This window comes from Rhineura floridana, chromosome 4, assembly GCF_030035675.1.
Source record: "Rhineura floridana isolate rRhiFlo1 chromosome 4, rRhiFlo1.hap2, whole genome shotgun sequence".
Classification (NCBI taxonomy): Eukaryota; Metazoa; Chordata; class Lepidosauria; order Squamata; family Rhineuridae; genus Rhineura; species Rhineura floridana.
In genome coordinates this window covers 84,142,626-84,675,670 of record NC_084483.1, presented here as the reverse complement: position 1 = coordinate 84,675,670, position 533,045 = coordinate 84,142,626, and the positions used below count along the sequence as shown (strand labels likewise).

General features: G+C 41.3%; 2 protein-coding genes, 1 long non-coding RNA gene and 1 pseudogene across 9 annotated transcripts; 3 read left to right on the top strand and 1 right to left on the bottom strand.

Moving 5' to 3' along the window:
- The first annotated feature begins 8,686 nt into the window (after positions 1-8,686).
- Positions 8,687-14,268, top strand: LOC133384155 (serine palmitoyltransferase 2-like; annotated as a pseudogene).
- Positions 14,269-34,729: 20,461 nt separating this feature from the next.
- SCML4 (Scm polycomb group protein like 4) lies at positions 34,730-176,611 on the top strand. Of its 2 annotated transcripts, XM_061626277.1 has the most exons (9): positions 34,730-34,880; positions 93,090-93,301; positions 115,262-115,391; positions 120,001-120,201; positions 126,736-126,927; positions 138,535-138,801; positions 163,158-163,303; positions 173,067-173,246; positions 174,927-176,611. In XM_061626277.1, the coding sequence occupies exons 2-8, from the start codon at positions 93,101-93,103 to the stop codon at positions 173,190-173,192; spliced, it is 1,263 nt and encodes a 420-aa protein (XP_061482261.1). In that variant the 5' UTR covers positions 34,730-34,880; positions 93,090-93,100; the 3' UTR covers positions 173,193-173,246; positions 174,927-176,611. The 2 variants fall into 2 exon arrangements, with proteins under 2 accessions (XP_061482261.1, XP_061482262.1); XM_061626278.1 differs by lacking the exon at positions 120,001-120,201.
- An 83,990-nt stretch (positions 176,612-260,601) lies between these two features.
- Positions 260,602-523,171, bottom strand: SOBP (sine oculis binding protein homolog). 6 transcript variants are annotated; one of them, XM_061623522.1, is made up of 8 exons: positions 522,028-523,171; positions 488,457-488,595; positions 478,985-479,170; positions 450,051-450,202; positions 366,931-367,026; positions 318,087-318,149; positions 288,578-290,526; positions 260,606-262,468 (listed from the first exon to the last, which is right to left on the bottom strand). In XM_061623522.1, exons 1-7 carry the CDS (start codon positions 522,121-522,123, stop codon positions 288,580-288,582), a joined length of 2,679 nt encoding a protein of 892 aa, XP_061479506.1. In that variant the 5' UTR covers positions 522,124-523,171; the 3' UTR covers positions 260,606-262,468; positions 288,578-288,579. The 6 variants fall into 6 exon arrangements, with proteins under 6 accessions (XP_061479510.1, XP_061479511.1, XP_061479506.1 ...); XM_061623523.1 differs by lacking the exon at positions 260,606-262,468 and adding an exon at positions 285,749-286,942; XM_061623524.1 differs by lacking the exon at positions 318,087-318,149 and having other exon boundaries at positions 522,028-523,170.
- LOC133383226 (uncharacterized) lies at positions 386,308-449,421 on the top strand. Its single transcript, XR_009762217.1, has 3 exons — positions 386,308-386,377; positions 446,541-446,628; positions 448,264-449,421. It is a non-coding gene; the product is annotated as an uncharacterized LOC133383226 (long non-coding RNA).
- Positions 523,172-533,045: the final 9,874 nt, after the last annotated feature.

The following is a 533,045-nucleotide window of genomic DNA, read 5'->3' as shown; positions in this document are numbered from 1 at the left end:
CCAATCACTGAAATCTTGGGGGGAGTCTCGGTTAGTAGTCCCCTGTGGCTCAGATGCAAGGCTCATATCCACAAGGAGACGTGCACTGAGTAATATGGAACCCCCTCCCAGGTGAGATGAGATGGCCCCTCCTCTGTTGAACTTCAGGTGCCTGATAAAGTCCTTTCAGCTTCAGCAGGCATTTTAAGGAAGTTTTCTGCTTTTATTATTAATTTTAATTCATTTTTGAGCAATATATATAATATATATACTAATATATATTATATATACAATATATAAATACTATAATTTAAAAAAAACCCTGACTGCCCCATTCTGAAACAGTCTGAGAGGTTTTTAGAGGCATTCCTATATTGGCTATTAACATAGTATTTGGATGCTACTAAGGAAAGCCAGTGTAGTGTAGTGGTTAGAGTGTTGGACTATGACCTGGGAGACCAGGGTTCAAATCCGCACATAGCCATGAAGCTCACTGGGTGACCTTATTCATAGGGTTGCCATAAGTCGGAATCGACTTCAAGGCAGTACATTTACATTTAAGGAATTGGTAATAGTGGCCAGTCATCTTTCCCCAGAAGGTGATATAGCTGGTGCACCAACCAAAATCTGATGAAAGGTACCAAAAATGCTATCTTGAGAATCCAGCGGTGAGTTCATTAACATCTCCAGTGACTAACCTTGCCTTTTAAGGATGTTCAACCCTATTAAGAAATGTTTGAATTAGAGCTGAACCAAAATTTCTGAGACTACTTTGCAGAATGTTCTGTCAATAATGTCCACCGTATTTTATGGCAGATGCTCTTTCCCCTTCATAATGACCTGGAATGACACTGAGTCCTGGCCATTGTGTAGGATGCAAAAATGGTAGCCAGGGTTCCAGTACAGTTACTGTCACTTGCAGTGCCAACAAAAACCTTAGGAAAAAATTGGGGGGGGGAGGAAAGCCGCTGCTAGTGGTGAGCATCACCCCTGAAAAACAGAGAATTTCTCCTTACACCAGTGAAATTTGGTGAAAAAGTTCTCCCCCCGCCAAAAAAACCTTTGCCCAGAAATAGGGTGGAGTATTCCATATGGCCTATTGCACACAGCTCTAGTCTAAATATCATCTTTGTGATTTACCGACCCATCCCCAAACAGCAACTCCTCCATTTTGTCTGCTTTGGGCCTTAGTTCATTCCTTCTCAACTAGTTCATTATTGACTCTGGGGACCTGTTCAGTGTTTCCATTGCCTCACCTGGATCATATGAGTAGAAGAAATGGAATTAGGTTTCATCAGCATGCAGATTGCTCCTTGCTCAAAATCTCTAGACGATATCACTCAGAGGTTCAGTGTCAAGCAGCATAGGAGAAGAAAGAGAATCCTGTGGCGTCCCATAGCATAGATGCTGTGGCCTGGAACAGATGTCTTCTGGAAGTTGTCCTGGGAATCTTCCCCAGGGGAAAAGAGAGGGATGTGCTTGAAGAAAGATTTCTTTCAGGTCCAATGTATTTTGGAATAATCCTTGTTTTGAACAGCTGTGCTCATCAAGTGCATAAACCACTATATTATAGTAATTTATGGAGCTGGCAAGAAATAAATATTTCAAGCAGCCGGGATTTCTTCTTCCTCTTTTTCTGTAAGCAGTGCTTTACCAGTTTTGCAGTCATTTTTCCTGGGAATCGTCCCATCAGGTAACAACGGAACTAGTAAAGTTCAGTATCCCCAGTTCCCAAGCTGAACAGGCAATCCAGAAGAACCACTTTGTGCCTGGTGCAAGGTGCTTTTGTGGGGCGGCACATGGCCCCCTGGAGCGATGGGAGGTGGGATTCCTCCTCCATCCTGTGCTTGATGTCTTGGGATCACTGGTGATCTTGAGTCATCCTGCAAGAGCCTTAGTGGGGGTGGAGACAGGGCCAGGCCTTAAAAGGCCTCAGCCTAAGCATTACAGGTCTCTTTCATCACATGCCAGCCCCCCCCTGGGTTTTAATGCATCACTGAGCTGTGCATAACAGGGGGGCTGGTTGACAGGGCCAGACAGGAATTTTTCCTCTCATTCAAATTGGCTCTCAGTTGAGCAGAGGGTTTTTTTTTTTTGCCTATTCCTCAGTGGTTCACTGTGCAATTGTTAGGTGTTCATTACTTATGTCACAACTTAAGGCGGAATGGCATTGGGCCAGATCAAACATAAGGGGGACCCCCCCCATAAGGGGTGTAAGTGAGGTACTTACTGGCCACACTCCTTGTTTGGGGGGGACCAGGCTTCATCCAGCTCAGAACCATCCACACTAGTTGTTTAGCGGGACCACAGGCGGATGGGCAGGCCCCTTGCCTGAGTCTAATGCTAATCAACTCCCAAGGGTGTTCCCCAACTGCTTGTTGGACTGACTCAGCATTCTCTCAGCACAGGATGATGGAATGGAAGCAGATCCTTACCCTATTGCCATGTTAACCCTCCTTACGTGCTCTAATCAATAAAGCTGTGGCCTGTTGTCATCCATCAACCTGTTGTTGTCTGCTTTATTTCCATGATGAAGAGAGGAGCACATCATGCGCCTGCAACACAAAGATACAACAGCTGGTTTTACTAAAAGCTGCTGTGAATGGTCCAAGTGGATCAGTGGGCCTGAGTGGTCTTGGCGGGGAAAACTGACTGTATAGCCAACTCCGTCCAAGTTGTGTTACTTTTAAAAAAAATCCATACCTCCAGCATAACCTCCTTTTAATGTGAACTAATCTGCTGCCATACTAACCTGGTTTCTGCAATTCAGTTAAATGCTTAAGTGACTGGATTTAATTTAATTACTCCTCCTTGGTGGTTGAGCTGTTTGCAACAATGAGGTTTAATATGAAGTATAATTTTATGTAATTCGCATCAGTGGGCTCAAAGCTGGTATTAGGAATCTTCTCTTGTCAAATTGTATGGACTGGCTTTAGCTATAATTTATTCTTTCAAGTGTGTGTGGGAAATACTTTTTTTTCTTTTACAAAAGGTGTAGGGTACCAAGAACCAAATTTCAGAGCCTTCTTTCTTTCTTTCTTTCTTTCTTTCTTTCTTTCTTTCTTTCTTTCTTTCTTTCTTTCTTTCTATGGAATCACTCTTTGACTTTTTAAACTGTAAATTAATCAAAGAGTGATTCATAGAACATTTCATAATTTTGGAAACTTTTCTGTTTGCTATGACTTTGTTATCTGTAAAATCTGAAGACATTCTTAAGCATTTACATCAGTTTCCAAATTCTTCCCAGCACCGTTAAAGGAACATATTTGCAGGATGTCACCATATCCTTTTGGCCTCTCTAGTGAGAGCCTCAGACCATTCAAACTTCTTGGCTAGTTGCTGTGGAGTAGGGGGGAGGGGAGGGGAGGGGGAGAAAGGATTTTTTTTCATTAACATGTTAGCTGGTTATCTGCTGGCTTAACATTTCCAGAAGGAGTTATTGGTCTAATCCTATATTATTACCCTTGAATTTTACAAGTGATAGGGGGAAGATTTACATAAAAGGAGATAGCAATCAATGGACTTAGCAGGATGTGTAGCAACTGGTTTGAAGTCGTGCCCTGTCTGAATTCCATAGCAGAGGCTCTACCTTTGCTTCTCTAGGCTGAAGCAGATCTTCCTTCTTGGGCAAAAGTTACACTTCTTATAGTAAAAGCTGGGTTTTCGAGATACTTCAAAATAGTCAGTAGACCCACTCCCACTGTGCTATCAGTTAACAATTGCAGCGAATTCTGCATTTTTGTGGCTGCAGAATCTCATAGAGCCTGTGTTATATATCAGAGCAGGGGTGGGAAACTTGGGTCCCTCCTGATGTTGTTGGACTCCAGCTCCCATCAGCCATGGAAAGCATGGCCAGTAATTGGGGATGATGGATGCTGTAGTTCAACATCTTGAAGGCCACAGGTTCCCTAACTCTGATTTAAAGCTACTAGCTACTGGCTTTAAAATTATTGATCTGTGCAGAGGGCATACATCTGCCTTGGATAAAGGCAGTTCACTTTTCAATTCTACGATATATAATTTCAGATATGTACAGCAGAAGACACATTTGTTTATCTAAGCTTCCCTGAACACTAATACTAGTTCCTGATGCTGGTTATTGGAAAGTTAGTTCACTGATGTGAGCTGGATTTTTATTTATTATCTTCTTTTTAGGGTGAAGTGCTTTGGCATTTTCTCTCTAAATGAAGAGCTGTACAGAAATCTTTTAAATACACATTTTGTCTGTAAGCATCCCACCCAAACCAGCTTTTCCACCTCTCCTCTCCCTTCCCCCCCTTTTTGGATGAGAGTTATTGGTGTAGTAAGTTGATTACTATTGTGATGGTTAAAAAAGATTAACTTAAAAATAGGGACATAATTATACAGCCACAAGAGTGGCTGTATACTATAGCCAGCGTGGATTTTTCACATTCCGCAATTTTTAAATTGAAAATGCCCCCCATGCCATTCTGATAGTCCTGAACTCAGAAACTCTTGCTTAACAACCCTCTCAATTTTCATGGCAATACACAAAACAGTCAGAGAGAATCGAGAGTTCAAAGTGTAAAAAGAAAGAGAAAACACCCCAGAGCCTTTGGAACTTTTTTTCTGTCACAGTTCTCATAATCTGTTGAAATTCATTAAAAATCAGCCATGTTCACAGAGTACCTGTAATCCTAATACTTACCTTGCCCCATACTCTGACCTTCATCTTCTGCAGTTTAAAGGTTTAAAAAATGCCTGGCTTAGTTTTAATTAATTTAAGAAATTTTGGCTGGTACCCTATGATAACGTCAGGCATGCTCAGTAAGAACCAACTGTCAGAGTTTTAAAAGCCAGACTCACAGCTGCTGGGCTTGCCTAATCAGGGGTCCACACCCACACCAGACTTTGATTTCACGTGAGACAGTCATGGCTTCCCTCAGAGAATCCTGGGAAGTGTAGTTTCTGAAGGGTGCCGAGACTTCTGTTCCACTGAGAGAGCTCCAGTGGCCAGACTGGTTTAACAGTCAGCCACTCTGATTGAACGTCTGTGAAGGGGTGTCTCCTAGCAACTCTCAGCACCTTTCACTAACTACACTCCCCAGGATTCTTGGAGAGAAGGCATGACTGTCCAAAGTAAAATAAAGGCCTGGTGTGGATGTGGTCAGGGACAGCTTTGGTTTAAATTTGGGTGGGAGGCTACATGTGCCTGCTGTAGAATAAAAAGGTGGGGGAAACACTGAAAAGCAATGACACTGTTCACAATATTTTACTTTTGGAAAGGAAAGGGACTTCTTTTCTGCCCAGTGTCCACCCACCCAATCTCCTCCCCTCCTCTCCCCCTCCCCTCCCCTCCCTGCTGCTCCCCTTGGTCAGTGTTGGACTACAACCTGGGAGACCAGGGTTCAAATCCCCACACAGCCATGTGTGACCTTGGGCCAGTCACTACCTCTCAGCCTCAGAGGAAGGCAATGGTAAAACCACCTCTGAATACCGTTTACCATGAAAACCCTATTCAAAGGGTCGCCATAAGTCCCGTCGACTTGAAGGCAGTCCATTTCCATTTTCAAACATGATTGCACAGAAATAAATCCCATTGAACTCAAAAAGTATGCAAATGATCAAACCCACCCTCTCTTCTCCTCCCTCCTATCCCCTCCTTCTTGCCCCTTCCCTCTCCCTTCCTTTGCCCCTTCCTACCCATCCCCATCCCCTTCCAATCCCCTCCTTCCCCTTCCCCTTCCCCATGGTCAGTTTTATCTATCTTAAGCATGATTGCACGGGAGTAAATACCATTGACTCTGTAAGAATGCAAATGATCAAACCTGTCCTCCCCCTTTCTTTGCCCCCCTCCAATACTCTCCTTCCCCTTCCCCCTCCCCTATGGTCAGTTTTACCTATCCTAACCAGGATTGCATAGGAGTAAATCCCACTGAAATCAATAAGCTTGCAAATGATCAGACCTGCCTTTCCCCTCCTTCCCCTCTTCTCTCCCTTTCTCCTCCCCTCCCCTCTTCCTTCTTCCTCCTCCCCTGCCCACTCCCTCCCTCCCTCCCTCCCCCCTGGTCAGTTTTACCTATCCTAAGTATGATTGCATGGGAGTAAATCACACTGAATTCAATAAAGATGCAAATGATCAAACATGACCTTCTCCTCCATTTCCCTTCCTGCCTGCTCCCATCCCAGTCCTCCCCTCTGCATTTCCTCCCCTCCCTCCTCCTCCTCCCCTCCCCATCCCCTGTGGTCAGTTTCACCTATCCTAAGCATGATTGCAGGGGAGTAAATCCCACTGAACTCAATAAGCATGCAAATGATCAATCCATTTTCAGCAAACTTGGACAGGATCCCTAGTCAAGCTTTACCAACAGCACAATCCAAACTATATCTACTCAGAAGTAAGTCCTGTTGAGTTCTATGGGGGCTTTCTCCCTTAGTACGTGTGTTTACAATTGCAGCCTTCAGGGGCATCCATCTTTACTCCCGAATGCTCCCATCTAACATCTCCACAACACTAGGCTCCTTTCTTCCTACAATGGCCTTCTGGTGACTGGGCTGTCCTGAGGGCACTTAAATTCTTCTTGCCAGAATCAAGTAGGCTGAATTTAATGTTCCCTACCCAGGCTCTATCTTTCAGCTAAGATTTCTATTTTAATTTCCAATCAGAGAAACGTTTTTGTTTGAATTGTATGCTCCAAACAACTGTGGTTGATGCTTAATGTATTATGCTTAATGACATCACTTGGGCCCACCCCTGTGATATCACTTGGGCCCACCCCTGTGACATCAATACACCCCATCCCCATGACATCACTATGACCTGCCTCCATGACATCACTAGGGCCCATCCCTGAACTCTCAGGCTTTGGGATGCTCCTGACCTGGCAAACCTAGCTGGAATTGCTTTTTAATATTTTTTTAAAATGTTTTTAATCTTAGGAGATGTTTTGAAAGCTTTTTTTAAAGAAATGTTTTTGAAGATGCTTTCTTTTAATGTGTTTTAAAGTTTGTTTTTATGATGTTTTAAAGTTTTTAGTGCTTTTGCGTGCCGCCCTGGGCTCCTGCTGGGAGGAAGGGTGGGATATATATCAAATAATAAATAAATAAATAAATAAATAAATAAATTATTCTGAAAATTATGTCCCGTCTGATCCTTCAGTGTCAAGCAGGCATAAAGCGCTCATTTTCACAGAGCTGAGAAAAAGAGAGGGCAGGGAAACCAACCGCTATGGAAAGAGAGTTTGTCCAAAGCCCATCTATGTCAGTGGAGAGCTAGTCAAAATATTCCCCTGGAAGGTGGAGGATTGGTATCCCTGTGGAGAATGTCACTCTCGCAGCCATGCCAGTGTGGCACCATCCCACCAGCCCCACCCAGCAAGGCCAATAAGAGTTGTAGTCCAACAGCATCCAGAGGGCACCAATTTGGCTACTCTTGATCTATGAAAACTCACAATATGTGTTGTGTCTATCAGGCTTCCCCACCCCGCAACCACTTAAGTGAGGAGTGGGGCAACTCATAACATAATGGCCCTTATTCTCATGGTGAGTTCTAATAGACCAGTGGTTTTCAGACAATATTCCATGGGACCTGGAGCTTATTAGCTGTCCTTGGATGAGAAGATTTAGTAATGGTGGACAAGCTTCTCTGGAAAAACATCTTAGCCAACATGGCATATGTTCTTCTGCAGTGTACAGCTGCAGGGGACTGTTGCTTTCTACAGAATGTGCCTATTTCGCACAGGATGGTATGGTCCAGCTGACCTGGCTACCACCCTACTTGAACTGCACATGAACTCTAGTGCACCCCCTAGATTTCTCTGCAACCCAGAAGGTTATTTGGTACTCCAGTCAATGCAGAAAGAAGTCCTTGAAGGAAGAACGTTTGGAAAATATTATAATAAGACTATATACTTATGGAGTGGGAAATTTCTCACAGGAGTGCTAATCTGAATGGCATCATGTACTGCCTAGACCAGCCTTTCCCAACCAGTGTGCCTCCAGATGTTGTTGGACCACAACTCCCATCAGCTTCAGCCAGCATTGCCAATGGCTGAGGCTGATGGGAGTTGTGGTCCAACAACATCTGGAGGCACACCGGTTGGGAAAGGCTGGCCTAGATCATGAGTGGCTACATCTGGCCCTCCAGATGTTGATGGACTCCATTTCCAATCAGCCCCATCCAACATGACCAATGACCAGGGATGACAGGTGATCTACTCCAACAACATCTGGAGAGTCATAGGTTAGCCGCGCTTGGTCTCTAGACCAAAATCTAGTTAACTTTCATCAAGGGCCAAAATGAAAGAACTTTTCATTTGGCTTCATAGGCAAATTGCTGTCCTTTGTGACTTGCCATACAGATTCCACCACCTGTTCTAATCACCATTGGGTGCTGGTGCATTTAATGTCAGATTTTTTATTTACTCCTATTTCCTACTGTTAACCTGTGCTGTTGAAATATATGCTTTCATAATTAATTGCTATGATTTGTATCCATGTTGAATGCCTAATTTATCAGTGTTCAAGGCTCCTGTAATTACTCTGTGTAAATCAAGTTTGAAGAGATTAGGTTGTAATGACTGCAAATGTACATTTCTCGTGACATGGCAGGGGTTGGTCATGCAAGCGAGGTTATTCAGCAAGGAGCACCTCATCTGCGGGGGAAAACACCAGCGCGGGAAGCGCCCAGCAGCTGCCACAGCCGCCCCAAGAGGAGCCCGCCGAACCGCCCCAGCCTGCCAGCACCATGCCGGAAACAGGGAAGCAACTGTTCGACCAGCAGCAACAACTGGAACACCAGCACAACATCAGAAGGTGTGGAGGAGGGGGGAGAGCACCTCACTGCCGCTTTCCAGCACAGGGCCTTCTGCTCGGCAACAGCCACTGCCATCACATTCTTCTCCTTCTCCTGCTCTAAGCAGGACCCGGGTCCTTGCCACCGCTTCTTCAACAAAAGCCCGGTGTGGGTCCTCCTGCACGGGGCCTCCTGGCATGGGGGTCTCCCTGCTCAACAACAGCCTGGCGCCTCCTACCCAACAACAGCCTGGTGCGGGGCCTCCCGGCACGGGGCCTCCTTCTTCACAACAGCCGCTGCCTCCACGTCCTTCTGCCCCTCCTGCTCCAGGTAGGGCCCAGATCCCCGAGCCCAAGTGCTCGCAGCTGCCCTCTGACATAAACTGCCAGCAGCAGCAGCAGCAGAAGCCTGGGGAGCAGCAACTGAGCGAGCCCGAGGACATGGGGAGGAAGACAACATTGAACCAGCAAACAGCTTCACTGTAATAAATGCTTGTCGCCCTTCTGCCTCTCGAGAACTCCCCCCCCCCGCTAAGATCACCTCCTCTTTCTTGGTGGTGTTGATAATGATAATGTTGTTTCTATTTAATTTAATTTTTGTATATTGTATTGTTTATATTGTATATTATGGTATTTTTATACCTGTGTTTATTTTTCTTGTAAGCCGCCTTGAGGGCCTTTGGCCGAAAGGCGGGGTATAAATAAAATGTAATAAAAATAATAAAAATTCAGATGAATATATTAATGGCTTGGATTCTGTAAAAACACACCGATGTCACAATATTGTTGAGCAGAAAAAAATTGCAGGATGGGCATCTGAAAGTATGGATACTGTATACATTGCAGCAAGTAGGAATGCTCTCAATTTTAAAGAGCCTTACATAACTTCACATACAAAACTTGTGCAATTCTTTATTTGTCTGAATCAACTTGGGGCACTTGAATAAGCAACCTGTGGAAGGCCATAGGTTCCCCAAACCTGGGTTAGATCCTAACTTGAAATGAAAATGGAAATGGACTGCCTTCAAGTCGATCCTGACTTATGGCGACCCTATGAATAGGGTTTTCATGGTAAGCAGTATTCAGAGGGGGTTTCCCATTGCCTCCCTCTGAGGCTAGTCCTCCCCAGCTGGCTAGGGCCTCAGCTTGCCACAGCTGCACAAGCCAGCCCCTTCCTTGTCCGCAACTGCCAGCTGAGGGGCAACTGGGCTCCTTGGGACTATGCAGCTTGCCCACGGCTGTACAGGTGGCAGGGCATGTAACCCCTGAGCCACTCACTGTGGGGGTGATCTTTAGCTGGCCCTTGACACCCAGGAGACACGAGCGAGGATTTGAACTCACTGGACTCCCAGCCAGGCTCTCCTCCCCACTGTGCTATACCAGCTCTTAGATCCTAACTTAGCCTTCCATTAAATGAAAGTCTCTTTCTATCAACAGAAGCTTATGCTTTCTTGATGGAAGATGACAGAAGGCAATTTTTGCTGACCCCCCTCCTGCTGCAGCATCTCCACTGTTCTGATGGGTCCCTGCACCCCTCTGGAGCAGTTTTTTGGAGTTCACAAAAGGCTGCAGAGGAGATGTTGGCTATTGTGATAACAGGATGTTGGACCAAATGAGCCTTTGGCCTGTTCTAGCAGGGCTCTTCTTATGCTCTTAAACAGAATCAGCAAACGGCTACACACAAACACAATTCTGTCAATCTAAGCACACTTACTAGGAAATAATGGAACTTATTTCTGAATGCATGTGCATAGGGCTGTAGTGCAAATTTCTGTACTGCTGCTGTTGCATATTTATCTTTTTTTAAAATGCATTTAATGTAGGATTTTAAGTTATGTGTTAGGCTGGAGACAGACAATAATTTGTCTGAGAGACACCAGACAATTGAAAATGATATGATAGATCTATCATTTCCCAGGGTATGCATGCACTTGTTCCTTTTATTCTACCGCTGTCTGTAGACAAGCAGTTTTTGCAGGCTTTCAAAGCACTACAAAGGCCTGTTTTACCAGGATGATTGTGGAACAAAAGAAACAAATGTATACACCCTGGGCAATGATAGTTCTGTCATGCCACTTTCAACTCTCTCTTTCAAAAATAATAATTGTTTCCAGCCTTAGTACTACCCTTGAAATGTACCTTTCTTATTTGACAGCTGTAAGTTTATTTCTGAATCTTCTGCCTTAAACCATTACATTCTAAAAATGAAATGAAACCTGACCTCTGTGGTAATAGGTTACAGCCTACTGTGTAATAAAATAGTTGTGATAATAAAAAATAATTGGAAAGATATTAATGCCTTAAACTAGGCCTAATTTGTTTTTCCCAGGAGTGTAAAAGCAACCCCTGTAAATCCTGTGCCAACCCTAGCAGTGAGACCGAATTGGCTCTAAACACAAGAATAAAACATTCTGTGGAACAGGTATTTAATGGCTAATAAAATGCCAGGATGAGTGTCAGACCTTGTTTGGTGAATCGCTCCAAGAAGTTGCAGAAAACATGCACTCTCCTCTGGTTATCAGTGTATTGAGTGCAGAGCAGTATCTTACAATATATTGATCTTACTTCTAGACTTCCCTTTACACACATATAAAATAGGATTCTATGCATTAACTGTCTTATTAGAGCTACAAATGCAAAGTACATGCCAACATCAGTCTTGTATTTAGTGTATTTCATCTATTATATCTTACTGTCGATAAGTTCCCATAATTTGGCCAATGTTGATACCTACTAGTAAGAATTAGGAGACCCAAAAGGGAAATATTAGGGGGGAAAACATGTTTAACAGTAAATGTTATTGCCAACTGATTGCCTTCACTAAATGCCCCAGGCGTTATATTTGCCATCAGTTACTGACATAGGGCATTTTCCATATCATGGATGTCCAATGCCAAAAAACAAGCATGATGCAAATATTCAGTATTTCCTGTCAAGTCTTTTAACACTTTAGAATTAGTGGTAAAGGTTCACTAAGTTTCTTACCTTTCCAAAAACAAATACATGATATATAGTAATATTGAGGGCTGTTTATTCTTTAATCTATAAAGCAGGGCAGGGAAACCTGTGGCCCTCTAGATGTTGTTGGACTCCAACTCCCATCAGCCCCAGCCAGCACAGCCAATGATCAAGAATGATCATTGTAGTCTAGCAACATCTGAAGGGTGTCCCATCCCTGCCATAAAGCTTTTGATTGCTTGAGGCCTGTATATTCTGCAGCCTTTCCCAGCCTTTGGGTCCCTGGATGTTGCTGGACTACAATTCCCATCATTCCTGACCATTGGCCATGCTGCCTGGGGCTGATGGGAGTTGTAGTTCAGCAATATCTGGGGGCCCAAAGTCTGGGAAAGGCTGTTCTAGAGGAGTGGTGGTGTCTTTAAAGTGGAGTGTATGGCAAAAGATGGGGCAGGGCACCATCAGTTTTATATATGTTGCTGCAGGCAGGGTTACAAAGAGTGAAGGTTCAGGTTATCCAATACGTGGAGCATAATGCTAATCAGATTGCTGAAAGAAATGAGTTGGATTGAGAGTCTGTGATTGCTGCAGGCCATTATCTCAGGTTGATTATGATTTGGTGCAGGGACATGAATGAATTTAAAAGTGGAGAGACAGCAGCGGATGAGTTGGTGGGGAAGAAATGATACATAACCAGTATGTTTTGTTTTTTTAGTAAGTATCCCAAGGGTTTTCCAGATTGGAGTGCTTGTGTGGAAGCTGTAGAAGTTTAGAAGAATGGGGGAACATGGTAAAATGTTATAATTTGAGAAAGGCTTTGGGGAAATAGTATCACAGAATTTGAGATACATCAGGGGTGGATAACCTATAGCCCCTCAGATAGTGTGGCCTCTCAGATACTCTCACCACCCCAGATCATTGGCCATGTGTGCTGGGGCTGATAGGAGATGCATTCCCAACAACATCTGGAGGGCAACAGGCTCCCCACCCCGGGATACTCTCCTACTTTGAGTCCTATTGAGATTTCTTATGTCAGTTAAGCTCAGACATTCCCTAAGTAATTTTGAACAATGTGGACATCCTGGCAGAGGTACCACTTTCATCGCTGCCCCAGAGTTATAGAACATCTTCTGCACAAAAGCTCACAAAAGCAAGAGCCACTTTGGGAAGCAGCATAAGACCTTTCTAATTCGACTGTTATTGGCAAGGGCTAAGTTTAACTGGGAATGCAGTTTTAGTATACCTTTGTTTTTGCATTGGAGATTAATACAGTATTTTTTGTGTATTGCAACATACACTGTGTAATTCTTCATTTTTATGATGCCTGATTTTGAGTGGGTGAAAGCAGTACCTGAAATATGAAGTCACATACACTTTTCTGTACAGCAGGTGTGAGCGGTTTGTGCTGCCACTTTGCTCTGCAGTATTATTTTAATTATTTATTAAATTTATATCCTGCCCTTTCTCTTAGAAGGAGCCCAGGTCAGCAAACAAGAGACAAAACACTAAAAACATCTATAAAACCTCTTAAAAACAAAACCTCTTTAAAAAAATCTTTAAAACAGTTGGACATTCAAGTACGCAGGAAAAGTAATTAAAGGCATAATTAACATGGGATCCTACAACTACCTTGGATTTGCACAGAATACTGGAGTTTTCACGGATTCAGTGGCTAAAGTTCTTTCACAGTCTGGAAGTGCAGTATGCAGCACTAGGCAAGAGATGGGAAACTTGGACAAACATGAGGAGCTAGAAACATTACTGGCCAGATTCCTTGGTGTAGAGTCTGCTTTGGCATATGGGATGGGATTTGCAATCAACTCAATGAACATTCCTGCTTTAGTTGGCAAGGGCTGTCTAATACTAAGTGATGAGTTAAATCATGCATCTCTAGTATTCGGAGCAAGACTTTCAGGAGCAACAATTTGAGTCTTCAAACACAATAATATGCAGAGTTTAGAGAAGCTGCTCAAAGATGCCGTTGTATATGGGCAACCATGCACCCACCGACCATGGGAAAAAATTCTCATAATTGTTGAAGGAATATTCAGCATGGAGGGATCCAGAGTCTGACTACTTGAAGTAATTCCCCTTAAGAAGAAATACAAATCGTATCTGTATCTGGATGAAGCTCATAGTATAGGAGCATTGGGTACCAGTGGCCGGGGTGTCGTGAAATATTTCGGACTTGACCCTGAGGATGTGGATACTATGATGGGGACATTCACCAAGACTTTTGGAGCTGCTGGAGGATATATTGGAGGCAAGAAGGAGCTGATTGATTACCTTCGTGTCCATTCGCACAGTGCAGTATATGCCACATCGCTTTCCCCCCCAGTTCTTGAGAAAATCATTGTAACAATGAAGTGCATTATGGGTGAAGATGGCACAACACTTGAGATCTCTACAGGTTATTTTATAATCAGCTGCACTCCTAACCTGGAAAAACCAAAGCAGTCGAATGGGAGGAGGCAAAATGACTTGACTCAACAGAAACTTGGGAGAAGTGTAATCTCTTTGTCAAGAGCAGCTGAACCCAGTGCTTACCTGACCTCCCAGCAGCTGAGTCTCTGCTGCTGATCAGGAGAGAGGAGCAGAGTGGCAGGGAGGTCAGCATGGTGCAAACACACCAGCAGCTTTGAGAGAAGAAGTGGAATGTGTGTGAGCTTAACCCTCCCTGCACCTAGAGTAGCCACACACCAGCTGTATTTCCCCAGAGCTTGGAAGTAACTAGTTACAAGTAACGAATTACTTGTAATTCATTACTTTTTTGAGTTACGAGTGGGTAATTCCTTTACATTTTGATTGTAATAAACTAGGAGTAATTTTACTACTTTTGTGGAGTAATTGTAACGTTTCCAGAATTACTTTTGGGCATTACTTTGGGGGGGGAGCAGGGAAGTCTTCTGCTCCTCTGATTTGTAGATGAAAATCATGTCCTTCAAACTGGGCTTCTGTGCAGTGTCGCTCATTCCTCATGCTCTGTGGATGGGTAGGAGGCGACAAGGGAGGAGGCAGAGAGTGAGATGGGGTGGAGTGGAGAAAACAATTATTTTAAAAAACAGATAGTGGTGGTGAAGAATGGAGTGGAGGGGAAAAGGATCCGGAGGTCAAGGACATGGATAAAGGAAGAGAAGGAGGCGGCAGCAGAGTGGAGATAAAGAACTGTGGAGGTGAAAGATGACAATGTGTGTGTGTGTGTGTGTGTGTGAAGACTGTGTTTGCACTTGGCACACAAAGTGGCCTCCACCACCCTCTCTGGCTACTGTGCTGCATTTGCAGTATTTTAACTTTTTTGCATCTCAGGGGAAAATGTTTGCTTGAGTGAGTGTCCCTTAGTTGGTGGCAGGGCAGGGTCTGGGAGGTGGTTAAGTGAGAGAGATTATGCTGGCTGGCTGAGTGGGGGGGGTGCACTTGGTTTGATGTGCAAAGATCTGAGTAGTGGCCTCAGCCTCCCTCCCCACCACCCTTACCAGCGGAGAGACCGCCATTGCTATCTTATGAATAAAAATAATTATTCTACTACCTCTGTATGTGTTTGTTTATTTTTAATGTTGTTTTAGGCTACTTAGATGTGCAGCAGCCAAGGCCAGCACCTTGTAGGCATGTTTGTAAAGTAACTGAAATGTAATTGTAGCGATTACTTTGAAGGAAAAGTAAAGTAATCAGTTACTTTCAGAGCAATTGTAATTGTAACGGTAATTACTACTTTTTTTGGCCATGTAACTGTAACTGTAATTTATTACTTTTTAAAAGTAATCTTCCAAGCTCTGTATTTCCCTGTGATGTTCTGGTTGCAAAGGAACAGGATGTGGAGATGGAAGCAAGCCTATCTGGACACAGGGGGAAGACACTGCTACCAAGGAATCTGTTACAGACTTCTTTGAAGGATATGGACTGTTATGCAATCATGGGACTATTGTATATTTGTTTGTTTTCTCTCTCTCTCTTTCTCCATATATATATATATATATATAGATTTTGCAGACTAGATTGAGTTGATATTTCAGCCTGTTTTATGATATTTTGTGGTATTATTTATTGATACTGTTGTAGTTTTTATTATTTCTGAATTGTTTTTATCATATTATTTTGTTCTTGCTATGGAAACTGCTTTGAGGTCACCTGGTGATGAAAAGTGATATACAAATATATGAAATAAATAAATAAATAAATAAATAATAAAACAAAATCTTTTTTAAAAAAAGATGTTTAAAAACATCTTAAAAACAATTCCAGCACAAATGCAGACTGGGATAAGGTTTCTACTTAAAAGACTTGTTGACAGAGGAAGGTGTTCAGCAGGCACTGAAAATATAACAGAAATAATCCCTGTCTAATATTTATGCGGTGGAAATTCCGAAAGGTAGGTGCTATAACACTGAAGATCCGCCTCCTATGTTGTGTGGAATGGATCTCCTGATGAAATGGTATATAACCAATAAGTATTTAAAACATGGTTATGGGTCATGTAGAAGAACTGCCTTTTCAAGGCTAAAAGCATAGTATAGTTTTATGTGCATTGGTATATGATTACAGATCTGCAGCTAAAACAGCTTCTGGACTTTTGGGTTATGTCTTCATATATCACAGGTAGTGACAGAGGAGAAATTAGATTCAGTTTGCATTTAAAGCTGAATTAATCAAATTTGCACTTTCCAAAACAACATGAGAACTGAAACACAGCCATCCTTTGAAATTTGCACTTATCTGAATTTTGCGATGTAGTTTCCAAACTAAACAATGTTTACAAAAATGCATATATTTAGGGGAACGCATACACAAAAATTATTGTATGAGTGAAAATAACATACAAAAATGTATTATGATGAGAAATTGCTTGCAGAAATGTGCACGTCAGTCAGAAATGCAGAGAAAAATGTTTAGCAGAATTTTCATAACTTTTTTTAAAAAAATCACAAATTGCTGCAGAAATGTGTAGAACTGAATTTAACATTTGAAAAGTGAGAAACCGAGAGAACCAAAATTGACAGATTCTCCCATCACTAAATTCACAGGATAGTTCTGGTTTATCAACATTCCAAAGTTCAGAACCACTACCCCACTTCTCAAAGCTGAACGTGGTTCCATGCGCGGTTCACTTTCAGTCCAATTAATTGCAGTTGCAGCCTTAAGTAGAACCACAAGCCATTCAGATCAATGGGAGTCTGACACTGACTCGAAGACAGGTACTTCTTTTGAGATGTTTTACTTATGTAGGGCTCAACACTACACACTTCGCTTTGGCCATATAGTCTTTGTTAGACTGATTTTAGTTATACATTGAATGTTGACTTGCATGTTGACTCAGTTATACATTAAATGCTGACAGCTTCATTTTTCTACGTAAAGCTTATTATAATTTGACTTAATTAGTTTAAATTTTTGAATTATTTAAATTATAGGGTACTGTTTGATGTAAAATGACATTCCGTGGGAGCATATTCATTTTACTTAAATATCTAGTGTGAAGATTAGTTGATGGTAACGTAGGAATGTCATTTAGGTGGAACTTGACATATTTGTCTATTATAGAGCCACGAGAGTGGCTGTATACTATAGCCAGCGGGGATTTTTCACATTCCGCAATGTTAAATTGAAAATACACCCCCATGCCATTCTGATGCTTCCCATAAGCTCATTTCAAAACAAAACCTTACATAACTTATAGTCCTGAACTCAGAAACGCTTATTTAACAACCCTGTCAATTTTCATGGCGATACACAAAACAGTCAGAGAGAATAGACAGTTCAAAGTATAAAAAGAGAGAGAAAAACCTCAGAGCCGTTTTGGACTTTTTTCTCTGTTCTCATAATCTGTTGAAATTCATTAAAAATCAGCCATGTTCACAGAGTACCTGTAATTCTAATACTGACGTTGCCCCATACTCTGACCTTCATCTTCTGCAGTTTAAAACTTTAAAAAAAGCCTGGCTGATTTTTAATTAATTTAATAAATTTTGGCTGGGACCCAATGATAGCGCGGAGCATGCTCAGTAAGAACCAACTGTCAGAGTTCTAAAAGCCTCACAGCTGCTGGGCTTGCCTAATCAGAGGGCCACACCCACACCAGACTTTGATTTCATGTGAGACAGTCATGGCTTCCCTCAAAGAATCCTGGGAAGTGTAGTTTGTGAAGGGTGCTGAGAGGAGACTCCTATTCCCCTGAGAGAATGGTTAACAGTCAGCCACTCTGATTGAAGGTCTGTGAGGGGAACAGGGCATCTCCTAGCAACTCTCAGCACCCTTCACTAACTACACTTCCCAGGATTCTTTGAGAGAAGCCATGACTGTCCAAAGTGAAATAAAGGCCTGGTGTGGATGTGGCCAGGGAAAGCTTTGGTTTAAATTTGGGTGGGAGGCTACATGTGTCTGCTGTAGAATAAAAAGGTGGGGGAAAGCCTGAAAAAGAATGATTCTGTTTACAATGTTTTCCTTTTGGAAAGGAAAGGTGCTTCCCTTCTGCCCAGTGCCCACACACCCAATCTCCTCCCCTCCCACTCCCTGCCCCTTCCCTGGGTCAGTGTTGGACTACGACCTGGGAGACCAGGGTTCGAATCCCCACACAGCCATGAAGCTGACTGGGTAACCTTGGGCCAGTCACTGCCTCTTAGCCTCAGAGGAAGGCAATGATGAAATCACCTCTGAATACCGTTTACCATGAAAACCCTATTCAAAGGGTCGCAATAGGTGGGGATTGACTTGAAGGCAGTCCATTTTCATTTTCAAACATGATTGCATAGAAATAAATCCCACTGAACTCAAAAAATATGCAAATGATCAAACCCACCCTCCTCTTTCCTCCTATCCCCTCCTCTTGCCCCTTCCCTCCCCCTTCCTTTGCCCTTCACTCCCCATCCCCTTCCAATCCCCTCTTTCCCCTTCCCCTTCCCCCTCCTCCCCTTCCTCCTCCCCATGGTCAGTTTTACCTATCTTAAACATGATTGCACGGAAGTAAATACCATCAAACTCTATAAGCATGCAAGTGATCAAACCTGCCCTCCCCTCCACCTTCCTTTGCCCCCCTCCAATACACTCCTTCCCACTCCCACTCCTCCTCCCCCATGGTCCGTGTTTCCTATCCTAACCAAGATTGCATAGGAGTAAATCCCATTGAAAATAAGCATGCAAATGATCAGACCTGCTTTTCCCCTCTCCTCTCCCTTCCTCCTCCCCTGCCCACTCCAGCCCTCCCTCCCTCCGTCCCCCGGTCAGTTTTACCTATCCTAATCATGATTGCACAGGAGTAAATCGCACTGAATTTAATAAACATGCAAATGATCAGACCTGTCCTTTTCCTCCCCTCTCCATCCTGCCTCCTCCCCTCCCAGTCCTCCCCTCTGCATTTCCTCCCCTCCCTCCTCCTCCTCCTCCCCTCCCCATCCTCTGTGGTCAGTTGCACCTATCCTAAGCATGATTGCAGGGGAGTAAATCCCATTGAACTCAATAAGCATGCAAATGATCCATCCATTCTCAGCAAACTTGCACAGGATCCATTTCTAACCTCCCGGATTAGAAAGCAGAGAAATTCACTAGAAGAAAACCCAATCCACGAGGACAAAAAAAAGAAGTAAATAAATAGGAAATCTGGTGTCAAATTTGAATTTTGCTAAATTTGATCACATCCCTAGTTGGAATGTATGCACATTTGTCATCTTTTTTAGTGACCAGGTTGAATGGAAAAATGCATGATACCCTGTTCGCTGTTCTTCCTTGAGGAGACACTAGGATGTCATGTCTGCAGAGGTAAATTTTTGATTCTTTGATGTACTATTGATTCTTAGAACAGTTATGTTTAATCCATAGAAAGTGACTGTATGGTAAATTATTATTTAAGTGCATGGGATAGTAATTGTGATATTTTTACTAGTAGTTTTTTCATATATCATAGTCATCAGGCCATGTGCAGTTTTCCTGACCACAATATCCAAAGGATTGACCTACTGAGTACTGCAAATGGTCTCAAAATATCAGAAATAGGCGAATTTGCAACAATTGCCTTTGTTGGAAACAAAATGTTGGACTAAATTTCTCAATCACCCCCTGTGGACTGGAACTCTTGAGTGAGGAAGCACCTGTTTGAAGCAGGGAAATTTTTGGTAACTATTGCCCTTGAGTAGGTTGTTCTATTAAAATATGTTGAGCAGTGTACACTCATGAAAAAACTGGTATCAGTTTGAGGCTCTCTGTCTTTTGCTTTCTTGACTATTTTGGATGCTCTCCTCCTTTCCTACTCATCTTGCTTTCTCACAGCAGCCAGGTGCAAGATGCCTCTGGGAAACTCACAAGTGGGACATGAAGTGGTGACCTCCTTCTGTTGTCTATCAGCATTATCTGGTATTCAGAGATGTATTACCAGGAACCAGAACACCTCTTGTGCAAGCAGAAGGCAATCCCATTCATGGACGACTGGCCTCTCCCGTTTACATCAGTTCCTCTACTTGGCTACAGTAACTTATGCCCATGTCCCCTGCTGTTCTAGAGGATTTCCTGACCCTTCAGAAGTGGGTTTTCAGAGTTACAAGGGGATGAAGAACACAATAACAATTCTCTGGATTCTGCCCGCCGCCTCTCAGCATAGAAATTCTGTATAACAGGGGTGGGAAACCTCGGATTGGGCAGACCAATGCAGCCTTCTAGGCCTCTTTATCTGGCCTTTAGGGTTCTCCACAGGTCACACACCCTCTTTCCTCAGGTTACCCCTCTCACCAAGAGGGAGGGTTGAATTTGTCAGCTCTGGGTTTTTTGTTCCTTATTTTTCTAATCTTAAGTTTAGTTCTTCACATTTCCACATCAGTTTGCAATTGCTTTTAAAAGATGTCCTCATCAGGGTTTTTGTGCAAATTTCTTCTTATACACATTTTTGCATACCATTTTTTCCTAATATACACATTTTTGCAAAGCAACATTCCCCAATATAATGGATTTTTGTATGTTACTTTCAGTAATGTATGCATTTTTATGCCCATTTTACCCTAGTATATACAATATTGCACACACTGCTTGGCTGGAGAACAGCTCTACAAAATTCAGGGAAATGCAAATTTCAAAGGATGGCTGTGTTTCAGTATGTGTATTGTTTTTGGAAAGTGCTACTTAGATAGATTTGCCTTTAAATGCCAATCAAAGTTTTTTCCCAGCCCTACTCCCCAGGCAGTTTCACATCCTTTCTGAGTGTTTTTCCGTGGTTGGAATGTGTCCTTGAACTCTAAGAATCCTTCTTGCTTGTGTTTAGAACTTGCCTACTGTACAAAACCCACATTTACATTCATTGTTCCACCCTCTTTTGCCTCTGTGACCCTGGGAAGGTTGCTCAGAAGGGAATGTGGCCCCCAGGTTGGCCAAGCTTCTCCACCCCTGCTATAGCCATCATAACTAACAGCCTTCAATGCGCCTATCCTTTGTTTGTGCTCCACACTCAAGTCACCAGAAATCTTTTATGATGAACAATATTACTGAGCAGACCTGAACAGAATGTAATTCAACTAAACAGAACAGACATGTTTGTTCATTATGTGTCTCTGCACAGTCACTTGTAAATATTTTGCAGAGCATTATATGGCTAAACTCATGAATGTTTACAGCTTTCAGAGCTCAGAAACGGAACCAGAGAAAGGCAAAGACTTTTTTTAAAAAGCTACAGAAATCTATAGATGGCTAGACACTGACTTTCTTGCAAAAGAAAATATCAATGAGTGTGACGAGGTGTCTTTGCCAGATGTTAAGCTATTGAGAGTCATTGATTATTATTGACATGGATTAATGTATTTTTCTATTACTACTTAAATTGTGCATACTATAGCTTGCCATTATTACCATGAAAGATGTGAAGCTGAGGCTGATATAGTGTCCTTCAGTAACTTTGTGGCTTTGCACATGCACAATCTAACCTGACAGTCTGGTACATGTATTATGTAATCTACAGTACAAGGAGAGAAATCACACTCTTTCCTGATGCTTGCTTGTTCGCTGATGGGCAGCTGATATTCTAAGATCTAGAATGCACATTATACCATCCTTCCAGGTAAAGGCAAAATTTGTTCAAGAGAATAATCAGACGGTTAGGGAGGGGGTTGTAAGTGTGTGTGTGGGAGGTGGTAGATAGCTGGTGCAGTGCATCTAATACTGCTTGTACTTTTTCTTCTGTACTCCAGAAATGCTTGCTTAGCCTGTACATTTGTAAGCTGGGATCCCTGCTTAACCAGGGGACTTATTTGAGCCCACAGCAGGGTGGGGCAGCAGTGAAGAGAATGCCAGGAGTTAGATGGGCTGGATGTGACTGGCTGGCTCTCACCTCACTGTTGCAGCAGCCAGCCTCCTCCTGTTCCATCCAATAGGATGATGGCTTGGGGAACTATTGCTCAGACAGAGAGGATCCAAGGAAGAACCTCTTGTCTGCAGTCTGCTCAGAAGAGATTTAAAAGAGGTCCTTCCCCCAACCTAGGCAGTTGATTGCCAGCTTACCCACCCTTTGTATTAATATGACAGTGTCAAGACATTCTGCACATTGCTATGGGCCCAGGGTTGGCTGCTGGTTGACGGGGCTGGGCAGGAATTATACAACATGATTGGCTGCCTTTGATCTTGGGGTTTTGGCCTTCTTCCCAGCAATCTCTTAATAGTATAGACTAGTCACTACCCTCTGCAGGAAATTCTGCCTTTGTCATAACTTTGGCTATTTTCATTTCTTAGTGCAGCAGGCACAGGAAATTTAGTCATGGGATGAGAATCCACTTCCACTTTCAGGAGGGCTCCCTGAAGAGGCATCGGGGCTACAGAACATCAGTCAGCTCAGTCCAGGGTCTGATTAAGGGAGGGGGAGAAATTTGACATAGTTCGCAATTTAAAAGTGAAGCAATCTAATTTGCACTTTCAGAAACAATATGTGAACCAGTTCACAGCTGTTCTTTGAAATTCCCACTTCTTTGAATTTTGCACTACAGTTCTCTAGCCAAACATGTAAAAATGCATATACTAGTGTACATATAAATGGATATATTAGTGAAAATAACATGCAAAAATGTATTATATAACAGGAAATTGCTTTGCAAAAGTGTGTATATTTGGATAAATTTGCACTACAATGCTGATGAATGTTCATGAGGACTTTAAAAAAATCATAAACTGATGTGGAAATGTGGAGAACTGAACTTGAGAGTTGAAAAATGAGAAGCTGAGAGAAACTGAAACATATTCATCTCTTCCTAGTTCAGACCCCATGGGTACACTTCCAGGCAGACAGGATCAACTGCAGAAACAGCATTAGCTGTGGCTATTGCCACCCATGTTGCACCATTAACCTAACAGGAGTGCTAAGCCAAGCACTGCTGTCAACACTTGGGTTGACAGAAACAGGATCCTTACCCATAAGCCTTTGCTACTGTGAAGATGTATCCAATAAAGTTGTGGCCTGTTTTTGTAGGCAAATCATGTGTCTTGTTCTGTTCACCTTCAGCTGGCAACACTTGCCCTTGCAGGCACAAGCAGAGTGGTAAAAAGAGATCATAAAGAAACTCATCTGGTGCTAGTGGGACACTTCTAGTTCTGATGTATTCATGTGCTGTATCTCTTTGATTTTGTTGATTTCTCCGTATATCAAATTGCTTCCTTTCCAATGTACTGTATATACATCTATCAACTTTCCAGATCACTTCATGCATCTGATGAAGTACGCTCTATCCTATGAAGGTTCATGCTACAATAAATGCTTTCAACTTTAAGGTATCATGGGACTCTGACATTTATCCAGATTTGCTAAGGTGTTTTGCATTTCACATGCAAATCATATTTGAAAGGACAAATGTACTTTTGAAGATGGTGAAACTGCACAAAAGGCATATAACCATAAATATGTCAGTGGAACGTTAAAAATGAGAGGCTGGGTTTGAGATTCTTACAAAAGCTTGACCTATAAATGTCAGTGCAAAGGATAATGTTATGCCCTATAACCAACCACAATGTGTTGTGATAAAATGAGTAGACAGGGTCCAGTTGTTTAACTGACACAGAAGGCTTTCTCCCCAGCTAATAAATAAATGAATGGATGAATTAAAGGTCTGTCTTTTGGGGGAAATGATATATGTTTTGATAGAATTTCCCTATCTTCTGCTTGCCTGCTGCTTCCTAATATTCACTTACAACAAAAAAGGAAAGGAAGCTATGTTGCTCCATTAGTAAAATCCCAAAATGCTTAGAAAGGCAGGATCTTTATAGGACCAACCATAATGTCACAATATAGTGAGCAAGCTTTTGAGTTCTTCAGAACTCTTCGTTAGGCTGGAGTGGATACTAAGCAAAATGAGGGTGGGGAAAGAGAAAAAAAGCTGGCTTACTATTAAAGCCACCAACTCTGCATTTTACTCACAGTCTTCTGATGGTGAACAGGAGCAGATTTACATTGATTAGACTCTTCTAGATGCTATGCAGTTCTCAGATATTCTGTTGCTAAAACCAATGGATGAGCTAGATTCTAATTTTGTAACAAAATGCACTCTTTTTCAGAGCTTGGAAAAGTTACTTTTCTAAACTACAACTCCTATCAGCCCCAGCCAGCATGGCCACTGGATTGGGCTGATGGGAGGTATAGTTCAAAAAAGTAACTTTTCCAAGCTCTGCTCTTTTTATACAGATGTGGGCTTCTGTCTTTGTTCCATGCACACTGGGTTGCAATTTTAGGGTTGTCAGTGCTGTGCACAGAAGTTCCATTTATTTTGATGGCAATTAAACACACATATGTACTTGCAGAATGTCTATGTAATTTTGGCCTTCAGTGCAAAAATCCCCCCCAAAAGGAGAAAGTGATTCACAAACCAAAATACAAGCCCAGATGAAAGTACAGCTTCTAAAAGGTATAGTGAAAACTCAAACCTGTATCAGTTTATACCAGTACAATTTCCTCCAAAGACTCTTGTGAATTGTAGTTTGACAAGGTTGCTGAGATCTGCTCCCCTCACAGGTTCCCTGGTAAGTAGAAATGATGGTTAAACAGATTTATCAGTGATACAGATCTACCTTGAAACACTCTCCTTCCTTCAGTTTTGAAGGTGAATTTAATTGAAGCATTAGGAGCAAAACTAACCCTGGTTTTGACATCAGAGTCTCTTTGCCTTTGCATTGTCAGGGCCAAAGCTGGCATTGCATGCAAACATGAGCCCTGTTGTTACTAAGCCTTGACCTATTTTGTTCATGAAAGAACCATTTCAGGAAGGGGCAATATAGAGTGGAGCAGGAAGAAAAGGTGTGTGTGAATTTAATCCCTTTCCTGTCCACTGTTCTAAACTGCCCACCAACTGCTTCCTTGCCCCAATGGATTCCAAATATATATTTGTGTCTAGTACCTCTGGGGAAGAGGGCAGAATAGAAAATGGAGGTAGGATACTATTCACCATGCCGTTCTCCATTCTAAATCTCCACTTCCCAAAGCTGTTTATCCATAAGTGAAATGGCTTTTGGGAATTTAAAAATGTACATTTGCATCTTGTTGCAACCAGTTTAGAACATAAGTGTCGTTTACACATGCACAAACCAGAGTGTTTGCTGCCACCACCATAATTGCTCCCTTCGTAGACTGGAGTCCCTTTAAACGCTATGCTCAGCACTTCCCAAAGACCAAATATCAACTGATTGTCAGCACTCGGGAAGCTTTGACTTTTGTCTATGCTCTGCCTTTACTTGCACCAGGTGGGCATGTCTCAGCTGAAATGGCCTCACAGACCAAATGGGGAGGCCTGGTGGGCTGAATTAGGAACACTGGGTGGAGGTTCCCCACCCCTGCTGTAGAGGCTTCTGCCCATACTATTTCCTAACAGCAAATTGTTAGGGTTAAATTCAGACTAAACCTGAAGAGATTTAAAGGTATCATTCTTAAATCAGGCAAGACAGCTACTTAAATTATGGCAGTTCATCTATGTTTAAGGATTAGATCTTGAATTAAAATTTGATCGGGGAGTGTTTAAGGGGGGGAATGTAATTTCTTTTCCTAAGCTTAAAAAACAAACAGAACACCAGGCAGAAACTGATGCCATGCTGCAGTGCTGCTGTGTCAGCCAGCTCGTTACATGGTGACATAGTGTGAAGTGACTGACATAACTGGACATGACAAGGCACAACAATGACACATCTGCTGAGGAAATGCAAAAAGACAGGGATGGCTGGGCCTCATGGTCAAAAATGTTTACAGAATTCAAAGAAAAAGAAAACAACCTTTCTGCAAGATTCTGCTGAGGAATGTTTTTGTTTATTTGTCTCAGAGAAGAGGAGGGGAAACTTCTGGAATAAAGCCTCTGGGCAGGAGCTGATTGTACAGCACAATGCACATAGTAGTGTTAAATGAGTACTAAACTAATTAAGCAAAGTTAAAGCTTCGGTTTCACTTGAGCATTTAGCACTTTTTCTTTGTTATGTGGAATCTCTTCAAGATGAAGCCATGAGATGTGGAATGCACATTCTTGACACTGTTCTACATTTCAGGTTTTAACATGGACCCATTTGGGTGAACTGGCGCAGCAAAAATATTTGTACATATTTTACACTATAAAATTGTTAGCCATGACACTGTAGAATGTTCAAGAACATTCTGTCTTCTCAGGGAATTAAGCTCACAGGACCACTTTGAAGTTTCATGTCAGGAAATGGAGAGGTCAGCTGGGCAGGGCAAATTGTCGTTCAGACCGAGGGATAGCAAGAGCTCTGTAAGGAGGTTGAAACATGGAAGTCTACATACAAAGGGAATCCTCAAGATAAACTAAGGACTGGGAGCCATTATATCTGGTGGCCAAAGAAAGAGGACAGAATAGACAGTGATCTGAGGACAGAGTGATAACTATTGATCCCATAATATACAGACTTCTTATAATCTGAAATGACTTATGCTACATTTCTGGCAGCCACTTGTATGAGCATGGAGACTTCCAATGCAATTATGGAGTTCCAAACAGCTATGGGCATAACATGATTGTTGTTCCATACATTTTTGTTTTGGATTAGCTATAGCCAAACTTTCTTCGGCTCAGTTCTGAATGCACTCAGAAATTCTAAATGTCATCAGAGAACTTGTTTTTTTTAAAAAAAGCAATTGCTTTTGAGAGTTCTAAATTCTCTCTCTCTCTCTCTTTCTTTCTCTCTCTCTCTCTCTTTCTCTCTCTCTCTCTCTCTTACACACACACACACACACACACACCATTTATACTTCCTTTCCAGTGCATACAGCGTTCTTCCATTGCTGCTTCAGAATGGGACAGGAGTATATCTCAGCACCAGCCATGGTAAAGTAGCTTATAAATTTAAACCTTCCTCCTAAAACACATAAACCTATGAGCAATTTTTTATCTAGATAAGATGGAGGAATCACATCTGCAAGAAACAAATCCAGAAAATAGTCCAAATTGAAGAAGTTATTCCCTAAACAAAAGGCTGGTAGTTCATGTAGTAATCAAGTAATCAAGAAGGATTTCATCCAAAGGTCAGGCTACCATTAATCAACTTTTGTAGGTGCACCTGCAAAACAGTTGGTTTTATAGATCATGTAGCTGCATGAATGAGAGTTTCACATTAAAGACCTTTTGTGCTCATGTCTACAAGTGGGCTTTGGATACCTAGTCAGCTGAACATTGACTCGGTTCATTGTACAGTCTGAACTGGATACAGTTGCTTTGGAATACAGTCCAGCATTATCAATAGAGAAATCTGTAATTAAAAACTTTTGGTGACAACTCTATTTGGGATCTCTCGCCATGCAGCAGCTGTTTTCAGAGGCATCCCTGTGGCAAGTGTACAGCATCCTCCTGTCATGTTATCTCAGGGAATATTAGATGGTGATGTCAGGTAATCTTATGCTTTAAAGCCCTGATTGAAGTCCTGACAAAGTGCAATGCCGGGCTGTTCGAAAGCCATTTGGAAACAGCTTCATGCCTTGGTCTTGAAGAGGAAACCATTGCCATTTGATGGAAACCACTTCTTCTACAGAGCATTTGTGCTTCTCTGCCTAGTCAGTTTTCCTTCTTTAGCCATATATAGCCCTTCCTGTCTTTATGAGGTTTTATCACAAGCCACTCCCTCATTAGTTGTTCCCTTCCCTGACTCCTAGGGCTCATCCAGACGACTGCAAAATGTGTGACATGCTCGCTATGTGTGTTCATTATTTTTCAGTTGTCCAAATGATGTCTCGCGCTGTTACACATTTTCGCGGGTTAAATCCGCTCCTTGCAATACCGGCAAAAATGCTATTTGCTGTTTAAAATTGGGAATCATCCGCTGTGCCTTCAGGAGGTAGGATGCAATACCGCAGACTTTACAGCTGATGGGTGGTTCTTGGGCGTTTCCCCTTGCCCCTACTCCTCATTCCAGCCAATCATGTATCTGTACTTTTGCACATGTGCGAGAATAAGCCTGGGAAAATTGAACCAATCATCGCAATGGTGGGGTATTGGGGGGGGGTCTGCAACTACTGTGCAGATGCATTTTATTTTTTGCCAGCCTGCAAACTGGGAGGCTGCTCTGGGTGAGATCTGCAATGCACAGCAAGTGAGAAAGGGGCTGCTGGTCAGTTTCATGCCTGCGTCTGGAAAGCTCTGTCAATTTCATTCTACTCACTGGGGTTTTTGTTTCAAATCATTTCACCATGGGAAGGAAAGGGAGAAGGAGGGGTGTGTGACACGTTTCTTGCTTTTTTGGAGGAATAAGTGCAATTGCCAGTGTGTGTACCTCCTTAAATAACCATAAAGGCAGAAAAGCATACATTCCATAAAGGCAGAAAAGCATACATAAGCGTAATATCGCAAATACAAACAAGAAAGCAAGCAGGCTTCAAATGGGTAGACCTGGTGGCCTGGTCTACCCATTGAAATGCATAGACTTTCTAGACACCAGGTCTACCCATTGAAATGCCAGATCTACTCACTGAAACACATTGGCTGTTGTGACGCCAGGTCTACCCATTGAAAGTAATGGGCATTCCCTGCCCTGCATATGAGTGGTTTGATACAGCGTCCCCGCCACCCGGAACCATAGAGACTGGAGAACCATAGAGCAAGAAACGTGTTACCCCCCTCCTTCTCCCTTTCCTTCCGGAGGTGAAATGATTTGAAACAAAAACCCCAGCTAGTAGAATGAAATTGACAGAGCTTTCCAGAGGCAGGCGTGAAATCGACCAGCAGACCCTTTCTTGTTTGTATTTGTGATATTATGCTTAAATGAATGTATGCTTTTCTGCCTTTATGGATATTTAAGGAGATACACATGCTGGCAATTACACTTATTTCTCCAAAAAAGCAAGAAAAGTGTTACCCCCCCTCCTTCTCCCTTTCCTTCCCGAGGCGAAATGATTTGAAGCAAAAACCCCAGCTAGTAGAATGAAATTGACAGAGCTTTCCAAGGCAGGCTGAAACCAACCACCCCCTCCTTCTCCCTTTTCTTCTGCTGCGAGAACTCCTTTACAGCCATATTGTGCTTCGTTGCAAAGGGGGAGAGGAACATACGTAATTTTTTTGCTGACCAATTGGTTGATAGGGGGAGGTTTTAGAGGCGGAGCTTGGAAAAAGCGAAAAGAATGTAGGGGTCTTACCGCTGCGTGTGCGGGTGCAAAAAAGCATTTTTTTTAATTGGGAAAGAGCGAACTAAAAGGCAAAGTGAGGACTATCAGATGACAAACCGAATATGGAAACTGTGGATTATCCTGCTCCAGTTGGATAAGCCCATAGTCTTCTCTGTCCATCCTCAAAAGTTTTCTCCTCCATTTGAGCCAAGATCTCTTGAACCATGCATTTTTTAAAATTAGAGACAGGAGGTGTTGTCCATGTTTTGTCTCCTGGCCCAGTCAAGCCACAGACAAAATCTAGGTTGGGGCAGGTGAAGAAAGCTTGCTTTAATTTCAGAAGAAATAAGTGGATTAGTTTAAAGAAAGCTGAAAGGCAGAGTCAGGAGGGTCAAATCCTTTCAGGAATCTTGGAGGTTATTTAAAACTACTACAATAGACATTAATTTTTTTAAAAAAAGCTGTCCCACAAACTGGGGCACAAACCAGCTCAGAAATAAATATGCCAGCATAGTTAACAAGCAGCCATGTCAAAGCTGCTTCCAGACAGGCAGCTCCTAGCCTGCGCTAATAAATCACTGCTCTTACTCTGTAAGCTACCAGCAAAATTCCACTTCACTTTCCACTGTCAGTGAATATTGCACTTTTTCTGTATCTTTATCCCACAATGTTTCATCAACCCCAGTGGGTGTGACCGAGTGCTGTGAGTGGGCGAAGACAAGGTCCAATTGTCAGAGTGGCCATTTGGAATTCAGGGGGAAAGCTGCTGAAATGGCAGTGACCAGAAAGCTTTTTCTCTTTGTTGTTGAACTTTGCAGTATAGTATTATAGCACCAACATTCTTTCCTTTCAGTAGTATATTGCCAATATTTTAATGTTTTTAGCAACTGGATCAGAAGCTCAGACCTGAAGTGCTTAATTAGGAAAATAGAAATCCACTAAGTTGCCCCCCTGCATTTTCTTTTCATTAATTATCACAAAGGCATTCGTTCATTTAAGCTGTATTTTCCTAATATTTTAAATGATTATACCCCAAAATGAATTTTAGCACTAGCTAGTAAAAGATCATTTGTAAATCATTAATGGAATTGTGCCCATCACAAAAGGTCACAGTGAATGTGTGCTGCGCAATGAGAGGTTCTCCTGCCTGATATGTCACTGGCCACATCAGAATGCTTAAAAATGATGAAAGCGTTGCGCTAAGGCCATCTACACCCATGGACAGTGTACTGCTCTTCCCTCCTCAAAAAACCCTTGTTTTTCTGTGGTAAGAAAAATGTTGGGGAAAGCACTGGGAAAATAGGAGCATTACAAATGGACAATTACTTTGTGTGGATTCCCTGTCAATATGAGTGAACAAGCTATGACAATTCCACACTAAACATCTAGTGTGGGAGCAGCCAGGAAGAAGACTATGTATAATATGTATGAAAGGGTTTGGAGTTTTTTTTTTTTTTTTTAAGTGAAAGCTTTGCATAAATAAAGCCAATACAAAATTACATTCTGGCAAAATAAATAAAAATGCTCAGTAAGGCAAGGAGTGACGGAATCTGAAGGGCAAATTGCTAAAGAGCTAACAAATATCTTTAATTATTTCAGGAGCAGGAGCAACCAGAGGACTGGCTTGCATTACACCCTAAGCCAGTGATTCCCAAACTTTATGAGTATGGGACACCCTTTGTAAGCTCAAAAAAATCCCCCCTACGCTAATTGTAATTTTAGCCTCTGTTAATTGAAAAAATGGTGTGTGGCAAAATCACATCTCCAAATATCCCTTTCCATAAAAACCTCCCTGCAGACAGGGAGGTGTTCCTTTCTTTTTTAATGCAAAGGTTCATCAAATTGGTATCCCCTTCCCCCCCACACACTCTGAAGATGTACAGTCCTGTCTCCCAACATCAGTGGGTTATAATGTTGGGCTAAGATCTAGGTTCAAATCCCCACCCAGCCATGAAGCTCAATGGGTCACCTTAGGCCAGACAAAGTCTCTCGGCCTGACCTATTTCACAGGGTTGGTGTAAAGATAAAATGGAAAGAGGGGAGAGGGAACCATGTGACCACCTTGAGCAACTTGGAGGAAAGGTGGAATATAAATGGATAAATAAATGAATACATTTCAGCTGCAGTGTGTGGACCCCAGCCTCAGCCAACCTGCTGAGCTTTTTAATAATAATAAGCAGCAGGAGCAGCAGCAGCAGGAGGAGGAGCAGCAGCAGCAGCAGCAGCAGCAGCAATATGGTCTTGGTGGGGATGCTACATTATGAAGACAAAAGGGTGGATAGATCGAGGAGGGGGGTTAGTGCTTTTAGGCCTTGGGATGATAATCAGAACTGATGACTTGGTCAGCATGCACTTGAGGAATGAGAGCGGAGCAGAAGACAGAGCAGCAACACACACACACACACACACACACAAACACACCTGCCCCTCCTGCAAGCACCTGCAAGCTTGCATGCATTCGGGCATATGAGAAGGGGGAAGCCCTCAACTGCCACAGCATCTTGGAGACAGAGATTGGGGGGCTGGAATGTAGGTGGAAGAAAGGGGGGACACTGGCACACACACTTAGCCTCAGAGATGAGGGGTGAGCAAGTCCTGAGCGTCCTCACTGCTCCTTGGCTCCGTCTGGGCCAATGACGAGATTTACAAATAAGAATAATTTTTAAAAGGAGGTGGCAGTGAAGCAGGGGTCAAGAAAGGCATGCAAGCTGGCTGCCAGGAAGGAAGGGGGAAAGCAACCTTTCCTTGTCTCCTTGCTTCTTTTTGCTTCAGGAAAAGCCCTCTCCTCTCGTTCTGAGTAAGGGCTTTGTCAGCAGCAAGGAGACGGGAGTCAGCGATAGTAATCCCCTCTTCTTCTTGGTAGCTCCACTCTCAGCCTCCTTTGGTATTTGCCAGGTGTTTTATAGGCAGATGCCTGACCTCAGAATACCTGAAAGACACTTTGCTACTTCAGCAAAAGTCCTCCCCTCTTATTTGGAGCAAGGGGGAATATGTTGTCTCCAGCGGCAGTGGGGAGCAGACAGCATCCAGGGAATGAAGACTTTAAAATATTAAAAAAAATAATTCATTTCGTTACTGTTCGTGGCCACCCTGGATTACTTCACGACCCCCCTGGGAGTCACAGCCTTCAGGCTGGGAATCACTGCCCTAAGCCAACCCTTGGCTTAGGGAGACTGCACAAACGTGTAGGCTCCTGGACAGGAGCTCTCAGCTGCTTTGCTCCTTTTTACTCCCATGCTTCACAAAGTTTGACTTAGACTGCAATCCAATACATGCTTACCTGAGAGTAAGCCCCATTGAACCCAATACTGCTTACTTCTGAGTAGATATGTTTTGGCCTGCAGCCTTAGTGTGCACTCTCATCCAAATTGAAACTTTTGTTAAGCCCTCTCCTGCTCACTAATTGTGAGCTGTAGCCAATGAACAAAGTGGAGAAAGTTTATATAATTGTTTTTCTCTCTTGCTTATAGGTCTAGAACTCAGTGTTCCCCAATAAAAGTGATTTGTGATATGTTCACAAGCGGGCCTTGCAATGACATGTTACAATGCTTCTGTTCAGTGCTCCAGCCAGGCAGGCAGGCAGGCAGGCCTTCTTTTAGGATACTCCATTCCATTCATCCATCCCCTCAGTTTTCTGTCTGTCCCTCCAACAGATAGTCAGCATTCTGTGGCCACCCAGCATGCTCAGTCTTCATTGGACTATTTTGGCATATTTTCTTCCCCCATATTATTTCTACTTCTACGACCCTTGGTTTCCCCCCAAGCATGCTGATACCTCTCTCTTGTTTCTGATCAGCCCTGTTTTGGCTTCATAACTACATCATAATTCAGCACCTGAGTTCACTAACAGTATATATAAAAATGGCACATGTAACAAAATGTTGCAATGTGCAGTACTCCTCTTCAGGGGTCCAGCCAGTGAGTCATTTGTATTTCTAAGATATTCCTTCCACTCTCCCTCCATGTCTCCCTCCTGTTTTTGTTTGTTTTCCCTAGTTGTCAGTCAGCATTTCATGTCAGTCCTCATTGAGCTGTTTGGAGGGGGGGAGAGGACACCCCTCCCTTTAGGTTTTTCCCCTGAGTGATTTTTTTGTACTTCTGCAAATAGTGGGATTTCCTCCTGCCTGCTGATACACCCATCTTGTATGTGGACAGTACCTTTTTGGCTGTGTAAGGGTCCATGTTACAAAAGTAAATATATTGGTGATGATAAACAAAAGAGAGTACTTTACCCAGGGCATAATTAACTTCACCAATAGGTTTTCCAAAATCTGTTAACCTTGGTAGAAGAATGGAACTTCCATGTTCAGATGAAGTGTACCTCTCATTATCAGATGATGGAGACAAACAATAGGCAATCATGTGCTGCTTATAAGCTTTCCAGAGGTTATTTTGGTGGTAAACAAAACGTGGCACTATATGGAACTTGGTCTGACCCAGCAAGGCAGCTCACATGTTTGTTTAATGTTTTCATGTAAGGGGTATACATTACAGGGAGTGCCTTTTGAATATATAACAAATATAATGCAGCACAAGTATATATAACTTATACAGTGAGAGATGTAGTTTTCTTTTTTCTTTTCTTTTCTTTTGGAACCACAGTAAAACCTAATCTAATCACAGACATCAAAATGGTATGTGGAAAGATGATCACTATTTAATTTTATTTGGCACAGGCTTTCCTCAATCACTACCGGTCTTTCTGTGCCCTGGAAGGTGAATGAAGATCATTGATGGAGACTGTGACATAGATGGAATGGGGAGCTTCATTCAAGTACTATTTTAGTTGACTTTTATAGATAGCATAATTGTGCCCATCACTGTTGCATTGCATATACCTGATACGTCCTAGATCTGAGTACAAGCATTAGTACATAAAATGGCTAGCCTACATAAACAGTGCTATTAACTGATGAAAACATTTGTTGCGTCAAAAGCCATTGCTATCTCCTGTTGTTGTCACGAGTCAAACGACAGAACCTTCATGTCGCTGATGTCGTCTAAAGCGCAATACTGGGCCACATTGCTGCATGACTGGGACAAAGAGATGATGATACAGTCTGGTTACTATGGCAACCAAGGAGGGATAGTTTTGAGAGAGAGAGAGAGAGAGAGAGAGAGAGAGAGAGAGAGAGAGGTTCCAAACACCCACTGTAATCATTGTCAAAGAATTATTGTTTCTGTAAGGGACATGATTTTAAAGTGCAAAGGCTTTTATCCATTTATGCAGACTTTCTCTAACGCAACACATTCCCCCTCCTTAGTTTAGCTGCAGACAGAGAAAGAAAACACAGCACACACAGAGAGAAACACACGGGCCTCATTTTCTGCATGTAAAATGTGTGTGTGTGTGTGTGTGTTCTTTAAAAGGCAGTGGTTGGCTGCTTTTCCGGACATGATGTGGTTGAAGCTGTCATCGTAATGGAAATTCATTGCTGTAGCTATGGTAAATCGAGTTTTCTGCCTGTGCTGAATGCATTAGTCTAATGAGATGTTTGCAGCTGGAGAGCGGAGCTGCTGGAGATGTACGGTGTGCTAACGGACAGGGAAAAAATGGCTTGTGGAATGGTCTGCGTGCACGTGCTTCAAGTCCTCTACTCTTTGGGCCAAAATATCTGGTGTCTGTAAAGAAGCTGATCCATCATTAAAACATAACCAATAGGTAAGGGGAGGGGAGTTGTTGTTTTTCCTGTGCTTTGTTGCTGCTGTTGAGTTGTCCTGTTATTAAAAATCAGCTGTCATTATATTGGCATGCAATGCTGTCGACTTCTAACATTTTGAGAAAACAGTCTCTTTATGTGATTCATACATGTGAGCATACATAAACATCCCAGTGTACAATTTCAATGACCACTCAAGTCTCATTTAAGTTTAGCCATCTTAATACTAATTATCAGAACCTTCTTTGGAACAATTCTGTATGGAAAGATATCTTACTAAAGGCTTCTGCATGTTTTATTCTTTCACTGTCTGGCTGTGTGTGTGTGTAGTTCTGTGTTTTTTTATGTTAAATGTAAGTGACTTGAAGATTTTTCATGTTTGTCAAAGTGGACTTTCCCCATTTCTGACAAGTAGAGGGGTGTGTGTGTGTATCTTTTGAAAACTGCTTATTGCAGAATATAAACAGTGTATTTTTATCCTGGATTTTGCTGTTAATCTATTAATCCATTTAAGTATTCTGTCCAAGAATGGTCTAATTGTACCTGAAGATTCATGCTGATCTATCCTTAATGGAATTTGCAGAAAGCTTGGCATATGTTTTAAGCGTGATGATTTTAACTTGGAGAGTATGAAACATATGATTTACAGTTTTTAGTTTAGGATGTCTTTACCTCCTCTTTATTCTTTTACATATTTTAAAATGTGTATTGAAATGAATATTTAATCACTATTTAGCAGTACCTCAAGAAACAAAAACAGTCTTCATACAAACCAGGTGAAATGCATCTGTTGCTTAATAAAGCCCTTCCAATGTCCCTAACATAATTACCTTCCACCTTAGACCAAGGAGATGATCAATCAGTAATTGAACAATGAGCATCTCCGAAAGTTGCTTCTCTCACCCCCCCACACACACCCAGTTTGTAAATTCAAGTCCATGAATGGGCTTTCAGTGAATAGGTTCATCTCATTAAGGAGAATAATATGGAGTTTCCTGTTCATGTGTGACATGTTCCTGAAATTCAAATTTTATTTTTAAACAAAATGCCTGTCGATTTGTGATCACATAACCTCTTGCATGGTGCATGCTTTTAAAAAGGAAAGAAAATCTTAAATGTTCTGGGCTTCTAAGATTGGGTTCACAAGAAAAAAAAAAGACCAGACACAACAGGAGTGAATAAGTAGAAAATGCAGTGTGTTTGCTCTATGTGCATATATAAGGCTATATATAAGGCTATAACCTGAAAAGCAGAGATTTTAGCTGAACTAAAATGCTTGTGCCTTTCTCAGAGATACAGTCATTACTATCTTGAGTTTGGAATAAGTCTTTAGGCACAAATCCAGTGGTGATGGAAACTGGTAGCTCTGATCCCCAAACCAATAGAGCTACAGAATTTGGATTTAGGGTAATTTTATGTCTCTCAAATTCAATGTTTCTGTATTGGCTCATATTCTGGTACAATCTATTTGTGGATCAGGGTGAGAAGGCTTCAATAGCATAAGCCAACTTCAATCAGCAGAGGATCTTCTGACCATTAAAATACCTGCTGTTAGAGATCTTTTGGCAATATTAGCTTTAATATATTTCTCTCTTATTCACTCTCATGTGTATGTTTTAAAGAATTATGGTGGCTGTTTTCTCTGTGCAATGTTGGTAAGAGTGGTTTAATTTCTACTGGAGAAAAAGACTGAGACTATGTCCTGGGCGAGATCAAAAATTCAAGACTAATCTCTTGTCAGAATCAATCCTGGCACACAGGCTTGTACAAATGTGGCAGCTGGATAGATCTGATATCTTCACGTCTTCAGAGACCTGTTTGAAGCATTTGTAACCAGAATACTTTGTAATACACAGGTGAATGCCATGGGGAACAGAATTAATACTACAAGCTGATATGTGAGATTGAACAGCCTTCAGCAACAGTTTATACTGTGAATGAACAAATGGTGACTGCGCAAACAATAAGTGAGATTCCCCCCCCCCCAGACACTTTCCAAAGCAGCTTCACTGACACCTTTACCTGGGGATTGTCCCCAGTTATTTTTGACCCTTTCTACTGTCTCCACATAGAGAGAACAGTTATTTGCAAGTGAGGTGCCATAAAGTCCTTTCAGCTTTCATACAAATTCCCCTACTTTGCAACCCCAGCAATGATGCTATTTTGAGATGGGGTGTTATCGCACCCCACTCCTTTGCCTACAGTGTGTATTGTTTAGCTATATTTTGAGGTTTTGATTCTGTACTAGAAAGATACTATTTAATTTTATTAGCCTCTGGATAACAAAACTTCTGCACTCCTCCCCACCATATTATTTAATTTTATTTTGTGCAGCGCCCCTTTTATTATACTTTTTATTCATAAATTAATAGCAAGAAATATCTGACACTATTGATAGTACTTTATATTCAACTAGTACGTTATATTCAACACCCATTGAAACAAAAGAACCCAAGTTAGTCATGTCTATTAATTTCAATGGGTCTACTCTGAGTAAAACTAGCACAGAAGACCACCCAAAGTTTTTTCATGCAATGTGGATTTATTTATTCATTAAATGTATTGTGAACCCAAAAAGATTTACAATCAATAAAAAGATTAAAATTAATATAAAAAAATAAGTACAAAAGAAGGGTTAGGCTGGTACATGGAGCAAACATATATCAACAGCAATTGGCTATGATAGCTGAATGAAGCCTCCATGTTTGGATGCAGTATATCTCTGAGTATTACATTTAAGAGCCAGGGAACAGCTGTTGTCTTCATGTCTTAGCACCTGTTTGGCTACTGCAGGATAGAAGATGGTGGACTAGACAGACCTTTGGTTTGATCTAGGCTAGCAGGGCTTTTCTTATGCTTGCATGTCCCTTTCTTCTTTTGTCTTATGAAATTGGGCTTTTGTTTTGTTTTGTTGAATCTGGGTGCTTAAGACCATTGGAAGATCAAGGTTACAACAGGAATAGACCTATGATAAGATGCCGTGGTGTTTTAAACATTTCAGGCTGTTAATGTTTTTTAATAAACCAGAAGCAAACCCTGAAATTTGCAAACTTGATCCCACTTTTAAAATGCTTGTATCTTTCAGGCACTGTCAGTTAGGTTGATGGTAAGAACAACTGTCACATAGCGCCTAAAAGAGTGAGCTGTGAAGTCAAATCTTCTGTCTGCCATAAATTCAGAAGCCTTTGGCAAGCCACTCTCTCTCAGCCTCAGCCCTGCTCTCCTCCCAAATCTGTATTATGGGGATAATAATACTGATCTATCTCACAAAGTGATGGCAAGGATTGCTGAGAGGATGTGCTTTGCTCACTCTGAATGGCTATATATTTAAGTTGTTGTCATTACATTGCTAAAAACTGGTGCTGCTATTGAGCACAACACTCCTCATTTCTCCACAAGTTGCAGGAGCAGTGCACTGTTTGTGGAAACACAGAGCTGGCAGGGGCCTAAAAAGGCATCCAGTCCAACCTCCTGCCAATGCAGGAAACCCACTGCTACAGCATCCCTGATAGATGGCTATCCAGCCTCTGTGTAAAAACTTCTAAGGAAGGAAATTGCACCACCTTCCCCAAGGCAGTCTGGTCCATTGTCTAACAGCCTGTACTTTCAGGAAGTTCTTCCTAATATTTAGTTGACTCCACTTTGTGGAGGAGCTCATGGTGATAGACTTACATGTCTGGGTTGGCCTAGTTTTGCTGATGAAGGGAGACAGTAAAGGATGGTCAGAGTCTTCCCTTTCTCACACAGAGCTTTGTGAATAGGAAAATATGTATGATTATGGCTTCTGTGAAAGGTTATGCCTCCTCTCCCCATTAGCCATCATTCCCTCCTAAGGGCACTCATGTAGAAGTGCTATTCAATATTGTCTCCTTTGCCTTTAGCAGTATTGTATTTATTTCTTTAGTTCATTTATAGGCTACCTTTCCTTCAAAGAACTCAAGGTGATGTACAATGTTTTCTGTTTCCCCTTTATCCTCACAACAATTCTATGAGGTAGATTAAGATGAGTGATAGCTCACCCAAGCTCACTCAGTAAGCTTCATAGCTGGCTGAGGATTTGAATCTGGGTCTTCCCTGTCTTAGTATGACCTTTAATCAAAATACCACACTGGCTCTCTTGCCTATGAAAAAAAATAAAAATCACAGCAGGGAAAATGCCAAGTGTTCCTTTGCAACGTTCAAAAGGCAAGTCACGTCACATGCCCATTTTAATTTCTTAAAATTATTTGTCATTTAGTTTCTTACAGAAGTATTATTCTCAGACAATAAACATATACTTAGCAGGAATCTGAATGCAATAATCTTTATCTAAGGATCACACCAAGAATTCTCTCCAAGATTCTACTAGCAACAATATGTGATATCCAGCTAAGTCATTCTCAAAAGTCTATTCACTGAAATCAAAGGACTTAAGTTATTTAAGTCCATTGATTTCAATGGATTGACTCTATGACTAATTTCAGATATCACCCAGTATCTGATTTATACTGTTCCACATACATGTATTGGAAACCATAGTGTAGTGCAATTTAGTCCAATAATTCAAAGCGTTACTCTTCCTTCTTTAACATGCATATAATATATAGAACATCTTTGGCATCAGTTAGTTACAGCGTAACAGATAGAAACGAGCCCTCTATAGGTTAAGCAGTGGGTTGAGGAAGCACGCAACCGTTTCAGCAGGCCCCATGGAGTTTCTCAACCTCTGCTCTCAAGGAGTGAATACAGCTACTATCTAAAGGATTACATTACACTTCTTGTCAGCAACCAGAAGCCCCTGGGCCTAGAGGAATGCCTTGCCAACCCAAAGTGGCATCTATGGCATCAGGATTTGTAAACAGGCCCTTAGGAGGTGAGGCCCATGCCTGTGCCATCGCACTCCCTTCTCAAAGGGTCCCTCCAGCAAAAATCTAGTTGTTGACCAGGAGACGAAAGTATCTGCTGAACTGATGTTCTACTATGTGTGTTTAACAACAGTATAATTTACTGACAGGAAGGGATGTATAGCAGAGAGTATTTTAGTAGAGCAGAATGCGACTTATCCCTAGAGAATAGATACTGTATAGAGACAAATTCAGATTCAGAATCAGATACAGATATATATATATAATTTATACATAAATGTATACCTTGCCCTTCAAACTGAAGATTCCAGAATGCCTAAAAATGATCATAGTTAAACGATAATAATCAGGTGGAAATACAGTAGGGCCCCACTCATATGGCGGGTTACGTTCCAGACCCCCGCCTAAAAGCGAAACCTGCTGAAAAGTGGAACTCCTTCAATAAAATGGTGCCCTACGCCAGAAAAACGCAGTGAAAGAGAAACTAGTGCCATATGAGTGGGGCCTTACTCTAATTTTAGCCACTGTATTAGCGGAATGCTGAAAAGTGGGCCGCCGAAAAGCGGGGTCCTACTGTATAGGTATATTCCAGGTAACTATATTTTAAAAATATAGCTGAACGTCAAAAAGTAATGACAACAGAAGATTTATGTAACTTTAAAGTTGACAATGAGGACATCGAACTTGTCAAGGATTATCAATACCTTGGCACAGTCATTACCCAAAATGGAGACAATAGTGAAGAAATCAGAAGAAGGCTAGGACTGGGGAGGGCAGCTATGAGAGAAGTAGAAAAGGTCCGCAAATGCAAAGATGTATTACTGAACACCAAAATCAGGATCATTCAGACCATGGTATTCCCGATCTCTATGTATGGATGTGAAAGTTGGACAGTGAAAAAAGGGGATAAGAGAAAAATTAACTCATTTGAAATGTGGTGCTGAAGGAGAGCTTTGTGCATACCATGGACTGCAAAAAAGACAAATAATTGGGTGTTAGAACAAATTAAACCAGAACTGTCACTAGAAGCTAAAATGATGAAACTGAGGTTATCATACTTTGGACACATCATGAGAAGACGTGATTCACTGGAAAATACAATAATGCTGGGAAAAACAGAAGGGAGGAGAAAAAGAGGAAGGCCAAACAAGAGATGGATTGATTCCACAAAGGAAGCCACAGACCTGAACTTACAAGATCAGAACAGGGTGGTTCATGACAGATGCTCTTGGAGGTCACTGATTCATAGGGTCGCCATAAGTTGTAATCGACTTGAAGGCACATAACAACAACATATTTTTAAAAATCATGTTGTTCATTTAGCAACATCTCTTCATACTTCAAAAGATGAGAATAAAAAGAAAACATTTTCTATTTACTTTCCCTGCCCAAATGGCATAACTGATTGAAATAAGCTGCTGTTAATATGCAGGAATATTAATATATTGATATCAATGAAATGATTTCCCCATCCCCATTTAGAACACATTTTAAAAAAACTTTTCTGCATACATAGGAAATACTATGAAAATACAAATGTCTCAGTGTAAGATGAGATGGCATGGTGTGAAAGAATACAGATTGAACTTCACAGTGCTAAGAAAAACCCACGGGAATGTTTATGATAAATGTGCAAAAGTGGGTCAAAACATTACAGATATCAGTAAACGAAGGCTTAAAACTTGGGGTAATTTAGGGTGTGTGGACTTTTAGGTTTTTGCCCCAGTTTTGCTATTTGTGAAGCAACTGCCATTACAGGTAACTTGTCTGCCAACCTTTTTGTAGGCAAATGAATAAAATTGTCTGTGGAGCACAAGAATGAGTCAAAAGATTGCTAAAGGAACATCAGAGAATCATCCTTTGAAATATTAAATTTGAAAGAGAATTTAAGATTTAAAATGATAGCAAGGCACCACCCACTGAACTTGAAACAGAATTCTTAGTATATGCATACATCCCACTGTATACTGTACTAGGATTAGAGATCTTATAAAATATATATGATGTTGCCATTTTCCAGCACCATCTGTGGGAATTTCCCTGAGGAGAAATGTTATTTGAGAGAAAAATAGTCAAGTCTATACCAATGTGCAAGTGGACTGAATATTGGAAAATGCTAATGTTGTGAGGATTCTTCTAATCACAGGTATCGCCTAGGTAACCAGAGATTGTGAAGGAACTTTAAAAAGATTAGCTATTGCTACGTTCATTATTTTGTGAAAGATGATTGTCACATCTTTAGTACTCACAAAAACATACAGGATATCCAGCAAGCTTCTGTGACTATACTGTACTAGTAACAGAATACAGCTCATCTCATTATCTGCAGATCTGTAATTAATTTTACAACTTTTTACAGTCTCTATGCACAATTCCCACCACATATATCAGCAGGAGGCTGCCTATTGGTTCCTAGTGCACTTGTAGGGTATGGAATCAGAATCGTCTGCTGTCTGTTTGATGGGACTACTCCCATCTATCAAGGAAGAGAAAATGCGAGATAGGAGGCTGAAATGGCCTTGGCGAGGTGACAATTCTTATCATCTTCAGTATAATTGATAATTGATTATAATATAATAAAAAATTCCCATCATTGCAAAAATTGGGACAATTTTTTTGCCCAAAATTTTCAGGAGGGGCTGCCCTTTACTTGAATGGGTCTCACAGCCAGCAGTAAGCTGTGAGGAGAGTCTTGTGCAGCTTTCCACTAGCCACAGTTGCTAGAATGCCTTAGGAGTGATGCAATCTGATGTGACATCATTATCGAGGCATTCCAGGAAGTGCAGCGGGTGGGAGGCTGCAGAGAAAACCTCGCACCACCTGTGAATAGTGTGGGAAACTTCTTTTTTTAAGTTAAAAATGCAAGGGGGGTGGAAAGAGGGAAACTGGCTATCTCATAAGGTTAAGGCTACATTCAGGCAGCACTTTATTCTGTTGTCCAGACGTTTCCTTAAATTTGGCATGTTATGTGATCTTTCACACTACGTAAAAGCCACTTCTGTAAATCTAGTGGAATCAAGTGGATGTTTAGCACTAATTTCCATGTTAATTGCTTCCAGGAAAAAATCCCTTTCCAACCTTGTTAATCTTGAAAATTGCAGGAGTTTGACATTCTATTTTCCCTACAGTTTTCTTGGGATCACACCACTGCTGCTCATGTAATGAAATTTGCACAATACAGGCATAACTCGCTTAAAGTAGCTTCACTTAAAATAGCCTCGCTATAAAGTACATGCTCCATACTCCATCATACCCCGCTTAAAGTACGTGCGCTTCGCAATAACGGACACTTTATTGGCATGACGCCGCTGCCATCTAGTGGTGATTGCTTGCAGTACAAGTGAAGATAATTGCTTCACTTTAAGTACATTTTCACTTAAAGTACACTCTCCAGTCCCATTGCGTATGTTAAAGTGGGGTATGCCTGTATTCTGGCATACAGTAGTGTGCAAGCACATAAAGGATGGAGGGGATGACATGTCTGATGACATCCGCAGTCCCACACAGGGGTGTAGTTGTCCAGGGTCTCGGGAGGTCTTAGACCTTTTACTTTTTGGGGAGCAGAGTACCAGCAGGATGCCTATGTCTTCAGCATCCTATGAGACAATCAGCATGAAAGGGGAGTGTGTTAACCACTGAAAAGAGACTTCTAACATGCTTCCTTGTCCTTTCTTGCTGATTGGAGCCAATCAGGGGGAAAGGAGGTGAGCCAGCCATTGAGAAGACTCTTCTCAGCAGCTAACTCTCTCCCCTTTCATTCTTATTGGCTCCTAGAGATATCTGTTGTTATGGGAGAAGGCATTAACAAGGATCTTATTCTCAACCCAGCAGCAAAAAAGGGAATGTGTGGCTGTGACTAACATGAAGCGACCCTGCAGTTCTGAATTTACGACTATACTACTGGTCCCACACACCTACTGCAGTGTGAAAGGGACATTAGAAATTGGGACACAAGCACTAGCATTATAATCAGGAAAAATAACACAATAAACCCACCTCTGAATACAGCCTAAGAAAGGTAAGCGTCATCCCCCTGCTGAACATTTTGGAGACATTCCCTCCCCCCATTTTTTTTGGAGAGGGTTTCATAACTCTAGAAAAATAGTTCCCTATAGAGTCATATTTCCCCTCAGTCTTGCACATCTACGGATGTGCCCCCCTCCCAGTGTGTAAATGGTGGGGCTGTAATTGAGGGGCAGATCTAGCAGGTGCAGCCCCACTTTCCCTCTCACACAATTGTGTTAAATGTATATTATAGAAGTGTGTCCAGAGTCCAGACTGGCTGTTTTCTAAACTGCAATTGCCATTTAAGTGAGGCATAGATACAGTCTACTTGATGGGAGTTTTAGTCTCACAACATCTGGGGAACCAAGGCTGAATAACAGATCATATTAATGGTCTCTGCCTGGGGACTCTATTTACTGGTTTTCATACATTGTACCTCATAAATGAAGTCAAACCTTTGGATGATTAGCATGCTGTCCACTCTTCTGGAATATTTCACACATGAGTATTAAAGAACTACTAAGTCTCTTTTGATCAAATTAGGTTAATGTCTGACCGTTATTTATGTGGAACTACAAACAAAGCAAAGCAGGGATATTTGTAGTGCAAACTGGCCAATGTAAGATTTACCTTCACATTACAAATCCTTTAAGACTCGGGTGTAAAAACATCTTGCTAGCCAGCTTATTTTTTCCTATAATGGGGATTTTAACTTTTTTCTTTTTTAAAAATTAACAGTGGACTTGATCCTGTTCACAAGTTTACACAGACATCTGAATTTACACTTTTCTTCCTCAGAAGCAAAATTAAATCTGGCTGCCCTCAGGATCTCAGAGGCTGGCCATTTCTCCCTCCACTGTCTTCAGTATGCTTCTGGATACAAGTGGGGAGAGTGCTCTCGCACTCAGGCCCTGCTTGTGGGCTTTCCATAGGCATTTGTTTGGCCACTGTGAGAACAGGATGCTGGATTAGATGAGCCACTGGCCTGGTCCAGCAGGCTCTTCTTATGTTCTTATTTATGTCTCAAGGTGTTCCTGCTGCACATCTTTCCCCATCAAACTTTATCAAATATATTTGGGATCATTTTCTTATATGCAGTCCTGAGTCATTGAAAGAAGAAAATATGGGATATAAAATGGGGGGGGAGAGAGAAATGCAAGGCACAGGGAATGCAAGCCACTTTATTTGCAAATAATGCAAGGCACTTAATTTAGACACTGTCCTCTAAGTGTAATGCCAAAATATTCTGGGACTGGGATGAAAGACAGTAAAAAAAAAATTCTTCTCGTTGTCTTTACCTTCATCAAATGCCTTGGCAAATACAGTTCTGAGTCTGGAATTGGGAACACAGAAGTTAAAGGAAACAGCTCAGCCTGCTACCAGAGCTACCTTTTATTCATGCAGGTGGTATAGGCAACTACTGACTAGCACACTGCCAACTACATCAAAATTCTTTGAACACTGGTCCTTATGTCGCCAAAATGGCAACTTCCACATCCACATGAGGGAGGTATCAGCAGGCTGGAGGGAACCACAATATTTTCAGCAGTACAAAAATGTCAGAAGCAATAATCCAAGGGGTGGGGAACTCCCCAATGAGGAGTGTATTGGAGTTTGATATTTATTGCAGTGGAGTGCAGAAATAAATAGTCTGGTGAAGACTGTTGCTTAAAAGAATAAAGAAACATAATAATGCTACAGACATACACGTTGTCATTGTAGAGCCATGAGCCTTGTACTTATAGGCTCTATCTCTGATTGACTGGAAAGGACGAGGAAGGAAGTAAAGCCTGAGCAAGAACCAAGAAGGAACCAGCAACAAAAGAATAGGTTGCCTTTCTATTGACTCCGACTGGTTCAAGTTACTTGTTACGTATGTTGTTGCTTTATTTATTGATTTTATTACTATATTTATTTATTTATTATTATTCCCAACAGACTGTGCATGCTCAGTGTGCACATAATGTTGGCTGTCTATTGGAGTAGCGGGGAAGGGAAAGCAAGATGAAAAGAGAGGGAATGGGATGGGATGGCATATCCTGGAAGAAGGCAGGCTGATTTGGTTGGAGCCCTGAACAGAGGCGTTCCACACTACAATGTTATGTAGCAGGTCCCAAAAGTAAGTAACTTGACTGAAATTACTGAGCACTGTTCTGAAACCTCAAGAGGTGGATGGGAGGCTGTGTCCAGTTCAGTGAAGAGAGATTTACAGTACAAGTGGCTATATAATCTGAAAATGGCACTGTTCATAAGTGCTCACACACAGAGAGAAAAATATGTGCATAAGAGACTATCATGAAAAATCTATTTATCATTAATGTTGCTGCAGCTGTGCACTTTACCATTGCAACAGAGAAATATTTTGCATATATCTTATCTCCCAATTCCATTTGGTGGCCTCCATCTATTTTCCCTATCAGTGACGAATGAGAGATGTGCCTAGTAGCATACTCATGGCTCAGTAAATACTTGAATTTATTTGCATATTAAGTTAGCTGCATAGCTAAGTGTAGCATTACAAAATACTTCACAATGGGGCTAGTTCATCAGTAACGTGTCTACGATTTATGTCTTCAGGGCCCTTTAACCGTATAAATTCAGGAAACTGGGCCATCATGGACATAAATATTGGTTTTATTGAGTCTCTGATTCAAGAGGTTCTGAAGTTAAATGTGGCTCTTTTAGCCAGTCAATTAACTGGTGAAATTAAATTTTACATTGTCTTTTTCTCTGCTTTTAACTGAAAGTGTCTATTAATGCAAGGTAAAATTGTTTATTTAGATATTCATTCTGTAACGTAAGACAAGAGTGCTTGCAACAGTCTGAACTCTCCTACCTGGATATGCAAGTCTGCACCAGGCACAGGGAGGCAGGGGTGCATGAAGCAATCACACAGACTGGAGCTATGTATGGGGTAAACAAGGCCACAACTTTACTGGACTTTGGATTTGCCTGAAGGCAAGGACCCTTCCCTGCTCTAGGCAGCCCACATACTGGCCCAGGGTTCTACCCCACCTGCCTGCTGGGGAAACCAAGAGGAGCTCCAAGGGGAGGTTCCTACTATGGCTTGGACTGGTGTGATGGGTTCCATCCAGTCTGGGTGTGTGGCATGCCCCACTCAAGACCGCTTATAGGGATTCCCTCAAAGTTATGGATCCAGCTCGATGGCTACCTCCTGCCTAGTTGTGACAAGAACAACTCAACAAAGAATGAAATTCCAAACCAAGGAATGCAACCCTGCTGTGAGGAAGGCAAAAAACATGCAGCCTAGGGTAATCTGTACTCTGGGTAAAATTCCTTCTTGGCAGTGTTAGCCTGGGGCTGACAAATGCCCACAGTAAGGTAAGTCAGAAAGAATTCCATCAGTTGGTGGAGGGAAAGCAACTGAGGCACAGATTGGCTCACTGCCAGCAGGGGCCCAATGCTCGCTGACCCCCACCACTAGAAGCGACCCACTTCCCGTGGGTGCCTCCTGGTGCCACCATGAAAGTGGTGGCAAGGCAGCATTTGGCACTGTCGTTTTTTAACAGGTGGGAGCTATAATTCACACCTAAGGGTTACACACACATATTGCATGGATATCTTTCATGAAATGACCATTCACTTCTTTTCTGAATAACAAAATGGCTCCTCTAGCTTTCTTGTTCTTGCTGAATTTCCCCAAAACTTTTTCCATCAGTATAGCAACTCATGGGACACTTTAGTGATTTATGTCACTATCATTACACTATTAGGGTGATGATAGGGTGATGTAAACACAATATAAAATAGAGATCACTGCACATTCTTCACCTCTGTGGGATAAGTATGGTTCCTCGTGGCTTTACAACTGCAGTGGCAAGCATTCATTGCCATGCTTCAGGTGAGCTGTCCGTCTTTTAAAAGATTGTTAAACTGCTGCTTGAATGTTCATGATTTATCTGGTCATTCATTACCTTATTAATTAAGCAAACTTTTTAAAAACACACATAACAAAACCGTTTTTAGTTATGTCACAGGAGGGCAAGCTCAGCCCTAGAAAGGAAAAATATGTTTAGACTGTAGAGTGAAGGTGCTTCCAAATCAGTACCATTGCCCTAAAATGTTACATATGTATTTCTCCTTCTGTAAAGAAAGCCAAATTTACGATTTGTGGAGTGATTGCAGTAATTTGATGATGTTTGTCCAAAAATTGCCATTTCTATTTTGTGTTTACTTCATGAGTCCTGGCTTCATTATAGGATAAAAATGAATGTGGTGCCTCTTAAATTATGCTTAAATGCAGCGTCTGTTATTGTCCTTTCAAATAAGCAAAAAGAAAGTCATTGGAGTCCTGTTACTAGATTACTTTGTAATGCAATGAACAGTCCTCATGCTTGATAGGATTTGTCATGTATTTGAACAAGTGGCTTTGCTGTTTACCTTATTTGTTTTTTCCTTTGGCAGTTGATTTTAGTTGCATCTGCGTTAATCCCATGTCTTTTTCAAGTGACAGTATGTGTTAATTGTCATGCTACCCTTCTGAAGTAAAACCAAATGGCAACACTATCCACTGAAAGGCAGTGTTATATAACAGACAAGATTTAGGATTGGTAATGAAGCACCAGATAAAAATGCTATCGTTAAGTCTGCTCCTGTGTCACTCTGTGACCTTGAAAGTGCCCTTGAGAATGTTGCATGCCACCTTTGTGTACTATTATGCCAAGGAAGCTTAAACAGCCATTAAATAGCTCAGTATAGTTAGTATAGTGAGAATTTTGCCCTTCATTTCACCTCATTCACAAGTCCATTGAATTGGCCACAGGCTGAATTTGTGCTCTTTGCTAAGGCTACAGTCATATGCAAATTTGGAAGAAAATCCCTTTGACATCTGTAGGACTTACAGCTCAGTCCTATGCATGTTTACTTACAAATAAGTCAACCTGGATGGTGGCTATGTATCTTGGGGAGACATGATGTTTTGCTCTGGCTAATGAATTCAAGGTTTGAGTGTGATCCTATAGGATAATATGCAGAAAAACTGGGTGGCCCTATTTTTTGAGTTGGTTTTGGAGTGCACTGTCAGCATGATGAAACAAACACTTAAAAAAATTCTCTGTATAATCAAAGCTGTGAAGTTTGTCACAAGTTTACATCTAGTGTGACATGTTTCCCAGTGGGCTTGGTCTTTTAAATTGAATTTCGATGTGAGATGCTTCCTAGACATCAATGACAGGAAGATCAGAGTCCCTTGAAAGTATTCCCATGAGGATATTGCTATTAAAGTCAATTGTCTACATTTCAAATGCCTGCTGATTCCTGGGAATTTGCTCTTCTTTTTATTGTCCACCTACATTAGTAAAAATAGTATTTCAAAAGGCATCCTTTTCTTCAGCAGCTCAGCAAGTATTGGTGGATAATTGGTTTCCTTACATTGGCTTGTTCCAACATGGGTCGCTTGTAGATATGAAAGGTTTAAAAATAGATTACAGACAGATAAGTTAATGCCTTATTATGTTTAGTATAATGAGGGATATACTGTTCATCTTCGGGTCTGTTTTTATGAAATTTGGCTCTTGCTTTGCTTCACATGCAGTAGAATATGGTGGTAAACTGAACTATGCCATTTCAGGCTCCAGTTTGTGTGTGTGTGTGTGTGTGTGTGTGTGTGTGTTTGACACTTTGAATGCTTCCACATGCAACTCTCTCCCCAAATCTCCCTACAATAAAATCTAGTTCAAAAGGGAGAATGGTTCTTGTATATCTGTTTCCTTTCTGGGCCCGAAGTGCACTGCTACTGACAGTGTGGTGGGGCGGCACCATTCACCTGACCTCTGGTCAGTCACATGATTCCTGCTCACCAGGAGTTAAAAGGAGAGGGGCAAGGCAGTGGTGAGGTCAGTGTGGTGCAAACCCACCAGCAGGAGAGCAGATTAGCTCTTAAACTGGCACTTAAATGAGGAAATGATGACTCCAAGTAAGCATACACGATTGCAGCCTTAAACATTGCTGCTCTAGGTTTTCCAATCCCCTCAGCCTTTCTGCATATGACTTACCTTCTAGGTATGTTATCTACTTAGCATGTGCACCAAACAAGTCCTCTTCTGGGATTCAATTCATCCTTGCCGTAAGTAGGCTGAACTGAAATAACTTCAGTGAAGCTGGGCAAGACTTGCTAGTTAGCAGTTCCTTTTCGGGAGTTTTAGCTGAACTGGCTCACAGGAGGTTTAAGATGAAGTTGCCCTTGTCCAGCGAGCAAGCAGCTGGATACTGAATTAGTCTTAATAGTGTTTTTAATAGGTGTTTTAAATTGGCTTTTAAAAATTATTAACAGGTACACTAAGTAGTGTACATATTCAGAGTGCCTATATTAAATTTGTCTTCTGTGGGTGCTATATATGATTCCTAGTTAAACAAGGTTATTCAATCTGAAGACAAAAGTGTAAAATGGGGGGGGATTCGGAACTCTGTAGCCTTAGCCAGTGATTTTTACATGGTTAGCAGAGGCTGCCGCTGTTTATGACATGGAGCCAACAAGCTGTATGGAGCCAGCAAGGAGACTAAATTATTTGTCACTGCTAAAAAGCACGTCCCTTCAGCAGTGCTTCAATTAACATCAGTATGTCAGGCCTTTAATCCTTGTGCCATTTTAAAAAGAATCTACTTATTTGTGAGAGTATTCAGAAAAGATAATTCATATTTGCTATCCTCCCATATTTATTTTTTCAAGGAGAAGAGATTTTCTTACTCTTAACTAGGGATGAGTGAATACGTCTACTTTGGTTTTTCTCAGTTTCCAATTAAGTTTGATTCTCCACATTTCCATATCAGTTTGCAATTTTTTTAAAAAAAAGTCCTCATGAAAATTCATAAGCATTTTAGTGCAAATGTCTCGTAATATGCACATTTTTGCAAAGCAATTTCCCTTACTGTAATGCGGTTTTGTACATTATTTTCATGAATATAGGCATTTTTATGCACACTTTACCCATTTATCTACACATTACTTGACTGGAGAACTGCACTGCAAAATTCAGAGAAGTGCAGATTTCAAAGGATGGCTGTATTTCGGTTCATGTATTGTTTTGAAAAGTGTGAATTAGGTAAGTTCGCTTTTAAATGCCACTGAACTGAATTTATCTTCCAGGATTGGTGCCAGAGGGTGGCCAAGTTGGGCCCTGGCCAAGGGCCCCTGCAGCCCAGAAGAGGCCCCTCCTTAGGTTGGGAGGGTGGTGCTCTCATTCCATGATCTGCAGCAATGTTGCGTCCTGCAACCTGACCCTGCTGCGGATCGCAGAGAGGGAGCTCCCAGGCTCCCCTCCAATACAGACAGCACAGGCTTCAATTAACCCACATGCATGCCCCACCTACCTCTCCTATCAATGTGAATGTTGTGTGCACTGTGCAAGCACATCATTCATATAACACAAGAGTTAGATGCAGTGCACGGGTGGGCTTATTAGCCCCACACCACCTGTATCAGGGGGGCTTGGGCTATAGCACCACAGGCCCAGGACAGGCTGATGCCCAAGGGCCCAGTCATATCTGGCGCCAGCCCTGCCCATCCCTACTCTTAACTAGTAAAGCAACTATTTAAAAAAACCCTATATTTTTAACTCACTCCTGGTTTTCCTGCATCTTATCTTCCTGCCTGCATAAAACATATTTTCCATGCAACGCAGATTCTCATCTGACTATTAACTGTAGTAATATAAATCTGAAATCCATGCTATTGTCTTTATGCCTTGTTCGTCGTCTATGAGCTAGCACCCAAAAGGCACATAAATATGTTCAAGAATGGACAAGCTGAAATAGAAATGCGGTTCATTATTCTCCTTTATCTGGATAGTATGAGTAGTGCTAGGTGTGCAAGGCTGAAAGCAATTATCAAATAGTTTTTTAAAAGATACATGTAATTCTTTTTTAAAAAGCAAGTCAAGCAATTTTGCATAATTCCTCATTTGCATAATATGAAACGTTTGAGATTCCTGTTTTTAAAATTTGGAGTTCTGGAGAGCAAGAATGCATACTTTCTGCATCAAACTTGTGCTGTACTTTTGTCTGTTACAACAGCAGTGGATTTGTTGGCCTGCTGAGTAAAGTGCTGCTGCCTGTCTGGTACTGCTGCCAGGCACTGTGCCCTTAGGAAGGGAAGAACCCAGTTTGTCCTTACAATGAACCAGTAAGCAGGGTAATAAATGTCACATTACACAGATGTTTCATCAAGAGCTCAGTAGGTAACATTTACTGGATGTATCTTCATCACATCTGGTTGTTGTGAGCAACTCTGCAAAGATTTGCCATTTCAGCAATCATTATTTTCATTAGCCTTTCCCCATGCAGCAAGAATGTCAGCATATTTAAAAGTTGAAGGTTGGCTTTGGTTTTTGAAAGGCAAAACATTAGGTGAATGAATTCTGGTAAGTCTCATCAACAGCTGCTCTGTGCCAGTTATGAAATATAAAACATGCTGTACTGCAGTGAGGGTCACCGGGCGAGAGGTCATAAGAACATAAGAACATAAGAAGAGCCTGCTGGATCAGGCCAGTGGCCCATCTAGTCCAGCATCCTGTTCTCACAGTGGCCAACCAGGTGCCTGGGGGAAACCCGCAAGCAGGACCCGAGTGCAAGAACACTCTCCCCTCCTGAGCCTTCCGGCAACTGGTTTTCAGAAGCATGCTGCCTCTGACTAGGGTGGCACAGCACAGCCATCATGGCTCATAGTCACTGATAGCCCTGTCCTCCATGAATTTGTCTAATCTTCTTTTAAAGCCACCCAAGCTGGTGGCCATTACTGCATCTTGTGGGAGCAAATTCCATAGTTTGACTATGCGCTGAGTAAAGAAGTACTTCCTTTTGTCTGTCCTGAATCTTCCAACATTCAGCTTCTTTGAATGTCCACAAGTTCTAGTATTATGAGAGAGGGAGAAGAACTTTTCTCTATCCACTTTCTCAATGCCATGCATAATTTTATACACTTCTATCATGTCTCCTCTGACCCACCTTTTCTCTAAACTAAAAAGCCCCAAATACTGCAACCTTTCCTTGTAAGGGAGTCGCTCCATCCCCTTGATCATTCTGGTTGCCCTCTTCTGAACCTTTTCCAACTGTATAATATCCTTTTTGAGATGAGGCGACCAGAACTGTACACAGTATTCCAAATGCGGCCGCACCATAGATTTATACAACGGCATTATGATATCGGCTGTTTTATTTTCAGTACCTTTCCTAATTATCCCTAGCATGGAATTTGCCTTTTTCACAGCTGCCGCATACTGGGTCAACATTTTCATCGTGCTGTCCACTACAACCCCGAGGTCTCTCTCCTGGTCGGTCACCGCCAGTTCAGACCCCATGAGCGTATATGTGAAATTCAGATTTTTTGCTCCAATATGCATAATTTTACACTTGTTTATATTGAATTGCTTTGGCCATTTTTCTGCCCATTCACTCAGTTTGGAGAGGTCTTTTTGGAGCTCTTCGCAATCCCTTTTTGTTTTAACAATCCTGAACAATTTAGTGTCGTCAGCAAACTTGGCCACTTCTACTGCTCGCTGCTAATTCTAGGTCATTGATGAACAAGTTGAAAAGTACAGGTCCCAATACTGATCCTTGAGGGACTCCACTTTCTACAGCCCTCCATTGGGGTCAATTGCAAACAGTTGACCACAGAAATATCATGGGCTTGATAGATCTTTCTGCAAAGTCAGTAGTGTAGTAGCAAATTCAGAAGTGCAGGGCCCCTTCATGATAGTCACAGACACACACACACTTTTGACTACTGAGTTGTAGCCTTCTCCCACAACAGCGCATGTCCTAGGAACCAATCAGCATTAAAGGAGGAAGTGTTAGCTACTGAAAAGAGTCTTCTCAGTGGCTGACTCAGTCACCTCCTTTCACTCTCACTGGCTCCAATCAGCAGGAAAGGACAAAGAAGCATATTAGAAGACTCTTCTCAGTGACCAACAGATTCCCCTTTCATGCTGATTGTCTCGTAGGATGCTGGAAACATAGGGAACCTGCTGGAACCCTGCTCCCAAAAAAGTAAAGGGTCTAAGACCCCCTGAGACCCTGGACGATTACACCCCTGTGCAAAGGTACAAGTGACTATTGATATACTTTCATCCAGACAGAATAAAATAGTTTGAGTTCCTGACTCAGCTAATTGATGCAGTCATCTGAGTATAAATATCCTTTAAAAAAATTTTAATTTCATAACCAGCTTGAATGGAAAACCAAAACATCATACGGTCAAAAGCCATGCTTCCCTGATTAAGCTAACATTTTCTTTCTGAATTTACACTGAAACCTTGGCTATCCTCCATCTTTTCCTTTGAAACATCCAAGTGAATATGTTTAGGGAAGGGCTATAGCTCAGTGTATGTCACATGTTTTGTATGCAAAAGGTCCCAGGTGTAATCCTTGGCATCTTTAAGTTGAGCAGCCAGTTGCATGAGAAGGCCCACCTGCTGAAATTGTTGTTGTTGTTGTTGCTGTTATTATTATTGTTGTTGTTGTTGTTATTATGGCATTTTCTGGCACCAAAATCTTGTAGTAAACAGCAAGAACAAACAAATTTGGAGAGGAGCCAAACGTTACTGGTCTCTCTGTTTCACCTGGCCTCCCTATCTCCAGGTAGAGCTAGGAAAGACCTTTGCCTGTCTCTCAGGGCTTTACGGCTCGAGGGCAGGATATGGGCTGCTTCTGGGGCCAACCTATCCTCATCTAGCCAGGGGTTATACGGCCCTGGTGGGGATGATGTGGGAAGGCCCCCCTACTCACCTGCAAGGTGTGGCCGGGGTAAAGGGTAAGCAGATGGGCTTGCCCTTGCCCCAGCAGGGGCTGGTCGCCCGAGAGCTGTGTGGCAAGCTACTTGCTTATAGACAGTTCCCGCACCTAGGTTTCCCTCTGCAGGTCACTTTAAATTGGGTTTTTGTTTGCTGTAATTTAAATAAAGTGGCCCTTGTTCAACCCAAGCTGACGTCTCTGTGTTTTATTTCACCCCTCAACTGCAACTGGTGCCTATCAGTGTAGATAGCACTGAGTTAGGTGGACTAAAGGTCTTGAGATAGAACAGTTCCTGTGTTCTTCCTAAGATCATAATTGTTTTAATAAGATTCTTAGATAGCCATTTGTCATTCAGTGTTTAAGCATTTAATTGCAACTGAGTTCATTTTTAGCTTGAAAACTTTTATTTATTTATTATTTGATTTATATCCTGCCCTTCCTCCAGCAGGAGCCCAGACTTTTAAGCATGGACCCCTATTCTACATGGGATTATTGTAACAAACCTCTTAGAATGCTTGCAAAAGGAAAGGTTCACTGAAACACTGACTGGGTTCTGCCTGCTGAGACAGACACGACTGTGCCTTTCAAGAATAACATGGATAAATGTGGATTCTTAGTGACTTCTCCTAAATTCTCACTTCCTGTTGCATTCTTTCTCCTTTTTAACACTGGAGCATTGTAAGATCATGTTAGCGGGAAAAGCACTGAGCTGCAGTGCAAAGGAAGGATGGAAGGTGTGTGGGAGTTATTTTCCAAAAGTTTGCATTCAAATTTTGTATGCTCTAGATTTAGACAAACCTTTGTTTCAGATTTGTCCTCAGTTACCCTTCACCCATCCTTCATTCAGTATTACCATTTGTAGATTCCCCACCTGCCTAACCTCTATATGTTCCTAAATGACACTAAGATGTAAGAGCCATGTGGCAATATACATAGAGGTAACAAAGGCTCTGCTTCGGCTGCAGAAGTCAGTGATGGACTAAGCATTTACACAATGGGACATGTCTTAATTCACCATGATGACTGTCTTCTGACAGAAATGACCTATCCCAGTGAGGTTAATGGAGCCATTCACCTGAATAAAGGTATACTGAATATGAGTGAAGACTTCATAGGGTGGATTTTTTAAATGCAGGTCTCACTGAATTATATAACTTGCTGTACTGAACAGAGTGGTTCATGACAGATGCTCTTGGAGGTCACCGATTCATAGGGTCACCATAAGTCGTAATCAAATTGAAGGCACATAACAACAACAACAACAAGAATGCAAACATATCCAATGAATGTTAAGAGTCTTCAGGTAATGTTTCTCAAGTGAGGGTGAGGATGCAGGCTGAGAGCAAAGCTCTCATAAGTTGAGGGAGGATAACAGATCTGCAAATAGTCAAGGGTTGGGTTTCCTCAGGTGTGCATCACGAAATCACAGTATCTAATCACTGCAACAAAGGATTGGGGTCAGACATTCCTCACACTATTATGGACCTAGTTACCTGATGCAAAGCATGAGGGTGCATGTAGAACCCTGACGAGAAGTGGAGCAGGGGATATAGGGGCTTGATGGGTTGGAAATAAGTCATTCAGGTGTATAAGGCCAGGGCAGGTATATCCCATGAGGTTTCTAGGCTACATGTGAATGGAGAGGTACAGAAGATCCAGTGAGTTTGGAAAAGTTGGAAATGTGCTAACATGTTTGTGACAAAACTAGTGGATTTTGACTCAAGTCTTGTGTTTCTTTAAAGGCAGAAAGCCAGTGTTCTTTCGCCCACTAAAAATAGGCCATATAGAAAGCATTTATTTTGTTCAGCAAACCACAACACAAATAAAATCCAGGCTAGAATAGGATCTGAAACAGATGGCTAAGTACACAGGATGTCTGAAAAAGGGCACTGTTTGGGTGGAACTATTTGTATTTGTTTCCATGGTAAATATTAATTCCCAGCACAGTTATACACCGTTCCACAAGTCCAGAAACATTTTCACATTACATTATTCTGCAACTGCTAATGCAGTTGTGGCTTCTTATCTGCCTCACTTTTATGATCAGTGTTAGCTCTGGGTCAGTCATATCACATTGCTCTTGGCTTTAGTGATACTAATTAAATGGTATCTTCTCTTCCCATTTCCTTCTGTGATAGAGAGGTATATTTAGGTACAGTTTTAACAAGGGATGGGGACAAAATTCAATTCAGTTTGCCTTTAAAGCTTAATCTATCATATTTATTCTTTCTAAAACAACGTAAGAACTGAAACATAGCCATACTTCAAAATTCACACTGATCTGTATTTTGCTATGCAGTTTATTTATTTATTTTATTACATTTATATCCCACCTTTCCTCCAAGGAGCTCAAGGTGGCGCATATGGTTCTCCCTCTGCATTTTATCCTCACAACAACCCTGTGAGGTAATTAGGATGAGAGGCTGTGACTGGCCCAAGGTCATACAGCAAGCTTCATGGCTGAGTGGGGATTTGAACCTTGGTTCCCCATGTCCTAGTCCAGCACTCTGACCACTACACCACTTCAACCAATGTTTACAAAAATGCATATATTAGGGGAAAGTGTGCATAAAAATGAATATATCTGTGAGAATAACAAACAAATATGCATTATATTAGGAGAATTTGCTTGCAAAAATATTTACATTGGTGAAAACTGCATACAGGCCTGGTACCAGCCCGCGGCTAGGTCAGGCACAGGCCAAGGTGTCCTGTGGCTCAAAAGATCCCTGAAGCTCAGAAGGGCCCCTCCTAAATGTATAGGATGGGGCTGGGAAGGGTGGAGCTCCCACTCCATGACCTGCACCAGGATTGGGTCATGAGGTGTGATTTGCGGCTTGGGTAAGGGATAACCCCTTACCCCAGGTCGCAAATCATGCCCCATGACCTATCGCTGGCATGGATTGCAGAGCAAGAGCTCCACTCTCCCAGCCCCCCCCCGATGCAGCCTGTGTGGGCTTAAAGAGGCCCAGCTGCCCCACCTCCCACATTGCTGCCTCAGTGTCCTAGCGTGTTGCGGGTGCACACCTTTCATCACCCAAGATGGAAGGAGGTGTTGGGAAGCATTGCAACCCTGTGCCAAGGGCCTACTGAAGTCTGGTGCCCAAGGGCCCACTCGTACCTGGTGCCAGCCCTGACTGCATACAAAAATTCACACGAAAATGCTAAAGAACTGTCATGAGAATGTTTTTTTAAAACATCAGAAACTGCTGCAGAAATATGGAGAACTGAATTTAAGATTAGAAAAATGAGAAACTGAGAGCACTGAAACTAACAGACCCTAGTCTTCACAAAAGCGCCAATAGGAGCAGTGTTCAAAAGAACGAGGGCAGGTTACTTTGCTGTATAGGTAGGTATAAGGACAGAAAAGGGGATTTAGACATATAGAGAGAGGTATAAGAAGAGAAGAGAGGGTTTTTGTATTCCTCAGACTTGCAACTCTAGCTACTATGGCTATGGGTGATAGTTGGCAAATGTAGCACTCAGAGACAACATAATTAATTGGCTCCAAAATACGTTTTGATTGGAGACTGCCCTGCAGTCACAATACATTCTGCTGCCTTCCCTCCCAATCATTGCCAGCAAAATGAGAGAGAGAGAGAAAGCTGTTCCTGGGAACTGCTCACTAGATTTACTTTCTGGACCTGTGGCAAGAAGTCTAGTTTATTAAAGCTATATACTACAGTAGACTAACTTGCACCTGATAGTTTGGGTGGCTGTTTTGCATTTTTCTCCCATTAAACTTCCAGTAACTCACTCAGAAGTCCATAACAGAAAATAGAACATTTTATGCAGGCATTTAGAGGGAAACTGGTTGAAACAGCAAACATTAGGTAGGAGCTGGCTGTGTGATAGCCAACCATAAATGCCCCAAATGGAGATCGCTCCGTTATGCAACTCTGAATATAAATTAGCTTGATGCTGCTTAGAAGGTGTGAAACAGCTTTGATGATTTTGATGTATGGTTTTATTTTATTTGTTGTTGCAGTTGTTTGTTTTGCATTTTTCTTGTGAGCCACTCTGTAATCTTGCATGAAGAGCAGTATATACATAGGAAATAATAAATCTCTGAAAGTCAGTAAAACCAGCAAGACTATTTCTGATCTCTTTTCTGTTTTTGTTTCGTTTCTTGAAATCTCTATCTTGTCTTAAGGCCAGGGCATCTTTACCCTGCCCTTCAGAAATGGAGCACATGGGGAAGAGGAAGAACTGGCATAGCAAAGCCACTCCAGGCTACCTCATGCAGAACAGCCAATAAGAAGAGAGCACCGGATGCAGCCTTGTGAGGTGCAGCCAATAAGAAATCTTGTGGATGAGGCTTTTAGGTTAGCTTGCCCACCTCCCTGTCAGTTGCCAGCAGATGGATGGCAATCACTCTCCCTGCCAGATCATGACACTGTATGACTAGCTGGTTGCTTCAGGACTAAGTCGGACTGTTTTGCTCTGTGATCTGAATTAGCGGTTGGTAAGGGTATTTTTATACTTACACTGCAGTGTAAATCTAGAATAGTCTTCTAAAGAGGCAATTTAGAAATTGCAATAGGCAGACTCAGGGCAGAACTGGGGGGAAAAAGACAAGGAATCATGATGAACACACCTGAGACATCTCTAGAGTGAAGAGTGGGAGTGTCTCTTAAACCGCCCTGTCATGGCCTATCAGCTTAAGGTGGTCAAGTACAGCTGAAGGGTTGGGTGGATAAGCAGGGACATTTGCAGGAGAACAATTCAATAAACATTTTATTTTATTTTTTATTATTATATTTCTCTCCAAGAGCTTGGAAGTAACTAGTTACAAGTAACGAATTACTTGTAATTTATTACTTTTTTGAGTAACGAGTGGGTAACTTCATTACATTTTGCTGGTAATAGAACGAGTAGTAACTTCATTACTTTTGAGGAGTAATTGTAATGTTTCCAGCATTACTTTTGTGCATTACGTGGGGGGGGGAGCAGGGGAAGTCTTCTGCTCTTCTGATTTGTGAGTAAAAATCATGTGTTTCAAATTGGGCTTCTTTGGAGCGTTGTTCTTCCTTAATGTTCTGTTGGTGCTTAGGAGGCGATGAGAGAGGAGGTGGAGAGTGAGACAGGGTGGAGAAAACGATTATTTAAAAATTGACAGGAGTGGAAGATGAAAAGAGCTGGAGGCAATATATATATATACAAAAATATGTTGTTGGGGTATCATCATTGCTAGGGGTGGGGTGAGGGGATGTGAGATTCTGTTATGCCATTCTGTTAATCTTATGGATAAAAAAAAAAATTCTACTACCCTCTGTGTGTGCGTGCTTATTTTTAATGTTGTTTTAGGCTAGTTAGATGTGCAGCAGCCAAGGCTAGCACCTTATAGGCAATTTTCTTTTTTTAAAAAGTAACGAAAATGTAATTGTAGCAATTACTTTTGAGTAAAAGTAAAGTAAGTTACTTTCAGAGCAATTGTAACTGTAACGGTAATTACTACTTTTGGGGGGGCATGTAACTGTAACTGTAATTTATTGCTTTTTAAAAGTAATCTTCCAAGCTCTGTTCTCTCCCACCTTTCCTCCAAGGAGCTCAAGGTGGGGTACAAACATGGGTCTCTTCCTCCTCATTTTATCCTCACAACAACCTTGTGAGGTAGGTTAGGATGAGAGAAAGAGTGACTGGCCCAAGGTCACCCAGTGAGCTTCATGGCCAAGCAGGGATTTGAATCCTGGTCTTCCAGGTTCTAGTCCAACACTCTAACCACAACACTACACTGGCTCACAGTGTAATTTTATTTAAATGTGATTCCTGGGTGTGGGATCAAAGAAAAGCATTGCATCCATTTTAAAAGCAAAATGGTGCCCCCCATTTTATTTTTCTATCAAGCAGATCAGCATGTGATTAGGCTTCTTACTAATAGCCCAAGCTTGTATTGGTCAGACAAAGAAGAGGGAGCTAGGTGCCCTCTGGGTTACTATTTTATCAAAGGTTGATTTAAGCATCTCCGTTCCAGCAATGTTTCTTCAGAACATTGTGTTTCCAGATTAGATTAAGCACTTAATCTTGTTTTCAAGGTCAAGCTGGGTTTGATTAAGTTTTCTGGTTCAACTCTTATAAGATTTTTAAAAAAACACCCACTACTGCTCCTTTCCTCCCAGTTCAGAAAAGAATTGCCTATTTCTCCCCCTGTAACAAAATGGAGTTATTCTGATGGAGTGATTTGAACCAAGCAAAGACAAGAGCTGTGGACACTATCTGCTTTTTACAATCAGAGCTGTGGTGGCTTTAATTTTGTCACAGAAAATATTTAACATCTTTGATTGTTTTAAATTAATTTTTCAAAGTCAACTCTGCAGAAAACCATTTATGCAGTCTAACAGTGAAATCCTACTAGTTCCTACTCTGAACTAAGTTCCATTGTGTTCAATAGGGCTTATCTCCAGAAAAGTGTGCATAGAATTGCAGCCGAACTTTGGCCGGGATCCAAAGAACCATACAACTAGTTCCATGCAACTAAGGAGCTTTTGGGCGAGTTCTCAAACAGCAGTTCTCCCATCCCAATACCACACTGCGATGTTGGAGGGGGCCTGCTTGTCAACAAACAAATTCTCATTGGCCACATCCAAGCCTTTGGCATCTCTAACCTGGTTTTGAGAACCTGGCCTTTAAATTACTTTGATATTGAATCTACAGTAGCACAATACCTTTACTAGGGGCCCAAGCAAAATGTCATAAAATAGTAAGCTGTGACTTTTTGGATGCTTATAATAAATATATCGGTGTACTATAGATTTTGTAGATTTCTATGGACCAACATGGCTATTTATACTTTTTCTGATGTGGAAGTAAATTTGCCTAAAAACCCAGGGATGCTAATCTCACTGGCAGGGCTGGCCCAAGATATGTGCCAGCAAGACTCCTTGCAATGTTGCAGAGCATGCTAGTATACAATTCTCAGATTACACGTGGCTAGGCTCAATCGAAAAAGTGCACCCAGAGTCTTCTTTCTCATTGCAATGTAACCTCAAGATGCATATCTCAGAAAGCATATTATAGGGGTTGAGAATGCTGCATGTCTCTTCTGTGGTTCAAACTGAAGAGACACTTATGTGTTGCTAGATGCTGAAGTGGTGCCATTTGTGGGCCTTTATTCTTTATTAATAAAAGACACTTTTAGACATGAATTATGTGGATTATTAGTGTAGTAGCAGACTATGCCCCAGCCCCTGTCTATTTTTAGGACTGAAATGAACCTATCTGTGCACTATGTGCACACAGGCTCATTTCACACATAGGCAGAGCCTGCTGCTGTGAGACCACCCACCCATCTACACCTATTAATTATCTATTCCATCTGCATCTGAAAAGGGCCACAGCAAACACTCATGTTTCTGCCTTATACAATTTACGATGTCACAAAGATCTCTTTTTTTAATATATAAAGAGATATTTCCTCTCCCTCTTCACTCCTTCCATTATTTCAGCGAAGGATAAATTTGGTGAATTCCATATTAAGGGTCATTAGGAAAGGGTTGTTGTTATGTGCCTTCAAGTCGATTACAACTTATGGCAACCCTATGAATCAGTGACCTCCAATAGCCAACATGAACCACCCTGTTCAGATCTTGTAAGTTCAGGTCTGTGGCTTCCTTTATGGAATCAATCCATCTCTTGTTTGATCTTCTTCTTTTCCTACTCCTGTTTTTCCCATCATTATTGTCTTCTAGTGAATAATGTCTTCTCATGATGTGTCCAAAGTACGATAACCTCAGTTTCATCATTTTAGCTTCTAGTGATAGTTCAGGTTTAATTTGTTCTAACACCCAATTATTTGTCTTTTTTGCAGTCCGTGATATGTGCAAAGTTCTCCTCCAACACCACATTTCAAATTAGTGGATTTTTCTCTTATCCACTTTTTTCACTGACCAACTTTCACATCCATACATAGAGATCAGGAATACCATGGTCTGAATGATCCCGACTTTAGTGTTCAGCGATACATCTTTGCATTTGAGGACCTTTATAAACTTTAAATTATAAAGGTTTGGGCAGTAATATTCATTACGAATTACTGGCTCAAGTCAGTATTTTACATCTTTCGCTCCCAAAAAATGAAGCCCCACTTACCTGCGCAGCATGGATAAGCGGGGCATAGTTGTGAGGAGGGAGCGATGCTGCCGCAGTCATCTTCGTTAAGGGCAACATCGCGTGTCGCAGCGTTATGCGTGCATGACGTGCCCCTCCCCTGTTAAGCTCGAGGTACTGGGACCTTGCTTGCAGACTGCCCAGTTCCTGGGGAGGTTTGTTTAGTTACGGGGTTTTCTTTCAGTTTCTGGATCCCATATTGTAGTCTCAGGGCTTGCCTTAAGGGACTGCACTCTTAAATTTGTCTTGGGCATAGACGCAATGGCAATCAATAATGGCTTCCTACCAGTTAGTTAATACACTGCCTATGGGAAAGTATGACATCTAATCTGTTTTTTCATCTACTGTGGGGATACAAGGGGATTTATAGCTGCTGGGTTTTTGCCTTTTCAGTCAATTCTATGAGGTAGAGCATTACATATGGGCTGCTCTATTCTCGCACGGAGCATTTCAGCTCCTTCCTTGAAGGGGCTGTTGGGACGAGAGGGTAAAAAATTTGGGTGCATGTTAACACCTGATGTCACAGATTATGGAATGGCTATGTAACTGGTTCATCTTAATGGCTGTGTCAATGGACCATCCTGCCCGGTGTTAACCTTCCTGGGCATACTCATGTGGTCAGTCAGTAAGGGCTTCATGCCAGTTAGGCCAAGAAAGTGTTTCTTGTCTGCCCTCCAGGTATTAGAGGTCTTTTCTGGTGGTTTATGAGGTCGTAGCAGGGCTTCCACAGCCTTACTACAGGTTCAGGGTTGTGGCTGTATAATCATTTAATGCTTGTTGTGATCAAATATTGATCAAGAAATTAGAGCCAAACTGCAGGTTACATTTTATATTCTTGCCCAAATCATTTGGTCTAGTTTTCCCACACTCCTGGGGAAGAACTAACTAACTTGCTGTAGAATTACGTGACATAGCTCAGGGCTAGAGCATCTAAACTGCAGGCTGAAGGTCCATAGCATCTCTAGGTAGGGCTGGGAGGTAGAACTGGAAGTCCGTGGATGCATTGGGGGTTTTGTGCTGGCTGCAGGCTTCGACTTATAGGCAGTGAGGCTTGGGAACTGTCCCATCCATTTTAGTGGGATAACATGGTCATGGGACAGGTCTGTGACTTCCTTCTATTTCGGAACGGTAGGGTTATGGCCCTTGTCTGTTCCTTTGTTCTCTAGTGCCCAGATTTTAATGTTTTCTTTTGGGGCATGGTAAGGTAGAGTATTGACACTGTTTTATTGAGGTGCTGTCATGGACTCAGGTGGAGCGGTTCAGCTGTGCTGTGCAACCGCACATTGGGAGATTGGGGAGCGGAGTCAAAGATGGCCATAAGCCGGTCTGTCGCCCCAGCATGCTCAACAGCTATCAGAATGCAGGAGGGGGTTTCCCCAGGACTTCTGGGCCGGCAAGGGCTATGCACCAGAGTGGCCTATTCGGTGAGTCACCTGCTGGGATTGCCTAGTGAATGGCTGGAGACTGGGCCTCTCAGACCAAGCACTTCAAGGTAAAGGCTGATGATTTCCCCACTTATTCCAGGGACTTTAGAGTCCGCCGTATGTTAGCTGGGTGGGCTAGAGAACACCCTGCCACCCTCGATCCCCATTGCCATTTCTCACGGGACATTTTATTGAGTATGGTGGGCCAGTGAAAAACAGTGTGCTCCTCAAGCTATGAAGCCAGACTATTCCAGGCGGCAGCCCTTATGCTGGTTTTTGGAGCTTTTAGGATAGGTGAGGTGGTGGCTGGATCCAAGGGAGATTTGTCTCGATGGGCCCTCCAGCAATCAGATGTCTCCATGGAAGGGAGTTGTACCTGTATAACATTGATGGACTGGCAATGTTGCTGGACAGGGATGCAGCAGCTGCGCACCCTATCCTGGGCTTACAGTTAGGCCTCAGTCAATGGGCTGCAGTGTGGTGGCTTGGCTGGCAAGGAATACTTTGGGACGGGCTCCTACCCACTTTGTTCCAGCTTGGTTCAGTGCGGACATCTCCGCATGTGGTGGTCAATCCCCGAGTTGGGAATGACCTCAGTATTTGAGGCAAGGCCCTCAGGTGGCGGGCATGTGCGGACATGCAGTTCAGGAGGCAACGATGGCCTCGGTTACTTAAGGGCATGGCCCTCAGTTGCAACAAAAGGGCATGGCCCTCAGTTTGGCAGGCATGCATGGCATGCAGTTAATAAGGCAACGTCGGCCTTGGGTACGTCTGCTTTGGTCACACATACTCCCACAAAGGGTTTGGCGTGGTGTCTGGAGCCTGATAGAGATGGACCAAGCACGAAAGAAGGTCAACCGGCAAATTCGGTTGGCTATTCTGGGGCAGGGGGGGTTGGCTATTTCACACCCTGCATTCAGCATTGGATGGGTGAACTGTAGAGGGCCGATGGCGTTCACCTGTCTGACGCAGGTAACGTCTTTTTGGCAGACCTGCAGAGGTGTCTGCGAGAGGTGCTTCTTGGCAGTGGGTAAAAGGGAACTAAATAGAGATTTGTCCCCTTTTTGTGGTGGGAAGGTGTGGAAAGGGAAATAGGGAAGGACAGCTGGGTGGCCCCCTTAGGCACCTTTGGAGGTGATTGGCAGTTCCAGAGGCCTGTCTGTCAGAGCTTTGCGGCTTGAAAGCAGGATATGGGCTGCTTTTGGGGCCAACTTAACTCATCCACCCGAGGGTTGTGCGGCCCCGGGGGGTGGTTACCTGAGAAGGCCCCCCTACTCACCTACTGGGTGTGGCTGGCGGAAGGGGTAAGCAGATGGGGCTTGCCCTTGTCCCCAGCAGGGGCTGGTCGCCCGTGAGCTGTATGGTAAGATGCTTCCTTATAGATAGTTCCGCACCTAGGTTTCCCTCTGCAGGTCACTTTAAAAGGTGTTTTTGTATAGTTTAATAAAGTGGCCCTTGTTCAACCCAAGCTGATGTGTCCTTGTCTTATTTCGCCCTTTCACTCGCAACTGCAAATCCAGCCACATCCAGGGAATGTTCATGTGGAATGTTGTAAAAAACACAAAGTAAAATGTGGAGATGCAGATTCTGTAAGACGTTTCCAGAGATCAGGAATACCATGGTCTGAATGATCCTGACTTCAGTGTTCAGTGATACTTCTTTGCATTTGAGGACCTTTTCTAGTTCTCTCATAGCTGCCCTCCCCACTCCTAGTCTTCTGATTTCTTGACTATTGTCTCCATTTTGGGTAATGACTGTGCCAAAGTATTGATAATCCTTGACTAGTTCAATGTCCTCATTGTCAACTTTAAAGTTATGTAAATCTTCTGTTATCATCACTTGAGTCTTCTTGACATTCAGCTGTAGTCCTGCTTTTGTACTTTCCTCTTTAACTTTCAACAGCATTCGTTTCAGATCATTACTAGTTTCTGCTAGTAGTATGGTATCGCCTGCATATCTTAAATTATTGATGTTTCTCCCTTTCATTTTTACACCTCCTTCATTTTAGTCCAATCCCACTGTCTGTATGATATGTTCTGCATATAAATTAAACAAATATGGTGATAAAATACACCCCCTATCTCACACCCTTTCCTATCGGTTTCTCCACATTCTGTCCTTGCAGTAGCCTCTTCTCCAGAGTATAGGTTGTGCATCAGAACAATCAGATGCTGTGGCACCCCCATTTCTTTTAAAGCACTTCATTGTTTTTCATGATCTACACAATCAAAGGCTTTGCTGTAATCTATAAAGCACTGGGTGATTTTCTTTTGAAATTCCTTGGTCCATTCCATTATCCAACGTATGTTTGCAATATGATCTCTGGTACCTCTCCCTTTTCTAAATCCAGTTTGTACATCTGGCATTTCTTGCTCCATATATGGTAAGAGCCTTTGTTGTAGAATCTTTATTTGTTTGTTTGTTTTATTTATTACATTTATATACCACTCCATAGCTGAAGCTCTCTGGGTGGTTTACAGCAATTAAAAACATTAAAAACAAATATACAAATTTTAAAACACAAAAAACAATTTAAAACACAATTTAAACAAATTTAAAAACAATTTAAAAGCACATGTTAAGATGCCTGGGAGAAGAGGAAAGTCTTGACCTGGTGCTAAAAAGATTACAATGTTGGCGCCAGGCACACCTCGTCAGGAAGATCATTCCATAATTTGGGGGCCGCCACTGAGAAGGCCCTCTCCCTTGTTGACAGCCTCCCAGCTTCCCTTGGAGTAGGCACCTGGAGGAGGGCCTTAGATGTTGAGTGTACTATACGGGTGGGTTCATGTTGGGAGAGGCGTTCCATCAGGTATTGTGGTCCTAAGCCATGTAAAGCTTTACAGGTTAAAACCAGCATCTTGAGCATTACTTTACTTGCATGGCATATTAAGGCAACAGTTTAATAATTACTGCATTCCCTGGGATCCCCTTTCTTTGGAATTGGGATATATATTGAACGCTTCCAGTCTGTAAGCCATTGTATCATTTTTAAACTAGTCTGAACTCTTTTAGCTATATGTGTGTATGGTTTTAATATTGGAAATAGTTTAATCTTATTTTAATGTAGACTTTGTATGTTTTTAATTATATGTATTTTTTATCTGGAAGCTGCCATGAGTTCCAGTTTTGGAAAAATGGCGGGGTATAAATAAAGATGATAATAATAATAATAATAATAATAATAATAATAAATTGTTTTCTTTTCCATATTTGTTGACAAATGCTTGTCAAAATTTGGGCAGATTCTGTCTCAGTAACTTGTAGCAACTCTATTGGTATGCCATCTATTCCTGGTTATTTGTTTCTTCCACGTATTTTAAGAGCAGCTTCCACCTCACATTCTAAAATTTCTGGTTATTCTTCATATAGTTGCACCGTGAATGAATTTGTCATCCTTGCATCTCTTTTATATAATTCCTCAGTGTATTTCTTCCATCTTCCTGTTATTTTATCTCAGTCAGTCAGTGTGTTTCCCTGTTGATTATTCAACATCCCTATTGTTGGTTTGAATTTCCCTTTGATTTCCCTAATCTTTTAGAATAGGGCTCTTGTTCTACCTTTTTTATTATCCTCTTCTATTTCTGTACAATAATTATTGTAGTAGTTTTCTTTGTCCCTATGTACTTGTCGCTGTGTTATTGCATTTAGGGTTCTAACTGTGTTTTTGTCTCCTTTTTCTTTTGCTTTCCTTCCATCTTTAACAATTTTAACAGTTTCATCAGTTATCCATTGAGGTCTTTCTCTTTTTAATTAGAGGTATTGTATTTTTGCATTCTTTACTGATAATGTCTCTGACTTCACTCCATAATTCTTCTGGTTCTTTATCAGATAGTTTTAAACCTAGCTGATAGTATGGCTAAAAACAAACACAAATCACCCACCTCTCCTCCCCATTAAACTGAATTCAATGTCACAAGATTCATTGGATGTGTGTAACCAACACCAAACTCCTTGTATAAGCATCTCATCTTCTTCTGATCTCTTGACTATTGTCTCCATTTGGGTTCATGACTGGGCTAAGGTATTGATAATCCTTGACAAGTTCAATGTCCTCATTGTCCACTTTAAAGTTACATAAATCTTCTGTTGTCATTACTTTAGTCTTCTTGATGTTCAGTTGTAGTCCTGCTCTTGTGCTTTCCTCTTTAACTTTCATCAGCATTCGTTTCAAATCATTACTGGTTTCTGCTAGTAGTATGGTATTGTCTGCATATCTTAAATTATTGATATTTCTCCCTCCAATTTTTACACGTCATCTTGGTCCAATCCCACTTTCCGTATGATATGTTGTTCATATAGATTAAACAAATAGGATGATAAAATACACCCTGTCTCACGCCCTTTCTGATTGGGAACCAGTCGGTTTCTCCATATTCTGTCCTTACAGTAGCCTCTTGTCCAGAGTACAGGTTGCACATCAGGACAATCAGATGCATTTCTTTTAAAGCATTCGATAGTTTTTCATGATCTACACAGTCAAAAGCTTTGTCGTAATCTATAAAGCACAAGGTGATTTCCTTCTGAAATTCCTTGGTCTGTTCCATTATCCAACTTACGTTTAAGATATGAACTCTGGTACCTCTTCCCTTTCTAAATCCAACTAGCTTTTATTTTTATTTTATTTTATTTTGCTGCCCATGGTAGCCATTTTTGCTGGCATCCATGGCACTTTTATCAAGATACGAGAACCAGCACCTCATTTCCCCCAGAAAGCACTGGATAGATATATGCCTGTAGGAAGAGTGTTGATGGCAGTGCCAACAGATTTCTGGGGTATCATTCTCTGTCGTAATCTTCTCTAAATATACAGTCCGCCTTAAACTCTGCATTAACTGGTGGCCAATATGTTAGTGGCCCTTTAAGTAAAAACCAAGTGGAAGTCTAGGAAAAGAGGCTGAAGTCAGAGCAGTTCACTGGGAATTCTGTGACTGTTGTACTCTGTTTAGATTTCTGTTCAACTAGTGGTGTGATTCTGAATCAATAAAGTGTGATTTGTTTGCATCTCTCTCTACTGGAGTGTAACCTAAGCTGCTAAGAAGCTTATATTTCTGCCCAAAACAACCATCTCACAAGTGTTTTTGTCTTACCTACAACTTTGGTGGTGGTGTTTTTTAAAGGCAGGATGAACTGCAATATTTTCTCTATGACTTTCTAAGCATATTTCTGACAACCACAAGAAGCTCAGAATCACAGCCTATATCGTATCTTAGATATGGAATAGCCATTTATGCCTCCCTTCTCTGCAGTTTGATTCCATCTCATCCTGTATCTACTCTTACCAATTTATCTGTTAAGTTACTGCTGCCATTGCCAGTGGCACTGCAGCAATAACTACTCCCGTTGAGACTGGTACTGCCACTTTGCTGGCTGCGAAGCTACTGCAACAGACACAACTCAACTATTTCCAAGTTCATAGTGCCTCTCTGTTCTCCGTATAACCCTTTGCAGTGTAGCAGCCTATGGGATTCCTAGAACACAGCCCTATTTGACTATTAGTAGGTACTGTAGAGTTACACCTTATTCTGGAGAAATGGCCATATAAAGATAGAAGAGCTGTTCCCACAAACAGGAGAGGTACTGGCCAAGGCAACAGCTGATTACAGGTTGCTCACTTCAGGACCAACACCTGGGATAAACATCCCATCTACTGAACAGATGTAGCACAGGCTACAGCAGCCTTTCCCAAACAGTGTACCTCCAGATATTGTTGGACCACAACTCCCATCTTTCCTGACCATTGGCAATGCTGGCTGAGGCTGATGGGAGTTGTGGTCCAACAACATCTGGAGGCACACTGGTTGGGAAAGGCTGGGCTACAGAGTCTGTCTTGTTCTGAGAGTAAAATAATAATCATTTACTTATGCAATCTGAGTATCCAAGGTACTTATTTTTAATGAGATGACATTGAAATAAATTATTATTATTTATTTATTATTTATTAGACTTATATGCCGCCCGACTAGCAATAGCTCTCTGGGTGGTGAACATAAAAAATACAGTAAAATCACACAGTATAATACAACAAAAAACATGTAACAATAAAAACAGTCCAAAATCAATTACCACAAAATTTAACAATTAAATTAACTTAGATAAATTTAAATTAAAATGCCTCGGAAAAAAGGAAGGTTTTAACTTGGCGCCGAAAGGAGAACAGCGTTGGCACCAAGCGCACCTCCTCGGGGAGACTGTTCCACAGTTCGGGGGCCACCACTGAGAAGGCCCTAGATCTTGTCACCACCCTCCGGGCTTCTCTATGAGTCAGAACCCGGAGGAGGGCCTTCGTAGCAGATCGTAGTGTACGGGCGGGTTCGTAGCGGGAGAGGCGTTCCAACAGGTATCATGGTCCTGCGCCGTATAAGGCTTTATAGGTTAACACCAGCACTTTGAATCTGGCCCAGAAGCATATAGGTAGCCAGTGCAAGCAAGCCAGAACAGGTGTTATGTGCTCGAACCGCTTGGTCCTTGTTAACAATCTGGCCGCCGCATTTTGCACTAGCTGTAGCTTCCGAACTGTCTTCAGAGGCAGCCCTACGTAGAGCGCATTGCAGTAGTCCAAACGCGAGGTTACCAGAGCATGTACAACTGATGTGAGGTCCTCCTTGGTCAAATAGGGACGTAGCTGGGCTACCAACCGAAGTTGGTAGAACGCATTCCGGGCCACTGAGGCTACTTGAGCCTCAAGTGAGAGTAAAGAGTCTAAAAAGACTCCCAGACTACGCACCTGCTCCTTTAGGGGGAGTGTAACCCCATCCAGGACAGGGTATATATCCACCATCCGATCAGAGAAACCATGTACCAACAGCATCTCAGTCTTGTCAGGATTGAGCCTCAGTTTGTTAGCTCTCATCCAATCCATTGTCGCGGCCAGGCAACGGTTCAGCACATCGACAGCCTCACCTAAGGAAGATGAAAAGGAGAAGTAGAGCTGTGTGTCATCAGCATACTGATGGCAACGCACTCCAAAACTCCTGATGACCGCACCCAATGGCTTCATGTAGATATTAAAGAGCATGGGGGACAAAACTGACCCCTGCGGGACTCCACATTGGAGAGCCCACAGTGTCGAGCAATGTTCCCCAAGCACTACCTTCTGGAGACGGTCCGCCAAGTAGGAGCGGAACCACTGCCAAGCAGTACCTCCAACTCCCAACTCCGCGAGCTGCCCCAGAAGGATACCATGGTCGATGGTATCAAAAGCCGCTGAGAGATCAAGGAGGATCAACAGAGTTACACTCCCTCTGTCTCTCTCCCGACATAGGTCATCATACAGGGCGACCAAGGCTGTCTCAGTGCCAAAACCGGGCCTAAAACCCGATTGAAATGCCTTGAACATTGCACAACTGAGCTCTTCCTTTAAACCTTAAGCTTAATTGATCCTGTGCCATCTTACTGAAATCTGGGGGCTTATATTTGTATGACCATGAGCACAAATGCATTTATTACTAATAAAAAAGGATGATGTCTGTGTAATTTTCAAGTTTTCCTGTTTAGAGCACCATTCTGCCATTCATTTTGTTCAAGAAGAGCCTCTCTTACTGAAACTTTTCTTATTAACTGCACCGCATAAAGATCTAGCATGATCTAGATCTAGCATGTTTTTAAATTGGAGGCTAGTACTCATTGGAGTTTAATGTGGATTTGTAGTTCCTTGTGTCTCTATTTTATTTTATTTTATTTTATGCAGGATCCACACAATGTCCCCTCATCCAAGTGGCAGCCCACACTTTCCCCCCATTAAATTGGGATTTTCTCAATCCACAGATAATCTGATAAGGGAAGAAAATCCAGTACAAAATTGCATGTTACCCAACTGTGGGTGAACAGAAGAGCATTGTGAGGGCAGGGTTTTTTCACATATGTGATGACATTTCTCTGGGTGCCATCTATAATTAGCCACACACCCCTACTTCCACTGTGTTTCCATGAGCCCAAAAGAAAGGATGTAGCCTGCTTTTTCCCCACCAGTTCTTGCTGAAGGTACATTTGTAGTATTTATTCATTTTTTAAACCAGCTGCTTTGTGCAGAAGTACTGTTGCACAAAACAGCCGTATTAAAAATAAAAATAAAATTTGCCCTTGCTGGTACAGGAGCCTGGAAAGGAAAAGGGAAGGGAAGGAAGTGACAGCTCTTCATCCCAGATGATTCCAAACCCTTGCCTGGCTTGGAGCAACACACACATCATTTTTTACATTATTTTTTTACTGGTCTTCAGATTAGGGATTCCACAATCTGGTATATCGGAAAGCATGTATTTCAAAAATTTCAAAAATGTAAAAGGTATATATGGGTAAACAAATACCTGCACCCACGCCCACAAAGAACCTCAGGTTTCTGGATCTTATGGTGGGTGGGGAAGAACTAACTGAGGGGAGGGGACAACAACATGCAGCATGTATACATCCAATCAAGCCCCTCCCACTAGTGAGGATGGGAAACATTGAGATAGAATTTGAGGCATAAAACTGTAACATTGGCCCATGTTCTCATTAATGCCATAGTATGGACACAGCTCTAGTAGAAGCACCAATGATATGGACATTGATAGTGCAATCCTACACCTGCAAATCATGCAAGCTACATCTGTTGAAATTCCCTCCTCTTTACAACTATTAAAAAGTGCAGAGACCCACTTCTCTTTTTCCGTTGACCACCCAAGAGGGCATAGGATTGCCTATACAAACATACCTGGGAGTAAGATCGCTTCCACACAATTTGTTTAGCGAGCACTCATTCTTATTTGTTTGCAGGGAGGTTATAAAACATTGCATCAAGCAGTTGTTATCCCACACTTTCCAGTATATTTTCCCATCACATTCCTTATCGCAAAAAGTCTAATGGAGGGGGGGGGATTTATTGTCCAAGAGCATCAAATCAACTTTAATTACTCAACCTGAATTTGCTGGTATGTGATTGAGTCACTCCCAAAAATAATGACAGTGTGGAAATGACTTAAGTCCCGCGAACTCAGTTGTACTTACTTCTGAATAAGTTTGTTAGAGATTCTGACTAAAAGGACACACATGCACACAATAGCTAGATAAATGGCATATCCATCGATAACGAAATGTTCAATGGCACACACTACCAAGGAAGTGTGTATAGGATTGCAGCCTTAATTTGTAGCTTTGCTTTCCCCTTTGGTTCAATATTGTATAGAATATACTCTGTATTATTTATTTAGCAAATTTTATGTACCACCTGATTATTTAAAAAAACCCTCTAAGCAGTACTAGGGCACCTAATGCTGCAGTGTGAATATTCAAGGAAACAATGGCCAATGATGAAATTTGAAACTCAAAATCTATATGCTGAAATTTTGATTTGGTTAGAAATTCTAGATCCCTCTGAAATATTTTGCCCCCCAGCTGGCAGCTGCTGACAAGGAAGGGGCTGGCTTGTGCAGCTGAGGCAAGCTGAGCAGGCCCTAGCCAGCTGGGGAGGACTAGCCTCGGAGGGAGGCAATGGTAACCCCCCTCTGAATACTGCTTACCATGAAATCCCTATTCATAGGGTCACCATAAGTCAGGATTGACTTGAAGTCAGTCCATTTCCATTTTTTCTGACATATTTAGTAGAAAGATCTCAAATGCCAACATCAGCATTGGGTTTTGAAGCATTTTGAGTTATTTTCTTTGTTTTTCCAAATATATACTGGCTGCAGAGAATTGCTTCAGATTAAGTATTCCACAAAGTATGTACATATATTACCCAAATATTTTGGAACACTATTTTCACATTTTGAAATGGGTTCAGTACAGAGATACAAACTAAAAGCGAAACATTCAAATGCAGCCCTGGTAGAAGCACTGAATTGCACTCTACAAAACAGATTCTATGATAGATTATGCAATCTTAGAGTAGAGTCACACTTCTGCCAGTTCCAGTGTGTCTCCATCTCTCTTTTCTGAAAGTGGGGGCCCACGACGCTAGTCAAACCCTGCCCCTTTTTACTGTAAAACCTGGTGGGATCAGCCTGAGTGTTTGTGTTTTTAAATTCAGCTTCAAATAGATCTCGTAACTGATCAGCACATCAACCCATTGCCCCTCCACATGTAGCCAATAGGAACGTTTTGCTGTAGGTGACTAGTGTGCTCACAGCATAGTCATGCAAGAAAGTCTGTGTCCATGCTTCCCCAACTCTCTGACCTATGTGGGGCCGGGAAATGGTGGCTATTAAGAACAGACAAAAGCAACAGGCCTCGTACATGCACCATAGAAAAATAACCTTATGTGTATTTGTCAAGCAACATATTCCCACAAATGAGTTCTAAACTTGGGGTTACAGGGTGTACTCCAGAGCAGCCAAGGCAAGAAGATTCCGATCTCATAAGGAAGAGCAGAAGATCTAAGCTGTGGCAGGAAGGAAGGCAGTTAGCAGGCTGGTGCTGATGAGAGTGCCACATCTGGAAGCCATCAGATTGGCAAAGGTTTCTATAGTGGTTCAACACGGACTGACAGAAATATAGTGGCACATTCAGAAATGCAGGGTCCCTTCATGTGAGTCATAGGCACGTCCCCTTTTTTGCTGTGGGGTTGATAATAGAATCCTTGATAATGCCTTCTCCCACAACAATAGATATCCCTAGGAGCCAGTAAGCATGAATAAGGAGAGTGTTAGCTACTGAGAAGAGTCATCTCAGTGGCTGACTCACCTCCTTTCACTCTGATTGGCTCCAATCTGCAGGAAAGGACAAGGAAGCATGTTAGAAGACTCTTCTCAGTGGCTAGGCTACCACACTCTTCTTTTGTGCTGATTGACTCGTAGGATGCTGGAGACATAGAGACCCTGCTGGGACCCTGTTCCTAAAAAGTAGGGGGTCTAAGACCCTCCGAGACCCTGGACAACTACACCCCTGCTGATTGAGAGAGGATTATCTGAAGAAAAGCACGGGTGAAAAACACATTCTCAAAACTATTATACATTTAGCAGCAGGCAACTACAAGGAAATAGTTCTCACATTTATTAGTAAAGGGACCTCCTAACCATTTTATTTTGTCTTCATCATTTGTGGCAGAAGTGTTTTTCCCCCCTATGGGCCCTACTCTGCACCTATCCTGTACCATTAAAGTCAAAGGCAAGATTGTCACTAAACTGAACAGAGGATCAAATTTCAAAAACACAGCCTCCATCATGTTGACACTCCAAAATCGTTTATAGGATTCGCTGTCAGAATCATATTTATACGCAGTCATATTTATAGCCTAAATTTGTTTGTTATATATCTCTCCCTTTCTCCTCCCTTACACAGTTTATCATTCCTCCATGCAGCAAAGATTTTACAGCTCTTTTATCATCTTCAAGAAGAGTAGATGAAAAATTTTAATCAAATTCTCATACGTCATTCAGACATATCCTCCATGCTAGGAAAACAAGAGAGCCAAAAGCCTGTAGGATCTGTGGTTTGGTGTGTCATCTGCAAATTGCAATATACAGCAACTGTCTGGTGGATTTTATGCCAGCCATTTTATTTGCATGATGGAATTCCTTCTACTTATCTTTGAAATTCTTTGTATATCAATTTCATTCCCTCCATGCTTCTGATTGTGTATCCTCAATGTGTAAAGCCATCCACACACTATCACTTAAAGTTCTGCCTTTCTTTATAGTACCAGCAGAATAGGCTGAAAGCTACTAATTACCACTAAACAAGTATACTTTAGATTGTCAAATGTTAGGGCTGAACAACAGGAGACACCTGGCTATCTCATGATGATTATGCCTTTGCTTGTAAACTTCCTAGAGGCATTTAGCTGGCTTGTGGAGAATCTAGTGTAGTGTTAGACTAGATGGAGCTTTGGGGTGATTATGCTAGAAAATGCTTATGTTTTTAACATTAAATCTTCAGTCCACATCAAAGAACCTAAGAACCTAAGAAGAGCCCAGTGGGATCAAACCAAAGACCCATCTTCTCCAGCATCCTGTTCTCACAGTGGCCAGTCAGAAGCCTATGGAAAGCCCACATTGTTGTGACATGAACACAACAGCGTCCCCCTCACTCATATTCCCCAGCAACTGATATTCACGAGGCAGTGAATAGCCATCATGTTTAGTAGCCATTCATAACATGCCCTTATCCTCCACAAATTTGTCTAATTATACAGCCACAAGAGCGGCTGTATACTATAGCCAGCGTGGATTTTTCACATTCCGCAATGTTAAATTAAAAATACCCCCCCACGCCATTCGGATGCTTCCCATAAGCTCATTTCAAAACAAATCCTTACAGAACTTATAGTCCTGAACTCAGAAACGCTTGCTTAACAACCCTCTGCATTTTCATGACGATACACAAAACAATCATAGAGAACTGAGAGTTCAGAGTCTAAAAAGAGAGAGAAAATCCCAGAGCCCTTTTGGACTTTTTTCTGTCAGAGTTCTCATAATCTGTTGAAATTCATTAAAAATTAGCCATGTTCACAGAGTACCTGTAATCCTATTACTGACCGTACCCCATACTATGACCTTCATCTTCTGCAGTTTAAAAGTTAAAAAAAATGCCTGGCTGAGTTTTAATTAATTTAAGAAATTTTGGCTGGAACTCAATGATAATGTCGGGCATGCTCAGTAAGAACTGCCAGTGTTCTAAAGCCAGACTCACAGCTGCTGGGCTTGGCTAATCAGGAAGCCACACCTACACCAGACTTTGATTTCACTTGAGACAGTCATGGCTTCTCCCAAAGAATCCTGGGAAGTGTACATTCTGAAGGGTGCTGAGAGGAGACTCCTATTCCACTGACAGAGTTCCAGTGGCCAGACTGGTTTAACAGTCAGCCACTCTCATTGAAGGTCTGTGAGGGGAACAGGGCGTCTCATAGCAACTCTCAGCACCCTTCACTAACTACACTTCCCAGGATTCTTTGAGAAAAGCCATGACTGTCCAAAATGAAATAAAGGCCTGGTGTGGATGTGGCCAGGGACAGCTTTGGTTTAAATTTGGGTGGGAGGCTACATGTGCCTGCTGTAGAATAAAAAGATGGGGAAACCCTGAAAAGCAATGATACTGTTCACAATGCTTTAGTTTTGGAAAGGAAAGGGGCTTCCCCTCTGCCCAGTGCACACCTACCCAATCTCCTCCCCCGTCTTCCTACCCTCCCTGCCCCTCCCCAGGGTCAGCATTGGACTACAACCTGGGTGACCAGGGTTCGAATCCCCACACAGCAATGAAGCTCACTGGGTGACCTTGGGCCAGTCACTGCCTCTCAGCCTCAGAGGAAGGCAATGATAAAACCATGTCTGAATACTGTTTACCATGAAAACCCTATTCATAGGGTCGCCTTAAGTTGGGATTGACTTGAAGGCAGTCCATTTCCATTTTCAAACATGATTGCACAGAAATAAATCCCACTGAACTCAAAAAGTATGCAAATAATCAAACCCACCCTCCCTTCTCCTCCCTCTTGCCCCTTCCCTCTTCCTTTGCCCCTCCCTTACCATCTCCATCCCCTTCCAATCCCCTCCTCCCCTCCCCTTCCTCCTCCCCATGGTCAGTTTTACCTATCTTAAGCATGATTGCATGGGAGTAAATACCATTGAACTCTATAAGTATGCAAATGATCAAACCTGCCCTCTCCTCCCCCCTCCCCCTTCCTTTGCCTCCCTCCAATCCACTCCTTCCCTATCCCCCTCCCCCTCCTCCTCCCCCATGGTCAGTTTTACCTATCTTAACAATGATTGCACAGGAGTAAATCCCACTGAACTCAATAAGCATGCAAATGATCAAACCTGTCCTCCTCCTCCCCTCCCCATCCCCTGTGGTCAGTTTCACCTATCCTAAGCATGATTACAGGGAAGTAAATCCCACTGAACTCAATAAGCATGTAAATGATTAATACATTCTCAGCAAACTTGCACAGGATCCATTTCTTACCTCCCGGATTAAAAAGCAGAGAAATTCACTAATAGGCAAAAAAACCCTTGCGGTTTAAGAACGTACCTATAACCCACTGATATTTCTATCAATCTTTAAAAAGCAGGGAAATTGGGCAGCTATAGTGAATGCACCAGAAGAGCAGGAGACTTGACCTCTCTGAGATATTGTACTGCCCTACAAATTTGTCAAAATGCAAACACAATTTGGGTTGGTCTTTCATAGTCCAATCCACTTCCTTTGTAGCTTGGAAGAATTTGGCAACATGTGCCTCTGAGCATATGGTGAGTGGTGGCAACACCTGCAATCAGCCCCAAGAACAGAAACAAGACATGCGCTGTGCTGATCTTGTTTTAGCATGGAGGAAGCAACATTATTAAGGCAGTTGATATAGTTCAGATGGTCAGTTTAAATATGTTTGATTTAGTTTGCAATTTTAGTGAAGTCTCCTACAGGAAATCATTTTGTTTCTATTTCTGTGAATATGTGAAGTACAGCAACACTTTGCAAACTTTACACTAAAAAAACTCCAAAAACAATTGTGGAATAATGCCACTGACTATTCTGCAGAATAGTCTCCAGTGGACATCAGGAGTGTCTCAATTTGCACAAGATAAAACAGTGGGAGGTAAAATATAGCAAAATTCTAGGTCTGCTCTATGTTTTTAATTGACCATGCCCACCTTGCCTTAAATGAAGTGGTTTAAACACAGCAGGCTGAAAACATGCATCCTCTTTTTTCCAACAGCTAGAGTCATTGCTGAAGTAGCAACATATTGTAATCAGTTTGATTTTACATCAAACTGCAGTTTCAAATTCAAGTGTTAATGTGCCCAAAATAGAAATAGAGCATAACCTCCAATTTGAAACACAAAAGGCTGTCTTCACCATCATATGACACTGACCAATAAAAAGGCTTTGAAATTTATTTATTTATCTATTATTTAATTTGTATCCCGCCCTTCCTCCCAGCAGGAGCCCAGGGCGGCAACAAAAGCGCTAAAAACACATTAAAACATCATAAAAACAGATTTTAAAATACATTAAAACAAAACAGTGTTAAAAACATTTTTTAAAAGAAACAACTTTAAAAAAGGGTTAAAACATTTTAAAAAAACATATTAAGCTATTCTAACACAGACACAGATCTCTAGGATGAATAATGAGGGAAATAAAATTTTCTAGATTAGATTCTCTGTAGAAACATTAGTAACACAGGAAAGAAGCAAGGTAAGAAGAACACCAACAAACATACAAAAATATAATTCTCCATTTTTGGAGATGGCAGGTGTTGCCACCACTCACCATATGCTCAGAGGCACATGTTACCAAATTCTTGCAAGCTACACAGCAAGTGGATTGGACTGTGAAAGACCAACCCAAATTGTGTTTGCATTTTGACAAATTTGTAGGGCAGTCCAATATCTCAGAGAGGAGGTCAGGTCTCCTGCTCCCCTGGTGCATTCACTATAGCTGCCCAATTTCCCTGCTTTTTAAAGTTTGACAGAAATAGCTGTGGACTATAGGTATGTTCTTAAACTACAAAGTTTTTTTGCCTATTAGTGGATCCTCTTTGAGCCATCTACGTTGGTGGCCATCACTACTTCTTGTGAAAATGAATTTCATAGTTTAGTTATGTGCTGCTGTGTGAAGAAATACTTCCTTTTGTCAGTCCTGAATCTTCCAACATTCGGCTTTATTGGATGATCCCAAGTTCCAGTATTATGAGAGAGAAAAAAACCTCTCTGTCATCTCTCTCCACACCATGTATAATTTTATACACGTTTGTCATGTCTCTCCTTTTTTTCTTAGTTGAAAAGATCCACATGTTGTAACCTTTCCTCATAGGGTTAAAGAGGAAAGCACAAAAGCAGAACTACATCATACTTTGGACATTCAATGAGAAGACGTGATTCATTAGAAAAGACAATAATGCTGGGAAAAACAGAAGGGAATAGAAAAAGGGGAAGGCCAAACAAGAGATAGATTGATTCCATAAAGGAACCCACAGACCTGACCTTACAAGATCTGAACAGGGTGGTTTATAACAGATGCTATTGGAGGTTGCTGATTCATAGGGTCTCCATAAGTCATAATTGACTTGAAGGCATATGACAACAACATGCTGTACTGGTAACTACTGTCACAAAAAAGCCCTGCATCCAGGGCCAGCTCCAGGAATGCCGGGGCCCTTGGGCATCAGCTTGCCCTGGGCCCCGGCGTGTGCGCGTGTGTGTGCGCGGACACATGCACACGGCCTCCCCACCTACCTGTCTGCTGTCTTTTACCATTGCCCTTAACGAAGATGGCGGCCGCAGTTTCCCTAAGGGGATGACGCCTCTGCTGCCATCTTTGTTGATGGCACATGTGCGTGCTATGCGCGCGCATCTCTGCCATCAACTAAGATGGCAGCAGGAGCTTCAGTACCTTAGGGAAACCGCGGCTGCCATCCTCGTTAAGGGCAATGGTAAAAGACAGCAGACAGGTAGGTGGGGGGGCACGGATCATGGAAGGGGAGCGGAGGGGTGGCTGAGGGGCCCCCTGTAGCTCCAGGGGCCATCAGGCCAGTGCCCCACCTGGCCGCCTTTTAAAACCGGCCCTGCCTGCATCTGTCTGTCTCTCTATGAACCAGATGTGATAGGGGATGTGTGCCCTAGGGTCATGTGTCCTTCTTTACAGAGGGCAGTCCTCTATTTGAAGGGGGTTGGAAGACAGTCCAGTATTTGAAGAAGTCCTCTGTTTAAATGGCCATCTGGTTAAGTCTGATTTAAAGATAATGAACCCTAAGAAAGAAGAGCAGGGGTTGAAGTTGCCCATCAACAGTTAGCATTTGGATAGCAATCTGAAAGACACACATGTCACCTGGTCACAGTCTTCCCCATTATGGAGAAAGACATTGTATTTCTATTTAAATTATAGTAATTATTTCTAAACTTGCATGTACACATATAAATTTTATGCAAATATATGTCCTCTTTTTGTCCTCTAATGCAAATCTGTGTCTTCCTTTGTCCTTTTTTTTCACGATGCATTTCCTTATTTTTGGTGATGCATAAGTGGACACTTAACAGTCTGCTGAAAAAAGGAGGGGGCGAAAGGCCCCCAAACCACTAAGACTTCCTTTTGGAAAATATATTCAGAGTATTGCTACACACTACCTTATCTGAATATTTGAATCTGCATTTGGTACTTTCCCTCCAAAGTACTTATTGAATATTTATTAAATATTTACCACTGAATCCTTAAAACAAGTCTAGTAATGACTGAATAATTCTGTATCTAGCAATTTGTTCAGAGACTTTGCAATAATCTTGCATTCAATGCATGTTCACCATCACAGACCTAAAACGTCAATATAGGTTAGAAATTGAAAAAATGACATTTTTAATATATGTATTTGTGATATATTTAATATATGCATATATTAATTTAAATATGTTGGTTTAATGTACGCAGCATTAATAATGTATTCTTGCCAGTTCAGTCATTAGATGATGTGACAAATATCACAAGAGAGCCAGAATTACATAGTGGTCAGGATATTTAACTTTTATCTTAGTGAGACTTGGCTTCAAATCCCCTCTTAGCCTTGAAACTCAGTGGGTGACCATTTACAATCTCTCAGGCTAACCTTTATTTGTTAGTTTGTTTATTACATCTTTAAAAATCTCACAGTTGTTGGGGGGGAACAGGATAGGGAAGAGCAAATGTAATAATACATTGGAGCAACAGGTGGGAAATACAAAAATGGACTGGGATTTCACAAGAACTGGCTCAACTTGCTTATCCCCAAAGACTTCATTGATTATTTAAGAATTGAACAATTTTTTGTGTGGATAGGAGTGGAAGATTTCCATCTTCATTTTGTTAGACCTCTAGCGGGCAACAGCAACAATGATCAATGAAAGTATATGCTATACTCCTAGTGAACAAATCTGGCTCTGAACTCAGTACTTCAGCTAAATCAATCACATTCACAAAGGCAAAGGAAAGTTCCAACATGTTATAGCTATATCTTCAGTCTTGTCTTCTTCTTAAGCTTGGAGAAAGGGATTTCAAAGCTGTTCTACCAGCACATGCTGAAATCTCTCTAACTGATATCAGTGCAATTGTTAACTGTGTCTGAATCAAACCTGCCTTGTTTGTCTAGTCAGCTAACTGTACAGCCTATTCCTCACTATTGAGTATGGGGAAGAGTTTTCATTGCAATTTTTCTTTAATGTTACGGAACATTAGGACAGAGACCTCTTGCTGTTATGTGAACAGTACTAGTCATTGTGTTGCTTAGGCAGAAGAATAAGATTTGCCTTTCAAATCACTAAAAAACCCTACATTTCAATCAATCCAACAAGAAAAAACATTTTTGTCTGTGATTTGAAAAACTAGCTCTAGCAATCTTTTTTTTCATTTCACAATAATTCTGGTGTTCATTTTGTGCTTTTCCTTCCTTTTATAAACATGGAGATGTCCCCCCCCCTTTTAAGTATGAAACCTGAATTCAGTGTTTTCTTTTTCAATGCGCTTTCTGTGCACTCACACTACTTAGCAGACAGTAATAACCACATTACCCTTGTCAGCTACATTTTTCATATATTTACTTTTTTCGAAAAGAAAAAAATCTGTCTGCATCGTTCTTGTATGTAGAATCTTATATTGGCAACTCGTTGCCATAGGCTGCTAGTCTTCAACAAAAATGTCAGACCAAATGAAGAAAGGTAAGACTGCAGAAGTGGAAGTTGGCCACCTACTCCTCTGGGTCTCATTCCTTCAAAAACGCTTTCAGGTTCTTCTGGCTCATTAACCAAATCTGAGTTAGAGGCGTATTCAGCTACTGTGCTTCTTTCTGTCACTGGAGTGTCATACTTCAAAGAAAGATCTCCTGAAGGACAGCAAAGTGGCACTGTTGGTGAATTCAGCTTTAAAAAAATGTACTATGAGATGACACCAAGGACCCATTTGCTTCCGTTCTCCTTCCTTAAAGTGAGGAAAACAGCAAAGACAGTGAGAGTACTAATTCTGAAGTCCCGATGGATTTGGGGAGAATTTCTCCTCAGATATCTATGACTCCATTGAGGTGCAATTCAAAATTGTAAGAAAAACATAATTGTGAAATTCTGCGTTCTGCTTCAGTACAAATACAGGCAGGACAATTAATGACCCATGAAATGGTGACCATGAAAAGCTAGTAAGCTACACATGAACCAGGTGTGGGCAGACTTAGCAGAGGAGCAGTGTGGAGTCAATTTGTGAATTAATCCTCTTGTTCTTTGTCGTTGCCATCAAGTCAACAGTTCACAACATGAAGAAGCTCCTCTGTGATTTGCAATAACACATGGAGTTGAAATGTTGTCGCTATCCGCCTTGTTGCTGCTGTACCTTTTATTTATCTGTTGCTGCTTTTATTTGTTTATTTAATTCTTTCAATAAATAAATAAATAAATGCATGAATGAAAATAGCTTGGCCCAGTAGGAGAGACTTCTCTTTTCATGAATTTTTCATAACTGCCTTGTCTTCATGTGCTGCGCTTTCTCAATTCTACCCTTGCAGGGAGCCATGCATATGCAAGCATGTAGAGATGTGAAGCTGTGTGGCTTCAACATGTGTGCAAATTGCCAGTCATGCATGCAAGCATAATATGAACTAGACTATTTAGCACTGCCCCAGGATTTCAGATCTGCCTATTTCCCTTTGTGCAAGAACCATGCTACTCAGAGAAAGTAAAAACAATGATAAATAAGGGGTAGGGCACTGGGGATGCATTTTCCCCATCTACAAATTACTAGCATCATATTCTCTTTTTTCCATGTCTGGACTGTGAATTTTTTGTGGGTCTATTCAGATGAACAGCTGAAGTGGTGCGTGATGTGGTTAAAGCATATGTGATAAAGTAGTGGGCATGGAGACACCACCTCCTGGGAAATTTATGAAATCTGGCTTGTACCAGGAGGTGGCAAGTTTCAATCTCACTGTGCATTTGTCACATATCAAAACACTCCATCAATTAGGTCATGCTGAAACAAGGAGAAAATCACAGGTTTCACCATTTCTGCGGTCCACTTAGTTGACTGTTTGAATTCACTAAGGAAAATTTCAGAGTACAAGGAGATGAATACACATGATAGGATGCTATTAATGATAGAACAGAAACAAATATAGTTTACTCCATTCTGTTATCATTCAGTGGGAGATTTTGCAGGAACAGTTGGTGATTCCATTTACTTTTTTAAAAAAGTGATTTAATGAAAAATTGCAATAAATAAATAAATAAATAAAATCTGTAGGCATTGCAGTCACAGAGTATACATGCTTATACAGTAACTATGTACACTTACCTTATACACAAGTATAACATTTCAATACAATTGCAGTTTCCTTACTCACTATTACAATATAGGAAGCAAAATGGGCGTCATGTGTAGGTTTCTTTAAATTGTTCCTCCTAGTGCTGTCTCCATGCATTCAGTAATAAGCAATTAATGTGAATCAGGCAGCTATGCACACAGGGGGAATGTTTCCAATCCCACGGCAAATGCTGATATGGAGAAAATCTGCTTTGTCCAGCATACTGAGCCCTGTACATAATTGGAGACATCTGCCATGCGGGGAGCAGTTTCAAATGGCTTCTGTTTGGCAGCCATTTTGTGTGTACTGGCCTTTACTTTTGTTGATGACAGCAGACCTTCATGTACTTGCATGTAGAGCAGCTCCACAGAAAGCAGAAAGAAGTGGGGGCTTGGGGGGGGCTAGGATACCAATAAGCCACAGTAGAAAAAAACATGCATTAAAATGCATCATATGGTAGCCACCTTAGAAAGTTCAGTAGCCCATTTCATGGTTCTGAAAATGCAGTTGAAAGTTGAAAGATTAATATGGCTTGCAGTGGAAGGTTAATACAGCTCATTTATAACTCCACAATCTTGACCTTTTGCAAATAATATCAAAACTCCATGAAGCCATTAATGCTGCCTATTACTACAGGTTAATTTATATACTACTTCTCATGTTCATGAGGCTCAGAAACATGAAAGGAACTCTGCTTCTTTCAAGTATTATCTCCTGCATATCAAATTTCCTGTCCTCCACAGGAACCTTTAACTCTCCTAAGCTAACTATATGAGAAACCATTATTCCATGAAACTGAATCTGAAAATTAACTGCTTTCTCCTTACTAGCTTGGCCTTATTATATTTTATTGAGCAGGTAGATTCTATATGGATGTAGTGTAGTGTACTTTTTTTTTTTAACAAAGTGTGGAAGGCAGCCATTATGCTACCCTTGGCCATTGCTGATTTCAAAACAACTCCCACTAGAGATTAAGTACTTCTGGTTGTGAGTTCTGTTTACATTAGTCATTAATACTTTAAATGAATTTGGATAAATTGCCAATGTAGGAATGCTACTTCACAAAGATTAAATTTGCTCAAGTCTTTCGTTAATAAGTATTTTTAAAATAATTTAACCAAATGAATGCAAATGAGTAGTAGAAATTTTGCTCCCTGCCCTTCTGTTCCAAGAGAGGATACATTAATTATCATCAATCATTATTCTCTCTTCCTTTGCTGATGAATTTGGAGTCCTAGTGTAGGCTTTTTCAGTTGACAAACAAATAGCACAGCTCTTCTCATGAAGCAATATGTCTGGGGATTTGGGGGCAGTTGTGGGGACGGTGGATGAGTTAGTTCTGCAGTCCCAGGGCAATCAGTTGGAAAGAGTGTTGTTTCTGGCAGGAAGGGGCAAGTAAGTTATCTGGAGGTGCTCCTTCTCTAGCCAATGGTTCAGGCCAGTCTCCCTTTGCCGTGATGTTTTCCGGGGAATCAGGATTCCCTTACAAAGGGCACTGGCTTTCTAGCTCTGAAGATGATTCAATATTTTGTGTGAAGTATGATAGAGTTGCGGCCAGCTATGTTGGTGACCTCTAAAGGTCGTCTATGATCAGACTACCATCTCTTTTACTAGACTTCCTCTCAAGTTGAGTGCTAGCTTTGAATATTTCCACATTTGTTTTTTTTTCATTTTATTTTGGTACCAGGACTTTAAAAAAAAAATTGCTGAGACTTTTTAGGTATTGCTATATGCTTCGGATTTTTTAAAATCCTCCTGGCTCTGTTGCTTATTTGGTTTTCAGAACTGCCACTGTTTATAATGTCTTGCTGTTTTGTATTTTAATATTGATGACTATTGTTTTAATTTATTGTTTTAATAGCTGCCCAAAGAACCCTTTGGGACTGAAGTGTGGAATATTTATTTATGTAAGAGTTTTACTCTGCCATTTTAATGCCTATTAATAAATAAATTACCTAAGGGACGGATAAAGCCTATGGCCCTATTTATCATAATCATCACCACCATAATCAGTAATAATTATTATAATAATAACAATAACAACTAGAATTTATTTCCCAAAGAAAACCTAAAGTGGCTAATAGTATAAACCAATCAATATAAGCAAATAAATTATAAATACAAATTAATACAAATACATTTCCCCCTCTATATAATAAAGGTACTAGTTGGTGCAGCTGCCAACTGGTAGCATTGCTAACCCTGCAAACGACAGCATGACAGTTTGGAGGATGCGGGCCTGGGCAGGGGTTGAAGGAGGAGAGGAGTCATGGCAGGCAGCTGAGGAAGTGGAAGAAACAGCTGAGGGGGAGACCAAGAGGATGGAATGCAGCTGGGGGCAGGCATAAACCCTACCAAGCTCTCTATTTACCTCCAAGCTCTGTGATAAAGGTATTGCCCAACTGTGGATTTTAGTGTGTTTTTCTTTTCTTGTGGACCAACGTAGCTACCTTTGGCTTTTTATGTGCTTTTCTCATTGTGACTATGTCTGGATGCCAGGAGGAAAATTCCTGCACAATTATCGGAAATCGCTTTGAAAGATAAGAAATTATATCAGTAGAATGGGTGTGTAAAAAGCTAGCAATATCTGTCTCTGCAGCCTTATTGCATCATTTCTAGGCAATCTATTAATTTAGACACTTTGCATTTATCATCCTTCTCTACGCTGCATGTGCTTTTATATGATGGTAGACCTTTTACCATGTGTTTGAGAGTTTTGGACAGCTGGTGTTAATGGCATTATAACCAATCTTCAAATCTTACAGTGTATAATGGATCTATCTCAGCAGAGTAAGTGCCTGTAACTCTGTTTAAAAGATCTGTTATTGACTAGTTTCAAAATAAATGCATCTGCTTCAGCACAAAATTGGAGGCATCTCTGTTCTTGTTTCTAAGCATCATTTTGTGTAAATAAATTCAGAAATATGGAAGCCTTGTTGGTGTCATCTACAATCTTTTCATGTCAAATTTTCTAGTTTCTCCAGTACATTAACCTTAGTGTAATAGGGATTACTGTTATAAACAAGCCAGGAGTCACCTTGTCTGAGTCCAGAATCTTAAGCACATACGAAGAGTCTGCTGGATCAGGCCAGTGGCTCATCTAGTCCAGCGTCTTGTTCACCAGATGCCTGTGGGAAGCCAGCAAGCAGGACCTGAGTACAGGAGCACTCTACCCTCTTGTGGTTTCCAGCAAATGGTGTTCAGAAGCATACTGCCTCTGGCTATGGAGGCAGAGCACAGCCATCATGGCTGGTAGCTTTCAGTGTCACCATGTAGCCCAAGGACGTTTAGGTAATAAGGAGAGTTTCCTAGCCATGTGCAGAGTGCATTTCTCTCACCATTTGGATAACTTCAGCTAGCCTGTGCACATCAGGGATGAAGAGGAAGGGCTGCCAGGTCAAAAGCTATGCTTTCCAGGTAAAGCTATTAACTATTTATTTCTCATTATAAGATTTAAGGATTATTAAAAGAACTAGCAATAATTACCTGAAATAAATAATTACCTGAAAGGAATTCCCGGTGTCTGTCTTTTTTTAAAAAAAGTCTTAAATTTGGGTTGACTTTCGGGAAGGGTTGCTTTGCCTGTGCTGCCTCTGAGCGAGCTCTTGTCTCAGAAGAAGCTTTTTCAGCTCTAAAATCAGTCACAACGCTCTTTTTGACTGATAAAGATTTTCTCCCGGTCAGGGAGAAACTAGAGATCAACCCCAAAGCCTGTTTTTGTGGGGAGGACTGGATTTCATTTATTTATGAGAGAAAGTTCAAACTGCAATGCCGGACGGACTTTCATCAAGCTCTAGCTGATTACAGCGACACATTTATCTTTTCTTTAAAGAAAAACGAACTCTAACAGGCAGATAAGCATCCTTCTTTCTATCTTCTTTTTTCACTTGGCTTAAATTGGTGCAACAAAAAAGAGATTTGTCAATGAATCAGCTGTGAAGAACTTATAGGTGAGTTTTGGCTTTTCTCTTTCACTAACGAAATTAAGGAGGAAAGAAATCGAAAAAGCTTATCTTTGTTTTTATCGCAAAAAGCTGTCCTGGAGGTGCATTCTCAAGATATCAACGGAAGAGGGATTTCTATTTCGAGGAGGGGGGGAATTTTTTTTTTTTTGGTCTATTTCATTTTGACGAATCTGCTTGTTCACAACGCCACTAATTGTTTTGATGTTGGGAACTAAGTTTGTTTTGTATTCCTGAACACATAGAGATAAGGCAAGCTGTATTGTCTACACTGATACAAGCAAGCCTGAAATATTAACCCAATTGTGGCTGAAATAATTTTCATCTCTGTGGTTTTAAGAATGACAACCAGGAAAGTGAATGAGACCATGGAAGAAATTATGTTTCAGAAAATAATGGGTGAGATTGAGATAACGAAACAAACCCTGAGACAGGGTAGACAGGAGATGAAAATTGAACTTAACAAAATGACGCAGGAGCTTAAAGAAATAGTGGATTCTGTGAGAGAGGAGTTTGATGGGATAGGGAAGCTACAAGCCCTGGAGATTGGAACAAATGTGAAATTGGAAAAAGATTTGGATTTTATGGATGTTAGAAATAAAGTTGACTGTTTGGAATTCAACGTTGTCTCTGAAGAAATTAATGAAGATTTTGGTGGTAAAGTTATCAATCTCTTGGATAATTTTCTGGACTGGAATGATGTGATGGAGTTTGACATAGAAAAAATCTATGGAGTTGGCTACAGATATGTGATAGTGGAGAAACTCTTAAGAGATGAGCCAGTGCATTTTGTAAAAAAGAAGAACAGAGATATGACTTTGCAGCAATACTTCAGCAACATATTCAGAATTCTTGACTGGAATGATGTGATGGGGCTTGACATGGAAAACAATTATGGAATTAACTACAAATATGTGACAGAGCAGAGATGCACCCAGAGCAGAGATGTGACTTTACAACAATATTTCAACAACATATTCAGAATTGATGGCAAAGACATATTTGTGATGGGGGAAATTCCCATCAGACTCTTGTTATATGACTATGGCTACGACAGCAAGATCATCATGGGATACTGATAATGGATGAATGGATACTGAAACCACTGGATTTAACAGGACTATTGAAGATGGAAGATGGAATTAATATTGATAATGGAAGAATGGTTATGGAAATTATTGGACTTAACATATTTGATGAGATGGATTAATTGATATGTTTACTTGGACTATGGCTATGACAACAAGATTATTATGGGATATTGATAACGGAAGCATGGCTACTGAAATTACTGGACTTAACAGGATTATTGAAGATGGAAGATGGAGTTAATATAGATAATGGAAGAATGGCTATTGAAATTATTGGGCCTAACAGATTTGAATTAGATGGATTAAGCGACATGTTTATTTGGAGAAAAATTGAAAGATATATCTTTCAAGGAATTGAAACCTCTCTTTGACTTTTTGTGGAAAGAATAAAATAATGTTTATGAGATTTGATGATTAATTAAGATAACTACTGGAGGAAAGTGATTTTATAATATAACTTTAGAGATAGGATTGTTATATATTCTAGACCTATAACTGATCTGCGACAAATCGGAAGTCGATATTTTATTTTATTGTTTAATTGTTTTTGTTTTGTTTTGTTTTTTTGTCTTTGAAAATTTGAATAAAAATTAATGATAAAAAAGTCTTATATTTGTTATAAAACACCTTTTCATTATGTGCTTATTGCATCAACATTTTAATAGTTTTTTAAAAATGGGTAAAAATGCAAAAATTGAAAGACTGGTTTTAAAAAATACATGGCTAAAATGGTGCTGACTGGAAATGTAATATCAATACTCCTCCTCAGAGGCATGCAGGCGGGCGGACAAGACTGGGAGCAGCATCGGCGGGGCAAGGGAGGCGTTCCGGCGTTCCCAGGCCTGCTTCTCCAGCTGGGTGCCCCTCCAGCACACGCCCTCCCAGGGGCATCGATGGAGGTGGCTGGCCTCATGCGCACACGTGCTCTGCACAAGATTTAGGGGCTTGCCAAGGGACCCCCGGCACCTGGTCTGGTGTGCTCCAAAAGCAGGCGCCTGGATGTGCCTGGACGGGCCTTCCACCATCAGCCTGGAGCATGTGGTGAGTGTGTGTGTGCGCTAGACCAGCCACCCCTGTCCATGCCCCTGGGAGGGCGCACACCGGGGGTCCACACACCCCCGCACTCCCGTTAGTGATGCCGCTGAGCAACAGGTATGATTTCAACTTTGCACAGGAGGCTATATTCCAGCCATGCAAAAGTCAGCAGTTTCAACATCCTTCATCCAAGCAAGCAAGAGGCATTAGGACAGCCCAAGGACACATTCCAGCCAGGCAAAAGCACTTGGGAAGGGGAGAAACTGGGCCAGTGAAGAATGTTGCCTGGGCACAGTTTAGGGTTGCCAGGTCAGAAGCATCCCAAAACCTGAGATTTTAGGGGCGGGCCCAAGTGATGTCATGGGGTGGGCCCGAGTGATGTCACGGGGCGGGCCCGAGTGATGTCATTAAGCATGATACATTAAGTATCAATCACAGTTGCTTGCAGCGTACAATTAAAAAAAAATCTGACTGGAAATTAAGCTAGACATCGTAGCTAAAAGATGGAGCCTGGGTAGGGAACATTTAATCTAGCCTACTTGCTTTTGGCAAGAAGGGTTTAAGTGCCTTCAGGCCAGGCCAGTCACCAGAAGGTCACTATAGGAAGAAAGGAGCCTAGTGTTGTGGAGATATTAGATGGGAGCATGCGGGAGTAAAGATGGATGCCCCTGAAGGCTGCAATTCTAAACACACGTACTAAGGGACTAAGCCCCCATAGAACTCAACAGGACTTACTTCTGAATAGATATAGTTTGGATTGTGCTGTTGGTAAAGCTTGACTAGGGATCATCTGCAAAAACATCCATATCCAAGCAGGGTTGGCAACCCCCTGCCTGGAATGCCCTGCCCTTATCTTTTAATGTGGCTGCTCCAAACTTCTTTACAGATTTGACCCTTCACTTCAGAAAGAGGTCTGAGAAATGAGCAAGAGTAAGAAGATTCTCTACCCTTTCTGTCTGCATAGATGCCCTCATCCTTGCCCTGCACCCAGCAGAAGCTCTGGTCCAGGCGGGATGCAGTGGCATCTCATAGAGGAAACCCTCCCTTTCATGGGGTGTATGATTTGTCCTGGCCCACAGCAGATTTTGCGGTGGGCACCCCCAATTACTTATTTTTCCTGTATGTCTTTTTCTGCTTTGATTTTGTATAGATGCCCTCTTCTGTGCCCTGCACCCAGCAGAAGCTCTGGGCCAGGCAGGACACAGTGGCATCTCATAGAGAATACCCTCCCCTTTCCTGGGGTATATGATTTGTGCTGTCCCAGAGCAGATTTCGGGGTGGGCACCCCCAGTTACTTATTTTTTTTTCTATGTGTTTTTGTCCATTTTGATTTTGCATTGATGCACCCGTGCGTGCCTGGTGCCCAGCAGAAGCTCTGGGCCAGACGGGATGCACTGGCATCTTGTAAAGGACACCCTCCCCTTTCCTGGGGTATATGATTTGTCCTGTCCCAGAGCAGAGTTTGGGGTGGGCACCCCCAGTTACTTATTTTTTATGATTTTATGACATCATTATGTATTTATGATAATATCAGAAGCCTGATGATTTTGATTGCATAAATGTATTGTTATTCTTGACGGGGAGAGTCCCCCAATCACAGTGATATATCATACAGGGTACCCCAACATATATTTTGGGGTTCAGAGACATGTTAAGTTTGGTTTCAAGTTCCTGTAGTTGTCAACTCTTCTTTTTTAGTGTGTTGAACTTTCAAGCAAATAAGGAACTGGGAACTAGGAACCAACTTCAGCGTCGTATCAGTTAAATAGATTAAACAGTCACGGGGGGGAGGCTGTTTTGGTGTATATCTCAGGAACCAGACCACCTAGAAACTTAATTTTTTTTAAAAATTGAAGCTGAGAGTTTGGAGATTAAGGGGTGCTAGCCGGAGAGCCAGAGGGGCCCCCCAAAAGCCAGAGATTCCAGCCAAAAACCGGAGACCTGGTAACTCTAGCAGAGTTCCAAGGGCCAGAGAGGGATGCCTGCAGGGCTGCATTCAACATGGGGCCCTCCTACTCCTGCTCTAAGGCTTGCCGAGATGACTATTATACAGTACAACACATTGCCTCCTCCCTTTCTTTCCACCATTGGATTGAAAGCCTTCTGTGGGCAGATGAAGCCTTGCCATTCAGAAATGTCTACATTTGGATCAAACCCACTGTGATTTGAAGTGTGATCTGTCATCATGGATGGACCCATTAGCCATTTCCCTTGACAGTAATGATGATACAGCTCTCCCCTGCTTATACCTGCAAAAGCTGAAAATGGAGTAGGGACATGGTTTGAACGGGTTGTTTTCATATGAAAAGTGAATCTTTAGAACTTTTTTTAAAAATGGCTTCTTGGGTTTCCTAAATATTCAATCACCTTTTCTGGAGTAGTATGCTTTTCTAGAGAAAGAACATTTATAAAATCATGAAATTCCATACTCTGTTAAAAAAAAGAAACAGAAAAAGAAAAAAAAGGCCTCTGCAGGGTGGATAGAATGTCTGAATTTCAATATTCATTTATACTGCTTCTAGATTTTAGTGTTTTGTTTATACTATTACAACATGTGGACAGTACAATCTTAGGTATGGTTACCCAGAAATAAGTGCCACTGGGCTCAATGGAACTTATTCCGTAGTATGTGTGTTTAGGATTGAAGGCCCATACTGTCCCTTTGTAAAGATAGCTAGTGAATGACATGCCTAGCACATGGCCAGATTTAAAAATTAAATAAAATGGTGTTGTTGTCCTCACTTCCCCTTTTCAACAACATAACTTTTTTTAAATTACAGCTCCTTTACTTATGAATCATTTACCATCACTGCCTCCAAGGCTGGATACTGTTGACATGCAGTCTCCCAGAATACCAGGCAGAAAAAGAGGAAGGCCCCCGCTCCATTCAACTCCTATGAAAATGGCTGTTCATAACCTTTATTCGGCACCAGCTGGTTCTCTGCCAGTTGTGAAGATTCCAAAGAAGCGAGGGAGGAAACCTGGATATAAGGTATGTCATTGTTCCAGCTCATTTAGTGTTCATTTTTGGCTCTTCGTTTTGAACAGGGGGTGCTGGCCTGTGGGCCTCCATCTGTTGTTGGTCTCCATCTTCCATCAGCCCACAGCCAGCATGGTCAATGGTCAGGGATGCAGGGAGTTCCAATCCAACAACATCTGAAGGGCCTGGATATTTAGAACATATCCACATGGATACATGACTTGAACAAATTTATCTTTTGTCTGGCCTGCCAAAACTCTTGTTCCCAGCTTGCATAAGCCTGCTTCCTGTGGGCCAGTTGTTTCAGGGCAATATATGCTACAAATTCTGGCTGCACACATTGAAAGACAAATGAAAAAGGGGTGGAGGAAGACCCATGCTTATTCTGCTTGCTGCTGCTGTGTGGCTGGGGAACAGGAAGGGCACTAGTGCAGAATCTTTAGCAACCTGCTTAGGCTAGTGTCATCATTGCCTCATGCCAGTGCAGCCATCTAGAAGATTCTACGTACATACGGTATAGCAAACTAGTCCTCATGAATTGCCCTCCCCCAGCCCCTCTTCTTTGGTTGCTGTTCAGTCATGGTACCAAGAATTTCAGATGGTACATTCTTTTTGTTTTAGCTACAGCATCTCTGCAGGCCCTTGTATATTTTATTATTATTATTATTATTATTATTATTATTATTATTATTATTATTATTATTATTATTATTAATTACCTCCCCTTCACCAGTAGGCCCCAGAGTGGGTCACAATAATATAAAATACATTATTAAAAACAGGTTAAAACATGTTTAAACTGAACAGGAGGTCACATGTTCATCAATGGGAAATGAATATGGTTTAATATGTCCAAGAAAGCTCTGTCTCCTGATCCATGATTCTTGTTTATGAAAATAATTTCTTTTGAATCATGGCTAAAGTGATGGGGGGGAATTATTTGATACTAGTATCAAAACACACAAAGAACATATAAAAGCCACTTTTCTGTAACATAAAATACATTAACAATAGGCAAAATATTGTCCTTTGTAGAGCCAGTGTGGTGTAGTGGTTAAGGTGTTGGACTACGACCTGGGAGACCCGGGGTCGAATCCCCACACAGCCATGAAGCTCACTGGGTGACCTTGGGCCAGTCACAGCCTCTCAGCCTCATGAAAACCCCATTCATGAGGTCGCCATAAGTCGGAATCGACTTGAAGGCAATACACACACACACATGACACTAGGGTTACCAGGTCAGAAGCATCCCAAACCCTGAGGTTTCAGGGGCATGCCCTAGTGATGTCATGGAGGCATGCCCTAGTGATATCACAGGGGGCAGACCCTAGTGATGTCATTAAGCATGATACATTAAGCATCAACCACAGTTGCCTGGAGCATACCACTCAAACAATTTTTTTTTATTTCATTGAAAATTAAGATAGAAATTTTAGCTAATTGAGGGTGTTTCCAGGCCCAGCTGAAGTGATGGGATCATTCCTTATCTGCTTAGAGAGCCTGGGCAAGGTACATTTAATCTAGCCTACTTGCTTTTGGCAACAAGGGTTTAAGTGCCCTCAGGCCAGGCCAGTCACCAGAAGACTATTGTAGGAAGAAAGCCTAGTCTTATGGACATGTTAGATGGGAGCACTCAGGAGTAAAGATGGATGCCCCTGAAGGCTGCAATTCTAAACACACTTACTAAGGCACTAAGCCCCATGGAACTCAACAGGACTTACTTCTGAATAGAAATGGTGCTGCTGGTAAGACTTGACTTGGGATCCTCTGCAATGATATCGATATCAAAGTAGGTTTGGCAACCCCCTGCCTGAAATGCCCTGCCTGCCTTTTAATGTGGCTGCTCCAAACATCTTTACAGACTTGACCCTTCACTGCAGAGAGAGATTTGAGAAATGAGTAAAAGATTCTCTACTCTTTCCTGCCTACTCTGTGGGCTACTATAAACTCACTTTGACAGCAAACCCAGTTCCAGTGAATAATAATTGACAGAGAGAAAAGTCTACAGATATTTGGTCTACAGGCAGCAGCTTAGAAACAGCAGCAATTGCAGCCATACTTCCCAGTATGTGGATTCTCTTTAACCACTATTGGGCAAGAAACAAGCCATCATGCAAATAACAAGATGCATCATCAGTGGGTTTAAGGGGGTTGAACGGAGTGCATGGAACCACTGTTGTTGCTTCTATGGATGAAAGGGAGTGATGATTGTTTGGTATTTTAAAACGAAATAGATCCACACCATGCATTTAAAACATGCATTTGAAGTACAGGCGGGCGCTGCTTATACAGCAGGTTCTGTTCCGGACCCCCACCGTAAAGCAGAAATCGCTGTAAAGTGGAACCCCATTGAATATAATGGGGCGCGTCACGCGAAAATGATGTGAAAATGCCACAAAAGGGCAAAATCGGCTTTAAAAATGGGGAATCAAAGCCACCGCATTAGCGGAATGCCGGTAAGCGAAGTGCCGGTAAGCGGGGCCCTACTGTACATGAATCCCACCACAGAATCCTGGAAACTGTAGTTTGTTAAGGATGGTGGGAACTAAAACTGTGTGGAATACACAACACTTCCCAGGATTCTTTGGGGGAAGACATACACTTTAAATGCGAGTTGGATGTTCTTTAGATGTATTATGTGGATCTGCATTACTTCATAAACTTTGCCTGCATATAAATCATTTTAATTAAATTTTAAAATGGAAATAAGCTCTAATGTTTACTGGGTGACCATGGGCAATGCACCATCTCTCAGCCTAATCTGCCCCTCAGGGGAAAACAATAGAGAGGGACCATGACCACCCCAAGGAAGAAGGGCACACTTAAAATATAGAGGAAATAATAATTTGTAAACAATAATTTAGAACCATAGTGTGAAATCAGATACATATCAAGACATGCTATGAAGAACTATTTATATAAGCATAAATGTCAAAGATGTTTATTATTTACACAACCTGTAAAGATATTTATAGTGCAATCCTATGCATGTTTACTCAGAAGCAAGTCCCAATGTATTCAATGGGGCTTACTCAGAGAGGGAAGCATGCAGAGAACTGCAATTCCGTGATAAGGAACTTCACTCACCCAATCCAAAAATCAGAATCATGCCACATTAAGCTGTTTTGCAACTTTTTAATACTTGTTTTATGGCTATTGGATTTTAAATGGCTTCATTTCTTGTTGTGAGCTGCCTTGGTTTCCAACCCTACCTCAAAGGATTGTTGGAAATACTCCATATACACACACATTGGGGATATAAAAATACATACACCACATATAATAATTTATTGTCAAAACCAGCTGGCCATTGCAGAATTATTATTTTTTTAAGAAAAAGTATTAGTTTCCTTCCAAATAAAAACAGTGACACCTAAGTAAGTCCTACCTAACTGCTTTAAAATAAGGATCGGAGGGGGGGGGGAAATTACATCACAATCCTTTTCACTTAAAAGTCCCATTGATTTTCAGCACTTTCCTAACTAAGTCTACTCAAGCATAAGTCCTACTGAATTCAATGGGGTTAGCTCCCAGGTATGTTGAATTAGCACTGCAGCTTTACCCCCAGAAAAGCTTCATATTGGGAAGCTTTTCAAAACAGCTTATGAATAAGACAAATAAACTGCCCGCTTCAACAGTTCAGTAAAATTTAAACTTGTTTGACTCCTTAATTAGAAAAGTATAATAGTGCAGTATGTACACTTTTCAAAACTTCTGTTCAAAAATTATTTGAAAGATAGAATGTATAATATGCCATTTTGTGAGTAATTAAAAAAACCCTGCATGTACACTTTTATGCCTACTAAGATCCTACAATGTGATCTTCTGTTGTAGTGTAATCCTGTCCTTGTTTACTCAGAAACAAGTCCCAATCCTGTACAAAGTACTCTTTATGCTGCTGAAAGCTATATATTTACTGAATACCTGATGTGAGACAAACAGGAAAAGGAAACTTGTGGATTTAGCTAGTCAACAGATCTTGTAAATCACAACCCTGACTTCATTATTGGCTGAAAACCTGAAAGGGCAGAGATTAGAGCAGATATTAGAAGTTGCAGGGGGGGGAGCTGACATTTTGGTTTATATCTTTTGAACTCAGGCCACCTAGAAACTTAATTTTTGAAAAAATGAAAACTAAGACCCGGAGAGCACCCCTCAAATCCTGAGGCTCCGGGTGAAAACCGGAGACCTGGCAACCCTATCTGTAGGGGTTTAGCCATTCAGATTGGTCATCATAACCCAGTGACAAAGAGTTCTTTGTAAAAACAACTAGCGGGCTCCATTTTTCATTAATAAATTCTAATTTATTTGAAGATTTGAAGATTGCTATCCATTTTACAACATTAACTGTATCGCACCATTTCTTCACCCATTCTTATTTCACAAGCATCTCCTTACATTTCCAAAGACAAGCATAAGCCAGTCTAGCAACCACTAGAGCAGGAGCGGGCCAGATCTTTATTAGGTTTGGTTTCATGGATCAAATCTGTCATTTGGGCACTGCTAAACAGAAGGGGAAAACGTACTTTTAGCAGGGTTTTCAGTCAGGAAGTAGTTTGAACTGCTGAATTGACAAGCAGGGGATTAAATCCTGCTGTGTTGACTGCATGTGCCAGTTTCCCATAGATGATACCTGTCCTTCAGAGAGCTGTCAGCTGATTGACAGGTGGTTTTGAAAATGGCCTGACGGGCGAAATTGGAGCCCCAGCAGGCCAAGATTGGCCTGTGGGCTGGACATTCCCCTAAACTGCACTAGAACACCTAATGTTACTTCATGTTTCTTTCTGAAGGACTAAATTAAGTATAAAATCAGGAAGACAAACAAGAATCGTGAAAGATGATATTGCATCAACAAAATGATTTCATTGGTTGGTTTTAGATTACTGTTTTAATGCACTTGAATGGAAGGTGATCCTTATTTGTTTCAAAAATATTGTGAGCCACTTTGGCCACCAACAGGATGAAAAGATAGGCTAGAAGTTAGAAAACTAAAAAAAATGTGCACATTTGCTAAGTCGCTCAATTTGTGCAGGAATTTAGGCTGATGCAGAAACTTGATTTTAGTGTATACTACAGACCGCTCTGAAAACACCTGACAAGTTGGGTTACATCCAATGGTTGCCTTTCTATGCCAGAAGGAGACTTTCTGTCAATTGTAGGGGTCCTTTTATCAAAGTAAGTCTCCTTCCAAAAGAGAAAGGAAACTTATGGAACCAACCCATGTATCCTGTATTAGCTGCTGTTCCTCGTATTCTGCAGTACAAGAAACCTGGGCTATCACTGAATGCCTTCAAGTAATACTAGGTTTCCTGTGCTCATCTAACTGTAATAGGAGTTGGGATAAATCCTTGCAAGGTCATATTTCAACTCCTGCAGCAAAAAGAAAGTTTGAGGTATTTTACATAAATGTTTTAGTAAAACCTGACAAAGATGCATGTCCTTTTCTGCATGTGTGAGGCACTATATTTGCTGGCCAATATAGAAGAAGTGAAGCAAAAAAAGGGGGTGAGAGGCAGTAAATTGAAGATCATTCATTATTTATGGCATCTGGTTTAATGCAATCATTTCTGTCATCTAGTATGTAAGAATGGTGTGTTCAGAGGTGATGCCGTTTCTTGATGAATTAAGACCAAAAGTAAGACATCCTTTAGTAAGCAATGACTCCAGGTTCTGAGGTTGACATAATCAATCTGTAATGCTCAACATATCTGACTGTGCTTTTCATTAGCATTGGAAGATTTGTACACTGAAGCAACATTTCTGGAAGAAGCCCTTCTGTTGGATGCTAAAGCATACCGCTCTCAATCAAAATGCATTTGCTGCTAGAGTCAGAGAATACATTTTGTGATGGGTAGATCTTTTGATTTAATTAGCTCACAAATGGCATGGGTTCCTGCCACCGCAAAACTTTTATGTGCATTTGTAAAGGCTCCTGCACACACAAATGGCAGGCGACCAACTTCTTTATGGCAAATAGATGCAGGATTATTACACAACAGATGGATCAATTTGTGTCTGTATCTTACAAAAAATGAATTTACAATCTGGGTTACAATTTATTTTGATGGAATTTTGTGGTATATCCACTGATGCCAACAAAGGCATCTTTATTGTCCCCAATATAGAACTGACTTTTTCAGTTGTCATTAAACCTTCATGTTTGGGATAATCAGCCCTTTAGAGATAGATAAAGACAGACATGAGGTTTTAGTTTATCCAAGTTTTTTTTTACAGTGGCCTTCCAGATATGTCTAAGAACTACTCTAGTAGTTCTCTTGCCAACCTGGGCTTCTGCTGGGAGGAAGGGTGGGATATCAATCTATCAATCAATCAATCACCAATCAATCAATTAGATAGATAGATAGATAGATAATTGTGCACATCTAGACAACCTAGATTGCAGTTTAAAATGGTATTGCTTGATAGAAGAGAAATAAGCATGATGTCCCACAAGAGGCTGAAAGAACTGATCTTCATGGACTTCAGAGCCTATGGAGCCCACTGATGTCCATTACTAATCCACTCATGGAGTGGAGCCATGGCTCCAGCCCAGCATTTCAGTTATACTGCAATCTCTATTTACTGCATGTGGTTCAGCTGTTGGAAAGCATCTATGGAATGACATTTCTCATGCATTCCCTTCTCTAGTTGGCCAGGTAACTGATCTCCATGGAGACTGATTGATCGGAAAATTGATCTCCAAGGAAGCTCATGTAGATAAATCAGATACTGTTGGATCAATTTCCTTTGGAGGAGAAAACATAGGAGATAGTGGTGTCTTTATAACAATTTCACAAATGTATAGCTGGGCATATATTATGAGGATGCACCACATTTCCCCCCAAAACCACATCACTCCAACTCCTCCTACCAACCAAAATCATGGCTAGAAACACACTCACTATTCTGCCAGTTCCAGTGCATCTCTACTTCTCTCTTCTTAAAACAGGGGCACACGGCGCTGGTCGAACCCTGCCCCTTTTCACTGTATAACCTGGTGGGAGCAGCTTGAGCGTGTGTGGTTTTTTTAAAATTCAATTTCAAAGAGATTTCACAACTGATCAGCAGATCAACACATTCCCCCTTAGGTGTGGCTAATGGAAACACTTTGCTCTGGCAGCTAGTGTGTTCACAGCCAAAATGGAGAGAAGAATGTATCAAATTGCTCTGTTATCAGGCACCAAACAATTGACAGAGCAATCAAATGCACCAGGTTGAAGTAGCAGGACTGTCAGGATGCAGGATTGGGACCCTAGCACTTCAGAGGATGAGCAGGAGATCACTTTCTCAGAGCTGGGTGAAGAGGGGGAGGGAGAACTCTCAGAGATAGTGTTGCCCAGCGACCGCAGAGGCCTTGAAACTCCAGCAGATGGGCTCTTGGGGGATGGAGGGCTCTATTTGCAGCTGCGCCGTTGGACAGCCAGTGCTTATGTCGCTGGGGTCTCTTCAATCCAGCCCTGCCGTCAGTGCTGCCCTGCTTGTGGTCTTTGCCATCCATTCCCAGCTCTCCTCTTCGCTTTTCCCTCAGCCCTGCTTTCGCTCTGCCCCTCCCTCCCCACTTCCCGCCTTTAACTTCAAGATTACTTACCATGCCCATGAAAAAAATCAGAGAGCAGATGCCCTGTCCAGACAGCCACAATACAAAGGAGGTGAAATTGACAACCAACCCCAGTACGTGGTTCCGCCAGAGAAACTGGTGTTGGGATCATGTCAACCTTCTTGGGAAGAGGAGCTCAGAAAGGCACAAAAGGAGGATCCATGCACGCAACAGTACATTCAGGAGATGGAACAGAGCCAGGGACCAGAAGTAAACTTCCATTGGAAAGATGGGCTGTTGTGGCGTAACACCGCCAGATATGTGCCGAAGGGTGAGCTAAGACTCAGAATCCTGCGTCAATGTCATGACTCCGTCACAGCGGGACACTTTGGCATCTTTAAGACCATACAGAATGTAGCCAAGGACTTTTGGTGGCCTCAAATGCGCAGAGACATTGAGAACTACGTAAAATCCTGTGCTGTCTGTATGCGAGCAAAAACAGAGACGGGATTGTTGGAGCCCCTCCCTACTCCGAATGAACCCTGGAAAGATTTATCCATGGATTTTATAACTGATTTGCCGAGGTCCCAAGGAATGACGGCCATCCTAGTCATAGTGGATTCCCTCACAAAAATGGTGCATTTCCTCCCTTGCCCAGGGGCCTTAGAAGCTAAAGAAACAGCCAAGTTGTTCATAAAGGAAATTTACTGTTTACATGGGCTGCCAAACAGTTTAGTCTCAGATCGAGGAACCCAGTTCACAGCTAAGTTTTGGAGAGCAGTTTGGAAGCAGTTGCAGACGGAGTTAAAACTTTCTTCTGCTCATCATCCTCAGACGGACGGGCAGACGGAAAGGCTGAAAGGTATTCTGTTCCACAGAAAAGGGAAAGGTATTTACGTTGCTATGTTTCGTATCAACAAAATGACTGGGTTTCCTATTTGCATTTTGCAGAGTTTGCCTATAATAACTCCTTGCATACTAGCACTGGACAGACACCCTTCTTTGCTAATTATGGGTTCCATCCCAAGGCATTCCCTAGTAGTGCATCAAATGTGCTGGTGCCTGCAGCAGGAGAATTTCTGCAGGAATTACAGGCCGTGCAGCAGGTGCTTAAACAGCAATTAAACGAGGCCAAACTAGAGTACAAAAGAATTGCTGACCAACATCAAAGAGAGGGTGCCTCCCTCCAGCCAGGAGATGAGGTGTGGCTGTCCACCCGCTTCCTTCAGATGCCAGGCAAGTGTAGGAAGCTGCAAGACAGGAAACTTTCAAAGTGGAGGCACAAATCAATCCCGTGGCCTATAGACTGAAATTGCCTGCTACCTTCAAAATCCATCCCGTGTTTCATCGCTCTTTGTTAACGAAAGCAGCCCCTCCCAGCGAGTTACGGCCACTGGAAGTTCCGGGAGCACCCATTCTAGTAGGGACAGCCGGAGTTCGAAGTGGAACAGATTCTGGATTCCAGAAGGAGGCATAATCAATTACAGTACTTAATTCACTGGAAGGGTTATGGGCCAGCTGACAGATCTTGGGAAAATGAAAAGGATGTGCATGCCCCAGAATTAGTGGAAGAATTCCATAAACAGTTTCCCCATTGACCGAAACCGACAGGTGGGGGGAGGGCACAGCATGAGAGAGGGGATGGTGTCAGGATGCAGGATTGGGACCCTAGCACTTCAGAGGATGAGCAGGAGATCACTTTCTCAGAGCTGGGTGAAGAGGGGGAGGGAGAACTCTCAGAGATAGTGTTGCCCAGCGACCGCAGAGGCCTTGAAACTCCAGCAGACAAAGTTACAGACACTACTCAGGAATTTCCCACGCTTACCCCCCTCACTGAGCCAGAGCCGTTAGACCAAGAAGGAGGGGGGATTCCACTCCCTCCTCAGCCAGGGAAAAGTCAGCCTGATGGGCATGACGCTCACCCCCCCCTTTCTCCAATCCCAGAAACAGAATCTTCAGAAGAGGAGGGGGAGGCAGAACTTCCACCCTCACCATGAACCCGGAGAAGGGAAAAACAAGTCAGGGGGAGAGAGAGAAGGGGCGGGGAAGAAATTGTCCTAAGGCGGAGTGAGAGAATTCACGCCAGAAAGGCCCCTTAAAAAGTATAAGGGGTGGGTGGGAATTCCTTGTTCTGTCAACTCTCTTGCATGTCGCAGGACACGTGTATTGTGTTGCTTCATGAGGAGACGTAGTCTCTGTCTGGATATTACATTAATAAAAACTGAATTGCTTTCATCGACTGGTGTGATTCCTGAGTCCAGCCCTGGACACGACAAGGACAGATTGGAGTGGCAGATCGACCACCCCATCCAAAGCCCTGCTGGCTCACTCCAGGCTTTGGTGTATATGTGGAGTGAATTTTGTATCATTTTTTGTTGTGCCAACTTCAGGATGGCACAGTTCAGGGACCCAAATAGGCCCCCTCACCAGGAAATCAAGTGGCTTAGGATCCAGTGAATCCATGGCTGCTCTGCCCCCATCCTGTAACACCAGTTTTGGGGCCCTGTGTTAGCTATTGCTGGTGAGAACACAGCTGATAATAGCCTTGGATTTGCCATGTTTTCTGCAATGGTAGTGGGGAGCTCTGCAATGGTGGAAGCCTAGCAGGAGATTTAAAAGCTAGGTTGTACTCTAAAGACAGTCTGAACAAAAAGGTGCCCCCTAAGTGTGAGAAAACAGGTGAGGAGGGGAGAGGATGGAAGAAGATGGCTTGGGTTTCCACCAGCAAGGAACTCCATAGTCTTGGCACTGCCACTGAAAAGGACCTGTTTTTCCTACCCACACATTTGATGTCATGGGCGCCTGGGGCAGCAGAAAGCAGGAGTTTCTTGCTGTTTTTAAGGGCCAGGCAAGTTCTTATGGGAGTGGGCAGTTTCTGAGGCCCAAGCCATTGAGCATGCCAGCACTTTAAAATGGACTTCTAAACAAAGAGGCGGCCCATGCAGATGGAATAGAAATGGAGTAATCGGAGTCCCATCATACAAAGCAGAGAGAAAGAAGTAAGCAGTTCTGTGCCTCTGCAGTACAGAAAACAATGGCTGTTGCTACATCTTCCCACTGATGTTATTCCTGCTACTTACTACTAGCTAAAATTTATTTAGCAGTCACGGTGTATTAGGCACCCATACTTACTCATTTTGGCACCAGCCTTGTTACAAGAATTTGATCAAGATTCTCTCAGCCGACAACTATACATGTTTGCCTCTGTTTAGCTTAATAGATAACCGCTATAAATGTCTGTTTCTGTTTAGCTTCATGGCTTCCCTTTCTCTCTCTCTTTCTCCCCCCTTGTCTAAATCTTTTCTTAACTGAGTCTGAAGGACTGCATTGGCTTTGACAGCTTCTGCTATGTGTCATTTTCTTGCCCGCACCACATTGCTCTTTCACTTGATTGGAGCAAGTGCCTTGGGTACTGCACATAGTCTTTTGTGCTGTTGTCCTCTTCATAATATAAACATACCAAAAGTTAAATCCTATCAGCATTAGAAAAGCAAAAGGAGCCATTTCAAATGGTGTGATAAGTGTTCCAGCCAAACCTGAGGTCATTAACATGTGCTATGCTAACAAGGTTTGGTACAGGAAGGTCATCTTGACCACCATATTGGAGATCATAGTTCTTATAGGTCTCCCCTCCCTGATGTTGTTGGATTCCAACTCCCATCAGCCTCAGCCAGTATGGCCAGCGCTCAAGGTGATTATGGGAGTTGGAGTCCCACAACATCTTGAGGGGCACAGTTCCCCATCTCCAGCATAAAAGATTCCTCATGTTTATGAAGCCTTGTTTGTAACATCACACTCCCTGTACTGCTCCCACACAAACACCCATCATTTGGGCTGGTAGCTCTGTTTGATAGATTTACTCTTTCGGTTCCAGCAGAATAATTTTCCATTTAGAGTTGTGGCCAACTACCTTTAAGTTTGGAAGCTATTTGGGGCTACCCCAAAATAAGAGAGTGACTTCTACATACTAAGGAGATTCCCTGAATATACAACAGTATGCAGCTTTGTAAATTCACAAGAAAAGAGAAATAATAATACAAAAACATAATAATACCCAAATATGGGCTGACAGGGACCTGTGAACTTTGAATATGAGAGCATAGAGATAACAAAATTCTTCAGTCATCTCTCTGTCTGGAGAGGGAACTTCCTGGTTCATGTTGAACACCAAGAGAAACTCCTCTTTTTGTTCAACAGGAGCAGACACTGCTATCCAGTCACAGCTGTGTTAAAATCCTGGATTTATCTATTGTTTTCTATGGACAGCTCTCACACTGTGGCAGAGAAAAAGTAATTTGGCAGACTCTGTGAGTTTAGTCTGTGAGCAGTTGAGACATGGAATGTTAGAGTGTCAGCTGGGGAATGGAGGGCAGGTTGAAAGCAGTTGAGACACAGAGGCTTTAATCCTAAAATAAGTTAACTTTAGGAATTTTGTGGAAGGGGAGGTTCCCATTGTCTCCTTACTCCTGCAGCCACCTGTCCACCGCCCCCAAGAAGCCTCTCTGGAGGTAGGGGGCACTCCTGAACAAAGTGGGATGGTAGCAGGGAGCTACTGTTAGAGTTTCCTATCCCATCCTGGATGGAGCCCTAAACAAGATAATTCCTAGGGGGGGGGATCAATATTTTGTTGCAGGCTCTGCTTGTTTGTGCATGCACACGTGCACACACAGACATCCCTTGTGGTAGTGAATTCCATAGTTTAACTATGTGCTGTGTGAAGAAGCACTTCTTTTTGTCTGCCCTGGATCTTCCAATATTTGACTTCATTGGATGAATCTATTTTTGCCATTTCTCACACTTGTCATCTGGCTCAGAGGATCCTCAGAGCCCAAGACCCTTCGGCAATAGTTGAGGAGTCCTGATGAGTTGCTTATTCCTGAACATGGAAGTTCAGGACTCTTCTGATCACAGGGTTTGTTTGAATGCTTATAAAAGGATGCTGTTGTAATCCTTCACTTTCTATAAACTCCATCCTTTAATCCAAGGGAGTTAGCTCCATTCCTGCTATCAAGTAAAGTAAGTTCCAGGTTTTAATGTCTCCCTGCTTTTTTGTTGTTGTTATCCTGCAACAGGAGTTCTGATTACTGATTACTGAGTTCTGATTACTCTTTGAAGATGACTTTTTCTGTACAGATAAGTTTGTTGCTTGTGCCCCCTCTGAGCCAATATAGTCTTCTCCTGTCTGATATTCCTCTTTATGCACTACCGAAGAAGGGAGAACCTGCCCACCAGCTCACTGCCAACGGTGACTGTGAGCACCCATGCTTATTTCCAGTTGGTGCACAGATGGTGCAGCATAAATGCCAGTGGCTTCTGTCTCCTTATACCTGCATTCCAATATTTTGAGAGAGGAAACTCTATCCACTTTCTCTACATCATGTATAATTTTATACCCCTTTACCTAGCCTCCTCTAATTTGCCTTTCCCCCTCTAACCTAAGAAGCCCCAAATGTTGTAAACTTTCCTCAAAAAGGCACTGTCCTAGCCCCATCATCATTTTGGTTGCCCTTTTCTAAACCTTTTCCAACTCTACAATATCCTAACATAGAAGCAAAGTAGGAAAGAGAAAATTGGAGCACAGATATTACCTCTCCTGGAGGGAAATATGAAAAACTTTCATAATCAGATTATAGATGCTTACAGATTTTCTTAACTGCTAAACTACAGGGTTTGCTTGGAAGGTCTATACTGGGGAGCTAGTGGCAAGGAGAGCTCTCCAGTCCCTCAAACCTAGACATCTTGAGGCTTCTTCTGGATTTAGGCTTGGAAGGAGGAAGATTAGGCAGTGCGTACCCTTGGATCCCAAACTGGACCAAATGCAAAATAACAGCAAGGGAGAGAGGTAGTGAGGGAAAGGATAAGAGGTGAGCCGAGCTGACTGCAGTTGGATTAATCCATCCCTGGAGGGTTCTCATGAAGACTGAGCACTGAGGTTTGTGGGAAAATAATTCTTAAAGATTAGGGTACTACGGGAGTAGGGATGGGGGAGAATTTGATTCAGTTCATATTTAAAACCAAATCTGTCAAAACCATATTTTTCTGAAACAATATGAGAAATGAAACACAGTCATCCTTTAAAATTTGCACTTATCTGAATTTTGGAATGCAGTTCTCCAATGAATGTTTACAAAAATGCCTAGACTAGGGGAAAGTGTACATAAAAATGAATATATGAGTGAAAATAACATACAAAATGCATTATATTATCCACATAAAACAAATTCACTCACAGGCGTCTTCCAACCAACCTTATTTTGGAAGATAATCTTACTCAGTCACATGTAATCGCCAGTAGTATATGATGAGACATTGCTTGACAAAATGTGTTCATTAGTCAAAACTGCATGCAAAAATATGTTTGCATTAGGAGAAATTCATATTAAAATGCTGAAAATTTTTCATGAGGATGTTTTTTAAAAAATTAATAAATCACAAATTGCTGCATAACTGAATTTTAGATTAGAAAAATGAGAAATTGAGATAATTGAAATTGACAGATCCTTTCATCCCTGCTAGGAAGAGGAGTCTAACTAGAACAAAGGGAGAAAGATCTAGAAGGAGAGTAATCTAGATTAATTAGAGAAAATCCAAGTATACATAGCATTAGGATTCACTTTTCCCACCACTAGGAACGAGTGCAAAAGTCTGTGGAGTGCAAATAGAGTACCATGTGCAGTACCTGCTGGAGGACCCTAATATTATGCTATGCTAATGGTGCTTACATGATTGCCTGTGGTAATGCTTTTAGGCATGCTACTTCTTCTGTCACGACTCTGAGACGACCCACTTAGGAAATGTTTGGGATGACATCATTAAATTTGAGGTCAGACAGTAGAGAAAGGCATTTCCATGTTCCAGAGCTGGTACGAATACCTGGTGAGAGTACGTCACTGTGGATTAATGTACACAGAAACAGAAAATACCAATTGTAATTTTCTTGTCCTGTATGCCTAAGGTATTGCTTTGCAAACTTTCCTAGGCAGCATGGTGACTTCTGGAGTCAAGAGGCTAAAGTCATACTTAAAATTAAAAGTGGGGCTGAGTTACTCAGTTACAAGTTGCAATAGGATAAGTTCTTTTGGTTTTATCTAGTGATGTCAAGGACCAGAAAAAACCCAGAAAAATTAGGGGGGGGGAAACAACCCCACACATTCCCCCCCATTTTCCTGGTTTTTTTCCAGGCCTTCACATCTCCAGTTGTATCCAATGCAGCACTGAGTAAGCATACCATTGCAAGGATATCAGTGCAAGGATTTTCATTAGTGCAACAGGACTTTCACCTCTCTCTTCCCATCTCTCCTTCCCCCACGTGGCCCCTAAATCTGTTCTAGGAGTTCCCCCAGCCCTCTGGAGCAGATTTGGTAATGGCATGGGGCACACGGTGGGGGAAGAGAGGGGGAAAGTCCTGTTGTACTAGTGGAAATCCTTGTGTTGATGGGATGCTTACTCAAGTGCTATGTTGGATACAGCCTCAAGTATCCAGCATGTGATACATTTTCATGTGAATTTTTCCCAAAGGTAGCCTGTAGGTTGGTTTTTATGTCAGTTGACTGAGGGAGGAGGTATAACAAAGTAAAAATAGCTGTTTAATTATTTTTGCTTGATTTAAAAAAAAACGTATGAAAGGTAGGAAAGAGCATGCAAAAGCTGGTGCAAGAGCACATTACTTATATCCAGTGATCTCCATTTTCTCAGACAAAAGGGATCATTTCACTTATTGATTTATTGTCTTCGTCAAATCCAAATTAGGACTTGTAACATGCAATTTTCTCCTCCATTGCTTTTGATTGTCTTCTTGAAAAGTCTCTTTATACCAGACAGGTTTTTCCACAGCTCTGTATGCTCATCCCTTTATTACAGGAATATTTTTTTAATTACATTGGAAACAGAAATGCATAGGCTTCTCAAAATGCTCTGGAGCTGAAGAAATGATGAGATCTTAACCAGACAGAGCCTTTTATCTGCAGCCCTTACACTGGACCTGTGTTGTGTAAGGATGGAGGGGAAATTCAGTTCAGTTTGCATTGTAATACAAACTTACTCAATTTGCAATTCTCAAAAATATGAGACCCAAACAGCAGCTGTCCTTCAACATTAACATTTCTCCAAATTTTGCAATGCAGTTCTCCAGCCAAAACATTTTATAAAAATGCATATATTTTATTTTATGTATTTAAATGTTTATAAACTGCCCATTCACAGAAGATATAACAAGGGGACAGCATCAGTAAAAACAAACAATAAATATCAATAAAAATTGGTTGGTAAAAGATTCCACATTCCACAACCTATCTGAACAACACATTATTTTAAAAATGCCTGAAATAAAATAGGGGGGACTGCAGCTGAACTTCTATTGGCAAGGAGTTCCACAGAGCATGGCCTGCCCCCCTAAAGACTCGATCTCTTCTAATAGCCGACCGAACCTCAGGGGCACGGGGACCACCAAAAGTGCCGCATCAGAAGATTTCAATGAGGTGGAACATAAAGAGTTAGGGGAAAGTTTCAATAAATTTTCATTTCATTTTCATTCATTCATTCATTCATTCATTCAGGCAAACTTGCATGGAAAAATGTGTATCATAGAAATGTACACTAAAAAGCTGGCAAATTTTCATGAGGACTTTTTAAAACAAAATTTGCAAACTGATGCGAAAACGTGGAGATCAGAACCTCAGGCTGGAAAAATGAGAAACAGAGAAACTGAAAGAGACAGATCCATCCATCCCTAGTGTTGTGCTTCAGTGCAGGCCCCTAATATTACATTTCTTGCATCAGGACAAAATTAAGCCATGGTTTTTCTTGCAGGTGCATCCCTAGCTCCTTATGCAAAATAGAAACCCATCTTCCTTAACCAGCTAAAGTACTGGTCAAGGGATGAGATTGCAGGTAATAGTAATTTCAGCATGGAGACATAATGGTTCCCTCCACCCTATAAAATTGAAGTTAGTGTGAAGGGAGTATCATTGCTTTCACTTTCTTCCATAGTAATAGATTTTTCAGGTTTAGTGGATCAAAATTGTATGTGCACCATAGGAAGTGATCTCTCTCTCTCTCTAACTACTTTCAACTATCTAAAAATGGTTGTAAATAGTTGTCATTCACTCTATTTTCTATTTCTATTTTCTATTTAGTAGATGGTCTGTTTTTTCAGCCTAAATGTATGAAATTCACTAGACCAGACTTTCCTTCTTAATTTTTATTTATTTTTTTATTAATTATATCTTTACGTAGTATCAAAAACAAAATAAGGCATGTCAACATTTCCGATTAAACCTCTAACCTTCATTTACCCTTTACCTCCCCCCTCCCTCATACAGGATTGACTGATAAAAAAATCTGGTACAATCTCCAACATGATATTACATTCATTTTATGTATTTACTTCAACTTCCCTTCATGATTTTCTTTAAGTAAATAATAACAACATAATTACGCCATTACATGTTTACTTCTAATATCCAGCATAATTTTCTTTGGGTAAGTATTATGACGGTAGAGACCAGCCTTTCCCAACTTGGTGCCCTCCTGACATTTTGGACTACAACCCTTAGGTGGGAGTATATGCCCTATGTATAGGTGCTGCCAAATTCTCCCTTGATAAATTGCTAAACACATCTTATGTTTTCCTTGCCTATTGTTTACAAAGAACTGTATCTCATAGCTCTTACAGAAAAAGCAAGAGAGATTTAAACACATCCTTTTTTTAGTATTGATGTTGACACTTGCGAAGGTATATATAAGGAAATATATTTACAGGAACTTTCAGAAGGATATACAGCTTGTATATACTTACTTTAAGTGCACAAGCTTCAGCTAAGTGCCAGGAATGGCATTTGAAAATTGAGCATGTAGATTTCAGTCGATTTACTTTTAAAATGTACCTTTTCTTATTATCAGTTGTCATATTACTTTTTAATGGGTAATAAACAGGGGCATAAATTTTGTTGTCAAGCAGTGACAGGAAAGTGATGGGGAAAATGAGATGAAATACGGTGTTTAGTTTTCTGCTTAGGCACTTGACAGTAGCCCTGACTTTGTGTTTAGAAGTGCACTCAGTCCACCAGTTTGTTCAGCCACCCTTAAAGGATGGGACAGTCCTTCTTAGATTAGAAATGGCATTGCTCATGGTGGGAGGCACAATGTTATGGCAAAGGAGCGGTAAGAGCCCTACTACATTTACACTATGGGCACACTAGTTGCTTCAGATGGTTAGAATCATGGAATAGTAGAGTTGGAAGGGGTCTATAAGGCCACTGAGTCCAACCCCCTGCTCAATGCTGTGTTTTCTGGCTTTGTTTTGAAGTAATTGTGCCCTCGGCTGGACGTACCTCCCTTCCCCACTGCTGACTTCAGGTCTTTCAAAGTGTTGGGCCAGTCACTGTCTCTGCCTGATCCTACAGAAAAGCATTTCCATTGGCCACACCTGGAGGGGCAATGGGTTGATCTACCAATCAGCTGCAAAATCTGTCTGAAGCTGACTATTGCACTTGAGCTGAGCTGACCAGGTTTTAGAATAAAAAGGGGTGCAGTTTGACTAGCATCACGTGCCCCCATTTTCAGAAAAGAGAGGTTGAGATGCACTGGAACCAGCACAACAATGAATGTTTCTCTACCCTTAGTCTCTTTTCTTTCTGTGGAAACGGCTTCCTCCAGTCATCACTGTAGACAACCATCTTCCTTTTCTATTTGGGGGTTGGTGAGGCTGGTCTCTCCCCACTCCCACACCCCCATTTCCTGAGCCCACTTTTTTTCCCCCAATGGGATGTTCAGTGGGATGTATACGTTTGAGTGCTGACACTGGGGGCCAGTGGCCAGGGATGATGGGAAAGAGAGTGGCAGAGGGAAGGAATGACAAGAGGCAGCACTGCCAACAATCCAATATTTACAAAGGGTAAAGGAATAATTAAGAATAGGGCTGCCAGGTGCTTTCAGAATCCAAGAGTGCTGCTCATTCTGGCACTGAAGGAAAAGGGTGTTATACAACAGAACCAGGGGAAGGACAAGTGAGAGAAGCTGCAGCTGTCTTGAGGAATTTAAACATATTGGGGATCTCTGAGTTGCAACCCGGCAACTCTTGCTACAACAGATTACTGTAGAGAAGCAGCCGCCAAAGACTGATATATGTAAACTGACAGTGGTCTTGTTCAGAGGAAATGCTAAACCATGGTCTAGTGTTATGTGAATGAGCCTCGCACTCATGCTCTTCCCTCTCATCCTTCTTCATCCAAGGAGGAGATTAAAAAGCTTTGCTTCTGTTTTTTAACTAACTGCAGTTAGCTATGTCTGAACCCAGACAACTCTGGTTTCTCTTCACTGTACATAAGGAAAACAAGCCAATGTCAAACCTTGGTTTATGAATCCCAGCTTGTTTCCCTAAACTGTAGTTAAGAAACAGTTTTTGATTCAGATGTAACACTAAACCAGGTGTGGGGAACCTGTGGCATTCTGGATGTTCTTGGATTACAACTCCTATCAGCCCCAGCCAGCATGGCCAATGGTCAGGGATGATGGGAAGAGGTTCCCCATCCCTGCACAAAACCATGCTTAACTGAAAGCTTCCAATCTCACAGCCACGCCAGAGCAGGGGGAAGGAGGAGTGCATGAGCTCAAGGCTCAGTCACATAATGCTAAACCATAGTTTAACATTATGTCCAAACCCAGTATTAGCTCCAGATTTTTTGAGGGGGGGGCATGGCAAGATGCCTTCAGTGGGCCTCCCTATACCTCTGGCCCTGTCCAAGCCAGATCACTGTTTCTGCTTCCTTGTGGGGAAAGAAAGGGAAGGGAGTTACCTTTGTTCTTTTTTGTGCCTGTTTTTCTGCTACACATTCCCTGTCTGAGCTAGGGGGGGAACTGTAATGGCATGGTCTGGGATAATTTGAAATATGACATGGTCTGGGATAATTTTTATATCTGTAGATCACCCCTAGGTGCTTTTACCAGGGTAGCTTTCCTAGTCTTTTTTAAAAAAAAAATTTGGCTCTGATCTGTAGCAGAGCCAAAGATTTGTATTTGGGTTCTTCTTGTACACCCCCCCACAGTGTGTTGCTGAACCTTATGAAACCCCGCCACCTTCAGACCTCCTGGGTTCATTTTGTCATTTATTGTTCTCTATTTTCCATAGCATTTAGAGACTATCCTTCTTTTCACATCCAGTGTGGTGTATGAGAAAGCTACTGGGCAGCAAATATTTCTTTTAATGTTAATGGATATGAAATTTGCCATCAAACGTACATTTGAGTGTGCATTTGTTCCACAGCATCTTTTATTTTGTCATTTGCAATAAATGGAGGGAAAAACAATTACTAGCCAGATAATTTGAGCTGAATGTGAAATTATTTCTCTGAATTAGTGCAGAAAGTTAAATCAATGTTGTGATGGAGTTTTGAACCCTCAGCATAGCACTGAAGAAGAAAGGAGAACAGATATCTTATGTGAACTGGGAAATGACTGACATTTGATTATCTAAGCATTCACTTTTACTACCACAGTGACGGCATGATCTTATTATAGTTACTGGTACTCAGGCTAGTCTAGGTCTGTTATATCGCTGAACCACTCACTGTTGGATCCTGGGAACAATGAAAGGGATTGCTTCATAAAAACAGGGCTTCCCATGTCTTTCTTTCTGATATACTTTCCTTTGCCCTTCGTTACCTGATCTTGAAGGTCAGGGGGATCCTGGGAATGCTGTTGGTTGTGGCATGGGAGTGAAGCTGGAGGGGGAAATTAGCGAAAATCAGGGACACACCCCTTGCACAAGAGGAAGTGCCTTCTGCTTGAGCAAGCAGCCTTTGAATCCATAATATTGCAAGTTAGAATTACTGTGGCCCCAATCCAGCTAAAATTAGTTTTGACTAGCATGCAAGTCTATGCATGTCTCCTCAAATGTCCTTCTGTTAAGGACAATAGGGCTTGCACCTAGGTAACTGTGTATCCAACTTAACCTGTCCCATTGAAAGCAATGGGGCATTACTTTTTTTACTGCATTTCTATACTGTATAGTAATCATAGTTCTCTGGGCAGATTCATTTATTCATTTATTTAAAACATGTATATGCCTCTTAATCATTTGCATTTCTAAGCAGTGTACATAAAAACAAGCTGTACATAAAAACAGTAGAACAATAAAATCACCATAAAACTAAACCTTACCTTAAAATGCCTGGGGGAATGAGAAAGTTTTAATCATATGCCTGAGACTGTGCTATTGATTTCAATGGGATTTAATAACAACTAACTTCATCTGTGGTGGGAGTGTCTGCAAGTAGGGAGATTTTGGAATGAGGTACTCAAGGAGATCAACACCTTTAGTTAGGCGAATTACTGTTAAAACAGAAAAGTTAATGCTTTGATTTGCGGGGGGCATAGCATATAAGTTTCATGGTTGACTTGGGAAAAGGCCACACCTCAGTGGTAGAGTATCAGGTTCAGTCCTCGGCATCTTGAGGTAGGGTTGGGAGATTCCCCAGTTTAGAATCCTGAAGAGTCAGTGTAGACAGTACTGGGCTAGATAGACCCAATGATCTGTCTGACTCTGTATCAGGCAACTCCTTATGTTACTTGCTACCAGATATACGATTATACAACTATGGAAGAGCTATAAGACTGTTACTTAGGTATAGTATACTTTGGGAAGTTGCCATTGCGAAGAAGCTTACACATCAAATCCATGTTATCAAGGGACAGACAAAACAGGGTGCTTCTTTTCTTTTTTCTTTTTTGCAGAAAGGAGTATTTTTTTCTTTTTCTTATAAGACTGACAGTACAAGGGCACTGCCAGCCCAATGTGCAAGAATTTAGAAAAATAATGAATGAGTGTCTGGTGAATTATCCTCAGTCAATATTGCTTATGATGGCTGAAGTCCCTTTGACAAATCTAACAATGATTGTCTTCAATTAAACAAAACACACACACACCCAAACCTTTGTTGGGTGGGGGGTCTAAATCTCTGCTTATTGTGCACTGACCACGTTACCTAAGGATTCCCTTCTGTTTGGGGCTAAAATGGTGTAAATGTGAAGACATTTTTATCAAAGCAAATGGCTAAGATAGTTACACTTGTGCAGCTAATGGTCAAATTGTCAATCAGAACTTTACACAGTTTAAATAATATATTTCAGCATTGTAGGAAATATTTACATCTGCAGTAAATAAGTTTTTACTAAGCAATACTTTGATAGTACTTTCCTAAGGTGTAAATAACTATGCTGTGAATTGCGTAATATTTTGTTTCTTGCAACTTAGCTTGCATTATGCATTAACAGTTTATTTCCATTCCCTGAATTCCTTGAAAGCATTAATGTATCTAGAATGAATGTTATACTATAGTAATTTGCTAAAGTGTGGGAGTTTAAAGAGCTCAAAGATGTAGTGTAATAAAACATATCCTGTATGTGTTTTCATTACCCAAATTGGTTCTGTCTTCCAGCTGAAATCTCGTGTTCTAATGACTCCTTTAGCAATCTCTCCACCAAGAAGCACTCCAGAACCTGACATTAGTTCAATCCCACAGGATGCAGCTACAATCCCCAATTCAGTGGCCCCACAAGCCCTCACAGGTATGTGGAATCAAGTAGTCCATTAAAAAAAAGTATTTGTTTATGTCTTTGTTTTTTTAAAAGTATTGTTTAAATTATTTCTACCCTACTCTTCAACCAGATCCCAGGGAGAATTGGGCTCATAGATAGAAATGGGGGAGGAATTTGGTTCGCTTTAAATTTTAATGTGAATCTATGTAATTTCCAAAACAATACACAGACTGAAACACAGCTATTCTTCTCAATTTGTACTCCTGCAAATTTTGTACTGTAGTTCTCCAGCTGAAAAATATTTATTAAAATGTGTATATTAGGGAAAGTGCATTAAAATGCACATCTCTGTGAAGATAACATACAAAAATGCATATTAGGACAAAATTCACATGAAATGTATATATTAAAAGATGTCCACACTAAAATGCTGATGAATTTTTCTGAATTTTTTTTTTAAAAATGCAAACTGATATGGAAATGTGCGAAGAATGCAAAAATGAGAAACTGAGCGAAACCAACCATCTCTAATGGTGAAGAACTTTCAAAAATGCAAAACTTTTTAAATGGAACTTACTAAATGGGTAGTTTGGTATGATGCCCTGGAATCAGTTTAGTTCTTGGATACATGAGGAACTACTCCAGATTTTTGCAGAACAGTCACAAGACCCACACTGGCCTGCCACTCAGCTCTGGGTAAAGTAAGGATGGGAACCCCACCCTGTCAAAACGTGAACTGTAAAAACCCAACATCATGTACATGTTTTGAGCTGCACTCTTTTCAGGGATTCTTATTTAAGTAAAGCAAATAACTGAACTTGTCTTACTGGGAACGGGTAAAGACACGTAACAATTTGTTTTCTAGCACTCTGTCCAAATTCCTTCTTCATTCTCTTTGCTTTCTCAGTTTTGTTTTAGCTACCATAGCTGTACATGATATAAAATCAACTGTGCACACATAAACAAAGCTCACACTTGCTCTGAATCAAGGAGCCCTGTGTCATGGGCAGGAAGTAAAAATCTGTGCTGTTTTGTATTAATAAATCTGTCACCAGATCTCTGTAATATAATTCATGTCCTTCATTTGTGCTTGTAATGGTTTCTCCTGTTTGTTTGTATGGCCTTTTGATGGCTTGAAGTGCTATGTAATGCTAACTATTATTGTCATTATAGTCCTATTTACCCAGAATAGATTGCTTGAATCTTTCTATTGTTCAGCCTGAGTGGCTGTTAACACTTCGAGCACTAGATTTTCATTATGGCGTGAAACTAACTGTATATTATCCCCAACACTGCACAGCCATCATCCACGTCCTTCGCTCTGTTATAATTTCTTTTGTCACCTATCTGATTTCTGTCACAGGGTAATGCTATACGTTCTGAAAGATGACAACTCTAGCACGCTTGCAGCCAGCAATAATAATGTATCTTACTTTAGGCTGACTTACACCATTCTCTCATAAGCCCACATGCCAGAACTACTGGAACCTCTGCTTTCCCTTAAAACAATAAGGTTCTGGTATGTATATGTAAAATGCATGCAAAATGTTAACATGGATTCTCTTGTTACAGATGAATTGTCTAATAAACCATTTTATTAATCTGTGCAACAATATGAAAAAGCTGGACTGAACTAGTTCTGTCCTTTCAGCCTTGGCAGTGTCCTCTATTGAAAGTTTATTTATTATTTATTTATTGTATTTATATACCGCCCCATAGCCTTAAGTACATGGAGCACAGACAGAAGATAAGTTGAGAGATTTAGTCAAAATCTTTGGACTGACTTGTATAAGGAAGTGTAAGAAAGCATCAAGGATGGAGAAACAAAAGACCAAGAGGAGCCCTACTCAGCAGGAGCCCAGTCGTGACTTTTTCTTGAGAAGTTCATTTTAGTGGGCTCTTTAATTAATTGATTGATTAACTGACCAGCACGTTTCTAGTTGCTTTACAGAAGAATGTCCTTTCAAGGTGGCTTACAAACCTAATATAATAAATTACGAATAACAAAAGAAAACAATACAATTGCTATCTATCACAAATTAAAACTCTTAGAAATGTAGACGCCATGGGTGAGATCCAATGTAGTGTGAGCAGAGGTCCACTTGTGCAATGGGGCTTTTCCTTCTGCTCCCTGCACACCCCCAGAATCTGGTCGACAGAGCTGGGACATCCTCCAGAGCTCATCTTGGGTCACACGGGGGGCTGGAGCAGGGAGAAGAGGAACTGAATTGTGCCTGCATGCTTCTCTAATGCAAGCAAATGGACATCATTGGATGTTGCTCCTAGATTTATTTACATCCTCACTAAAAATTGACTTGTGATTCCTAGCCCTCTCCTCAGTATTTGGTTATATAAAAATTAGAACCTCACCGCTTGCATTCTGCAAACACAGATACATTTCTGGCTGCCAAACTGGAGAACTACAGACAGATAAATGTCTCCTTTAAAATGGAAACATATTACTATGCCTACCAGCAGAGATGGAAGGATCTGTCCATTTAGGTTCTCTCAGTTTCTCATTTTTCCAATCTTAAATTCACTTCTCCATATTTCTGCAGCAATTTGCAACTTTTAAAAAAAAACAAATCCTCATGAAAATTCTACAGCATTTTAATTTCTCCTAATAAACACAGCTCTGCGTGCAGTTTTGACTAATATATCCATTTTTATCCACACTTCTTCCTAACATGTACATTTTTGTAAACATTGTTGGGTTGGCAAACTGCATTGCAAAATTCAGGTAAATTTCAGACGATGTCTGTGTTTTGGCTTTTGTACTGTTTCGGGAAGTGCAAATTTAATAGATTCCACTTGAAATGCAAACAGAATTGGATTTCTCCTTCATCTCTACCTGCCAGTTTCAGAGAGCATTTCCAGGAGAATGGATTTGTGTTTTCTTATGAGAGGATTTCTCTTATACTTGGTATACCCACAGCTAGAACATAGAAATAAGGTTTCAAGAAACTTAAAATGTCTCTATGTGCAGTTATTTAGGTGAAAGGGCTGATACAAGACATATTGTGAGTAGGTGAGAACATAAGCCAGGCTGGTATACTTTTATTAGTGAACAGTCTTTCAGTGGTAAATTCCATTTTATATGTTGCAAATGAGAGTATTCTCTCATCATAATCTTAGGAGAAGACCACTATATTAATTTGTTTCAGATCAATAGCTTTCCTTACAGCAGACTTGTCTGTCTATTTAGAAGTAGGTCCCACTGAACTGAGTGGGAATTACTCTTAGGTCAGTGGATTTAGCATTGCAGCCTGAATTACATGTTCATTAAACAGTGGATATGATGATGATGATCAACCTTCAGTATTTTAATTACTGTAATTCCTTATGGTTTGCTATCTCTTCTCAAGACACAGCATAGGCTTAGTTTCTGTTTCGTTCACTCTCAGAAAGGTTTTTTTTATTTAGTGGATTTATGGATTTCAGAGAAATCTGTGCCCACTATTTTGTGTGTAACTGTAGAAATTCTCCTTTCTTGATAATGCAAACTTTCAAATTAGCACTGAAACAAATTCCATATTGACATTTGGAAATAATATTGTATATTCTGAAATGTCCACTTGTGAGACTAAATGTGGTTCGGTGTGTGATCTCTAAAACTTTAATTTCTCTTCCTTCTCTCCCACCGAAATCAGATCCAATGAGAGAGATTACTTCTGCTCAGTTTCTTTATCATTTCACAAATCTGTTTTAAACTCATAATTGTCAGATTTTGCAATTTGTTAGAACAGTCTACAAAAAACTTGGTTGCAGCTCAGTATACATTTCCTTTAAAAATCCCAGTCCAATGTGAATGAGCTATATAGTTGTCAGCATATCCCTATCCATTGCACCCTCTTTCTGTATAAAAGCTAATTTCCATCATCCTGTTACACTCCAGCAAGACCAAGAGAGAGCATCCAGGATTTGGACATACAATTACCAGTAGGCTTAATTCTCAATCATTCATTGTATTTATTAATAATAAAAAAATGAACACCATATGCGCCAGTGGGGTGCAATATGGTCTGTGCAGGGCTGGCACCAGCACCTGTCAACTTTGAGCAGCTGGGTGTGTGTACGCCATGCCCCAGCAGGACCCACCACTGAGCCAGCCTTGCCCCCTGCCAGAGCTTGGAAAAGTTACTTTTTTGAGCTACAAGTCCCATCAGCCCAATCCAATGGCCATGCTGGCTGGGGCTGATGGGAGTTGTAGTTTAAAAAAGTAACTTTTCCAAGCTCTGCCCCCTGCCACCAATGGATGGCTGGATCTGTGAGGCACATGCCATTTTAATTGCCCACAGTGTCTCAGAGCAACATTCTGTCGGTAGTACTGTGGGTATTTTAAAGTGGTGGGTGGCTAACAACCACCTATCAGAGATTGCAACATTCCCCCCTGCTGCCACTAGAAGGTAAGTGTACTGGGACTCCTACAAGAGGGGACTTTGAAGGGGTTCCTCTCAAACCTTAGCCGGCCTTGGGTCTGGACCACTACCTAGTCCTATCACCAGCAGCAGACAGCATAAAAAACCAGATGATGTTTGCCTTTCTTCAAGCAAATGCTTGAATGCCAGACCATTATATTTGTGATGCTTTTTGGGACCTCTTGTGAGAACTATGGTGAACATTTTCTCCTTTTGTTCAGTCTGCATTTATGTCAACAAGCAAGGAAATGTGGGGCCATACCTTGAACGAAAGAAAGTGCAGCAGCTTCCAGACCACTTTGGGCCTGAGCGGCCTTCCATGGTGCTACAGCAGGCAGTTCAGGCATGCATTGATTGCGCACACCAGCAAAAGACAGTCTTCTCACTAGTCAAGCAGGGCTATGGAGGCGAAATGGTGTCAGGTAATAAAGCTGCAAGAATGTATTTTGTGGTAAAGTTGACTTTGTTCTTAGAAGTGTTAACAAAGGCCACAGGCCTTGATCTAGGCTGCATTCAGACATGAGGTTTATTGCATTAGTTTTACTGATTATAATGGTAGTGCTTCTGTCCCGATTTCTAACATTCTTTTCATACTGTAGTATCTATTGAGCTATGGATCTGTGGCTTTTTGACCGATATATCAACATAAGAACATAAGAAGAGCCTTCTGGATCAGGCCAATGGCCCATTTAGTCCAGCTTCCTGTTCTGACAGTGGCCATGGGAAACCCACAAGCAGGACCTGGGTGCAAAGAGCACTGTCTCGTGGTTTCCAGCAAATGGTATTTGGAAGCATACTGCCTCCACCTATGGAGGCAGAGCATAACCATCATGGCTAGGAGCCATAGATAGCCCTGTCCTCCATGAATTTGTCTAATCCTCTTTTAAGGCCATCCAAGTTGGTGGCCATCACTGCCTGTTCTGGGAGCAAATTCCATAGTTTAACTGTGCGGTGTGTGAAGAAATACTTTCTTTTGTCTGTCTTGAATCTTCCAACATTCAGCTTTATTTGATGTCCATGAGTTCTAGTGTTATGAGAGAGGGAGAAAAGCTTTTCTCTATCCACTTTCTCCATGCCATGCATAATTTTATACACTTCTATCATGTAACTTCTTACTTGCTTACTTAGGTTCCTCTAAACTAAGAAGCCACCAATGCTGCAGCCTTTTCTCACAAGGGAGTCACTCCATCCCCTTGATAATTTTGCTTGCCCTTTTCTGAACCTTTTCCAACTCTAGAATAACATTTTTAAGGTGAAGAGACCAGAACTGTACACAGTATTCAAAATGCAGCCACACCAGGGGCGTCACTACTGGGGTGCGGAGGGTGCGGACCGCACCCGGGTGACACCCTGAGGGGGGTGACACCCAGAGCCGCCCTGCCCCATGCCGTTGGCCGGCAAAGGAGCTGAGAAGCGCTCCGGGTTGGTGCAGCCAACTCCTCCTCGGAGGCGGGCAGGCGAGACCAACAGCAGGTGCCCGCTCGCTGGCGGTGAAGGTGGGATGGGCCTTCCACCACCAGCCTGGAGCGTGTGGTGAGTGCGTGTGTGTGCAACACCAGCCACCCCCGTCCATGCACCTGGGAGGGCATGCACCGGAGGTCCGCACCCCCCCGCACTCCCACTAGTGATGCCGCTGAGCCACACCATAGATTTATATCATGGCATTATGATATCAGCAGTTTTATTTTCAATACCTTTCCTAATGATCCATAGAATGGAATTTGCCTTTTTCACAGTTGTTGCAAACTCGGCCATGTTGTGCTAAATTTCATTTACACCAATGGGCGTAGTGTGACACAACAATGAATGTCATTGGACATGTAACTACTCCCCCATCCTTTCCACACATGCACACGTCTGTTCCCCCATGATAGCAGCAGTGGCGTCACTAGGGTTGGTGTCACCCGGTGCGGCCCTCAGCACCTTGTCTCCTGAGAGTGTGAGCGCGTGGCCAAACAACAGGGCCCGGGAGTGCGCCGCCGCCTCACTGCCGCTGCCACCGCTGCCACCTTCTAACAGCCGAGGAAGGCAGCCGGCGCGGCACGCGAAGGCTCTCGTTGGAGCCTAGGCAGTGCATGGGGGGCGGCTCTGGGTGTCACCCCCATCTGGTGGTGTCACCTGGTGCAGCCTGCACCTGCCACACCGCCCCAGTGACTCCCCTGGATAGCAGTAGGAAATGCCAACATACCACCCCAAATTTCATCACTTTACTCCTGCAATTTTCTGGATTAATAAGGTTGCAAACAGATTTTCTCTGGAAGCAATTAATATGGAAATAAGTGCTAAACTTCCACTGTATTCTGCTAAATTTCCAGGACTGGGTTTTACATTGTGTGAAAGATCAAATCAAATGTGGATATTACCTAGTAAGGAAACATTAGGAAAAAGGAATAAACATCTGTCTGAATGCAGCCCTAGTCTTTTGTATAATTCCAGTTGATAAAAGCCTATGATTGAAGGGATTCACTTTATATCATGCATTGCAAACTATTTTGCACTCCCGCACGTAGCCTCTTTGAAACCCAGTGCAGGACATGCACTGGTTTTCCAGCATGAAACATATAATGGTTTTTAAGCATGCACACCAAGTTTCATATGTTGTAATCTTCCAAGTAGATATTGCATCATGTTTTACATGGGATGTAATACATGTTGGGGTAAAGCTGGAGTTCATCTATGAAATGCAGACTGCTATCCTGAGCATACACACCAACTTTCATTCCAATATCTCTGTATTTAAGGCAGCTGTTGTGCTGCATTGTGTTTTGCATTTGGATGCCTGGAGGGATTGAGCTAGATTTGAACTTGAAATGTAGAATTGTTCTCTAAATATGTGTATCAAATGTCATTCTAGTGTCTTACTGTTCAGTGGTGGTACTGCATTAAAAGCAAGGAGACAAGCAAATTGAGCTTAAAGCAGTGGTGTTACTTCATTCCACCAGTTAGGGTGCTTCCAAGTGGCAGTTTATTGTGGATTTGGTGCTGCTCATGCATGCAAGTTTTGCACAGTGGCCATATGATGTCCTCATCAAAATGTCATCCAATATTTTTCTCCTCATTTAATATGGATTTACCATGGTGTTTTTTTTAACTTATTGGATTTTTCATGGAAATGGTAAGTCCAGATTAAATGAGAAAATATGGGATATCCTTTTGATGAGAATGATGTCATGTGGATGCTGCACAAAACCTGCATCCATGAGTAGCACCAAGCCCACAATACACTGCTGTATAGAAAAGCCCTTAGACCACAGTCACTTTTTCAAATTGTGAGCCAGAACCTCCTCATGAAGTTACAAATATGCTCAGGCTTCTTTCTGGCTCCTTCCAAAGCCACGTGTGTCTTGCTTTGACAATGAGCCATAGTGATTGCTTGAATAACTAAGTAAAGTACCTAAATGATAATCAGTTACTGCTGTTGTGAATCATTCTGCTTGCAACACAATTGCCACAGGCCAGTAGCCAATGTTCCGTTCCTGGGCAAGATCCTGGAACGTGTGGTTGCTGACCAGCTCCAGGCACTATTGGATGAAACCGATTACCTAGATCCATTTCAATCGGGGTTCAGGCCTGGTTTTGGCACTGAGACTGCCTTGGTCGCCCTGTTTGATGACCTATGTCGGGAGAGAGACAGAGGGAGTGTAACTCTATTGATTCTCCTTGACCTCTCAGCGGCTTTTGATACCATCGACCATGGTATCCTTCTGGAGAGGCTTGCGGAGTTGGGAGTTGGAGGCACTGCTTGGCAGTGGTTCCGCTCCTACTTAGCGGGTCATCTCCAGAAGATAGTGCTTGGGAAACATTGCTCGACACCGTGGGTTCTCCAATGTGGGGTCCCGCAGGGTTCAGTTCTGTCTCCCATGCTTTTTAACATTTATATGAAGCCGCTGGGGGCGGTCATCAGGAGTTTTGGAGTGTGTTGTCATCAGTATGCTGATGACACGCAGCTCTACTTCTCCTTTACATCTTCTTCAGGTGAGGCAGTCGACGTGCTGAACCGTTGCCTGGCTGCGACAATGGACTGGATGAGAACTAACAAACAGACTCAATCCTGACAAGACTGAGATGCTGTTGGTGGATGGTTTCTCTGATCGGATGGTGGATATATACCCTGTCCTGGATGGGGTTACACTCCCCCTAAAGGAACAGGTGCGTAGTCTGGGAGTCATCTTAGACTCTTCCCTCACACTTGAGGCTCATGTAGCCTCGGTGGCCCGGAATGCGTTCTACCAACTTCGGTTGGTAGCCCAGCTACGTCCCTATCTGAGTAAGGAGGACCTCTCATCAGTGGTACATGCTATGGTAACCTCGCGTCTGGACTACTGCAATGCGCTTTATGTAAGGCTACCTTTGAAGACGATTCGGAAGCTACAGCTAGTGCAAAATGCGGCGGCCAGACTGCTAACAAGAACTAAGCGGTCTGAGCATATAACACCTGTGCTAGCCCGTTTGCACTGGCTTCCAATATGCTTCCGGGCCAGATTCAAAGTGTTGGTACTTACCTATAAAGCCTTATACGGCGCGGGACCACGATATCTGTCGGAACGCCTCTCCCGATATGAACCGGCCCGTACACTACGGTCTACTACGAAAGCCCTCCTCCAGGTTCTGACTCATAGGGAAGCCCGGAGAGTGGTGACAAGATCTAGGGCCTTCTCAGTGGTGGCCCCCGAACTATGGAATGGTGTCTCCGAGGAGGTGCGTCTGGCGCCGACACTATCATCTTTTCGGCGCCAGGTTAAAACCTTTCTCTTCTCTGAGGCATTTTAATTCCTGTTAATTCTAAATTATTATATTTTGATTTTAGACTGTACAGTTTTTTGTACAGTTTTGTATTGTGATATACTGTATTGTATTATTTCTATTGTATTTTTAATGTTCACCGCCCAGAGAGCTGTTGCTAGTCGGGCGGTATATAAGCTTAATAAAATAAAAATAAATAAATTTTGCATTTTATGTCCATCTGATTGCATTGTTAACATTTTTCTCTCTACAGTGGAGATAGGGAACCTGTGCCCCTCCAGATGATGCTGGACTCCTACTCCTGTCTGCCCTAGCCAGCACAGCCATTGTCAAGGATGATGGGAACTGGAGTACCATAATATCTGGTGGACCAAAGGCTCCCTATTTACACTATATCTGCCTCCCAACTGAGGGTAACGCTTGATATGTCTGATGAAATGGCTTGTGCAATAATAAATGCGCTTGTCTTCAATGTGCCACAAAACTCTTTCTTGTCTTGAAGTTCTGTGAAGATAAAGACCTAAGTGAAATCTTTAAATCTCTACATTAGACCGCATTCCTCTTAAAGGACCCAGAGACTAGGTAGTTATACAATAATAATATTATTATTTAGAACTTTTAATGTACTTCGATTCATATGTTAACAAGCTTTCTTGTTTTTAAACCATGTAACAGTTGCTTGGAAATAAGGCGTTAACATTTTAGGTGACTTTATTAAGAAAAAGTGAAGGACAAACACACTTTTAAGAGCTATGAAGTCACTGAAAGTGGATCTAGATAAAACCTGTTCTGCAGTGATCGTACCATTTCTGCTGCATCATTGGGACCCTCCTCCATACTGTGCAATCCTGAGCTTTATCCTGCTGTGCAACATTTAATTATATTCCATTTCCACTTTCATTTTCTCTGGAGGAGCTCTGATCCAAGTTTGCATCCTTGTTGAAAGAAACAAAAAGCTACACATGTTCGAGAAATTATTGCAGCTCATTCCTGAAAGCATGCCAGTCAGTTGTGTCCAATAAAGTTCATTATTTTCTTCTTGTATGTGTATGATTAAATCCCTATTAACATTAATGAGATGATAGCCTTACAGGCTCAGGCTGTAATTCATTTGACTTGGGTCCTCTGAATAAACTCAAACTGAAGCAGCAAAGCTGAAATATAAGTATACTTGTTGAGATCATTGGTTGGTTCTCTGCCAGGAGTAAAAGACAAAGCCACCAGTAGAAAACTTGGATGTTAGCATAATAATAAAACAGGTTAACTTTCCAGCAGTAAATGGACATGATGGGCTTCTATAGATCCACAGCAGTAGGTGGCATAGGCTATATTGATAGTACTTAAAAAATAGAAGTTGGTCCCCATTTAGACTTAGGCCCAACCTATTGAATGTATGCTATATATTAGTTGACACAACCACTTTGGGGCCATGCTTCCCAGTCCATTGTAACATTTTCCACTTTAGATAGGCAGTGACTCTATATAGTTTTCTATTTTTTTTAAAAAAAAAGTATGATATTATATAGTTAAATCTGTAATTTTTTTTTAAAAAAAACTTTGGTTGTAAATCACATAGGGACTTCTTTAGTGGGAAATGATGTATAAATTGAATAAGCCTGAATCCTAAATCAAACAAACCTAAACCTCAACCTAAATATGTATGCCACATTTCTGCAAAAGTTCCAGTTCTAGTTAATGATGCTACCAAAAATTCTTTAAAAAGACAATTAGCAGTGATATACTCCTTTGTCACAGGTGTGAACAAATTTTAAATGTCACCATTAGTTAGGGGTGGGGATGGAGGTAGAAACATCCCCAAAGCAGCTGTCTGAATTGGTCCTTGGAATCCAAGATTGTAGCAAACTGTGTCCAGCTTTTATCAGAGTCAGCAGACAGAGATGACCTAACAGCAAAGTTTGTATATGGATTTGAAGTTCATGGTGACTCTGGAAGAAACATTCAGACTCTTTTCTTTCTGTGAAATATTTAAAGCAACAAAAATCAGTGTTACTCTGTACTGCTTTCATCCTGCTTGTATTTATTTAGTGAATGGCCCAAAGAGCAAGATGTCATAGTATCAGTGTTTGCTCAAAAGATGTGAAGCTTCTAACAAAGATAATGTACTCTATTAAGAGAGAGACTCAGTATGTTTTATGTAAGGCACTATTGCTTATATTGAATGACCCTCTAATTCTTCCTCCTTTCTCCCCCAGTTTCTGCTTCTTTTGATGGGAAGCAGCATCTCTTGAGCCTGCCAGTAGTGAACAGCATTGGCTATGTTCTGCGGTTCCTCAAAAAGCTTTGCCGTAGCTTACTGTGTGACAATCTTTTCAGCAATCAGCCTTTTCCACAGTACAACACTTCTGCAAACCCAGAAGAATATGAAAATGGACGGATGGAATCAGGTCGGTTGGTTTGTAATGGCTTTTGAATATATATTTCAGGAAATCCTTGCAAACTTTTAAATCTTTTTTATAGAAACACACACACACATTAACATTCATAACCCACCTTCAAGGTGGAATTCAAAGCGATGTACCCATGGATCTTCCCCTCCACATTTTATCCTCAAAGCCTAACCTACCTCATAGGGTTGTTGAGAGATGTGACTGGCCTGAGGAGACCCAATGTGCTTCATGGCTTAATGGAGATTTGAGCCCTAGTCAGCACTCTGACCACTATACCACACTGGCTCTATACAGTATCCAACCACTTGAATCTTTTTAACCTTACAAAAACTGCATATCGCATCTCAAAAGATCCCTTTTATAAGAAGCAAATCTCATGCTATGTAGGAGATCTCTTGCCATGTGGTTTTTACTTTAAAATACCCACAGGTTTGATTAGAGCAGAAGCACTGGGGGGAGTTTTGCACCTTTTACACATGCTGCTTTCCAGATCTACATCAACCCCTGAAGCTGCTATTAGCCCCGGGGGGGGGGGGGATAGCTATTTGTATCTCGCCTGTATTTTTTCTACAGACAAGCTAATAGTAGCCACTGGGTATGGAAAAGGGTTTAGATTATAACTAGTAAAAGAAATAAACACCACCTCCCACACTGCCACTTGAAACTGGAACAGAGTGGCTTCAAAGTAAACAAAAGGTTGGGCTACCCCATCATGATTACTCCACATAATGTTGATTTGGACATAAGAAGTATGATTTTTAAGATTTTCTAAAACTTTAGATCCACTCCATTTCCATTCTCCAGCACTAGGTTGAGAACAACCTTTATAGGGTATATTCAGAAGAATATTATTTTTTCCTTATTTAGGAAAGTTTATTAAGACCAACCTGTCTTAACTTTGGGCAGCTGCCAATATAATGGTGTGTGTGTTTGGAGAGAGAGAGGGGTAAAAGCCTTCCCTGGGGGGAGAGATGGAGAAGGAATGTAATACTAAAAAAATTACAAGTAATGGGATATGGATAGTTTGGTTAAAACTAGGGACTGGATCCGTTTGTGCTTGTTTTATTGCATTCCGTTGAACTGACAGGCAGTTCCAGGTTAGTTATTTGTCTGCTATCCTTTGCTTTTACTGTTCTGTTTTTTCTCTCCCCAAAAATAATAATTTTGTTAATGTTTTCCTTTCCAAAAGGAAAGGAAAACAGCTTTCCCTATCCCAGTCCCTGTCCCAGTCCCACTTAGCCCAGCCCTGGGAGAAAGCAATAGAGGTCTTTAATGCAAACCAAACTTGCAGACTAGTCAGTTTCACCTTAGCAAAACAAAGGCACAGGCTTTTCCTTCCCAAACTTCCTTCAGTTTATCCTTCCCAAAGCAAACACACAGGCATGTCAGTTTTACCTTAGCAAAGCAAAGGCACAAGCTTTTCAGTTTATAGCTCCCAAAGCAAACACACAGGCTGGTCAGTTTCATCTTAGCAAAGTGGAGGCACAGGCTTATCAGTTTAATAGTAGCAAAGCAAAGAGCAAGCCTGGCAAAGCAAACAAACCTACTGCAAAACAAGGAGCAGCTGAGCAAAGCAAAGACATGAGCTGCAAAGCAAAGAAACAGGCTTGTCAGTTTCACATTAGTAAAACTAAATTCTGTACCTGTTTTTTTCTTTTAATCTAGTTTCTGGAAAAGCCAACTCAAGCAGTCAGGATTAGTCCACAAAGGCAGAGAACCTGCAGACTATTGGAAAGTCCAGTGCCAAATTTGACTTTAGCAAAATTCTCGCCCATCCCTTGTTAAAACCTCCTCCTATCCACCTATTATCTCCAAGAAATTCTCACCTCCTGATCCACATTAGTGCTATGAGGCAAACAGAAAGTAGGGAAACCCCTTATTCCCTTGTAATACCTAGTTTCATTCTGCCATTGTGGGATCCTAGGATTGACAGGCATTATATATGCATTGTAAATAAACATTATACATCTTAACTATACATACATGTCATTTTGATGCATCTTGAATCTTGGATGATAAGAACTGCATCCTCCTTTTGCAAAGATGAAAACATGCTTTTAGTTGTTGCTGTATGTGAATTGTTCTTTGTAGTTAACACTATCACCTTCAGTGATACCCAGCCACTACAAGCTGGGGTGGGAGGCGAGAAGTGCTTTGAGAACTATGTTTTGTAATGTCATTTTCTATTTTGTGTCTACCGTAAAAAAGTTATTAATTTTTAAAAACCCATCAAGGACCTTATAATGGTTGGTCCTGCTTGACTTCAAAGTGATCTTCTGAAGGAGGTGGGGGTGGCAACATGAGTTCAATATCCCAAAAGCAATAAATGTGCTGTGTTATGGTTACTCTTATTTAGTCCTGTGGCAGTCTTGATCTTGCCTTCCCTCACATAATAACTGCAGTGCATGGCTTTGGAGTATAGTCAAAATAAATGGCTTTTATGGTTATCAGTAGTCTTGGCTTTGGTTCAGCATTTAATTACCTGCACAAGCCATTTATTGCCTCATATATTCCTCTGCCATGAACATTATCCCTTAAACAATAAATAAAATATTAAGGTCAGATTTAAAGGGGGAATGGGAGATCTGTGCAATGCACTCAACCACAACAAAATTTAATAGAAAACTATTTGCCTGATCTAAAAAGGTTTGTGGAGAGTAGGTCATTATGTTGTCTGCAGTGTTTGAAATGAGATGGAATGTGATGATTGTATACATGGGTTTTTCATTCTTTTTGACAGCTGAGCTGCAGTCAAAAGTGGGGTTAGGGCACTGCCGCCTTTACACTCCCAATTCAGGCGTGGCTTGACAGTGATTCAGTGAAGGGGACATTAGATTAGCATAATGTGCCATTTGTAAACATCTACTTTGCACAAAGTAGAAACTGACATTTATATACTCTACTACATTCCATTCATGACAGCTGTCTAGCGTCCCTATGGAACAACACTGGGATGCTGCCTGGTAAATTTTCAACCAGGCTGGATATTTTTCTTGTCAATATCGGACCATGTGTTGGTTTGCTGGTTTGCTTGCAGCACAAATCATAATCCTTATGGCATAATACATATTAGTATTGTAGGGAGCTGATCCCCACAGTTCAGATACACTGGTGGGCTTTAATGTGTGCTTATCTATGGCAGTTCACACTGCTAATAGGGATGGCTTACAGGACCTGTCTATATCACCTGGCCAGTACATAATTCAGGGGAAACGCAAGGAAGATGGCTAGATCAGACCATGAAAGGGAAAGGAAGGGTCCTCCTTTTGTTTCTGTGCTGCCCTTAGTTTGTCAGAACCTGCAGAGCCTGGGACTGCCTTGGCTAAGACAGACACCTATTCTGATATTCAGCACAGCAGCGATTCCTTATATCCTGGTGGGTCAGATCCTTACCTAAGAGCAACTCAGCGATCTCTAGCAAGCCAGCTGCCAATGAAGGCAGCAGACTAAGCATGTAGGAGAGAAGCTTACTGATGTTGGAAATAGTAGGTTCTGAAGCAGTCAGTGGCAGAACATTGACTGGCCCAGAACTTCCTTCCCTCCTCCCCTTGCATCTCCCTGTACCCCCCGCAGCCTCTCCAGAAAGTAAGGGGGCCCTCCTGCATAAGGTGGTCTGTGTTGCCCAGAATGGCAGGCAAGGGGGAATTACTCAATATCAGTTGGTGGAAACTTGCAGACAGTGGAATATCCCACTTGAAAAACCATTGGATACAAGCCTTGTTGTTTGTTTGTTGGGGTTTGTTTTTATTCTTTGCCTACTGAGAGTGTGATGATTCCCTGACATACTGTACAGTCTGGATCATTAGTATTTAATTTAATTGTGAAATTGTCAAGATTTTCCTTCCCTTGTAGCATTTTCATGACTCATTTCATAAGCCTCCTAATGCTAAACAGTGTACTTACAAAATTGCTGTGAAAGGAGAGGAAACACTATACTGGGTGACCCTGCAAATGCCAAAGGAAAGGCCAGTAGCTGCCGCTATTTTGATTTTAAAAATTCCTCTGGAACTACACCATGTTCTTTGCCTTTTAATGTTTAGCAGGAACGGCAATATTACAAAATAGCAACAGCAACTGTGAGCCAGTGTTCAAATTATGGGAGGGGGGAGGTAAGAGGGCCCTTAATTAAATCCACAAGCCCCAGTCTGTGACTGCATAATTTAGGGGACTGACACTAAGGTAGCCTCCCCCCCCCAATAATTCCACCACTGCTATGGTCTCCAGTTCTTATGATGCTTCCAAATTTCCGGTCTCTAGTATACATGAAGAATGACAGCTCATCTCTTAAGTTAAGATCTGCAGAGGCCCTTATCCAAATACTGTCTTTAACAGAGTTACATAATGCAGTCACAAAGTAGAGGACCTTTTCTGAGGTCACTGGGTAGACGGAAAGACCCTTTCCTTTCCAAAAGGAAAACATTGTGAACAGTGTCATTTTTTTCAGGGTTTCCCCCACTTTTTATTCTAAAAATTTAAACCAAAGCTGTCACTGGACACATCCACACGAGACCTTTATTTTACTTTAGATAGTCCTGGCTTCCCCAAAGAATCTTGGGAAGTGTAGTTTGTGAAGTATGCTGAGAGTTGCTAGGAGAGGCCCTATTCCCCACGCAAAGCTACAATCCCCAGAAAAGGGGCTGACTGTTAAACCACTCTGGCCACTGGAGCTCTATCAGGGGAATCAAGGAACTAGGGCATGAGTGAGGGTAGTTGGAACTGAGCATCCATGATAGAGCCACAGATGGCGCATCATCCAAAGCTGAGCAAAGGTCCCCCTGGACCAGAGCTTGGAAAAGTTACTTTTTTGAACTACAACTCCCATCAGCACAAGCCAGCATGGCCACTGGATTGGGCTGATGGGAGTTGTAGTTCAAAAAAGTAACTTTTCCAAGCTCTGCCCTGGACCTTGCCATGAGCTGATCTTCTAGCAGGAAGGCTGGATCCAGGAGGCCTCCCAGATTGCGATCCTGCTCCTTCATGGGGAGTGTGACCTCATCCAGAGTGGGCCAACAACCCCAATCCTGGGTAGCATTTCCGCTCACCAACATCATCTCTGTCTTATCCGGATTTAATTTGAACTTGTTCACTCACATCCAGCACCCCCGATCCAGCACCTGCACTGCATCCTTGGGATCTGATGTGACTGATATGTAGAGCTGGGTGTCATCAGCATACTGCTGAAAGGCCAGCCCACATCCTAGGATGACTACTCCCAAAGGCTTTCTGTAGATGTTAAATAGCATGAGGGGCAAAATGGTGCTTTGCAGAAATCCAAAGACTGAAGGCCAAACAGTCGAACTACAGTCCCCCAGCACCACCTTCTGGACACAACCCTCAAAATAGGACAGGAACCAGTCAAAGAATATATCTCAGCCATACTCCTCTAAGGTGGTCCAGAAGGATACCATAGTTGACGGTATCGTAAGCTGCTGAGAGGTCCAGCAGAACCAACAGGGATGCACTCCCCCTGACAAGTTCCCAGCATAGGTTATTCACCAAGGCGACCAAAGCAGTTTCAGTGCCATGACCTGGGCAAAAGCCAGGCTGACCGCAACATTGACCCATGCAAATGTGGGTCTAAGGCCCAGTTCAGACATTAACAATTTGAATGTAATAAACAATGATTTGTTAGGCTGAGAACAAGCCTTGTGTTGATGTTCTTCTCCTCCCCTTATGTGTCCATCTTCAGTGCTTCTATCATAGGGTTGCCATATTCCAGTCCCACAAATCCAGGCTCCCAACCCTGCTGCAGATTGCGAGAGGGAGCTCCCAGCCATCCCCCCACTGTTCAGGCCCACAACACCCTCCTGCATGCTCCACTTACCTCTCCCTTGACATAAATGCTGGTTGTTCTGCAGGTGCAACCCTGCCATCAACTAAGATGGTGGCCAAGGTTTCCCTAAGGGGCTGATGCCCTGCTGCCATCTTGGTTGATGGCAGAGATGCCTGCATGTAGCACACATGTGTGCTATCAACCAAGATGGCAGGGGAGGCATCAGCCCCTTAGGGTTTGGTTGACGGCAGGATTGCACCCGCAGCACAACCAGCATTTATGGCAAGGGAGAGATAGGCATGTGGAACATGCATGCATGAGCCAGGGCCCAGGGCAGGCTAGTGCTGGCCCTGAGCACCGCCCACCTTGCCCTCCCAGCACGTCTCTCTTCTTTTCTCACCAGTCTCTGCAGCTCAGTGCCTGCCTGGAAATGGGCCTAATGGGCTAAGCAGGCGCCGGGTAGCAGGGCTATAATCCAAGTAAAACCGGGCTAACCGGGCAATATGGCAAGCCTATTTTATCATGGCTCCTTTACAGACAAAGAAACGGTCTCTCTTTTTACAAACTAGAATATGAATCTAGGATCAGATCCTGGAGAGTAAGCAGAGATTAAACCGGTTTTCTAGTGCAGATGTAATAGGAAACAGAGGTTTAATAAACCTCAGAATCACTATCTTACGGTATATAACAGAAGGGAAAGTATGTGAGGGGGGAAGCCCAAGTGTGAGTGGCAAAAACCCCAACCAAGAATAGGATAAGTACACACACGCGCCAGACCTCTTCTTATAGTTATTGTCTCACTTTTTAAAAAGTCAAGGACTTCATTTCATGCTTATGTATGTATAATTCTGAGAGGGAAGCAAACCCCATGAACATATATTATACCATGACAATTGTGCACTTATTTCGATTCTGCCTTTTTCTTTTCTACGAAAGTTGCCTCATCCCCTTAGCATGTGAGTGATTAATAGATTGAGATAAACAACAGAAAAATAAAACTTGTATAAGCTCAATCACTAAAAATTAGCCTAAACAAAACATGTGAGGTAGCAGCCAGGCAACAACACCTGAGGAGACTTCATTTGGACATTGTCTGGAGACTCCTCCTGTGGGGTGTTTTCCATCAGCTGTCTGATAGCAGAGAAGGATCCCAGCTGTTGTGTCTTAGGCAGAAGGAATGGGGGGGGTCAGGAAAAATAAAATGGGCCTCAGGGCGAGTGCGAAGGAGATCTGTAGAGACACCGGGAAGTGGTAGTCCTTGATTCCCTGGTGGAGGGCCTTCAGCTGTCTTCCCTAAGTCCTGTCAGGTGTAGCCAGAGCACAGTAAGGTTGTCAGGTCTTTGGTTTCCACCCAGAGACTCCAGATTTTTGGGGTACCCTCTGGGTGAGTTACCTGAATCTTTGGACTCTCAACTTTTGTTTTTTTAAAAAAATTAAGTTTCTAGGTGGTCTGGTTCAAGAGATACACATCAAAATGTCAGCCACCCCCCCTGCAATTTCTGTAAAATGAGTTCATAGCCAGCTGCTCTAACCCCACCCTTTCAGGTTTGTAGCCAATAAGTGAAATCAGGGTTGTGATTGACAAGGCAGTACCTAGATCTCATTGCAAGGTCAGAAAACTGTTTTTTCTTCCTGTTTATCTGAAAATCTCATGAATTGAGTAAATATATAGGTTTCAATCTTTTTCTCCCTTGTGTGTAGGAGTCAAACAAGTTTAAATTTTCCTGGGCTGTTGAAGAGGGCAGTGTTTTGAAAACCTTCCCAATATGAAATGCTATACTTGCTTTTCTGGGAGTAAAGCTGCTTTGCTAATCCCACAAACCTAGAGTTAACCCATTGAATTCAATAGGACTTAGTTTTGTGTAGATATAGTTAAGATTGTGCTGTAAATTAATAGGACTTTTGAGTGAACATAGCAAAGAATTGTGTTTGTGTTGTAAATTGTTCTCTCCTCCAATCCTGTTTTTTAAAGCAATTAAGGCAGGGCTTATATAGGGATCACTGCTTTTCTTGTATAGGAAACTAATACTGATTTTTTTAAAAAAAATGTTCTGCAATAACCAACTGGTTTTGACAATAAACTATTATATGAGGTGTATATATTTTTACATCTCCAGTGTGTGTGCATGTGGAATCTTGCCAACAACCCTGTGAGGTAGGGTTGGAAACCAAGGCAGCTCACAACAATGAAGCCATTTAAAATCTAATAACCATAAAAACAAGTATAAACAGTTGCAAAACAGCTTAAAGTGGCATGATTCTGAATTTTGGGTTGGGTGAGTGAAGTCCTTATCACTTGAGGTTGCAGTTCTGTGCGTGCTTCCCGGTTTGAGAAAGCCCCATTGAATACATTGTGACTTGCTTCTAAGTGAACATGCATAGGAATGCACTATAAATATATTTACAGGTTGTGTAAATAATAAATATCTTTGACAGTCTTGCTTATATAAATATTTCTTCATATTATCTCCCGATAAGTATCTGATTTCACACTATGGCTGTACATTATTTTCTCTACATTTTAAGTGTGTCCTTCTTTCTTGGGGTGGTCATGGTTCCCTTCTGTTGTTTTCATCCTGAGGGACCTTGGAGGCCAGGCCTGGCAACCAAAAGGTCTTCTGTATCTTTAAAAGTTGTGCAGAGGGAAGGGAGAATTCCACCTTGTGGTTTTTCCCATTACAGTGTTGAAAGAACACCTGCACTTGGCTGACTTTCTCTTCTCCTAAAAATCAGTCTCAGGCCCTGAGCCTGGCAACCCTATGAGGGACAGATTAGGCTGAGAGTACCCATGGTCACCCAGTAAACCTTGTAGCTTATTTCCATTTTTAAAAAAATTATTAAAATGCTTTATATGCAGGCAAAGTTTATTAACTAGATCCTTACAATATGTTTAAAGCACATCCAACTTGCATTTAAAGCACATGACTTCCCCTAAAGAATCCTGGGAAATGTAGTTTCTCCCTCACAGTTATAGTTACCACCACCCTTAAGAAACTACAGTTCCCATGATTGTCATGGGATTCATGTGCTTCAGATATGTGTTGAATAGCTTTAAGTGAATAGTGTGGATCTGCACTAGGTGTGCATTCATTAGTGAACTGAAATGAACAATTTTTAAATATACTTTTTTAAACAGGGGAAGGGTTGTAGCTCAGTGGTAGGGCATATGCTTTGCATGTAAAGGTCCAATATTCAATTTTTGGAAAAGTCTGGAATCCTGGAGAGCCAATGCTAGTCCATGTCATCAGTACTCAGCTAGATGGCACCAAATGGCCTGAGTCAGTATAAGGTAGATTCCTTTGTTCCTAAAAATGGATGAGACCCAAGGGCCACAGTGACTCTAAAATTTATTTATGTATTTTATTTACGTTTATATACTGCTTTATTGTAAAAAAATCTCAAAGCAGTTTACAGAAAGAATAAAAACATTAAAATTATTGACAAAAACAGTTAAAGACAGGTGTTTAAAAACATTCAAAATAATAAAACCAACATGGAAAGCACACCTTGAACTTGGCCTGGTAGCAAATCACCAACCAGTACAGATTTCAGGGCAGAGGTATTATGTGCTGATTGGGTCTCACTCATGTCAGCAATCGTGCCCCCGGTCAGGTTGTGCTGCATGGAGATTTGAGCCCCTGGGTCAGGTTGTGCTGCATGGGATTAGTGTGACCTTGGCTGACTGGCTGCTAGGATATTTTTAGTTTTGGTTATGAATCCTGACTGGTTGTGTGATTTTGAGGTTTCTGCCTTACTCATAAGAATCCTGTGGTTGGTATGGTATTGCATTTAGGAAATCATCACTGTGTTTTCTTTTTCTTTTTCTATTTGCATTTCATTTACCTTTAACCTCACTCCCTTTCATCCATAGAAGCAACAACAATGGTTCCATGTGCTCCGCTCAACCCCCTTAAACCCTTAGTCAGTAAGTGTGTTTAGAAATGCAGCCTTCGGGGGCATTCATCTTTACTCCTGAGGGCTTCCTTCTAACATCTCCACAAAACTAGGCTCCTTTCTTCCTACAATAGCCTTCTGGCGACTGGCTTAGCCTGAGGGCATGTAAACCCTTTTTGCCAGAAGCAAGTTGGCTAGATTAAATGTTCCCTACCCAGACTCCATCTTTTAGCTAAGATTTCTATCTTAATTTCCAATCACAGGAATGTTTTTGTTTGAATTGTATACGCCAAGCAGCTGTGGTTGATGCTTAATGTATCATGCTTAATGACATTCCTTGGGCCTGCCCCATGACATTCCTTGGGCCCTCCCCATGACATCACTAGGGCCCACCCCTGAAATCTCAGGTTTGGGATATTTCTGACCTGGCAACCTTAGATCAGCAGAGAGGCTAGCAGACCAGGCTTATCTAGCTCCTGTGCACCCTGGAAAGGCTTGGTTCAAGCTTTCCAAAGGCACTGATGCCAAAGACTCCTGTCTGTTCTGGGTAAGAACCTCCCCTGGAACACTGAAATAGCCCTGAGATTGAAAGGTCTGCTCAAGGATGTGGGGCTGGGAGGAACTGAGGCCTGAGGAGACTCCAGATAATGTGAAGTAACATTTCTATAATAAAGCTGGATCTACAGAATAAATCATGTGAGTTGGGACCTTTGTTTTACCAGGTGGGACCCATGGAAGGCATGGAGCAGGTGCCCTTTGATGGGGCAGGCAGCATGACCCAAAGGTTCACATCTATAGGGGAGAACTTTCAGAAATCTGAACACGTGTGATCCCTGCAAACCATGTGATGCCTGCACCCAGAGTGCTTTAAACCACACTCAGCTGCACTTACCCATAGGCAGGGGTTGTCATGGTCAAGCATGGGTACACACGTGCAGTATACAGTATAGCACAACGTATTAAGAATAGAAAGCTCCTCACACACTCACAACATGAAGTGGCTCTTCTCTGGCAGCCAAATTTCACTTTTGGGGGGAACACTATTAAGTATAGTTTCTGCTGTGGCATTATTTGTTTATTTTAAACATTTCTATACTGTCCTTCATCAGATCATATTCCAGGGCAGAGTGTAACAATATACACAACTGTGCAAGTAAAGTACCTTCTGTGTGCCCAGAATATTTTTTTCAATGCCAATCAAAATATTTTTCTTTCTTTCTCATAGGCTAAATGGTTTTAAAAAAAAAAAATTAGTGGCATGTCCTAGTATTATTCTCTCTTTTACCCCTTCATGTTTGCAAGTGCCAGTAAATAATGAACTCGATGGCCAGGTAATCTTGCCTGCTCTGAAATTCACTTTGTGCTGTTAGGTCTGGGGTATATTATTAAACATCTGGCCCTCCAACTGTTGCTGAACTACATCTCCCATCAGCCTTATGGCGATGGGTAAGGGGAGTTGTAGTTTGACAACTTCCAGAGGACTCCAGGTTAGCCTCCCCTGGATCAGGCAAACAAGACCTATGCTCCAGCCTCCAGCTTCCCCATCCCGATATTCTCTTGACCTATATGCTTTCTTAAAGTTTAAAAATACATTTTCTCTAACTGTGCAGAAAATCATTCTTAAGCAAACCAACCACTGCAGTCCACCAAAGCCCCAAGCTGACTTGCATGTATTATTCATTTCAGACCTAGAGAGCTACAACCCCAGAAATTAATTCAAATCCATTTCCTATTATAAATCGTCATTGATAAATTAAACCTCACATAATGCAGTAGTTCTCATTTTCTTCACACTTTAGTTTGCTAATTGGTTTAAGCTGCCTGTCTGATATTTAAGAGTGAATGAAATCAGAAAAAATAATTTTAAAACTAATTTCACTTTGGTAGAAAATCAATAATGTCATTTCATTAACCTCTGATCCTTTCCTTTCGAGCAGAAACGGTCATACCTGAAGACTACCTGGTTGATCCAGTAACCACAAAGCATTACAGTGTAGATCCCTCTGATTCTGCCTTTAATTGTATGGGATCTGTCTACTCTATGAGGCAGAGTTCTGGAGATGGACGTCATGGTGGAGGATCCTCTTCCTCTTGTAGTCATCGCTCTGGCCAGATGGCCTCTGGAGGACCACCAACTACTGGTTTGAGGCATCAGACATCAAGCCCAACTCGAAATGGAACCTACATGGAAGGAAACAGAAGTGGTAACGTATTACATTCAATTTTCATCTCACAATGCCAAGATTGTGTTGAGTTCCTGTTCCACCTATTGAGTTTAATACTTCATGGTTCTTGGGAAGGACTTGTAATAATTTTATGCACAGTGAATGCACATAGCTGGGAGTGGGATTCTGACAGCAAGTGCTAACCACAATCTCCATGGAATTAATAAACCATCTGTACAATCCTTATTTATGTAGAGCCTACGTGCATTCAAATGTATAGTCAGTTTAGTGAACATAAGCAGATTGGGGGTGGGGTTCCTGTCATGATATGTACATGTGGTGATAGTGCTTTTGAAACTACCATTTGAATTGTAAATTGTGGAGCTGTTATTGATTTTAATGTAGCTGGTGCAGAAGGTCACAGTGTACACTACCCAAGGTTCACACTTCTGTTTTTCCTTGACCACCAACTTTTGACACTTCTGTTCTTCCTTGACCACCAACTTTTGCCATAGTATTGTTTTCTAGGCCAGGCCACTCAGAACCAGGTGCATCTCAGCAGTCATATATAGTCTGCCCTAGGGCTACAAAAACAGGGGTTGTCTAGCATCTGGTGGGTCCACAATACTGATGGGTTGCATTGGGCTTGATGGGTCACAAGTGTGGGCCTGATGTTAATATCTAAGTTACAACTGAAAGCAGTTTCTTCTCATTCGTTAAAGTTTATTCTGAGCAGAAAAGAAACATTTGAAAAAATATGAATTCTAAAAAGCTCTGACTTTGGGATCAAAAGATCTTACTTAACCTATATTTAAATAATTACATTAACATTTCTTTTTGTAAGGCAGGGAAAGAAACTGAATCTTAATGAATGGACATAGTATTTTTTAAACCCTGACAAGTCTGTGCCAAACCTTGACAAAACGCAAGATCTATGCATTACTCCAATTATGTTTCCTTCCTTCCTTCCTTTTTCTTTCTTTCTTTCTTTCTTTGCATTTTTAAAAATGAAATTGCATAGCCTATTCCTAGTTTTTAAAAATATTCTAAATAAATTAAAAACTAGGTAAAGGCGATGCAATAATTTATTGGTTTCATTAAATGTGCTGGAAGTAACTCCCTTACTGCCCTTAGCTGCACTTATTCTGATCCAAGTGACTGGTCTTTGTTCACAAAAATGCTCCACGGTCTGGCCTATAGCAATCAATTTTTAAAAAACATCTTCCTTCATTTCTAATTAGTCAAGTGTCATGGATATATTTTTATATTTTAAAGATAAATGTGCCCAAGTAACTGACTGTCTTAGCCATTTTAAAGTAATTCATATCTTTCTTTTTCTGATTTATTTATGGGCCTAATAGAACTCCTAATATTTCTCATCTGTTTGATGCACTTGAAAAAAATCTTGCATGTACCACATCATCCTTTTGCAAGGCAGTAGCATGTTGTGGCTTTTAGCTGCCTCATATCAACCTGAGATTGGCTTATTTTCATAAGTTATGTGACATTTTTTATTAACCTTATATTTTATTGAGTCTTCATTAATTGCCTTTTTTGAATCAGTGTAGTTAGCATGATGCAACTGAACCAGAGAAATCTAAATTCAAGCTCAGCTTTGGAGCCTTGGATAGCCTTGGGCACTAATCTTCAAACTAAATTCTTTCTGGGTAAAATGGAATAAATACTAGCATTGTGATAACTTTTGTGACAAAAATTGTGACACTTGTTAAACATTTAAAGCACTCTATACATATTAACACTATATTTTTTGCATCCTTTTCACTAAGTAGCAGAGCCAGTCCTGCCACTCCACATGTGCACAGTGGTCCATCATCCTCAGCCTGTGAGGGACAATGTGGTCCTGTTGTACAGTCAATATCCCAAATGTTTTGGTCTCAGTCCCCTTTTTTTGTGGCAGTTGCATTGTCTTATGAAAGTAGTACTCCTCCAAACATAAGATCCTACTTAATAACATGTGAACGGAAGAAGAATGTGAGATCTAGAGAAATAATACTATGAGGTCAGCTCTGGGCCTTTTACTCTCAGTGGATGAAATTAGCTAGGCTGCCCCTGATGAGAAACTAGAGACTGTTGCTTTATAGCAGGATGGGGAATCACAGGACTGGCAGCCAAACACATCCGTTTGTAGCCTTCAGGACGCTATCCACCAGGGCCAGCGCAAGGTCGGGGTGGACCCTAGGGTGTTGTTGTCTGGGAGGGTGGTGGTGCACCTGCTCCACAATCAGTGTCGGGTTGCAGAGCATGATTTGCAGCTGCAAATCATGCTGTGTGACCCGAAACCATCATAGATCACAGAGCTCCACCCTCCCAGTCCCAGCCTGTAGATCTAGACAGGAATCCCTGAGTGGCTGGGGAATTTAGGATGGGCATGGGCCCTTGGCCCATGCCTCACCTGGCCACCCATTGGCCCCAGGCCTGTTACCCACACTCCTCATCAGCCCTACTTTGTACACACTTTCAGAGGTTTTGCATGTCTAGGATGCGTCCTTGAACTCTGATAATGCCTCTTGCTTGCCTGGATGGAGGATAGAGGGGTGTGTGTGTGTGTAGACACTAGCCTACCGTAAAAAAGTTGAAATGTCCGTTTGTTGCTTTCCCCTATTTTTGCCTCTGGCCGTGCCACACACTCCGCTGACACATGGCCCCCTGAAGGTTGTCCAGAAGGGAATGTGGCCTTCAGATTGAAAAAGCTTCTCCACTAGGGTTGCCAGGTCTGAAGCATCCCAAACCCTGAGAATTGGGGGGCAGGCCCGAATGATGTCATGGGGTGGGCCTGAGTGATGTCATTAGGCATGATACATTAAGCATCAACCACAGTTGGTTGGCGCATACAATTCAAACAAAAACATTTATTTGATTGGAAATTATACAGCCACAAGAGTGGCTGTATACTGTAGCCAGTGTGGATTTTTCACATTCCGCAATGTTAAATTGAAAATACCCCCCAAGCCATTCTGATGCTTCCCATGAGCTCATTTCAAAACAAAACCTTACAAAACTTATAGTCCTGAACTCAGAAATGCTTGCTTAACAACCCTCTAAATGTTCGTGGCGATATACAAAACAGACAGAACAGAGTTTGAAGTCTAAAAAGAGAGAGAGAGAAAACCCAGAACCCTTTTGGACTTTTTTCTGTCAGAGTTCTCATAATCTGTTGAAATTCATTAAAAATCAGCCATGTTCACAGAGTACCTGTAATCCTATTACTGACCTTTCCCCGTACTCTGACCTCCATCTTCTGCAGTTTAAAAGTTTTTTTTTAAAAAGCCTGGCTGATTTTTAATTAATTTAAGAAATTTTGGCTGGAACCCTATGATAACGTCAGGCATGCTCAGTAAGAACCGACTGTCAGTGTTCTAAAAGCCAGACTCACAGCTGCTGGGTTTGGCTAATCAGGGGGCCACACCCACACCAGACTTTGACTTCACTTGAGACAGTCATGGCTTCTCCCAAAGAATCCTGGGAAGTGTAGTTTGTGAAGGGTGCTGACAGAGCTCCAGCGGCCAGAGTGGTTTAACAGCCACTCTGATTGAAGCTCTGTGAGGGGAACAGGGCGTCTCCTAGCAACTCTCAGCACCGTTCCTAACTACACTTCCCAAGATTCTTTGAGAGAAGCCATGACTGTCCAAAATGAAATAAAGGCCTGGTGTGGATGTGGCCAGGGACAGCTTGGGTTTAAATCTGGGCGGGAGGCTGTAGAATAAAAAGGTGGGGAGAACACTGAAAAGCAATCATACTGTTCACAATGTTTTCCTTTTTGAAAGGAAAGGGGCATCCTCTCTGCCCAGTGCCCACCCACCCAATATCCTCCCCTCCTCCTCCCCTCCCTGCCTCTCCCCCGGGTCAGTGTTGGACTATGATGTGGGAGACCAGGGTTCGAATCCCCACACAGCCATGAAGCTCACTGGGTGATCTTGGGCCAGTCACTGCCTCTCAGCCTCAGAGAAAGGCAAAGGTAAAACCACCTCTGAATACCATTTACCATGAAAACCCTATTCAAAGGGTTGCCATATGTTGGGATTGACTTGAAGGCAGTCCATTTCCATTTTCAAACATGATTGCACAGAAATATATCCCATTGAACTCAAAAAGTATGCAAATGATCAAACCCACCCTCCCTTCTCCTCCCTCCTATTCCCTTCCTCTTGCCCCTTCCCTCCCCCTTCCTTTTCCCCTCCCTTTCAATCCCCTCTTCACCCCTCCTCCCCCTCCCCTTCCTCCTCCCCATGGTCAGTTTTACTTATCTTAAGCATGATTGCACGGTAAATACCACTGAACTCTATAAGCATACAAATGATCAAACCTGCCCTCCCCTCCCACTTCCTTTGCCCCTTCCAATCCGCTCCTTCTCCTTCCCCCTCCTCCTCCCCCATGGTCAGTTTTACCTATCCTAACAAGGATTGCATAGGAGTAAATACCATTGAACTCAATAAGCATGCAAATGATCAGATCTGCCTTTCTCTCCTTCTCCTCTCCCTTCCTTCTCCCCTCTTCCTCCTCCCCTGCCCACTCCAGCCCTCCCCCCTCTCCCGTCAGTTTTACCTATCCTAAACATGATTGCACAAGAGTAAATCCCACTGAACTCAATGAACATGCAAATGATCAAACCTGTCCTTCTCCTCCACTTCCCCTCCTGCCTGCTCTCCTCCCCATCTCCCCTCTTCCCTTCCTCCCCTCCCTCCTTCTCCCCCTCCTCCCCTCTCCATCCCCTGTGGTCAGTTTCACCTATCCTAAGCATGATTGCAGGGGTGTAAATCCCACAGAACTCAATAAGCATGCAAATGATCAATCCATTCTCAGCAAACTTGCACAGGATCCCATTTCTTACCTCCCAAATTAAGAAGCAGAGAAATTCACTAATAGGCAAAAACCTTGCAGTTTAAGAATGCACCTAGAGCCCACAGATATTTCTATCAAACTTTTAAAAGCAGAGAAATTGGGCAGCTATAGTGAATGCACCAGGGGACCAGGAGACCTGACCTCCTCTCTGAGATATTGGACTGCCCTACAAATTTGTCAAAATGCAAACACAATTTGGGTTAGTCTTTCACAGTCCAATCCACTTCCTGTGTAGCTTGGAAGAATTTGGAGAGCACTCCAAAAATCTGGAGTCTCTGGGCAAATACTGGAAACCTGGCAACCCTATTCTCCAGCCCTGCTTTATTGGTGTATGATTAAATATACATATAAAGATGACTTTCTGGATATCACCCTCTTCCTGACCCTAACAGCATTAAAAAATAATCCCTGTTTTGGATTTCTGAAATATTATTATTACAGAAAGTTTAACATTACAGTGTTACGTTTCACTTCAGATCCTAAACTCCGATAGCTTTTTGTCTATCTTTTTGTCTATCTTTTTGTATATTTTTTAATAATAGAAATGTTATTCTCTTAACATCAATATCTATATTTACTTTGATGGAATTGTGTGTGATGCAAGCAAAACACAATTCATTAAAGTAAAACTCAAATAAGTTGTGGTTTTAATGAATACAAGTGCCTTTATCACAGCTTGTATAATATTTTTCTTTAAAAAGCCAAACAAAAACTTCTCAAGCTCTATAGCTCTTCACTGGTTCCTTCATACTTCAGTTTTTAGTGATGTAAATGTTTCCTTGGATCAGGCTGCAGTGATTAAATGTTGAAAATCACTTTTTTTCCAGAGCAGGTCCTTGAGAATCAGCCCTTTTTTATTCCTAAAAAAAGTGCAAGGCCTTGTTTGAAATGATTTTAACTGGAGGTGCTTGCTTAAAGTGATGGCAACTAGGAAGCTGCAAAGGTGCTAATTTTAACCTTTAAAGCCCTAAATGGCTTGGGACCTTGGGTACCTTTCATATGTTCCTCCCCACATATTGCGAGTGAAGGGGCGAAATAAGACAAGGACACATCAGCTTGGGTTGAACAAGGGCCACTTTATTAAACTATACAAAAACACCTTTTAAAGTGACCTGCAGAGGGAAACCTAGGTGCGGAACTATCTATAAGCAAGCATCTTGCCATACAGCTCACGGGCGACAAGCCCCTGCTTGGGACAAGGGCAAGCCCCATCTGCTTACCCCTTCCGCCAGCCACACCCAGTAGGTGAGTAAGGGGCCTTCTCAGGTAACCACCCCCCGGGGCCGCACAACCCTCGGGTGGATGAGTTAAGTTGGCCCCAAAAGCAGCCCATATCCTGCCCTCAAGCCGCAAAGCTCTGACAGACAGGCCTCTGGAATCGCCAATCACCTCCAAAGGTGCCTAAGGGGGCCACCGAGCTGTCCTTACCTATTTCCCTTTCCGCACCTTCCCGCCACAAAAAGGGGACAAATCTCTATTTAGTCCGCTTTTACCCACTGCCGAGAAGCACCTCTCGCAGACACCTCTGCAGGTCTGCCAAAAAGACGTTACCTGCGTCAGACAGGTGAACGCCATCGGCCCTGTACAGTTCACCCATCCAATGCTGAATGCAGGGTGTGAAATAGCCAACCCCCCCTGCCCCAGAATACCAACCGAATTTGCCGGTTGACCTTCTTTCGCGCTTGGTCCATCCCTATCGGGCTCCAGACACCACGCCAAACCCTTCGCGGGAGTATGTCTGACCAAAGCAGACGTACCCAAGGCCGACATTGCCTTATTAACTGCATGCCATGCATGCCTGCCAAACTGAGGGCCATGCCCTTTCGTTGCAACTGAGGGCCATGCCCTTAAGTAACCGAGGCCATCGTTGCCTCCTGAACTGCATGTCCACACATGCCTGCCAAACTGAGGGCCATGCCCTTCCGTTGCCTCCTGAACTGCATGTCCGCACATGCCTGCCAAACTGAGGGCCATGCCCTTCCGTTGCCTCCTGAACGGCATGTCTGCACATGCCTGCCAAACTGAGGGCCATGCCCTTCCGTTGCCTCCTGAACTGCATGTCCGCACATGCCTGCCAAACTGAGGGTCATGCCCTTCCATTGCCTCACCAACTGCATGTCCGCACATGCCTGCCAAACTGAGGGCCATGCCCTTCCGTTGCTTCCTGAACTGCATGTCCGCACATGCCTGCCAAACTGAGGGTCATGCCCTTCCGTTGCCTCCTGAACTGCATGTCCGCACATGCCTGCCAAACTGAGGGCCATGCCCTTAGGTAACCGAGGCCATCATTGCGTCCCAAACTGCATGTCTGCACATGCCCGCCACCTGAGGGCCTTGCCTCAAATACTGAGTTGGGAATGACCACCACATGCGGAGATGTCTGCCCTGAACCAAGCTGGGACAAAGTGGGTAGGAGCCCGTCCCAAAGTATTCCTCGCCAGCCAAGCCACCACACTGCAGCCCATTGACTGAGGCCTAACTGTAAGCCCAGGATAGGGTGCGCAGCTGCTGCATCCCTGTCCAGCAACACTGCCAGTCCATCAATGTTATACAGGTACAACTCCCTTCCATGGAGACATCTGATTGCTGAAGGGCCCGTCGAGACAAATCTCCCTTGGATCCAGCCACCACCTCACCTATCCTAAAAGCTCCAAAAACCAGCATAAGGGCTGCCGCCTGGAATAGTCTGGCTTCATAGCTTAAGGAGCATACTGTTTTTCACTGGCCCACCATACTCAATAAAATGTCCCGTGAGAAAGGGCAACGGGGATCGAGGGTGGCAGGGTGTTCTCTAGCCCACCCAGCTAACATACGGTGGACTCTGAAGTCCCTGGAATAAGTGGGAAAATCATCAGCCTTTACCTCGAAGTGTTTGGACTGAGAGGCCCAGTCTCCAGCCATTCACTAGGCAATCCCAGCAGGTGACTCACTGAATAGGCCACTCTGGTGCATAGCCCTTGCCGGCCCAGAAGTCCTGGGAAAAACCCCTCCTGCATTCTGATAGCTGTTGAGCATGCTGGGGCGACAGACCGGCTTATGGCCATCTTTGACTCTGCTCCCCAATCTCCCAATGTGCAGTTGCACAGCACAGCTGAACCGCTCCACCTGAGTCTACCTTACCATGCCCCAAAAGAAAACATTAAAATCTGAGCACTAGAGAACAAAGGAACAGACAAGGGCCATAACCCTACCTAAAATGGACGGGAGAGTTCCCAAGCCTCACTGCCTATAAGTCCAAGCCTGCAGCCAGCACAAAACCCCCGATGCATCCACGGACTTCCAGTTCTACCTCCCAGCCCTACCTAGAGATGCTATGGACCTTCACCCTGCAGTTCAGAGGCTCTAGCCCTGAGCTATGCCACGTAATTCTACAGCAAGTTAGTTAGTTCTTCCCCAGGAGTGTGGGAAAACTAGACCAAATGATTTGGGCAAGAATATAAAATGTAACCTGCAGTTTGGCTCTAATTTCTTGATCAATATTTGATCACAACAAGCATTAAATGATTATACAGCCACAAACCTGAACCTGTAGTAAGGCTGTGGAAGCCCTGCTACGACCTCATAAACCACCGGAAAAGACCTCTAATACCTGGAGGGCAGACAAGAAACACTTTCTTGGCCTAACTGTCATGAAACCCTTACTGACTGACCACATGAGTATGATTGGTGGTGAATTAGGTGGTATGCCCAGGAAGGTTAACACCGGGCAGGATGGTCCATTGACACAGCCATTAAGATGAACCAGTTACATAGCCATTCCATAATCTGTGACATCAGGTGTTAACATGCATCCAAATTTTTTTTTAACCCTCTCATCCCGACAGCCCCTTCAAGGAAGGAACTGAAGCGCTCCATGCGAGAATAGAGCAGCCTATATGTAATGCTCTACCTCATAGAATTGACTGAAAAGGCAAAAACCCAGCAGGTATAAATCCCCTTGTATCCCCACAGTAGATGAAAAAACAGATTAGATGTCATACTTTCCCATAGGCAGTGCATTAACTAACTGGTAGGAAGCCATTACTGATTGCCATTGCGTCTATGCCCAAGACAAATTTAAGAGCGCAGGCCCTTAAGGCAAGCCCTGAGACTACAATATGGGATCCAGAAACTGAAAGAAAACCCCGTAACAAAACAAACCTCCCCAGGAACTGGGCAGTCTGCAAGCAAGGTCCCAGTACCTCGAGCTTAACAGGGGAGGAACGCTTTCCTTAGCAGCTACTGCTGGGTGCTTCTCCTCACTGCTGTGAGGGCCACTGGCCTCATATTTCCCTGTTTCACATAAAGAAAGGAAATAATTTATGAGTAAGCACACTTTCCCAGCCACCATTTTAGTGCAGCTAACCCAGTTCCCCAAAGCACAGATACTGGAGATATGGCGCTGCCACCCATATTTGGCCAACTGCAGCGGCCTCCCCCTTGTAGGCTTCCAAACACCTATCATAATAGATGTCCAAAATGAAAAATTAACATCCTATATCCCTTTCTAGTAAATGATATCATAAATCCAAGAGCAGCAGATGCTGAGGATGTGTTGCTGTCACCAATATGTGGCTGCACTATAGCAGGTTTTCCAATAGATGAGCCAATGCAACAGTTGCACGCTATATGTAATTCCAGGTAATGATATCAGAAGTCCTAACTAAAATGTAATTTCAGGTAATGATGTTTCGTTGTTGGTGCCACAATCCTCAGTAAAGGGGGGAAGAGTCTGCCTGGACCTTAAAAGGCAGCCCTATGTCAATAAGAGTCTAAGATCCTGTAATATGAGGGATCTCTATTAGGCAAATCGGGCTTTCCTCTTTATTCCTATTCCCCAATCAATATGATTACCATCTGCTAAACTTTCCATTCCTAACTAAATTCAGGTAAATGCCTCTTCTGTCTCAGAGTGAACAAATAGCCTGAAATTAACACTTGGAATGCAAAAGGACCGCTCACTTAAGATAGAGCGATTTAGACATTTTCTAGCAAACTGTTATCTCTGCCCTTATTATCATATAACTATGAAAGGCCCAAAGGCTAAAAAGTCTCACTAGGCCCCACCAATATACTAGTATGTAGTATAATAATCATATAATTAAGTACTTCAAACCTCATACATGCCCGGGCCTAGCAAAAAGTTGTACCTATGCCTGGGCCTAGCAAGAAGTCATAAGCCTCATGAAAGAGCTCTGCCATCACATCATTCATCCACCCTATAATAATATAATAAAGAACCAACCTGTGTATATCATCAGGGGCGGCTAAGCTGAACCTGTTGGGGGGAGAGTGCTCAGAGGGAACTTAAACTAGAAGGATTAGACACAATTTCTTTTGTTTGTCCCTTTTATTCTGATTTATTTTTAATTTCCCTTTATGTGCATGAGTCTGTCTTTAACCAGTGTATTAGCATGACTATATTTAATTTTGTTTGTATATCCAGTATAGTCTCATTTATTTTTAAACTTCCTGTGTCTTTCTTTTAACCATCAGCAGCACTAACGTGGCGCTGCTCAATAAAAAGCCTCAATCAACCCCTCCACAACTGCTAGGTGGGGGGGTATCGGACGTGCCGCTGCTAGGCCCCACTACGAGGCCCACTGGTCAGGCCCCTTTACGAGGCCTGCTCCAGTCGCAGCCACGCCGCAACGCTACCACCCACAGCTGTTGGGGCTCCCAAAACCCCCTCTGGGGGTAACCAATTAGGCCTAATAGGCCCAACCAGTGCCGACTGTCCTGCAGCTTTCTCTGCTATGTCCCTCATCGTCCTCTCGTCGCTCGTTGAAAGAGGAGGTAGGAGGGGCGGCCTGGCCTTAAATAGGCCCATGGCCCCTCCCCTCCCTGCCGCACATCACGCACACATAACGCTGCGACACACGACGTTGCCCTTAATGAAGATGGCTGCGGCAGCATTGCTCCCTCCTCGCAACTATGCCCCGCTTATCCATGCTGCGCAGGTAAGTGGGGCTTCATCTCTATTCATCATATGAGCTCCTGCTCTGGATTTCTCAGACCTCTGATTCCTGGTGGATAGCAAAGAAGGAATAGGGACTTCTTGGTGATAGCACTGATCCTCTGGAATGCCCTCCCAGCTGAGATTCACAAAACTTTGACACTTCACAGTTGTAGGCATTTGGCCAAAACCTTGTGGTTTAGGCAGACCTTCAGCTGAAAATCTTTTCACTCCTTTTTATGAATGTATTAAGGCTATTTCCTCACTTTGGTTTAGTATTCTTATTGTGTGTGGGAGGTGTTTTGTTTTTTATGATGATAGTATTTATTAACAGTTGTTTAATGCATTTTATGGGTTTGGTTTTATTGTTTGTGTATTTTGGCAGTGTAAGCTGCTTTGAGTTTATTTTGGGGGGGAGGAGGGAAAATGAGATAAACATTGCCTTTTAAACTACATTTTTAATTGATTTATGATTATGTATGTTCCTTCAGAATGCCGAGCTGTATTTTTAGATGCCTACCCTACCCAGTCTCAGCAACTTCTTTCTTCAGTCTCATACCAATGCAATAGTGGGGGGGCGGGGACAGCTTTACCCTCAACCTATGTGCATTCAAAACATCTGAAGGGAGCCAACATTAGTACACTCGCTTTGGATGTTCAAATAAGCATGCACATGTCGGGGCAGAGTCTCTCTGCCACAATACGTTTCTCTACATCTCTACATGGTACTCAAAGAGAACATTTGGAAAGGAATTAGGGCCCCTCCAGACGGGTGTGTTTTTGCAGGTGTATTCTGCAACATGTTATTAACACAATCATAATGCATCAGTGGTTGATTTGCAGGGAACCATCAACATATTCCACTCTAATTGTTGTTCTGTGATACTTTCCCAGTGGTACTGCGTTATTGCCATCTGCTTGAAGAGGCACTCCTTTGCTGTAGCGAAACAAATATGGGACAGAAAACAACAACCCTAGAACATTTGTAGTATGAGAATATTTTAGCAGGAAAGTATGGGACATAACAGTGTGGAAAAGTTTTACAGATACAATGGTATTACCTCAATAATATCATGACCACAAATTTTGATGAACACACAGTAAACAGGACATCTGGAGCGGCCCTTAAGAAGAGCAATAGTCCAGCAACTGAGGCCCTCTTACCTTAACATGGCCAGTTACAGCTGAAGTATTGCTGTAATAGCAGTGGGGGCAAATCTCTTCTGCTGCCCTGTTAGTGTCTTATTTGTTGAACTTACTGAGCTGGGAAGGAGAACACTCCCGCCCCCATTCTTGACAAGGATGGACAAAAGAGAATCGAGGAATAAGTCAATCAGGATAAGTCAATATTTACTGTTGATAGGGCTAATAATGCAATCATAATTTCACTTTTTCCTACATTTTTCTACAAGCATGATCCTAAACAACTCCCCCAATATTCTGTGGTACTCTTGTTATTATAGTGATCCAGTGGTGCCCTGCGCCTTGAGAGAGGTTTAGGAGCAAACCCAGAAAAGTGGCAGGTGCATGCCAAAATCAATTCTTCACTGTAAAGCTGTCATTAAACTGAGAAACAAAGTGAAGCACAAAACACTTTCAAAAAAGATTGGAGCACTTCACATTGATTTCAACATATTTCAATGACACGTTTGCCTAGAATATTAGACTCCAAATTGTTTTACAGGCCACACTGTTAGGTAGAAAAACAGTGCCAACCAGAAACCTGAAACAAATGACATTTCAGAAAATCAGTTTTCTTCCATAAAAGAAGGCAGCATAGCTTATCGAGTAGGACAGCTTATCTGATCTACGGTCTGTCAATGGAAGCTTACCAGAGAGCTGGTGCCTTCCCACCCAGAGCCCCCAAACCGAGACCCACATCATTTCCTCTCCCTATCTGTAGATGCTACTACTTTGTCACAGTGGCAGCTTCAGACATTCATTATTCTAGCTGTTGAACAGGCATTGTGATGCATGCACAATTCACTGAACTTCCTGTGGTTTGCCTTATCTCCTCTATGCCCACCCATCACGAAAAAAATCCCTGTGGTTTTCAATGTATATTGTCCCAGGTAGGGCATCCTGGATGAATGCTCACTATTTCCCCTCAGTTTTGTTTTCATTGTGTCCCTGATCCAAGTAGAACATGGCTGTTTATTTCTTAGTGGGGCATTTCTTAAGGATGCTCCCAACCAGAGCTTGGAAAAGTTACTTTTTTGAACTACAACTCCCATCAGCCCCAGCTAGCATGGTGCTGGCTGGGGCTGATGGGAGATGTAGTTCAAAAAAGTAACTTTTCCAAGCTCTGCTCCCAACCAATCGGGGGGGGGGGGAGGAGAGGAAGAGGGCCAGATACAAAAGAAGATGCGGCTCTAGTTACTTTTAATGGTTATGTAGATTGGAAGAGTGAATTTTAGCAGGTATGCCTTGCATGAGAAGGTGCACCTGCTGAAATGCCCTGCTTTACACAACTATTACATCTGCCTACATGAGGTGTAAACGGGATATAAAGAAGGAGAGGTGAAACATGAAGAGAGGAATTGGCATGTATGTGAGAGAGATGAGTCTGTCTATATGCCTGTGATTGAGAGAGAAAGAGGTTAGGGATGGGGGAGAAACTTGATTCAGTTCACATTTACAGGCAAACCTACCTAATTCACTTTACCAAACAATACAAAACACAGTCATCTCTCAAAATTTGTCCTTCTGCAAAGTTTGCAAAGCAGTTCTCCAGCCAAGTAATGTGTACAAAAATGCATATATTGGGGAAAGAGCATAAAAATGCAAACATTAAAATGTGTATGTTAGTGAAAATAACAAAAAATGCATTTTATCAGGGGAAATTCCTTTGCAAAAATGTGTATATTAGCAAAATTGTATATGTGTGTGTGTAAATTGGGATAAATTCACACTAAAATGTTACTGAATATTCATGAGGGCTTTTTTTAATGCACAAACTGATGTGGAAATAAGGACAACTAAATTTAATACTGAAAACTGAGAGAAACCAAAATGCTCATCCCTAGAAAGCGTGGTAAGATGCAAAACAGTACAGGGAGCTCTTACAACTTTAATGGTGATATAGAAGAGAGAGGTTTTGGCAGGTGTATCTTGCCATGCAAATGAAACCTACTGAATTTCCCTCTTCTACAGGAACCCTGTCTTTACCGAAGAGAGATATAGATAGGATATGAGTAATCATAGGAAGATCTACTTATAAGTAAATCTCACTGACTTTAATTGGACCTATGCCCATGTAAAAATGAATAGGATTGCAGCCTTGTATTTGGTTTCTTGGGCAAGTCACTTGTCTCTGAACTTCACCACTTTGCCTTCTGCGAAGTAAGTGCTGGGAACTGTTTTGTTGCAGCAGCAAATTTAGCCTTCACCATTTCTATAACCTGAGCTTTCATGATGGAGAAATTTCTCCTTTGGGATCTTTTGACTGGGGGTCCTTGAAGAAATTTGAAGACACAGGCTTGAAGCAAAAAGGTAGGCCTTTATTCTTTACAAGCATATGCAGGGTCAGTCCTTCTGAGACATCCTGGAGAGACTGTAGTGAGACACTGTGTGCAGGCTCTTTTATACAGTACTAAATATGCATGTGACATCCTTACACCAATCATAAAAGTTCCCTTCCACATAACACAACAGTTCCTCCTCTCTGCAATCTTTCCAAACCAATCAGAAAGCATTAGGTAATTCTACTTCTTATTCCAATATTCTGTCTGTCTTATTAATATCACCATTGTTCTGCTGTCCCTCAAGACTAATGCCAGTTGAAACCAGTTACTACCATATATTACATTCTACTGTTGTGAATGGGCTTCCATGCAGACCCAGTACTTCCATTGTTCCTGATCGGTCAGGCTGACCCAGGTACACCTGCTTGGGTTTGCCTCAACTCAGGGTGCCTGAAATTTCATGAGCACCACAGTTTTAATAGTTTGTTACAGGGGTTCTTATTTCTTATATTTTTTTAGAAATCCCATTCCTAACGTAAAAGTACATAGCTATGGAGGAAGGGTTATGATTAAGGTGCTGTACTTTGCCTGGAGACCATACATTTAAGACAAGGCACTGGGTAATCCTGAACCAGCCACTGTCTCTCAGCCTCAGAGGAATGGAAAAGGCAAACCACCTCAAAATACCCTTTTACCATTAACACCCACTTACAAAGTTGTATTCTATTTATCAAAAGTGAAACAGAACACACCGAGTTATTTTAAAATTCAGTATTAAAGCTCTAAGTTTCATGTCATTCCTGCTCTGCCAAGGTTATAAACTCTCCAATAGACGGGGCTATTGCTCTACAGAATACTAAAACAAGAATATAATTGCCAACTATGTTTTTCTTTAACAATATAATATATCAATCATAGGTTAGATGCTCATTGCTCTTAAACAATACACTCAATTATTGTCGGTCACACACAGGCCTATTCCTGGCATGAGCAGGAGTTCACTGTGAGGTTATTTTGACACTGCCTATTTTTCAGGCCTTTCCTCACAGGCCTGAATTTAAATGCTAAGATTTTAGGGTTACTGGATTTTGGGGTCTCCAAAAAGGCCTGTGGGTCTGTTGCTTCCTTGTGATTTTCCTTATGTTTCATAATCATATATCTTCTTATATCTATATTTATATGTGTGGATATATAGAATTCTCCATTATTCAGACATTGTGGAATCTGCATTCTATACCTGTTGAACATTGCTTAGGTGCCATTAGTGTCTTTGAAATGGGTAAAGATGAGGAGAAAATCAGAACTAGTTGGCATTGCCTACTGTTAGCTCTGCCTATAATTACCCCTGGCTCCATCTACCCCTGATTCTATGTATCATTACTGTCCTACCCTCCAAACCCTCACATTCCCAATGGGCATCAGCTGCCACTGCAGCCTATTGTCTGGTGAAGAGATCCCAAGGCCTTGGATAAGCAAAATCTTTCACAATCAACTATACCTACCAGATCTGTATTAGTTAATTTCTCTCACTCCTTTTGTTCTGAGTTTCCAGATTGTCCTCTGTGCAGCACAACCAGTATGGCTAGTGTGTGTGTGTTATCTTCAAGTCGATTACGACTTATGGTGACCCTATGAATCAGCAACCTTCAATAGCATCTGTTGTAAACCACCCTGTTCAGGTTTTGTAAGTTCAAGTCTGTGGCTTCCTTTATGGAATCAATCCATCTCTTGTTTGGTCTTCCTCTTTTTCTACTCCCTTCTGTTTTTTCCCAGCATTATTGTCTTTTCTAGTGAATCATGTCTTCTCATGATGTGTCAAAGGTATGATAACCTCAACTTCATCATTTTAGCTTCTAATGATAGTTCTGGTTTAATTTGTTCTAACACACAATTATTTGTCTTTTTCGCAGTCCATGGTATGAGCAAAGCTCTCCTCCAGCACCACATTTCAAATAAGTTGATTCTTCTCTTATCCACATTTTTCACTGTCCAGCTTTCACATCCATACATAGAGATCGGGAATACCATGGTCTGAATGATCCTGACTTTGGTGTTCAATGATACATCTTTGCATTTGAGGACCTTTTCTAGTTCTCTCATAGCTGCCCTCCCCACGCCTAGCCTTCTGATTTCTTGACTATTGTCTCCATTTTGGTTAATGACTGTGCCAAAGTGTTGATAATCCTTGACTAGTTCAATGTCCTCATTGTCAACTTTAAAGTTATGTAAATCTTCTGTTATCTTTACTTGAGTCTTCTTGACGTTCAGCTGTAGTCCTGCTTCTGTACTTTCCTCTAACTTTCAACAGCATTTGTTTCAGATCATTACTAGTTTCTGCTAGTAGTATGGTTTCTCCATATTCTGTCCTTACAGTAGCCTCTTGTCCAGAATATAGGTTGTGCATCAGAACAATCAGATGCTGTGGCACCCCCATTTCTTTTAAAGCACTTCATTGTTTTTCATGATCTACACCAGTGGTTCCCAACCTTTATGAGCATGTGACCCCCTTTATAAGCTGAAAAAAAAATGTGACCCCCTCCCCCCAGGGAGGCAGGCTGGCTGTCAAGAAGGAAGGGGGAAAGCAGCCTTTCTTTGCAGGCTTGCTTCTTTTTGCTTCACAAAAAGCCCTCTCCTCTCATTCTAAGTAAGGGCATTGCCAGTAGCGGCAGTGCAAGGAGACGGGAATCAGTGATAGTAATCCCCTCTTCTTCCTGGTAGCTCCACCCTCAGCCTCCTTTGGCATCTGCCATGTATTTTATAGGCAGATGCCTGCCCTTAGTGCACCTGAAAGACGCTACGGCACTTCAAGAAAAGGCCTCCCCTCTCGTTTGGAGCAAGGGGGAGGTGTGATCTGCAGCGGCAGTGGAAAGCAGACAGTGTCGAGGGAGTGAAGACTTTTTTTAAAAAACAATTAATAAATAATTCATTTCTTTACTGTTCACGGCCCCCTCTGGATTACTTTGCGGGGCCCCTGGCAGTCCCGGCCCCCAGGTTGGGAACCACTGATCTACACAATCAAAGGCTTTGCTGTAATCTATAAAGCACAGGGTGATTTTCTTTTGAAATTCCTTGGTCCATTCCAATATGATCTCTGCTACCTCTTCCTTTTCTGAAACCAGTTTGTACATCTGGCATTTCTCGCTCCATATATGGTAAGAGCCTTTGTTGTAGAATTTTGAGCATTACTTTACTTGCATGGGATATTAAGGCAATAGTTTAATAATTCCTTTCTTTGGAATTGGGATATGTATTGAACTCTTCCAGTCTGTAAGCCATTGTTTTCTTTTCCATATTTCTTGACAAATGTTTGTCAAAAGTTCGGCAGATTCTGTCTCAGTAACTTGTAGCAACTCAATTGGTATGCCATCTATTCCTGGTTATTTGTTTCTTCCATGTATTTTAAGAGAAGCTTCCACCTCACATTCTAAAATTTCTGGTTATTCTTCATATAGTTCCTCCGTGAATGAATTTGTCATCCTTGCATCTCTTTTATATAATTCCTTAGTGTATTGCTTCCATCTTCCTTTTATTTTATCTCGGTCAGTCAGTGTGTTCTCCTGTTGATTATTCAACATCCCTATTGTTGGTTTGAATTTCCCTTGATTTTTCTAATCTTTTGGAATAGGGCTCTTGTTCTACTTTTTTTTATTATCCTCTTCTATTTTTGTACAATAATTATTGTAGTAGTTTCCTTTATCCCTACGTACTAGTCGCTATATTATTGCATTTAGGGTTCTAACCGTGTTTCTGTCTCCTTTTGCTTTTGCTTTCCTTCTGTCTTTAACAATTTTAACAGTTTCATCAGTCATCTATTGTCTTTCCCTTTTTAATTAGAGGTATTGTATTTTTGCATTCTTCCCTGATAATGTCTCTGACTTCACTCCATAATTCTTCTGGTTCTCTATCAGCTAGGTTTAAACCTAGCTGATAGTATGGCTAAAAACATATGCAAATCACCCACCTCTCCTCTCCATTAAACTGAATTCAATGTCACAAGATTCATTGGATGTGTGTAACCAGCACCAAACTCCTTGTATAAGCATCTCTAGTAAAACTCCTTCCATTGTGTTCAGTTCCTTCTCTTCTTCCATGTTAAACTAAGAAACATGGTAGAAATCCAAAGAACTATAGATTCCCGCCACTTGAGGAGTCTTTTTCCCCCCCAACAATAATGAGAGAAAATTATGATTATGCTTGTGTGGAAAATTGCTATTTATCCTGGGTATGTCTTGTCTACTCAAGACAGTTTGGTGGGGCTTACTTCCAGGTAGGTACAGGGGAGTAGTCATCCAGGGTCTCAGGGGGGTCTTAGACCCCTCACTTTTTGGGGAGAAGGGTCCCAGCAGGGTCCCTATGCCTCCAGCATCCCATGAGCCAAGCAGCATGAAAGGGGTGTGTGTTAGCCACTGAGAAGAATATTCTAACATACTTCCTTGTCATTTCCTGCTGATTGGAGCCAATCAGAGTGAAAGGAGACGAGTGAGCACTGAGAAGACTCTTCAGTAGCTAATACACTCCACTTTCATGCTGATTGGCTCCTAGGGATGCCTGTTGTTGTGGAAGGCATAAACTAGGATCTCATTTTCAACCCAGCAGCAAAAATAGGGGTGGTAGTGGCTGTGACTAACATGAAGGGACCCTGCACTTCTGAATTTACCACTATACTACTGGGTAAATATGCATAGGGTCGCAGTTTTAATATAATAACTTTAGATACACTATGATCACAGACCTCCCAATTCATTGTGCTTGCATAATCCCCCAAAAGTTAAAAAAAACCCAACACTGAATAGTTCCTTATACGCAAATTTATCAATTGGAAAACACCCTCTTTGCCTGTAAAGTCTGTTAAGTTTTGTTATGGTATGAGCTGCGTAACTGGGATTCAGTCTAGTCAGCTTAGACCTGTTAAATAGTAGCTTGAAAGTGTTTTATCTAAATTCATTGTTTTGTTTTATTGAAATTTTTTTTGTCCAATGCCTGTGTTTTATCTGCTGTATCCGTCACTGTTTTATGATGTTGTCGTTTTAAAAGTTATTATTGCATATATAGTTTGTTTTAATTACTAGCACTGAGTGGTACGTAAGCACTAGAAGGTGAGATGTAAATCTTTGTAGAAATAAATATAAACAAAATAAAGTAGGTTTACTTTCCCTCTGAAATGCTTCCTGAGTTTCTAAGCATGGTTCATTTACATATTTTCTTGCCACCTGCCAAAGCCAGGAAATTGGATTTTACCTAAATTATTATCTTTAAGGATAATTATTGATACCGAACACTCCTCTCTCTTTGTAATCTAAGCATTCTTTATCATCTTGATTAATTCAGATGACACAATGCCCTAGGATACCTTTGACTTGAGGGAGATGAGATAGTTATTAATGCATTTAATCCCTGGTATAAATAAATTTCAGATGCATAAATGCAGGATTTATATACCGGTAGGGCTTCTCCTACCAAACATAATCACATACACTGAGCAAGAGTTAAGACGTCAAGCAATTCTGCAACAGCTTCATTGGCTACCAATCAGCTTCTGAACCAATTCAAGGTGCTGGTTTTCATTTATTAAGCTATTTATGTTATGTGTTGGTCCAATGTATCTGACAGAATTCATCTCCTCATGGGAGATCCACCTCTGTACATTAAGTTTGACTAGGAAGCCCCTGTTTAAAATGCCATTTTTGTATTATCTAGTAAGGAACATAGTAGGGGCTTATTTGTGTTGGTTCTGATACTTGGGAATCAGTATCAGAGTACAGTAATACCTCAGTTAACAAAGTAAATGCATTCCTGGACACTACTTCTTTAACAGAAACTTTGGTACCAAGGGTAGAAATAGTATGAAAAGAATAGGGATAGGTTCCTATACCACAAAAAGAAGAGCAGTTCAACATGTTTTAGCAAATTTTTATTCAAAATTAATAATATGCATGTCTGTAATGAAACAACAAGGTCAAGTAAACCTTGCATAAGTAAGCAAAAACTGTTTGAACCTTCAACAGACCACTTGAAAGCGTCTTCCAAAATGCATCCAGTGATGCCTGCCTTGCCTTTTTTCTTTTATCATGTAGCATCTCACTGTAGCAATGTAAACCTTTGTGATAGTTCTCCTCACTGTACAGCTTCACTCAAAGTCAGGATCTTTTACTGATAGCACCTCTAAGGCATGAAACTTGTCACTTAAATAATCAGACATTAAGTGGTGTTCTCTCTCTCTCTCTCTCTCTCTCTGCCATCTCCCCTTACACCTGAGCAGGCAGCTGCACCCCCACTACCCCATGCACTCTTTCTCTCTCTTTGCCATCCTCCCCTACACTCGAGCAGGGAACGGAGGAGGAGGAGGACAAGGGGTAATGCTGTTTTGAGTTGACAAAGGAGAAAATGAGAACGTAGTAGCCTGACCTCAAGTTGCAGCAGCTGTTGGGGGCAAGCAGGAACTAAGAATGAACTGTGCATTGCTCTTGTAAAGGCTGACTTCTTAGCCATTTCTCTCCCCCCCCATCTTTCTGTCTTTCCCTCTCATGAAGTTTGTGGGTGTGGGTGTGAAAATCTCAATCAAACTGCAATCATGGACAGCTGTTTTTCTTCCAGCACAACAGTTGAGTTGCTTTTATACTTACACATGCGCATATGTATGCCCTCATGCATGCGCACACACAGAGAGAAAGAATGGGGGAACAGAGATAGAAAGGGGGAGAGGGGTTGGAGCTTTGTTGCACTGGGCTGAGTGGGCAGGCAAAAGAATGATGCATTCATCAGAGGAGGAGGAAAAATTAACCAGCCTGATCTCTTTGCTAACCAGGGCTGCAACACACCCATCCCATTGCTCTCCCTCTCCCTCTCTCTTCTACCAGGCAAGGAGGGCTGAATGACTGTGGCTGCTGCAGGCACCTCTCATGCATAGCTTAAATAGCACTCTTACTGCAGAGGCACCTGTGCCATCTGGCAAGGAGCACAATTCCAGCAGTGCGTGAGAACGTTTGCCGCTGCCACTGCAATCCAGTAGGCAAAGAGCCACCTTCTGACCATGTGGCTCCTGACCTCTGGCTCAAAAAAGCCTTTGTTGAGAGAACCTTTGTTCTTGGAGGATTCATTAACTGAGATATTGCTGTACTGGTACAACAGCCCCACACACAAATCACAATGATTGCTCAATAAAGACCACATAGAGTATAACCTCTGCATAAGCTTTGCACAAGCAAATCAGGATAAATGTTCAATAAACAGGCTGTCTGGAAGAGCCCTGAATCCCTCCTGCAAAATACTGACAGTCTGGAGGCACCCTTATTTAATCAAAACATTCCAGAAATGAACCTTATACTACATTTCTTGGTCATTTTAACTTCAAATATCTAGCTAATGCATTACATAAATGCTGCAGCACTAAGCCTGTTTAGATGCTTCCCTGGTGCTCCTGAATCTTCCCTCCCCAAAATCTTTGAGTCTCTTGTCTGCTCTTTTCATAAACCAAGGGTGGGCAGAAGGTGGATCTGGATCTGGATCTGTTGGTTGATCTCTGGGTAGCTTATAGTCAGAGCTTGGAAAAGTTACTTTTTTGAACTACAACTCCCATCAGTCCAATCTAGTGGCCATGCTGGCTGGGGCTGCTGGGAGTTGTAGTTCAAAAAAGTAACTTTTCCAAGCTCTGCTTATAGTAGATTGGCAAGGATCTTTCATTCCCACTAGTTTAGCAATAACAGCAACAAAATTACTTGCACCCCTATTAGACTGCCGCAATGAAGAAACCTGGGAGTAACTAGGAATACATTTGAATGTGGAAGGACCATGAGCTTCACTCAGTCAGAACAAACCCCTGTGCTCCGCAGTGGCTCAGAGGCATCATGCTGTTTAATTCTAAGTATATAACTTCTGCACCTGACTCCAGTTGGTGGCTCCTGCGCTTCTGGTAAAACGCGAAGGAGATCTCCTGAGCCTGAAGTCTGCCCACCTCTAGCTTAAACTACTCTGCATTTTAATGGTCTGATGCCTATGGCATTCTTAATCTTGCTGTCTCATTCAAAATATGGCTTTAGGACATCTTCGCATGAGGGATTCTGGGAGTGCTTAGATTGGGTGTTTCACTGCATCTGATAAGCCACATGTAGCTTTGCTGAGTTCCTGAGCTCCTGATATAGCAGTCAGACCACAGAAAGTGCAGAGTGTAAAAAGCCGACACAGCAGAAATTTCTAAAATGCCATGCAGTGGTGGTACCTCCCTTACTCCCCTTCGGTTACTACTTCCTACATTATCAATTGCGTGCTAAGACACCAAACTGGGAAGCTCCTCCTGTGCAAACCACCTTTGCTGTTTTCAGCAGCTTCTTAATGGCAAGGAGTGACAGAACTACCGGGATCAAATAAGCAGCAACTTGTTTCACGTTGTGTGATCTTCTTTGAGCTCATCCATCTTCCCTTTCCTATGTGTGTTTGCTGCCTTTACACACATGTCAGAGATGCAGCTAAAAGCCAAAGGGGCTTAGTTCATGCTACCATAATGCAGTGCTTCCAAGGAGCAAATAAAGGGGGTTAAGTTCAGGAGGGGAACAGGGCACAGATATAGCAACTGAGATTTATAATTCTGCAGAGACTAAGAATAAAAACATAAATGCACTTTCATCCCAGTGTGCTTTATTGCCTTGATTTAATGTTGAGACAATGTGACCTTAAATCATCTCAGACCTGATGCCATTAAAAAGTCACACACACGACATTCATCTTTGTGCAGTTTTAGTAGCTCTCAAAAGAGACGTTCTTTGAGGACACTCTGCTCTGTAAAAGCTGGTGATTAGGAGGATGCCAAGCAGGAAAATATCCTTATCCTGTGGGAGGAGTTAGGGCAGCCCCACAGGCAATATTTGTTTTTGCTACCTAGAGCAAATGAAAATGTAGGGGAAAGTGTGCATAAAGGTACATCATTACATGTGGGAAATCAAGAAAGTGTCTCCTTTCCCATGGTGGCTTGAATGTGGAAGTTGCCACATGCTCCCACATGCAGATATACCTCATCAAGTAATCCCATGTCACTTAATAGCCAGTTGCTGTTGATTTTCCCCTACACTCCTGCAGTAAAGAATGTCATGTGTGAAGCCGCCCTTAGTCTACGGTGCTCAGAGAAACAATTTGCCAAAGCCCTGCTTCATCCTTGTTCTCATTTGCTGGCTACCGTTTTTTATATTTTTGTTCCTCATGTTCATGCTTTTAATTCCAGATGGGAAGATGGTGCTTCCTTGAGCCACTCTCTCAGCTGCCTGTGGTTATGATAGCAGGGGTTATTCCATTAAGGGTATGGCAGCTGGCATATTTTCCCGCCCCCCGGCAGGAGATTGAGTCCTTTATATGGTTATAACCCAGTGTTCACCATCATGCTTTCCGCTAGGCAGTCAAATCCAAAATGTCCAAAGTTGTCTCTGCTTTCTCACCTCCCATCCCCATAAGGCAGTCTTCTCCAACCTGGCACCCTCCAGATGTGTTCAACTATAATTCCCAACACCCCCAGCCAGCGCAGCCATGACTGATGGGAGTTGTAGTCTGAACCACCTGGAGGGTACCAGGTTGGGAAATACTGTCTTATTTAACACACGGCTTAACTCTTAGGCTGCTGTCTTATGTGTGTTGGAAGTAAGCCTCACTGGACTTAGTAGGAGGACTTAATTCCAAGTAAATCTGAGTAAGAATGGGCAATAATGCAGGAAAAAAATAATGGTTTGACCTAAGTTAAACATTAATGCTTCTTGCATGGAGATCATAGAGATGCCCTTCCCAATGATGGCTGTTCCCTGCCCCCCCACCTTACCATGAAGACTTCATTCAAAGAAGCCATGTGCTGCTACCCCAGAGCTCTTCCTGGCTCAACTTCTTACAGCAAAAATAATTATCTTCTCTGTAGGTGCACTTTCACCTTCACGCACTCCTTTCCTCACATTAAATGCTCCTTCATGTGAACAGTTCAAGAAGTAAAAGGAATTAAGGGCACAAAGTACATTTATGAAACTTGCTAGCTGTGTGGATGTGATCTAGGTTAATTGTATTACACGTGATGACTGGCACTCTGCTGTTGAAGACACAACTTAATCAGTGTTTATTTGTAATGTGATGGGTTTTTTGTTTTTGTTTGCTTCTTTTCAAACCAATAGCCTCAAGTCCTTCACCAGAAAGACAGGATGCAGCTCGGCCCATAAGCAAGAATCCTTTGACCTGGACCGTTGATGATGTGGTTTGGTTTGTAAAGGATGCCGACCCACATGCTTTGGGACCCCACGTGGAGCTCTTCAGAAAACATGTATGTAGGAATTTGTCTGTGATGGGATGAGATTTTTCAAACCAAATCTTCAGGTTAATAAATCAGGTCTGCATAACTTATGATGCATAAAGCCAAATGAAAACCCACCAGCACAGTATGGCAGTCCACCAGGTTCTTGATAAATGTTCCACTTTGCGGTCTATTGGGACTATGAGAACAGGGTTGTGAAGCACTTGGTAAGCTACCATACATGGTGCTGAGCTTTATTTGCCTTGCTGGGGTATAGCTAGTAATAAACCAATGGCCGAGTTCACACATCACAGTTAATAGTTTACCATGAACACGGAAATTGCTCCTGTTTTGTTCTTCCCCTAGCACAAGTAAGAGCAACAAACCACAATCCCTGGCTTAGTGTTGCATCCAAACCAAGGATCATGTTTTGTTTCACTCCAAATAATAATAATCCATACTTGGTAAACCAAGAACAAATATAGGGTTAATGTTGAGGTTTGTTTGGAATGAAACAAGCCATGATGCCTGGCTTGGATGTAATACATGGTTTGTTGCTCTCACTAGTGCTACAGAGAGAGCGAAGTGTTATATGAACACTGCCACTGATTTGTCATAGTGCTTGTCGACTTGAGGCTACAAATGGCAGTGTCTGTGCTATGATGTGTTGCTCCCAGTGATTCTTGTATGGGCACCTTTATAGACTTTTCCAGTATAGCAGAGCTGGCTGCTAGATGTTGTTGGACTCCAGCTCCCAGCAGCCTCAGCCAGAATGGCTAATGGTCAAGGATGATAGGAACTGTGGTCCAACAATAGGGATACAGGACAGATTTGATTCATTTTGCATTTAAAGCCAAATCTATCAAATGCACACTTTCTGAAACAATATGAGAACCAAAAACAGCCACACTTTGAAATTTACACTTATCCATATTTTGCAATGCAGTTTGTCAACCAACTAGTGTTTACACAAATGCATATATTAGGCAAAAGGAGCATAAAAATGAATATATTAGGGGAAATTGCTTGTAAAAATGTGCTCATTAGTAGGGATGGGTGAGAATGTCAGCTCAGCTCACATTTCAGGCTGAATCTATCAAATTCGCACTTTCTGAAACAATATGAGAATAAAGCCATCCTTCAAAATTCACACTTACTCAAATTTTGCAATGCAGTTCACCAACCCAACAATGTTTGCAAAAATGCATGTTAGGGAAAACTGTGCCTAAAAATGAATATATAGTGTAAATGAATATATAAGTGAAAATAACATGCACGATGTGAGAAATGGCTTGCAAAAAAGAGGAAGCTGTCAAAACTGCCTACAAAAATGTGTTTATTAGGAAATAGTCGCACTAAAATGCTGGAGAATTTTCATAAGTTTTTTTTTTAAACGGCAAATTGCTGCAAGAATGTGGAGAACCAAATTTAAGATTAGAAAAATGAGAAACTGGGGAAACTAAAATTGACAGATTTTACATCCCTACTCATTAGTCAAAACTACATATAAAAGTGTAATTTATTAGGAACAAATTACACTGAAATACTGAATAGTTTTCATGAAGGTTTTTTTTTTAAATGCAAATTGCTGCAGAACTGAATTTAAGGTTGAAGGATAAACTGAACTTGGCAGATCCTTCAATGTCTAATCGGGAGGGCCACAGGTTCCCCATCGCTGCAGTATAGGATGTGTCACTGTATTAGTACTGATCTCAAAATGGAAAATAAATTCCAGCAGCCAAAGTGGCAGGCAGTATGTCCAGGAGGCAGGCATGTTGCTAGGTACTTAAAGGAGCACAGGTCCATGGCACTAATTTGCTTAAAATTTGTATATGCTAATTTATATGTACAGTTGCCTCTGGGCAGTGGCTGGGGTCTCGTGAGCACTGCGCTTTGCAGAATATCCAACTGCTCTGCGAGCAGTCTTTTAAAAGTGGGGAGGGGGAAGGGCAGGAGAGCTAGGGGTTAGGTCCCCTAGGTCACTTACTAAGAATGTCCCTGCCAGGAGGATAGGAGTACAGACAGTTTTTTCAGTGGAGGAAAGTCAGCAGCACACTCAAGGACCATTTTGGGAGGCGGATATCATTTAAATTTTTCATGAATAATCTGGAAACTGGGGAGAGCAGTGAGGTAAGCGAGTCTGTTGATGAAACCAGTTATTCAGGTGAGTTCTATTGAGCTTGCATCTTACTGATGGGCTTCCCAACGGCATCTGTGAGAACAAGACGTTGGGCCTGGCAACCAAGAGGTCTTCTGCATCTTTAAAAGTTGTGGAGGGGGAAGGGAGAATTCCACCTTGTGGTTTTTCCCATTACAGTGTTGCAACAACACCTGCACTTGGCTGACTTTCTCTTCTCCTAAAGATACAGGATCAGTCTCAGGCCATGAACCTGGCAAACCTACTGACGACAAAAGCGAGGGAGGCCTATTGCTCTCCTGCTCCTCTTGTGGGCTTCCCAGAGGCATCTCATTGGCCATTGTGGGAAACAGGATGCTGGACAGCTAGATCTGTAATCTGTCTCAGGAGGGGTCATTATGTTCTTAAGACAATTTAGCATTCTATGTCATACTGCAGTCCTTGATAATGGTGATGTGGATTAAAATGTGTATGGGCTCTAGATTTTCCATATTGAAACATCCACTAACCTACTGCTTATGTTCAGTCAGCTTCATGGAGACACATACAAGAGGTCTGATTAAGGTCACCATACAATTCTGCTCAATTATGCCTTTGAATTACTCATTTCCCTGAAATTGTTTAACCTTCATATCTAAACTGGATTAGCATGAAGACCCCAGAGGTGAGAGACAAGTGATTACTCCATTAACCTTAGCCATGCCTCCTTGTGAGTTAAGTGATTCTAAGGAGCAGGTGCATAATTTAGTTGGAAACCTTAAATACCATTGACATTCCCAACTACCACCTGAAATCCTTGCTTTTGCAGTTGGCTAATTTGGTCATGATGTTACAGGATTACAGAATGAGAGGGAGACACAGGTAATGACTATTGTTAGTTTAACATCCTAGGGCTTCTCATATTAAATAAGAAACAGGCTGTGTTGAGAGAGACCAACAAAATAGGACTCCTTTCAGTAAGCATGTTATTTCAGTAGGAATGCTTATGAGTAAATAGTGACTCTTTCCTCCAGGGTGGCCGGATTCAAAAGAAGGCAACTCACACCTGCCAAAAGTCTTTCCTTGCCAGCTAAGATCCTGCTTTGCATTCCTGAGGAGGGTGCAGAAGAATTTTAAGAAGGAGAGGTTAGACCTAGAAAGGTGCATGAGTGAAATTCAGAGGAGAAGCAATAAGCGGTGCAGATTAAGGGCTCATCCAGATGAATGCAAAATGTGTGACACACCCGCTATGTGTGTTCATTATTTTTCGGTCATCCAAATGACGTCTCACGCTGTTACGCGTTTTCGCGGGTTAAATCCGCTCCTTGCAATACCGGCAAAAATGCTATTTGCTGTTTAAAATTGGGAATCATCCGCTGCGCCTTCAGGAGTTAGGATGCAATACCGCGGACTTTACAGCTGATGGGTAGTTTTTAGGTGTTTCCCCTTGCTCCTCCTCCTCATTCCAGCCAATCACGTATCTGCACTTTTGTGCATGTGCGAGAATAAGCCCGGGAAAATTGAAGCAATCATCGAAATGGTGGGGTGTTGGGGGGGGGTCTGCAACTACTGCGCAGATGCATTTTATTTTCTGCCAGCCTGCAAATTGGTTGGCCGCTCTGGGTGAGATCTGCAATGCACAGCAAGCGAGAAAGTGGGGATGGTCGGTTTCAGCCTGCCTCTGGAAAGCTTTGTCAATTTCATTGTACTTGCTGGGATTTTTGCTTCAAATCAGAAAAGCATACATTCGTTTAAGTGTAATATCGCAAATGCAAACAAGAAAAGGGCTTCTGGTCGGTTTCAAGCCTGCTCCGGAAAGCTTTGTCAATTTCATTCTCCTGGGAAGTAAAGGGAGAAGGGGTGTGTGACACATTTCTTGCTTTTTTGGAGAAATAAGTGCAATTGCCAGCGTGTGTATCTCCTTAAATATCAATAAAGGCAGAAAAGCATACATTCATTTAAGCATAATATCGCAAATACAAACAAGGGAGGCATGAAACCGACCAGCAGCCTTTCCTCCCAAGGTGAGAACTCCTTTACAGCCATATTGTGCTTCGTTGCAAAGGGGGAGAGGAGCATACGTAATTTTTTTGCTGACCAATTGGGTGATAGGGGGAGGTTTTAGAGGCGGAGCTTGGAAAAAATGAAAAGAATGTAGGGGTCTTACCGCTGCGGGTGCGGGTGCAAACAAGCGTTTTTTTTAAATTGGGAAAGAGCGAACTAAAAGGCAAAGTGAGGACTATCAGATGACAAACCGAATATGGAAACCGTGGATTATCCCGCTCCGTTTGGATAAGCCCTAAGAGCAAGGAGAACTAACAAACAGAAAAGCCAGCCCAAGAAGATAGTGAGCAAAGTGATGCAGTGGACTGCTCATTTAATTCTGATCTGTAACTGGAAAACAAATATGAAGGGAGAGTAAAGCTTTGAGTTGAGACCAATTAAACCTGCTCTTTCAGTATTATATCCTGCCCTTTCCAATGATGGATATTATCACTGAAAGTGTATATTGTTTCATAGATCTGAACCATCTTTGTATTGATTACTCTAGCTTTCTTCCAATTATCTTGCCACCCTTTACAATATTTCTTGAACAGTGGTTTTACTGCCAGGTAAAGGCAGTCTTTTTTGCTCCTTTGCAAACAGAAGCAACAAAAAGAAATTGGACTGGCAGAGCAATCCTTTCATATCTTTTTCATTACCAAGCACAGTGTTTTATAGTAAGGAGTCACAGTAAAGCTGACCCTCCTGATTTAGCATCTGTTTGCATTGGTCAGTGGGCCTTTTCAGCATTCAGCACTAAGCCTGAAATATTAAGCTTGGCAGTCAGCATTCACAGGTTTAGATCTTAATAAAGCAACATCAGATAGTTCCAGATGATATATATTTTTGCAGTCTTCCAGCAGACTCTGAGAAGCTATTCTAGGTCATAAGCCATGGCAGTTATAAACCACTACAGAAATGATTAATACAGATCAGATCTATAATTGAACCAAGCCTATGACAGTGAAGTCCTAGTCAGAGGCAGTGAAGTCAAAGTGGATCATTAAATATCATGCTCTTTCTGCTTTACAAGGCACTCCTTAACCCTAAAATGGTGGATTGGGAGAATCCTACACAGTCAAATTTTGACTACAGGTTACTCTAGCTTTTGTAGGTTAAGCAAATATATCTCCAAATACATGTATGCTCCCATCAAGAGAGAACTGTGCATAAATGTATTTTATGATATACATTCTTTTAAAATGTATGTGATCCTTTGTAAAACAGAAGCCCTCCTCTGTGTTCCACCACAAATACATTTAAGTTGGGACCAGAGAGAAGGCCTTTCAGTGTCGGTGCCCAGACTCTGGAACTCCTCCTCAAGGGTGGCTTGGTTTGCCCCTTCTGTATTGGTCTTCCACCGGGTGTTTAAAACCCTTCCTTTTTCAGGATGGAAGACTTTGGAGCCATGAGTAGTTGAATTGCTTCAGCATTCTCTAGCAGCCTTGTACTTACAATGCACCTGGTAGCTAAAGGTGGCCAGGAATTCCACACAGGTGACTGAGTCAGCTGCCAGAAAATGGATCCATTGGTCTCTCTCAGTAGAAGGAAACTTTTTCTTTTCTTTTCTTTTCTTTTCTTTTCTCTAGACTGCTATTATCCTGCATTTCTATGCTGAATACTGAAAGCGGCAACATGGGCTGTTTCTTGTGAATGCGCAGGATCGAGGGTTCTTACTTTCTCCCCTTCACCCGTTGGCTATTCAGAGTCCTTATATGTCAGACCTTGGGTGCACTTCAGCTTGCACGGTTTCCAGCAACCGTTATCTAAAATAGGCAGACTAATGGTTGGAGATCCCACCCAAGCTTTCTTGGGGCTTGGGAGATAACAGGTCAATAAATGAGAGTTCAACAATGGAGTGTCTTTATAGCATTTATTTCTTAAACTTTGTAACACTTCTTAAACACCTTAACACTTAACATTTTCCATTAATGCATATAGTTGGCATTAGCCAGTTTGTCAGAATTAAACAAGTTACATTGCAATATATCTTAAGGCCATCTTCTAATTCTAATCCAGAAAGTAAATGGAACATTCATCTCACCCACAACATGGGAGGCAAGCCTCGGAATGCTGGCAACAGCAGCAGTGCCTTTGACCAGGTAGCTTGCTATGGTATTCTCTGCTAATGTTATAGTTTTCTGTTAACTGGCAGGTGGCTGCATGAAGTCACAGCTCAGACCATGGTGCATCAGTCCATACATACTTGAGTGACCTTGCAGGTGTCCCAGGGAGGATATTCAGTTCCCTCAGTGATGTACTCTGCTTATTGGTTCCAGCTATCTTTATCTTTGTTTTGACTGTTCAGACTTGGCAAATTGCCTGGAACATTGACTGCTGTGTAACTTACATTTCCTGAGTCTCCATATAAGGCAGTTCCTGGGTTTCCATATAAGGCAGTTCCTCCCAGACAGTGGGCCTCAGACTGTTTTAACAGCATTGTAATGCTGATACAGAATAGTACTGATACATTGATACTTAATACTAATAGCATTTATCTTGCTAATGAGGGCTCTTAGGAGGTAAAATTCATGAAAAATAATGAACATAATAGCGTTAGCCCATGACATTGTGGAGGAGGGAGCTTCCCTTTCTCTGCAGTCAGCATGGAAATGTAAGCCACTAGCCTGATACCGAGCTAGTAAAATAAAATAAAACGTGCAGGCTAGTAACTCTTGTGGGCTTAATTTCAAGGCTATATTAGAAGCTGTTACATTAAAAATGTCAGTGGTTTTCTGTATTTTTTATTCTGCTGTTTTTGTTGTTTTACTGCTATTCTAGCATTCTTAATGTTTTGTTCTTATTTTATAATTGTTAAAAGTGTTCTGATTCATTGCTATTAGCCTCCTTGAGGAATGTTGCAGTAGAAACATTTTAAATAAATAAATGTGAGCAACGATCAGGAAACTATTAAAATACTTCTTTCTATATTCAGGTATAAATACCTGCATTCATAATAAACCCCTCATCAAGAAATGTAAGGATTTCTTATTTAATGTGGGTGCATTGGATATTTTGAATTATGATATGCACATGACCCACATATTATTATTGGTTGTTTTTTAATATAGCTTCATTGGTGTAAAAATAATATAAGTACAAAAACTAGTATGAGCAACATTCCTCAGAATACATGTATCTTTTGGTTCATTGCTAAAGAGAACTGGTCAAGTGATTGTTTTAGTGCAAGTTCATATGATGACTTATTTCCAGTTGTTTTCTCTCTGTGCGGTGACTGGGATGATGGGAGTTGTACTCCATGACATCTGGAGCATACGAGACTGGGGAGGACTCCTATAGTCAATCTGCATCAACAGTGAAGTACATACAATCATTGAAATGGCCCTAAGTCACACTAAGTCACACAAAACAAAGGCAGTCCAGTTGGTCCATAAAGGACAAAAGCCTTCCAAAGTCCATAGTTGGCCAATACCTTTATTAGAACCAACCAAAATGTCATCAAATAGCAACCAAGTTATGAATAGACAAATAGTGACAAATAGTGGTAATGAGAGAGGAAGTTCTAGGCTTAATGAACAATATAAAAACTGACAAATCACCGGGCCCGGATGGCATCCACCCGAGAGTTCTCAAAGAACTCAAAGGTGAAATTGCTGATCTGCTAACTAAAATATGTAACTTGTCCCTCAGGTCCTCCTCCGTGCCTGAGGACTGGAAAGTGGCAAATGTAACGCCAATATTCAAAAAGGGATCCAGAGGGGATCCCAGAAATTACAGGCCAGTTAGCTTAACTTCTGTCCCTGGAAAACTGGTAGAAAGTGTTATTAAAGCTAGATTAACTAAGCACATAGAAGAACAAGTTTTGCTGAAGCAGCATGGCTTCTGCAAGAGAAAGTCCTGTCTCAGTAACTTATTAGAATTATTTGAGAGTGTCAACAAGCATATAGATAGAGGTGATCCAGTGGACGTAGTGTACTTAGACTTTCAAAAAGCGTTTGACAAGGTACCCCACCAAAGACTTCTGAGGAAGCTTAGCAGTCATGGAATAAGAGGAGAGGTCCTCTTGTGGATAAGGAATTGGTTAAGAAGCAGAAAGCAGAGAGTAGGAATCAACGGACAGTTCTCCCAATGGAGGGCTGTAGAAAGTGGAGTCCCTCAAGGATCGGTATTGGGACCTGTACTTTTCAAGTTGTTCATTAATGACCTAGAATTTGGAGTGAGCAGTGAAGTGGCCAAGTTTGCTGACGACACTAAATTGTTCAGGGTTGTTAAAACAAAAAGGGATTGCGAAGAGCTCCAAAAAGATCTCTCCAAACTGAGTGAATGGGCGGAAAAATGGCAAATGCAATTCAATATAAACAAGTGTAAAATTATGCATATTGCAGCAAAAAATCTGCATTTCACATATACGCTCATGGGGTCTGAACTGGCGGTGACCGACCAGGAGAGAGACCTCAGGGTTGTAGTGGACAGCACGATGAAAATGTCAACCCAGTGTGTGGCAGCTGTGAAAAAGGCAAATTCCATGCTAGGGATAATTAGGAAAGGTATTGAAAATAAAACAGCGGATATCATAATGCCGTTGTATAAATCTATGGTGCGGCCGCATTTGGAATACTGTGTACAGTTCTGGTTGCCTCATCTCAAAAAGGATATTATAGAGTTGGAAAAGGTTCAGAAGAGGGCAACCAGAATGATCAAGGGGATGGAGCGACTCCCTTACGAGGAAAGGTTGCAGCATTTGGGGCTTTTTAGTTTAGAGAAAAGGCGGGTCAGAGGAGACATGATAGAAGTGTATAAAATTATGCATAGCATTGAGAAAGTGGATAGAGAAAAGTTCTTCTCCCTCTCTCATAATACTAGAACTCGTGGACATTCAAAGAAGCTGAATGTTGGAAGATTCAGGACAGACAAAAGGAAGTACTTCTTTACTCAGGGCATAGTTAAACTATGGAATTTGCTCCCACAAGATGCAGTAATGGCCACCAGCTTGGACGGCTTTAAAAGAAGGTTAGACCAATTCATGGAGGACAGGGCTATCAATGGCTACTAGCCATGATGGCTGTGCTCTGCCACCCTAGTCAGAGGCAGCATGCTTCTGAAAACCAGTTGCCGGAAGCCTCAGGAGGGGAGAGTGTTCTTGCACTCAGGTCCTGCTTGCGGGCTTCCCCCAGGCACCTGGTTGGCCACTGTGAGAACAGGATGCTGGACTAGATGGGCCACTGGCCTGATCCAGCAGACTCTTCTTATGTTTTTATGTTCTTATGAATATGAGTTCTGAAATATTACTAAGCAAAGACACTTGTACTGTATTCATGTCTCTTTCTACAGCTCTGTCAAGGTTGTGGGAATTAACCTTAGGCTTATGGTATTTAAAGAAGAGATAAAGTTAAGAGAAAACAAATTCTCTTTCCCTTCTAAATTCATAGTACTTCAGTTGGATAGAACGCTCATGAATTTGTGGTCCTCAATTCACCTGATTTCTCCAAATTTTCAAAGGAAAAGAAGCTTCCTTTCCTCTGCGTATATTACCAAGATTTCAAGAAACTCAACACTATCCAAGTTACTGCCTGCCAGTCCTTTTGAGCTCATTGCAGTAGAAATTTCCAATTCAACATAGGTCCAAATTGTTGTCTTTGTTTTTTATTCCTTCCCTATTTCTTTGTAAATTAGGAGATCGACGGCAATGCTTTGTTGCTACTGAAAAGCGACATGATCATGAAATATTTGGGCCTGAAGTTGGGACCGGCACTGAAACTCTGTTATCACATCGATAAACTGAAGCAAACCAAGTTCTGACATTTTCTAAAGACACCAAACAATCCCAATGTAACTCAAGAAGCTGGATGAAAGGTAACATGTTGCCTTACAGAAAGGTGTCCATTTTCAAGGTGTTTCCTCTTCTTTTTGTACTGAGAACTTTGTCTTTCTACAAGTGTACATCTTCAATTTTTTTTTATCCAATGAGGGGTGCTGTGGGGAAACTGTTTTGCTGGTTCGTGTTAATAATTTTCAAAAAAGTATATAATAATTATTTTGTATTATTTATATTGTTATAATTGTTAATATTATTGTTGTTGTCCTGTTTTTGCAACTACATGTTCAAAAATCAGACACAGAAATAACTTTTCTGGACTACTTCACATATGCATGTTCATCTCTTGATCAATACAGCATTAGCGATAAGTGATCTTTGTGAATAAGCTATCACAGACAGCACTTTCATATCATCCCAAATAAAGCACTCTTCAATGCAATCATTTAACACATTGCCCATCATGAATTGCTGAATAATCTAGTGACGTACATGCATGTGTGAACCGATCATTATTTAATTCTGTCATGTAATCACTGACAAAACCCCTGGCACAGGAGATCTAGCTTAATTTTCCCAATGGCCTGAGAATGGGCATGGTTAGGGAAGTATGGGTCACAGGGAGTATCTAAAAGAGGTCAGAGCTTGGAAAAGTTACTTTTTTGAACTACAACTCCCATCAGCCCCAGCCAGCATGGCCACTGGATTGGGCTGATGGGAATTGTAGTTCAAAAAAGTAACTTTTCCAAGCTCTGAAAGAGGTGTACATCTACATGGGAAACACACTGTGAATTTAGGTATATTGCATCTAGTCCCAGACAGCTACTTTGCAATCAGGCTGATTTTCATATTATTTAGTACTATAATGTGTTCTTGAATGTAGTTATAGGCGCAAAGATTTCTAGACATGCAGTCTTAGATGTTCAGGGGTACATTGGCAACAATCTGTTTTGTAAGATGATGGTTATGCAGCCATGCTCTGGGTGAAAGCAAGAATGAAACAAACTTTCTGTGGTCTGCTGCCAAAGACTGGGCAGTGATGTGATGACAAAAATTACCCAGCAGGTGAATCCAGTTCTTGACCAAACAAGCTGGATCCAGAAGAAAGGTCACTGCCAAACATCTAGAGTCTGTAGATAGCTGGGTTGCAAGCTCCATGTTGCTTGGACTTGTGTGACACAATGTTACGATGCATTACTGGAATCAGGAATTCACAGATTTTGGCTTGGCTTGGCTCAGTAGCTAGCCATTATTTGGGGTTGTCACCAATCTTTCCACTCACACAAAGCCCTTTGGTACATGGAGAAGACTCAGGAGAGGGCAAGAAGGTCTTTCATTTCACACTGATGGGAGCAGAATTACAAACTGTGCAGAGCTTTAGGATATATATAAACCCGTCTGCTCCAAAGCTCCATGTGACACAAGAGTCCTCCCCCATATTCTCCGCAATGTGTGGAGAGCTCAGGGGAGTGGAGAGGATCTGCTTTCTGCTGCCGGGCAGCTGTCCTTGGCAATGAATGCATGGAAATCTGAGTGTAACCCATTGTGAATTGCATTCCTCCTTTAGCCACATTTCTGATTAAGTATGTAGTCTGGATGACCTTCGTTGCTAATTGACTAACTGACCCCACGTATTTGATGCAGGCACAGCAACAATAGCATGATGAGATAGGAACCTAGAGGCCTGAAAAGTGTTTCCATCTAACCTTGTTTGCTAGGTCTGCTACTGCTGTCTGATGGGGAAATCCGTCCCATGTCTTACTTGCACAATCTGGAAAACTTGAATTCTTTCAGTGGAAATAAGAAATTGGGATTTCTGCATGTTCAAGTACCTCATCTTTTCCACTAGAGGGACTGGTGCTAATGAACTCCAGTCTTCAGCTATGATAGCGGCATTGTTGCTTTCTCAAGAGCAACTTCCCTTTGAGCTATATCTCACCTTCAGTCAAACATGAAATTGCAGCTCCAACTCTAATCAAGCTATCCTGAGTCACACAGATGGTGCAATTTCACACTTGAGATCCAGAAAACATTCCTGGGTTGATGCCATAACAACAAATAACAAGCCCTGCTTCCAGGACTTGAGGGCAAAGAGCAGATAAGTGAACAAGTATCTTGACTAGCCTTTCTTTCTTTCTTTCTTTCTTTCTTTCTTTCTTTCTTTCTTTCTTTCTTTCTTTCTTTCTTTCTTTCTTTCTTTCTTTCTTTCTCCAAGCCAGTTTGACAGATACTTTGTAATGCATGGGGTGGGGATGGGAAAGCAGAATGCTCTAGGAAGGAAATTTCAAAAATAAATGCTCTATTGTAGAGTCGCAATGGCATTAAATCTAGAAGAAACATAGGCTTTTGCTAGGTTTATCTTGCAACTGAAGCTGCACTTGCACAAAAATCCAGTTAACCTTTCAATAGATGTTATCAAATAAAACTGAAATGCATAACCTCCACCAATCCATATAACAAAAGCATGATTCCCTGCATCTTATAAAGCCATGGTTGAAGGACAAATCTTTAAGAGATATCTTGGGGGGAGATGTATATGATCTTGTTTTTTCCTTTTTTAAATTTTGTATCCAAGTAACTTTCATAAGAAACTGGTGTTTTTTGTCATATTCTGAAGAATGTATTCCTAAACTTTACACTGTACCTTTCCATTGTAAATTAATGTGTAAATGTCTTGGAGAACATGCAAACTGTTGGTGTACAGTAGTAGAATGAACTTCACATGCATATTCATTCAAGGTCTTATCCTGATTATGTATTTTAAACGTGAGAAGCTTTACACCTCTATGCTGCAATTCATAGATCCTCATGGATCTGCATAACTTCTGCTGCTGAACAGATGATCTGCAGGAGAAAGACAGAAAGTGTTTGGAAGGTGCTACAAGCAAAACGTCAGGGTGAGGGAGCATCCACAGATACTTCTGTGTGCGGATCCATGACCTGGGGCCCTATGAGGGTTGCATGTGCTCTGCACATCCTATATGTGGAAAGGAGAATTGCCATGCAGAAACTTCTTATCATGTTCTGATCATCTGCTCATGGGCCATATGCCATTGGATCCAGTACTAGGGCTAAAGTTATTATAGGAAGTGAAAACACATTTGCCAGGTTAAGTACTCAAATGTCTGGTCAATTTAACTGAAGTGCATGTGTGTATGAAGTTATCAGAATACCAAATGACTGAAAAATAACTAAAGCAGTAGTACTTAAGGTAATGGGCAATTTTGTTTCAACTGAAAAGAGGTTGTATCCACATGAACAGGATATTTGTACAGTTGTGCAGAGTTGTTGATTTTAAAGAGCTGAATTATTTATTGTAAAACCAACGTGTTCTGTATCTTGTCTTTTTAAGTCTGGGTGTATATATTGAGTTTAATACAGCTGTGATACTGAACTTTGAAAATCCTATGACAATCTTGTCTTCAACACATTCTTCAATGTAGACAATTTTGCTGTTTCTCCTAAAGAATAGCAGAAGTTGTGTGAACCCAAATCCCAATGAAGTCTTTGCCTTCAATGAAGCCCTTTCTCAGTAGAGTGGTTTGGATGACTCCCCCTACTACTTGAGTGGGGTCAAGAAGGAGCCATGTGGGCTACACAGCACTCAGCTACTCTTCAATGCCACTGATCGCAGCCTGCCTACCCCACCACCACCTGTACATTCAGCTGGCATGTGAAGAAACTCTACAAGTGTACCCTGGCCCAATTAGAATGTATGTGTGGCCCCAGGGCTGGTGCCAGAGGGTGGCCAGATTGGGCCTTGGCTGAGGGCCCCTCCTGGGAGGGTAGAGCTCCCATGACCTGCTACATCAGTGGCTCCTGACCCTGCTGTGAAGAGATGGAGCTCCCAGGCACCCCCCATACAGGTAGCATGGGCTTCAATAAGCCCACACACATGCCCCACCTACCTCTTCCATCATGTGCGCTCTGCATGCATGCCTACCATCAACTAAGATGGTGGCAGGGCCTTCCCTCAGGGGCTGACATCCCCACTGCAATCTTGTTGATGGTAGGCATGTGTGTAAAATGAGCACAGTATTCAGAGATGGGAGAGGTTGGTGGGCAGGTGCCAAGGGCCCAGTCATGCCTGGTGCTGGCCCTATATGCCCCCTTCACACTCCAGCCAGCCTGAGGGTGTGGCTACTATGCACATCATAAGAGGGGTTGGAACTAGCCCACCTGGCCACCTTCATGCATTCTTTCATGGTGTGTGTTGGTGGATGGGTGGGATCAACCACCCCCCTCTTCAGTAATAACCATACATAAATATTGTTACCAACTCTGATTTTAAACACCTTTTGAAATGTCTTCCTATTTGATTAATTGTAGCTGAAAGGCAACATCCCACTGGCTTTCTATGATGCAACATCATATTATGTGAATTCCTCCTATGTTAAAAAGCAGCGCTGTCTCCTCTGGACTTGGATTAGACTTTCTCTTGTTTAACAGATGACCTAGGAGCTAGACTGGAGCCTTCTTGTTTATCCATGATTATTATTATCCTCATTATAGATCTTTCTGCTTTTCCAGTGTCTTGCAGGCTTCCCAGATGCATCTGGTTGGTCACTGTGGGGACAGGATGCTGAAATTAATGGGCCTTTGGCCTGATCCAGCAGGGCTGCTCTTATGTTCTTAATGGCTAACAGCTCCACAGTCCCGCCCCCTGTTTTTCTTAAGCTACGTGCATGGATCAAGGGTAGAAAACGGTTCTGTAAACAAATATGGGGAATCTGCTTAGATGCAGTGGCAGCCTTTTAAAAAATTTAATGGACCCACACATAGTTAAAGATACTGGGTGTGTGGGTCTGGGAACTATCAGCGACAGGGAGGGAATGGAACATGAGGAAACGATGCTGATGCCAATACTAACCTGGGATTGTGGTAGTTGTCCTGAATATCTTCCTAGGCCACTGAATAAAACTGTATCTAAGGAGAAATGGCGAACATCTGTTTTTCCACATGTCAGTGCTTTTTATTTTCAATAGTTTTATTCCTTTGCATTCTGGAGTTGTAGCTATATTACTGTAGTCCATATCATTGTTTAAGAAGGTACCAATTTGGTGATAGCCTCGTTAGTACTGTCCTATTGAAATGGACAGCTCTTGATTAGTGTAAGGATTACACTATATGTTATATTTAAGGCATAGTACTATAAAGCTACATCTATTGTTATTCTTACATTAATTACAGACAAGGAGGGAGGGGGTTGTTATCGGGATTGCAGCAAGAGGGTATGGGAGGTTGGTGGGTGGAGTGTGCATAGAGTATACTACAAAACCATGCCTGCTGAGAACACATGCCAGGTGCGCTCTCTCCCTCCCTCCCTCCCTCCCTCGCTCTCTCCCTCCGTCCCTCCCTCCCTCCCTCTGGGGTCATATTTGAAACCCTGGACAATTGTCATCAGAAAACCTGTGAGGAAGTTGTGCTTTCTTGGGCTGAAAATGGATTTTTTTCCCCTGGAAGCTGAAAACAGAAATATGATCTCTAAATTTGTAGTAAAATTTTGGGACTGGATGTTACATCTTCTGAAAACTCTGAAAAAAACCTGGAGAAAAAGTAAGAAAGACAGAATAAACTGCTACCTAGAAGTACCCTGGGTTAAAAAGTTCTCATTGGTGCCAACTGAAACTTTTCTAGGAAGATGGGAAGCTGCCTTATCCCAAGTCAGTCCATTGGTCCATATAGCACAGTACTGCATGCACTTGCAGCAGCTCTCCAGAATTTCCGAAAACCCTATTTGGAGATGCCAGGGATTGAATATGGGACCTGCGGCGTGCAAAGCTGGTGCTCTACCACTTGGGCTACTGAGCCTTGTAGTCTTGCCAGATATGTGGCTTTCAGCAGTGGGATTGCATCTGAGGACGGGAGGGATAAACTTCTCTCCACATGCTGCAATCCCGATAACAATTCTCCTGTGGCTGTAATTAATTTAAAACAAATAAGATGTAGTTACACATTTAGGCATTAAATGTAATGTGTAGTTTGACCCTAAGACTTCCATTCATCTGCTTCCTTGGGTGCTATCTAAAGAAACATACACAAGCCCACAACCTTTTATTCTGGATGAATAATTCCTGGATATCTAGCGCTGCTGATTTGGTTTGATTCAGTAGTACAGACTAAAACAATGCTTCAGTCAAATGCACTGAAAGCGTGTGGGAAATGAATTCTAATTTTTATGTACAAAAAGAGTGGTTGAAATGAGTTAAGAGGTGACTGATCCATGTTTATTGTTTGAATATACAGCCTTTCACCTGCATGCAAACTATTTTCTTGCTTGCCTTCTTCTGGCTATCTGCTTTTATTCACCCAAACTAACCTGCATTCAGAGTAATGGAAAATAATAACAAGATTTCTGAGCTGTGAAAGAATGAGCAAGTTTTATCATCTGTATGCACAATTTCTTAACATACAACTTCATTGCTTTTGCAGAGACATTTAATGGTGCTATTTCTTTTAGTCTTCGGTGAAGTTCTATGGAGCTATAATAGCAAAGATGGTTTTTGTGCTGGGGAAGGAAAAGGTAAGAAAAGTATAGAAGCTTTAATGTGTTTTACTACTGCTAGTAGGATCTACCTTGTTGCATATTTTGAACTGATAGGCATTTAGGAGACCAAAATTCTAGTAGCAATATAGCAATTGTCACAATTTATCCCTTGCAAGCCTTGTAAAAGGCATTTGTTAAATTGCTGTTGTGTAAAAACTATGTCAGACCTTTTTTTCTGAACGGATGCTGAAAGAAAATGCCTGCCATTCATTTTTAAATTAGGTGCTATTTCAAACATGGCTTGTACAAATTACATTGCTTGTTAGGCCATCCCTTCCCTTTCCCTTCACATTGCAGCCAATCAAGTTGTGTTTTTGTTCCAAACGAGTATATGCCCTCCAGTGTAATTATACACGTCTGTTTTCTTTTATGAAAGAGCTCTGCTAGATCAAAAGCAGTTGCTTGCAGCAAATTTTAAAATGTTATGAACATTCCATTTCCTATACAATTTATGACTTTAGTGCAGAGGAAAGGGGGTGGTACTGCAGCTAAACAGATATTAGTTTCATGACTTCAGAACCTAGATTCTTATATTTGTTCTGTCCAATGCAGGGATGGGCAATTGATGAACGGAAGTCCAGATGTGAACCTCCAGTCTATGTTTCAAGTATCACCAGTGCTGCAGTGGTATAAAGTGGGGTGCTTGCACAGTCTGGCTCTCATCATCCCTGCTTTCATGGCTTTTGATTTATGTATAATGTCCTTGCCTATCAGTATTCTACTGTATGTGTAAGGGTTTTCTCTCCACCTCTGCCTCTTTTTTCTGTTTTTAAATTCCTGGGCACATTTGCAATAAAGTAAAATATACCATCCAAGCCTTTTGTAAGTATTTACAAGCTCTTAGCAAGAATTATTTCTCAATTGTTGCCTGCAACATTTCTGTCATGGAGATAAGTGATATAGGGTCTCAGATAGAGGCCGTTTTCAAGAAAGCATATATGCAAACAGTCTAGGCAGATGTGTGTGTGAAACTGAATCCTTTGGAGACAGAACTCTTATTGAAACAACAGGGGCTTTTTGTTTGGTTATAAGCCAGTTAAAACAACATAAGAGCAATTGCTTATTGCAGAGAGGAAGCAGACAGAAACAGCATAAAAATAGCAAAATATGGGATTACTTGGGCAAATCCTTGATAACTTTCAAATTCCAAAAAGTACTTTGTTTCAGATCCATTCACCCAGTCTGATACGATTCTGATCACATGGCTTCTAGACCACTCCTAGCTTGGAGCACTAGCAAGCATAAGGAAGGAAGGAAGCTGAATCTCCTGGGAAACTTGGAAACCCATCCTTTACTAGGTAAAACCACTCAAGATTGGTGGAAGGGGAACTACCCATCTCCTGCAGTGTCAACTACAATACCTTTACACATCCCAGAGACAGCAAGAGGCTGGACTTTTGAAAAGTCAATCAGGGAACACTATTCTAAGATGAGGATTCTGTATGCTGCGGAAGAACAGAGCTTCACGTTGTGTTTGAATCAGATCTGCCAGAGGCACTTTATTAAAATAAAGCAAGCAGCTGCTTGGAGAGAAAATCAGACAGGCATGGAGGCACCATGTAAGTCCAAGAGTTCTCTGCCTCAAGCAATTTTCAGCACATACTTATAGTGATTTTGAAGAGCACACAGACAGCTGCTTTCTGCCTCTTAGAAAACAGAACTTCCTTATCGTTACACAAACATCTTTATCTACTTGTGGTTAAGCATCAGCACTAAACAAACATGTTTAACTACTTGCGGTTAAGCACCAGCAGTTTCTCTGAACGTCCCATGACACATCCTTCCAGTACTTTTACAATGCCACCCTTCCCATCACCCCTTTTGCACCTACATTGTCTGAACCAAAGTTTGAGGTCTACACATTTTTATTCCACATCCCCCCTTTTGAGCTTCTATAGCTCAACCTTGCCTCACACTTCCATTTGCGTTAAGCCATTTATTTCACTCTTCTCATACTCTTTCATTTCTACAATTTCCACATGCATGTTATGTACTTCCTGTTCTTGTTCTGGGTTCAAAGGCTTTTGCATTTGTTTCATGGTACCACTTAAGCAGCATCGTGCAAGCATTATAACAATATAAATTCCAATTAATGTAGCAAGCAATATTAATAAGCCATGTGTTATGGTACAACCTAGTGATCCAAAAATAGAACTGAACCATTACCATAAATCCCAGCTGTCTATGTGATGGAGCCTAGCAGCTTCTTTTCTAATATGATTGGTTAAATCATGAATGGTCTCAGAATTATCTGGGATATATCTGCAGCATTCCTCTCCGATAAGAGTATACATCCCTCCTTTACTGACTAATGTAAAATCTAGAGCCATCCTATTTTGGAGAGCCATAGTTCTGATGGCCAATAATTCAGTAGTCAATTTAACGAGTGAATCTGCTGTGTCGTTACTCACTTGTTCCAATCTAGTGGATAAAAACTGGACCTCTTTAATGGACCGGGCAACACCGTAGGCAGGGAACAGAATAGCCCTCGTCTTTAATCTCCCTTTTATTTTGAAGTTGGCCCTTAGGTAGAGAGGGGAGATGTTTTATGGAGGGCAGAATGTATCCCACATTGCAGGACCTGGTCCAGTCTGCTGGGAACCAGTGGTATGCACTGCATTTAGCATTAAAATATTGGGGTACTGAGACACTGAGAGTTGCATTATACATTCTGATGATGGTGGTATTTTTGGAACAGGATAAGGTATGATTGCATGTGCTCCATCTCAGTGGCTTGGGCCCATTGTTGGCATAACATAACAGACCTTGGACAGTGGTGACTAGTCTAATCACAGGGACCCTCTTTGTCCAATCATTTGGGATAGGCTTGTCTCATCCCTCTAATTTATCTGTCCCAGTCCCATTCACCTAAGGAAGGTGAATTTGAATCTAAGCTGTAGTGTTAGCCCAAGACAGTTTGCTGCCTGAAGCAGACCTCAAAAGTGTGCACTCATGCAACACTTGTCTTGCTGCACTATTCAGACATCACTCAATGCCTTCATGGTACCACCTCAACCATTGCCCATTTACACATCACCAAAAAGGGGGGGATGTGCCACCATAAAAGGAGTGGAAAGATTTGCATAAAATTCTAATAATTTCTAGCTATAGATGCACATTTAGAAATAATTACTAGAATTTAAACAGAACTATAATACACCTTCCTATAGTGGGAAAGACTGTAGCCAGGAGTCTGTGTGCCTGCTTAGTCTGATGCTCAAATACTGTTTGCTGATGGGCATCTTCAAATCCCCTCCTGCCATTTCATATGCTTTTTTTTATTGTTACACTGGACTTGGACTGGGCAGCCTTTCAAACAGAGAATGCCATCAAACAGAGGACTGTCCTATGCAAAATAGGGCACATGGTCACCACCTGCCTGAAGGAGGTTGCTTCCCTGTGCTGCATGGCAGGTATGGCCCTGCCAAATATTCTGACAGCAGAATCCTATGCATGTTTCCTCAGAATTGGGTCCCATTGGGTTCAATCGTGCTTATTCCTTGGTAAGCAGGTACAGATTAGCCCCATAAGGATAGTATTTCCACCTTACAGTGCCCTGGGGTTGTCTGACCAATTCCCTCCAAAGCACTTATGGGCATTATTGTTGTAAGTCACTTTGAGTTGCTTTTGTAGGAAAGTGACATCATCACCACCATCATCAATGGTTTATAGTTTGGAAAGGTGAAGAAGAACTTTTTGATTTTCTAAGTGGCAGAGAAATACAGAAAAGACTGACTTTGTTTTTGTTTTTGTTTTTGTAGATTCCCAAAATGTAACTTCTGGAATTTAAAGTTAAAGTCTGGAATTGTGTAAAGGATGTAGCTGTGTCAAGCAGTCACTTTGTTATTATGGAAAGACAAAAGTCCATGGCAAATACAGTGATTCTTTGGGACATTGGATGCCATTACACATGGTAAACGTCATTCACAAGTAATATGTACTTGAATCCATATCGTTTCTGTAAGAGCATTAGCACAACACAGCCTAGGCAGCCTTTGATTCCCTGCAATGGGAACATGCTGCTGTGTAATACCAATTTGTTCATGGGCAATTGGAAAGTGATTCTTTTGGAAAAGAGAAATTTTTGCCTGACAAAAAGAAAAAGAAACTTTTATTCATTGCCATAAGTTAAATATTATGGAAACAAGTCTGCCTACAATTTGCTTTGTAAGATTTGTGCTAATGCTAATAAGCAACAGCTGCAAGGCTTCCTCTTACAAGTTATTTTGTGGCTGCAGTGGTATTATCACACATGTTCTGAGCAAATATGAGAGATTCTCTCTCTCCTTCCATTCCTGATGGCTGTGTGGATTCCACAAATTCATTCAACTCTAAATTAAATTTAGGAAATGTTTAATTTAGAAGATAGATGCCTTTTGGGGGCTCATTTCCTTGACAATATAGTTGATGAGGAAGGAACACCTTTTATATGCTATATATGTGGGCCCAGTCTGAGGCCAATATTTTTATATGTGTGCTCTCTCTGTGCAAAGATTTGGGACATTTACCAATATTCATAAGAAGCAAAGTTGACATTATTGCTATTATTAGTTTGCCACTGACTGCTGAAATGTTAATCTGCATTTGTTGTTGTTATGTGTCTTCAAGTCTATTACAACTTACGGCGACCCTATGAATCAGTGACCTCCAAGAGCATCTGTCATGAACCACCCTGTTCAGATCTTGTAAGTTCAGGTCTGTGGCTTCCTTTATGGAATTGATCCATCTCTTGTTTGGCCTTCCTCTTTTTCTACTCCCTTCTTTGCATGCAAGGAGAATGGATCATGAGTGACTATGGCTGTGTGCACCGTACATTTAAAGCACATACAAAATATATGATTTCCCCCAAAGAATCCTGAGAACTCTACCCCAGGAACAAGGGAGAAATTCAATTTAGTTACACTTAAAGTCAGATCTATCAAATTCACACTTTCCAAAACAATATGAGAACTGAAACCCAGCCATCCTTTGAATTTTATCTGAATTTTGCAGTGCAGTTCTCCAACCAACCAATGCTTACAAAAATGCATATATTAAGGGAAAGTGTGCATAAAATGAATATTTTTGTGAATTGCTTGCAAAATGTGTGCTTTAGTCAAAGCTGCATTCAAAAATGTGTTTAGTAGGATAAATGTGCATTAAAAGGGTAAAGAATTTTCATTAGTGTTTTTTTTTAAATCACAGATTTCTGCAGAGATGTAGAGAACATTTAAGATTGTAAAAATGAGAAACTTAGAGATCTAAAATTGACAGATATTTCCATCCCTACCTCTCACAGTGCTACAATTTCCAGCACCCATAACCAAATACAGTTCCCAACACTTTTGATGAAGGCATGTGCATTAAATGTATAGTGTGTACACAGTCTACAACTGGTTGTGACAACCAAAAGCACAATCTGCATTTCCCAGAAACAAAGCATACCTTTGACTCTTAGATGCTAAGAATTAACAAGATTTTTTAAACCATCACTATCATTCAGATGCAAAATAAAAGCAACATTAGCTTCAATGCACTACAGCAATACTTAAGTAGCAAAATTGATAAGGAGATGAAAAATGCTGTCAAATAAATCCCGTGTACCTGACACAATGGCCTATCTTCCCCATTTCACTGCAATAGGAGTGGAGGAGTAATTCAGTTTTCATTGACATTATATGTAAACCTGCCTAGTTTGCATTTCCTGAAGCAATACATGAATGAAAACATGGCTATCTTTTGAAATGGGTTCTTCTCTGAATTTTCATGATGCAGTTCTCCAGCCAAAACATAACCACAAAATTGTATATATTATGGGAAGAAACATGCATATATTAGTAAAAATCGGTTTGTCTTATGGTAAGGGTATCCAAAGATCCAGCAAACAGTGTGTATAGCTGGATGTAATAGGCTATATTCTATGCTTGATATGTCAAAGGGCATGTCCATGAATCTTACTCCATCTGGACCAGTTCCATCAATTCAGCTGGTCTTCAGCAAACTGTGGGAAATGTTTCTTAAAGTCTTCCTTGATGCTGATTAGCTTGCTGCTTTAGTAGAAGCCGTTGTAAATAAAGAGTACCCCCCTTTTTATATCACAATTGAGATGCACGTGTAAGGCCCTCTGAAATCAAAAGTGCTCACATGTATTTAGGTTTACAAAAACCAATAGGCTGTGGTGTTTGTTTTAGTTCCTCTGAGGTACCAGAGATGCCTTATAGGAGGAAAGCAGTGGGGGGGGGACAGGCAGAGGGTAGAGGAAAGATGTAGAGCAGGCATGGCACATGAGAGGCCTGTAGCCCTCTAGATATTGCTAGACTACAACTCCCATCATCCCTGGCCATTGGCCATGCTATCTGGGGCTGAGGGGAGTTGGAGTCCACCAATATTGGAGGGCCACAGATGGTCCATCCCTGGGGTAGAGGAAGCAGAACGAGAAGGGGACTCGTGTGTGTGTGTGTGTGTGTGCACACATGAGAGAGAGAGAGAGAGGGCGGCGTTGGGTAGGGACAGTTGGTCAAAGAAGAAATGTTTCTTCCCTTTGCCCCATCCCATAAAACTCTCTCTCTCTCTCTCTCTCTCCATATGTGTGTAATTTTGTACACCTTTATAACGAAGTGTGTGCAACCCTGGATCTCTCCCTACACCGTGAATCCTGAGCAGGGCCTACTTTTCTTTTTTCTTTGGCTTTCCATAGTTCCAAATACAACGACATCAGTTTTCGATCTTCCAATACCCCCATGCATTCCTTAAGTGGAAGAGATAACAAACACCATCTAAACTAGGCATCTGAAGGAACCAGAATTATGTTAGTTCCTTAGCACACACCCTATCCCCTTTGCCCCCCCAGCTCATTTACTTGTAAGTGAGCTTTCGCTGGTTAAGTATTTTAAGAACTGTGACCACAGTCTATGCATCAGTGGCTTATCTGTAAGAATCCTAGATGTGCTTTTTGACTATTGACTCCTAGCAGAACATGTAAGAGAAAGCCGCGTGCATATGCCTGGCTGGGATTTTTGGCAGCATTCCTATTTCCAAGGTTCCCTTTAGGATGCATGAGTGCACGCAATCAGATTTCCCTTGTGTAACACCGTCTGTTAGGAACAGCTATATTGCCTGCCAAGAAAAGATGCACTTCCGAAGTTTTTTTCCACATGCAGCTTTTCTCAGACACAGGTGTATGTTAATGACCCTTACACCCATTTCTTCTAGAAAAAAAGGAGGGAAGTGGTCTTCCCTAGAAGAAGGACCTAATCAAGAACCTGTGAACTGCAAAAGATTAATGCATTCTTTTTTCTCTCTCTGATCTTAAACCCCATCCAATGATTTGGGTCAAATACTGGGAGCATGTCTACAAGCAGGTGAACTCAGCTTGCTGGCTTCATTGTTGCTAATTTGGGACCTTTGCATATGATAGATTGATTGCATAATACGTTTTCCTTCACCCCCCTTTGATTTGTTTTGCACAATCTTCACATTCTTCCTCCAATGTTTGCTGCTGTTGTGGGTGTTATCTGCATTTTCCAAATCCTTTTTTTTAAGTGCAATATTGTGTTACTGGTAAAATTCAGTGCAGTACTTAAACAGTGTGATTGTTTGTTAAAGTGGTTGTACAAATCACAAGCGTCATGAATATCTGCTAAAAGTTTGTGCATGTTACAGCTGGTCTTTCCTATCACCATGCTCGCACTACATTATGAAGAATACGTTGTTTGTTGTTATTGCAATGTCTATCCCACCCTTCCTCTCAAAAGAGCTCAGGGATTTATATAAGTTAATTTTATTTCTCCACTATGCTATTCCAAGTCAGAAGCAGTTTTCTAGACACCATGTTCTCTCACACACATATCTCAGTAATTTACACCAGCAAGATTTTCCCTGCCATTCATTTCTCCCCACAGCAATTTGTATTTTATTTTTCAAATTTAAATACGTTTCAAATGCATGTTGTAGGTGTGACTTAAGTTATCAATTGAATATTTTCCAACATATGTCAATGTCTTTGGGGAACATTATTAATGGGGCTGAAATATTTGGCTCAAGTGCACTATAAATGGCTACTGAGGATTTTCCAGATGGCAGTATTTTTGTCATGTTTTATTGTAAGTATTTACCAGTTAGGCATTTTTAACGTAGTACTTACTGAATATTCGAAATGCTTCACATTCAGCAATTCTTACAACACGGGAAGATAGGTCAGTTTTACAGTTGAGGAAGGCTAAGAGAGAGTGGCTTTCCTAAGGTCACCTAGCAAATTCATGTCAGAGATGAGGTTTTAGCAACTGACTTTGTAGCTCACAGCTCACTCTAGTGCAGCCTTTCCCACCTTTGTGTTCCCAGATGTTGCTGGATGACAATCATTCCCATCATTCCTGACCATTGGCCATGCTGGCTGGGGCTGATGGGAGTTGAAGTCCAACAGCATCTGGAGACCTAAAGGTTGGGAAAGGCTGTTCTAGTGAGTTTGTGGCTCACTCTTTAGAAGGGCCATGGTTTGGTGGTGGAGCATATGGGTTGCATGCCAGAGGTCCCAGGTGCAATCCTTTGTATCTCCCATTAGGGCTAGGAAAGTTTGGAGAGCCAGTGCCTGTCAGTGCAAATACCTAGCTAGATGGACTAATGGTCTGACTTGATACAAATACAGCTTCCCATGTTCTCTTAGCCACGACACTAGCTCTTTTAGCCTATGCACATTGCATCCAAGGGTATGTAACTGATGTCCCACAGCTGCTTTGGAAGGGGGGATTTGTTTGATTGACATTAGTTGTAAGCAGTGCTTTTTTTGTGATGGAACTCACCGGCACAGAGTACTGGCACCTCTTTTTTTTTCTTTTGTACTGCCCGTGGCAACCATTTTGTGCTGGCACTCACAGCACTTTTATCAAGGTATGAGTACCAACATCTCAGTTTAAAAAAAAACAACCCCAAAAAACAAAAAAGCACTGATTGTAAGTCTAAGTGACTTACAAAAGATTCAGCTCCAAAGGCATAGAATACCATTTAGAGTAAAGAAGTGGTGTGGGAAGGTTAGTATGCTGCCCCTTATAAAAGCGGTTTTGCATTCTGAAAATAGCATCAGGACTAGGGATGGGTGATAATTTTGATTTAGTTCACATTTCAAGTTGAATCTATCAAATTTGCATTTTCCAAAACTATATGAGAACCAAAACACAGCGATCTTTCACAATTTGTACTTATTAGAATTTTGTGATGCAGTTGGCTAACCACACAATGTTTACAAAAATGTATATGTTAGGGGAAAGCGTGCATAAAAATAAGGATATGTGTGACAGTAACATGCAAAATGCATTATATAATGAGAAAATGGCTTGCAAAAATGTGTGCATTAGTCAAAACTGCTACAAAAATGTGTTTATTAGAAGAAATTCACACTAAACGCTGGAGAATTTTCATGTGGATTTTTTTTGGGGGGGGGAATCACAAATTGCTGCAGAAATGTGGAGAACTGAATTTAAGACAGGAAAAATGAGAATATGAGAGAACCAAAACTGACAAATCTTTCCATCCCTAATCAGGACTCAATTACACATGGTGCATGTAATGTGCAATTAATCCCTAAACCATCTTTTTATTTGTTCTTTATCTATTTAGGTACAACCAAGGTTTTGGGGATTTTTTTGCTGACCATGTTCAAGTGCTCTCACAACAAAATACACTATTTGGAAATGAAGCTGTGTACATCAGCCTAGCATTATACATTGACCAAGTGATCAAACTCTTTTTTTAAAATGTGCTCATTCCATTTTCAAATTTTCTCTGACTGCAGTCTTCAAATGACAGAATTTCACTGGCTCGACTCTGACAGAATTATCAGTCTATTCTATGAACAAACATAATAGACTGACAGTTATGAATTAAAGTCCAATGAAGTAAACAATTCTAGCAACCTTGCATTGGTAATAAAGTCTATTGGATAATAATAATTTATTACATGTTAGATTATTGGTTGTCTTTACTGTCAATTGTATATTAAACTGTACATACATGAGATTTCCCTTTTAATACAGATGTGTTGTAATGGTGAGAGTATGATCCCAAATGACTAAAATATTTGTGACTAAATGTAAAGTGCATGTAATCTTGGTTTTATTTTTCAACAAATGGTTGATTCTTATATCTCCTGGTTGTGTTCAGTTTTCTGCTGGAAAATTCCAGCCCAACTTTTATACGTTGATCTGACCAGGTTTCATAGCACGTGTAGGCTGATTTCATTATAAAACTGGACGTACTCTAACAGCATTGTGTATAAAGAAAAACAGCTCAGCTCAAGTCTTTCCTCACCATGATATGAAAGATGTCAGCCTTTCCCCCGACACATCACCCAGCAGTCTCTCTGGATGACATCACCCACTTGGCTCCTCTTGACCTTCTTGCATCACAGGGCACTTTCCCAGCCTCTCTGGCTCATGATGTGTTGACTTTTCAGTACTTTGAGGCTTATTTCATCTCTCCCATTCATATATCATAGGATTAATTACATCAGTCTTGGATTCAGAGTTGCTTCAGACATTACAAAATTGTGGGAAGATGAAGGCAGTGCAAATGACCCATTCTTCCATTTCTCCGTGCATCTTTTTAATGCCCGTTCAACTTTTGCATATCCCCCCGCTGTCAGATATTTAGGCTCCATTCATATTAATAGAATGGAAGCATATCTCATTTCATTTGGAGTTGGCTTAGTGGCCTGGAGCCATTCTTACAGTATAGTTATGTGCACCATCTTCTTGCAACTATCCTTGCTTTTATGGCCTTGTATTCCACGTTTTTGCTCTGTTCATGGTAGGAGAGTTCACAGAACAACCCCTTCTGTGAACAGAGGGAAACTCTTTGTGTGAGGATAAGGAACCCTTTTATTTACACTTGATGTTGGTTCTCATGGGTTTTATTTAAAGCAATGCATTTTCTTTCTTTGGAGTGTTAGTCACTGAGCTTTTTAGGAAGTAGTAAAAGATGAGACTGTGCCTTTTTGATGCATGTGTGTTCCTGTTTTGCAATAGGAGAACACATTAAAGATACTTTAGAGTGTCTATGGCATGCCATTAAAGTATGGTTCAACTTCTAGCTGATTGTGAAGCAGACCCATCTTACTCTTCAGTGGTAGCATTGCTCAGACACTTTAATTCTTCATTGTAATCTCAGATAATAAAAACATCCAAGACATTCATGTTTAATCATCATCAGTTATCATACAACTGAGAATTCTACTCTACTGAATATTTCTCTTTGTATTCCTGCTATAAATATGCAGATGGATAATAGCTGGAGGTGTGGGGGGAGTGTTTAACTGCTCTAAGTGGTGAGAAGAACATGGAGAAAAAATGTCTGGAAAACTAGAAACAGCATGACAATGATGTATGAGCAGCTGGACCACTACTTCAATAACCTTTGAGACAGCATCTAAGGGCCAGTTCCTTTGCAACATTTAGTGTCCACAGAAAAGCTTCTGGATGGATTCCTGTGCATGCAGACTTATGAAAACATTTTAGATAATAGGCTGTCCACATAAAACTTGCAAATAGAGAGTTCCAGGTGCTGAGTTCCTGGGACTCACCTGTGAACAAGCTGTAATGTCATGTTCCAAGAATGTCATGTTCCAAAAGAATGTCATGTTCCAAGAGCTGTTAGGAACTCCCTGATATAAAACGCTGCACTGGAGTGAGGGGTGCCATGAGCAACTGAGCAGAGATGGTGACATATAGGTAAACACCTTTGCTTGACCTCCGTGAGCAGAATCAGGACCAGCAGCATAACCCAGATTGAGCAGGACAGCTGCTCCCATTCTGCTGACACCCTCCTCCCATCTGGTAGCCCATCCTGCTCCCCAAGGGGGAAAGCTTACCTTGCCACCTAAGACAGAGTAGTAGGCAGTGGCTCAGTGGCAGGATGCAAGCAGTTCCTTGAAAGACAGGAGAGGCACACTGGTCTTCTCTCCTCTCCCCAGTGACTTTTTTTCAAAGACGTTGACAGTGTCATTACAAAGCTAACATCTCATTCTGTGTGTGATCACAGGGGATGAACTACAATGAGCCCCAGTAGAAGTGACACTGGCTAGGAATCATGGGACTTGTAGTTCAGCCCCCATGGTTGAAAAAAGATGCTGACAGCAGAGTGACATTGTCAGTCTGGAAAAAAACTCATGAGGCTAGATAGAGACCCAGTGGGCTCATCTTGTCTTCCACAAAGCTTCTGCTAGTCATTACCTGCTACTTCATCCTGTCGTCCTAGGAAAGGTTTTCCCCACTGACCAAGATACAGTGGTGGGTGAGGGGATTGGCAACCAGGATGGGTGAGCGTGTGTGGGAGCAAGGGATGAACAGACTAGGCCCCCTGAGCATTCACTTAAACATCAACACTCTTCCTCAAGGTGGAGTTCTAATGTTTGATTGGGTTGCTCAAGGGAACCCAATTTTGGGGGTGAACAGATTGCTGTTCACCCGTCGTTAAAGAATTCATGAAAACATGGCATACAACAGCTTCCTTCTTGAATGGAGGACAGTCCTGTATATTTCAAAAGAATTGTGGGTGACTTCATTCCTAATGATTAGCTGTTAGGATAATGTTTAGGAAACAAAAGGATATTAGCAATATTCTTAGTTCATCTCAAAGACTAGAACTAATTTCAGCTTGTATGGCCTGTGTGTGTTATACATATTATCTCCATCCACCATACAGCATACCACCCTGTATATATTCCTATAAATACGAAATGCAGGTCAATGCAAGTGAATAAAGACCTTGAGTTTAGCACGATCTGTATGAATAAATTGGTTGTATTCATTTTTAATCTTGTGAGGTGTTTTAAAATAGCACATGTACAGTATACCAATCAGCATTATGTCCAAATGTTTACTTCAGAGAAAGCATTAGTAGTAGTAGTAGTAGTAGTAATTTATCCCTTCAAGTGGATTCTTTGTCATTATTTACGTGCATGTTTTTAATGTGCAAGTGTATAGTAACTGTTCTCTGTGTTGGATGCTGCTGTTTGCATCTAAATTAAGCTGAGTATTACTGGCCTTAGCAATGATGAAGTTTGTCTCAGACTAATTTTGGTTTGGTTTTAGTACCTGAAGCAGTAGGCTTAAGATGCAGTATACTGTGAGCCTGTTTTTGATAGCTCAGAAAGAGCCCTCTCAAATTTATGCTCCTTGAGCAAAGCTGGAACTTTCTTTTACTATTGCCAAATTAATTCTTAAATAATGAATGGCATTCACTTGTTTTATGTATGTTTTAATAAACTGTTTAATAAACTGTATTTTGAAGTAAATTATTGCGGTAAAAAATTATTCGACATATGGATGGACACATGTGCCTCCCCTCTCTCACATATACATATATGCAAAGAAGTCACGCTTTTCTTGTCATTCTTCTATGGATGCTTACAAGGTGAAATCAAGATAAATAAATCAATTAGTATCTGCTGAAAATTAACATGGCAGTTTCCATAGTTCTGGCTAGCACAACAAAAAAAAGAAACAAAGAGAAAACTCCAATGATGCCGTATCTTAGAAAAAATGTTTCATCTAAATGTCATTGTTCATACTAGTACTATCACTGCAGGGACACGTCACCCTGCACAGTTTTAGGCACTGCCATCTTCACACTGATCCTTCCAGTTGTTACATCAGGAGAAGTTAATGAATAGCATTAATGTAGCACTTTTTGTGTGTTAAGCATTCTTTGCATTCCTTATCTCAGGACTCCTTACAACACACTCCTTACCTTGCAACACACAGTGGATCAGTAATTCCCCATATTGCAGATTGTACAACTGGGGTTGAGAGAATAATGGGTTTCCTAAAGTCTCCTAGAAAGTTAATGGAGAAATTGCTATTTCAACTGGGGACCTACCAGTTTCCACCTTTGGGTGGAAACGACATGTTCCAGTGGCACCCTATGGTCCTAGTCTTGCATTTTTTGAGGTAATATGAATGTAGAGTTGGAAGCAGCAGTTGTAGGGGGAAATCAGCAGGCGGGAAAGAAGGATGACAACTGTCCCATACCCATTGATTGTCCCAGGCCACTTTTCCCTCAGCTAAGTTTGCTCCCAATTTTGGAACCCAGCTGGGAGTAGATTATTAAAACAGACTGGGGTGCAGGAAAGAATTAGACAGAGGGGGAAAGGCTAGGCAGCCTCTTTCACCTGCCAATTCTTCTCTACAAGTGTCCCAACACAGACAAGACACATGCCAAATGGGGAAAATATTGGGCTGAGAATCCTGTGCTTTGTTCCTAATATAGTGTTGCTTCTAGCTGCTATTGTTACACCAGTTCTTCTAACACATGACGGTTTCTCAAAAGAAACCCTTTAATGCAGCCATTGAACCACAGAAGCAGAAGTGGAGGCAGATGGGAAGAAGGGGGTGGAGATCAAAGGCAGGCAGCATCAAGGGAGCAGGTGGCACAAACAGAATAGCAGAGTTCCTCTGAACGAGAGAAAGAGAGAGAGGTAAACAGGAAAGGGGTTACACTTTATTTATTTGATTTATATCCCTCCCTTCCTCCCAGAAGGCATACTTGCCCTCTGGCCTGGTATGGAGGAAGGAGAAGGGTCTGTAAGGAGAAGAAAAATCAACTAGAGAACTGCAACATGGCCACCAGGCATGGAACATCAGAAAAGACCAGGAACACAGAGAAGAGCTGTCTTATATCATGTCAGATTGCTTGCCATTGAGCCCACTAGTATTGCCTGTTCTACCTATCAACAGCTGTCTGGGTCTTCAGCAGAGAGGGATTTTCCCCATCGCCTGTTGCCTAATCCAATACCTAAGTGGAGATGCCAGGGATTGAATCTGGAATTTCCTGCATGCAAGTTATGTCCCCTGTCACTGAATTATGGCCACTAGTATCTCTAGTAAAGATGGCAAGGCCCAATTCAGGGGATGCAGCTAGATCCTTCAAACACCTGGGACACAGGTATAACTGACACAAATTTGCATAAAATGTGCATATGCTGTTTTAATGCATAGCTGCTAATTTAGGCCAACTTTCAGAGGAAAAGCCACCTTCTAAGTATGTTTTAAAGAAAAGAAAAATGAAGTTTTTAAAAGGGGGAAAGGATGAGAAGATACAGGGCTTGGGCCCCCTGGCCACCCCTAACACCCCTGGACCCATCCATTTGCAGGCTCAAACAAATTAAGGATGGGGACAATTATTGGCTGAATCTAGCATTGGATTATATCCAGCAGCTTGTAAAAGAAAGAAAAGCGCTCCATCCTTCCCTCCTTCTGCCTTTTGCAAGGCAGTGAGTCACTGTAGTGGACCTGACACTGGTCCCTGTCATCACTGTTTCTCATTGAAGGCAAGGGGGCCTCTCTTCTCTGGAAATATACAGTAATTGTCCTGTGCATCCCTGGAGAACCAAGAGAATAGAGGATCCCAGAATTCAGACTAGCTACTGTCTCCCCAAATATAAATGGTTGAGTGGAGAGGCAATGTTAAATGTCATTTTATCCACAGTTATAGTTTGCATTGCAATGGATAGCCACAATATTTGAAGGTGGGGGATGAAGCATTCATTGGAAAACAATCTCTCTCTGTTGGTGTGCGCGTGCGCGTGTGCACGCATGCAAGAGAGAGAAAAGGGGGGCGCAATACTAACATTTCTTTTTTTTTTTTACATTTGTTGATTGATTTTATATAAAATTGAACGGCATGCCCAGAGAGCTGTTGCTAGTCGGGCGGTATATAAGCTTAATAAAATAAATAAATAAATAAATAAATAAAATAAATGATCTATCTACTGCAAGTGTCTGGGACTCAGCCCCAGAGGGCATAGAAATGACAAAGGTAGGCACAGTTTCTCAAGTTGCATCAGTAAGGTCTTTACACTGTGCTAACTTATTAAGTGTGATCTAGAGCAGGAGTGGGGAACCTTTGGTTCTTCAGATGTCAAAGAAAAGCCAAGCAGTCTTTTTTGGGGGGAGGGGGGGAGTTGCTAATTTGAAAACGGCATTGCTGCTTCCAGCTCTCAATAATCTTCAGCCATGCAGGGAAGCGGCTTTACACCAAATCAAACCATTGGCCCATCTAGCTGAATATTACCAACACTGACTGGCAGCCTATCTCCAGTTTTTCTTGTCTTTTCACAGGAGTCTTTCCCAGCCTCACCTGGAGATGCTGAGGACTGACCCTTGGCTCTTTTGCATACAAAGCATTTGTTCTGCCATTGAGCTACAGCCCACCCACCTACTTTACTTTCTTTACTTCAACCAGCAGAAAACATAGAGTGACCCCACTAAAACGACTAGAGGCAGTTTTGACTTGGCTTAGACAAAAACAGAGATCCTCTTCCTCATTGTATTGTAGGCAAAGAAAGGAGCGTAAAAAGGCCATGACCGGCTCCATCCCTCCCTTGCCACCAACTAGAAGTAATGAGCATAATCTAGCCTTCCAGACACCATTCTACATGGGCTTTGTTAGAACAAATAGCGGTGGGTGAGGAGACTGGGTCTCACTTCCCTTTCCCACACACTCTTTTTTGTGTGAAAAGTAGACCCCGCCCTTTGCAATATAGGCACAAGGGGAACCATGAACTTAAGCTACGTGCATCTGCCAATGTTTTCTTTGTTGCTGTGGCCCACCTGAAACAGTTTTACACCTTTTTTTAGTTTCTGCCTAGATGTGATGCAAGTTGTGTGCTGGCTGTTGACAAGGCTCCCTGCTCAAGACAGGACTGGCTGGATGGCAGCACTCCAACACCAGCACCCAAAGCTTCCCCAGTTTGGTCAGTGCAATGCTGACAGAAGAAGGCCCTCCTTATTTTTTCCTCTTTTTATGACTCCATAGCAGCCTTTCAGTCAGCCCACATGACATTTTCTTGTTGGATACATGCAGTAGTATAGTGGAAGTGCAGGGTCCCTTCATGATAGTCATAGCCATGCCTCCTCCCCCTTTTTTGCTGTGGGGTTGAGAATGAGATCCATGTTAATGCCTTCTTCCTCAATAGACATCCCTAGGAGCCAATAAGCATGAAAAGGGAGAGTGTTAGCTACTGGGAAGACTCTTCTCAGTGGCTGATTCACCTCCTTTCACTCTGATTGGCTCCAAACAGGAGGAAAGGTCAAGGAAGCATGTTAGAAGACTCTTCTCAGTGGCTAAGACACTCCTCTTTCATGCTGATCGGCTCACAGGATACTGGAGACAGGGACTCTGCTCCCAAAAAAGTAAAGGGTCTAAGACCCCCCGAGACCCTGAACGACTACAACCCTGGATACATGTAAAATGGAAAGCAGTGGGTCTTTCTACTTCCTCCACTGATTTACAGTTTGAAAGAAGCTCAGAGGCACATCAAGTTCACTTCTGAAGAAGCTTTTGGGTACATCAAGTTGGGGAAGGCCCTACAAATTCAATCTCTCATGTGGAAGCTGAAAATCCTGCCCTTTGTTTTCCAAAGGGGTACTACAGGATCCACCAGCCATTCACAGTCTTTATTACCAGACCTTCTGTAGCTTCACTTCTTTTTCTTGTACTAGAAAATGATGGCTTCATTAACAACATAACAAGAGCCTGCTGCATAAGGCCAGTGGCCCATCTTGTCCAGCATACTGTTCTCACAGTAGCTGACCAGATGCTTATGGGAAGCCAGCAAGCAGGACCTGAGTGCAACAGCACTCTCCCCTCTTGAAGTTCCCAGCAACTGGTATTCAGAAGCATATTGCCTCCAACAGGGGAGGCAGAGCATATCCATCAGAGTTAATAACCATTATTCTCCAAATAATCCAAAAATGTAAACATTTCTAGAATCCACATCAGGTGATTAGTACAGGGCAAGACCTATAGTTCAGTGATAGCAGGGCATCTGTCTTGCATGAGAAGGTTCCAGGTCCAGTCTCCAGCATCTCCAGGTAGGTTTGAGAATTACCCCTTTCTCAAACTCTGGAGAGCCACTGCCGCTTAGTGTAGACAATAATGAGCTAGGTGGACTAGTGGTCTGTCACAGTATAATACAGCTTCATATGATTCTATGGGTGCCTCCAGGTTGTCACTATTTTGCACGAGGGATTCAAGCGCATACCGGAACTTCAGATTTGTGCAATTAAAGTGGATTAAAGGGCTCTCTTGCCCTAGCAGAACCAAACCATTAAAAAAACTGGACTTTTTGCAGTTTGGAAAGTGACAAGGAAATGCATTGAAAAGTGTGGGATGAAAGAACGATTAACAGGAAGAAGTGCAAATACCCCACAAGCAAATCAGGGTGAATGCACATTGTTATATTTCTTGTCCGCAAACAAGTCAGAACAAATGCCTCATAAAGACCAGCCATAGTCTAACCATAGACCACGGGTTTTGTGCAAAATATATGCTTTGTGCAAGCAAATCAAGATAAATGCTGTATAAAGAGACCATCTGGGGGAGCCCTGTATAGAAGGCGAATATGGAAACCAGTAACACAAAATGATTTAAGGCACATTTTGTGCAACCAGCCACTGAAAGCTGCCCTCAGTTGGACTGCCATCTAATGGTATCCAAGCCTCAGACCCACTGAAACTAATATTCAGACTTAGCACTTTTCACTTTCACATTCCAAAGTTCCATGCATACATGATCTCAGTACAACAGCAGTAGGAAGAAGGGGAGTTACTACCTCCAAATTACAGGTAAGGTGCTGAGACTGAGAGTGCAGAGGCTTCCCTAAGGCTGGGGATGGGGGAAAATGTGATTTAATTCATAATTCACTTTCTGAAACAATAAGCGAACTCAAAAACATCCACCTTTTCAAATTTGCACTTCTCCAAATGTTGCAATGCACTTCACCAGCCGAGTAACATGAACAAGAATGCATATACTAGGGTAAGTGTGCATATAAATACATATATTACTGAAAATAACATACAAAGATGCATTATATTGGGGAAATTGTTTTGCAAAAATATTAGGCAAAATTGCATTCATAATATTATATTAGGGTAAATTTGCATAAAAATGCTGATGAATTTTTATGAGGACTTTTTTAAAAATTGCAAACTGATGTGGAAATGTGAAGAAGTGAGTTTAAGATGGTTGTAAGTCACTTTGGGCTGCTTTGCAAGGAAAGTGACTAATTATTATTATTGTTGTTGTTGTTGTTGTTGTTGTTATTGCTGTCCTGGGCTCCTACTGGGAGCAAGGGTGGATATAAATAAGTAATTAAGAATATTTTTATTGTTGTTATTATCAATACTACTACTACTAATAATAATAATGATAATAATAATAATAATAATAATGGGAAATTTAGAAAAATGGAATTGACAAATTTGCCCATTCCTACCTGAGGCTACCTTGTGGATCCATGACTCTGGTAAAATTTGATTCATTACATTTATTAATAAAAAACCACACCAAAAGGGAATTTATTATTTTGGCTTCAAAATCTTTTGAGCCATAGTCAGCATTATTTAAGCCAATAAATGAATCTCTGGCTACATGAATTACATTTTTAGCTTGTATTAGCTATACCAAGGACTGGAAGGAATGCTCTGTTATGCCAGCTTTTCAGCTCCAAGCAGTCTGAGGCTAGAGTATACATAGAGTTCCACCATTCCCTGTGGAAGAAGAAAGTGGCAGGCAGGAATCATTGTACAAGGGCCAAGGGAAGTTTACACTCCCAGCGGGAAAGTTCTCCAAGACAACCATTATTTAAAAGGAGAACCATAAGTCACCCAAGAGGACTGATGACCTGTCCTGTGTGCTAAAACATCTCTCTTCCAAAAACTGATGTGCCTTTAACATAGATGGAAAAGGCCACAGCATTCCAGACAGTCTTTTTAAAGTCTCAGCAGAGCTAGATTTTCTTGGAATTTAGCAATCTAGAATTGATCATATGTTTTCAGTTAAAATGTTGGCTTTGTTGCCAGATGATGATGTCTTGTGCTTGCTTTTGCCCTTCTCATTGCTGGTTAACACATGTTCTGATTTCCCGGTTGTAAGAGCTGCTTACAATTTCCTACTGGGAGGGAGATTGGTTTTGGTTTTGGCTTTTTGCTGAGTTCTCACTGTGTAAACTTATGCAAATTTCTTTCCTCTCCCTCCATTCACACTTTTACTTTCATCTTTCTATACTTCCTTCCTTGACTACTTGTGTTAATGCATTTGCAAGGCTGTATTCTCTCCTTGTTTTTTCTTTAGTTTGAACCACTTTCACCTCAATCCAAATGTCAAGGTATGTACATGGTAGAGAGGCTTCCATGTGCAAGCCATTTCATTGAAAAAATGGACACCCAGTAACAATTCCTTTAAAAATGTCCCATCTAATACCCATAGAACCTACTTACCTACAAGGCCTGCTGTTTTGGTGCCTCACTTCCAGATAGAAATGGGGGAGAAATCCAATTCAGTTTGCACTTCAAGCCGAATCTATCAAATTCGCACTTTCCGAAACAATATTAAGAAATGAAACAGCCATCCTTCAAAATTTGCACTTATATGAATTTTGCAATGCAGTTCTCTTGTCAAACAAGGTTTACAAAAATTCATATATTAGGGGAAAGTGTGCATAAAAATGAATATGTTAGTGAAAGTAGCATACAAAAATGCATTAGGAGAAATTGCTTACAAAAATGTGTACATTAGGCAAAGCTGCATACAAAAATGAGTTGGAGAAATTCACACTAAAATACTGAAGAATTTTCATGAGGAGTTTTGTTTTAAAAATTGCAAATTTCTGCAGAAATGTGGAGAATTTAATTTCTGTCTGGAAAATGAGAAACTGAGAGAACCAAAATGGACAGATCTTGCCACCTCTGCTTCCAGAGGACCTGTTAATTGAGCAGCCATTCCAATCTGTTTGCAGGGAGATTAAGCAACTTTGGCTCTTTAATGAGCATCTTTCTAATTTGTTTGCAGGGAGGTTAGATGGTATTGTGTCAAAGTAAGTGTTATCCTACACTTTTCCAGTGCTTTATGCTGTCACTTTCCTTATTACAAAAAGTTCCATCTTTCGGAGTAGAGGGTTTGTTGCGCAGGACCGCCCGCACAACTATAATTGTGCAACCTGAATTTAGCTGGTAAGTGATTGAATCCCATCTGAAAAATCACAACTGTCTGGAAGTCACCTTAGTGGATGTTGAATTTGTGGATAATTTAAGGCACATCTAAGTCCAGCTGATAAAGTTGGCGAAACTAAATACCCATGTAATTCTGATTACCTCATAACCCCCAGTTGTGCCAGAGTAAGGAATCAAGTTAAGGCTTAAAAAAAAAAACACCTCAGGGAAGTCACAAAATGTGTCAACTTTCATCTGTCATAGCCAAAGTTAAGGGAAATGTTTAGAAAGATGCTGTTACCAAAGACCTGACTGGAGTTCTGTTCTAATTACAGTTGCCACAGCAATGAGACACTCTCTCTTCATGAAGTGATTGTTTGGTGTCTAGAAATAGTCATTGGAAAGCGTTGATCAAAAAGCATAAGGAAATGAAAGATAAGGCAGAGCGATGGTAAACAAAATATACGATCCTGACTTTGTCAGAAATACAAGGAACCTGGTAACATACTGATGGGGATTTAGCATTAAAGTATATATCCAGACTAATTGACCCTGCTGTCCATAGAAACATTTGGGGAAGTGAGGCAGATTCAGCAAGAAGTGGAAATTGCCCAGTGATGGCTTCAATATTTTCACAGCTTTACCTGTGAAAGGATGCTGTCATTGCCAATGGATCTCTATTTTATCACTATCACATCTTGAGCTTCATTTTAAAAACAATTGCAATATTAGTATTACACTAGTGTTATTCTCTCCGACACACACTGCAAAACGAACATAGAACTTAACTGTGTGGATTTTTTTTAATAAACCCCCATTTTGCAACATTTTTTTCTTTTCTCACACTGTTGAGGCTATTGTCATCTTGCCTGTCTGTTTTGAGGGAGGTGACTGTGTAGCCATCTTTGCATTTCTCTTTCTATATCCACATGACCAAATCTTCTTATCAAGTTGGCCTTTCCTCTGTGGGACTCCAAATTCATGCTTGTGAGGATAAGGACACATTTGGAACTCTACAGGGGAGGGAAGCAGCTGGAGAAGCAATATGGAGTGAAGATGTGGCAAGCAGGAAAAGGGTTAAGCCCTCCATCTCTTGAGTGCTGCTTTTCTGCTCAGAATCACCCCATTCCAAAGTGGCTTCCCTTCTGGGGGATGGGAGGAGAGAAGGGTGAATGGGGACATTCACTTATACCAGTGGTTCCCAACCTGGGGGCCATAATCCCCAAGCCTCCCGCCCCGAAGTTATCCAGAGGGGCTGTGAACAGTAAAGAAATTAATTTTTTTTTTAAAAAGTCTTCACTCTCTGGACGCTACCTGCTTCCCACTACAGATGACACTTCCCCCTTGCTTCAAGCAAGAGGGGAGGCCTTTTGCTGAAGTGGCAGAGCATCTTTCAGTCATGCTGGTGTGCAGGTGTCTGCCTATAAAACACATGGCAGATGCCAAAGGAGGCTAAGGGTGGACTTACCAGGAAGAAGAGGGGATTAATATAGCTGACTCCCATCTCCTTGCACTGTTGCTGCTGCTGACGCCCTTGCTCAGAACAAGAGGAGAGGGATTTTCATGAAGCAAAAAGAAGCAAGGCCGCAAGGAAAGGCTGCTTTCCTCTTTCCTTCCTGGCAGCCAGCCTGCCTGCCTTTCTTGGCTCCTGCTTTGCTGCCACCTCCTTTAAAAAATTCTTATTTGCGAGGCCACCCAGATCTCACCTTCGGCCCAGACGGAGCCAAGGAGCAGTGAGGACACTCAGGACTAAGTGTGTGTGCCAGCGTCCCCCCTTTCTTCCACCTTCACTTGGCTCCCCCAATTCCTCTCTCCAAGATGGTATAGCAGTTGAGGGCTTCCCCCCTCCCACGTGCCCCAATGCATGCACACCTACAGATGCTTGCAGGAGGGACAGATGTGTTTGAGTGTATGCATGCACTAACCTGTCTTCTGCTCCACTCTCATTCCCCAAGTGCACGCTAACCAAGTCATCAGTTCTGATGATCATCCCAAGGCCTAAGAGCACTAACCCCTCCTCAATCTATCCACCTTGTTGTCTGAAGTGCACAGTCTAGCATCCCCAACACATTGCTGCTTCTTGATTACTATTTAAAAAAAAAAAGCTCAGCACGTTGGCTGAGGCTGGGGTCTTGGCACTGCAGCAGAAATGTATTTATATATTTAATTATTACTACAGAGATAGGTCAGGTTGAGAGCCTGTGTTTGGTCCAAGGTCACCCAGTGGGCTTCATGGTTGGGTGGGAATTTGAACTTGGATCTTAGTCCCAGTGGTGTTGGGAGACATGACTGTACATCTTCAGACTGTGTGTGTGTTGGGGGTGGGATGGAGATACCAGTTTGATTGGACCTTTGCATTAAGACAAGAATCAACCCCACCCCACCCCCGTCTGCAGGGAGCTTTTAATGGAAAGGGATATTTGGAGATGTGATTTTGCCATGTACCATTTTTTCCAATTAACAGAAATTAAAATTACAATTAGCATGGGGGGGTTACATTTAATTTGAGCTTACAAAGGGGGCCCAATACTCATAAAGGTTGGGAACCACTGACTTATACGAATAGCTACATTTTCCCTACCAGGAACCCCTTGTGGAGAGAGCTATGAGACCTTGTGGAGAGCAATGGGATGGATGAAGGCAAAGAATGCCAAGCCCCCAAAATAGTATGTGGTGCCTCCACAACACCAGTCTCTATACTTTCTGCATGATAAGGGTGGAGAGGAGACAGTAGGCAACTTAACAGAATGGGACACAAGAACTAGGATTTATTTAATAAGGAGGGGAAATGAAGGAAGAAATCAAGAGGAACAACTCAGGCAAATATACAATTTGAGGTAAGGCTTGAAACTCGGGGTCATCAATGTGACACTCACAGGTGCACAAGTGCCCTCAAACACCTTTTCTGGCATCCACAGGCATTCCTTGGTCTACTGAAATTATTTATTATTTATTTTATTTATTACATTTATATCCTGCCCTTCCTCCCAGTAGGAGCCCAGGATGGCAAACAAAAACACTCTGAAACATCTTAAAAACAGACAAAAATATATTAAAACAAAACATCTTTAAAAGCATTTAAAAAAAAAAGCTTAAAATATTTTTTTAAAGTTTAAAAACATATTTTTTTAAAAAAGAAAGTTTAATGGGGAGTCAACATTTTATTTTTTTGTTTAATCATTTTTGTTTTGTTTTGTTTTTTGTCTTTGAATGTTTTATGATTTTGTTTTGTATGTTTTATGAAAATTTGAATAAAAATTATTGTAAAAAAAAAAAAGTTTAAAAACATCTTAAAATGCAGTTCCAACACAGATGCAGACTGGGATAAGGTCTCAACTTAAAAGGCTTGTTGAAAAAAGAAGGTCTTCAGTAGGCGCCCAAAAGATAACAGAGATGGTGCCTGTCTAACATTTAAGGGGAGGGAATTCCAAAGGGGAGGTGCTACTACATTAAAGGTCTGCTTCTTATGTTGTGCGGAACTGACCTCCTGATAAAATGGTATCTGCAGGAGGCACTCACTTGCACAGCATAGTGATCAACTAGATATGTAAGGGGTAAGATGGTCTTTCAGGTATACACCAAAACTAGAACCTTGAACTTGGCACGGTAGCAAATGGGCAGGCAATGCAATTCTTTCAGCAGCAGGGTGACATGTTGGTGAAACCCTGCCCCAGTGAGCAGTCGCATTGCCGCATTTTGCATCAGCTGCAGCTTCCGGACCAACTTCAAGGGCAGCCCCACATAGAGCACATTACAGTAATACACCCTGGAGGTTGCCAGTGCATGGACAACAGTGGTCAGGCTAGCCTGATCCAGAAATGGCTGCAGCTGTCTGATCAGCCAAAGCACTCCTAGCCATGGAGGTCACCTGGGCCTCTAGTGACAAAGATGGATCCAGGATCACCCCCAGACTATGAACCTGCTCTTTCAGAGAGAGTACGACTCCATCCAAAGCAGGCAATTAACCAATAATCCGAACTCGGGAACCACCAACCCACAGCTCTCCCATCTTGCTAGGATTCATCCTCAGTTTATTGGCCCTCATCCAGCCCACCATCGAGTCCAGGCAGTGGTCCAGGGCTTGCACGGCCTCTCCTGATTCAGATGTTACAGAGAAATAGAGCAGGGTATCATCAGCATACTGCTGACACCTCATGCCAAATCTCCTGATGACCACTCCCAAGGGCTTCATATAGATGTTAAACAGCATGGGGGACAAGATGGTACCCTGCAGCAGTCCATAGCACAATTGCCCAGTGCTATTCTCTGAAATTATTCCGGAGATAGGATCATTATAAAACAGTATCTCCAATACTCATCTCACCAAGTCAGTCCAGAAGAATACCATGATCAATGGTATGAAAAGCCACCAAGAGATCAAGTAAGAATAATAGGGTCACACTCAGGCCTGTTACATCCTGGTTGTGGAGCCTGCCCCTTGATGAAGATCACTGGATGTGCGCACATGTGTATCAGTATTTATTTATGATAGTTCTATTTCTTTCTTTTATAAACAAACGCTGTAGGTGATGAACAAAATAAGACTAAGAACAATTAATAATCTAATACATACAATAAAAACAGATAATAAAATACAATGTTGGCAAAAATCCAGCCAGGCATTATTTCGAAATTCATTCATTCCATCAGTCTCCACCAAGACTGGCTCCCAAAACTGATTAAAATTAAAATAAACATGACTGTATAAACAAAAACAGGGTTCATAATGCACCTAATCAGGGCCGGTTCTAAAGGGCGGCCAGGTTGGGCACTGGCCCAAGGGCCCTGAGCTACAGAAGTCCCTGACGGGGCCCTGAGGGGCCCTCCACTCCCCTTCCGCAATCTGTTCCACTCCCACCCCCCACTTACCTGTCAGCCGGCTTTTTAGCATTGCCCTTAATGAAGATGGCGGCCGCAGCTTCCCTAAGGTACTTCCCTAAGCACACATGTGTGCCATCAACAAAGATGGTGGCGGAGGCTTCATTCCCCTTAGGGAAACCGCGGCCGCCATCTTCATTAAGGGCAATGGCAACGACTAGACAGGTAGGGGGGCCGCATGCACGCACGCGCACACCCACCGGGGAGCCAGGGCAAGCTGATGCCCAAGGGCACCCGCATGCCTGGATCCGGCCCTGTGTATGTGTACATATATATATATATATACACACATGTACATATATACATACACACAGAGACACTATATATTTTCATTGCAGTGGGGGGTATAACTTTTCCCACCTTAAGACCCATAGGAATGGTTCCCCCCCTTAAGATCAATAGGAATGGAACAGCTACCCTGTCTAATGCTAGCACAGCTTGCCAGGTCTCTGGAATTCACGACATTATCTTATTTTATTTTTTAAAAAAGAGGTGCCACCACTTAAGCCTCCATCAAGTTCCAGCCTTTATTTTAGAAGGCTGTGTTTCCAAACTCCCTGATCTGGCATGTGAGAATCAGTGTACTAAAGAAACTTCTCACATTCTCAGACACTACTCCCTTTAGATGAGATGACTGATTGAACTGATAATATTGAAATCTTTATTTCCATCTGAGTTACAAGTTTTAGCAGTGTGTTCATTTTACGTTTCCTAATTGTTGGTACAGACAACCTCTTGGTGACAATATTGCTTTTAATTGATGCTTTGCAGGGTTTTTGATTTATGCTGGATTTTTATACTGCTGCATTGACTTGTTTTATGTTTGTTTCTGTTTTGTGTTTCATTATGTTCATATATTGTTTGTGTATTTTTTATTGTTTTTATTATGTTTGTAAGCTGCTCTGAGCTCTGTTTTTACCAGCGGAAGAGCAGGATATAAATCAGTAAATAAATATTACATAGTGTTGGAAACTAGAGTCTAGGTATTTAAGGCTGAAAATGGAAGGTTTTTTTAAAAAAAGATTCCTTACATCTTCCCCCAGTTTTTGGTGGTAATTACTAAGCACAAAAACAAAACAACGGGACAATGCAGCCATTAATATGCTTGATTTGCATAATTAGCAAGTACTTTGCATAATATGCTAATTAGCCTGCCCAGATTTGTGGAACTGGAATATAGCAACTCTCCTAAAGACCTCCTAAAATGTTGATGGGCCTTCAGAGTCAGTTGGATTGTATGCTTTTAATTTGCTCCAGGTTCCATGGTTTCTTATGTATTCTTGTTATAGCATAATTTTATTGGTTTTACAAACAGTTTGTTGTTTTTACATTTTTATTTTTATTTTTTGGTTACAGTAATATACTTTTCCCCCCTCCAATAAGTTCAGGATGGTGTTTATGCCTCTCTCCATTTTACCCTCATAGCAATCCTGTGAGATAGTTTAGGCTGGTCCAAACAAAGTTACCCATTGAAATTTGTGGCTGAGTTGGGATTTGAGACTCAGTCTTTCTTGGTCCTGGTCCAAAAATAACCACTGCACCATGCTGGCTCTCTATTATTTCTGATACATGGTGCTCAGGGGGGCTTCCTAATACATTAAATACAATAAACTCTCATTGAAAGCAATGGAATGGAACTTGTGATAACCAACTGAAAGATCACTTCTGTTGTATGATGAACCTCTGCTGTGCATGCTCACTCTTTAGAAGAGCTAGAAATGTTAGATTGTTTTATAATATGGATTTGCAGTGTTAAGCTCTTGGCAGTAAATTCACAATGCAAAAATTAATTTGCATCATACAGCTTTTATTAACACCAGTTGTACAGTGCCTTCAATGTCCTTATTGGTATGCAGAGCACCGAAATCAGCAGATCAACAAGCTGCAAGAATTAATAACTGTATTTCTGTTGAACTTGTTTTATTTCTTACACTGGGGAATTAATCTGTTAACTGGGGGTGCTCATTTGGAAATATAATTATGACTAAATAAATGTGCTTCTCTATAATGTGAATTTTTCCCCAGTGCTCAGTTGATCTATTATATATTCAAAACACTTATTCCCCACCCCCCACTCCAGGAACATTTGGAACAAATCCAACTGGCAGCCAGGCTCTGGCCAAAAATGTTTTCTTTAACTAGACTTCTTGGAAATGTAATGCATACAATATGGGCCCAGTGTACCTGTGGTGACACCTTCCCCCATATGAGCCTCCTTGGGTCTCAGGTCTTCAGGAGAAGCCTGACTTCTGTTTTTTCAGGCAACTAAATCTTGTAATGCTGGTAAGGTCATCTCAGTAGTGGCATCGCTGCTATGGAATACCCTTCCTCTGGAGGCCCACTGTTACTACATTACTTAACATTAGGTGCAGGGCCGGCTCCAGGCATGCAGGGGCCCTTGGGCATCAGCTTGCCCTGGCTCCCCGGTGGGTGTGCGCATGCGTGCGTGCAGCCCCCATACCTGTCTAGTCTTTGCCATTGCCCTTAATGAAGATGGCGGCCGCGGTTTCCCTAAGGGGAATGAAGCCTCCGCCACCATCTTTGTTGATGGCACACATGTGTGCTTAGGGAAGTACCTTAGGGAAGCTGCGGCCACCATCTTCATTAAGGGCAATGCTAAAAAGCCGGCTGACAGGTAAGTAGGGGGGGCACGGATTGCGGAAGGGGAGCAGAGGGCCCCCTCAGGAGCTCCTGTAGCTCCGGGGCCCTCGGGCCAGTGCCTGACCTGGCCGCCCTTTAGAACCGGCCCTGCACATACACACCCATCCATCCCTGAGGAGGAAATAAAGTAGGTTGATTTTTGGTGGGGAGATTCCTGTCACTCATTTTGAAGAAGGATATGTATCAAAAAACACTTTTTAGCCTTTTCTGAATTGCTGAAAAGAGGCTCTGCCAGGCAACAGTGTGAGTGAGGCTGCATTCCAATGCAACTTTACTTGGGAGTAAGCACCATTTAACAGGGCGGGTGCAGGGCTGAAAAATGCAAATGCTAATACTGCAGCCTTTGCTACAGAGAGGTTTGCTTTTATATCTTGTATTTGTTCAGGGAAAGGAGCATTTGGTGGATTCAAACTGCTTTATTCCATCCTCCATGATGGCAGGCAGCTCCTCCCATTGCATTCACCACTGAAGACATACCCTGAGACACAGAGGCAATTGAGATGAAGGCTGCTTCTCCTTGCTGACTCAGCCAGAAAGTCTATGGATAAGGGGCATAGACTGCGAGCATGTGCAGTTTTCTAAACTGCTAGATTCTGCATATTGAGCAGACTGACTAAAATTCTTGATTTTCCTAGGACAGCTGTGGTATCCCTCATTGGCCAAGAACAATGGAAGGTGGGAGTAGGCTGATTTCTCACAAAATGGGCAGAAAATTGCCTCTACATTTTGCCTTGTATCTCTGGATCCACAAGGGCTAGATACTTGCTTTTTTAAAAAAAGAAAGCAAGCTGGGAATTCTGGCCACCTAATGCCCCAGCTAAACCCAGCTAACTAGGTAATATGGTGACCATAGTTTTTGGTAATTTTCTAAAAGTTAGCTAGGAGGGACCAGATGGGTCTTCCGAGGGAGTGAGTTTCAGAGCTCTGCCTTACTTACTAGAGTCACCAAAGGTACCTCAGACAGTGGTGGGCCATGGTGCACAGCTTCACTCAAAGATCTTCACAGGTGGGCACTATCATGTGGGAACAGGTGGCTTGTTAAACACCTTAATACCAAATTGTTTGGGGCAGAGATGGGGAACCTATGGCCCACTGGATGTTGTTCAATAGCCATTATAGCCAATGGCCAGGAATGATCGGAGCTGCAGTTCAACAACACCTGGTTTAGGGATTTAAAGGTTATAGCAAACACTGTGAATGGGGCATAAAAGCCAAGCCATCCTAAAAAATGTAGCAACATGCTCCAGATAATGAGCTCTCATTGGTGTCGTTGCAACACCCAGCAGTTTCCTGAAATCCTTCAAAGCCAAGGCAGTCCCAAGCAGAGCAAACTGCAATAGTGTAACCTGCATATGACCAAAGCATGTGTGACAGTGGCCAAATCATCCCCACTAACATCATGAGTCAAGAATAACTTTTGCTAGATTGTGCCTAATATATGTGCAGTGTCGTTAAGCCATGAGTGCCTCCTAAGGGGCACAACCTAGGATAAAACATGCCATAGCTGCATTGAGATCAGTGGGAGGGAGGGGTTTGTTTTTTGTTTGCTCTGAGTGCCTCCCCCACACCGTCTCCCTGGATGGAAGAGACAATCAAAAATAGATCTTCCAGGTAAGTGAAGGTTGGTTCTTTTAGGGTGGGGGGGTACTTTTTCAATCTGAAGACCACATTCCCTTCTGAGCAACCTTTTCCTTTGCATATAGGCTAGCTTCTACACATGTCCACACACCCCTCCCTATCCTCCAACATGACAAACACAGACATCATCAAAGTTCAAGGGCACATTACTGCCAGGCAAAAAATGCTCAGGGCTGCAGGGCCAATGAGGGATGTGGAACTCAGAAGAGTTCTGAGGGGCAAATAGAGAGACCTGTGGGGCAACAGTCAACCCCTGGGCCTGAGGCGCCCCACTCCTGTCTTTAATGGTAATACTTGATCAGATTCCAAAGGGGGGAAATCCCTTTGAAACAGCTGCACTATTTCTGGTGCAGGCTTAAACAGGATTTCTGTTCTGAGTCTCAGACAAGCCTTGAAATGGTAAATGATTGGTAACTGGGAAACACAATATCATGAAACATTATGGCAGGCTTTAACCACATCAGCAGCTCTTAACAACAGTGTTCTTGAAACAACACATTTCTATTCAGTAACTTAGTTTAAGAAACAACAATGCAGGGAACCACCTGAGAATTCAGTCTAAATTCTCACTCTATGCGCAGACTTGAGGTAATGTTCTGTTCTTAAGCTCTAGGTGCTTCTTTGATGTAAGTTTATTTTGCATGCCCCATGATTCAGAGGTCTTTAAAAGTTACACATGTAGCCAACTGAAAACATGAGCCACTGGAGGGTGGCACAGAAGGTTTGCGTTCAAAACAGATGACTGGAGACTTGTGGTACCTTTCGTAAGTTCTGTTTGTTCACAAATATACAAGTTAAGCCAGGGGTTGCCAACCTTTTGGGGCCAGTGGGCACATTTAGAATTTTGAGTCACAAAATGGCAGCAAGGGAGGCATGGGGAAAAAATGGCTGCCATATCTACAAGAGCATAAAGCCAGACAGGATCACAAAATAGTTGTGCCCCTCATCAGCTCCCAATCCCCAATCAAAGGGGGAAGGAAAGGCAGCTATACCAGCCACCACCATGCTTGCTCACAGAGAGAGGATCTTTGCATCTCTCCTGTGTTCAAAATGGAAGGGAGCATGGGTGAAAAGCCCTGGCATCCAATGAAATGTGGATATGTTTAAAGGGGGCATGTTCAGTGCAAATAGGAACAGAGCAGGAAGAGCAAACAGTCTGTCATGTGTTGTGAATTGACAGGCACGCTGCAGCCAATGGGTACTATGGGGTCAACCCCTGAGTTAAGCATTGGGGAAACCAATATCTTCAGTGTATCTCCACAGCAGACAGCATCTACTTGGGTCTACATCTCAGGGCTTCTAAATGCAAATCTCCCCTGCTGACTACTTTGCAACCCCTACCTGCTTTTCTCACATGCACATAATGCAGAATGCTGGTCTGAGCCCCACCCTGGCTAGCTGGTGAGGTATTATCCTGCCTGTAGACCCTCTAACCTTACTAGGCCATTGAAGGGAGGGATGCGCTAGAATTCTGCTCAGTTCGGATTTGGCACCAAATTTTCCATTAATTCGCTTATGCTCAACTGCCAAGGATCGGATTTTTATGTAGCAAATTTCCGAAGCTATTTTTAAAGGCAGATTTAAAAAAAACAAAAAACAAAATCCTCCTCTAAAACATCAGTTGTAAGAATGATAATTTATCAATATTTCCTTCAAAATATCTGTAGTTCCTTTAAAAATATTGATATTAATATTTATATTTTTTCCAAGCAAAACAAAACATGGATTGATAAAAGCAACGGCTCATGGATACAGAATGAACTCAAATCAATGCCAGCCTCTTAGGTCTACGGAATACTTCTGAACCGCACCAGCCAACAGATCCCATTCCTAGTAGAAGTGCCACCTTCCTGACAGTTAGCAAGCCATGCACTTAAGCAAAAGATGGTTAGTCGTCAGCCAATTTAAATGCAATTTGCAACTCAGCAGAAATCTTCCAGAACGAAAATATAAACAAAGCACCCAAACTCATGCCACTTAGATTTCTGGATCATAGCCTTTCTCCATAACGTACCATATATCAGATCAGATCAGATCAGATCATGATAGCTATGCACCATCCCCTCCCCCCACCACGTGTCCTAGGATTTAATCAGATGGGGCTTTTTGAGATTTACAGACAAACATAACCACTGGGCTGTAGGAAAGCCATGGCTCCACTCAGAGCGTACTATCTCTTTTGCATAAAAATAAAGTAGTCCTTGTTTCTAGTGGTGTTTCTCCATGAATAGGGTAGTAGTAAATTCAGAAGTGCAGGGTCCCTTCATGATGGCCACATCATGCTGCCTCATAGTCATGCCCCCAGAATCCACCTTCTCTTCTGCAATGACAGAATTACAGAACCAGAATAAAACTCCTGTGTGCATAGGCTGCCCCCCCTCTTGTCTCCCTGGGGGCTAAATGATTTGATTTCAAGAATCCTTAAATGAAGCCAAGTGTGGGACAAGGATTTGGGAGACAGAGGTACTTTGCCATGAAGCTCACTTCTCACTTATTCTAGGAGCCAATCAGTATGAAAGGGGAGGTTTGTGTTAGCTACTGAGAAGAGTCTTCTCAGTGACCTCCTCACTGCCTTTCACTCTGATTGGCTCCAATGAGCATGACAGGGCAATGTTAGCCAATGAGAATTTTATTTATTTATTTATTTATTGTATTTGTATACCGCCCCATAACCGAAGTTCTCTGGGCGGTTTACAGTAACTAAAAACATTAAAAACAAATATACAAATTTAAAACACATCTTTTAAAAACAATTTAAAACACAAAACAATTTAAAAACACATGCTAAAATGCCTGGGAGAAGAGGAAAGTCTTGACCTGGTGCCGAAAGATAACGGTGGTGGCGCCAGGCGCACCTCGTCACCAAGATCATTCCATAATTTGGGGACCATCACTGAGAAGGCCCACTCCTTTGTTGACAGCCTCCCAGCTTCCCTCAGAGTAGGCACCCGGAGGAGGGCCTTAGATCTTGACCATAGTGTATGGGTGGCTTCGTGTCAGGAGAGGTGTTCCATCAGGTACTGTGGTCCCAAGCCATGTAAGGCTTTATAGGTTAAAACCAGCACCTTGAATCAAGCTCTGAAACATACAGGCAGCCAATGCAATCAGGCCAGAATCAGTTTTATATGTTCGAACCATCTGGTCCCTGTTACCAATCTGGCCGCTGCATTTTGCACAAGCTGCAGTTTCCAAACCGTCTTCAAAGGCAGCCCCACGTACAGTGCATTGCAGTAATCTAACTTGGAGGTTACCAGAGCATGGACAACTGAAGCCAGGTTATCCCTGTCCAGATAGGGGCGCAGCTGGGCCACCAACCGAAGGTGGTAGAAGGCACTCTGTGCCACCGAGGCTACCTAAGCCTCAAGTGACAGAGATGGTTCTAGGAGAGCCCCCAAGCTATGAACCTGCTCCTTCAGGGGGAGGGCAACCCCATCCAGGATAGGTTGGACATCCACAATCCGGTCAGAAGAACCACCCACTAGCAGTCTTGTCTGAATTGAGCCTCAGTTCATTAGCCCTCATCCAGTCCATTGTCGCAGCCAGGCACCAGTTCAACACATTGACAGCCTCACCTGAAGAAGATGAAAAGGAGAAATAGAGCTGCGTGTCATCAGCATACTGATGGCAACGCACTCCAAAGCTCCAGATGACCGCACCCAACGGTTTCATGTAGATGTTGAACAGCATGGGGGACAGAACTGACCCCTGTGGAACCCCATACTGGAGAATCCAGGATGCTGAGCAATGTTCCCCAAGCACCACCTTCTGGAGGCGACCTGCCAAGGAGGAGCGGAACCACTGCAATGCAGTACCTCCCACTCCCAACTCAGCCAGTCTTCCCAGAAGGATACCATGGTCGATGGTATCAAAAGCCGCTGAAAGATCAAGGAGAATCAACAGAGTCACACTCCCCCTGTCTCTCTCCCGACAAAGGTCATCATACAGGGCGACCAAGGCTGTTTCCGTGCCAAAACCAGGCCTGAAACCCAACTGAAATGGATCCAGATAATCGGTCTCATCCAAGAGTGTCTGGAGCTGGCCCGCAACCACTCGTTCAAGGACCTTGCCCAGGAATGGAACATTTGCTACTGGCCTATAGTTATTAAGATTTTCTGGGTCCAGGGAGGGTCTCTTCAGGCGTGGTCTCACTACTGCCTCTTTCAGGCAGCCAGGGACCACCCCCTGTCGCAGAGAAGCATTAATCACTTCCCTGGCCGAGCCAGTTGTTCCATCCCTGCTAGCTTTTATTAGCCAAGAAGGGCAAGGATCCAGCACAGAAGTGGTTGCACGAACCTGTCCAAGCACCTTGTCAATGTCCTCAAGCTGTACCAGCTGAAACTCATCCAAGAAATCGAGACAAGGCTGTGCTCTGGATACCTCACTTGATTCACCTGCTATAACACTGGAGTCTAAGTCCTGGCAGATGCTAAAGATTTTATCCTGGAAATGCCTAGCAAATTCATTACAGTGGGCCTCAGATGGTTCTACCATGTCCCTGGGGCCAGAGTTTAATAGCCCCCGGACAATTCTGAAGAGCTCTGCTGGGCGGCAGAGTGATGATTTGATAGTGGCAGCAAAATATTGTTTTTTGCTGCCCTCACTGCCCCTAAATACAGCCTACCATAGGCACTTACCAGTGTATAATAATTGCATCCACTAGGAGTTCATCTCCATCTGCACTCAAGCCATCTCCTATATTGTTTCATCTCTCTCAGCTCTGGAAGTCTCTTCTCAGTGGCTAACACACTCCCCTTTCATGCTGATTGGCTCATACAGAGGGACCCTGCTCCCCCAAAGGTAAGAGGTCTATGACCCCCTGTGACCCTGGACAACTACACCCCTGTTCCCCACCCCCTATCCCAGATAACTTCTCTGGTTGTAATAGAGAATCAGACTGTTATTAGTTGCATAATTAGTAAGGACAAAATGACATGGTATTACAACAAACACAGGAGCTTATTTCTGACCTGGGTGGGGAGATAGGTGGCTAAATAATAGTACCAGTGGGTGAGTTAAAGCACCAAACTAGCAGGCAACCAAGGGATTAAACATCCTCCCTCCTGAGCAGAAATTCTTCCCTGCAGTTGCCTCTCCCCTTCCATCACATTAGCATTATGAGGAACTGGGGGGCTGTGAATCTCATGTTTGAATTGTAGTCCATCCCTAAAAGCAAGAAGGAATGACTGGGGCTATTGTAAAAATTAGAATCATTTGATGAAATTTGAGTTTCCTAAGGGAAGTCTTAAGATGAATTAGACTTTTTAGAATAAGAATTTCTTGGAGGAAGCTTTTTTTAAACAAACAAACAAAACAAAAATCTTGCAGAATGTGGTATGCCATTTGGCATAAAAGTGATTAATGCTTTTTCTTAGCTCACCGTCCAAATGGATTTCTATTTTATTATTAGACCAGTGATCTATCTCGAGCTTCCTTTCTCTGCGGAGTAGTCCTTGATACATTTATGGCCCACAAGTGAGTTATGATGGTTTTACTGTCACCCAAGGGAATAATTGCTCCTCTCCCATTCACTGATGAGTTGAAAAATATAAGTGCAGAAGGACGCCAGAGGGCCCAGAGGAGGCAACTGGGGAGAATGTAAACATTTTCAGAGCCATCACAGTATTTCAAAGCTGCTCAGATGAATAGTCCCTTCTGCACCCACCCCCAACAGCTTCAGTGGGATTACTTTGGTACACGGAAACTGCGTTGCTCATTGAATCCTGTCTCCTGTTCTGATGGAGAATGATATCCAAAAATTTCCCTAGGAGACCATTCTACATTAATTATAGATTAACTTTATTAGCCTTTGAACTGCAGTGGTTATGTTATGCCCCACCATGTGAAGTATAAATATTACATCCAGAGAGCGGTTTTATTTACATTCATGTACACACACAATATTCTTAGATATCAGATAGATACTTCTTCTGTAGCATCCTGAAATCTATTGACCTTCCTTAAATTCTACAAAATGCCTTTCAGTCCTATCTCATGGAAATGAGCTGAACAGCTTAATTGGAGTTGATCTCTCAAAATAATCATTGGGTTTTTTAAATGATTCCCCCCCCCCATTTTATGTCATTTCTCTTACTATGGCAGAAAAACTGAGATGCTTTACCTTCTTTCTTTCTGTAATTCACTTTTTAAAATAACATTAAAAGTGTAATCCTAAATGTATTTTATTCAGAAGTGCCGTTGAGTTCAATGAGACTTTCTCCCAGGTATGGATAGGATTGTGTTGGAAAGCACATCATCTGTAGTCTTTAGTCCATGTTTTCCACATTGTAAATATGCTTTATTTATTACCTCCCACAGGTAATGAAGCATGCCCATTTCTGAAAAATTAAACATGCACCATGTATCTTGTGTTTTTTTTAAAAAAGAAGAAATGTACATGTGGAAAGATGCATCTCTGTGTCTATTATATATTCTTCGTATCATGATAATGAAAATTGGAGGTACCAGTCTTTCAGATGCTGCTAAACAGATATCTACTGTATGAACCACAACTGGAGTCACCACTAGCTGCAGCTTCAATGTCTCACCAGCCCAGCCATTTTTGCCCACCTGAGGACCAGAATGGCAAGGAACAGAAAAGAGAGGGGCAACAGCAGCACAAGCTTGGCAGCACAGTGGTGCTTGTGGAATCCACTCCAGGTTTTAGTCAGAACTTTCAAGGAGTCGTCCAAGGTGCTGAACCCTATTCCCAAAATAGGTTCAGAGCCTTGGACAGCTCCTTGAAAGTTCAGATTAAAACCCAGCGTGGATCCTACTGCCCTATTGACATGGAGCCACCAGCCAACCCCACTGAGCACAAGCAAGCAAGGAGAAGGGAGTAGGAGTCAGACAAGGAAGTGGAGGATCATGTAACTTCTCCAACCTAGTGCCTTTCCAGATATTTTGTACTACAACTTCCATCAGCCCCTAACTGTAGTCCAAAACATTTGGAAGACACCAGGTTGGCGAAGGGTTAGACCATAGTCCTCCTATGGAAGGGTTAGTACAAGGTCTTGGGAAGTGAAGCTACGAACAAAAAGGTGGGGGGGCAGTATGTGCACTAGGGATGTTCATATACCAGTCCCTGACACTTCCCCTTATCTATCTCATCACTGACGCAGCTACTTCCACATGTTCTGCTCTTTATAAGCTTTAAAAGGTAGGGCTGTGCAAATTTGGCCCATTCAGACATTTTGGAGCTTTGGCCAAGTCGGGGTGGGACAGCCACTGGTCGCTATGGGTTGTATTGGGGCTGTCAGGGGGCGGGGCATCAGGCAGGAAGAAGAGGCAGGCATCAGGCAAGAAGGCTCTTCCTGCCTGAGGGCCATCCCACAGGATCACTGTTTCCATTCCTCAGCTGATGAGCAGAGGCAGCGATCCTGTGAGGTGCAGGTGCTCATTTGCCAGAGACTTGCCTTCAGAAAAGACACTTGCCAAGAAGCACCGTGCAGGATGGATGCCTCTGCTGAACACCCCAATTCTGTAGGATGCAGGATGCTCACTCACAAGTGGTTTTCTTGCAGAGAAACCAATTGCAAAACAGCACCCTGCAGAATTGATCCCTGCTCTTGGTCGGGAGCAGAGGAAGAAGATGCAATGTCTCCTGTCCCCGCCCCCTTCCAGCTGTATGTTTAATTAATTTTTTTACCCTAATTAAACATTAGCCCCACCTGATCCACCCACCAGCCCTGGATTGAAGCCATAGGGTGGATTGGGAGGGCTGGCTCTAATACTGCTCACGGGTAGAATCCTCTTATCTCTACTGTATCTCTAATGTGTTTCTTCCTTCCAGCTGCCCATTTATGAAGTTAATTTTAGTTTAACTTTTTTATTTTTTTAGAAAGCACACAGGTCTGTTGAACAACAGGTAGACAAGCAGAAGTTCCACCCGGGGTCCTGTCACAGTAGTTTATATAAAAAATATCTACCTGTTATCCCACAAATGACATCAGAGACTAAGCAATACTCTGTGGGAGGGCCGGGTCCAGGTTTCTGGGGCCCCTTGTCCCCTTGCTTGCCTCCTCAAGCCACACTCCTCTACCCACTTGGCCACACTCCTTTAAATTAAAACAAATCTTGATCTGGCTAAAACCCTCCCACTTCCCCCATCCCCTTTACCTGAGCTGCTCCCTGCCACCTCCTCCCTTGTCTACTGCTGCAATAATCCGGGGAAGCTTCCCTACTGGTGGTGGGAAGGTGGGTTGCATTAGCACCCCAGGAGGCTGCATTGGTGTCCCCGATGGGTGCTCTCCCATGGCCTGGAGAAAAAATGAACTTCTCCTCTGTGCCTTTATTGTCTGTCATGTGCATAGTACAATTAAGACCAAATTCATCAGCTTCACTTGGCTCCATAGTTCTGAGGCCTACCATTTATTGCTGAGAAAGAGTGTTTCATGTCTAGAACAACAACTCCCCAGGAGTCAGTTGCACAGGCAGGATGGTTCTGTCCATCAGGAGTGCAGTCGTGCAGGGTCTCAGGACCTTAGACCTCTTATTGTTTTGAGAGCCAGGTCTCAGCTGGGTCCCTATGTCTCCAGCATCCTATGAGCCAATCAGCATGAAAGGGGAGTGTATCAGCCACTGAGAAGAGTCTTCTAACTTGCTTCCTTGTCTTTTCCTACTGATTGGAACCAATAAGAGTGAAACAAGTTCCTACTTCAAAAAGCCAGGCTGTGGAGAGTGGAATTCTGTAACTGCAGAAGAAGAAGTGAATCCTAATGACTGCATCCCATCTACATCATCAAGCAGTTTGGTAATAGCAGGAGATAAACATGTGGACACTGAATTCAGGAATTCAAATGATACCACTGACCGTGAGAAAGGACAGTCAAATGGTGATAGTGACAGAGAAATAGAAAGCAATATTTAAGCCTTGGCAGATTATTATTGTATATTCTTAGAAGGGGGCACGGCTGTGATGATTAGGAAAGGACCCTGCACTTCTGAATTTGCTATTACACTACTGCTGTCCATATTCTAACATGGTTTGCATATTACAACAGCAATACTGTATTTTATGCACATGCAAAGCACCTAAAACGTTTTTTAAAGGCAGTGAGAAGCAGTAATGGTGGCTATGATAGCAGGAGTTAGATTAGGTATAGCAGGTAGAGAGCCATCCTATATGTGAATCTCTGATCTTCAGCATTCTCCAGATATGAATCTAAATGATTGTCCTTGTGCACCAATTTAAATGAAGAGACTCTCACTGAAAAATCCACAGTCAATGTAGTCATTCTTGTTCTAATGAGTTTTTGTTATCCATCCTCAGAACGGTCTGTGTGACCCCTTTGTCTTTGCTTGTCCACATCAGCAGGGTTCCTGCAATAGCTATGTGGGCTAGCTGGCTGTGACGCTTCCCTCTTCTTCCCTCAGAGGTATAAACTCTGACAGTGGTGGCTGATGCCTGCCAGACCTGGTGGGGATGCTGAGCAGCCACAGGGATGTGGCCAGTGAGAGGTCACAGGGGTATGGCCAAGTTGTTCTGGTTTTCTCCCCATCCTCTCTTGCAAAAATACTGTGGACCATTACGCATTGCAGTTTTACAAAGAGCCCCTCACTAAACTGGAAAATGTCTGACTTTGATTCAGAAGGGGTCCCTGCTGCCACAGTTGCTTCTCTGCTGGCAGAAAAGTGGTGTGGCCTTCACCAGTTCTGATTCTCTCCCTATCCTCCTCCTCTGCAAATAAATAGTGGAGACTTAAACATTGCAGTTTTATTAATATCTAGCACCTAAGTGTTAGTTCAGAGGGGGTCCTGCTGTCACAATTTCTACTATGGATTTATGCCAGAATAATCGTACATTACTCAGAGGTAAGCCCCCACTGAATTCCATAGGAATTGCTCCTAGGTAAGTATGTACAGGATTGCAGCCTGAATTGGTTAGTCTCAAAGGTGTCACACAGGACTGTTAACAAGGGACTCCATATACATTTCCAGACGTATGGGGAAATATTTTCCACGTCCACATCTGATTTGTTTCCACATCTTTTTTTTCAAGAATGTGGAATAAAATGTAGGGAACTTAAATGGATTAGGACCTTGGAGTCTACAGTTAAAATCATCACTCAGCCATGAAACTCACTGTGTGGCCTTGAGCCAGACACTGTCTCTCTCAGCCTAACCTACCTCACTGGATTGTTGTGAAGATAACATGGAGAAAAGCAGACCTATGAATGCCACCTTAAGCTCTTTGCAGGAAAGGTGGAATGGATAACAACATAATACTGATCAATATGGAATAAAGAAAATAAAAAGCTTCTCTCCAACCTACCGATGTTGAATTGGAGGAAGGGACCTAGGTTTTAAATCATGAAAAAACCTTAACCTAAAAGTCAAAGAAAAAGAATCCGGAACAAAACAGGATATTCAGGCCAACAAACATTGGACTGTACATGTAGGTCCTTGGCAAATCTAACGTGTGGCTGTTTGCTAGGACAAGATTGCCTGGGTGGGATGTGCAGGCAGGGTGCAATCCATGATCTCGTACTACATAAAAGTTCGGTACACTGAGTTCTCTGAACCATCTTCTGCACCACCCTACTTTTTATAATAACATTTTTTAAAGTTTGCCAAAGTGTTTTATAGTTTTTTTATCCTCACAACAACCCTGTAAAGTAGATCATAGTGCAATTTCAGTAAAGCAAGAAAAAGAATTGTATTAGGACCTTAAAGAGCGACATATTTATTATGGTATAAGCTTTTGGGGGCTAAAGTCCACTTCATTAGTTGCTTCTGATGGAAAAATATATTTGCTAAGTTCTAAAGTGCTACATGACTATTGTTGAGTTTCTGCTATAAGCAATGGTTAGTTGGCTTCCCCTTTTATTGACAGGATACCAGAGTAACGTACCCAACAACACACAATGAGCCAGTGACAGAGAGGAGGATTTTAATGTTATGTCTCCGGAATCCAGATCATCTGGTGTGCTTGTTTTTTAAAGGTATAGAGACAAGGAGATTCTTCCCAGTTGGTTTACTGAGAAGGAAAATGTGCAGGCAATATTCTGCCCAATCAAAGTGGGATGTAACCTAAGGAGTTTAACTATAAGCACCACCAACTCCTCACAAAACACAGTTTCCTCTCATTGACTTGAGCAGAGGAAATAGGAACTATAAGCCTCAGATGTAGGCTTATAGCATGCACAGAAGGCACCTGCCTCACCAATGGCAATTAACTACCTCTGTTTTTATTTAAAAAGGTAATTCCACAACTGGTATCCTTTGCATAAACAGTATAACATAATGCTAAATTTGGTTACTAGTTCCCAGTTCCTTAGTTGCTCGAAAGCTTGAAATATTAAAAAAGAAAGATTCAAAGTTCCAGGAACTCCATAGTAAAGTTTACATGTCCCTGTATCCCAAAACACATGGTGGGATACCCATATCATATATCTCTATGATTGGGGGAGTGTGTCCTCTACGAGAGGCCAGTGCTTTCCACCTGACCCAGAGCTTCTGGTGGGTGCAAGACACAGATAAGGGCATCGATGCACAAACAAAACAGACAAAATGTGCAGAAAAACTAAGTAACAGGAAGTGCCCATCCCAAAATCTGGTCTGGCCAGGACAAATCATACACCCAGAAAAGGGGAGGGTATCCTCTATGAAATACCAGTGCTTCACACCTGACCCAGAGATTTTGGTGGACACAGGACACAGCTAAGAGCATCTGTAATGAATTTGCTACGCACTTCCAGGATAAAATCTTTAGCATCCGCCAGGATTTAGACTCCAGTGTTATAGCAGGTGAATCAAGCAGGGTATCCAGAGCACAGCCTCATCCCGATTTCTTGGATGAGTTTCAGTTGGTACACCTTAAGAACGTTGACCAGTGCTTGGACAGGTTCATGCAACCACTTCTGTGCTGGATCCTTGCCCTTCTTGGCTAATAAAAGCTAGCAGGGATTGAACAGCCGGCTGGGCCATAGAGGTAATTAATGCCTATCTGTGAGAGGGGGTGGTCCCTGGCTGCCTGAAAGAGGCAGTAGTGAGACCACGCCTGAAGAGACCCTCCCTGGACCCAGAAAATCTTAATAACTATAGGCCAGTATGTTCCATTCCTGGGCAAGGTCCTTGAATGAGTGGTTGCGGGCCAGCTCCAGACACTCTTGGATGAGGCTGTCAGTGTGTTGAACTGGTGCCTGGCTGCGACAATGGACTGGATGAGGGCTAATAAACTGAAGCTCAATCCAGACAAGACTGAGATGCTGCTAGTGGGTGGTTCTTCTGACCAAATGGTGGATGTCCAACCCATCCTGGATGGGATTGCACTCCCTCTGAAGGAGCAGGTTCGTTGCTTGGGGGTTCTCCTAGAACCATCTCTGTCACTTGAGGCTCAGGTAGCCTCGGTGGCACGGAGTGCCTTCTGCCACCTTCGGTTGGTGGCCCAGTTACGCCCCTATCTGGACAGGGATAACCTGGCTTCAGTTGTCCATGCTCTGGTAACCTCCAAGTTAGATTACTGCAATGCACTCTACGTGGGGCTGCCTTTGAAGATGGTTCGGAAACTGCAGCTTGTGCAAAATGCAGCGGCCAGATTGGTAACAGGAACCAGATGGTTCAAACATATAAAACCGATTGTGGCCCGCTTGCATCGTCTGCCTGTATGTTTCCAAGCTCAATTCAAGGTGCTGGTTTTAACCTATAAAACCTTACATGGCTTGGGACCACAATACCTGATGGACCGCCTCTCCCGACACGAACCCACCCATACACTACGCTCCACATCCAAGGCCCTCCTCCGGGTGCCTACTCCGAGAGAAGCTGGGAGGCTGTCAACAAGGGAGTGGGCCTTCTCAGTGGTGGCCCCCAAATTATAGAATGATCTCCCTGATGAGGTGTGCCTGGCGCCAACACTGTTATCTTTTTGGCGCCAGGTCAAGACTTTCCTCTTCTCCCAGGCATTTTAGCATGTGTTTTTAAATTGCTTTTTAAAAATGTGTTCTGAGTTTGTATATTTGTTTTTAATGTTTTTAATTGTTGTAAACCACCCAGAGAGCTTCGGCTATGGGGCGGTATACAAATGTAATAAACAAACAAACAAACAAATAAATAAATCTGTCCACAACCAAAATAGACAAAATGTGTAGAACAAAAATAAGTAACTTGGGGTGCACACCCCAAAATCTGCTGTAATCCCAAACAAATCACCCTCCCCAGCAAAGGGGAGGGTGTTTTCTATGAGATGCCAGTGCTTTCCATCTCACCCAGAACTTCTGCTGGGCACAAGACACAGATAAGGGCAGAAGCAAAATAGACAAAATATGCAGAAAAAAATAAGGAACTAGTGTTGCCCAACCCAAAATTTGCTGTAGGGCATCACAAATCATACAGCCATGCATATGGGAGAGGGCCCTCTACAGGATGGCACTGGATTCCATGCAGGTTAGCATGCTTGGTACAGACGAGGGCATTTATGCACAAGAAAAACAGCCAAAATGTATAGGAAAGAAAATAAGGAAAAGGGGTGCCCATCCCAAAATATGCTTTGGGACATCACAAATCATACTTCCACGCATCTGAGATAGTGTCTTCTATGAGATGCTATCCACGCATACTGGAAAACATCATGTATGAAATGATATCTTAATGCTTCTTGAAGAAATTATTGTCTGATGACCCTGCCAAGTGTCCTCCTGCCACCAGGATTTTTGTTTTTTGCTTGTTTGTTTTTAAATTTTTAACTGAGCTTTAACAAGTTAAGTAACAGGGAAGACCAATACAAAAATAAAAAATGAAAACATGCCACCAGAGGTCATTCACTTCCTCTTTCAGCAAGCCTTTTAAGTAGAGACCTTATCCCAGTGTGCATCTGTATTTGAATTGTTTTTAAGGTGTTTTTAAAGATATTTTTATTTTTTTGTTACAGATGTTTTTAAAAATGTTTTGTTTGAAAGAGGTTTTGTTTTTAAGCTGTTTTAAAAGATATTTTTAGTGTTTTATAGCTTGCTTTTTGCCACCCTGGGCTCGTTTTGGGTGCAAGGGCAGGAGATACATTTAATAAACAAACAAGTAATTAAATACACACATCCTTTGAGAAGAATGGTTTTGTTTCATGTATTATATCTCTAAATAAAGTTAGCAAGTCATTTTTGTAGTTAGTTTGACTGGTGAAGTAGTAAAAGAAATAACCATTGTAAGTTTTATAATCAAAGGTAAGGATCCAGGTGGGGAAAAACAACTTGGGGGGGGGCAGAGTTGTAGATCAGACTCTTCCAGTTGCTTGCCAAACTATCCATCAGGTTCCTGTGTGTATACTGAAATAGCAAATCGTGTCATGCCTGGACACCAACCTGGGCTGCAATTGAAACCTAACTTTAGTTACCATTCCCCTTCTCTTTGCCTACCAATTAACACCACACATATTTTTGAAGTTAGAGATTTCCTTGAAGATGTCATAGAAATTTTCTGGAGGGAAATGTAGATAACAGAACTTTTCTCAACATTCCCATCTCACAAGCATACTGCTGCCACCTTGTGGTCATGAGTTGAACTTTCCCTGTCCTTTTCCACATTTCAAGCAAGCAACGAAGCATGTCAAAACACTGCAGGATTAAGAAAGCAAAGGCCAGACCTAGCTTAATTCAAAACTACATATAGACTTCTTGGCTTATTGCTACTGTATTCAGTTTGTCTGTGTGGATTTTCCATCAGCACTGGAAATGTTCTCTCCTACTCACTTAACAGCAGGTTCACAGCAGTTCCACTAGGTGGTGGCACAGAGCCAAAGATAGTTAATTTTGTTCTCTGTATAGATGACGGAAAGAAAAAGCTTTTGCAAGATTGAAAAAAAGAGGACCGTGGCCATTTGAGTCAAATTACAATTCTGTTCCTCTCCACTTTTGCTCCCTGAACTGTAATTCCACACTGATTTTAAAGAGAAGGAAGAAAGAGAGAACCTGTGAGAATAATTCAAGGGAAACAATTCTGTTAGGCATCTATTATTATCATCATTGTCATTGTGCAATATATTTTATTATGGTGTAATGTTATCCAGAGAGTATTAGATAACTGAAGGTTTTCCTGTATGAGCGAGGTGAGGATGAGCAGCTCATTAGTCATTTTTTTTTAATCCAGAGCACCTCATCCTTATAGAAATCTGTGGCTTTCCATATGTTTTTGGACGCCACCTCCACCTCCTGTCATAGGAGCAAACGGACACAGGAACATAGGAAGCTGTTTTACTTCGAGTTAAAACATTGGTCCATCTAGCTCAGTATTGGCTACACTGATAGACAGTGGCTCTCCAGGGTTTCAGACAATGAGTCTTTCCCAGCCCTACCTGGAGGTGCCAGGGATTGAATCTGGGACCTTCAGCATGCAAAGCAGATGCTCTACCACAGGGCCCACCCTTGACCATTGGCCATGGTGGCTGGGGCTGATGGAAAATGGAGTCTGGAGGGCCAAGGTCTCTTCATCACTGCTGAAGAACATCCTGGATCTCTCATTATGTCATACACAAAAGTGGGTTGATGAGACATAGGAGCTCCAAATGTTTAATATTTTGCTGATTTCATTGAGAAATTCTAGTCAGGGGAATGGAAATTTCTAAATTCATGCAAGAGTGAAGAAATCAAACTGTGGCTTTTGCAGCACCACTGTTGTTGAGTTATACATTCTGGCTTTTTAATGGTCATTAACATTAAAATAGACAACATTATATTTAATCACATTTCTTTAAGTATGGTCCCAGGCTATGGTCTGAAGGCGCATGAGGCTAGCACCGGTCTGGTGAGTTCCTGGATGGGAGACCATATGGGAACCATATGTAAGCCGCCTTGGGTTTCTATCATGAAAAGAAAAGCAGGGTATAAATGTAATAAATATTCCTCATGAAGCAACAAAGACTACCGATATTTTTGTATTTACTAATTTGTTGCATTTATGTACCACACATATAACCTAGTTCTCTGGGCAGTTTGCAACCTCTTTAAAATACAAAACAGTACAAACAAAAGAACCAATAAAACTACACAGCTGCTGTGTTTTGAGAGGGAGTGCAACTCCAGCCAAAGCAGGTCAGACACCACCTAAGTGGGCAGACAAATCACCCACTACTTCAGTATTGCCTTTTTGTCTGGATTGTTGAGACTCAGTTTATTTTACCATCATGTCATCAAATCCACTTACAAAGCCCAGTTCATCAAAGTGACCTTGCATAATGTAGCCATATTAGAAAAGCAGGGTATACATTTTTATGAAGCCTTTCTTCTGAGGCCCTTCTCCAGGTCCTCTTTCTGAGTGAGACTTGGAGGGTGGTGACAAGGGAGAGGGCCTTTTCAGTTGTGTCTCTCTATCCGTGGAATGCGCTCCCCAGTGAGGTCCACCTGGTGCTTTTATTGACATCTTTTTGGTGCCTGGTAAAAACTTACTTTTTTTCCCCAGGCACTTGATTGACTGAGAAAAGGTTGTTTATTATTAGTTTGCTGCCAAAGCTACCTATGGCTGTATGGAGGTTGCTGTTGTTTTATTGTTTGGTTTTTATACTATGATATATTTATTTTTATTTTGAGCAATGTTGTAAGTTGCTTGGAGACTTTTGGGTAACAAGCAACTAACAAATATAAATAAGAAACAAACAGAAAAATAAATGAATATAGTATGGGATTTGATTATTCATTATTCTAATTACAACCCTCTGCACATGCCCACTGAAGTCAGAGGGTCTTACCTCTGAATTTACATCCATAAGGTTACAATTTTAGGGCATGATGTGTGAATTGGCTCTCTGTATATTTCAGAGGAATGGCCAGCTGCTGTCAATAACATTGTCATCCACTGTCTGTACTTCCTGCATTTCATTTCCCTTTGATGTCAGTATTTACAGTCCCCTCCCCTTCCACCACCACATGTGTAGATATTTTAACTCAGGGTAACACTTGGGCCTGGTAACCAAGAGGTCTTCTGTATCTTTAAAAGTTGTGCAGGGGGAAGGGAGAATTCCACCTTGTGTTTTTTTTCCCCATTACAGCATTGCAAGAACACCTGCACTTGGCTGACTTTCTCTTCTCCTAAAGATACAGGATCAGTCTCAGGCCCTGAACCTGGCAACCCTACCTCTTATACCAGCCTTTCCCAACCAGTGTGCCTCCAGATGTTGTTGGACCACAATTCCCATCTTTCCTGGCCATTGGCAATGCTGGCTGAGGCTGATGGGAGTTGTGGTCCAACAGCATCTGGAGGCACACTGGTTGGGAAAGGCTGTCTTATACTTTCATAAATGCATCATTTCTTTAACATGTGAGCCACTGACATTTCTGGTTGGAATGCATAATTAGCTGAACTCTCCTCCCTATTGAATTATTCACATTCATAGTTTTTATAATCTCCAACCTTTCCTCAGATTAGCCATTTCTTTATAATACAACCTTCAGTGGACTGTGGAGCTGGTTCTGGTACCTTCTGAAGACCCTCTAGGCCAGCCTTTCCCAACTAGTGGGCCATCAGATGTTGTTGGACCACAATTCCCATCTTTCCTGACCATTGGCAATGCTGGCTGAGGCTGATGGGAGTTGTGGTCCAACAACAAGTGGTGGCCCACTAGTTGGGAAAGGCTGCTCTAGGCCAACTTTGCACATTCCTGAGAGCAGCTGGTATTAATTCAGAAAGTTCCTCTCCATGCAGTTCTGTATGCAAGATGGCCCTTCCCTGAAGCAACCCTCCTCCCATGGAAGCATCTCCAGGAGTGTCTCCCTGACAGTGAGTATTGGTTCTAAATACAACTCTTTTGTGGGACAAGATCACAGCTGAAGTTCAGCTGTGCTGTATGAAGCTGGCCCTGCCATGCAGCAAGTTCTGGTAGTAGCGATGTATGAAGACAGCAAGACTTAGTAATGACCCCAGTGGAAGGGAGGTATCCTATCTGAGCTCATATCTGGGTGGCAAAATGTCTTGGGTCAGCTCTGATACTATATTTAATGCTTTCTCCTTGACTGTACCAAAATGGTCAATTTTACCAAGAAAGAAGACAAAATGTAAATGTCAAGATCTTGTCTTTTATAACTCCACTAGTGAAAATGGGCTCCTATTGGGAGAAAGGGTGGGATATCAATCAATCAATCAACCAATCAGTCAAATAAATAAATAAAATGCCTGTCGAAATTGATGGATGGAGAATAGCTTCATCCTTTTCTTTCTTCTCCACCCTTTCATATCACAGTTCTTTCCACCCCTTTTGCTACTCTTTTCCCATCTTTGGATGGCGTTTGAGGTGGGTACCACGTAAAATATAGCAATTCTATAAATGAAGGAAACTATCTAGCCTGTCATGGAAAGGCAGCTTTGAGCATAGGACAGGATCCTCATAGAGCATAATTGAGCCCTTACTAGAGATGTAAAATTTCCAGAAATTTTGAAGCCATGGAAAAAACTTTTATTCCCCAAAAAGTGTCCAGAAAAAAATGGAAATTTTCAGAAAAATTGAAAAAATGCAATATTAGCATTTTTTACAGATTGAAAGTCGTTGTTACTTCAGGAACACAAAATGTAATTATGTACAAGTTGGTTTGGCAGAAAAGTATCACGTTTGGTATATTAAAAGTACATTTTATTCAAACAATTATTACAAATTGAATTTATTTTAAATTTTTACTTTTTTTTTTTAAACAAATTGATCTACCAGCTCCTGAACTGTAAAGAACCTCTTTAATTTTGCCAGTTTATGAGGTGCAGGCAAAAACAATTAAAAAAACAGAGGAAACCATCAACATTAAGAACAAAGAAAATTATTTATGTCTCTGCTAGTCCTCCACAGTGTCAAGCAGATATAAAGCATCCATTCCCATAAAAAGAACTGAGAAAAGGGGGGGGACCAAGATACAATGAAACATTTTATTCATCATGCTAAAATAAAACATTCCGTAATACATTTTTTCATTTTTTTCAATTTTTCCAATTTTTGGGGAAAAAAACCAGAAATGGCTTCAGAATAAAACAGAAAAAAACCATTTCCCCCCAAATTTTCCAATTTTTTTTCCTGGGCCTTCATATATCTAGCCCTTACCCTCCACACCTCTCAGGCTGGTGTTCACTGTGCTATACACATTACAATGTGCCATTATCGTAGAAACAATTCTCTAGGAGTCCTGCTTTGCTCCAGCACACACATTGCTCATTTTGTTCAGGCTAACAAAGAGAACGGATCAGGCTGTAAAGTTGTTTTTTTAAAAAATTCAAATAGATCAGACTAAAAATTTCATACTGGCACTTGGTTTATTTATTTCAGTCATCTGGTTTCTCTACAGGCTGGTCACCCTCTAGTCTGCGCTTGTGTTACATTGTGCTCTGGGTTATGTAGTTTGCCATCTGTTGAAGGATTAATGTGTGGAAGGCTCTGCCTGGAGACAGGGATTCTAGAAAGGGCCACAGCTCAGTGGTAGAGCAACTGCTTTGCATACAGAAAGCCCCAGGTTCAATGGCCATTATCTCCAGGTAGGTCTGGTAATGTCCCCTGTCCGAAATCCTGGACAGCCACTGCCCGTCAGTGTACAACAGATAGCTGGCAGCTTCCTAGGTTCTTATGCCCTTCGCATCCCATCATCATTCCCCCTCCCCTTTGTTTAACTTCATAATGTTGTCATGTTTCAAAACATACTTTTTTGGATAGGCAGAATAATTTTCCTGTTCTCTCTAACACCTCCAGATTAGAACTGATTGACTAGTAAAGTGCAGCAGCAGGTCCCCACCCATTTTGAAACCTGCCAAGAAGCCAGCCATCACCGCAGCAGATGCTTGTGTTTATAGGCCAAATGAGAACCTGACAGACCAACCAAATGCCGGCACCACATATGTGGAACCAGGCCATTTGACACCAGGAACACAACATGCAGTTTTGTCCAGCAACACTGGGACTTCCAGTAGAGCAGAAGGTCTGAGAGACTAATTAACTAACCGAGCCAACCACACTGGCCTATGCTCCATCATTCTGATATTTACAAAGCTCTTTAATGGAACCCGGAATGAGCAGAATCAGATGAGGCCCCCTCTCTCGGCAACCACCTCTGCATCTGGCACACACCTGAGTTCATAATGTCCCCCTACAACGTGCCAGCAGGGCATGTGGAGGTTCTGCTGTTGCTTATCACCAGCTGGATCAAGGAGACTGTTAGACTGCTGACGTTACTGCAGACTGGACAGTTCTTGCCATTTAAATACTCTACTGAGAACATCACGTAGGACAAGACAGTGTCTAGAATCCTGATGAACTCTTGAAGATGCTGCTTATATCTGTTTAACAAGCCTTATTCCTAGCAAGCAATAAGCATCAGATCCAAGAAGAATAAACTGGAAACAAGGAAGTTGGAAGCTAAGCAGAAAAAAAATCCCTTGTTCACAGCAAAAATTAACATCCTTGGTTACAAATGGGACTGTATTTTCTCAGAGCCCTGAATCCCTTTTTAAAAATTGGTGTTACATTGGCCACTTTCCAGACCTCATGTAAGACTGATCTTAGGCACAAGTAACATTTTTGTTAAAATGAATTTTTAATTGCTGTTCACATTTGAGTTGTTTGAGAACTCTTGGGTGGATGCCATCTGGACCTAGCAATTTGTCAGTTTTTTTAAAAAAAGCACCTCATGGCCTGAAACATTGTCTCTTGTCACCACTATTTGCTTCAGTTCCTCAGACTCCCTGCAAAAGTCAGTTCAGGAACAAGGATCCGCCCTATGTCTTCCTCTGTGAAGGGAGATCCAAAGAATTCAGCTTTTCTGCAAGCTCCTTATCCTCTTTTAACACACCTTTGACTTCCTTGTCATCCAAGGGTCCAACCATCTCCTTAGCCAGTCTCCACTACTAATGTATTTAAAGATGTTACTGTTGTTGGCCTTTATGTTTTTAGCAATATGCTCTTCAATTTCTTTTTCCAGTTTTTTTTTTGGCATCCCTTATTGTCTGCTTGCTTTTCTTTTGCAAAAAGTCACTTTCCTTTTTGTTCTCCTCATTTGGACAAGACATCCATTTTTTCTAGGAAGCCTTCTTGCCTCTAATAGTTTCTTTGACCCCTTTTGGGATTTCTAGCTTGTTGGACTCAATGCTCTCTTCAATGTACAAAGGGTATTAAGAAACTGGAGTGCAAATAAAGAATAGCATTTTCTACAAGAGTTGTTTAGGGTTACCTCCTTGAGGTTATTTATTTTGGGATGGGGTGGGGGATAGTTTGCCAAACTGTTCAGCAGATGTGTAGTAAGAGCAGTAGGGATGGAACTGGAGACATGATCCTTTCTGTTGTTCTGATACTCTGGTGAATCTCTGCTAGGGATGGGTGAGAATTTTGATTCAATTCACATTTCAAGCAGAATTTATCAAATTCACACTTTCTGAAACAATATGAGAACTGAAACACAGCCATCTTTCAAAATTTACATTTATTAGAAGTTTGGGATGCAATTCACCAACGAAACAATATTTACAAAAATGCATATATTTGGGGAAAGTGTGCATAAAGATGAATATATGAGTGAAAACAACATGCAAAAGGGCATGATATGATGAGAAATGGCTTGCAAAAATATGTACCTTTGTCAAAAATGTGTTTATCTGGAGAAATTTGCACTAAAATGGTGGAGAATTTTCATGAAGATTTTTTTAAAAAAATTCACAGATCCCTGCAGAAATGTAGAGGACTTAATTTAACATTAGAAAAGTGAGAAACTGAGAGAACTGAAACTGACAGATCTTTCCATCCCTAATCTCTGCTTACCTGGAATAATGAAGAAGACACTTAAAATAAGAAGGTAAACTGACAGACTGCATAGCAGAAAGAGATTTAACACACAGGTTGTAGCTGTATCTATTTCAGTGCAAGCCATTCTCTGTATAGCCATGGAGCCTTGGAATCTATCTACGATCCACAACCCGTATAAGCCAGCTTGATTGCTTCAAAGCAGGCATGGGGAACCTGCGTCCCTCAAAATGTTGTTGGACTCCAATTTCCATTGGCCCCAGTGGTCAGGGATGACTGGAGCTGTAGGCTGGCAATATCTGGAGGGACCCAGGTTCCCCATCTCTGCTTTAAAACCATCAGTTGCAGTGAAAGTCAACCAGTTTATGAGGTTTATGTATGAGAAGGGATTAAAGGGTTTTTAATAATAATCAATATTTTATTTCCTGGGGAAGGAGAATCTTGAGAATCTCTTGCTGTACCCTTCCCATGGAAAAAGCATGTAGAATTAAGTAAAATCAAACATAAAGCCAAATGACAATTGATAAAGATCACATTCATCTGTAAAACAGACTTTACAAGTTGTAGAATGTAATCGGAATGATATGTACTATCAAACTAGATGCACATAACATGCATTGGCTGCAACCTAGATCCACTTACCTGGGTGGTGTGTTTTCTGAGTAGTCACATATAGGTTTGTGCTGAAAGAATTTGGCGTTAAGATTGTACATGTTGAATTAGCTAGCCTTTCTTCATATATCATTTAAAGATTCTCCATAAAAGCTAAATATGTGCAAATTGTAATACAAGGTCATCATGCTTTTTTTTAAAAGCCACACACACAACTAGTTTATATCCAAGACTTCTAAAATCACCAGCAGAAGTACAAAACAGTTCTCCATATGGTATCATGAAGCATCCAAAAAACCAGAAGGTTGTGGGTTAAACCCCCCCCCCAAAACTCAAAATCCTTGTGCAGAAAACCTTAAGGTGCATGTAAAAAAAGTTCTAGCGATGGACAATAAGAGAGAAACAACAATTCTCCTGGACATAGATAATTTCTGTGTAGGATTAGCAAATATTAGAGACATATTTGTGTTAACATTCATAGTTCATGTTTTTAACTACAAGAAAACCCTACAGTTACATTCTGTGGAGGTTTCAGGAGGTGGTTTGCCAAATGGAAAAACATTTGGAGGTTTGGAAAAATCTTGCACATAAATTACTAAAGGCACGAAGCGTCTGAAAGATGGATGAAATCAAAAGCCAAGAAAAAGGAGCATGTGTGCCAGAGAAAGAGGTGGGGGGGATGAGCAAAAGAGAGATGTAATGATTTATTTTAATGATTCTCCTGCAAAATGGAGAGCAAGCTTCCAGAGCATGTCATATTTCTCATAAAAGCAGCTTGCTCAAATGAAGAGAAATACCCTCAAAGTGATTGGACCCAGTCACTATTTTTCATCCTTTCGGCCTGGAGCTTGCCATTGATTATGTTAAGTGCTGCTCCCTCGTTAAAAGATACAGAAAGCTCATTGTCTCTCACTATGGCAAAGGCTTGCTTGCCACACTTGTTAATTCCCTGATTTATGATGCCATATAGAAGGAATTGAAAGCAGGTAATTTTTTTAAAAAACAGAAAAAAGGAAAGAAGATGCAGATTAGGAAGTTTGTGATAAAGAAAAGCCAGGCTCCTGGCTGACACATGATCTTTCTTTTGGCTTTAAGCAAAGCTGCTTCTGCAAGGCTGGCCCATCAAGTGGCTCTGGCTCATATTTCACTACTAAATCTGAGTCAACAATCTCTAATCTGGACACTGGGCTCAGGATCCGGGCTCAGGTTGCAGTTGGAGGCAGACAAGAGGGACGAGGGGATTGGAAGCGGGAAGGAAAGAAAAAGACAACCTTTGTTTTCTGTTGGATTGTCCACACAGGACGAAGGCAAGCCTGTCTGTCATTTTCCTGTCATCAACCTGATAAAGGTTTGCACCTCTCTTGTCCTGCAATTGGCTGGCCTAGCACTTATTTTAAGTATGCCAGGATATATATGCCCCAGAATCAGGGACACAAGTTTGTAGCGCAGCTCAGATTTGGACTTCTTTTCATCTTTCTGACACACGACACCGTGACACATAATCTGCCTGCAGTGAAGTTGCTATGCAGATATACAATTTCTGGAAAGTTACACCAGGAAAGTGAGCCCCTGCCGATGGATTAGCATTTCACAAAGAGAAGCAGGATAAAATGGGTGACAGGTTAAAAAGCTAAAAAAAATAGGGGGGGGGAGAAGAAGTGAATTAAACCTTTATGAAAATAATCTCTCCTCCACCAGCCCTCTTTCAAAAAATCAATAAGTAGGAAAGTATCTAGTTGCTTTCCTGGTTTTGGGGCTGGATCACTCTAACTATTGCATACAATGTGTGTACTGTGAGTTTAAAAACAGTAACAAAGTAGGGGGAAAGACAGTATTCTTAATGTAATTTGCTGCTTTTATATATAATGTATATATATAAAATATATATAATATACATTTTATATATATATACATTACATATATATATATATATAAAAGCAAGAAGAGATTTTCAAGAACTCTGACGTCTTGGGGCAGAGAGCCAAGAATATGCCAGCACTTTCCTGCCTCCTTAGCTCCTTAGGTCAAACATTTGAACAACAACACCGCTCTGTGTAGATCTTGGGGTTCTGCTCCCCCATCCCACTAACACAGGAAATGGGAGAGAGAGATAAAGAGAGAGAAATTGAATTTTCTTATAATCAAACAAATATTTTCAGCAACATTCACAAACCATAAAATGTAGCCAATTCAAATAACCTAACACTTGATGTAAAGTTCTGTCTTGATTCCTCCACTCTCCACCTAAAGCTTTTGAAGTACCCATGAACATTCAGTTAAAAGTAAAAAGTGTGATCAAGCTTAATGAGTCCCTGAGTGTAAGGCACTAGAATGCAAATTCTGGTTGGTTGCTACTGTCACATGGTCAGATTATGTCATGCTATGCCAGAGGCCCATTATAATTTACATCAAGAAGGGGCAAATATATAGCCTACAGTTATGCATTCAAAGATTCTGGACACTTTTAGAGTGACTGTTGCTGTTTTCGGGTGGGATTCAATCACATACCAGCAAATTCGGGTTGAACATTTAGAGATGATTGGGAGCTCTTGCACAACAAACCCAGTCCCCCCAAAACCAGACTTTTTGTGATAAGGAAAGGGAAGGGAAAATACCTGTCAATTGTTTGGTACATCATATTATCTCTCCATGAACAAATCAGAATGAATACTTGTTCAATAGCCAACATCATGTAATCTCTGTGCAAACACATCAGGATGATTGTGAAATATATAGGTCATCTGGGACTACCTGCTGATAAAGGGAAGCCTATTTTTGAATGTAAAAACTTACTGAGCTTGGAACACTGTCTCTCTGTCTCTCTTCTGGACATCAACCAATTGTAGTCTTTTGAAATAGCCCAGTGACCTGGTAATCCTTGACCATTCTTCATTGAATTACATTAGTAACTCAAAGTTAGCATTGGTCAAAATCAAAAGTACATCTAAAGGGAATGATTCACATTTTATAGAGCCTATTTGCCTGAAATCTGCATGCAGATTATTATACCCAAAGCTGTTAACACAGGGATAGCCAAGGTAGTGCCCTCCAGATGTTGTGGGATTCCAGTACCCATCCATCTCAGCCATCATAGCCAATGGTCAGGAATGATAGGAGTTGGTGTCCAGCATCATCTGGAGGTCACCACATTGGTTACCTCTGCAGTGACATGTTTTGAGGGGGGGGGTGCCACAAGGATATGCAATGAATTCAAGAGAGGAAGATGTGTCCAGTTTTAAGGTAGTTTCCCACCTCACATAAGCCCCTCTTGTAAGATTTTCAGATATGACAAACCATCTTTGGTTTCCATATTACCACCTATATACAGTATGAATTGTGTAAAGGGTGCAGTGGCCCAGCATTCCTCTTATGGTCTTATAAGTGAAACTGGGTTTTTCATAAAGAGAGGAAGGTTATTTAGTGAAGCTCTGTGTGAGCAGAATCTTTCCCCATCCATACAAATATTGAGGAATATTTTCTTGGAAAATGATGGCACAGTGGGGGAGGGGGTCAGAAACTCGTAATATATGAAAGAATCCTGGTTAAGGTTGCAGTGTGTAATCTACTCATTGGTTAGAATGGAAATGGAAATGGACTGCCTTCAAGTCGACTCCGACTTATGGCAACCCTATGAATAGGGTTTTCATGGAAAGCAGTATTCAGAGGTGGTTTACCATTGCCTTCCTCCAAGACTGAGAGGCAGTGACAGGCCCAGGGTCACCCAGTGAGCTTCATGGCTGTGTGGGGATTCGAACCCTGGTCTCCCATGTCGTAGTCCAACATACTAACCAGTTTAAAAACATGTAAAAAGATGCTCTGATAATCGGGTAGGATATTCTTACTGTTTTGTTATAAGTATTTATAAAAAATGGAGTGTGACAAGCACCACCTTCAAAGATGCATTTTTCTTGGTATGGGAGACCTTTTACTATTATTTATTTATTTATTACATTTATTAGTCACTCATCTGTCTGCTTGTCCAGCCATTCTGGGCGACGCACACCATAAAAACATATAGTTCACATTAGAGCCTTAAAATACCAACAATAACACTAAAATCTAACCCACCCCAAAGGCCTGCCTGAAGAGCCAGGTTTTCAGGGTCCAACGGAAGCTCATCATGGAGGGGGCATGGCGGATGTCATTTGGGAGGGAATTCCATAGAGTGGGAGCTATGATTGAAAAAGCCCTCTCCCTAGTTCTCACCAGTCTAGCTGATTTAACTGGTGGGAGGGAGAGGAGGTCTTTTGAGGCTGACCTTGATGATGCTGGAGGCGCTCTTTCAGATAGACTGGGCCGAAACCGTGCAGGGTTTTAAAGGTCAAAACCAACACCTTGAATTGGGCTCGGAAAGCAACTGGTGACCAGTGCAACTCCAATAATGCCAATGATGACACAGATATGTCACCTAAAAACCAAAAACAAAGTAAGCACATCACATTTTTTCTTGTTGACAACTATTTTTTTAATATATGGAAACATATATATAGATTTACAGTGCAATCCTATGCATGTATATTTAGAAGTAAGTCCCACTGGATTAAATGAGATTTATATCCAGTTAACTGTATATAGGATTAAGTGCAGTTTTTAAAAATGCATAACATCCCTAATCTTGTCAGATTTCAAGTCTCAGTTTTCCCTTGTCAGAATAATTTGTATAAAAAGACCTGCAGTTTATAAATTCAAGAACTGCTGGAATTCAATGGCTGATGTTTAGAAATGCAAAGAAAATTCACCATAATGACCACAGAGCAGGTTAAAACAATTACAACAAAAACAAAGGCTGTATTTAGTAAGGAGCTCAAAATGCCTCAAACACTGGGGAGCAGGCAGAAAATGAATGAATGAATGAATGAATGAATACACAGAATGTTCATTTCCAGAGACATGGAAGCATTTTTATTCTGTTCTTGGTGGGCATCACACACTCATTTATTTATTTATTTTGTAGCATAGGAGGTACCAGTTAAAAGGTGAAACTGTCCGTTCTCAAAAAGAATGCTGCTCAGCCAGCGGCGTCCACAGCACTGTGGAACGACCATTGGCAAATTTGCCAGAGTACCATCACTGGTGCTAGTGCTAAGCAATTGTGAGGAGAGATATTCAGCTTTCTCCCTTATGGTTGTGCAGTGGAGACTGGTCCATATGTGCAAGTGGAGCACTGCCTCACCAAGCTCAGTCTGCCCTTGGCCAGCCTCCACCTGCCTGGCTTCCTGCTTACAACCACTTCAGCACTACCTGTCAGCTTTGTTGTCCTCCTCCTCCTCCTCATTAGTCTCAGTGTTGCCCCTTATAGTGGGGAGAAGGATGGGGACAAAAACAGAATTAGCTGGCTCTGCCTGTCATTGGCTGTGGCCACACCTACTCAAAGCTTGGAAAAGGTACTTTTTAAAACTACAACTCCCATCAGCCCCAGCCAGCATGACCACTGGATTGGGCTGATGGGAGTTGTAGCTCAAAAAAGTAACTTTTCCAAGCTCTGCACCTACTGTTGGTCTTGCTGCCTTCTGCCCTACCAGTCCTAGTAGAGACTAGTCACCACTGTAGTTGTGCTTCAGTTATAGAACCATTACAGAAGTTGCAGAAGTTCCTGGGAGGGAAGAAACTCTGGAAAGGGCTCCTGGGACTTTGGAGAGAGGCATTTTTCTTCCCTAGTGAACCTTAGTTGGCTGATACTGAGGGATGCATGAGGCATTCTTGGTGCTTAAGAAACAGCTTGTAGAGAGACTATATAAGCAGAACAAGAAGACCAGAACTAGGGTCATCATCCGACAATTCCCAATAATAAGGGTTCAAACTACACACACACACACCAAAGCAGCCGTGAGAAGCTGCAGTCTGGAGTGGACATTTTCTCAGGGTAGGAGGCATTGCTTTCTATCCCCTGCTCTGTTTTTCTTATCAAATTCACTCCCTTCAAGCTGCTTGGATGAAAGGACACAAGTCCCAAAAGCAATTCAGAGGGAGAGTAATATTGATGAATGGCCCACAAGAAAAGGGATAAGGAATATCCCTTCTTAGTCAAACAATTGTAAGGTGGGGCGGAGGGGAGGGCATGGGATCATCCAAAGGCAAAAAGTTCTGGCATCATTGCACTCTGCCTTAGGTGGTAAGGAGCACTTGGGGCAGGACTATATTTTATTCAAGCTTGTACACCAATCTCCCATTAAGCATTAAGATGGTAGTTAATTGTGGCACAAGAAGTGGAGCATCCCAAATGTTTGTGGGAGCTAGCAAAGATGTCAGTAGCTCTGTTGACCATCATCAGGGCCCATGTGCAGATGCAGCCAGCAGAGCTGGTGCCAAGCATGCTGCGCCCTTGGGCACCAGTCTGCCCCGGGCCCATGGAGCTAGAGCATGACCCCTCATACATCCACTACTAGTGCTCCTGTAAATCAACCAAGATGGCGGTGGGGGCATCAGTCCCTTAGGGAAGCCTCTGCCGTTATTTTGGTGGTGGCAGGCATGTGTGTCCTGCACACACATGCCTACTATCACCCAAGATGGCGGCAGGGGCATCAGCCCCTTAGGGAAACCTCCGCCACCATCTTGGTTGATGGTAGGCATGCATGCACAGCACACGTCATTTACAGGAGGGATAGAGGAAGGTGGGGCATGCGTGGCTCGCAGTAACTGTATGGGAGGGAGGCGCCTGGAAGCTCCCTCTCAGTGATCCGTGGCAGGATCGGGAGCCAATGCTGCTGCAGATCACAGAACAGAAGCACTACCCTCCCACCCTAAGGAGAGGCCCCTCTGGGCTGCAGGAGCCCTCAGCCAAGGCCCGACCTGCCCCCCAGGCTCCAGCCCTGGCAGCCAGCCTCCCAGGAGCCCATCTGATCCTGAAGAGTAAGGGGCAGACAGACCAGAAGTATTTTTAAATACTTTTTTTTCCTTTGGAAACATGTATGCGGGGAAGAAAGAGGGGCAGAGAAAAAAGGACAACTATGTGAGGGAAACCAGACCTGCCTAAAAGAATCCACTGGTTTTCTACTTTTAACTGGTTTACTATTTTTTCAGAATATCTTGGAGTGTGCAACCAGAGGGGGCCTGGCATGCACCCAGTAGAATACTTAACAGAATGATCTATAACAGCCATCCCCAATCTGATGCCCTCCATATGTTTTAGACTACATCTCCTTTCAGTCCCAGCCACTATGACCAATGGTCAGATATGATACGAGCTGTAGTCCAAACCTCAGTCTGCCCTTGGCCAGGGCACCAGGTTTAGAAAGGTGGATTTTCTCCATTAGGATGAACAGTTTTTGCATGAGAGGAGCCAATGCCTCATGGCTGCACTGGGATACACTGTACAGAGAATACTGATGTGATGTGCCATGTCTTTGCACAGTAGAGCATCTCCCAAGCTAGGTCCCTTTTGGTTGGTATATTGGGAATACAGATATATTTCATTAACAGTTCAGATATGTGAATGAGTAAGATTCTTGTTTGGTGCATCTGTGTACATGCACAGAGAGAGGGGGGGAGATTCAGCTGATTTTGCAAGAGGGAAGGAAAACAAAGGCCTTCTGTAAGTTGGGCAAAGGTAGTAATGGGAAATCTACTCAGAAGGTAGGTATACTAGCCGCTCAGCAAGGCCTTCAATGAACCCATCCTTCCACAACAACCCAGTAGGGGACAAGGCAAATACCTCTGTTAGGGCTTTTGTGCGGAATTTGGATCCAAGTGAAAGGCAAACAAGAGGTAATAGCAGCTAACTAATTTAAATCATAGCTTGTGGTGATGTCAACTACAAATGGGAATGCTTTCTGTTTCAGAGCTAGGGAACCACAAACGAAGTGCCTGAATGTGGCCCCCAGGCCTCTCTCTCCAGCCCTTGTGACTCTCCCCAGGCCACACCCCTCACCAGCCCTGCTCTGTGTTCTCCTCAAATGCTTTGCCCTGGATGGCATGGAACCTTGAACAATGGCAACACCTGTTGCTTCCCTGGACGGAGAGAGAGAGGTGAGTGTGTGGGTGCAGAAACCTCTGACTTATACATGGCTGGAATATAGCCTAATGCATAAAGGTAAGAGTCATATTTGTTGCTCTGCCTACTTTTGCTTCTGGCTCTGCCCACTACTGAACTCTCTCCCCATCCACCACTGACATGCAGTTGCCTATGAGGGATTCTTGGCATTCTTGACCATTGTCCTGTTGCATTTAGGAATCTATTTCCCTGCTTATCTCTCTATGCATCTTGTCTTCCAGAATGGGAAAGAGACTGACTCGCTAATTGTGTCTCTTAGAGTGTATGCTGCTTAATAAATAGTGGCAAATAAGGGTTGGTAGTGTTATCCTTCATTAGAAGGTCGCAACTTGCAAAATGTCACTGATTTTGCTCAGTTTCCACCAGGGATTAATTTGGTTTCAGTATGAAGTAGGCTTCTTTTGCCCAATGCATAACACCTTTTGCTCTTAAATTACATTCACAATTTCATGTGCATTTGGAGAGCATTTCATAGGAAGAAGAGTGGTTGTGTCTTACTGTACATTGAAGCCGGTTTTAAAGGTTTAAAATCTCAAGTCACAATAAAGATTCTATTGATAAGAATACTAAAATAAAAGTATATTCTTGTAGAATTTTTCTGAATATGTACAAGGAAGAGGGGAGCCCCAGCTGATGAAGTGTTGTGGCCCTTATAGCAAATTGTCAAGGTAACAAGTGAGTTAGGCACCTGTGTGAGAAGAGAGTATGTTATTACCCATGTATTTATTTAGCTTATTAAAGCATCAGCTAAAACTGTAAGAAGGGCATAGCAAAGGCATTGTGTGCCAGGATCTAAATCTCAGTGTGATAAATCCTGTAAAAACATATATCTCAGGATCTGAATCCTGGGGATGATAAGCCTGTAGAACCTTTTCTTTTAGCTCTACCCTAACAGGACAGCCTTGAAAGGCCACAGTAAACTGCAATCAGAAACCTAAATTAAATCCCACTTTTGGAGAGGGGGTAAAAAACAACAACCCAATATAGCACAGACTAGCAGAAAAGTCAGCTTAAAATAAAAAAGTGTAGGCTGAGCTTTCAGCTCAAGTTCAATACAGAGTTCAATTTTAGGTTATTAAGGGGAGCGCATAAGCTAAGGGTAAGGACAGACTTCAGTTCAATCATGTTTCTGGTCAGTTTTAAGCCAGTTAAAAACAGTGCATGGGGTGGAGCCACATAGCCATCCTCCCATCACCAGCATTGCTACTGCTTACCTGGGTAGTGCTGGTACAGCAACAAGGTCGAGACTGTGCCATAGAACCAGCCAGACCACCACTGCCAATCTAGTGCTCCCATTGGTGCACCCACATGGGCCCAACCTGGTTTCTGCTCCACTCCACCACATGCATTGTTACTGGCTCAAAACTAGATAATACTGGTTAAAACTAGCTCAGCTTAAAAACAAACAAACCCTAGAGTGCTAGCTTTTGGTTCAGTCTTAACATTTAAGAACTAGTTCAGCTTTTAAAATTAGAGTATAAGGACTCATCCACATGGTGATTTAGTGTGTGTCTGGTGCTACTTGCATCCCTTTGTAATTCACATGGTTCACATGATGTTGCAGGCAACCAGAAGCTATCACGCAGTCTTCCCCTTTAAATCTGTATCAACCCAATCCAATTATAATGTGAAAAGGGAAAAACTGTCTCAGCATCACTGCACTCCTCCATATAGGTGCTTTGCTTCAATGTTTTTTTAGTGGGTGGGCTCTCTTATGCCCCATCGTCCACTCCCTCTCTCTCTGCCGCCTGCAAAAGCTGCCACAGCTGCTGCCTATTTTGCCTTTCACTCACTCCCCTCTCTAATCAGTTTCATATAGTTTCATGTCAATTGCACCCCAATGCTCTCCCAGCTGGGAGAAGCGTGCAATTGACAAGAAACAATGAAACTGACAAAAAAACCCTCCCCTTCTCCATTAGCAATATTGATACTCTGGAGGGAGTAAACATGTAAACTTGGGGGCGGGGCCACAAGGAAACAGCGATACTAAACCTTTCCAGAGGAATGCCTACTTGTGTGAAAGGAAAACAGCAGATAGGAAGCTACCATTGATCAAGAAGTGTGGACCTTGAAAAGCTATTGTGATAGAAAAAGCAGCTTCTTTAGTATGAAGTTAGGCTCTCATGTGGATAAGCCCTAAGTTACAATTTAAAACGAGGATTTGTGCTCAGCATAGGTTTGATTTAAAGTTATTAAGAACAGTGTATAAAGCAGAGCCTGGAAGTAATTAGTTACAAAAACCAATCACTTGTAATTTATTTATTATTATTATTGTAATGATTACATTCTTAAACCGCAAGGTTTTTTTGCCTATTAGTGAATTTCCCTGCTTTTTAATACGGGAGGTAAACAAGCTTGCTGAGAATGGATTGATCATTTGCATGCTTATTGAGTTCAGTGGGATTTACTCCCCTGCAATCATGCTTAGGATAGGTGAAACTGACCACAGGGGATGGGGAGGGGAGGAGGAGGAGGAGGGAGGGGAGGGAGGGCAGAGGGGAGGACTGGGATAGGAGCAGGCAGGAGTGGGAGGGGAGGAGGACAGGTTTGATCATTTGCATATTTATTGAGTTCAGTGCAATTTACTCCCATGCAATCCTGCTTAGGATAGGTAAAACTGACCGGGGGAGGGTGGGAGGGAGGGCTGGAGTGGGAAGGGGAGCAGGAAGAAGGAAGAGGGGGGAGGAGGAGGAAGTGAGAGGAGAGGGGAAGGAGAAGAAAAGCAGGTCTGATGTTCAATGGGATTTACTCCTATGCAATCATGATTAGAATAGGAAAAACTGACCATGGGGGAGGAGGAGGGAGAGGGGGAAGAGGAAGGAGCGTATTGGAGGGGGGCAAAGGAAGGGGGAGGTTTGATCATTTGCATGCTTATAGAGTTCAATGGTATTTACTCCCGTGCAATCACGTTTAAGATCGGTAAAACTGACCATGGGGAGAAGGAAGGGGAGGAGGAGGAGGAGGAAGGGAAAGGAGGGGATTGGAAGGGGATGGGGAGGGAGGGGCAAGAGGGAGGGGATAGGAGGGAGAAGGGAGGGTGGGTTTTATCTAGGGTTGCCAGGCTCAGTGCCTGAGAATGATTTTGTATCTTTAAGAGAAGAGAAAATTCAGCCAAGTACAGGTTTTCTTGCAACACTGTAATGGAAAAAACCACAAGGTAAAATTCTCCCTTCCCCCTGCACAGCTTTTAAAGATACAGAAGACCTCTTGGAGGTTGGGCCTAGCAACCCTAGTTTGATCATTTGCATACTTTTTGAGTTCAATGGGATTTATTTCTGTGTAATCATGTTTGAAAATGGAAATGGACTGCCTTCAAATCGACTGAATTTATGGTGACACTTTGAATAGGGTTTTCATGGTAAATTGTATTCAGAGGTGGTTTTACCATTGCCTTCCTCTGAGGCTGAGAGGCAGTGACTAGCCCAAGGTCACCCAGTGAGCTTCATGGCTGTGTGGGGATTCAAACCCTGGTCTCCCAGGTCCTAGTCCAACACTGACCCGGGGGAGGGGTGTGGAGGGTGTGGAGGATATTGGGTGGGTGGGCATTGGGCTGAGGGGAAAACCCTTTCCTTTCCAAAACCAAAACATTGTGAACAGTATCATTGCTTTTCAGCATTTCCCTCACCTTTTTATTCTACAGCAGGCACATGTAGCCTCCCACCCAAATTTAAACCAAGGCTTTCCCTGGCCACATCCACATAGGCCTTTATTTCACTTTGGACAGTCAGGGCTTCTCTCAAAGAATCCTGGGAAGTGTAGTTAGTGAAGGGTGCTGAGAGTTGCTAGGAGACGCCCTGTTCCCCTCACAGACCTTCAATCAGAGTGGCTGACTGTTAAACCAGTCTGGCCACTGGAGCTCTGTCGGTGGAATAGGAGTCTCCTCTCAGTGCCCTTCACATACCACACTTCCCAGGATTCTCTGAGGGAAGCCATGACAGTCTTAAGTGAAATCAAAGTCTGGTGTGGGTGTGGCCCCCTGATTAGCCAAGCCCAACAGCTGTGAGGCTTTTAGAACACTGATAGTTGGGTCTTACTGAGCATGTCCAACATTATCATTGAGCTCCAGCCAAAATTTCTTAAATTAATTAAAAATCAACCAGGCATTTTTTTAACTTTTAAACTGCAGAAGATGAAGGTCAGAGTATGGGGCAAGGTCAGTATTAGGATTACCGGTACTCTGTGAACATGGCTGATCTTTAATGAATTTCAACAGATTATGAGAACTCTGAGAGAAAAAAGTCCAAAGGCGCTCTGGAGTTTTTCTCTCTCCTTTTAGACTTTGAACGCTCTATTCTCTCTGACTGTTTTGTGTATCACCATGAAAATTGAGAGGGTTGTTAAGCAAGCGTTTCTGAGTTCAGTACTATACATTCTGTAAGGTTTTGTTTTGAAATGATCTTATGGGAAGCATCAGAATGGCATGGGAGTATTTTCAATTTAACATTGCGGAATGTGAAAAATCTATGCTGGCTATAGTATACAGCCACTCTTTTGGCTGTATAATTAAGACAATTAATGGAATTTGAAAAACTACTGACAAACAATGAAGATAATTGACTGTCAAAAGAAGATTTGGTTATTAAATATGATACTGATACAGTAGTAAAGGAATTGGGGATTTAGTGGGGGCAAGACCTAAGGAGGAATATCCAAATGGTAGTTTGGGAAAAATTACAGAAAAAGAAACACAAGTTCTCTTTGAACATGAATATAAGAGAAAACTGTTAGAAAAAATGACTGGATGGTGTATACCATTAGATATAATAAAGTTATACAAACAGATCTTGGAAATGCCAAAAAGATATTGGGGATTACTATCATATCTGGTGGGAATGTCATTATGGAAAGTAAAATTGGCAGGGGAATGAAACTAGTCTATCCTCCAATTATATCCTCTAATTTTTACTATTAAATTACTTAGATGAGTTAGTAAAAAGAAAGAGAGAACATACAGAATTTATTTAATGTATGTTGACAGCAGCAAGAAAATGTGTGCAGTAAATGGATACAAGTTATATTAACTGTGAATGGATTGATAAAATCTGGGAATTTGTGCTAATGGCAAAATTGGCGCCATATATAAGAACTAAGGAAGGGAGACAACGGCAGAATATCTTTGAAAAAAAATAGAGCCCATTTATTGAATACTGTAAAGAGAACTTTCAATATCCACAGTTTAAAAGATGTTTTATATTATACTGAATTATAAGAATTTCTCCTTTAACATTAATGTAATATTATATGATATTTATTCAGAGCTTGGAAAAGTTACTTTTTTGAACTACAACTCCCATCAGCCCAATCTAGTGGCCAGGCTGGCTGGGGCTGATGGGAGTTGTAGTTTAAAAAAGTAACTTTTCCAAGCTCTGATTTATATAATACAAGTATTATATTGATATATTGTGTTAAGATATTGAATCACAGTAAACAGATATATATGGGATATGTAGGCATTTATATAAAATGGTGTAAGGGTATGTAATTGTAAGTGTGCATTTTACATCTTCTATTGGGAGTCAGATCCTTACATTCCCAGAGGGACTACTATTGCTCACATCCTCACCTTGGAAAAATGGAAATGGACTGCCTTCAAGTCGATCCCAAATTATGGCGACCCTATGAATAGGGTTTTCATGGTAAGCGGTATTCAGAGGGGGTTTACCATTGCCTCCCTCTGAAGCTGAGAGCAGTGACTGGCCCAAGGTCACCCAGTCAGCTTCATGGGTGTGTGGGAATTTGAACCATGGTCTCCCAGATCATAGTCCAACACCTTTACCACTACACCACACTGGCTCTCATCCTCACCTTAATCCCCACTTAATCACTAACCATTGTCCACTTCCCTAATAAAACTGACCTAAATCATCCCTTCATATTTTTACTCACTGGAATTTGGTGCAGCCCAGAAGTTGAACCATACCCCTTGTGTTTTTCAAACAAGACCACCTGATCTAATTTGCTGAAGCAGTAGCTGGGAGAACCTAGTTAGGGGTATAAATTTAGAGCAACCCAGGGAACAAGCCCACTTTACAAGCAAGAGGGAAGGCCCAGCTGATGAACTGTCTCAGTCCCAGTGACAACATATCGAGGTCAGGGCAGGCTAGTCTCTCCCCCACTTTGATCAACAGCCCCCAAACTCCAAAGTAAATTAACTTAATAACCAACAATAACAAGAATGCAGGTAAAAAGGCAAGCATGGGTTGCCTATGGGGTCTATCCTGCATATTATACAGAATATGACATGCTCTGCTACTAGCCAGCTAGACAAAAATCATAGCTTGGTCACTTGGTGTGTCGTTGGTGCAATGACATCCTTGCCTTCAAGAAACAAGTTTATTCCCTTGAAACCAATCAAGTTAAAAGTTTCTGATCAAATTTCTAGCATTGCAGTAACTTAAAACTTCAATTTAGCTTTTAGAAAAACAGTTTAGGCATCCAAAGAGAGGGGCAGGACAAAGTTACCAAGGGAATGTGAACACAGCAAATATAAGAGTTAAAAGTGTGAATGAAGTAAACACAAATCTTGATAGATGGGGGAGGCAGTTGGCAAACATGGTTTGCAACTGAAGGAAGGAAAGGCAGGAAGGACAATATTGTGATGCACTGCAGAGCATCTCCCCCCCCCAGTGCTCAGCCAGCCTCTGTAGGTGGTGGGTGTTATTAGTACACCTGGTAGGTGTCCCTAGGCTTTTGGGCCTAGACTGTGCAGCAGCCTAGCCTAGTCCAAGGGCAGGACATGATAAGAAACAAAGAGGTGAGTGAGCTGGCTCTCCAAGGCCCAGGAAGCCTAATGAGACCTTACTAAATTAGCCTAGACAATGGGGAGCTCGAATATTGTGTGTGCTTATTAGGGTTGCTAGTTCAGAAGCATCCCAAAACCTGAGATTTTAGGAGCGGGCCTGAGTGATGTCATGGGGGCGGGCCCGAGTGATGTCATTAAGCATCATACATTAAGCATCAATCACAGTTGCTTGGAGCATACAATTAAAAAAAATATCTGATTGGAAATTAAGCTAGACATCTTAGCTAAAAGATGGAGCCTGGGTAGGGAACATTTAATCTAGCCTACCTGCTTTCGGCAAGAAGTGTTTAAGTGCCTTCAGGCCAGGCCAGTCACCAGAAGGCCACTGTAGGAAAAAAGGAGCTTCGTGTTGTGGAGATGTTAGATGGGAGCATTCGGGAGTAAAGATGGATGCCCCTGAAGGCTGCAATTCTAAACACATGTACTAAGGGACTAAGCCCCATAGAACTCAATAGGACTTGCGTCTCAATAGATATGAGGGTTGCCAGGCTCAGGGCCTGATCCTGATCCTATATCTTTAGAAGAAGAGAAAGTCAGCCAAGTGCAGGTGTTCTTGCAACACTGTAATGGGAAAAACCACCAGGTGGAATTCTCACTTTCCCCTGCACAACTTTTAAAGATACAGAAGACCTCTTGGTTGCCAGGCCTGGACAGGTTTGATCATTTGCAGGTTTATTGAGTTCAGTGGCATCATGCTTAAGATAGGTAAAACTGACCGGGGGGGAGGGGGGAGGGCTGGAGTGGGCAGGGGAGGAGGAAGAAGGAAGAGGAGAGGGGAGGAGGAAGAGAGAGGAGAGGGGAAGGAGGGAAGAGGCAAGTCTGATCATTTGCATGCTTATTGAATTCAATGTGATTTACTCCTATGCTATCATGGTTAGGATAGGTAAAACTGACCATGGGGGAGGGGGAGGGGGTGGGGGAAAGGAAAGGAGTTGATTGGAGGGCGGCAAAGGAAGGGGGGCAGGTTTCATCATTTGCATACTTATAGAGTTCAATGGTATTTAAGCATGCAATCATGCTTAAGATAGGTAAAACTGACCATGGGGAGGAGAAAGGGGAGGGGGAGGAAAGGGGAGGAGGGGATTGGAAGGGGAGGGGGAGGGGGAGGGAGGGGCAAAGGAAGGGTGGGTGAGATCATTTGCATACTTTTTGAGTTCAGTGGGATTTATTTCTGTGCAATCATGTTTGAAAATGGAAATGGACTGCCTTCAAGTCGATCCCAACTTATGGTGACACTATGAATAGAGTTTTAATAGTAAAAGGTATTCAGAGGTGATTTTAGCATTGCCTTCCTCTGCGGCTGAGAGGCAGTGACTGGCCCAAGGTCACCCAGTGAGCTTCATGGCTGTGTGGGTATTCAAATCCTGGTCTCTCAGGTCGTAGTCCAACACTGGCCCGGGGGAGGGGCGGGGAGGGGAGGAGATTGGGTGGGTGCACACTGGGCAGAGGGGAAGCCCCTTTCCTTTCCAAACAGAAAACACTGTGAACAGTATCATTGCTTTTCAGCGTTCCCCCCACCTTTTTATTCTACAGCAGGCACAGGTAGCCTCCCACCCAAATTTAAACCAAAGCTGTCCCTGGCCACATCCACACCAGGCCTTTATTTCATTTTGGACAGTCATGGCTTTTCTCAAAGAATCCTGGGAAGTGTAGTTAGTGAAGGGTGCTCAGAGTTGCTAGGAGATGCCCTGTTCCCCTCACAGACCTTCAATCAGAGTGGCTGACTGTTAAACCAGTCTGGCCACAGGAGCTGTGTCAGTGGAATAGGAGTCTCCTCTCAGCACCCTTCACAAACTACACTTCCCAGGATTCTTTGGGGGAAACCATGACTGTCTCAAGTGAAATCAGTCTGGTGTGGGGTTGGCCCCGATTAGCCAAGCCCAACAGCTGTGAGGCTTTTAGAACACTGATAGCTGGGTCTTACTGAGCATGTCCAACATTATCATTGAGCTCCAGTCAAAATTTCTTAAATTAATTAAAAATCAGCCAGGCATTTTTTTTAACTTTTAAACTGCAGAAGATGAAGATCATAGTATGGGGCAAGGTCAGTAACAGGATTACAGGTACTCTGTGAACATGGCTGATCTTTAATGAATTTCAACAGATTATGAGAACTCTGAGAGAAAAAAGTCCAAAAGGGCTCTGGGGTTTTTCTCTCTCCTTTTAGACTTTGAACGCTCTATTTTCTCTGACCGTTTTGTGTATCGCCATGAAAATTGAGAGGGTTGTTAAGCAAGCGTTTCTGAGTTCAGTACTATACATTCTGTAAGGTTTTGTTTTGAAATGATCTTATGGGAAGCATCAGAATGGCATGGGGGTATTTTCAATTTAACATTGTGGAATGTGAAAAATCCACACTGGCTATAGTATACAGCCACTCTCGTGGCTGTATAATTAAAGCTTCATATTGGGAAGGTTTTCAAAACACTGCCCTTTCCAAACAGGAACATGTAAACTTGTTTGACTCCTCCACAAAAGAGAGAAAAAGACTGAAAGGTATATACTTACAGAATTTATGAGATTTTTAGAAAAGCAGGAAAAAAACAAGTTTTCTGACAAAGAGGTCTAGCTACTGCCTTGTCAATCACAAGCCTGACTTCACTTATTGACTACAAACCTGAAAGGGTGGGATTAGATCAGCCAGCTATGAGCTCATATAACTGAAGTTGCAGGGAGTTTGACGTTTTCGTGTATATCTCGTGAACCAAACCACCTAGAAACTTATTTTAAAAAAAAGAAAGCTGAGAGTATGGAAATTAAGGTGACTCACCCAGAGACTCAGAGAGCACCCCAAAAATCTGGAGTCTCCAGGTAAAAACCAGAAACCTGGCAACCCTAGGCAAGAGCCTTAGTTGAAACAAAAAAGCACTGTTTTTTAGACTTCACCCAACTCTGCAAATGATCATTATAAGTAATTCACCTTATTTAACTTTTCTCATACAAGCTTATGTACTACAAAAATAGGGTGTGTGAGATTTGCTGGTATAGCCATCAGAAGCAGTGTCAGCTGGCTGACACAGGGCCTTTCTGTAGAATAGAGAGTGTGCTTGTACAGTTAATTCTAGCACATGTAGTTCAGAGAGTCATATAGGTCCTGTGTGACATGCTGTCAAGCATTTCCTTATGCAAAGTGATGTTTATAGGTATTAATTAATTTTTAATGTGAAACTTCTCTTAATTGCTTTCCTGGCATGACAAAGGAGACCAGGATAGTTAGTTTCAGGAAGCAACTGCCTCAGGAGAACTGAATTCTTAGTTCATGAGCTTACCAAAACATTGCACCTGTACAAGGAAACCTTTCCACACATGTATGCTGCAGGACTCACCTTTGGTGCATCTACAGGTGTGCATGAAAATTCATTCTCAAATTTAACATGTGTGTTGACACCATACAGGTGTCATAAGAGAAAAGTAAACTTAGTAATCTTGGCTTTTGAAAGTAGCATATTTGAAGGAATTTCAAGTGAACAGTTCCTCTGCAGGTTTACAGAAAAATCACGAGTTGGACTTCATTAACAGTTCAGACCATTATGGCAGGATGACTTGCACATTATACATTTCATTCCTAGTCACTGTTATTTAGTTTACACAACTATTTTGCATGTAGAAAATATTGTATTTGAAATTTATTTGTTTTTTTGTAAACTTCACTCCATAGTTCCTAATTTAATTGTGTAATTATTTTTGTCATTACTTATGAAAACTCCCCCCCGAAACCTCTTTTATAGTCACTGATGCCCCAAACCTTTTGCCCCTCCAATTTTGTTTCTGCCCATCCAATGAAAATTGCTTTGCTACACTCCTGTCAGGTACACAATAGCGGCATTCCATTCCCTGGTGAAATAGAGAAAACCAGGTTGCCCCCATACGATATGTATATTGAACAATCTCTCTAATTTGTTTTCACAAAATTTGTACAGAGTTTATATAAAGTCATTGTCAAGTGGTTGTTATCATGCACTTTCCACTGTAGTTTTCCATCACTTCTTACTGCAAAAAGTATTTTTTAAAAGATTTGTTGTGCAAGAGTGCAATATAAAAGGAAGGTACCATTGGTACTCACCTGAAAGGTGTTTCTGAGGGGGCACTAGGACACCACCAAGTGGGTTGTTATCCACCAATTGCCTGAAGAGGCAGAAAAACATAATTGCTCCAGGTTGCTTCTGGGTAGTCCCTCCCCTGGAGCCTCAGTTCACCTTCTGGCTAAGCTAAGTTATTTCAGACAAGCATTCATACAATCATCAATTTATGTATGTTAGCACAGTTATAAAGTACTATGGCATAGCACTCTCCAGAGTCCTAGGAATATATATCTTCCATAAAAAGTGTGTTTATGTGAGAAATATCAGCCAGCTAAGAGTGGGCTTTGGTGGTGTCCTAGTGCTCCCTCAGAAACATCTTTCAGGTGAATACCAATGCTACCTTCTTGAGGGGGCACTGGGACACCACCAAGTGGGATGTTCTAAAGCTGACCCCGGCTGATTATTGACCTGGTAGAACCCGTTGGAAAACCCGCCTTCTGAAGTGGCCTCCACAGATGCATACACGTCTATCTTATAATGTTTCATGAAGGAACACAAATTAGATCATGTTATTGCCCAGCAGACCTCTTGCAGTGGGGCATTAGTGGCCAATGCAGCACATGTTGCTGCTGATATAGTTGAGTGAGCCATTATTCTTACTGGAGGCGTTAGTTTTTGTGATGTGTATGCCATACAAGTTCTGATCCATCTGGATAGGGCAGCTGATGACTCCTTCTTGCCTATGGAAAATGGGTGGAAGGAAACGAACAAGGACTCTAATTTACAAATGGGTTCTGTTTTAGCAATGTATACTTTGCCCTATGGATATCTAGTGAATGACATGCATGCTCAGCAGGTTGTTTTTGATTGGGACAAAAAGTTGATAGCACTAACTCTTGTTGCTGGTGAAGGACTAAGTAAACTTTAGGTATAAAAACTGGGTCTATGTGCATAATTTCTCAATCCTTTTGGAGTATGCACAGATTATTGGAAACAGAAAGAGCTCAGAAAGTCATCTTGCTGAGGTAATGGCTACTAGGAAGATCACCTTGTAAGATGATTGTCAGAGTGGAATATCCTTTTAGAGGTTTGAAGGGAGGATTGTAATGCTGTCAGTACAGTGTGTAGGATCCAAGTTGGGAATTCATGTTGGATAGGAGGGCTGGACGGCACTGCTCCCCTTAGGAACTGTTTCTAGTAGGGATGAGAAACTGTGGACTCTGAGGAGGATGCAGATAATACTGATGTTAGAGCAGATGCCTGACATTGCAGTGTGTTTGGTTTTAATCCCATCTGGAGACTGTCCTGTAGGAAGGGCAGTGCTTCCACCAGGTCTGCTTTTGCAGAGTGTATTCTTTTCTTTGTGCACTACATAAATTTTTTTTACTAAGAGTATCAATTGATGTGAATGGTGGGAATTTTTCTTGATGCCAGTATTGTTGTAACTACCTCAAGAGGTAGGCTCGCTTTCAGAAGATGCTCAACTTCCACAGTCAGTCTTAACCATCCAGGGTCTGGATGATACAGAGCATTCTGAGTCAGGAAGTGCTCGCGTGCTGGCAGAGTACACAGTGATTTGATGACCATCTGTACAATCTCTGAGAACCATGGTCTTCTGGGCCAGAATGGGGCTATGAGGACAATTGATACTTTCCCCTGATGCACCTTCTTGAGTATTCATGCAAGCAAGGATGTTGGTGGAAAGGTATACAGAAGGCCCTTGGGCCATGGACAGTATAGTGTGTATCTTCCACTGACAGGGACAGAAACATTACGTAGAACCTATTTAGCTGATGGTTTGACTTGGATGCGAAGAGGTCCATGCACCTATTTCTAAACTGATGTTGCAGTTTCTTGAAGATGGTTGGGTTGAGCTGCCACTCCCCAGGCATTAGTGTTTTGCAACTCAGCCAATCTGCCTGAACATTGTCAGTCCCCCCAAAAATGCTCCGTGACCAGCAATCCCAAGTCCCTCTTTGCCCAGAACAGTAGGAGAGTGGCTTCCGCTTATATGAGGTGCAATCTCATGCCTCCTTAGTGATTGTCAATCAATCAATACCTTGGTCGTGGTATTCTCAGTTTGAATATTCACATGCCTTAGGTTCAGGGAAGGTACGAAATGTTGCAGTGATGACTAAATTGCCCTCATTTCCATCCAATTTATGCTTCTGTCGCTTCCGTTGCGTCCAGATGCCCTGTACTGTGTTTCTTCAATGTGTTCCCCAGCTTATGAGGCTGGCATCCATTGTTACCACTTTTCAAATCGGTTATCTCAATGACATGTCTCTTTGTAGACTGCCCATGTTCAGCCACCACTTGAGAACTGAACAGAGTTGAAAGATCAGTCATATGTGCCTGTGACAATTGGAAGAAATGAGTTATTGGAATGATAAGTGTCTATTGAAGTGGTCTGGTGTGGAATCTTGCCCGTGGTGTGACCTCTACCATAGAAATGAGCATTCCTAGTACTGTGGCTAGGATCATTACATCTTCCAATGACTTACTAAACTGGACTGCTGCTTTGATCTCGTCCATTCCAGCGAGAGGGAGAGAGTTTCTTTCTTGATATCTGTTTGGGCCTCTACGTGTTGCATGCACCAGGACACTGGAGGCTACTATTTTATATTTATTAGGAATCCATGGTCTTTCAAGGTGGCCAGGGTGATGTTCAGGTCTTGGTATGCCTCCTGGAGGGAGGGTACTAAGATTAGTATGTCATTGTGATAAGGACACAGATGTATTTTTTCTTCATGCAAGTGAGCTATTGGTGTCACTATTATCTTCATGAAAACCCGATGCTAACCCAAACAGAATTGCCTTGTATTGAAAGTGTTGATCTACAGAGGCAAAGCACAAGAACCAGCAGTGCTTGGTGTGTATGGGCATGTGCAGATATGCTTCTGTCAGGTTTAAAGAAGCCATGTATCTCTGAGGCTGAAGTGCCTCTCAAATTGAGTTCAATGTTTTCATTTTGAATTTGTGATTCATTAGGAACCTGTTTAGTATTTCAAGTCCAATACCAACCTTCAAGCACCTCCTTTCTTCAGCATGATGAACAGCAGTGAGTAAGATGCCTGAGAACCTGTGTTCTGATGGCACACATTCTATTGCTGCTATCTGAATAGCATATTCTATTGCTGCTGACATCAGGTCCTGTCTCTACTGACTTGGGGGGAGCAGTGATACAAAGAACTGGCCTGAAGGTGAGGATGGGAATTCTATTCTGTAACAATAGTGTATTGTATCCTTGATTCATTTGTCTGACATTGTGGATTCCCATCTGTGGAAGTACTTCATTAGCTGTCCCCCTACTTCAGGGCATGAGTCAGAAGTTCTTTTGGTGTTTTCCACCTCTAGCAATTGTGTTATTGGGAAACTTGTTTGGATTTTGTGGTTCACTGTTCTGGAACCTTGGGTGCCATCAAAATGGTCTGTAGGATCAGAAATCACAAAAGTCTTGGGTCCTGATTTAAAAACATGAGGGACAAAAGGAATGGAAGCTCCTTAAGGTGCACTTATCTTTCTTTTGGTTTCTATTCTGCATCGCCTTCTTCTTGTCCTTGGTTTGTACTAATATGTCTTTCAGTACTTCATCTTCTGTCAGCTTTTGTAAAGCGGCCTGCCACTCCATCTTGATGTTTCTTTATTAAGCTGGGTACTCACACTACTTTCTCTGTTGGCTTGGGGTCTGGTAACACTGCTACTCTAGGGGAAGTAATAGGTGTAGGCTCAGGGGTAGGTCCCTTTAATTTTAGTACTATTAATTTATTGATTTAATTCTAGCCTTCTTCAGTAATGGTCTAAAATGAAAATCTTGAAATAAGCATGTAGAAATGGTTTCCTCCACATTCAAATCCTCACTCCATTTCTCCTCTTCTGTCTCTGGAACACTACCTCCAATGTCCTCCAGTAGTGGGTGTGTTGATGTGGATGTTAATGGGCTTGTTCTCACATGATCCCTAAGGATATTATAAGTGGCCAAGGAAAAATGTTGATTTGCCATATTGTGGGCATTGTAAATAACTGCACATTGTTGGAAATAATCTGCTGATTAGTGTTCAAATTAGTCAAGGTCATGTTAGCTGATAATAAAGATTGCATTTGATTGGGTACACCCTGATAGTCAACACCCACATTAGTCATTGACATGTTATTAGATAATAACTGTTGACATCTCAGCCATTAAGGCTTCTTTTAGCTGACTGAAGAATAAAGGGTTAAATGACACATTTTTTATTGTTGTACCATGTTATGTCTCGAGGTGGCAGCAGAAGGACCAGACCCTCCCAAAGTCATGTAGCATTGTATTTATATATTGAACATAAGAACATAAGAACATAAGAAGAGCCTGCTGGATCAGGCCAGTGGCCCATCTAGTCCAGCATCCTGTTCTCACAGTGGCCAACCAGGTGCCTGGGGGAAGCCCGCAAGCAGGACCCGAGTGCAAGAACACTCTCCCCTCATGAGGCTTCCAGCAACTGGTTTTCAGAAGCATGCTGCCTCTGACTAGGGTGGCAGAGCACAGCCATCACAGCTAGTAGCCATTGATAGCCCTGTCCTCCATGAATTTGTCTAATCTTCTTTTAAAGCCATCCAAGCTGGTGGCCATTACTGCATCTTGTGGGAGCAAATTCCATAGTTTAACTATGCGCTGAGTAAAGAAGTACTTCCTTTTGTCTGTCCTGAATCTTCCAACATTCAGCTTCTTTGAATGTCCACGAGTTCTAGTATTATGAGAGAGGGAGAAGAACTTTTCTCTATCCACTTTCTCAATGCCATGCATAATTTTATACACTTCTATCATGTCTCCTCTGACCCGCCTTTTCTCTAAACTAAAAAGCCCCAAATGCTGCAACCTTTCCTCGTAAGGGAGTCGCTCCATCCCCTTGATCATTGTGGTTGCCCTCTTCTGAACCTTTTCCAACTCTAGAATATCCTTTTTGAGATGAGGCGACCAGAACTGTACACAGTATTCCAAATGCGGCCGCACCATAGATTTATACAACGGCATTATGATATCCGCTGTTTTATTTTCAATACCTTTCCTAATTATCGCTAGCATGGAATTTGCCTTTTTCACAGCTGCCGCACACTGGGTCGACATTATCATCATGCTGTCCACTACAACCCCGAGGTCTCTCTCCTGGTCGGTCACCGCCAGTTCAGACCCCATGAGCGTATATGTGAAATTAAGATTTTTTGCTGTTGTTTGATGTTGTTGTACACCAAGTTGACCACAAGGAGTTGCATGTTTTGCCTCTCCTCCTGTTAAGCCATTGATTGGCTCTTTTTGCAAGCTTTGACTAGAGGACAGCTGAGAGATTAACACTGGGCTCAAGCGGCTGTAGCAGACTATGACCAGAGAAGACTCGATACAATGTAAAGCAGACACCATTGAACTGATAGAAGCCGATTGAGCACCTGTATTTGTGGGAAAATTTAAATGGGTCTGCCAGTCTAGAACTGGTTTGGGCTCCTCCTCTGCTTCTGATAATTCTTTGTCACTAAGAAGCTGAAGGTGAACCTTTGCTGTTAATTTACTTTTTTCCTTGTTTTGCTGCTGGTGCAGAAATGCAGTAGTTCTGGTCTGTTTCTCTGCCAGCTGACACTGCTGCTACTGTGAAGCCATTTGGGCTGGTTAGCACCAAGGGAAGGCCCATCAATGACTCCACTACTGTGTGGGCTATTTTGTACTGCCTGCACCAGGAGGTTAGAATTTATATGGCAGATGCTACTTTTTGTGGAATCACCGCCTTCTTTAATACATGCTGAGGTTTCTTTCTCCCAGCCCTTCCAAGTCCTCACTTGGTCTTGGAGGAGAGTCTAGCTGCCATTTTTGTACTGTTCTTAGTCATTGTTAATGAATTCTAATCAGACTCACATGTAAAGTAAGCAATGTTTTTAAAAGTGAAAGGGTCACCATGTAAGGGTAAGTGGTTTAAGTGGGAACAGATTAATCAATTAGGTGATAATCAAGATAACAATTAATTGTCTGGTAAATCAGTTGATTAGTGGTTGGGAAAGATGATTGGGTAATAAGATAATAAGGATGAATTAAAATGTTAGGTACAATAAATCAATTAGTTATGAATTAATCAGGGGAAAACCTTCAGAGCTTTAAAAGAAGCTGTAAGAAATCCCGGAAGAAATAGCAGTACGTTTTGTAAGTTAAAATATTACAGAGATAATCAGACTCAGAGACAGACATACACCCTTCCACTATTCAGACTCACACACTGCCAATCAGACTGTGAGTGTGCCAGAAGAGTGCCAGTGAAAACTGTCCTTTTCAAGCGAAGCTCCAGGCGAGAGACTACCCAGAAGCAATCTGGAGCTATAACAACCCACTTGTTGTCCTAGTGCTCACTTGAGAAGTACTTTGCTACAACAAGATGTAGTGATGGCCATCAACTTGGTTTTAAAGGGGGATTAGACAAATTAATGGAGGATAAAGCTATCAATGGCCACTAGCCAGAGCCAGAATATAACTATTGCAGGGGAACACAAGTGAGGAGTGTACTGTTGCACTCATGTCCTGTTTGCAGGCTTCCCATAGCTTGGCCACTATGAGAAGAGAATGCTGGACGAAATGGGCCTTTGACCTGATTCAGTAGGGTTCTTTTTATGTTCTTAATTTGTGTGTTTTAAATTACCTTATGCATGGAATAATAAAATCTCATTTATGGAAAAGGTATAATGTGAGAAGGAAGGTAGATCTAAGTTTTGGAATTTAGAAAGCCCCCAGAAAGAATGTGCATATTTTCGGCTCAAAGTAGACAGCAATACTCTAAGTGAGGGATCAGCAACCGAAATACCCAGGGCCAAATCCAAACCCCTTAGGAACATCAGCTGGTCCCCCCTCCCTTCCCGTTGCCAGAGGAAGCGGAAGTTTTGTCAGGATTGCACCTGACTCAGATCCAAGGACCAACTCTTCTGAGGAGAACCCCAGTACAACTGAGGACCTGGAGGAACCCACAATAGTCTGAAAGCCACCTGAAGTGCCCCATCTCATGGATATTGCACCTTCCTCCTCCCCAATAACCCCTTGACCACATCCTAAGTCCTGCCTTGATCCCTGATTTTCCCCCTTTGCTCCTCTGACCTGAAGAGCATAGGCAGCAGCAATAGATATGGTAATAAGCCCAGTCCCAGAATTGCCAGAGTAGTGCCTGCCTGGCTGCTAGAAGCCTCCATTACTAGGGGTTTACTCAGGACGGACATGGCTCAGCAGATGACCAGGAAGAGAATCTGGCAGTGAGGATATAGTCTATCAGTCATCTCTGGACCCTTGCTGAATTAACAGCTCCCTGTTGAGCTCCTTAATGTCTAGCCCACTTGCTCAGCTCCATCTCCATCTCCCACACTAGGTGCTGGCTGCTGACAGGTTGTGACAACTGGCGTTGTTGGCAGTCCATTCTGGCAGATGACTTTACTTTAAAACAAGTTACTAACCAGTTATAATTCAATTCAGGTGATACTGGCAAATTACTTACTATGGACTCCAGCATTTCTGTACTTTTCCATGCAAGTTAGCATTCTTTGCTGTTTTATTTTACTCAACATGCATTATGAATGCAAGGTGTAACCAGGTGTTTGGTCCACACAGAAACCAAACGTTTTATTCTTTGTGGGATAGACTTGCAAATCCTGGTTACAGTTTCCTCTTTAAGAACGAGGAGGAAAGCACTCAGCCTGTACAGAAGAATCACAAAAGTGTTAAAACTGGCTAGTGTCAAATGCAAAATGTGGAGATCTTTGTTAGTGTTTTCTGGGCAGAGAGTTCTTCAAGAGGTGTGTGTGTGCATGCATCCATGTACATGTGCAATCCAAGCCAATGTTCATACTCTGCTTTGAAACTAGCCCGTTTCAGCTTTCACCAAAGTCTTTTCAAGTTTAGCACTAGGGTTAGGGTCACAGCATGGTATAGGCATAAGAGGCTTGCATCGCTTATTATCAGTGAGGTTTGGGGCATGATCAAATAGGTGCCAGTGACACTTACCCTTCAATCACCTTCAAGGCCACACTTGACATTTCTAGTTGAGAAAAAGAAGGCATTTCCCCAGCAAAATATGTTGAGTGTTGGAAAAATGTACTACCCTGAAAAAGAAGTGGTTGCTGGAGCAAGACATCTGGATCCAGTGCTACAAGAAAGCAGCTGCATAGGGTTGCCATATTCATTCCCCAAATCTGGGTGGCCTAATTTGCATATTATGTAAATTGTTTGCTAATTATACAAATCATAGTGTGAGTTGAAAAGGGGTTAAGTGCCACTCCTGCTAATTTCCCACTACAAATCACCTTTTTAAAAGTTGCTTTATATAGGCATGAAACAGATGGTTGGCTTTCTTAAATACTTCTGCATATAACATGTATTTGAATTTGCAAAAGATTAAATAAAAATTAAGAGAATTATATATTGTAAGACGTCTTCTGATAAAGTAAACATCAAACGTTAACAAAGGTTGTAGTATCCATCATAATCTCTCCATTTCTTATGCATGGAAATTCCTTACTATATTCTTCTCAGTATGCAATGATTCATTGATTGATTGATTGATTGATTGTCAGGGTGCTTTCAGACGGGCATGGGATCAGTACTGCTCATGTATGCAAGTTTTCTGAAGTGTCACCAGCATCAGAATGCCAGAATGTACATTTTCTCATTTAATCCAGATTTACCTTTTCTATTGAAAATCCAACGTTAAAAAAGCCTGTGGTTAATGAACATGTGCAATATCCAAATGAATGATATTAAGCCCCTATCTGCAAACACCCCTAGTCTTAACACTTTTAGTTGGCATTTTGATCTCTGATACTGATACCACTTTAAACAACAACAGTGCAAAAGTCCCATTGAATTCAGTGGGCTTGAACATTCCCAAGCTTCATTAGTATTTGTTCTGCTTGCCAGTACATTGTTATGATAAAACATTAGAAATTCCTACAGCAAAAAATGGTCCTTGTGGGACTTTATCAGCATCTATTAGTCAATACAGAAAAGAATGTGTGCATGTGTATGGACATAAATGTGTAACAGTAATGTAAGCAGCTCCTAAAAAGGCCATGTCTTAGTTCTGAACAAGTGAGGATAGAAAGGAAGAAAAAATATGCTGAGCAAAGATGCGCAGGAATGATGCCTAGAATGAAATGCATGCATTTTTGTGGCTGAACATTATGTGGGCAAAATACTGACAAGTGAGGTAGGAGGTCACTGGGAAGAAGAAAAGCCTGGAATTGTTACTTGAACAAGAATGGAGAAGTAATTTGTGTATTAGGCCTTAGTATGGCAAAGGGTGCAGAGGGGACTGGAGCATCACCAGCTACATAAAGAAAAGACAGAGACTGAATTCACAGTTAAATGCTTTCCCCATCTTCACTAAAGAAGCTCAAAGATTAGAAGGGATGAGATCACCAAGGAGGAACAAAGACTAAGCCTCTCTCCTAAACAGCTTTCAAGTAGGGATATTCTTTTTAGATTCAATGTTGAATTTTAACTGTATCCATTTAATCTGCCAACTTCTAGAGAGAAATGAAACCCTTTTTGTGCACAGATGTTAAAAAGAAAAGAAAACAGCAGCACAGTTAAGTGCATTTTTAAACTTGGAGATTTATTTTGTTTTAATAAATCTGACACCAGCCAGGGAGAAAGAAAAATGGTGTGAGCCCAGGACAACCAGAAGCATTTTAAAAGTGCTTCATTTTCCCCATAGAAATTTGTCTCTCTTCGGTTTTGAAATCACTCCATGGGCTCATGGGCTCTTCCCCCATCCCATTCCCTCCCCCCAGTCCCTCACCTTTTAATTTTTCATGTATTTTATTTTTTAAAAAAGCGAGCTTGCTCGTTGGGTGTAGTTTTCGAAGCCTTCACAGCCCTAATAAATAAGGAGCACCTGTAAAACAGTAGCTTGACTTAAGTGAATCTGTACAAAGGAAAATATAGAAATACAGTATGTACATAGTGCCCTCAGCACACGATTACTATAAGGCTCTGATCTGATTGGCTTTTAAGACCCTGCCCCCAACTCCTTGAAGCTTGTCCTATCCAAACTGCTTTCTGTTTGCTAATTACAATAGCCTTATAGTAAAAGTGTACTCTGGACATTATAGCGTGAACAATTGCTTTATTCAAGTTAGTAAACAGTTACACTGGATCACAAGGTGATTTGAACATATTTTTATGATTCCCCCCCACATCCCCCCCTTAGTATTTTGTCAGAATGGGATACTCCACAATTGTTTTACCAAATCAGTGCCAGCATACATGCTCTAGTGTTCTTTTGGACTCTTGGCTACAACTATACAAGTGCACACAAGTAAATTCTACCCTGTTATCCTCCACCCACCAACTGAGGATCGAATTGCACATTTCTTTTAACCATGACAGGAGAAAGCAAACAGTGAAACAGAATCATGGGGGCTTTCTTCTCACTTTACCCCTGTGTTTTCATTGGCTTGGCCATACCTTTCTAATTATCATGAAAGGGGTCTGCATCTGGAGAGATTGTCTCACTGGCTTCCTGGATCACTGAAAAACCATCAGAGTTGAAATTTCATCCAAGTCTTTCATAACACCCAGCATATATTTTCCCCAGATAGTTTTACACCTTGAGGGGATCCTTTTTTTCCCTTTTTGGTCTTTAGTTCAACACTCTTGCTCTGTTCCCAAATGGGGTGCTATTTAGGGGAATTGAAAGAGAAAGCGGAGAGGAATAAACATTTACTGAGTTCTCTTGGCATTCAGACTCTGAAAAACCACAGTATAAACTATTCATGCTGCTTCTTACTCTGTCAAATAAAAATAAAAAACCCATAAAAGTGTAACACTGAAAATATGGCAATAAAAAGGATAAAGGTGGCCTTTGCAAAAATAACAAGGGAAAAAAGTATATTAGCCAATAAAATATTCTAATAACTCTTCATTTAAAAGTGCATCATGGGTAAGAGATAGAGATGATTCTGAAGTGTCAATACTCCAGTATAGTCCCTTCACCCCCCTCCCATCAAAAACGCAAATAGGTCCGAAACCATACAATGCAAATCACAATTCTTAGTGTAGCAGCAAAACCACAGCAGTTTTTGGGGAAAAAAATCCATTTCATTGTCCAGCCTCAAATATCTGAACACTGAAGTCAGTGACAAAAAAGTACATACATTGGTCCATGTGGCTTTAGAAATTAGAGGAAAATCCTCCATCGGCAAGAACCCAAAGGGAAAGGGAAAAGGGGAGATGGTAGTCGGAATGCTGAACATACTTCGTGGGGTCCATGATGTGCTTACAGTCTTCTGAGCCAAAGGCACCCAAGGATTTGAGCCTTCCCTCTGAGAGAATTAATGATGGGAAGTGGCTTTGTTTGCTGGACTGTTAACCAGAAGGGGTGGTGAGTGGACCAGCTGGTGATGTTCAGTGAAGTAGCATGGTTTGATCTGCTCCCTTTCTCCATGCAAGTACCCTGTCAAAGTGAGCATTCCTGAAAAAACAACAAAAGACGTGTCAGTGTCTACCTTGCATCATCATGATTCATAAGTGGAAATGTTGCACTCTAGCAGGAACCTAGACATGCCAAATACCATCTGGGAGGGGCACATTTTCAGTTTTACTACTTATGATACTGTGAAGATGTGTCAGCATAACATTAAGCTGTTTTTTTTTGCTATAAGACGGCGGCAGGTAATGAATGGAGAACTTGCAGTGTAAGAAATGAAAGGACAAAACCCACATATTTCCTGCTCCATTTTCTTGAGGAAATGGATCTTATCTTGAGATCTGAAACAACCTTTGGAGCATAGTCTACTAATATCTACTTTATAAAATCCCATTGAAATAACTAGTGCTTGGGACCAGTGATTGGTAGATTATGACCTGAGAAACCAACATAGGCCTTCTTTAAGCCAGTAATGAAACGAAGGTACAGAACGTATATAATTTAGTTTTCCAGACATCTAGAGATACGAATGGCTATGATGCTGAAAGCTATAACATCCAACTCTTAGGTAGGAAACAGATAACAGTTTATAAGATAGTTGGTAGTGGTATGATAGAGGAAACAGGTACCATATTTCTTGTATCATTGTCTGTGGCCAAACAGGTCTGACATATTGATTGAGTACTAAAACATTCTGCAAAACCATATGACCAGATACAATAGTGAGATGAATGTGTTCACCATGAGTAGTGATGCCTATATCATACTACCTTCAGTATTCCAGGGGAAAAACAAACTATACCCTCTTTCTAGACCTACCAATGCTAATTCCACAATTATGCTATCTGCAGTTTGAACCAAACAATCCCCTGCTTCTTCTATTTCCAGAAGCAATTTGTTACTACTGCTGGCTCTCATTGGCTCAGAAATAAACTGAGCTATTCCCCCCCCAAAACCAGGAATTAGCACAGCATATTTCTAAGACAATCCAAATCTGCTCCCCCCAACCAAGGAGAGGGAAACACAGTCTATTGCTGTTCCACTGTGCAGTTTAATGAAGTGATATTGCAGCCAGATATTGTATAAATCAGAATAAGTACCAGGGAAACTAAAGAAACATTAATACCTACAAATATCTTGCATAGAGCAGTTACATCATACCGAAAAAGCTATGCTCCATCCTGTATGTTTTAGTGCTAAAGTGCCAGTGTGATACAGTGGTTAGAGTTTGGATTTAGACTGGAGACATCTGAGTTCAAATTCCCAGTCATGAACCTCATGGGGCCAGTCACTATCTCTCAGCTTAATCTATCTCATGCTGGTAGGGCCTTTCTCCATCAGGGGCCCCCAGCAGGCTTACCTGGCAGTGGCTAGATCACCCATTCTGTGCCAGAAAATAGTTTTTTAACGTGGGCCAAGAGTAAGTCTCATTGGCGGGCCCGGCCAGGACATTAGAGCCTTGGCCATTGCCCAAGGATGCCAGATAATTCTGGCCCTACTAGTTCTTCCAGCATTATCTAAATTTAAATTGACTTGTATCCTACTGATTGATCAGACTTCTGGCTTAGTTTCTAACTTTTGTTTGTTGGCACACTGGAGGTTATCTTCTTTTCTGTGCTATTTCAATCTATTCTTAGGATGTTGATGGGCCACCTTGTTCACTGATAGATCAACTGATTGGTGAGAAAATGCGAGAAACACAAGGCACATGTGCACAGGAAAATCTTATGCTTCAAGTATGGCATTTTAATGCCTCCCTAGAAGTGAGACAGAAGTTGCCACCAACAGACTGGAACTATATGTTATTGAGAAAGCTGGCATTGCACCTTGGGTCATATAGATGCAGCAGCCTCTGCTACTTTTGCTTTCATTCCCATTTGCTATTCAGACAGACAAGAGAACATTGAGGATTTAGCCAAATGCAGACTTGCCCTGCAAAACAAAGAGATACATGCCTTAGGTAGAGGTGGTTGTGTGACTTGACACGTGTCGTGTATGTGTGTAGATGTTTCTTTTTCCTTAAATACTCTATAAGCAAAAGTTCTGCCTTGCCTATGCACTAACAAGCAAATAATTGCTTTAGTGTTTCTTTCACTTACTCCCTAATCCAATGAATATTAGTAATGGCTAGTATTGTCAGTATTGCAATACAATATAAAGATTGCTTATGAGGCTTTTGTCTGCTAGGAAAGTGTTGACAAGGCTAGCAGATTACCATTCCTTACTGCACTGCAGTGCAATAGTTAACACAGCTGAGCAACGAATGTAAATGCTATTGGTGACAAAGAACCAGAATATGCCTAGCTCCTTTGAGACAGAAACAGACTCGGAGCAAAGTCAAGCCCATAATTTTCTAAGGGAGGCTCTGCTGAGGTCGTCAACCACAAGCGTGAAGCTGAAGCAGGCATGAGAGCATGTTCAGCCCTGTAAACACTTTGGGTTGGCCTGTATTTGCATGAGTTGTGTTTTTCTGAAAGTAGTTCAAGGCTTTCCATTAAAGCCTTCCCTTTTGAACAGCTGGTGATTTATCCCTCCTTCCCCATGACATGAAATAAATGACACATCATATCACTGGAGCTGGGAGAAACCTTCCAAGTGCAAAGTCAGGCCATCAACATATTATTTTGGGAGAAACAACAAGCTGGGAGCCATGGAAATAGTCAGTGTGTGGTTTAGCTCAGAGGGTTCTTATTCAATCCTTACTACCATTAACATTCATTGTCTTCAGTTCTGTACGCTGAGTTCTTTGGTTTCATGTTCCTTGGGTCAGGTTAGGCATATAGCCCTACTTCTTCTCTCCTGTGGCTCATGTGAATCCCACAAAATGCGAATCCCACAAGAAAGGTAAACATGATAGCTGACCTTTCTTACTGGAAGAACCATATGGATACAGAAATGCTTTCTGTTCATATGAGGATTTTCTCAAGCTGAAATGCTTTGAGTTCAGAGAATGATTCTCTCATATAAATGGGAGTAGTGGGGTAGCCATGTTCTGGTGCTCTGCTTAAGAAGCCTGACTCTTGTGCAAGGGCATAATTGATGCAATACAAATGTTTTCCCTTGCCATGGCACTCAAGTGGCATTGTCAAAAGCAACAACAGCCCTGCAAGATGGCATGCAAATGATTTCTTGAGCAACAGTAGATGCAATCAAATGCCCTGATTCGCTTTTAAATAATCATGAGTCTAATGGCAAGTGGGGCAATGCTGTTTTGTGCTGCAAGTGGCTAATAGATTTGATCAAACATCTATGGTGTCTTGTCTTATACTAGCCTTCATTTTTCCTGTATTAGAGTGAAGGTAACAGAAGGACCTGATCTCTCTGTCTCACTGATTAATTGTGTCTGGTTGTGATTCAAATAGCATCATGACTTACATTAGGAAGAACACCAGCAAGGCCTCAATGGATACACTTCCCAAAAAGAGATTCACCTGGTGGTTCTGACTAGATATTATGAATCAGGTTAGAAGCAGGGCCAGGGGAAACGTAGGCACTGATATCTAGAGTCTACTTATCTAGATTCTAGAGAAAGCATACTGTAGGGCATTTTTAAAGGAATTGTACTGAGTGTCCATTTTTTCACTGAAATGGCTTGAAGATGGAAGCTTCTCTACCATGTACAAACCCTGACATTTGGAGTGAGGTGAAAGTGGTTGAAAGTAAAAAAAAGGCACAAAAACAGCCTTGCAAATACATTTACCCAAGTTACTAGCCTAGCACAATTCTTACTAGCCAGCCCCACCTGTAAATACATGAATTAAAAGTATAACAAGAACAATAATAATAAACATCTAAAACTAATTTCAGAATTTAGAAAAAATGGTTAAAAACACAACTGTTCTGGTATTACAAATATATATTTGGGGATTATTTTTGTTTTGCAGTAACTTAAAAAAAGCATTAAAAAAAACCTACACAGCCCACAATGAAAACTAAAAAAACTAATTCTTCTAATGTCAGAAATTTAAGATCACAGAAGAATTGTTCTGGGATTAGACAGACTGCAAAAAATATATTTGTTATTTCATTTTTATATTTTGTTGTAAAAGAGCAATGGCAGTTTGTAAGAACCCTAAGAATTATTGTGTAATGTTTCCCTATATTCTACTGTTTCTATTCAATTTCATTAAAATTTCATACCACTAGTCAGTGTTTCAATTGTTTCCAATCTGAATGTGTGTTCTTGGTTTACTGATTAAATTTATGTGTCCATTTATGTGTCCACTGGGTATTCAAGAGCTAGGACTGGGTATCCATTAGAACATACAATCATTACTTAAAAAGGCCTTGGCATACTGAAAATATACAGAACCAAACTCAGCAATGTGTTTTTCTGGCCTATTATATGGAGATAGCTGGGAGAATCTGCAGATTCCCTGAGTTACCCATCATGAAGGTGGTATTCAAGATACCCAGATGGTGTTCACTGTAGCCTTAATATACATGCAAAATAGCATGTATTTTAAATGAAAAACGCTGAATAACTACATAGGAAACTGCAGTGACCTCTATACACCTCTTCTGTATAATCATTCATATGTAAAAATTTATGCTGAAAATGAGTCTTTTAGTGAAAAATACACACACACAAACTTTAAAATGGTACCACAAGCGCTTCTTACAAAGAATATTTCATTCATTCATTTTCATTCATTGGCGATCACTCGTGGCCGAGTAAGATTGTCTTCCAAGTTAAGGTCTTTAACAGTGGGTCCATAAGTGACTGTGGAGGCCAATTCTGGATCCACACAGCGTCCCACAGTGAGGACATAGGTTTCCAGATGGAAGATGTTCACGATGGGGATTTGTTTGACATGCCTTCTTGCTTAGCTCATTTGTCCCGTTCACCCTGTATTTGTGCTTCTTCGAAATCCACAGCACCTTTGATAATAGCTGACCTCCATTTGGGATGTTCATGGGCCAAGACGTCCCAGTTCTCAATGTTCATGTTACATTTTTTTTAGATTTGCTTTTGCCTGGACGTGACAATGGACTGGATGAGAACTAACAACTGAGACTCAATCCTGATAAGACTGAGATGCTGTTGGCGGATGGTTTTTCCAATCAGATGGTGGATACATATCCTGTCCTGGATGGGGTTACACTCCCCCTAAAGGAACAGGTTCGTAGTCTGGGAGTCGTTCTAGACTCTTCCCTGTCACTTGAGGCTCATGTAGCCTCTGTGGCACGGAATGCGTTCTACCAACTTCGATTGGTAGCCCAGCTACGTCCCTACCTGAGTAAGGAGGATCTTACATCAGTAGTACATGCTCTGGTAACCTCACGTTTGGATTACTGTAATGCGCTCTACGTAGGGCTACCTCTGAAGACGGTTCGGAAGCTACAGCTGGTGCAAAATGCGGCGGCCAGACTGCTAACAAGAACGAAGCGGTCTGACCATATAACACCTGTTTTGGCCCGCTTGCACTGGCTTCCAATACGCTTCCGGGCCAAATTCAAAGTGTTGGTATTAACCTATAAAGCCTTATACGGCGCGGGACCTCAATATCTGTCGGAACGCCTCTCCCGCTATGAACCGGCTCGTACACTACGGTCTGCTACGAAGGCCCTCCTCCGGGTCCCGACTCATAGGGAGGCCCGGAGGGCAGTGACAAGATCAAGGGCCTTCTCAGTGGTGGCCCCCGAACTATGGAATAGTCTCCCTGAGGAGGTTCGCCTGGCGCCGACACTATCATCCTTTCGGCGCCAGGTTAAAACCTTTCTCTACTCCGAGGCATTTTAATTTTTTGTTAATGATTGTAATGTTTGTAATTTGATTTTAGCCTTTGCTGTTTTTAGACTGTGAAATTTGATTTTAGACTGATGTTTTGTATTATATCGTATTTTATTGTATCTATGTTCACCGCCCAGAGAGCTATTGCTAGTCGGGCGGTATATAAGTTTTAAAAATAAATAATAATAAATAAAATAAATAAATAAGAAACCTCTTTTGATGTTCACTGATGTTCCGTTTTCCATCCTTAAGTTGGGAGTAAAGTAGCTGCTTTGGAAGACGGTGATCAGGCATTCAAACAACATGGCCGCTCCAGCGAAGTTGATGTTGAAGGATCATTGTTTCAAAACTGGTAGTCTGCTTCTTCCAAAACGCTAACATTAGTCCGTCTGTCCTCCCAAGTAATTTGCAGAATTTTCCAGAGGCAGTGTTGGTGGAATATTTCAAGAAGCTGGGAGTGGCGTTTATAAATGGTCCATGTTTCACAGGTGTACAATAAGGTCGGTAGTACAATGGCTTTGTAAACAAGCATTCTGGTCTCCCTGCGAATATCCCGATCCTCGAACACTCTACGCTTCATTCGGGAGAATGCGGCACTCACAGAGCTCAGACAATGTTGAATCTATGTCAGTTAGGGGAAGTGATCAATGTTCTCCAGCGTCACACCATTAAGCTGGACTGATGGTGCTACAGAGGGACTAGTTTGCACCTGTTGATGAAGCACTTTGGTTTTTTTAATATTAAGTGAGAGCCAGAGCTTTCCATATGTGTCTGCAAAGACATTTAGGATAGTTTGAAGATCTTTCTCTGAATGTGCAGAGACTACATTATCATCGGCATATTGAAGTTCTACGACAGAGGTTGATATTACCTTGCTTTTCGCTTTCAGCCTACCGAGATTAAAAAGCTTTCCATCTGTTCAATATATGATTTCCACACCAGTAGGAAGTTTCCCCTCAATAAGGTGTAGAATTATAGCAATGACAATAGCAAATATGGTAGGAGCAATGACACATCCCTGTTTTACGCCTGATCAGACTCTGAATGGATCACTCTGAAAGCCATTGTTATCCAAAATGGTCACTGTCATGTTGTCATGAAGAAGTCACAAAATATTCACAAACTTATCAGGGCATCCAGTTTTCAGAAGGATGGTCCAGAGAGTGGTTTGATTCACAGTATCAAAGGCCTTAGTCAGATCAATAAATGCCACATATAAAGGTAGATTCTGCTCCCAGCATTTTTCTTGAAGCTGTCGTGCAGTGAAGATCATGCCCACTGTCCCCCTGGAAGGGTGGAGACAATTTTGAGATTCACGGAGGACATCCTCTGAGATCCGCAGAAGGCGATTTGCGAGGATCCTTGCAAGGATTTTACCTGCGGTAGCAAGGAGACAAAAACCTTGATAGTTCCCACAATCTGTTCTATCACCCTTCTTTAAAAGGGTGATAATTATGGCGTCCCTAAAGTCTTCTGGGATGTCCTCCCTCATCCAGATTTTTTCGATCAGCTTATGAAGTTGTTGTGTAAGTTCAGGCCCACCTTCTTTAAAGACTTCAGCAGGAATCCCATCAGGTCCACTAACTTTGTTGTTCTTCATTTGATTGATGGCTTTACTGACTTCATCCAAATTAGGGGATACTGCAAGCTCGTCTCTAGTTTGTTGTTGTGGAATTTACAAGAAGACCTCATCAGCCACAATAGAGCTACGATTAAGGAGGTCGTGGTAATGCTCCTTCCAGCACAGTGCAATAGACTCTTTATCCTTAAGAAGTTTTGTACCATCCATTGAACGTAAGGGATTTGTACCGTAATTTGTTGGTCCATAGGTGGCCTTTGTGGCATTAAAAAAGTGCTGTGCATCGTGAGCATCTGCAAAGTGCTGGATTTCTTGAGCTTTCTTTATCCACCAGGCGTTCTTAAGTTTTCTAGTTCTTCTTTGGACCTCAGCCTTTGCACTGGCATAGTTTTTTTCTTAGCAGCACAGTTAATATCTTTCTGACATATCTGGAAGGCTTTCCTTTTCTTGTCGATGATATGTTCAATCTCAGTATCATTCTCATCAAACAAATCCTGATGTTTCTTAGTTTGGTATCCAATAGTTTGTTCACATGCTGCAATAATGGATGTCTTCAGTTTAATCCAGTGTTCCTTGACATTTTCAGGGAGTTCCGTTGGTAGATGTTTCTTGAGAGTTGTTTGAAAGCAGGCTCGCTTAATAGGATCTTGAAGGGCGTGGATGTTCCTTTTACGCCTTGGTTTTCTTCCTTGGAGTCTACGTTGACAAGCAATATTAATGGCCATAGTGGATCAAATTAATTGGTGATCTGTGCAGCAGTCATCAGCACTCGTCATGGCCCTAGTGAGGAGTACATCATGATGATCTCTGGCACGGACAATTACATAGTCCAAGAGATGCCACTGTTTTGACCGAGGGTGCTTCCATGATGTTTTAAATTTATTTTTCTGGAGAAAAGAGTGTGTTTGTAATAACAAGATTATGCTCTGCACATTTAGTCAGAAGTAGAATGCCATTCAGGTTGCTATTGCCAACTCCTTCTTTCCCAATGGTTTTTGGCCATAAATCAAAATCACGTCCAACTCTTGCATTGAAATCACCCAGAAGGATAATTTTATCCTCCTTAGGTATCTTTGATAAGATGGTGTCCAGCTGGTTATAAAAAAATTTCTTGATGTCTTCATCAGCATCTAAGTTGGTGCATAAGCACTTAGAATAGTTGCCTGCTGGTTTTTGGCAAGTTTTAATCGGAGAGTTGAGAGTCGTTCATTAATGCCAATAGGAACTTCTGACAAGAGCTTCACAAGATTATTTTTAATATCAAAGCCTACTCCATGTATTCGTCGCTCTTGTTCAGGCAGTCTTTCCCAGAAGAAGGTATAACCTCCTTTTTGTTCCTTCAGTTGTCCTTCTCCTGCGCTTCGAGTTTCTTGGACTGCTTCTATGTCAATATTAAAATGTCTCAACTCCCTCGCGATGATGGCAGTCCTGTGTTCAGGACGTTCACTATCTGTATTGTCCAGCAATGTCCATATATTCCATGTTCCAAAATTCAATTCAGTTTTGCAACCACTAAGTGGTGACCCCACTGGACGCGATAATCCAGTCAGGGAGAGAGGTGAGGCAGACTATGTTTAGGGCACCTTTTCTAGCCCCCTCCCCATATGGGGTGAGCAGAGTGGTTCCTGAATAGGACTGCTCAGTCGTGGATATATCTGCCAAACTACTCAACTGCCTCTGCCCTTGAGCCAGGACGACTGAGTCTATATCCACCGCCCATGTGTCGGTCCATGACTAGGGGCTTCCAGGTTTCACAGTCCTGCCCCCGTTGCCTTTCGTTGATCGCCATGGGACTTTTGGTTTGGTTTGGTTGGAAGACACCTGTGTGTGAATTTGTTTTATGTGAGGAGATCGGCGCACAACCATCAACACACGATCTTGACAGAAAAAGGCTTTGATCCAATGGCATGGATGCCATGACGATTGGAAGTCTTTTATCTGCTGCAGCCTTTATCCACCTTCACAGCCATTGTAACATACACATTGTTATCCTCTGCCTGTTCTGCCATTGAGGAAATTCTTGGATCATTCTTTGTCTGGTTCCTCTCCCTTGACCTTACCGCCATGGGTGGCCCTGCTGGGAGTACGACTCCCGACGGCATCGCTCAAAGGGTTCATTGGAACACACAAGCCCACTCATCACTACAAGGTGACGATCCAGCAATCTAAGCATGCAACAGGTTGTAATGACAGCAAGTTTTGTGCTTAACCACATAGGGTGTCCAGAAATAACTTAAAATTACTGTAAATATAGGGTGAATATACTAATAGGAGGTTGTTGAAATGCAGAACTTTGCAGAGGAATCCAAACCTGATCATTTGCTTCATTCTACATTATCCAAGGGCCTACATATGTGTGTTTCCAAAGGGAATGATTATGTTACACAATCGGAGTTTTCAAAACAAGGATTGGAAGTTGGAATTTAATGGGGGGGGTGAAAGATTTTTTTTTAATTACAAATTCAGTTTGATCTCTTTGTCTCTAGATAATTGGTTATTGTAGGTTGGCTTAAATTTAAGAAACATTTTAGAAATACTTGAAAAACTAAGCCAGCTGCACGATGGATCTTATTACAAATTGAGACAGATGTTAAAAAGGAATACCATTCTTTCAAATACCAAGAAGAGGTCTGGGAAAATAAATCCATGGATATAAAACAAAGAAAGGGACCTAAACCTGTTGTATACTGATACACTGGGAGTTTAACAGACTGGTCGTCACTGAGTTAAATAAACATAGATTCCTTAAAACTAGGTATCATATTTAGACACTTTTCCAGGCTTGTAAAGTTTTCATATTTACCATTTTTCATTCCTTTTCTGGTGCAATAAACACACTTCAAGCCACAAGCACCTTTCACAAAGTGGTAATAGTTCACACATGGTACCTGATGGATAACCCACAGCAGAATTGAACAATAAGGCTCAAATCTGGTACAAAAATGTGTGTACGGCTCTGCTGAGACTGTGGCCTAAGGACAAGTCTGAGACAAGAAGCTGTCAAATTAAGATACTTAAAGTACTGCTATTCTAATCTATTTCCAGGTTTGAATATTGAAGGATGCTGATGCTACTTCACTTTTATTTTTCCCCAACACACATGTGAAATTTAAAATGTATTCTCAGTTCCAGCAGTCATAATTGCATTAGTCAAAAATATCCAAGAACTTTGCTGGCTTTTTAAGCCAAAGTGGAGATAGTTTGGGAGAACGGAGCTTGGTCTATCATGATATCCATGACTGGTACTAGTCCACGAAATATTTACTGGGCATTTATTTAGTGTGAGCACAAGCCATGGACAGCTTCTAGGTTAGAAAGGAGAGAAAACAGGGCTTTCTCTAGAAAACAGATCACATCCCCTTATCAGATTGCATCTGAACTGCCATGGGATATATAAATGGCCAATGATTAAGAAACAGGTTTGTTTATTTATTTATTATTAAATATCCCATCCAAAAGGAGGCTAGGGTGGCAAACAACAGTGACAAAACACTAACAAGCATATTTTAAAACAACTTAAAAAAAAATCTTAGGTTGTGCAAACACATAGGAAGTAAAGTGGGCCAGAATGGAGTAGTGGCTAGATAACTGTGTCTGAAACATGTTGGAAACATACATCCAAATACTCTGACATGAAATTCAGTCAGATAGCATTAAGCCACCAGATATCTCTTAGGGCTCATCCACATGGGAGCATAACTTCGTGCTAAAGATGCTGTTTTTACCTCTGTTTTCTGTTTGCACTGTCCATAGTAAGGGCTGAATGCCAGCTGCAAACACAGTGTTTTCTAGTCACACTTGAGGGGAAGCATCAATCATGCAGTTTCCTAAAAACCACACCCTCGAATTTAACATTTTCACTCTCTCTGATTACCTGGCAACCGAGCATGCTCAGTTTGTTTCACCAGTCAGTTTCATTTAAAAAACAACCTGGAAGTGTGATTATTTGTATTTTCACTGGTACAATACAGGTTAAATACAAATCTTTGAGCAGTGTTATGATTTTGTGCACAAGTTAGGGGCAAAAGAAAAATAAGGCACCATTTGCCGCAACATAAAAAAAGCTTGCAGAACGGGAGAGAGCAGCAAAAGTTTCTCTTGAGCCCACAGAAATGAAAGGAGGAGGAGGGAGTGGGTGTGAAGAGGGGAACGATTGACACACCCACCTAAAAGCATCGGAGCAAACCGTCTGCAAGCCCTAGAGATACGGAGTGAAGGTGCTTTTTCATTTCCTTTTTGGATTATCAGAGGATTGGGTTAGTAGAGATTTACAGGGGGGAATCTGTGTGATAGCTTCTGTTTGCCAGTAATGTCATGTGAACAATGCAAATTAAAAGGGGATGTGAATAACTCCAGACACACAGTGACCCCTTGTGTAGATGAGCCCTTAGACTAACCTTAGACTAACCTCATAGGACTGGGGTGGAATTAGACATTATGAGGAAAATACAGTTCCCAACCCCATATTTTCTTAATAATTCTTATGAGGGGGCTGGGGCCTCCTGATTCTCCTTGGCAAATGCCCTCATCGATCCATTCTTATCTCCCCTATCCCCAACAGTAAAGCTCTAAAATCAGATTGAGGAGAAAATATGAAGCATTTCAGAGGAAAATTGGAAGGTAAAGGAAGGATTATACACACCTATCTCCCCACCTGCTGTTCATCCTGTTTTTACCTCCCCCTTATTTTGGCAAAGGTTGAGACTATGCATTTGCTAAGAAAAAGTCTGGCATTGCCCTATGCCAATACCTCCAATGAGGAGATAGAATAGTCTCAGGGCTTCCACTGCCAAAGACTGTACAGAGGCCCCGATACCCGGCCTAACTACCTTTAGATGTCTCCTGATGGTGGCTCCCTTATAGCTGCTACAGAATAGGAATTTACTGGTGCTCTAAGGAGCAAGCTATTATGCGCAAATGCATGTAATGAAAACTCAAGTGTTACTTTTAAAAAGCAACCTCAGGAGGCTGTAATTTTGAGTGGAGAAGCAGTGAAGGAAGAGAATACTTGTTTCCCTACTGACAAACTGTGCTCAAATTCTCCTTCTATCTGATTCAGGCCCACAGCCTGATCTCCCAACCCTAATTCCTCCATCCAATCAGCATTCTAGATACATATTTATCCATGTATGTGTGCATCTGATCCCCTACAAAAACAAAATCAGTTATTTTGATTGAAAAAAATGGCCTTGGTGAAGGATTAAACAACCTTTCATTCCCCTTGATTTGCTCAAAATGGCAGCTTTCAGAGGATGCCTTTCATTTGAAAAGAACTGTTGGGCTTTGTCACATGTACTTAACCATAACATACAGCTTGACTAAGAGGTCCAAACAACCTCAATTTATTGATTTCTTACATGTGTTTAGTCACCCATCAAACCAAGATCATGAGTCTGTACAGAAGAGAAAGATGAGCGCTGATCTCTGATTCTGGTTTGTGAGAGCTGTTAAGGGGTATATATCCTTTTGCCAGAGATGTCCTTAAACATTAGATTGTCAGAAGCATATGTTGCCTTGGACTCCTATGGGAGGAAGGGTGGGATAAATATTTAATAAAATAAATATCAGCAGAAGGATTTAAAGGAAAAGTCCAAAGCACACATTGAGAAGGCTGCTTTGTTTCATGTCTTTGAACTGAAGCATGAAAGCTGCTGACAAGGAAAGTTTTGGGCTTCAGATATCAAAGGTTTATATGGTTTGTCAACCACAGTCAGCAATCCTATACTAGGAGAAATTTGTTTTTTTGTTTTTTTGCTTCAGAACTTAAGATTCATAACTTAAGAAACTTGATTAACTGAATGCGGAGCTGCAAAAGATCATGCCCTTATTTATTTAATTCTGGTTTTAAAATGGCAAGTGGCAGGGGTTTACCTTGGAGGATCTTCGTTTACAATTTTACATGCTATATTCTATATTCTGCTGATGAAGCCATGCATATTGGCATTTATTAGACAAATATCAAGGTTGTTCTATGAAAAGAAACTAAAAAGCTTTGTGTGAAAAGAAATAATTCCCCAAAGATGACTTGGGTAAACATGCAATATATTGTGATACCTGAGGGCTGGTTCATGTAACTCACTGGGTGCATGAATGGTAGCCATGGGAAACTGCTTGGTGATCTTGCAAGTGCCAGCTCCCAGCCTGTGACCAGTCAATTATGTGCAACCTCCAATATATGCAGGATTAAACTTTTTGTGTACATTTTGATAGTGAACTCAAAAGCTGATTACTACATGTGCAAGATTCTAGTACAGTATTTAGACAAGTGTAGCATTTAATTTACTACTTTAGAGATGACTGGCAGGGGATGGGGGGGAGAGATACAACAGGGAAGATAAATGATGTGTGTATAATTTAATCTTATTCACTTTAGCAACTCCTTTCCTGGAAATGTAGAATTAAAATAATCCCATTTGGATGTAGTGATGGCACAAGCCAACTTCACAAGGTTAATTTTAGAAACCTTGTTTTCTTTTTTTGCTCAAATACAAAACAATTAAACCCAGAAAAATATTTATTTAACCAACATGTCCTTATCTCTCACTGTGAAGCTGGAACATACAAAATCTTTGTGGGTTGTCTGAATTATATCAGGCTGCATCAGCTTGACAGCGTATACTCCGATGGCCAAACTTCTCACTCCAAGGGGGAGTGTGTTGCTAATCAGTATTTCCAACAATCAAGGAGCAAGTAAATAGTGCATTTAGAAACCACTTCTAGAATCTGCCTCAAAGGGTGCTATTGTACTGACTGCCTTGGCTTCAACTGCTACCATGTAGCATGTAATCCTACAGTTAGGATTCATCACTGGAATGCTACCATGGGCATGCCTGCTCATTTTCTCAATTATTACAGTAGCATACGAAGTAGATAAAATAAATTTTATCATCATAAGAAAAGTCCATTGGGAATGTCTCCAGTGCAGTTCCTATTGATTTAGATTGGTTTTGCTTAAGAAAATAACCAACAAGCATTTCCAGGATACTTACACATGGCAATTTAAGGAGATTCCGTGTAGTATCTAAGCTTATAGCAGACCATGCCTACAAACTTTGATTTTAAAATCTATGCAACTACAGCCCACAAACAAGAGAAGTTTCTGCACAAAGAGTTCTATTAATATAAAAGGTGAGAAGGAAATGAGATTATTCTATATTCATGGTCCAGGCAACTGCAAAACCTGTAATGCTGACTGCACTAGTAAATGATTCACATGTTTCTGTAAACCTTGGACAACACTGAGCAATTTAACCTATGGGAAAACCTGTCAATAAATATAATAATAAAAAATCAAATTATGCAAAACATCCAAAATACTGGATTGTGGCTGGACATGCCTATCCAGCAACTCTGATGCATACACAAAGCTTCCCTGATTGGAAAAGCATTCCTTATGCATAGCCAGCTCAAGTATGGCAACGTCAAGCATTTGCAGGAGCTCTCATAACACTATCAGAGTGCTGCTAGTCTCACTGTACATGTGACATCCAAGAAGGCTGCAGACAGTATGAGAAAATTATTGATTTGCATTTCCTACCTCTTTGCAGGGTAAGGGCCCCCCTAAAAGTGCTTTGCTGGTGACCCCCAGAGTCTTGGATTGAATACTCCTTTGTATGTGTGAATTGACAAAGCAAATTGAAATGAACAGGGATAGACTGCTGACTTAGTGATGATGGAGGGTTGCTCTTTTTTCTTTTTAATTGGCACTGTTTGCACAACCATCATTATCCTGTAGTTGGGCTGCATTCGTTTTTAATCTCTGTCTGGAAAATGTTAATGCATTGTTTACTTAGTACACAAGAGGTCTTGTGGTTGTAGTGTGGAAGACCTCACTGTTTTTCTAGGAATATAAGAAATAATGTAGTAATTCATCTTTTTATTCCTAGAACTCCCCAGGTTGATACAAGCTCCAAATTCCACATGCTCTTCAATGGGGAATGACAATCTGTACCAGCTCATTTTCTTTAGCCGAGGGGCAGGTGTGGAGAAAAACAATCTTAGCAAATGCATGATTTTGTAAAAATAATATCTGGCCACCACCACCAAGTCCTGCCCAAAATTGTACACTGCCTATGTGGAATGAACAGGTGATAAAAATTTATGTCAAAAGATTGAGTCATGGCTTTCTAGGAAATGTTCAGAAATGACATACCTATCAACCCCAAATTGTATATATATATTTTTGTATGCCATGAACTAACTTTAAATGTCTAGCTGATGTCACAGAAGCCCCCTCAACAAACAGCACAACAAATTTGTGGCCTGGAAAATGAAAATATCTACAAACAATTCAAAAAGAACTTTTAGGGTGATAGATAGTAACACCAGATTGTAAAAATAATAGGATAATAGCTGTCCATTGTAATACCTTGTTATTTTTCACATCAAAGCATTTTGTGGACTTATATATCAGGAAAATGTATCTCATTAATCATTTTGTATTATGTATAGTTTTCTAATGGCATTTGTCCAGGATCAAAGTGTTCTCTGCAAATTTTTATAAATAGAGTTACCTGGAGAAGAAAAATTAAAACACATCTACAAAGAAAATTCTGAAAACATTCTAGGATTCTGCTTTGCCTAAGCATTCACATATCATAATCAACTGTTAAGTAATAGGAACATGACATGACAAGGCACAGATACAGTATGATGAGGAATGTAATGGAAGATTAATGCAGTTATTATCCTGACATGAAATAACAGGGAATCAAAACACTGACATATTTTACATGCTGTAGCATCTTTCTTATAGAAACTATACGTGTACATACATGAACCCAAAGAATAACTTTCAGTATATAAGTTAACATGAAGGGGATTTTTTTAAACAAAAAATCTACACACTGAATTTCCGATTAGTGGGCTACATCAGAATTCTTAAGATGGACAGTTCCTGATGTTTTCAATAGTAAGGCAAAATAAGCAGTTTCCCCCCTAGGTATATGGGAAATAATTAAGCATGGCAAATATGTTTGCATCAGTGATGTTTGGATTTGTATCCAGAAATTTAGAATAACCCTATCCAAAGTCAAAGTACAGATATTACAGACTTGCTCCCCATAATTCCTCTTGTATTATCTACCCAGCCCCAACACAATTGTAATTGTATGGTACATAGGTACACACATACCTATCGGCACAGTACATGTGTATGATAAACATTAAAATGATAATCATGGTGGCAGCAACATAGCAGGAAGGCATCATATAGGCATTCCACATTTAAATGTGAGCTGTTGGGCTCTAAATCAATCTTGAGAGCAAATTTGGTTTGGAACTTCTAAGATATTAAGTACCATGGAGCTTCTGCAGCCCAAATCTTGGGTGGACATGTTCATTTTTTAAAGTCATGGCTCATTATGAGTGCTGAATTAGAGGACAGAGAATATTCATATATATAAAGTATCTTTACAGTGAAAGTCTACTCATAAGTAATTCCCACTGAGCCCAACAGGGTTTAATCCCATGGAAATGTGTGTAGAGTTATCAAAGGACAGTAATTTTGTTCTATATAAAAACAAAAATGTTGCAGAATCCTAAGATACCTCCATATTAAACTTCTATGTTTTTAATGCAAAGGTTTGTATGGTACTTTTGTGTGCAATAATGGCACTGCCAGAGCCAACATATAGTGACACAATAACATAACATATTATTTACTGAAAGTGAAGGGGCATTCTGCAAATTGCAGTAAAATTTGGCATATCATCAAACCTCATCCAGCATATCAGATATTGTTTCTGAATAGACTTTTTACATATATATAAGATGGCAGGGTTAGGTTCTCTCAGCTCATGAATCTCAAGAAAATGCAACTACATCTGTTGATAAGATGAAAGGAAGAATAGAGCAGCAATATTTGAAATCAGCACCATTGAGAAGCAGGTACAAAGGATATTGTATTGGCCCAGAGCTAGTTGGGAGTCCAGGCTTTGAGCTTTCAGAAGAAGGAGGAGGAGACGTTTCTAGTTCATATAGTACAATAGCTATGAAGCAAAATGTGCAGGCACTCTTAAAAGCAATTGCTGCCTTTCAGTATTTTTAGCAAGTGAGCCAGTCACAGCCATGACTGATGACTACTATGGAGTAATTTAGAGTCATACAAGTTCAAAGAAAGATCCAGAGAGACAGTGAAGAAAGGTCTCCTTGGTTCATTTTGAAGCCCTTTTGGGGTCTTTCTTGGTGCATGTATTACTCTGTATTTTCTCTCTAGATTCCACAAATGGAGAAGGGCTGCCAGGTTAATTTCTTGCTTGCAGGATTCTCATAGCCGTGTGGTTGGCCACTGTGGCAACAGAATAATCCAGCAAGGCTCTTCTTATGTTCTTATGGCTTCACATTTATGCATATATAGCAGCCTCTATTGCTTATCCAAGAGCTCTGGATGAATATTAGATAAAATTTGGGGAGTAGCAGAGCCTAATGTTTATTTATTTTATTATTTTTTATTAGATTTATATCCCGCCCTTTCTCCTAGTAGGAGCCCAGAACAGCAAACAGAAGCACCAAAAACACTTTAAAACATCATAAAAACAGACTTTAAAATATATTAAAACAAAACAACCATTACAAACTTATTAAAACAAAACAAGTGTAAAAACATTTTTAAAAACTTTCAAAAACATTTAAAAAAAGGTTTAAAAATATATTAAAAAGCAATTCCAACACAGATGCAGACTGGGATAAGGTCTCTACTTAAACGGCTTGTTGAAAAAGAAAGGTTTTTAGTAGGCGCCGAAAAGATAACAGAGATGGTGCCTGTCTAATATTTAAAGGTGAGGGAATTCCAAAGAATAGGTGGGACTACACTAAAGGTCTGTTTCCTATGTTATCAGAACGGACCTCCTGATAAGATAGTATCTGCAGGAGGCCCTCACCTGCAGAGCGCTGTGATCGACTGGGTATATAAGGGATAAGATGGTCTTAGGTATCCTGGTCCCAAACTGTATAGGCCTTTGTACACCAAAACTAGAACCTTGAACTTAGCCTGGTAGCTAATAGGTCACTAGTGCAATTCTTTCAGCAGCTCAGTGACATGTTGGTGATACCCTGCCCCAGTGAGCAATCTTGCTGCTACATTTTGCACCAGCTGCAGCTTCTAGATCAACCTCTAGGGTAGCCCCACATAGAGTGCATTACAGTAATCTAGCCTGGAGGTTAACAGTGCATGGACACCAGTGGTCAGGCTATCCTGGTCTAGAACTGGCCACAGCTGTCTTTAACAGCCAAAGTTGGTAAAAGGCCCTCCCAGCCACTGAGGTCACTTGGGCCTTTAGCGACAAAGATGGATCACGGAGCACCCCTAGACTTCAGACCTGCTATTTCGGAGGGAGTATGACCCCATCCAAAGCAGGCAACTGACCAATTATCTGAACTCCAACCCACAGCATCTCCATTTTGCTAGGATTCAGATTCAGTTTATTGGCCCTCATCCTGCCCACCACTGAATCCAGGCACCGGTCCAGGGCTTGCACGGTCTCTCCCAATTCAGCTGTTACAGAGAAACAGAGGTGAGTATCACCAGCATAGTGCTGACACCTCACCCCAAATCTTCTCATGTCCGCTCCCAAGGGCTTCATAAAGATGTTAAACAGCATGGAGGACAATATGATACCCTGCAGCATACCACAGCACAACAGTAAAACAGTGCCTCCAATACCCATCTCACCAAGTCAGCCCAGAAGGATACCATCGTTAATGGTATCAGAAGTCGCTTGATCTCAAAAGAGATCAAGCAAGAATAACAGGGTGGCACTCCCCCTGTCCTCCTCCCAATAAAGGTCATCTATCAGGGCAACCAAGGCCAATGCAGTCCCATTACCAGACCTGAACCCAGATTGGAATGGGTCAAGATAATGTTTTCATCCAAGAGTACTTGCAATTGCTGCGCCACAACCCTCTCAATCACCTTCCCTGAGAAGGGAGTATTTGCGATTGGGCAGTAGTTGTCACAAACCAATGAATCCAGGGTGAGCTTTTTCAGGAGCTGTCTAATCACAGCCTCTTTCAGGGCGGCTGGAACCACTCCCTCCCACAATGATGCATTGACCACACCCTGGATCCACTCAGTTAAACACCTTCAGCAAGCTTTAATAAGCCAAGAAGGGCAAGGGTCGAGAGGACACATTGCTGGTAGCATCGCCGCAAGCACCTTGTTGAAGTCATCAGATCACATCAAATAAAACTGTCCCCAAGAGGTTGCAGCAAATGTTGCACTTGACACCTCACTGGGGACTACAGTAGATGTGGATGATGCATCAAGATTGCTACAGAGGCAAACAACTTTACCCTCAAAGTGACTTGCAAACAGTTCACAGTGGGGTTCCAAAGGGTCTAAAACTCCATTTCCTCGAGCTGATGTCAACAGGCTGCTGGCAATACAGAAAAGCTCCACTGGATGGCTACTTGAGGATGCAATGGTGGCAGTGAGGTGGGCCTTCATCGCCGCTCTCACCGCCACACAGTAGGCACGGTTATGATGTTTTACTCATGCCCGATCAGCCTCACAAAACATCTATTGCCACTTGCACTCTAGCCGTCATCCAGCTTGTTTCATTGCCCTTAGCTCACTGTGTACCAGGGTGCAATCCAGGCTTCACAATGCCTGAGATGGTGCTTGAGGGCAACCATGTCAAGAGCCCAATGCGCCTCACTGTGACAAGGCTTCAACAGGGGCACCTGCTCTATTTATTGGGAACTCACCAGGGCATTCAGGAATCCTGTGGATTCCATTAGTCTCCAGGGACGGACCATCTTAATCCGTCCATCACTCCTGCAGGGGAGAATCAGAGCCATAAGACTAAACTTCACCAGGAGGTGGTCAGACCATGACAATGGAGTGTTATCCACTCCACCTATCTCCGGACTACCCCTTCCTCCATCTGGAGCAAAAAAGAAGTTGAGGGTATGTCCTGCTCTATGCATTGGGCCGGTGACAACTTGAGACAGCCTCATGGTCATCATGGAGGCCATGAAGTCCCGAGCCGGAACACTAGAGGCAGTCTCAGCATGGACACTGAAATCACTCATGACCATCATTCTGGGCTCCTCCAACACCACAGCCGAGATGGCCTCCGCCAGCTCAGTCAGAGGAGCTGCTGGGCAGCAGGGTGGACAGTACACCAGCAGCAACCCTAGTTTACTGTATCCTTGGCCCAACACCAGGTGCAGGCCCTCACGGCCAGCTCCAAGAGAGAGTGGTTTCCTGGAGACAGAGATGGAAGTTTTGTAGATCACAGCAACTCCTCCCCCCACGTCCCTGCAGCCTGTGCTGATGTTGTATGGAGTATCCAAGTAATGCACACCAAATCGGCACCTTCATCCATGATGAAATAATGGATAAGTATGTTCTTATTGTGTACCAATCTGGATATAATGTTCCACTTAAGTCTATGGCTGATATTATTTAATGGTGATTGGAAGGGTATCTATATTTCTAGATAGAGGAAGATGTATATAGACAGATATCATAGTTAATCTCTACTTCCTGCAAAATTATGAAATAACTCCCAGGCACCTATACATGACTTAGTGCACTGTTCTTCAACCTTAGGTCCCCAGATGTTGTCAAACTACAACTGCCATAAACCCCAGCCAGCTTAGCCAATGTCCAAGGATGATTGGAGTTGTAGTCCAACAATATCTGGAGACTCAAGGTTGAAGAACAGTGACTTAGTGAATGAAGAAGTGCCACAGTTGCATGGGGTACTGCAGTTGTGTGGTAAGACAGACTTAAGGCTAAACTTCTAGATCATTTTCTGTACGGTTTAGACCCAATTTTGCCACAGAAACTGGCTTAGTCGCCTTGTTTGATGAGCTCTATTGGGAGAGAGATAAGGGGAGTGTATCCCTATTAATCTTCCTTGAACTTTCAGCGGCTTTCGATACCAACAACCATGGTATTCTTCTGGAATGATTATCCGAGTTGGGGGTGGGTGACAGTGCTCTGTGGTGCTTCCAGTCCTACTTGAATGGTCATTTTCAAAGGATGGTACTTGAGAAGTATTGTTCAGCCCTGTGGAGCCTTCAATGTGGGGTTCCGCAGGGTTCAATTTTATCCCCCATGCTTTTTAACACGTACATGAAACTGTAGAGTGGAGTCATCTGGAGTTTTGGAGTTTGTTTTCAGCAATATGTTGATGATGACACAGCTCTACGTCTCCTTTACATCTGCAGGTGTGGCAGTGGATGTGCTAGACTGATGCCTTACCTTGGTAATAGACTGGATGACAGCCAATAAACTAAAGCTTAATCCAGATAAGACTGAGGCACTGTTATTGGGTGGTTCCCTAGACTGAATGGGTGGGGTTACACTCCCTCTGATGGGGTTACACTCCGTCTGATGGAACAGGTATGTAGCTTGGGTGTACTTCTGGATCCATTGCTGTTGCTTAAGGCTCAAGTGGCCTAGTGGCTCGGAGTGTCTTTCATCAGCTTTGACTGGTGGCCCAGCTGCACCCCTATCTGGACAGGAACAGCCTAACATCAATTGTCTACGCTCTGGTAACCTCTATGTTGGATTACTGCAATGTGTTATATGTGGGGCTGCCCTTGAAGATGGTTCGGAAACTTCAGCTGGTGCAGAATTCAGCAGCCAGATTATTAATCGACATAGGATGGTTGGAACAAATAACACCTATTCTGGCACAACTGCACTGGCTACCAATTAGTTTCTGGGCTCAAGTCAGTGCTGGTTTTGACCTATAAAGCCTTATGCAGTTCAGGACCCCAGTACCTCAAAAACACCTCTCCCCACATGAACCAACCCGGACCCTGAGTTCATCTGAGACCCTTCTCCATGTGCCCCCCCCCAAGGGAGGTACAGAAGGTGGCAACACAAGTGTGGGCCTTTTCAGTATTGTCTCCGCACTTGTGGAATGCTGTCCGCAGGGAGGTATGCCTGGCATCTATTTTTAGGTGCCAGGCAAAAACCTTTTTACTTGGGCTTTTGGCCCTTAATTTTGAAGGGCTTTCGGTATCAATGGCCTCTTTTAATGTGGCAGGTCTTGCAAGACTGTCTTTATTTACTGATCTGTTATTAGGTTGTGTTGTGTTTGTTGCTTAATGGGCTTATTATAATTGGTTGAATCTTATTGTAAGTTACTTTGGGTTGCTTTGCAAGGAAACTGACATATCATCATCATCATAGAGGAGACATGAGAGATCCACAATTGAGGCTACAATCCTATGCACACTTATGTGGGAATAAGCATTGCTGGATACAATGGGTCTTACTTTTGAGAAAATTATCTAGGATTGCACTGTGAACTTCCCATCTCTTACTTTAAAACAAACAAACAAACAAACTGCAAAGATGCCTAAATTGGATTGGGACTGTAGTACTGGGTGGAAGGCAGGTTTAAACTTTACCTCAGTGCCATATTCCCGATCTAGCTGCTTCTTGCCCCATTAGAGAAATCAAACGTACCCAGATATCTTACGTAACTGGCCAAATAGCAACTGTGTGTGTATGTGCATGCATGCATGCACACACCCATATGTGAATTTAGATCAGGAAAGTAGCACAGAGGGAAGGGTTAACTTACATCTTCCAACACCATTGTCCCAATCTAATAGCCCCCATAGTGGCTGCTTTTAAGACAGGCTATCTGTCACAGATCTGTAGCACCCCATCTACTTTGACTCTCAACCAAAGGTAGAAGATTTAAGAACAGCAAATTCTTGGAGAACTGGCATCTTTTCTAAACTTCATGGATTATCATAAACTAGAATGGTTAAGACCAGACCAGTATGTGTGCTGGTGTGTGCTCTATAGACATATGCTTGTGATTTCAATTACACCGTATGGTGTTTTGCTTCCCTTGTGGAACTGGGAAGGTAGAACGATGCAGGGTATTATTTATGTATGTTATTTTCACCATTTACTGTCAGTTATAAATTTAATCAATTTTTTTAAAAATGGCAAGGACATGGGGCAGCAGTTCAGCCACATGAATAACTAAATACAACACAAGTGATACCTTGTAAGAACCCATGTCACTTTAGTAGCTACATCACACTCAGCAATCACAACAGAAACAAATGCATGATCTGTAGGAAGTATTCTGCTTTCTGAGCTATAAAATATTACACTTTAAGTGCTTGGAAACTATGCTATACAAAGCTGTGTTGCAGAAGTAATACAAGCATTTGCCTCAAATGTATAATGGTGCAAAAACCTGATTGAGTGGAAAGGTCATTAAAATGGGGGGGGGCCTGGTGGTGCTTTCTAAGGAAACATTCCCTAATCTCCCATCTCTCTAACTAAACCAAAATGAACAAAACAACAAATTCTTGACTGCAATTGTCCAGTCCCTGAACTATCCTTTGTAAAGAAATTCAGAGCAACTCAATATAGAAACACCCAAATACTGAAGTGAATCAATCTTGAAGCATCAGAAATCCAGACATCTGGTTTGCAAACACAGAGAAACAATTTCTTTTTCAAAGCCCCTTCTGCCCCCTGTGTACTCCAGTCACTCTACTACATCTCAGTCCCAAGGTCTCCTGGCCTTTCCACTTACCTGCTCCCCAGGGAGGCCTGTAGGAACCTCTCAAATTCCTTCATGAGAAGGACATCTGGAATTTATCATCTCTAGAAGGCTGCTTCTTCCAGCACACTCTGGTCTGCTGGAGTTACTTTGAACCCCCCACTTGCCTCTTGCACCTGCCCACACCATGGGCAAAGATGTGGAATAAACTGGAAACCATTCATCTCAGCCTGCCTTCTCTTGTTTTGGACTGGAATCTGGATCCTACCCTCTGCATATCGTTGCCAGCAGCCAAGAGCACTTTGAACTTCTTTTACCCCCATCCCCAAACCTGCTGTGGTGGTGTTAAAACCTGTGTGAGGGAGCCAGGATTTGCAAACTTTATAGGCCACAACCTAAAGTGATGGGCCAAAGCCTGGCCTGTTTCATCTTGCCCAATTGCACATGTGTGGAATTCTGTATTGTGCCTGGCCCAGAATTTAAGTTCTGAGGACTTTCTGTATTCAGTGTTTTCCCCTTCCAAACAAGAGAAAGGAAACCAAGTTTCTAGTTCTCATGAGTTGTGGTTATACATTCAAAAACATCCAGATGTCTGCAGAAGCCTCTGGTGTTCAGAGGCGGTTGCTTCTGTCCCCTGTAGCTACTTGCCTCTTGCTTCTGCACCCAATGTTCTTCCTGTTACTATATGGCTCCTTACCAAAATAATCCAAGTTCTGCAAAAATTCAAAAGCTTGCTTTAGAATAAGGCAGTTAGTTGAGCCAACAGTGCAAAAGAAGCATAACTGCAGAAATCTTATTGATTTACTTAAGGAATTTTAATTCTTTGGTGCAGAAGTGGGAGGTAGCACAAAGAACGGAAAGTTCTAACAGTCCTGAGCAGGTGTTTCCAAACTGCCTTTGTGTCTCTCTTGCTGAAGCACCAGGACACACCTTTTGGAGGTAGGGGTCTTATGCCAAATGCAACTGGGCGACCCTGCTTTATGGAACCAGCAGGCTCCTTGCTTTGTGCTTGCAATGCATTCTGACCATTACCCACCTTCACCTATTTTAAGAACAACTTTGCTTTGCTCACACAAAGACTCGGCACTTGTCTCCAGCACATAGATAAGCAGCATGTAAAGCAAAATGCATATGCCATCATGCCTGAAAACTGCACAAGCATCTCTTGCTGCAGTTACACATGAATGGGAGTATCTGCTGTTTCCATGTTGGAAAATATATATATAGTGTGTAGCAGTCCATATCATAAGATGAAACTGAGGCAAGCCAAGAGCCCCTAATTATCCAGGGACTCTCTTCTTTTTTGCTCACTTTGGTTTCTGATTTTAATTCCTTGCTGATGATACACAATTTATTTTATTTTATTTATTTATTAAATTTATATACCGCCCGACTAGCGATAGCAATGATTGGAACTCTTCCCATTATTCAGTTGTAAACCACCCAGAGAGCTTCGGCTATGGGGCGGTATATAAATACAATAAATAAATAAATAAATAAAGCAGAACATTAATTTGTTCAGAATCTAAATTATACTTCTAGCATATTAAGCATTCCTTTAAATATGTATTACAGCAATAATACAAATGTGTAGAGAGGGTTATTTGATCATTATACTGTTTCAAAGACCTGTTTTTGTTTTAATAGTTATTTTTGAATGCTGTTGTGCCCCAGACAAAAAGAATTAAAAATGCATGTGACAACAGTACAATAAGGGCTCAGTAAATGGAGCAAAGTGATAGAGATGTGATCCCATTGTACTGGGATGCATTGGTAAGAACCAAAATAGTAAGAAACATATGAACTTTTATCTCCACTCTAACAAAGCTCATAGAAGTGTTCTTTAATGTAATTTCATCTTATGGTACCTTAAACCCTGTACATTTGAAGAACGATGAGGGCCTAAGAAGCATGCTTTTGCATTTTAGTTAATAACAAGTGGTGAATTGTTTCAGTGTGAATTACTCTAAAGGTAAATTGTGATAGTTAACCTCAGAGGTCCTGAATTGCTGTTATTGACTAGCTATGTACACTAGGTCATGTACACTGGCATAGGAAAAAAATCCATTTGTTAAGATACAAGCAACACTATAGTCGTCACTGCTAGAGTTCTAAGAGAGTATTCCGTGAGCATAAAGGAATATGTACTACTGATGGATGTAAAACAGACATATACAAAGGTGTCACAAGACAAAGACAAAACATAAATAATGACTGTTTGGTGCATAAATAAACCAGAATCTTTTTCCCAGTTTCACAAATGGCAACCTCCATGTGTGCTTTACTCCTACCTGAAAACACTGATAATTCATTTTACTCACACAGAAGATTGTAGTGATTACACAAACCTTTACTTATTCTGATTTCGAATTCGGAGACACCTCCTTTTCAGTGGTGGCTCCAGATCTTCTGGCCCTGTGCTGAGAATTGGTGTTGAAATAATGCATGGTGCAATAGCAGTCTTTTCCACTGGTTTTGGCACAGGCTGGATGACACAGCCTGCCTTGGGTAGCATCCGCAAAGCATATGCATGGTCCTCATCTGCAGGATTGTTAAGGTTGGGATCTTGTTTGTCTCCCCCAAACAGGGGTTCTTCCCCAGTCTTCTTACCAGATTCTCCTTCTCGACGGCAGTTCGATGTACAATTGTTCTCTTTGACAGACTCCAGCTCACTCACTGGCAATTCTTCCAGAGGTTGAGACTTTTTCTGCTCTTGGGGCTGCTCTGGGTTCTTAGAAACCTCTGGGCCCTTTGTGCCATTCACAATGACATTGCAACCTGCGGCCGTACTATTTTCTGAAGTGCCAGACGGCAGCGTGATGGGCCCACAGTGAACTGGGTCACTACAAGGTAAAGTTTTTGCTTCAGTAGGGCTGCAATTGTTCCTGCAGTCATTGCAGTTCCTTTTATCTGAGCTACCAAAAGTCAGATTTACAACACTGTTGGCTTCATTTTCAACTTTGACTTGAGCATGCAAAGCCCTGTGGATAACATTGTGTAGTCTAGACCTGTGACCTACAGTTAAGTCTATCACACCATCCTGTGGTCCCTGTAGTACTGTAGGAAAACCCAACTTGTTCACCGGACTAGTAGGTCTCACAGTCAAATCAACAACTTCATTTTTACTATGCTCCTGATGCACTTGTGTTTGATTTAAGGACTGGCCTGAGCAGCTTGGAGTTGAGTCAGAGGACTTGGAAGGCCCTTGTTTCGAATCTCTGGGGGACACAGAATTATTGGTTGGCTTTGTCCCAGTTGCATCAGTGGATGAACTTGGAATGAAGTTTTCTCCATTGCTGGAGAAGCCATTTGGGGGCTTGGAATCATTGATGTGAGGAATAGGGATAGGAATGGGGATAGGAACTGGTAAAGGAACAATGACAGGATATGGCACTAAAAGGGTTGGGGGTGGCACCAATGGGGCAAGAGATGGCAAGCCAAAGTTCATCATCTGCGGCATGGGCATAGGACCATTTGGCATCATGCTTACTGGAGGGAAGGGAAGACTAGGCAAAGGGACACCCGGGGGTGGAGGGGGTAGTAAACCTGGGGGATTTCCAGGCATGGTTGGAGTTGTTGGAGGGTGAATATGAGGGGACAGCATTGGCCTATGCATAGGGCTGGAAGTGGGGCCCATATTTCTAGGACCACCTGGGGGTGGACCAATTCCAGGAATCATTGGATTGGACAGAGGGCTGTTAGGATTTGAGGCATGATGAGGTGGCCCTCGAATAAATGGTGGGCGGATTTGCTGCATTATTTGCTGTTCCATGAATATGGGCAGAGGTACCGGCCCACGATTTGTCATCACCATGGGAGGGCTTCGAGGTGGGACACCAATTGGAGGCACAATATTACCAGGTGGCTGAACAGAAACTGGTGGAATATTTGGATTCTCATTGATGGGAATAGATTTGGGAACAGGCGTTGGGATTTTAGTGACAGAGCAGTTGGCAGTGTCAGGCGGAGAGGCAGTGGTAGATGCTGATGGTCCAGGACCTTGAATTTGGCCAGCTGCAGACGCTGGGGATGGGGCCTTTCTCCGAGCATCTGCTAGCGGTATATTCCAAGAATCTGGAGTCAGCAGCTGCACTCCAGTGCCTTCTGCTTTATTTTCGACTGGAGGATGTAATGTGCTGCAAAGTCCAGCTGGAAGATTGGCCTGTGTTTCTTTGTAGAAAATGTCCATTTTGTACTGATTGAGACATTTTGCACTGCAGAACTGAAGCCTTCTTTCCCCGTCCCCAAAATCCAGATACTCTTTTGTGTGTCTTATGTGCTTACACCAGTCACATACCTACAACACAGTAACAAAATCAAAACAGGTAAGAAAAAAATGATTTCTTCTTTATATTGTCATTTGCATTAATTTTTTTTTACTTTCCATTACTGCTTTCTAAACATCTGAATTATCAAAGAAAAGTATATTGCATGAAACCTGCATGTTTTGATCCCAAAAATATAGTTCACCTAACATTACATATACATGCTCAATAAAGTCTTATGTATACATGCTATTAAAATATTTGATATAGTTCTCACCTAAGATACTTTAGAATATGAAGACATAGTACTGTAAATATATTTGTGTGCTATCCCATGAGATTCTGGAACAGCATCTTTATTTTAAAGGGTTTTTTTTAGTGCCTTTGTTTTCAACTGAAGAATAAGCTAATATATATAATAGAGACAGTGTACTCTGGAGGGTAAGAGACTGCATTATCAATTGGGAAATCCTCAGTTTAAATTTATCTCTACCATGAATTCACTAATACACCAACCCTATGCCTGTTTACTAAGAAGAAGGCCTCATGGCATTCAATGGGATTTACTTTACATAACTCTGAATAAGATTGAAGTCCAAGAGGCCTTAAGCAGGCTCAGTACTTCTCCCCATATCTGCAACATGGGTACAGTAATACTTCCCTATTTCATGGGTTGTTGTACAGACTGAAACAAAAAGAGCATATGGAACAGTCTAAGGCTGCAATTCTAAATACACTTTTTAGGAAGTAAGTCCCATTGAACACAGTAGGACTTCCTTCCAAGTAAACAAGCTGTTAAGCATTATATAAATGTTAGGAATAGTATATATAAATCCAGTATACCATTAACAGTGCAATCCTATGAATATCTACTCAAGAAGTAAACCCACAGAATTCAGTGGGGCTTAGTACCAGGTAAATGTGCATTGTAGACTAAGAGTGCTTAAGCACAGTGATTTCAATGGGCCTTAACTCTGTTATCGAGTATGGCTTTCACATTAGGGTACTGCTGAACCAGTCACATAGATACTGAGATGTTGAACATCTATATGCATAAATAAGATCGTTTGCAAAATGACCCCAATGACTTGAGACAACTGAGTGCAAATCATCTATAATAAGGCACTACACAGTTTCACATTTTAAATTGTTTGAAGGCAGCAGATAACAGAGCTTATGTTAAATGGTACCCAAAATGCAAAAGCATCATACATCATTAGCTTTGTCTTCCAAATATTAAGTAGGAAATAGTAATAAAATCTAGGTGAATTTCAAATATTCTGAAGCTGTGATATTTCAACAAGCTGGAAAGATTTTCCAAGCTGTTTGCCCACTCTTCTTCACTAGTCACTTTTGTATAACTTCTTGGCAGACAACAGTTTATTTAACAACTTTTCAAAAAGTAAGGAAAACTCTTATTATTAGAGCCTTACAAAAAAAATACAAGTCATTTTCTGTGCTATTAGTGTGCTGAAGACATTGCCATTTTTAAAAAAAGTAAATAAGGCTGCAGAACTAATTAAGCTGTGAAAGGTTTTCCCAGTTGTAAGCCACTAGAAACCAAAGTTCAAAAATAGTCATTCTAGGTTTCAGAATCCATTTCTTCAGAGAAATTATTGTGATTTCATTAACACATTAATTTTGCAACACTAACAGCTCTCACAGATGGTGGAGACATGATCTACAATTCAAATATGACTCTTGTTTGCACAATGACTTTCCCTTCATATGGTATTTTAAACAAGAATCAAAATGAGTAATCTTTCCATAGCTATAAACAGATAAACAGATGTCAGAATTTTCAGTGCCTTTTTTATACACAGCAACAAAACTTTTCAATTTTTTGTCATTTATTCAATTCTGTAGACTGTGTTTAGTGCTAAATATTATAAATGTACTCAGTTGATGGCCATGTGAAAGCATTGCCCTATGTACACCTTTAATATCCAAAACTGGGAAAGCATCTCTTGCGTGTGTTTTTTTAAGATAATGATTATGAAATTATAGCATTAAATAGCTAATTTAATTTCAATAACCATTGGCCATATAAACAAATTGGAAACAACATATGCTGGGCATTTGATTACGCATCTCATTTAACTCTCAGCTTTCCTTTATCAGAAATGGTGATGACACTTAAAAAAATATTTTTTAAGCATGGACATGATGCAAACAAAATTAAGCACTCTTAAGTCACATTGATTTCAATGGGCATTTATCTAACTCTCACTGTAATCCTAACCATATTTACTCAGAAGTAAGTTCTACTATGCTCAGTAGAGCTTACTCCCATGCAAGTGTGCATACCATTGTAGCCTCTATATTTTTGAAATTGGTGGGATTAAAACATACTTAAATTTGACTCCTAAGGTTTCACATTCATTCTATGATTTGGTCCTTACTGAGATGTATCCTCAAGGCATATCTGTGCAGATCTAACTGTATGTATCAGATCTACTTAACAGTCCTAACTAGCTGTCCTCATGAACCAGGGCTTCAGTGAGCACTGGCTCATGCTCCACATACCTGACAGAGATGACATATAGACTGCTATGGACCATGCAGCTGTGTTAGCATGGGATTTCTGATCCTTGATGTGCAGGGGTATGCTAAAACAGCATTGCTGTCTGTTCCAGGAGAACTTTCTTTGCTTTTAATTGTTCACTGCAGAATCCAACTTAGAACAGAAGTGATTTCCTTCCAGATGTGCCTTTGTATATCAAAACACACCTTTCCTTCCTTTAAATTTTCCCAGCATGAGAAGTTTGAGAGACATTAACCATGTTGAAATATGCACAAGCTATTTAAAATGGCAAACCTGAGCTGCTGCACCTGCAAATAAATGCTTAGGACAGGGGTGGCAAAAGTGGCGCTTTCTAGATGTGGGACTCCATTGTCCCCAGGCAGAATGATCATTGGTCAGGAATTATGGGAACTGGAATCCAACATTAACAAGGACTCAATATTGGCTACCCCTGGATTACAACATTGTGGGGCAACACAGTGTCATGTCCTGGCATTGTGAGCTGGCACAAGTTACCATGTTGGTAGTACAGCACTGACCTAGGTGTGCAGCTCTGGTTCAATAATGAGGAGGGTGTGTGCAAGAGGGATCTGAAGAAAATCAAACAGCCTTTTCAGCCACCACAGAACTGACTTGGACAGATATAAACACCATTCTGAAATACTACATATTATTTTCCATGTTATTATACAGCCACAAGAGTAGCTGTATACTAGAGCCAGCATGGATTTTTTGCTTTCCACAATGTTAAATTGAAATTACCCCATGCCATTCTGATGCTTCCCATAAGCTCATTTCAAAACAAAACCTTACAAAACTTATTGTCCTGAACTCAGAAACACTTGCTTAACAACCCTCTAAGTTTTCATGGCGATACACAGTCAGAGAGAATCGGAAGTTCAAAGTGTAAAACAAGAGGAAAAAATGCAGACCCCTGTTGGACTTTTTTCTATCAGTGGTCTCATAATTTGTTGGAATCAATTAAAAATCAGCCATGTTCACAGAATACCTGTAAAGCTATTACTGAGCTTGCCCCATACTCTGACCTTCATCTTCTGCAGTTAAAAAAGTTTTTAAAAATGCATGGCTGATTTTTAATTAATGTAAGAAATTTAACATTGAAGTCTATTATAACATCGGACATGCTCAGTAAGAACCAACTGTCAGTGTTCTAAAAGCCAGACTCACAGCTGTTTGACTTTGATAATAAGGGGGCCACACCTATGCCAGACCTTTATTTCACTATAGACAGTCATGGCTTCCCCTAAAGAATCCTGGGAAGTGTAGTTTGTGAAAGGTGGTGAGAGTTGTTAGGAGACTACTGTTCCCCTGACCAGTGGCCAGAGTGGTTTAACAGTGAGCCTCTCTTCTAGCTATTGTAGCTCTGTGAGGGGAATAGGGCCTCTCCTAGCAACTCTCGGCATCCTTCACAAATTAAACTTCCCAGGATTCTCTGGGGAAAGCCATGACTGTCTAAGGTGAAATAATAGTCTGGTGTGGATGTGGCCAGAGACAGCTTTGGTTAAATTTGGGTAGGAAACTACATGTGCCTGCTGTAGAATAAAAAAATGGGGGAAACCCTGAAAAAGAATGATACCATTCATAATGTTTTCCTTTTGGAAAGGGGCTTTTCCTCTGCCCAGTGCCTACCCACCCAATATCCTCACCTCCCCCTTTCTCCCCCTCCCTGCTCCTCCCCCAAGTCAGTTTCACCTATCCTAAGCATGATTGTACAGGAGTAAATCCCATTGAACCCCAAAAGCATGAAAATGATTAAACCTGCCCTTCCCTCCTCCTTTACCCTCCCTTTTGCCCCTCCCTTCCCCCTCCCTTCGCTCCTCCCTCCCCCTCCCCTTCCAATCCCCTTCCCCTCCTTTCCTCTCCTGTCACCTCTCCCTCCCCCTCCTCCATGGTCAGTTTTCCTATTCTAAGCATGATTGCATGGGAGTAAATCCCATTGAAATCAATAAGCATTCAAATGATCAGACCTGCCTTTTCCCTCCCCTTCCCTCTGTCCTCTCCTTCTCTCTCTCTCCTTTGCCTCCCCTCCTTCCCCTCTCCTCTCCTCTCCCTTCCTCTTCTCCCCTCTTCATTCTTCCTCCTCCCCTGCCCACAGTCCAATCCACTTCCTGTGTAGCTTGGAAGAATTTGGTAACGTGCCTCTGAGCATATGGTGACTGGTAGCAACATCTGCAATCAGCCCAAATAACAGAAACAAGACATGTGCTGGGCTGATCTTGTTTTAGCAGGGAGGAAGCAACAATATTAAAACAGTTGATGTAGTTCAGATACTGACTTTAAAAATGTTTGATTTACTTAGCAATTTCAGTGAAGTTTCCTATAGTAAATCATTTTCTTTTGCTTCTGTGAATATGTGTACAGCAACACTTTGCAAAATTTCTACTCAAAAAACCATTGTGGAATAATGGCACTGACTATTCTTCAGAATAGTCTCCAGTGGACATCAGGAGTGTCTCAGTCTGCACAAGATAAAAGAGTGGGAGGTGAAATATATTCTAGTAAATTTCTAGGTGTGCTCTATGTTTTTGATTGACCATGTCCACCTTTCCTTAAGTGAAGTGGTTTAAGCGTAGCAGGCTGAAAACATGCATCTTGGGCAGGCCAAATTTGTTTTTTCCAACAGCTGGATTCATTAAGTAGCAACATATTGTAATCAGTCTGATTTTACATCAACCTGCACTTTCAGATTCAACTGTTAATGCACCCAGAATAGAAATAGAACATAACCTCCTGTTTGAAACACAAAAGGCTATCTTCACCATCATATGACATTGACCAATAAAAAGGCTTTGAAATTAATAAAAATAAATTGGACACAGATTTCTATAATGAATAATGAAAGAAATATAATTTTCTAGGTTAGACTCTCTGTAGAAACAGTAGTAACACAGCAAAAATAAGAACACCAACAAACATACAAAAATGGAATTCTCCATCTTTGGAGATGTTGCCACCACTCACCATATGCTCAGAAGCACATTACCAAATTCTTCCAAGCTATACAGGTGAATTGGCCTGTAAAAGTCCAACCCAAATTGTGTTTGCATTTTTACAAATTTGTAGGGCAGTACAATATTTCAAAGAGGTCAGGTCTCCTGCTCCCCTTGTGCATTCACTATAGCTGCCCAATTTCCCTGCTTTTAAAAGTGTTCTTGCACTCGGGTCCTGCTTGCGGGCTTCCCCTGGGCACCTGGTTGGCCACTGTGAAAACAGGATGCTGGACTAGATGGGCCACTGGCCTGATCCAGCAGGCTCTTCTTATGTTCTTATTTGTTGACTATAGGTACATTCTTAAACTGCAAGGGGTTTTGGCCTATTAGTGCATCCTCTCTAAGAAGAGAATTATCCTTAAAACATTCATAGCTTGGGGGGGGACCTAGATATTAAGCTGATGGCTACAAACATGATGTCTTAATGAGTGTGAACACACTGTGAATACAGTATATAAAATTGCTTTACTAGCATATGGAGAATAAATATGGAAGAACTGATTTGTATACTATGGCATAGTGCTTTCACTTGAATAACTAGCAATGTAACCAGCTTTGCTCTATTAAACTCTAAGCCAAGTCATGTCTTGTCTGAGGTTTCATAAGAAGCAGACAAAATCTAAATATCAGCTGGATGAAGCTTCAGCACTGGGGGACTGGAGAAGACCTGCCCTTGGAGTGAGTATCTGAGCATCTGGGCGCTTACTTGCTTGGTCCCCTGGCTTGCTGTCTCTTGAGATACCTGAGGCAAGTGCTGTAAGGACTGGGACCTCCTGCCTGACCTTGAATCCAGGGAGAGGCTGCAGTTAATCTTGCAGCCTCTTGCATCATCTCCTGGCTGGGTCAGAGGGCATAAAAGGCTATTAGCCCTTGGGTGGCGGGTCTTCTGCCGGCAGGGGTGACACCAAAGGGGTGACACCAAAAGGAGTAATCCCTTGGGGAGTCCCAAGAGCAAGAGTGCTACCCCCTTCTATTTTTATTTTCTATTTTATTTTGAAATCAATGTAGAAGAGTAGGAGGGTGTAAAGTGCATGTGTGGTTCCTGCACAGGGTGAGAACCTCTGCAGTGAACTGTGTGATAGGAGAAAGTCACCAGATGCCTTCAGATTGAGAGTCTGCAAGTGACAAAAGGCTGGCCCTCTCTGGGTGTGAAACGGAGGGAGGTAGTAGATATGCCCTGTATGAAAATTATTGGGTGGATCTGGTTGCTCCTAATTCTCCCAGAGCCATACTGGGACAACTGGTTCTGGCAGATTTTGTTGGTGGGCTCTTGTTGTGTCTATATCGTGTTCAGGAGTCTTGGAAAGGAGGGACATGGGTGATGCCACCCCCATTGCAGTGATCATGGGTAGAGGGAGGTATAACCATCGGGAGCTAATGAGTTACCATGGAAGGCAAGGGCAAGGCTATCTACGCCTTGTTCCTCACTCCCACTCCTCACATGGACTGGTTCCTGGTTGGTCATCTGCTGTGACCACTGGCCTACGTGTGCTGTTGTTTAACGACAGATCGGTATACAATAAGAACACCTTCATCCATGATCAAATCATGGATGAGGGTGTCGATCATAGATGAGGGTATGTATTACCATGTAGGTGAGCTGGGGGGAGTTGTTCTGACCCAGCGGTGTCAACCAGGATACTCGGTGCAACACCAACACAGACTGCAAGGATGGGGGGAGGGCTTGCTGTGGTCCTTAGAATTACCAGGAAACCACTTCGTCTTGGAGCTGGCTGTAAGGGCCTGCACCATATGTCAGGCCAAGGAGACAGTAACTAGGGTTGCTGCTGGTGTACCGTCCACTCTTCTCTGACTGAGCTGGTGGAGGCCATCTTGGCTGTGGTATTGGAGGAGCCCAGAACGATAGCCCTGGGCGATTTCACTGTCCATGCTGAGGCTGCCTCTAGTGTTCCAGCTCGGGACTTCATGGCCTCTATGACAACCATGAGGCTGTCTCAAGGATGGTCTGGAGATGGGGGAGTGGATGTCACCTCATTGTGTGGTCAGACCACTTCCTGGGGAAGTTTAGAATTCTTCCATGCAGGGATGGTGAACAGATTAAGATGGTCTGCCCCCATAGACTAATAGAATCCACTGGATTCCTGAATGCTCTTGGGGAGTTTCCAGTAGATAGAGCAGGTGACCCTGATGAAGCCCTTGTCATGCTGTGGAACAATGAGACGTGTCAGACTCTAACACAGTTGCCCCTGAGTGCCCTCTCCAACATTGTGGAGCCTGGTTTGCACCTTGGTACACCAGTGAACTCAGGGCAATGAAACAGGCTGGAAAACGGGTAGAGGACATGTGGTGAAAGATGTGTTGTGAGGCTGATTGGGCATGAGTTCATAACCATGCCTACTGTGTAGTGGTGAGGGCAACAAAGAAGGCCCAGTTCTCTACCTCCATCGCATCCTCAAGTAGCCGTCCAGTGGAGCTTTTTTCATATTGTCAGGGATCTGTTGACATCAATTTCAGGAAATGGAGTTTTAGACCCTTCAGATACCCAATGTGAACTTTTTGCAAGCACTTCGAGGGTAAAGTTGCTTGCCTCCATAGCAATCTTGATGCCCTATCCACATCTACTGTAGTCCCCAGTGAGGTGTCCAGTGCAATATCTGCTGCAATATCTTGGGATAAGTCTCAGTTGATGTGGCCTGATGACGTGGACAAGGTGCTTGCAACAACGCGGCCAGCAATGTGTCCTCTTGACCCTTGCCTTTCTTGGCTTATTAAAGCTTGCCAAGAGGGTATGACCCAGTGAATCCAGGGTGTAGTCAACAGGTCTTTGCAGAAGGGAGTGGTCCCAGCTGCCCTGAAAGAAGCAGTGATCCGACCACTCCTGATAAAGCCCACCCTGGACCCATTAGTTTGTGACAACTACCGCCCAGTTGCAAATATCCCCTTTTTAGGGAAGGTGGTGGTACTCTTGGAGTACTCTTGGATGAAGTACTCTTGGATGAAACAGGTTATCTTGACCTACTCCAATCAGGCCTGGTTATGGGACTGAAACAGCCTTGGTTGCCCTGATGGATGACCTTTATCAGGAGGACAGGAGGAATGCAAACCTGTTGTTCTTGATCTCTCAGCAGCTTTTGATACCATTGACCATGGTATCCTTCTGTGCTGACCTGGTGAGATGGGTATCAGAGGCACCTCCTCCAGAGTTGTTTTCAGAGAATAGTATTAAGAACAAAAGAACATAAGAAGAGCCTGCTGGATCAGGCCAGTGGCCCATCTAGTCCAGCATCCTGTTCTCACAGTGGCCAACCAGGTGCCTGGGGGAAGCCCGCAAGCAGGACCCGAGTGCAAGAACACTCTTCCCTCCTGAGGCTTCCAGCAACTGGTTTTCAGAAGCATGCTGCCTCTGACTAGGGTGGCAGAGCACAGCCATCACAGCTAGTAGCCATTGGGCGATTGTCTTTCGGCCCCCTGGCAGCTGAGCTGTGGGGAGCCGCAGGGTGCCATCTGATCCCTAATGCGGTAACATCTGTATGAAGCCCTTGGGAGCACTCATCAGGAGATTTGGGGCAACGTGTCAGCAGTACGCTGATGATACCCAGCTCTATTTCTCTGTAACATCTGTATTGGGAGAGGCCATGCAAGCCCTGGACCAGTGCCTGGACTTGGTGGTGGGCTGGATGACGGCCAGTAAACTGACTCTGAATCCTAGCAAGTCAGAGGCGCTGTATGTTGGCGGTTCCCAAGTTCTGATAATTGGTCAACTGCCTGCTTTATATGGGGTCATGCTCCCTCTAAAAGAGGTTTGTAGTCTGGGGATGTTCCTGGATCCATTGGTTAGGAGTGCCTTTTACCAGCTTCGGCTGACAAGACCTTGCGGCTGTTTCTGGACTGGGATAGCCTGACCACTGTTTTCCATGCTCTGGTGACCTCCAGGTTGGATTACTATAATGCGCTCTACGTGGGGCTGCCCTTGAAGTTGGTCCGGAAGCTACATCTGGTGCAAAATGCTGCAGCATGACTGCTCACTGGGGCAGTGTATCCCCAACATGTTACCGTGCTGCTGGAAAAATTGCACTGGCTGCCCATTAGTTACCGGGCTACATTTAAGGTTCTGATTTTGGTGTTCAAAGCCCTATACAGCTTGGGACCAGGATACCTGAAAGATCGTCTTACCTCTTATATACCCAGTCGATCACTGTGCTCTGCAGGTGAGAGCCTGTTGCAGATACCATCTTATCAGGAGGTCTGTTCTGCATAACATAGGAAGCAGACCTTTAATGTTGTGGCACCTACCCTTTGGAATTCCCTGCCCTTAAATATTCAACAGGCACCATCTCTGTTATCTTTTTGACACCTATTGAAGACATTCCTCTTTCAACAAGCCTTTTAAGTAGAGACATCTATGTTAGAATTACTTTTTTAAATGTTTTAATGCTTTAAAAAAAATGTTTCAGTGATTTCCAAAGCTCATATTTATGGTGAAGGTTTGCCTGAGAAGAGAGTTCACTTGCACTTGGAGCATGTGGAGAGGAAGTCTCATGTTTTTAAAGATGTTTTGTTTTAATATGTTTTAAAGTCTTTCATTTTGAAAATGTTTTAGTTGTTTTTAGTGGGTTTTTTTGCCACCCTGGGCTCCTTCTGGGAGGAAGGCTGGGATATAAGTAAGTAAGTAAGTAAGTGTTCTGAGGAGAAAGCCTGATTTTTGTATGTAGCACAAAGAGCAGGACAATAAAGGGCTTTGTAGAGTTTTATCAGATTAACTTGAATGTTTAACTGTGCATGGATTTTCACACTGCTCTTTGAAATGAAGCATGTCAGTTCTTGACATTCAAGAGTATGTGGGAGCACCTATTTTGAACTTGGGTAGAAATACCCAAGTAAAGAATACACACACAATTTGCCAGGTATGCTGGAACCCAAACATGTATTAATCAAGGCTTTTCACTTCAAAAATATTTGCAAGCATTGTTTACATGGCTAGCACCCACTCTACCCCTCCATTGGGCTTATCTCTGTCTTAAGATGTGACTCCCTAATGAAGACCATTCCTGGAGCCACTGAAAATATTCCTAGTGGAGTATGCAAACCTGGCAGTCAGGAATCTACTCCAAAGGTTTTAAGGGATTTGGAAGGGGCAGTTTTAGTCCATGAAAACATTTCTAAAGCAAAACATTTGTTCCTCTGATCCACTAAGGACCACAGATTCCCTTACCCTGCCACAAGCCTCCTCAGAAACTGTAAGGCTGCTCCAGTTTGGAGCCTGATTGCAAAGCGGCAACCCACACCTATATTTACAAAACAACTTGTTAATTTTATGGGTAAAATACTTACTGTGCTGTGGCTTCAAACACAGAGACAGTGCAATCCTATGTATATTTAGTCAGTTTTAAGTCCCACTCTATCCAATAGAGTTTATTCCTAAATGAGTTTGCACTGGATTGCCTAAGCCTGAAATTCTATACACAGTTACTGGAAATAATAAACAGTAAACTAAATGTGACTTACTTCTGAGTAAGCATACATACCATATGATTGCACTGCAAATCCAGAAGATTATATCTTCTCTAATTATTTTATTTTATAAGTTATTGCTTGAAGGGTTTATTGAAATGATTTGGTGCTTTCTCTATTGATTTGCTTCTCCCAATGGGTTCTTGTTTCACATTAAGGTAAGTAAATATGTTCTCTTCTCCTGTAAAATGGTTGGAAAACCTTTTCACAAATTCTCTCAAAATTTCTCCCGCTTTTAATAATTCATTGAGGTAAAAGAAATGCTCATGTTGGTCTACTTCACTCACATTATCGATCACAGACTATTCAGTATATTTTATCATTAGATACAATTAATTAAGGATATTGAGGGTAACTGCAATAAATCAATTTCTGAGAACTTCCCTGATGAGCTAAATATCTAGTCTTTATACAACTGACTTTTATTCAGCACTCCAAAGTCACACATAACTAGTCCTCTCTCCCTCTCTTCCACGTTATGCCACGGATACAGCATGCTGTCCCTTCCATACAGTAAAAATTACTGGAGTAGAAATAATGTCACTTAAGAATTAATGAATCAGATCTGTCTTACAGGATTGATAATTTAAGACGAGGTCAATGAATTTATGATACAAACTGCTATATACCAGAGGTAATAAAATAGAGCAAAATCATTCATTTCACTTCTAATATCATGCTCAAAGTAAATACAGATTTCTCCCTCTGAAATATACAGCATTTGATACATTCTAAGAAAAGGTTTGCATACTGAGTAGATTCTGCTGGTTAGAGGTTTTTTAAAAAAAATGTATGTCATATCTTTTCCATTCGTGATATAAATGGCTGTGCATAATAATTTTTAAAATTTGAAATTAAGGCTGCAACCTGAAACACACTCAACTAGGATATAAACCTCATCAAACACAGTGGCCTGGAGAGAAGAGCTTGCAGGCACTTTGCCCCTCTCTGTTCCCCCCCCCCACTGCACTAAGGTAGCCAAAGGTTGGTTTAGTATGATGTCTAACCAGAGATTCATGGATAAGCTCTCATTAACCACGAGCTGTAGCCAAGGTTTTTTTCTTAACTGCAGCTCATGGTTATGAATAGTTAGCTTAACCATGAGCCCCAGTTTGGATGGCACACTAAACCAAACCTTTGCTTAGTTCAGTGCTTTATGGCAGCAAAAAGGACAGGAGAGGAAGACAGTGGTTGCAGGTTCCTCTCTAGGAGCCTGCATATTTGCATGGTCTTGCTAAGCCATTGCACATGACTGTAAATAAACACTGAACTGCATATCACATATGATCCCTTAATTTAGTCCCATCAGCCCTGCCTTCCAGTTTCCTAGTGGGCTTCATGGCTGAGTAGGGATTCAAATCCCTGACTCCCAAGTCTTACTCTGACACTCTAACCAGCACTGGCTCTGTGTACAGACTGTGTATGAAAATGGGGCTATAAAAGATGGCAGTAGCCAAGTGTCAGCCCAAACTTCCCATTTCAGCTGGCTTTATCCAACCTTTCTTTCCCTTAGCCACTCAGTCCACCCTCTAAATGTTCTGGAATCCTCATTTGTTTCTGTTTACCCAAATCTTAGATTGTTGCTGAGTTGTATTTCCTAAGAATAAATCATTGGCCTGCTATGCCTCAACTGATACATTTTTGCCCCGTTGCTTCAGTATTTGTCACTTTTTAGTATGAAGCGAGTACATCTTCACAAAATGCATAGTTAAACTATGGAATTCGCTACCAGAAGATATAGTGATTGCCCTCAACTTGGACGGTTTTAAAATGGGTTTAGACAAGTTCATGGAAGACAAGACTATCAGTGGCTACTGGCCAGAAACAGATGTTGGGGAGAGTGCTGTTGCATTCATGTCCTGCTTGCAGGTTTCCCACAGGCATATGGTTGGTCACTGTGAGAACAGAAAGCTGGACTAAATGTATCTTTGGTCTGATACAGCAGGGCTTTTCTTATAATTTATTAGATATAATTATGTTGCTAGCTATTTCTGACAGAATGATAGGAGGTTAGGGCAGTATTTTTATTATTGTTGGTATTGTTATTATTTATTATCTCTGCAGTTGCCAGTGTAATGTTATGGTGTGGTATGCCCGATCACATCTGTTTACTTATGTGTCAGATCTTAAGGCTGTTCAATTAACTTTTGGCAACTTTGCAGTGATGCCATAAATATCAGTATGGTTACAAGTTAGATTCATGTGGAAGCAATCATATGACCAGTTTAACGTGCACCCTTCAAACTACATTACCAGTTTTGCAAAATATACTTCATACATTTTATGAAGCATTTTACATGTATGTACTAAAGTATAATTTTTTTGTATTTATTTTATTTATTCATTATTTATTAATTTTATTATTTGATTTATATCCCGCCCTTCCTCCCAGCAGGAGCCCAGGGCGGTATTGCAAATGCATGTTTGTTTCCCTGAAAACAAACAAAAGAAACAGGTGTTATAAGCAAAGCCACATACATTTCCTGCATGTATCATACATCTGGGAATGACGCATTGCCATTCATAGCATGTGAAACGGCTGCATTAGAATAAAGGTCTGCATCCAGTTGTGTCCCTCCACTGATAGAAGGTTCTTTAATCAGCAGAGGCTTCCATTATCAGTAAGGGGGGAGGGGGAAACGGGTGTTTTTTGTGGATTCCCCCTTCCCTCCATAGCCTCTGTGCACCCCCTCCCCAATCTGCTCCAGAGGATTGGGAGACCCTTAGGAACAGCATGGGAGGCTGTGTTAGGGGATTCAGGAGAAATGAGTAATTTCTTAAAATCACCTCTTCTTCTCCCCCCTCCCCATGCCATTTCCACTCACAGAAACTTCTCCTGAATCAAAGAGCATTCCGTCAGTGGAGGTATGCAACTGAACAGAACCCAAAGTCATTAGAAGCAGCTATTGTCAGAATTTCATATTAAATTCACTAAATGATTCCAATTACTTTTCACTTGCATATTTAAAAAGAAAAAAGGGGATCAGGTCACAATATTAAATATGAGGATGGGCTTATTTATATTTTAGTGGCCTGAATGCCTCTGTGGACCACTCAACACTTTCAGTTCTGTTTTGAGTTTCTCTGTACTTCAGTTCATTTCTTATACATCATAATCTGAAACATGAGTGAGATAAATTAAAATCAGCAATAGGGTGAGAGGAGAGAACATATTTCACTCAGTGGTGGCACCTCTCAAGAAGATTAAATTTATGTTACTGGGGCATGTCCCATTTAAAATCAGAGATAAAAAGATTTCCTTTGATACATTTAATGTATTATACAGCCACAAGAGTGGCTGTATACTACAGCCAGCGTGGATTTTTCACATTCTGCAATGTTAAATTGAAAATACCCCCATGCCATTCTGATACTTCCCATAAGCTCATTTCAAAATAAAACCTTACAAAATTTATAGTCCTGAACTCAGAAACACTTGCTTAAAAACCCTCTCAATTTTCATGGCAATAAACAAAACAGAAAGAATTGAGAGTCCAAAGCCTAAAGAGAGAGAGAAAACCCAGATGGCTTTTGGACTTTTTTCTCTCAGAGTTCGCATAATCTGTTGAAATTCATTAAAAATCAGCCATGTTCATGGAGTACCTGTAATCCTGTTACTGACCTCCCATACTCTGACCTTCATCTTCTGCAGTTTAAAGGTTTAAAAAATGCCTGGCTGAGTTTTAATTAATTTAATAATTTTGCATTGAACTGAATGAAAATATCTGGCATGCTCAGTAAGAACCAACTGTCAGTGTTCTAAAAGCCAGACTCACAGCTGCTTGGCTAGACTAATCAGGGGGGCACACTCATACCAGACATTGCTTTCATATGAGACAGTCATGACTTCCCTCACAGAATCCTGGGAAGTGCAGTTTGTGAAGGGTGCTGAGAGGAGACTCCTATTCCCCTGAGAGCTCCTCTTCCCTCTTCCCTGCCCACTCCAGCCATCCCTCTCCCCCCCCCCAGCCCAATCAGTTTTACCTATCTTAAGCATGATTGCACGGGAATAAATCCCACTGAACTCAATAAAGATGCAAATGATCAACCCATTCTCAGCAAGCTTGAACAGGATTCCATTTCTTACCTCCCGGATTAAAAAGCAGAGAAATTCACTAATAGTAAAAAAAAAAAAAAACCCTTGCAGTTTAAGAATGTACGTGTAGCCCACAGATATTTCTATCAATCTTTAAAAAGCAGAGAAATTGGGCAGCTATAGTGAATGCACCAGGGGAGCAGGAGGCCTGACCTCCTTTCTGAGATATTGTAAATGTAAATGTACTGCCTTCAAGTCGATTCTGACTTATGGCGACCCTATGAATAGGGTTTTCATGAGGCTGAGAGGCAGTGACTGGCCCAAGGTCAGCTTCATGGCTATTTGGGGATTTGAACCCTGGTCTCCCAGGTCTCCCTGAGATATTGTACTGGCCTACAAATGTGCCCAGAGGCACACGTTACCAAATTCTTCCAAGCTACAGAGGAAGTGGATTGGACTGTGAAAGGCCAACCCAAATTGTGTTTGCATTTTGACAAATTTGTATGGCAGTACAATATCTCAGAGAGGAGGTCAGGGCTCCTGCTACCCTAGTGCATTCACTGTAGTTGCCCAATTTCCCTGCTTTCTAAAGTTTGATAGAAATATCTGTGGGCTATAGGTACGTTCTTAAACCACAAGGTTTTTTTGGCTATTAGTGAATTTGTATTTGCTGGCTGCCAATGAGCTACTTCTAAGATCAGTGACTTGGTACCTTTCAATTTTATTCCCTCAGAAAACAAGGCTTCAGTAGAAATTATTTGCTCTTGATATGGGAAAACCAACAAAGCCAGCACTGTGGAATTCAAACCCCTCTTGTGTTTCTTCAGCACAGAAAACACTCTGTGTATACTGGCAGTCAAGCATTCTTTTTTTATGTAAACAAAGTGAAATCCAAAAGTTACTATGGGTTCATTGTACATATTTTGCTAATGGAAGAATGGATGCTTGATACTGGGCACTGCTTAATTAATTCTGTAATCAGCTTTCAGGATGGAGTTTGTCTTATGGTAGGTATGGACTGCCTTCAAGTCGATCCCAACTTATTGCGACCCTATGAATAGGGTTTTCATGTTAAGCAGTATTCAGAGGGGGTTGAACATTGCCTTCTTCTGAGGCTGAGAGGCAGCGACTGGCCCAAGGTCACCCAGTGAGCTTCATGGCTATGTGGGGATTTGAACTCTGGCCTCCCAGGTCGTAGTCCAGCACCTTAACCACTACACCACACTGGTACATATCACCAATAAATGGCAAACAACGTTCTAAATAATAATATGTTACTATAATCACTTACGGTATTGGACTACAACCTGGGAGACCAGGGTTCGAATCCCTACACAGCTATGAAGCTCACTGGGTGACCTTGGGCCAGTCACTGCCTCTCAGCCTCAGAAGAAGGCAATGTTCAACCCCCTCTGAATACCGCTTACCATGAAAACCCTATTCATAGGGTTGCCATAAGTCGGAATTGAATTGAAGGCAGTCCATTTCCATTTCATGATCACTTGCTACAGTCCAGCACACTTAGGTAGGTGTTATCCCATTGTTATTGGTAGACCGTACACGTGCACAGCTGAGTACTGGATTATGTCCTCTGGGTCAAACATTTTGATCTTAATTACATTTCTTGAAAATAAATTTAATTGAAATCACTGGAACGTGCAGATTTGGGTGCTAATCCTCAATTCAGAGAAAGATAGTCATGTGTAAGTCCAATTGAAAGTAACTGAACTTAAATTGGCTAAACTGTTAGTAGCTACCAGCCTTTCTGGTTGCAAGACTCACAGGGCCAAATTTTTCCTTACAGTAGAACTTTTTTATCCAAATCTCAGTTTCAACAAAATTTCTAGTTCATGCTAATTCACCTTTCTGTGGCCTTACCCAGGCCAGTGCCAAGCATGACTGGGCCCTTGGGTGCTAGCCTGCCCCAGGTCCCCTGCTCCCAGCCTCTCCCTACAGACTGTGCCGGACTGCTCCACCTACCTCTTCTCTCTTTCTATGAATGCCCTGCACACTTGGAGTGCAGGACATAGCCATCAACCAAGACAGAGGTGGAGGGTTCTCTAAGGGGCTGATACCTCTGCCCACCTTTATTTATTTATTTATTACATTTATACCCCGCCTTTCTTTTCATGATAGAAACCCAAGGCAGCTTACATATGGTTCCCAGGTGGTCTCCCATCCAGCTACTAACCAGACCTGACCCTGCTTAGCTTCAGCAGGGTGCTGACCTCATGTACCATCTTTGTTGATGGCACACATATGCACTACATTGCACATTCCTGCCATCAATCAAGATGGTGGTAGGGGCATCAGCCCCTTAGAGAAGCCTCTGCTGCCATCTTGGTTGATGGCAGCTGCACACACAGGGCATTCACAAAAAGAGAGAAGTAGGTGGAGTGGGCAGGCGTTGCAGGCCCTCACGGTCTGTGGGGGGAGCTAGGAGGTCCGTCTCTGTGATCTGCAGCAGGGTTGGGAGTTGACCTTGCTGAGGATCATGGAAAGGGAGCGATACCCCCACATCCTAAGAAGGGGCCCTTGGTCAAGGCCCGACCTGACTGCTTTTTGGCACCGGCCCTGGCCTTACCACACCGTTTTTTGTTTTTTGTGAAAGACCATCATCACCTGTCCATTTTGCTTAATATGCGATTATTCAAAATTTTCTCTGGCTTTCATATAACCAGTGATGTCACATGTAAGAAATTTGTCTAACAAACATCTGTTTTATATGGGATTCTAGTTATCTGACCCCCTGGTTGGATCCTCATTTGGTGTTTCATCCAACATGTTACATACCTCTGAGGATTCTGACTTGAAACGCTTAACATTTTAGCTTCTTTTTTCAGATAAGAATGACTTTTCATGAAAAAATGAGTTTCTTTCAGATTCTATTGCTATTTGAAGAGCTCCACATACATCCAACACACACAAACACACACACACTCTTGGGGATGCACCACATGGAAATGTCAAAAAGGACATCTGTTCTGGTCAGGTTTGCCATGTGGAATGGAACCCAGCAGGGAGGAAGAAGACATGGCTAACAGGCTCCAAGAGACAACTGCAAATATCAGTGAAGGGGTCTAACAGTAATTATAAAGAACTTCTGCCAGCATTTCACTGCTTCATGGTCACTCTTTTGCAATGTTTTACTCTTTTTCAGAATGTTTGTTCACCATAAAAAGCAATATATTAATACCCCCACTACAGATATGCCAGGCTCAGTGAGCATATCTATACAACAGAGGGTACTTTGAGACTGTCACTATTCAAGTGGGATTCAATCACATACTGGCAAATTCAGGTTGTGCAATTAAAGTGGATTTGGTGCTCTTGCACAACAAACCCACTCCCCCATCTGACATTTACAATGGCTTTAAAAAAGGATTAGACAAATTCATGGAAGTTAAGACTAGCAGTGGCTACCAGCCATGATGGCTATGCTCTATGTAAACTGTTGGAGTCAGTGTGCCTCTGAATACCAGTTGCTGGGAATCACAAGTGGGAAGAGTGCTGTTGCACTCAGTTCCTGCTTGCTAGCTTCCCATAGGCATCTGGCTGGCCACTGTGAGAACAGATGCTGAACTAGATGGCCTCATCCAGCAGGGTTCTTCTTACATTTTGTTCTCATGTACACTTTATGCATATTCTCCGTCCGCAAAATGTAGATGCAGGACCTGTGGAAATCACAATGACCCAATGCAGATTAAGAAAGCATACTGGAGCTGATACCATGACTAATGGGGTACACTTGTAGAAGATGTCAGTGGGAATGGTGTGGGTCCGAGTAAGGAAACAGGTCATTCCTGTAACATTGGGTTTAGTAAGCATCCCTGTAAGAGACTGAAGCATGGAGCTTGTCAGGAGCAACTCATCCAGTTGGCTCTAGCCTCCGGGCAGCAGCATCACAGACACTTGCCAGGAGGGATGAGGCAGCAGCGAGGTCAGGGCTCTGCAGGTGCACCAGTGGGGAAACTGGATTAGCTCTGCCAGTGCGTCTACATATCCCCAACCTCGTCACCACCTTGCCCCTCCCAGTAAGTGCCAGTGACACTGCTGCCAGGAGGCTATTGTGCAGCTTCAACCCACCAGACAACCCACTCCTGGAGCTTGTTCAAGAATACCAGTCTCCATAATAGTGAAGGCCACTGCACTGACTGAGAATAAAATGGTCCCTACAAAAGTTATGTTATAGATATCAGGCGATCTATATAGTACCTCAGTGCTATCTGAAAATCTCCATTCCAAAGGGTGCTATTGGATCCAAGTTTGATGGGCAGAATAATCTTAGTAGCATATCTATAATTCATGATGCAAAGGAGACTTTGCCCAAGTTCACTATGAGTGGGAACTGAAGCGAGTGGAGACCTTATCATGATCTCCACTGAACTAAAGGACCATATTAGAGTCTAAGTCCATAAAAACTGGATATATCTGATTCTGATGAAGGTTGTGTTTATGATATGCTGGCTTTCTTCTTTCTTTTCTAGCCCTTGATCCCATTACTTGGTTTGTTAGAGGTTTCAGGGTCTGATGGATTCAAGGAACTATGGTCCAAATCACATTCATTCCAAATAACAGCATTTGGTGGCTGATTCAGTAATAGACTTGGCCTCTGTAATCAGATCTGAGACTTTGGAAGCAGATCCATTACTGAGGTCAAGAGCTGCTCTAACAGGTAGCACTGGGGGTTGATTCCAGTCTGTTGGCTTCTGAGGAGTCAACCTTTTGGTCTCTCAAACACATGATGGAGGAGGTGACAATTAAAGCCTGTTCTGAAAGAGAAGCACACAGAATCAATGAATGATTTCTGTGAGCTTGCTTGGCAATGCATGCAGTAAATATTGCCTAAACAAATGAAAAAATGATTGTGCTCATCTAATGTGGAAACTTTATCCACATAGCTGCAGCACTTTTTAAATATGATTTGCTTCACCACTGGTATTATGAGCTGCAAAAGAAGTCGAGATTCCCTTGCTTTAAAAAATACAGAAGATTTAAGTTGAAGAGAAATCAGAAGATAATTGAGTAAGAAGGCTCCCAACCTATTGCTTGGAATATACACAGAGGACCTAATCCTGTCTACCAAAAGGAAAAAGAAGGGGGATAGCACCTTGACTGAAATTCTAGAAAATTCCAAAGGCACTCTGTGCAGGCAAACCCCGTTCTGAGACTGCACAGAATTCAAAAAGAAGAATTTATACTTTTGCAGCTGATCTGCTCTTTAAGTTTGCTATGATTTGTTAAGGCTGTAATCCTATAGACACCTATCTGGGAGTAAGCCTCACTGAACTTACTAGGGGTTGCTTCTGAAAAGGTATGCATAGAATTGTGTTGGCATTATTTGGCCCAAGTTTAATTTTACAACCTCTTTGGGAACTAGGCCCTGCAAAATTGTAAATCTGTGCAAATTCAGCTGCAGTGGAAAAAGAGAAATGAAATACAAGAACAAAGAGTCAAAGCTGTAGTTGCTAAAGGGCAAGAGCACTGATGGTTGTTCTGTGGAGAGGACACCTGCCCCAAAGCCTTTAATTTATTACACATGGGCTCAGTTGGATGCCAGAACTATTCCTATTAAAATCAGCAGGACATTGCCACTGAGTTCAGTGAGGGCAAGGTCAGGACTTCATGTAATTTGCGTTATGACTTTATTTAAACCCTCATAAACCATGCATGAGGAACAAAAGACAACAGACAAATTGCATAGATATAAGCTTTTTTTAAGCAGCTGTACAATTTTTTGAAGCTGCTGATTTTGCTTTCATAATCTGGAAGCCAGATACACCAGCAAAAGACTATTGTTTCATCACAGAAACCCTGAACAAATTCTCAAAACAAAGGCAGTTTAGTAACCTTTTATAGCTACACAGCAAAAAGCATTTTTTAATTCTCCTAGCTCAGGCTTGCACCACTGAAGAAATAAAACACAAAAAAGCTAACAATGGGACAAATATTTCCAGGGCGTGGCACAGAGCTATCCTATTGTGTGTGGTACTCAGAATGTTTCTTGTGGGAAGCTGAATTAAAACATACAGAAATAAGGCAAATATATTACCCTCACAATTTGGAGAGCTCTTATGGCTGGATTTATGATGACAATGAGTTTTATTGTAGATGAAACAAAATTCTGAAAATTCAAATTTCATCATTTTTAAGCTTTGAATTTGAATGTTGATTATGAAATTTTACTCAAAGTGCAAATGTTTTTGATTTGTTGGCATCACTACTTAAACATATAATTCTTTGCTCTTAAATATTAAAAAAACAGCATAATCCTATGGACATCTACTTATAAGAAAGCCTCTTTAAGTTAAATGGAGGTTACCCAAAGCATTTGCCAGCTTGCCTCCGACTGCTGTGCACAGGACCGCAGCCTAAATATCACTGAGTATCAGCTATCAAATATTGCTGCATACTGAGTTCTAATGCATACTACATTCTAAATACTATTGCATTCTATTGAACAGTGCAAAATATTTTCAATAATTGACTGTTGAATGTTAAATATCATCAGCTTTCAGTTATCAAATAACGTTAATATAGCACAGTTTCATGGTTATATGATAGCAACTTCTGAATAGTAAGTGTGTAAGAAAGACTCTTATAGGCAATTGTTCCTGTTGATTGTGGTTGAAGTACACAACCTACTGACTCCCAAAATAATCCTATTTAATAAATAAGACAACTCTCTTCCACATGAACACCATAACTCATTTGTCAATTGGTTCTTCCCTTCCACGCACATTTCCCTATGGCTGAATAAACATATCGTATATTCTGGCGTATAAGATGACTTTTTAACCCAGGAAAATCTTCTCAAAAGTTGGGGGTCGTCTTATACGCCCAGTCGTCTTATACGCCGGAATATACAGTGTTCTCTGTTGCTGTCTCGTCCTCCTCCTCCCCCTTTGCTGCTTCGCTTTCTGCCACCTTGCCGAACTATGGAGACGTCCGGAGATGAGCTGAGCAGCACCCCCGAACCTACCATCGTGCAGCCTTCCGGGTCCACTTCTCCTCCGCCAGCCTACCCTTCCCGGGGCCCTCAGCAAGGGGAGCCGCTGCGCTTGGGGGAGGAGGTGCAGTTCAGTGAAGAGCTGGAAGATAGAGGTGAGTCTCTGCGTCCAGTGACGTTTCTCCCCTCCCCCGACTCCTGTCACGCGCTCATTGCCTCCCGCGCCGTGCACCTGCCGTGGCTTCCCAAAAGATTCAAAAGTTGTCTCTCTTCAAGACGACCAGCCCAAGGCGCATCCACTGCGCCCTGGCGACTCTTTAGGAAGTTCTCCTTCAGTCCTTCAGGGCCGCCTCCTTTCTACATGCCTAGTTCTTCTGTCTTCCCCTCCCCACTCTGAGCCCCTGCACGCTGCCTTCACCCTCCCCTTTTGAGAGCTGCCTGCATCAACTTTCGCCTCACAGACATCCCGTTAGTGGTCAATTCATCTCGCCGACCAATAAATCGCTACTCTTTAATTCCACTAAATTCTGCTATGTCACTCTTACAGCCAACTGTATGCCTACACCCCACAATTTATCACTTCTTAGACACTCGGAGCTGCCTCCTATCTATATCCCCCGTTACCTCCTATAGCGGCTGGGACTCATTTTGACTAGGCTGAATCCTCCAGCTTGAATTCCACTTTCATCAATTCCTGGTTCTCTGCCTCTGAGTACCTCCCGTACTTTGTCTCTGGCCCACTGAGCTGTTCTTTCCTCACAACTCTCTTCTCACAACTTGGTTGTCCATTGTTTTATCACCTTAGGCAGCCATCTGAATGACCATTCTCTATTCTCTGGCTATTTTTAAACTGGGATTCTAACTCCTTACCTGAGAATAAGCCCAATTCAACAGGGCTTGCTTCTGAGTAAATATGGTTAGGGTGGTGCTGTTAGTTGCTCTTTTTATAACACAGGCACACGCTTTTAACAAATGCTGTTCTCCCAACCAGGCAAATTCATTGTTGAGTTTTTTCTCTTTTTATTTTATTTAAAAAGAAATAGAGCAGTGGCTGTATTCAAAAAAGTGTGGGTTTCTTTGGTGTGTGTTTTTAGTGTTGAGCCACCCCAGTCTTCAAAATGCAATTTAAAATGCATTCACTAAAATGCAAACTGGCATCTCAATGGATTGCAAATAAAGGGCATTATTTTACTCATTTCACTCCCCTTCCTAGAACGAAGGAACATTCAATCCATTGTCTCCCTATACAGGCACCTGCCAGGCACGTACCGTATATTCCAGCGTATAAGACGACTTTTTAACCCAGGAAAATCTTCTCAAAAGTTGGAGGTCGTCTTATACGCCCAGTCGTCTTATATGCCGGAATATACGGTACTTTGTATTAATTCCTCAGATCTTTCTCAGGTCCTATTGGTTTATAACATTTTCATGATACATAGACAAATGCGGCTTCCTAAAAATTTTAATAGCAAAAAAAGAAAAAAGCCTGTGGTTTTTTTGTTTACTATATTTTTAACCTGAAATAATAAATATAAAATACCTTTTGCACTATATTTCTATAGCTAACGAAACTGGCTTGAATATAAACATAATAATGAGATGGTAAAATGGGCACACTAATGATTTTTCTTTAGACAAATATGCTCTCAGCCCTAGGCTTTGCTTCAGGCCAATGCTACTTCTACTGGGCAAAAATCACCAATGAAATCCCATTAAATAACGTAAATTTAAATGTTGCATTTCCTGAGACCAGTGAATAACATTTTAATGCTAACTCAGAATATTTCTATAGGTGGTAAGGGCCTTAACTGAAAACATTAGCTAAGAACTTTAAAAATATATTGGTTTAACAATAATTTGAAATATTTTTATATCCCTTTTTAATTACTTTGGATTTACATCAGTGCTACTGTTCTTACTAGTCACAGAAACTAGACCAGTGGAATCAGTGCTTCTGACAAGATAATATCTGCTGTAACTACTAAATGTACCACAAAAAACAAGGATTGTATGTTTACAGCTCTTCTGCCTCCTCTGTAATATCTAATAGATTGCCCTCAAATCTTTATATTGCAATGTTTGATTTTTTTTTCTTGCCCTAGCTCTACATCACTGGCTGCTGGTAAGGCATGGGGAAAAGTAGGATGCCATCACAAGACACGGGTAGGTTATGAAAGGAAGGGGCAACTAAATATATAACTGTCATTTTCATAAACAGACTTGCATTTTAGTGTAAAATGCAGCTTGTCTGTGGCCGCCCCAAATGTAGCACACTACAACTCACAAGCCGGCTGCCTGATCCAGGATCCTGCACACACAAACTGTTGCCCTTTGCACTCACCCTCAGCTAATCCATTCAGAGAAGCCTATGTCCATAAGCAGATCACCATAGCTGAGCTTATAATGGGACAGCAGCTGAGTACAGTATCACAAACATTTTAAAACTACTATTATTATTTGTTTTATAAATCCAGGTATCACTGCACATGAAGCAGAATACTAGCTGCAGTTTATATTTTGGCAAGCAAAATCTTTTATTTGCAGTATGAAGTGGATGGTGTGGCAGCAAAAGGCATACTAAACCTCCATTGCTTGTCCAAGCACAATGTGAGATTTGGAGGATGTGTTAGGGCTGAAATTCCATTATAGGTGTTTAATAATTAAACACTACATGTTTGGAACCTCATTCCTTCCTATTACATTTTAAATAATTAATCTGTATTTACATCTATTGAACTCCATGGAAATGAATACATAAAGCTGAGCAAGGTTAATGATAGGGAGATTTTTTTGGCTTATGGTGACACTAACACATGTTTACTGTCATATACAGAAAAAAATGAAAAAATGAAAATGCAATTCAGACTACGATCCTACAAGTCCCATTTAACTCAGCATAACTTACGTCTGAGGAGAAATATATAGGATTATGCTAATAGTTCCATGACCTAGACAACTGACATATATGTATGTGGTTCTCTATTAAATGAATCCAGTCATTAACACAAATAATGCTGCATGTCTCCACAGAAGAAAACAGCTCTCAGAAGCTCTTAGCAGTATACATATGAATAAATATAAGAGAACAGGCAATTGAGTCTCGTGGTTTCTTTCCTGTTCTACACTTTCTCAACAATAATTTTGTTCTACATGCTACAACTCTTTCCTCGTTTTTATTTACTTTTATCTCTCATCATGAAGGCTCCAATAAGTGTGTAGTAGCACTACAATTAGTGTTTAAAACTTCTGTACGAAAACTGTCAAAATAAAAATAAACCCCTTAAGAAGCAACCCACAATGCCAATCACCCCATCCCACTTGGATCGGGACACCCCGACCTATTAATCTGGTTTCTTGCCACACACAAGGGACCACCCATACCCCTTACCCTAATCATACAACAGGGATAGTGTAGCTACTGTCTATATACACCCTGAACACTCAGTATTCAATTACATTTTCTATGTCCCTTAGAATTTTAATACCCTTACCCTCCTCAGACACAGATTTATTGGGAACATTATCTCTAGACCTATGTCCTTCCCTGTTATAGAAAATACTAAATTTTAGTGTGCAAAATGAGTGTAAATGCAGCCATAAAAACAGAGGATGAAACTGAACAGGAGGTTTCTGTCTATCAGTGGAATGGACACCTTTGCTGAAACAGATTTCCCCATCACCCTGCAGTCCTGGTATGCCCCCAAAATATTCTCTGGTGGGTGGAGGATCCCTTCAAAGCACATTTAGTGGGCATGGGAGGCTGCAGGGGGAGAATGGAAGGGAGTCCTGTTGCTTTCTTACTCTTGAGATGTTGATTGTCACCCAGAAAGCAGAACAGTACATTCCTTTAGCTGGGTAGAAATGATTCTGCAGTAGTTGTCAGTAGGCAACCACTCAGAGAACAATTTGCTGTTTCGAAAGACAAGAAGACAATCACATTGAAGGTGGTAGTCAAGTAATGGAGAAAATCCCAGCAGAAAGTTTCCTCAAATTGCCTAGGGAGGAGAAGCTCTGTGGATACTAGGGATTGGGGAGAAATTCAATTCAGTTAACATTTAAAGCCAAATCTATCAAATTCACACTTTCCAAAACAATATCAGAACTGAAACACAGCCATCCTTTGAAATGTGCACATGTCCAAATTTTGCAATGCAGTTCTCTAACCAAAGAATGTTTACAAAAATGCATATATTAGAGGAAAATACATAAAGAATATATTAGTGAAAATGTCATACCAAAATCCATTATATTAAGGGGAAGTTGCTTGCAAAAATGTGTACATTAGTCAAAACTGCATACAAAAATGTTTATTAGGAGAAATTCACGCTAAATGCTGAAGAATTTTCATGAGGATTTTTTTTAAATCACAAATTCCTGTAGAAATGTGGAGAACTGAATTTAAGACTGGAAAAATTACCGAGAAAACTGAAATTGACAGATCCTTCAATCCCTAGTGGAGACCCTGCTGATTTCATCTACACCTCTACATCCTTGTGCTTCTTAATTGCTTCCTGTAGCATTATTGATGAATTGGTCCTTAATTGGAACATAAGAAGTTGCCATTTATACTAGCTAAGATCACTGATTCACCTAGCTCAGACTGGCAGTGGCTCTCCAGGTTTTCAATCAAGTGACGTTCCCAGCCTTATCTCATGATGCCAGGGATTGAACTTGGAACATTTTACACGCAACCACAGAGGTATGGTCCTTCCCTTAAATTGGTCCTTAATGTCAGCTTCATAGCTAGCCTCCAAAATACGTTTTGCTATAAAATGTAAGTTTTTGCAGTGAAGACTTTAAATTATTGATGCATAACAACAAATATAAATCTTTTTGGCAGGATTCTGTATATTTGGTGGTAAAGTCCAATTAATATGTTTTATATCTGCCATTTGGAATATAATAATTAAATCTAGGTAAGAGTGTGTAGGCACCTACATCTGCAGTATTATTATAATTATGCTACATTAGTGTTCTGAAGTATGCATCATAAAAAGGGAAAGAGGTATTACCACTATTTGACAACAGTAAGAGTCCTAAAGGTCAATATTACTTTTACTCTAATTGACTGTAATTTTCTTTCTTCCTTTTTAGTATGGGATAACATAGCGTGGGAGGGTAGAATAATGCTTTATCACAAGACCTACCTTTTTAAAAAACAAAAACAAAATGCAACAATCCTGCACACATTTATGTGCATGTAAGCCCCACTGAAATAATCTCTGCATAATTGTATGCAGGAGTACAGCCAGAATTACAAACTGCATGTTCTTTGAACTATGCAGGTGAAAATTCTGTCATGGAATGGTTTATCCACAGTATCTGAAAAAGAAAAAAAGCCCACACTTTATATTTAAACAAAGACAATTTCCATTACTATTTCACAAAAAGACTTTAGCTTTATAATCCCTAATTGGGAATCACAGCTATAATCCTACAATTTAAACGTGTAAATTAACTCTGGGACTAACAGTGTATTTTGTGCTTACAGTGTTCAATGGGACTTACTTCAAGACAGGGGTGCACAGGATTGCAGCCATGCAGAGCAAACCTAAATATGTTTACTCAAACGTACGTCCAAATAGTTCAATGTGACTTACTTCCAAGTATATATTCACAGGACTGTGGTGTTCGTGAAACAACTTTGGAGTTAAAGAAAGATGCTAAAGAGAGAAGTAAGGTGAAAGTTATTTAGATAGAAAACAAATTAGGAAATTTGATACAGAAACAAGAAAAAATGGAATGATACTCTTACAAAAGTGCTTCTTTACTACATAGACTGAGAAGACGGTTAAAAACTGTGTTGCTATAACGGTTTATAATAAGTATAAAAGTTTGCATCAGTGACAGTATATGAAGTTTTCAATAAGCAACCTTAATGGGAATATAATTGCTGTGTGTGTGTTATGTGCCTTCAAGTGGATTACAACTTATGGTAACCCTATGAATCAGTGACCTCCAGTAGCATCTGTTATAAACCACCCTGTCCAGATCTTGTAAGTTCAGATCTGTGGCTTCCTTTATGGAAACAATCCATCTCTTCTTTGGTATTCCTCTTTTTCTACTCCCTTCTGTTTTTCCCAGCATTGTTGTCTTTTCTAGTGAATCAGGTCTTTTCATTATGTGTCCAAAGTATAATAACCTCAGTTTCAACATTTTAGGTTCTAGTGATAGTTCTGGTTTAATTTGTTCTAACACCCAATTATTTGTCTTTTTTGTGGTCCATGGTATGTGCAAAGCTCTCCTCCAACACCACATTTCAAATGAGTTGATTTTTCTTTTGTCCATTTTTTTTCACAGTTCAACTTTCACATCCATTCATAGAGATCAGGAATACCATGGTCTGAATGATCCTGACTTTGGTGTCCAATGATACATCTTTGCATTTGAGGACCGTTTCTAGTTCTCTCATAGCTGCCCTCTCTCATAGCTGCCCTCCCCAGTCCTAGCCTTCTTCTAACTTCTTGACAATTGTCTCCATTTTGGTTAATGACTGCACCAAGGTATTGATAATTCTTGACAAGTTCAATGTCCTCATTATCAGCTGTGAAGTTACATAAATCTTCTGTTGTCATTACTTTAGTCTTCTTGACATTCAGCTGTAGTCCTGCTTTCCCATTTAATTTTCAACAGCATTCATTTCAGATCATTACTGGTTTCTGCTAGTAGTGTGGTATTATCTGCATATCTTAAATTATTGATATTTCTCCCTCCAATTTTCAGACCTCCTTCATCTTAGCTCAATCCTGCTTTCCATATGATATGTTCTGCATATAGATTAAACAAATAGGATGATAAAATACACCCCTGTCTCACACCCTTTCCGATTGGGAACCAGTCGGTTTCTCCATATTCTGTCCTTACAGCAGCCTCTTGTCAAGAGTATAGGTTGCTCATCAGGACAATCAGATGCTGTGGCACCCCCATTTCTTTTAAAGCATTTGATAGTTTTTTGTAATCTACACAATCAAAGGCTTTGCTGTAATCTATAAAGCACAGGGTGATTTTCTTCTGAAATTCCTTGGTCCATTCCATTGTCCAGCGAATGTTTGCGATATGATCTCTGGTACCTCTTCCCTTTCTAAATCCAGCTTGGACATCTGGCATTTCTCACTCCATAAGTAAGAACCTTTGTTGTAGAATCTTGAGCATTACTTTACTTGCATGGGATATTAAGGCAATAGTTGGATAATTACTGCATTCCCTGGGATCCCCTTTCTTTGGAATTGGAATAGGGCGGCTGTTCTACCTTTTTTATTATCCTCTTCTATTTCTGTACAATAATTATTGTAGTAGTTCTCTTTGTCCCTACATACTAGTCACTGTATTGTTGCATTTAGGGTTCTAACCGTGTTTTTCTCTCCTTTTGCTTTTGCTTTCCTTCTATCTTTAACCATTTTAAGAGTTTCATCAGTCATCCATTGTGGAGGTCCTTCTCTCTTTTTAATTAGAGGTATTGTCTTTTTGCATTCTTCCCTCATTATGTCTCTAATTTCACTGCATAGTTCTTCTGGTTCTCTATCAGCTAGGCTTAAAGCCTCAAATCTGTTCCTTATTTGATATTTAAATTCTTCTGGGATGTTATTTAAATTGTATTTTGGCATTAGGATGGCTTTGTTCTTCTTCTTTAGCTTTACTCTGATTTTCGATACTACCAGTTCATGATTTGTACCACATTCTGCTCCTGGTCTTGTTTTCGCAGAAAGTATAGAACTTCTCCATCTTCAGCTACCAATTATATAATCGATTTGATTCCTATATTAACCATTTGGTGATGTCTATGTATACAGTCATCTATTCCGTTGCTAAAAAAATGTGTTTGCAAGAAACAAAGTACGGGCTTCACAGAATTCAGTAAGTCTCTCTCCTGCTTCATTTCTATCTCCTAAGCCCCATTTTCCCACAATATGTTTCCTACTAATGTTTCTACTAATTTTCCTACTAATACAATATGTGCAATTTCAAAAATAAAACCTATTGGGGAAAGACATTCAGAAAACAATGGACGAAATGCTCAAAATATTGGAATAAAGTCAAGTGAAACTCAGCATATTCCTTCATGTATCTTATAATTTTGTAACAGCTATTAACATCTAATGTAACCAGAGCATTAGTAATGGCTTTAATTAATTCAGAAAACCTTCCTGTCACCTTGAGAGAGTCCTTAATATACAGACTGACATACAAAAAAATTCGTAAGGAATAATTTCCAAATACCCTTGCAGCAAAGTTTCCAGTATATTGCATCAAAAGGCAGATTACCATTGTGCTATTGCTGACCTTTCTATACTATGTGCATGTGTAAAGAAGAGACTTATATAAATTCATCTGTCATATAATTCTATTTAATTCATTGGAATTTAACCAAGGATTTATTACTTTTTATTCAGTTTTTCAGCAAAACTGTACAATAGAGGGGCAAAGCAATTGAACTCAGGGGAAGCCAGCGGAAGGCGTGCCAGCGGAGGAGAAGCCAGTGGGAAGCTCCATGGCATCCATTTGCTGTTCAGGAGCTGCCGGGCCAGCAGAACGTCAGCTCACCTGGGAGCTGCATGGATGAACAGAAAAGAAAAAAGCGGCTCTCACAAATACACCTACACCGGTAAGCACTTCCCATTGACTTCCATTATAATTATTTTCTTAGACTGACCTTTTTCTCTGCATAAATTTGGCCTGGATTGCGACCCACAGGAGTGCTCCGGGTGGGAGTTGGATGTTGTGTAAGCCCTCCCTCAACTCCTCCTCTGACATGCTCCCAAAACACCTTTTTGGGCCTTACACCGGCTTAAGCCAGGGTTAGGGGCTTCTGCTAGGTCAGCTGAGGGTCCACCACATCCAACTCCACTCAGCCTGGTGTAAATACGAGTTGGATTGTGCCCTAAGAGGACATACTATTAAATACAGGAACAAAGATAATGAAGAATAAAAATGTAAAGTAAAATAGCTCTCATTCTAAGTATCTTCTAATAAAAAAATAAAAAAATGTAGGTAAATATGTACTAACAGCAAACTACACAGAACAATCAGTGCAGTTGCTTTGACAAAGGTGTAACAACAGATCAAGGAGCACTCTCAAGCTATATAGCTGATCTTTCAGAGGGAGCGCAACTCTCTGCAAAGTAAGTAATTGATCCATGTCCAGGATCTTAGGAGAGACCTCATTTGTGGTTAACTCTCTGGGCTTGGTCTGCCTCGCTACTACAAGCCAGTCCTTGGGAACTGGTCAGGATCACCCACACAGTTCTCACTATGCCTCCTCTCCAACCAAGCCAGGAATTAACAATGTCAAGGTAGAACTAGTGAGAATATGAGGGGGTGTGTGGGGAAAACAACAACATACAGGCGCATAAATAGGTGCATCTAAAAAACCTGGTGGAATGCCAATACAGGAGGAGCCTCTTGCACTTCAACAGGGAGTGCATTCCATAACACCAATGCCATCAGTGAAAAGGCCTGCCTCCATGTTAAACTGGTGAAGCATATATTCTTTGAAATGAAGTCACGTGGTCTGTTAGATATGTCTAAGGGTAGCAGCACTCTCAGTCTGTGTGACCTTTCAATATCAAAGTGTTCAACTGGGAAAACTGGAAAATGTTCAAGGCAGCTTGAAATCTACAAATAAATAAACAAACTGTCACACACTTATATTTGTAACTATATGGTATACTATAAAATATTAAAAATAATGTGTGAAAAAACAACTAATTAAATGAAGTGTAAGAGTAAATCTTTTGCTTTACTCTTGAGTCCCCATCACACTTGTTATGTCTGATAAGTACTCCACGTGAAGAAGGTAAAGTGGGTATGTACCACTGGACATGCTCCCAACATTACAACTATCCTTGACCAATCTCCCTGACATCCATACATTGAGCAATGACATCTAAGGAAAGCCTATGTACATAGAGTAAACATTGGGGGTCACCAACTTGGTGCTCAACAGTACCATGACACACATGAAGGCCTTCATTGCCCCCCCTCCCGGAAGGAACTACAAACTGAGCTTTCATTTAAAACAGAAGATAACTCTCTAGCCCTCCTAGGAAGAAAGTTATGAAGCAAGATGTACAGGCATATTTCGAAGTGATTTCTGTGAATTGAGCCAGCCTGGCTGCTCCCACCTGTCAGTGCTTTAGCCAATAAGTGAAGTCAGAGCTGTGATAAGCAAATTGTTTGGACCCCAGGCAATAGGAGTTTCCGGGGTCCTAAAGAGCTGCTGTTTCCTTCTGTCTTATTTTCTAATGGAACATTAGCTTGCCCTTCCTTTTTAGCAACCAGGATGCATCTTTCCTGTGGTGGGTTCATCTGAGATCAGGTACTCCCTAGAAGTTATTTTCTGCAAATATTACTACACAATAAATGTGGGTTGATGTTTTAAAAATGCATTTCTAAATGGCAGATGCAAAATGTGACAACTTTGCAAAGAGGTTAGGCATGTCTCTTACTGTGGAGGAGCTCATATCCAGGCACTCAGTAAGAATTCACTGTAGAGTTAACTTACAATACAGTGGTATACATGTCTACTTCAGAAGTAAGTCTCTGTGTTTAATGGTGCTAATTCCCAGGTATATAGGTATAGGATGGCAGCCTAGGCTTCAGTTTAGGTTTGGCATTGGGGAAAACAGGGTTCTTGTGCCTTTAACAGCTGTATCTCCACAGTCATGACCATCATACATAGTTGACTTCCCATGGTAAACATGAGTTTGCCTGGGACCGGGGAGGTGGGGGACAGAGACAAGCAGCAATGACTATATTCTTTCTAATTTTGTGTTATGCTGTACCCCCATGGCAGCCACCTTGAGTTATGCCACACCCCAATGGCAGCCATTTTGTGACACCCTCAGCACTCTTCTCTAAATCCTAAATGTGCCATCTGGTCCAAAAAAGTTGGTGACCCCTGGTGTATACACTTAGGTTTCCCTTCTTCAGAAGTGTACACTCAGTGCCTGAACATTGTGTGTGTCATAAACTGAGGATGGGGCCAGCAGTGTGTCCCCATGTCCCCTTCCACATATGAAAGGAGCTTTGGTTTCTTTAGCTTTCCTAGAAGGGTGTTGATGACTGCTGTGAAAGGCAATTATCCTGCTGGGTGAAAGGAATAAAGAAACTGATCCACCCATTGTGGGTAATGACATCATGCATACCCAAAAAAGATTTGTTTCTGTCCAATCATGCAGTCAACATGCCAGTTTAATAATGACACATTTACCAGTTCAATCATTTTAGCTTATTTTTAAGACAAAAGATTTCTTTACTGCCATTTAATGTATTCAATATATTTAACAGTTTTTTAAAGCAGTTATGTGTTTGAGACTTGAACAAATTACTCTGAATATTTTAAGGGGTCACCCACTTGGTTTGCTGTTTACTTAAACAATGTTTACTGTTACAATTTCTATTTTTTTAAAGGCAGAAACCTACATAATTCAATTTCTGTGACAGAACAATGTAAGCCTGTCACATTACAGGTGCATTAAACAAGGAAGGCAATCTTGTCTGGAACCAAATGTTACCACTAAACTAAAAGGATTGTGATGGAAGCCCATATAGCTTAAGCACAGCAACCAACCAAACAAACAGGGTTTGCTCATTTCCATTTGCAAAGGTAACATGTTTAAATATGAATAAGTTGCTCATAGCCAAATTTTAGTGACAGCAGCCCCATGGCATCTATCAGTGTTTGCAGTTTTATGCTTGCTAAAAATAGGCTCATTGTCTCTGAGTTGTTTCCCATTCTGCATCTGTAAGAAAAGAGGATTCACCTTCTCTCCTCTCCCTCTAAACTACACCCAGTCATAGTTCCTTTCTATTGCAGAAATTACTTTCAGGGAGATAGCAGACACAGAAACACATACCACAAAGGCATAGAATGGCATCTTTTGTCTTTTTTTCCTCAGAGAATCTTTATTTCTCTGAAACATCAACCTCCTGAACTGTTTTCATAAAGTATATGACACGGTCTCGCACCACAGGTCATTTTAAGGCTCCTCCTATCATTTCTGATGCTTATTCTGACAGCATGAGAAGATTCAGACCACATGGGAAAAGCCTACACATTGCCTCCTTCACATGTCACCATTGTTTCAGTGTAACATTGCCATGGGACAGATGCATGTAATTATGTACACACACACAGATACACAGCAAGGATCTTCTAGCACAGTGGTTTTCAACCTTTTTTCCCCCATGGACCATTTAAAAATTGCTGAGCGTCTTGGCATGCTACTTAATGATTTTTATGCCTGTTGGAACAATTATAATGCCCTGTGCTAGATGCTGTATGATTTGAAATTGTATTTTTATTGCTTTTTTATTTATTGTATCTCATATTTTATTGTAAATGTTCTTTGCAGACATGCTCACAGACCACTAGTAGTTCATGGACCACAGTTTGGGAACCCCTTTTCTAGCAATATCAAAGCAGCACAGGAAGAGCACATAGTCAAATGGCTTCATCAACACTAATGGTAACACCAGAAAGGGGCCTTAATCAACTTGGGCAGGGTCAGCTGCTTGAGACAAAGTGGTGTGTCCCTCATTCCACAAACAGAAATCAATTGGAGTAGTAGCTGAATCTCACTTCAACACTGGTGATGAGACATCATCCTCCACCACACCTGAGGACTGCAAGGGAACTTAGGACACAGGGAAGACTGCATAGCACAGACAGGTTCTGTCCTCCAACATCTCACCATTTACCCAAACAACTGCTGCCAAATGATTGCTGCATGGGGCAACTGCCTTACTATGCCTAATGGTAAGGCTGACCTTGAACTTGGGGCCCATTCAAATAACATACTTTCTTTCTTCTGTAAGGTTATTAATCCATGTGGTTATGTAGAATGGTTATGTAGAAAGGAACTGATCATCAATCAAATCAGGAATAGGCACTCTAGACCTATAGAACTGCTTGCTGTTCCTGCCTGCACCATCCATGCATGATATTTTTGCACAGAAAACATCCTTTGATGAGAAGAACAACCGGGTAGGCCCTTAATGTGTCAGGCACTCAGAATACAATTATTCACAGAACAACAGTAACTTGCTGATACAGTTCATGCAACACAATACTCCATTATATGACGTTCTATTCATTTATCACTACTACTATTATTCCTGAACAGCGGAAGGTAGCTATAGGAAAGGAATATCACCTCTGTCTGCTCCTAAAATGAAAGTGCTTCCCTCTGTATAGTAATGTATAGTAGTAACACATAGAAATCAAGTCGCTCTCTAGTCTTGGGGAATATCCCTGAAATTTCATACTGAATATTGAACTGAGGAGCTGATTGTCAGGGCATACGATACTGATCCTAGACCTTGACTTAGTAAAGCCAATTTAGTACTCTCATATCCAAATTGACTTACCCCCCCAAAAAAGGATAAGAAATTTATTAACCTCCCCCCCAATGGTTGTATAAAGCTCAGGAATGAAGTTGGACACATAAACAGTATAAACATACATTTGTGTCCCATTCTTCTTCTGAGGAAACCAGAGCAGTGAGTATGGGTTTCCCATACACTTTTAAATTTAAAGTCAATTTAACCATCATGACTAGGGTTGCCAGGTCAGAAGCATCCCAAAACCTGAGATTTTAGGGACGGGCCCGAGTGATGTCATGGGGCGGGCCCGAGTGATGTCATTAAGCATGATACATTAAGCATCAAGCTCAGTTGCTTGGAGTGTACAATTAAAAAAATATCTGACTGGAAATTAAGCTAGACATCTTAACTAAAAGATGGAGCCTGGGTAGGGAACATTTAATCTAGCCTACTTGCTTTCGGCAAGAAGGGTTTAAGTGCCGCCAGGCCAGGCCAGTCACCAGAAGGCCACTGTAGGAAGAAAGGAGCCTAGTGTTGTGGAGATGTTAGATGGGAGCATTCGGGAGTAAAGATGGATGCCCCTGAAGGCTGCAGTTCTAAACACACGTACTAAGGCCCATAGAACTCAACAGGACTTACTTCTGAGTAGATGTAGTTTGGATTGTGCTGTTGGTAAAGCTTGACTAGGGATCCTCTGCAAAGACATCCATATCCAAGCAGGGTTGGCAACCCCCTGCCTGGAATGCCCTGCCCTTATCTTTTAATGTGGCTGCTCCAAACGTCTTTACAGATTTGACCCTTCACTTCAGAAAGAGGTCTGAGAAATGAGTAAGAGTAAGAAGATTCTCTACCCTTTCTGTCTACCCTGTGGGATGCTATAAACTCACTTTGACAGCCAACCCAATTCCAGTGAGTAATAACACTGTGATGCTTTCCTAAATGCAATACCATACCAAACACAACAAGATTCCTGAGTAAGGCAGACAACTTAGCATCCCACAACCAGTCAGGATTCATAACCGAAAACCAAAACTAAAAAAATCCTTGCAGCCAGTCAGTTAATGCAGAATGCTGTAGCATGATTGCTGACATGAGTGAGATCCTATCAGCACATAATACCTCTGCTATGAAATCTGCATTGGTTGCTGATTTGCTACCAGACCAAGTTCAAGCTGTGCTTTCCATGTTATCGGTGCCACATAGTACTTGTTCTGCTCTTGTAAGAAATCTTGTAAAGTGGCAGCATTTTGGATACTCTGTTCATAGGGTTTTCGTGGTAAGAGGTATTCAGAGGTGGTTTACCATTGCCTTCCTCTGACTTTGGACACATATCATACTTTGGACACATAATGAGAAGACATGATTCACTAGAAAAGACAATACAGAAAAACAGAAGGGAGTAGAAAAAGAGGAAGACCAAACAAGAGATGGGTTGATTCCATAAAGGAAGCCATAGACCTGAACTTACAAGATCTGAGCAGGGTGGTTCATGACAGATGCTATTGGAGGTCACTGATTCACAGGGTCACCATAAGTCAAAATTGACTTGAAGGCACATAATAAAAACAACGAAGTGGCAGCACCTAAGCTTTGGAACTCCTTGCCTATTGACATTAGGCAGACGCCTCTTTTCAGTACCTACTAAAATCATTTTTGTTTAGGCAAGCCTATCCACACATGTAGAAGCTATTGTGTTTTTAAATCTGTTTTTAACTCATTATTGGTTTTATTAATTTGAATGTTTTTCAATATATGTCTTTAACTGTTTTTGCCAATATTTTTATTGTTTTAATTCTTTCTGTAAACCGCTTTGAGATTTTTTACACTAAAGCAGTCTGTAACTGTTGTAAATAAAATACATAAATAAATTTTGCAGTCACAGCTTTTAAAAATGTTTTTAAAAATGTTTTGTTTTAATATATTGTAAAGTCTGTTTTTAGTGCTTTTGTTTGCCGCCCTGGGCTCCTGCTGAGAGGAAGGGCGGGATATAGATCAAATAATAAATAAAAATAAATAAATAAACTTAATTCACCCAACCCAAAATTCAGAATCATGCCACTTTATGCTGTTTTGCAACTGTTTATACTTTTTTATGGTTATTGGTTTTTCGTTTTTAAAGGGATTTATTTCGTATTGTGAGTTGCCTTGGTTTCCAATCACCAACCCTACCTGGTGATTGGAAAGGCTCCATACACACACACACACACTTGCAGGTGTAAAAATACACCCCATATAATAGTCTATTGTCAAACCAGTTGGTCATTGCAGAACATTTTTTTTAATCAGTATTAGTTTCCTACATAATAAAAACTGTGATACCTAGATAAACCCTGCCTAATTGCTTTAAAATAGGATTGCAGGGGGAGAAAGATTTACAACACAAACACAAGTCTGTGCTATGTTTACTCAAAAGTCCCATTAATTTACAGCACAATCCTAACGATGTCTACTCAAAAGTAAGTCCTAATGTAGTTCAATGGAGTTTACTCCAGGTACATGGAAAGCAAGTATTGGATTAAATACTTTCACATTTCATAGCCCAGGGTCTGATTCTTGCACACAAGAAAAAAAAAACTTTAAGCCATATTACTTATGAAAACTACAAAACCTCAAAGCCACCATTTTCTGACGTTGAAATTAAGCCTAGGCATGCCTGGATCAGCAAGTCACAACCTGGCTTCATTTATTGGCTACAATCCTGAAAAGGCGGGGTTAGAACCAGAGCTTGAAAAAGTTACTTTTTTAAACTACAACTCCCATCAGCCCCAGCCAGCATGGCCACTGGATTGGGCTGATGGGAGTTGTAGTTGGAGCAAGGAGCTGTTCTAAAGATCTGTAAAACAGATTTAACAAACGCGCAGGGGGGCAGTTGACATTTTGGTGTATATATCCGGAACCAGACCACCTAGAAACTTACTTTTTTAAAAAATTGAAGCTGAGAGTCTGGAGATTAAGGGATGCTAGCCAGAGAGCTGGAGGGCCCCCCAAAAAACCAGAGGCTCCAGCCAAAAAATGGAGACCTAGTAACCCTAATCATGACTTCTTTGGGGGCAACAACAATGAAATAGATTTGAAACAGATTTAGAGTGTTCAGTGTAGATATGTTCAGTGTAGATACAGTGTAGATGTCTACATAGTTGTTAAGGCCTGACTCTTTTTCCTCTCTGCTGTATTTAATCTAAACTTTAGGGAATAAGTTAAAGTAGATGAGGGAAGATCCAGTGCTGCTTCACTGGCCAATCTGCAGTGCAGCATAGGAATGTTTTACCTAGATGCTTGATCTCTGTTCAGCACTGTTTGGAAACTGGTAGAGCAACCATGGAAATAAATTAGATTTATAGCATGCAATTCTTCTGTAAAGGGTCTTTGGTTTACTGAATAAATGTTTCACACACACACCAAATCTCCCCTGCATTTTTGTTTTATTCTTAAGAAATTTCTGGGCCAAGAAATCATTATGTACCAAGTGTTTTACAAACACCACATTCTCTTTAACTTGGTTGCCTTTGCAATACACACATGCAGAGCACTGAAGGACAAAGTCATAATTAAACTTCTTTTCTAGGAAATAAAACACAGCTGTCAACATTAAATGAATAAACTTAATTTTAATTATGACTGACAGATACTGATTTTTATTATTTGATTGGTTTGTATACCTCCCTTTGCACAAGCCCCAGGGCAGTTTACGACAAGGCTAAAAAAGCTAAAAATAGCACAATTGTTTAAAACCACGTAACAAAAAATCACTGGATAACAATAACTAATCGCAGCAGCAATCTGGTCTCTCCTACTCCAAACATCCACCCAAACAGATGTGTATTAACATACTGCCTAAAACTACAGACAGACCTTAAAATACATTAAAACAAAACTACTTTAAAACAAAAAAAGTTTTAAAAACATCTTTTAAAAAGGGTTAAAAACATTATTAAAAACAAAACATATTAACAAGCAATTCTAACACAGACGCAGACTGGGATAGGTCTCACCTTAAAAGGCTTGTTGAAAGAGGAAAGTCTTCAAAAGGTGCCGAAAAGATAGCAGAGATGGCGCCTGCCTAATATTCAAGGGGAGGGAATTTCACAGGGTATATCAGGAGCAGCCACAGAAAAGGCCCTTTCCTGGGTCCCCACACCACATACCTCATATGAGTAGGGACCTCCAGGAGGGCCGCATCTACTGATTATAGAGTATGGGCAGGCTGATATGGAAGACATTCTTGCAGTTATTTGGGTCCCAAATCATTCCGGGCTTTAAACATAAAATAAGCACCTTGGAATAGGTCGGGAAAACAATTGGCAACCAGTGTAGTTGTTTTAATATGGTTAACATGGTTGCAGCCTGCTGCCCCTACCAGGATTCTTGCTGCAATGTTTTGCACTAGCAGTGATTTCTGGATCATCTTCAAGGGCAGCCCCATGTGGAGTGCATTACAGTAGTCCAACTTCAAGGTTACCAGAGCATGAGTAACCATGGTCAGGTTATCCCTATCCAGAAATGGCTATAGTTCACACACCAGCAAAACAAAGTCATGTGCTCTTAGCCACTGAAGCCACCTCAGTTACAAGTGGCTCCAGGACCACCCCCAAATGATATATCTGCTCCTTCGAGGGGAGCACAACCCCATTAAGAAAAGGTAATTCTGCCTACTCCTGGGCATGGGAACAGCCCACCTGTAGCACTTCTATCTTATCTAGATTCAGCTGCAATTTTTAGTTAGTTTTTATTTAGTTTAATTTATATACCGCCCTAAGCCCGAAGGCTCTCTGGGCGGTGTACAAAAAGATAAAAACAAGCACAATATATAAATACAATAAATACAATAAATAATAAAAAACAAACAAACAAACAATAACGAACCAAACAACATCCAAAATATGGAAATGCTGTTTAAAATACACTTTAAAATGCCTGGGAGTATAAAAAGGTTTTCACCTGGCGCCGAAAAGATAGTAGCGTCGGCGCCAGGCGCACCTCATCAGGGAGACTGTTCCACAGTTCGGGGGCCACTACTGAAAAGGCCCTGGTTCTAGTCATAACCCTCCGAGCCTCTCGATGGGATGGTACTCGGAGGAGGGCCTTAGATGTTGAGTGTAGTGCACGGGTAGGTTCATATTGGGAGAGGCGTTCCACCAGGTATTGCGGTCCCATGCCGTGTAGGGCTTTATAGGTCAAAACCAGCACTTTGAATCTAGCCCGGAAACAAATAGGAAGCCAGTGCAGACGGGCCAGAACAGGTGTTATATGAGCGGACCTTCTGGTCCGCGTCAACAATCTGGCCGCTGCATTCTGGACTAGCTGTAGTTTCCGAACAGTCTTCAAGGGCAGCCCGACGTAGAGCGCGTTGCAGTAGTCCAATCTAGAAGTTACCAGAGCATGAACAACTGAAGCAAGGTCATCACTGTCCAGATAGGGACGTAGCTGGGCTACCAATCGAAGATGGTAAAAAGCATTCCGTGCCACCGAGGCCACCTGGGCCTCAAGAGACAGGGAAGGATCGAAAAGAACTCCCAAGCTACGAACCTGTTCCTTCAAGGGGAGTGTAACCCCATCAAGAACAGGATGAACATCCACCATCTGAGCAGAGAAGGCACTCACCAACAGCGTCTCAGTCTTGTCTGGATTGAGCTTCAGACTGTTAGCTCCCATCCAGTCCATTATCGCGGTCAGGCAACGGTTTAGCACGTTAACAGCCTCACCTGAGGAGGATGAAAAGGAGAAATAGAGCATGCACCTCCTCTCCTAGCACTGATGGAACAGAGAGATAGAGCAGTGTGCCATCAACATACTAGTGATACATTCCTTCAAATCCTCTGCTCCCACTGACTTCATGTAGATGGTAAATAACATGGGCAACAAGATTGAACCTGATGGGACCCCACAGGAAATCTCCCACAGGGCCAAGCAAACATCACCCAATGCTGTTCTGTTGGACATTGGAGTGGAACTGCTGCAAAGCCGTGCCTTCAACTCCCAACTTCTTCAGATGGCCTAGGAGAATACCATGGTCAAAGATATCAAAACCCACAGAGAGGTCAAGGAGAATCAACAGGGCTGCACTCCCACTTTCCCTCTCCAAAGTTGTTTCAGTCCCAAAACCTGGCCTGAAGCCAGATTGAAATGGGTTGAGATAATCTGAGTGACTTTGACCTCAGTACCTGACAAATCTGTCACAGCAGGTCTCCATTGGGACAATCACCTCTTTCGTCCAGGCAGATCCTACCAGCTCTGTTACCACACAGAAAAATTCTGCTGGATGGCTAATTGAGGCTGCAATGGTGGCAGAGAAATAAGCCTTCTTTGCCATCACCATATGGCAGGCACAAAAATGTGTTCTGTCTGGGATTTTTGCCACCTGCATTATAGCCATTGTCCTTTCTTCTGTTCTAAAAGAACAGAGGGCTGCAGTGTTCTTTTGACTGTTTGGAGAATTATGTTTATTCCCCATAATAAAATGGAAAGTCTTGTACAATAAAGTTCCACTAGAGATCTGACTATGTGAAGACTTCTAACCTTTTGCAGAGGTTTTCACTAGAAATGAATGTTTGACTGGAAAGAAGTTCAACAGACTGTTGTTCAGCAAGGAATTGGAATTGGCAGTGGGGACAGAGGAGGATAACAGGGACAGTGGAAGTTTATACACTGACATGACAACTTGAATCTTGCAAAATGTATTTGTTATATTAGCGCATTTATCCTAAACATATATGTGCTGTTCAAGAACCAAAAGGGCAGTACAATTGCCACAGGGATTAGGGCAGCCTGGTCTACCAGTCATACTACTGGATCCAGGTTCTGATGCCCGTGTAATGGGATAAGTTGAGCCTTCATATAATAGCTGGGATCATTATACACAAATCTATGAGCATAACCTTTTAACAGCTTGGTACCTACCATCCAGAGCTTGGAAAAGTTACTTTTTTGAACTACAACTCCCATCAGCCCAATCCAGTGGCCATGCTGGCTGGGGCTCATGGGAATTGTAGTTCAAAAAAAGTAACCTTTCCAAGCTCTGCTACCGTCAGCAGATTTTGCAGCTATATGGTTCACAGTTTTCTAGGTTATTAATATTTTTGTAAAAGTCTGAACATAGATTCTTGAAGTGCTCTACTGTACATCTGCTTCCATTTCAGTAATTTACAATTTATGCTTTCCCTCTGCTTTTTAACGTAATCATCTGCTGAACCATAAAAGGTGCTCCTTTTATATCATAACTACTTAGCTTTTGTAATGAGGCACTATGAAAGGCCTTTTTAAAACATGTAGGTGAACGGTGCCATCCTTTTCTATATGTTTATTGACACTTAAAAAAATTCTAATGGATTTGTAAGCATGCTTTTCCTATGAAAATCTGTGTTATATGATGATGATGATGATGATGATGATGATGTCCCACGTGTCTCTTAATCAGCCTTGCCCTAATAAACATCTTCGGCAGAAAGGGTAGGAGAGATATCATTAGAAATCTGAGAAGGAAAAAGAAGCATTCTGTGCTTGGGAAATCTTCAGCCTTTAACCTGTGAGGAAAGACCCTCTAGTGCCCTTTCTCCCTAGAGACTGGACGTCAGTATTTTTCACTGCTTTAAGGAGAAATCCATAACCTTTTAACATTAACAGTTATTTAATCAATCTCCATGTTCATCTCAAATCTCATAGAAGTGCCTTTTATCAGCTGCGCCTGGTAAGAAAACTTAAGACCATTCCAGGACAGGGAAAGCTTGATCACAGTAATTCACGCATAATACCTCTGCTAAGGGATCTGCAATGGTTGCCAATTTGTTACCAGTCCAAGTTCATTGTGTTACTATTGGTATATACAGCTCTTAATAGCTTGGGGCCAGTTTACTTGTGGGACTGCCTTACCCCATGTGTGCTCACTCATGTGCTTCAGATTGTGGAACAGGCACTGTTACAGGAGCCACATAATACTCATTCTGCACTTGTAAGAAATCATTCTTTTTCTGTGACGACACCTACTCAACCTGCTTAAAACTTTTTTGTTTAGGCAAGCCTATCCAGGCACATATTGAGGTGTTTCTTTTTAGTCTGTTGCTGTTCTTATTGTTTTAACTAAAAAATGTTTTTGTTACTTATTTTTAACTGTTTTATTAAAAAAAAATTTGTAAACTGCTCAGGTTTTTTTATAATCAACTGGTATGTAAATTTTGTTAAGTATAATAAAAATATGTATTTGCTTACCTAGCATAGCAACTGACAGCACATTCCTAACCAAGTTATTTAGAAATAAGTCCTATTGAATTCAACAGGGTTTACTCCCAGGAAAGTGGGGTTAGGACTGAAGCCAGTGGGACCTATAATAAATTTTTGCAGTGTGAAAAGCATTGTTCAGTGTTTCAGCCAGTGTGTCAGCCATGCAATGCCCTTCTCCAGGATACTCCATTTTGTCCTGTCTCCTCAACAGGCAGTATTCTGTGGCCACTGAGCATGCTCTCTTTTCACTGGGCTGTTTTGGGTGAGTTTTTTTTTGTCCCCTTACTTTTTTCTTCTAATTCTACAAGATTTTCTTCTTCTACAAACTTTGGAGTTCTCCTAAGCATACTGATACCTCCTCCTTATTTGTCTATTGTCCTGGTTTGGCTACAATTCTATCAACACTCACCAACAGAGTTCACTATTACAGAAAATTATTACCATACTTAACAGGCCTGGAAGCAAATAGTCAAAAAATGAATGTGTGAATAGAACTGAACAATAACAATTAATATTCAGCTGTGGCTGTGCCAAAGGAAGATGATGAAGGGGGTATGTCCTGAGATAATACAGGCAACAGACATAGGTGAAGCTTCCAATAGATGAAGAAAGAGGATGTTGAAGCGAAAGGCAAAATCAGTGGGCACTACCTAGCTACCATTGATCTATTCACAGGCCAACAAAAAAAATTTTTTTTTTAGTTGCCGATGATGTTTGAATGACTTTAGGGTATTTTGGGGGTGCTAAATCCAAAAATGACATTAGTTTTGCCGAATTGGCTCTAGTTTTTGAGATAATGGATGCCCCTCAAATGACGATTGTATCCCAATACGACCTGTAGCTGCTGACATATGCAGCAGGGTTTGGTCTGTCTTTTCACTCTTGAACATTGTTTTGCAAGTTTATCCATTGCATATAATATATTGATACTTTTTTTTTTTTGAAGAGGAATATGAGTTCGTCACGAAGAGGCTGCTTAAACAATCCTAATGCATTCTGCTACATTTGTGGCGAACAGGGCCGGTTCCAAACAGCGGCCAGGCTGGGCACTGGCCCGAGGGCCCCGCAGCTCTAGGAGCCCCTGGGGGGCCCTCCGCTCCTCTTCCACGATCCCGTGGATCGCAATATGGGCTTCCGAGCTGCCTGCCATCCCCCGCGCTTCACTTACCTTTCTCTGCTGTTCGCACAGGGTTGCCATCAATAAAGATGGCAGCCGAGGTTTCCGTAAGGGACTGAAGCCTCTGCCGCCATCTTGGTTGATGGCAGCAATGCGCACACTGCATGCCATCAACCAAGATGGCGGCAAAGGCTTCAGTCCCTTACGGAAACCTCGGCCGCCATCTTGATTGATGGCAACTCTGCACGAACAGCAGAGAAAGGTAGGTGAAGCGTGGGGGATGGCGGGCGGTTCGGAAGCTCGTCTTGCGATCCGTGGGATCGCGGAAGGGAAGCAGAGGGGCCCGGGGCAGGCTAATGACCAAGGGCCCCCGCATTCCTGGAGCCGGCCCTGGTGGCAAATACACTCTGCAAAAACAAAGAAAAAACATCACTGACTTTGTAAAACAAGCATATCTTGCTTATTTTGGAGTGAAGCTTGGAGATCAAGATAAGTCTTGGGCTCCCCATAAGGTTTGCAAAACCTGTGTAGAGTGCCTACGACAGTGGAAAAATGGAGAAAGGAAACGTTTAAACTTTGGCGTGCCTATGGTGTGGAGAGAGCCACAAAACCATCACGATGATTGTTATTTTTGTGTTGTGAATGTGAAAGGCTTCAATCGCTACAAGAAACATAAGTAGGAGTATCCTGATTTGGACTCAGCAAGGCGACCTGTGCCACACAGCAAAGACGTTCCCATACCAGTGTTTACTTCACTGCCTGACCTTCCATTGTCAGATGTTGAAGAAATGCTGGACGTGGAGTGTAGCACAGGTGGTAGCCCTGGAAGTGGATATGAAGAAAGCTTTTCAACACCTGAGCAGTTCTCCCCAAAAGAACTCAATGATCTGGTACAAGACCTCAGTCTGTCAAAGCAAGCATCTGAACTTTTAGCATCCAGGCTAATGGAAAAGAACTGTCTACAGCCGGAAGCTAACATAACAGCTTATCGGACAAGAGAGGAGGGACTTCTTCCATACTTCAGCCAAGATGAAGAACTTGTATACTGCAATAACATTCCTGGACTTCTTCTCCAAATGGGACTACTGGAATATCAACCAGAAGATTGGCGGCTTTTTATAGACAGCTCCACCAGAAGCTTGAAATGTGTTTTACTGCACAATGGTAACCGCTATGCATCTCTTCCAATTGCTCACTCAACAAAACTTAAAGAAGAATATGAAAATATCAAAATGGTCTTGCAGAAGCTCTGCTATCATGAGCACCAATGGTCTATTTGTGTTGATCTAAAGATGGTGAACTTCTTGCTTGGGCAGCAAAGTGGATACACGAAGTACCCTTGTTTCATCTGCTTGTGGGATAGTAGGGCAAAGCGAGATCATTGGGAAAGAGTGACATGGCCTTCAAGGGAACACATGACTAGGTGCAGCGAACATCATTAACAAGCCATTCGTTGACAGAGAAAAAATCATTCTCCCACCACTCCATATCAAGCTTGGACTGATGAAACAATTTGTTAAGGCCTTGGACAAAGATGGTGATTGCTTCAAATACATTTGTAGATTGTTCCTTGGACTGACTATGGAAAACCTAAAAGCAGGAATCTTTGATGGTCCTAAAATTTGTAAACTCATCAATGATTTGAATTTCACTAAATTTATGAATGATGTTGAAGCTTCTGCCTGGTGCAGTTATGTCTCAGTTGTCAAGAACTTCTTGGGTAACCACAAAGCAGACAATTATGAAGAATTGGTGCAAAACATGCTCGCTAACTTTAAACATTTGGGTACTAATATGAGCATAAAGGTACACTATCTCCATAGCCAGTGATTTTAGTGAGGAACAAGGGGAGAGGTTCCATCAGGATATAAAGGTGATGGAGGAAAGGTATCAAGGCAGATGGGACAGACGCATGATGGCAGACTACTGCTGGAGCCTCCAACGTGATTGTCCTGATGCCCCACATAAAAGAAAATCGTACACACAGCGTTTTTCTATGCATTAATTGTGATTATCTGAATCAGCTTACTTTGTTTTAATGTTATTGTACTGAATACAACACCATTAGGTATTTCATGTGTTTACTTTTGTATGATTTGAGACAGTTTCCATGTCATTTGTGGGTAGGCTATGCCTGACCATTAAATTTTTTGAATTTGTTATGTTTTTCAATGGGGGCATCCATTATATCAAAAATTAGAGCCAATCTAGCAAAACCGATACCATATTCGGAATCAGCGACACAAAGTTACCCTAAAATCGATCAAACATCATTGGCAATAAAATTAGTGTTGACCATAGTCATTACTCCATATATATTAATACTATCCGCTAGGTATTTTGCTGTTTATTATTTCCATTGAGCATTATCATTCTATTACCATCCTATTTGTTCTCATAATATTCCTGTAACCATGATATTATTCTATTATTTATTATGCCAATTTTACAGATAGAAATTTGTCCAACACCACCCAGGGGTTTCATTATTGATCAAGGGTATGAAACTACCTCTATGGTCCAAGTCAATCTAGAACAGACGGTTGTCTTGAAATTAATTAGCTGTGGACAGTAGCAGACAGCATGGCAGGGTCATGGTTGTTGCAGTGCAAATGCAGCAGCAGGAGGAGCAGATTGGCCATGCCAGCACATTTGCACCATGTTGGCCTCACCGCTGCCTCACTCCTCCCCCTCCCCATCTTTGTATGCAGCAGCAACACAATCAGAGTGAGGTTAGGTGAGAAGTGCAGCCCCACCACACCGTCTCCTACTGACTGTAAAAATATCAGACTTAGCAAGGATAGGCGTTCTCCCACTTTAAAAGCTACACTGCTACCTACAGTCCTAGCAGCTGCCGTTTGCTCTATCTCTGAGCAGTTCTGGAAACCCATTTTCCATACCTCAATTAATCCTCCAGTCCTATACCAAAGCAAGTGAATTAGAACCTTATAAAACTAAATGCTCTTATCCAGTTCAGCAATATGACTAAGCTATTTTCCATATTTCTAGTTCCCATTTAAAAAGAAAAAGAAGAAAATGCTGATAATGAAGTGCAGGCAGGAAAATGCAGAAGAAGACACAGCATGAAACTTTTCTCCAGATCAGGCATAGGAAAGCTTGTATCTCTTTCTCTTTAATGCAATCCAGTTCCTTTTTCTGAAAAGAAGGGATGAAGGATAGCAACAAACAGGAATAAAGCTGGCTGGTCACAGAATGGAATGTGGACTTGCTTCCACTTACAATGGAGTTGATAGTGGAGATAGAAGAGTAGGGAATCACACATGAAATACCACTCTAGAGAAATACAAATAATCTTTAACACAGCCTTTGGTCATATTAGTGTAATATAACTTCAATATAACTATCTGGGCTAAAGACACTGATTAAGATGCTAACATAAAGCATGCTGTTTAGGGATAAGTGAGTAGTCTGGTGTTCACCCTCACAAACAAATCCTGTCAGCCACTTGAAAATGCTTGAGACAATTTGAAAGCAACACTCAAAGAGCCAGATTATGCCAGCCCTTTGCCACCTAGTATCCTTTTCACTTCTGCAAACCATTTGGAGGGAAGGAGTTACAGATGGTGGAGAACTGTGTCAAAGATGGGAGAGGCCCAGGAGGAAGTGATGCTACAGCATCTTTAGGTGCCAGGAATCATGGGGTTTATTTATTTAATTTGTATCCCACCCTTCCTCCCAGCAGGAGCCCAGGGTTGAACTTACAGACCCCATTATCCTTGACAGGAATTGACAGATGAGACATTTGGTTTTACTGTGAAATCGGTCTTCTCTGTGCATGTCAAAGATGATATCAGGTGGGTAATTAGCTCCACCTAGTGGTTGAAGGCAAAAGAGTACTGCTGACGTTTTACTGTAGATCCGTTCCTGGTCTGCGCCTGCTCCGTGCTCAGTTTTCGATGACAAGCCCATACGAATAAGGCCAATAAACACCACAAATAAGACAAGACAACAGTACTCATACACTCTCTGCTCAAGGTCTAATAGTGCTTGTAAAGGCAGCCCAGCCCTCATAGGGAGTGGCCCTGATATCATCTTTGACATGCACAGAGAAGACTGATTTCACGGTAAGACCAAATGTCTCTTCTCCTGTGTATGTAAAGATGACATCAGGTGGGACATACCAAAGCTGACCCATGTAGGGTGGGAATACCGCTGGGCTGTGGCTACTATTGATCCGTGAGAACGTGCTGTAGCACCCTCCTCCCGAAGGCTGCCTCAGCTGAAGCATAGGAGTCTATTTTATAATGTTTAATGAACGTATTGGGAGTGGACCATGTGGCTGCTCTACAAATCTCCGCTAGAGGGGTATTATGGGAAAAGGCCGCTGATGTGGCCGCTGCCCTGGTAGAGTGAGCTACTATTCTGGTAGGATGGGCTAATCTTAGAGAGGCATATGCCAATGATACGCACGCCTTGATCCACCTGGCTAGTGTAGACGTGGTCACCTTATTCCCTAGGGATGTAGGGTGAAAGAAGACAAACAAATTATCTGTTTTCCGAATTGGCTTTGTCTTGGAAACATAAACTTTAAGGGCTCTTCTCACGTCAAGAGAGTGCCAGGCTTTCTCTAAAGGGTGGACTGGATTTGGACAGAAGGATGGCAATACCAGCTCTTGTTGGCAATGGAAGGTAGACAACACTTTGGGACGAAAGGAAGGGACAGTAGGTAGGACTACTCTATCCTTATGAAATACACAAAAAATTTTATGGACAGACAGGGCATTCAATTCAGACACTCTACGGGCCGAAGTAATGGCCACCAGAAACAAGACCTTAAAGGACAGAAGACAGAGGGAAACCTGACTCAGAGGTTCAAACGGAGGTCTTTGAAGGGCTGACAAAACTTTATGTAGATCCCAAGTTGGGTAGCGGTGCACCGTAGGTGGCGCTGTTATCATTGCTCCCCTGAGGAAACGTTTGACGAAAGGGTGAGACCCGATTGGATTATCCGGGGATCTGGAGAGAATTGCCAATAAGGCTGAAACTTGGCACCTCAGGGTGTTAGGTCTGAGACCCAAAGATAAGCCGTCTTGCAGAAAAGACAAGATCTCGTTGACCCCCGCTTTCCAAGGAAAAATTCCTCTCTTCTGTGACCAGGAAGAGAAGGCCTTCCATGTGCTTTCATATATTCTGAGTGTGGATGGGCGTCTAGAAGCCATCATGGTTTCCAATACTTGGGGAGAGATGCCTTTTTTCAAGAGTCTCTTCCGTTCAAGTTCCATACATGAAGCGCCCACCACTCTGGGTCTGGGTGCCGGAGCTGTCCCTGAGATAGTAGGTCCCTTCGCACTGGAATTTTCCATGGAGGTTCCACCGACAGGTCGAGGAGGTCTGGAAACCAAGGTCTCCTTGGCCACCATGGAGCCACCAACAGAACCACTGACCTCTCAGCATGAAGTTTTTTGATCACCCTGGGAGTAACTGGAATTGGAGGAAAGGCATATAGTCTGCCTGGAGGCCACCGGGAAGTTAAAGCATCTATCCCCTCTGCGCCTGGTGTCACATACCGGGAGAAGAACCTCTTCACCTGCCGATTGTGACTGGTGGCAAACAAGTCCACCTGAATGTGGCCAAAACGTTCCACTATCTGATGAAAGGCCTCTGGGTGAAGACTCCATTCTCCTTGAATCAGCTTCTCCCGACTGAGCCAGTCCGCTTGGCTGTTGTCCTCCTCCTTGAGATATTCTGCTGCTATTGAGTCAACATTGTTCTCCGCCCACTGGAAGAGGAGAAAGACTTCCTTCTGAAGGAGGAGGGAGTGTGTGCCACCCTGACGGTTCAAATAAGATTTTGCCGACACGTTGTCTGTTCTGATAAGCACTGCTGCTAACCATCTGGTGCTCACAAAGTGTCTGAGGGCCAGACGAACTGCACGTAGTTTGAGCAGGTTGATCGGCAGTGTGGATTCCTGAGGCAACCACATGCCTTGAATCATCTGCTCGTTGCATATGGCTCCCCATCCTGATAGGCTGGCATCCGATATTATCAGGGTGTGCAGTGGATCCTGGAAAGGAACGCCTCGTGCCAGGTTGGATTCGTGGGTCCACCAGAACAGTGACTGCCGAACCTGTGGCGACAGTTATCCTGCGGTGGTGTCTGGACGCTATGTCACTTTGGAAGGGCAGGAGTGCCCACTGAAGTGTGCGGGAATGATGACGTGCCCAAGGCATCGTTTGAAACGTGGACACCATCAAACCGAGAAGCGCTGCCAACTCCATCAGGTCCGGTGAGGGGGAGGATAGGACACCCAATGCTACTTTGTGAATCTTGCTGATCCTGTCTTGGGACAAAGCAATGAGGCCGTGTTGTGAGTCTATAGTTGCTCCCAAATGTGTAATGCAGCTGGACGGAAAGAGATGGCTCTTGGCCTCGATCAGGAAGCCATGGTCCTTTAGACAGGTCAGGGTGACATGGAGGTCCTCCCATACCTTGTGTAACGATGGTGAGCGGATCAGAAAATCGTCTAGATAAGGAAAGATATGAATCCCAAGTGTCCTGAGGTGTGCCACCAGGGCAACCACGAACTTTGTGAATGCCCTGGGAGCAGACGACAGGCCAAAGGGCATAGCCCTGAATTGATAATGGTCTTGTCCCACCACGAAGAGAAGGTACCTTCTGTGAGGGGGAAAGATTGGTATGTGAAGGTAGGCCTCCTTCAGGTCGACAGAGAAGAGGAAGTCCCCTATCCTCAGCGCTTCCTTGATCGATAATTTGCAGTATTTTATTAAGCAGTTTAGACCCTTGAGGTCTAACACAGGCCTGGACGAACCATCTTTTTTCTCGATGGTGAAGAACAGAGAGTAATTTCCCAGGAATCTCTCTCCTGGTGGGACCTTCTCGATGGTTGCCATGAGTAGGAGATGGTACTGACTGCAAAACTTTGCCCCTCTTGTGTGGATTCGCTGATAGAGGGGATGGAATGAATCTGGCCGGGGGGGTGGAAGAAAATTCCAGGCGAAGGCTGTATCAAAGAGTGCGTAGGACCCACTGATCGGAGGATAAGTCCTTCCATCAGTGAGCAAAATGTTGGAGACGGCCTTCCACCGGCGAGGCAGAGGCGTCAGAACTGACTTCTGTTTCCATGTGACTGGGATGCAAAGCCAGATCGACCCTAAAGGTGTTGCTGGGACTTAAGCTGGCTGCGCTGTCTGTTCCAGAAGAGACGGCTGGAGCGGGCGTCCTTCTGTCTTCCAAAGGAACGTGCGCCCCGAAAGGACTGCGACAAGTGATATGGATGGAATGACCGACGAAAGGCTCTGCCGTCATCCCTTTTTCTGGTGGATGGCATGGACTTTTTATTTTCCTTAGTTTCCAAGACATTCGCGAGGGCGGTGTCCCCAAATAATTTGCCTCCTACGTAGGGTTCTGAGGCAAGGTTCGAATGAGCTGTAGGGTCTGCCTCCCAATGTCGAAGCCAAAGGGTCCTTCGCGTGAAGATCCCTCCCGTCAGCGACCTTGCTGCAAACTGCATGGCATCCATAGATGCATCTGCCATGAAGGTAACTGCCCGAGAGACCTTCAGCAGAGATTTGCGCACTTGGGCTGGGTTTTGCTGTGGGTCATCCAGCAGGTCTTCCAGCCAAAGAAGGGAAGCTCGAGCAAATACCAAGGAGGCGGCTGCTGCCCTGATTGATAGCGAACTAGCCTCATGCACTCTTCTAAGCCCCTGGTCCATCTTGCACTCAGTGGTATCCTTAAGGTGAGCATCTGAGTCTTTCGGATTCAATTATGGATTCAGGAGATTGACTATAGGCGCGTCTATGAGCGGGACCTTTAACTGATCCATGATTGGTTGTTCCAGTGTATAATATTTGTTGGCTATGGAAACCGATTTTTTGAATTGCAAAGGAATGTCGAATTCTGATTTGAGCACCTTCGGGAGAAGAGAAGGAAGCTTCAACACTCTAGACCTAGGCTTTGGATCTGGACATACTGCTGACACTCTCGAGGTGGATGGAGTAGGAGGATCCTCTGCAGAGGTGAGGGTAAGGGCTTCCATCGCCTTGCACAGCAGAGGAAGGAAATGAGCCTCTTGGAATATCCTAGTAGATAGAATCTCCTCAGATTCCGACTCCCCACTCCATTTCTCTTTATCCAAGACAATCAAGTCGTTTTCTGTGTCTATAGGCTCCTGCTCAGGGAGCTGCAGGTGTCTGCCTTGAGATGCCACATACGGATCTGGAGATGAGCGGCTAGGGGAAGGGTGTGGATTTGCCCTCAAGTGATCTGTAGGTGGATGCCGTGAGGGCTGTGAGCCCGATGTAGCTTGAGAAGACAAGTCTCTAGCCAGATCCATTAAGAGGGCATCCCTAAGCTGCTCTTTCAGTTGTTGAATTGAATGTGCTGACAGATGTAACTGGACAGGGCGAGCCTGAGTGTGAGATGAGCAGAGCCTATGCCCTTCAGCTGCTTGAACCTGTTGGACAGGGATTGGTTCATCCAAAAACCCAGTAAAGGCCTCGGGAGAGGAGGTAATAGAAAAAATAGCATCCAAGGGAGGGTGGGACTGGCCGCCTTCCTCATCAGACAGGCGTTCCAGGTCTCTCTGGTTCTTTGTATGGTGGACAGGAGCTTGACTGTCTCTACAGGTTCCCTTATATGGGACAGACATCCTGCCCTCTGCAGCCACCCTGCTAGTCAGAACCTGAGCCTCAGTCACCTCGTGCCTGACGGTAGAGGAGCGGGCCACCACTATTTCAGAATGATCCCCCGAAGAATGAGACTGCCCCAATCCCAGGGTGAGAAGGGGTTCTGATACTGCGCCTGTTGTCGACGTGCGGGGTAGCGGTTTCAACCCCTTTGAGAGGTGTTTCATTTTGTGTGTGGCTTTCCCCATCGCGGGCACACACTGCGGGACTTATAGGGTTAATGAATGAAAGGCTCTCGCTGTTGATGACTGACAGTGTTGTCTTGGTAAACAGCCGGGCGAAGCTCGAAGTTTAGCAGCGGCCACAGCCGTCCTCTCTACTGCGTCTGTCCCCCCCACTGCTATAGAGTGGGGAAAACGAAAGCCGCTCATAAAGGAGCGCGAAAAATCTAGGGGTAGGCCTGGGTATCGAGCCCCGGGGAAGGCCGCCTCTGAGGTTGAAGCTGCTGACGCTGTGGCTTGCTGAGCGAGGAGAAACGGCAGCGAATTCAGCTGGAAAGGGAGCCTGAAGAGGCCGACGGCCGCAGGAGCCGCAGGGAGGGGCTGGCTGCTCCTCGCCATGGAGGAAGGTTTTCAGGGAAGGACACAAGGAACCCTTTTTTTAAAAAAAAACTTTTCACAGAAGGGAGAGGAATAAGACACACTGAGGGAAAGAACAACAATAAACCAACACGGAAGACCTAAACAATAAAACAATACAAGCCTGAACCACGGAGTCAGAGAGGATCCAACCACTTTCGGTGAAGGCAAAAGAAAAAACTGAGCACGGAGCAGGCGCAGACCAGGAACGGATCTACAGTAAAACGTCAGCAGTACTCTTTTGCCTTCAACCACTAGGTGGAGCTAATTACCCACCTGATATCATCTTTACATGCACAGGAGAAAGACCTCTACTGTTTCCATAGGAACCCTCCACTGGCTGCAATCCTGCCTCTTTTCCCTAAGTGAGTTTAAATCTCTTGTGAGATAGAAGATAGAGGAGCAGCTAGCAGCAGCTAGCTGAGTTGCGGCAGGAGAACTGAGACAGAGGGTTTACTTGAGGAGGGCTGTGCCTGTCTACATTCTGTTCACAACAGTTTGAATAGGAAGCCTCACAGCGTCAGGCATTCCTGCTTCAAATTCTCACCCCAACCCAGTAGTGGCTGTGTGGCAGGGCAAGGCCGACACCGATGTTGCTTCAGCTTACCTGAGGAAGGCAGGATGGTGGTATGGTCAGGGTTGCATGGATGTACTAGCAGACCCAAGCTGGTACTCCTGCAGGTGCATCCACATAGCCTCAACTATGCTGCCACCCTGCCCAACCACAATCCCATCTAGGTAAGGCGTAGTGATATTGGTGTGGAGAGGACAGCTCCATGGCTCTGCCTTACCACTTGAGTCACTACTGACCCAATCATACTGTTTCAAGTATATATAATTACTCATATATTTTGAATGTTTTGATTTTAACTACAGTGGCCAAGTGAAAAAGAGGTTCGGGCTCCTGCACTGTGTTTGCTGTTGTTGTTATGTGCCTTCAAGTTGATTACAACTTATGATGACCCTATGAATCAGTGATCTCCAATAGCATCTGTCATGAACCACCCCATTCAGATTTTATAAGTTCAGGTCTGTGGCTTCCTTTATGGAATCAATCCATTTCTTGTTTGGCCTTCCTCTTTTTCTACTCCCTTCTGCATTTCCCAGCATTATTGTCTTTTCTAGTGAATCATGTCTTCTCATGATGTGTCCAAAGCATGATAACCTCAGTTTCATCATTTTAGCATCTAGTGATAGTTCTGGTTTAATCTGTTGTAACACCCAATTGTTTGTCTTTTTTGCAGTCCATGATATGCACAAAGCTCTCCTCCAACACCACATTTCAAATGAGTTTATTTTTCTGTTATCCACTTTTTCACTGTCCAACTTTCACATCCATACGTAGAGATTGGAAAAACCATGGCCTGAATGATCTTGACTTTAGTGTTCAGTGATACATCTTTACATTTGAGGACTTTTCTAGTTCTCTCATAGCTGGCCTCGCCAGTCCAAGCCTTCTTCTGATTTCTTGACTATTGTCTCCATTTTGGTTAATGACTGTGCCAAGGTATTGATAATCCTTGACAAGTTCAATGTCCTTATTGTCAACTTTAAAGTTACGCAAATCTTCTGTTGTCATTACTTTAAGTCTTCTTGACATTCAGCTGTCGTCCTGCTTTTGTGCTTTCCTCTTTAACGTTCATCAGCATTCGTTTCAAATCATTACTGGTTTCTGCTAATAGGATAGTATCATCTGCATATCTTAAATTATTGATATTTCTCCCCCCAATTTTCACACCTCCTTCATCTTGGTCAGTGGCGTACCTAGCGTATTTGACACACGGAGCGGATCATTTTTTAACACACACCCTCCTCTTAATACTCCCCTCCCACCAAGACCCTCTGCAATTTTGAAGTGGTCCTTGGGGGGAAAGGTTTGGAAACCCCTGTGCTAGATTTTTTTCCCCATGAACTACAAACAGACATGTTTAAAAGTGGAAACATTTGACTCCTCTCTACAGGCATTCCCACAGTAACCTCAATGTGATTCCTGCTGCTGACCTCAGAACTGTCTTGGAATTTATTTAACAAGCTCCCATCCCGCTTAAACCATGCGCGCAGGGGGCGCTATTTTATTTCCTTATATGATAGCATCACTGTGCCTAGTGCTTTACAGGGTACAAGAAGGGAGGTCCCTGCCCCCAGGATCTTCCAATCTAAACCTTCCAGGGGGCAGTTGAAGCAGAAGGCAGCACGCGGAGGGTTACTTACAGCAGGGCACAGGAACTTGCGGAGGAGGGGGAGATTGGCAAACCGTGAAAAGCGAAAGCACTCTGCACTTGCTCAGCCTCAGAGGCACCTCTTTCAAATGGGAGGGGACTCACTGGCGTTGTTGATGAGATGCCGCTGGAGCTGGCCAGCCCTGCCGCGGAGCACCTGCCCGGCCTGGAGCATGCGCTTGTCTGAGCCCAGGTCGGCAGGCAGGCCCTGCAAGCACAGCGCTGGGCAGGCAGTGTACAGCTCGCCCTCCAGCTCACCAGCCGAGCGTGCCACCATCAGCAGGGCTGAGCCGGGCACCAGCCACGGGACCAGCAGGCACACCAGGCTCTGGCCGAAGCCCCACGAGGCACCCGTCATGATGCACACGGCTTGGTCCAGGCCACCGCCACCCGGCTCAGCCTCCATAGCTGCACGTCCAGCTTCATAATGATCACTCCATCTTAGGGTTGCCTGGTCAGAAGCATCCCAAAACCTGAAATTTTAGGGGCAGGCCCGAGTGATGTCATGGAGGTGGGCCCGAGTGATTTCACATGGTGGGCCCGAGTGATGTCATTAAGCATGATACATTAAGCATCAATCACAGTTGCTTGGAGCATACAATTAAAAAAATATCTGACTGGAAATTAAGCTGGACATCTTAGCTAAAAGATGGAGCCTGGGTAGGGAACATTTAATCTAGCCTACTTGCTTTCGGCAAGAAGGGTTTAAGTGCCGCCAGGCCAGGCCAGTCACCAGAAGGCCACTGTAGGAAGAAAGGAGCTTAGTCTTGTGGAGATGTTAGATGGGAGCATTCGGGAGTAAAGATGGATGCCCCTGAAGGCTGCAATTCTAAACACACGTACTAAGGGACTAAGCCCCATAGAACTCAACAGGACTTACTTCTGAGTAGATATAGTTTGGATTGTGCTATTGGTAAAGCTTGACTAGGGATCCTCTGCAAAGACATCCATATCCAAGCAGGGTTGGCAACCCCCTGCCTGGAATGCCCTGCCCTTATCTTTTAATGTGGCTGCTCCAAACTTTAGAGATTTGACCCTTCACTACAGAAAGAGGTCTGAAAAATGAATAAGAGTAAGAAGATTCTCTACCCTTTCTGTCTACCCTGTGGGCTGCTATAAACTCACTTTGACAGCCAACTCAATTCCAGTGAGTAATAATTGACAGAGAGAAAACACACATGGTTTGGTCTACCTTCACAGACAGCAGCTTGGGAACAACTGCAGCCAGACTTTCAAATATGTGAATTCTCTTTTACCACTATTGGGCAAGAAACAAACTGCCATGCAACCAACAAGGTGCATCATCAGTGGGTTTTAGGGGGCTCAGCTGAGCACATGCAACCACTGCTGTTGCTTCGATGGATGTAAGGGAGTGAGGTTAAAGGTAAATGAAATGCAAACAGAAAATGAAAAACAAAATACAATGATGCTTTCCTAAATGCAATACCATACCAAACACAACAAGATTCCTATGAGTAAGGCAGACAACTTAGCATCCCACAACCAGTCAGGATTCATAAACGAAAACCAAAACTAAAAAAATCCTTGCAGCCAGTCAGTTAATGCAGAATGCTGTGGCGTGATTGCTGACATGAGTGAGATCCTATCAGCACATAATACCTCTGCTCTGAAATCTGCATTGGTTGCTGATTTGCTACCAGGCCAAGTTCAAGCTGTGCTTTCCATGTTATCGGTGCCACATAGTACTTGTTCTGCTCGTGTAAGAAATCAGTCCTGTAAAGTGGCAACATTTTGGATACTCTTTTCAAAGGGTTTTCGTGGTAAGAGGTATTCAGAGGTGGTTTACCATTGCCTTCCTCTGACTTTGGACACATACCATACTTTGGACACAGAATGAGAAGACATGATTCACTAGAAAAAACAATACAGAAAAACAGAAGGGAGTAGAAAAAGAGGAAGACCAAACAAGAGATGGATTGATTTCATAAAGGAAGCCACAGACCTGAACGTACAAGATCTGAGCAGGGTGGTTCATGACAGATGCTATTGGAGGTCTCCGATTCACAGGGTCACCATAAGTCAAAATTGACTTGAAGGCACATAACAACAACAACGAAGTGGCAGCACCTACGCTTTGGAACTCCTTGCCTATTGACATTAGGCAGACGCCTCTTTTCAGCACCTGCTAAAATCATTTTTGTTTAGGCAAGCCTATCCACGCATGTAGAAGCTATTGTGTTTTTAAATCTGTTTTTAACTCATTGTTGGTTTCATTAATTTGAAAGTTTTTCACTATATGTCTTGAACTGTTTTTGCCAATAATTTTATTGTTTTAATTCTTTCTGTAAACCGCTTTGAGATTTTTTACAATAAAGCAGTATATAACTGTTGTAAATAAAATACATAAATAAATTTTGGAGTCAGCTTTTAAAAATGTTTTTAAAGACGTTTTGTTTTAATATATTTTAAAGTCTGTTTTTATGATTTTTAAAGTGTTCTTAATGCTTTTGTTTGCCGCCCTGGGCTCCTACTGAGAGGAAGGGTGGCATATAAATCAAATAATAAATAAAACTAAATAAATAAACTTCATTCACCCAACCAAAATTCAGAATCGTGCCACTTTAAGCTGTTTTGCAACTGTTTATATTTGTTTTATGGTTATTGGTTTTTAAAGGGATTTATTTCTTATTGTGAGCTGCCTTGGTTTCCAATCACCAACCCTACCTCACAGGGTTGTCGGAAAGACTCCATACACACACACACACTGGTAAATACACACCCCATATAATAGTTTATTGTCAAACCAGTTGGTCATTGCAGAACGTTTTTTAAAAAATCAGTATTAGTTTCCTACATAATAAAAAATGTGATACCTAGGTAAACCCTGCCTAATTGATTTAAAAATGGGATTGGAGAGGGGGAGAAAGATTTACAACACAAACACAATTCTTTGTTATGTTTACTCAAATGTCCCATTAATTTACAGCACAAGCCTAACCATGTCTACTCAAATGTAAGTCCTAATGAATTCAATGGGGTTTACTCCAGGTACATGGGATTAGCATTGCTTTACTCCCAGAAAAGCAAGTATTGCAAAGGTTTTCAAAGCACTGCCCTCTCCAACAGCTGAGGGTCTGACTCTTGCACATAAGAGAAAAAAAACATTAAGCCATATTCTCACTTACTCAAACTGAAGATCTCAAAACCACCATTTTCTGACATTGCAATGAAGTCTAAGCACTGCCTCGGTCAACAAATTACAACCCTGGCTTCACTTACTGGCTACAATCCTGAAAGGGCAGGGTTAGAGCCAGAGTTTGGAAAAGTTTTTTTTTCAACTACAACTCCCATCAGCCTAATCCAGTGGCCATCCTGGCTGGGGCTGATGGGAGTTGTAATTTTAAAAAAGTAACTTTTCCAAGTTCTGGAGCTGAGAGCTCCTGTACAGATCCGTTAAACAGATTAAACAGTCGTGGGGGGGCAGCCGACGTTTTGGTGTAAATCTCGAACCAGACTACCTAGAAAAATTTTTTTAATTGAAGCTGAGAGTCCGGAGATTAGGGTAAATTAGCCAGAGACCCGGAGGGGACCCCCCAAAACCAGAAACTCCAGCTGAAAACTGGACACCTGGTAACCTTACTCTCTTGCACCCCCTTATTGACTGCACCCGGGGTGGGCTGCCCCCCCGCTCCCCCCTTGGTACGCCACTGATCTTGGTCCAATCTCACTTTTCATATGATATGTTCTGTGTATAGATTAAACAAATAGGGTGATAAAATACACCCCTGTCTCACACCCTTTATGATTGGGAACCAATCAGTTTCTCCATATCTGTCCTTACAGTAGCCTCTTGTCCAGAGTATAGGGTGTGCATCAGATGCTGTGGCACCCCCATTTCTTTTAAAGCATTCCATAGTTTTTCATGATCCACACAAAGCACTGTGTAGAAGAAGGAATTTCAGTAGATGTAGCTTGCATGACAAGCTGCGCCTGCTGAAATTCCGTCTTCTAAAGGTAAAGGTGTCCCCGCACTTATAGTGCGAGTCATTTCCGACTCTTAGGATGACGTCTTGCGACGTTTTACTAGGCAGACCATATATATGCGGTGGGATTGCTAGTTCCTTCCCCAGCCTTTCTTTACCCCCCAGCATATGCCGGGTACTCATTTTACCGACCACGGATGGATGGAAGGCTGAGTGGACCTCAACCCCTTTTACTGGAGATTCGACTTCCTCCTTCCGTTGGAATCGAACTCCGGCCGTTAGCAGAGCTTCGGCTGCGTTACCACCGCTTACCACTCTGTGCCACCTACACACCTATTAAAGTTTCAGGATGCCAGCCCTGTTTTTTGCCTGGCCATCATATCTTGAGTACAGTGATCTGGAGGACAGAGTTCTGTACCCTTAATTATTGTGCAGAAAAGGGGATTTCGGTATGTATTGTTTACCAAGTCACAGAACAGCTGGGCTGAAAATAGCTGCACCTTCCAACATTCTCTCTTAAGCACAAGAGTACAGCAGTAGTTTTAATTATTACCGCCAATACTTTACTGTTAAGGCCAAGAGGCTGAGAATGTCAGAAATATGACTGTAACACTTTTCTTCCAAGCAAGCTGCTTCATCTACAATCACCTCAAAATATGATTTATCCCTTTTTCTTCTTCTTTAGAATTGTTCATGGATCTGGCCAGTAAATCAAAACCTTTACTTAGGGCCAAGGGTTGGGGGAACGCACCAGTAGGATTTTTACTTCTGGGAGGTGCTGTGACACATTAAAATAGCTGTGGTGGGGGGAGAATTCTGAAATTATTGACTGAAAATGTCTTCCTGTGGTTGTCTCCTGCACCCATCAAAAGGCCAGCCACACAATGGCATTTTGTAGGTTATTATTTCTCTTGATCAGCAATTTAGAATCCAACAGAACCCAAAAGGAGGATTAAGAGTCTTTTCTTGGTTTCATTCATTATGCATTAATAAGAAAACACCGCTGAACCTATTGTTGACTGCAAGTAAAGCCTCTGTATCATTACATAGTAAATTTTGTTCTTTCTGGCGTTATTTTTAATAAAAAGTCACATCAGCAAAACAAAGCTTAGTTGCTATGCAAACACTCAGAGGCATTGCATAGGGATCAGTTCCAGAGTTTGATTTGATTTTAACCAAGCCAAGCAAATAGTGCCTGGATGTGATTTGACAAGGTTTTCCTGCTTGTCTGTTTTTCTCATTTGGACAGAGAGAGAAGAGGAGCCAAAAGAGCATGTATACTCAGTTTAGACTACCCGTGGTTTCCCTCTCACTCTCACTCTCACTCTCACTCTCACTCTCTCTCTCTCTCTCTCTCTCACACACACACACACACACACACACTGCTACTATTCAGAAATACAGTTGCATTTAGATCTGATGCGCTCTCAACATTCAGTATCAAAAGGGCAGATTTATTGCAAATACTGGAAGAGATCTTTTTCTCCTCCCACATTAAATGTTGCATGTCATTCAGAGTTAATGGTTACTGTTCTCATCTTAATTTAGTAGAAGGAGGAACAGAAAGAAAAATGGAAACAATTTGCAAATCTGAGAACAGGTTCAGGTGTATTATATTAGTATATTCATGAGCCCCCTGGGACAGGCATACTGTGATATCCAATAACTTTCTTAATGTGTAATTACACCCTACTGGACTGTAACTGATTAATTGAAAAGTGAATATAGGCAGATGCTAGGCCAAAGCTTCCATTGTTCATTATATGTATTTGCTTCTTTTTAATAACTTAAATGAAGTACTAAAAAGCAATCAAATTAAAACTGATATGCATTAAATGTTTAAGCAATTAGTAGAGCATAAAATATAAGAGACTTTCTTCCTTTCACACAGAAATACAATAATGCGAAATGTCACAGTTTGACTTGAGAAAAAGAATCCTAGATAGTAAAAAGAATTAATTGGTCACAATCCTACAGACTGTTAAGTGCATTTAAGCCCTTTGATTTCAGTGGGTTTACACACACATAAATGATTGTTGGATAGTGGACGTAAAGTATATATTATTTCTACAGAAAATGTTGGTATTTCTTAAGATACAAATGCCCCAATCGAGTCATGCAGAATTAAGTGCTCAGAATAATAGATAAGGTTGAGTGCTCCCACTTGCCCTGCAAGATAGATGGGTAAGTGCATGCTCTTCTTAACATTGTGGACAGGAATCACACTGGATTGTGATATGGATACAGTGTCATGTCATCTTGGTGCACGGTCCCAGACTACTTCTTCAACTGGAACTTCACTGCTGGATCACTGTATAAGTCCAGTTAATCAAATTCACTCTGGTCTACTTCCTTATAATCCTTTTGCTTAAAGATCAGCAAGCTAACTACCTTTCATTTTGGCTTCTCTATATCCTTATGTCTTCTTCAGTTTATATCCTAACAGGAAAACTCTACTAGATGCAGCTTATCTGCAATGGCAGCACTGTAAAAAGAAAAAAAACTGGTTAAATTAATTGTTTTTAATGTTTTTAGTTGCTGTAAACCGCCCAGAGAGCTTCGCCTATGGGGCGGTATACAAATACAATCAATCAATCAATCAATCAATGTGAGTGCATTCAGCTGCTATTGCCTTTAAATCTGGGTTAAATCAGTGCGATAAAAATCCAAAATTGGTTTGAAAATCTGCACCTGCTTTGGTGCCAATCTGCTGTGTTTCCCACCCACCCCGCTGTTTTCGGCTGCATGGGTTGTTCGCCATTTTAGATCCTCCCTTTCTCTGCCCCCCTACACTGTCTATGGACATCATTTTGTTTCCTGCCACTGACAAACAAACTTCAGGTCACTCTAGCCTTCCTTTCCCCCACTTTCCCTCCAGCAAGTTCCCTCCCTTGGTCCTTTAAACCAGCTATGTGCTCCGTTTACTCGCTATTTTACTTTATGAGCCAGGCGGGGACAGCGAGGGGCAGTGAGGGAAGAGAAGAGGTGCTGCGCTGCCACTCTCCCCTGCACCTCTCTCTGCCGGGGAGAGGAGGAGGAGGAGCAGCTTCGCTCTGCACCAGTTTAGGGGAAGAGACCAGGCGGGTATTTAGGGCCAGTGCTCGGGGCGCAAGCCGGCAAGCAGCCCCTCCTCCCTTCCCTTCCCTTTGAGGCTGTGGTGGTGGCGACGGCGACAGGGAGGACTTGCCATGGGATGTGCCAGGGTGGCCCTGCTTGGTTTTCTGGAGGGGAAGGAGAGGGGGGTCAACTTGACCCCCCCATCTAACACTTTCCGGCCAGGATGCAGCCATCTCATTCACAAAGAGGTTGTGTGTGCACACACACACAAACACAAAAATATACACACTGCACACTACAAAAATTTCATTCCTTCTGCACAAAAAGGGCTTTGTCTAGAGGAAATGAAACTGACAACAGAAAAAAAGTTATTTGCTGTCAGTTGCACCCCCCACTGTCTCCCAGCTTAGCGTGAAATTGACAGAAACCCCTCCCCTTCTCGATTAGCAATGGGGATGTTCTGGAGGGAGTTAACATTTAAATTGGGGGTGGGGCCACAAGGAAAAAGTGATACCAATAAATGCGAACGTGTGTGAACAACACAGCAAATTGGAAGGTGGGGAGGACGGACGTATGTGAACTGTGGAACTCTATCACAAAGGGAAAAGCTTCAAATTCAATATAGATTTTAGATCCCATGTGAACCTGGCCCTGGATGGTGTATAGCACTTTCCAATAACCCTTTAGTGGGCTAACATAAGGATCTATATAAAATTGTTCAACAAACATGTGGCCCTTCCTTCACAGTCCTTACAAGTCCTACCAACCTGCTGATGGCTTAGGCACATTTTGGGGCTGTGTTATTTTAACACTGTTGGCACTTGGAAGTGTACCTTTAGCTTCAAGCCTCATCCACTAGCCTGAAGGGTATTAGCTACTATCACTCTCTTACAAATAATGTAAGTTGTTCCTGGTTATAGAAATGATGTTGCAGTTATGCCAAGTATTATTTTTGACTAAAAACAAATCATCATGTATTTGTGAGCTTCAGGTTTTACAGCTACACAGATGTAAAATATGAGATAATCTTATCTCTCTATCTCTTGTTTCTTGTACTGTGTTTGGATGCAGGATCAGGGCCCTGGTCAGCGAGACTAGCTGGTAAACAATAGCTGGAAGACAAGCCTGCAGCCAGCCAAGATATGCCATTGCTTCTCCCTACAGTAGGTGCTGATAAGACAGATAAGAAACAGCAGGAGAAAGACACAGCTGTTGACAGGGAGGTTTTAGAGTTGCTTATAACTGAGGAGGAAGGGAAGGGGTGGGGAAGAGAGGGCCTGATCAGAGATTCTGTTGAGCAAAAGGCCAGTAGGGAAAAGGTCTAAGAAGGAACTCAAGGGACTAGGGAGCCACAGGGTGAGGCCTCAGACTATATCCAACTGGTGCCCCAACAAGGAACTGCTGGAGTGTATTCAGTGGAGGAATAGTGTGTGATGTAACACCCACTCCCTAATGAACAACTGCAAACTGAACAAGCCAGTGGTTGTGGCTATTTGTGTGCAGGAAGAGATGGACCAGCAACTTGGACACTAGGTCTTTTGACATAGTCCTGTCCATGGAAGCTTAGTAGTACCTGAGTGACTCTCTGAGAATCTTTAACTGAAGATGCTGGCAACTGGACTTACACACACTCTACCACTCAGTTATGGGCCCTTCTCCCAGTGCCACAGATTGTGTGTTTTGAACTCTGCCTTGTTTTAAAGGAAAAGTTTCACTCCTTTTTGGCATACCTATGATTTTTCCTTAGAAAACAGTGTCATGTAAGAACATGCCTGCAAGTCACATGTACATCATGTGCAACATTCACATGTCTTTTTAAAATTAAGTTTGTGACTGTTACATGGGATAATCTACACACAACCAAGTTTCACACATTTTCTAGGAAGGAAAGTGGTAACATCTGAAGTAGTACAAAAACTCTAATTTTTGTACATTACAGGCATACCCCGCTTAATGTTGCTTCACTTAACGTTGCCTCGCTATAACGTACACGCTGCATACGTCCCCATACCCCGCTTAACGTTCACGCTTCGCAATAACGTACATTTTATTGGCATGACGCCGCTGCCATCTAGTGGTGATTGCGTGCAGTACAAGTGAAGACAATTGCTTCACTTAAAGTCGATTTTCACTTAAAGTATACTCTCCGGTCCCATTGCAAACGTTAAAGCGGGGTATGCCTGTATTGAAGTACAGAGCAAGTCTATATACAATGATGGCTGAAGCATGCCTTCATGTGCAAGGCAGCACCAAATACCTGGAAAGTGTGTGATTTGAAATTGGGAGGGGAAATCTTAACTCAACCCACCATTTTTTTACATTCAATCTTCTTTTTCTAGGCTCTGAAACCAGAAATGAACTAGCTGGAAAAATTACTGGTGGAGTTGCTGCAGGGATCACAGCAGTGAGTGGAGGAATCATTCAGAACCCCCTGTTATTTTTACAACTACTGTTGCTTCCTCCACATCTCACCTTATAGGTGTTTGATTGTAAAAGACACTAGTTAGTGTCAGTTGAGTGATCAGACTTGGGGACTCTTCCAGATGAGGTTTTGTTTTGCATTTGCCCCGCCTTATTCACTGGATTTTTCAGAGGATCATATTCTTAAATTGCTCCTGTTCTTAATATAGGCTGCCATTCTTTAAATGGAGGTTGTCACTGTCTGTCATGACACAAATTAAAAAGACAATTTCTCCCCAAAATCCTAGGGGAGTAAAGCACTGCTCTAGGGAGGGATGCCGCCCCCTCAGCTACAGGCCTATATACAGGTTTATTACATGTAAAGAATGGGTTTTTTCTCCTTTTGCTATGTTCATAACATAACTCTTTCCCCCTCAAGCTGCTTCACTGTGGGGTACATACAGGTACATATATTTTGCAGAACTAATAGCAACTTTGGGAAAGTGATTCAGATTAGGAACTGGTGGCAGAAAAGAGTTAAAACCTCTTCCTCATCCGATTTAGTTCAAACCATCTTCCCCACCCCCACTTTCTCTCTCTCTCTCACCCCCCTACATACTTTTAATTTTAAAAACAAAACAAAACCAGGAGATCCAATGAAGGATCAGACACACGATGTGTACTTTTCCCACATAGGAATTTTATTGAAAATAATAAAATCTTTGAGTTAGTGGGTGTCTGTATCTATGGTGTGTGTGTGCGCGCGCGTGCGCGTGCGTACACACACACACACACACACACACACACACAGAGAGAGAGAGAGAGAGAGAGAGAGAGGTAGTGGGCTCTCCGACACTGAAGGCATTCAAGAGGCAGCTGCATAGCCATCTGTTGGGAATGCTTTGATTTGGATTCCTGCACTGAGGAGGGGGTTGGACTTGATGGCCTTATAGGCTCCTTCCAACTCTACTATTCTATGATTCTATGATTCTTAGATATGGTGCCGAAGTATGCAGATGGAGGAAACCTAAGAACACAAGAAAGCATGGAGGTGTAGCGAATGACCAGAACATGAGCACAGCAGGGCAGGGAGATGGAGTAGAACAGACAAAGATTACATCTATTGGGAGACCTTATAAAAAGAGAAAGGAGTGGAAAGACAGCATGGAAATGTACCTACTGGCAGCAAGCAATGATATACTCAGTTACTGAAGCAAATGTGTGAGTGTAACCACATTTTAACCAATATCGTGAGCCATCTCTTGTCACAGATTCTCACAACTTTAATATCCTTCCATTTGATGAATGACATACATGATGAATGGCCTGCATGACAGTAACACACACACACACTTTGCCAGGATGTCATGCAAAATCACTTCCAGCCCTGTTACCCTAAGAAATGTTAACCAGGGATTGAGCCTGAGCCCTCATACTTACAGACCATGTTCTATATCATTATATGTATGCATATATATGTAACACACACACTCACACAATCTGCCGCCCCCCTTCCTCAACCTATAAGCCCTCTTTAAAATGTATAACATTCAAAATGAAGTCCTTTCTGATATTATTTAGGTAACTATGAAGTGGCTTGATCTGTGTGTCGTGCAAGTTTTATCTCTTTGAACAAATGCATTGAAAGAAAAACCCAGAATTTCACACCTACTATTTCACTAGGTTAAATACCAGTAGGTCAAACCTAGATGCTCTGTTTAATATTCTAGGTAGCAATTCTAAGCAAGATAGACCTTTTCTTTGTAAATTCATAGCAGAGTATCCAGTCTGACTTAACACTAGCCAGAGAGGTTGCAATTACTCAGGCAATAGCTCAGGAATCCAGGCTCCCTGGAGCAGGAATTGTAGCCTTTTCACTAATCTTTTCATTATGTCCACTCTTTTTCTTACAGAGTTTAATCCTTTCTGTCTCCTGACAGCCAACAGTGGCATCACTGTTCCATAGTATTAGTGTCCCATTATCAGCTTCCAAAGGACTATGCCTTCTTTACCTGAAAACAAAGAGCTAATTCTCTATATCTCATCCAAATGCTACAGAGAGAGAGAGAGAGAGAGAGAGAGAGAGAGAGAGAGAGAACTAAATTCTCAATGCTGGATCCATAGTAGTATCCAAGCCACTAGGTTGGCCTGAGTTTTGCTATAAAATATTTGTATTATGTACTAGTTTCCTATTTTTACCATGTAACACTAATCTTCAGGAAACCTAATTTTACAAATGACTGAATTCACTGGTTATTCATAAGGAATATTCTGCATCCTCACTGATTCAAACATCTTAACCACCAAGTTAAATATCTGGTTTCCTATGTTCTCTATTAAATGTTATAGCACATTTTGGATTATAGTGGGAAATCAATACTTTAAAGTAGGCTCATAACTGCATAGTGGAATTTCCTTGTGGCTGTTTTCACCAGCCAAAACTGTAATTGTCACAGTTTTCCTAATGAATACACTGCATATACATGTGCATGAAAGCGATTTGTTCAACAGCAGCTTATTCTTTCCCCAATTTACTATCTAGCTGTTTTTGTTTAAAAGTTGTGAAGTTCTGCCTAACACAACCAAAATATATTCTGCTCAGAGAAACAACATGGCAGAGAAGCATATGGTTCATAACAGAATAATGTTATTTGGCTTAGAAACCTGTCCAAGTATTTAGGAGTTAAGGCTTGTCAATGCATGCCTGTGACCCAGGATATTAACATTCTAACCATGTACTTTAGTTCTTCTGGGAGCATGCTAGCAAACAACTTCCATCAGTGCTTGATCCCTTCAATCCATCCTGGCAGCACCCTCAGAGCAGAAGCATATCCCAAACTAAAGAGACTGCACATGCTGCAGCAATCCATACTGGAAAATGCCATCTGAACCCTAAAGCTAGGAAAGCACTTTTGAGCCTAAGCTTCCAATTTCCTCTGACAGGCTATTATAAAACTTACTCTGCACTGTATTAAAAGAACCCCAAGGATTTCCCAAGTCTCATAAGAATAAACAAGTTTCAATTTATCCTTCATTTAAAGCCTTACACTTTTTTGCTGAGTTGTAAAGGAAGCACCATCTGTCTCCCACCATTAATGACTGGCTAAGCTTTTCCTCAGGGACACAGACATTCCTGTTCCCCCCCCTTATTTTTAGCCGCTTGTTCAAAAAAAGCAAAAAGGGGGGTTAGCTACTAGAGATACAAAATCACAGAAAGCAGTTAGAAAATAGATTTTTCCTTATCAATTCTAGCAGCACACTACTAAATATAACTTATGAGTAGCCAAAATATAAACATGAATAGAAATGTCTGCAATATTAGTAAAATAGCCTTTATCTATAATAAATAAAAATGTGATCTAATCTAATCAAGCTCTGGAAATCCCCATACATATCACTTGCTAGATCAGGAACCAAAGGTATATACTGGGTACACATCTAAATATACATTAGAATCCACATCTCTGTGTGGATACCATGTACCTCCACTGTACTGAATTCAATGTGATGCGCATTCAGATGTACATTCAAATTCATATTTGGTGCAACTAATCATGCAGAAATACTTTTTAAAATCATAACTAGAACTGGATCAGAGCAACAGCATTGTGATATCACGAAAGGTTAATAGAAGGAGCAATAGTGAAAACATCATATTTTTTTGTACACTGACTACAAGAGAAAGTCTTTCCAATTTTTTTTGAATGTCTCCATTAGGGTTGTCGGCAGTCCTCTCCGGGTGAGTCACCTTAATCTCCAGCCTCTTAGCTTCATTTAAAAAAAATTAAGTTTCTAAGTGGTCTGGTTCAAAAGATATAAATCAAAATGTCAGCCCCCCCCCCAGCCGCTGCTCTAATTCCTGGCCTTTCAGGCTTTTAACCAATAAGTGAAGTTAGGGTTGTGATTGACAAGATTTGTTGACCCCCAGGCAATACCTAAACCCCATTTCAAGTTCTGAGAACAGTTTCCTTTTCCTGCTTGTCTCACATTCGGAATTCAGTAAGTATATAGCTTTCAGCAGCATCAAGAGTACTTTCCCTGTACAGGATTGGGACTTTCTTCTGAGTAACGAGCATAGGATTTCACTACAACAGAAGATCACAGCAGGATCGTGTTGGGCATACACAGTAAACAATTGTAATTATGATTCTAATAAAAGTGTACATGCAGGGGGTTTTAATTACTTGCAAAAATGGCATATTATACATTTTAATTTTCAAATAATTTTTGAACAGAAATTTTAAAAAGTGTACATGCCGCAGTGTTATGCTTTTCTAATTAAGGAGTCGAACAAGGTTAAATTTTACTGGCCAGTTGAAGAGGGCAATTTATTTGTCTTATTCATAAATTGTTTTGAAAACCTTCCCAATATGAAAGCTTTCCTGGGAGTAAAGCTGTAATGCTAATTCCACATACCTGGGAGTTAACCCCACTGAATTCAGTAGGACTTAGTTTTGAGTAGACATGGATTGTGCGGAAAATCCATGGGACTTCTGAGTGAACATAGAACATAGAAAAGGATTGTGTTGTAAATCTTTCTCTCCACCCCTCCAATCCTTTTTTTAAGCAGTTAGGCAGGGCTTACTTAGGTGTCACTGCTTTTATTTGGCAGGAAACTAACTTTTTTTTAAAAAAATGTTCTGCAATGGCCAACTGGTTTTAACAATAAACTGTTATATGGGGTGTATATATTTTTACATCTCCAGTGTGTATGTATATGGAACATTTCCAACAATCCTATGAGGTAGAGTTGGAAACCAAAGTAGCTCACAACAAGAAATAAATCCATTTAAAATTCAATAACCATAAACAAGTATAAAATAGTTGCAAAACAGCTTAAAGTGGCATGATTCTGAATTCTGGATTGGGTGAGTGAAGTTCCTTATCACCCAATTGCACTCCTGTGCATGCTTCCCTGTCTGAGTAAGCCCCATTGGGACTTGCTTCTGAGGAAACATTGACAGAATTGCACTATAAATATCTTTACAGGTTGTATAAATAATAAACATCTTTGACATTCATGCTTATATAAATATTTCTTCATATTATGTCTTGATTTGTATCTGATTTCATACGATGGTTATAAATTATTATTTATAAATTATTATTTCCTTTACATGTTAAGTGTGCCCTTTTTCCTTGGGGTGGCCTTTATTGTTTTTACCCTGAGGGGCAGATTAGGCTAACAGATGGTGTGTAGTTCATGGTCACCCAATAAACTTTGCAGCTTATTTCCATTTAAAAAATTAATTAAAATCATTTATACGCAGGCAACGTTCATGAAGTAATGCAGATCCACATAATATCTTTAATGCACATTCAAAGAGCATGACTTCCCCCAAAGAATCCTGGGAAGTATAGTTTCCCTCACAGTTATAGTTTCTACCATCCTTAACCAACTACAGTTCCCACGATTCTGTGGTAGGATTCATGTGCTTCAAATGTATGTTGGATGTGCTTTAAATGCATGGTGTGGATCTGCCCTAGTATGCTGTGCATTCATTAGTATATTGAAAAGAACAATTTTAAAAGATAGTTTTTTAAACAGGGCTGTAGCTCAGTGGTAGGGCATATGCTTTGCATGCAAAGGTCCAAAATTCAGTCTCTGGAAGAGACTATTGCCTGGAATCCTGGAGAGTCAATGCTAGTTCATGTCATCAGTACTGAGCTAGATGGTACCAAATGGCCTGAGTCAGTATAAGATTCCTTTGTTCCTAGAAGTGCGAAGAGACCCAAGGGCCACAGTGACTCCAAAATTTATTTATGTATTTTATTTACATTTATATACTGCTTTATTGTAAAAAACAAAGCGGTTTATAGAAGGAATTAAAACAATAAAATTATTTACAAAAACAGTTAAAGACAGGTATTTAAAAACATTTAAAATAATAAAACCAACAATGAGTTAAAAACAGATAAAAAAGCAGGTAACAGCTTCTACATGCCTGGGTAGGCTTGCCAAAACAAAAATGTTTTTAGCAGACGCCAAGAAGAGTACAATGAAGGTGCCTGCCTAACATAAATAGGCAGGGAGTTCCAAACTGTAGGTACTGCCACACTAAAGTATTGATTTCTTACAAGTACTATGTGGAACTCGTAACATGGAAAGCACACCTTAAACTTGGCCTGGTAGCAAATCGGCAACCAGTGCAGATTTCAGAGCAGAGGTATTATGTGCTGATAAGGCCTCACTCAGAGCTTGGAAAAGTTACTTTTTTGAACTACAACTCCCATCAGCCCCAGCCAGCACCATGCTGGCTGGGGCTGATGGGAGTTGTAGTTCAAAAAAAGTAACTTTTCCAAGCTCTGGTCTCACTCATGTCAGCAATCGTGCTGCAGCATTCTGCACTAACTGCTGTCCCTGGATCAGGTTGTGCTGCATGGGGATTTCTGTGATCTTATGTGACTGGCTGCCAGGATTTTTTTAGTTTTGGTTAAACTAACTGGTTGTGGGATGCTCAGTTTTCTGTCTTACTCATAGGAATCTTGTTGTGGTTGGTATGGTATTGCATTTAGGAAATCATCACTGTTTTTTGTTTTTGTTTTTCTGTTTGCATTTCATTTACCTCTGACCTTACTCCTTTACATCCTTAGACAACAACAGTGGTTCCATGTAGTCAGCTCAACCCCCTTAAATCCACTGATGATCCACCTTGTTATTTGCATGATGGTTTGTTTCTTGCCCAATAGTGGTAAAAGAGAATTTACATACTGGGAAGTGTGGCTTCAATTGTTGTTGTTCCCAATCTACTGTCTCTGAAGGTAGACCAAACCGTGTGTGTTTTCTCTCTGTCAGTTATAGGCTGGCTGTCAAAGTGAGTTTATAGCAGCCCACAGAGTAGGCAGGAAAGAGTACAGAATCTTCTTAACTCTTACTCATTTCTCAAACCTCTCTCTGCAGTGGTCAAGTCTGTAAAGAAGTTGGAGCAGCCACTTTAAAAGGTAGGCAGGAGATTGCTAAACCTGCTTTGATTTGGATATTGTTGCAGAAGATCCCTAGTCAAACATTACCAACAGCAAAATCCTAACAATATCTACTCAGAAGTAAGTCCTGTTGAGTTCTATGGGGCTTAGTTCCTTAGTAAGTGTGTTTGGAATTGCAGCCTTCAGGGGCATCCATCTTCACTCATCAGTGCTCTCATCTAACATCTCTATAACATCAGGCTTCCTTCCTACAATAGCTTTCTGGTGACTGGCCTGGCCTGAGGGCACTTAAACCCTTCTTGCCAGAAGCAAGGCTACATTAAATGTTCCCTACCCAGGTTCCCTAAGCAGGTGAGAAGGAATGATCCTGTCACTTCAGGTGGACCTGGTAACACCCTCATTTAGCTAAGATTTCTATCTTAATTTCCAATCAGATAATTTTTTTGTTTGAGTGGCTTGCTCCAAGCAAATGGAGTGGTATGCTCCAAGTAATTTTTTTGTTTGAGTGGTATGCTCCAAGCAAGTTGATGCTTAATGACATCACTAGGGTCCACCCCTATGACATCACTAGGGCCCGGACCTGAAATCTCAGGGTTTGGGATGCTTCTGACCTGCCAACCCTAGTCTCCATAAAGAAAAATGAAATGAAATGAAAAATAGCTTTTATTTATTACATTTATACCCTGCCTTTCTTTTCATGATAGAAATCCAAGGAGGCTTATATATGGTTCCCAGGCGGTCTCCCATGCAGGCACTGACCACAGCTGACCCTGCTTAGCTTCACCAGGGTGCTGGCCTCATGTGCCTTCAAACCATAGCCTGGTCTTCAGACCATAGCCTTTTAATAATTATTTATTCAGGTGAACTGATTCTGCTGTTCTTTATAATAATTTTTGGTTGAGGTGGCACTTGTCTCATTGCCTGTATTTGCATAATAACACTAACATGTTTTAAAACTATATGGATAAGCCCGAATAAGCCGAAGCAAAGTGTCAGGCTTGCATCTTCTCCTCTCCTCTCACATGTCTTGGAGGAGAACTTTGGCAAAGTTTAATTTCACTTTTAAAGTGTTACATTCATGCCAGGGATTCTGAGTTAACACAAACTCTGGTATGTTTTATATCAAACAAACTTCAAACCATGGATTATGAAGCTGGCTTGTCCAACTAACCAGTTACTTTTAAACCAGTATCCCTGCTTCAAACATAATGCTAAACCAGAAATCTTTTAAAGTGAAACTAATCTCTGCAGAAATGCTCCTCCTGGCCATATGGGAGGAGAAGAGGGAGGGAAAGCATGCAAGCTCATCCATGTAGCAACAAAGCACAACTTAGTATTATGTGTGAACAAAGCCATCAGCTTGCTGTATTTTAAGACTCAAGTAACAATTCATGTGCATTAATTAACTCACTACTTTAAGAATCTAATTTTATGCCAGGGTTTAAATCTGCATTTCTTTGTACATTAAGCCCTTCATAGCGTATGCTATTTTTTACTTCAGAGATAATGTGGAATATACTAGGGCTGTAGACTCAGACACTGCTTATGTAACTTTAAACTAACATGAAGGAAAATAAATTACTGAATTTGCCTAATTTGTATTGTTTTAAAGATGTCTTGGCTCACACTGAAATCAACAGAGTCTTACAATGATTTAAATGGGAGCAGATTCAGAGATTTAAATACATCCTTTATAAATATTTAAACTTCAGTTAAGCTATGCAAAATAATAATCTGACGTAAATAGAATGGCAAAAGGCATCTAGAAAATGTGAACCAATAACTCAGTGGTTGAAATAATTTGATAATGCATATTAACATAATATGACTTCTGACATTACATTCTGTATTCATGGCATGATGTTTAAAGCAATTCCCTTGGATATATAAAAGCATTCACTGGCATGGGTCATTCATGCAATTTGTTCATAGAGAACTCTGTGAAGGGCCACACTTTCATTGCCACTCAATGACTATAACACCCAGTGATTGACTGTATGTATAAGAAAAACGCCCACATACCAAACCTTAAAGACAGAGCTTTCATATTATGTGTCATTACTGCAAACTCAATGTGTTTCAATGGAGGCCGCTCAAATTCTCAGCTATAAACCATCATGTCTGGATTACTGAATAATGCACTCACATGTGTGAATGAAAGTGTCAATGAGCAAACTACATTGACAGTCAATTTTAATAAAATACGTTCACAAATATACACCCTTGGAAAAAATCATTCCAATAGCAACACTATGAATGTGGAACTATTAATCTGAGTTGGCCTATGAAGACTCACAGCATGGAGTCATTTTTGAAGGTGATGGTGTGACCAGTATGTCTTTGAAATGTAATTACCCTGTGATTCTGGGACATTTCTCCTGACCTTTGTGATACAAAAGGCCCAGCATTGACTAGTTGACCAATTAAGGGAAAACAATGTAATAAAAGGAAGAATTTCTTAAAAGGTTAACAATGCAATCCTGTGCATGTTTGCTCTCAAGTAAATCCCACTGTATCCAATGGGTCTTACTCTCTAGTAAGTGTGTAAGATTGTAGCTGACCTGGATGTCTGTGGTGTAAAAATCAACCATAGCTTACTGGGTGGACTTAGGCAAATCATTATTTCTCAGCTTTAGTCCACCCCCTATAAAATGGGGTTAATAAAACAGGCCTGCTTTACAAGCTTGTTGTATTACTGAGATAATGTATGTCAAATGGTTTCAGCACTTAGGAAAGGCATTATATAAACACTAGAAATCATTATTACTTTGTTTCTTGTTATATCAGCTCAGCCTGAACATAGTATCTAATTCTATATTTTTAAGCAATTAGAACCACCACAAAATCTCACGGATCAAGGAGTGAATTGTGGATTCCTTATGGAATTGCATCTAAAAATGCCCTCTTTCCTACCACTTCCTTTTCTTTACTTACTGTAAAACAAAACTATGTCCACATAAAAATATATTCCACTACTCAATTGTATACTGAAACTGTTCAGATATTGCCACTGATACAAATGGAAACGTTTCCTATTTTACTTAAATACCATGGATAAGAAACAAAACATAGAGGGAGTATCAGCCATATACTCATCAGGATTTTAAATCTCCCTTTTAGTAAATTGCAATTCATTTTCTATTTGCTTCTGCATAAATAAGAGAGGAAATATTAGAGTTCCAAGTGCTCATTTTCCTTACAAATCAAAACTATTAGGACCCAAAAGCTTTGTTGAACAGAAATATAATAGGCATTTCTATTTGCTTTTAACTTTGCCTAGCTACAAATGCTAAACTGAGCATCAAATTAACCCTGCCTTGGAACAGATATTTGTTCGCAGCTGATATAATCTGTTTTACATCTTGAAAACATTCCAGACTGCTTGTCAGTGCTTTGCTGGATTTCACTCATTCCCCACTAAAGAGAACAAGAGAAAGTGTCTCCCTGTATTTTTCAATATACTAGAGGAATAGTTGAATTCTAAAGGGAGTACTGGGTATCAGTGCTGCTGTGTGTTTCTAATGTTGTCTAAAAATAACGAAACCACTAAAATGTAAAAAGGAGAGTTAGAGAAAGCAATTTTGTCATATATCATTTCTCTCCTCTCTCCCTCTTTTTTCTTGCATGTACTTTACTAGTGATTCCTTGAATGACTTTCAGTGGGATACTTTATATGGCTGCAATCATAAGCACACTTACTAGGGAGTAAGTTCCATTGAACTCAGTGGGATTTACTTCTGTGTAAACATGTTTAAGATTGCAGTAAACTTGTATTACAAGGCCATTCCAATTATATAATAAATTATAAAAGATTTGCAAGCAAATTGAGAGCTCAGAATTGTTCAATTATATCAACGTTAGCATTTGCAATTGGCACAGGTTATTTTTTAAGCTGTAATATTTCATAATGTTATGTAATCATGAACAAAAGCTTTTCAAAAACTGTTTACACTGTGCTAAAGTAACAATCTAGACTTGTTGTAAGTATGTTATTCTTACAAGTAGTTCGCAGTTATTCTTGAAGGCAAGTCTTGGAGTTTCCTTAGCATAGTGCTGCTGGGGAAAATTTTCAGCATGTCCATCTTCATCTCTAGCCTGAAGGGAAATATAATGGCCTATTTAGGGACTTACAAATAATGGAAGAAAAAAAATAAGCTAAATGCATAACAGCTCAGATCATTAAAACAAACGGGAATTCCAAAATACAACAATATTAAGAAGTTTGTTTAAATATGCAGTACATCTTTTAGATATTAGAACTGGAGTGCTCTTTACACCATTTCCCCGCCCCAAAAAACCACCATGCAAATAGATTTTGGTGTAAGAGTTAAAAACAACGAAGAGACAAATCCCAAAATGAAGTATTTCAGCTGGCTGTTTTTAGTGTTTAAAGCTGCAGTCCTATGCACACTTACCTGGGAGTAAGTCCCATTAAACTCAATGGGGCTGACTTCTGAGTAGACATGTATAGGATTGCTCTGTTAGGGTTTTAATTTACTTTATTCAATTTTAAGTATTATATATTTAAATTACATATATGTTGTAATTTTTTAACCTTTAAAATGTTCAGCCAATAATGTTTCCATTTTCGTTTTTTTAAAGTAACAAGGTCATTCCCTTCAAAAATGATTTTCAAATTCATGATTTACACATTAATGCTATTAAATGGATTTTTCGCAATTCTTTAAGTAAAGATCTGAACCGAGTAGCCATTAAATGAGGGCAATCAAATATGTTAAAATATTTAATTTAAGAAGATGCATTAAAAGTTATGGGTTATTTTGATCTACACTGCTAATTAAGAAAGCTGAAGTTTAAATGGATATATTAATGCAATCCATTAGCTACTATACCGCTTGCATGCAGCATTTTGCTTCTGATCTACAACATATTCTGGTTTAGAGTTAAAGTAAAGGGAGAAGTAGGTGAAAGGAGGAGTGTCAGCAGCATGCTCATTACACCATTCATTTGGATGACACTTGCACTCTGTTCCACTCTCATCTCATCTAATCCCTGACTGTTCGCTCTCCTTCTCTCTCAGCCTCCTGAAATCCACAGCTGAGCTGTCTCCCTCACATATGGCTTGCATATAATTATGCATATTCCATTTTACACTGCATTAAAATGATGAGCTTCTGGCTTCAGGCCAGCTTGTTTAAATAAGACCCGGTGAACTTGGAAGGGGGGGGGAGGAAGAGGCAGACAGGAAAGCTATACAGCAAGCAGCAGGTAGTTCTGTCTTCTGTTCTTAAGATTAAATCTGTGTCTGCTCTAAAAAAACCCAGGAGAATTACCTGGAGTAATATATAGATTGAGAGTGTGTGTGAGGGGAAAAATCTCACATGTATCTATGAATCTATGACAGTACTTAAGACATTTCTCCTCCTTAAGGTAGTGTGAACTGTCTATTTTCATGTGTCACATTTCAGACACATTTTAATTTTTGTTAGTGTTGTCATTTGTAAGAGACTTTTGCATCTTATATATTTTGTTCTTGCTTTCAGAAAATCTGTCTCTCCCTATTTGTAGAGGCAAAAGAGTGCACTCGAGGCTGCAGAAGGTCATAGTGGTGTCTAGGGTACTAAAGTTTGGCAAGTTGCACAATTTGTGAGCTACCAATAACACAGCTCATCAGGCATCTCTTCAGTCTACCAGGGGCTTGGAAAACCCCTTGTTTTTGCAGTCCCCAGCTAGCAGCAAAAACTGGAGGTTTACTGATCCTGAACTAAATTTTGTGTAAGTAAATGGAAAGAATTCCACCAGTACCACTGAGCTTTGTTTTGGGTCCTTAACAATTAATATTCATACAAAATAAACTCCTCACTTCAAACAGAAACATAAAAATCCTGACTTCCTCATGAGATTACAGTAGTGCACATTGAAAATAACTTGCCCAACAAGATTGGGGAAGTAAAGGCTACCTTAAAGGGTAACAAATTTATTGTAGCATATGCTTTTATGGCCTAGAGCAGTGCCACAGGACTCTGTTGTTTTTGCTACAACACACACACACACACACAGATATCTGGAACTTGTCAAGATTTTAAAAATTTCTGTGTCTGACACATTCTCTCTCACACACACACTCATACTCTCTCACACACACAAACAGTTCCTTTGATATGATCTCTTAGGGTCAAATTAGATGTGACAGGAATGATTCTTACTCATATAGAGAACTAGAGAGGAGAGTTTTAAACTGCTGAGGGGTTGGTTTAATTCAGTTGACAGGTTAAGAAGAGGCACAGTGCAATAGCAGTTTACCCAACAAGCAGGGAACATCCTACATGAGGATCTCAGAAAGCAAATATGGCCTAATAGGCCCCTTCCAACTCTACTATTCTATGATTCTATATCAAGAGATAGTATCTAAAGCACATAGGACAGTTCCCAGATAACAGACAGCTGGTTTCAACAATTTCCAGAGCCAAACTAACACTCCATATCAAGCCTCCTGTTTATCAGAGGCTCTTCCCCCTTTCTGAACAGTGAAGTTCTTAACGACATAGGATCCTAGCCTGGAGTCTTGAAATCCATCACTATTTAATTGTTTTCTCATGGGTCTATTCGTATCTGTGGTGAGCAGATATGGGAGATTGTGCAACTGTGTAGAGGGTATGGCAATTCATTGAGTGGCTCCAGAGCTTGGAAAAGTTACTTTGTTGAACTACAACTCCCATCAGCCCCAGCCAGCATGGCCACTGGACTAGGCTGATGGGGGTTGTAGTTCAAAAAAGTAACTTTTCCAAGCACTGAGTGGCTCAGGCTCAAGAGGTTCAGATGGCCCATACAAGGGGGCCAGTTATTGAATCCTGGTTTGATATCAGTCCTAGGGATTTCTTCAGTTTTATTTATTTATTATTTGATTTATATCCCGCCCTTCCTCCCAGAAGGAGCCCAGGGTGGCAAACAGAAACGCTAAAAACACTTTAAAACATCATAAAAACAGACCTTAAAATACATTAAAACAAAACGTTAAAAACATTTTAAAAAAAGCTTTAAAAACATATTTTAAAAGGGTTAAAACATATTATTAAAAAAACACATATTAACAAGCAATTCTAACAGAGACGCAGACTGGGATAGGTCTCAACTTAAAAGGCTTGTTGAAAGAAGGAAGTCTTCAAAAGGCACCGAAAAGATAGCAGAGATGGTGCCTGCCTAATGTTCAAGGGGAGGGAATTCCACAAGGTAGGTGCCGCCACACAAAAGGTCCATTTCCTATATTGTGCAGAACAAACCTCCTGATAAGATGGTATCCGCAGGAGGCCCTCACCTGCAGAGCACTGTGATTGATTGGGTATATAAGGAGTAAGACGCTCTCTCAGGTATCCTGGTCCCGAGCTGTATAGGGCTTTGTACACCAAAACTAGAACCTTGAACTTGGCCCAGTAGCAAATGGGCAGCCAGTGCAGTTCTTTCAGCAGCGGGGTGACGTGCTGGTGATACCCTGCCACAGTGAGCAGTCTCGCCACTGCATTTTGCACTAGCTGCAGCTTCCGGACCAACCTCAAGGGCAGCCCCATATAGAGCACATTACAGTAATCCAGCCTAGAGGTTACCAGTGTGTGGACAACAGTGGTCAGGCTATCCCGGTCCAGAAACAGCCACAGCTATCAGCCGAAGCTGGTAAAAGGCACTCCTAGCCACAGAGGTCCCCTGGGTCTCTAGCGACAAAGATGGATCCAGGAGCACCCCCAGACTATGGACCTGCTCTTTCAGAGGGAGTACAACCCCATCCAAAGCAGGCAACTGACCAATTATCCGAACTTGGGAACCACCAACCCACAGCTCCTCCATCTTGCTAGGATTCAGACTCAGTTTATTGGCCCTCATCCAGCCCACCACCGAGTCCAGGCACCGGTCCAGGGCTTGCACAGCCTCTCCTGATTCACATGTTATGAAGAAATAGAGCTGGGTATCATCAGCATACTGCTGAAACCTCACCCCAAAGCTCCTGATGATGGCTCCCAAAGGCTTCAACTGCCAGGGGGCCAAAAGACAGTCACCCACTGCTATTCTCTGAGAGCAACCTTGGAGATAGGATCAGAACCACTGTAAAACAGTGCCTTCAATATCCAGCTCACCAAGTCGGCCCAGAAGGATACCATGGTCAATGGTATCAAAAGCCGCTAAAAAATCAAGTAAGAATAACAGGGTCACACTCCCCCTGTCCTTCTTCCGATAAAGGTCATCCATCAGGGCAACCAAGGCCGATTCAGTCCCATAACCAGGCCTGAACCCAGACTGGGATGGGTCAAGATAATCTGTTTCATCCAAGAGTATTTGCAATTGCTGTGCCACAACTCTCTCAATCACCTTCCCTAAAAGGGGGTATTTGCAACCGGTCGGTAGTTGTCACAAACCAACGGGTCCAGGGTGGGCTTTTTCAGGAGTGGTTGGATCACCGTCTCTTTCAAGACAGCTGGAACCACTCCCTCCCACAATGATGCATTGACCACACCCTGGATCCACTCGGTAAGACCCCCTCGGCAAGCTTTAATAAGCCAAGAAGGGCAAGAGTCAAGAGGACACGTTGCTGGCCACATTATCGCAAACACCTTGTCTACGTCATCAGGCCACATCAACTGAAACCGTTTCCAAGAAGTTGCAGCAGATGTTGCACTGGGCACCTCATTGGGGACTACAGTAGGTGTGGATGGGGTTTTGGGGTCCATACCTAGCTTCTCTGCAAACGGAGCTGGAAGACCAGAGCACACTCACCACATCAAAGAGACAGTACCTAGTTCACTGTTTAAGGCTGGATTCATGGTAGCTCAACCCTTTTTCTTCCTGTCATTGCTTGTCCAAAATCACTATGCCATCACCACCACTGCAGTGGTTGGGACAGCAGCCCAGGAAAGCAATTCTGAGAGGTCAAACAGACAAGGGATAACAGCAGCCCTTCCTCTTGCTAATCCTCCCCTCCTGATTGAAGCCAAGAAAAACTACATATACAAATATGCTGTCGGGAACAAGGAACTACTTGAGGAAATTTGGTATGTGTGTTCATTTTATTAAAAAAAACACCTCATGAGGAAGTTTCATGGAACTGATCAGAATGTGTGATTTGGCCACTATTTTCAGATCCATCATCATCTGAAAAGGTCATAATATAGTCAGCAAATATGCAGTGGGTCAAATGGTATGCATGTGTTGGAAATAACTGCAATATCTTAAAGTACATTTCCACTGTGCACATCTCAATTTGTAGCACACTTTCATCTAGGTAATGTAGGCTGATATGTGGGTTGGGGTTGGGTTGGGAGATGCACAGTGGTCTGGCATTGGAATGGGTTGGACTACATAGCCTTTTGATCTCTTCCAACTGTTTCATTCTATGAATGACCCTTCCTTCCAAGTAAATGTATTAAGGATTGGAGGGGTAGGGGAAGTGTGATTTGCCTACATGTCTCCACTAATTGCCATATTAGGCTCACTACAATGGCAGCTACTGTTGTGAATAAAGTGGTGTGGAAATAGAGGACCTTAAAATTGGCACACTGGAGTTTGCTGTTCAGTTCCAAAAGCAAGAAATGGGCATGAAGGTCAATGGAAATAATGGAGCAGTTGAAAATAGGATGATCTATCAAACCTCAAATATAACTATATTTAGGGTCAAACTAAAGTGTATATTGTGTGCAAGTGTATATTGTCCTTTCAAAAATGCAGCTGCAGAACACTCACACAAGGTATGTTTCTGATAAAATCAATCCCTTTGTCTGCTTTTTGCCCTTCAGAGGAATATATATAGATATCTATGCATAAATAACTGTGCACAAGATTGATATAATATGGGATGCCAGTTTATCTTTTATTTCTGACAACTAAGGTAATATTTTTGTAGTGTAATGTCAAATGTCTTATAAACCCTGCAACAATTATATATGTTTTATCATGTTAGATAGCCGCTGCTGTTTGCAGTCACTTGTTGAAGAACAATAATTATCACTTGCTTTATAAATACAGTAACCAGTTCTAGCCTGATCCTAAACAATTTTATTCAGAAGAATAACAAGTTTCAATGGATCTTGCTTTCAAGTAAGTATGCATAGAATTGAAAGTGCCAGTCCATCAAGTATTACTTCCACATGATCTAAATTCATTTCAATGGAAACAGCACGTAGTAGAATGCTCACTATGACACATACTTGACAAAAGAGTCTGCAACTGAAATCAGCAGCTCACATCTCATAATAACTGAACAGCAATACCTGGTGATAATTTGAGCTTCAAGGCTAACCTAAGCAGAGCTTGGAAAAGTTACTTTTTTGAACTACAGCTCCCATCAGCCCAATCCAGTGGCCATGCTGGCTGGGGCTGATGGGAGTTGTAGTTCAAAAAAGTAACTTTTCCAAGCTCTGAACCTAAGTTAGCTGTGGACATTAAAACATGTTCTACAGACATCTCAAAAGGTAGGATAATGTACAAAGCTGTAAGAATACAGGAGTGGGGGACTCTGTGTCCTTATTAGATTCCAGATGTGAAAAACTGAAATGAATGTGAAATATTCCATAAGGAGAAAATAGGGAGAAAGTTTGTATGTCTGTTGCAGTGCAGTGTCCTGTTCACTAAACAGGAATACTGCAAAATCAGATCTAGTAACCTACACTGATAGTTGGACTTCCTAAACTGTGCTTGATTTGGAATTTATGCATAAAAGGGGATTAATTTAATGGGCAGCTGCCACATGATGGAAAGCATTTTGGGGGATTTTAGAAACAGATGCAAGCTTGACCACAGTAGTTCAGGCATTGGTGACTTCAAGGCTGGACTGCTGCAACACATTTTATGTGGGGCTTCCCTTGCACTTGATCGGAAACTGCAGTTAGTGAAGAATGCTGCGGCACAACTGCTGACAGGAGTGAGACTCTGTCTGCAAATAACACTTCTGCTCAAAGATCTGCACTACTTGTCGGTTTGTTACCATGTCAAATTCAAGGTGTTCCTATTAGTATAAATAGCTTGGGACCTGTTTACTTGAGCAATTGCCTTACCCCATATATATCTACTTGACCATTCTGATCAGTGGAACTGGCACTGTTACAGGTGCCACATAATATTTGTTCTGTGCTTGTAAGAAATTGATATTTTAGTGTGGAAGCAGCCACACTTTGGAACTTCCTGCCTATTGACATCACGGAGGCAACTTTGTTGTATTCTTTGGCACCTGCTAAGAACCATTTTTGTTTAGGCAACCTATCGAAACATGTAGGAGTCGACGTGTTTTAATCTGTTTCTTGTTCAACTGTTGGTTTTAATTGGATTTTTATTAAATACTTGTTTTTAACGTCTTTTGTTGACAAAGTTAATGTTTGTTATATCTTTGTAAACTGCTTAGAGGTTTTATTTACAATGAAGTGGTATATAGAGTTTGTTAAATAAATAAATACAAATTTTGAACCTGAATGACATCAAAAGTGCACTGAGGACTTGAGGTCCTGTACTAGGCCCTCTTTTAGTGCAGATCTAGCCTGCCTGCTGCACTTTGGTGACAGGGAGACCTGCTCCATTGAGTTAGATATGTGGCAACCTAGGAGATTTCCAGGTCTTGGAATGCTTCTGCTACAACAGGAAGTAGAGACATTTCAGACACTGTAATCCATCACATGAACTCTGAAAAAATGCTGAAAAAAATGGACTGCTCCAATCCAATGACCCATTACTAGTGTCCTAACAATAATTACGTTTATCTGTCTCATGGTGAGGCAGTATCTCATCGAAACTGTTAATTCAAACTTTAAAACATTACTTCTGCTTCTATAAAATCCCAGTACATTTTGGACCTTAAGAAGTTGGTTCCAGTTCTGCTTAGGCATGAAGGCTGGTTAGCAAGATGAACAACTAACCATGATTGAGGCCACAGACCACCTGAATGAAGCGCATGGACATCTGGTGGTCTGCGGGCCACAGTTTGGGAGCCCCTGATGTAACTGTTAAAAAGGTAGTGCTTTTAAATGAGTAGGTCTGTGTTTTCCATGTGGTCTTAAAGAAAAAAGCAATAAAGCCAATTTAGAAACTCTGTATAAGTACTAATACACTTAATTATCAACTAATACTCCTTCCGTCTCATAAAGTTACAGTATTGCATTTCCTACAAACTTCCAAGGTAGAGGTGGTCCTTAGCCTGGTTTAGAGGAGTAACTTTCAGGTCTCATTATAAAAATGATCTATAAGAATTAACATAATTCAAAGCTAATAAATTGTGTTGCTGTCTTTTATTAGAGCAGTGCTTTCAAACACTAAATTTATAATGATGAATAATTTTTGGAATTACCGTTTTTCAGGATTTTTACCCTTCATAGATAGATGAGAATTTATATTTCACTAGTTTTCCTATTATACATGGAAAGGTTATCTTTTACGTTATTTAAAAGAAGATATGAAAAACCCTAAGTTGAACATACATATACCCTGTTTCAAGCATTATTTATCATATTAACAGTTGAAAGTGAAACCAGGAAGTCAACAGAGCCAAGCACTGATAGGGGTTCAATGCTTGTACCGCAATACTTGATACACTTTCTGAGCTGTGAATTGAATCAATGTCTTTGCGATCAACTCAAGTTTATAAGGCCACAATTCTTGTTGCCGTAATTTGATAGCTACCAATATGAAACTGCAGAATCTGAAGCACTAGTACCCCTCCCAAGGGTATCAATGGCAAACCAGAACTCAATGGATTCCATAACTCACTGCTTTGGGTAAATTCTCAGTTTAATTGTAAAACTCCTGCCCTCCTTAATATGTCAGTTTAATTGATAAGCCCAGCTATTTTTCATTCAGAAAAACATATTTGTACTTGAATGCAACCTCTATTCACTCATGGATTAACATCTCTGTAGAGAAAAATGTTGTTATGTATGAAATAACAATGTAAACAGTTATGAAGAGTCACACAAATTCATTTTTCTGCAGGCAGTGCACACAATGGATAAAATGGCATTTAGGAAATTGCAGCATATGAAATGGTGGATAGGTGCAAATGCTACTAATTGTACATCAACACTCCAATGAGTGTTTCATTAGAAAGGGGGGGTGTAGAAAGGAATACATTTTTCTATTATAGTTCTTACCCTGTGGTTTCCACAATGGGTTTGACCTCCATATACCTCACTGTTAAGCATTAAAAATAATGACTGTTCTAAAGCGGTAATATTAAGTAAAATACTAGGTTAATATGGTTTTTATCCTTTCTCTGCTGAGGAATAAATAGGCACTCTATTGTTATTGCCTTCTTTTTTTAGGAACATGTTGCATCCCACTTTGACAGCTCAGTGAATAAAAATCTGTGCTCAAGCAGCTCCCTGAAAAACTGCTACTGTCCTAAAGACCAGGATGAAGAATCTTTTTCAGCCCAGGGGCAACATTCTCTTATGGCTAATCTTTTGAGGGCCTGATAACCAGTAGTGGGAAATCCAATGCAAATAAAGTGGGCATAGCCATTTCATACAGCCTCTGTCTCTCTCCCTCTCTCAATACATCTTAACACATAGCATTTACACACAGCTATTCTCACACTTAACACAAACATAGCACACCACTGGTGCATTCATTTACATATAGTCATACACTCACACCCATCCATCCATCTTTTACTCTCAAAGAGTGGTCACTTGTGCATTAAAAAAAAGAGAAATGAAATACATCGTCAAAAAAGATGACAGAGGAAACAGATTTGCATAAAATATGCATTGGCTAATTTATATGTTCAGATTCAAATTCAGTAATAAATATTATAGTTTAACTCGGTGGTTCCCAAACTTCCCCCCTACATACCACTTTAAAATTGCTGAATTGGCGGACCACTTAGGCTGCAATCCAATACGAACTTACTTGGGAATAAGTTTCATTGAACCCAATAGAGCTGCGTAGACATGTATTGAATTGCACCCTTAATGATTTAACTGCCTGTTGTAGCCATTGTAATGTGCTGTGCTAGATGCTGTATGATTTCAATCATATTTTTGTTTCTTATATATTGTATTCCATTGTACAAGTTCAATTCCATAGAATTCAAAGTGCAATAAAATAAAATACAACATAAAAAGTAATAAAATACCATTAAAAATAAATATGAATATTTAATGCAATCTGTGCTGTCTCCCATCTACAACTACAAATCCACAGACACGCTGTGGACCACCTGAATGAAGCTCATGGACCACTGGTGGTCTGTGGACCACAGTTTGGGGACTCCTGATCTAACTAGAAATCGAATCCATCTCACCATAGTGGCGAAGACTGTGACCAAGTATGTCTGCTTAGGCTGATGTCTGAGGATTAATTGATGATGGGTGACTTCAAGGTCCCTTCTTTCCCTTCTCATGGCTCTTTATCTTTGGACTGGACATCCATTTAAACAGAGGGCTGACTCCTGACAGTCCTTCAAATGGAGAGCTGTCCCCTGTAAAGTAGAACATGGCCATTGCTCCCTACTCACTCACTCACTCACTCACTCACTCACTCACTCACTCACTCTCTCTCTCACACACACACACACACACACACTTACATAGGAGTAATTTCCAATGCAGACAGCAGGGCTTACTTTGAAGTAAATATATAGGATTGCCTGCAAATTTGCAAATCAGGAAAACCTTTAGTATTTTATCTAATGTCAGCTTTCTGAGATTTTTATGTAGTGTTCAGAATGCTTTTAAAAATGTATGATATATCTCAATAAAGTATAGAAAATAATAACGTGATACAAATATATTTTAAAAATACAAATGTGCCACATAACACAGATTTCATCTCTGTAATGGATAGAACTTAATAAGATAGTCAACCCTTTCTGCCTGTCACTTTCTTTGTTCACATTTCTTATTTGATTTATAGTGCAACGGCCCACACCTTTGGGGGAAAGGGTCATTCTCTCTGGGTCACTGTCATATCTTTTTACATCTTGTAATCTAACATTACTCCATAGACCAAATGAAAATCTTACATGTTGTGTATGTGCGCACGCAAGATGTTCAGTTAGTGAGCAATCCAAACCCAAGATCCACCGCAATGAGTGGAGCTTGGAAAAGGCGGATCTCTGGCTGAGTCTGAGTTCAGCTGGGGTTCAGCTGGCTGAAGTCCATCACAGAATAGTAGAGTTGGAAGGGGCCTAAAAGGCTATCGAGTCCAACCCCCTGCTCAATGCAGGAATCCAAATCAAAGCATTCCTGACAGATGGCTGTCCAGCTGTCTCTTGAATGCCTCCAGCATCAGAGAGCCCACTACCTCTCTAGGTAATTGGTTCCATTGTCGTATGGCTCTAACAGTTAGGAAATTTTTCCTGATATCCAGTCGAAATCTGGCTTCCTTCAACTTGAGCTCATTATTCCATGTCCTGCACTGTGGGACGATCGAGAAGAGATCCCAGCCCTCCTCTATGTGACAACCTTTCATGTACTTGAAGAGTGCTATCATATCTCCCCTCAGTCTTCTCTTCTCCAGGCTAAACATGCCCAGTTCTTTCAGTCATCCTGGCTCAGCTGTAGATAAGCCAGTGTAAGTCCTCCATTCTGGCTCAGTTGGGGTTCAGCCAAAGTCGGCTGAGCCAAGGCCAGGGTAAGTCCCAAAAAAGTGGAAGACCTACGCTTATTACAAACTCCATTCAGCTTGGTAATACGATCTAGCAACCCAGCAGAAGTTGCAAAAAGGGTGATGTAAGTCCAACTCTATTTTAAAGGCTTGTTTTCCCTCTGCTAGGCTTGGGCTGGCTCAACCAGCAGTAGCCCAGCTCCTGAACAGAGTTTGGAATAGGGGCAAGTTACACTGGCATAATTTATCCTGGCTTCCTATAGTTTGGATTACTCTACCAGCCTTCTAAACACAGGAGGGTAAAAAGTAGTCAACACCCTCATAACAATAGCTACAGAGGGAGAAAGAGGTGATTCCACCACTGGTTACAGTAAGTTGGAGCTCATCAATTCAATACATCTAGAAACTAGACCTTCATGGTTGTATTCAGCTACAAATATTTGAACTGGCATGGATTATTATTGTTATTGTTGTTGTTATATTCCACCCTTCTTCCCAGTAGGAGTTCAGGGTGGCAAACAAAGCAACAAATTAAATATACAGATAAAATATATTAAAACAAAACATCTTCAAAATCACATTAAAACAAAAAACACCTTTAAAAGCATCTTTTAAAAAAACTTTAAAAACATATTAAAAAGCAATTCCAACACAGCTGCAGACTGGGATAGTCTCTCCTTAAAAGACTTGTTGAAAGAGGAAGTTCTTCAGTAGGCACTGAAAAGATAACACAGATGGTCCGTGTCTAATATTTAAGGGGAGGGAATTCCACAGGGTATGTGCCACAACACTAAAGGTCCACTTCTTATGTTGCGCAGAACGGACCTCCTGATAAAATAGTATCTGCAGGAGACCATCACCTACAGAGCGCAGTAATCGACCGGGTATATAAGGGGTAATACTCTCTTTCAGGTATCCTGCTCCCAGGCTGTATAGGGCTTTGTCCACCAAAACCAGAACTTCAAATTTGGCCTGGTAGCAAATGGGCAGCCAGTGCAATTATCTCAGCAGTGGCCTGACATGTTGCCAATATCCTGCCCCAGTGAGCAGTCGCACTGCCGCATTTTCTACCAGCTGAAGCTTCCAGACCAACCTCAAGGGCAGTCCCACATAGAGCACATTAAAGTAATCCAGCCTGGAGGTTACCAGTGCATGGACACCAGTAGTCAAGCTATCCCAGTCCAGAAATGGCTGCAGCTATCTTACCAGCCGAAGGTGGTAAAAGGCACCCCTAGCCACTGAGATCACCTGGGCCTCTAGCAACAAGGATGGATCCAAGAACATCCCCAGACTACGGACCTGTTCTTTTAGAGGGAGTACGATTCCATCCAAAGCAGGCAACTGACCAATTATCTGAACTTGGGAACCACCAACCCATAGTGCCCCTGTCTTGCTAGGATTCAGACTCAGTTTATTGGCCCTCATCCAGTGCACCACCGCATCTAGGCACCGGTCCAGAGCCTGCATGACTTTTTCCAATTCAGATGTTATAGAGAAATAGAGTGGGGTATCATGAGTGTACTGCTGATACCTCTCCCCAAATCTCTTGATGACTGCTTCCAAGGGCTTAATATAGATGTTGAAGAGCATGGGGGACAAGATGGCACCCTGCGGCACCCCACAGCATAACTGCCAGGGGACTGAAAGACAATTATCCTGGAGATAGGATAGGAACCACTATAAAACAGTGCCTCCGATTCCCATGTCATCAAGTCGGCTCATAAGGATACCATGGTCAATGGTATCAAAAGCTGCTGAGAGATCAAGTAAGAATAACAGGGTTGCACTTCCCCTATCCTTCTCCCGATAAAGCTCACCCATCAGGCAACCAAGGCCGATTCAGTCCCATAATCAGGCCTGAACCCAGACTGGAATGGGTCAAGATAACCTGTTTCATCCAAGAGTACTGTAGGGCCCCATTCATACGGCAGGTTCAGTTCCAAGCCCCCGCCGAAAAGTGAAAACTGCCAGAAAGTGGGGCCCTACTCAGCTGTAGCACACGACCTCCCCACCCTACAGCTGATTGCGCAATCAGCTGTAGCACAGGGAGCTCCAGCCACTGTATGAGAGGGGCCCTACTGCAATCTTGGATGAAACAGATTATCTGATCAGATGTAGCATGTGATCAGCGGTAGCATGCAATCAATAGTATCAAAAACCACTGAAAGATCAAGTAAGAATAACAGGATCACACTCCCTCTGTCCTTCTCCCAATAACAGTCATCCATCAGGGCAACCAAGGCTGATTCAGTCGCATAACCAGGCCTGAACCCAGACTGGGATGGGTCAAGATAATCTGTTTCATCCAAGAGTACTTGCAGTTGCTGTGCCACAACCCTCTCAATCACCTTCCCTAAAAAGTGGGTATTTGAGACCGGGCGGTAGTTGTCATAAACCAATGGGTCCAGGGTGGGCTTTTTCAGGAGCAACTGGATCACTGCCTCTTTTAGGGTGGCTGAGACTACTCCCTCCCACAAAGATGCATTGATCACACCCTGAATCCACTGGGTTACACTCCCTTGGCAAGCTTTAATAAGGTAAGAAGGACAAGGGTCAAGAGGACACGTTGCTGGTCGCATCGTCACAAGCACCTTGCCCACGTCATCAGGCCGCATCAACTGAAACTGACCCAAGAGGTTGCAGCAGACATTGCACTGGTCACCGCACTGGAGACTATAGATGTAGATGGGGCCTCAAGATTGCTATGGAAGCAAGCAACTTTATACTCAAAGTTCCTTGCAAACAATTTACAATGAGCCTCTGAAGGTTCTAAAACTTCATTTCCTGATGTAATGAACAGTTTTCAATGTCTTTTATCAAGGAACCCTCAAAATAAATTATTCCCTCACACATATGTGCACGCACACACCGCACCAACTCATTGTATTTGCCATAATTAAATAATATCAGTATCAATGATATTTTTCTTTTTTAAAAAACAAATATTTTCAAGCTTTGATTAAGCCTGAGAAGAGGAAAAGAAGTCCTTCCCTAAACCTGGAATTTGTGGAGGCAATAAATGCTAAACTTCAGTTATATGTGGGGGTGGGAGAGTACATATACATGTGCATGTGTGAAGAAGATGAGGAGGGAGATATACACATTCTTTTTCAGTATTTCCTTCAGGTCTTTCAAGTGCAAAAACCTAAAGGTTTAACTTTTTTTTCTTTTTTCAATTACAGAACTTAGTTATATTGATATGACACCAGCCCTCCTTATACATTAAAACTGAATATGGTGGTTTAAAAAAAAAATGAAATGAAGAAATGACCCATATGTATGTTTCAGGAAAAATAGCATTCTCTGCAATTTTAATTTTCTCTATTAATCTTTCTGGGGATGATGAATGGCTGTAATAATAGGAAGCATAGTGGTGGTTGTTAAAGGAGAGAAAAATGACATCTGATTAAAAGTATTAGCAATTGAGTCAACTGAACTGTAAATCAGTGTTATAATCTCAACGTTGTCATCAGCTTTGGTTATAAGCGTGTAACAAACAAACTGTATGGGTCACCTTTTAGCTCTCACTTTTTAAAATAAGCAACTGAGTTGGCCTATTTTGTGCATACTTGCTTCATTTTTGCACATTCCACCATCTCAATGCACCAAAACTTCCAGGTTCTCTTGGGACACAACATAATACATTTAACACCATCCCAGAGACTTGGTTCAAAGCTTAAATAAAATAGAACTCTCTGTAAATGTGCAGAAAATTAGCAGTCTACAAAAGGCCAAATGTTTGTCAAAATGGCAGACAGCTATAACTCTGGCTTCATGTGTACATTTTGATTATTTGATACAAAGCAAGCGAATTCCGAAGTGGGAGAGCAGGCATGTGCAGTAGATCCTTGACAGCCCTTAATGACTGGAGGGAGATAGAACTGAGGAAATTGGACCTGACTGCAAGCCAAGATGCGGTGACAAGAAATGCTTGAGGGAAGCCTGGGGACAGGACCAAAGAGCCTCAAAGCAACTGTCGGGGGGGGGGCAATATCTATTTCCAACCAACCTCTCCTGCAACACTTTTTTAAATTGAGTTCGATATGTTCCACACATGCTGAGTCCCTTCAGATAGCTCTAAATAGATGCAGAGAAAAGGCTCCATTACAAAACTCTGGCTCTATATTTTCTACAGAATTTTACGAGGCTTCCCCAAAGCTTCTGGGAAAAGCTGGGCTGGTTCCAACAACCCTACTGCTGCCTTGTTTCATGATCTATGCCATATATATACACACATATATAAAACACGTCATTGTTATGTTATGGTTTATTTCTAGGCCGCCTTTTGTCCAAAAAGGCCCCCAAGGCGGCTTGCACACACATAATTGTGTGCTTACACACATATAATTTCATTTATATCCGCCCTTCCTCCCAGCATATTAACTTTTTATATAATTCATTTCCAAGCCAGAAGTAATCTTCTTATGGTTTTTACTTTCCTTTATCTTCATGTATAATGTTGCAGTACTGTCATTTGACAAATATACAATTTCTATGCTTTCTTATACACAGAGAAATACAAAATAGCCATAGCTGAAACTTGTCAGAATGCAGGAAATCCAATGAGTTTCTCAAGTAATCCATCCTGGCTTCCTTTAACCCTGTCCTATGAATCGTGGGCTTGAGAAATCTAGTCCAAGATATAGTTCTCTTTCAACTCAGTTCAATTTCGAAGGGAATTCTCTAACTCTTTGAACTATGGAAGCTTTATTGGTTACTGTAGTTCACAAGTTACAATGGCAAATGATATTACATGATCTTTAAATGTCTTTAAATTTATTATTCTACATTTTTTTGCATGTTTTAAAATGTAGTCTATGTATTATCTAAATTATATACAGTATTGTTGTCAGGAACATACCTTGCATAAATCTTAATTTTTCAATAACTGTGTAAAAGGTATTAAAACATTGGAAACACCATTACGTGTTTATTTATTTATTTATTAAATTTATATCCCACCCTTCCTCCAAAGGAGCCCACGGTGGCAAACATACCAATACTAAAACAATACAATTAAAACTTCTAAAAACAGTTAAAAACAATCTTCTTATGATTTTTTCTTATATTTTTTATTCTTATTTTTTTGAGTTCACTATGTTTTGGTGTAATTTTCTCTCTCCCCTCACTTCACCTTGTAAATCTTCTTCTTCATTATTTCTTTATATTATGAGGTATCAGTGTCACTAATATTTTATTTATTTAAACTATATCAGTATAAATATTTCTAAGTCACCTTATTAATGAGATAACAGACAGGAGGTAAAATCAATGGTAAAAATAAGAGATAGCAGAAAATAGTACAGCAGAAAAAGATAGCAAAAAAGTATGACAAATAAAGTCCAAGTAGGCAGTAGGCAGCCTCCCTGGGGAGAACATTCCACTAGCAGGATACCACGGAGAAGACATTCTTCCCCCATTACCCACATATTTTACTCTGAATTATGAGGGCACACAGAGGTAGGCTTACATCATTTCAGTAAAAAGCAGGTGATAGGTCCTTTAGGTAACCAGACTCAAAACCTCAGGACTTTAAAAAAAAGTGCTTGCACTTTGAATTATGACTAGAAATAGTTTGGGAGCCAGTGCAGTGGCTGAGGCACTGGCAAGATAATGTTCCCATGAGCCAGCCTCCATTAGCAGCCCAGAGGCTGTACTGTAAAATGATTGCAGCCCAACATACAATTACAGTAGTCTATTTTGGAGTTTAGCTCACATACATACACACACACCCCTGCCTTCTGACATAGTACAAGTTTCTTTATTTATTATTTGATTTATACCCTGCCCTTCCTCCCAGCAAGAGCTGGAAGTTATAGACTTTCAGCATATGAAGAAACATAACAAACCCTAAATGGACTCTCTATAACCTAACTATATCCTTTTGTGCCATATGGTGCAAGACCTGCAAAACTCAATCAAATGACACTAATGGCCTGTAGCAAAAAGTAAGGTAATGTCATCCTTTGTCGTAGAACTTCTATATGCTGATCATAATGTAGTCTCTGCACATTCAGAGAAAGATCTTCAAACTATCCTAAATGTCAGCATATGGAAAGCTTGGGCTCTCACTTAATATTAAAAAATCCCAAAGTGCATCATCAACAGGTGCGAACTAGTCCCTCTGTAACACCATCGATCCAACTTAATGGTGTGACGTTGGAGAACGTTGATCACTTCCCCTATCTCGGCAGCCATCTCTCTGTAAAAGCTGACATTGATGCTGAAATTCAACATCGTCTGAGCTCTGTGAGTGCCGCATTCTCCTGAATGAAGCGTAGAGTGTTAGAGGATCGGGATATTCGCAGAGAGCAAAATGCTTATTTACAAAGCCATTGTACTACTGACCTTACTGTATGCCTGTGAAACATGGACCATTTATAAACGCCACTCCACCAACGCTGCCTCCAGAAAATTCTGCAAATTACTTGGGAAGACAGATGGACTAATGTTAGTGTTTTGGAAGAAGCAAAGACTACCAGTGTTGAAACAATGATCCTTCAGCATCAACTTTGCTGGACCGTCCATGTTGTTCGAATGCCTAATCACCATCTTCCAAAGCAGGTACTTTACTCCCAACTTAAGGATGGAAAATGGAACATCGGTGGACAGCAAAAGAGGTTTAAAGATGTTCTTAAAGCGAATCTAAAAAAATGTAACATGAACATCGACAACTGGGAAGTCTTGGCCCATGAACGTCCCAAATGGAGGTCGGCTATTATCAAAGGTGCTGTGGACTTTGAAGAAGCACGAATACAGGGCGAATAGGACAAATGAGCTAAGCGGAAGGCACGTCAAAGAAATCCTCATCGCAACCTTCTTCCATCTGGAAACCTATGTCCTCACTGTGGGAGGCTGTGTGGATCCAGAATTGGCCTCCACAGTCACTTACGGACCCACTGTTAAAGACCTTATCTTGGAAGACAATCTTACTCAGCCACGAGTGATCACCAATGAATGAAATGTAGCCAAAAATTTGTCTGATAAGATCCAACTGTTATATTAAATTCTTCTCCCTTGTGCTCCTGCCTAAAGATTTTCTCCTTCGGCTCCCTGGCTGGGAGATTCCAGTATGTCCCTTGTGTGTTTGCATTATTCTGCTGTGTATGTGACTTTTTCTTTCAGCTCTCCTTTCCCCCAGTGTCTTGCCATTTCTTTCTCCATGATATATCCCCTTCAGATCCCTGCTTCTCTTGAATCAAGGGATTTTGTGATGTTAGGGCAGCAAAAGAGCAGAAATGGTTGAGGTGGCAATGTCATAATGGGAAGGAAGTGACGGGGAATCCCATAGTGAGCAAGAACTGTGGATTCTTGTATATATTTAACTCAAACCTTCTTCTAAGGAGCTTAGGGGAAAGTACATGGTCCCACCAAGTTTTATTCTCACAACAATCTTATAAGGTACGTTAGGCTGACAGATTGTGACTGGCTCAGGGGTATCCAGTGAACTTCATAAATTGTAGGGGTTTGAACACAGGTCTCCCTGATGCTATACTATTCACTACATCAGATAAGCTCTGCTTAGAATGGGAAGGCCAGGAACCATCAAGCTCTAATTCTGTGTAACTTACGAGTTGTTGCATAGGGAGACATATATTTAGCTGCTCCTTCTGGCAGAGCTGGCCAAGGAAAGGGGAAGATAAGAACTTCTATTTTTGGCATAGATTGGCATGGCATGTCGCTCTTACCCAATCTTCCTCTTCTTTCTCCAAAACCCACAGCTCTGCTACCCTTATCTGAAAGAGGCACAATAGACTGAAGAAGGCTGTGTATGTTGGGTAACTGCTCAGCTTGGATCTGCCGCTTTAAGACTGAGCACACCCTCTGTCTGATAGTCAGCAAGCAAAAAGTGGTTCCAGGGAAACATTATCTTTGCTCATTCATTACAAGCACCAGCCCTTCTCGTTTCTTGGTAAGTTCTCAACTTTCATGCCTGACTCACATGTAAACACATCAAATTCTCGGGTTGGTGGGTGGGTGCGTTTCTCTGAGATGAGGAAAGGAAAACAGACGATACAAAAAGAAAGAGGTCGTACATGCTTCTAATGATCCAACCCCTTAACTGCCCTGCATATTAGCATGCCCTTTTCTGCATGATACACACAGTGTTGATTGAGAGGCTTCATGGCCACAAGCACAATATAATACAAGATGTGAAACACAATTATGTGCCCTGTTTAAAATGACTCTGTGTACTGCACAAATTGCACCCCAGCCCCCTTCTTAACTGATAAACTGTGGATGTTTTCTGTGGTTAGAAGCAGCAGAAGACAACGCAAGGCTAATGAGAACTAAATTACAGATGATGTAAAAATGTAGCAGATTAAGCAATGAAGCATAACTTGAAGTAACAATAAGTAACTAAGGGCTGGTTCTCATTAAAATGGCCAGGAGCATTTTTTAAATCTTCATCTGGCTTTAAAAGTCTAGTAGCCTGTTCTTATTGCTGGCTTCTAGCATTGCTACTTTCTTTGTGTAAGTGCTTGACAAAGGCAATGGGAGCCACCTCATGGTGCTACACGGCTATGTGTAAAATCTTCTGCAGAAGCCTCTTTATTTATTCAGGCAATCATCAGTAATTCTAAGGTAGGTCTTAAAACAGAATAACTGGCAATAGCAAAAACAAAAAAGTTCAACCTACTGTACATTTTATTATGAAGAAGAAATATTTTTAAACAGTTCCAGCATGTTAGCTCATGGCCAATACATTCTGTCAGATGTGATTAATTTCCAAGTCACAAGCACATTATTTTGGGGGAAAACACTACAGTTTCCACAGAACATTATTCAAAGTAAGGTGGTTTGGTTTCACAGATTTAGAACCACTTTACATACTACATTTTAAAAGGTTACAGATTTAAATTGTGTACTGTATTAGTGAATCAGGCACACTTATGTCACACTGTGTACACTGGAGAAGCATGTGCCAAGGAACATGGTCCAATCATGGCCCCTAACAGCATGTCACTGTAATGTGGACCAGGTGTAAAGACAATGTGTGCATTCAAATACTAGTGAATTTCTGAATCAGAGTCATGACTGAAACACGCATTTGTTGTTTCTATTCAGGAGTGTAGTGAGACAATTTTCATTGGATAGGCAGAGACAAAAAATGGAGGGGCAGAAGGGTTGGGGCATCGGTGACTATAAAAGAGGTTTCTGGGGGAAAATGTTTTCATAGGTAATGACAAAAAAATGGAAATTTACTGCTAAACCCCAATTTATGCATTTTAATTAGGAACTATGACTTGTGAAGTTTACAAAAAAAACAAATAAATTTAAAACACAATATTTTCCATATGCAAAATAGTTATGTAAACTAAGTAACAGTGACTAGGAATGAAATATATTTTGTGCAAATCATCCTACCATAATGATCTGAACTGTTAATAAAGTCTAATGCACCATGATTGCTCTGCAAACTTGCAGAGGAACTGTTCACTTGAAAGTCCTTCAAATGTGTTATTTTCAAAAGCCAAGATTACTGGGTTTGCTTTTCTCTGATGATACCAGTATGGTGTCAACACGTGTCAAAGTTGAGAATAAATTTTCACACACATCTGTAGATGCACCAAAGGTGAGTCCTGCAGCATACATGTGTGGAAAGGTTTCCTTGTACAAGTACAATGTTTTAATAAGCTCATGGACTATGAGTTCAGTTCTCCTGAGGCAGCAGCTTGCCAGAACTAACTACTCTTGTCTCCTTTGCCATGCCAGGAAAGCAATTAAGAGAAATTTCACTTTAAAGATTAAATTAATACCTATAAACATCACTTTGCATAAGGAAATGCTTGACAGTATGTCACATGGGAACTATACAACTCTTTGAGCTACGGGGACTAGAATCAACTGTAGAAGCACACAATCTCTGTCCCACAGAAAGGCCCTGGGCCAGCCAGCTAACATCGCTTCTGATAGCTCTATCAGCAAATCTCACACACCCTATTTTGATAGGACATAAGTTCGTATGAGAAAAATAAGGTGAATTATTTATAATGATAATTTGCAGAATTGGGTGAAGTCTAAAAAACAGTGCTTTTTTGTTTCAACTAAGGCTCTTGCCTAGGGTTGCCAGGTCTCCGATTTCTGCCTGGAGACTCTGGATGTTTGGGGTGCTCTCTGAGTCTCTGGGTGAGTCACCTTAATCTCCAGACTCTCGGCTTTGATTTCTTTAAAAAAATAAGTTTCTAGATGGTTTGGTTCATGAGATATACACCAAAATGTCACCCCCCTGCAATTTCAGTTACATGAGCTCATAGCTGGCTGCTCTAATCCCACCCTTTCAGGTTTGTAGCCAATAAGTGAAGTCAGGCTTGTGATTGAATCACCTTGAAAGGATGTATTTTTCAACTTTTTTAAACAAACCAGGGAAGAACTGATCCCCAGACACACATGAACACACAGTATTCCAGCTCCCCACTTCTTGGGCTAAGTTAGAAATATCTCACTGGGCTTCCTGGGCCTTGGAGAGCCAGCTCACTCACCTCTGCTTCTCAGGTCCTGCCCTTGGATTAGGCTAGCCTGATACATAGTCTAGGCCCAAACGCCTAGGGACACCCACTAGATGAACTAATAACACCCACCACCTATAGAGGCTTGCTGAGCACTACAGGGGATAGGAAGATACTCCACAGTGCATCACAATACTGTCCTTCCCGCCTTTCCTTCCTCCAACTGGGAACCCTTTGAAATGCTAACTTTCTTCTGCATCCATCAAGATTTGTGTTCCCTTCATTCACACCTTTAACTCATATCTGCTGTGTTCACATTCCCTCAATAACTTTGGCCTGCCCCTCTCTTTGGATGCCTAAACTATTTTTCTAGAAGCTCAACTGAAGTTTTAAGTTAATGCAATGCTATAAATTTGGGGACTGAAGAAAAATTTCACAGGGGAAGGGAAGAATTATCATTGGGGGGCAATCCTCTCTTATTTTCCGCCCCTTTACTACACCCCGTTTCTATTACTCATATTGGTTGTCACCTTCAAAGTTAGATAAGACTGGATGGAATAATGGTCTGTAAAAAAAAGATAAAACTATTGAAGATCCTTAAATGGAGAAGTAGCAACAAATCACCTGTGTCTATTGGGGTTGCCAGGTTCAGGGCCTGAGACTGATTCTGTATCTTTAGGAGAAGAGAAAGTCAGGCAAGTGCAGGTGTTCTTGCAACCCTGTAATGGGAAAAACCACAAGGTGGAATTCTTCTTTCCCCCTGCACAACTGTTAAAGATACAGAAGACTTCTTGGAGGCTGGGCCTGGCAACCAAGAGGTCTTCTGTAACTTTAAAACATGGCTGATTTTTAATGAATTTCAACAGATTATGAGAAAAAAGTCCAAAAGGGCTCTGGTGTTTTTCCTCTCTTTTTAGACTTTGCATTCTCGATTCTATCTGTCTGTTTTGTGTATTGCCATGAAAATTGAGAGGGTTGTTAAGCAAGCGTTTCTGAGTTCAGGACTATAAGTTTTGTAAGGTTTTGTTTTGAAATGAGTTTATGAGAAGCATCAGAATGGTATGGGGGGTATTTTCAATTCAACATTGTGGAATGCGAAAAATCCATAATTGCTATAGTATACAGCCACTCTCATGGCCGTACAATAAAGGCTTTCAACAAGGCTGGCTAGTTCTGCTAGACACAAAGTGGTGGTGGAGCAATTCTTATATATAGTGCCTTTATCTATCTGTCCAAGTTAGTTAATTTTCTATTCCAACCTTTCCAAAGTCTCAGAACCAGTAACAAATGTAAAATAAAAACTGAAAATATACAATTAAATTATAATTGCCCTACACTTACTTAACCTAGCCAGTCTTTAAGATTTCAGAACTCTTTCAGAAAATATTTAAGCTAGGACTTTGATGGACGTCTTGAAATTTAAAACTTATGCGGCAAACAACATGAGCATATGTCCTGATGGTGCATAGACGGTATAGTCAAGGATTCGCTTTTAGTTTATTTTAGAGGTTGTAATAATACAAAGATCAGAAAATGAAGTATATAGAGCCCCAGTCAGTAACAGTTTTATAAATCTGAACCAGCACTTTGAATTGTTCCTGGAACATAATAAAGGACCACTGCAGTAATGCTCTCTCTGTCACCTACCATAGCAAGTAATTTCTCTGATCTGGCCCTCAAACTGTGGTAATCATTCATTTCTCACCCCAGTTTTGTAATCTGAAGGCCATTAAATCACAGACGATGAGAAGCTTGCACACAAGTAATTCCAACTATGGTAGTGATATGCATATGGGGGGTGGGGATGGAAGAGAGAATTGTCCATGCATGAAAAGCACCACTAAGAACTTATCAGGAGAATAAATACACCTGTGAAGAACTTGACTGGTGTCCTAAGATTACACACGGAGCCAAAGCAGCCACTAAATACATTAAAAAGAATGGGGTGTATCCAGTTTGTGCCTTTTGATCCAGTGGGAGGCATCTGCTAATGGAAAAAAGGGGATATGATTTTTGCCCATTCCCCTGCTACTTGCAGCCTCCAGTGCCTCTCCTTCCCCCAAAAGAAACTGTTTTGGAGAGTCCCACAACCCTCCAGAACAGGTTTTCAGGGAGGGATACAGGAAAATGGGGAAAATCAATTAAAATCACCTTCCCTGCTCCTCTATGAGGAGATGCCTCTACTGGAGCAAAAGCACAACCACCGCCATTTGTATTCCACCCAAGATGTATACATTAAATATTGCCCTGGTTTGCACATCACACTAAGCCAAGCCGTGACTTAGTTTCAGTTAACAAGCCTACAGACTCCCACAGAGAAGACTGCAGCCACTTTGTTCCATTCTGGTCATTCCATCACAATGCACTGAGCTAAACCACATGCCCATTTTCTGTCAACATGCTAAATGAAATCATAGCTTAGCATGTTGACTGAACATGGGATCATAGTTACAGCTTGGTTACAGCTTGTAGTTAGTCTCAAGAGAGCTAAACCACAAACCCCAGGTCTGACAACACACTCAGCCAACTATGGTTTAGCTCAGTGCAACAGCAGAATGACTGGGGAGGAACAAATATAGGGCACAATCACCTGTCCCAGAGCCTGCATGCTCAACACAGTCATGCTAAGCCATGGTTTGTTTAGTCTTGCATTATATATTTTTTTTCATTGCTCTGACTAGATAATCTGAGAGGGTATGCAAGTTTAGAAGATATTACAAATTGTCAAAGTCTTACTACTTTGGGGGCACATATTTTCTCTCTTACAACTTGGGAATTAGATACTTCAATACAAACCCAAAAGACTCTGAAAGAGCTTACAGTCTAAATTGTTTCTTTGGGAAAGTATGTTATGAAGCTCCCTTCCCATGTGCATTTGACAAGACCACTTCCTTTGGCACTCAGAATTCAGCAGACCACATTCGTTACCACAGCTTAACCAATGTTCAGTGGCAACACTATGGGCATTATTTATATGGCAATAAAAACAGGGAGAGGCTCTGATAATTTGTCAGCTGGATGCCAAAAGTGATGTGTGTATAAATGAACAGCTGGGTCTCCGAGTGTGCCAAGAACCACTTCCTTAAAATACAGCATTCATGTATTTGAACATTGGCTTCAGTTCAAATATTGGTTATACTCAGAAGTGACTATACACAGTGGCATGGCAGGAACATCTGTTTCCACCACGTTTACTTAAAAGTAAGTGTAATTGCTTTCAGCCAAGCCTACTTTAAAGTAAAATTCCATAGAGAGATTATAAAATACCTTTCTGAGGACAAATTGAAAATCACTAAGTAGTATGCAAGCTTTCAAGTTCACCTGAATTCTTCTTCAGGATAGAAGTTAAACAAAAGAAGAAAAGCACAATATATTTGTGGGTAGAACAGAACATTTAGTTGGCAGTTTCTGATAGTTTTAAAATAAAATGTAAGATACATTTTTGCAGATTTAATTAGATTAGATTGTGCCTGGTATAAAAAGTTATCAGGTTGCAACAAGGCATACTGAGATAAAGAATCAATGGACATTTCTTTTTGAAAATACCAAAGCCAATAACACCTTTTTCTCTCCCCACCCCCTTTTTATTTTCATTGTTTTTGTTTTGGGGAGGAGGATGGTTCAATAGCCAGTTTAAAAACAATACAGGTGAAGTTGAAAGTTTACAAACTACTTAGACTGAAATCCTATGAACACTTACTAAGAAGCAAGTCTCATTGAATTCAGTAGAATTTCCTTTAGCATTTAGGTGCAACATATTTTGCTCTGTTAGTTATGTTTGGCTGATCCCCCAAACAGTATTATTGTACTGTCCCAAACAGATTTTTTTCTAAATATGAGATAGTAACCATGCATATTTTAAAGACTAATTATTTGGTTATTTTTCTCTGTTTCTAACATCATTAGTGAAAATGTTGTGTAAATGGTTTTGTTGCCCTAAGTATCTCAGGTAGCTTTACCATCTGGGCTTGTTGTTATGTGCCTTCAAGTTGATTACGACTTATGGCGACCCTATGAATCAGTAACCTCCAAGAGCATCTGTTGTGAGCCACCCTGTTCAGATCTTGTAAGTTCAGGTCTGTGGCTTCCTTTATGGAATCAATCCATCTCTTGTTTGGCCTTTTTTCTACTCCCTTCTGTTTTTCCCAGACTTATTGTCTTTTCTAGTGGATCAGGCCTTCTCATGCTGTGTCCAAAGTAAGACAACCTCAGTTTCATCATTTTAGCTTCTAGTGACAGTTCTGGTTTAATTTGTTCTAACACCCAATTATTTGTCTTTTTCACAGTCCATGGTATGTGCAAAGCTCTCCTCCAACACCACATTTCAAATGAATTGATTTTTCTCTTATCCGCTTTTTTCACAGACGAACTTTCACAGCCATACACAGAGATCGGAAATACCATGGTCTGAATGATCCTGACTTTAGTGTTCAGTGATATATCTTTGCATTTGAGGACCTTTTCTAGTTCTCTCACAGCTGCCCTCCCCAGTCCTAGCCTTCTTCTGATTTTTTTTTGTAATAATTTTTATTATTCAAATTTTTATAAAACAAACACAACAAAATCAAACAACAAAAACAATACAACAAAAATAAAAAGAAAAAAAACTTGACTTCCGATTTGTTACAGATCAGCTATAGGTACATAATATATATCAAACTTGACCCCTAAAACATACAAAGTTCACTTTTTTCCATAGTCTATCTTGATTAATCGTCAAATCCCATTATCATCATTTCATTTTTTTCTTTCAACAAAAAGTCCAAAAGAGGCTTCCATTCCTTAAGAAATGTATCTATCGTTTTTTCTCTGAGAAGGCATGTCAATTTGTCCATCTCGACTAAGTCCATTAATTTCAATAGCCATTCTTCCATTGTTAGTACTGATTCCATTTTCCACTTTTGTGCATATAATAATCTTGCTGCCGTAATCATATATAATATTATTCTTCCATATTTGTTTTCTTTTTGTTTACCCATAAAGCCCAATAAGAAAAATTCTGGCTTTGACTGAATATTTATTTTCAAAATTTTTTGCATCATCCTACCTATCTGTGCCCAAAATAATTTTGCCTGTTTACACGACCACCACATATGGTAAAAAGATCCTTCTTGTTGTTTACATTTCCAACATACATTAGAAACATTACTATACATTTTTGACAACTTTTCTGGTGTCATATACCAACGATACATCATTTTATAAAAAATTTCTTTAAGATTATAACATAATGTAAATTTCAAACCTTTTTTCCACATATTTTCCCATTGATCCATTTGTATATTATAACCAAAAAATTTTGCCCACTTGACCATACACTCTTTTACTTGTTCTTCTTCCATATCCATTTTCAATAAAAATTTATACATTTTTGCAATTATACATTCATCATTTGTACACAAATCTACTTCAAAATCAGATTTATTTATTTCAAACCCATACATTTTTTTATCCATTTTGTATCTTTCTAACAATTGTAAATAGGCAAACCATTGTGAACTATATCCTTCCTTTATTAATTGTTCTCTCTCTTTCATTATATATTTTCCATGCACATTTTCTAATAATTCTTGGTAAGTTAACCATTTCTCTTTTCCAGCCATTTCTCTTCTATAAAATGCTTCTTGACTTGAAACACATAGTGGTATTTTCGAAAAAAACCTTGTTTTGTATTTATTCCATATTTTCAACAAAGGACGTCTTATAAAATGATTGTTAAAATCCACATTAACTTTTACTTTATCATACCATAGATATCCATGCCATCCCCACTTCAAGTTATGACCCTCCAAATCCAATAATCTTTTGTTCCTCAATACAATCCATTCTTTTATCCAGACTAAGCAACAAGCAGCAAAGTAGAGTCTCAAATTTGGTAATCCCAATCCTCCTCTTTCTTTGGCATCTTGTAGTAATTTAAATTTAATTCTTGGTTTTTTCCCCTGCCAAACAAATTTAGAAATATCTTTTTGCCATTGTTTAAAAGGTAAATCAGAGGATATGACAGGTATTGTTTGAAATAGAAACATCATTCTCGGCAATACATTCATTTTTATTACAGATATTCTGCCCATTAATGACAACTGTAATTTGTCCCATTTTAACAGATCTTTCTTAATCTCTGACCATAATTTTTCATAATTGTTATGAAACAACTTTGAATTTTTATTTGTCATAATAATACCTAAATATTTCACCTTTTCTTCTATTTTAAAATCTATCTTCTCCATCAACTCTTTTTGATTCCTTAAAGATAAGTTTTTCACCAACATCTTTGTTTTTTGGTTATTAATCTTAAATCCTGCTAATGATCCAAATTCTTCTAATTTATCCATCAATATTTTGATTCCTTCCAAGGGATTTTCTAGTACAATTATCAAGTCGTCAGCAAATGCTCTCAATTTATATTCCTCTTTTTTTATCTTTATTCCCGAAATCCTTTTGTCTTGCCTTATGTCTCTAAGCAGCACTTCTAGAACCAAAATAAATAAAAGAGGGGACAGTGGACATCCCTGTCTTGTGCCCTTTTGTATTTCACATGAGTCCGTTAAATCCCCATTGATAATTATCTGTGCCTTCTGTGATGTATAAATCGATGTGATCCATTTTATAAAATTTTCTCCAAAGTCCATTTGCTCTAGAACCTTAAACATAAATTTCCAATTCAAGTTATCGAATGCTTTCTCAGCATCCAGAAAAATCAAGGCTGCTTGTATGTCATTTCGTTGTTCAAGATATTCCAACACATTCAAAACATTCCTGACGTTATCACGTAATTGTCTTTTAGGTAAAAATCCCACTTGATCTTCCTGAATAAATTGTTGCAGTATTATTTTCATTCTTTCGGCCAAAATCGTTGTAAAAATTTTATAATCATTATTCAATAAAGATATTGGTCGATAATTTTTTGTTTTAGTTAAATCCTGCTCTTCTTTAGGTATTAATGTTATATTGGCATTTTTCCAACTATCCGGTATCTTCCCTTCTTGCAAAATAGAGTTCATTGTGTACTGTAAAGGTAACAGAAGTTCCTCCTCCAAGCATTTGTAATACATTGCTGATAGTCCATCCGGTCCTGGCGCCTTTCCTAATTTAATTTTACTTATAGCCTCAGATATTTCTCTTGACGTAATAGGACCATTAATAGCTTGTCTCTGAAAATCTGTAATTTTAGGCAAATTCTGTTTAGATATATATTCTTCTATTTTTTCAGAGGGAATTTCCCAACACTTGTACAAAGTTGAATAATATTGATGAAAAACCCTTTGGATTTTTACATTGTCTGTCAACATCTCATCTCCTTCTTGTATCTTTAAAATAAGATTTTTTTGTCATTCTTTTCTTAATTTATATGCTAACAATTTCCCTGGTTTATTTGCAAATTCAAAAGTCCTTTGTTTAGCAAAGTTTAATTTCCTTTCATTTCTCTAACTGTCAACATTGACACTTGTTTCTGTAACATTTTAATTTGATTTACAGTAGAAGCTTTAGTTGGATTCTTTTTCAATTCTTCCTCTTTTTGTTTTATTTCTTCCAAGATTAATTGCATTTTCTGTTGTTTCTTCTTTTTTAATTCAGAATTACATTTAATAAAATATCCCCTCATAAATGCTTTACTTGTATCCCAAACAATATTTTCACTTCTTCTGATTTCTAGACTATTGTCTCCATTTTGGTTAATGACTGTGCCGAGGTATTGATAATCCTTGACAAGTTCAATGTCCTCATTGTCAACTTTAAAGTTACACAAATCTTCTGTTGTCATTACTTTAGACTTTTTGACGTTCAGCTGTAGTGGTTTAAATTTCCCTTTCATTTCTCTAATCTTTTGGAATAGGGCTTTTGTTCTGCCCTTTTTGTTGTCCTCTTCTATTTCTATACAATAAGCATGATAATAGTTCTCTTTGTCCTTACGTAATAGTCACTGGATTGTTGCATTTAGGGTTCTGACCATATTTCTATCTCCTTTTGCTTTTGCTTTCCTTCTCTCTTTAACCATTTTAAGAGTTTCGTCAGTCATCCATTGAGGTCTTTCTCTCTTTTTAGCTAGAGGTATTGTCTTTTTGCATTCTTCCCTGATAATCTCTCTGACATCACTCCATAGTTCTTCTAGTTCTCTGTCACCTAAGTTGAAAGCCTCAAACCTGTTCCTTATTTGATCTTTAAATTCTTCTCGGATGTTATTTAAATTGTATTTTGGCATTATGATGGCTTTGTTGTTCTTCTTTAGCTTTACTCTGATTTTCGATATGACCAGTTCATGATCTGTACTGCAGTCTGCTCCTGGTCTTGTTTTTGCAGAAAGTATGGAACTTCTCCATTTTCTGTTACCAATTATATGATCAATTTGATTCCTATATTGACCATCTGGCAATGTCCACATGTACAGCTGTGTTTTCGGTTGCTCAAAAATGTGTTTGCAAGAAACAATTCCTAGCTCTTCTCTGTTCCCTGCTTTTGCATTCCAGTCCCCCATGATTATCATAACATCTTGTTTTGGTGTGTGATCAATTTCCTCCTGTACTTCTGCGTAAAATCTCCCCAATTCTTCTTCTTCTGCGTTTGACATTGCAGCGTAGACTTGGATGATGGTTATGTTAGTAGGTTTCCTGTTTAATCTCATTGATATCACTCGCTCAGACCTTGCGTTGTAGCTCCTAATTGCTTTTGCTACATCACTTCTCACTATTAAAGCAACCCCGTTTCTTCTTGATTTCTCATTTCGTGCATAAAATATTTTGTAGTTGCCTCACTGAAAATTTCCCATTCCCGTCCATTTTAATTCACTGATACATTCCATTTCTTGTTTGACAATTTCTAACTTTCCCTGGTTCATGCTTCTCACATTCCATTTTCCTATTGTGTGTGTCATACAACTCCGGACTCTCCTTTCGCATCTGTGCACATCAGCCTCTGGGCTTCCCTTAAAAAGAGAGAAAGACCTCAATGGATGACTGACGAAACTCTTAAAATGGTTAAAGAGAGAAGGAAAGGAAAAGCAAAAGGAAATACGGTCAGAACCCTAAATGCAACAATCCAGCGACTAGTACGTAGGGACAAATAAAAGAAAGATGGAAGCAATACACTGAAGAACTCTATAAAAGAGATGCTACAATGACAAACTCATTCATGGAGGAACCGCATGATGAAGAACCAGAAATTTTAGAATGTGAGGTGAAAGATGCTCTTAAAACACTTGGAAGAAACAAATCACCAGGAACAGATAGCATACCAATAGAGTTGCTACAAGCTACTGAGACTGAATCTGTCCAAATTTTGACAAAAATCTGTCAAGAAATATGGAAAACTAAACAATGGCCCACAGACTGGAAGCATTCAATATACATCTCAATTCCAAAGAAAGGGAATCCCAGGGAATGCAGTAATTATTGAACTATTGCCTTAATATCCCATGCAAGTAAAGTAATGCTCAAGATTCTACAACAAAGGCTCTTACCATATATGGAGCGAGAAATGCCAGATGCCCAAGATGGATTTAGAAAGAGAAGAGGTACCAGAGATCATATTGCAAACATACGCTGGATAATGGAATGGAGCAAGGCATTTCAGAAGGAAATCACCCTGTGCTTTATAGATTACAGCAAAGTCTTTGACTGTGTAGATCATGAAAAACTACGGAAGGCTTTAAAAGAAATGGGGGTGCCACAGCATCTGACTGTCCTGATGTGCACCCTATACTCTGCACAAGAGGTTACTGTAAGGACAGAATATGGAGAAACCCATTGGTTCCCCATCAGAAAGTGTGTGAGACAGAGGTGTATTTTATCACCCTGTTTATTTAATTTATACACAGAACATATCATACGGAAAGCGGGATTGGACCAAGATGAAGGAGGTGTGAAAATTGGAGGGAGAAATATCAATAATTTAAGATATGCAGATGATACCATACTACTAGCAGAAACCAGTAATGATTTGAAACGAATGCTGATGAAAGTTAATGAGGAAAGCACAAAAGCAGGACTACAGCTGAATGTCAAAAAGACTAAACTAATGACAACAGAAGATTTGTGTAACTTTAAAGTTGACAATGAGGACACTGAACTTGTCAAGAATTATCAATCCCTTGGCACAGTCCTTAACCAAAATGGAGACAATAGTCAAGAAATCAGAAGAAGGCTAGGACTTTGGAGGGCAGCTGTGAGAGAACTAGAAAAGGTCCTCAAATGTATAATAATAATAATAATAATAAATTTTATTTGTGAGTCGCCTATCTGGCCGAGTTAACGGCCACTCTAGGCGACGTACAATAACATAATAAATACAACATATAAATCAAACAATAATTAATAATTAATCTAAAACCAATTGTCCAGTTTATAACATCATAAAAACTAGTCCACCCCAGAAATCTTATAGGCCTGCCTGAATAGCCAGGTCTTCAGGGCCCGGCGGAAAACCGTCAGGGAGGGGGCATGTCGAAGGTCGAGAGGAAGGAATTCCAGATGGTGGGGGCCACAATCGAAAATGCCCTCTCTCTGGACCGTACCAACCTAGCTGTTTTGATTGGAGGGACTGAGAGAAGGTCCTGTGAGGCTGATCTTGTCAGGCGGCATAATTGGTGATGCTGGAGGAACTCTGTCAGGTAAACTGGGCCAGAACCGTATAGGGCTTTAAAGGTCAACACCAACACCTTGAATTGGGCTCGGTAAACAACTGGTAGCCAGTGTAGATCTCTTAACACTGGGGTGATATGTTCACGGCGACGGCTGTTCTTAATCAAGCGCACCGCCGCATTCTGTATCAGCTGTAATTTCCGGACCGTCTTCAAGGGTAGCCCCACGTAGAGCGCATTACAGTAGTCTAAGCGAGAGGAGACCAGGGCATGTATTACCTGTGGGAGCAGATGGACAGGAAGGTAGGGTTGCAGCCTCCATATCAGATGTAATTGATACCAAGCCGCCCGGCTCACTGCCGAAACCTGAGCCTCCATGGACAGCTGGGAGTCAAGAATGACCCCAAGGCTGCGGACCTGGTCTTTCAGGGGCAATTTTACCCCATTAAACACCAGGTCTATATCTCCCAACCTTCCCTTATCTCCCACGAGCAGCACCTCGGTCTTGTCGGGATTTAGTTTCAGCCTATTCCTTCTCATCCATACACTTACAGAATCCAGGCACTTGGACACGGTCTCCACAGCCAACTCTGGTGAGGACTTAAACGAGAGATAGAGCTGAGTGTCATCCGCATACTGGTGACACTGCAGCCCAAATCTCCTGATGATGGCTCCCAGCGGCTTTACATAGATGTTGAATAGCATGGGGGAGAGGATAGAGTAAAGATGTATCACTGAACACTAAAGTCAGGATCATTCAGACCATGGTATTCCTGATCTCTATGTATGGCTGTGAAAGTTCGACAGTGAACAAAGCGGATAAGAGAAAAATCAACTCATTTGAAATGTGGTGTTGGAGGAGAGCTTTGTGCATACCATGGACTGCAAAAAAGGCAAATAATTGGGTGTTAGAACAAATTAAACCAGAACTACCATTAGAAACTAAAATGATGAAACTGTGGTTATCATTCTTTGGACACATAATGAGAAGACACAATACACTAGAAAAGACAATAATGCTGGGAAAAACAGAAGGGAGTAGAAAAAGAGGAAGGCCAAACAAGAGATGGATTGATTCCATAAAGGAAGCCACAGACCTGAACTTACAACATCTGAACAGGGTGGTTCATGACAGATGCTCTTGGAGGACACTGATTCATAGGGTCACCATAAGTCGTAGTTGACTTGAAGGCACATAACAACAAAAACAACAAATTCTACCAAATAGGAATTGAAATCTGATATTCACACCATGTGTATATTTGAACCCTGTAATCCAGTCTGCTCCTTCAAATTTGCTTCTAGGTAACAGCTGACAAAAAAAGTATCCAGTTCAAATTTATTTATTTATTTTATATCCTGCCCTTGCTCCCAAAAGGAGCCAAGGTCAGCAAACAAAACACTAAAACTATCTTAAAACATCTTTAAACAAAACATCTTTAAAAACATTTTTTAATGTTAAAAACATTTTTAAAAAACAGCTTCAAAAACATCTTAAAAACCAATTCCAACACAATTGCAGACTAAGATAAGGTCTCTAATTAAAGGATTGTTGAAAGAGGAAGGTCTTCAGTAGGTGCTGAAAAGATAACACAGATGGTGCCTGACTAATATTTAAGGGGAGGGAATTCCAAATGGTAGGTGCCACAACACTAAAGGTCCACTTCTTATGTTGTGTGGAATGGACCTCATGATAAGATGGTATCTGCAGGAGGCCCTCACCTGCAGAATGCAGTGATCGACTGGGTATATAAGGGGTAATACTCTCTTTCAGGTATCCTGGTCCCAAGCTGTGGAGAACTTTGTACACCAAAACTAAAACCTTGAACTTCGCCCAGTAGCTAATGTATAGCCAGTGCAATTCTTTCAGCAGCAGGGTAACATGCTGGTGATACCTGTCCCCAGTGAGCAGTCACACTGCTGCATTTTGCACCAGCTTCCAGACCAATGTCAAGGGCAGTCCCACATAGAGAGCATTACAGTAATCCAGCCTGGAAGTTACCAATATATGAACAACAGTGGTCTGGCTAGCACAGACCAGAAGCAGCCACAGCTATCCTACTAGCCAAAGCTGGTAAAAGGCACTGCTGGGACTCTAGCGACAAAAATGGATCCAGGAACATCCCCAGACTATAAACCTGCTTTTTCAGAGGAAGTATGACCCCATCCAAAGCAGGCAATTGACCTTGGGAATCACCAACCCACAGCACCTCCGTCTTGCTAGGATTCAGACTCAGTTTACTGGCCCTCACCCAGCCCGCCACCGCATCTAGGCACTGGTCCAGGGTCTGCACAACTTCTTCCGATTCAGATGTTACAGAGAAATAGTGTGGTATCATCAGCATACTGCTGATACCTCTCCCCAAATCTCCTGATGACTGCTTCCAAGGGCTTAAGATAGATGTTAAACAGCATGGGCGACAAGATGGCATCCCACAGCACAACTGCCAGGGACTGAAAGACAATTATCCTGGAGATAGGATCAGAACTACTATAAAACAATGCCTCCGATACCCATCTCACTAAGTCGGCTCATAAGGATACCATGGTCAATGGTATCAAAAGTTGTTGAGAGATCAAGTAAGAATAACAGGGTTGCACTCCCCCTGTCCTTATCCTGATAAAGGTCATCCATCAGGGCGACAAGGACAAATTCAGTCCCATAACCATGCCTGAACCCAGATTGGAATGGGTCAAGATAATTTGTTTCATCCAAGAGTACTTGCAATTGCTGTGCCACAACCCTCTCGATCACCTTCCCTAAAAAGTGGATATTTGCAGCTGGGACAACTCCCTCTCGCAAAGACGCATTGACTACACCCTAGATCCGCTCAGTCATACCCCCTCGGCAAGCTTTAATAAGCCAAGAAGGACAAGGGTCAAGAGGCCATGTTGCTGGCCACATCGTTAGAAGCACCTTGTCTAAGTCATCAGACCACATCAACTAAAACTAATCCCAAGAAGTTGTGGCAGATGTTGCACTGTACACCTCACTGGGGACTACAGTAGATGTGGATGGGGCATCAAGATTGCTATGGAGGTGAGCAACCTTACCTTCAAAATGCCTTGCAAACAATTCACAGTGGGGTTCCGAAGGCTCTAAAACTCCATTTCTTGGAGTTGATGTCAATAGACCTCTCACAATACAAAAAAACTCTACTGGACTGCTACTTGAGGATGCGATGGAAGCAGAGAGGTGGATCTTCTTTGCCGCCCTCACTGCCACACAGTAGGTACGATTATGATGTTGTATTTGTGCCCAATCTGCCTCACAGCACATCTTTTGTCCTTAGCACTTGCACCCTAGCTGTCGTCCAATCTGTTTCATTGTCCTTAGTTCACTGATGTACCAAGATGCAAACCAGTCTCCACAATGCCAGAGAGGGCATTTTGGGCTAACTGTGTTAAGAACTGGACATGTCTTATTGTTCCATAGCATAACAAGGGCTTCAAAAGGGTCACCTGCTCTATCTACTAGGAACTCTCCCAGAGCATTCAGGAATCCAGTGGATTCCATTAGTCTCTGGGGACAGACTATCTTAATCTGTCCACCACCCCTGCAGAGGAGGATTGGAGCCGTAAGTCTAAACTTCACGAGGAAGTGGTCTGACCTCACAATGGGGTTACATCCACCCCCCCAATCTCCAGATCACCCTTTCCTCCATCTGGAGCAAAAACCAAATCAAGGGTATGCCCTGCCCTATCCGTTAGACCGGTGACAACTTGATACAGCCCCATGGTTATCATGGAGGCCATGAAGCTCTGAGCCGGAACACTAGAGGCAGCCTCAGCATCGACACTGAAATCACCCAGGACTATGGTTCTGGAATACCACAGCCAAGACAGCTTCGGCCAGCTTGGTCAGAGACACTGCCAGGCAGCAGGGTGGACAGTATGCCAGCAACCCTAGTTAACTGTCTACTTGGCCCAACACCAGGTGCAGGCCCTCACAGCCAGCTCCAAGACACAGTGGTTTCCTGGTAACAGAGACTGAAGTTCTGTAGATCACAACAAACCCTCCCCCCATCCCTGCAGCCTGTACTGATGTTGCACCAAATATTCAGGTTGGCAAAGTTGGGTCAGATCAACTCCTCCCAGCTCACCCACCCAGGTCTTGGTAATGTACACCAAATTGGCACCCTCATGCATGATCAAATCATGGATAAATGTGGTCTTATTGTGTACCAATCTGCCATTAAACAGCAGCACACACAGGCCAGTGGGCAGAGCAGATGAGCAACCAAGAACCCGTCCATGGAAGGAGGTTCCAAATGTGAATTATTAAGCCAAAACATTCTTTCATCTCCTTCCTCCTCCCACCAGAGCTGAAGAGTACAAGTTTCAATGTATCATTGGAAAATGTAGAACAACCTTCAAGTCAAAAATTAAGTTAAATATTGTATTCTCCTATGGTCCCTGGGAGCTCATTGGGTGATTGTTGACCTCTCCCTCCACAGGCAGAGGAGGGGATCTGGTTCAAAGGCCTCCTTGTTGTGGCAACAGAGGTCTACCCCTCTGCTGCATTGCTGTGACTAGGGAGAAAAATAGGTAAGTTGGGATGTGTAGATCCATCAACAGCTCTGAAACAATAATAATAATAATAATAATAATAATAATAAAATTTAATTTATGTGTTGCCTATCTGGCCGATGGCCACTCTAGGCGACGTACATGTAAACAGTTAAAACACAATGTGATAAAATACATTAATACAATATATAAACAATACAGCAGCAACAACAATATTAGTGCAGGGTAAGAGGCATTTCAGTCATAAAAGTTAACCCTCCCCGGAAATCCCAAATGCCTGTTGAAAGAGCCAGGTCTTTAAGGCTTTACGAAATACATTTAGGGAAGAGGCGTGCCGTAGATCTTGTGGGAGGGAGTTCCAAAGGGTGGGGGCCGCCACTGAGAATGCCCTCTCTCTAGTTCCCGCCAATCTAGCTGTTTTTGTCGGCGGGATTGAGAGAAGGCCCTGTGTGGCTGATCTTGTCGGGCGGCATAATTGGTGGCATTGAAGGCGCTCCTTTAGATAAACTGGGCCGAGACCGTATAGGGATTTAAAGGTTAATACCAACACCTTGAATTGGGCCCGGAAGACAACTGGAAGCCAGTGTAGATCGAACAACACTGGTGTGATGTGATCCCGGCGGCGACTGTTCGTAAGTAGTCGAGCCGCCGCATTTTGTATAAGTTGTAGTTTCCGGACCGTTTTCAAGGGTAACCCCACGTAGAGTGCATTACAGTAATCCAATCGAGAGGTGACCAGGGCGTGTACTACCAGCGGGAGCTGATGAACAGGAAGGTAGGGTTGTAGCCTTCGTATGAGGTGTAGTTGATACCAGGCTGCCCGGCTCACTGCCGAAATCTGAGCCTCCATGGACAGCCTGGAATCAAGCACAACCCCAAGGCTGCGGACCTGGTCCTTCAGGGGTAGACTCACCCCATTGAACTTCAGGTCAACATCTCCCAACCTTCTCTTGTACCCCACGAGTAGCACCTCGGTCTTATCGGGGTTCAACTTCAGCTTGTTCCTTCCCATCCATCCACTCACGGATTCCAGGCACTTGGACAAGGTCTCCACAGCCAACTCTGGTGAAGATTTAAATGAGAGATAGAGCTGAGTGTCATCCGCATATTGGTGACACTGCAGCCCAAATCTCCTAACGATTGTCCCCAGCGGCTTCATATAAATGTTAAATAGCATGGGAGAGAGGATAGAGCCCTGTGGCACACCACAATTGAGAGGCCAAGGGTCTGAAACCTCCTCCCCCAATGCTACCTGTTGGTACCTATCGGAGAGAAAGGAACGGAACCACTGTAATACAGTGCCTCCAATTCCCAATCCCTCCAGGCGCTGTAAAAGGATACTGTGGTCGACAGTATCAAAAGCCGCTAAGAGATTGAGGAGGACAAGAAAGGTGAATTCTCCCCTATCTAATGCCCTCCTCATATCATCTACCAGAGCGACCAAGGCTGTTTCAGTTCCGTGACCAGTCCTGAAACCCGATTGGTATGGATCCAAGTAATCTGTTTCATCCAAGTGTGTCGACAACTGGTTGGCCACCACTCGCTCAATGACCTTGCCCAAGAATGGTAGGTTCGAAATTGGGCGAAAGTTATTGAAAACTTGGGGATCCAAGGAGGGCTTCTTCAAGATGGGCTTTACAATTGCCTCCTTGAATGCTGATGGCATCACACCCTCTTTCAAGAATGCGTTTACCACCGCTTTAATCCCCTTGCCCAATTTCTCTCTGCAGCTCATAAGGAGCCACGATGGGCAAGGATCAGTTAGGCAAGTGGTAGGCTTCACAGTCGAAAGCACCTTGTCCACATCCTCAGAAGGGAGAAGCTGAAACCAATCCCAACTTACCGGCATGAAACTGGCCAACTCTGGTTCACTTACTGTATCCACGGCGCACGGGATCGAGCTCCGTAAGTGTTCGATTTTATCGGTGAAGTGCTTTGCCAATATGTCACAGGAGGCCTTTGACTGTTCCAAGGGTTCCTGGGCAACTGGACCGACCAGGCTTCGGACCACCTGGAACAGCCTCCTGGGACAGCACTCCGCAGACGCAATAGAGGCAGCAAAGAAACAAGAAAGAAACTACATCAACCTTCGACCTGACATAGTGAATATCTCTCCCATGGGAACCAATTGGAGGGAGATAGAAAAAACATCAAAAACACCAGGACTGGGGGGGGGGGGGAAGCCTCTGCTGCTCCAGGTTTTCACACTGGCTTATGTAAGCCTGGCTAGACTTGGATATGGTGGTTCCTCCACCACAGTAACAATTGCTCTGGCAATCAATTAATAAAAGATCTCTGTACTGTTGTACAAATAAGCATGGAAGGACCATTCAGGACAATAGGTGCAATAATTTCTGCAGCTGAAAAAGTAGATTTTACATGTAACACTAAACTATAACTAGCATACATCCATCTCAGTGATTTGAAATCCCATCCTAATATAGAGAAGGAAATATAGGAAATTGCCATTTATTTATATCTATATATCTATATATATATCCTGCCCTTCCTCTCAGCAGGATCCCAGGGTGGCAAACCATTGATCCATCTAGCAATTTGTTTCTTTTGATATTCTTAGGTCATTATTGCATTGCATATGGCCCTGTATAAAATGGGGTGTTTGTCCTAAAACAAATGGCATGATGTCACTTACCATGCAATATTCTCAGAAGCATGAGCAACCTGCACTGATTGCACCATAATGGTTTACTAGATGGCAAAGTGATCATGCAAACCAAACTATAGAGAAGAAAAATTATTAATGGTATACAACTTATTCACTGCACAATTCTTTATGTGTCTACTTTCAAGTAAGTGAATATAAGATTGCAGCCTTAGAAATAGACTGATGTATTGTTACATTACAGTGTTTTGACATGTGTTCCTAGATTTATTTGAAGACTTGGAATCTGATCCCAACGATATTTGTGCACAATAAAGTCCCGCTGACATGTGCTTAGGGTAGTTACCTTAGGGAGCAATTCCATAAGGTGCAGCTGCACAATTCCTTTAATTTAGAAGGGGCTATTATAGGGCTTTGTACAAATCTAATCAAAATTAATGCAAGCTGTGAAATAAGACTGCACCCCTTTGGATGCAATCCTGAATCATTTATGCCGGTGAAAATCCAGTAGAATTCCATAGGATTCACATGCATCAAACTGTACAGTATCCCCTGTCTTATCTGATATGACTGGAAAATCCCCCTTTGGTATTAATATTTATTGCAATTAAAATGTGTATATTGGGAGTTTCTTCTTATTTAAAGAAGTATAAAATACATCACAATGCTGTAATGATCATTCAGTCCAGGCAGTTCAGAACAAACAGGCTTTAGACAGATGTCAAAATGCAGTCTTCCAGAAGCCTTTATTGTAATGAAATGTATTAAAAAAGGACATTAATAGAAAAAATAACTTGTCATGTTTCAAAAAGCTAAATGGAAACAAAGGGCCTAATAGGTAACCTGATCAGTCAAAATTCCCTTCTTACACATATTCCTTGCACTTGAAATAGAGTGTACATATTTTGGTACGCTGGAATAAAACATCAGCAAACATGAAATGGTAATGCCAAAGTAAAGCACTGATTCCTAGTGCTTAACTTCTCTGTGTTTATAGAACTATGCCGGGATGTTCAAGGTAATGACTATGCAACCTGTAAATATCTCAGGGAAATGAAAGATGAAGGGTAATAAATTCTCCAGAGAAGAGAATCATCTTACAGATAGTTCATGACAACTGTTTATTTCTAGACACACTTCACAAGGGAAAAGTAAAACATGTCTCTTCAGGTACATATTAGGAATATAAGTGATCTCCGATTTCCTGTCCAGAAGCAGAGAAAGAAACATGTCATTGCAGTTTTTAATCTGACTAGAACTGACAGAGGAGTCTACTATGATGTATGTGGTTCAGAAATCAGAGATAATAAAACTGACATATCTCACTTCACAGTCTTTCAGACTGTTCTTTGCTTCAGCTGGCAAAGCATGGCTTTTGGCTGAATTTATTTACATTCAAATAATTTGTATAGCTTTATTTTACAAAGCTTTGGCTCATATCCTGTAAACTATAATTGCTGTGAGCACATTTAATAAAGGAACCAGTCTTGGAAAGTTTAAAATGTTGCCCCACTCAATTTGAAAGCCCCTGGAACTAGAAGCATTGGCTCACCTACCAGAGCTGACATTTATTCTAGAAATGCATCTTTAAACATCAGCCCCATACATGCATTCATAAGAACATAAGAAGATCCTGCTGGATCAGGCCAGTGTCCCATCTAATACAGCATCCTATTCTCACAATGGCCAAGTGGATGCCTATGGAAAACCCCAAAGCAAGATCTGAGTGCAACAGCACTTTCCTTTCCTGCGGTTTCCAGCATCTGTTTTTCAGAAACATACTGCCTCTGACTGTGGAGGTAGAACATATCCATCAGGATAAGTAGCTGCGGCTCTAATGGTTATGTTCTACCTTCACAGTTCCCACGAACATGGTAACTAACATCCTCGAACAGGAATTGAATATCTTAGCCACTGCTCATTCACTCATGTATCACACAGATGCTCATTACATTTCCCACTATTGCTGAGGTCCCTAGCCTATTGTGTAGACCTTTGTGTTGTCCTGGAATATCAGCCTCTATGCCCTTCTGCTGCTCCTGAATAACAGAAACACTTCTGCCTAAGTGACGTTGAGAAAGAAAAGTGACTCACAAGTTCTGCTATATCCAGATTCTTAGAGTCACCTAGCTGAAACACAAGCACACTCATGGAGTTTTTCTAAAATTATGCTGTTGGCAAGAAGCATAGCAGTTTTGGTTAACACATAATATAGTGGAAGATCTTGGAGAATTTGCACAGAGAACTATGAGTCCATACAAAAAACAGGGTGTTCAAACTGTACAAGACCCTGCTGTAACTTACTCCAGATGAAAATGCTATATAAACACATGGCTGATAAGTGCATATCCAGCCTTGCGCTAAAAACGTCTTAACAAAAATATTTTATTATATCCACAAGTCATGTACTCCATTATTGTGATGCGTCCTATAGTTAGGAAGTGCTTCCTGTAGTTGAAATGAATATTTTCCCCATATGTATGTGTGTGTATGAATGTATTTGTGGAACTGGTTTCAAGATTGAACAATAGCTCTTACTCCTCTAACTTTTAAAAACCTGTTTTAAAACTGCTGGTGCCTCTCACATTAAGAAGTTTTAGTTAACTTATTGACTATTTGAATTTATTTTCTAACAGTGAATTATTTAACTTTTTTTGTTCATGTTGTGAGCCACCTTGAGCATAAATTGCTATGGAAAGGCGGCATACAAATAAATAGTGATGATGATGACGATGACTTGTCTTCTGTTTTCACCCGATATACAAGTTAGCTCCCTATACCCTTACCCATGCAAAGAAATATCTGTAGAGTTTTAAAGTTTGCCTTGTTGTCGTTCATTTAACTTATGTACCACTTTATATTTCAAAGTTATCTTGTTAAGGTATCAGAATTTCAAGAATTACCTTGTTAAGGTGTTCCCTTCCCCCCCCCACCGAGATTGATCACTCATAGCTCTCACTAATGCTGCTGGAACAGTGGAAATGAGGCATCATCATGACCCCAGAGTCCAGCAGTGACCCAGTCATGGCAGCGGATGGGCCAGTGGTGCTGATGGAGGAAGCACTGGGCCCAAGTCCAGAATCAGAACTCCCTAAGCCCAAAGTGCCAGAGAACCCATGAGCCAAATGCCTGAGGCACAATCTTGAAACTTCTGAGCCCAGATCAGAGATTGCAGCTCTAAAGTTCAGGTCCAGCAAGGAGCCAGCATATTTGCTTCCAAGGGTCTTGCACTTCACTGAGCTTGACTGCCAGTGCAGATAGTATCTCCAGCATGAGCTCATGGAGAGACAACAGAATGCTAGGTTCCATGCCAGACAACTAAGTTGCTACAATTCTCAGCAAGGGGATGGAACCTGAAAAACGCAGTCAAGCTCAGGAAACATAAAAGGGCCAGGTTAGGAAGAAACTCTCTTATGGTAAAAAGGTGTTTGCTCCCTGGGCTCTGTTGGGTGTTTGGGCAAATCTGTTACCAATCCCCCTTATATTCAGACATTCTTACTGTGAATAAACTCTGCCTGTCTTTTCCTTTTGCTCTAGACTTCCTTCTGAATTTGTACTTTCCTGACTTGCCTTTGGGCTTTTTGTGCCAGGACAGGCAAATCAGATCATGACCTAAAATTTTGTCAGTACATGCCACCCAATCTTGCATTCAGGAAAATAATTAACTGAATCAAATTCCCATGAAGAGCACCTATTAAAGCTAATACATTTTCTAGTGGTACATGCCGAATCAAATAGCTTGACAGTATTTACACTTCATTTAAAAGTTCATGTGCATCATGAAATTCCCTAGAAATTTCACTCATTTGTTTAAACTGAATAGCCATTCTGCAGCTCATCCTTAAATGTATCCATTTTTGCAATTATTTTGCTAGAGTTCTCCTCTGTATTAAAATTCATCTCCATCAAAGAAGCATAAAGTGTAAAGTTTAAAGTCATATTAGCTACAACACATCTAGTGTAAACTTCTCTTCCGTTCTTGCTGGATTTTAGGACACTGTGTGAAAGCTCACTGTCTGGGAAGGACTTCACAACATAATCAGACTGAGCCTCATAGTGGGGCATCTGTACACTAGCACTGCCAGATGTTTGCATCTTTTCCAACAGCTGTGTGAGCTAGCCAACACTGCAAAATATTTATAATGCCTGATATTTTAGCACTTTAAATTAATAAACTTTTGGTATATTCTGCTGTTTTTTTCCTTTGAGCAATATCTCAAAATTCTGTAATAGTTTAAAAAAAATATTTAACTCTCAGACAATTTTTTCCATTTCACAAGAGTGCACTATAGATTAAGTGTTGCTTCTTGCTCTGTTAGGCATACATTAGTGCACCAGGGAATATATAATTTATTCATGCTATTCTGTCAACTCTCTTGACAAGGAAACAGTACTGGAAAGGTGCAGTACTCTCTATTGCCATGCTCAGAAATAGCAAGCAAATTTTCTCTTAACTACCCCTTTCTAATTCAGCCCTTTATTCTGAGAATTGTTTATATTCTGCTCTAATACGTGTGGTCTGCCATTTTAGGCCAGATACTTACATGTCCTTCTATTCAAGGCTGTAATTAGAACAAGAGCAATGGATGAGAAGTGGTAGACTGCATAATGAAGAGGAGAGGTGAATTTATTTATTTAAAATATTTCTATCCTGCCCTTCTACCCTACAGTAGGGCACTCAGGACGGCTCACAATAAAAACCATACATGTTTAATTCATATACTTGGTTAAAACTCATCAGAATGCTCAGATTTCTTATCCAGCACTTTAAATATTACCATAGGAGCAGCCTCCATGTGGCTGCATTTTAAGTAATTACCACTAGACTTGCTACCTCAGACTTTAACTGGAGCCTGACAAGCAAATATGTAGAAGAAGCTTCCGCCACTCATTCTTTATCTCCATCTTAGGAAAATCCTCACCTGTCTGCCAGACTGCTGTTAAAGACACAGACGCTTGGCTGTCAAAGGGGGGAAAAGTTACATCCCATGGATTGTGTAGCAGTTCTTAGTTTCCTGTTTAACAAATATAACGTTTTATAAACAGGCTTTTTCTAGGGACAAAAACAAATTAATACAGGGGGAGGACTTGTCCCTTCTTGTACTACTGCTACTAAAAAGAAATTGCAAGTGTGTTTGCCATCATATTGAGATATTGATTTAAGGATTTCCACTGCAGTTTTTATTTTCATTATTGTTGATTCTCTTATGGTCTTGCTTTTACCTTCTGTGTCTCAAGGTAATCTCATTCCAATCACCCACAGAAACTTAATAAGAAGGCATGAATATAGCACTCTTCCATTCATTATTATGAGACCATAAGAAAAAAAAAATGGATTTCCTCCAAAACTTAAGCTGTGCAACAATACACAAAACCTTTACTACACCATGTATATTTTAAGTACAGGCATATCCTGCTTAACGTCGCTTCACTTAATGTCGCCTCGCTATAACGTACATGCTCCATACTCCACCATACCCCCACTTTAACGTACGCACTTCGCAATAACGGACACTTAATGGCATGACGCCGCTGCCATCTAGTGGCGATTGCATTGCAGTACATGCATAGATAATTGCTTCACTTTAAGTACATTTTCACTTTACATACACGCTCCGGTCCCATTGCGTATGTTAAAGCGGGGTATGCCTGTATATCATTAACAGAACAATAAAGGAACCAAGGACAATGACCTGATAAACTGAGCAACAAGAAGATTGCACTTTTCTGTCTTTTCAGAATAACCTGAGATTTTGACCTGCATTTTTATATTGCCATTCAGCTCCATAGCAGCATACAAGCAGTGTGGTCCACATAAGCATGTTCAATTGCTATAACACTATTACCTGGGAAATACAGATATGGCTACAGTCTTTTTCATAGTCCTTCAGAATTCTTGGGTCAATTACAAATTATACAGTCATGAGAGTTGCTGTATACTATAGCCAGCATGGATTTTTCACATTCCGCAATGTTAAATTGAAAATACCCCCATGCCATTCTGATGCCTCCCATAAGCCCATTTCAAAACAAAACCTTACAAAATTTATAGTCCTGAACTCAGAAACGCTTGCTAAACTACCCTCTCAATTTTCATGGTGATACACAAAACAGTCAAGAGAGAATAGACAGTTCCAAGTCTATAAAGCAAGGAAAAAAACACCAGAGCCCTTTCGGACTTTTTTCTCTGAGAGTTCTCATAATCTGTTGAAATTCATTAAAAATCAGCCATGTTCACAGAGGACCTGTAATCCTATTACTGACCTTGCCCCATACACTGACCTCCATCTGCTGCAGTTTAAAAGTTTAAAAAATGCCTGGCTGATTTTTAATTAATTTAAGAATTTTTGGCTGGAGCTCAATGATAATGTCGGGCATGCTCAGTAAGAACCAACTGTCTGTGTTCTAAAAGCCAGACTCACAGCTGCTGGGCTTGCCTAATCAGGGGGCTACACCCACACCAGACTTTGATTTCACTTGAGACAGTCATGGCTTCCCCCAAAGAATCCTGGGAAGTGTAGTTTGTGAAGGGTGCTGAGAGGAGACTCCTATTCCACTGACAGAGCTCCAGTGGCCAGAGTGGTTTAACAGCCAGCCACTCTAACTGAAGGTCTGTGAGAGGAACAGGGCGTCTCCTAGCAACTCTCAGCACCCTTCACTAACTACACTTCCCAGGATTCTTTGGGAGAAGCCATGACTGTCTAAAGAGAAATAAAGGCCTGGTGTAGATGTGGACAGGGATAGCTTTAGTTTAAATTTGGGTGACAGGCTACATGTGCCTGCTGTAGAATAAAAGGTGGGGGGAACCCTGAAAAGCAATGATACTGTTCACAATGTTTTCCTTTTCAAAAGGAAAGGAGCTTCCCTTCTGCCCAGTGCCCACCCACCCAATCTCTTCCTGAACTGTGACCTGGGAGACCGGGGTTCGAATCCCCACACAGCCATGAAGCTCATTGGGTGACCTTGGGCCAGTCACTGCCTCTCAGCCTCAGAGGAAGGCAATGTTAACCCCCCTCTGAATACCATTTACCATGAAAATCCTATTCATAGGGTCACCATAAGTCGGGATCGACTTGAAGGCAGTCCATTTCCATTTTCAAACGTGATTGCACAAAAATAAATCCCACTGAACTCAAAAAATATGCAAATGATCAAACCCACCCTCCCTTCTCCTCCCTCCTATCCCCTCCCTCTTGCCCCTTCCCTCCCCTCCCCTTCCCTTCCTTTGCCCCTCCCTCCCTCCCCTTCCCCTTCCAATCCCCTCCTTCACCTGGTCAGTTTTACCTATCTTAAGCATGATTGCATGGGAGTTGTCAGCTCTGCCTCACCCGGAATATATTTGGATAAATACTGCACAGACCCTAAAAATCTAAGAACACTTTGTTTATCTTGTGGACATTTCATTTCAAAAATAGCTTTCACTTTATCAGGATCCAGACATACTCCTTGGGCAGTAACTCTTTGACCCATGTACTTTACAGAGTCAACCTTAAATTGAATCTTATCCATATTAAACTTGATATTTTTCATACGTGCAATATCCATAACTTGACACAGAATCTGATCATGTTGTTCCGATGTTGCTGCTGCAATAATCATATCATCAGCTATCATATAAACCCCTTTTATATGACCAAAAACTTCCTCATTTTTCTGCTGAAACACCTCACTAGAAGACTTAAGCCCAAATGGCAAACGATTAAAACGATATCGCCCCCAAGGTGTATTAAATGTACATAGCCGTGAAGAATGTGCATCTAACTTGACTTGCCAATAACCATCTTTTTCGTCTAAAATGGTAAAAAATTTCATTCCTGCTAGACAACTCAAGACATCCTCTGTCGTAGGAATTGTATAATGTTGTCAACAAACTGCTTTATTCAAATCACGAGGATCAAGACATATACGTAACTTTCCATTCTTCTTCTCTGTAATAACAAGACTGCTGACCCACTGTTACCTAAAACATCAATGTTGCCGCTCCTTTTGAAGTATGGCAATCAAGAACAATAGCTCCCACAGGCTTTATACGAGTTCCACCATAGGACACAAGACAAACATCAGTTTTGAACAACACCTTCTTGTCTGATAGTTCATGAAATATTTGCAGAGGCAACACATTTGCCTCAGCTCCTGTATCCAGTTTAAATCTTACTGACAGCCCTTGCACAAACATATCAACATACCACCCATTCACCAAATCTTCACCAGCTTCAGTTAATTCTCCTATAAACAGACTATTTAAATCCAGCTCATGCATCAAATAACCCTGTTGCCCCTTGTTGTCACCGACTACATTTACTTTGCATACTCTAGAAAAATGATTCTTCATTCGACATTTATAACAAGTTTTCCCAAATGCTGGACAATCTCGAGGTTTATGCACAATACCACAACAGGAGCACTTATTATATTTAATTTGCTCATATTTATCTTTGAACTTATCAGATCTAACAGCTTGTACTGGAACTCTTTCATGGGTTTTATCAATCACAGATACTGTATGCAACTCTTGACTTTCTTTTGAGGACGTTGACATAGCCTGCAGTTGAACTCTTGTTATTTCCTCTAAACGACACACTTCAATCGCTTTCTCCAAAGTAAGCTCGGGCTCCGCAAGCAATCTCTTCTTCAACTTTTCATCTTTGACACTGAACACAATCTTATCTCGTATCATATCATTAACTGTTGAACCAAATTCACAACTACTAGCCTTAAGTTTAAGCTCAGTCACAAACTGTTCACTGGTTTCTTGATATCTCTGAGAGTGATTCCAGAAAGCATAACGTTCAAATATCACATTCTTACGAGGAGTACAATATCTCCTAAATTGTTCAAGTACTTCTTCTATGTCTTGTGGCCCCTCTTCCGACAAATCAAACGTATTGTAAACTGCCAATGCTTCCTCTCCAATACAATGTAACAAAATAGCAATTTGTCGGCTCTTAGCAACATTATCAACTCCAGCCGCAGAAAGATATAAAATAAAAGCTTGTTCCCATCGTTTCCATGTCTCAGCCAGACAGCACTAGAGGAGGTAGAGGTCGAAATGAGTCCATTTTTTTTCTTATTTTTAACTTCTGACACCATATAATGTGTTTTATTTTTATAATAAAAACATCTCAATTCTTTGACATAAGAATTGTATACTTTTTAATTACTATTCCACAGAGGACAGTCTTTTTCCATTTACATGCTATGCCCAACCCTTTCCAACTGACTCCACTCTAACTGCACTTAACTGACAATTCCAAGATCTTAAAGAGATATTACATCACAGGAGTAAATACCACTGAAATCTATAAGCATGCAAATGATCAAACCTGCCCTCCCCCTTCCTTTGTCCCCCTCCAATCCAGTCCTCCCCTTCTCCTCCCTCCTCCTCCCCCATGATCAGTTTTACCTATCCTAACCATGATTGCATAGGAATAAATCCCATTGAACAATAAGCATGCAAATGATCAGACCTGCCTTTCCCCTCCCCCCTCCTCCCCTCTTCCTCCTTCTTACCTATCCTAAGCATGATTGCACAGGAGTAAATTCCAATGAACTCATTAAACATGCAAATGATCAAACCTGTCCTCCCCTCCCCCTCCTGCCTGCTCCCATCCCCCTTCTTCCCTCTGCCCTTCCTCCTCTCTCTCCTCCTCTGCTCCCCATCCCGTGGTCAGTTTCACCTATCCTAAGCATGATTGCAGGGGAGTAAATCCCACTGAACTCAATAAGCATGCAAATGATTAATCCATTATCAGCAAACTTGTACAGGATCCCATTTCTCACCTCCCAGATTAAAAAGCAGAGAAATTCACTAACAGGCAAAAAAACCTTGCGGTTTAAGAATGTACCTATAGCCCACAGATATTTCTATCAAACTTTAAAAAGCAGGGAAATTGGGCAGCTATAGTGAATGCACCAGGGGAGCAGGACACCTGACCTCCTCTCTAAGATATTGTACTGGCCTACAAATTTGTCAAAATGTAAGCACAATTTGAGTTGGTCTTTCACAGTCCAATCCACTTGCTGTAACTTGGAAGAATTTAGTAACATGTGCCTCTGAGCATATGGTGAGTGGTGGCAATACCTGCAATCAACCCAAATAATAGAAAGAAGACATGTACTGTGCTGATCTTGTTTTAGCAGGGAGGAAGCAACATTATTAAGACAGTTGATATACTTCAGATAGTCACTTTAAATATGTCTGATTTACTTTGCAATTTTAGTGAAGTTTCCGATAGTAAATCATTCTCTTTTGCTTCTGTTTCTGTGAATATGTGAAGTACAGCAACACAGCAAGTGGACTGGACTTGTGAAAGACCGACCCAAATTGTGTTTGCATTTTGACACATTTGTAGGGCAGTACAATATCTCAGAGAGGAGGTTAACTCTCCTGCTCCCCTGGTGCATTCACTATAGCTGCCCAATATATCTGCATTTTAAAGTTTGATAGAAATATCTATGGGCTATAGGTACATTCTTAAACCGCAAGGTGTTTTGCCTATTAGTGAATAAATATTACAGAGACAAGTATCGTTAAAGCTGTCATTGTAGGTCTCCAAAAACCTTAACTTTGCAATTGGTAATGTTTCCTAAGTCTTCTTATCCCTAATATGACAAATCTCACTGTTATTAAGCCTGATGTTGGTAATTTGATACTAGAAAAGGCTTAGATCACAGATTGTATATGAACAATGAAATGGAATAAAAATAAAAGGTGGTATGTACCTTGCGTACAATGTGAGGATCCAAAACTGTCTACTTTACTCAGTGTATACAATCAGAAGTCTGAAAATGTGCATATATATTCCTTTTAAAAATGTTTTTGTTACCAATCGTGAACATTACAGACAGAGTAGGTTATAAAAATAAAATCATTATTTACTTATTGGTATTTGAAAGCACATGACTTCTGCCACCATTTGTATGCTAGTGCCATAAAAAGGAAAGGCAGCAAATTGAACAAGGCAGCAGATGCCCTGGGTTATTTTAAATAATTTAATCATGTGACTAATTGGTCTCTGCTGGGTTTCTGTGGTAACTGCTTCCTAAGTGCTGGTGGCAATTGTGTTAAATGTAGCTTGGAAACATCATGTAGTGCGTAGTGCCTTCTATAGAGGAGAGGGAATCCAAACAGCTGGACTTGGAAGGTGCTCCTGTTGAGGCATTATCAAACATCAAAATGTTTATAGCTGTGGCTATGCATTTCTTCTTGGATTCAAGTAATTTCCTTTGGATCAGCTTCCTTCTTCCAGACAGAATGACTGGCCTATACCCTTATGCATGTGTTTATCTGAATTTCAGGTGCAGACACAAGACACATACACTAAGATAACATATTGAGATTGAATGACCAGCAGTTGCACTGCTGTTTAAAATCAAACTCAGGCTGGTTACTCTAACTTGCACAACATAAGCTGGAGCACCTTACTTATAAGTTGTACAAGTGACTATACAAATTATCAGTTCCTTCACTTATTCATAGGGGACAAGGGGCCTATATTCTATCAGTGATGTTATTTTCATTGTTTTCGAGTTGGGTGTGTGGTCAAACAGCTTTCACAACATTCTCCTGCAACTAGATAAAGCTAAATGTCTTTGTCCAGTTTAGGCTGGTGCACCAACTGCACCTGTTCCTAAAGAGATCTGCCTTCATCCAATGGTAGGGGACTATGGGTCACTGTCTGTGTGTGTATATGTGGGGGGGTTGTTTTGTAATATTACAAGTTATTGTGAGACACTTCGAGGATTTTTCAATCAAAATATACGGTATAAATTATAAAAATGAATGAAATTAAATTTATAAAATGGCAATACAATAACTTACTGCTTAGTACAAATTAAAGACCACATATAACACTAAACTATGATTTGGCATTCTGGGAATGAGCTGCAATTAGCCTTCTGGTTCATGTACTCATCCCCCCCCTTCTTCTTAGTGAGCCTAAGCGCATGACCACGAGAAGAAGATTGGAAACTTCTGTTTCTGTTTTACATTAACCAGTTTAGCATTACATCCGAACTCTGAACTGTTAACTATGGTTTGTTGAAAAAAGTCAGCTTCTTAAACTATGGTTTGAAGTTGGCTTGTTTCAACAAACCATAGGTAACATTTACCACAGAACCAAATTACAGCTGTACTGGAGGATGGGGAAATGAGGGAGTGTGCAAGCCCAATGTTTGCCTAGTCTTGTTCTTGTTACACCAAACTATGATTTAGCATTATATCTGAAACTGTCCAATAACTATATGGTAAACAATGTTTGCTTGCTATAGCTAATCCATTCTATCTAATCCTTTTTATGCCCCTTTTAAATTGTTAACATTTAATATGTGACAAATTTAGGAAAAATTACATCATGCTGTTATATCATTAACGATACAATCCTATGCATGATTACCTGGGAGACAGTCCTATTGAAATGTGGATAGAAGTGGACTGCATTCGTTTGAGGGCAAGTTAAGGTTTACTTAACTTGCTCAAAGGCTGCAAGAAACAAGAGTATATGACCTTTCTTTAGTATATGCTTGAAGTTATTTTCAAACACCAGATAAGGAAAAGAATGGGGCCAGTCACACTGACTGAAAAAAGGAAACACAAAATCTTCATAGATGTCCCATGCATCAGATCTAACAAATATACATAGCACTAAAGTAACTTTTTGAGAACATGGAACCAGTGCTATCTAACAGTTTCCATTGTTCTTTTTTTGGATGCTACACTTTATAGTTTTAGAAATATGTCCTCTAATATTTTTAAGTACTAAGCAAAACATAAAAGGTATTAAGACACTGATAACTATGATCAACTAATTCTTCAACTAATTAAATTAAAGCTGTTTAACAAGGATAGGTCTTTTAGTTTTATTCTTCCTACTGCTGATTTTACTTGCAAACGTTGCTTTAAATATGAATGTATTTAAATATATTTGTTACTAATGACATTAAAATATATTAGGTAGAAAAACAACTTTCCAAAAATACACTCTTCCTGACACATTAATTTGTATCTAATGTTCAGAGTTCTAATGAGCCAGTAACATATGGCAGTAAACTATATGGAAAACACATCACTTCTTACTGATACTGTCTGATATTGGTCTTGCATATTCCATGTGAAGTAAATTGAGTATATGATGTTAATTGCAAAGCATTGCATAATACAAGGAAGACTGGATACATCTATGGTCATGAACAGGGCTGGCAATTCTGACACAGACACAGACTGGGATAGCTCTCAACTTAAAAGACTTGTTGAAAAAGAAAAGTCTTCAAAAGGCACCGAAAAGATAGCAGAGATGGTGCCTGCCTAATATTCAAAGGGAGGGAATTCCACAAGGCAGGTGCCGCCACACTAAAGGACCAGTTAGCTTAACTTCTGTCCCTGGAAAACTGGTAGAAAGTATTATTAAAGCTAGATTAACTAAGCACATAGAAGAACAAGCCTTGCTGAAGCAGAGCCAGCATGGCTTCTGCAAGGGAAAGTCCTGTCTCAGTAACCTATTAGAATTCTTTGAGAGTGTCAACAAGCATATAGATAGAGGTGATCCAGTGGACATAGTGTACTTAGACTTTCAAAAAGCGTTTGACAAGGTACCTCACCAAAGGCTTCTGAGGAAGCTTAGCAGTCATGGAATAAGAGGAGAGGTCCTCTTGTGGATAAGAAATTGGTTAAGAAGCAGAAAGCAGAGAGTAGGAATCAACGGACAGTTCTCCCAATGGAGGGCTGTAGAAAGTGGAGTCCCTCAAGGATCGGTATTGGGACCTGTACTTTTCAACTTGTTCATTAATGACCTAGAATTAGGAGTGAGCAGTGAAGTGGCCAAGTTTGCTGATGACACTAAATTGTTCAGGGTTGTTAAAACAAAAAGGGATTGCGAAGAGCTCCAAAAAGACCTCTCCAAACTGAGTGAATGGGCGGAAAAATGGCAAATGCAATTCAATATAAACAAGTGTAAAATTATGCATATTGGAGCAAAAAATCTGAATTTCACATATACGCTCATGGGGTCTGAACTGGCGGTGACCGACCAGGAGAGAGACCTCGGGGTTGTAGTGGACAGCACGATGAAAATGTCGACCCAGTGTGCGGCAGCTGTGAAAAAGGCAAATTCCATGCTAGCGATAATTAGGAAAGGTATTGAAAATAAAACAGCCGATATCATAATGCCATTGTATAAATCTATGGTGCGGCCGCATTTGGAATACTGTGTACAGTTCTGGTCGCCTCATCTCAAAAAGGATATTATAGAGTTGGAAAAGGTTCAGAAGAGGGCAACCAGAATGATCAAGGGGATGGAGCGACTCCCTTACAAGGAAAGGTTGCAGCATTTGGGGCTTTTTAGTTTAGAGAAAAGGCGGGTCAGAGGAGACATGATAGAAGTGTATAAAATTATGCATGGCATTGAGAAAGTGGATAGAGAAAAGTTCTTCTCCCTCTCTCATAATACTAGAACTCGTGGACATTCAAAGAAGCTGAATGTTGGAAGATTCAGGACAGACAAAAGGAAGTACTTCTTTACTCAGCACACAGTTAAACTATGGAATTTGATCCCACAAGATGCAGTAATGGCCACCAGCTTGGACGGCTTTAAAAGAAGATTAGACAAATTCATGGAGGACAGGGCTATCAATGGCTACTAGCCATGATGGCTGTGCTCTGCCACCCTAGTCAGAGGCAGCATGCTTCTGAAAACCAGTTGCCGGAAGCCTCAGGAGCGGACAGTGTTCTTGCACTCGGGTCCTGCTTGCGGGCTTCCCCCAGGCACCTGGTTGGCCACTGTGAGAACAGGATGCTGGACTAGATGGGCCACTGGCCTGATCCAGCAGGCTCTTCTTATGTTCTTATGTTCTTATGACCGTTTCCTATATTGTACAGAACAAACTTCCTGATAAGATGGTGTCTGCAGGAGGCCCTCACCTGCAGAGCACAGTGATCGACTGGGTATGTAAGGGATAAGACGGTCTTTCAGGTATCCTGGTCCTGAGCTGTATAGGGCTTTGTACACCAAAACTAGAACCTTGAACTTGGCCCGATAGCAAATGGGCAGCCAGTGCAATTCTTTCAGTAGTGGGGTGACATGCTGGCGATACCCTGCTGCAGTGAGCAGTCTCGCCACTGCATTTTGCACCAGCTGCAGCTTCCGGATGAACCTCAAGGGCAGCCCCACATAGAGCGCATTACTGTAATCCAGCTTGGAGATTACCAGTATGTGGACAACAGTGGTCAGGCTATCCCGGTCCAGAAACGGCAGCAGCTGTCTCACCAGCCGAAGCTGGTAAAAGGCACTCCTAGCCACGGAGGTCATCTGGGCCTCTAGCGACAAAGATGGATCCAGGAGCACCCCCAGGCTATGGACCTGATCTTTCAGAGGGAGTACGACCCCGTCCAAAGCAGGCAACTGACCAATTATCTGAACTCGGGAACCACCAACCCACAGTGCCTCCGTCTTGCTAGGATTCAGACTCAGTTTATTGGCCCTCATTCAGCCCACCACCAAGTCCAGGCAGCAGTCCAGGGCTTCCATGGCCTCTCCCAATTCAGATGTTACGGAGAAATAGAGCTGGGTATCATCAGCATACTGCTGACACCTCACCCCAAAGCTCCTGATGACTGCTCCCAAGGGCTTCATATAGATGTTAAACAGCATGTGGGACAAGATGGTACCCTGCAGCACCCCACAGCACAGCTGCCAGGGGGCCGAAAGACAGTCACCCAATGCTATTCTCTGAGAACGACCCTGGAAATAGGATCAGAACCACTGTAAAACAGTGCCTCCAGTACCCATCTCACCAAGTCAGCCCAGAAGGATACCATGGTCAATGGTATCAAAAGCCGCTGAGAGATCGAGTAAGAATAACAGGGTCGCACTCCCCCGTCCTTCTCCTGATAAAGGTCATCCATCAGGGTGACCAAGGCCGATTCAGTCCCATAACCAGGCCTGAACCCAGACTGGGATCGGTCAAGATAATCTGTTTCATCAAAGATTACTTGCAGTTGCTGCGCCACAACCCTCTCAATCACCTTCCCTAAAAAGGGGGTATTTGCAACCGGTCGGTAGTTGTCACAAACCAGTTGGTCCAGGGTGGGCTTTTTCAGGAGTGGTCGAATCACCGCCTCTTTCAAGGCAGCTGGAACCACTCCCTCCCGCAATGATGCATTGACCACACCCTGGATCCACTCGGTCAGACCCCCTCGGCAAGCTTTAATAAGCCAAGAAGGGCAAGGGTCGAGAAGACACATTGCTGGCCGCATCATCGCAAGCACCTGGAAACATTAGAGAGTTAGGGTCATACAGTATAAAAAAGCAGAGCTTCTTTTCCTTGTCCTTATTATTTCCCATTCCTTTATGAGATAATTGGTCAGACAAAAAAAAAATAAGATTTTCTGGACCTATTGTACCTCCTAGAGCATTGTTCGGTAAATGCTTTGGAATGGGGGCAGAATTTGTTTATTCTTCTTCTTTTAACAAGACACAACCAACTTCCCATACATACACACGCAAACACGTTTGACAAACTACTGCAGTTTTACTATCCAGTACTTTTTATATCTACAGTTTTTCATTTCCCAACATTTTATGAAAATAATTTGGCTAGAAAGTGAACCATGAAAATGGACAAATATACATACAAATGCTTCCAAATATGCAAAAGATGTGACCCAGTACTAAATAGAAGATGCTTACTTACTCCAGTGTGTTTTGAATCTTTGTCAAAGTAAGAAAGCAGTAAATAGAACACATTTTTAAAAACCAATTTCTTTTAACTTATGCATTCATAGGTGTTATTTGTCATAGTAGCAGGTAACAAATTTGCTTCAAGAGGTGTGATTTAATTGACAATGTCCCTTGAAACTTCTGAAATTCCAAACTTAAGTATGGCATATTTACTCTCCCCTTTTTACTTTTTCTTTGCTCAGAGGTATGTGGACCATCTGTGCCTCTAATATGGCGTTCTTAAATAGCCTCTAGTGTGATTCAGTGTTCATTTTTAATCACTTTTCATTTTGGAAACTTTTCTTTCCGTTAACTCTTTCATCTGCTATTTTTTAAACTTTAAAAAGCTTTTCTTCCTTTGTTATCTTTAAGGATGACTTTAAGGCCCAAGGACCATTACACAAGACTATACATGTTTAGGCCCTTCTAGGGAGATCCCAAAAGGGTAAGGACCTTTAGACTCTCCAACATGAAAAGTCTCTAATCCTGCAATTTCACCTGAGAAGATGCCTAGATAAGGTGCTCTTCAGCATTTCTACTATAGAGAACATGTCTCTCTTTGGTGGACAATAAACCAAGAGTATATGAAACTTCCAGAATTGTCACAATCTCATCTAAACTTTTCAAGTAAAGAATTGCATCCAGCACGACAGCTTCCAACATATATGTTATATTAATCAGGATGAGACTGAGGATAAAATAGAGCTTCTCTATTTAATAATTCTCAAACAGTAAAACATCTGAGCTTGTTTTGTGCTAGGCCTCACCCAGCACACACAACACTGACTAACTAACTTCAGTAACTAAATCAGTCTAGTTCCCCCTAGGGTGTGTAATACCCCTAGAGAAAGTTAACTCTTTCTTTGCTGTGCATCTAACCTAAATACACATTTCACTACATTTCCCTTTCTTTGAGTTCTAACTAATTTTGTGTTTTCCCCCCTCTATTAGCAAACATTGTGTAGAATAACATTTAGTCTCCATAACGTTCTGGTTTTCAAATTAGTCTTCCTCTGGATGTCACTCTCTTTGGACTCTCAAGAGATAGGCTGTCTTTGGCACGTAATGCTTGCTTACAAAAATTCGTCAGGTGTTTGTTCTCAGTCTTTTGAGACTGTTCTGGCAATAAATCCTGCTCTTCTGGTATTTGTGCCTCTGAATTCTCACTTTGTTGTGAAATTGGTTGTGGTTTGGGAACCAACTGTAGATGTCTCCTGTTCCTTCGGAATGTTCCATTGTTGGTAGTGACAACATAAGCTCTTGGAGTTTGACTTTGGCTCTGGACTATTGCTGGTTGAGACCATCCTTTCTGGTCACCCAGTTTCAGTCTTACTTGTGAACCAGGTTGTAATTTTGGAAGTGTCTTCACTCCATAATGTCTGTCATAGTAATATTTGTAGTTTCTTTTAGCCATGTTGTCTGTGACACGGACTTTTCCCGAATCAGGCCGCTTAGGATACAAATTTGCTTCTAAAGGTTGGAATTGGTGTTCTTACTTGTCTTCCCATTATCAGTTGTGCAAGACTGCACTTTGTTGCGTTGATAGGTGTTGCTCTGTAGCTTAGCAGAGCTAAGAATGAATCTTCCTGACATAAGATTTGCTTTGCTGTTTGTACTGCTCTCTCTGCTTCTCCATTGGCTTGTGGGTAATGGGGACTGGCTGTAATGTGACAAAAGTCATATTTCTTTGAGAACAAAGTAAACTCTTTCCCTGCAAGTTGAGGTCCATTATCTGTTACTAGTTCATTTGGGCATCCCCATCTGGCAAAGCTATTCTTCAGACAACTAATAACAGTAGAGCCTGTTGAATCAGGCATGCATGCAATCTCTATGTATTTGGAGAAATAGTCTATTGCGACTAAGTACTTTTGTCCTCATAACTCACAAGTGTCTGCTCCCACTCTCTTCCATGGTCTATCTGGCAATGGATGGTAATGAGTGGTTCCTTCCGTTGTGAAGGTTTGTCTGGCAAAACTCACAGTTTGCTATTATTGCCTTGAGTTTTTTGCCCTATTCATGACCACCAAACAGTCATTCTTTCACGTTCTCTGCACTTAGTGATTCCTTGATGACCTTCATGGAGTTTTCCCCATATTTCCTGTCACATTGTAGCAGGGATGACAATTCTATCACCAAATAGGACTGTTCCTTCTAACTCTGTAAGGCTTCCCTTTTCTGCAAAGAAAGGCTTAAAGTTAGTTGTCACTTCAGACATGTATAATGGCCAACCAGTTCTGACAAATTTCAGCACCGTTGAAAGGCTTGGGTCAGTGCTGGTAGCTGCTTGAATGTGTTGAAAGAGTGTGGTAGATATTGGTTTGGAAGCTTGTAGAAGATTGACACAGACTTTGATTTCCTCAATTAACTGGGTTGTTTCAGGGTCTGGAGTTTCCAGTGGTTTTCTTGACATTGTGTCTGCTACAACAAGAGTCTTGCCTTGTCTGTATTCTGCTTGAGGATTGCACCTCATCATGCGTAAAAGGAGTCGCTAACGTATTGGTACTTGATCAAGGTCTTTGCAGTTTATCAGCAGTACCAAGGGTTTAGGGTCTGTACAGAGTATAAATTATTCGAGCCCATAGAGATATTTTGAGAAACTTTCACAAGCCCGAATAGCAGCTAGACATTCCTTTTCTATCTGAGCGTATTGGGTCTCAGCTTCTGTTAGCATTCTTGAGCAATAGGCCACTGGTTTCAACTCTCCATCATGATTTTGGAGTAGTACTCCTCCCAGCCCATAACTGTTGGCATCAGCACTCACTACGGTCTGTTGGTTAACTTCATAGTAAGCAAGTACTGGAGCCTCTGTTAAGTTTTTTCACTGTTGAGAAGGCTTTTTCTTGTCTTGGGCCCCAGCACCATGTACTGTCTGCTTTCAAAAGTGTATCTAATGGGTGTAGTTTCTCTGCCAAATTTGGCACAAAGCGTCCTAAATAATGTACCATGCCCAAAAATCTTTTCAGTCCTCTGATGGAGTCTGGAGGTTTGATTATGGAAATGGCTTCTACTTCCTTAGGATCTGGACTCTCACCATGCTCATTTATGCATTGTCCAAGATATGTAAGGTCTTTCTGGCATAAGATGCATTTGCTGTTGTTGAGTCTTAACAACCCCACCATAGTTGCAACATCTCAGCTGAGGAGGTTATTAGTCTTTGCATAAACCTTAAAGTCATAGTCATTGTCTCTATAGCAAGTTCTTGCTATGAAGTATCCCATGCAATTTAAATTCTGTCCTCCAAGACCAGTTAAAATTGCTGTTGTTTGCAGGTTAGAAAAAGACTTGTAAACAGAGTCAGAAATTATGCTGATATCTGCACCAATGTCTATTTTAAACTTTATTGAGAGCCCACTGATTTGTAGTGATACTTCCCAAGGATCTGTGGAATTTTCCACCTGTGTGACTGGACCCAGAAAAAATTGTTCTTGACTTTTCTGCTGGTCCACAGTTTCACTCGCCATTCTAGTGTGGTACACAGTGGCAAAATGACCTAACTTTGCAGGACAGACTGCTCTTTGTGTATGCCCTTTCCCACATCTTGTACATCTAGGGGCTTTTATTTGAGCATTAGATGTTTGGCTGTATATTTGTTTCTGATATTTTGGGGTTTCCATTTCTGCAGGGGTTTCTTGGCTATTTCTTGTAGCCCTTTCAAAGCACCCTGGTCTTGGACCTGGCCGTTTATAAGCTCAGAGTTTCTTATCATCTCCATAGCCCTCTCCAAAGTGAGATTGGATCCCATCTGCAGCTTCTGGGACAGGTCTTTATCTAAAATTCCCACTACCCATCAGTCTTTGAGCATTTCACTCATGGTGTCCCCAAAAGCACATTCATCAGCTTTCTCATGCAGCCATCTTACGTAGGCCTCTGCAGATTCCCCTGGTTTCCTATGTCTCTAGTGAAAGCATGCCCTCTCTTGAATGAGATTTTTCTTTGGCACAAAATATTCGTCAAATTTCCCCTTGACTAGGAGATAGTCATCCTGGTCCTCTGCAGCAGCAAACTCAAATGATTTAAATATCTGCTGTGCTTGCTGGCCCATTGCATAAATCAAGGAGCATACCTGAATTTCTTCCTTCTCTTCATTCAGTTTTGTAGCAATGCAGTATCTGGAAAACCTCTGCTTCCAGTGTGGCCATGCTGCAGGCCTGGTGAAATCAAAGGCCTCTGGTGGGGAACACTTTGCCATTGCTTTCCTTTGTTTTTGTTTTTTATCCAGTTGTCCCAGAATCTCTGCTACTCTGGAGACACTATGAGGATTTCTTAACTTCTGACACCATGTTATATTGATCAGGATGAGACCGAGGATAAAATAGAGCTTCTTTATTTAATAATTCTCAAATAGTAAAACATCTCAGCTTGTTCTGTGCTAGGCCTCACCCAGCACACACAAAGCTGACTAACTAAATCAGTCTCACTCCTCCTAGGGTGTGTAATACCCTAGAGAAAGTTAACTCTTTCTTTGCTATGCATCTAACCTAAAGACACATTTCACTGCAATATATTTACATTTATAAATTGATGTTTTTGTTTTAAATTAAGTTATTATACACGGCAGTCTGTAGCTGAACTTACATGGCAAGCCAACTAATGTTTTACAATGAAGTACTTTTTAAATTCAAAATAGCATTTGAGGCTATAGACCCATATCCAACAGTACAGCCTTCACATTTCACTCTTATGATAAAGCCATGCTGATGCTAAAAATGACTGACTTCTATAAGGAAGAGTTGTAACTTAGTGGTAGTGCACATGTTTTACATTCAAAGGATGATATGCTTAATCCCTGACATATCCAGGTGGGGCTGGGAAAGTCTGTCTGAAACCCTGGGAAGCCACTGCCAGCCAGCAGACAACATTATACTACATTCCTCATTACTCCTGTACATGGTTAGCTTTGTAATCCTGAAACAAAAATCCTGTATGTTATTATTTCCCCACAGTACAAAATTAGCAAAAGAGACTGGCTTACTTTTAAGTACTTTTTGAGTTTATGGCAGAGAAAAGATTCAATGGCTACTATTTGCAAACGTAATGAAATGTAAGCCATATGTAAGATCTGGGGTTAGGGCAGAGTAGCTCTACATAATATTGCAATGTTAATTTGTGTCACTGGCCACACAGTAAGAAGTCTTGTGTTTTAAATAATTAGGTAGGGCATTGTATATAAAAGACTCTGAAAAACTGCACATATTTTATACAAATGGTAAGTATTTCTGTTCCTAAACTCTCATTGTAATCCTTATCTCTATCATAATATCGTCCTTGATAGGGGAAGAAAAAAATTGAGGAAGGGACTATAGAGCTTGGAGAGGAACAACTTCCATGATAACGTACAAGAAAGAAACAGCAGTACATCAGAATTAATTTTCTGTTCTTAAATGATGTGTCTGTTCTTTTTTTTAAAAAAAAATGAACATTTGGGGACTCAGAACCGTACAGTCTCTGATCTGAAAACCTATTCCACAAAGTGTTCTGGTGACTCATTCAGTAGGAAATTCCACTCTACACATTTCAAAGGTAATTTGGGTTCATGGTTTGCATATTACAGAGCTGGGCCCTGGCAGAAATTGTTTTTATTAATCTCCTGCAACTTCTTCCCGCTTATCCTTCTACACTTAACTTGTATCTTATCCCTTCCCTCAAATTACCACTTTCTCTCACCCCTCCTATTACATTCACTTCAGTTGATTATATTATTATTATTAACAACTTTTTTCTTTGTCTTCAAAACTTTTGCTAGCCCTTTCCCCTCTGAGGATGGAGACCAGGGCCAGCTCTAAAGGGCGGCCAGGTGGGGCCCTGGCCGAGGCCCCTGCAGCACACAGGGGCCCCTGAAGGGCCCCTTGTTACGGCGGGAGAGTAGTGCTTCCCTTCCGTGGCAGGCTCCCTGCCATGGATCACAGGGAGGGAACTACCTGCCTGCTCGCTCGCTCACCCGCACCCGCTTGCACCCGTCCACTCACCACTTGCCTCGCTTGCCCTCCCCCTGCTCATTCGCTCACTCACTCGCCTGCTGTCCCATGGGTCCCTTGTTTTGTGGGGGAGTATCCCTCCCCTTCCATGGCAGCCTGCCACAGATAGCAGGGATGGAGCTGCCCATCCACTCACTGGCCCACCCACGCCTGCTCACTTGCCCGCCATCCTGAGGGCCCCTCATTATGGTGGGGGAATAGCGCTCTCTTTAGCTGCCACTGTCCACCCACTCGCCAGCCCACCAGCCCTCTCGCTCCCTCCCTCACCCTCCACCCCCACTGGCTCCCTCGCTTGCCTATCCCGCTCCTCTGCCTGCCTGGTAGGTGGGGTGTACGTGTGTGTGTGCGTGTGTGCACCAGAGCCCAGGGCAGGCTGGTGCCCAAGGACCCCGGCATGCCTGTGGCCGGCCCTGATGGAGATGTCCCCTCCCTGCCCTGCCTTCTGCATCAGTCCAACTGAAAGGCCAGGATTTCCTCTCAAGCTGTTGTTAGATTCTTAAACTGATCCTCAGTTTGTGCATGAACTTCCTTATTCTTCACAGGTCAACACTGGCCAGAAAAATGCTTTCTTAGTAAAAACTGCAAACATGTTATGCTACCACTATGTAATGGCACACAGACATTCCCAATGACCTAACAAAACAAACTATTTTTCAACAGACACAAATGGAGAAGTCTTCTCCTTAAGCCCACATAACAAAGTCTGTGAGGAAAAACAAAATGCAGAAAATTTCCTGTAAAAATTCCAGTCTCGCTCATCAAACATTTACCTTATTACTTATCCTTTCCATTCCAAATTCAGCAAGGACAATCCACAAGCCTTCCTCTTCTACACTAACAAGTTCCAAAATAATCTTTTGAACCATTCCCTAACTATAAGCCAAATAACCTACTGCCCCTACTCCAATTTCTTGTTATAGTGATGGAATAAAATCCAGCCAATTCACCCTTAACATAACTGTGGTCTTATAATACCATCTTCTGCTTGATTCTCGTTACAATGCTTGAAATGTTAACTATGGCTACCAAGGCACTGTTTAAATTCAGAAATGGTGTATGGCTTCTTTAATCTCTGTGAACTGGATACATTCATAGTGATGTCTGAATATGGACTAAGCTTTCTCTGGAAAAGAAAAGCCTCCATTTCTGAGAAACCTTCAATTGTAGCTTCTGTATAAGCAAACAAAAGCTTATAAAATAAGGAAAATGTCCTTAGGCAATACAAAACAGCTCCCCCGGACTCATATTTTTCTAGTGGAAACAGTTAGCAAATTGTTTTACACTTTTAAAAAAATAAACATCACTATTAACAAAAGAATTAAAGACCAATTGTAACATTCTATAACCTGTGTGAACATTCTATAACCTGTGTGATGACAGCAACATTAAGCATTGATATAGTGCTGTAAAATGTTCAAAGTGTCGTGCTGGTCATATACTACCTCCAGTATTAAAGACGGTGTGCCTCTGAGTACCAGTTGCTGGGTGACGACAGAGGGAGAGAGCTCTCATCTTCCCATATGCATCTGGTTGGCTGCTGTAGGAAACAGGATGCTGAACTGGATAGTCCTTTGGTCTTCTCCAGTAAGGCTTTTCTTATGTTACCCAAATAATCTTTAGAGTCAAGGAATTCCGTAGTAACCAAGATAACATTTGTAAGCTTTTTTACATAATAATTTGTGTTTTAGCTAATATTATTTGAACTCATTAACATTTAGCTATTTGTTAATTGGATTCCCTATAAAATAATTCAGAAGTATGCTGAAAATGGAAATGGACTGCCTTCAAGTCGATTCTGAGTTATGGTGACCCTATGAACAGGCTTTTCATGGTAAGCGGTATTCAGAGATGGTTTATCATTGCCTTCCTCTGAGGCTGAGAGGCAGTGACTGGCCCAAGGTCACTCAGTGAGATTCATGGCTGTGTGGGGATTCGAACCCTGGTCTCCCAGATCATAGTCCAACCACTACACCACACTAGCTACAGGTAGTTTAAATTATTTCTTTTTATTGTATTTTAAAAGATGAATGGAAACTGTGAAAAAATGGTTTTTGACCAACAAAACGTGATCAACATAACATGTGACAATTCACTGACAGACACTCACAAATAATTTCCTCCAAAGCAAGACTCCGCATATGACACTTTACTATGCATTCACAAGTTGCAGGTCAGCATCCACGTGGGATGCCCACGGGGAATTGGCTACAGCAATACCCTAATGATTTGTTTCTTTTCAACCCAATGATTTTTCAGAGCTTGGAAAAGTTACTTTTTTGAACTACAACTCCCATCAGCCCCAGCCAGCATGGCCACTGGATTGGGCTGATGGGAGTTGTAGTTCAAAAAAGTAACTTTTCCGTGATTTTTAATCATCATTTGCAGGGAAGACAAATGTAACAGAAACTTTCATTTTCTAAGAAGAGGATTTTGTATTAATGATCAAACACATTTTTATAACAAATTTTGTTTTCACAACAATTTTTTGCTAATACGTTAACAATGTTGTCCACTGACACAGGTACCTCAGTGGTACTTTTGTTATGCTCTTTCTTTCAGGATAATCACATTTCCCATAGAGACATTATTCCTTGTATTTGTGGTGATTATTTTAAATTATGTGAAAAATGAATGTGTGTTCAAGACTGCCTTCAACCCTCTACAGGGCTGTATTGTTTCCTGAGGCCTTCAGTTCCTGAGGTGAATTTTTGTATCTCTAGATAACCCCACTATTCAGCCCAGCTAGGGAGAGCCAATCAGGACAGGCCTGCCTCCTTAATACATCTGAGGGGAAGCTGGTAGAAACTTCTACATGCTTAATCGAAATGGGAGGTCTAGTAGAAAAATATTAATTCTACACTTTTCTAAGCTGAAGTTTACTGGCAATTAATCTAAAATGTTATATAATTACTAAATACATTAACATATCTTTCTTCTAAAAGCAATAATGTATGCCTACCCTCCCTTTACTGGACTGGTCTTTCAGACTGTAAGCTTCTTGAGGAAAAAGGCCTGTCTCTTTTTGTAATAATATAGTAATTATTAAATTCTCAAAGAAAGAATTATGACAATCCTAAAAAGCTATTTAAATGACACAAATGACAACACATTTATGTTATGCAAGTTGCACATTGTGGTGTTATGTTGATCACAAGAATTGTTCTATGTAAAATACACTTCAGGTAATATCATCACATTTTCTTAATGTCAACAACCTCAAAGAAGAGAATAAGGTTGTGAATTATAATTTTTTATTTTCATTTGTTGAGGGAGGGTGTGTGTTTTTGTGACCAACCTAACACACTTACTTATCCAACATAACTTATTGTCCTAAGCTCATCTGATATTGTTTGTAACATAAAATGTCTTCCCAGCTTTCCAAATGAGAAAGCAAAACTATCAATACAATAAAGGGTCATTAACCTATTGTCTCTTTTCTTGGAGAGGTCTTTAACTGAAGATTAGGAGGGGAAATAGAGACATTCAGAGCCATTACTATCAATCAGCCTTAATCCTCGGTGCACACTTAACGTGGAGTAAGTCCTCTTGAACTCAGTAAAATTTACTTCTGAGTAAAACATGCATAGGATCAGGCTGTAGCACAACCAGTCTAACATCTCAACTCTCACAAAGAGGCAGGGGACAGAAAAGGCCTTTGTGAATTTAATCGCTGGAATTGTACGAAGAAATGAAGAGGAAGCAAACAAAATGTCAGAAGTTATTGTGTACTTTGTGTGTGTGTGTTTAAATAAATGAGCAGTGAAACTCACAAAGGGGCTCCCTAATTCTCCACGAGTACAAAAATTGTTGGCACATGCCAAGGGAAATTCTGGAGTGAATATGAGACGAGAATGAGATCACACATATGCTTAAACATCTTTCTAGGAATCTTGGCACACAGTGAGGCTCACCGACAATGTTCTAATTGAACATTATGCCCTGAGAAAAATCATTTAAAATGCTGTAACAAAGCATCCTAAAGAAATACAGTATTTCTTTTTTAGTCACTGTGGAAACTAAACTGATGTACAACTGTCTTCTGTGTGCTTGATTTTTTCCTACAAAATGAGATAGCATGTTGTTATCTTCCCAGTGAGAGTTGACTCAGCAAATTCACATTAAATTACAATATAACCAGATATAAAATATAGTGGTGAACATTTTTAGATGTGAATGTGATGACTTCATCTCTGTGTTTGTCTGTAAACAAAACCTGTTACCGACCATAGTTGGGTTGTTATTTAAACTAGTTTAGGGACCTACACATGATGGTGGTAGGCAGCATGTCTGCCCCAATCATTTCTAAAACAAGGAGTGGGATGTGATATAAAGAGCCAAAGACTGGGAATTACTGCTGGTCCCTCCCACCCATCTTTCTCTCTGCAGCCCCTCCCAGAGGCTTTTCTCTCCGGCAGGCTCATTTCTGGAACCGAAATTCTGCTGGGAGAAAAAGAACTTCAGGGAATTTATTTATTTATCCATCCTGCGTTTCCTTCAAGGAACTCAAAAGTGGTATACCTGGTTCTCTTCTCCCTATTTTATCCTCACAACAACTCTGTGAGGTAGGTTAGACTGAGACAATGACTGGCCCAAAGTCATCCGCTGTGCTTCATGGCTTTGTGGGGATATGAGCCCTAGTCTCCCAGGCAGAGCTTGGAAAAGTTACTTTTTTAAACTACAACTCCTATCAGCCCCAGCCAGCATGGCCACTGGATTGGGCTGATGGGAGTGATAGTTCAAAAAAGTAACTTTTCCAAGCTCTGCTCCCAGGTCATAATCCAACACCCTAACCATTACACAACACTGGGATAGCCTAGGTAATAAAGGTGGGCAGGACATGGGGTTAGTGTCCCTACCCATGTACCCCTTTTGTGCTCTCTCTCTCTCTCTCACACACACACACACACACACACAGAGCTTTACATGTCATTTGGGCAGATATGTATTTCAAATTAGCCAGTCACTGGACCTTAGTGGATTCTTCTGACCAATTTGTTTCTACCACATGCACAATTGCTGGAAGGAGATAGTCTGATCTTAAGTTGTAATTAGCATATTCATCTCTATTGCGCCAATTATTCCAGAATGCAACATGGCTGATGTAATACAATATAATGGTTATAATTAAAAAGGAACATGCCTTTTAATAGCATTGGATACCTGCTAATCATCTGGACAATGGGAATTTGATTCCAGTTTAGGGTATTAAATGGCAGCAGATGGACAATAAAGTCTCTAATAAGCATGCATATGCTGATGAGCATTCCAGTCTGCCAGTTACTTCCATTAAGGTTATATTGGTGGCATCAGTCAGTCCCCAAAATGTTGCATTTTGTGTTGAATTAATTGCTAGGAAGGAAATTTTGATAAATTAATGAAAAATTAGTTACAGTGCCGTTATTGTTGCTGAGACATTAGCAAAGACAGGTGTCATGAAATTGTAACATGGTTCAAAATGGTTTTTGCAACATGGCTCAGATGCAGAGAATTGTGGGGATTTCATCTTGGGAGGAGATGGGCCTCTGTTTGAGTGGAAAACGTTTAAGTTTCATTTCAGCTGCTGTTAATTAAGAGCTGGAGAAGCAGCACCTGGTTATCTCTGTTATCTGTTGAGAGCCTGGTACTCAAGGTCAAGCAGGCCTGAGAAGAGTTGAGATCAGGAAGGGAGGGGGACCTGCTAGGCGCAAAAAGTGAAGAAGCTTTGGGGAAATTACTTCATTAGAGAGCCTCCTGATTGGCTGAATCACTGTGAACTGTTGCTATGGCTTTTCTTTAAGTATAGGGAGTGAAACCGATAGCCCTTGTTCCCCTGGGTCCATCTAGACGGGTGATTACCTGTGTGGGGTTCCACTACCTTCACTACCCTACTTATGCCTCTCTGAGGAGAGGTGAGATTTGCAACAACTACCTCTTCAAATAAGTAAAATAGGTCAGTTAGTTTTGTTATTTTTGGTTGTGCCTGAATTCTCCTATATGTCTTACCTGAACCCCTGGTTGGGTGTGGGTTTTAAGGAATTGTTTTGTTGCTATTAATTGTGCACTTATATTTTTATTAATAAATATACTTCTTATTTACCTTTGTGTGTTCACTGAGCGAGAATAACCTTGGTCCTGGATCTGGCACCTTGACCACTGACCACAAACTACCAAGAGTGTGTTTGGCTGTACCTGAGGGCTTCTGGACACGGAGTTCCTGTTTGGCTCTTGTCTTTAGAAATCTTTGGTGGACCTACATCTGGGCTCTGGGTTTCCCCTGACTCGGAGTGTGAATCAGTAGAAGGGGTGGTGGCAGTCTATCTTCTACCTTGCAGGGTTGGTGTTGGTTTGCACAGCCTTGGCAAGGGGAATTGGGTTCCGGAACAATTACCCAGGGTGGGGAATTGGGTCCAAAGCATGTGCCTGGCACCTGTGGGTTGACCGAGACCATGACAACAGGAAACAGCAGATTTACTCTACAACTGTGATCCCAGAATTCTCTGTTTAATGGCAGTCCTGTAATACAATTTTCAGAAAACTGAGGTCACTTCCAGATGACTTGTTTATTGAATATTCATCCTGATTTTCTTGCACAAAATTTGCAGGGAGATTAGACAACAGTGACTATTTAGTAAGCATTCATTCTCATGAATTTGTGGGGATATTATATGATGTTGCATCAAGCAAGTGCTGTCCCACACTTTTCAGTGCATTTTCCTGTCATTTTCCTTCTAGCAAAAAGTCCAGTTTTGAGAAGAAATTGGTTTGTTGCACAGGAGCACCAAATTAAATTTAATTGCACAATCTGAATTTGCTGGTACGTGATTGAATTCCACCCGAAAATAGCAGCCTTCTGGAAATACTCCAGTTCTGAGGAATCAGGAACTTTGTTTTATTGCAAGCTCAACTTTTTCTTTTTCACTTAGTTTCTGAACCATTGCAATTGTCCTTTAGCTTTGGCCCCCAAGAATGAATTCAAATTAATTAATAGGTAATTAAAGCCAAATGAGAACAGAACTACATGTTTTTAAGTTCAGCATTGAGATAGCAGTTTGGATACTATAGCTGACTAGAAATGAACAGCCTTCAGATGTTGCAAGGGTATGGCACTGTTGAGGGTCTAATGCTGTTCAATTAGCATCCTCTTTTATCAACCTGTATTCACAAATGCACAGCTATTACTGGGGGAGAGGACAAAAAGCACCACAGGTCTCCAGTTTTCTAGCCACACAAGGAAACTGACCCTGAAAAGGATACCCCCTGGAACTTCTGACCAGTTGTGGGAAGTGGGAAGCATAAAACAATATTCTTGTCATGAAGACAGACACCAGAATCTGCTTGCGTATCTGTATGCAAATTGACACAGCTACTGGTGTTCACGGATGTTCTGAGGTTCAACATGGAAAATACATATGCCAATAACCTGGTTATTGTCTACTGATTTAAACAGGCTACTGATGAAAAAGGTATCTCAGTTTGAAATTAAGCCTAATGTGAATTGTGTGGATGAATCCAAACATATTATCTTCCCATGGATCCTTAAGCTTTGCAAACAACAATTATATATGTTTACATTCCTGACATTTTGGTCATTTACAGTAGGTAGGGACATGCCTCAAATTTAAAGTACCGTATATTCCGGCGTATAAGATGACTTTTTAACCCTGGAAAATCTTCTCCAAAGTCGGGGGTCGTCTTATACGCCGGGTGTCGTCTTATTAGGGTTGCTATATTGCCCGGATAGCTGGGTTTTACCCGGATTCTAAGCATGCCACCTGGCGCCCGGCTAGCCCCTTAGGTGGCCCGGATTCTCAGCTTTCATTTAAAAAAAAAATTAAGTTTCTAGGTGGTGCGGTTCTCGAGATATATATAAAAACGTCAGGCACCCCCCCGGTTAAATCTTTTTTTAAACTACTGTATAGCACTTCGTAGCTTTAACCCCGCCCGTTCAGGATTTCAGCCAATCAGTGAAGTGTTTGTTTGGTGGCAGTGTCTGCAAAACTTCATTGCGAGGCCAAAAAATGATGGTTTCCCCTCCTGTTTATCTGAAAATCTCATAAATTGGGTAGGTATATACATTTCAGTTTTTCCCCCTGTTGTGTGTAGGAGTCAGATCCTGGGCAGTGTTTTGAAAACCTTCCCAATAGTTGCTTTTGGGGGTAAAAACAGTGCTAATCCCATATATCCATAGTAAATCCTATTGAATTCAGTAGGACTTACTTTTGAGTAGACATGATTATGAATGTGCTGAAAATCAATGGGACTTTGGAGTGAATGTAAAAAAGAATTGTGTTTGTGTTCTCTTTCTGCCCCCCCCCCCCAGTCCTATTTTAAAGCAAGTAGGCAGGGCTTACTTAGGTATTGCAGTTTTTATTCTGTAGGAAACCAATACTGATTTTTTAAAAACTAATACTGATTTTTCTGCAATGACCAATTGGTTTGACAATAAACTATTCTATGGGCTGTATGTATTTATACATCTGCAGTGTGTGCGTGTGTGTATGGAGTCTTTCCAACACCCCTGTGAGGTAGGGTTGGAAACCAAGGCAGCTCACAACAAGAAATGAAGCCATTTAAAATCCAATAACCATAAAAACAAGTATAAACAGTTGCAAAACAGTGTAAAGTGGCATGATTTGGAATTTTGGGTTGTGTGAATGAAGTTGCTTATCACTTGAGGTTGCATTTCTGTCCCTGTTTGAGTAAGCCCCATTGAATACGCTGGGACTTGCTTCTGAATAAATAAATTTAGGATTGCACTATAAATATCTTTACAGTTTGTGTAAATAATAAATATTTTGATAGTTATGCTTATATAAATATTTCTTCATTTATCATATTTTTGGTTTTTGGTTAGGAATCCTGACTGGTTGTGAGATGCTTAGTTTTTTGCCTTATAGGAATCTTGTTGTGGTTGGTATGGTATTACATTTAGGAAAGTGTTACTGCCTTCTGTATTTTTTTTTCCTATTTGCATTTCACGTATCTTTAACCTCACTCCGTTACAGCCATAGAAGCAACAGCAGCATATGCAAGATAATTAACTCCCATTAGTGATAAGAACAAGAATTTATCATTATTATTTCAATTAAAACAAGAGGCTTATCAATACTTTGAAGAGGACCAGATATTTATTTTCTTTCTGAGCCCAGGACTGGGTCTTTCATGATGCCCGGTGTGTGTGTGGGGGGGGGGAGCAGGAGAGTAGTCAATAAGACAGACATCCTGGCATTGATAATTGAATTAGCAAGTTATGTGTGGGGTTGTTGTACACTTCCAGGCTCAGATTCATTTTGAGTATGGAGGTGGAACCTGTGTAGATATGGTTATCAAAGGGAGAAGAAATTTTGAGTTAAGCAAAGCTCTGCTTTTATAAAACCTAAGAAACATACAGTACTTTGAATGTCTGAGTGCCTGCACCAGTGGAATACTGGAGGAACTTGTAAAATTTGCTGCAACAGTATTTAGAACTGAGCATGTGGTGTGAAAGACTCCTTTTCCTAACATTTTGGCTTGTTTTTCTCTGATTGTGTATTTTTATTGTTTTTACTATATTTGTAAGCTGTGCTGAGCTCTGTTTTTAACAGCAAAAGGGCAGGATATAAATTCTCTTAATCAATCAATAAATACTCCATAGTGTTGGAAACTAGAGTCTAGGCATTTAATGTTGCTTTTTAAAAAAAGATTTCTCACATCTTTCCCCAGTTTTGGGTGGTAATTCCTAGGCACAAAAACAAAACAACTGGACAATCCAAATATTACGTAATATTTATAAGTTTATAAGTGACAGTTTTCCTGCTAAGTACCTGCATGTCATAAGCAGGGGTAGTCTTATACGGCGAGTATATCCCAAACTCTATATTTTAACTGGAAAAGTTGGGGGTCGCCTTATACGCCCAGTCGTCTTATACGCCGGAATATACGGTACTCCTTATTGAACCTTGCTTGCCATCTCCACTTTTTAACAAAATTACATTTGTGATCAAATGTATTTTCAACAACACAAGAAATCAGGAAAAGAATCTGTAGTGTTGCTGGTAAATGTCTGGTTTGTACTGCTTATGCTCTGAAACTTGCAGTCTAGTATAAGAGACAATATCTTATCCAAGAACAGAGAGGAAGACTGCTCAGATGTAAATACATTTGTTTTTGTCATTCTAATGGACCTACCTGAGAGATCATGTAAGCAATGAAAAACCTCAGCCTAGAAGCTTCTACGAGATAATCAGCTAGAAACACAGAAGAATGTGGAAAATGGAAATGGACCGTTTTCAAGTCGATTCCAACTTATGGTGACCCTATAAATAGGGTTTTCATAGTAAGCAGTATTCAGAGGTAGTTTACCATTGCCTTCCTCTGAGGCTAAGAGGCAGTGAATAGCCCAAGGTCACCCAGTGAGCTTCATGGTTATGTGGTGGGGACTTGAACCCTGGTCTCCCAGGTTGTAATCCAACACTTTAACCACTACACCACACTGGGTCTCTGAAAAATATGAGGTTTTATTTAACAGATAGGACTTAAATAGCAGGGAAATCATTTGTTAGAGAAGATACACACAGATTCACTGGACACAGCCAGGCAGAAAGAGCTTGGGGAAGAATCCTGGATTTTTGTCTGGACAAAACCACCTTGGATATTCTGAAACCCATTCTGCAGACATGATCTAAAGAAGTTACTTTAGACTTTGTTACCAACATAAACAGCCCTGTTCTACTGAAGATTTAGGGGGAAACCTAGTGCAGGAAAAGTGAATATATTTGAATCTTTGCACAGACTATGTAAGACAGGCAAATAGTTCACACCCCAATAATAAGTGCCACATTGAATGCTTTTAAGCGGCTCCTGCAAAGTAGGCATAATGTCTTGGTTCATACATAATGTCAAGCCAGGGTTTGGTGACAGAAGAATATGCCTTGTGTACAGGAATTTCCCCTACATCCTCCTTTTGTAAATCTTGCTTCAATTAGTTACTTCCTCTTTTGTGGAAACCACAGGTTGTCATTACATCAGAGACTTGTTTGTGCTTCCCCACCAAACAAAAATTGCAAGCCATGGTTTGAAGCTAGTTTGCAAACCTGGTTTGGCCACTGAGTGCAAATCATAATTTTCAGTTTAGAAATAACATCAAATTAGGGTTTCTGCAAAAGGCAGTAGCAACTAATTGAGCTTGTAAGGGGAGGAGGGGAGGTGAAGAAAGAAGTGCAAGGCAAGGAGGAAGGGAAGCAGGATCAGGATGCATGTGAGAATGAGGCTTGTTCTCATACTTCCAAATTATGATTTGGAATAACAAATGAACCAGTCTAGTAGGTAAACTGTCCTTCTTTAGGATGCAGTCTAAAACAATCTACTGCTGAAGTCCTGTTGAAATAAATGGGAGTTCACTTATACAGGAAACAGAGAGGATTGTGCTCTATCCTGTCATGTATTTCGTCCATAAGCCTTGAAAAGCATCCTTCAGTCTTTGAAAGAAATGGACTGCCTTCAAGTCAATCCTGACTTATGGCGACCCTATAAATATGGTTTTCGTGGTAAGCAGTATTCAGAGGTGGTTTCCCATTGCCTTCCTCTGAGGCTGAGAGTCAGTGACTGGCCCAAGGTCACCCAGTTAGTTAAGTCAAAACCATGCTATGTAAAACACCATTCCTAGAAGAAACAAGTTGCTTGCTTTTAAATTATACTTCCACAAAATTTGTAAAGGCAATTCCATGCGAAGTAGGCTGAGCATCCATACTGCTGTGACCTTTCCCAATACCTAATTAAAACAGAATGAAACTATAAGAAATATATTGATTTCTGCTCTGCATGTTCTGTTGTATTTGAAAAGCTTATTTTAAAAAACAAATCCACAAGAAAAACAGAGCTAACCCTTCAGCTTTTTACAGTAAGGTGAATGAGCGAGAGCTAAAATTTCCCAGATGTTTGTGAAAGAAAACTTTCAGGTTTCCATTTTTTTAAAAAAAAACTGCAGTCAACTGTTGGAGGCCAGCAGAAGCGAAGTCGGCTGAGGAGGAGCTGGCAGAAGGGGCTGCCACAACCAGCTGCACTCAGTCTTGTGGAGGAGAAGATGCTGGCTGTGCCAGCAGGGCACAGTGGATACAGTTTCATGTTTCATGAAAATGCATGCTTCCTTCTGTCACCCCTTTTCCCAGTGTACTGACTGCCGCGATGGAGGGCTGCAGGAGGGAACTGAATGGCACCTGAATATCACACAAGTCCCCCCCCTTGGCCCATCCTTTGATACCCCCGCCCAGGAATGCCCCTTTTGCTGGCCTTCCACTGGCTTCTGCTAGCTCCCTTTACACTGGGATGGGCTTCTTCAGTGGATCTCCAATTGAGCAGGTTGAGCAGGGATGAGGGCCTTATGCCAGCATAGCCTGCCTAAGCTGGGGTCCAGCCGGCTCAGCTGGAAGTCCACCATATTCAACTCACCTCAGCCCAGTATAAATATCAGTTGGATTGTGCCCTTAGGCTATAGATTTAAGCATGAGAATTCTTCTCTAGCAATTTCAGCATTATCCTGAACAATTATGTATTTTAACTCCAAGTCTTATATGTGTATATATCTCCTTATTAATCATATGGCAATGAACTCTAATTAGAAAAGGATTCCTCAAAACAGATTGCTATGCATCATTATATCATTATCTATTTCAGAATTTGCTTGTTATGCAACTGAAATCAAAGCAGATTATACTATGCAATATAATTTGATACATCATATATTAATAATGTTCAAGATGTCATTTTGTTTGCACATACTAACTTCAGTTGTTCAATAGTAAACATATGCATAGGACACAGTATGAGTCTAACATAAATATTCCAGCCCAAAATTATTTTGAAATATTTGCACACATTTAGCTTTGTTTCTCCACTTTCAAACCTTTTCAGTTCAAACCTTTTCCACATTTATGAAGGCTACAATTTCTGAAAATTAAACTGAATCCCCACACAATCCCAGAGTAAGAATGGAAGCTGTTAATAAAAGCATCAAAATGAAATTGTGAGAGTTGACTAGTATGTAATGCAATGGAAGTGTCATCATAATACAGCATTCTACAGATCTTCTAAAAGTCAGATTCTGCTGTGTCTAGTTGCTTAAAATAATGATGATGATAATTAATAAAATTTATATCCCACCCTTCCTCCCAGTAGGACCCCAAGGCAGCAAACAAAAACATTAAAAACACTCTAAAACATCTTAAAAACAGACTTTAATATATTAAAACAAAACATATTTAAAAACATCTTTTTAAAAACACCTTTTAAAAATCATTAAAAGCAATTCCAAGACAGACACAGACTGGGATAAGGTATCTATTTAAAAGGCTTGTTGAAAGTGGAAGGTCTTCAGTAGGTGCTGAAAAGAGAACACAGATGGTGCCTGTCTAATATTTAAGGACAAGGAATTCCAAAGGGCATGTACCTACACTAAAGGTCCAGTTCCTGTGTTGTGCGGAACAGACCTCCTGATAAGATGGTATCTGCAGGAGGCCATCACCTGCAGAGCGTGGTGATTGATTGGGTATATAAGGGATAAGACGGTCTTTCAGGTATCCTGGTCCCAAACTGTGCAGGGCTTTGTCCACCAAAACTAGAACCTTGAACTTGGACTGGTAGCTACTGGGCAGCCAGTGCAATTCTTTCAGCAGCGGAGTGACATGTTGGCGATAGCCTGACCCAGTGAGCAGTCACACCACTGCAAACCAATGGGTCCAGGGTGGGCTTTTTCAGGAGCGCTTGGATCACCGCCTGTTTCAGGGCAGCTGCAACCACTCCATCCCACAATGATGCACTGACCACACCCTGGATCCACTTGGTCAACCCCCCGGCAAGCTTTAATAAGCCAAGAAGGGCAAGGATTGAGAGGACACGCTGGCCATATCAATGCAAGCACCTTGTCTACGTCATCAGGCCGCATCAACTGAAACCATTCCCAAGAAGTTGCAGCAGATGTTGCATCACACACATCATTGGGGACTACAGTAGATGTGGATGGGGCATCAAGACTACTGTGGAGGCAAGCAACTTTACCCTCAAAGTGCCTTGCACACAATTCACAGTGGGCCTCTGAACGGTCTAAAACTCCATTTCCTGGAGTTGATGTCAACAGACCCCTGACAATACAGAAAAGCTCCAGTGGACGGCTACTTGAGGATGTGATGGAGGCAGAGAAGTGGGCCTTGTTCGCTGCCCTCACCACTACACAGCAGGCATGGTTATGATGTTTTATTCATGCCAGATCAGCCTCACAGCATGTCTTTCACCACTTGCGCTTTAGCCATCGTCCGGCCTGTTTCATTGCTCTTAGCTCACTGGTGTACCAAGGTGCAAACCAGGCTCCACAATGCTGGAGAGGGCACTCAGGGGCAACCATGTCAAGAGCCCGACGCGCCTTGCTGTTCCGCAGCGTGACAAGGGCTTCAACAGGGTCACCTGCTCTATCTACTGGGAACTCCCTCAGGGCATTCAGGAATCCAGTGGATTCCATTAGTCTCCAGGGGCAGACCATCTTAATCTATCCACCACCACTGTAGGGGAGGATCAGAGCCATACGTCTAAACTTCACCAGGAAGTGGTGAATGGCTTTGGAATATGCCAGGGTATTAAGACAACTGCAAATCATAGCTTCATATCCTGGATCCTCCAAAGCCAGTAACCATAGTTTCCCAGTTCAGATAAAATGGGAAATGGAAGACTTCCTGGTCTGAGATGTCTGCATAACCAAAAGGCTCATTCATATATTGGCTTATTAAGCTGAGATATGATCACTGAATGCATAGTGTAAATTAACTAAATACTTATATTCTTAACCAAAGTATTCACAAACTTTTAGGAATAGTGGGGAAGCCACCTGTCAGCTATGCTTTAATTTGGATTCCTGGAGGCATTCAAGAGGCAGCTGGACAGCCACCTGTCGGGTATGCTTTAATTTGGACTTCTGCATTGAGCAGGGGGTTGGACTCAATGGCCTTATAGGCCCCTTCCAACTTTACAATTCTATGATTCTACCATTTGTGTATAAAGATAAGAATGGTTTAACTATTGTATGTTCAAAGTCCCACTGATTTCAATGAGAGAAAACTAAGCATGTTTTTAGCTCTCCCATGAGAATTAATGGGAATTGGGTTGTACTCTGTTCTTTTTTTCTTGCATATATATGTGGCTTCATTAGTATGCAGCATGTGTGCTTGTGATATTAGAAGTGCTTCAAAACAAATTCCAGGCAGTTGTCACAAATAATCTGACTCAAATGAATATTTGTAAAAAAATGTATGTATCTATATATCTATAGATACATCACACATCTTGCAGCAGGTTATAAAAATGTAAATGGAGATTAAATTCTGATGGATCACAAAACACCTGGTAATAAGAGATTTATCATTTCTTCCTTTTTATTTTTGAAGCACTAATGAGTATCCATTCTTTACTATTTTTTTCAGACTAGGCTAAGTGCTTATTGCTGCAATTCTTTGTCAGGGTAGGAAAGGGAAGTCTGCCTAGCACAATCCATTAGGAAATCCAAGCTATAAATGAAATGACCACAAACGCCTATCAGTTAGCAGAAATGCAGCAGCTGTACATATTTATTGTAACATAACACTATATTGTTGCAAAGATGTGCTATTTAAAACATGCATAAGGCAGGTGAAACGTGACCATATTACTCCTCTGTTTGAAAAATGAGAAGGTGTAGAGTGGCATAACCTCAAATACATAAACAAACATTAGACTAATGGAGAAGACAGGTACACAACCAATCTGATAGTAACAGTTCAAAGATCACTGGTTAAACGTGAAACTTTTGCAGCCTTGCAACTTTGATCTCATACTATATTTTTTCAAGATGCTGTTCTAGCAGCCAGGGGAAAAAACACAGTAAGAAATATAAGGGGTTACTTAAGCTTTGTTGCACTTCCCTAAAATGAAGAGCAGAAGGAAAAATGTCTGAGCATTACACCCTGCTCTTTATCATATGTGCAGATTGAAAGCACCAAATATCATTTTGCTCCCAGAAACACCAATAAAGCCATGCAATCCAATAAAACAAATGCAACCAAAGAAGAAATTACATTTCCTTATGTGATTAAAACAAGTTTAACTAATCTTAGCTAAAATCCTGACACCACTAATTCCCAAATAATCCTGAAGTAATTTCACTTCAGTAGGACCTAATTTAGGCTAATTCAACACATGCACCTGGATTTTAGTCAGATCATTTGCATGTCCCATTTCATTTTAACCCTTTGTGGTGGGGGCACATGGGGATTTTGGAACAAGTTCTGGTTTTCATATGGATTCAATTTGTGTGTCGCAATAGCCATGAAAAATTTAAGATTGTGGCTGTAATCCTACGTACACATAAGAAATAAACCCCACTGACACAGTGGGACTAAATATCCAAGTAAGCATGCAAAGGATTGTGGTGTAAAAGGGATTCAGGCATAAGGCAGGTACTTTAAGGAATGCAGAAGTTTGCTCAAGTTGAATTGACATAGTCTAATGGCATACAATAACTTCCAGATCACTATATGCCCTATTGACCATGTAGAAATCAAAAGCTCAGATTGGTTGAATGGTGCCAATAGAAGAACTGAATTTCAACATTTGCGGAAATGGAAAATCTCAGTATGAAGAGATGGGAAACTGGTGGCCCTCCAAATGCGTACTAGCTCCAATTTCCATCAGCACCAGCCAGAATAACCAATGGTCAGGGACTATGAGACTTGTAGTCTAACATCTGGAGAGTCATGGGTACCCATCCCTCATATAAAGTTTCCATTCTGGAAGCATTAACATTCAGTTTCCATTTTTTCATATTGTCAGTTTATGGGAATCTGACAGGAATCATGATGGGAATATTTCCCCAAAGGTTAAAAAATTGTGAATAAGCTTTGTCATAGCAGCCCAGCAACAGTGCAACATAACTATCATTGTGTTTTAGCAGTCTCTTATATTGCTCTATGCCACGTCTTTGTTTTCTAAGTTTTAAGAATATTTCATACATTGGACAGCATCAAACTTGGATTTGTCACTATATATGAAGCCATCATCAGTTCTCAGTTCTCAGAGGGGTAGCTCTGTTAGTGCCACAAAAGAATCCTAGGTATATATCTGAAATCTGTGAAGAGACCCTTAATGTGGTTATCCAATTTATCTAGTTTAGTGAAAGCCGTGTCTCTGTTGGAGTCAAACTACAACTGACAGATATATATTAAATCCTGATAGGATTGTTTTTTCAACGGAAAATCAGCTTCAGAAGGGGTGATTTGGAACAGAGAACTCTCTACTTCTCCATTACCACTATCCCTACCAGGTACCCCTCCTCCCCACTCTTCCCGAAGTTTGGGGATTTTTAATAAAGTTTTTAAAATGTTGTATTCAGTTTGTAGGTTGTCCTAATATTCCACACAAATGTGCCCATGAATATGATGAATCATCTTTTCCGGTTCCTTTGGACTCAGCATGTTGAGTCCTGGTCACACTTTTTCTTAGAATGCCAGTAAATGGATACAAGATTGCAGCTTGAATACTTCTTGCACATATAGAAAAGCAATTATATGGAAGTGTAGGCAATTTTGACCTATATGTTTGTTAGAATTCAGATACTTTAAAAGTTCTGAACACAAAGATTATAATCAAGCACAGGTCTAAGCTTTGGATTGTGCAACTCTGCTTTGGATTGTGATCAGTCTCTCTGTAATTTGTGTGCTAGAAAAGACTGAAATGTGTGTGATTTTATTCTTATGTATTCTTGAAAAAAATTACAAAACAGTAGGATTATGTTAGATAAATTAGGAAAGTATGGAAAGAATAAATGAAGTTACTATTACTTAAAACTAATAAATTTAGCATTTTGAAAGGCAGCCTAAATTCCTCATCAAATAACCCATTTCTGAACCTTAATGTTTATTTTGTATTATGTTTCTATATTACCTTATTTTTGTAAATCATTGTTTACCATGTGACCATTGTACAATGTGAAGGGAGCTATAATGTGTATGTATTATATATATATATATATATATATATATATATATATATATATATATATATATATAAATATTACCCATCTTAAACAATAAGTAGTTCCCATAAGAAAATGTTGTTTTAATTTGGACATATTTCCTGTGCACAGTGTTCAGGTCTGGTGTCAGGGATCATTGCCAACCTAACCCTGCTGACCTATTGGGGCCATAGCCTGGTGCCAGGTGTTTCTGCTGTTCTTGCCACCATCAGAGCCCTGGCACTCTTGCTGTTTTCTGCTGCCACTACTAATCACCAATCTTAAATCCCTCCCCCCATCCCAATTCTTCTGGTGTGTGGTGGTGGCGGAATTATTGAGTGCTTAGGTCTGAACTGCAGCACACAGTCACCATGCTAGGTTAACCAAAATGCAATGTTCAACCCAGCATCAACATCAGATTCGGTATCACATTTTGAGTAATCTAACATGGCTAGTAGTTGCCACCAATTTGAGCAGAGCAAAGACAATACAATAGCAGTAGCTGCCTACCTCAGAAATATGTCTGATCTGGGTCGAGGTGAGTGACTGGTAGTGGTGGTAGTGCACAGGGGGAGCTGCAACACACAACTGCACTAGGTGGGGTCCCAGATTGGTACTGGGTGAGGTCAAGATGGAGCACCATGCCAAGGGCCCAGTGAAGTCTGGCTTTAGGCCTCATTTAAAACCAACCATCTGATGGGCAATGTGAAAGCAAACCAAACGACAATGACCATTTTAAAGCAGCCCTCTTCTGATACACCCTATATAAATCTGCCTGTTTCTGCTCCTTCATTCTAGAAGGTTTAAACAGCCTTCAAAATAAAAACAAAATTTAATATTTACAAACATTTAATGAAAAAACTGAGAACTAGTGGAAAGTATTCGTTCCACAGCAAATTTAACCTCTTATTTGTTTCATTTTGCTTTGTTTTGCCAAACTTATAGTGTGGAGGAAGACACTGCTGGGTCAAGGAACATGTTCATAAACAGACTGTGTGTATGCGGTTCCTGTGACTGGATCCCTGGATGCAAAGATGAATGAAAGTTCCCAATTTCCTTGAAACACTTTGCCTATAGACATCAGTACTGACCCATCCTGTCTTTCTTAAGCATCTCTTGAAGATTTGTTTCCTTACTGAAGCCTCTGATATCTGATTTTCTCCTCCTCTTCTTCTATTATCTTCATTTCTCTTTCCCATCCTTTTGTGGCCCTGTTCAGCTGTAAACCTGCAGCAGGATTTTTTTTATGTTTCTACTTTTGTACAGTGCCTAGATTTTTGGGCAATATTCAGCAACCCATCGTGTCAGTAGAAGGATTATCACTAGCGTGACAGAACTTCCCTCCCTTCAGGAGACATGCAGGGGAGGGAGGGAGGGGGGGAAATTCCATTGTGCAAGCAGAAATCCTTGTGGTAATAGAACAACTTTTTTAGTGCTCCTTTGAATACAATCCATTATTTTTTGTTTGTATTTACATTTTGATTGTTTTATTCTTTCTCTCTTATTCTGGGAGTATGACTGAAGGGTGGAATAAAACTTGTAACAATAACACTAAATAAATCAGTAAATATTATTTCTTAAAGATTTGGGGTGATATCCAAAGTTAGTTATACATAGAGTATACCTACTGAAATCAATGGACTTAAGTTGCTTAAGAAATCAATGGATTGATTTCAATGGGTTTATTCTAGGGTGACTGTCTTAGTTAAATATCACCCTTGCTTTTCCCACATCCATCACTACCAGTCAACTTTCTATGAAAGTTCTGAGAGACCTTCCACTATAAATATGGTAAGAATGTAGAAACACACAACAATGCTTACATTTTGTACAAAAATTCAATTTCATGAAATTTTGTTACAATACTAATTATTAAAAATAAAATGAGTGGTGCCTCAAATATCCATTAAGTACTCTGCAAAAAAAAAACAAACTACCACTGTATCATTAACTAAATCTGAAATATCATTGGAAGGAAATGCATTTGTATATCATTTTATTTCAAAAACATGTTCTTAGCTTCTGGCTGTTTGTAAACTAAAGCAATTTTAACCATTTTTCTTCATAAATCATGTTACTCTTATTGTCTGACTTCTTTTGAAATTGACTCCTAGACTAGTTATGGTGTTTTAGATACTGCTAACACCACAAAAATAATAAACTGAAATGTCTGAAATGTTTGGTAGTATGCAGAAATTAATTAAAGAGAGAGAAAGAGAGAGAGCAACAGAGGATCCATTGGAGTCAATGGAAAGAATTCAAGTCACCTACAAATGACTTTGAATCAGCCCTTTAATCACCATTCTAATCCTGCTGTCAGCTGTAGCAAGTGACACTTTCACTAATGTTATCTAGATAAGGAGAAACATCTAAGTGAGATTTGTATTCCTGCTGCTTTCCTGCATAGATTTTAAGATTCCTCTGCTTTTAACAATAATCCTTACAAAACTGTGACTCCAATAAGGATTCTTGTGGCTCTTATTTTTATAGCACACTATTAATATTCTAATTTGCTTTACAAACACATGACTTTACATAATGCAAGTACAACCAGCTGATAAAAACTCATGAAATAGGGTATGTTTTAATAAACACTTTGATAGAAGTGGTGCATGGGTAAGAGGAGGGGAGGGGGGAGAATGGGAAGACATAAGGCTTTCAAACATTAAAATGCCACCCAAGGTATTGCGTAGAATCAGGGTCTGTGTTATATCGCACTCTGATTCTCTTACCTTGTTCCTCTTGAAGTATGCTCTTCGGCAAGCTGCAAAGCACTTCTCACTACAGAAACATTTTACTTCACTCCCCATACTTAGAGAATAGCGCTTGATTCCCACTTTCTGGCACCAGGCACACATTATTTGTACATTTGACACATCATCTTCTGCAACAAAAAGACAAGAAGAGTATTTATACAAGAATGAGCATCCTGTCAAACATCCACACGCTACATCTCAAACATATATTTCAGTCAATTTTCTTGTATCTACTTCTCTGTAAGCAATTGATGTGTGCATGTATATGTTTGTCTGCCTGTTCCTAAAGCAGCTGGTAGCAGGCTGCCTCATTCTTCAGCTGTCTGGAAATGATTATCAGTTCCATAAATGATCCGATGCATTGCCAGTCCCAGAATTCTTAGCATTTTAAAGAAAACACTGAACTTTAATTTATTAAAATCAGTAACTATAACTAAATAACACTGTAATATTCCCATTACATATAACTCAAGACAGCTGAATCAACATTATCTCTTATGAAACACTTATGAAACTCAGGAACACTGCTCATGTGACTAATTTGGGTAGGTTGTCTCCCTCTCGCACACATGCATGCACACACATGGATTAATTCTTCACTTCCAGCATTCCAACCTTCCCCTTCACAATTCTGCTATCCCACAGTTGGAGAACCTCTGGCCTCGGGGGCCAATCATGGCCCTTCCTGGGGTCCCATTTGGGCCCTGAGGCATTTGCCCCAAACCACATCACCTGCCCATCAGCTGACATCACTAGTGACATCAACTGATGGTTGGGAGGACAGGGCTTAATTCTGCATTGGCTGTGTGTTCCTGTTCCCAGAAGGGAACAAGATCATGCAACGAAAGCAGCAGGATTTATTCGCGGCTCATCAGCTGAATGCACAGCCCTGTGCAAAAGGGCCCTTTGAAGCAGCCCTTGCAAGCTACTTCAAAGAGGCTTTTGCAAAGGCTTTAAGACAGCTCCTCTGCTCCCATTTGCTCAAATAGGAACACAGGGGCTGTATTAAAGTCTTTTTCCAAGTCTCCATGAACGTTCCTTTTAAGTCTCCAACTCAGAAGAGGCTTTTGCAAGTATCTCCCATCTCCCCTGTTCAGTCTCCCATCTCAGAAAGGAAAGGTTGGGGAAACATGGATAAGGGTTTAGCAAATCTCCTCCTTTTCCCTTTCCCAATCTTAGAGACTTAAATGTGAAGCACAAGGGATTTTGACAGGTGGACAATCCTGTCCATCTATTGATCATGTGACATCATGACACCATGTGATTGCTAGGTGGGTGACCATGCCCACCTGTCAAATTTGGTCTGCAAGGTAGATCCTGATAAAGATCTGGCCCATGGAGGCAAAAAGGTTCCTCATCCCTGTGCTATCCACAGCCCACTGAACGGCTGTTTAATGGGCTATAACCCACAAATTACATACAAAGCAGTGGAGGAGGGTGACGCAGACACCTGTGCAGGCAGCATGGAATACCTCCAAGAGTTTCATGCATTTCACAAGCCACAAGTTATCCACATGAACTCTAAAACAATACTTGTTCTTATGAATTCTTATACATAATTAAGTCCTATTGAGTTCAATAGGCTTTATCCCCCAATATCATTGCTGTATAACGATGTAATATACTGAAATCACAATAAAATGTATGGATGTATTCATTTATTTAATGGAATTATACCTGACCATACCCTGCATCCTACAGATTTAATTAGCATGCAACACATTTCCCATGGACTTCCAATCTTCATGGACTGCAATTTTCATACAAAAACATTATGCATGATCCCTTTTTCCCGTTCCCTTTTCATAAGCATCCTAGATAGAGAATTGTTCAAATCTTTCCATAACACCATTTTCTGTCAGTTTGCTTCAAAGTTTCTAATTCAAGAGAATAATAAAATGCATAATCTTTGTGCATAAAACACAAACTCATATGGCTTTTAAAAATGAAGAGCCTGATTAAATAAAAAAAAGCTCATTGTCAACATCATGTAACTTTTACCGATAAACATAAATCACAACACAATTTGGGAGTGGAAAAAAATGCTATTAAACTAGCAATATTTATTCTGTTAAAATGAATCAAATATGGCACATAATTTTGAGGTATGGCAGTTGGAGAAAGGAGCCAAATTAGTACAAATTAGTTAGCTGATAATTCTGCAGAATTATGACAGTGTTGCTACACAACAAATCCTTTACAGGAGAATGGGACGGCTTTATGACAGATTATCTGAACCTTGAATTGTCCACAGTACATGGACTGCAAACAGGCTTCATAATTAGTCTTTGGGGCATCTTTACAGCAATCAAACAATGAGTATCAGGATGGTAAATGTTGTGGCAAACTGAGTTTGAAAACACAAGTTTGGGTTCCAAATGCTGCTTTCTTTGCCACTGACCTGTTATATTGCTTTATCCAAGTTGTTCAGTATCAACTCCACCATACAATGAAATTAAAGCTGCAGTCCCATACTCACTTACCTGAGAGTACATTACATTGAACGTAATGGTACTTCTGAGTAAACAGATATAGGATTGCACTGTAAAGTTACTTTGCATACATGTCATAAACATGCCTTGCCACATAAGAACACATCCAGGGAGCCCTAACTCTATGGATTCATTGTACTGTTTCAACAAAATTCAGGTCTTAGTTCATACCTTGCTTCACCCTACAAACTCATTGATAGGGATTGATACAGGGCCACCATAATTGGTGCAACCCGAAATGTAGTTGCTAGTTCAGAGGTGGGGAACCTCTGGCCCCCAGGCCTCCCCATTTGGCCCACCAGGATGTTTGGGGCAAACTCATGTCATACATGTGGGGCAGGTAAGGGCAGGGCTTAGCCAAAAGGGGCTTTGCAGGCATTGCCAATTGGCAACACCCGTGAAACCCCCTTGTACAGCTTCCAAAGCAATCAACAACCTGCTCATTTTCAGCAGCTTCTGAAGTGCTGCACAAAGTGGTCAGTCATGTTCAGTTCATGTACCTGAACCCAGCACTAAGCAGGCTGATGTGAGGGAAGGTCAATCCTGTCTGATTCAGGCACAGGGATCTCTGTTGTACACCCCAACCCAGCACTCAGGATGGAAACCCCTATAGAAATGGATCAGGAAAGGGTTTGCATTGAATCCTAACAAACTGAGCAGGAACCCCAGGGGAGTTAGATTCTACTGTTTGCCTGGGTTTGAAGTTCTGAAATTGAGATTTCAAAGCACTTTGCAGGTAGTAAGATGCTGATAAAATAGAGTTATTTCCCTTCATTTAACCAACTGTTTCAATACAAGCTCCTTTCTGAGTCATGATTTCTGACTTTGGGGCTTCAAAGTGCCAAACTGCCTGACGTCATTGTGACATTTATTTATTATTGCATTTGTATACCGCCCCATAGCCAAAGCTCTCTGGGCAGTTTACAACAATTAAAAACATTAAAAACAAATATACAAATTTAAAAACACATTTTTAAAAAGCAATTTAAAAACACATGCTAGAATGCCTAGGAGAAGATGAAAGTCTTGACCTGGCACTGAAAAGATAACAGTGCTGGTGCCAGGCGCATCTCGTCACAAACATCATTCCATAATTTGGGGCCACATGAGATGATTGACATATGGGCAGTTCCCACAAGCCCTACAGACCAGCTGTAACAGACATTCACTTTTTGATCTGTTTCACCTTACTGAATTCACCAGGAACAAGACACATACACAATACATAAGAACTTTTCAGGGTCCTCTTCCACCTACAACATACATTTGTTTTGTACTGAGAAAAGAAGGGTGACAAACACCCTTTGTTAGATAAGAAAACAGAGATGAAGTCAAGTGATATCTGTCACTTGGAAAAAGTGCAGGCAACAGGATCTAAATAAGAGTTTGTTCATTTTATTGATTGCCTGTCCATAATTTGCAACAGAATCCTATATATAGAATTCCAGATATCTAATAGGATGTTTCCCTCACAGTAGAGTAACCCTGAGAGGTTGCATACATCATTAATAAATAGACATGTCCTATACAATTAATAATAACGTGATTCTAATGTATGTAGGTCTTGTTTGCACAACATACCTAGCCATAATTAACATTAACCATTGTAAACATTATCCATAGTTTATAAACCTTGGTTGATGAGAAGGAATCTCACAGACAAACAGTTTAACCACATTTCATTAGACAGCTGACCTTATCTGAGTTAATGGCATCACCTATCACTCTGTCATTAGCAGGAAGGGATACATTTTACCTCACACCACACAGCCAAACAATACTTCTACTTTTTGCTATTCAGGCACTAGGCAAACCTTAACCCCCTCCTCCACGTATCTTTATGCCTTCAAAAGACTACTGCTGTGGGCTGCTCCCTTAACCTGTTACTATATTTTTTTAGGATAAACTCCACTACCACCATTTGTTACAGTTACCACCTTTGTATATATAGAGTCAACGCTTATACTTCTTATAATGTTGGCCAAGAACCAGGCATGTTTTATAAACCTAAAAGGTTTATTTAACCAAGGATATGAACAAACAAGAATACTTTTCACTCAGTATGTGGTTATAACCTCAAGCATGTGGTTACAAATTGTTGTTCTACTTTTCTTAGAAAGTACACTCATTAAGTTCCTCAAATACTATAAGTAAAACCCTGCCTCTCTACCCACTCCAACTTCCAACCCTCTGCTCTAAGCCCAGTTTCAAGCCGTATCTCTATCAAGTCTGTAGCCCATCTCTCAACTGTCATCTGAAATGGAAATGGACTGCCTTCAAGTCGATTCCAACTTATGGTGACCCTATGAATAGGGTTTTCATGGTAAGCAGTATTCAAAGGAGGTTTACCATTGACTTCCTCTGAGGCTGAGAGGCAGTGACTGGCCCAAGGTCACCCAGTGAGCTTCATGGCTATGTGGGGATTTGAACCCTGGTCGCCCAGGTTGTAACACCTTAACCACTACACCACACTGACTCTCCAACTGTCATCTACTCAAAATATAAACCAAACATCCCCCATACTCTCAACCAATCAAATACAGCATTCATTAATATTTCATCTCACTCACTCCCCATCCCATCGCTAATTACCTGAGGGCCTTTGGCCAAAAGGTGGGGTATAAATAAATTTAATAATAATAATAATAATAATAATAATAATAATAATAATAATAATAATAATAATAATAATACTTACCATACACAGCCTAATACTAACCTCTACCATAAATATTACAATGTATGTACACTGAGACATCACACCTTTCTCTGACAATATGTTACTACATCAGCAGTAGCACCCACCCACTTGCTATTGGCTGGCTGAACAGACGTGCAAGCCAAGCAACTCATAGCTTCTCTTGTGGCAGTCTTGATTTTTCCCCATCACCCTCCCTTCTCCTAGTCACAAACAGAACAGAATTAACCCCCTCAGTGCACCCTTCTGCTGTTGTTATCAAAAAACAATGAAGATAGAAATCCCCCACTTTCTCTTTAAAAGTTATTTCATGTTAGGCCTTTTGCCATTTTTTTCTTTCCTATTAAGCCTTGTTGAGAAGCAAAATGCATGCTACAGTGGTCATTAACTGAAAGTGGGCTACAGTGTTCCCTACAAGTGTTCCCTTTAAACCATCCTCACCTTATTGCACAGTGATGCACATGTAGAAATTGCTTCCTGTAGCTAATGTACGGGGATGGTCAGAACAGCTGTTGCCAGGCGGAGTAAGAGACACGAATGAGAGCCGATGAGTGCAGCTTTGTTTTTCAGCTGCTCTATACTGGTAGCTTGGTGGCTTTTTGGATCCCTGCTCTTTAACCATAGTTAAGAAGAGATACAGGTCCAGATATCATACTAAGCTCTGCTTAATGTAAACCAACTTCAAATCTTGGTTAATAAGCTCCCATGAGCCATAGTTAGTAAACCATAGTTAAGACGCAACACCAGGTTTGGACAATCAATTTTAATAACAGTTAACTAAATCATGGTTTATTATACAGCCACAAGAGTGGCTGTATATGATAGCCAGCATGGATTTTTCACATTCTGCAATGTTAAATTGAAATACCCCCCATGCCATTCTGATGCTTCCCATATGCTCATTTCAAAACAAAACCTTACAAAATGTATAGTACTGAACTCAGAAACGCTTGCTTAACAACACTGTCAATTTTCATGGCAATACACAAAACAGTCAGAGATAATCGAGAGTTCAAAGTCTAAAAAGAGAGAAAAAAACCTCAGAGCCCTTTTAGACTTTTTTCTCTGAGTTCTCATAATCTGTTGAAATTCATTAAAAATCAGTCATGTTCACAGAGTACCTGTAATACTAATACTGACCTTGCCTCATACTCTGACCTTCATCTTCTGCAGTTTAAAAGTTAAAAAAATGCCTGGCTGATTTTTAATTAATTTAAGAAAGTTTGGCTGGAAGCCTATGATAACGCGGGGCATGCTCAGTAAGAACCGTCAGTGTTCTAAAAGCCTCACAGCTGCTGGGCTTGGCTAATCAGGGGGCCACACCCACACCAGACTTTGATTTCACTTGAGACCGTCATGTCTTCCCTCAGAGAATCCTGGGAAGTGTAGTTTGTGAAGGGTGCTGAGAGGAGACTGCTATTCCACTGAGAGAGCTTCAGTGGCCAGACTGGTTTAACAGATTGAAGGTCTGTGAGGGGAACAAGGCATCTCCTAGCAGCTCTCAGCACCCTTCACTAACTACACTTCCCAGGATTCTTTGAGAGAAGCCATGACTGTCCAAAGTGAAATAAAGGCCTGGTGTGGATGTGGCCGGGGACAGCTTTGGTTTACATTTGGGTGGGAGGATGCATGTGCCTGCTGTAGAATAAAAAGGTGGGGGAAACGCTGAAAAGCAATCATACTGTTCACAAAGTTTTCCTTTTGTTCTCTGCTATCTTTTTGGCACCTTTTGAAGACTTTTCCTCTTTTAACAAGCCTTTTAAGTTGAGACCTATCCCAGTCTGTGTTAGAATTGCTTTTAATATGTTTTCTTTAATAATGTTAACCCTTTTTATAAAAAAAAATGTTTTTAAAGCTTTTTTAAAAATGTTTTTAACGTTGCTTTATTTTAATGTATTTTAATGTCTTTTTATGATGTTTTAGTGTTTTTATTGTTTCTGTTTGCCACCCTGGGCTACTGCTGGGAGGAAGGGCGGGAAATAAATCAAATAATAAATAAATAAAGGAAAGGGGCTTCCCTTCTGCCCAGTACACACCCACCAAATCTCTTCCCCCTCCCCTCCCCCAGGTCAGCGTTGGACTATGACCTGGGAGACCAGAGAAAGGCAATGGTAAAACCACCTCTGAATACTGTTTACTATGAAAACCCTATTCATAGGGTCAACGTAAGTCAGGATTGACTTGAAGGCAGTCCATTTCCATTTTCAAACATGATTGCACAGAAATAAATCCCATTGAATGCAAAAAGTATGCAAACAATCAAACCCACCCTCCCTTTTCCTCCCTATTGCCTCTTCCCTCCCCCTTCCTTTGCCCCTCCCTCCCTATCCCCATCACCTTCCAATCCCCTCCTTCGCCTCCCCCTTCCCCCTCCCCCTCCCCCTCCCCCTTTCCTCCTCCCCATGGTCAGTTTTACCTATCTTAAGCATGATTGCATGGAAGTAAATACCATTGAACTCTATAAGCCTGCAAAGGATCAAACCTGCCCTTCCCTCCCCCTTCTTTTGCCCCCTCCAATACGGTCTGTCCCCCTCCCCCTCCCCCATGGTCAGTTTTTCCTATCCTAACCATGATTGCATAGGAGTAAATCCCACTGAACTCAATAAGCATGCAAATGATCAGACCTGATTTTTTCCCTCCTTCCCCTCTCCTCTCCCTTCCTCCTCCCCTCCCTTCTTCCTTCTCCCCTGCCCACTCCAGCCCTCCCTCCCTCCCTCCCCCCCATGGTCAGTTTTACCTATACTAAGCATGATTGCACAGGAGCAAATCGCACTGAATTCAATAAACATGCAAATGATCAAACCTGTCCTTCTCCCTTCCCCGTCCTGCTTCCTCCCATCCCAGTCCTCCCTTCTGTCTTTCCTCCCCTCATTCCCTGTGGTCAGTTTCACCTATCCTAAGCATGATTGCAGGGAAGTAAATCCCACTGAACTCAATAAGCATGCAAATGATCAATCCATTCTCAGCAAACTTGGACAGGATCCCATTTCCTACCTCCCGGATTAAAAAGCAGGGAAATTCACTAATAGGCAAAAAACCTTGCAGTTTAAGAACATTTCTGTAGCCCACAGATATTTCTATCAAACTTTTAAAAGCAGGGAAATTGGGCAGCTATACTGAATGCACCAGGGGAGCAGGAGACCTGACCTCCTCTCTGAGATATTGGACTGCCCTACAAATCTGTCAAAATGCAAACACAATTTGGGCTGGTCTTTCACAGTCCAATCTACTTGCTGAGTAGCTTGGAAGATCTTGCAAGCTACACAGCAAGTGGATTGGACTGTGAAAAACCAACCCAAATTGTGTTTGCATTTTGACAAATTTGTAGGGCAGTCCAATATCTCAGAGGGGAGGTCAGGTCTCCTGCTCCCCTGGTGCATTCAGTATAGCTGTCCATTTTCCCTGCTTTTTAAAGTTTGATAGAAATATCTGTGGGCTATAGGTACATTCTTAAACAGCAAGGTTTTTTGCCTATTAGTGAATAAATCATGGCTTAGTGTGTTTTATGAACCAGACCATAGCAAAAATGGCACTATCCACGCACAAGTTGGAAGGAATCAACTTATTTGGAGGAACCCCAAAGTATGCAGAATGATAAAAACAAGAATTAGAAAAAACAATCTATGGAGATTTTTTAAAAAACCTCCAAAACAACCAAATGGGAACTGAGAATGCTCAGTAGCCACAGAATGCTGTGTGTGTTGAATTGTGGATGAAAAAACAGAGCACAGGATGGAATGGAGGATCCTGGGAAATGGCATTGCTAACTGACTGAACAGGAGTCCTCCACACTGCTGCTTTTTGTTACATATCCCATCTGGTGTTTTTTCCAAATTCCCAAACAATAACATACAGAATAAATATTAATGGACACTAACATTTCTAAGAACAAGTGCTGAATCTACACAAGCAAACCCGAAGTCATTTTGCAAAGAAGTTAAATTTGCCATGAAACTTTACCATTAAAAGCAATCAACAATCCTTAAATTTATTCTTCTGCATCATGAATCAATACTGAATCAAGAAGCAATGGGATTAATAGCATGGTAGACACACCACCACATCTGACACCCTGCTATTTGCACTGGCCAGGGTGGAAGGGGGGATAATTTTTTTGGTGCGCTAGCTCCAAGGGGGCACTGCAGAGCGGCCCATGTCTCCAGCTCTTGGACCAGCTTAGGATCGAGTGGATCCTTGGCTGCCTCCACCCCACCTCCATTCTGCCCCATTTCAAGGCTTTACGCCAGATACTGCCAGCAGAAACAGCACCAATGGTAAAAGGAAACCTGTGCCACATTCTCACTCACTCCAGCAGTACTGGATCAGAGTTAGGCTTGCTTTGACCATCCCCTAAAATATTATTCTGGAAGCTTTTATAGAAGGAACAAAAATCTGTACTACAGGTGTCACAGCTGTATACCAGGAACTTGGAGCAACAAACTGGGAAGAATTTAACTTCTTCAGATCATTTGTCAAGCATCCCAAAATCTTTATGTTAATACACCCAATATGAACAACTATCTACTGAAGTAAATCTTGCTAGTTTACTCGAGTCTTTTTCTATGATGCTGTAAAAATGTACTTAGATCATGTGTTATAATACAACTACAACTTGAGAAACACAAAACAATAAAATATCTGCACTGTTTATTTCAATAAACATCTTAACTGTTGCAATTAGAGGAGGTGATATTATCAACACATTATTATTCTAGCTGTTTGAGGACTAGAATGACTGTCTTTGTCATTCATATAGCTAAGAGTTATTTAGGGAGTTCCAGCTTGTGTTTTCTACTCCAGGGCTATGCCATTATAAGTGGAAGCAGTACTTCCCATAACTGTTGTACAAACAGTGCTTATGTATAACTCCTTATGGTTTTCCAGGCTGTGTATGTTTCATAATGAACAATGCAATAAACATGGAGTGTTCACAGTGTTAATTCATGCTCCCAGTGGGAACAGTTTGTACAACAAGATAAAATTATCACATTATAATAACTAAATATGCATCAGGCAAAAGCATGCTTCAATTAATCATCAAAAGTTTGCAGTGTTATTTTAAGTCTTAATTAAGAAGAATGTTTCGTGGCTCTTTTTAGTATGAAATAAATGAACTAAAGGAAGAGCTGAGAGAAAAACCAGTACAGCCAAATTATTCTCATATCCCACATCCCTGTATTTTGTAAGAAGATGATCAGCAACATGAAAGAGTTATAGAACTTCCTAGAACATAAAGACATTTTGGCTTTTATTTTGTTTAGAGAGAAGAAACATCCAAATTCAAGAGCTCATCTCAGTTTACTTTTAAGACAATTGTTAAAATATTCCAACATAGGTTAACAAGAATTATGACTTGGATTTTTTTTAATAAAAAATATTGCTTTTGCCTTGTGAATTTTTAAGAGAAGAAATATTACAAGATGGAAAATACTGGCAGGGAGCATTTCACCATATACCGCTACTGAATCTCTTCTAGCTTTAACATATTAAGCAGCTATTTACCCCAATATATGTTCTTCTCTATTGTTTCAGTACATACTACTAACAATAAGGCAATTTCGGCATAATCTAGTCAAGGTTAATTCATTCTAAGTCCCACTGATTTCAACGAAAAACATTTAAGCAGATGCATAAGTTATGTGTAGATATGTCAGCAGGACACAAGGTAAGCACTATCCAATGTTAAAGTGTGAAGGAGGAAACTCTAAATTTCACCACTTAGATATGCTAATGATTAAGCGGTATAGTATTAACCCATAAACAAATAAATAATGTGGTTACCATTTTTGGAGGCAGAAGTGTGTTGCTGGTTTAATTTAGTGTCCTCCCCACACACCCATAGCAGCATCTGATTCTGGATGAACAATGTAATTTGTTCTTTACTTGAAAAGTTGTTTCTCTCTCCTGGATTTCTCTGAAGGTCAAGTACTGATATCCACATTGCTGGAGCAATGTCCATATTCAGTAGTATTGGGACAACCACATGCCAGCCTTGGGACCAAGGGCTCATCCATACATCTGTATAATCAGTAATGTAAACACCTTGTGCCTGTATTAATTCACACTCGTCCATATGATGTTTTCCTCTAGTCACTGCCATATCACACTTTCCCCTCCTTTGATCCAGAGTTTCCAATACCAAGCATACACCAAAAAGTAGAGAAACAGTGATTACAAAGAGTTGCTGAAGAGGGATGCCAATTGCATTGTCTCGCATTTTCATCTCTTTCCATACCTTCTGCTTCTGTTGGGTTCCCATTGGCTCCCTCACCCTTCTCCCTTCTGATATGAACCACTCAGCAACACAACAAGATGAGAAGGAGGGAGGGGAGTTGTAAACAATAAATATGAGGATTTGAGTACAAAGAAAGTGCAAAACAATTAGTTTTCGACTACCAGCAGACAACACTAATAAGGAAACTGTGATTTTTAGTATGGTCTCGATGAGCCCCAAGATTCTTTGTGATGTACGAGTATAAGTATGGACAAGTATGATGTATGAGCACAAGTATGGACCTTTGTGTGAGCAGAGAATGGGGAGACCCACAGATCTTAGGCAAGATTCTAGGATAAGTTAGCAAAGCCATGGTCCTTCAGACACAATACTTTATCCCTGAGACTGAGCACTAGCAAAAGCTTGTAGTGACAAAGCAGTGACACAAAGTATAAGAGTCGTCTATAGAGGCAAAGGAGATAGAGATAGGTTGTTTTCACTCCTTGTCTCACAAAGGATGCTGCTGTTCCTGCTTGTACACAGTATGGTTAAAACAAACCATATTTCATGACATAGCATTATGTTCAAATGGCCACTAGCTCAAAAAGCATCCAGACTGATGATTTAGTAGCATGCAATTTTATGAATTTAATCTATCAACTGGTTAAAAAGCAGATTATTAATCAACTCAAAAGTTTTTGATCAGTGGACCGCCTTAGTTAAAGAATACCTTACATTTTCCCTATCAGGGTCAAAAAATACATTTTAAATAATGAATAATTAAAACATGAATTAATTGGTCTTAATAGGTTAACTTAACTTAATAGGTTTGCTGTGATGAAAGCCAAATAAATTGTCCATATTAGCCAATCTGTGGAAACAAAATATTTCTGATAAAATATTAATATTATGTTGTCTTATCTAATTCAAATGTGAAATACAACCTGGGAGACCAGGGTTCGAATCCCCATATAGCCATGAAGCTCACTGGGTGACCTTGAGCCAGTCACTGCCTCTCAGCCTCATGAAAACTCTATTCATAGGGTCACCATAAGTCGGAATCGACTTGAAGGCAGTACATTTACATTTACTGTTATTGTGATGCCTACGCAATTGTTTTGTTACTTGATGTGTGCTTCACCTACAGTAGTCAGACAAAATACTTATAAAAAGAGAAGTTTAAAAAACAATTTAAACTGTAATCTTATGCCCACTTACTGAAGATGGGACTTACATCTCAGTCAAGGCTGTCAAGTCTCCAGGTTTTGCCTGGAGACTCCAGATATTTGGGGTCCCCTCTGGGTCTCCAGGTGAGTCACTTCAATCTCCAGACTCTCAGGTTTATTTTTTAAAAATTAAGTTTCTAGGTGCTCTGCTTCAAGAGATACACACCACAATGTCATCCGCCCACCCCCACAGCTTCTGTTAAATTAGCTGGTAGCTGGATGCTCTAACCTGCTCTTTTCATGTTTGTAGCCAATAAGTGAAGTCAGGGTTTTGATTGACAAGGGATTTCTTGACCTCCAAGCAGTAGCTAGAACCCATTGCAAGGCCAGAAAATTGTTGTTTTTTCCTACTTCTCTGAAGATCTCATAAATTGAGTAAACTAACGTTCCTTTTCCCCCTGTAGGATGCACACCTTAATGTGGTGAGGGGGTTTCAGAGTGCTGAAGAAGCTGAGAGCAATGCCGTCAGGAGTCTAGACCAAGAGGCTACACTCCTAGCAGGGGCACAGAAAGTGGAATGGTCAAAGCTGAAACACCAGACTAAGATGCATCCAAACTCAGAGGAAAGCAATGGTAAACCACCTCTGAATACCTCTTACCATGAAAACCCTATGAACACAGTATCCAAAATGCAACACGTGGTAGTGCTGGAAGATGAGACCCCCAGGTCAGAAGTCACTCAACGAGCTACTGGGGAGGAACAAAGGACAAGTACTAGTAGCACTGTGCCTATAACTGTTAACAGAAGGTGGAGAAGTTCCATACTTTCTGTGAAAACAAGACCAGGAGCAGAGTACGGTACAGATCATGAACTGGTTGTATCAAAAATCATAGTAAAGCTAAAGAACAACAAAGCAATCATAATGCCAAAATACAATTTAAATAACATCCCAGAAGAATCTAAAGGTCAAATAAGGAACAGGTTTGAGGCTTTAAACCTAGCTGACAGAGAACCAGAAGAGCTATGGATTGAAGTCAGAGACATTATCAGGGAAGAATGCAAAAAGACAATACCACTAGTTAAAAAGATAAAGATATTAATGGATGACTGATGAAACTCTTAAAATGGTTAAAGAGAGAAGGAAAGCAAAAGCAAAAGAGACAGAAACATGCTTAGAACCTTAAATGCAACTATACAGTGACTAGTACGTAGGGACAAAGAGAACTATTACAATAGTTATTGTACAGAAATAGAAGAGAATAACAAAAAGGGTAGAACAAGAGCCCTATTCCAAAAGATTAGAGAAATGAAAGGGAAATTTAAAACAAGAGTAGGGATGTTGAATAATCAATGGGGGAACACACTGACTGACCAAAATGAAATAAAAGAAAGATAGAAGCAATACACTGAAGAACTCTATAAAAGAGATGCAAGGATGACAGATTCATTCATGGAGGAACCGTATAATGAAGGACCAGAAATTTTAGAATGTGAGGTGAAAGCTGCTCTTAAAATACTTGGAAGAAACAAATCACCAGGAACAGATAGCATACCAATAGAGTTGCTACAAGCTACTGACACTGAATCTGTCCAAATTTTGACAAAATTTTGTCAACAAATATGGAAAACTAAACAATGGCTCGCAGACTGGAAGCATTCAATATACATCCCAATTCCAAAGAAAGGGAATCCCAGGGAATGCAGTAATTATCAAATTATTGCCTTAATATCCCATACAAGTAACGTAATGCTCAAGATTCTATAACAAAGGCTCTTACCGTATATGGAGTGAGAAATGCCAGGTATCCAAGCTGGATTTTGAAAGGGAAGAGGCACCAGAGATCATATCGCAAACATACGTTGGATAATGGAAGGGACCAAGGAAGTTGAGAAGGAAATCACCCTGTGCTTTATAGATTACAGCAAAGCCTTTGATTTTGTGGATCATGAAAAACTATGGAATGTTTTAAAAGAAATGGGGGTACCACAACATCTAATTGTCCTGATGCGCACCCTATACTCTGGACAAGAGGCTAGTGTAAGGACAGAATATGGAGAAACCGATTGCTTCCCCATCGGAAAGTGTGTGAGGGGTGTATTTTATCACCCTATTTATTTACTATACCATATATATTACTATATATTTATTTACTATACCATACGGAAAGCAGGACTGGACCAAGATGAAGGAGGTGTGAAAATTGGAGGGAGAAATATCAATAATTTAAGATATGCAGACGATACCATACTACTAGCAGAAACCAGTAATGATCTGAAACAAATGCTGATGAAAGTTAAAGGGGAAAGTACAAAAGCAGGACTACCGCTTAACGTCAAGAAGACTAAATTAATGACAACAGAAGGTTTATGTAACATTAAAGTTGACAACAAGGACATTGAACTTGTCAAGGATTATCAATACCTTGGCACAGTCATTAACCAAAATGGAGACAATAGTCAAGAAATCAGAAGGCGGCTAGGACTGGGGGGGAGGCAGCTATGACAGAACTAGAAAAGGTCCTCAAATGCAAAGATGTATCACTGAACACTAAAGTCAGGATCATTCAGACCATGGTATTTCCGATCTCTTTGTATCGATGTGAAAGTAGGACAGTGAAAAAAGTGGATAACAGAAAAATCAACTCATTTGAAATGTGGTGTTGGAGGAGAGCTTCATGCATACCATGGAATGCAAAAAAGACAAATAATTGGGTGTTACAACAATTTAAACCACAACTATTAGAAGCTAAAATGATGAACCTGAGGTTATCATACTTTGGACGCATAATGAGAAGACATGATTCACTAGAAAAGACTATAATGCTGGGAAAAACAGAAGAGAGTAAAAAAAGAGGAAGGCCAAACAAGAGATGGATTGATTCCATAAAGGAAGCCACAGACCTGAACTTACAAGATCTGAACAGGGTGGTTCACAACAGGTGCTGTTGGAGGTTGATGATTCATAGGGTCGCCATAAGTTGTAGTCAATTTGAAGGCACATAACAACAACAACAACAACAACATTTACCTTCCTGGGCTCACTTCAGGTGTTGGAGGCCAGATGGAAGGAAAATGACACCGAGAAATATTTGGCTACCGGGCCAAGTTCATGGTTCTAGTTTTGGTGTACAAAGCCCTATACAACTTGGGACCAGGATACCTTATATACCCAGTTGATCACTGCACTCTGCAGGTGAGGGCCTCCTGCAGATACCATCTTATGGGAAATGGACCTTTAGTGTGGCAGTACCTACCCTGTGGAATTCCCTGCCCTTAAATATTAGGCAGGCGCCCTCTCTGTTATCTTTTTGGCACCTATTGAAGACTTTCCTCTTTCAACAAGCCTTTTATGTAGAGACCTATCCCAGTCTGCGTCTGGTTGGAATTGCTTTTTAATATGTTTTCTTTAAACCTTCCCCCCCCCAAACAATATATTTTAACCCTTTTTATTTAAGTTGTTTTTAAAGCTTTTAGAAAAAATGTTTTTAAAGTTGTTTTGTTTAAATGTATTTTAAGGTCTGGTTTTATGTTTTAAAGTGTTTTTAGTGCTTTTGTTTGCTGCCCTGGGCTCCTGGTGGGAGGAAGGACAGAATATAAATAAATAAAAAAATATTGCAGAGAGGGAAATTACAGGTGTGTGGGTGGCATTTAGCACCTCCTGCCCATGCACCCTTAAGAATCAGACCTCTACCTCTAGTTTCTGTATGACAGAGGCAGATCTGTATCTGCCACCTCATACTTATTTTGAACCCAGTATGTTCAAAATATGTATGAAGTGGCAACTACATATCTAGACCTACATACAGACCTACATATCTAGACCTACATCTATCTATGCCTACATATCTAGACCTAGATCAAAATGTGGCTCTATACATTTATTGATTTATTAAACTCAGAAAAATGTAGTAAGGAAGCGAAGCCACAAATCAAATGGTCTTCGATGTCTGTATACTAATGCCAGAGCATGGGAAACAAGCAGGACAAATTTGAACTCTTAATACAGGAGGGTAATTATAACTTGATAGGTATAACTGAAACTTGGAGGGATGACTCCCATGACTGGAATACAGCAATTAAAGGATATAACTTGTTCAAAAAGAACAGAAGGAATAAAAAGGGAGATGGAGTCGCGCTATATGTTAAAAATATATATCCCTGCACAGAAATACAGGAAGATGAGCTTGGTAGCTCCACCGAGAGTATCTGAATTAAAATTAATGGGGCAAGTAATAAAAGGAATGTGGTGCTTGGAGTCTACTACCGACCACCCAATCAAGGAGAAGATGAGAATGTAAGTTTTGAAAAGCAAACTGCCAATGTTTCAAGGAGGCATGATGTAGTAGTAATGGGGGACTTCAATTATCCTGATATCTGTTGGGAGACAAATTCTGCCAAACATGGCAGCTCCAAGAAATTTCTGTCTTTTGTTGGAGATAACTTTCTCCTACAGAAAGTGGAGAAAGCAACCAGACGATAAGCTATCCTAGACTTGATTCTAACCAATGGAGATGATTTGGTGGATAAAGTGGCAGTTATGGGAACTCTGGGGGAAAGTGACCACACCATACTTGAATTCTTGTTTTTAATAGAAGCAAAAGCTGAGAGCAGCCATATGTGCACCCTGGACTTCAGGAAAGCTGATTTGAATAAACTCAGAACAATTGTAAGTACAGTTCCATGGCAAGCAACCCTAATGAGAAAAGGAATCCAAGATGGGTGGGAGTTTCTAAAAAAGGAAATTCTAAAAGCGCAATGGGAAGCAATTCCAGCAAGAAAAAATGGGGGAAACAGCAGAAGAAGCCAATGTGGCTTCACAGAAAGCTTAGAGATGACCTGAAAATAAAAAAGGACACATACAGGAAGTAGAAAGAAAGACAGGCCACAAAGGAAGAGTACAGGCAGGTATCACGGAATTGCAGGGATGGTGTCAGGGAGGCTAAAGCTGAGAATGAGCTACGGTTAGCGAGGGATGCTAAAAGCAACAAAAAAGCTTTCTTCAGGTACGTCCATAGTAAAAGACAGAGAAAGGAAATGGTGGCACAGCTACTCAATGAGGATGGCAAAATAACAGATGACAAAGAAAAGGCAGAAGTGCTGAATTCCTACTTTGGCTCAGTCTTCTCCCAAAAAAGGGTCTATGACCCTTCTGGGAAACATGAAGTAGAAGAGGCAGGACTGGAGCTTGAGACTGATAGACAAACGGTCAAGGAATACCTAATCACTTTGAACGAGTTCAAATCGGCAGGGCCCGATAAACTGCATCCAAGAGTATTGAAGGAACTGGCTGAAGTACTCTCAGAACCACTGTCCATTATCTTTGCGAAATTGTGGAGGACTGGTGAAGTGCTGGATGACTGGAGAAGAGCTAATGTTGTCCCTATCATCAAAAAGGGCAAAAAGGAGGAACCAGGGAACTACAGACCAGTCAGCCTAATATCAATTCCTGGAAAAACTCTGGAGCAGATTGTAAAGCAGTCAATCTGTAAGCACCTTGAAAAAAATGCAGTGATTACTAGCAGCCAACATGGATTTATGAAGAACAAATCCTGCCAAACTAATTTTATCTCATTTTTTGATCGGGTAACCTCCCTTGTAGACTGTGCGAATGCTGTGGACGTAATATATCTCGACTTCCACAAAGCTTTTGACAAAGTGCCCCATGATATTCTGATTAGCAAGCTACCTAAATGTGGGCTGGATGGAACAACTATCAGGAGGATCCACAGTTGGCTCCAGAATTGTACTCAAAGAGTGCTTACCAATGGTTCCTTCTCAAACTGGGTGGAAGTAACGAGTGGGGTATCACAGGGCTTGGTCCTGGGCCCAGTGCTCTTCAATATTTTTATTAACGACTTGGATGAGGAGATACAGAGCATGCTTATCAAATTTGCAGATGATAAAAAGTTGGGGGGCACAGCTAATACCATGGAAGACAGAAACAAAATTCAAAGGCAGCTTGATAGGCTGGAGCATTGGACTGAAAACAACAGAATGAAATTCAACAGGGATAAATGCAAAGTTCTACACTTGGGAAAAAGAAACCAAATGCACAGTTATAAGATGGGGGATACCTGGCTCAGCAATACAACATGTGAGAAGGATCTTGGAATTGTTGTTGATCACAAGCTGAATATGAGCCAACAGTGTGATGTGGCTGCAAAAAAGGCAAATGCTATATTAGAATGCATGAACAGAAGTATAGTTTCCAAATCGTGTGAAGTATTAATTCCCCTCTATTCAGCACTGGTTAGGCCTCATCTTCAATACTGCATCCAGTTCTGGTCTCCACACTTCAAAAACTATGCAGAGAAACTGGAACAGGTTCAGAGGAGGGCAACAAGGATGATCAGAGGACTGGAAACAACGTCCTATGAGGAGAGACTGAAAGAACTGGGCATGTTTAGCCTGGGGAAGAGAAGACCGAGGGGAGATATGATGCCACTCTTCAAGTACATGAAAGGTTGTCACACAGAGGAGGGCCGGGATCTCTTCTCAATCGTCCCAGACTGCAGGACATGGACTAATGGGCTCAAGTTGCAGGAAGCCAGATTTCGACTGGACAACAGGAAAAACTTCCTAACTGTTAGAGCCATACGACAATTGAACCAATTACTTAAAGAGGTAGTTGGCTCTCCGACACTGGAGGCATTCAAGAGGCAGCTGGACAGCCATCTGTTGGGAATGCTTTGATTTGGATTCCTGCATTGAGCAGGGGGTTGGACTTGATGGTCTTATAGGCCCCTTCCAACTCTAGTATTCTATGATTCTATGAAACTGTTGTTGTGTGCCTCCAAGTCGACTACGACTTATGGCGACCCTATGAATCAGCGACCTCCAAGAGCATCTGTCATTAACCACCCTATTCAGATCTTGTAAGTTCAAGTCTGTGGCTTCCTTTATGGAATCAATCCATCTCTTGTTTGGCCTTCCTCTTTTTCTACTTCCTTCTGTTTTTCCCAGCATTATTATCTTTTCTAATGAATCATCTCTTCTCATGATGTGTCCAAAGTATGTTCACCTCAGTTTCATCATTTTAGCTTCTAGTGATAGTTCTGGTTTACTTTGTTCTAACACTCAATTATTTGTCTTTTTCACAGTCCATGGTATGCACAAAGCTCCCCTCCAACACCACATTTCAAATGAGTTGATTTTTCTCTTAGCCGCTTTTTTCACTGTCCAACTTTCACATCGATACAAAGAGATCAGAAATACCATGGTCTGAATGATCCTGACTTTAGTGTTCAGTGATACATCTTTGCATTTGAGGACCTTTTCTAGTTCTCTCACAGCTGCCATCGCCAGTCTAGCCTTCTTCTGATTTCTTGACTATTGTCTCCATTTTGGTTAATGACTGTGCTGAGGTATTGATAATCCTTGACAAGTTCGATGTCCTCATTGTCAACTGTAAAGTTACATAAATCTTCTGTTGTCATTAATTTAGTCTTTTTGACATTCAGCTGTAGTCCTGCTTTTGTGCTTTCCTCTTGAACTTTCATCAGCGTTCGTTTCAAATCATTACTGGTTTCTGCTAGTAGTATGGTATCGTCTGCATATCTTAAATTATTGATATTTCTCCCTCCAATTTTCACACCTTCATCTTGGTCCAATCCTGCTTTCCGTATGATATGTTCTGCATATAGATTAAATAAACAGGGTGATAAAATACACCCATCTCACACCCTTTCTAATGGGGAACAAATTGGTTTCTCCATATTCTGTCCTTACAGTAGCCTCTTGTCCAGAGTATAAGGTGCGCATCAGGACAATCAGATGCTGTGGCACCCCCATTTCTTTTAAAGCATTCCATAGTTCCATAGTTTTTCATGATCTACACAGTCAAAGGCTTTGCTGTAATCTATAAAGCACAGGGTGATTTTCTTCTGAAATTCCTTGGTCTGTTCCATTATCCAACGTATGTTTGCGATTTGATCTCTGGTGCCTCTTGCCTTTCAAAATCCAGCTTGGACGTCTGGCATTTCTCACTCCATATATGGTAAGAGCCTTTGTTGTAGAATCTTGAGCATTACTTTACTTGCATGGGATATTAAGGCAATAGTTTGATAATTACTGCATTCCCTGGGATTCCCTTTCTTATAATTGGGATGCATATTGAATGCTTCCAGTCTGCGGGCCATTGCTTAGTTTTCCATATTTCTTGACAGATTTTTGTCAAAATTTGGACAGATTCAGTGTCAGTAGCTTGTAGCAACTCTATTGGTATGCCATCTATTCCTGGTGATTTGTTTCTTCCAAGTATTTTAAGAGCAGCTTTCACCTCGCATTCTAAAATTTCTGGTTCTTCATCAAATGGTTCCTCCGTGAATAAATCTGTCATCCTGACATCTCTTTTATAGAGGTCTTCAGTGTACTGCTTCCATTTTCCTTTTATTTCATTTTGGTCAGTCAGTGTGTTTCCCTGTTGATTATTCAACATCCCTACTCTTGGTTTAAATTTCCCTTTCATTTCTCTAATCTTTTGGAATAGGGCTCTTGTTCTACCCTTTTTGTTGTCCTCTTCTATTTCTATACAGTAACTATTGTAATAGTTCTTTGTCCCTACGTACTAGTCGCTGTACTGTTGCATTTAGCGTTCTGACCGTGTTTCTGTCTCCTTTTGCTTTTGCTTTCCTTCTCTCTTTAACCATTTTAAGAGTTTCTTCAGTCATCCATTGCGGTCTTTCTGTCTTTTTAACTAGAGGTATTGTCTTTTTGCATTCTTCCCTGATAACGTCTCTGACTTCATTCCATAGTTCTTCTGGTTCTCTGTCAACTAAGTTTAAAGCCTCAAACCTGTTCCTAATTTGACCTTTATATGCTTCTGGGATGTTATTTAAATTGTATTTTGGCATTATGATTGCTTTGTTGGTCTTCTTTAGCTTTACTCTGATTTTTGATACAACCAGTTCATGATCTGTACCGCAGTCTGCTCCTGGTCTTGTTTTCACAGAAAGTATGAAACTATTAATTTCAGTAAAAGACACAGTATTTGAGGTAACATTCAGCATCTCACTGTTCTTTCAACATCAATGGCAACTTCAAATGCCAGCATAAACAGTCATGTCTTGAGGTAGTGTCTAAATATTAAGTGTGTGTGCCAGCTTAATTTCAAGAGGCAGTGAATTCCAAAGCCAGCGAATTCCAAAGCCAGCATGCCATGTGCTGTATGTCATCTCCTAATGTGTAGCTCCTAATAACCGGTCTCCCAAGCACATTTCAGCTCCTAGGCAGGACTATAGAGAGGGAGGCGATCCTTCAAGTATTGCTCATTAATTTTTCTTTCCTCTCATTGACATCTTTCTCCTTTTTATATTTCCCCTTTTGCCAGAAGACCACCCTCATTTCCACTTATACGCTATAGCTGACAGGACTGGTGCATTTTATGGTTCCTAAATTCTCTCACAAAGCATGAGCAATGCTCTTTGCTACATGTTGAGTCTACATTAGGTCTATTTCTTCCTTCAATTAAGTCAATAGAGTGCAACAAAACTCCCATTGACTTAAACAGATACACATTTGAGCCTGCTGTTATATAAATTCAGCAATTATTGCAGTGTATACAACAATAAATAATAACATAGCAATTAAGCAGCCTTCTGCAGCCATAACAGTTACTTTTGCTGATTATGAAAAACAGCACCCAGTGCAAATGAATCATACTTCATCTAAATCTTGAAAAATGCCACATGGGAAAGAATTGCTCCAGATAAGAAGGTCATGAAAATATAATGCATTTCAGCACAGCCTCCCTGGGGTATATATATCTGATTATATCAAGCCTTTCAGAGGTGATGCACAGGATTTCAATTCCTGGATGAGTTCATCAACATGACAGGCACATGATATTAATATCACTACTATAGTTGTTTAGTTACATGCTTGATATTAATCCTGACAATCTTTCTTTACATTACTTAAATACTCTTAGCCATTCCTCAATACACTCTACTGCTGAAAAACCGAATTAAAGTGATAGGACTAGTGCCAATCAGTCATTTAAAAGATTACTGTGTGAATGCATAATTCATCTAAAAAAAAAAGTGAAATGTACAAGATATTATAACCCCAGACTAAACCTCATGTAAGTTAATAAAACACTGATATGGTTTGCTATTGGCCAGACCTCAAGAGGTATCCCAAGTGAAATCCTCATTCAACCTGTCTGCCATATTAGGCTGAAATCAAGGTTTTAAAAATCCACAATAGCTAGCCATTCATTAATTATGTGCATCAACTTTCAGAACAAGTTTTTTCCATATCTGGTGGGGAGATGAATAGAGGAGCTGCACCTTGTGGGACTTAACTTGTATGCTCCCCTAAAAGCTACAGGATCCTTCTTAGTGACAAACTATTGTTCCTAGATGGGCACAATCTAGCCAAAATAAAGCAATTTTATGCAGCATGAATTTCAATGAGAGAATTACGTTTGAGCTATAGTCTCTGTCATTGAAATCTGTGAAACCTAAAAATGCACAGATTAGTTAAATCATAACTGTTGGTAATAGCGAACACATAGCTTATACCAAGTCAGGCCACTGATCCCTCTAGCTCTGTACCATTTAGGCTGACTGGCAGAAACTCTCCGAGCCTGAGCTGGAGATATTAGGAACTGACTCTCTGACCATTTATTTATTTATGTTTAAAATACTTATAAACTAGGGATAGGTGAGAATTCTGCTGAATCCAGATATAGCACCGAATTTTTCAGTGGTCCATATATTCTCCATCTTTGCGGAGTGATGCGGTTTGCTCGAAACTTCAGCAGCTTTCCCCCAACAATGGAAAAAGCCAGTCTCTGCTTGATAACATGAAACTGACCAGCCTCAGAGAAAGCCACTTTCCTTTCCTTTATCAGTATTAATACTGATATGAATATCAATATTTTCAGGACAAAAACTGGACCAATAAAAGCAACAGATAGCAGACCAAGAACAAACATGAACTGACAACTGCCTGTCAGGTCAACAGAATGCTTTCGATGTGGCACTGGCCTACAACTCCCATCCCTATTATAAATTGCTTTATTTTTTTAAATTGCAAAGTGGTGTACAAAAGAATAAAAAGCATACAATAAAAAAATACTGGAGGTCTGCAACTGCTTTGTGTTGGGGCTGAAAAAATGAGGCTAATCAGGGAGATACCTGAAAGAGCGCCTCCACCGCCACCAATTATGCCGCCCAACTAGATCAGCCACACAAGGCCTTCTCTCAATCCCTCCAACCAAAACAGCTAGGTTGGTGGGTACTAGGGAGAAGGCCTTTTTTGTGGTGGCCCCCACTCTCTGGAACTCCTTCCCATATGATCTTCGACATGCCCCTTCCCTAGATGTATTCCGCAAGGCCCTGAAGACGTGGCTATTCCAGCAAGCCTTTGAGGTCATTGGGTAAATCACCATGATTCTGTCATTTATCGTATGTTGTTATTATAATTGCTTTTATATGTATTGATGACTGTCCAGTATTTTACCTATTGTTATTAATGTGATTACATCTGTTATTGTATTTTATCTCTTTTAATGTACGTCGCCTAGAGTGGCTAATTGCCAGATAGGCGACAAACAAATTAAATATTATTATTATTATTATTTTACTCTTCCTGAAGTTAAACCACAATGTCAACAATTCCCACCCCTGACTCAGATCAGGGCACGTCACTCTTCTTTTATGTACAGTCTACTTTTCTGCAGAGCTTGGAAAAGTTACTTTTTTGAACTACAACTCCCATCAGCCCCAGCCAGCATGGCACTGGCTGGGGCTGATGGGAGTTGTAGTTCAAAAAAAGTAACTTTTCCAAGCTCTGCTTTTCTGTACAGTATAGCTCTACATTTTTCTGTTTCTCTACCCGTAGCTCCATGGGTTCTGCAAGTGATGCTCTCTAAATGCTGCTTGCAGAGCACTGATGAGCTCTGAATGATTTGTTGTTGTTGTTAAAGCAGAGGCTTACTTAACTTTTTTTTTTAAAAAGCCACTGCTTTTCTTGAAGAAAAAAAATTCTCCAGTGCTCTTCAGCATTCTGCAGACAGTACTGGGGGAAGTTTCATCTTGTAAAGTCTATTGTAGGACATCCTTTTCCAACACAAACAAGTGAAAGGAAAACTAACTGGCTGGTGTGAAGCTGCTAATATTTTAAAACTGTACAAACAAGAATACATACCACTTGACCACCTCTCAATTATTTTAAGATAAAAAAGAGCAAGTGACTAACCCCCCCCCATTCCCACACTCCCTTACAATATGAAACTAATATGGATGTTGGAGTTTTAGTTGGCCTAATATAAACGGTAATATGGATTATGGAGAAAAGTAAATCCTTTTTACTTCCCTCACATCCTTTACATCTGGATATACATAGTAGACTTAATCCCCTTTGGAGGGGCTCCTGTGCTAGCAAGTTTCATCTGCATCTAGCAAAAGGGAAACAAAGTTATAGCCCATTTCCCATAAGAGTGAATGGGGCACACAGGTCTCTATTTTATATTGAGCAGCTTGGAACCCAATTTGAATTACAGCTCAAAGTGGACAGAGTCTCAAAAACAGACCAGAATTTTTCAAAAACAAAGATGCAAGGTGAATCTTGGGGCCCATGCACAACACTAAAAAATACCCCTTAACCAATATCACTACTTTGAAAATGCTTAGATGAACAAAATCACTTTTAACATGCCACTATGCATGCCACTATGCTAAAGTCCTTCCCCAAGTCTAGGTTAGTTGCACTTAAGTCCCATTTAAATTAGTGGGATAATTCAGTCATAACTTAGCTTCAATCCTAACCTTGTCTACTCAGAAGTAAGTCCCACAGAATTCAATGAGGTTTATTCCCAGGTAACTGGGTTAGGATTGCACTCCTAGTTCCCATTGAAATCAATGGGATGTAAGTGTAACTAGCCTAGTCTGGATCCAATCCAATTACTTTTTAAAAGAACTTAGCGAGAGATATAATAATAATAATAAAATTTTATTTTTGAGTCGCCTATCTGGCCAAATTAACGGCCACTCTAGGCGACGTACACAATAAGATAAAATACAACATATAAAATACAACATAATCAAAAACCTCAAACTGTAATTAATCAAAATCATCCACAACTGTATCACACTAAAATCAGTCCAGCCCAGGAATCTTATATGCCTGCCTGAATAGCCAGGTTTTTAAGGCTCGGCGGAAACTTGGCAAGGAGGGGGCATGTCGAAGGTCATAGGGCAGGGAATTCCAAAGGGTGGGGGCCACAATCGAAAATGTCCTCTCTCTGGTCCGCACCAGCCTAGCTGTTTTCACTGGTGGGACCGAGAGAAGGTCTTGTGAGGCTGATCTCATCAGGCGGCATATTTGGTGATGCTGGAGGCGCTCCTTCAGATAAACTGGGCCAAAACCGTTTAGGGCTTTAAAGGTAAGTACCAACACCTTAAATTGGGCCCGGTAAACAACTGGTAACCAGTGTAGGTCTTCCAACACCGGAGTGATGTGATCCTGGCGACGGCAGTTCTTAATCAAACGTGCCACCGCATTCTGCACCAGCTGTAATTTCCGGACCGTTTTCAAGGGTAGCCCAATGTAGAGCGCATTACAGTATTCTAAGCGAGAGGAGACTAGGGCATGTACCACCCGTGGGAGCAGATGGACAGGAAGGTAGGGTCGCAGCCTCTGTATAAGATGTAATTGATACCAAGCTGCCCGGCTCACTGCTAAAACCTGAGCCTCCATGGACAGCTGGGAGTCAAGAACGACTCCGAGGCTGCAGACCTGGTCCTTCAGGGGTAATCTTACCCCATTAAACACCAGGTCTATATCTCCTAAACTTCTTTTGTCTCCCACTAGCAGCACCTCGGTCTTCTCAGGGTTCAGCCTCAGCCTATTACCTCCCATCCATTCACTTACGGACTCTAGGCACTTGGAAATGGTATCCACAGCCATCTCTGGTGAGGATTAAACGAGAGATAGAGCTGAGTGTCATCCGCATATTGGTGACACTGCAACCCAAATCTCCTGATGATGCCTCCCAGAGGCTTTACATAGATGTTAAATAGCATGGGGGAGAGGATAGATCCCTGTGGCACACCACAATTGAGAGGCCAAGGGTCTGAAACCTCATCTCCCAACGCTACTTGTTGATGCCTGTCTGAGAGATAGGAACAGAGCCACCGTAACACAGTGCCCCCTATTCCCATTCCCTCCAGGCGATCTAAAAGGATACCGTGGTCGATGGTATCGAAAGCCACTGAGAGATCCAGGAGGACGAGGAATGCGTGTTCTCCCCTATCCAACGCCCTCCTCAGATCATCCACCAGAACGACCAAGGCTGTTTCAGTTCCATGTCCAGTCCTGAAGCCCGATTGGAATGGATCTAAATAATCAGCTTCATCCAAGTGTGTCTGTAACTGTGTGGCCACCACTCGCTCAATCACCTCGCCCAAGAATGGAAGATTAGAGACTGGGCGGAAGTTGTTTAACACTTGGGGATCCAAGGAGGCCTTTTTTAGAATGGGCTTTATTACCGCCTCCTTGAGGGCTGATGGCATAGCACCTTCATCCAAGGAAGCATTCACCACTACCTTGATCCCTTCGCTCAGTCTCTCCTTACAACCCATAATGAGCCATGTAGGGCAAGGATCAAACAGACAGGTGGTCAGCCTCAGAGTAGAGAGCACCTTGTCCACTTCCTCAGAGGGAAGAGGCTGAAACCGATCCCATTGGACCGGAATGCAACTGGCCAACTCTGGCCCACTTCCTGTATCCACGGCATACGGAATCGTGCTCTTCAGACGTTCAATTTTATCAGCAAAGTGTTTAGTAAATATGTCACAAGAGGCTTTAGAATGTTCCATGGGTTCCTGCGCAACTGGACTGACCAGGCTTCGGACCACTTGGAACAACCTCCTGGGACAACACTCCGTGGATGCAATAGAGGCAGCAAAGAATTCCCTCTTTGTTGCCTTTGTTGCCACTTGGTAGGCAGCTATTGCTGCTCTAACCAGTGTCCGATCGTCTTCAGAGCGAGATTTTCACCACCGGCGCTCTAGACGTCTCACCTCCTGCCTCAGACCCCGCAGCCGTGGTGTATACCAGGGTGCAATCTGAGTTCTATTCAGGGGGAGAGGACGTTTTGGAGCCACCCGGTCTATTGCCCCGGTGATCTCCCATCACTCCAACACCAGGGTTTCAACCGGGCGACCTTCAGACAGCTCCAACTCTCCCAGCGCATTCAGGAATCCCTTAGGCTCCATCAGGCGTCTGGGATGGACCATCCCTGTCCCCTGCGGAGGGTGTGTGGCATTGAGAGGTCTACATTTACCAGATAGTGATCTGACCATGACACGGGGTTAGAAGAAATAGCCCCCATTTTCAGAGCACTTCCCCCTCCTCCTGAGACAAACACAAGGTCAAGAGCATGACCGGCTACATGGGTGGGCTCAGTATTACTAAGGTGCAGTTCCCAGGAGATCATGGTTTCCATGAAATCCCGAGGAGCTCCTATGAGAGCTGCCTCGGCATGCAGGTTAAAATCCCCCAACACCAATAGGTCGTGGGAAAGGACCCGCACGCCCGAGACAATCTCGAGCACCTCTGTGCAGCGGGGTGGGCGGTACACAAGCAGAATCCCTAAACTGCCCTTTGGGCCCAACCTCCAGTACATGCAATCAACAAACTTGGTCTCATGGAGAGGGGGTCTGGCAAAGATCAAAGACTCCCGATAGATAACTGCCACTCCCCCTCCCCGCCTACCAAACCTCGGCTGCTGTGCGTACTGGAAACCAGCTGGACACATGGCCTCAAGCACAGGGGCTGAGGCCTCATCCAGCCAAGTCTCCGTAATGCACATCAGGTCTGCGTTCTCATCCATGATCATGTCATGGATGAGTGTTGTTTTCTGTACCACAGACCTGGCATTACACAACAGCAGACGAAGGTTGGGTGGAGCCGTACATCCCCCAGTTATCTTCTGGCTATGAACAGGCCCGGAACAGGGAATGGATATTATGCATCTATCCCTTGTTCCCCTACGTTGGCGTGGCCTGCCACCCGCACCATTCCAGCATCTGCCGCCTAGCCTCTTAATATCATGGCTCCCCACCCTTCCCACAATAACCCCCTCCGATTTACACATGTCCCCCTCCCCGCCTAATACTCAGGCAGGACCCCCTATTCCCCAACAATCCACGCAAGGTTGTTCGTGTCGTTCTTATTGCGGTCAGCTTGCTTACAGATAGCCTTAAAGGTTTCCATATTCCTGAAATTCTTGATCAATCATTTATCACTGTAAATAAATCATTTCATAAGGAAATACCATTTAGCAAGAACAAAACTTCTACCTGAGATAACAACAAAGTGAGTAATTTACCTGCTGGTGGCTTTATGAATGGTGGTGGAATTAATGGTACAATAATGGGTACGTTCCCATGCTCCTTTAACCCTGCTGGTGAGTCTGAGAGTCCGTTTCCTGTGGTAAGTCCTGGATAGGTTGTGTTTATATTGTACGATGAAATAACACTGTCTTCAGGTAATTGTGTTTTTGGCAAAGAATTTTCTGTGAAAGAAACAGAATAAATTATAACATGTTAAAACTATTAATCAGATATACTTACTTGGGACCAAGCTTATGTTACTGCTGAGCATGTGTCTAGATCCTCCTTTAGGCGAAGAGGCTAGTGGTGTGAAGAAACTACCCTGCAAACAGACTGAAGTTCAGTGCACAATGACAAACCTAAAAGTGCAGTTACTAATGCAATACCCAGACACAAAATGAAAGTGTCACAGATTCATCAAGCAAATTGCAATCTGGGCTTTAAAGGCACACAACAGCTAGCCATAAACTCATTGACTATCTGAATTAGTCCTCAGTCCCTCTCTTTTCAGCATAATGCAGCAGCATAATCAATGAATGAAGCTGTTTGTCATGAAAACACATTAGCACCATTTGTGGACTACTACATAGTGGGGTTTTTTTAAAACAGTGGGGCATGTGAGAGGCTAATTCCCCCTTGTTCTTCATAAATCAGGAGCAGCCAATGTGATGCCTCCAGATGTTGTTGTACTACAACTCTCATCAGTCGCAGCCAGCATTGTGAATTATCAGGGATGATAGAAGTTGTAGTCCACCAACATCTAGAATGCACTACATTGGCTACCCCTGAAATACATAATGACATTACAGCATTCCATTTTATTTGTGTATCGGCTGTTTCAAATGGTGTTTACAAGAACTAAAGACTCAGGCAGGAGATAGATGTTCTTTATTAAACAAGCCTACTTCCAACACATCACTCTCTGTGTCCCTCCTGCTCTATCTCTTGTTTTACTTCCTGGTAGCTGTCCCCTTAACCTGTGTCACTGGCTTACTCTCTCTGTCTACTGTCCCAACTCTCCTATCTAGTTTCACATATATTGATACATTGTTCCTTTTAAAAAGAGAACTATTTTTAAAGCTAACTTATATAGTTGGTAAAAACGTCATATTATCCCTTGAATTAAAGTAAAGTTTTTTAGGTGGTGAGGTCTCTGTATCAATCAATCTGCCAAAGTCTTAATCTGTTATGGCAGTTAGTTATATTTTCCCGGTGATAGCTATCACATCTGATGGAAGCTGAAATGAGCTGATCAGTCTCCCATTCACTCAGGAGGGGAAGAATCTGGGTTCTCTTCAACTTGAGTTGCATCTTCCACTTCCTGAGGCTGCTTTCTTTCATTCTGTCCTGCTGATTCTGAGTCTGCTGCAGGTCAACTGTTCTCTACCCCCCCAATTAAATGTACATCCCACCCTTGCTCCCAGAAGGAGCTACATAAATGCCTTCAATTCCTTCTCAAGACTTGGACCCTCTGGGATCACCACATCAAACAAGAGTGTGTTCATTTGAATTTGGACATCAGCTTTCCTATTACTCAGTTGGCTGTATCCAGACATGCCCACCCACATATACTTTGGATAAATCTTTACACTGGTTATAGGAAGAACTTGTTTTAAATTCTGTTCTGCTATACGTTCAGCTCATTTGTTGTAGCTCTCTGGCTGTTGTAAGTTGCCTCAGAGAGGCAACAAAGTCTTTGTCAGTCCCTGTGCCAGACTCCTAGCCAAATACAGAAGACCTCTGGGAGGCCGGGCCTGGCAACCAGGAGGTCTTCTGTATCTTTAAAAGTTGTGCACAGGGAAGGGAGAATTCCACCTTGTAGTTTTTCCCATTACAGTGTTGCAAGAACACCTGCACTGGGCTGACTTTCTCTTCTCCTAAAGATACAGGATCAGTCTCAGGTCCTGAACCTGGCAACCCTACATGGAACAGACAAACCACCACTGCAACAGTTCTATTATAATTCCCAACATGGGGCAGGTGAGTACTGTCTTAATGATCGGAATATCTGTCCCCAACAGGATGATCTCTAAACGCAAACAATAGAAGGTGCCTTGGGACTTCCCAGGAGGATCCCTCCGCCTGTGCAGCCTCTGAGACGGCTCCCGTCTTGGATGAAACTTTTTCAGTTTTAAATCCAGTCAGAAGGGTCTTTTTTGACTGGGGATAATTTCTTCCGGATAAGGAACAGAGCTTGGAAAAGTTACTTTTTTGAACTACAACTCCCATCAGCCCAATCCAGTGGCCATGCTGGCTGAGGCTGATGGGAGTTGTAGTTCAAAAAAGTAACTTTTCCAAGCTCTGATAAGGAAGAAACGTGAGATTTCCCACACAGCTTTGTTGTGATTGTTGGAGACTGGAACTCGTCAGAATTGTCTGTGAAAGAAGGTCTTCCAGCAGCTCGGACGGAGCGAGGATTTCCAGCTAGCTCAGCTGAAAAAGTGACCCTTTTTTTTTCTTTAAAGAAAAACGGCCTAACAGGCAAGTATTCTCCTGTCTACACTTATTACTTTCTTATCTACACAGCTAAAGAGATTTGTCAGGGAACCAGCAATTAAGAAAACCTGGGTGAGCCAAAACTTTCCTTCTCTTTTACTCACGGAACTAAGGGGGAAGAAAATAAAAATAGCCTATCTTTTTTTATTGCAAAAAGCTGACATGGAAAATAGCATTATAAAGATTACAACGGATGAGGGTTTTCTTTTTGATTTATAAGATTTTTGTGTAATATATGTCTGGGACTATTTTTTCTGATCTACTTTTTTTTTGACGAATCTGCTCATTTTTTTGCTACTAGTTATTTGGACGCTGTTAACTAAAGCTGTTTTTGCACTTCTGGGCATATAAGAGATAAGGGCTGTCTAGAGTGTGACGCCAGTTGGTTTGAAAGATTAACTCCTTTGTAACTGGATAAAGAAATAAACTGCTCTTTGCTTGGGACATTGAAAATTGAAGGAGTTTTGTTCCTTTGGCTTTAAGAATGACAATTAAGAAGATTATGGATGTACAAGAAGGGACTTTATCTCTAGACATGTTTCAGAAAATAATGAATGGGATTAACTCAATAAAACAAGAACTGAGAAATAATAGACAAGCGTGGAGAATTGAATTTGACGAAATGAGACAGGAGCTGAAAGAAATTCAGGATTCTATGAGAAAGGAGAATAAAGATTGATCTGGAAAACAAAAAAAGGATGAAAGAGAAATTAAAGGCAAGGTTCAAACTATGGAGATTGGATTAAATATGGATATGGAAAAAGATTTGGATTTCCTGGCTGTGATGGATCCTGGAGACAAATATTACGGTTTGGAACTCAGCGCTGTCCCTGAAGGAATTGAAGAGATTGGAGATAAAGATATTATCGGTTCAAAAAAATTCCTGGACTGGAAGGATTTGATGGAACTTGAAATGGAGAAAGCTAACAGAATTAATCCCTGTTTTGTGTCAATGGAAAAATCTTCAAGAGATGTGCTAGTGTATCATATAAAAAAGAGGGATGCGGCTTTGCAACAATACTTCAGTGATACATTCGGAACTGATGGCAAGAAAATATCTGTGAAAAAGGAAATTCCTATCAGACTCTTATTATATGACTATGACAGCAAGATTATTGGGCGCGTAAAGATGGAAGATGGAACCAATACGGATAATGGAAGAAGAGCGATTTGAAATTACTGGACTTAGTAGACTTGATGAGTTGGATTAATTGACATGTTTATCTAGAAAAAAAATTGATGGACATATATCTCAAGGATTGGAAACTTCTCTTTGACTTTTTGTGGAAGAATAAAATGATATGATGTTAATGAGATTTGTAACCAATTAAGATAACCGCTGGAGGAAGGTGATTTTATAATCTATTAAGATACAGGCTTGTTATATATTATAGACTTATAGCTGAACTACGACAAATCGGAAGTCAATTTTTTTTAAAAAAAAAATTATATTTTTTTTCTTTTTATTGTATTAGTTATGGATTTGTGTTTTTTCTTTTTGTATTGTTTTGGTTTTGAAAATTTGAATAAAAATTAATTGGAAAAAGAAAAACAATAGAAGGTGCCTTGCAATGTGCAAGGGAACCTGAGGCAAGAGGCTTAAAATGCCACCTACTGGCCCTATTCTCTCGCTCGCTTACTGCCATCTACTGAGCATCTGACTGGGGAAGTACAATCTGCTGCAGCTATTTTCCATTATTGATTCTACATCTCTCCAGTCTCTTTTCCAGGTAGACCTCTACTAGGTACACAACAAGGATTTTCTAATTCCCAATGCAATGCAGACTGCAAGCAAAGCCTACAGCAAGAAAAGCAGAAGCAGCAAATCAGCATACATCTAGCAGATCCTATTTGGGTCTGCCACCTTCTTATTCTTACAGTGCTCCTACAATTTTGCAAACTGCTTGATATGTAAGCTTAAAAACATAACTTCAGTTTTAGTAGATCCTTGAGTGCAGCATTTTTTATGCTTGGATTGACTATGCATTATGAAGTGCTTCATAGGTCGCTACTTCAGTTTCTGAAATTTCATACAATCCCATTTCACCACTGCGAAGCCCAAAATTCTTCTGGAGCACCCCACCTTGATTTGCAATTCATCTGAATGATGCACTGTCAGGACCCCTCCCATGGTCACCACCCTGTCACAGTCCCACTTCAGGGTCCTGCTCTCAAAATGGTTCTCTCACCGGCCCTAGCACTGATCTCTCAAGATCCCACTGCTAGGCATCACCACCTGATACTCTCTGTAAACAATATTGCCTTGAGATTGTGCCTTAGTCTCCTCCTGGCCTATTGCTACGTTGTGTCTGGGTGCTCTTACAGGCCTCAACCCCCCTGTATCTTTGTGCCTATTATACAGCCACGAGAGTGTCTGTATACTATATAGCCAGCATGGATTTTTCACATTCCACAATATTAAATTGCAAATACCCCCATACCATTCTGATGCTTCCCAAAAGCTCATTTCAAAACAAAACCTTACCAAACTTACAGTCCTGAACTCAGAAACACTTGCTTAACAACACTGTCAATTTTCATGGCGATACACAAAACAGTCAGAGAGAATAGACAGTTCAAAGTCTAAAAAGAAAAAAAAATCCCAGAGCCCTTTTGGACTTTGTTCTCTGAGTTCTCATAATCTGTTGAAATTCATTAAAAATCAGCCATGTTCACAGAGTACCTGTCATTCTAATACTGACCTTGCCCCATACTCTGACCTTCATCTTCTGCAGTTTAAAAGTTAAAAAATGCCTGGCTAATTTTTAATTAATTTAAGAAATTTGGCTTGAAGCCAAAGATAACGTGGAGCATGCTCAGTAAGAACCAACTGTCAGTATTCTAAAAGCCTCACACCTGCTGAGCTTAGCTAATCAGGGGGCCACACCCACACCAGACTTGATTTCACCTGAGACAGTCATGGCTTCTGTGAGGCGTCCTTCCCTGGCTCTCCCTGTCAGGTTCCTACCTGCTCGTGGTTACTGCCTGTCACTAGGCACCACCAGGGACTCCACCAGTCCGGACTGTCCTCTCTTATGGTTTCTCTCCCCGCTCTAGCACAGATCTCAACAGATCCCCCTGCTAGGCAGCACCACCAGTCACGTCCTATAACCAGTAGTCCCAGAGACTCTGCCTGAGTCTCCCTCAATTAGGTTACCTCTGTGACTGCGTGCTTAAGCTGTCCCAATCCCTTTGATTTACTCAGACTGCTTATAATTCTGGTTTGCTCTGAATACTTGTGGTGTTATTCTTCCCTTCCCCGCTGCCACCATTTGTTATAGTTTCCCTTCAGCCTTGGTTATTTACCTCACCCTCCCTTCTGGTCTGTGAAACCCCAGCCAAGGATCAGGCCTTTGGTAAACCAAATTAAGTATTTATTAAATAACACAGATAACAAAGATAACAAGATTACTTCATAAGGCACATAAGCATATGGTTTTATCTAATACTAATCCGAACTCTACCCCCCTCCTTCTCCACGCTCTCCTGACAAACAACTCTCTCAAACCCACCAAAACAACCTATCAACATCCACTCCAACGTTCACCACCCCCAGATTTACCTGTCATACTTCCTTTTATACTGTCAGCCATTTTAAACATTCAGCCAATCATCCAGCATTCTACTGCCCATTCACTCCCCCTTCCTCTTTCATTCTACTTACCATGTATCTCCTATACAAACAGCACTTACCCTATTTACACTAATACAGGAACATCACAGCTTCCCTCAAAGAATCATGGGAATTGTAGTTTGTGAACGGAGCTGAGAGGAGACTCCTATTCCACTGAAAGAATGGTTTAACAGTCAGCCACTCTGAAAGTCTGTGAGAGGAACAGGGTGTCTCCTAGCAACTCTCAGCACCCTTCACTAACTACACTTCCCAGGATTCTTTGAGAGAAGCCATGATTGGCTTTGAGCCATGGCTTTGAGAGAAGCCATGATAAATTGTTTTAAATTGTGTTTTAAATTGTTTTTAAATTTGTATATTTGTTTATAGTTATTGTAAACCGCCCAGAGAGCTTCGGCTATGGGAAGGTATATAAATACAATAAATAAATAAATAAATAAATGATTGTCCAAAGTGTAATAGAGGCCTGGTGACAGCTTTGTTTTAAATTTGGGTGGGAGGTAGGGTTGCCAGGTTCAGAGCCTGAGACTGATCCTGTATCTTTAGGAGAAGAGAAAGTCAGCCAAGTGCAGGTGTTCTTGCAACATTGTAATGGGAAAAACCACAAGGTGGAATTCTCCCTTCCCCCTGCATATCTTTAAAAGTTGCAATCAGCCCAAATAATAGAAGGAAGTCATGTGCTGTGCTGATCTTGTTTTAGCCAGAGCTTGGAAAAGTTACTTTTTTGAACTACAACTCCCATCAGCCCCAGCCAGCATGGCCACTGGATTGGGCTGGTGGGAGTTGTAGTTCAAAAAAAGTAACTTTTCCAAGCTCTGGTTTTAGCAGGGAGAAAGCGACACTATTAAGACAGTTGATATAGTTCAGATGGTCACTTTAAATATGTCTGATTTACTTTGCAGTTTTAGTGAAGAAATCATTTCCTTTTGCTTTTATTTCTATGAATATGTGAAATACAGCAACACTTTGCAAAATTTATACTAAAAAAACTCCAAACAGGAGCTGGCAGGTGTTGCCACTACTCACCATATACTCAGAGGCACGTTACCAAATTCTTCCAAGCTACACAGCAAATGGATTGGACTGTGAAAGACCAACCCAAATGGTGTTTGCATTTTGACAAATTTGTAGAGCAGAGGTCAGGTGTCCTGCTCCCCTGGTGCATTTACTATAGCTGCCCAATTTCCCTGCTTTTAAAAGTTCGATAGAAATATCTGTGGGCTATAGGTATGTTCCTAAACTGCAAGGTTTTTTGCCTATTAGTGAATAAAGATTACAGCCCTGAGTTGTTTTGGATACCTGCTGATGTTAGGTATCTCTTCACCACTGCTACCATTGATACTGTTTCCCAACCTTGGTATATGCCCTGCTCACCCTTCTGGTCTGTGAAACCCAGCCAAGGATCAGGTGTTTTGGTAAATCAAGAACTATTTATTTATTTACACAGGGAATAACAAGATTACTTAAAGGTTTAGTCAACATGCATATGGTTTCATAAGATGTGTTACTCTTTATATTTCTTAGTCATAAATAACCTGCCTCACTACCCACCTAAATCCAATCCACACCTCCAAAACACCCAAACCAACCACCACCACCTCCAAAAACCCTGCTCAGCGCTCAAAGCCTCCTCACAACTGTCCTCCTCTCATTTATACCTTCAGACACACAGATGCTCAGCCAATCATCATACAACACTCATCAACATTCCAACCCATGTACTTCCCCCTCTCACTCACTCTACTTACCACATATACTCTAATAAACCCGCACTTACCATATTTACAGTATTACATTTACAGGGGCATCACATGCACATCCCTACTTGATAGATAGCCCTGTAACAGGTGGACCCATACTCAGCAGGGGGTGGAACAACAGGAAGAACTGCACCTGTTACTTTGCTGACTTTCACTGTTGTAAAACTGGGATTAGTGAATAGTTGTTGTATAGCAGGGATTATTTCCCACTCCCTGGGAGACCAGGGTTTGAATTCCCACATAGCCATGAAGCTGGGTGACCTTGGGCCAGTCAGTGCCTCTCAGCCTCATGAAAACCATACTCATAGGGTTGCCATAAGGCGGAATCGACTTGAAGGCAGTACATTTACTTACCCTGCTTGCTACTCACCTCAGTTTTTTCCAGGATGAGACTTTGAAAGGGAGGAGACTAACAAGTTAACTAGCTCCATTGCACACCAGGACATAGGCTTTATATGTTTACTATCCTCTGTATACTTCACCCAGCAGTAGTAAGGGGATACACACAGCCCACAATCCCCCTTGTTACTGCTGGTGTAATAAGCTACACAGTCTGCATGAAGTAGAAGGGGCAAAAAGGAATTTAAGCTGTACTGTAGCCATAAGCAGCAAGCAAAGGCAATTAATCAAATGAAGAATGGCTCTGAGGCCCAGTTGCACTTCTGTGTATATCTTTATAGGTAAGGACAAACCCCTGAAGGAATGGGACTATTATTGATTTCTAAATGCCCACCAGTACTGTTTCATTTACTGTTCATCTGTAGTACAGAAGGGGTTGCAAGATGTTCGCGGGAACAGTAGTGTGCAGAGCTGCAGTTCTAATTTTTGCTTCCAGCTGACAATGGACCACCATTATCTGTGTAACACTAAAGACCTTCAGCTTGAAGTTGAAGAAAGGAGTCAAGGAGAAAGTAAGATTGAAACAGAATTATATATAGAATAGAGTGACACTGTGTGTATGCACGCATATGCACTGTTGGCAGGAAAGAAGTGGGCAGGCAAGAGATTTGGAGGGCTGGGGACTCTGGACCAGGAAGCCAAGGTGCACTGTATTGTTAGTGCTAAAGTCTAGACCTTTTCAAGGTCAGTGTTTCCTATCATCACTGCAGTATTGTGACATTGCAGCTCTAAATGGACAATGAGGGTTGAAGAGCTGGGCAAATTCTACCACATTGATTTGAACTTACTAGTTAGTTTTTTGGCTTTAGTCATCTCAACCAAAATGTAAACTTTTAAATACAAATGATTGTTCTTTTTTTCAAATAAGATCCTCATTAAAACCTGCTGCCAGAAGGTTTCACAACAACGGGGTTCAACACAAGGCTGCTTTTTCTCCTGCTTTTTAACTCACTGGCAGCTGCCTGAATTGTGTCTTCATGAGAATTGACTATCTGGGGAAGATGTACTGCTGTTGCAGATTTATATGTGCTTAATAGCATTTTGTTCAATTCTGTACAGTGCTCTTCTGGATTTTGTCTGCTAGAAGTCATTACCATGGATGCATGTGAGGTCACCTTTAAAACTGACAAAATAAACAATACCACTAACATATTTGAACAAAGGGACATAAAATGTCATTACCTTTTAGAACAGAAATATGCTGTCGGCTCTCCCCATCTGCAGGGTAGTTTCTGAATTCAATATCTTCTCCATCTTTTAATTCAACCTTATCATACCCATACCAGCCAAGGAGCTCATTCATGGTGTTTTCTGCAAAGTTCTGAAAGAGAAGAATTGCCTACTTATTTATGCAATCAATAATCATTTGGAACTAAGAGATGAATGCATAAATCGAAATCTATTTGCACTGTACCATGAAATAGCAGGTTTGTTCCACCTTCTCTAGACTTAAGTTCATTTATCAAGTCACGTACATAAACTGTAATGCATTTAAATCTTTGAATGACATATGTAATTAGACCTTCACAAATTTGCAATTTAAAGAAAAATATGAGGAGGAAAGACAGCTGTTTATCATTTCTGTACATGAATTGATAGTGTGTGATATTGTTTAGCACATATTTTTCACAACATTTCATATCCTATGCTACCATAAAATGTTTTAAAGCACATCAGGAAAGTGACAGAAAAACAAAGATTGATTTACTAGTGCACAAGAAACAATCCTGCTATGTTACAGCCATTGATAATAGAAAAGGCTAGTGACTCAACCAATGACTGATATAAACCAGATTTAAAAATATAATTATTGTGATTTCATTAGAAAATAGCACTATAGAAACCAACTGCTTTTAATATTTCCCACACCCACACCTTCCACTTTCTGATAGTTCTTAGCAATTGCAATACTATCCAATAAATAGGAGGGATGGGAACTGTTAGCCAACGCTGGTTCAAAAGCATCCAGTCAACCTAACAGGTTGGTATCGATTTGAGTTCATTCTTTGACCTTTTACTGCTTTTACTCATCCATGTTTTTTCCCTCTGAAAAAATATAGATATTCATATTGATGTTTTGAAAGGAAATATCAGTATATTGAAAGGAAATATTTATCTATTTATTTATTATTGCTTTTGTATACTGCCCCATAGCCGAAGCTCTCTGGGCGGTTTACAACAATTAAAAACATTAAAAACAAATATACAAATTTAAAAACACATTTTTTAAAAAGCAATTTAAAAACACATACTAAAATGCCTGGGAGAAGAGGAAAGTCTTGATATTGATGAATGGAAGAAAAATCAATATCAATATTTTAGATTTTTTTTTTTAATCATTCCAAAAATAGCCAAGGAAAAACACTACAGAAAAATGAGATCTGCAACAATAGTGAATAAGAGAATTAATGGAAAATTTGGTACCAAATCCAAATTGGGCAGAATTCTAGCATATTCCGAATAAGCATTATGAGGATCTGCATAGTCTCTGCGTTGACTGTTTTAGAAATGCTGAACTAGCCTTACTAAAAACAAAAACAGCATTCTATCAGGAAGTATCCTGAGAGAAAGAAAAAATATGATGCCAGGATATGTTGTTACTATGATAGATTTAGTTGTTTTGCTGTTATGTGCCTTCAAGTCGATTATGACTTATGGTGACCCTATGAATCAGTGTCCTCCAAGAACATCTGTCATGAACCAGCCTGCTCAGATCTTGTAAGTTCAGGTCTGTGGCTTCCTTGATGGAATCAATCCATCTCTTGTTCGGCCTTCCTCTTTTTCTACTCCCTTCTGTTTTTACCAGCATTATTATCCTTTCTAATGAATCAGGTCTTCTCATTCATTATGTGTCCAAAGTATGATACCCTCAGTTTCATCATTTTAGCTTCTAGTGACAGTTCTGGTTTAATTTGACTAACACCCAATTATTTGTCTTTTTCTCAGTCCCTGGTATGCGCAAAGCTCTCCTCCAGCACCACATTTCAAATGAGTTGATTTTTCTCTTAGCTGCCTTTTTCACTGTCCAACTTTCACATCCATACATAGAGATTGGGAATACCATGGTCTGAATGATCCTGACTTTGGACCTTTTCTAGTTCTCTCATAGCTACCCTCACCAGTCCTAACCTTCTTCTTTCTTGACTATTGTCTCCATTTTGGTTAATGACTGTACCGAGGTATTGATAATCCTTGACAAGTTCAATGTCCTCATTGTCAACTTTAAAGTTACATAAATCTTCTGTGGTCATTACTTTAGTCTTTTTGACATTCAGCTGTAGTCCTGCTTTTGTGCTTTCCTCTTTAACTTTCATCAGCATTCTCTCAAATCATTACTGGTTTCTGCTAAGAGTATGGTATCGTCTGCATATCTTAAATTATTGAAATTTCTCCCTCCAGTTTTCACACCTCCTTCATCTTGGTCCAGTCCCGCTTTCTGTATGATATGTTCTGCATATATATTAAACAAATAGGGTGATAAAATACACCTCTGTCTCACACCCTTTTCTACTGGGAACCAATCGGTTTCTCCATATTCTGTCCTTACAGTAGCCTCTTGTCCAGAGTATAAGTTGCGCATCAGAACAACCAGATGCTGTGGCACCCCCATTTCTTTTAAAGCATTCCATAGTTTTTCATGATCTACACAGTCAAAGGCTTTGCTGTAATCTATAAAGCACAGGGTGATTTCCTTCTGAAATTCCTTGGTCTGTTCCATTATCCAACATATGTTTGCGATATGATCTCTGGTGCCTCTTCCCTTTCTAAATCCAGCTTGGACGTCTGACATTTCTCGCTCCATATAAGGTAAGAGCCTTTGTTGTAGAATCTTGAGCATTACTTTACTTGCATGGGATATTAAGGCAATAGTTCAATAATTACTGCATTCTCTGGAATCCCCTTTCTTTGCAATTGAGATATATGTTGAACGCTTCCAGTCTGTGGGCCATTGTTTAGTTTTCCATATTTGTTGACAAATTTTTGTCAAAATTTGGACAGATTCAGTCTCAGTTCAAATTGCTTCTAGTAGCCTGGGAGAAACTAATCCGTGAAGAACTTACATGCCACCAAGGAAAGTGTCTGAACAATGTGGAATTAGGAACTATGTGGGCAAAGAAACAGTTCCAGAGTGTGGTCTGAGGGCACATAATAAGGCTATCTTGCTAAGTATGTCCAGGTCCGACCAATGCTTGGATGGAAACCTCAAATGTTGGATTTTGGCACAGGAATTGTGAGAATTCTTAGAATCATAGAAGAGCAGAGCTGGAAGGGTTCTATACAGCCATCAAGTCCAACCCCCTTCTCAGTGCAGGAAAATTAATCAAGATGAGACCTTTTTCATTCCCATGCTCAAATATACAAGAATTCAGCCAAGCTCATTACAGCACTAACTAATAAGGATGTAAGCTAGGGAAGATGGTGAATGGCTGGAGACAGGGTGTGCCATGACCCCTGGCTCCTTGCACTGGCCTGAAGATGGCATAGATGAGGTAGAAATGTAGACTTCTGCACTTGCTAGTGGGGCCTTTAGCATTTACTCCTAGTCCCTCCCCGCCTTAGGATGTAGGTCTCCCGCCCTCCAAATTGTTTGTAAAAAGCATGTAAGCATTAATTAAGAGAGGTTGATCTAATACTGAAAAAGGCAATTTAAACACGTCAAGCAGTAGAAATGGCATGGGATACATGCACATTCTGATAAACAGCACAACTGTAGAGCAGCAACAGGGAAGAGAGGAGCATTTTGAATAAAAAGCCAATAAAGGCAGATACAACCAATTACAATAACAGTGGCAGAGATATACCAACAATATGAGATTAATTGTATAAATAGCAGCAGATGTAACCATTTTTCCAAAATATGGATTTTGGAAAGTGCACGCGCTGGCTGCAGGTTACTTTGCAAAGCAAAGAGGGAGGACATTTTAAAAAACACTATCAGGAAAGAGCCCACAAACACAAAAGAATGAACAATTAAACTAACCACTAATGACAGGTATATGATTAGGGTTGCCATATTCCAGTTCCAAAAATCCAGGCAGGCTAATTTGCATATTATGCAGATTATTTGCATATTATGCAGATTATTTGCAGATTATTTGCAGATTATTTGCATATTAATATTTGGATTGTCCAGTTTTGTTTTTGTGCTTAGGAATTACCACCAAAAATTGGGGAAAGATGTGAGAAATCTTTTTTTTTAAAGCAACATTTTCAGCCTTAAATGCCTAGACTCTAGTTTCCAACACCATGGAATATTTATTGATTGATTAAGAGGATTTATATCCTGCCCTTCTGCTGTTAAAAACAGAGCTTAGCACAGCTTACAAATATAATAAAAACAATAAAAATACACAATCAATATAAAAACATAAAATAGCAACAAACTTAAAGTAAGTCAGGGCAGCAGTACGGTTAACCATATACGATATATTTCAAAGATGTGGTGGGTGGAGAAAAACAAGAAGCCAAAATGTTAGGAAAAGGAGTCTTTCACACCACATGCTCAGTTCTAAATACTGTTGCAGCAAGTTTTACAAGTTCCTCCAGTATTCCACTGGTGCAGGCACTCAGACATTCAAAGTATCTGTATGTTTCTTAGGTTTTATAAAAGCAGAGCTTTGCTTAACTCAGTTTCTTCTCCCTTTGATCAACCACATCTACACAGGTTCCACCTCCATACTCAAAATGAAACTGGGCCTGGAAGTGTGCAACAACCCCACACATACTTTGCTAATTAGATTACCAATGCCAGGATGTCTGTCTTATCGACTACTCTCCTGCTCCCCCCCCCAGTCCTGGGCTCAGAAAGAAAATATCTGGTCCTCTTCAAAGTACTGATAAGCCTCTTGTTTTAATTAAAATAATAATTATAAATTCTTGCTCTTATCACTAATGGGAGTTAATTATCTTGCATATGCTGCTGTTGCTTCTATGGCTGTAATGGAGTGAGGTTAAAGATAAGTGAAATGCAAATAGGAAAAAAACAACACAAAAGGCAGTAACACTTTCCTAAATGTAATACCATACCAACCACAACAAGATTCCTATGAGTAAAGCAGAAAACTCAGCATCCCACAACCAGTCAGGATTCATAAGCAAAATCCCAAACTAAAAAAATCCTAGCAACCAGTCAGCCAAGGTCACAGAAATCCCCATGCAGCACAACCTGACCTGGGGACTGCAGTTAATGCAGAATGCTGCAGCACAATTGCTGACATGAGTGAGATCCTATCAGCACATAATACCTCTGCTCTGAAATCTGCGTTGGTTGCTGATTTGCTACCAGGCCAAGTTCAAGCTGTGCTTTCCATGTTATGCGTGCCACATAGTACTTGTTCTGCTCTTGTAAGAAATCAGTACTGTAAAGTGGCAGCACCTACGCTTTGGAACTCCTTGCCTATTGACATTAGGCAGGCGCCTCTTTTCAGCACCTGCTAAAACCAGTTTTCTTGAGGTAAGCCTCTCCTGGCATGTGGAAGCTATTGTGTTTTTAAATCTGTTTTTAACTCATTGTTCGGTTTATTATTTTGAATGTTTTTAAGTATCTGTCCTTAACGCTTTTGCCAATAATTTTATTGTTTTCATTCTTTCTGTAAACCACTTTGAGATTTTTTTACAATAAAGCGGTATATAAATGTTGTAAATAAAAATAAATAAATGTTGGAGTCACTGTGGCCCTTGAGTCTCTTCCCACTTTTAGGAACCAAGGAATCTGCCTTATACTGATTCAGGCTATTTCGTACCATGATTTCTTAAATGCAATACCATACCAACCACAACAAGATTCCTATGAGTAAGGCAGAAAACTAAACATCTCACAACCAGTCTTCCGGGAAGGGTGACTGACTTCCGGGAAGGGTGACTTAGCCTGTGCCTGCTTTTGAGACGGGCTCCTGCCTCAAAAGAAGCTTATTCAGATATATCAGTCAGATTTTTTTTTTTTTGACTGATTAAACTTCTCCCGGGTAGGGAGAAACGAAGAGATTAACCTCAAAGCCTATTTTTGTTGGGACGACCAGATCTCATTAATTTATGGGACGAGGTCCAGCCGACGAAGGTGGGACGGATTTTCAACAACAAGCTCTATCTGATAAAGCGAACGTTCATCTTATCTTCTAAGAGAGAACGCACTAACAGGCAAGCACCCTTCTTTCTATATTTTTCTTTTACTTGACTTAAATTGTTGCTGTTTAAAAGAGATTTGCCAGATTGATCGGTTTTTGACATCTCACTGGGGAGCCATAACTTCTCTCTGCTACTCACTAATTAATAGCTTATCTCTGTTTTTGTTGCAAAAAGCTGTCCTGGATTTGCATTCTAAAGATATACACAGAAGAGGGATTTCTATTCCAGATTTTTATTTTGAAGAATATTATATTGTCTGAGACTACTCTCTTTTTGGTCTATTTTATTTTGACGAATCTGTTTCCTGACGACCGCCATTAATTGTTTCGATCCTGGGAACTGCATTTTGTTTACTTAAGCATGGAGAGATAAGGCTGTCTGCTCTGTTTATACTGTGATGTCACCAAGTTTGGAGTATTAACCCAATTGTTGCTGAAATAAGAAGTGGTTTTCCTATATTTTTCTTTTAAAATGGCAATTAAGAAAGTGGCTGAGAAGCTGGAAATAACTATGTTTCAGAAAATAATGGATGAGATTGAGATAACGAAACAAAACCTGCGACAGGGTTGTAAGGAGCTGAAAATTGAATTGAGTAAAATGAAGCAGGAGATTAAAGATATAGGGGTCCCTGTGAGAGAGGTGACCCTGGAAGGGGTCCCTGTGAGAGAGGAGACCCCGGAGATTGGAACAAACGTGGAACAGGAAAAAGATTTGGAGTCTATGGACTTTAGAAACAAAATCTATTGTTTGGAGACACAGGAGATTAAAGACATAGGGGTCCTTGTGAGAGAGGAGACCCTGGAGACTGGAACAGGGGTCCCTGTGAGAGAGGAGACCCTGGAGACTGGAACAGGGGTCCCTGTGAGAGAGGAGATCCCGGAGATTGGAACAAACGTGGAACAGGAACAAGATTTGGAGTCTATGGACTTTAGAAATAAAATCTATTGTTTGGAACTCAATGTTATCTCTGAAGAAATTAATGAAGATTCTAGAGATAAAGTTATCAATGGCATGGATAATCTTCTGGACTGGAATGATGTGATGGAGCCCAATATAGAGAAAATCTATGGAATTAACTGCAGCCATGTGACAATGGAAAAACTTTCAAGAGATGACCCAGTGTATTTTGAAAAAAAGAACAGAGATATGATTTTACAGCTGTATTTCAGCAACCTATTCAGAATGGATGGCAAGAAAATATTTGGGATAGAGGTAATTCCCATCAGACTCTTACTATATGACTATGGCTTTGACAGCAAGATTATTATGGAATACTGATAATGGAAGATTGGATACTGAAATTACTGGACTTAACAAGACTACTGAAGATGGAAGATGGAAAATGGAACTAATAGGGATAATAGAACAATGGCTACTGAAATTACTGAACCTAACAGATTCTGATGTGATGGATTAATTGAAATGTTTATTTTGACTATGGTTATGACAATAAGATTATCATAATTAGTAATGAGATGGATTAATCGATATGCTTATCTGGAAAAAAAAAATTGATAGATATATTTCTTAAAGAATTGAAACCTCTCTTTGACTTTTTGTGGAAAGAATAAAGTAATGTTTATGAGATTTGATGATTAAGTAAGATAATTACTGGAGGAAAGTGATTTTATAATATGACTTAAGAGACAGGATTGTTATATATTATAGACTTATAACTGATTTGATCTTTGACAAATGGGAAGTCAATATTTTACTCTTTATTTTTTATTTTTGTTTTTTTTTCTTTTTTTCTTTTTGTTTAACTATTTTTGATTTTGTTTTTTGTCTTTGAATGTTTTATGATTTTGTCTTGTATGTTTTATGAAAATCTGAATAAAAATTATTGAAAAAAAAAAAAATAAACATCTCACAACCAGTCAAGATTCCTAACCAAAAACCAAAAATATGATAAATGAAGAAATATTTATATAATAAATATATTTATTATTTACACAAACTGTAAAGATATTTATAGTGCAATCCTAGGTTTATTTATTCAGAAGCAAGTCCCAGTGTATTCAGTGGGGCTTACTCAAACAGGGACAGAAATGCAACCTCAAGTGATAAGCAACTTCATTCACACAACCCAAAATTCCGAATCATAAGACTCCATACACGCACACACACACACTGCAGATGTATAAATACATACAGCCCATGTAACAGTTTATTGTCAAAGCAGTTGGTCATTGCAGAAAAATCAGTATTCGTTTTTAAAAAATCAGTATTAGTTTCCTACAGAATAAAAACTGTAATACCTAAGTAAATCCTGCCTACTTGCTTTAAAATAGGACTGGAGGGGGAGACAGAAAGAGTTAGAACACAAACACAATTCTTTTTTACATTCACTCCAAAGTCCCATTGATTTTCAGCACATTCATAACCATGTCTACTCCAAAGTAAGTCCTACTGAATTCAATGGGATTTACTCTGGGCATATGGGATTAGCATTGGTTTTACAAAAGCAAGTATTGGGAAGGTTTTCAAAACACTGCCCAGGATCTGACTCCTGCACACAAGAAGAAAAAAAACTGAAATGTATATACTTACCCAATTTATGAGATTTTCAGATAAACAGGGGGGGAACCACCATTTTCTGGCCTTGCAATGAGGTTTTCTAGACACTGTCTGAGGTCAACCAAACTGAAACACAACCCTGGCTTCACTGATTGGCTGCAACCCTGAACGGGCAGGGTTAAAGCTACTAAGTGCTATAAAGTACAGTTTAAAGAAAGATTTAACAGTTGGGGGCAGCTGACGTTTTTATGTATATCTCGAGAACTGGACCACCTAGAAACTTAATTTTTTAAAAAAATTAAAGCTGAGAATCCGGGCCACCTAAGGGGTTAAACGGGCACTGGGTGGCATGCAAAGAATCTGGGTAAAACCCGGCTAACCGGACAATATGGCAACCCTATATATGATAGTACAGGCAAATACAATGATCAAAAGCAAAATTATAAAAATATAAAAGATACAAAGAATAAGTAAATATTAAATATTCAAAAGTGTCTTTAAATATTTTGATGAAGGACTAATCCCAATTTTAGGAAAATGTACTCTGGTTGTTACATACAAAGGAAGGGAAGAAAATGCCAAGACTTTGTATAGTATCCAGGAGCAAACAATCAGATGGGAGCTTAAACACTTATGAAGTGCTTAGTTTTGTGAAGAAGATAATTGAAACCTTTTCAGGATGTGCTTACTGGTCAAGGATGTCTTCCACTAAATTACAAAATATGGTTGAAGGCATATGTGATACTAGTGATGCATGATTTGGATTATGTACTACAAACCTTAAGGAATAATTTCAAAATGGCAGCAGAAGAGATAAATAAATTAATATTTATTTATTTAAAATATTTATAAGCCATGAATAGAGAACCAACTAAATGTGTTTACTCTCTAGCAATTTCAGAGAAGAAAGCTATAGAACTAAGACTGTGCATTAGCTTTTAAGAAGCTAAACACGAAGGAATGCTTCTATTTTTTACCACTGTACAAGAAATGAAATGTGGGATTTTGGCAGAGTCCACTGGATAGAGAAAGCTCCAAGATCTGCACATGCAACACACCCTTTGGCAGATAATGGTGTCTAAGATTGTTCTTCACTCTATAGTCAGTAACCTTAGGTGTTCAACCACAACATTAGTCACAAGGTGTAAGTAGCTTATAAAATTACATATTCATTACATCATTGGAGCTTAATTTGAGGCACTACCTGCAAAAATCGGTATGGAAAGAAGTAAGAGATTAGATTACTGGAAATTGCAATTATGAACCATTTTAAGATAAACAAAGCAAAATGCCAATCTATAACGTATTTAGGCAGATGATTAACCTATGAGGAAATCTTGCCAGATGAATCAAAGACACAAGCCACTGTGTATATGCCAACACTGCAAGATTAATAAAGGGGATCAAAGACTTCTAGTTATGCTGAATTATGTTAGCAAATTCATATGTAATTTTGCAGTCCATACAACTCTTCTGATACAACTTCTCCACATGGCATAGAGATGAGTTCAGCGATTTAAAACAAATCCTGATAACAGGCCTTACAGTGCAGTATTTTGATGCACTAAAAGAAATCAAGCTTTGTACAGATCCCTCCAAGGAATTATATACTGAAGCATGGAACAGACTGGATGCCAATTTCCTACAGCCAAAGAAATAATATATGCACTGGCTGAAAAAGGAATGCTAGGCCTGGCCATTGGACACACTGTTCATGATTTTCTTTATTATCACAGCTTCAAGGATGAAACTACAGTCCATCACAAGGGAAGTACCTCTATACATACAATGGTTGCTGTTGAAATGTAACTCTTGAATTCTAATGTGAATATCAATTAATAATTGTAGTCATACTGGATGATAACCAGCCATGTCTGTCTGCTTGTGCAACACACTTCCACTTGTGTAATAGGGCTTCACCTTCCTTTCCTCCTCCCCCCTGCCCCATCTCCAACTGAGATCCTCAAAGATTAAATGCTGCATTCATTTATTGTATATACAAGCAATAGATAGTATATACAAGCAATACATTAATTTATATTTTTATGTTACTATCAATATATCTTTAAAGCAATAGATAGGTGTTCCAAGTATTCAGTCCTATGAGCATATGCCTATTATATTAATTACCTATTAAATGTCTCAGTAATACTTGTAAAGGCTACACAAGCTGTGGTCTCCATGTTCATGAGGAAGAAAATGCTAGACCATATACATGGACAGGTAAGAATGACTACATCTTAAAGAAGCAGTAAAGAAATTGTATTCTGAGCACAGATTAGCAGATCTGTTGGTGAAGAACTGTGGAATATGTAAGTAATACCAAGATTTCCACAGGAAATAAGATACCACATGAGCAACTACCAATTCATTAGGACAAAGCTGAAACTGATTTGTTTCACTAACAGAGCATCTGTTAACAATGGATTAGTTTACAAATTTTCCAGAGGATAGTCACGTTGGATAGCATCCATTGATGCCTATTCACTACCAGAAGGAACTTGTCAGTGGAACAACAGAGGGAGGTAATGTTCAAATATTTCTCTGCTCCCTCCATTTCCCCCTAAATCTGCTCCAGAAGTTCCCTCAACCAACAAGAGCAAATTTGGGGGTGCATGGAGAAGGGAATAACCAAAAAAGTCTTCCCTCCTTTATTCCATGGATGTTTTCCTTCCATCAGTGAATAAACTGCATTGGATAGTACTCACTAGTAGAAACCACACAGCAACAATATTACATGCCAGGCAAGCCCCTCTTTGTTCTCTCAGGTGTTTTAATTTGCTGAAATATTCTATCAATTGGCTTATTTTCATTTTTTTTTATTTTTTTATTGCAAACTCCCTGGAAAATGTTTAGATGAAAGGTATACATTTTAAAGTAATGAGGATAGTTAGATAGCTGATAGATGATAGATAGATGATAGATAGATAGATCATCATGGCATTTCAAGAGTAATAGTAACATATAATACACCACAGTTCAAAAAGAAGGAATTCCTGAACTAGTTTATTACTTTCATAATGCAAGTTCCAGGCATCTACAGCCAATGGACAAACTGAATCTGGTGTGCAAATAGTAATAAAATGCTAATAAAAATAAGGGAAGTAGGAGAAGATCCCTGCTTGACACTGCTTAAGTACAGAATTCCATGTGGAAATATATCTGCCAAACAACAGGCATATAAACACTGAACATCTCAAAGGAGTAAGACAGTGATAGCAAGAAAAAAGATAAAGGGAAAAAAGAAAAACAGAGAAAAGTAAAATTTTATTAGAGGGGAATATTGTTACAGGACCAATCAAAGAAACAGTGATCAAGGAGGAATCATTGCAACTGCCCTGTGGAGTCCCTGAGGAAGATTATAGGCTATGCATAAATCAGAAGCACCGGCTCAAAATGATTAAAAATGTAACATGAATTAGAACAGAAAAGCATCTGGGAAAAAAAGACAATTCTGCCATTAATTCACTAACAGAAAAGAACTATGAACACACTGTCCTCAAAAATGTACAATATAGCTGATACAGTGGGGTCTATAAGAAAATGTTACAGTGAGTTTCAGGTAGCCAGCCAGCTATGCCCTCTTGCACAGTACTCCATTCCTCCCTCCTTCCCATTATCCCCTCCCCTGAACATATTCAGTCTACTTGGCTTTTTTTTAATGAGTTGCCCCTTATGAAGTTTTTTAAAGATTTTATTTCTGCAAGCCTTGGTATTCCCAGACCATGGTAATACCTTCATCTTGTTTCTCAGTAGCCCCATTTCAGTCACAAATAGGGTTACCAGGTGTCCAGTTTTGGGGCAGATTCTCTGGCTTTTGGGGATCCCTTCTGGGTCTCCAAGTGACTCACCTTAATCTCTGGACTCTCAACTTCAATTGAAAAAAAAGTTTCTAGGTGGTCTGGTTCCCGAGATATACACTAAAACGTCAGCCCCCCCAACTGTTAAATCTGTTTAACAGATCTGTCATAGCAGCTCCTAGCTCTTAACTGCGCCTTTCAGGATTGTAGCCAATAAGTGAAGCCAGGGTTGTGATTTGTTGACCCAGGCAGTGCCTAGACTTAATTGCAATGTCAGAAAATGGTGGTTTGGAGATTTTCAGTTTGAGTAAGAATATGGCTTGAAGTTTTTTTTCTCTTGTGTGCAAGAGTCAGACTCTGGGCTGTTGGAGAGAGCAGTGCTTTGAAAACCTTCGCAATATGAATGTATTTAATCCAATACTTGCTTTTCTGGGAGTAAAGCAATGCTAATCCCATGTACCTAGAGTAAACCCCATTTCATTAGGACTTACTTTTGAGTAGACATGGTTAGGATTGTGCTGTAAATTAATGGGACTTTTGAGTAAACATAGCAAAGAATTGTGTTTGTGTTGCAAATCTTTCTCTCCCCCTCCAATCCTATTTTTAAAGCAGTTAGGCAGGGTTTACCTAGGTATCACAGTTTTTATTATGTAGGAAACTAATACTGATTTTTTAAAAAATGTTCTGCAATGACCAACTGGTTTAACAATAAACTATTATATGGGGTGTATTTTTACACCTGCAAGAGTAAGTGTGTGTATGTATGGAGTCTTTCCAACAACCCTGTGAGGTAGGGTTGGTGATTGGAAACCAAAGCAGCTCACAATAAGAAGTAAATCCCTTTAAAAACCAATAACCATAAAACAAGTATAAACAGTTGCAAAACAGCTTAAAGTGGCATGATTCTGAATTTTGGGCTGGGTGAATCAAGTTTATTTATTTATTTATTTTTATTATGTGATTTATATCCCACCCTTCCTCCCAGTAGGAGTCCAGGGCAGCAAACAAAAGCACTAAAAACACTTTAAAAATCATAAAGACAGGCTATAAAATATATTAAAACAAAACATCTTTAAAAACATTTTTAAGAGCTTCAAAAACATTTTTTTTAAGTTTTAAAACATATTAAAAAGCAATTCCAACACAGACTGGTATAAGGTCTCAACTTAAACGGCTTGTTAAAAGAACAAGTTTCTTATCACTTGAGCCTGCAATTTTCCCTGTTTGAGTAAGCCCCACTGAATACACTGGGACTTGCTTCTGAGTAAACAAACATAGAATTGCACTATAAATATCTTTATAGGTTGTGTAAATAATAAACATATTTGATAGCCATGCTTATATAAATATTTCTTCATACTGCGTCCCAATATGTATCCAGTTTCACACTATGGTTGTACAATACTTCCTCTACATTTTAAGTATGCCCTTCTTCCTTGGGGTGGTCATGGTTCACCATTGTTTTCATCTTGAGGGGCAGATAGCCTTAGAGATTGTGAGTAGCCCATGGTCACCCACTATACTTTATAGCTCATTTCCATTTTGAAAAATTAATTAAAACAATTTACATGCAGGAAAAATTTATTAAATGGATCGACACAATACATTTAAAGCACATCCAACTCACATTTAAAGCACATGACTTCCCCCTGCCATTTCCCCCTCACAGTTATAGTTCTCACCACTCTTAACAAACTGCAGTTCCCATGATTCTGTGGTGGGATTCATGTGCTTCAAATGGGTGTTGAATGCACTTTAAATGAATGGTGTGGATCTGCCCTAGGTATGAAGTGCATTCAAGAGTGAAAAGAACAATTTTAACAGATACTTTTTTAAACAGGGGAAGGGTTGTAGCTCATTGGTAGGGCATATGCTTTGCATGGAAAAGTCCAGAATTCAATTTCTGGAAAAGACTATTGCCTGGAATCCTGGAGAGCCAATGCTAGTCCATGTCATCAGTACTGAGCTATGTGGTACCAAATGGCCTGAGTCAGTATAAGGCAGATTCCTTTGTTCCTAAAAGTGGGAAGAGACTCCAGGGCCATAGTGACTCCAAAATTTATGTATTTTATTTACAAAAGTTATATACTGCTTTATTGTAAAAAATCTCAAAGCAGGTTACAGAAAGAATTAAAACAATAAAATTCTTGGCAAAAACAGTTAAAGACATGTATTTAAAAAGTTCAAAATAATAAAACAAACAATGAGTTAAAAACAGATAAAAAAACACAATAGCTTCTACATGCCTGGCTAGGCTTTCCTAAACAAAAATGATTTTATCAGGTGCTGAAAAGAGGCATCTGCCTAATGTCAATAGGCAAGGAGTTCCAAAGCATAGGTGCTGCCACTTTGTTGTTGTTTTCTGCCTTCAAGTCGATTTTGACTTATGGCGACCCTATGAATCAGTGACCTCCAATAGCATCTGTCATGAACCACCCTGCTCAGATCTTGTAAGTTCAGGTCTGTGGCTTCCTTTATGAAATCAATCCATCTCTTGTTTGGTCTTCCTCTTTTTCTACTCCCTTCTGTTTTTACCGGCATTATTGTCTTTTCTAATGAATCATGTCTTCTCATTATGTGTCCAAAGTATGATATGTGTCCAAAGTCAGAGGAAGGCAATGGTAAACCACCTCATACCATGAAAACCCTATGAACAGAGTATCCAAAATGCTGCCACTTTACAGGACTGATTTCTTACAAGAGCAGAGCAAGTACTATGTGGCACCCATAACATGGAAAGCACAGCTTGAACTTGGCCTGGTAGCAAATCAGCAACCAATGCAGATTTCAGAGCAGAGGTATTATGTGCTGATAGGATCTCACTCATGTCAGCATTCATGCCGCAGCATTCTGCATTAACTGACTGGCTGCCAGGATTTTTTTTAGTTTTGGTTTTCAGGTAGGAATCCTGACTGGTTGTGGGATGCTAAGTTGTCTGCATTACTCATAGGAATCTTGTTGTGTTTGGTATGGTATTGCATTTAGGAAAGCATCACTGTCTTTTGTTTTTCATTTTCTGTTTGCATTTCATTTACCTTTAACCTCACTCCCTTACATCCATAGAAGCAACAGCAGTGGTTGTATGTGCTTAGCTCAACCCCCTAAAACCCACTGATGATGCACCTTGTTGGCTGCATGGCAGTTTGTTTCTTGCCCAATAGTGGTAAAAGAAAATTCACATATTTGAAAGTGTGGCTGCAATTGTTGTTCCCAAGCTGCTGCCAGTGAAGGTAGACCAAACCATGTGTGTTTTCTCTCTGTCAATTATTACTCATTGGAATTGGATTAGCTGTCAAAGTGAGTTTATAGCAGCCCACAGGGTAGAGAATCTTCTCATTCTTATTCATTTCTCAGACCTCTTTCTGAAGTGAAGACTCAAATCTGTGAAGAAGTTTGGAGCAGCCACATTAAAAGATAAGGACAGGGCATTCCAGGCAGGGGGTTGCCAACCCTGCTTGGATATGGATGTCTTTGCAGAGGATCCCTAGTCAAGCTTTACCAACAGCACAATCCAAACTATATCTACTCAGAAGTAAGTCCTGTTGAGTTCTATGGGCCTTAGTACGTGTGTTTAGAACTGCAGCCTTCAGGGGCATCCATCTTTACTCCCAAATGCTCCCATCTAACATCTCCACAACACTAGGCTCCTTTCTTCCTACAGTGGCCTTCTGGTGACTGGTCTGGCCTGAAGGCACTCAAACCCTTCTTGTCGAAAGCAAGTAGCCTAGATGAAATGTTCCCTACCCAGGCTCCATCTTTTAGCTAAGATGTCTAGCTTAATTTCCAATCAGATATTTTTTTAATTGTATGCTCCAAGCAACTGTGATTGATGCTTAATGTATCATGCTTAATGACATCACTCGGGCCCACCCCTGTGACATCACTCAGGCCCACCCCATGACATTACTATGGCCCGCCCCCAAAATCTCAGGTTTTGGGATGCTTCTGACTTGGCTACCCTAGTCACAAACATGTTTATGACTGGCACTCACCAGCTAAGTTTGCTGTTAAAAGGAGTCGTGGTAAATCACTAGGCATCTCAGAAAGTTAACAGAGATGTAATAACTTTAGCATAAATTGATAGATTGGCCAGCTCTTCAATATAATTATTCTTTATTGTTTTATTTAAATAAATGTATGGTTTACTATAGAGTTAGGTGTACCATTGTGTTAGTCCCCCACATTTATCTAGAGTGATTAAATTCCTGTAGGCCTGTTTTGAAGCTAGTTCTGGGCTGACAGCAAAAAGGCAGATGGAGATGGCTCAAAAGAAGGACCATTGATGTCCAAAAACCTGAAGCGCATGTTTTCTCCAGATGTTCTATAGTTAATAAAAATATTTGTACCTGACCTTCATTAAGACTGTTTCTGTGAGTATAAAATGATATAAGGATGCACACTAAGTTATCATTTATGACTAGGGTTACGAGATGTCCGGTTTTCAGCCAGATACTCCGGCTTTTAGGGGTCCTCTCTTGGTCTCTGGATGAGTCAGCTTAATCTCCAGACTCTCGGCGTTCATTTAAAAAAAAACATTACGTTTCTAGGTGGTCTGGTTCTCCAAATATACACCAAAACATCAGCCATCGCCCCCAACTTCCATGAAATGACCTCTTAGCTGGCTACTCCTGATCCTATATCTTTAGGAGAAGAGAAAGTCAGCCAAGTGCAGGTGTTCTTGCAACATTGTAATGGGAAAAACCACAAGGTGGAATTCTCCCTTCCCCGTGCACAACTTTTAAAGATACAGAAGACCTCTTAGTTGCCAGGCCCAGCCTCCAAGAGGTCTTCTGTATCTTTAAAAGTTGTGCAGGAGGAAGGGAGAATTCCACCTGGTGGTTTTTCCCATTACAATGTTGCAAGAACACCTGCACTTGGCTGACTTTCTCTTCTCCTAAAGATATAGGATCAGGATCAGGCCCTGAGCCTGGCAACCCTAATATGCATTCATTAGTGAATTGAAAAGAACAATTTTAAAAGATATGTTTTTTAAAACAGGGGAAGGGCTGTAGCTCAGTGGTAGGGGAAAATATTTGCATGCAAAGGTCCAAAATCCAATTTTTGGAAAAGACTATTCCTTGGAATCCTGGAGAGCCAATGCTAGTCCATGTCATCAGTACTGAGCTAGATGGTATCAAATGGCTTGAGTTGGTATAAGGTAGATTCCTTTGTTCCTAAAAGTGGAAAGAGACCCAAGGGCCACTGTGAATCCAAAATTTATTTATGTATTTTATTTACAACATTTATATACTGCTTTATTGTAAAAAAAACTAAAAGCGGTTTACAGAAGGAATTAAAACAACAAAATTATTGGCAAAACCAGTTAAAGACAGGTATTTAAAAACATTCAAAATAATAAAACCAACAATGAGTTAAAAACAGTTTAAAAAACACAATAGCTTCTACATGCAAGGATAGGCTTGCTTAAACAAGAATGTTTTTAGCAGGTGCTGAAAACAGTACAATGAAGGTGCCTGCCTAATGTTAATATTCAGGGAGTTTCAAACCATAGATGCTGCCACACTAAAGGACTGATTTCTTACAAGAGCAGAACACTTACTATGTGGCACCCGTAGCATGGAAACCACACCTTGAACTTGGCCTGGTAGCAAATTAGCAACCAGTGCAGATTTCACAGCAGAGGTATTATGCGCTGATAAGGTCTCACTCTTGTCAGCAATCATGCCACAGCATTCTGCACTAACTTCAGCCCCTGGGTCAGGTTATGCTGCATGGGGATTTCTGTGACCTTGGCTGACTGGATGCCAGGATTTTTTTAGTTTTGGTTTTCGGTTAGGAATCCTGACTGGTTGTGGGATGCTAACTTGTTTGCCTTACTCATAGGAATTTTGTTGTTGTTGGTATGGTATTGCATTTAGGAAATCATCACTGTCTTTTATTATTATTTTTCTGTTTCCATTTCATTTACCTTTAACCTCACTCCCTTACATCCATAGAAGCAACAACAGTGGTTCCATGCGCTCAGCTCAACCCCCTTAAACCCACTGATGATCCATCTTTTTGGTTGCATGATTATTTGTTTCTTGCCCAATAGTGGCAAAAAAGATTTTACATACTGGGAAGTGTGGCTGCTGTTGTTGTTGTTCCCAAACTGCTGTCTGTCAAGATAGATCAAACCATGTGTGTTTTCTTTCTGTCAATTATTACTCACTGGAATTGGGTTGGCTGTCAAAGTGAGATTATAGCAGCCCACAAGGTAGACAGAAAAGGGTAGAGAATCTTCTTACTCTTATTCATTTCTCAGACCTCTTTCTGAAGTGAAGGGTCAACTCTGTAAAGAAGTTTGGAGCAGCCATGTTGACAGGTAGGGGCAGGGCATTGCAGGCAGTTGGTTGCCAACCCTGCTTGGATATGGATATATTTGCAGAGGATCCCTAGTCAAGCTTTACGAACAGCACAATCCAAACCATGTCTACTCAGAAATAAGTCCTATTGAGTTCTATGGGGCTTAGTAAGTGTGTTTAGAATTGTAGCCTTCAGGGGCATCCATCTTTACTCCCAAGTGCTCTTATCTAACAACTCCTTTATGCTCCACTAGGCTCCTTTCTTCCTACAATGGCGTTCTGGTGATTGGCCTGGCCTGAGGGCACTTAAACCCTTCTTGCCAGAATCAAGTAGGCTGAATTTAATGTTCCCTATCCAGGCTCTATCTTTCAGCTAAGATTTCTATCTTAATTTCCAATCAGAGAAATGTTTTGTTTGTTTGAATTGTATGCTCCAAGCAACTGTGGTTGATGCTTAATATATCATGCTTAATGACATCACTTGGGCCCGCCCCTGTGACATCACTACAGCTCATCCCCATTACATCACTATGACCTGCCCCTATGACATCACTAGGGCCTGCCCCTGAAATCTTAGTCTTTGGGATGCTTCTGACCTGGCAATCCTATTTATGACCCAGCCTCAACCCTTGGAATAATGTAAAAAATGAATCTTAATATTTTGTAATCTACCTTGAACCCTCCAGACAGGGAGGACCACACTTAGTAAAGTTGGTTCTTAACACAGGTATGAATATTTAACTTTACAATGAAGGTTATTATAAACATACTTTGCATTAAAAACACTTTCTGCTGCAGACTCCAACTTTGGAGCTATAAAGCTGCTAAATGTATGCCAAATCTTAGCTCATGAGTAGCCTCATTGAGTTTACTGGCACTATTCAGATTCTTAATGTTAAACATAAGTTCAGGAATGTTGCATGAACAAGGCTACAGTTGTTAAAAGGATGAGATTTACACAAAACTACATAAAGCAGATGTATAAAATAAATACAAGATATTTGTAATCTACCTTCATAGCATCACATTTAGCAGTAAGCTATATTTATTTATTTATATTTATCTATTTATTATACTTGTATACCGCCCCATAGCCGAAGCTCTCTGGGTGGTTTACAGTAACTAAAAACATATACAATTTAAAAATACATCTTTTAAAAAACAATCTAAAATACAATTTAAAAATTTAAAACAATATAAAACACATGCTAAAATGCCTGGGAGAAGAGGAAAGTCTTGACCTGGCACCGAAAAGATAACAGTGATGGCGCCAGGCACACCTCGTCAAAAACATCATTCCATAATTTGGGGGCCACCACTGAGAAGGCCCTCTCCCTTGTTGCCATCCTCCAAGCTTCCCTTGGAGTAGGCACCCGGAGGAGGGCCTTTGATCTTGAACATAGTGTATGGGTGGGTTCGTATCGGGAGAGGCGTTCCATCAGGTATTGTGGTCCCAAGCCGTATAAGGCTTTATAGGTCAAAACCAGCACCTTGAATCGAGCTCGGAAACATACAGGCAGCCAGTGCAAGCGGGCAAGAATCGGTTTTATATGTTCGGACCGTCTGGTCCCTGTTACCAATCTGGCCGCTGCATTTTACACAAACTGCAGTTTCCGAACCGTCTTCAAAGGCAGCCCCACGTAGAGTGCATTGCGGTAATCTAATTTAGAGGTTACCAGAGCATGGACAACTGAAGCCAGGTTATCCCTGTCCAGATAGGGACATAGTTGTGCCACCAACCGAAGCTGGTAGAAGGCACTCCGTGCCACCGAGGCTACCTGAGCCTCAAGTGACAGAGATGGTTCTAGGAGAACCCCCAAGCTATGAACCTGCTCCTTCAGGGGAGGGCAACCCCATCCAGTACAGGTTGGACATCCACCATCTGGTCAGCAGAACCACCCAGTTCTTGTCTTGTCTGGATTGAGCCTCAGTTTATTAGCCCTCATCCAGTCCATTGTCGCAGCCAGGCACTGGTTCAGTACATTGACAGCCTCACCTGAAGAAGATGAAAAGGAGAAATAGAGCTGCATGTCATCAGCATAGTGATGGCAACGCACTCCAAAGCTCCGGATGACCGCACCCAACGGTTTCATGTAGATGTTGAACAGCATGGGGGACACAACTGACCCCTGCGGAACCCCACACTGGTGAGTCCAGGGTGCCGAGCAATGTTCCCCAAGCACCAACTTCTGGAGGCGACCTGCCAAGGAGGAGCGGAACCACTGCAATGCAGTACCTCCCACTCCCAACTCAGCCAGTCTTTCCAGAAGGATACCATGGTCGATGGTATCGAAAGCCGCTGAGAGATCAAGGAGAATCAACAGAGTCACACTCCCCTTATCTCTCTCCCGACAAAGATCATCATACAGGGCGACCAAGGCTGTTTCTGTGCTAAAACCAGGCCTGAAACCTGACTGAAATGGATCCAGATAATCGGTCTCATCCAAGAGTGTCTGGAGCTGGCCCACAACCACTCGTTCAAGTACCTTGCCCAGGAATGGAACATTTGCTACTGGCCTATAGTTATTAAGATTTTCTGGGTCCAGGGAGGGTTTCTTCAGGAATGGTCTCACTACTGCCTCTTTCAGGCAGCCAGGGACCACCCCCTCTCACAGAGAGGCATTAATCACCTCCCTGGCCCAGCCGGCTGTTCGATCCCTGCTAGCTTTTATTAGCCAAGAAGGGCAAGGATCCAGCACAGAAGTGGTTGCACAAACCTATCCAAGCACCTTGTCAACGTCCTCAAGCTGCACCAACTGAAACTCATCCAAGAAATCGGGACAAGGCTGTGCTCTGGATACTTTGCTTGATTCACCTGCTATAACACTGGAGTCTAAGCCCTGGCGGATGCTAAAGATTTTATCCTGGAAGTGCCTAGCAAACTCATTACAGCGCTCCCCCTGTCTCTCTCCCGACAGGGGTCATCATACCAGGCAATCAAGGCTGTTTCCATGCCAAAACCGGGCAGTTCTAAAGTTCTCATCCTGAGAATATGTAATGACCCCATAATATTAGCCTGAAAAAATATGTATAGTGTCTCCACAGCAAATTAGTAAGAAAAGTATATTCCCTGGAAAGCATTTTGTTTTTCTGTAGTGTAGTGACTAAAGTGTTCATTTTGTATATAGAAAATCCAGGTTAAAATCCTGGCTCAACCATGACAATCAGTGGATGTTCTTGGACAAATCACAAGTAGTTCAAATGCTTCTGCTTCAGATTAACTGTAGTTTAGTTTGTTGTCTGAACTCTAAAATGTGGTTAATCTTAACTATGGTTAGTTTAAATAAGCCAACTTCAATTATAGTTTATGAAACTAGCTTCTGATCTTCTTTTGGCTGCACCAGAGGAGGAGGGCAAAGTGCATGAGTCCAATGCTTACTGAGGTTCATTCTCATATAGTAGCATTCGATGAACCAGCAAAGGCGGGCAGCATTGTGTACCTGGCTTCTAGATGGCAAGCATCACTGCTGTTTACCAAAATAGGGAAGGGTGAGGTACAGGGAAGTGCGGGCGCAGTGATGGAGCCAATCCAACACTCCTGCTGCTGTACCTGTACCACACTGTGCTCCCCGTGTCTTGTTCCTGTCAGTAAGCAGCAGCGATGCTTGCCATCTGGAAATCAGATATGCAATGCCTCCTTCCCCCTTTCCTGTGCCATCAACCACTATTGTTCTCATAGTGCTAAACCATGCTTTAACATTACTTCTGAATGCATTCGCTATCTCCCAGGCAAATGTCCCACACAAAGTAGCCTTGATGATACAATGGCCTGTTTCACATATAACACTAAACCATGGTTTGTTAAACCAAAGTGTGGTTTGTTTGAACATCTGAATTAAGCCAAGCAGACTAACCATTGTTTGTTTTATGGCAACAAAGCATAATGAGAAGCCACTTACTAAAACTTATTGGCTTACAAACTGTGGCCTGTTTTAACCATGGTTTGGCATTACATCTGAATCTAACAGATATGGGTTGCTTAACCATGATTTGTTTGGCTATCACACTGAAGATACTCACCAACCTACAGAGGCATGAGGCAAGAGCAGCTGGAAACCAAATTAAACACTGAAGAAATAATCCTTGTTTGCACATCTGTGAGACAAACAAACCATGTTTTAAACAAATCATGGCTCAGTGTTATGCGCAAGTGCAGCCAACATGATAATCCCACACATACCATCCTGACATTCTTGGAGGAAGGTTGGGATAAAACACATTTGTATATAGAAATAATGTAAATCATTGGGACACCAATGGAAAAGCAATGTGCAATGAATAATAGATACTGCCAGGATCACAATATGGAAAGAAGTAATAGAATTAAGATAAATTTAATTAAAGCTTGAATGTGTGGATATAGAAAGTCCATTAAGAAAAGCATTTTAATGCAATAATGAAACTGGGATGATTATATGCTGTTCAAGGTGGCTGCAAAATTAGTGACAAGAACGGTGTAGAGTAATATATCAACTATTGCCTCTTTTAGGACTATTTTTGATACTGGCCACAATATAGAGAAACAGACAACCAATCCTGCATGCCCAATCCAATTTTTGATATATCTTTTTTTCCATGTGGAAAGTTTGCAATAAACATTTAGGCCAGCTGGTTAAAGAAAAAAAGGATTCAGATATGCTGTTGCTGTGAACGCCAAACCCCTCTGCAAGGGGGTTAATTTAACAAATTTAATTGCCCTAATTTGTGGCCAATAAAATGTTCATCCTAAAAACAATTTATTGTTATGCATTTTTTTTATTAATCTTATTATTAAGTATACATTGTTGGCAAGACAAGCATTCAAGAAAAACTTCAAAAGCTAGTTGGCCAAATATACATTCTGGTGATGAAACAACATGCACCTAACTATTTTGGAGTGATATCTGCATGTAGCTTAGAACATAGATAAGATAGCTGAAAAAAAGTAATGTGAAAAGTGGCTCTTGCAATGTAATCCTATGTATGCTTTCTCAGATTTAATTCTCACACAGTGGAGTTTACTCCCAAATAAGTGTGCATTGGATTGTAGCCTTGCAGTACAATCCTATTTATGCTTACTTGGAAGTAAATCTCACTGAGCCCAGTGGGGCTTATTCCTAGTACAGTAGGGTCCCGCTTTACAGCGCTTCGCTTTACAGTGTTCCGCTATTACAGTGGTTGTGAATTGTAGAAAGGCCCCGCTTTACAGCGTTTTTTCAGCTTTAACGGCGGTTTTTTGCCGCCGGGCACCATTTTGGTCAATGTAAGTCAATGGGATCCGCTTTACAGCGGTTTTCACTTTACAGCGGGGGTCCAGAATGTAACCCGCTGTATGAGCGGGGCCCTACTGTAATTATGTTTAATGCTTATGTTTCATATCATGCAACATAGAGGTAACAAAGGAATATTCTACCGCCAGCAAACCCCATATGCACACAAGCTGTTAGATTTTTGCAGAAAGATGGGCCTTTTACATAATCATTCGTGTTGATGAATTAGATTTCTAGGAAGAAATAGTAGGAAGACCAAAGGAATCCCCTAATATAAAGATTGGGTTATGCAGGTGAAAGGTGGCATGTGGACAAAAACACCCAACTACACTTGAAGAAAAAAAGCTGAAGCATCAGTCAAGTGTTAAATATTGGTTGAGTCATGAAAGCCGTTGTACAAAATATCAGCTTGGGAGGTTCACTGGCAAGTTGGACCAAGGAAATCATGAGTTGGAAATAATGGGATTCCCTGAAGAGGTAATGGGAAGAAAGATGAGACATACCATTCTGACTGATGGAAAAAAAGAGAAGAACTTGAAATGCTAACCTAAGAGGAAAAAGCAGGACTTGGATGTACTGTTAGGCAAGATGAGGCAGCTCACATGCTCAAGCAACCATATTCTGAAGTAGCAACAAATTGCCAGTTGTTTCGTTTACTATAATATTTCTACTTACATGGAATAGATGCAATTTGTGTTTTTTGCCTGAGGAATCAAAATGCCTTGGGTCTTCTGGGGACAGAACGGGTGAGAAAGGGTAAAGGAGAACAAAGAGCCATTGGACCTTATCAGCTTAGAGAACAGTTAGCCTATATTTAACCATTAGTTTAGATTATCATCCTTAATAACACAATTCCACAGCACAATCAGTGCCTATAGGGCTCACAGTGACACCTATAAACTAAAACTGAAATTTCTATTCAGTAATAACTGAGCTGTTCTCACAGAACAAAGACACCAAATAAAGCTTGTTGAAGCACTGTGGATAGGAGGGTGAGCTAGGAAATCATTAGTTCAAATCTCACCTGAGCATGAACTCACTTGGTAGCCTTAAGCAAGCCAGTATTTTCTGTGCCTTACCTGATCACTTTACAAGGTGATTTTTAAGGATTATAATCCTCAGTATGTGCTCTAAGTATTATAATCCTTAGAGTATACTCCTGACTCTTGTTTTTCAGTTTGATCCCTGTGTCTGATATCATGTGACATCAGATGATGAACAGCTGGGCAAGTTTTGGTCCAAACCATGCCACGGGCCAAATGGGGAGGCCTAGTGGGCCTAATTAGGCCCATGGGCTTGAGGTTCTGCACTGCTGACATATAGGTGTCCCCAGGCAGACACTGACTAGATTCAGGCCTGCTTAGGTACCTTTAAGCAGCACATGCCCAGGCCGTGAATAACTTTTTAAAAAGGCAATACTAATAAAAAATGCTATATATGTGTTTATTATTACTAGGTTCATTTTCTTGTAGTATTCAACATTTATCACCATCATCAACATATTAGCTAGATAGGCCTGAAGAGAACAGGATGGATTTGAGTTGAAATACATTCAGTAACCCACATATTTGTTATTATTTCCAGCTCTTTCCATTGTTATCTTCTACAGTGACATATGACAAGCCTCTGAGGAGAACCATCAGACCTTGAGGAAAAAAGATCCCTGCATAATGATTGTTTTAGCAAGCATACCAGTAGATGCGCCACAATCCTGTGTGAAGCTGAACTCTTAAAAACAATTTTGTCAGTGTGGGTATGGTTTTATTAGGTTTGTAAACAAAAAGGAGCATAAAAGGGCCCCCTCAAAGCCAGTGTGAGAGCCAGTGTGGCACAGTGGTTAGAGTATTGGACGGACTTGGGAGACCAGGGTTTGGATCCCCTCTCAGCCATGAAACTTGCTAGGAGACCAGTCACAGTCTCTCAGTCTAACCTACCTCACAGGGTTGTTGTGAGGATAAAATGGAGAACCATGGATACCACCTTGTGCTCCTTTGAGGAAAGGAGGGAAAGAAATGTAATAATAATTAATAATACAAATAAATAAATAAATGTATTGTACACCGCTTTGTGCTCCTTTGAGGAAAGGTGGGATATAAATGTAATAACAAATAATATTATAAATAAACAAATAAATGTATTGCACAAGGATTTGGAATTCATAAAATTTATATCCCTTTCTGCATGATCATTTGCTTCTTCCATTGTAATTACCTTACAACAATAAAAATCATTAGCACATCAGTAGCAAAACGCACATCTCCTGTAGAATTGCTTGTGGTTCCATTGCTCAGTTATCAAAGTACAGCTATTATGTGGTGTTCAGTTGTCTTTTCTGTATATGTGGAGTTATATTTCTCTTTTTCATGTGATTTGTACTATTCCATACAGAATTATAGATGTTTTGGATGTATGCCTGAAAATCAATGAAGACATTTTTAAATGGCCTTCCAATAACACTATGTTGAATATTGCCCATTAAATTGCTCTTGGACCTCTTGTGTAGCTCTAGAGAGATCAAACTGGAAATTCTAATTTTAAGGATAGAACATTGTACTACTACCGCTGCTGCTACAACCAGCATTTAAATGCAGGAAAGGATAAGGGCCATAACTGAGTGGTAGAGCATCTGCCTTGTATGCCGTAGATGTCTGGTTCAATTCCCAGCATCTCCAGATAGGGCTGCCTGAAACCGCTGCCAGTCAGTGTACACAGCACTGAACTAGATGGACCAATAGACTGACTCAGTGTAACACTATGCAACAGTGGACAATGGGACTGTGAAGGCAAGGTGGCATTGCACACCTGGCTTCCAGATGCTGAGCATTCCTGCTGCTAACTGAGAGGGGGAAGGTGGAGAACTCAGGGTGGTACAGGTGTGGTGGAGCCAATCTGATGAACCTGCCACTATGCTACCACCATGCCCACACAATGCTATGCTCACTGCACCTCACCCTTTTGCTCTTGGTAAGTGGCAGTGATGCTCGGCATCCAGAAGCCAGGAGTGCAACGCTGCCCTGCCTTTACCACCCCACCAACCACTACTTCCCTATGTTCTAACCTGTGCCCCTCCAGATGCTGTACAAATTCCATCATCACTGACCACTGACCATGTTGGCTGGGATTGATGAGAATTGGAATGCAATAATATCTGGTTTGCCATCCCTGGTTTAGCATTTACTTTGCACTGCCTGTGTACTAGTACTGCAGAAGTGATAAAGTTCCTACCCCATATAATTTTAAATAAATATTAGACTGAAAAAACACCCAGAAAGAATTATGGATTGACTCAGGCAGCAAAGAAAATTCAGTTAAAGCTAAGTTGGTGGAAGAAGTAGAATTTCTGAAGAGGGAAATAACTTGACAAATAGAGGAAGAAACACCTCATAGACAGGAAGAAGAGGGGGAGAAGGATGAGACAAAGGGGGTTGGCAGAAGATGCCCAATGGAAGAGCAAGAGGTGGATGAGAGAGGAAACGCTTCTTATATTACTGGCTGTGTGGGAGCCCTTGCATCACAGCTCCTTCCCATATTGCAAGAATCAGGCAATGTGTTATGTCCTTGCTGTGTCTCTTCTCCATGCCAACATTTTTCATTTTTTTAAAAAATTAGGTCCTGGCATGAGGAGGATCTGCAACATGGGCTCCTCTCTCTTGGCCCAATAACATGGTATGGGGTTTCTATGATGAGAAAGAGCCACCAAAGAAGACCAACACTAAATGGATGGAGAGAGAGAACTCCCAAGACAAGTCTTTGCCTCAAAAGACAGGAGAAGCAAACAAAGAACATTTACTTGAGAGTAAGTCCCATTGTACTCAGTGACTTGAGCAGGATCAGGCTGCATATCAAGCTGTACAATACTGAAGATCAAATATCAAAGAATGCAGACACATTGACAACTATGAGCACTGAAAATAGACTAAGAAAAAGTAATTGAAAACATTTGATACATCAATTCCAGTTGAATATAAGGTTGGAAAAAAGAAGGGAAGAAATAGGTACAGACTACTCATTCAAACAGAATGAAGGGAGGAGGAAAAGAGGATGGTATATGAATGAAGCTGCAGTATCAAGGAAAATTAAAACTTATTTTTAAGGGTGGGATAGGTTTGAGCACTCAAAATGAGACACTGGACAAAGAAATGTTGAGTAGAGGGGGAAGGAATGAGAGGAAATGGAGGTGAAGACTGCATTTCACAATGCTATGCAATCAAGAGTTGGCAGTCAAGAGTTATTGTGCTTAGACTGCAGAGGGCTAGCAAAGATGCAGGAAGCCCAAATCACTGTTCTTACTTTTATATTCCTTGATTTTGTGACAACCAGATAGCTTTATATTTTTTGCTGTTTCTGTTTTCACATTGATAATATTCTGGATTGCAATTCCAAAGTCTCAGATATAATTAACAAGTTAAAAGCCAAGGAAATGTTAAAGCCAGGTTCCCTGGAATATATAAACTCACAAAACAGGTGATATGCTTGTGGGCTATCAATTGGCAGACAATTATTTTTTGCCAAAGAAACTTAATTAAAATACTTCAGCATTCTCCAGAACCTTCTACTCCACTAAAATTGTTTTTGTTTTGCTTTTGCTCATTTTCACCTGAAAGAGCCCAGACCACAATCCTGCAATAATTTTGATATGCACGACACTGTATATTTTGGATTGTGTGTAGTGCACACATTTATCCCATATGGCTGATGGAAAAGACTACAGTATTATCATATTATACTGTATTTAAAAACACATTTTTCTCATACACGGCACAGAGAAGGAGACTTGTGGATACATAATTGTAGATCTTTCTTTTATGAGACCAAAGGCTTTAAAAGGCAGCAGAAATGATTTTCATTTACACAATACTGTACACTGAATACATTTTACTGTGTTATCATCATGCAGAGAACACAGAGCTCAATGTTGCATAATTAATAAATTTATCCTATTTCTTAAACATTCATCTCACTGATGTATGTTTCTCTATATTTTTATACAACCATTTCTCTGCTAGGAAAAAAGGGGTGAGACCTGGCAACTGCAGGTAGGAAACACAAAAGAGAACAAGTCTGTCAGACTAATTTTCTTCTAAGTTATGTTACTGAATGCTTATTTCAGATTTTGAAAGAAGTAGAATGGATATTTTCTTTCTTTTACTTCCTTGCGTGAGTGAGCTTAAGAACTAAAGCACAAAGTTACACATCTGTCTCAAGCTAATAAATAAATTAATACACAGACAAAAATATATAATGTCATCATTTCTCTTTCTTTCTGTTGGGTTTTAAGACTCAAGCCCAATACTGTCAATGAATATGGGCTAGCCTATATAAACAGCACTAGTTCCCAGGGTTATTTTTGTTTTGTAAAATATATCTACCCACTTCAGGGGTAGGTATCTCAAGTATATTCTGAAGGGGAAGGTGTATCTTGTCCAAGTTTTATAATGGCCCCTTACTTTGATGAAATCTCTGAAACAGTATCATAGTATGTTTCATGAGGTTTCTTAATAATATATATGTTCATCTTTCTTTGCTCTTCGGAGGATTCATTTTTCTAGGATAGTTTTAAATGTCTCTAGGTCTCTTTTGTTGTCGGAGCCATTCTTTCTAAATTTCACATTGTGACAATCACATTTTAACTACCCCCAGAGGAATTTTTTAAATACAAGAACCTTTCAAAGAGTTTACTAATAAATTATAACAGATGGAGGCATCAGGAGTGAAGCCTATTTTAGTTACAAATTGCTTATTGAGAATTTACAAGGTAAACACCACAGGCACATGTGGTCTGTAAAATTGTAAAACAGATTAATCATGAGCCTCACCATTGACAAAGGTAAATGTGTAGATGAATTCAGTCTAGCTTGTTTAGGAAAATCTCCAGTACTATCTGGTAGGTACAATCATATTAATTCATTCAAATGTACTTTAATTAAATATGGTTCAAGCACTTTTCTTGCATTTTTGACAGTTGTCTCATTATCTCATATTAAACTTGTCTGTGACCTTTATTTATATGGAACCATCCTTCTAACATTAATAGGAGTCCTCTTGAATAAACAGGATGGGAATTTCAGAATTTCTGTATTAGATTAAATATATGCGCAAATATCAAGTATGTGTCATCTCAAATGTATATTATATTCTTGATATGGTAAATGCTAAACATTCTGCAATATTCACCTCACTAGAACCCAACACTACTAGTCAATTCTAAGAACATCCTTTATCCCCAGTAGAAGACAAAGGAAGGAAGGAAGGAAGGAAGGAAGGAAGGAAGGAAGGAAGGAAGGAAGGAAGGAAGGAAGGAAGGAAGGAAGGAAGGAAGGAAGGAAGGAAGGAAGGAAGGAAGGAAGGATTGGGAAAACTAAGACAGTGCAAATGCATTGGTTACAGTGAGACAGTTCTGTCAGAAAAATTCACTGAATTTTACTGAAATTCAATATAGGCAAAGTATGCAGCCATGTACTTTTTGCATGCAATGTTGTATTAAGTTGAAATTTGTTACAACTGTCATCTACATTGGGCTAGAGATAACAAAATGTAACCTAATATCTACCATGATGAAACAGCAAACAACATCAGTTTCCAGTTATATTAAAATTGAGCAGCAAGTGATATTGCTGATGTGATACTGGAAAACATTAGTGGGTGAGTTTCTCTCCATCATTATTAAACAAATTATGTGGCTCTATCAAACAGCAAATCTTCAAGAAAATCTGTATGATGAGGTAATTTCATTACTCATTCATAGTGCCTTGTATTTGCTGTACTTAAAATAGACACTTGTACCCAGTGGCTTTTTATTACTGGAAGGAGGGTGGGGAGAGGGAATCACATACACGCTGGCCCTTTTTCTTACTCCTAGCAAATGGAAGCAATTCAATCCAACGTGGGCTGAAACCTGAGTAGGTCACTGTACACCATGATAAAATTCCCTAATCCCTGAGCCAAATTTCCCTGAGGGGGCCCTCCTACTAGCCCTTCATTTTCCAAGCTGAGTTTTCCATTCCTCAACCCTGTCTCTCCTTTTTCCCTCCCCTTCATCTCTTTCATTTCCCCCTACCTTACAGCCTTGATATCTGATCTGCTGCTGGGACTCAGGTTACAGTTTTTACAGCTTAGGCTGTCTATTGCTGTATACATTCCTTTCTTTCTGCTCTGTCGTGATTACTTACCAGAGCTTATTTTACACAGGTCCAGATGAAAGCAGTTCAGATGAAGGGAAGCAGTCAAGCTGTTTGAACAGTACAGATATGTACCTACACAAGGGCACATTGTGTTCACTATGACATTTTGTTGCACACATTTTATAGTGTTACCAATTTGTTGTTACTATACCCTTTAACTCTATTAAGATGAGGAAATCCCTACAATATATTCAATACATGAAGTTATTCTTAGAATTGTAATCAAACCTTCCACATATGCAACACACTCAGATGCCAACCTACTTAAAACTTTCATTGTAATTTAAGACCATTACGGGGAAACCCACCAATCCTATTAAAAGAATGTGGTCTCCAAGCTTAATAAGATAACTTGCTCTGGCATGTGGTCTAGGCTGCCTAAAAGCTTCTGTTGTTTTTCACCTTTCAACCACCCAAACTATAAAAACTGTCTCCGAGCTAGGTCAGCCCACAACCTTGGAGGCAATGGCTCATACAGCTGAAATTCTGTTTTATTTATTCTCTTAATGCTGTTCAACTACTAGCAGAGGTTTAAGGAAAAGAGAAACTGATCTGATTAAGGTTAACACTAATGCTTAATATCATGGCCTTTTTATTTTTTTAAAAACTGTCATTTTTCCTCCTTTCACAGACAGACAGACAGTGTTGTTTTTGTTTCTTCCTCACTATTTCAGACAAACATCTGTTATACTGCAGAAGAACAACTATCTCCCAAACCACCAAGTGTGCCTGCAGCCAAAGTAAATAAAACAAACCCAGAGGATCCAGCACAGTCAGCCTTTATATCCAGCCAGGATAACATTTCACATGTTTTGATTAAAATTAGCTAATTTGTAATCCTAGAACCTATGAAACTTAAAAACTGAAGTCCACATAGATTGCATGAAGCAATGTCTTAAAGGGATAATGCATAGTGGGGCTGATTTCTACACCCACTGCTCCCTTTTCTTCTGCCCTCCAAAAAAACTCCATAAACAAATCGAAACACGATCCAGACTGTTACATTGAAGAGTGTATAAAGCTTCATCTCAAAGTAAGATAAGGTGTCATACATATCTAAAGGAAATAAAATTGTTGTAGAGGAATATAAAGGATCTAGTCTAGATAATGAATAAATATTAGTATGCAGGATACTTTGCTCTTATACATACCATCATTTTTATTCAAATGTTTATCTGTCTGCTCTTGGACAAATTCTGAATAAGCACAAACGGGGGGGGGATACAAAAAGAAGGAATACAAACATAACAAACTGACATAACTTTCCTCAAGGGCTGGGTTTAAGAACGAAAGGGGAACATTATCCTTCAATTTGGTGAAAACAATAAATAAAATAGCCTGCTAATCCATATACCTTAACATCCTTACACATATAAGCTTAGATTCCATGTCACACACAGACATTTTACCACTCAACACATAAAAATACTTCATAGTGTAACAGCTATGATCAGACCTATTGTGAATGATCCATTGAACTGAATGCCATTTCATTCCATATCCAAAACTGTATGCTTTCATTATTTTGAAGGAAAGCAAGTTCATCTCAGTCCTGCAACACGTGTAAGCCAGAGGGTAAAGACAGACGAGAAGCAGAAAATAAATATAGACAAGGGCTTGTTGAATAATAAAAACATGTAACAGAGGACCATTTCAGCTCAGCCGACAACCTAAGGACAGAAGTCCTGAGATGTGTTTTTGTGCAGCCTCTGCTATGCTAACATCTGGAGAGCCAGCCCACAGCACTACCTCTGGAATACAGCTGGACTGGCATGGTTTCCTGTCAAGACATCTACTTTCTGTCCTCCAGCTCCAGCCTCTCCAAACCCATATTATACATACATACATACATACATACATACATACATATATATATACACACATACACACATGCATGCACCCTTTTCAGACACCTCTTCAACACAACACTCTGCTGGTTTGATTAACTGTGAAGTGAAGCATGGAAAACAGAGACGGGGTAGTAAAAGAGAGAAGAAAAGACCCTGTGTCTTAGTACAAGAATGATGTGCAGTTCAGACCCCAACATTTCACTTTGACAATTTAATTACACAGTTGCAGCTGGCTACTGGAAAGGGGAGGGGGGTTAGAGAAGAGGGAGACAGTACTTAAAGGATTTGCTTCTTTTCTAACTTTAACATCTTCTGGGCTATTTGCTAGCATTTGGCACAGAAAAGGTGGGGTGTCGGAAGAGTCGCTGAAGCCTCTACAGGGTGGAAAGTTTATTTTTTAAACTGATGATGATGATTAATAGTAATAAATCAAAGCTACTCAGTGACCTGGCTTTATAGCCTGTGAACTGGTCTCTATTTGCAGTTCAGGAGAAAGAGTTCGAGACATATTTCGTCCATCCTATTTGTGTGTGGGGGGGGGGGTTTCTAAAAAAACAAAACAAGAAATCCTTTATTGCATATCCACACACGGGGGGAACGAAATGAGGTTACTAGGAGGTGTTTGCGAAGAGCCTCCCCCATCTCTCCCTTTTTCCTTTTCCCATCTGTGTGTGTGTGTGTGTGTGTGAGAGAGAGAGAGAGAGAGAGAGAGGCGCGCGCACATACCTTCATCTCTTCATTGATTTCCCTTTTCACGGGGTGAGCCGGTTTCCTGCTTCTTTTATTTTCTGGAGGTCTCCCTTCTTTCTCCATTTCTGCCATTTTTTGTGTGTATCTACTTTGGTGGAGATGAAATGGCTGCTGGTATTATTTGGGTTCGTGGGGAGGGGGGAAGCTTGTGGAAAGGGAGGGAGGCCTGGGGGTGGCGACTTTCAGTGCTGGGCGAAGGCGTCAGCGAGTGTCAAAGGAGAAAGCGGCTCTCGGAGGGTTGGGGATGCAGGCGGGCTGGACTGTGGGTTGCCCTGGCGAGTCAGCCATCTTCTGTCTCCCTGTCTGTCTGCATAAGGAAGCGCGAGAGACTTGCTCTGCGTGCGTGCGTGCGTGTGTGAATGTGAGAGTGAAGGAGGGGAGTGCGTGGGGGGAGAGAAAGAGAAAGAAAGAAGCCAGTCCAGCTTCTTCTAGGGGGGGGGCGCAGGACGGCCCCCCTGCCCAGGCAGCGGGCGGGGCTTCCACTGTCACCAAATCCTCCGCCTCTTCTCCTGCTGCTGCTGCTCACATTCAAAGGGGAGAGAGACTTCTTATGCTTCGGTTACCATCCTCCCCCGCGGTCGTCCATGGCGAAAAAAGCACCAGTGAATTCGGCCACGTTCTCTGTCTCCTCTCCCCCCACTCACACACACTATCTTCGGTTACATGCTCTTGCCCACCACCAGAAACATTATGACCAACAAAGTGGCTGGGGCGTATATATAATTAAAACGCCCTAAATCCCCTCTTATAAATACACGCACACACATGGGCAAGGCTCCCCACAAAACGCGCGCGCGTGCGTATGTGAGGGGAGATAACTGGAAGAGAGGGTTGTCTTCGGCTGGGGAAGGAGGCAATGGGTGGCGGGACAAGGATCATTTCTGTGGGAGCAAGCTAAGAAATTGTGTGGGGGAGGCAAAACGCACGAGAGAGCCTTTGAGCCCGCGGCCAGGATAGATGGAGGATGCTGCGTGAGCGATACAGGCTGGCTGGCTAGTCGCCCGCCCGGCCTACCGCCAATCTCTGCAGGTCGATTCCATCTTTAGGAAAGGGGGGAACACCACCACCCCAAAAAAACAGCGCAAAGAGAACCTGCCTGCCCACGCCACTGGGAGAAAAATGCATATGTAGTCGCACTGAAAGCACTCCAGCTGGGGCGGAGTTTGACGTTTCCATGGGTGGGCGGCTGTTTGGAAGGGGCTGAGCCACTGGAGCCTCGCTAGTATTACAGAAGCAGAGGGGACATACACAGAATTAGAGGCTTTTGTTGTGTGTGCTTTTGGCTGGAGGAAGTCATACGCAGGCCCCTACTGGGAACCGGCCCTTCTCCATCCCTGTGCAAGGAGTCCTGCAGAAAAGCATCGCTTGTCCAAGGAGCAGGAGGAGGGGAATATCTCCCTTCCTTCCCAGGGCTTAATGTGAGCCATCAAGGTTTTGGCCCAGAACCTTGCCTTCAGTGCCAGCATATTCAGTTTGAGGACATGTTCTTTAATGATAAGGCAGAGTACCTTTGCCTGCCAGACCCTCCATCACCACAAAATATCAGGAATTATGGGGGAGGATTTCCAGGCTTGACCCCGTCCCTGTCTGGTTTTTTAAAAACACAAGTACGGTAAATATATTACTTAAATGTAATATTAGTACATTTATATCCCACTTTTCCTCCAGTTTTTCATTACATCAGCCCTGTGAGGTAGGTTAGGCTGAAAGATTGTGACTGGCCCAAGGTCACCCAGCAAAGTTCATGTCTGAGTGGGGATTTGAACCCTGGTCTTCCAGGTCTAGTTAAACTCTAACCACTACACCATACTAGCTCTTCTATCTATTCTTTGGACATGCTTTTCTCTTTTAAAAATAGTTCCTTAGATATTTTTTTAAAAAAATATCTCAAAGGAATACAACCTTCTGTAATGTTCTTTTACATCGTCTTCCCACCTCTAACATAAAGAGAGCCTGTTGGATCAGGCCAATGGCCCATCTAGTCCAGCATCCTGTTCTCACAGTGGCCAACCAGATACCCGTAGGAAGCCCACAAGAAGGACCTAGGCACAAGAGCACATTCCCCTCTTGAGGCTTCCAGCAATTTGTTTCAGAAGCATACTGCCTTTGACAGTGGAGGTAGAACACAGCTATCATCACTAGTATGTTTCTCTAGCTTGAAAGCAGACTCCAAATAACTTAAGTTTTTCCAATAATTTTAAAAAGCAGGGGGAGCTCATTGCAGTTGTTAGTTTGGAAATTTTGAAATTTAACATGTCACATGATGTCACCTTGCACTTTTTGATTATATATAAACCCAGTTAAGTTCTGTCTGAGAAGATGTCTCTATCATGAAAAAAACTTTGTTTACTTCTATTTTAATTCCCTCTTTATAGGGGTGGAGAGGAAATGCAGGATGATGATTGGTGTGATTATAGGATGAACTTGCAAAATGAAGCACTGAATTACTGCACACAGTGAAGGGGGATACATTGATTATTCCTGGTTCGTGCTTACCTACACTTTGGCAGTTCATAATTATCTGATACAATATAATATGGGGGTGTCCATTGTTCCATTAGTCAAAATTGTAATTATGAAGGAATTTGTCATTATGACTGCAGCTGAGCTTAAAATTATATACCCTTTTCTTAAAAAAAACCTTTAAAAATAAAGACAGAATGTGTTCAGAGTAATTGTGAAAAGACTCTACATTTTAAAAAACCTGTCAAACCTAGCCAAGTTCGCTTCGTACCTTACAATGTCTGATTTGCATTTTTAAGTTTAGATCATTGACATATACCAGCTAAAGAGAGAAACCTTTTGCCTGGATTCCTGACAAGAATGTGCCATATGTTACTCTGCTAAAACAGCAAGGTAAAATTATTCCAACAGAAATACAGAGTTGAAAGAGTCCTCAAATCTCTTAGTCCAGAAAGTCTCGCTGAAGTCCAATGGAATTCACTAGGATTTACTTTGCAAGTTAGCTGGGAATGGGGTGAGATTCATTTGAGAACTGTTTTAATTCCCTGCTCATCTCAAAAGCAAGCAGTCCATAGACTTCCGGGAAGGGTGACTTAGCCTGTGCCTGCTTTTGAGACGGGCTCCTGCCTCAAAAGAAGCTTATTCAGATATATCAGTCAGTTTTTTCTTTTTTTTTTGACTGATTAAACTTCTCCCGGGTAGGGAGAAACGAAGAGATTAACCTCAAAGCCTATTTTTGTTGGGACGACCAGATCTCATTAATTTATGGGACGAGGTCCAGCCGACGAAGGTGGGACGGATTTTTAACAGCAAGCTCTATCTGATAAAGCGAACGTTCACCTTATCTTCTAAGAGAGAACGCACTAACAGGCAAGCACCCTTCTTTCTATATTTTTCTTTTACTTGACTTAAATTGTTGCTGTTTAAAAGAGATTTGCCAGATTGATCAGTTTTTGACATCTCACTGGGGAGCCATAACTTCTCTCTGCTACGCACTAATTAATAGCTTATCTCTGTTTTTGTTGCAAAAAGCTGTCCTGGATTTGCATTCTAAAGATATACACAGAAGAGGGATTTCTATTCCAGATTTTTATTTTGAAAAATATTATACTGTTTTGAGACTACTCTCTTTTTGGTCTATTTTATTTTGACGAATCTGTTTCTTGACGATTGCCATTAATTGTTTCGATCCTGGGAACTGCATTTTGTTTACTTAACTATTGGAGAGATAAGGCTGTCTGCTCTGTTTATACTGTGATGTCACCAAGTTTGGAGTATTAACCCAATTGTTGCTGAAATAAGAAGTGGTTTTCCTATATTTTTCTTTTAAAATGGCAATTAAGAAAGTGGCTGAAAATCTGGAAATAACTATGTTTCAGAAAATAATGGATGAGATTGAGATAATGAAAATTGAATTGAGTAAAATGAAGCAGGAGATTAAAGATATAAGGGTCCCTGTGAGAGAGGTGACCCTGGAAGGGGTCCCTGTGAGAGAGGAGACCCCGGAGATTGGAACAGGGGTCCCTGTGAGAGAGGTGACCCTGGAGACTGGAATAGGGGTCCCTGTGAGAGAGGAGATCCCGGAGATTGGAACCAACGTGGAACAGGAACAAGATTTGGAGTCTATGGACTTTAGAAATAAAATCTATTGTTTGGAACTCAATGTTATCTCTGAAGAAATGAATGAAGATCCTAGAGATAAAGTTATCAATGGCATGGATAATCTTCTGGACTGGAATGATGTGATGGAGCCCAATATAGAGAAAATCTATGGAATTAACTGCAGCCATGTGACAATGGAAAAACTTTTAAGAGATGACCCAGTGTATTTTGAAAAAAAGAACAGAGATATGATTTTACAGCAGTATTTCAGCAACCTATTCAGAATGGATGGCAAGAAAATATTTGGGATAGAGGTAATCCCCATCAGACTCTTACTATATGACTATGGCTTTGACAGCAAGATTATTATGGAATACTGATAATGGAAGATTGGATATTGAAATTACTGGACTTAACAAGACTACTGAAGATGGAAGATGGAAAATGGAACTAATAGAGATAATAGAACAATGGCTACTGAAATTATTGAACCTAACAGATTCTGATGTGATGGATTAATTGAAATGTTTATTTTGACTATGGTTATGACAATAAGATTATCATAATTAGTAATGAGATGGATTAATCGATATGCTTATCTGGAAAAAAAAATTGATAGATATATTTCTTAAAGAATTGAAACCTCTCTTTGACTTTTTGTGGAAAGAATAAAGTAATGTTTATGAGATTTGATGATTAAGTAAGATAACTACTGGAGGAAAGTGATTTTATAATATGACTTAAGAGACAGGATTGTTATATATTATAGACTTATAACTGATTTGATCTTTGACAAATGGGAAGTCAATATTTTACTCTTTATTTTTTATTTTTGTTTTTTTTTTCTTTTTTTCTTTTTGTTTAACTATTTTTGATTTTGTTTTTTGTCTTTGAATGTTTTATGATTTTGTCTTGTATGTTTTATGAAAATCTGAATAAAAATTATTGAAAAAAAAAAAAAAAAAAAAAAAAAAAAAAGCAAGCAGTCCATAGATTGTAATGTAACTTGTTTCCAAATGTATAGGAGATTGCCTGTGATCAGTGCAGCTAAACATTATATTCAACTTTTAATTTGTAAAATGCTTTACTCGTTTTAATAGTAACAATGACATTTTGTGTTTTAGATTAGGGGTTCCCAAACTGTGGTCTATGGATCACCAGTGTTCTGTGAGCTTACTTCAGGTGGTCCATGGCATGTCTATGGATTTATGGTTGAAGACGGGAGATGGCACAACAATTGCATTAAATACCTATATTGAATTTAATTGCATTCTATTGCTTCTTTTAATTCAAATTGTAATACAATAATAAACAATACTGTGCATTGCAATTGCTACAACAGGCAGAAAAATAGTTAAGTGGTCTGCTGAGACCCTCAGCAATTTTCAAGCGCTCCATGGGGGGAACATTTTGTGAACCACTGCTTTAGAGCATTTCATAAACTATGTAATCCTTACCCTTAAACCCCACCCCCATAGAAAAACCCGCCAGGAATGCAGGTCACTATCTCCATAACAAAGTGGTGAGATGTGGATGAAGTTAAGGGATAGTAGATTGTCTAGGTCCAATTCAATTAATGGCAGAGATGAAATCTGGACTAAGAGGTTCCTGGTTCACATCTCTTGACCTGTGAGAACAGGATGCTAGATGGGCCTTTTGCCTGATCCAGCAGGTCTTGTCTTATGTTCTTACCCATTACACTACAGTAGCTCTCAATGGCCTCATCCTTATTGCATTTGTCCCCACAGTACAAAGGCAGGTCAGTGGAGGCTGGTGATGCCCATTGGAACTGGTAGGGCGGAAGGGATGGAAATCAACAGTACGAGGGCTCAAAATCCACACCCACCTGTGCATTAGTCCATAGCCATTTACACATGTACAGTGCAATCCTATACATGTCTTATCAGAAGTAAGTCCTATTGAGTTCAATAGGGCTTACTCTCATGTAAGTGGGTATAGGACTACAGCCTTATTTGCAACTTAAGTCCCATTTATTTCAGTGTGACATGCTTCCAGGTAGGGGTAACCTGACAGATATTTTGCTTTACTGCCTTTGTAAACTGCTTTGAGCATAAATTATCTGGAAAAGCAGTAAACAAATGTAATAAACATAACAGTGAGAATGACATGCCAGTTTCTATGACCTGTGTGGTATCTGTTTCTCGTCAAGTACAAAACTGGAAGATTGCTTGCTGAAGAAGGCTAAGAACAGTATGTTTTTACCTGAAAGCTAGGGCACAGTCATGATTGCTTCCAGGAGCAAATCACAGACCACACAGTTCACAACTATATTGGCTCCTGTCCATTAGGTGTGCTTGGATTGGCTAGGAGTCCTTTTGTATATATGCATTTTTATGTTTTTATTTGTTGTGTTTGTTTTAACAGTTTTAATGTAAGTCACTTTGGAGCATTTCTGTGAGGAAAAGCGACTAATCTATTAAATAATAATAATAGCAGTGACCACAGTGATCATGGCGGCTCATGGAAATTCCCTGATCAGGGCAAGTGAGTCATGAAAAAGCTTGTATACCATGAAAAGCTCAGTTAGTGGTAAAGGCTGTACTAGGTGGTTCTGATTGTGGCAGATGTTGCTGAAGAAAACAACAACAAAGCCATAGATTTAAATTAATTGCATTGGTCAAATGCTGTTATTTCACATGCAGCACAATTCTGTGCATATTTACTCATAAGTCTCACTAAATGCAATGCATACGTGTGAAGTCTTGTTTAATCAGAGAATAGTCTTATTTCTTCTGGCATTTTTACACCAATCCTCAGCCAAAAAGACATGCAAAAGATTTTTTTTTTACAAGCCTGCCCCTCTCCTCAGAAATATACAACAGAAAAGGAAAAGGGGATGGGAAGGTAAGAGGAAGGCAGACAAAGTCAGGCACCAATTCTTAAAGTTACAACATTCTCATACCAATTGGCTGCAATGGAAATAGTTCGGGGAGAGAAGCCAAAAGCAGCTGGTCTCTCAGCAGAACCAATGGAGTGGGTCCTGCTTTCCTTCTCTCCCTCAGGAGGCAAAAAGTTACAAAGAGTGAAAAGCCCTGGACCTGGACTTTGGTTATGTAGGCTTTCCCTAACCAAAGCGGTTGAGGCAAAATATTATTTCTTCAGCCACACTTTAAACCAATGCTGCCTAATATTTTAGTAACAAGCAAACAAGCAAAAATAAATTTGAATATGAGTAACACTGATTTAAATCAAATTTCTGTCCAAGTGAGTTGCTTGAAATCTGAGCCTAGAATTGTATTCCATCTAAATTAAAATATGTGGACAGTTTGCAATTGTCTTTAACGTGGTGTCAGTTGTACACTAAACTAAACAGAGTGAATGCTATGTTTTAGCAAAAGAGTTTTGCTTCACCAACAAGCCAGTTAATTCAAATTCAAAACTGTTGAACCATCTTATGACTGTAGTTGTGCATACATGAAATGCAACTGTAGATGGGCTTAGGTTCTTAAATATTAATCATAAATAGGATATTTGGAATGTATTTGCAACATTTTTGAAATTAAACATGTCTAGTATGATATACAGTGTGGACCTCTGGCGTAAGTCTTACAGTCTGCTCCATAGTCCAGATAAGATTGGGTACTTCAGTAGAAGATCTATAGGATTAAATAGCCTTAAAACCAAGTATTTCAGTTTGATGGGTTTGTGACTCAGTTTGCTTATATTTCTTTTCTATTTTGGGTAGAAGGAAAGAGCGGTAATTTTACTCTTGTGTCATACCCGACTATAAATGATTATCAATCACTGTAACACATACACACATTGCTCTGCTGTGTTTTTAAAAAAAATGCACTATAAGGCACTAAATTTTTATATACTGTTTTGGACAGAATAAGGTGTGTGTGGCTATAAACCTATCCAAGAATACATTTGTGGTGCTCCTACTCTGTGTACAAAGGTTGCCAGATCCAGACTAGAGAAGATGTATGCATGACAGAGCTTCAATAGGTACATTTTAAACCCACATATGTTAAAATGACAAGCAACTCATGGTTTTTGTTTCCAAGCATTTCTTAATGTACAGACCTCTCTCTTGGTTTAGAGGTAACAATCCTGATTTCTTACTTCAATTCCTTTTCAAAACATGGCTCTTTTGCCCAATCTTGCCTTCTTTCCTTATTTTAACGGTTTTACAACCTCCACAGGAACTGTATTTGGAACCTCTGTTATAGTGAGGCCCACTTCATAGTAAGCAACCACCGCAGGGCATGGAGGCTTCTTGAAATACATTTTGGCACCTGCTCGCTCACATGGTGAACTGTTCAAGTGCAATGGCCTGCCATAGGGAATTTGCTATCACGTGGTTTTCCCAATACCAACAGAAACCAGCATCAGGATTTTTTTGCAGCAGCAAGGTGAAAAACCACATGGTGGCAGCTTGTCTGCATGATAAGCTAAGACACACAGCCAGCTCCTTTCTTTTGTGCCTCATTTTCTTATCCCTTTAACTCAGTCACAGGGATTACTCCCATCTTTGCATAAGGGCAAGTTTGCCACTGGTGGTTTGTAAGTAATATGTTACTGTAGTCATTGTTATTATTCTCTCTAACAACAAACTTAGATGGTCAAATTACTATCAACTAAAAGTGAAATGGAGCCACACAAAAATAAAGTAGCTTCTTCTATATATTCAGGAGATGTCCAAAGTATAAACAAATTACATATGTTTGTGTATTAAAAGGAGGGGAAACACACGCGCACACACACACCAAACTAACACACAGGAACCTGTGAGCTTATGCAACATTGATGTCAATTGATCCTATGGGGGAAGGGGGTCTCAAGAAATCCAAAATTAGGTAGCCTGTTTGAATCTATCAATCAAGTCTAGGACTCAGCAAAGTCTATGCCTCTGAGACATGAAATATTTGTCAGCAGTTTAAGCCAGCCACCAGTATCACCCAAAAAAACTAGAGATCAGGGGAAGAGGGAACAGGCCTGTGAGTGGTATCAATGAGATTAAATGGGAAACCTACTAACATAACCATAATCCAAGTCTATGCTCCATCGACAAATGCAGAAGAGGAATTGGAGAGATTTTACACAGAAGTACAGGAAGAAATTGATCACACATCAAAACAAGATGCGCTGATAATCATGGGGGACTGGAATGCAAAACCAGGGAACAGAGAAGAACTAGAAATTGTGGAAAAATGGGGCTTAGGAGACAGAAATGAAGCAGGAGAAAGACGTATTGAATTATGTGAAGCCAATAATTTATTTCTTGCAAAGACATCAATTGTACATGTGGACATCACCAAATGGTCAATAATCAAATTGATTATATAATTGGAAGCAGAAGATGGAGAAGTTCCATACTTTCTGCAAAAACAAGACCAGGAACAGACTGCAGTACAGATCATGAACTGAATTGAAATAAAAATAAAAAAACTGGATTGAAATAAAAAGTTTAATTTGGGTAAAATATACATTTTTATTGCCGCAATCCGGCCCAGCCATGATAAGGAGAAATGGGACCATTCTTTTAGCATACATATTATTTCCTTAATTATGGGGGATAAAATTTAATTGCATTAATTTGGATAAGTTTTTCGGGATCACCACTCAAAGATATTTGAATGAATTGGAGCATATCTTCAGTTTGGAGATTTCTTGTAATTTTTGGATCAATTCTGGAGGCATATGAAAGCATAGAAGTTCTGATTTTTGAAGATTAATCTCAAGACCTGCCACTTTCCCATAGGTCTGGATTTCGTTCAATGCTGGAATTGCTTCCTCTGGGTTAGACAACATCAGAGCTATGTTGTCGGCGAAAAGATTGAGCAAATGGATCTGACCATTTACTGTAACCCCTTTTATTAGACGGTTGTGTCTTATTGCATTCGCAAGAGGTTCAAAACCCTGTTTCTTCTTAATTTCTCATTTCCTGCATAAAATATTTTGTAGTTGCCCAATTGAAAATGTCCCATTCCTGTCCATTAAAATTCACTCACACTAAGTATTGTAATGTTGATACGTTCCATTTCTTGCTTGACAATTTCTAACTTTCCCTGGTTCATGCTTCTCACATTCCATGTTCCTATTGTGTGCGTCGTACAACTCTGGATTCTCCTTTCGCATCTGTGTGCATCAGCCTCTGGGCTTCCTTTCAGCTTTGACCCTGCTACAAAATTAGACACAGCACTACTCGTACTTGTCCTTTGTTCTTCCCCAGTAGCTCAGTGAGTGCCTTCTGAACTGGGGATCTCATCTTCCAGCACTATCTCGTGTTGCATTTTGGATACTTTGTTCACAGGGTTTTTGTGGTAAGAGGTATTCAGAGGTGGTTTACCATTGCCTTCCTCTGAGTGTGGATGCATCTTAGTCTGGTGTCTCAGCTTTGACCATTCCGCCTTGGGTGACCTGGCTAGGAGTGTAGCCTCTTGGTCTAGACTCCTGACAGCATTGCTCTCAGCTTCTTCGACATTCTCAAGCCCCCTCACCACATTAAAGTCTGCATCCTAGAGGGGATCACACTAATCTAGAAGAGGTGAAAATAGATTCTGACTCCAGACTAGGGCTATTGCATCCACTGTTAGCTTTCGTTTGATCTTCGCTTTCTTCAGTTTGCACTTTGGGAACAGTTGTCCCACCATGAAAGTATGAGCACAATCCAGCAAAAGTTTTTAAATGCTTTTGTCCTAAAACAAGTCGTTCTGGGTTAAATGGGACCTACGTTCTAGAAAGTGTTGTAGGATAGCAGCCTTAAGTATGTGCTAACTCTCTGATTAAAATCAATGGGAACTGAAAGTGCCTAACTTTCTGCAATATTTTGATTTAAATAAAGTAAAATTTAAAAAATGAGACTTTTTAAACTGTTGTATATGAAAGTTTTTGTTAATTGCTTATGTGATAAAGCAGATGCATAGAAAGCTTATAAAAATAGGAACCTGCAAAATACAGGGAAT

Bases quoted from the DNA above. Each gene is read 5' to 3' on its own strand.
- SOBP (XM_061623522.1), bottom strand. From the start codon at position 522,123: ATGGCAGAAATGGAGAAAGAAGGGAGACCTCCAGAAAATAAAAGAAGC. The intron at 488,596-522,027 runs GTATGTGCGCGC...CTTCTCTTTCAG, and splicing joins AAATCAATGAAGAGATGAAG to AACTTTGCAGAAAACACCAT. The intron at 479,171-488,456 runs GTAATGACATTT...TTTCTTTCACAG, and splicing joins GCATATTTCTGTTCTAAAAG to AAAATTCTTTGCCAAAAACA.
- SCML4 (XM_061626277.1), top strand. From the start codon at position 93,101: ATGAATCATTTACCATCACTGCCTCCAAGGCTGGATACTGTTGACATG. The intron at 93,302-115,261 runs GTATGTCATTGT...TCTGTCTTCCAG, and splicing joins GGAGGAAACCTGGATATAAG to CTGAAATCTCGTGTTCTAAT. The intron at 120,202-126,735 runs GTAATAAAGCTG...TTTCTCCCCCAG, and splicing joins TGGAGGCGAAATGGTGTCAG to TTTCTGCTTCTTTTGATGGG.